The 475,228-nt window shown below is 39.2% G+C and overlaps 19 protein-coding genes, 1 long non-coding RNA gene and 2 other non-coding genes across 37 annotated transcripts; 14 read left to right on the top strand and 8 right to left on the bottom strand.

Moving 5' to 3' along the window:
• The first annotated feature begins 2,144 nt into the window (after positions 1 to 2,144).
• Positions 2,145 to 40,199, top strand: LOC117989602 (echinoderm microtubule-associated protein-like 2). The gene is given in 20 exon segments (XM_069503882.1): positions 2,145 to 2,346; positions 7,953 to 8,144; positions 8,978 to 9,086; positions 9,794 to 9,931; positions 12,324 to 12,464; positions 14,329 to 14,403; positions 21,578 to 21,742; positions 24,596 to 24,806; positions 24,988 to 25,188; positions 25,348 to 25,534; positions 26,058 to 26,266; positions 26,985 to 27,111; positions 28,057 to 28,187; positions 30,598 to 30,863; positions 32,846 to 32,978; positions 33,887 to 33,910; positions 35,572 to 35,659; positions 36,661 to 36,805; positions 37,979 to 38,060; positions 38,781 to 40,199. Coding segments are annotated over 20 exon segments (2,832 nt in total). The 5' UTR covers positions 2,145 to 2,264; the 3' UTR covers positions 38,907 to 40,199.
• A 1,517-nt stretch (positions 40,200 to 41,716) lies between these two features.
• LOC117989604 (mitochondrial import inner membrane translocase subunit TIM44) lies at positions 41,717 to 47,411 on the bottom strand. The gene is made up of 7 exons (XM_034976972.2): positions 47,244 to 47,411; positions 47,060 to 47,155; positions 45,982 to 46,285; positions 44,250 to 44,356; positions 43,622 to 43,711; positions 42,914 to 43,036; positions 41,717 to 42,364 (listed from the first exon to the last, which is right to left on the bottom strand). Exons 1-7 carry the CDS (start codon positions 47,244 to 47,246, stop codon positions 41,777 to 41,779), a joined length of 1,311 nt encoding a protein of 436 aa, XP_034832863.1. The 5' UTR covers positions 47,247 to 47,411; the 3' UTR covers positions 41,717 to 41,776.
• A 270-nt stretch (positions 47,412 to 47,681) lies between these two features.
• Positions 47,682 to 84,627, top strand: eIF5 (eukaryotic translation initiation factor 5). 4 transcript variants are annotated; one of them, XM_069503872.1, is made up of 13 exons: positions 47,682 to 47,705; positions 48,316 to 48,442; positions 76,041 to 76,143; positions 76,623 to 76,785; positions 77,173 to 77,414; positions 77,681 to 77,798; positions 77,977 to 78,163; positions 79,015 to 79,110; positions 79,829 to 79,970; positions 80,525 to 80,684; positions 81,287 to 81,494; positions 82,773 to 82,955; positions 83,414 to 84,627. In XM_069503872.1, the coding sequence occupies exons 5-13, from the start codon at positions 77,258 to 77,260 to the stop codon at positions 83,525 to 83,527; spliced, it is 1,365 nt and encodes a 454-aa protein (XP_069359973.1). In that variant the 5' UTR covers positions 47,682 to 47,705; positions 48,316 to 48,442; positions 76,041 to 76,143; positions 76,623 to 76,785; positions 77,173 to 77,257; the 3' UTR covers positions 83,528 to 84,627. The 4 variants fall into 4 exon arrangements, with proteins under 4 accessions (XP_069359973.1, XP_034832862.1, XP_034832861.1 ...); XM_034976971.2 differs by lacking the exon at positions 47,682 to 47,705 and adding an exon at positions 47,843 to 48,202; XM_034976970.2 differs by lacking the exon at positions 47,682 to 47,705 and adding an exon at positions 47,843 to 48,102 and having other exon boundaries at positions 76,593 to 76,785.
• On the bottom strand, positions 69,786 to 72,800 carry LOC138403389 (uncharacterized). 2 transcript variants are annotated; one of them, XR_011237648.1, is made up of 3 exons: positions 71,970 to 72,800; positions 71,479 to 71,607; positions 69,786 to 71,126 (listed from the first exon to the last, which is right to left on the bottom strand). It is a non-coding gene; the product is annotated as an uncharacterized lncRNA (long non-coding RNA). The 2 variants fall into 2 exon arrangements; XR_011237647.1 differs by having other exon boundaries at positions 69,786 to 71,607; positions 71,970 to 72,270; positions 72,379 to 72,793.
• Positions 84,628 to 89,399: 4,772 nt separating the features above from the next.
• LOC117989606 (ninjurin-A-like) lies at positions 89,400 to 111,417 on the bottom strand. 3 transcript variants are annotated; one of them, XM_034976974.2, is made up of 7 exons: positions 111,067 to 111,417; positions 100,643 to 100,754; positions 99,843 to 99,953; positions 95,427 to 95,504; positions 92,420 to 92,487; positions 91,716 to 91,889; positions 89,400 to 91,473 (listed from the first exon to the last, which is right to left on the bottom strand). In XM_034976974.2, the coding sequence occupies exons 1-7, from the start codon at positions 111,241 to 111,243 to the stop codon at positions 91,267 to 91,269; spliced, it is 927 nt and encodes a 308-aa protein (XP_034832865.1). In that variant the 5' UTR covers positions 111,244 to 111,417; the 3' UTR covers positions 89,400 to 91,266. The 3 variants fall into 3 exon arrangements, with proteins under 3 accessions (XP_034832865.1, XP_034832864.1, XP_034832866.1); XM_034976973.2 differs by having other exon boundaries at positions 95,376 to 95,504; XM_034976975.2 differs by lacking the exon at positions 95,427 to 95,504.
• Positions 111,418 to 116,027: 4,610 nt separating this feature from the next.
• LOC117989490 (23 kDa integral membrane protein-like) lies at positions 116,028 to 123,097 on the top strand. Its single transcript, XM_034976863.2, has 5 exons — positions 116,028 to 116,202; positions 118,726 to 118,920; positions 119,651 to 119,803; positions 120,801 to 120,986; positions 121,860 to 123,097. Exons 1-5 carry the CDS (start codon positions 116,143 to 116,145, stop codon positions 121,929 to 121,931), a joined length of 666 nt encoding a protein of 221 aa, XP_034832754.1. The 5' UTR covers positions 116,028 to 116,142; the 3' UTR covers positions 121,932 to 123,097.
• A 1,407-nt stretch (positions 123,098 to 124,504) lies between these two features.
• On the top strand, positions 124,505 to 129,811 carry LOC117989489 (23 kDa integral membrane protein-like). Its single transcript, XM_034976862.2, has 5 exons — positions 124,505 to 124,727; positions 126,806 to 126,991; positions 127,604 to 127,762; positions 128,305 to 128,589; positions 129,649 to 129,811. The coding sequence occupies exons 1-5, from the start codon at positions 124,659 to 124,661 to the stop codon at positions 129,697 to 129,699; spliced, it is 750 nt and encodes a 249-aa protein (XP_034832753.1). The 5' UTR covers positions 124,505 to 124,658; the 3' UTR covers positions 129,700 to 129,811.
• An 823-nt stretch (positions 129,812 to 130,634) lies between these two features.
• Positions 130,635 to 136,626, top strand: LOC117989801 (tetraspanin-9-like). The gene is made up of 5 exons (XM_069503752.1): positions 130,635 to 130,773; positions 132,436 to 132,624; positions 134,021 to 134,179; positions 134,531 to 134,728; positions 136,168 to 136,626. Exons 1-5 carry the CDS (start codon positions 130,723 to 130,725, stop codon positions 136,234 to 136,236), a joined length of 666 nt encoding a protein of 221 aa, XP_069359853.1. The 5' UTR covers positions 130,635 to 130,722; the 3' UTR covers positions 136,237 to 136,626.
• A 13,792-nt stretch (positions 136,627 to 150,418) lies between these two features.
• Positions 150,419 to 154,422, top strand: LOC117989802 (sporozoite surface protein 2-like). Of its 3 annotated transcripts, XM_069503728.1 has the most exons (3): positions 150,419 to 152,219; positions 152,775 to 152,899; positions 154,162 to 154,331. In XM_069503728.1, the coding sequence occupies exons 1-3, from the start codon at positions 150,437 to 150,439 to the stop codon at positions 154,186 to 154,188; spliced, it is 1,935 nt and encodes a 644-aa protein (XP_069359829.1). In that variant the 5' UTR covers positions 150,419 to 150,436; the 3' UTR covers positions 154,189 to 154,331. The 3 variants fall into 3 exon arrangements, 2 of the variants coding, with proteins under 2 accessions (XP_069359829.1, XP_034833104.2); XM_034977213.2 differs by lacking the exon at positions 152,775 to 152,899 and having other exon boundaries at positions 154,162 to 154,422; XR_011237645.1 differs by lacking the exons at positions 150,419 to 152,219; positions 152,775 to 152,899 and adding an exon at positions 152,942 to 153,244 and having other exon boundaries at positions 154,162 to 154,286.
• Positions 154,423 to 155,569: 1,147 nt separating this feature from the next.
• On the top strand, positions 155,570 to 189,215 carry THADA (Thyroid adenoma-associated protein homolog). Of its 3 annotated transcripts, none has more exons than XM_069503853.1 (28): positions 155,570 to 156,053; positions 156,828 to 157,005; positions 157,220 to 157,453; positions 158,690 to 158,948; positions 159,592 to 159,773; positions 160,630 to 160,847; positions 161,131 to 161,315; positions 169,188 to 169,378; positions 170,443 to 170,650; positions 171,370 to 171,525; positions 172,221 to 172,435; positions 174,294 to 174,408; positions 175,973 to 176,118; positions 176,760 to 176,924; positions 177,615 to 177,773; positions 178,112 to 178,187; positions 178,954 to 179,024; positions 179,305 to 179,415; positions 179,956 to 180,097; positions 180,865 to 181,095; positions 182,446 to 182,598; positions 183,642 to 183,767; positions 184,561 to 184,664; positions 185,045 to 185,129; positions 185,895 to 186,070; positions 186,480 to 187,333; positions 187,929 to 188,191; positions 188,634 to 189,215. In XM_069503853.1, the coding sequence occupies exons 1-28, from the start codon at positions 155,951 to 155,953 to the stop codon at positions 188,907 to 188,909; spliced, it is 5,382 nt and encodes a 1,793-aa protein (XP_069359954.1). In that variant the 5' UTR covers positions 155,570 to 155,950; the 3' UTR covers positions 188,910 to 189,215. The 3 variants fall into 3 exon arrangements, with proteins under 3 accessions (XP_069359954.1, XP_069359956.1, XP_069359957.1); XM_069503856.1 differs by lacking the exon at positions 155,570 to 156,053 and adding an exon at positions 156,295 to 156,376; XM_069503855.1 differs by lacking the exon at positions 179,305 to 179,415.
• A 1,491-nt stretch (positions 189,216 to 190,706) lies between these two features.
• MTPAP (mitochondrial poly(A) polymerase) lies at positions 190,707 to 196,333 on the bottom strand. The gene is made up of 7 exons (XM_034977216.2): positions 196,175 to 196,333; positions 195,930 to 196,105; positions 194,586 to 194,906; positions 193,729 to 193,857; positions 193,091 to 193,302; positions 192,176 to 192,405; positions 190,707 to 191,460 (listed from the first exon to the last, which is right to left on the bottom strand). The coding sequence occupies exons 1-7, from the start codon at positions 196,266 to 196,268 to the stop codon at positions 190,814 to 190,816; spliced, it is 1,809 nt and encodes a 602-aa protein (XP_034833107.1). The 5' UTR covers positions 196,269 to 196,333; the 3' UTR covers positions 190,707 to 190,813.
• Positions 196,334 to 196,563: 230 nt separating this feature from the next.
• On the top strand, positions 196,564 to 197,783 carry mRRF1 (mitochondrial ribosome recycling factor 1). The gene has a single exon (XM_034976861.2). It carries the CDS (start codon positions 196,941 to 196,943, stop codon positions 197,697 to 197,699), a length of 759 nt encoding a protein of 252 aa, XP_034832752.1. The 5' UTR covers positions 196,564 to 196,940; the 3' UTR covers positions 197,700 to 197,783.
• A 615-nt stretch (positions 197,784 to 198,398) lies between these two features.
• Positions 198,399 to 473,430, top strand: Pits (Protein interacting with Ttk69 and Sin3A). 4 transcript variants are annotated; one of them, XR_011237683.1, is made up of 6 exons: positions 198,399 to 198,954; positions 199,698 to 199,830; positions 201,122 to 201,146; positions 317,714 to 317,801; positions 317,887 to 320,980; positions 473,385 to 473,430. XR_011237683.1 is itself a non-coding variant. In XM_034976860.2 (4 exons), the coding sequence occupies exons 1-4, from the start codon at positions 307,839 to 307,841 to the stop codon at positions 312,309 to 312,311; spliced, it is 1,266 nt and encodes a 421-aa protein (XP_034832751.1). In that variant the 5' UTR covers positions 307,631 to 307,838; the 3' UTR covers positions 312,312 to 314,782. The 4 variants fall into 4 exon arrangements, 1 of the variants encoding a protein (XP_034832751.1); XR_011237684.1 differs by lacking the exons at positions 198,399 to 198,954; positions 199,698 to 199,830; positions 201,122 to 201,146 and adding an exon at positions 263,590 to 263,627; XM_034976860.2 differs by lacking the exons at positions 198,399 to 198,954; positions 199,698 to 199,830; positions 201,122 to 201,146; ... (1 more) ...; positions 317,887 to 320,980; positions 473,385 to 473,430 and adding exons at positions 307,631 to 308,505; positions 311,231 to 311,464; positions 311,863 to 312,101; positions 312,186 to 314,782.
• TRNAF-GAA (transfer RNA phenylalanine (anticodon GAA)) lies at positions 200,947 to 201,019 on the top strand. Its single transcript has one exon. It is a non-coding gene; the product is annotated as a tRNA-Phe (tRNA).
• On the top strand, positions 202,526 to 202,597 carry TRNAT-CGU (transfer RNA threonine (anticodon CGU)). The gene has a single exon. It is a non-coding gene; the product is annotated as a tRNA-Thr (tRNA).
• Positions 331,068 to 346,369, top strand: LOC117989491 (acid phosphatase type 7). Of its 2 annotated transcripts, XM_069503873.1 has the most exons (11): positions 331,068 to 331,288; positions 333,465 to 333,606; positions 335,513 to 335,707; positions 336,124 to 336,245; positions 336,701 to 336,885; positions 338,299 to 338,499; positions 339,626 to 339,744; positions 341,154 to 341,286; positions 341,787 to 341,848; positions 342,075 to 342,166; positions 344,976 to 346,369. In XM_069503873.1, the coding sequence occupies exons 2-11, from the start codon at positions 333,489 to 333,491 to the stop codon at positions 345,051 to 345,053; spliced, it is 1,305 nt and encodes a 434-aa protein (XP_069359974.1). In that variant the 5' UTR covers positions 331,068 to 331,288; positions 333,465 to 333,488; the 3' UTR covers positions 345,054 to 346,369. The 2 variants fall into 2 exon arrangements, with proteins under 2 accessions (XP_069359974.1, XP_069359975.1); XM_069503874.1 differs by lacking the exons at positions 339,626 to 339,744; positions 341,154 to 341,286; positions 341,787 to 341,848; positions 342,075 to 342,166; positions 344,976 to 346,369 and adding an exon at positions 339,921 to 340,340.
• Positions 346,064 to 354,105, bottom strand: LOC117989492 (terminal uridylyltransferase Tailor-like). Its single transcript, XM_034976866.2, has 3 exons — positions 353,378 to 354,105; positions 352,354 to 352,509; positions 346,064 to 351,245 (listed from the first exon to the last, which is right to left on the bottom strand). Exons 1-3 carry the CDS (start codon positions 353,388 to 353,390, stop codon positions 350,191 to 350,193), a joined length of 1,224 nt encoding a protein of 407 aa, XP_034832757.1. The 5' UTR covers positions 353,391 to 354,105; the 3' UTR covers positions 346,064 to 350,190.
• Positions 358,031 to 373,540, bottom strand: LOC117989805 (speckle targeted PIP5K1A-regulated poly(A) polymerase-like). 2 transcript variants are annotated; one of them, XM_069503867.1, is made up of 9 exons: positions 373,427 to 373,540; positions 373,208 to 373,288; positions 372,027 to 372,240; positions 369,116 to 369,416; positions 365,818 to 366,081; positions 363,668 to 363,823; positions 362,929 to 363,050; positions 362,253 to 362,453; positions 358,031 to 361,689 (listed from the first exon to the last, which is right to left on the bottom strand). In XM_069503867.1, coding segments are annotated over exons 1-9 (2,718 nt in total). In that variant the 5' UTR covers positions 373,429 to 373,540; the 3' UTR covers positions 358,031 to 360,312. The 2 variants fall into 2 exon arrangements, with proteins under 2 accessions (XP_069359968.1, XP_034833108.1); XM_034977217.2 differs by lacking the exons at positions 372,027 to 372,240; positions 373,208 to 373,288; positions 373,427 to 373,540 and adding an exon at positions 366,531 to 366,625 and having other exon boundaries at positions 369,116 to 369,257.
• Positions 373,704 to 389,731, top strand: LOC117989665 (V-type proton ATPase catalytic subunit A). Its single transcript, XM_034977055.2, has 14 exons — positions 373,704 to 373,860; positions 375,498 to 375,607; positions 375,998 to 376,110; positions 376,608 to 376,835; positions 377,578 to 377,715; positions 378,377 to 378,528; positions 379,347 to 379,471; positions 379,716 to 379,862; positions 380,010 to 380,225; positions 386,145 to 386,304; positions 386,651 to 386,720; positions 387,498 to 387,634; positions 387,832 to 388,021; positions 389,187 to 389,731. The coding sequence occupies exons 2-14, from the start codon at positions 375,523 to 375,525 to the stop codon at positions 389,277 to 389,279; spliced, it is 1,854 nt and encodes a 617-aa protein (XP_034832946.1). The 5' UTR covers positions 373,704 to 373,860; positions 375,498 to 375,522; the 3' UTR covers positions 389,280 to 389,731.
• Positions 392,042 to 407,509, top strand: LOC138403413 (trichohyalin-like). Its single transcript, XM_069503883.1, has 19 exons — positions 392,042 to 392,143; positions 392,496 to 392,904; positions 393,291 to 395,902; positions 396,307 to 396,370; positions 396,759 to 396,791; positions 397,203 to 397,232; positions 398,002 to 398,186; positions 398,314 to 398,460; positions 398,733 to 398,971; positions 399,658 to 399,764; positions 400,454 to 400,566; positions 401,508 to 401,604; positions 403,420 to 403,532; positions 404,198 to 404,275; positions 404,625 to 404,747; positions 405,100 to 405,243; positions 405,601 to 405,785; positions 406,625 to 406,754; positions 407,324 to 407,509. The coding sequence occupies exons 1-19, from the start codon at positions 392,042 to 392,044 to the stop codon at positions 407,465 to 407,467; spliced, it is 5,055 nt and encodes a 1,684-aa protein (XP_069359984.1). The 3' UTR covers positions 407,468 to 407,509.
• LOC117989517 (uncharacterized) lies at positions 409,305 to 447,317 on the bottom strand. The gene is made up of 3 exons (XM_034976893.2): positions 446,985 to 447,317; positions 425,471 to 428,025; positions 409,305 to 410,678 (listed from the first exon to the last, which is right to left on the bottom strand). Exons 2-3 carry the CDS (start codon positions 428,023 to 428,025, stop codon positions 410,564 to 410,566), a joined length of 2,670 nt encoding a protein of 889 aa, XP_034832784.1. The 5' UTR covers positions 446,985 to 447,317; the 3' UTR covers positions 409,305 to 410,563.
• On the bottom strand, positions 453,614 to 469,532 carry LOC117989370 (uncharacterized). Its single transcript, XM_069503751.1, has 6 exons — positions 469,432 to 469,532; positions 462,866 to 463,476; positions 461,959 to 462,351; positions 460,146 to 460,262; positions 454,896 to 455,012; positions 453,614 to 453,791 (listed from the first exon to the last, which is right to left on the bottom strand). Exons 1-6 carry the CDS (start codon positions 469,432 to 469,434, stop codon positions 453,647 to 453,649), a joined length of 1,386 nt encoding a protein of 461 aa, XP_069359852.1. The 5' UTR covers positions 469,435 to 469,532; the 3' UTR covers positions 453,614 to 453,646.
• Positions 473,431 to 475,228: the final 1,798 nt, after the last annotated feature.

Genomic DNA, 475,228 nt, shown 5'->3' on the forward strand with positions numbered 1-475,228 from the left:
GGCATTGACTCCGAGTGGCCTACTCACGCAACGTTCGTTGACCCTAGCGTCAGTCAGATGTTTTATTTGCATTATATCGTGTAAGTAACATATCGACAGATTACAGATAGGACTGATTATTACTTATGGCAGAGATTTATATGGACAGTTTTATGCATGTTTTATGTTAGAGACATTCTAAGATGAATGTTTGTCAGAGACAAAGTTTAATTTTATGATTTGCCTGTATTTTTTTTTTAATTTTCTTTCATTGATTCTTTTTCTATATAGTAAGTAGGTACAGTACCCGTAGTACAAGATTGTACGTCTCACCAAACCAAACCAAATTCGAGGTTCGAAATACTTCCGCGTTACAGTAAACTGGATCTTATGTGCCTTGTTTTAAAGCTCAAGTTTCTCTACACTTCTACAGCCAGCGCTCCAAGCGGAAACATTGCGAAATTAAAATCAGTGGCATTGAATATTTGACTTCAATTCAAGGCTGTTTAGGTCCATTTTACTGTAACGCGGAAATATTTCGACTCTCGAATTTGGTTTCGTTTGGTGAGACGTAAAATCTTGTACTACGGGTACAGTTATTGGTGGGTCGGTGTCGATTGTGTATGTAAATATTCAAGATGCGCTTCTCACATACTGCATTGTACCGTTAGCACCGAATTCCTCGTTATTTGAGAAAGTGTCACGTGGAAACGGAATGTGAAATACCGAATTTGAATAATTAACAGATTTGTCACGTAATATGCGTAAAAGTTATCTTAATTTATTTCTTTGATAAGTTACGATTATGAGAACATCCTCCTTTTCACCATGTGTTGACTTGGACTTCGAGTAGTCCTTAGTTTTTTCTGTCAGCTAGGCTACTAATTAACTAGATATTTAAGGCGCAAAGCACACCTGCCGAGTGGAGTGGCAGAGTCTATAACTCTTACAGTACGCGGCAGAAAATAAGGTACAACGACCTTTAGAAAGTGATAGCGGTTTTGCTAGCATTGTCTTTGTCGTTAAGGCCGACAAAACGTCACATAGGTATGAGTGACAGAGACAACAGTCTACAAAGCCGAAATCTCATTCTAAAGGTCGATGTACATTATTTTCTGCCTGCAGTAATTACACGAAATTATTTTATTTTGGCATAGCGGCGGCGTACAACCGCCTGTCAAAGTACGCAACTAAGTCAAGTTGTTGTTCGCCTTCGCTTCGCCTCATCTCCACTCCGCTCCGTAGATAGGTACGCGTCAGAGCTTTAAGTACAACTTCTACATCTACATAGTCTTCTTCTTCTTCTAAATATATAAAAAGAAAAGGTGACTGACTGACTGACTGACTGATCTATCAACGCACAGCTCAAACTACTGGACGGATCGGGCTGAAATTTGGCATGCAGATAGCTATTATGACGTAGGCATCCGCTAAGAAAGGATTTTTGAAAATTCAACCCCTAAGGGGATGAAATAGGGGTTTTAAATTTGTGTAGTCCACGCGGACGAAGTCGCGAGCATAAGCTAGTATAAAATAAAGTCGCTTCCCGCGTCTGTATGTATGTATGAACGCGTAGATCTTTTAAACTACGCAACGGATTTTAATGCGGTTTTCACCAATAGATAGTGATTCAAGAGGAAGGTTTGTAGGTATAGTTTAAATCTCAAAAAATTTGAGATCCCTAGAGAAATTGAAATAATGTGAATTAGGTCGGAAAAAAATCCTCTCATTTGAGAGTTTCCGAGGCAATGACACCTCAATGACACCACATTAGTATCTACGTTGCACCCATGCGAAGCCGGGGCGGGTTGCTAGTTTTTTTTATTTTTATTTTTTTTATTCAGATACAAGTTAGCCCTTGACTGCAATCTCTTGGTAAGTGATGATGCAGTCTAAGATGATAGCGGGCTAACCTGGGAGGGGTATGGCAGTTTTTATTAAACCCATACCCCTTTGGTTTCTACACGGCATCGTACCGGAACGCTAAATCGCTTGGCGGCACGGCTTTGCCGGTAGTAAACTATATTTAACACCATTTTATCACACTTAACACTTATCAGAGAGTTAATATTTTTTAGGAAATCAGTTGCCCAATACTTTTTAAAATGTTTATAATAAGACAATTCTTATCAGAAAAATCTTTAAATTCTTCTTATTAATACGACTGCAGACATAACTATGTACAAAATAAAAGTTCTTACTTGAGATTTTTATACTATAAGTATCTAAAGAAGTAGATAAATAAAGCATGGTGCATAACAGTGTATGATAAAAGTGAGTGTCACATGGAGGGTCATGCTGAATCCCGACGCTCCAGGGCCAGCGACTCCCCTGGCGACACCATGAACGATGTGTACGCGGCTTGGCGTGAGTTTTCCACCATTTTGATGAGCTATTTATAACTGTATAATATGGAAGAACAGGAACATTACAAAAGCTACGAAGATCCGGCTCGTTCAAACACTTGTTTTCCCCATATTTTTATACGCTGCGGAGACGTGGACTTTGCGACTGGTCGAGAAGAAGAAGATTGATGCTCTGGAGATGTGGTGCTGGAGGCGCATGCTAGGAGTCTCATGGACCGAATTTCGTACCAACATTTCTATACTCCAAGAACTCGGCATTAAAAAACGACTTTCGTCGATAGTACAGAGTCGCATATTAAAATTCTTCGGACACGTCTCCCGGCGTGAGAGTGACTCCATTGAGCGTCTTGTCGTGCAGGGCAGGGTGGAGGGCACCAGAGGGCGAGGAAGGTCACCCATGCGATGGACCGACCAAATTAAGTCTGCTGTGGGCGGTCCTTTGTACGAGTGTACCAGGCTGTCAGCCAGCAGGGAGAAATGGCGAATACTCGTGAGGCATATAACATCTGCCCTCAAAGACGTTGCCTCGTGATGACCACGACCGCTCTGCCAAGAGCGATACGACAAAGAAGAAGATTTATAACTGTACCCGGGCGCGTTTGGAACCCTCGTAGCTTTTTTTTTTTTTTTTTTAATTTATTTATCACCGACAACTTCCATACATAAAAGACCGCACATTTAAATACATACAATAAACAGTATGGTCGTCAATTACAGGTGAAACTTTGCTTATAAACTAACATGCACTAACTTACAGACTAACAGATTAAAGTATAGATTAACTTAATAACAGACATACTTAATAACGTACAGAGTAACTTGACAGATTAACAGTAGGTAAAAATAAAATAGTTAAATATGTAAAGGAATTTAAATTTAAAGAAAAATATAGATATACCTACTTAACAAAATATAACTAACAAAATATCCACTATTAATGGTCTCCAATTTGATCAGAAATAATTTTTTTTTTAAATTTGGTTAGTTTGTCATGGAAAATATCTACATCACTAGCGCCTGACACACAAATGTCATTATAGCATTTAAGCATGCGAGGAACGGGTGAATAGCTACATGATAAGGTTCGCGTATACGGAACGTGAAAGAGACGTTTTTCACGTAATCTTGCAGCAAGGCGAGGGATCCTGATTTTTATTTGTTCCAAAATGTCCGAGCTTTAGGTTTAAGTTTACGTAATTAATTATCACCATTATATCATTATCTTACAAATTGGCAACGCATTGGTGGTTCCTCTGCTACTGCAAATGTTCATGGGCGGCGGTAATCACTTAACATCGGATGACCCGCCTGCTCGCTTGCTCGCCATTTTTATTATTTAAAAAAATCTTAAAAATTCAACAATTGACAATCAAAAATTGTACAATGGTACCCAATTTGAACAAATGATTTGACTAGTTGACGATACTTCTATTAAGAAACTCTATAGAGTAACTACGCAGAAATGTTACTTTAGACCATTAGCGAAACCAATAATTAATCTATGCTTTAGACGTTACTTTTAGCTATTTACTAAAGTATAAAAAAACATAGGAGTGTCCGTTGCAAAAATTAAATAGTCAACAAAACAGAATAAATAAATAAATAAATAAAAATCTTTTTTATTCGAATAAACTTTTACAAGTGCTTACGAATAGTCGGATGCATCTACCACTGGTTCGGAATGCCTTTCCTACCGAGAAGAACCAGCAAGAAACTCGGCGGTTGCTCTTTTCAAATATTTGATATAGGTACAAGATTATGCCATGTATAAAATAGTATTTGCAGTCTTGTGCGTTGCTGGAACGAGCTGCAGCTCAAATCCACGCTCTTTTATCATTTAGATAATCTTCAATTGTGTAATATGCTTTTTTCAGGAGCATATTTTAAGGTGACGCAGGACGCTCGACCGAAATTGGCAGCGCACGTGGGTAACATGTTTGCTTTTCACTTGACATTGTATGAGAAAGTTGAGAGGCACGATGATTTTCACTGAAATCAAGTGCGCGAAAAGGGTTTAGGAAAAGTTTTTTTGAGAAAAAACTGCTGAATTTATGTTTGCAAAGTAAAGTTATTTCAACTAATGAATAAATAAACAACGTCTAATGATAAATTGATTTAGAATTTTCATATCCCTAATCTTATTTATTTACGCCCAAAGTTGTCATTAATTTAGTGTTAAAATAGAAATCTTTTGAGCCTCGTAACTTTTAAATCAATATTTTTTTCAATATTTTATATATCAATAAACCTAGATAATGACGAGATAAATCGATATAATTCTTAGTTTTGGGCGTACAATATCGAATATTGTTGTATTTTCCCTCCTACGTTTGTATGGAGAAAGCACCGAACTGAGCTACCTTAATAGGTTTTTTTAAACTTGTGCAAAGGTAAGTCCAAAATAGTTTGCGGGATTTTATTGTAAAAGGTATATAAGGAATAGAATGTGTGTCCTTCACGAGCGGCTAGTTCACAAGTGTCGCGTGTTGCGACATCGCGTACGTGGAGTGTCGGCAACTACTTGTTACTATTCTGTCGCCACTTGACAGACTCTTGTTAGGACTTAGGTGTTTGTTTTTGTTACCTTATTGTATAGGTTGCATTGCATAACTACCTTGTTTGTCTCTTCTCTGTTGTCTCTTGGCAGAACGGTCGTGGTCGTCAGTGCTGTGCTTTGCCACGATCTGCTACGTGTTCTGGTGCCTGGTGCCCTCTACTCTACCTTGAACTACTAGATGTTCATCATCATCATCATCATGATCAACACATCGCCGGCTCACTGCAGAGCACGGGTCTCCTCTCAGAGTGAGAAGGATTTGGCCATAGTCTAACCACGCTGGCCATGTGCGGATTGGTAGACTTCACATACCTTTGAGAACATTATGAAGAACTCTCAGACATGCAGGTTTCCTAACGATGTTTTCCTTTACCGTTACAGCAAGTCACATATAACTCCGAAAAGGTGAGAGGTGCGTGCCCGGGATCGAACCCCCGTCCTCCCATTAGAAGGCGGACGTCCTAACCACTAGACTATCACAGCTAGATGTTCAGTGGATACATATTATTGTCATTGGTCGCGTCATAGAAAGTGAGAATGCAAGCCCGTACAATGGTTCAGTAGCTACGCTTTTGGCAGAGCGGTCGTGGTCATCACTGCAATGCTATGCGTCTCCATTTCACCCTGATGGCTGCCTTCCTTGGGCACTCATGTAACGAGACGTCCATCGCAGCCCTTACTTAGTCTGTTCATTACATGGGCGCTCTACCACATACTTAGTCTGTTCATTACATGGGCGCTCTACCTTGGGCGCTCTACCACATACTTAGTCTGTTCATTACATGGGCGCTCTACCACATACTTAGTCTGTTCATTACATGGGCGCTCTACCACATACTTAGTCTGTTCATTACATGGGCGCTCTACCACATACTCTGGTGTCATCTACTCTTCCTTGATCAACTAGGCGTTCTGACAATACTCCCTTGCAGTTACGACTGGGTAATACACCAACTACAGCACAGAGTCTTCGCCGGCGAAGACGAGGCTCCCATTTCTAACGTCACCCGGCCTTGGCCCCTTACCACGTTTTGAGGGCGTGCGGATAAATCATCTCAGCCCCACGCACCATTCGTCATAACGTCATCCTAAGACGACGTCCGAGTCTCACAGGAGGCGTCCTTAGGACGACGTTACCCTCCGATGTCGTCGAGCCATAGGCTCAAGCCCATTCTGGCGCCCAACCCACCGGTGACGTTGTAACGCCCAATAGGGCCAGCAGTATTACACAGTCCGTAAGAATAACACTTTCTCGCTGGGTTATCTGGAATGTAGATATTTTATTGTATAGCCCGATTGTAATCACTGTTTGTTTACTGAGCAAGGTCATCTGACGCAAGGATTAGCTGATGCTTGTGTAACCGCCTATAGTGCTGCAGTGCACACAAAACATTTGAGGTCAGTGGTACAGAGTCGCCGATCGTTGCCGCCATTGTTCCAACAATACAACAATTACAACAATTAACTGCCATTCAATGTGACATACTGTATTGCAGAGTTGCAATGACATGATTATGGAGACCCTATAGCTTGGTGGTAAAAAGACTGCCTATTTTTAGGGCTCCATACCTCAAAAGGAAAAACGGAACCCTTATAGGATCACTTCAGGATAGACAGACAGACAAAAAAGTGATCCTATAAGGGATCAGTTTTCCTTTTGAGGTACGGAACCCTAAAAAAAAGATTCCGACGTGACAACCTTTTCTGAAGTCGGTTAAAAATACGAGAAAATTTTAAATAATTCTAATCCATGTTTTTAACTAATAATAAACAATGTTAATCAGTATTGTATACCTAGTAGATAACAACTACCTACAACTACATAACAACTAGTTCGAAAACAAAGATTCAAGCTTGTGCCATCGATGGTTTCTTTGTATTCTAAGTATCGTCATTGCTAATGATAGCAATCTGTTATAACAACACCTTAGTAGTCGCATGGTCACAGTTTCGAGTTGTTTACGCTAGAAAATAAAACGCAATATTTTCTACTATAAAGTATAAATACCTACTTGTAGTTTTATTAAATAAATTGAATTTTCTCGATATGTGTTGGATTGAACTGTTTGTTTGATCGCGCATCCTATAATACATTAAAATGGTTCACAAGTTTTCTGAGGTTACAAGAGTCTTTTCGAAAAAATTAAATTCCCCTGAACTGAACCATATCAAGGGTTGGTTTAGAATTTAGATCAACGCATAAAAGGTTTATTGGTTGATCTAAACTAACCCTTGATATACAGGGCTACAGGTTTTTTTTTTTAATTTTCACGGTAGCTGTTTTGTGATTTTTAGTATTTGTTATTATAGCGGCAAAAGAAATACACATTCTGTAAAAATTTGTGAGCAGCAAACACCCGTTTGCCTAAATAAAAAAATGAATAACTCGAAAACGATACACTTTCGCATAAGCACTTTAGGGGTCGTTTGATAGCTAGTGTCCTGTACTATAAACCCTTAACGGGATCGTGTCCTATTTTGCTGTAACCCTGTAGATGGGCCATGGTGTCACGTGAAAGGAACTGATACTAGAATAGATAGAAGCAGAAACTCAAATTACGTATTCTAATGGCTGTCATTGTCTACCGGAAACTTAGAGCCCCGAGTGGACGTTGAATTTTTTGTTTGCTTCATTGTGCCAGTAAAGGTTTTTAAGCAGAATTAAGTAAATCTAAGCGGGCGATGGAGAGAGCTATGCTTGGAGTTTCTCTACGTGATCAAATCAGAAATAAGGAGATCCGTAGGAGAACTAGAGTAACCGACATAGCTCAACGGGTTGCGAAGCTGCAGTGGCAATGCGCAGGGCATATAGTTCGTACAACCGATAGACTTTGGGGTCCCATGGTGCTGGAATGGCGACCTCGCACCGGAAGACGCAGCGTTGGAAGACCCCCCACTAGTTGGACGGACGACATCAGACGAGTAGCAGGGAGCCGCTGGATCCAGGCGGCACAAGACCGTGTGGAAGTCCCTACAAGAGACCTATGTCCAGCAGATGATGATGATGATGATGATGAAGTAAATGTAAACATCATTATTTGTCTTTCCAGATGAAATGCTAGAGAGCGAAGGCGCGGGCCTGGCAGCGCGAGTGGCAGAACTAGAAGTGCGATGTTCGAGGCAGGCGGAGGAACTGCTGTGTCTCCGCTCCACCCTCGCTGATGCTCTGCGAAGACTGAACGCGCTAGAAGGCAGAGCTCCCGCCACTTCTGGCGCACAGAGGAATGGGACTACTTATTCAGGTAAACCTCATTTCATTCATTCACTCCTCCATTCATTCTCGTCAGTTTCTGGACGGGGTGGAAGTCAGTCAAGAGAGCCTCAATAGCTCAACGGGTAAAGGAGTGGACTGAAAACCGAAAGGTCGACGGTTCAAACCCCGCCCGTTGCACTATTGTCGTACCTACTCCTACCACAAGCTAGACGCTTAGTTGGAGAGGAAAGGGGAATATTAGTCATTTAACATGGCTAATATTCTTTTTAAAAAAAAAGAAAAGAAAAAGAAAAGAAAGTCATATCCATTGTTTGCATAATTTTATGCAAAATTTCATAATTTCTCAATTTCTGGTCTGGTCTGATGGGGGGCTTCAGCCATGGCTAGTTACTACTCTACCGGCAAAGCCGTGCCGCCAAGCGATTTAGCGTTCCAGTACGATGCCGCGTAGAAACCAAAGTGACGTGGGTTTAATAAAAACCGCCATACTTACTCCTTCCAGGTTAACCCGCTCCCATCTTAGCCGCATCATCACTTAACACCAGGTGAGATAGCAGTCAAGGGCTAACTTGTATCTGACTTTAAAAAAAGCTGGATGAAGTTATTGTTCTATGAAAATTAAGATTTTTGTGACCTTTATCTTCGCTCGAAGTCCCTACAAGAGACAAGAGACTTATGTCCAGCAGTGGACGTCGATCGGTTGATGATGATGATGATGATGATGATGATGATGATGATGATGATGATGATGATGATGATGATGATGATGATGATGATGATCTTCGCTCACAAGATTGAATCTTCAAGGACGCCATAGTTACCAAACCAATAAGAAACTAAGTTATTTTTTGTGCCTTCCAGGAAGCACCGGCACTCCCACGCGTGAGCTGAGGATCAGGCAGCCCTCTTACAGAGAAAGCGTCAAACGTACCTCCAGCTATGGCTCCAGCGCCTCCTCACTGTCACAAAGGTACTTACCTACTTAAATTGAAAGACCTATCTACCTGCCAAATTTCATGATTCTAGGTCAACGGGAAGGACCCTATAGGTTTTCTTGACAGGTACGACAGACAGACAAGGCTATAAGGGTTCCTTTTTCCTTTCGAGGAACCGGTACTTTAATGAACAGAGCTTACGGCCGTACTCAGAGTCGCCAATCGTTACTTAAGATTGAGTTAAAACGAGACAGATTTATATGAGAGATATAGCTCTGTCTCGTTTTAACTAAACTTAAGTAACGATTAAGCGACTCTGAGTGCGGCCGTTAGTTAAATACATGCTTCAAAGAATGCTCACATAAAGAAAACTCGAAAGAAAAGAAAGAATCTTCTAAATATATAAAAGGAACAGGTGACTGACTGACTGACTGACTGACTGACTGACTGACTGACTGACTGACTGACTGACTGACTGACTGACTGACTGACTGACTGACTGACTGACTGACTGACTGACTGATCTATCAACGCACAGCTCAAACTACTGGACGGATCGGGCTGAAATTTGGCATACCGATAGCTTTTATGACGTAGGCATCCGCTAAGAAAGGATTTTTGAAAATTCAACCCCTAAGGAGGTGAAATAGGGGTTCGAAATTTATGTAGTCCACGCGGATGAAGTCGCGAGCATAAGCTAGTATTAAATGAAAGTGTTTTATAAAGTCACCTTATTTTCCAGACGCGGTCCACAGCACCAGTCGACCGGCTCCCTACAGTCGGATTCACCCGCGTCCTCCTCCTCTCTGTCGCCGGCCCCTTCCCCCTCGCCCCGCGCCACCCCCGCGCCCCACACGCCACACACCGTACAACCTTACAGGTAACCAAGCTCACACGGGCTCGCAGGCGTACGGACTAACCAGTCCAACCAACCAATTCATCCCAACGCGACGTCATCCTCAGCCGTGGTCCGAGCCTCACAGGAAGCGCCTTTTGGAGGACGTTGCCCTCCGACCTCTCCAATTAAAAAAAAAAAAATTCTTTGAGCCCTAGGGCTCACCCCCAGGCGAAGCCTCGCGCTCGCCACCCCACCCGGTGACGCAGTTGTAGCGGCCAGTAGGGCCTTCACAGCATACTCAGTCGTGATTCGCTGTGTCTAAAGCTCAGTAACACTACGGGATATAAATTATATCATAGTCCGGTCAAAATAGACATTCAAGGTCACAATATTTCTAGGGCTAAAAATTGGTATGTTGGGAACATCGATATCTAGCAAGTAGCTAGCAAGTAAGTATGATAAGTTATTCATGAATCGTGATAATTTGGATACGATCAATTTAAGTAAAACACAAACATGGGGCTTATCTTAAATAGTTCCTATAAATTCAATGAGCGTAACTTTGCATATCTAAATAAATAGTTCCTATAAATTCAATGAGCGTAACTTTGCATATCTAAATAAATAGTTCCTATAAATTCAATGAGCGTAACTTTGCATATCTATATAAATAGTTCCTATAAATTCAATGAGCGTAACTTTGCATATCTATATAAATAGTTCCTATAAATTCAATGAGCGTAACTTTGCATATCTAAATAAATAGTTCCTATAAATTCAATGAGCGTAACTTTGCATATCTAAATAAATAGTTCCTATAAATTCAATGAGCGTAACTTTGCATATCTAAATAAATAATAACTTTTTGTAGTACGCCTGTTTTGAGGTTGATTGTTTTATTTGTTAAGCAGAACACAGACAGATTTCAAATCTAGGCGTTGCAATACAATTCTTGCAATAAACCGGGCTTATGACTTGTTGCGTTAAGCCTTTTGTAAATAGTCATTTTCTAATCAATACAATGATCTTGTAATCGTTTGTTTGTTATTACAAGTACGTATAAGATTAATTGAGATTTAAACATTTCACATTTTTTTATAATAGACCATACATTTTAAGAACTCACGCGCCATTTTAGCTCTATGTGTCAACTGTCACGTTAAAAGTACGATTCACCTTTATAAATCGTACTTTTGACATCATAGTTGACACATAAAGTTAAAATGGCGCGTGAGAACTTAAAATTTATGAATTATACCTGTTATTGTATCTTTCTTTGTCTTTAATTATATCTATCTTCATCAAAAATTGTATTTTTATGGGGTTGTAGCAAGGTAGCTCCATGATATCATCATTTTTTTTTTTTACATTTATATTATATTCTAATCGATTCTAATATTAATTTAATCCGCTTCATACTGTGTATATTGTTATGGGTTGTATTTTCATTGCCTGAAATAAAAATTATTTATTTATTATTATTGCAACAGGTTGCCAGATTAAGTTGAGTGCTAGGAGACCTAGGGTTCACCATGTAGATCTGATTTAGACTTCATTTCGCAGTCATTTTGCCTCAAAATACTCGATCTAGGTACTACCACTTTTACAAGTCACATCGGCAAAAAACGTTCAACCGATTTTGATGAAATTTGGTAAAGAGTCAGCTTACACCCCGGGGAAGGACATAGGCTACTTTTTATCCCAGGAACTCAAAGAGTTCCCACGGGATTTTTAAAAACCTAAATCCACGCGTACGAAGTCGCGGGCATCGGCTAGTCTTCTATATATATAAAAGGAAAAGGTGACTGACTGACTGACTGACTGACTGATCTATCAACGCACAGCTCAAACGACTGGACGGATCGGTCTGAAATTTGACATGCAGATAGCTATTATGACGTAGACATCCGCTAAGAAAGGATTTTTGAAAATTCTACTCCTAAGGGGGTGAAATAGGGGTTTGAAATTTGTGTAGTCCACGCGGACGAAGTCGCGAGCATAAGCTAGTATAAAATAAAACGAAACGGCGACTGACTGACTGACTGATCTATTATATCAAACACAACACAAACCACTGGACGGATTGGGTTGAAATTTGGCATTCAGATAGCTATTCTGACGTAGACATCCACTAAAAGAGGACTTTTGAAAATTCAACCCCTAAGAGAATAAAATATGAAATTTGTGTAGTCCATGCGGATGAAGTCGCGACTTGCGAGCATCAGCTAGTAACTTATAAAAGTGGTTGTACAAATCAAAGAAAGGACGTTTGTGCACTCATCCGTGAAATCACGGATTCCGTAAAAATACGAATCGAATGAGAACGTATTTGTATGACGGCCACTTCGGATACGAACCGAATACGAATGAGTGCACCAACTGCCCAACGGCTACATGATCATGATCATCGCTTATAGTGCTCACTGTAATGTAGATCTCGCAATAACTCGACGTCAGCGGCCAGTCGCCAAGAGTCTCGAGAGGCGCAGTCTCCGTCGCCGGCCGCCACCAGCCTCACCAAGAGATGGAGCTCCACGGGCGACTTCAACGCGCAGGGACTCCTGCCCAGTGCGAGGTCAGTGGAGCCAACTGTAACAGTGCGCGTCACCAGAGTTAAAACTGTAGGAAAATGAGCTTCGCCGCGCACATTCGTAAAGCCCGTAAAAAAGCAGCGTATAATATGCTAGGTCGTCTTACCCTTTTTTTTCTTTACGGGGGGGGGGGGGGGGGGGGGGGGGGAATTATTCTCAAGAAACCTTCTCTTCTTTCTTCGAGGAAAAACGACGAATTCAGAGCCTTCTCCTTTTTGAAGTCAGTTAAATAAGAAACTGCACGGTATCAATAACAACCCAAACATCCGTACGCTTAGTACGAGATTTTATGTTTTACCAACGTTGATAGTATTCGAGCGTCGAAACACTTCCACGTTATAGTAAACTGGATCTTAAATGCCTTGTTTTAAAGCTCAAGTTTGTGTACACATCTACAGCCAGCGCTCCAAGCGGAAACGTCGCGAAATTAAATTCAGTGGCAGTGAATTTTTGACTTTAATTCAAGACTCTTTAGGTCCATTTTACTTTGATGTTATTGTGTTTCAACTCGATTTCTAGCAACGTTTAGTGAGACGTAAAATCTTATACTAAGGGTACTGGAAACAGCAAGTTTTTTGGCTTTCTGTATAGTTGCAAATTTTGACTTACGTGGTGTTAGAAATTCTTCCTGCAAGAACTCCAACGATGCTATGCGACCGTAACTTACCAAGATATAATGCGACATGCCTAAACTTTTGTATGATTCCTCATTCTTAGGGCGTTTGTGCACTCATCCGTGACTTGACGGATCCGTATAAAATACGAATCGGTCACTTCGAAGAATCACGGATACGAACCGAATACGGATGAGTGCACAAACGCCCTTACAGCGTTTACGTATAGCACCTACTTCCACGCAGTTTTAACCGGTGCAGTCAATAGTTTCAACTTTCGTGACGTGTACTACCTATGCTTTATAGGCTTACTTGTAGATCTTCAGATTTCATCTTCATATTATGTAGAGTTCATATAAGTTGAATTTCTAGATGGATTTGAGTGCAGAAAAAGGTAGCCTTAACTGCAAATTGCTATTGCGCTGGAACCATGTCTCATTAACATCGAAATGACGTCATTTCGATGTTTGTCATTTGACGTATATTTAAGTAAAAATATACCATCAGCTCGAAACTTCAGTCTAGTGCTGAAGTCACTAAAATAGCGACCACGCGCATTAGCAATTTGCGGGACTTATACTTATCTGGAACTAGGATTGTTAATTAGTTAAAATCTATATAAGGTTAATTGAAATTTGCAATATAAATTGTCATGGCGTTTAAGTATTTACTTCATAGGGTTCATTAATATTGATGGCACATCCTTGCGCCATAATATAGTGGTCGTTATAAGGTGTTTAATTATCTCAAAATATCTAGATAGAATACAAAAGTAAATATGTTAATACCGCAATAGACTTTTTTTAATTTACATAATATCGCATCCCTAAATCAAAACTGTTTCAACTCAAAAACCTTGCCTTTTGATAAAACGTCAGTTTCTGATCAATCAAAGGTCTTATGTAGGAAAAATGTAGTACCTAGGTAATTTTATTCTTTATGTAACAAAGCAGGATAATTTTTTCTTTTACTGATTATAAAAAAATCGATTTTCTTATTTCTGAAAAAAGTTTTTTTGACTTGAAACAGTTTTGATCTAAGGGTGCGTATGTCTGTGAAGTTACCTATCTGAGGGAGATTAGAATTGTGTGATTTTTATGTACTTACATAGATAATTTTCTAGTATTAATTGCAATCTTAGATGAGATTAAGTGGACAAAGATGAAGCTTATACTCTATATAAGAAATATCATAAGCTTTGCAGTTTGTGACACCTGTTTGGTTATTCCCATAGGTTTACAACCACCAAGTCGTTGCTAAATTTGTATTCTAAGCAATCAACGCAAAACGGATCCATTTTGAAGCACGGGTAAGATCCAATTATTACGGTGGTGGTTAAGGGTGACGCTTTACTGGTGGTGGGGATTGGGTCTCGTATTTGGTTAGAATGTTGGTAATACGCAGTGGCGTGCACTGGGTTTGAAGCCAGGGTATGCATTAGTTAGGTAGGAACCTGTTTACTGGCAGGTCATAATGAAAAATATGCATTGAGCTATTACAACTGCGGTAAGCAGTGCATTTATGCCTCTATGACCTGCACGCCACTGGTAATACGGTACTAACTTCTCGCTACAATTGGTGACATGTAAAAATATCTGAGTAACTACTACTCGTGCGCGATAAGTTGAGACTCGCCTGGAATGCAACCCTCCGCCAGCTTCCCCTGTAACTTCCCCTCAAGCTCCCGTGTTGTACTGTAGACAACGTCATTTTTTTAACATCTTAGTCTCGTACTTGCTAACACGTCACGCTACGATGAGGCGCTCCGATTTTTGTCTACAGTACAACCACGCGTCTGTGGCGTCACCGCCCCCCAGGTCACAACTTATTGCGCACGGGTAGTACCTATAACGCGTAAAATTTAACTCCTCACGCGCCATTTTAACTTTTTGTGTCAAATTTCATGTCAAAAGCACGATTTTAGTGCTTATTTTAAAGGTGAACCGTAACTTTTGAGATGACAGTTGACCCATAGTGCAAAAATGGCGCGTGAGGAGTCATTTTTTACGATCTATAATATATCATTGAAACTGCGCTGTGGGTGATTTAACGATCTTACTACTGCAGTAGGCTCGTGGCAGCGTGACAAAGAATTATACCATAATATTATACATATTATACCTACCCATCGACTAATGACGATTATACACATGCGTAGGCTTCAGAGGTATATTTACGTGACACCAAGTGTACGAGGTATTGTGGATTTTATGATTGTTGTAATACTACCTACTTTTACTAACAATTTATTTATATTCCTTTGTAGTGAAAAATAGTTTGACGTTTTTCATTTACGGAGCTAATTATATTTTAAAAGTATTTTAAATTTAACCGTAGGTACCTATAAGCGTTGAGCATGAGTGTGTGTGTATAAGAAAGCTCAGAGTCACTCAGCGGGCGATGGAGAGAGCTATGTGCGGAGTTTCTCTACGTGATCAAATAAGAAATGAGGAGATCCGTAGGGGGACTAGAGTAACCGACATAGCTCAACGGGTTGCGAAGCTGAAGTGGCAATGGGCAGGGCACATAGTTTGTTCAACCGATAGACGTTGGGGTCCCAAGGTGCTGGAATGGCGACCTCGCACCGGAAGACGCAGCGTTGGAAGACCCCCCACTAGGTGGACGGACGATATCAGACGAGTCGCAGGGAGCCGCTGGATCCAGGCGGCGCAAGACCGTGGCGTGTAGAAGTCCCTACAAGAGACCTATGTTGATGATGATAGTGATGATGATGATGAGTGTGCATCTTCTGAAAGGATTTCCTACGAAGTAGCACTGTTTTGTAGTTTTAGGTAAAAGTTAAGTAATGCTGATTTAGATAATTTTACAGGTAAATTACCAATTCACTATGATAATTTACTTCGGTTTTGTACTGTACTGTCACAAAAATAACTTTTGTATCTAACAATAAAAAAAGCTGTATGAAAACACCTACGCAGCTATTTGTTAGCGTTTATTGTTTCCAATAAAGCTGCCGTCTTAGCTGTCAAGTGGTATTTAATAGCATTCAGAGTTCAGACAAACATAAATCAAAGTTGAGTTTGTTGTGGGCTCTTCTCAGACCTGGGCGCGTTTGGAACCCTCGTAGCTTTAGTTTTAAGTTTGCGAAATAATTATCACCACTATATCTTAGAAATCCAACATCTGACTTTCAAAAAGAGTTATTAATTACCTATTTTGAATAAATCATTTGACTTTGACTTTGACAAACACTTTATTTAGCTGTTTTTTTTTTGTTTTTACTAGCGGATACCCAGCGGGTGCTACTACGCTAAAAACCCTCTACTATCATCTTCGCATTATTGCATTTCTAATATAATTGGTTTGGGGCACATCGGTAGGCTGGTTTCAAAATCCACAACGGACATCGTTAGAAATATTTTTTGTTATATATTAAGATTTTTTTTTATTCATTATAATAGGCAAACGTTTGACCACAATCACACCTGATGGAAAGTGATGAAGTTAGAAACATTTTTTGTTTTATATTAAGATTTTTTTTTTAAATTCATTATAGGCAAACGCTTGACCACAATCACACCTGATGGAAAGTGATGATTCGGCCTAAGATGGGACGCGTTTACCTAGAAGATGCCTATTCACTCTTGTTTCGGGTTGTAGTTAAAGATATTAGGATTTAGGTACATACCTACAATGGTACATAGGTAGGTACTAAATATTATGAAGGTATAATAATTTTTTTTTTTTATAAAGGGGTGTCCTGTCTCTTAGTTACACTTCACAGTGCACACCGTGCACAGAATGAATTTATTCCAGGAGATCAAAAAATTCTATGGGATTTAAAAAAAACTTAAACTACGCGGACAAATTCGCGACAAGTGTATGTAGGTAATGGCAAACTGGAACAAAAAACTTATACGTTGGGTTGGGACTATTAATCACTCTTTCCTGTAGGTACTTTGTTTAGGGTGCGCCGATAGTTAAAATGTAGAGCTTATTGTGTTTCAAACGCGATAAAAGAGCTAGGCGTGGTAACTATTAATCTTGAAAAAGTAAGTCCATAGGTGCCTATTAATAGTTTGACGCGTATTAAAAAATAAGCCATCGAATAGTTTGTTCGCTTTTTTTTTAATGAAAAGAAGTTAGGTATTATCCTTCTCTCAAAGTCACAGACTAAAGAAATAGAGGGAAGCATAGGAACCATCGCAAGCAAACTTCTAAACTTGAACTGAATTTCTAAACAAATCAATAAAATAGATCGAATCATTAATATTGATTTTAGTTTACTTTACGGAGTTAGATGCGCTTTAAGCAATTAAAAGGAAAACATCGTGAGGAGGCCTACTCTAAACTATGTTTTTCTATCAGAAGCTCATAACGAATAAAGCTGTAGATAGATAGTATAGATAGAAAGATAGACGATAGAATAGATAGAAGATAGGAAGATAGATAGAAACGGTTATAAGTAAAACATACTTGTTCTATTCACGGGAAATCATCACAAATTCACCATACCACAGAGTCTATTGAATCTTTAATTCGTAAAATGAAGCGAGCAGTGTTGCGTGACCGTCTGCTGCCATAATGCTGCCATAATGGTTTAGATGCTAAATAATGTAGTAGATTCTCCAATTGACATTGACCTTGCAAACCCACTACTACAAAGAATCCAAGAATAGAAAAAAATATAGAGTGTAAAGTTGCGCCAGAATGTGAAGCCGGCATGGTGAACTAGATTCTGTGGCAGTAAGACTGTAATAGATTTGATTCATCATTAAATTTTGTAAATAAATAATGTTAACCCGGAATTATAATGAATACCCGGCTGAGTTTGTTGTGGGCTCTTCTCAGACCTGGGTGCGTTTGGAACCCTCGTGGCTTTAGTTTTTAAGTTCGCGTAAAAATTATCACCACTATATCATCTTACAAATGCAATAGGTAACGAACTTTCAAAAGTGTAATTTGTTACCTATTTTGATTTGATTTGGTTAGACGTCCACTGCTGGACATAGGTCTCTTGTAAGGATTTCCACACGCCGCGGTCTCGCACCGTCTGGATCTAGCGGCGCTCTGCGACTCGTTTGTCTACCGCTAGAAGGTATGCTAGCCCAACGTCTATCGGTTCTTCGGACTAATACAAATACAGAGTTGTAGAACAAGTAATTGCAAAGTCAGCTGATAAAGATATCTTCTACCTTCAAAGGGCTGTAGCGCCGATGATGATGATCATTGTTTTAAAAAACAACGGAATCATACGTTGAGCTTGCATTGTGTTGAGCTTCTGTTTCTACCCACTAAAAGCCGATTTGAACAAACGAAGCCGATCGCATAAAACTTTTATAATTATTAGAAAAAAATAAAATCTTTATTTTATTATTATTACAAGCACTTATGTCCGATTTGTATACAAACAAACAATCGGCTTTATTTTGTACACGAAGGCTCATGTCTATCTTTTTCCTTGAGTCTATGCATATTAAAATAAAACAATAGTTTCCTTCAGTTACCTGAATAAACGTAGGTATGTGACTCACAATATACAATGATAGTATAGCAAATCCCATTTAGCTAACAATCTTGTGAGATGTTTTCTGTATGACATTCATTCTATCCGACGTACTAGTTATCCATTGCTGGTTTCATTAGAAGCACTTCAAAATACAATAATACATAGCCAGCAATGGTTGCGGCTAAAGTTTAAATAATGGAATGCAACTCATGCGATGATGAGGTCACAGTATGGTCAGTACGTTGTAAATACGTAAATTATTCGATTGCGGCGTTGTGTTTACCATTGCTGTTTTCGGTAAAACATTTTGTAACTATTTTCATACGGAACCAGCAATGGTTGTTCATAAAATTGCAATAAACGCAATGAAACATAGTAGGGTCATATCATTCTGTTCTCGCGCAGTCTGCGAACGTTTTTCCCACAAGGCGGCTGTATGAGTCGCGAGAGCCTTTAACTTTTTAAACCGGTTTCAAAAGCGTTGCTAAAACTTGTGCCCTTATTTGGAAATAAAAAAAGTTTGCGACCAGTTTAGCGCCATGGACGACAGGTATAATTTATGTAATAGATATCAGTCAGTTCTTATCAGTTATCAGTCATCATCCACAACCCATCGCCCGGCTCACTATTTTAACATGGCTCTCGTCTCAGATTGAGAAGGGTTTAGCCATAGTCCACCATGCTGGCCAGGTGCAGCACACTTCACACACATTTATTTTGTGAACATGGAGAACTCTCAGGCATGCGGGTTTCCTCACGATGTTTTTCGTCACTGTTAAAGCAAGTGATATTAACTCCAAAAAGGTGAAAACTGGAACGAACCCTGAACCTCCTGAAGCCGATGTCTTAACCACTAAATATTACTCTTTTCAAAACGACTTCAAAAAAATTCTAAGCACCTGGATTTTTAATGAAGTCGAGCTATCTTCAGGATTATATCCTTGACCTGCTTTAGTTTTCATAACTTGATCGTGTCCGACTTCAAATATATTATGTAGGTACATTCATATGTTAATTAGAAGTATTTTTTCTTTGTTGTTTAAAAAGACTGATTTTCTGTCGGTTTTTTAAATGCGTAAGCAATATTTTGTTACGAAAAAATAAAAAGAATAGAACAGACTTCAAAAATAGCTACTGTCGCTACACAAGTCTTTGAAGTCGTTTTTGTTTCTTTATTTTAGGACAGGAATTTATCACTTAGTCCCATCGAAAAATAAAGATAAAAACTGACTTCAAATTAACTGGCGCGCTTTTTTTAAACTGCCTTTTTTATGAAAGATTATAACTATTCTAAGGATAATCATTAATCTATGATATTTAAAATAAAAATAAAAACTGACTTTAAAAAATTAATACTGGCACGGTTTTAAAAAAATGCCTTTTTCATGAAAGAATAATAACATGAAACGGGTAATAACATAAAAGCTATCATTAATCTATGATGCTTATCACACAGATTACTTACCACTTTTTTTTTTTTTTTTTTTTTTTTTTTATTCAGATACAAGTTAGCCCTTGACTGCAATCTCACCTTACTCACTTAATATTTATAACTTTTTATTTTAGATTATTTTTTGTGGTATAAATTTTTGGGAGCTTGGCATAGGAGCTTTGCTGCGTGGGAGCTTAATTTTTGGGAATTTCGTTCGCTGCTGCGCTTCAAGTAGACAGTAGCGTCACAATGTCGTTCACCCCGATGTAAGTTACCTCTTCTCGCTTCACAAGATGGTATCGCAAAAAACGCTGTTTGTTTTTTTTTATCTCTGGATTGTGGAATGCATTTTATTTGCGGTTAAGTTAAAGGATGAAAGATTAAGATTGTTTCCTGTTCTCAAAGAGGATTCATTTATAATTTAGTTTTTTTATGCGTCTTCCTTGATATCAAATTGTTATTGCGCTGGATCCATGTCTCATTAACATCGAAATGACGTCATTTTGACGTCAGCCGAAATAAAAATATAGTTACCATCAGCTCGAAACTTCAGGTTTTTTAGTGCTGACGACACTAAAATGGCGGCCACGCACATTAGCAATTTGCGGGACTAATACGTTTTCATTATAGACGTAGGGTCAAAATAGCTAGAACGTTCTAGAAGTCCTAGAGTCCAGAGCCGAAAAGCCTATTAGTTCAGAAGTAGGATATTCATAATACTTATGTGCTTAATCTAAGGAAATTTCATTGTTCCCTGTTATTCCCAATTAAGTTGAACCTACATAACACTTCCGTGAGAGATTTTTTTTTCATTCATATCTCAAATCTTTGAAATGCTAAAATTTGTAAAAAACTGGGTGAAGGATTGTGCTTTTATTAACACTATTTTTAAATTTTTAACACTAATTATTATTCTAACACCAAGGTACTTAGCTAATTTTGTACTAAATAATTATTATTTACCTTATTTATTAATATAAACTTAAATCTATTTCTTTGTTACGGTATGATAATAATAAAATCTAACAAAGAAATAAGTAGGTAATCTAAGAAACTAAACAATGTACGTACTTCCTCTATCTCTAGAAGTATTGCGTGATTAAATAGATATGTGGTTACACGCCACAGTTAAACGCTAAGTCAAGTACCTATATGAATTATGAATATTATAAGAAAACCCATAGTTGAGTAGAAAGGTACCTAATTTTAAAAGAATTTGAATGAAACGTTAACTTTTTATTATTTGTCAATAATATTACTAAGCAGTTATTGGGGTGGTAACTAACCCCAGCAAATGCCGACTTGCCTCGTTGCACTGAAGTGCATCACTTAACTCAACTAGGAATCGAACCTGGGATCTCCTGGTAACGACGCTATAGACCGCTGGATGGCAAATATAAAAAAAACCGGCCAAATGCGAGTCAGACTTGCGCACCGAGGGTTCCGTACTAAAGAAGGCATATTTATTTAATGACGTTTAAATAAATATACCTTCGCGGGTACAGTAATTTGTGCCTGTAACCTATAAGGTACTAATTATTTATCCTGTGCTTATAACCTAATACATCAATTTATTTGTAGCACCCACACCTGTCAGTACAATGAAGAAGATGGCTCCATGAGGATGTTCCTGCGGGGTCGACCCGTAGTGCTATACGCGCCGAGTGACCTCGAGAACCTCGACCCCGCGAAGGTCGCCCCTCCACCTCAGAGCAAGCTCAAGTTAGAGTGGGTCTATGGATACAGGTAAGTCAAAAAGTAAAAACATAAGTACCCATATTATAAATACGAAAGTTTGTTTATTTGTGTTTATAATTTTTATAGTGTTTTTACCTACACTTCAAGGAAATTTCTTAATAATTTTAAATACTTATCAATAATTGCAGACCGCCAGGATTTGAATCTATACGTCTTCTGGGTTCGCGCCCGAAGCCTTGACCGCTAGGCCACGGTTCGCTTATTGCAATTTTTGATATCTATGTAAAATTATTTTGTTTGTTTGTTTGTCCTTCAATCAACGCGCAACAGAGCGGATCGTAAAAATTAAACAAAAATCTCCATAAAATCTATGAAATGACATATGAGTAAAATGATAGAGCTAGTTTTTCATTTCTAAACAAAGAAATCACTTTTCATTAATTGAAACCTTGACAAATGATTCATTTCTATTGTTTGTAAAAGGCATATCGTTCAGCGAAAGTCAATATTTATTGTGTTATTGTGTTTTATCAAACCCGTACATTGAAATAACGGTATAGTATCGATTTAGGTAAATACCTAGTACCTAGATAACGCATCAAGGTCAGCTATTAAGGCTATAACGGATAACTAACTCATTATTATTTCAAAGCATGGCGTTTCCCGTAATTAAGTTAAATTTAACGGAAAAAACGTACGCGCAATTATTGGTACTTAACCATGTTTTTTATGTTAACGGGTAGATAAATCATGTTTATCTCTGTTCAAAATTATGAAATAGGATAATTAAGATTTTAATTTCCTTTAAAAATATGATATGAGAATATGATGTGATTTAAATAAAATAAAAACTGTGTATAAAAATTGCATTATATAAAGCATAAAAATGTAGACATCAACTACAAACTAACGTAGTTTTATCCAATTATTTAAAAGCTTATAGGTACCCAAGAGAATTACAGAAAAATATTTCACGGCACGCCTATGACCTACATGACAATTCCCATAACGTAGACGAAATTAACTGTAATTACTAACTAACTAGCAGACATAAGGCGAAAAATCTGAAAACCATGAATTTGTGGTTACATCACACAAAAAAATTAAATTGTGGTCATGAACTAATAATTATTGTTTTCAATTTTCAAAGTAAGATAACTATATCAAGTGGGGTATCATATGAAAGGTCTTCACCTGTGGATTCTAAAACAGATTATTATTTATTTTTATGCATCATAGTTTTTGATTTATCGTGCAAAATGTCGCAAAAATACGACTGTAGTACGCGAGCCTGACTCGCACTTGGCCGGTTTTTTAAAGATTGTTTTTAAACTATGGAGGTGCCAGCGGATAATGTGGAGTAATTTTCCAATTGAGTTAAAGACTTTAGAAGCGACGATTACCTCCCACGTTACTAGTTACCTACTATCCAATTATGGGATTGTCAAAAAATAATTGCATAAACGTTAAGGAAGGAAGGGGCATGAGGGTCTTACAAGTTCTGTTTTACAACTGTGGTAGGCATTACCACTGAGTTCAGAACATAATAACAAACATTAAAAAGAGCAACCGCCGAGTTTCTTACTGGTTCTTCTCGGTAGGAACGACATTCCAAACCAGTGGTCAATTATTTGACGATTCAAAAGCACTTGTAAAAGTTTACTTGAATAAAAATATATTCTATTCTATTATGTCTCAAAATGAAAATGTCACAACAAAACTTAAAGCTAGCCTTATCTAATTAATGTACAAATCATGCCCGCGTGGAATGGTGCTAAGATTACTGGCTGCATTATGGTACTGGACAGCCAAGCTAATCCTTTGCGCAAAAAATGTGCCAGCCCTTCTGTCACCAGACCCTTCTTTCATCATATGAGTATATTAACCGTGGTGAAATGTCTCGTAAAAAAAAATTTTAACTGAATTCAAGATATGGATATATCGCAATCCCAAGCTCATATATATCACAACAAAGAGCAAACGAATATCTCTCGTTTCCTTTCATTGTTGTCCAACAGTGGGGTGACCCGCGGTCATCACCTGCGTTACACAGTTGGTCACTCAAGCGCAACAGCCTTGAGTTACGTGCGCCTGAGCCGGGCAGAAAATACAAATCCACTGCTATAATATAAAACATTGGAATGCGTTGTAAAGCAGCTTTTTGTATGCTAAATAATTTATCGTTCTGAACATTGAAGTAGGTAGGTACCTATTGAAGATATTGAAAAGGTTTTGAACTATTTCTATTTTTCTTGTGTTATCTTGTTTTTTTAAACATGGGGTAACAGTTTTAAAACTGTGTTCTGAGTAAATGATGAAACTCTTTGATTTTCCGGAACCAAAAGTAGACTTTGTCCCTCCCCGTGGTGCAAGGCTACCTCTGTACCGAATTTCGTTAAAATCGGTTGAACAGATGGGCCGTGAAAAGCTAGTAAGCAAATAGACATACAGGCATTTTATAATCTTAAACTGTGGATAAACAGTTAATGTTCTCAAAGGTGTGTGATGTGAAGTCTACGAATCCGCACATGGCCAGCGTGGTAGACAATGGTCAAAACCCTTCTCACTCTGAGAGGAGACCCGTGCACTGTAGTGAGCCGGCGATAGGTTGATCATGATGATGATGGATAAACAGTGGTTAAAAGGTATACGATCTCTGATCCTTTAAAATTATCACCAGCAGCGCGTGCGGCCGAGGTACCGAATTGATAGGTAGCCCCAAGAAGCACATAATTGGTAGTTTAGAGAAATCGGAGGGACCCTTTTCCTCAGTCGCGGGACAGTATTGGGAGTTATGACTTTAGGCTTAAAAATCCCAAACCCAGACAAAATATTTTATCAATATATTATATGTATTGGGGTCCTGAAAAAAAATCATATCTTGATTTCTATTCTTTGCAGAGGCAAAGACTGTCGCAGCAATCTCTACCTCCTACCCACAGGGGAGATAGTCTACTTCGTAGCGGCGGTAGTGGTGCTGTTCAATGTGGAAGAGCAGTGCCAAAGGCACTACACCGGACACACGGATGACGTCAAGTGTATAGCGGTGCACCCCAACAAGCTGGTCATAGCCAGCGGCCAGTGCGCGGGACACGACCGGCTCGACGCCAGGGTAAGTAGTTCCTGCCTACCTCATCCATGCACTCCCCAGGTTTGAAGATCGCTGACGTTGGAGGTCGTCCTACCTACCTCTCTGAGGGACGAGGGTACCTCACCGTCGTCCCTCAGAAAAATAACATTGAAACATTCTGTTTTGCTTTAATTTTATTTTAATTTAAGCTTATCTTTTCTAGCCGCACGTGCGAGTATGGAACTCGGTATCGCTGGCCACACTGGCAGTGATAGGCGCGGGCCACATGGAGCGCGCGGTGGCGTGCGTGACGTTCTCGCGTGCGGACGGCGGCTCGCTGCTGGCCTGCGTGGACGACGGGCCCGACCACACCATCTCCGTGTGGGAGTGGCAGCGGGACAAGCACTGCTTGGCGGAGACCAAGGTATGTAGCTGGAACTATCTCAGTGCCACCTTGGCAGTGACAAGTGCCGGCCAGATGGAGAAATTTCACAAGGATTTTGTGAAATTTGAACTCGCGTCATATTTTACACCACCACCAAATTACCAGGAGCATATAAAAACCAACAACTCTCTTCCCCAGTGTTCGGTAGACACAGTGGTAGCGGCCGAGTTCCACCCGCTAGACCGCAACCAGATCGTCACCTGTGGGAAGAGCCACATCGCCTTCTGGACGCTAGATGCGTCAAATGTATTGTACAAACGGATGGGAGTGTTCGAGACACGGGACAAACCCAAATACGTCACGTGCATTGGCTTTAATCATAATGGTAAGTTAGAAATTCCTACTTTCTTTTGAGTTCTTATTCTCCATTCGCCATTGATGAGGGTTGTAATTCCAATTTCATTTATCACATTGGAAGAGGTCTTCTGGTAGAGGGTTGATAACGATTTAATAATTTGTTATGGTTTAATTTTTGAGGATACATGTATATTTGCCTTGCACGTCTTGTCTGACCAATTTTAACCCAACTTATTGTTATTAATAGTTGAAGTTTTTTCTGTAAGAGCATTTTTGGATTCGAGATTGCAATTAAATGCTATTGATTGATAACAAACATCCCAAACTTAATCTTTGATTGATAAAACGCTACGATGCGATGTCGCAGCCGCTGCACGATCCGACAGATAAATATTTCCTGCTACTAAGTTCTTTGGAGAAAGAACTTTCATCTGAGAAACGAAAGTTTCGACAGACGACAAATGGTTATGAGGGATTCTTAGCCATCTTTTCCATCTAACCTGAAACAATTTCAATATCCAAAATTTAACAAATCACTTTGGTTCCAATAGGAGACGTAATCTCAGGCGACTCAAACGGCAACATCATAGTTTGGGGTCGAGGCACCAACACGATACAGAAGCTAGTGCGAGGGGTACACGAGGGGGCAGTGTTTTCTCTCTGCAGCCTGAAGGATGGTGGAGTGGTGACTGCGGGCGGCAAAGATGGCCGGCTGGTGCTGTTTGACGGTGAAATCAACGCCACCGGCACTGAGAATGTGGTAAGTATAGCTGTCCAAACCAGATTTGATTGGTGCGTTCCACTTACTTTTGGATTGACGATAGGAGAAACTATTTAATTTGGTTGCCTTTTGGCTTATATGCCAAATGCTGCTGAGGATGCGCGCTATAGTTTACGCAGGTGCGGATCTTCAGTGTGAATAAACCATTTTGGTTGTTAGTAACATGGTCAAAATGATCATGGTGGACTAAAATTTTACTGACGACATTTTCAAAAACACCGTATTGAATAGTCAGTCAAGTATTTGGGGGAGATGTTGGATCGATTAAAATGACCAGGTTGTGACTCTGGCGATTAGATCAATGGTTGAAAAGACAAGGCTTCTAGGCAAGTGCGCTCCAACCTAGACCTCATCATTGCTTTTGTTGTCAAGCGCAAGCCTTTCTCGCAGTGAAATAAAGCTCGCGTACTCTCTCAAACCCAATAAAACACACAAACTTAGAGCCTCAATAGCTTAACCGGTAAAGGAGTGGACTGAAAACCGAAAGGTCGACGGTTCAAACCCCGCCCGTTGCACTATTGTCGTACCTACTCCTAGCACAAGCCTGACGCTTAGTTGGAGAGAAAAGGGGAATATTAGTCATTTAACATGTCTAATATTCTTTTTAAAAACAAACCAAAGTAATAAATAAATTGATTGATTGAACTTGGAAACGCTTTGGAAATCGGTTTTTGAAAATATTTTTATCTCTCAATAGATTGAAGGCCACTACGGTGGAGTGCGCGTGGTCGCGGAAGGTAGAGGACGGCAACTCTTTGTTGGCACCACTAGAAATTGTATCCTACACGGAGACTTACAACTTGGCTTCGTTCCCGCTGTGCTGGGTAAGTATATAATCCTTTACGTTGCTCGCGGTATTGTCCAGGGCCGGCCCTTTCATAAAGGCTAACTAGGTAATCCCCTAGGGTGCTCGGGTTTGGAGGGCGGCATAGTGACGAGTTTACTGGACAAACATGTTAAGAGGCCTCTTCAGCATACCAAATGGCAATGCAAAATTATTTAATAAAATATAGTTTTTATATGCGCTACAATATGTCCGCCAGTCAGTAAAGAAAATTTTGTCATTTTGCTCGCGCTTCTAAAATTTATGAGAAATCCAGCTCCCTTAGCTTTCGATATTACTTACTCCTGGACAATAGAAAATTTTGCGGTCGCTTTAATTTTTTTTAATCGTTTCTTATCATGAAAGTAAATTATTATTTGAATGGTCATGTTTTGTGTTTTACTTTTGTCGCCAGGGGTGCGAGTTCATGTAATTCGCCTAGGGCGCAGAATTAGGGCTCGACCTAACCCTGAAACTGTCATAAATGTAACCATATATATAGGCATACCTTATACATGTGCATAGATGTGTCCAATTATATATATAAGTAAGTATAATATGTGTGAATTTGTATATATTATTAACATAAAGAATAGATAGATTAGATAAGTACAATTAAAATAATTCCGTGGCGCCACCCGAATCAGGGTTCCTACTGAAAACCAGCGCTGTATGTTTTTGTACTTGTGCAAGACATATGGCATTTATGCTGAGTAGGGACCTTTTTTTTCGGGTTGTGCCACACATGACATGGTTTATTCCGGCGCTTCTTCTACTTGAGGTCTTTTGACTTTACTACTCAAGTATAAGAGGCGCCGAGATAACCTAACCTAACCAGCTAATGTCTAGCTGGTAATGTGTGGTACAGCCTTAAAAAATAAACGTTTTTCTTTCTTTCTTTTTCTTTCTTTCTTTCATAGTTGTAACAGTGATATCTTCCTCGCAGGTCACGTGGACGAAGTGTGGGGTCTGGCGGCTCATCCCAGTCTGCCACAGTTCGTATCCGCAGGTTGGGACAGACTGCTGCAGCTGTGGGATGGACTCAGTCACTCCACCGTGTGGAGCAAGGATATTGAGGTAATTCTTTCTATTTTCCCTTAGCACATCGAAGAAATTACCAAATGTTGGGTCTTTCTTACTTGTTTTTAATGCCTTATAAATTGTTTAATAGGCTACTTGACATTTTTTTTAAGTTGGTCTTAAATGGTTAATATTTGTCCTATTATATCAAAAAAATTAACACTATATTTTTTTGCGCCCTAAAAACCGTAAAACTTTAATTTAAAAATATTTTTTTCTTAGACAGGTAAAAACACTGTCGGCCATGTTTGGCCGATAGATTATCTGTGCTCTGACGTCATGCATTTGTAAACAACAGCATAACCTCCCAAAGTTTAATAAACATGACTTCTATACTAGTTTACATGAAAAATATAGTAATTATCGTTATTGTATCATCCAAGAATGTAAAAAACGCATCGATAAAGACCACAGGAAAGTTGTGAATTAGAGTGCCCAGTGAAATAAATATACGTAACACGCAAAGACTTGCTTAAAGGGATCCTATATGACTAACGACTTCAACCCAAATTTATTTTTGCAAAGATCACTTTGTTGTAAGTCTTACTTAATAACTTATTCAATTTATAAAGAGAAAACGATATTTTTTTACGTTTACTATGAGTTTTTAGAAATATACACCCACCAAATTTCATGTATCTAGGACCAGCTGTTTAGATGTTTAGGCTGTGCGTTGATATATAAGTTAGTCAGGACTCTAAATTTTATATATATGGATACTACGTTAGTCCCCGCGTGACATAGGGATGACATTTCTTTGTTTACATATTTAATGACGTCACATCATGGCTGACAGCGTTTTCTGCGTTTCAAATAAAAATAAAAATTGTATTTTTTTAAATTGGATTTATATATCCATCCTGCGTTTTTAATAATTGTTATTGATATATTTCGTTGTCTTAAGCAAAATACTATAATAAATAATCATTTATTGGACGAAATTAGATATGAGTCAAGTAGCCTATTGTTTATTGCAGCCAATCATTTTACAAAAGTAACAACGTATTCTATACAGAACACATGGTATTGATCTTTGCAGCCTAATTTAGGTTATTCTGTACTTATAAACATAGAGTAAAGTAATACACTGGAAATAGAGAGCCTTCTCATAAGATTTTAATGTCACCCAAATTCCTAATGCAAACCTAGCACCATCTATTAGTTGGTCAACTACAACTGTAACTGTCTACATACCTATAGGTATCTACATACATATATACCTACTATACCTATATATAAATAGGTGGTACCTACTACGTGCATTATATAGGTAAACCAAAACCACAATAGACCTTTGACTTTACAGTGTTTTATTGAGTTTCAAAACAAGTATTAATTTAACAATAATACTTAATTTATTAGTGAATTGAAAACAATAAAACACTGAAAAGTCAAAGATCCATGTGATTTTGGTTTATCTATTTAATGCACGCAGTGTAACAGGACCACCTTTTTATTGGCACCTTAATTATTATAGGTTCATTGGAATAACAACACTGATTGTGATTTACTTTTTATTTTTATTATGTCTCACAGATCACTAAATGTTAATTTCACGAGAAGACGAAGAAGAAACCACTCGACTCGACGTACTAGTAACGGAATTTACCTTTCGCCAAAACAGAAAAAACAAAACACCATGCCGATTCAAAACACAAATGGCAGCCATTTGCAATCTCTGACCATAGAGTAAAGTAAATCAAGCAATAATTTAGTTCATGTGACCAACTAATAGACGGCGCTAATAAAAACTACAATAGGTGATAATAAGCGACTTTCCGGCCCCTGCTTATAAACCACCAACTATAGACGCCTAATAGCCGGACACCGGCGATCGCCAAGCTTAGGCAGTTGTTTAGCATAAAAGTTTGCTCACGCCCGTTCGGTACCCTCATTGAACGTTTCGCGAAGCACTATATTACTTTCATATTACGATACTGTTATTAAATACACAATTGAGATGTTTCTATTCGTTTTATTTCATTAATTAACAAAGTTCACAAAGTTCCTTAACCCACACATGACATTTTGACATAAGCAAAACTTTTACATTAAGTAGATATTTTTCACTCGCCTTTTCGGCTCTGGGTTCTAGCTATGAGTTTATCAACATAGTCCGACACTCATTCCGCAGATTGTCTTGATTACGTGACTTTTGAGTCCACCAATCACAACAACGCATTCTCCCCTGTCCATCGCCAACCTAAAGAGCCACCGAGCAAGTACCGAACGGGCGCCCTCCCACGTTTCGGCCCATATAACCGCGAAGTTGGTGAGGCCCTGGGAGGTGGTAGGCTGTCCCCCGCCAACATTTTTCGATTTTGTTTTCATGCATACCTTGTATACATACTCTTGACTCTTGAGGTAGAATTCTCTGTGCCTGTGCTATATTGATACATGATTGTAGGAGCGAGCTCAGTCAGTGGCATGGTCGGGCGACGGGTCAGTGATAGCCGTGGGCTGCACGACGGGCAAGTGGCTGGTGTTCGACCCGCACTCCAGAGATCTACTCGCTGCGCATCATGATGGGTATATTGATACATGATTGTAGGAGCGAGCTCAGTCAGTGGCATGGTCGGGCGACGGGTCAGTGATAGCCGTGGGCTGCACGACGGGCAAGTGGCTGGTGTTCGACCCGCACTCCAGAGATCTACTCGCTGCGCATCATGATGGGTATATTGATACATGATTGTAGGAGCGAGCTCAGTCAGTGGCATGGTCGGGCGACGGGTCAGTGATAGCCGTGGGCTGCACGACGGGCAAGTGGCTGGTGTTCGACCCGCACTCCAGAGATCTACTCGCTGCGCATCATGATGGGTATATTGATACATGATTGTAGGAGCGAGCTCAGTCAGTGGCATGGTCGGGCGACGGGTCAGTGATAGCCGTGGGCTGCACGACGGGCAAGTGGCTGGTGTTCGACCCGCACTCCAGAGATCTACTCGCTGCGCATCATGATGGGCAAGTTTTTTGGAACAACCTATATTTTTAGTCCCGCAAATTGCTATTGCGCTGGAACTATGTCTCATTATCATCGAAATGTCATTTTGACGTCAGCCGAAGTAAAAATATACCATCAGCACCATTTTAGTGCTGACGTCACTAATTTGCACGACTTATATCCTTATCCTTGTCCTTCCCCGAGATGTAAGCTAACTCTGTAGGGTGACATGGTAAACAGTGAACCACTAAAATTTCAAACATTTGTAGATCCACCGTACGTGAATGTAGTTAAGAACTACGTGAACGTGAGTAAGCCGGGACAGATAGTATTTATAATGGAAATCACTCACGGTAGTTTAAACGCTAAAATAGTTAAGAACTATTGGCATTAGATGAAAGGTAATTTATTAAACTTGTGTTTTGCATATCAATATCAGCACTAATTGTAATAGTTTATAGGTAATATTGTTTTATTTAAAAGATGGCGAATGGTTCACTGTGTACCAGTATATGTACACAGTGAATCGGGGGGTGAGTCGACAGTGAACCAATGTGTACACAGTGAATCATCATTTTAATTACCTACATTTGTCGCATATTTAAAAATATTTATTGATATAAATGTCGTTAAATAAAACTACAGTAAAGTAATATTTAATCATTTCTTTATATATTTGTATTCTTTAGCAACAATCACATAAAATCAGTACAAAAAACAAACTAGTAGATACCTACTAATTTAACTTACAAATCTAATTAGGAATACTGACTATATAAATTAAAGCTTGGATTTTTATATTTCCACTTATTAGTATTTTCACATAAATCTTCTCATAGCTGAATATTTTAAATTACATTCTTGTGCTGCTGTGTGTATACTCATTCCGTTCTTTACAAGATCTACAGCTTTTTTCATGTCTTTTGCATCATGTCCGCCAATTTTTCGATTTTTTACTGTAGTTCGACACATTCTAAAACAAAAAGATTACTATTATTATATTAAGTATTAGATCTTCTATTAACGCCTTTTTTTGTTCATAACAATCACAGTTGAAAGTTAATGCATAAATAGTATCGGACATAATGAACAAAGTGATTGGTACACAGTGGTTCACTGTGTACCCTACGATTTTGAGCCACTGTGTGCAGACACCACTTTCTAACCTTTAAGGTTACATAACTATTAAACATACCAAATTCAAAGGATATTTATATATCTAAGTTATTAAGGAACAATTACTTTACACATGGAAACAGTTCAATATAATGTTACTAAATATACAACGATTCTAGAAAGAAAATAAATGAAGACACGTGTACTTACTTTTTTTGGCTCCAAGGACAAAACCATACACTGTGCCACTGTGACGGGCGGGAGAGCGCCGTCGACTGGGGAGTGCGGGAGGTGGTAGAAGGCGAACTGTTTCGCGTTTGCAGTACGGTTTAGCGACGTCGCGTTTTTGAGATATGAGTGGTGGTGCACTGTGTACTACTGGGCCACTGTTTACCACCTGACCCTACCTATAAAAATCGGTTTAAACTTTTGGGCCGTAAAAAGCTCGCAGACAGATAGACAGAGAGAGAGAAGACAGACAGAGAGACAGACACACTTTCGCATTTATAATATTAGTATGGATTATTTTCGTTTATTATTAAAAAAAAATCGACTCGTTTTTCACATGTTAAACTTATTCTCCATTTCTTCCCTACAGTACGGAACCCATCCAAACCATTCAATACTCGCCGAACAACCAATTCGTCGCTATCGGGTCTCGGGACAACTTCATCTACATCTACCAAGTGGACGACAACGGGGCGCGGTACTCCCGACTGGGGAAATGTCTCGTGAGTATATTTACCCCATTAATGTAAATATTAGTAGTCATTTTTTTTTTATGACAAAAAAAAATTAATTTTGAAAACTCTAAATTATTAAAGTATTTTGGAATTCATATACAGTCCGATCAATGTTGGCGACAGTGGCGTTCCCAACATTGACTGGACTATAATATAATTTGTATCCCGTAGTGTGAAATAAGCTTTACCATAATTATATTACCTCAATAGACAAAGCCCCCTATAAACTACAGTCGTATTTTTTCGACATTTTGCACGATAATTCAAAAACTATGATGCATAAAAATAAATAAAAATCTGTTTTAGAATGCACAGGTGAAGCCCTTTCATATGATACCTCACTTGATATAGTTATCTTAGTTCGAAAATTGAAAATACTAATTATTAGTTCATGACCACAATTTAATTTTTTTGTGTGATCTAACCCTAAATTCATGGTTTTCAGATTTTTCCCCTAAAGCCAGCTATAAGACCCACCTACCTGCCAAATTTCATGATTCTAGGTCAACGGGAAGTAGGTACCCTGTAGGTTTCTTGACAGACAGACAGACAACAAAGTGATCTTATAAGGGTTCCGTTTTTCCTTTTGAGACGGAACCCTAATTACATCATTTTATTACTACAGTCCAAAATCCTATTGGTAGGAAGTTGGAAACACTGATCTCGGAAGAGTATTCCAACCCCTCGCCATCATGATGACGCATGAGTTGCCAATGCCAACTGTATACGACCATAAACCATAGAGAATCATAACGTTCTACATTACGTCATTTATAGTTTTACATTTTATTAACCTGCGAGAAATCGAAATAAGTCGAAATGAGTTACAGTTATACAGTATTTAATATTCTAGATTATTTTAAAGGACAAATTGAATAATTTCATGCGTCTCATAGTGCACGGAGAGAAAACGTAGAAGGGTAAACTAATCGACCAATGTCAGTCAGTCAGTAGTTAGTTGTAGGCTTTTCGGGCTTACTGCATAGTTAGTGCATGTTTGGCATTTATAAATTGTACAGCCAAGTAAATTATACCTACCTATCTCAGAAAATAATGTAAAAAACCTTTAGAATGAGATTTCGGCTTTGTAGAGCGTTGTCTCTGTCACTCATACCGATGTGACGTTTTGTCGTGTGGCTAAACCGATATCTCTTTCTAAAGGTCGGTGTACATTATTTTCTGCCGCATAACTACTGTATTTCGTTTTACTGCAATATGACAAAGAAAAGAACCTTGGAAAAATAAAAGCTAACTATACGTCATTTTTACGAACACTCAAATATTTAGTTTCGTATTTTATCTTATAAGGATTATTAAAGTTATTATTAATAGGATTACTTGAATTTATAAAAACAATAAATAGTAGTAGAATATTAATTGTGTTTTAGACGATTTTGATAGGTAGAGACAGATGTGAAATGAAATGAAACAAATATTTATTAGGTACTTAAACAAAACTCGTTTCAACAAATTAATACTTAATCGATGTTCGTCGAAATGATTTACCTACGTTATTTTTCCAGGGTTAATAATCCAAAACGTAGCTACAATAGACGCTCTGCTCTCTCCATTATTTTAGAAAAGTAGATAAATGCTTTTTGTATTAGGTAGAATATTATTGCATAGAATAATGTATGTTTTGTTCTGTAAATAAATAAAATTTATGCCTACATATATTGTTAGATGTCTGTTTTAATTTTATTAAATGAAAATGTATTCATATTATCCTAGTTACTTGTAATGAAATTTTGTATTAGATACTTATCTATTATCCACATTTAATATATTGTACTGATTTAAAAATTAAAAATCCTTGTAAATATTGATTTAACCAGATAATAAAGAAAATATAATGTAACTTATATTTAAATTTTTTACAGCATTATAATTTAAATATATAAAAGGAAAAGGTGACTGACTGACTGACTGACTGATCTATCAACGCGTACTGGACGGATCGGGCTGAAATTTGGCATGCAGATAGCTATTATGACGTAGGCATCCGCTAAGAAAGGATTTTTGAAAATTCAACTCTTGAGGGGGTGAAATAGGGTTCGAAATTTTGTGTAGTCCACGCGGACGAAGTCGCGAGCATAAGCTAGTCTAAATATATAAAAGGAAAAGGTGACTGACTGACTGACTGACTGATCTATCAACGCGCAGCTCAAACTACTGGACGGATCGGGCTGAAATTTGGCATGCAGATAGCTATTATGACGTAGGCAACCGCTAAGAAAGGATTTTTAAAAATTCAACCCCTAAGGGGGTGAAATAGGGGTTTGAAATTTGTGTAGTCCACGCGCACGAAGTCGCGAGCATAAGCTAGTATTTTATAAGATAGTTTGTTGTTATAAAAAATACGCGTACCTATTTCAGTACCTACTTACCTAAGTAGTTATTACTAAAGCACTAATATTATTATTATTAGGTATGTATTAAGATGAAGACGGAATGACACACTTTTTAAACCTTCGTGGTTTTTTGTTGTGTCCTAAATTGGATTTGTTAAACATTCTTTATGTTGGTAAAAAAAAAAAAAAAAAAAAAAAAAAAAAAAAAGGTTATTTGTTTTACATTGCAGGGTCATTCAAGCTACATCACTCACTTGGACTGGTCGGAAGACAGTCAATACATAAGAAGCAACTCTGGGGACTATGAATTGCTGTTTTGTAAGTACAAGTACAAAAGAGCAACCGCCGAGTTTCTTGCTGGTTCTTCTCGGTAGGAACGGCATTCCGAACCAGTGGTAAATTAAACCTGACTATTCATAAGCACTTTTAAAAAGTTTACATGAATAAAAAAACATTCTATTCTATTCTATTCTACATCATAATCATCTCGTCGCCGGCTACAGAGCAAGGGTCTCTTCTCAGATTGAGAAGGGCTTTTGGCCATAGTCTATCACGCTGGCCATGTGCAGATCGATAGACTTTACACACCTTTGAGAACGTTATGGAGAACTCTCAGGCATGCAGGTTTCCTCACGATGTTTCCTTCACCGTTAAATCAAGTGATATTTAATTACTTAACACGCACATAACTTCGAAAGGTCGGGATCGAACCCCTCACCTTCGATTAGAAGGCAGACGTCCTAACCACTAGGCTATCACAGCTTATTTTAGTACATTATCAATACCACAAAAATGAACAAAATAAACCGGTCAAGTGCGAGATGGGCTTGTACACAAAGGGTTCCGCACCATAGTACAAAAAGATGTAACCACCATTTCATGGTTTTCGGATTTTTGCATTTACTTGTGCTGAAAAACACAATCTGCCTGTCATGATTCTCGGCCAACGGGAAGTACCCTACAGGTTTTGATTCCCTTGACGGGCCTTGACAGACACGACAGACAACGAAGTGATCCTATATTTGACTTTGCAATATTTAGGGTTCCGTACCCAAAGAAGGCAACGGTAACCTACTAAACCGCTGTCGCTACTAAGGGAGAGATCTATAGAGCGCACTCTGACTTTGCTTAGACTTAAGACAGAGTTAAAACGAGACAGAGCTATATCTCTCACATGAGTCTGTCTCGTTTTAACTCAATCTTAAGTCTGAGAAAAGTCAAAGTGCGCTCTATAGATTTCAGCCTAAGTGTGTGCAATACGCACTCCTGCGAACCTGTTTTTTTTAAGTTGACTTTAATTTTTTGCTGTTTGTTCGCAGGGAACGCGACCACTTGCCGTCAAGTGCCGTCTCCCACCTCGATGCGGGACGTAGTGTGGGCCAGCACCAACTGCCCCATCACGTTCACCACCGTGGGCGTGTGGCCCGAGGGTGCGGATGGCACCGACATCAACTCTTGCACCAGGTAACTCATTTATTACTGTTTAAATAAATAAATAAATAATCATTTATTTGCAAGAATGTTTGTACAAGAAAGATGGAAATTACACTATAATCAGAGGCCATAACATTCTACTAAATTAATAGTGTGAAAATATTTTTGAGTGACAATTTTTAAAATAATTAATAGTCAGTGAACAAAAAAATTAAATTAATAGTCAAACACAATTACAAGCAAAATACATAATAATAATTAGGTACAATTTTATAATGACAAATTTCATTTATCAAAATAAAATAAAAAATTAGTAAATCGAACAAAATCAGAAATTATACCATGGTATTAATATACCCATACCACTTAATATAACATTTATTCATTTAATTATTCAGATACAAGTTAGCCCTTGACTGCAATCTCTTATCTCATCTGGTGGTAAGTGATTATGCAGTCTAAGAGATGGAAACGGGCTAACCTGGAAGGGGTATAGCAGTTTTTTAATAAACCTATACCCCTTTTGTTTCTACACGGCATCGTACCGGAACACTAAATTGCTTAGCGGCACGACTTTGACGGTAGGGTGGTAACTAGCCACGGCCGAAGCCTCCCACCAGTCCAGACCAGATCGCATCATCGCTTACCACCAGGTGAGATTGCAGTCAAGGGCTTACCTGTATTTGAATAAAATAAAATCCTGTATTGTGTTTTTTCAATGTTTACTTTGTGTTGTGTGCAATACAGTGTAAATAAATAAATAAATATAAAAGAATTTCTGGCTAAGAGTGCAGGCGTAAGAATATGTCTCCACTTCTCAAAATGACGAATGTATGAGTTTTGCCTATTATATCTGGAGTGTTGATATAAGGACCTTAGGGACCCCCTTACTGTTTAATTTATTTGTTTTTTATTTTAGTTTATTTTGTTTGTTACCTCAGATTGAGGATTGATCTCTAAAGCGTTCAATTCGCTGCAGCGATCAATCCTTAATCTGAGTATAAGTTTATAAGTTAGAATATAAGTTTACATACATAAGTACAATTTAATACGTAGATTCTAGTTATTTTTAAGGAGCGCCAGCTCGCCAACAAACTGGCTCACCAGTTTGGCGAGAAAAAAATAATGTAAATATTTGGTGTACTTACGCTTGTTATATATAAAAAAAAAAAAGATCATTGTCTAAGAAATAAAACGTTCCAGGTCTCACGACAGCCGGCTGGCGGCGACGGGAGACGACTTCGGCAAAGTGAAACTTTACGCCTACCCTGTCACACAACCTAAGGTACTTGCCTATGACGAATTATTTTATTTTCATTGATTACAATCCAATACCAATAACCATTTGCCCCATTTTGTAGTTTTAGAGATTTAGTATTTTTCAAACCCGCAATGTATAACGTACAAAACTTGGGTCAATGCCCCGCCTACGACGCGGCATTGACTCCGAGTGGCCTACTTACGCAACGTTCGTTGACCTGTAGCGTCAGTCAGATGTTTTATTTGCAACTAGCTTATGCTCGCGACTTCGTGCGCGTGGACTACACAAATTTCAAACCCCTATTTCACCCCCTTAGGGGTTGAATTTTTAAAAATCCTTTCTTAGCGGTTGCCTACGTCATAATAGCTATCTGCATGCCAAATTTCAGCCCGATCCATCCAGTAGTTTGAGCTGCGCGTTGATAGATCAGTCAGTCAGTCAGTCAGTCACCTTTTCCTTTTATATATTTACATAATATATCGTAAACTTTCACAAATTTTTAGGATTTTTTATATGTTTTATATATAATTTATAGGATTATATATAAAACATTATAAGAAACAAAATTAATATTAGATTATTTTATATTTATAGGATTTTTTATTTGTTTTTATAATATGTTTTTTTTTGTAGTATCCTATCAGTATCATCTGTTCTCGTTTTTGCCAGCGTTCTGGTTACACCCTGTATGTTACTAGGTGGTAATACTAATAACATAATATTATTATGTTATGGTTCCCATAGTCGCTGTGTCAAGCGTACGGCGGCCACTCGTCCCACGTGACGTGCGTGCGGTTCCTGCCCGACGACACGCGGCTGCTGTCTGCCGGAGGGAATGACGCCGCGTTGCTGCAGTGGCTCGTCGACTAGACACATAGACTTATGTCTAGCCCTAGACACTATTCACACACATTTTTATTGCCTTTGCATTGCTGTGCAGTGGATTGTGTTACGGCGATTACGCACTGCAATTCCGTCATCCGTGAGAATCACAAAAAAAAAATCAATTAAACTTTTACAAGTATTTTTGAATCGTCAGAGGCATCTAATATTATCTACGACATATTATGTCATAAGCTCCCATACAAAAGGGAACGTATTTTCACGTACTCGGATCAGATGAGTGTGTAACCGCCGTAAGGCGAAAAAACGCGCCTGTTAGCCTTTTAATAGAATAATAAGTATAGTCCGTACAAAATGGCAACTCACTCGCCATTTCAATTCTATGTGTCAACTTTCATGTAATAAGTACAATTCTAGTCCTTTAGGTCGATTTCGTAAAACCTGCATCAATCATTATTACAATCTCAATTGTTGTGATTGGCTGAATTTGTGCGATTCTTGTCGCTATAATGCATTGTAGCCAATAGTGAGCGAGCGTCAACCAATCAGAGGTGATTGCGATCGTGACATTGTAGCTGTCATTCTAACGCAGTCGAGCTTATTTCAAAGGTGAACCATACTTTGGACATGACAGTTGACATATAGAGTTAAAATGGCAAGTGAGTTTTCATTTTGTAAAATTATAATTTAAAAATAACTAAAATTATACACATTAGCACTATAGTGCAACACACATTAGTGTTTAATTAAAAAAAAACAACGTACATATGTCTTAACAAAAAAGCACTGTAGGTATTTTTTTGCATATTTATTGCTAAATAAATATCTAATTAGCGTAAAAAAACAAATATTTTGCTAATAATAAGTAAGATTTTAATTTATCAAACGATCAAGTCTTACTCTTTTGAAAAAACTTAGAAAACTTTTTTTTCCTTACTGAAAAGTGTTTTTTTTGCAAAGTGTAAGCCTTTAATTTTACATTTATTACGTCATAGTGTTTAATATAAACTTGGCTTAACAAAGATTTGTACAATATAATGTACAAAAAATATTTTATTTAAGTATTGGTACAAAGTATTTTTTAAGGTCAGTACTCCAGTACAGTACCTGACAGTAGCTATTACAATAAATACATATCGAGCTTTAGAAAGAGAAAATCGGCTTCGCGGAGCGTCGTCTCTATTGTGAGTGACAGAGACGACGCTCTACGACGGATCTGCCGATTAATTATCTCTTTCTAAATCTAGATGTTACAATGCCGGGTTCGGTACCGTTTTATTCAGTGTAAGTTTTTTAATTATTGTCTGTACCATCTTTTTTGCATTACTTCTAAAAACCATGGTTGGTTAAAACACGTTTTATTCATGTTTAACACAAAAAATGTTTTTTTTTAAATTGATCTTGCTAAAAACTAACTTGCCAGTACTAGACATGCCGTCCTTTATAAGTCCCGCAAATTGCTAATGTGCGTGACCGCCTTTTTAGTGACGTCAGCACTAGACTGAAGTTTCGAGCTGATGGTATATTTTTACTTAAATATAGTCAAATGACGTCATTTCGATGTTAATGAGACATGGTTCCAGCACAATAGCAATTTGCGGGACTTACACTACATAACATGTTGTGAAAATGATAGCACTATTTTTAGTATTGTCAATTAATTTTCAGTTAGAAATGGTGGTTTTTAAAACATTTTATGTTCATTGTTCAAAGCAATGCATAAAGCATATTTTGTTTTGTCGATTTTAACATTCAGTATGTTCGTGTTTCTTACTAAAGGAGATTTTATAGCGCTCCTGGTGGTTTTTGGGACTTATAATAAATCCTAGATAGATCGAATAATATATCGATTTTATTGTTTTTCATTATTTTTTTAAATTTTAGTTGTGCATGTTTATTTTAGCTGGATTGTGAGGTTGTGATAGAAAAAGGGTCTGAAAGTGGTTTAAATAAAATATGCAATCCGTCGAATTATGCTTAAATAATTTAGTATTTACATTATGGCAACACTGAGAAAATATTTTAGTACTTTTTACACTTTTAACATTGTGAATAAAGTTTAGCTTTTTAAGCTCTTTTTAAACGTATTTTTAGTTAGTTTTAAATTACGTGGCACATTTTAATCTGTATTATTTATTTCTTAATCTGAGCTGATCAAATATTTTTTAACAGATTGTTTTAAACTTTAGTTTTAAGTTTTCAATTTAACTTTGTTTATGGAAAAATTACATTTCTGGATTTAAATAAAATTAGTCTTATAGCATTTTTTCATTTTTTTATTTGTTTCTTTTTGTCGCACAAAATGAAAAATATTTTTTTTTTTGGTTTCATTTTTAAATCGTATTTTCATCATGAACAAGTTACTGTTTTTAAGGTATAGAAAATATTTTAAAGTACATAATATTATTTGAAAGGCAACATTCCTTAGTTGTAAGCATGTTTTAAGTTTTTATTAGTAACCTAGTCACGAATTTGTAGTTTCATTTCGATATCCACGTTAATTGTAACTCTCATCTTAGATAAGCACTAATAATGTTTAGGTGTTTGTTGTATATACGATAGTGTAAGGCGGCGTCGACCGTCAATTTGAATGTGCCTCTAATAAAAACGATGTTTATTGAATACCAATATTTTATTTCTATTCCCTTATTATCCTTAAGGTGATTCCTTCCCTAATTCCGTTGTACACCTCTAAACTCAATTGACAGGTCTGAATCTAGTGGTACCTACCCTTTTCACAGGGTGCAAGGGTGTATTTACCCTAGGGGCAATAGGGTCCATAGCCCCGGGGCGAGGGGTATATTTATCAAGGCAAGGAAATCACTAAAAGTCAGTCAAACAAGACAAAACGATTTAATATGGTATTTATATAAATATACATATTTTATACTCTACATCTATATCAACTGTTCTACACTATTGGCGGATAGCTCTAGCAATCTCCACGCGGCCTTCGGGTTCATTTCCTGAGGATCCCTACACAGAACCCACACGTAGTTTACCCGCATCACTTTATTCGGATCACCCTCTATAACGTTATTCTTCGCATCTCTCACACACATGATTTGTTGTGACATAAACGTTATGACCAATACGGGTCCTTGGTCCATCATTTTTCCCATAACTAGTTCGATATTTTCTATATCCAATATCTTGGAATCTAGTCTGTAACCTAACTGTTTACATTGTTTCATAGGTGTAGATAATATGTTATAAACGCCTTCGTAACACCAGTCTTTCAATATATCCATGTCCCCTCGAACCATTGCTTCTAGTATATTCGGAATGATATCATTAGCGCAGTCTTCTAGAAACTTCTGAGATGTAAAGCTCGGGTCGATTTTACATATCTCTGTGACGGTTTTGGATAGTTCTGTCTTTTCGAATAGGTTTCCGAATACGCTGCCAACTTTTTCTGTGAAAAATCTTGACGCTCTGAGCACCGGGTTGTCGGATTCTTCGTATTTTATTTTCCAATCTAGTACCTGAAATAAATAAAAACAATAACTTAATAGAGGAGTCGTGATAGCCCAGTGGTTAGGATGTCCGCCACCTCTTCGGGAGGTCCAGGGTCGATTTTGGGCACGCACCTCTGACTTTTCAGACAGTTTTAAGGAATTAAATGTCACTTACTTTAACGGTGAAGGAAAACAGTGGGGCCGATCCTCTTGTACACAATCTCTAAACTAAACTAAATTAACGGGTCTGAATCTAGTGCTATCCTTTTCCGCAAACACCATTATGAAAGAGATAGCAATAGATTTAGACGTGTCATTTTAGTTTAGTTTAGAGTTTGTGTACAACGGAATTAGCCACATTGTGAGAAAACTTGCATGCCTGAGAGTTCTCCATCCATACTAATATTATAAATGCGAAAGTGTGTCTGTCTGTCTGTTTGTCAGGCAAGGCGTCGGGCGTGAACCAAGAAGACGTAGATTCGAATCCTGCTGGTCCGCAATTTTGGTATGTATTTAAAATTATTTAGAAATTTCCTGGAAGTAAAAACATTATAAAAATTATAAAATATTGGTTACCTTGTTAACATACTGGTTGTTGTTTTTGAAGTCCTCCCACTGCTGGTAGAACTTGGAGTCCTTGTGCAGCTCCACGCCCAGGGTCTCCGTGTCCGGCGCGAACGTGCGCTCGTCCTCCGCCACCTGACACGATAAACTAAATATTAACAATTGGGATGATGACTATTAATATTTTATTTATTTAAACAACTTTATCTTCTTCTTCTCAATATATAAAAGGATAGATCAGTCAATCAGTCAATCACCTTTTCTTTTTATATATTTAGATAATTAAATAAACTTTCAAAGGTTAAAGGTGGACTGTTTCTTAGATTTAACATCTTATGTACCACACTAGCTTATGCTCGCGACTTCGTCCGCGTGGACTACAAAATTTCAAAACCCTATTTCACCCCCTTAGGAGTTGAATTATCAAAAATCCTTTCTTAGCGGATGCCTACGTCATAATAGCTATCTGCATGCCAAATTTCAGCCCGATCCGTCCAGTAGTTTGAGCTGTGCATTGATAGATCAGTCAGTCAGTCAGTCAGTCACCTTTTCCTTTTATATATATAGATTATGCAAATAAAGAATTATTCTATTCTATTCTATTCTAAGAAAATTTAATATTACCGACACTCAAGGGCCCTGAAATATAAATGTCAGCGGGTTTGTCGAAAAAAAAAAAACGCCGCTTCGCAAGGGAGAGACTGCCACTGCTTTGCCTACCTCAACTCTTTTCCTCAAGGTGGCGGGTGAGATGTACACTCGGCCCTCGAGGCCTCGCGGCGACATTTCTTTCTTTACTACTTCGGTCGCCTGCAAAACAAAACAATTATAAAACATTGAATGACTGAAAATTCATAAAATATGATTAGCACGTACTAATACTAGCTGATGCCCGCGACTTTATCCGTATGTATTTAGGTTTTTAAAAACAGTGGGATCCCAAAAAAGAGTTCCGCTGGCATCATCACCATCTTACAAACTATATTTCTTTATAATTATTATAATAACTAGCTTATGCTCACGACTTCGCCCTCGTAAACTTCAAAAATTTCCAACCCCTAGTTCCCCCCTTTAGGGGTTGAACTTTCAAAAATCCTTTCTTAGCGGATGTCTACATCATAATAGCTATCTGCATGCTAAATTTCAGCCAGATCCGTCCAGTAGTTTGAGCTGTACATTGTCACCACATCAGTCAGTCAGACACCTTTTGATTTTATATATTTAGATAAATCTTTATATTTTGATAAAAATGTACAAGCTAAACACTAAGTAAACCATGGTAGTAGTGCAAAGTTCCTGGCCCGTTGTTAAGTAATCTTTATAATTATTGGTAAGTAAGATATTTTACCTGTGAAATTGTTTTAAAAGCTGATGTCTGTCCAAGTTTGGAACTTGTGTCAGCTAAGCTTTCTGCAGCATCTTTGGCTGTTCGCGAGATGTCTTCTGTGAACTTACCTGTAAGTACAAAATATTGTACAGTTACCTACGTACAATAAGCTGTGATAGCGTAGTGGTTAGGACGTCCGCCTTCTAATCGGAGGTCGGTGGTTCGATCCCGGGCACGCACCTCTAACTTTTCGGAGTTATGTGCGTTTCAATTAATTAAATATCACTTGCTTTACCGGTGAAGGAAAACATCGTTAGGAAACCTGCATGCCTGAGAGTTCTCCATAATGTTCTCAAAGGTGTGTGAAATCTATTAAACTGCACATGGCCAGCGTGGATGACTATGGCCAAAACCCTTCTCAGTCTGAGACGAGACCCGTGCTCTGTAGTGAGCCGGCGATGGGTTGATCATGATGATGATGACCTACGCACAGAAAAATAGTACACAGTTACAGTTTTTATTTATTCATTCAGATACAAGTTAACCCTTGACTGCAATCTCACCTGGTGGTAAGTGATGATGCAATCTAAGATGGACGCGGGCTAACCTGGAAGGGGTATGACAGATTTTTTTATTAAACCTACACCCCTTTGGCTCTACACGACATCGTACCGGAACGCTAAATCGCTTGGCGGCACGTCTTTGCCGGTAGGGTGGTAACTAGCCACGGCCGAAGCCTCCCACCAGATAGTATACAGTGTATTTTTTAATTGGAACAGTATGGAGAAATCTGATACCACAGGAGACAGGTAAACTATCTTAGGACATTTTTTTGACCACATAATTGACTATGCAACAATTATGTATAACTAGCTTATTCCCGCGACTTCGTCCGCGTGGATGACACAAATTTCAAACACCTATTCTACCCCTTAGAGGTTGAATTTTCAAAAATCGTTTCTCAGTGGATGTCTATGTCATAATAGCTCTATCTGCATGCTTTAGCTTTAGCCCGGTCCGTCCAGTAGTTTGAGCTGTGATTTGATCAGTCACTCACCTTTTCCTTTCAAGATTTTGTAGGTAAAAATTATGACTAACAAAGAAGGAAAGAATAGTATCATTTGCTTGTACAACATGACACACAATAATGGTGTTTCATAATAATCCTTTCATCATCATAATTCCACACAATGATGAAATGATTATGAAATTCAGTATCATTGTGGTCACCCGTAAGTCTTGATATTGGGAATCAAAAAATTTCCCGTTTACCTACAATCATGAAATTTGGAATGTTTTATCAGTACCCTTATTATAAATGCAAAAGTGTGTTTGTTTGTTGGTTTGTCCTTCAATCACGTTTCAACGGAGCAACGGATTGACCTGACTTTTCGCATGGGTATAGTCAACGATCTGGAGAGTGACATAGGCTACTTTTTAACCCGGAAAACCAAAGAGTTCCCACGGGATTGCTAAAAACCTAAATCCACGCGGACGAAGTCGCGGGCAGCAGCTAGTACTTACGTAAATAAAGGGAACAATCCAAAAGCCACTGTGTTTGGATTTGAATTTATGGTTACATCGCAAAAAATTAAGTGTTATTTTTATATGACAGCACGGATCCTTCGTGTGCAAGTCTGACTTCATGTGTGTGAACTGTGAAGTCTTTTCCTTTCTTTCTTTCCTTTCATCTTTTCCTTTTATATATTAAGATTAGATTAAAATAATTTTGATACATAATTTTCACACTTACCAGCTTTTTTAGCAATGTCAGACTTGCTAGCCTCCTCCAGCACATGCCCCATTTTACCCTTGATGCCTTCAAATGTTTCCTTCAGCACCTCTGACCCTTTAGAAGCCTCCGCCTCTACCGTGTGAAACTTTCTCCTAGCCGCCTGCAGAGCCTCCGAGTTCTCAAGCTTCTGGGCTTCTTCTCTGAACTTCTTGATGTTTTCCTTCATGTCTTTGTTCTTTACCATCTCATCTTTGATATTTTCTATGATGGAAGAGAAAAATCCTTTCCTTGCAGAGTACTGGCGGCATTCTTGTATTGTTGACTTCAACAGAATTACTTGTAAGGCTTATTTGGTTTCGTGAACACAAGATGTTTTATGAATGACTAGCTTATGCTCGCGACTTCGTCCGCGTGGACTACACAAATTTCAAACCCCTATTTCACCCCCTTAGGGGTTGAATTTTCAAAAATCCTTTCTGCTAGGATCCCTACGTCATAATAGCTATCTGCATGCCAAATTTCAGCCCGATCCATCCAGTAGTTTGAGCTGTGCGTTGATAGATCAGTCAGTCAGTCAGTCAGTCACCTTTTTCTTTTATATATTTATATAATAGTTATTTCGATTTTCGATATTATAGAAAATGGTGATAGCATAATCAGCCTCCTGTTTCAAGGTTCAACATCGTGAGGAAACCTGCATGCCTGAGAGTTCTCCTTAATATTCTCAAAGGTGTGTGAAGCCTGCATTTGACCAGTGTGGTGGGCTATGGCGAAAACCCTTCTTATCTGAGAGGAAATCCGTACTCAGTAGTAGGCCGTCGAGTTGATGATGACGATGATAATGAAATTCATTATAGGAACTACTTTGGAGTTTGAACAAACGAAAACAAGCTTTTTGTATAGTCTAGATAATGATCTAAATATTCTAAAAAGAAAAATTGATAAGTACAAAATCAAGTTTTGATAAATGAAATGTAATGTAACTTCTTGAGTAGGAAGTAGTAAATTGGTCACTCATACAGCTTCGGTTTTTGTTTCAATAGAAAATCGAGATTTACACGATAAAACTGACAAATACATGGGTGATTTTAAATACCTGCTCAGGTTGGACTGTAAGTATTGGAGCTTTCACATTTAACGGCACAGCACATTTCCAGCGGCCTGGACTGTAAATTAACTGTCGACATGAATGCTGAAATCAAATATTTTAACTTGTATTTGGCTACAAATTCATTTGTAACATAACCTAAACATAAGTCGTAACACTGAAATATATTCACCATATTTGATGGTATTCGTAATATTACTCTTCACTAATATTTTGTTACACTGATGTAAACTGTAATTGCATTCGTTTTTAACCGAAAAATCGGCGTTACTTTTTATTTTTCTCGACGATAAAAAAATCATTTACCCATTTTTTTCTAGTCGGTGATTTTTTTTTTAAAGAATTGCTTACCACAGACAAATAACTTGCAAGTGCTCAAAAATTAAACACAGATTATAACTGTCAAGGGTAGGCACTTCACTTTACAAAAAATGTTCCCGTGCTTGTTTGCTGTTCGTCGCAAGCATGTGGTGCCGCCATTAAAAACTAAATATTATGTTCTAGTTGTTTCTAGAGACAGTAGGTAGGTAGTGAGTAGAACTCCTCTATGAACTATGAGCGTAGAGCCATAGAGCCAAATTATTAATTGGATTAATTGTCCATGTCAAGATTTTCTATTTCCTGTTAGAAATTGGTAGGTAATCATTTGAGATTTGTAAATAAATTTTAATCATATTTTTGACAATTTTAAAGTAAATTTTGGTTTAGATAGCGTCTTAGCGTTTAGAATATTAGATATGCAATATTTGAACAGTCGAAGTTTTTCTTTTCATAAACTTGTGATGTTCGTTGTTTCGCTTTCGAGTTTAAAAACTCCCTCGCTTCCGGTGTGAAGTTTCGGAAACTTATGAAAGTGCAATATTCATTTATTTTCTGTCGTCATTTTTAGCCAACGAATTATTATTGTGTCCGCGTCTAGTGAAATAGTATTTATTTTATGTTCTGTCTGATCGATTATTGTTGCGTTGCGGGGAAGTAAGCGGTCAGGCTGCGTGAATAGTGTGACTACGCATCGTCATACTAGGGGGAAGGTATAAACTCCAACAAATATCGAATATCTTCTGTCAAGTGTCCATATTTACATATATAGGCGCATAGCCTAGTAGTTAGATACCACGTTTTCGCCAGCTGGTGCGTACGTTTCGGCTTCTGGAATATGTTACAATAGCGAATTGTTTGCTGATATTGGTTGTAAAGTATTAGTGGGAAGTTTATAGGGTGGTGATGATGTTGTGTTGTGGCAGGTTGGTGGCCGGCTAGTCGTGTGCTTCTACGGTGCCAGCTTCGAAGAAGGATCAACAATTCATCCCATCTGCGAGCTCTCGTCCAGTGGGGCGCTACCATTTTATATGACTTTAGCAAGATATACAGGTTAGTGGAGTTCCAAATTCGAATCCTTGCATTCCATTTTCAACTTTTACTTCAGGACTCACGTCGTGATTGCGTATAGGTTATCTTGCATATTTTCCAATATTTTTCTTAAAATAGCTCATTTTCGTCTGGTGACCCAAAATGAAACAAGCTTACAAACCCTAAAACTTTTTTAAACAATTATAATCTTACCCCTTATTCCCATTTAAATTCTGTCATTTTTAATGACATAATTTCACAACATTGATTAAAGATTTGATTTTTAATAACAGATAATTAAGAGCTATCAGAATGTTGCTTATCATTCTTTAATTGGCTGTTACTTGTTGGTCATCCTACGCCAATAACTAAGTATAACCTATTAAAGCTGCAGATAACTATACAATAACTTAAAAAAACAATTTGAAATGCATAATACTAGTGACCGTATAGTAGTGGAGTAACTATGACTGATTAAAATATTATTAAAAATAATTTTATTTAGCCTTCCATGTAAAAATGTCACAGATTTACTTAAAAACCTCTTTTAAATATGTAACGACTTCAAAGGAGTACAGTTTTAGGGTGCCTGTCCACTGAAGCGGAGCGGAGCGGAGATGTGTATAGTTAACCAATCAGAGTTTCATCAGATGACGGAATAAAAATGTCACGTTATTTACCGACAATCTGATTGGTCTGCTCAACACATCTCCGCTCCGCTCCGCACCAGTGGACAGGCAGCCTTATGCTGCTTAAGAAGGAAATAAGGGGACATAAGATTGGTCCTTACAAACTTCATAGCTATTTCAAGACTATTGGTAACTTACACACTGCATTAAAACACAGATTCTCACTGTAAAATTTACTTAAAATGGAAAATAAACATTCTCTTGGTACATCCACCCATATTAATATTACAATTATGCAAGTTTGTCAGTTTGTACTTTGTATGTTACATTTTTCAACAGCTATAACAGCTTGCATTAAGGAGGCAAAAATCCAGAAGTTCCCTGCCAATTAAAAAAAAAACTTAAATCCACACAAAGCAATTAAATATCACTTGCTTAAATGGTGAAGGAAAACTAAGTGAGGAAATCTGCTTGCCTGAGAGTTCTCCATAATGTTCTCAAAGGTGTGAAGTCTGCCAATCCACACTTGGCCAGTGATATACTCGGACCTAGAGCCTTCTTATTGTGAGAGGAGAGCTGTGCTCGGTAGTTGGCAGGGGATGGGTTGATGATGATTCACCATGTAAAGAAACAGGATACAATCGCTTTGGCTATTAGTGAAATTGTAGTACTTGAATGCTGTACATGTCAACCCACATGCTGTCATTCTCTCAATTAGGAAATTGCTGTCTAGCCTTTTACAAAGTCAGCAATTTTTTTATTCATTTCAAGTTAGCCATCAGCAGCCAAAGAGATGATTGCCTTGTGGCAAAGATGTCTGTCTCCTATTTTGGGAGGTGATTCTGGGCTTGCACCCGTTTTAAGGAATAAAATTTTGTGGAGGTTTTGTGGGTTCAAACTTGGCCCTCTAACTTTTCGAAGTTATGTGCATTTTAAACAAGAGAATATCACTTGCTTTAACAGTGAAGGAATACATGTTGAGCAAACCTGTACGCCTGATAGATTTCCATAATGTTCTCAAAGGTGTGTGATGACTGCCAATCCACACTTGGTCAGCGTGATGCTTTGAAATGAGACCTGTACTCAGTAGTGAGCTTGGGGATGGGTTGATGATGATGATGGCCATTGGCAAGATCTCATCTGATGGTAAATGAAGATGTAGGCTTAGTTGGAAGCGGGCAACCTGAAAGGGGTTTTAAATTTAATAATTTATTTTAATTAAACCCCTAATAAGTTCTGCATGCATTATAATGCGACAAAGTCGCAGGCATTAGATGATGCTGATGATGATGATGATGATGCTATTCTTATATAATTATAAAACGTAAAAAATGTTTCTATCTGTGTCCGTTAAATACTTTGAAATCATTCAACTGATGGGCCCCAAACCAGATGGTTTTAGTAGTTTGTTTTTTTTAGTATAGCTACATGCTGGGTATCCTCTAGTAAGAAATAAAAATGGCTCTGCTAAAAACTGTCAGCTTATTATAAATTATAATAAAACTATTTATAAAGTTGACCTAACAATTCACAAAATAATGGATTGCGGAATAAATCAACATAAGACACCAGTCAAAAACCTCATAATTTATTAATTTGAAATAAATTATTATGTAAAGTAGTTGATTAAGGTTATACAATATCGCCTCAAGCCAAGCCTATTACACAATATCCTACACTTACTAATGTAATATTACACCATAGTATAGTTAGGACCAACACACACCTGCAGAGTGGAGTGAAAATAAGGCCTACATCTTTTTGTAAGCTTTTTATTAGTTTTACTTGTGTGTTGTCATCCTGTCGAAATTGGCAACAGATTATTAGGTTACTCCCAGTTGTCCGATTGAGTTGAAATTAATTTAGATACATGCTTTGGATGACAATAGATGATTATGGTACCATTGAGTGTTTTTGTTGATGGAGTTGGTAGATGTATATTGGAACTCTGATGGTATTTAGCAGGACAGTCGAATTTGGACTCATTTGCTTTGTTTTCATTAGTAAGGCTCAATTAAAAATTGAATGGAATGGAAGCGAATTTTTGTAATGATTGCAGCCAAGCGCTAGTCTATAAATTAAAAAAAAATCGTACATCATATAATGAGTTTCAGTACAAACTAGATCGAGTCAAAAAAAAAGATCGCGCGTCTTCTGGGGACAGCTCGTGCGTTCTAGAGCATTCCCGTAGCGAATGTCTCTGTCGGCGTCATCTGTGGAATCCACGAGAAGTCGCGCGAAGGGAGGAGTAGCAATACGGCGTCAAGCGTCTTACGTATATAGCCTCTAAGCACAGACGCGAGAATTCGCGAACATTCTCGGGAATTCCGACGTCTTCCCGCGTGACGAGGCGAAAATGACGCTCGTTCCATTCCATCCCCTTTCAATGTAAATTGAGCCTAAAGTTTCAATACTTTAAATTTCAATGTTAGTCATTGAACAGCTCTCTAAAGGAAAGATTCACAGTCATAAAGATTTGTTATCTTATCTTAGTTTCGTTTGGCATAGCGGCGGTGATACAAAGCGCGTTTGAGTCTTCGAGTTTTGTCTTCATTCAAATCTATTTCAATCATACTACGGGAATAATCCCGCGACTTCGTCCGCGTGGATTACACAAATTTCAAACCTCTACTTTACCCCGTTAGGGGTTGTATTTTCAAAAATCCTTTCATAGATGGCTACGTCATGAGAGCTATCTGTATGCCAAATTTCAGCCCGATCCGTCCAGTAGTTTGAGATGTGCGTTGATAGATCAGTCAGTCAGTCAGCTTTTCCTTTTATTTATAGGTATATAGATTATGTTAATGTAAATAAAGCTGGATTAAAGCTTTGCCGTGGCTCCATTAAATCCTGCAGGTGTGCGCTGCGCGTTATACATACCTACTTGACTTTCCTCAAAGATAACAATGTGCATGCCTGGCCACAAATTGCTGATAATTTACCTAAACGTATTTTTAGTTATCAGAAAAAATGTCCAAAAGGTTATTGCTGACAGATAGAACAAACTTTAGTTATAAGCATAACTCATAAACCAAGAAAAAGGGGGCATTTCGTTAAGTATCTAGTTAATGTTCTAAGCAAACAAGTTATGGAATAGAGTCTTGAACTGTAGTAATAAAATGAAGTGATTTTTTTATAGTGGTAGTTTATGGGGCTATATTAAAGAAAATAATTTTTTTAAATCATGATTTTTATTAATTTTTAACATGAACGTTACGCTGTACGGAAGGTGAATAATGACGTCACAATCCGTAAACGACAATTTTTTTAATTTTTTTAACATAAAAATAGAGTAATTTCTGCGGGATAATATTTTTTATGTTAAAAATTTATAAATATTTGTCGTTTACGCCATGTAACGTCATTAATCGCCTTCCGTACAGCGTGACTTTACTAATTGATTTATGTTAAAAGTAACGAAAAACCTATTTTTTTTTTTTAAATATTCTCTTTGTTAATTAATTCTAGCCTCATAAACTGTCACTTTACGAAACATCACATCCTTATATTACTGCAATCCAAGACCCTATTTAGAAATTACAATTCCCAAACTGACCCAGGGTAATCGAACCCGTAAACTCCAATTAATAAGACCACAAAACTCACCACTGCGCTAGAGAGATTATAAGAAGAACGACCAGAATATCATAGTTATCATAGACCAGTTATCATAGGAAGAATGGTCCGAATAATAATCGTAGTTTTGTACCTAGATGTCTTTTATAACAAACTAGATGATGCCCGCTACTTCGTCCGCGTGGATTTAGGTTTTTAAAAATCCCGTGGGAACTTTGATTTTTCGGGATGAAAAGTAGCCTATGTCCTTCCCCGGGATGCAAGCTATCTCTGTACCAAATTTCGTCAAAATCTGTTGAGTGGATAGACCGTGAAAGGCTGACAGACACACTTTCGCATTTATAATATTAGTATGGATATATTTGTTAGACTTGAGTTTTACTACCTAGCTCACATCCAGCCTCAAGCGGGCGCTCGATCGATATCCATTTTCCCGGGAAGCGCTTATATTATATCATAGAATTACAGTGTCTAGTCAATAAATCCATTAAAGCTTCTACGCAGTACATGTTTAAAGTTCGGTACTTATTAGGGTTCCGTACCTCAAAAGGAAAAAAGGAACATGAAAGTTGTCGTGTGTGTCAAGAAACACGACACACGACAACACACAGGTTACTTCCCGCTGACCTAGGATCATGAAAGGACAATGACAGAATTTCTATAGAACCGTAACCCATTTTATTATATACTAGCTTATGCTCGCGACTTCGTCCGCGTGGACTACATAAATATCAAACCCCTATTTCACCCCCTTAGGGGTTGAATTTTCCAAAATCCTTTCTTAGCGGATGCCTACGCCATAATAGCTATCAGCATGCCAAATTTCAGCCCGATCCATCCAGTAGTTTGAGCTGTGCGTTGATAGATCAGTCAGTTAGTCAGTCAGTCACCTTTTCCTTTTATATATATAGAAAAGTCGTTTACACGTATGCTTTATGCAGATTTTTGTTGCTGTTTCATCACTGATGATGATAACTAAACATAGAATTTAACACCTCTAGAACTTGCGGTTTTTCATTAAATCTAAGATTAAGTCACATAATGATTCTAGGTTATATGCAATTTACCTACAATTGTGAAACTAATAAACGTGTGCGTAATCCCAGCAAAATAATGTTGAATTTCAGGATTTGAGTTGGATAGATTTTTAGTGCGTAACGTCGTGTAATTGTGCGTGAAAGTTTTAAATTTGTGCGTCAAACCAATAAGTAGATATTCGAAAAAAACGTGTTTTGCCAGGAATACGTCATCCCAGCTACACATTTTTTTCCCAATGGACGTACGAGAAAAAAAATAGGTCCATGAATTAGTGCGTTTTAAGAGGTAAATGTGCGTGCTAAAATTAAATTTGTGCGTCATAACACTTATAATTCTCTATAATTTATCTGTGTATTGGGCTATATTTTTGCAGATGGATAAATGAGCTGACGCACTAATTATTGGTAGAAATTTTAATTAGCCAACTCATAAAAAACTCGACCAATTAAATGTCTAAAAATATCGTGTCCTGTCGTAGTAATTTTCTTCATAATTCAATAAATACTTAAAATACTCCAATGAAACTTGATAAGATACTGTGGGCCGTTATAAGGGACAAATCAACGGTATAAGTTTATCTTTAGAGGTCATATTTAAAGTACTAGGACCTAATAACGTGATTTTATTTTTTAATTATAAAAACTGAACTGTAATTTTTTTTTAAATTCTGTTTTTTACAAACATTACGCACAAATTCATAGCAACATGTGTAAAAAAAATCACATCTATACGTTTAACCGTTTAAGAGATATAAGAAATGGTTAAACGTCATCCCAGCAAAAAACTGAATATCTTCGAAGTGTTATGACGCACAAATTTAATTTTAGCACGCACATTTACCTCTTAAAACGCACTAATTCATGGACCTATTTTTTTTCTCGTACGTCCATTGGGAAAAAAATGTGTAGCTGGGATGACGTATTCCTGGCAGAACGCGTTTTTTTCGAATATCTACTTATTGGTTGGACGCACAAATTTAAAACTTTCACGCACAATTACACGACGTTACGCACTAAAAATCTATCCAACTCAAATCCAGAAATTCGACATTATTTTGCTGGGATTACGCACACCTAATAAACACATCCGCAAGTTTAAAATCACAATTTTTTATTTTAATGTGGTTATTTAATACTAGGATAATTATCATTAATTTATATTGTGTGTAAATTGGTGGGTCAAGATCTGTCATTCTCCTTTGGCAGGTAGGTAGGTCTTATAGCAGACATAAGGGAAAAAATCCGAAATCTTTTATCTACGAAAATAGTGAATTACCTACCCACCCCACAAAACTTTTAGCCCACTTAAAATTCTGCACCGGACTATATCGCTCGGTATGCCAGAGGCGGCGGGTGCAGAATTGCAACTATTTCGCTACACGTTGTTATTCGACGCGCGTCCGCTCTCGTGATTGTGTGTTCGAAAGAACGAAATTCCGGAGTCTTGTTGCTTTTTTCGTGGAATTAGCACTTGGAAATTAGCTTGCTTAGCAGTTTGAAGTTAGCTTAGCTTATTCGGTTGAGGACTTTAAAGCAAAGAATGTCACTTGCTTTAACGGTAAGGAAAACATCTGAGACCTAGGCAGGCCTGAGAGTTCTTCTTCTCTCTCTGGGCTGGTTTCCGCACTAAAAGGCCAGAGAGTTGTCCATAAAGTCTGCATATCTGCATTTAGCTCGTGTGGCGGATTATGGCCTAAATTCTTCTCATCCTGAAGAGGAGATCTGTGCTGAGTACTGGGCGATATGTTGAACATGATGATGCAAAAATCAATCTGTGCTGAGTACTAGGCGATGTGTTGGTTGATCACGATGAAGGAAAAATCACGACGATCCGTTGCTCCTTTGTGGCGTGACTGAAGGGCAAACCAACAAACAAATACACTTTCCCATTTATGATGTTAGTAGGATTTTAACTATTTATTTCCCACTTGCTTCATTAGACGTTACGTCATCGGTCGGTGTGCCGAAACATGTTATGTCACTCGGGTCGATGCACTCGCCTTTCTCGCCACGGTCCTCGTCCAGATTAGAGGGAAGCCAGACGATGCGTTGCCGGTGCGTTGCGACGCGTTGACGCTGTGTCGTCCTACATAGAGTGAAGTCACACGATTCGTTGCGTCGAGGACGGTGTGGCGCCTGAGCGTCATCCTACATAGAAATTACTATACATGCTATACATACTACACGATGCGTTAAGATGTCGTGTGGCGCCGGCGCCGCACCACACACTTTGGGATCAGAGAGGCGTAGAGAGGAGGAGGAGTACGTTGCACTGCTATACTTTTTGCCGGAGTGACAACGCAGTGCCCGTGTGGCAACCAAGACTCAAATCCATCCAGTCGGTCGTGTCTCAGTCTTAGAGGGAACCACACGATGATGCGGTGCGACGCCATACTCTTTGTCGGAGCGGCAACGCAGTGCTCGTGTAATAGCCAAAACTCGAAATCATAGCGGTGCGACGACGCAACGCGCTTGAAACGCCGCGCCGGTGTGGCCTCAGTCTTACCTGCCTGCCGCTCGCTTCGATGATTGATGACAACGAAATCGGCACATGGACTCTTTCTCTTGTACACATTCTTTGGCACCTTTAGAATACAGGTTTGCAGAGCTTTTGCGATTGGCACAACCATCATCAACCCATTGCCACCACCATCAATTGCGGATTGGTAGACTTCACACACCTTAGACTTTAGAGAACATGGAGAACTCTCAGGCATGCCGGTTTCCCCACGATGTTTTCCTTCGCCGTTAAAGCAAGTGATTTTTTACAGACTTCCAAAAAGGAGGTGGTTCTCAATTCGCCCCGATTTTATCAAGGTTGCTGAACCGATTTGCAAGATTTTTTAATCAACAGTAGAAGTTTTCGTGGTGGTCCCATAATTTTTATTGATTGCTTAAAAAAACTCACATAACTGAAAAGTTTGAGGCGCGCGTCCGGGATCGAACCGCCTGAGCCCCCGAATAGAAGGCCCACATCTCTTCTTAACCACTGAGCTATCACGGCTAAAATAATGTTTCATCATCATCGTCATCATGATCGCCGGCTCACTACAGAGCACGGGTCTCTTCTCAGAGTGAGAAGGGTTTGGCCATTGTCAACCACGCTGGCCAAATGCGCATTGGCAGACTTCACGCACCTTTGAAAGCATAAAATAATAATATGTGCTATGAATAAAATAACTGTAACATTTAACTTTATCATAGTGACACTTTTCACTGTATGCTCGACATAGCTAGTATCTACTCCTTTGATAAATGAGTCAAGGCTTGTTTACTGCTCGCTAGTCGCTAGCTAGCTGCTAGTGTCACTCGAATTATAATTACTAAGCAAACAAGCAATCTATTTTAACCGATATATATATATATAAGTACATACCTTTTATCTTAAAAACCGGTCAAGTGGTGTAGGGCTCCGTAGTTGCCAGGTCTTTATTTTTTCCCTATTTTTTTTTGGCAAGATATATTTTATTTTACCACTTCGTCTGCGTGATTAATATTATTATGTATCATCATCATCATGATCAACACATCGCCGGCTCACTACAGAGCACGGGTCTCCTCTCAGAGAGAAGGGCTTTGACCATAGTACCTACCACTATAGTAGTCTACCACGCTGCTTTATCGATACTAATATTATAAATGCGAAAGTGTGTCTGTCTGTCTGTCTGTCCGTCTGTCTGTCTGCTAGTCTTTCACGGCCCATCCGTTGAACCGATTTTTACGAAATTTGCTACAGGGATAGCTTGCAACCCCGGGGAAGGACATAGCTCCAGCTGTGACCAGTGTCACAGTTTGCGACAGGGAATTTCTAACAGAACGTGAGGCCACGACCTAACTAGCAGGCGTCAAATGTTAGTACATTTGACGCTAGGTATAGCCCTATTTTTCTTTGATTTCACGTCACCATAGCCTAATATTTGACACATCGTCGATTCAGAATCAACCGCGAGTTCCCTCACTCTAGTTCACTCTGCCAGTGTATAGACTAGAAAATGCTCAGACTGACAGTACCTAATTCACATGTAGGTTAGGTATTCAATAGGCAACTCGTCCATCACAATGACGTCGTGTTAAACGTGCCGTGTCATCCGAATCGACCCCCTGGGCCCCTGGGGTGACCTCTGAAAGAGGGCTTGGCTCCCAGTGTGTACCTAGCCACGTATCGAATGTCTTCCAAACAATGGACGCCGCTTATACGAAACTAGCTTATGCTCGCGACCTCGTCCGCGTGGACTACGCAAATTTCAAACCCCTGTTTTACCCCTTTAGGGATTGAATTTTCAAAATCCTTAACGGATGTCTACGTCATAATAGCTATCTGCACGCAAAACAGGCCGATCCGTCCTGGTAGCTAGCCACCCCACCAGACCAGACTAAAAGGCCACTTAGAAAATATAAATCCCCAAACTGCCCCTGCCAGGAATCGAACGCAAGACCTCCCTCTTATAAGACCACAGCGCTCACCACTCGCCAGGGAGGTCGTCAAAAATCATGTAGGTACTCATGAGGGTATCTACCATCTATAAGGGTCTTGACTCTTGCTATGACTAACTAGCTAACACGCCTCGGCTTCGTTTGGGGTGGAAACCCTTTCTTAGTGAAGGTCTTTTTTTCCTTAGAAAACCTATAGTTATTCAAAATGCTATTGTGTTAAATGTTAATTTGTCTGGTGGGTGGCTAGTTACCACCCTACCGGCAAAGCTGTGCCGTGTCGCCTAGCGATTTAGCGTTCCGGTACGATGCCATGTAGAAACCAAAGGGACATGGGTTTAATAAGAAATCATTTCATCCTTTGACATCGAAGTTTGATATATATATATGAGTAGATAGATAGGATAAATGATAGAAACTTAAGGGGCATGGGTTTAATAAGAAATCATTTCATCCTTTGACATCGAAGTTTGATATATATATATATATATATATGAGTAGATAGATAGGATAAATGATAGATAGTGATAATGTCAGTAGTGAATCGCGAAGTTCAATGGCCGGAAGTAGGGACTAGCGAGATAGTGCGACTAGGCGCTGCTTACGGCGCATCTCGGAAGCTATCGACCCATCTCGTGCGTTGATTGTTGATACCGCAGTCCGCAGCATCCCATGCGGCACCTCTATTAAGGACTAGCCGATGCCCGCGACTTCGTCCACGTCGAATTAGGTTTTTTAAAAATCCCGTGGGAACTCTTTGATTTTCCGGGACAAAAAATTGCCTATGATTGAAGGACAAACCAACAAACCAACAAACAAACACACTTACGCCTTTATAATAAGGGTACTGATAAGAATACTGATATTCATAGTTTTCCTACTTATAGTACGCGACAGGTTGATATGGCAATCGGGGAGGGAGCGCCCCGCACACCCGCACACCCTCCGCACTAACACGGTGCGGGCGAGCGCGGGTGACGTGCGCCCGCCTCATACTCCGATTGCCATCTTAATCTGTCGTGGACCCATGCGATGGATCGCAGGTCATCCATACTAATATTATAAATGCGAAAGTGTGTCTGTCTGTCTGTCTGCTAGCTTTTCACGTCCCAACCGTTCAACCGATTTTGATGGTTACAGAGTTACAGAGCTTACATCCCGGGGACGGACATAGGTTACTTTTTATCCCGGAAAATTAAGGAGTTCCCGTATGCCCAGCCCGATTCTTCCAGTAGTTAGCTGTGCGTTGGTAAATCAGTCAGTCAGCTTTTCCTTTTTATAGATTAGGTCACTCGCGGATCAAGTCGTGGACAATCGCTAGTGTTCTAATATAATTTGACGTCCTACTTCATCTAAACGGCATTGCAAGCGTTTTATCGTTAATTTTTTGAATCGCTTGAAGCCTCGACGGGCGCGATGGGGGATCGATAGCACAGCGCGTGCGCCCCACCAGCCACCCCCCGGCCCTCATCAGCCAAAACCCCCCCCCCCCCCCCCCCCCCCCCCTCTAAACACCCCTGCACCCTCCCTGCAACTTCCTGCAGAGCCTTCTGCGCCGCTGGCAATGCGGTATGCAATGATAAGTTTTTGCGAATGTATGAATATCCTCCCTTCGTTATCTAATGATTTTATCTCGTTGCTTTACAACTCTTTTCGGTAGTAATTTTTATTATTATTCAGATACAAGCTAGCCCTTGAATGCAATCTCACCTGGTGGTAAGTGATGATGCAATCTAAGATGTAGGCGGGCTAACCTGGAAGGAATATGGCAGTTTTATTAAACCTATACCACCTATATACCCCTTTGATTTCTACACGTTTTTTATGTAGTTGCGATCCCGGGCTTACACCTCTAACTTTCCGAGAAGGAATGAGAATCTCCTCTTAGAATGAGAAGGGTTTAGGAAATAGTCCGCCACACTGGTCCAGTGCGGATTAGAAGACTTCACACACCTTTGCGAACATTATATATATAGAACCAGGAGACGCAGGTTCGATTCCTGCCGGTCCGCAATTTTTGATATGTATTCAAAATTATTTAGATTATAGAGAAGTATCAGGCATGCAGGTTTCCTCACGATGTTTTCATTTACTGATGTTGCGGTTTAAGTGTTTTACTCCAAAACATAAAAAATGCGCTCCCTGGATCGAACCTCCCGAATAGAAGGCCGACGAAGAACTGCATGTACTTTAGTGTAGATAACGGGCACATACCCCGATTAATTTGATTTTATTTGTCGATATTTCAACCCAATTGCATGGATAGTGGTCACGACGGGACTAGGTAGACGCGTCGCATCTTAGGCCGCATCATCACTTTCCATCAGATGTGGTTGTGGTCAAGCGTTTGCCTATAATGAATAAAAAAAAAGACTGCGGTGCTGCGAGAAATGAAGTTCGAGCTGAAGAACCTCTAGTCATTTAGTTCCATAATAAGTCCATTAACGTGTGCTACATAGTTAAGAAAGGAGCGTTCAGAACAAACATTAATGATAATGGCACCGGTCGTTAGACCTTATTTGGTCGCTGAAGAGATTTCAAATACCTAATTAGCTGTGTGAAAAGATCTGCATCTTACGCCGGTTTACAGTAAAGTGCACTCAAACGACATTTACTTACTTGGATCTAAATATACAAAAGGAAAAGGTGACTGACTGACTGACTGACTGACTGACTGACTGACTGATCTATCAACGACAAGTTGAAACTACTGGACGGATAATAAAAATTTCACTAGCTTTAACGGTGAAGGAAAACATCGTGAGGAAACCGGCATGCCTGAGAGTTCTCCATAATGTTCTCAAAGGTGTGTGAAGTCTGCCAATACGCACTTGGCCTGCGTGGTAGACTATGGCCAAAATCCTTCTCACTCTGAGAGGAGACCCGTGCTCTGTAGTGAGCCGACGATGGGTTGGTTGGATCATGATGAGACATAAAAATTTTGGTGACCTCCCTGGCGAAGTGGTAAGCACTGTAGTTATTAGTGGGAGGTCCCGGGTCCGATTCCTGGCAGGGGTTTGGAATTTTATAATTTCAAAATTTCTGGTCTGGTTTTTTTTTTTTAAATATTAGCCATTTTAAATGACTAATATTCCCCTTTCCTCTCCAATAAAGCGTCAAGCTTGTGCTAGGAGTAGGTACGACAATAGTGCAACGGGCGGGGTTTGAACCGTCGACCTTTCGGTTTTCAGTCCACTCCTATACCGGTTGAGCTATTGAGGCTCTAAAGCTGTGCCGCCAAGCGATTTAGCGTTCCGGTACGATACCGTGTAGAAACCAAAGTGGCATGGTTTCATAAAATCATTAAAATCTGCCATACCCCTTCCAGGTTAGCCCGCTTCCATCTTAGACTGCATCGTCAGAGAGATTGCAGTCAAGGGCTAAGAAACGGCTGAAAACGGCAAGCGGCGCAAGTATGCCTCTCTTATAGAGAGTTACATTTTTGTGCCGTTTGCCGTGGAGACCCTGGAGCCATGGAGTCTTAGTGCTAAAAATTTCTTACGAGACATTTCACCGCGATTAATAGCCTCATCTGGTGACAGAAGGGTTGGCTCATTTTTTGCGCAACGGATCAGCCTGGCTGTCCAGCGCGGAAATGCAGCCAGTATTCTTGGCACCATTCCGCGCGGTCATGATTTATATAGTAATTAGATAAGGCTAGCTTTAAGTTTTATTGTAATAAAAAAAAAAAAAAGGGCTAACTTGTATCTGAATATTTAAAAAAATAATGGCCATCGCAAATAGATTGTACTATAAAACGTTCTTACTTTATCGGATAGGTTGGCAGTGCCCTCGTTTATCTTGTAATGATTATAAACTTGACTTCTGCGAGGGATCAACTACCTACCTAGTTCCTACGTTAATTGTACCTAATGGCTTTAGTCCTGTTGGTCAATTCGCACTTTTCACCTGTTTGCTCCTTCACCGAAAGGTGAGTGAGAATGCTATCGTATACTTAGGTATTATGTTTTTAGGGTTCCGTACCTCAAAAGGAAAAACGGAACCCTTATAGGATCACTTTGTTGTCTGTCTGTCTGTCAAGAAACCTACAGGGTACTTCCCGTTGACCTAGAATCATGAAATTTGGCACGTATGTAGATCTTATAGCTGACATTTGGGGAAAAATCTAAAAACAGTAAATTTAGGGTTAGATCACACAAAAAAATTAAATTGTGGTCATGAACTAATAATTACTATTTTCAACTTTCGAAGTGAGATAACTATATCAAGTGGGGTATCATATGAAAGGTCTTCACTTGTACATTCTAAAAAATATTTTAATTTATTTTTATGCATCATAGTTTTTCAATTATCGTGCAAAATGTCGAAAAAATACGATTGTAGTACGGAACCCTCATTGCGCGAGCCTGACTCGCACTTGGCCGGTTTGTTTTTGTGTGTTCGCTTTTTGTCCTCTAACGTGATGATCGGAGACCTTTTATAGCTGGCATGGCTTGCTTTTCTTTTCCTTTTTTTTGCCTTGCTCTGTTATTCTAAAAGTGTAGGGAAAACTGATGCGGAAGAGCGTTCCACATCCTAGCATCTAGCGGTTCGAACTTGGAATTAGAATCGAGGAGAAAAATCGCTTCGTACTCGTATGATCGTGGAATTTCGACTACGTCCCGTACGTGCAGATGCTGTAATCATGACGCTTCACAGACCACTCTGTCTATGTTGAAATCAGCAAGCAGAAGTTAACTCGTCCACAATTAGCATGCAACAACGAAATTAACCTTGACTCCGTGATGACTCTGACTCGCCTTTGCACAACCCGACCCGATAATTATTATCTACTAGCTTATGCTCGCGACTTCGTCCGCGTGGATCACACAAATTTCAAACCCCCATTTCACCCCCTTAGGGGTTGAATTTTCAAAAATCCTTTCTTAGCGGATGCCTACGTCATAATAGCTATCTGCATGCCAAATTTCAGCCCGATCCGTCCAGTAGTTTGAGCTGTGCGTTGATAAATCAGTCAGTCAGTCAGTCAGTCAATCACCTTTTCGTTTTATATATTTAGATTACCGCTTATCCGTTAATAATTGCGGACGTTTTTTTACACGATACTACGATGTCACATCAGTACCCTTATTATGAATGCGAAAGTGTGTTTTTTGTTGGTTTGATGGTTTGTCCTTCAATCATGATGTGATTTTTTGCATGGGTATAGTTGACCTGAAGAGTGACATAGGCTACTTTTTATCCTGGGAAAACAAAGAGTTCCAACAGGATTTTTAAAAACTAATTCCACGCGAACGAAGTCGCAGGCATCAGCTAGTTATACACATATCCGTGCCAGAGTGAACTAGAGTGAGGGAACTCTCGGTTTGATCCTAAATCGAAGATATACTATGTCAAATATTAGGCTATGAGAAAGAAAAATAGGGCTACTTTGGGGCTACCTGCGTCAAATGTACTAACATTTTACGCCTGCCAGTGATGTCTACCTACCTGCAAAATTTCATGATTCTAGGTCAACGGGATTTATAATAGCCCCTATAGCTTTCTTAACATACACGACAAACAGACAACGAAGTGAACCTATAAGGCTTCCTTTTTTTCCTTTTGAGTCACGGAACTCTAGAAATGCGAATTTGGAGTTATAGTAGGTATTGTATATGGTTTCAACATCATCATCAGCCTGTGGACGTCCACTGTTGGACATAGGCGTTCCCTAAACACCCGGTCCTCAGCGTTACCACATCCAGCCACTATGTATATGGTTTAGGTTAGCCAAAATAGTTGTAGCTGCAAGATATAAAACCCATTTTTAATCGAATTCTAATCTTATTAGAGACAACTCCGGGTATCCTTCTGGGATGCTTTGAAGCGGACGATCGCAGCAAATCACAATTTAACTCTCCACTGATCACCGGCAGGCGGCAAGGCCGGCTCGAGCGAACGACTAAAGGTTCGTACGCACCTAAGCGGCGCGGCGCGGCGCTTCAGTCCGACTGCAGAACGCGTCACCTCAGGCCGCTCGACGGTGCCTACCGCACTACAACTTCAGTACGCGGCACCTCGCGTCACTTGCGCGTCACTTTTATACCCGTTCGCGTACGAGCGCGAAGCACCGTGCCGCGCCGCTGGGTATGTCGCACTAGCGTCACTGCACTGCGCGTCGCTTCGCTGCGCTTCAAAATATTCTCTCCAGCCGTGCCGCGCGGCAACGCGCGGTGAAGCGCTGTGCAGCGCCGCTCTAGTGCGATATGCGCCATACAAAATGATACAAATGATATTTTGACGCTCTGTGCCACGACGTGCAGCTCGCTGAAGCGCCGCGCCGCGCCGCTCAGGTGCGTACGAACCTTTACTGAGAACTCGTATGTACCTATATACGGTACACTGAGCTTTCTATCCGATACTTTAGAGCTAGCCCGCACAGCGAATAAAAATCGCGCGATTTTTTTTCGCAATTCTGTGACACTTGCAATCATATAGAGATGCCCGCACTTGCGATATAAAATTCGCACAAAAACAAATGTGCGATTTGATACAAATTTCACGCGGTGCGGTGCGAATTAAATTCCAGCGAATATTTTGTGCAGTATGGAGTTGTATGGCGCTCACCGCATTGCGATTTGCGGAAATAAATTCGTAGCTGATATCGCCAAGTCGTAGCTTGATAAGTTATTTCAGGACCAACTATACACGTAACAAATTATCAAATGATTCTTTAGTCAATCTGTAATATCCAAAAAACTTTTTGTTGTATTTTCTAAGGTCTTCATTTATTTTACGGAGAAAAATCCTTTCATAGGTCTCAAGGCCTTTATATTTACGGAATTAACAAAGTATGTACTGTATACATATGTACATGACCCCAGTGATCGTGCCCAGCATCAGATAAATCCCACTATTGACACCGGAAGTGTCACCATTGATGACATGACTGACCGGATGTTGCTCTCGTGCTCGATGATATGGCTTTTCTATGGTACCGATTTTACCATATTATTATTATAGAAACGCATAAAATGAGAACAATTTTCATCATCCATACATTACATAACATATATCAGATCAGCATATTATAGCAGACTAGATGATGCCCGCGACTTCGTCCGCGTGGATTTAGGTTTTTAAAAATTCCGTGGGGAACTCTTGGAATTTCCGGGATAAAAATTAACCTATGTCCTTCCCCGGGATGTAAGCTAACTCTGTACTAAAATCAAAATCGGTTAAACTATTGAGCCGTGAAAAGCAAGCAGACAGACAGTCACTTTCGCATTCATAATATTAGTATGGATAGTATGGATAGTATGGATGATGGATATTATGCCGAAGCACTCCGATCCTTTTGGATCTCTCACTCGTCCGAGATTACTAATCTATACTATCCATTAGCTTTCACGCCCCATCCGTTTAACTACTGAAACGATTTTGAGGAAATTTAGTACAGCCCGACATTTTAGTTTAGACCGACATACGTCACATAGGTATGAGTGACAAAGACAACGCTCTACAAAGCCGAAATCTCATTCTAAAGGTCGATGTACAATATTTTTTGCCGCGTACTGTAATTCTTCTATGAGTATAATTTACTTACAGCCATCATAATCATCATCTTGATCAACCCATCGCTGGCCCAGTACTGAGCACAAGTCTCATCTGAGAATAAGTAAGGTTTAGGCCATAGTCCGTCACGCTGGTCAAGTGTGGTTTGGCGGAATTCACACACTTTGAGAACACACTTTTTTCCTTTTGAGGTACGGAACCCTAAAAACTACGAAAACATCCGGCCGTGTATGCATATTGCAAAACATCGCATTCTTACAAACATGTTACAGCTCAACATAACAACGTGTAACTTTGACACCGGAAATGGTTATCATCCGCAACTACCTACTGAGTGGAAACTACTACGACGCGATACGTTTAATGCCGTTTGGCATTCCTTAATCCTTATAGGTGCATGCGCCATTAATTGTGTTGTCATGGTTTCATCCATAAGCGGTAATGTTTTCTGAGTTCAAACATTTAAAGAAAGAAAATGCATTTATTTGTTGTTGGTGTCACAGATAAAAACAAAGTACAAATTTAACATTTTCACCTGTGACACCACCCCAAATGGCTGTATAAGTCCCGTAAATTGCTATTGCGCTGGAACCATGTCTGTTTGAATTTGAACCAATAGAAGTTTAGCATGCAGATAGATATTATGACGTAGACATCCGCTAAGAAAGGATTTTGAATATCCAATCCCTAAAGGGGTAAAACAGGGGATTGAAATTTGTGTAGGTCACGCGGACGAAGTCGCGGGCATAAGTTAGTCTCTTTGTAAAGGTCAATGTCATTTTACAATATTTCCTGCCGGCTACTGTACGTCTTGCACTTGTGGGATTGCAGTGTTGTATGCAGGTATCACAGGTAGAAAGCTGTGATAGCCTAGTGGTTAGGACGTCCGCCTTCTAATCGGAGGTCGCGGGTTCGATCCTGGGCACGCACCTCTAACTTTTCGGAGTTATGTGCGTTTTAATTAATTAAATATCACTTGCTTTACCGGTGAAGGAAAACATCGGGAGCAAACCTGCATGCCTGAGAGTTCTCCATAATGTTCTCAAAGGTGTGTGAAGTCTACCAATCCGCACGTGGCCAGCGTGGTAGACTATGGCCAAAACCCTTCGCATTCTGAGAGGAGACCCATGCTCTGTAGTGAGCTGGCGATGGGTTGATCATGAGGATGATGATGCAGGTATCATAATGTACCATACATTACATGCATTTACACGACGAACACAACGTCTGCAGACTGCAGTCTGCCATCGCAGTGCAACTGGTGCAAAGCTCGGGTTACTAACGAAGCCCGCAATGCGCTACGCCGCGCGAAAACCGTTGCGTCATGCCGTTTTAGGATTGCCGTTTTATACTATAGGTACTCTAGAATCTAGATGATGCCCGCGACTACGTCCGCGTGAACTTTTCGATTTTCCGGAACAAAAAGTAGCCTATGTCATTCCCCAGGCCTTTAGCTATACCCATGCAAAAAGTCACGTTGATCTGTTGCTCCGTTGAAAATAAGAAAATTTGTACACAAAACCCAACACTGGTGGTATTTTGTAAATTTTGTTCTTAGATTTTGCTAATATCGATGAGTTCACTATCCATATTATAAATGTGAAAGCGTGTTTGTTTGTTGGTTTATTGGTGTTTTTCTTGAATCACGCCGCAAGGGAGCAACGGATTACCAGTGGTAAATTAAAACTACCCGACGATTCGAAAGCGCTTGTAAAAAGTCTACTTGAATAAAATCATATTCTATTCTATTCTATTCTAAAGGGAGAAACAAATTGGAGTGACTTTTATAACGAAAATACAAAGTTGTATGATTTATTTATTTATTTTATTTTATTATAAAGGCACACAAAACAGGTTTCAGCTATAAATGGACCAAATAAAAAATCTAAGCGGTAACCCTTAATATGTGTACACAACAATTCTTAAATAAATATATGCACTAACTAACTGATAAGATACAATTTATAAAAACACAGAAAAAAGAAATACAAGAAAATTAACTATGAAAAATAATACTTAAAGTGATGTGAAGTATGATTTTAGAAACCAAAATCCACGCGGACGAATTCTTATTATATAAATTTTGAGTAATGTACTGCGCTGAAGACTACCTTCGTCAATTGTTGACTGAGTAATGTAAAATTTCCACGAGTGTGTAGTAAAATGTACATAAATGTCTCCCAACTTTCATACGGAAATCAATCAATTTTCACACAAGCATTCGAGCGCAACGAATCACGTTTGATAAGGCATTGACGACCGTAACAGTGGGGCCACGAGCTTAGTGCGACGGGCGACTTGAATAAAATATCGTCCAATGCTATCCTCAGGCTGTACCTATGCATCCACTGCTGGATAAAGGGGTTTTTCAAGAGCGCGCCACAAAACGTCTCCGCTTTCCTCATCCACCCGTTCAGCGGGGTGATACGCTAACTCTGATCATCAATAAATGAAAGTCATCAAACTCATTTGACATTGGTTGGTTCTACATTGTCATTGTAGCCAAGCGCTTGGCTGCAATCAGACAATGCACCTTCATAAATTGTTCATATAAAATAGGGTATTTTTTTTTTGTATGTCCGCTTTTTTGTCCTCCGACATGATGATCGGAGACCTTTTATAGCTGACATGGCTTGCTTTTTTTTTTTGCCTTGCTCTGTTGGACGAGAATGAACAGCTACGTTTTTTTTTCAGCTTGTCATTCATTATTATAATATGTTACATGCAATTTTTTTTTTCTTATGTATAATATTACATTATCTTATATAATATAAATATACATATTTTCTTACTTTATTAATTCTTATAAAATAGGGTATTAAGAGTTATACAATGTAGTCGGCGGAAAACATAATTATTAATTACATTAAAAAATCTACAATCTTACTAATCAATTTTACCAGGTACCATTTATTTTATTTCATGCTTAACAGACTTGAACATTCATTTTAAGCTCAAGAAATATACAGATCAAACGAATTATATATATTCACATTCAATTTTTTTTTTTCTTTCAATTAAGCTCCGGAATCCGGAACACCGGACTTGTAACGCTGCGCATCGAAACCCAACTCCGGAGCTGAAAAATAGTCCGATTTTCAAGCCCTATTGGAGGGTGGTAGTTGTGTTCTATACTGTTTGGCGTGCTTTAGACATTTGTTGCGACAAGGCCATGGCCCGTGGCCCTCCTGTGTAACTAGTTAGCCAGTCGTCAGTCGCCTCAGCTAAACCTCGCAAAGCCGATCACAATGGCTGCGTCGCGCTTTACAACCGGAAACTAATAAATCTATACGAAATTCGAAACTTAACGCAGGGTTGCCATTTTTTGAGTACTGGAAACAAAGATTACAATTTTAGCCTCCAATTTGGAATCCTGAAGCATATCTAAAGTACCTAGGGTCAATGATCTATCAGCTGACGATGTACCAAGACCAAATAATCTCGTAATGCGTCTGTTCCTTATGCGACAAGGCCATGGCCCATGGCGCTCCTGTAGCCATCTAAAGTGCCTAGGGTCCACTAGCTGACCATGTACCAAGAGTTGATCATAACGCAAAAAACCTTGTGACAAGGAAAATACGATTTTCAAATCAAACGATAACGATATTAGGTTGATGATTAGTTAATAGCACATTCGAATTTTTTAATTTTTCATGGGTAAATAAACTAAGAACAGCTTTAGTTACCAGATCGATCGTTAGTTATATAAAAATGTCCAATAAAGAGGATTTATATTTTGGCTAAGCGAAGCCACGGGTGTTCTCTAGTAGTAAATTATAAATCTAATAATGTTAAGAACGCTTTACACCATGCAATTTAGTGCGCTAGCTAGTATACGTACGTTAGTATAGTAGATGAGCTAGCGCGGCAGACTCCATGCGATGGCACTAGATTGGGTCACTAGCTGTCTAACCTGCCGTGCCTTTACACTATACCAGATAACAAAGATATCAAAATATACCAAATAAATAAATTCAATTTGACCAAAGCAATTAAAAGCTGGCTGCACGGCTAGCATGGGCCGAAGATAAAAATTATATCCCCCGATTTTATCCACCGGACAGGAGATAACATTAACTTCTCCACCCCTCAGAGCACGGCAACAGGGGAGAGGAGAAGTTTATCCCCGTTTGTCATTTCACGGGGACTCGGGGGACTATTTATCCACCGTCTATAGCATGGGGCCAAATAAAAGAAGATAAACTGTCCTTTTTTGACATTTGAGAGGGATAATTTTATCCTCGAGATTTGAGGTGGGTATAATGCTCATAGAACTTTAACTCAATTATTAAAAGATCAAAAAACATGTCTCGCGCTTTCTTTATTGTTTTGAAATAGAGAATTTAGAACGAAAATAACATGAGCACGTAATTAGTGATGGAAGTAATCCCTTTGAATTTCCCGACGCTGAGTTCCGACACTTGTTTCGGATGGACAAATATTATGTGCTGTACTTGTGCGAGCAGCTTAATGAAGCACTAAAGCCGATTAATTCGGTGGATGGATTCATAAAAGTAAGTAAGTACTTACCTATTACCTAAAACCATCTTGTGCAAACGAATAGGTACCTAATTTAGGTTACCTACTTAGGTAGGTAGTAGGTACCTACAAATAGGTCCTACATGCGGCTATTCTCTATTTATTCTACGTCCTCACATCTATAAGACTCTTGGCAGATGGTAGTTACCAGTGAGATACAAGTCAAGGTCATGGGATGACTATTGCCCGCGACTTCATCTGTGTGGATTTAGGTTTTGAAAATCCTGTGAGAACTATTTGATTTTCCAGAATAAAAAGTAGCCTGTGTCCATCCTCGGGATGTAAGCTAACTGTGTAGGTACTAAATTTCATCTAAATCGGTTAGACTGTTGGGCTGTGAAAAGCTAGCAGACAGACAGGCAGACACACTTTCGCATTTATAATATTAGTATGGATTATTGGAAATATAAAATAACACAATTGTCTCATTATAATAAAATCATTTATTTGAACAAAATAGGCAGGAGTCTAATTTAACAAAACAATTCTTAAATTAAAATACACACCTATATCATAGTTAAATACATATTGATACACAAACACAATAACACTTTACAAATTATAATGGTTCATCATAAGTGTTTTGTAAGAGTAAATATGTTAGCCTATTATACTTTATAGACCATTTCAGTATATCCTCTTACTCTTAATTTATTATTATTGAAAATCATTAATGTATAAATTGTATATTTCAGAATTCCAATGGAACAACCAAAGGACAGACTAGAAAATGTAACAAATAAAGAAATCTCACATATCTATGGATCAAACCAGACTGCTAACTGTTGCCCGACAATAAAAGGGAAAAAGGGATGGAATAATAAATACATATTTGCATTAAAATATATTTCTTTAAGTACCTATTACCTAAAACCACCGTGTGCAAACCTATCCTTATATCTACTACTACTACTAGGGTTCTGTAGGGTACCAATGGGACCCTATTACAGTCTCAGCTCTCCATCTGTCTGTCTCCTGAAACGTAACAGGTTAAAGTTGAAATTTTGTACTTATTTCTATTGCTGCTATAACAAAAAATAACAGTTTCAAAATGAACCCTACAAATTTTGCTTTAAGTACTCTTTCTGTGTGATTGAGTAACAAACACAAACTTTTAGGCATAATATTAGGAATACCAATTAAAACAATGCTTATTTGGATGTACACAAATCTCTGATGTTAACTTAACAGATCTAAAAGTAGTGCTATTATCCTTAAGAAAAGGAAGTAACAAGTTTAACGTTCAATCAAACCACACTGCCATAGAATAACTTCCTATATTCATAACTATTTACAATTTACAAAAATGTACATATCCTCTACTTACTTTTTATTTATTTATTGGCATTTATAGCAAAACCACTCGGGGCTATTGGTTTTATAAAGTACCCACTGTGTACAAAGTGGGTAAAACGACAGTCTCACCATAGTCCACCACCGACACTTCAAAGATTTCCTGCCATAAGATAAAAAACAATGTGGCTAATTCCTTTGTACACAATCTCTAAACTAAACTAAAATATCACGTCTAAATCTATTGCTATCCCTTTCATAATGTTGCTTGCGGAAAAGGAAAGCACTAGATTTAGACCTGTTAATTTAGTTTAGTTTAGAGATTGTGTACTAGAGAATCGGCCCCATTGGCTTGACATGCTTATAAAGAAATTAGGTTAGTTTAATAGCTCAAACCATACTAGCTTAACCAATTTTAAGTGATATTGAGCTCTTCTCAGTGCAGTGTGCAGAACTGTTAGTTTTATCATCATCTCACACAATAATGAAAATATTTTATGTTGATAAGATGTGTACCTAACTTACCTATTCCAATTTCCAATAGGTAGGTACCTAAAGTTATTTTGATTTTGTTATACAAGACACACATTTAATAGAACTAAATTAATACACGCATCTCTCTGGCTGGCCTATTATGGAGTCTTCAGGTCCAATTCCTGTTGAGCATTCATGCCCAACAGTGATAATTAATATTGAACACTTATGTGCTCATATATGTGACCGACGGCACTATTGAGACATTTCCCGGTGGTCCTACATCCCGAGCTGCCTCATCATACTTAGTATGTGTCAGTCAGTGCCCTTCTTCAAGTACATATTTCAATGTCTGCAAATAAAACAACAATTTATGCATTTCTTTGTCGCTAACAATATCAATATATTATCACTTCAATTTTGTGTACTGACTAACACAAATTGTCTTTGTGATACTTACTGTGATAGCTAGGAATTTCAACTATTCGATTATTTTTTAATTTGGATAATTTAAAAGTGGAGTTAGGTTAGGTAAACACAAACAATAACAATACTTACGTGCATAATCTTCTGTGAATTTTTTTTAAACTATTTTACGGCTCCGGCTTCTAGCTCTTTTAAAATAAAAAGTAGCCACAGACGAGTTACGAGTAACGAAAACGAGCAAAATCAAAAGCACAGATAAAAAATAATAACACTTTGACATTAGCCGAGGACTAGTCTTTCCCCGCCTTATCACCGGGGATAATTATATCCAACCCTGTGCCCATGCTCGGAGAGTGGAAATAACTATCGGAGGGGATAAAATTTTTATCCTTTCCTCGGGGAGAAAATTTCCCGGCCCATGCTAGGCCTGCTGGCATCCAAAGGCTATGAAGAAACAGAAAATATTTTAAAAATTAGAATATAGATTGCGCGCGCGCCCACTCACACACACACACACACACACACACACACACACACACACATATATATATATATATATACACACACATATATACACACACACATACAGAAAACACACGTACACACACTCTTATCTATAATTTAGTATAACATTAGGTATAGTATTAGGTGAGGTATAATATTAGGTTAGTTTTTAGGAAACTTGTAACTGCCTTTCTGCAACACAGGTTTTTTCCTAGTGCAGAGGGTAGGAAACTCGTTCTCTTACCTATAATTTTAGTATAATATTAGATATAATATATTAAGTCCTTAGTTTTTAAAAAACTTGTAACTGCCTTCTGCAATACAGGGTTTTCCTAGTGCAGAGGGTAGGAAACTTGTTTCTTGTGTCTAAATTCTAAATTCAAAATAAATTATTCTATTCTTATTCTTATTCTTATACAAATTTAGCACGCTAACTCATCTAGCGCTCGCCTTACTGTCAATTTTCAAACAAAAGGCAGTCAAAAGCCACAGATTTGTCTGGCAAGTAAGGATTTGGCGGCCCTACGGTAGCCAAAAGCAGCATATAATATTTTACGACATTATCGCTATGTGTGTGTCTGAAACGCAATTTTATTGACCAATAGGAACGTTCAATTTGAAGGACAAACCTTTTAACATACACGAGGAGCGAGTGTGCAAAAAATCAAAACTTGTACATGGCATTTTCGTATTTATCAAAAAGTGTTTAAGGTATATATTTGTGTGATTTATATCGGTTTTATGTTAATGTTTCATATTTATCGATATACTCAATACACGTGCTGTTTGTTTTGAATCTGCAAGTTGTCACACAATAACTTTGCAGCCAAAGATCGGATCACCTTGGCTTTTACAAAATGTCAGCGCGTGCTTAATACCAACAATTATTGTTTTTCGTAAGTCACACGCAACTTAAAGTTAATATTTACCAACTTATTTTTTTATGTTCAAGATAAGAAACTAAAAGCACTTCTCATTTATAAGGTTCCGTACCTCAAAAGGAAAAACAGAACCCTTATAGGATCACTTTGTTGTCTGTCTGTCGGTCTGTCAAAAAACCTGCAGGGTACTTCCCGATGACCTAGAATCATGAAATTTAGCATTAGAGGAAAAATCTGAAAACCATGAATTTGTGGTTACATCACACAAAAAAAATTAAATTGTGGTCATAACTAAAATTAGTATTTTCAATTTTAAAAGTAAGATAACTATATCAACTGGAATATCATATGAAAGGTCTTCACCTGTGCATTCCAAAACAGATTTTTATTTATTTTTATGCATTATAGTTTTTGAATTATCGTGCAAAATGTCGAAAAAATACGACTGTAGTACGGACCCCTCGTTGCGCGAGCCTGACTCGCACTTGGCCGGTTTTTTTATGTTCACGATAAGAATCGTGTGTAAAGAAATTAAAAGCACTTCTCATTTTTGCGTACAGCTCCGTTTCAACGATAGGCTTTGTTTTAATTGAATTAAGTTCCATCAAAGACTTATTTTTATCATCACAATAATTCGTTGACAAGGGAAACCCTGTCGAAGATTTAATACAGGAATGATTGTGGGTTTCTTAAGTAGGTATGAAGTTTTGACTTTGGGGTTTTCCAGAAGCAAACGATCATAAACGATGTCTCAACGCTATCAAAAATATTTGCGATATATAATGCAAATTGATCAGTCTGTCTTTGGCAATTTAATAAGTGCTTAAACGTCGTTTCGTTGCCAAAAAATACAATGGAATAAGTGCCTAACTGCCGTACTCAGAGTCGCTAATCGTTATTTAAGATTGAGTTAAAACGAGACAGATTTATGTGAGAGATATAGCTCTGTCTCGTTTTAACTAAACTTAAGTAACGATTAAGCGACTCTGAGTACGGCAGTAAGCCAGCTTGGCAAATGGCGATACTTGATTCAGCCATAGCATGCAATGCCGCATGGTGATAGCCGTCACAATGCTCGACATTCTATGCAGTACTGTTATCACCGCTGCACGGACGTGGCCTTATCAATCGTCTGGGAATGCTTGTAATATGAAACAGCTCAGTCAGAGCTGACGTTTGCTCCACATCATCATCATCATGATCAACCCATCGCCGGCTCACTACAGAGCACGGGTCTCCTCTCAGAGTGCGAAGGGTTTTGGCCATAGTCTACCACGCTGGCCATGTGCGGATTGGTAGACTTCACACACCTTTGAGAACATTATGGAGAACTCTCAGGCATGCAGGTTTCCTCACGATGTTTTCCGTCACCGTTAAAGCAAGTGATATTTAATTACTTACGCACATAACTCCGAAAAGTTAGAGGTGCGAACCCCCGACCTTCGATTAGAAGGCGGACGTCCTAACCACTAGGCTATCACAGCTTCACTGCTCCACTTAGCTACTGGCATTCAGATGTCGCGCCGACTTAGCTGAAAACCAGCGATTTATTGTATTTACACTTGTGTTACGTTTCGCTGACGTCATACCAACGTGCTGCTGACCTGATAAGGCGATTAAAACTAATCTTAGAGTACCAAGCCGATAAAAATTACCTCAGTTATCAAAAAATTTAATTGAAGTTTTTTCACCCAAACTCCATTTAAAGTTACTTATTTTAACTACTTTATTAAAAAACCGGCCGAGTGCGAGCCAGGTTCGCGCACCGAGGGTTCCGTACTACAGTCGTATTTTTTCGACATTTTGCACGATAATTCAAAAACTATGATGCATAAAAATCAATAAAAATCTGTTTTAGAATGTACAGGTGAAGACCTTTCATATGATACCCCACTTGATATAGTTATCTTACTTTGAAAATTGAAAATACTAATTATTAGTTCATGACCACAATTTTATTTTGTATTGGTGTAGTGTAGTTATTTTCTTTGAAAATTGAAAATATTAATTATATTTGTTATGAACATATTTTAATATTATTTTTTTGGTGATGTAACCACAAATTCACGGTTTTCGGATTTTGCCTTTACTTGTGCTATAAGACCTACCTACCTGCCAAATTTTGTAATTCTTGGTCAACGGGAAGCACCCTATAGTTTTTTCATAACAGAACGACAGACAGACAGATAACAAAGTAATCCTATAAGGGTTTCTTTTTTCCTTTTGGTAACAGAACCCTAATACCAGTTTCCCGATCCTGTGAATATGCTAACAAGAAGACGACAGCTGAATGAGTATTTCGTTGTTGCAGAGACATCAGTACAGTGCGAGGAGAGTGGTCGGTTTGTCGAGAGGGGTGCCGGCTGTCGACGAGCGTGCATGACGCTTCACACACCAAGCAATACTGCTCGCAGGTAACACGTCCACCTTCACATGATCCTGCTTTTTTAAATAATAAAAATAGCGAGCAAACGAGCAGGCACAACATCTGCAGCACCAGAGGAACCGCCTATGCGTTGCCGGCCTTTTAGGAATTAGTTGGTCCACTCCTTGAATAACCCCATGTTGTTGTCTATTCGAAACACCGCCGAAGGCAGTTGATTCCACAGTTTGTATGTGCGTGAAAAAAAGCATCTTGCTTGTACATGCCCAGTAAATTAGGCGTGTATCATGATCGTAATTAGCTCGTATGTTGAACTGAAAAAATAATTTCTCTGGATATCCTTTCAAGGAATTTCGAATCAAAATTCTCGTCCTTTTGTTAGCATAGAAGCAAAATAATTTAACGAAAATTTTGAATTTTGTTAATAGCAAAAGGATCAGATAGATTTTTTTATTAGAAGGAAGTGATCTGCCATTTCAGGTACAGGGGTACACGTGTTGTGTGTTGCAGAAGATCAAAGTTTTGCAGTAACAGGCATCGGAAACTGTTGCCGCTGCGGCAGACGTGACTGGCGCGCTCCGCGGGTGCCCTGGGCCCGCCGCTCTATGCCGCTCCCTTCGAGCTAGACCGCCGCCAGACCGCCAGACCCACCAGTGCACGAGCACGACACCTGGTGAGCAGCACAACATGCTAATACTCGCGTTCTCATACAAACACCAATATGCCAGAAAGTACTGTGACTGAGATGCCACCGGGCCTTACCCCATACCTACAATAAATGACAGATACCATCACATCTGCTACTACACACCAGTTTACTGATTTGCGTTGAAGACAACTTGGTCGTATGGGAGGATGTTGTATCCTTGTCTGACAGCCCAATAATGGAATGTCTGTCCCACGTCTGCCTTCCAGCATTGATGTGACGTCTGCCTCCATGCAGGATTTGCAGATGAAGATTGGGCTATTTGGATTTCTTAACACACTGACCCTAAGGTCATATTGGGAGGCTACGTAATCTCCTGGTTTTATCAATCACTGGAACACTTCTTTGTTTCAGATCCAGTGTCAAAACAAAATCCACCCTCTGGAATAATTAGTTAGGTTTAATAATTAAGTGAAGCTTCGCTCAGCCAGCCGTCGCCATGGGGTCCGTGAACGTGAACCGCAATGTGGCGGACGCGTTCTACCGCTACAAGATGCCGCGCATCTGCGCCAAGGTGGAGGGCAAGGGCAACGGCATCAAGACCGTCATCGTCAACATGCCCGAGGTGGCCAAGGCGCTCGGCCGACCCGCTACCTGTGAGTCACATTGATAGTCTTTTTTATACAGATAAAGAAGTTCTTCCGGCGTGAAACCTGTACTGGATATCCTAATGAGAGTGTCATTCATCACATTCGTTTTGTTCTTAATAAAAGCCAGAACCTCATTTATCACTATGTTTTACCCCAAACATTTTACTACGTTGGAGGTCATTGCCATTTCCACTCTAAAATTGCGAGTCTCAGTGACCCCGAGCTAGCGCGATCAGCTGACTTCTAATATTAACAGTATTTATTTTCTCTAGATCCGACGAAATACTTCGGGTGCGAGTTGGGTGCGCAGACGCAGTTCGACTACAAGAACGAGCGGTTCATTGTTAACGGAAGCCACGACTCGGCCAAGTTGCAGGACCTGCTGGACGGGTAACTATGGACGATTAGACGATAGGTTTTGCCAGTTACAGCTGTGCCTTACGGGACGCCCATTGGGCACATCCTGAAGGGTGTACTCCTAGAGTGACGGATGACCTACTGATTTATCTTATCAAGAAACTGTCTGTATGTATATGCAAAATTGCGATAATAGAGTGGTTGTTCTCAGGTTCATCCGCAAGTTCGTGCTTTGCCCGGAATGCGACAACCCGGAGACGGATCTGATCGTGTCGACGAAGCGCAACACGATATCGCAGGGCTGCAAGGCGTGCGGCTACCACGGCGTGCTGGACTTCAACCACAAGCTCAACACCTTCATACTCAAGAACCCGCCCGCCGCAGACCCGAGCATGCAGGTACTGAGACGAGCTGGTCTAGTCTGATCTGGCCCAGACTAGACTGTTTGACCTTATCCACCCTTGTCAAAGTCAAACTTTAAAAAAATCTCTAAACTGGCCAGTCACGCCGAGCATGTAGCTCTTGAGACAACCAAGTTTATCTAGTCTGGTTGGTCTGGTCTAGACTTCTAGAAATTCCGCTACTTTAAATCCATAATGAAAATTCTATTCTATTTCTCACCTGGAAAAAACATGTTCAAACCAAGAGGGATGAGATCTATCACCGATATAGAGGACTGTACTGGATGCTCTCAAGGAACTCCAGACTTTCCCTAGACAACAAGCTCCTGATATACAAGACAATAATAAAGCCGATATGGTCATACGGCATTGAGCTCTGGGGATCAGCATGTGACTCTAATATTCAAATTGTACAAAGAGCTCAAAATTACATTTTGAAACAACTATCCAACGCGCCATGGTTCTTGCAGATATCGGAACTCCATGAGCACTTAAATATCAACACAGTAAAGGAAGAGATTAGAAGCTATAGTTGCAACTACAAAACAAGACTTACTAACCATCCAAATCGTCTGGCAGTGCAGTTGACAATGCCGCAGGCGATTTGTCGACTAAAGAGAAAGCATATATTGGATAATTAGCTGAGACCCATGGAGTTTTCCCGCTGGGGAAGTTGTCTCCAATCACGCCAACCAGTCCTCCAACCAATCTGCTCATAGTCCATCGACTGATCGCATGATAAGGCACAACAAAAAAAAAAAAATGAAAATTCTAAGAACATTTTTTTTTAATGTTCGATCTTTGGCCAATCAAAGCGCAGTATTTTACATTCATACTTGTATTGGCAGGGTTCGTCGCTGACGGAGGGCAATCGCGGCAAACGCTCGAAGCGCAGCGGGCCTGCAGCTAACGGGAACCACGATGGGGAAAATGATGCCAAGAACGTAAGTATACACAAAACATGAGGTGCCGTGAGATAACCGACAGAAGTAAAGCTGCACTCTATCTCGCTCACTCATAAAGCCAAATGAGAGAGTGAGAAAATGCTTTACTTCTGTCGAGTGTTCCATATGGCTTTGTTATCATATAAAAATATCCTGTGCTACTATGTTTTCCTGGTACTTTAAACTGCAGTTGGTGTCACGTGAAAAAGGTCTCTGACCTTAAACTTCTGCAGTGAGTGATTTATCAGTCTAGATATTGGTGTCTCGTTAAAAGACCGACCATGAACTTGCGCAGCAGGTGATTTATCGATTTATCTGATGGCAAGAAATGAAGTAAAGGTCAAGTAACGTAACGTGCACGGGACGGGACGAGAAGATTCCTTGAACTACTATTGGATAACTCAAAAACGGACGGGATGAGACGTTCTAGTTATCCAATAGTAGTCGAAGAAATCCTACCGTCCCGTCCCGTGCACGTTGTTTAACTTGACCTATAGTTCCAATAGCAGTGGGTAGTTGGGATATCTCTTGTATTACTTTGCTTTCCTGGTACACTGCACCTGAGTACCTGGTGCACTGGTGGTATGCACGTGAACTAGTTGGAGACATGTTAAAAGGTCTCTCTAACCTTGTACCTACAGAGGCTGATTAATAGATGTAAGGCGGGGAATGGTGGGGAAGGAAGCATTGCATTTTGCCTAATGCTTTTGTCGTACAGGAGAGCGATGTTCCGGTAACTCCAACCACTCCGAACCCGAAGAGCAGCAAGAAGGAGAAGAGCAAAGCGGCCGACGACGATGACGACGACGGCAACTGGACGGTGGACGTCAGCGAGGCGGCCGTCAGGGCCAGGATGCAAGGTTTGTTACCTGTTTTGGTACTACTGAGCACGGGTCTCCTCTCAGAATGAGAAGGGTTGGGCTATACTCTACCACGCTGGCCAAATGCGGGTCGGGAGACTTCACACACCTTTAAGACCTTATGGAGAACTCTCAGCCATGCAGGTTTCCTTACGATGTTTTCCTTCACCGTTAAAGCGAGTGCAGATAATTGCTTAAAACACACATAGCTCCGGAAAGTTATTTTTGCGTGCCCCGGGACCTTTCGTATAAGAGGCGGGCGCCTTAACCAGGCTATCACGCCTTCAATATGTATAAAAGTTATTGCAGTTTACATTGCATTGCTGGAGCGAGCTGCTAATGTTTTGCGAGAAAGCGAGAGCCGCTTTTTATTATTGCTTGATAGGCTGGCGCTTGACGACAATAATGCTTTAAAGCAATGATGAGGTCTAGGTTGGAGTTGTCTAGAAGATGCCTATTCACTATTGTTTTGATGGTATTTATGTTATACGTGGCAGTAAACACGGACGCCGGAAAGGCATTCCACACCTAGTAATAATAGAACTCGTTTTCAGATCTAACGGAGGGCGCAAAGAGCATGACTCTATCGGAGGACAGCGAGAAGAACGAGAAGCAACGTATGGATATCTTCTACTCGTTCCTCAAGCAGCGCGCCGACGCGGGCGACGTGGAGGGCGCCAAGGCCATCAACGACATCTTGCACGAGGCCGACCGGTAAGTCGAAGCATTCCAAACTAGCTTTATGCCCGCGACTTCCTCCGCGTTCCTTAGAGGTTGAATTTTTAAAAATCCATTCTTAGCAAATGTTCTACGTCATGAAATAAAATAAAAATAAAAATATTTTTATTTAAATAAACTTTTAAAAGTACTTTTAAATCGTCAAATGCATCTACCACTGGTTCGGAAGAAAGGCTTCTTCCGAGAAGAACCAGCAAGACACTCGGCGGTTGCTCTTTTCAAAGATTTGATATACAATATAGCTATCTGCATGCCAAATTTCAACCCGTTCTGTCCAGTATTTTGAGCTAGATTGCGTTGATAGATCAGTCAGTCAGGCACCTCTTATACGTTTACAAGTCGCATCGGTAAAATTCGTTTGCGCAGAAAAGCGCAACCTAACGCTAACTAAAACCTAATGTACATTGTACACCAATGAAATACAGGCCTTGTTGCTTGACGTTAAGATTTGAAACACAGTAACAACCGACTTGTGCACAAAATATGGCGCTTAGCCGTGGATACCTTGATAAAAGGGACAGAAAAACAAGAAGATGTTTTGTCAAAGTTACTTATTTATTACTTTAAATTGTTTCCAGTCTGGAAGTGAAGGCAAGAGCGCTGTTGGTAGCATTCGAGGTGCTTGTAGGCGCGAGCACACTAGCGGCCGACGTGAAGAAGCATCGCGCCCTGCTGCTGCGCCTCGCACGCGCCGATCCTAAGGCACCCCGAGCGGCGTTGCATGCGCTCACTGCGCTCGCGGCCACCAATGCTACTTTGTTGCCTAAAGTGCCCGCCGCCTTGAAGGTAACCAACCATTACTATCTTTTATTCAATTTCTTTCTTCGATATCACGTAATCGTGCGTTCCAATCTACATTTACTGACCGGACTGTTCGCGTTTACCGGACCGGATTAATTGCGGAAACCAACCCTGAGGGCAGTAGCCAGATATGGTGAAACTACGAAAGGGCTTTCGCAATAATTGAATGCGTGTACAACATTTTGTGTCTGCTGTTAACCGTTGAGGAGTTCCCTCGTTAGGAGCGAGGAGTTCCCTCGTTAGGAGCTAACCCTGAGGGCAGAAGCCAAGTATGTCATGGTGAAACTAAGAAAGGGTTTTCACAATTAAATGCGTGTACAACATTTTGTGTCTGTGCTGTTAACCGTTGAGGAGTTCCCGTGTTAGGAGCTAACCCTGAGGGCAGAAGCCAAGGATGTCATGGTAAAACTAAGAAAGGGCTTTCACAATTATATGCGTGTACAACATTTTGTGTCTGTGCTGTTAACCGTTGAGGAGTTCCCGTGTTAGGAGCTAACCCTGAGGGCAGAAGCCAAGGATGTCATGGTGAAACTAAGAAAGGGCTTTCACAATTAAATGCGTGTACAACATTTTGTGTCTGTGCTGTTAACCGTTGAGGAGTTCCCGTGTTAGGAGCTAACCCTGAGGGCAGAAGTCAAGGATGTCATGGTGAAACTAAGAAAAGGCTTTCACAATTAAATGCGTGTACAACATTTTGTGTCTGTGCTGTTAACCGTTGAGGAGTTCCCGTGTTAGGAGCTAACCCTGAGGGCAGAAGTCAAGGATGTCATGGTGAAACTAAGAAAAGGCTTTCACAATTAAATGCGTGTACAACATTTTGTGTCTGTGCTGTTAACCGTTGAGGAGTTCCCGTGTTAGGAGCTAACCCTGAGGGCAGAAGTCAAGGATGTCATGGTGAAACTAAGAAAAGGCTTTCACAATTAAATGCGTGTACAACATTTTGTGTCTGTGCTGTTAACCGTTGAGGAGTTCCCACGTTAGGAGCTAACCCTGAGGGCAGAAGCCAAGTATGTCATGGTAAAACTAAGAAAGGGCTTTCACAATTAAATGCGTGTAGAACATTTCGTGTCTGTGCTGTTAACCATTGAGGAGTTCCCTCGTTAGGAGAGGATGTCATTATGAACTTTAGAAAATCGCTTTCATAATTAAATGCGTATACAATATTTCGAATCAGTGACGTTAACCGTTGCAGAATTCCCTCGTTAGGAGCCAACTTTGAGCGCAGCAACCATACAATGCTTAACCTTAAAACTAATTTTTCAGTTGCTGTATGACTATGACATCGTGGAAGAGAAGACCATCCTAGAGTGGGCAGCCAAGCCGTCCCGCAAGTTTGCCTCCAAGGAGATAGTCGCGGACGTGGTGCGACGCGCACAGCCCTTCATCGACTGGCTGCAGCAGGCGGACGAAGAGGACTCTGACGAGGAGAGCGAGGAGGATATCGAGGTTTGTGAGCCCTGCCGGTGCCGTGTGGTGACGGCAGATCAGAATACAGTTGGCTCTAGCCCTCCTCTTGCCGTGGGTGTCGTACTAGGCGACTGAAGGAATATAACGGAGAACGGGCAGCAGCGTCCTCTGTGCTACTGCGATCATCAACCCGTCTGCCCAGCGTGGTGATTATGGGCGAGCCCTTCCGTTGGGAGAGGCCTTTAGTCCAGCATTGGACTGTTACAGGTTATTGAGGACTCCTGTAGCTGCCAGCCTTCCCGCATGTTCACGTCCAAGATTTAGACCTGCCAAATTTCATGGTTCTAGGTCAACGAGAAGTGCCGGTTTTCTTGACAGATACGACAGACAGACATACAGACAACAATGTGATCCTATTAGGGTACCTTTTTGCCCGACTAGGAGAGTTATTTTCTTTTGAGGTACGGAACCTAAAAACAAATCCATTCAATTTTCAGATCGAGTACGATGACCGCGCTAAAGCCACGCCCATCAAGGCGGTGTCGACGCCCGCGCCCAAGCCCCAGCCCGACGAGGACGGGGACATCGACGTGGACATCGATGCCATATAGACTCGACCCACCCCCCTCCGCCGTCCCGCACCCCCTCCCCACCACTACACACACACAACCCCCAACGTATCCCGAATTTGGAGAATTCACTTCACTTACAATACTTACTTGAATCAAATACCTAAATATCGCTATCCCACTGTCTGCCGTACTCGCTAGTCGTTACTTAAGATTGAGCTAAAACGAGACAGATTTATGTGAGAGATATAGCTCTGTCTCGTTTTAACTTAACTTAAGTAACGGTTAGGCGACTCTGAGTACGGTAGTTTGAGTGCCGAGTCGCTAATCGTTTCTTAAGATTGAGTTAAAACGAGACAGATTTATATTAGAGATATAGCTCTATCTCGTTTTAACTAAACTTAAGTAACGATTAAGCGACTCTGAGTACGGCAGTTTGACTAACAAATTAGAGCGTGAGATTGGACCCCATTGTGGTGGGGTGCGTCTCTCGCTCGTCAGTCGAAGTGGGATAGCGTTATGGTATATCTAGGTTTTGCTTAAAATAGGTATTACTAGTAAGCAATCCGTATATATTATAGATTCATGGCCCGAATACATACCAGGCAGATCATTTGTTTACATCGTCAACATAGTTTACGTCGTACAGTGTTTTATGAAAAGGGCTAACTCTTCTGATATTCGCAGGCGATAACTTACGGTGGTTTTCATTTACGCAAACTTATTTTATTTCTCCCTTCATCATGACGATTTTTTTAAAATGAAACACTGACGATGTAAACCCCTGTTTTGTTCATAAAATTTATAAAATAAGTCCTCTTTGAAACCCATAAAAATGTTACCAATAAGTTTAGCGTTAAAATCGCCAAGCAAGTATAAGAGCGACCGCACAGGGGCAGTGAAGCAGTCGTGAATAAAATCTGCCTTTCATTGGCATTTTCAAGCAGTTACCATACACATGGTACGGCATTTATGATGAGTTTTATTATTATTATTAGGTTTTATTAATTCACATGACCTTTTTAAACCACTCTTTTTAATCCTCATTATTTTAAATTGTGTGCGCAGTCTTATCGTCTTTATTTGTGTTAATACGATTTGTTTAGATGCAAAGAAAATAGTTTGGTAAAAAAAATCTGTAGGACCTGTGTTAATACGATTTGTTTAGATGCAAAGAAAATAGTTTGGTAAAAAAAATCTGTAGGACCTGCTACATGTATTTATGCAATGTAAGCACCAGTACTTAGAATGCAGAGTTGCATAATTCTCATCTTATCTTTTTCGGGCTATAAGAAGCTAAAGTTTGGCCCACGATCGAAATACTGATGCTTGTCATACTGGCAACAGTTTGCCTACTTTAACACGAGTAGTTTTCACGGCGTAAAATATTCATCATTATTGTACTTTATTGGGAAGTGCGAACTCATTGTTTTTTTTCTATCAGTCACACTGGTACTAGTTTCAACTTTTTTATTAATTGTAATTCCCAACGAGTCACACTGTAGCTTGGGCGTTACTCGGTGGGATTTTTTTTGATAGATTCCCAACGAGTCGCACTGTTACACGATTGGGTGTGACTCGTTGGGAATCTATCATAATCTTCACTGTAAAGACTTCGGCCGTGGTTAGTTAGCACCCTACCGGCAAAGCCGTACCGTACCGCCAAGCGATTAAGCGTTCCGGTACAATGCCGTATAGAAATCTATCAGACTTAAATGCAACTGCCATACCCCTTCCAAGTTAGCCCGCTTCCATCTTTTGGATCAGGATTTTAAAAATCTACTGCACTTGACTTCTCAAACTATGCAGTCCCTTCCAATTTCATATTGCAAACTGCAGTCGACTGCTTAAGCGGTCAGTTCTCGAGCTGCCCGTTGTGCGGCCGCTCTAACAAGTGGACGACGGGCTCCATGCGATGCATTTTTACTATTAACATTATACTATAGTAGTCGCTCTACGGTAAGGTAAAGTTAGACATTTTTAATCTCAAAAACTAACTCAGGGTGTGATGGTTTAAGGTGAAAGGCAAGTCGTGAGAAACAGCTTCTAATAAAACTTGAAATAGCAAAATGTACTATTTTTTTTGGGTTCAAGTCATCTTTTTACACCATTTAACTAATTTCAATTTTTTTTTTCATTTTCATCTAAATATATGTATAAAACGAAAAGGTGACTGACTGACTGATCTATCAAACCACAGCTCAAACTACTGAATGAAAAAATACTAGCTTATGCTAGCGACTTCGTCCGCGTGGACTACACAAATTTTGAACCCCTATTTCACCCCCCTTAAGGGTTGAATTTTCAGAAATCCTTTCTTAGCGGATGCCTACGTCAGAATAGCTATCTGTATGCCAAATTTTAGACTGATCCGTCCAGTAGTTTGAGCTGTGCGTTGATAGATCAGTCAGTCAGTCAGTCACCTTATCCTTTTATATATTCACCGCCGTACTCAGAGTTGCTAATCGTTACTTAAGATTGAGTTAAAACGAGACAGATTTATGTGAGATATATAGCTCTGTCTCGTTTAAACTAAAGTTAAGTAACGATTAAGCGACTCTGAGTGCGGCGGTTAGAGTAAAATTAAGAAATAAAAAATAAAAATCTTTTTTATTCGTATAAACTTTTATACAAGTACTTACGAATAGTCGGATGCATCTACCACTAATGAAGAAGAAAGCCACCACGTAAGAAATGTCTAAGAAGCTGTTTCTCACTATACTCGGACAGAGTAAGCTAGATATTTTAAAACTTTCAATAGTGTGTACGTAATTTTTTTCCTATTAAGGCGATATACCTAAATACTGCTAGGTTTTAGCGGAAGTCTCAAAAATTGCTGTGCAAACTAATTTTTAATATAACTATAATAGATGTATCATAGCCGTGTACCCATAGTCTGTAGCGATATTTCGATAGTATGCTTTGAAAATGTTAAGGCGAATACTCACTTTTATTGCGTACAATTTGAGAAATCGCGAATCCACCACGCACCGTAAGGCAGGTTCCATACTATATGATATTAATAATTCAGCTATACATTTTGAAGGCATTGACGTCTGTAAGAGTACGCAAGTTACTCGAACGAACTCGCTAATTTCTAGTGGGAGGCTACGGCCGTGGCTAGTTACCACCCTACCGGCAAAGCCGTGCCACCAAGCGATGCCGTGTAGAAACCGAAGGGGTGTGGTTTAATAAAAAACTGATTTACCCCTTCCAGGTTAGCCCGCTTCGATCTTAGACTGCATCATCACTTACCACCAGGTGAGATAGCAGTCATGGGCTAACTTGTATCTGAATAAAAAAAAATGTTTGTGGCTGAAATGTTATTTCACCTAGCATCGAATGGCTTGATGAGTTATCGGTGCGATGCACCATTCGTGCCGAAATCCAGCGCGCGAATAGTGTTGAACAGCCTTTACAAAACTACTAATTATATGTATGTAAAATAGTTATTTCAGCCTATCAAATAAACAATGTGACTAATTTTTGCTGTACACAATCCTCTAACAAAGCTCAATGACAGGTCTAAATATATTGCTATCCCTTTCATAATTACTCGCTATAGAATAGGATAGCACTAGAATAAGACCTGTCAAAATAGTTAAGTTTAGAGATTGTATACAACAAAATTAGCCAAATTGACTCTTCCACATTGCCTTAGCTTCTTTTATTTGGAGTTCTGATGATATTCGAGAGAAAAAATTGTACGTCATAAACTTAGTGCTGTCATTCGCCTTAAAAGCTAGGGTGACTAAACAAACCCATTTTTCTACCCCCTTACAAATTTACAATATGTTCCTATAACTTACATAGATATTTCTTTCTATGTTTTAAAACCGATTTCTTTATATATTTTGGTATGTAGTGTGTAATACGGGTATAACATCTTGGTTTCGTCACGTGATCTCTATTCGAATTAGGTCATATACACACTTGCGACATCGACGCGTCCATAGGCGTTCTATGCGCGGATCATACGCGTGCGCAGGTGTGCATCCACCTTTAAATTAGAGCCTCTGAAATACGTCACCCGACTACACTATACATATATACTCTGTCTGCGGAAAGTGATAGTAAAGCGCTCTCTGTTTTAATTCACTTTCGAAATACAATTCAAAATTACTTTCAAAAATTCAATTATAACAAAACATGGTTTCGTTTGTGATTGGTTGGTGACTCGAAATGGTTAACGCCCACAGAGATTTTTGTCTCTATCATTTGTATGAGATTACGTAACAGAGAAAGCACTATTCTACGTTCTTTCCACAGATAGAGTATGGCGCGACGTGGAGCGGCGTATGGTGTTGCAAGTGTGCGCGGGCCATTATCAAATACTTTAGTCACAAAATACGTGTGACTATATCTATCTATGGTATATAAATAACACAAAACATGGTTGGTTATGCATTGCAATTTTGTTTTTCTTTTTTTCGTAATATGTTAATAAATATATTAGTATTTAATTAAATAATAATATTGTAAATTGGCAATATACGTGCGCACGAAGTTGAAAAAATGCTAGAGAAATTTGTCTAAAGAATCTTAGATTTTTTAAATATCTCTTTTTTTTTAAATATTTTATTAACAGGCTTTTACATTTATGTATGTCAGCCTAATAAACAACTCTTGTATTTTGTAAAGCTCACAGCACATCAGCTGATCGCGCCTTGTCGCGTTTGCGCTGAAATGGTTGTGAACTTATGACGTCATCGTATCCCTTTTATATTTTTTATTGTATGTTTTTAATCTTATTTAATTACTGGCTGCCCCGGCGAACTTCGTACCGCCTAACAGTCGATTCAATTTTTTTAATTTTTACTCTCCGTAAGAACCGTCCTCGTACTTCAGGAAATATTATAAAAAAAGAATTAGCGAAATCGGTTCAGCTGTTCTCGAGATCTGCGATCAGCAACACATTCAGCGATTCATTTTTATATATAGAGATTATTATTTTTGAAATAATAATAATTTAGATGAAATATTCATTTTTTCGACTTGGTGCGTCGGTTTGTATGTAATGTAGGTTAATTTGTGAGCTAGAACGGAGACGCGTGCGGTTTTGTATTATACCTACAGTTGGCCAGCCGTCAGCGGGCTCGCTCTTTGAACACTATTGATGAATAGAAGGTTTTGAAATTGCCGTCTGACAATTTTATTAGTTTTGTTTTGTATGCAATACATTTGGATTCTGAAAACAGTTGTTTTATTTGTTTTTAGGGTTCCGTACCTCAAAAGGAAAAACGGAACCCTTATAGGATCACTTTGTTGTCTGTCTGTCTGTCTGCCGGTCTATCAAGAAACCTACAGGGTACTTCCCGTTGACTAAGAAGCATGAAATTTGACAGGTAGGTAGGTCTTATAGCAGACATAAGAGGATAAATCTGAAAACCGTGAATTAAGAGTTACATCACACAAAAAAAATTAAATTTTGGTAATAAACTAATAGTACTTTCAATTTTCGAAGTAAGATTTACTATATCAAGTGGGGTATGCAAAATGTCGAAAAAATACGACTAGTACGGAACCCTCGGTGCGCGAGCCTGACTCGCACTTGACCGGTTTTTTTAAGGTAATGCACGAGCGGTTCAATGACCGACAGTTAAATCAGTTAAATAGCCGCCTATGAGTCAGGTGCAGTGTTTCCTTCCTAGTGGTCAGTTTGATAATTTGTTGACCATTTTGTAGGTACAGTACGTGGCCAAAAGTGATGAACATCGATCTTTAGAAGGCGACAGCAGATTTGTAGAGCATTGTCTCGGTCGTTGAGACCGACAAAGCGTCATATGGGTATGAGTGACAGAGACGACGCTCTACAAATATGAAATGTCATTCTAAAAGCCAATGTTCATCACTTTCGGCAGCGTACCTACTGTACATGTTTGTTCTGTATAAAATATAAATGAAACACTTGAGCTCAGTATATACATATCATAATTTAATTTATTTCTATTGATAAAAAAATTACAAAATTCGATTTAAATATTTCTTGAAAAGGATCACTTTACGTATGTAGATTCTTAATGAGATTCTATAAATACATCTTAGAATAATCTTAGCCTAAATAGTAAATGCGCGCTTAAGACATGTCTTATTAATAATTAGGTTATAACTTATTAGCTTTGAGCAATTACTAATCTAATAAAAATCTCTGTACAAAAAGACACATTGGTAATATCACAAGGAACCAATGACAGTTTATATTTTAATAAACTTTAAAGCTTCATTATTTACAACATCAAGCATGTATAGCTATATAACTCGTGGCAAAAAAGAAACTAATCCTCATTTCAATAAATAGTTTATCAGCACAAGTTGTACAACGATTTACGGTTTCAGACCTATTAATTTTTTGATTTATTAAAATGTTTACCAACATGGTCTATGGTGTGGTATATATATATGAGTGAGATTTATAGAGCGCACTCTGACTTAGCTTAGACTTAAGACAGAGTTAAAATGAGACATAAATCTGTCTCGTTTTAACTTAATCTTGAGTCTGAGCTAAGTCAAAGTGCACTCTATAGATCTCAGCCTGTCTTTTGTGACATTAGTGCCACGGTGACCATGCAACTTGAAGAAGAAGGCCATGCTTGTCGTATAGGACATAGGCCTTTTTTTCGGGAGGTTGGGCGTCTGATTCCGGGTACGCACCTCAAACTTTTCGAAGTTCTGTGCGTTTTAAGCAATTAAATATCACTTATACTATAGCAATTTTATAAGGTGAAGGAAAACATCGTGAGCAAATCCGCATGCCTGAGAGCTGTTCTTCATAATGTTCTCAAAGGTGTGTGTTTACAACAATCTGCCAATCTTCAGTGGGCCAGCGTGGCAGACTACGGCCTATAGCCTTCTCATACTGAGAGGAGACCCGTGCTCAATAGTGGGCCAGCGATGGGTTGATATAACTATGTACCTGCCAACATTTTTAACGCCGTGACGCACGCTTTAATATTCTAGCCCTTTTCTTGTACAATCTATCCCTCAGGTGCTATAGGAACGTTGGGCGTGGCCACGCTGAAGGAGGTGATGAACACGTTGATGATGGTAACGAGGAACACTCCTAGCATGGTCATATTTTCCGCTGTGCTGCTCTAGCCCGCTTGCTGTATAATCTGTCCCCCAGGTGCTATAGGAACGTTGGGCGTGGCCACGCTGAAGGAGGTGATGAACACGTTGATGATGGTGACGAGGAACACTCCTAGCATGGTCATATTTTCCGCTGTGCTGCTCTAGCCCGCTTGCTGTATAATCTGTCCCCCAGGTGCTATAGGAACGTTGGGCGTGGCCACGCTGAAGGAGGTGATGAACACGTTGATGATGGTGACGAGGAACACTCCTAGCATGGTCATATTTTCCGCTGTGCTGCTCTAGCCCGCTTGCTGTATAATCTGTCCCCCAGGTGCTATAGGAACGTTGGGCGTGGCCACGCTGAAGGAGGTGATGAACACGTTGATGATGGTAACGAGGAACACTCCTAGCATGGTCATATTTTCCGCTGTGCTGCTCTAGCCCGCTTGCTGTATAATCTGTCCCCCAGGTGCTATAGGAACGTTGGGCGTGGCCACGCTGAAGGAGGTGATGAACACGTTGATGATGGTGACGAGGAACACTCCTAGCATGGTCATATTTTCCGCTGTGCTGCTCTAGCCCGCATGCTGTATAATCTGTCCCCCAGGTGCTATAGGAACGTTGGGCGTGGCCACGCTGAAGGAGGTGATGAACACGTTGATGATGGTGACGAGGAACACTCCTAGCATGGTCATGTTTTCCGCTGTGCTGCTCTAGCCCGCTTGCTGTATAATCTGTCCCCCAGGTGCTATAGGAACGTTGGGCGTGGCCACGCTGAAGGAGGTGATGAACACGTTGATGATGGTGACGAGGAACACGCCTAGCACGGTCATGTTGTTGATCTTGTCCGCTTTGCAGATGTCCTTGTCGTCTTTGACGTTGTACCGGCTGTTCATTATGAGACCTATGCCCACTGCTATCTGGAACACGAACAATGAATATTTATATAAGTTACAAGTTATGTAGCGAACGCAAAATACATGCATAAATATTCAATTTTTTCAAAATGAACTGTTACAAAGCAACGTACCTAATAGGTATACATATTTTAATAAGTGGATCGCAAAATAAAGACTGACACAAAACGATGCAAGCGTAGCGAGCGCGAAATTTTTCATATCTAGTACAATAATTTACAATAGGCACTCAGCGGGTTTCCGACCTGGAATATGATGCTGAGCGAGATGAAGGTGAGGCTGGGGTAGTAGTAGGGGTGTGCGTTGGACGACTCCAGCACGTAGCGCAGCTGGTTCGCGTTAGCTGAGAGCAGTGCGAGGTCCATCATGCCCTGTGCGAGGTTCTTTTTCTGCTGGTACGTGTTCACGTCTGGGATCGACTGTACAAAACAATGTTGATTAACAATTATTAATCCATTATCCATGCGCATTTTACTAAATACTTATGTTTAAAAGTTTGTATCCATCTAATTCACCCAGCCGAATGAAAACCAGCGTTGTATGTTTTTGTGTAGGTATGTGCAAGGCGTGCAGCATTTATGCTGAGTTGGGAACTTTTTTTGGGTTGTGCCACATATGACACAGTTTATTCCGGCGCTCCTTCTGCTTGAGGTACCTAGTATTAGAGGTGCCGCGATACCCATACAGTGCGACAAGGCCCTTTTGGCCCTTGAATGACATTGACAGGGGGGCGCTGTTGGAGAAAAAAGCTTGAAAAGGCTTAGAATATTCAAACAAGTACAAAGATGAGACTTGATAGCAACGTTAGTTCCGATTTTCGCCACGCGCCAAGATAGCCTTGTCGCACTGTACCCGTTTGTATAGGGAACTTTTTCTTTTGTGTTTTCCTAATTAATATATTTTATACTTATTCGTATGTATAAAAGTGCAAGTATTTTTGTATCTTTACCCCTGGTATCATCGGCGAGCCAGGTCTGTCATCGACTCCGAATCTTGGGCCGAGGCCGCTGAATCCATCTACGAACAAAAGAATATTAAAATATTTACACATTAAATTATAATAACAATTTACCTACGGTTAATAACATAGGTGGGTACTTAACCTAACAGCTATTTTAAGAGGAGATTATTCGTATTGCGCTCCAAACACACGTAGTTTGGCTGCATACTAACTAACCAATCAAACAATGTGGAGATACGTTCTAGGAACCAATATGTACCTATGTCTGTGGTTTTCCAAATTTCCGCTAAAATATTCAGTTCAAAGTTACATCTCAGGAATTCACATACAAATGCTTAAGCCCGTGTAACTTTAAAAGTAGTTATTTCAACGGATATCTGGCAAACCACAGTCATAGAATATACCTATTAGTTTAAATAGAACGTGTCTACAAAAAAAATATACCTATCGAGTTTGATTGGTTCAATAATCGAGTTTGATTCAAATAAGAACCAAACTACTTTTATATGGGCCGCCCCATATAAAAGTAGAGACTCGATAAATACCTTTAGTTAAAGTCCTAACTGAAGGTCAACTCACTTTAAATAAATGTAAATAATAAATAACATAACATATTTTAAATACAAAAGATGACTTAATCATAAAATTATAAATAAGTAATTTTATTCGACTAACGTCTCAGGACCACGGTTAGGTACTAAAATACTAAAACGTCTCTGTAATCTCGCCAATAACTTTCGTTGTTGGTAGTTCTTGAACTTATTTATTGTTTTGTAGGTAAATACCTATTAGCTGATGAAACAGTTAGATCAGTAATTAACTCTACGTATCTACAAAAAGAGCCTGATAAATAGATAAGATTTGAGCCAACACCAGAGTTGATACAATAACTTATAAAATATTCATGCAGTGCACATGCAGATACGAATCAGATACTTAGATATGCATAGGTAACTGTATCGTTTGTTATTCATTAACAATAACATTCCAAAGGGCTTGTTTGTTAAGATAGACTTATATGACCGAAATAATAAATAATAGATTCAATATGTAAAGCTAACGCCGCCCACGGGAAGTTTCTGGCAACTATATATTATTTAACAATACATATATTCTGTAAAACATACATAAAAATCAGCACTATGTGAGTACCTAACGTTTTTTACGTTGACAGGCACCTTTAGCAGCCAATTTCGTCGCACAAGCAAGCAGATAATTTAATGTGTAGGTACGTTATTAGTACACCCTACACACACACTAGTAGGTATTCTATCCTGCACATTTTGTTTCTCGGAAAATAGTAACGTCTGCCGGTCGTGGGATATTGCTCTATTTTTAAAAATCTATTTTCTATTTTGGCGTTTGGAGCTAAGACGAGCTCCATAGTTTTGTACACCGTAATAATATGGACAGGCTCTATTTAGTGAAAATTAGTGTGTTTCCAGCTTTTATATTATCTGATATACCTACCTGCAGGTTGTAACCAGAACGCTAGCAAAAACTTAGCGTTATGTTATACTACCTAAACACAATCCCATACCAATAACCATTTGCCTCATTTTGTTGTTTTAGTGATTTAGTATTTATCAAACCCGCAATGTATAGCGTGCAAAACACGGGTCAAAGCCCCACCTACGACGCTACATTGACTTCGAGTGGCCTACTTACGCAACGTTCGTTGACCTCTAGCGTCAGTCAGATGTTTTATTTTCAATATAGGCATCGTAATTTTTACAAAATTATAGGTTTTTTTTAATATTATTATCACATTTTTTTGTGGTATCATAATATCAGTAATCATCAGTAGGTACTATAAACCTGTCTTTGTTTTTGCCAGCGTTCTGGTTACACTCTGTATAGCTACTAATTGATTGTATGGGCTGCAAGTGTTTGTTTCCTCATTAGGTGCATTGCAATTACAACACCAGACATGCAGCATGCATCCATTCCATATAGAGTTATAATTAATATACTTTAATATTATGTACATAATAAATTACCAAGAAGTAGATAGCAGGTACAATAATGAATTAATGCCGTCTACCGAAGACAAGCATGTTTTAGTTTTATTATACCTACCTACTTAGTAAATAAATAATGATGATAAATAATATAAAGCAGGTACCTATAATATGTATTCCTATAAGATGAGTGCGGTGCGTAGGTGCTGTTAGTATTACTAGCTTATGCTCGCGACTTCCTTCGCGTGGACTAGCTTAATTCGTAAGCTTAACTCTGATATTTAAGAGGGGTTACCAACAAACGTACTAAGTTCGGCTCTCATTTGAATACTAACCAACCAAACTCAATGAAATTTTGTAAATACGTTCTAGGAACTAATATCTAAGTTTGTGGTTTGCCAGATATCCGTTAAAATAATTAGTTTAAAAGTTACACGGTCTCAAGAATTTACTTAAACAGTACGCGGCAGAAAATAATGTACATCGACCTTTAGAAGGAGATAGCGGATTTTTAGAGCATTGTCTCTGTCGTTAAGACCGACAAAACGTCATATAGGTAGGTATGAGTAACAGAGACAACGCTCTATAAAGCCGAAATGTCATTCTAAAGGTACTGTAAGTAGGTATATGGTAGGTACTTACTTAGTTATTTTTTTACATAGGCATATTATATTAGTTTCTAGAACGTGTCTACAGAATTAGATTGAGTTTGATTTTTAATTAATCAAATGAGAACCAAACTACGTTTGTATGATACGAATGACAGAGAGTCCTCTGTTAAAAGTAGCTGTATCAAATCTCTTGCGATAAAGTTTGACAAATCACAACAATAGACGTAGGTTGGGTGGTGTAGGTACCTAGACTAGCCAAAAGTGCTATAGCTAATAGAAGAGTATGGCATTTGCATAGACATCTCTATCGTAGATCTCTGGGGGGTAATTTGGGTAGGTTCGCCAGTGTTATATGTGCAAGAGACCAATCACCGTAGCCTGGGTATCCGTCCGTCTCGTCGGTGGACGACCAGGGCCATTTACCGTCTTCTGTGCCTCCGCCGCCGTCCTCCCGCGCGGGGTCCGTGCCGCGGGAGCCGTCGTCCTCGTGCTTCTCCTCGCCTGAAGACAATACATAGCATTACGCATATGGCATAGAAAGTGGAGATAATATAGTGGCTAAGATGTCGGCCTATTGTACGGAGGTCTAGGATTCGATCCCGGCACTCACCTCTAACTTAGTAACAGTGTAAAGTCTGACTGAAACTTCACATAGTTACCTTTGAGAACATCATGGAGAATTTTCAGGCATACAGATTTCTTTACGATGTTAACTGTTAACCGCGAAAAATAGAGGTGCGTGCCTGGTATTGAACCCGGGACCTCCAAATACAACTCTTAACAACAAGGTTATAACAGCTTCTCTAGCATTATTAATGAACAGCGAAAATTTCGAAGACTTTAGGTAAATATGGAATGACATCCGCTGAGTTTTACTATTCACCTTCGCCTACATTGATGCACCGCAAAACAATAAATAGGTTATCAAAGTATGACAAAGTTAAACTGGACCAACATTATCAGCCCAAGTAGGTAGTTACCTACAGGGTTAACCGCAGTCACAAATCACACGGGATGTGGCATTGTGATTTTATATTTGTTTTGGTAACAAACATTGATAAGTTATCACGCAATTACTTGTCGGTTTATTTTTGTGCATCTTTTATTGTCATGCGTCAGGTCTTATCTTCAATGTCTCTTATCACGAAGACGCGACTGCGGGCGAAAAACATAATGCGGAATTAGTGCCACTTGGAAGATTGAGACAAATCTGCTGGTATACCTACCTGCCCCCCTAGCATGGGCAGGAGAAAAAAAATTTATCCCCCAATTATATCCACTGACGAGGGATAAAATTTACTTGTCCACCTCCAAAGCACGGCAACAGGGGAGAGGAGAAGTTTATCCCTAATTCGGGGACAATTTTATCCTCGACATTAGACGTGGGTTTAAGTTTATTCTCATAGAACTTAAAAAATCAAAACATGTCTCGCGGTACCTGTTGGGTTTAGGTTATGTTTGGGTTGTGTTTGGGTTATGTTTGGGTTGTGTTTGTGTTATGTTTGGGTTGTGTTTGGGTTATGTTTGGAATATGGTTGGGAACCCCAACATAAACCCAACATAGGTCCCAAATACCAATTACCATTAACCCAATAAAGGTAAAGGAAAAGATCCAAAAACCGAAAAGTCCCCCGTTTTATTCACTGTGGATAATTATATCCACCCGTGAGCCCATGCTCGGAGAGTGGATAAAGCTGTCGGAGGGGATAAAGATTTTATCCTTTCCCCGGGGAGAAAATTATATCCCCGCCCATGCTAACCCTGCAGAGGATATACAATGAACGAAAAGCTTAATTGGCTATAATAATCCACTGAAACAGGTCGAATCTGTTTAGTGCAACGTGCAACATGCGACATGCACCACCCGCCCTCCCACTGCTAAACATGCAGGGAAAGCAGCCACCAGGCAAGCAATAGATGGAAATGTAGACCTCCTGAGGATGCTCCGGTGTCGGCGCGAAACGAGTGTCGAGTGCGTTTTGGGATTTGTGTGGTGGTGGTGCATATTGCTTGCGTGGTGGCTACATTTCCCTGCATGTTTAGCAGTGGGAGGGCGGGCGGTGCATGTCGCATGCTACATGTTGCACCGTACAGATTCGACCTGTTTCAATTAAGCTTTTGGTTCATTGTATATCATGGATTTCCGCAAAGTAACGCCTGCTTCTATACCTAAGGATCATTTAAATCGGTCCACGCGCTTAGTCTCTAGAGCGCCACTATGGAACAAACAATCATAATATAAAGACTGATGAACACATCTATTACCTATATAAAAGGAAAAGCTGACTGACGGACTGATCTATCAACGCACAGCTCAAACTATACTGGATGGATCGGGCTGGCATGCAGATATAGCTATTATAGCTATAATTCAAGAGGTTAAAATAGGGGATTGAAGTTTTCGTAGTTCACGTAGACGAACTCTCCAGCATAAGCTAGTATATTATATAGGCAACACTATGTTACGCAGTCGTCTATCGGTGCATCCACACCGCAGTTATCTTTTGTGGAGCAACATTGTACAACACGGTAACATTAGGTAACAATATGTAACTTTTGTGGCAACATATAAGTTTTTGTTGCCTGATGTTGCTGAGTAACATTTGGAAACGTTGCTCCACAACTGTTAACTGCGGCGTGGATGCACCGTATGAATAAATACAAGACCACAATTCTTACGGAAATCTGACTATAGGTACCACGGACCGGGACATTTGAATCTAGAACTTGTGAACAAAATTTAATCTATATATAAAAGGAAAAGGTGACTGACTGACTGACTGATCTATCAACGCACAGCTCAAACTACTGGACGGATCGCGTTGAAATTTGGCATGCAGATAGCTATTATGACGTAGGCATCCGCTAAGAAAGGATTTTTCAAAATGCAACCCCTTAAGGGATAAAATAGGTGTTTAAAATTTGTGTAGTCCACGCGGACGAAGTCGCGGGCATAAGCTAGTTTAAGTATATTTGGTTATAATATTCATTAAAACCAAACTTCGTTTGTATGGAGAGCGCTAGGATCGCGCTAGATAAACTTCTCTTGTCTTGAAAAGTTTTATAAAAGTCCTAGAATAGTCTTACCAGACTTACAACAAATAGTTACCAACAATGACTTCTATGTATACTCCACATAGATAGTCCTTGGTTACCAACATGGATGGAAGGAGCGTAGATAAGTAGGTATTTCCCCCTTAGACAACATCCAAACCCAATTCCAAATACCTGCCTAACGCATGCCTCGCCATATACGTCACCGATATAAGAAACCAGTTAACCGTGTTTAATATTGATATTGATCTGGTTAAGTTCAAAACCTGTTTTACTGATAAAAACCCATTGATCTAATAAATGTCGCGTCAATTGTAGGGCGTAGGAGTTCATATTTTGATGTTATAACTCGTGGTGTAACTTCTCATTCAAATGCGGTTTTTCCCAAACAGGTTTTAAAAGCTTGTCATAACCGACTTCAAAAAAAGGAGGAGGTTCTCAATTCGTCGGAATCTTTTTTTTTTTTTTTTTTTTTTTATGTATGTTCCCCGATTACTCGAAGACGCCTGGACCGATTTTGAAAATTCTTTTTTTGTTTGAAAGGGTATACTTCAAAGTTGGTCCCATTTAAATTTGGTGAAGATCTGATGAACATCTTCGAAGATAGATACTGGAACTCCTCAACGGATAAGAGTAAATTGCTCGCGATCAGTGTAATAGCTTAGTAAACAGTAGATTTTTAACCAGTCATAGCATAATTCCATGGGGCCACTAAAAATTGTGAAATAAAAAAATTTTACAAAAAAAATAAAAACCGACTTCGATACACAAACACTAAAAATTGAAAAATAATTTAATTTATTACCGAATATATTATGTATACAAGAGTTAATATAGTTCCATAATAATATTTTTTGGGGTCGGTGCCGGTTGCGGTCGGTCGGTTTTTTAAAAAAAATATATTGTCGTACTTTTTGAAATATTAAGAAGTTGTGGAATGCGGAAATGTTGCAGAGTAAAGGTATGATCCCGAACCACGCTGCACGCAGCAGCGCTGCCGCAACAGTGCTGTCACCTATGGCTAGGCAGCAATGTCGCAGCTGCAATGTAGCGGAACATTGCTGTCTAGCTCGGAATGTAATGTCATATAAGCTTATAGAGATTGTATGGGAACCAGTAGTGCCGCGACAGGACTGTGACAGCTGGTGACAGCACTGTTGCGGCAGCGCTGCTGCGTGCAGCGTGGTTCGGAATCATACCTTAAGGAAAAGAATATCCACTGGACGAATTGGAGAGACAAAAGAGTAAGTAGACGACCATTTTTCAGATGAAATCTGAAACCGGTATATAAGTAGGTAGGTACTAGGTAGTTGAGTGGAGAAAGGAAGGTTATAGTCCGAATGCCGCTGGGCTACATTTCCAATGAAGTCGGACAAGCTGACATACAGTATTATTACTTATGTGAGGATGTTTCTCCTCTCAAGTCTCAAGAAAAATTAGTGCTTGTAATGTTTACGCGCGAATGAAGTAAAATTTTGACGACTTCCCTGGCGCAGTGATGAGTACTGTGGAATAAGTGGGAGGTCCAGAGTTCAATTACCAGCAGGGGCAATTTGGGAATTTATGATTTCTAAATTTTATTTGGTTTTGTCGGGTGGGAGGCTACGGCCGTGGTTAGTTATATCAATCATCCTACCGATAAAGCTTTGCCGCCAAGCGATTTAGCGTTTCGGTAAGATACCGTGTAGCAACCGGTAAGGGTTTATCAAAACTGCTATACCCTTGCAAGCTCACTTCTATCTTAGACTCCATCATCAGTTACCACCAGGCGAGATAATGACTTACCTCCATCGAGCCCGGGGGTCTTGCCGTTGGGCTCCAGCAGGCCGTCGTCGATGCCGGGGTAGGGAGTGAGCTCGGGGTGGTGCTCATCGTCCAGGTCATCTATTTCGGGACCTGGAAATAATAAAATTGTATAGAATTTATTATTCTACTAATTATGCTATGTAAAAAAACGGTGATAGCGTAGTGGTTAAGACGTTGCCTATTGTTCAGGGGTTTGATCCCGGGCACGCACCTCTATTAATTTTCGGAAATATCCCCTGCTTTATCGGTGAAAGATAACATTGCGAGAAAACCCACATGCCTGAGAGTTCTCTATAATGTTCTCAAAGATACGAAATCTGCACTCTGCCAAAAGCTTTCAAATTTACATGAGAGTATTATGATCGTCTATATTTCAGTCTTCAAGTAGGTAGGAGAATTTTCAAAACAAGGCTATGGTATAAAGGTATTCTTGGCAAATGCGTTGTTCAAGACTGCTCTATTAATCAATAAAAAAATGATTAGTTTTCAATATAATAAATAGCTAGAAAAGCAGGAGGCGGGTCACAATTATAATGCCAAGCGTTTACTGCCGCCATTTTCATAAGAGGAACCGCCAATGCGTTGCTGACCTTTCAGGAATTCGTTGATCCACCTCTTGAATAATCCGTTAAAATCCAGTGGGAACTCCGCCGAAGGAGTTTTACAATTTACCTGTGCGTGGAAAAAAGATCTGGCACAACAAAAGTAAGTAAGTACCTACTTATACAGCTACATATGCAACGAGATAAAAGAAAGTTTAGGTTGGATAAGGCATTTACCAGCGAGAGGTGGTCTGTTCCGTCCTTTGTCAGGCTCCAGGAGAGGCTGGGAGGAGGGCGTCGCCTCCGTGTCGCTGTCGACATGCTTGGTGTTGTTGTTGTTGAGTGAATGCTGCAACAAATGAAAAGTAATTTAAAAAGTTTTCAAAAAAACTCAACAGCGGTTTACACCTGCATCTTTTTCAGCCCGCACAAAGCGTATAAATACGATTTTTGAATATTATAGATATATGATAGTCCGTGACAGGTTGAGATGGCAATAGGGGTATGAGGCGGGGGGACACTCCGCGTACACCCGCACGTCACCCACGCTCGTCCGCATGGGCTGTGCGGGCGTTGCCTCTCCGATGAAAGCCCCGCGTACTATATTAGCCCGCTTCCATCTTAGTCTACATCATCACTTACCAGGTGAGATTGCAGTCAAAGGCTAACATATTGTATTGTAATGATTTCAAAAAGTGTGAGAAGTGCGCCAACCCACAATTGTCAGCGCGGCGTGGCCAAGCCCTTCTCATTTTGGGAAGAAACCCGTTCTTTGTAGTGGACCGGCGACGGGTTGAGAAGATGTTGGATGTTATTTTTAAATTATCCTTTTTTTTAAATTCCATTACAAATTAGCCCTTGACCGCAATCTCATCAGGTGATGCAGTTTAACCAGGTTTGACGGACTAACTTGGCAGGGTAGGTACGGCAGAACTATTATTTACTAAGTTAGGTACTTAAAATCTGTGTCATAAAGAAGTCCAGTTTCGTAGGGACTTTTTTATGATACAATTTTTTTCTTCCCACATCTGCCGAATCTATAGCTACCTAGTACCTACCTATACCTAATCTCTTTGTGGCATAAAACTCCCCACGGGACTGTTCTTCCCACGTATGTCGAATCTACATATACCTAAAGACCAACGTCCCGTCCGTTCGTCATCACTCCACAGCTGACAGATATCATACCACTGACTCACTGCTCTGGTTAGGGAAAACCCTGGCAGCTTGCACTAAATATTTTAATTGTGAGAAATTTTATTTACTTTTTTGCGAACAAAAGTTTAGTCATTCATATTGTTTGTCAATAAACTAAATGCACTTTGAACCTTACCTGACGAACAAGTGATCACCCTATCTAAATAATTTAGATTTTCTTTTAATATCAAAACAAAGTAAAGTTGATTATCACAAATCACGTAAATATATATTAGTTATATACTTTGTAATTATTATGTGATAGAAGAGGTATTAGGCACCTTCTAGGCAGACGTTATCTTCCACGTTAGGCTGAGTTATCTTCGTCACAACAAACGACAGACGTCCAAGCTGCACATAGGCCTCAGGTTCAGCTAGTCGAGGGTCTTCCAACGCTGAACTTTCCAGTGCAGCGTTGGAAGATCCAGTTTCTATCGATTTTTCGAACTATGTGCCCTGCCCATCGCAACATCAGCTTCACAACCCGTTGAGCTACTCGTACCTATGTCGGTTACTCTAGTTCTCCTACGGATCTCCTCATTTCAGATTTGGTCACGTAGAGAAACTCCAATCATAGCTGATAGCTTTCTCCACAGATACATTATTACCAATGATAATTTGAAAAGCTTTACAATACTAAATGGTTTAAGAATGCGAAGTGAAAACTTGGTTGCAGCAAATTCAAGTACAAAAATACCCGATCGCGCCTTAGGAGTGCTTTGCTCAGTCTACCTTTAGTTACGTTAGTACTATTATATATTCTGTGCTTTAGTCATATTAAGTACCTAGTCAGGAAACCCCCATTTCAGGTCAGGTACCTACCTATGCAAAGTAATTTAATGCAAAATACCAACCACTTCATTGTAATTACATGGCTTTATAAATAGTGGGAAGTTGTAATAGCTTATCTAGATGTCAGGTTTTAACGACATAATTTTTAATACGCTCGTTAAACACCATAAATTATACCGAGTTTAATTTTCCAGTGAAATTACCCAGGTGGAAACCGGTATTTTATTATTCTTTTTTATTCAAATACAAGCTAGCCCTAGACTGCTATCTCACCTGGTGGTAAGTGATAATGCAGTCTAAGGTGGAAGCAGGCTAACCTGAAAGGAGTATGGCAGTATTTATGTTAGATATCCTTATTCTAGATGTGCAGTTTTTTTAATTCCATTACATCGTACCGGAACGCTAAATCGCTTGGTGTACAGACAGACAAACAGACAACGGAATGGTCCTAAGGATTTCTTTTTTTCTCTGGAGATACGGAACCTAGAAAATCTCTATATTATGCTCTTAATTCATTACTATCCTACTATAATGAAACGCATGCAAGATGCAGGCACATTTAAAAATTTCGCTGACGCAGCAAGCGCTCTAATTTACTATTGTATTTGTAGGTATTTGTAAAAAGAAATATACACTTATACACAAAAAAAGAAATCAAATCCCGTCGATTTCCCGAAAGACATGCAAATAAATTAAACCTTCCGCAATCAAAATTAGTACTGCATACCTCGAGTCCCTACGTAATGTCTATACAGATATATAATAATTTACCAGACAAAATTCGTAACATAAACAATGAATATAAATTCAACAAAATATTAAAAAACTTTTTATTAGAAAAGGGCTACTATGCCGTAAATGATTTCCTAAACGACGAACATAAAAATAAATAATAATATCGGTCTCCCTACCAAGGTCTAAGGACCAAATTGCGACACCCAAACTGGGTATCCATAATACTTTAAGGTACATGCTTAATATGATGTAATGAGTTATGGAAATGCAATAAATGAAAATTGAAATTGAAATTGAAATTGTTTTATTTTCAAGAAAAATTGATGAAAATCGAGAAAGTATCTTGAAAAACTTTCGTAACATCAAAAATTATTATGAGATGGAGATAATTAAGTAAATAAAAATAATACAAACTTACAATTTTGATGGAGAACATTTTTAAATTACTACTGCACAGTCGGTGTGGTCAACGAAATAAATTCCAACGCAATTGACTTTCCCATCGTACACTCGCTAATAGTTTAAGCGAACTAATAGGTATTTACACTAAAACTAAACTAAAAACTAATTAAGGTTTGACAGACGAGGACAGATGATCACAACGGTAGAGTAGGTAGATAAATAAGTAGGTATTTAAGATAACGGAGACGAGGTCAAGGCGAGTCGAAATTAGGGTCAAACTAATTAGCCATTTACCTAAACAACATAGATAGGTAGTCAGAGCTAAAATAGCCGCGTTGATATATGATTTGAACCTTGGACGATCGTTTACCAAATCAATTATTTGTGCTCAAAACTAGAAAAACAAATCTCAATTAGATACCATATTTACTTACTTAACGGACCTGAGTTTAGGTATGTGTAGTGTAGGTACTAATCTAAATATATAAAAGGAAAAGGTGACTGACTGACTGACTGATCTATCAACGCACAGCTCAAACTACTGGACGGATCGGACTAAAATTTGGCATGCAGATAGCTATTATGACGTAGGCAACCGCTAAGAAAGGATTTTTGAAAATTCAACCCCTAAGGGGGTGAATCAGGGGTTTGAAATTTCTGTAGTCGACGCGGACGAAGCCGCTAGCACAAGCTAGTCTAATTATAGTTTTCAAATGGTTCATGGACACTAAAATGAGCTCATTTATCATTATAAATAAAATGGCCCAAGTAAATTATTATTAATTACTAGATGATGCCCGCGACTTCGTCCGCGTGGGTTTATAGGTTTTAAAAATCCCGTGGGAACTCTTTAATTTTCCGGGATAAAAATATGCCTATGTCCTTCCCGGGATGCAAGCTAACTCTGTACAATATGTTATAAATATATCATCTCAGCTGAAGTTTCGGGAAAAATACATCGGGTGTAGCCTGTGACATACAGGTGCACGGATGGAACCGACGAAACTATAACATTTAAGGTGATATCGTGAGACAATAATCTTGTTGATCAATGATCAATATAGAAACCGCGACTATTTTAATATTTAGTTAGTAACGTCATGAGACTACGTCTACTGCCAAAAACTGAAAGTAATTTCTGTCTCAAACACTGTAGGGGAAAGCAGGTAGGATTCGTACAGAGGGAGCATTCGTACAACAGTCATATCTACACTATGCTACATGGTGACGCGTTTGTGTTTTTGTATATGTGAGGCCCGCTCATATTCATAGGCTCACAGCTAAGTGCAGTGGCTGTACAACAGTCAGTTTTTTTGGAATAAGTCAAAACGTGTTTTCACACCGCGAAAATAGTTTTTCGACTCATCTTTGACGACATTAATTCGTAATATGCTTGGCTCAAATTGTTAAAGTAACATATAATAGTCTTTGGATAAGTGCCTTAGATTCATGTGTAAACATTAATTTTGGGATAACCTTCACCGTTATTTTTATTTTAAATTTATTGTTTGATTTTTTTGGTTGGGGTACCTTCGTACAGTTAGGAGTGGGGTGGATTCGTACTTTACGAATGCACCCCGCGTGAGTTCAGATCGTTTTTGCACTAACTGGGTTATGGGATTCCAATTCTAAACCACTCCCATATGATAACATGCAACAAATAGTGGTGGTGCCTATACTAGCAGAGTAGAACTAGAGTGAAGAAACTCTCGGTTTGATCCTGAAATCGACATCTGCTAAATATTGGGCTAGGGGTGTCGTTAAATCAAAAATACCTAGTAGTTTCATAGCCTACCGAGCGTCAAATATAGGCGACATTTGACGCCTGCCAGTGTGGGTGAAACCTCGATGTTTTCTTTCTTCGAAGTTTCATGTCTGTCGTGAGCTGCGCTATAAGTCAAATTAGCAACTTCTTATCAAACGTCAAAACGCTGGCTTAGTACCTATGGCAGCTTTTATAAAAGATATACATAGATATGACGTCATAAACATTTGACGTACTCTTTATATTTAAATCGACAACTTTAGAATCAGTTTAAAATGGTTAAAACTAACAATGGACGTAGATTTCACGAAATTTGGAAGACCCTCTGTATAATAATAATTAGGTACTAAGAAATCGTTTATTTTTGACATAGGCGCTATCCCAATTCAACTCCCAAAGAAATAACTCTTACTCAACAAGATCTATCATCAAGATTGCCACCTCCATCACCATCTACATCAACTGTGGGATGATGACGCCAGAAATTATGCAACCTTTTACCTTAGCCTAAAGTGAATGAGAATGCACCTAAAAAGACACAAAGAAAGGAAAAGTATTAGAAAAATTAAGGATATAACATATAATCCCGAAAAAAATAGACTCATAGAAAAGGAAAGAGCAAAAAAGAAGAACAAGAGAGAAAACAGAAGGCTAAAGAGATGAAACGCGAGTTACTATAACGGTAAATTAGAATGTTGATTAATGAATGACTTAAATTGTAACAAATTGTTTGTAAACACCATATTGTTAATTATTACTATGTTTAAGGTTGATTCTGTGTTAATTTTGATATCAATAAATGTTTAATTTCATATAAAATAGCCTTTTTAATTCCTGTGTACGAAGGCTCCCCACTATGTACGAATGTACCCTAGTCGATGTACGAAGCTACCTCGCGTGTGGGGTACTTTCGTACGATTTCCATTTTTTGGGAAATTCATCATAGCTTTGTCATCTCGCTTTGCATCAACACTGAACTACACTATAATTAAAGCCAGATAACTAGGTAATCCAGCAGCGTTGAAATTATTTTGAAATATTTATTAGTTTTGTTTTTACATGACCTAGAGTAAAAAGTGTACGAATCCTACCTGCTTTCCCCTACATTATTTCGCGGAAAATCTTTCTTTTTCTCAAGATTTTCCTTATATTATTTTTAGTCTGAAATGTTTTTCTGGTATGTTTAATAACTCGCTTACAAACAAGATGTTCTTGGATTCGATTCCTGGTTGAATTAGTTTCATAATATCATTAACTTCAGTTTTATTTTTTGGGGTTCCGTACCCAAAGGGTAAATACAGAGCCGTGTTAATATCACTACGATGTCTGTCTGTCCCTGTTTCAGGTGTCTAGCTCATTTTAAATGAAATTAACCGTTACAAACCTGAAATTTTGGTATTTGGTGTAGAACGTTGAACCAAAACCGAATATTGAATTATAGATACAATAAAAATATTTTTAAGGGGGGCTCGCATACATGAAAATGGAGCCCTAGGAGCCTAACTTGTCCTAGGAGTAGGTACGCCAACCTTTCGCAATTCAGTCCGCTCTTTTAAACGTTGCGCTATTGAGGCTCTATGATACGCATTACCTAGTCAATACTGCTAAGATGAGGCTTGATATACTTATTTTGTTTATGAAATCATTACGTATGAGGTAATGTATGAAGTATGAAGGCTGTTGTTCAATGTCACGTCAAGTGTGAGTCGAGTGGGCGGGGGCAACGACCGCACGGGTCGGAACTTTGAGTTTGAACAATTCGTTTTGCCTTTATTGTGAAATTTTCGAACGCTCATTACTAGCGAATACCCCGGTAGTTTTTAGCGTTATTTCTAGGAATATCGAATTTTATGTTCCCTATCATGTTCACTGTTATATTGTCTGTCGTGTCTGTCAAGACAAGGGAATCAAAACCTATAGGGTAAGTACTTCCCATTGACCTAGAATCATGTTAGGTAGGTATCTATGTATAGCACATGTAGGTAAAGGAAAAAATCTGCAACACGTTAAATTTGGTTCATCATGATCAACCCATCACCGGCTCACTACAGAGCACAGGTCTCCTCTCAGATTGAGAAGGGTTTTGGCCTTAGTCTACCACGCTGGCCAACTGCGGATTGTCAGACTTCACTCACCTTTGAGAACATAATGGAGAACTCTCAGGCATGCAGGTTTCCTCACGATGTTTTCCTTCACCGTTAAAGCAAGTGATATTTTAATTACTTAAAAACGCACATAACTCCGAACAGTTAGAGGTGCGTACCCGGGATCGAACCCCCGACCTCCGATTGGAAGGCGGACTTCCTAACCACTAGGCTACCACAGCTTTCACAATTGTGAAATTTTCTTCATTTCAAATTTTTAAATTACTCTTAATTTAAATGATATCCTAACAGTCTCGTCATTAAGAAGTCATTGAATCATTGTAGTTGACTCATATCCCCGCCTCTCTCTTTGCTTAGCGCCATATCTGGATGGGTTTTTGTTCTCAATTGAACGACTTTATCCCATTATTTCATCCTCCTACACGGTTATCGTTGCTAAAAAAAAATTATTCAGTCACTTATGAGTGAGTAGGTAGTTACATCGAACCTTGACATCATCTAGTTTGATTGATTTACGAGTGAAATCTATAAATAAAATTGATCAGACTCCAGACTATCTGTCGTTAATACTAAGCAATGTTTTTATAGATGTTATATAGAATATATTCGTAGGTCAAAAAACAATCATTTTTTTACAAATCACAATGTTTCTAATGCCCAAAATAAAATAGCTGGAAAAAGAGGGATGGGAAGAAGGAAGAAGTCATGGCTACGTAGCATCAGGGATGGACTGGCATAAAAAACAGTCGGAGAACTATTCCGCCTAGTCATGGACAAGGAGAAGTTTTTTTTTTTTTTTAAAGAATATTAGCCATGTTAAATGACTAATATTCCTATCCTCTCCAACTAAGCGTCAGGCTTGTGCTAGGAATAGGTACGACAATAGTGCAACGGGCGGGGTTTGAACCGTCGACCTTTCGGTTTTCAGTCCACTCCTTTACCGGTTGAGCTATTGAGGCTTCACCAACTTACACAACTGAGTTTAAACAACTGACTGTTGACCTTCAGTAATGGAGAGGCACTAGAAGAAGCAGAATGCCCGAAATGAAATCCATTGAAAAGTTACTTAGCAGCATTATATTTTGTCGAAAATCGTCCCTTAATTTCGGCCGTAAGTTACTAATTACTGACAGATAAGTACCAATGACCTAGAGCCTCAATAGCTCAACGGGTAAAGGAGTGGACTGAAAACCGAAAGGTCGACGGTTCAAACCCCGCCCGTTGCACTATTGTCGTACCTACTCCTAGCACAAGCCTGACGCTTAGTTGGAGAGGAAAGGGGAATATTAGTCATTTAACATGGCTAATATTCTTTTTTTTTTTTTAATTGATCTATGTATATCTTCTAGTGGTACCTACCACAAGCAGTTTACTTTATCAATTTTCTTTTAAGTCCGTTCCTTTATTTCGTTTTCAGATTTTATCCCTGAAGTTTCAGTATGAGTTGCGTGAGAAGGACACGCAATTTATATTCTAAATCATTCATAGAAATCTGCAAAGAAAACTTCTTTGAAATTGTATGACCGCGTGAAATCATTTAAGCAGAAAGTTTTCAAGCGATTCAATGAGCTAATCGATTCAATAAGTCCGTGTTTGTTACAATATTGACTTTCTAAGTTTTCCACATTACTGCGCAGCAAGTGTGTACGTCTGTGCATTAATGAGACCGAATTGTTGCACGACATTAGTCTCGCGAATTTTCTTTTAATTAGGTACTAGCTACTAGGTGCAATTTCTAAAATCTTTTGAACCTACATGGCACATGTAAAAAGCTTTTATTTTTCCTAAAAGGCATAGCGCCTTGCTGAAATACTTACATAAATGTAAGGGCATATACGCGGCCCACGCCTAAGACCTTATTACCCCAAACTGACAATGAAAGCATGTTAGAAGTAAAACCCCTAACGCAAAGCGCCGCGCAAATTGTGTTGCTCAAGCTCACGCGTTTCTCCGAGAAGGTTTCTGCGACTTGTTTATCTTTTAAGTAAGTCAGCTAAGGAAAACAAAACTAGGTAGGTATAGCACTTCTTTTTTTTTTGGAGGAGGAGGAAATCCCTCATGGATTGCATCTGGCATGCCCGATTCCACTCCTCCACTCTTCGTCATCTCCGCTCACGGCTTCCCGGAATTACACGAAGCATTAAGTCTGGAAGGCAGCTGTTTTTTCAGAGAGCGTGGGTCTTTGTCTCTTCCATTCGTCATCTTCTCACGTTTTTATCATCTGTTTGACTAGCTTAGCGTACTTTCCCCATTCTTCTTCATTCTTCAACATTCTGGGTATCAGGTTTTGTGGATTTAGCTTATCTTCCTTTCCACCATTTGCTAAGTTTCTCTCCTGTTGAAAAACACGGCACTCAAATATAGCATGCTGCGGGGTATCCTCTTCCCTGCAGTATGAACCCTACTCGCTTATAGCTTTTCCAATAGCATGTAAGTACGTATTGAACACCCTGTGACCAGTCAGGGCCTGCGTAATCCACCTATCGACTTCCCCATGTTTACGATCTATCCATTCTTTAAGGTTGGGTATGAGTTTTCAGGTCCAAGCTCCTTTCCCTTTGCTTCTCTATTCTGCCTCCCATTCATTAAGCGTTCTCTGTCTTTCTTCTTTGGGAGTTTTTAGATCTTCTTTACTGTATTGCCGCGTACGTTCCAAAGCCAGCCGCTCTATTGTTCTATTTTATAGGGTCTATTGCTATCTACATAGCCTGCTATTACTTGTACGGCCTCCAACGAGGTTGTTCTATAGGCGCCACATATTCTTAGACCAAGCAGCCTTTGTAATAGCACTTCTAGCCTCAGTTACATGTACCTATATTATCATATTATCACGCACCGGCCCACTACACTACCGCAGGTCTCCTCTCAGAAAAAGAAGTGTTTATAGCCCATGAAATTTACCAAACTGTTAAAGTGAGGATTGGACTTCGTACGTCTTTGAGAAGATTATGGAGAACTCTCAGGGGTGCAGGTTTCTTCACGATATTTTCCTTCATCGTTAAAGCAAGTGAAATATAAGTATATATTTTATGTAAATGATATAAATAAATATAATCTTTTCCGCATATATGTATAATAATCTCGGCTCTACCTATACTTATTTATCTAAAAATCACATAAATTGTGGCAAATATGTAGTGTTAGTTAGTTAACACTCTATATTCACTCTATATATATGCTTCTTTATTATACGTTAAACAAGTTGAATGTTTTATCGCAATGCAATAAATAATATACTCGTAACTATGTCTAGGCAGTGTACCTATTTACTATATTTACTATATTTACTATATTGAGCTGTACCTAAAGGAATTTAAACTGACTCATTGGAAGTTCAGATTGTATCCGTTAAAGGCTTCATTATAACGTTAAAAGTATTTATTTACCTCACAGCAAGACAATATGACTTGTCACTTTTTTTTCACAAAGAGAGTTTTAGTAAATAGACTGTTCCTCTTATTGTTCTTCTTGGAGGAGTTTGAATAATTTCTACTACCATTCAAAACTCAAATTGATTGTCAATTTGTGAAATTTTTAAGATAATGGTGTGATGGTGATATAAACTTAAAACTACAAGGGTTTGGAACGCGCCCTGGTCTGAAAAGCCCACCTAACAAACTAACTTAAAACATAGTCCAAAGTTATGACAACCAAAACATACTTACTGCGTCTTTGCCATGTTTCTTCTCATTTGTGATGAGATGCACATCTGGCTGAGGACTTCTCTTGGGAGAGGTGGGAGTGCCAAAGACCAGCTCGATATCATTCAGATCCACAGCTTTCGGCACCTTGTGCGACTCCTTCGGCGATCCCACATTGTTATTGACTAGATTTTCAGACATTTTTATCACACAACAATGCAAAAACAACAAAAATACACACGGGAGTTATCAGAACTAAGTTTATTTGTGTTTTCAAAGTTTTTGAGAAAATTATGAGATGTTATTGTTATAAGTTTTGAAATAAACGTTCGATAATAAGTATTCGTTAATTAGAGCGCACGCTCGCCCCGCAGCGCGATTTTAGCAATACTAACATTAAAAACATAGTATCAGTGGAGGCGACAACTCGTTTCTCATTCGCCAAGTAGGTAAGTACATCGAACTGCAGACGTTAATGAGTTGATCTCTAAAAATACCGGTTTAACGAATTTGTACAGCATGTTGGGAAAATCCTACGTTTCCCTTTTGATTCACGAATATCGTTGGTTTTACTATAGACACTTTTTAATTTAATCCAGTATGTAAGGGACTCTTTAAAACTGGTGAAACAGAAACGATCCCCTAACTGGCCCCTAAATATGCTTAGGGGTCCCTTAAATCTTATGGGTCGTTGGTGAAATTGGGCATGACTGACTTATAAGTTATATTATATGAATGCACAGCTCAAACTACTGGACGGATCGGGCTGAAATTTGGCATGCTAGTAAGTAATTATTTCAAAAAATTGCATGCTTGGATTGCTTGGGTCATACCTCATAGTCATGATAAACCTACTTAATAAAATTACTTGATGTAAATATGAATACAATGTGAATACATAAATTATGTCTGAAGTTTACCTACCTTACAGTTAAGTAGGTAGGTAATTTTAAATACATATCAAAAATTGCGGACCGGCAGAAATCGAACCTGCACCTTCTGGGATCGCGAACGACACTCTGACCACTAAGCTACGGCTCGCTTGCTGCCAGTGATAGTTTCGATAACTGCAAAGTGTCGCTACTAGATGGCATAAACAGTCGCTTCAGTACTGAGTGAACATATCTACCTACAATCTACATATCACAAATATCGTCACTGGCAGTGGCAGACCAGTGATTACGTAAAGGTTGCCTGGCAGAGATTAAAGTGATTCATAAGACTGTCTGGGAGGTATCAGTGCCGATATTCTGCTATCTGCATCATGATATTTAACTAGATGATGCCCGCGACAGGCGCGACTACGTCCGCGTGAATTTTGGATTTTGGAAAAATCCCGTGGGAACTCTTTGATGTTCCGGTATAATAAGTAGCCTATATGTCCGTCCCAAATCTGTACCAAATTTCATTAATATGAGTTGAACTGTTGGGCCGTGAAAAGCTAGCAAACAGACAGACAGACAGACTCACTTTCGCATTTATAATATTAGTATGGATTTTTTTTCAAATCAAATCATTGAGAAAATCAAAGTCATTTACGTATTAGGTACCGTTGCATAGCTGCACTTTTTGATTGTCTTTTCTTGAATTTTCGCGTAAACTTAAAATTAAAGCTACGAGGGTTCCAAAATCCAAACGCACCCGTCTTCTTGGTTTTAGGAATGTATGAAAAATACACCAAAAATGTTTAAGTTGATAATGAATACATGATAGAAGTAAAAATCTTAGTTACAAATAGTTTAGTAGGTAGGTAAGTATTTTGTAAGTGACAAGCATTGATTTATTAACAAATCAATGGTGAAAAGTGTTAGTTTTGCAATTCCAAAACAATTCGATTGTAACCATAAGAAAATTATTATCGGACATTTGTTGTCCTCAGATTTGCAAATATTTTACATAAGTAAAGTACAAAAAATGATATTCTTGCACCAAACAATAGTAATTTTTACTATTAATATAGGTATACGTTAAAACAACAACAACAACAACAAAAAAAACTATATATAGTATGTAGTTACATACAGAAAAACTTATCACTAAAAAAAATTTATTTACAAAAAATATACCCCGTCCAAATGGTCAATTATGGGCATTGTGCCCAAAACACTGGCGCTATTACCTCGCTGAACGGCAAGGCTCAACCGTTGAGCGAAATAAGCACCAGCTCTTGGGTACAGTAAAGTACATATTTAACTAGATTTTGAAGATTTCGCCGAGTGAAGTTTAGTAAACATACGCAGTATACGCATAATTAATGAATCAGTTTTCCCGGTAACTGATCCAGTGAGTGTCCAGTCGCAGTCGCACGAACCGGAAACCCTCGACCTTGTTGACGTATGAGCCGGTGACGTATCGTTCACGTCTTCAGGAATTGCTACCGCAAGTTTCTTCACAACGAATGAGAAGTATGGAACAGCCGTATTTCGAACATAAAAATGGTTTTCTATGAAGCTCTCAAAATTACTCTTCAGCAACCTGGGCTTACTACTACGTGCACGGATCTCTCAGAATGAAAAGGGTTCGGCCATAGTCTATCACGCTGGTCAACAGTGGCGTGCACAGGGTTTGAACCTAGGGTAAGCATTAGTTAGCTAACTACCTATTTAATGACAGGTCATCATGAAAAATGATCACATAGCCATTTCAACTAGGTAAGCAGTGCTTTTATGCCTCTATGACCTGCACGCCACTGCTGGTCAAGTAAGGAATGACAGACTTCACCTTTGTGAACATTATATATGGAGAACTCTAAGGTATGGAGATTTTCTCACGACGTTTCCTTAATCGTTAAAGCAAGTGATACTTTAATTGCTTAAAACACACATAAATCTGAACAAAGATATGTGCTCGGGATCAAACCCTTGACCTCCCGAAGGGGAGGCGGACGTATTAACCACTAAGCTATCACGGCTCTTACAAGGGTAGGTAGCTAGGTACATATACATACGTATTACCTACATACCGAGAACAGGCTTTGTAAGAGAATTGGACTTTAGAACTCAAAAGCAATGAAGTAAAGAAAAACTGGCCAAGTGCGAGTCAGGCTCGCCCAACGAGGGCTCCGTACTACAGTCGTATTTTTTCGACATTTTGCACGATAATTCAAAAACTATGATGGATAAAAATAAAATAAAAATCTGTTTTAGAATGCACAGGTGAAGCCCTTTCATATGATACCCCACTTAAGTTACCTGTACCCGTAGTATAAGATTTTACGTCTCACCAAACGTTGCTATTGCTAGAATTCGAGAATCTAAACACAATAACATCAAAGTAAAATGGACCTAAAGAGCCTTGGATTGAAGTCAAAAATTCAATGCCACTGATTTTAATTTCGCAAGGTTTCCTCTTGGAGCACTGGCTGTAGATGTGTGGACAAACTTGAGCTTTAAAACAAGGCATTTAAGATCCAGATTACTATAACGCAGAAGTGTTTCGACTCTCGAATTCTAGCAACGTTTGGTGTCACGTAAAATCTTATACTACGGGTACTGACTTGAAAATTGAAAATACTAATTATTAGTTCATGACCACAATTTAATTTTTTTTGTGTGACGTAAACACAACTTCACGGTTTTCAGATTTTTCCCCGAATGTCTGCTATAAAACCACCCTACCTGCCAAATTTCAAGATTCTAGGTCAACGGGAAGTACCCTGTAGGTTTCTTGACAGACCGACAGACCGACAGACGGACAACAAAGTGATCCTATAAGGGTTCCGTTTTTCCATTTGAGGTACGGAACCCTAAAAATATTAAAGCAAGTCGTAAAACTTACCTAAAATGCAGTAAAATGCATACATGTGCATAACGAGGTGATTGTTAACTAATTTCACGTTGCCCGCCCGTTGATAGTAATCTCTGTTTCTCTGAAATCTTTTTTTAACGGTTCTTATTTCTTTATTTTCTGCAATTTTCGTATCAACGTACCTACCTATTACTGAGTCGTTAGGTGTAAAGATAAAGGTAAAATTAAATAAAACAGTACTTATAGTTTTTTTTATTTTTTTTTATTTTTTACTAATTGCCCAGGCGAACTTCGTTCCGCCTATAGCAGTCGATTCTTAAATTTTTAATTTTTATAATACTGACTTACAATTTTTTTAATTTTTCTCTCCGTAAGAACCATCCTCGTACTTCAAGGAATATTATAAAAAATAATTAGCGAAATCGGTGCAGGTACGCCTGACAAAAACAATAAAGCAATTTTTTTTCGCATACAATTTGCTCCATTAATTCTTGAGATCGCAGTTTGTCAAATTTTCACTTGCTGAAACCTCCATGCCTCAAAGTTCTTCATGATGTTCCCAAAGGTGTGTGAAGTCTGCCAATCCGTGCTTGACCAGCGTGGTGGACTCTCATTCTGAGAGGAGACCCGTGCTCAGTAGTGATCCGCCGACGATGATACGATACCTATCTATATATATTTTTTTTAATTTATTTATTCATATTAATTTTACAGAGTTTCCTACATCTATCTCGCCAAACTGGTGGGCCAGTTTGTTGGCGAGGTGGCGCTCTTTACTTATCTGCCTATCTATGCATCTAGATCAGATGTGTCTGGTATGAGGCTTCGGCCGTGTCTAGTTACCACCCTACCGGCAAAGCTGTGCCGCCAAGCGATTTAGCGTTCCGGTACGATGCCGTGTAGAAACCAAAGGGGCATGGGTTTCATTAAAACTGCCATACGCCTTCCAGGTTAGCCCGCTTCCATCTTATACTGCATCATCACTTACCACCAGATGTGATTGCAGTCAAGGGCTAACTTGTATCTGACGTAAAAAAAACTAAGTGAGTATTATTATAAGTATTTTGAATTAATATAAGTACTTACTAAACAACCCAGTTGATTCAACATCGATAAAGAACGATGACCTTATGAAAACAACAAATTGTTCTAGTTAAATTACTCATCGTACATTTCAGTGGTGAGTGGTGACCGGATAGAAAATAGCGGTTCCATGTAAAATATCAATCCTTATCTTTAGATAAGTTAGCACGATTGCCGGCCATGTTTTTATTCAGTCGCTGTTTTTCCGACGCGTGAGCACATTCGGTGCGGTTTTATTTACTTTTTTTGAAAAAACTACATCAAATCAAAATGGGTTGTGGTGAATTTCTTGTGAAATACATACTGTTCTTCGCGAACCTATTTTTTGCGGTGAGTAGATTCGTGTACTATTTTGTTATCAGTGTTTTTCTGTGTAAGTACATGCAGCGTACTGACATGTACCTACCTACACAGTTACTATGATTGTTTATCTTTTTTCGATTGAATTTCATTGTGATATTCGAATATTTTATAAGGATTAGACTTTACTGATTAAAATATTTGAAAAATAGAAAATAATGCCTTTGTTGAATACTAAATTAATCATGCATTTAAAAAGTACCCTCAAAAATTAGGGTTAAATGTTATGATTAAAACTTTCAATAAGCTGAATATACAATAACCCAAGTGAAGCCTGAATGAATACTTGCTGAGGCCCGCGACTTCGTCCGTGTAGATTTATGTTTTTTAACATCCCATCAACATGTGTTGATTTTTCGTGATAAAAAGTAGACATACGTCATCCTACAGGTCTTTAATTATACCTATTCAAAAAACCACGATGAACCGTTGCTCTGTTGCGACGTGATTGAAGGACAAACAACAAAAAACAGACCGCGACTTCATCCGCGTGAGTTTTAAATTGTTTTTCCGACGCGAGAATTCCCGAGGGAACTCTTTGATTTTCCGGGATAAAAATTGTCGCCTGGGATGCAAGCTATCTCTGTATCCGTCAAAAACGGTTTAGCAGATGGGCCGTGTTAAGCTAGCTGACCTACATACAGATGGGCAGACATGCATACCGACACTTTTGCATTTCAATTGTGATTAGTTAATTATTTTACTTTTTTAGAAGAAACAACAAGCGGTCAAGCGAGTTATACCTACATATACCTACTATACATATACATTAATAGTACCTAACTAGAAGTAGTATGTGTTGATATAGTATACTATGTACCTACCTATGACTTTGTTCTATAAGCATTTCCAATGGAAACTCATGTGTAAGGAAACTTGTGTAAGGCTGGTCCCTCGCAAGTCGCAGTTCGCACCTATGCCGTTATCGGATAAGATAAACTATCGATACGAAGATGTCCCTCATACACACATGCACACATAGTTAAGCAGGTATTAGGTTAAACGCACACACACTAAATATACATATTTGATGACCTCCCTGGCGTAGTGGGAAGCACTGTGGTCTTATTAGTGGGAGGCCCCGGGTTCGATTCCTGGCAGGGGTTTGGAATTTTATAATTTCTCATTTTCTAGTCTGGTCTGGTGGGAGGCTTCGGCCGTGGCTGGTTACCACCCTACCGGCAAAGCCGTGCCGCTATAAGCAATTTAGCGTTCCGGTGCGATACCGTGCAGAAACCAAAGGGGCATGGGTTTCATAAAAAATTTAAAACTGCCATACCTACCCCTCCCAGGTTAGCCCGCTTCCATCTTAGACTGCATCATCACTTACCACCAGGTGAGATTGCAGTCAAGGGCTAACTTGCATCTGAATTTTTTAAAAACATACATTTATAGCACTACTAGCTGATGCCCGCGACTTCGTCCGCGTGGAATTAGGTTTTTTAAAAATCCTGTGGGAACTCTTTTATTTTCCGGGATAAAAAGTAGCCTATGTCACTCTGCAGGTCCCCATGCCAAAAATCACGTCAATCCGTTGCACCGTTGCGACGTGATTGAAGGACAAACCAACAAACCAATTAACCAATAAACCAATAAACCAACAAACAAACACACTTTCGCATTTATAATAAGGGTACTGACATGATAGTGGTGTAGACGAACAGCGAAATACTGTGATGTGATCTTGTGGTAGGCATGTCGTGATGGGACAAAATTCCAATTTTTAGGGTTTCCAAAGGGTAAAACGGACCCCTACAAATCTGTCTGTCCATCTATGTCTCCGCGTGTCACGGGTAGCTTCACGTCTAGCTCGTAGACGAAATTAATTACAAACCTGAAATTTTGGTACCTATTTAGTGTAGAACGTTGACCCCAAAACCGAATATTGGTTTTAAGGGAGGCTTCCATACTTGAAAAAACGGGCCAAGTCCGAATCAGACTCGCGCACTGAGGTTTCCGTACTACAATCGTATTTTATCGACATTTTGCACGATAAATCAAAAACTACTTACTTACTAGATCTTGTTATTTTTTATTTTTTATTGAATGGTTTACTAGCGATTTTAACATAAAACTTACTAACTATAATAAATACATAGGTTTTTCTATCATGCACAACTATGTTAAATCGTTTAAAAGTAAACACTGCATGCAAATTCCGTACAGATATTATATCAGAGTTTCAAAGGTGATAACAATTTAAGTAAAGATTCCATACGGTTTGTCTGTAGGTATGGTTAAAAAGTAAACAGTAGGTAAACGTTCTATTGTAAAATGGATAAACATGTTAAAAAAACTAAATTAACTACTATAATATAATGTTCCAATTTTTTTTTAACGTTTACTTAATTACTATTTTCTTATATTCTACACATTCTATAAATTCTAACACACTTTTATTTATGGCTAAATACAGTATACGTTATATCGTCTCGTAGCGAGGCCCGACTCGCACTTGCTGGTTTTCGTAACTTTAATTTTTGTGTCTTCCAGCTGGCCGGGCTGGCGCTGCTAGGTCTGGGCGTGGCGGTGGAGCTGCAGGTGTCACAGGTGGCGGGCGTGCTGGAGGGCTCGCCGGTGTTCAAGCTGACGCCCATCGGCGCCATCGTACTGGGATGCATCGTCTTCGTGGTGGCCTTCTTCGGCTGCTGTGGAGCTATCAGAGAGAGCAACTGCATGCTAATTACTGTGAGTTTTGTAGTACTACCACTTTTAGAAGTTACGCCGATGTACCTGCGCAGAAATCTTATTTATGAATGGCGCGAAAATATTTCAGCCAATCATAGCGCGCGCCCGCACGCTATTGGTCTACGCGCCATATTTTGTACACGCGAATCATGAGCGAGATAACACGAGTCTCTGTTGTTCTTGTGTTAAAATCAAGCAATAAGGTCTGTATTTCAATTTTCATTCGATTTTAGTTTGCACTCCTCTGCGAAAAATAATTACAAAATTTCCCACTGGTAAGTACTCACTGGGAAAACCCAACACGAAACTCAGCGGTAGCTCTTTTCAAAAGTTTAATATATAGGTACCTACTTACAATAATATTATGCCTTGTAGTAGGGAAACTTCTAGAACTTTCCTATTACTCTATTTCTCCTCGTAGGAGAATCAGTAGCTAGTAGGTAGCTATAAATAAATAAATTAAATAAATAAACGTTTATTCGCTGGAATATGGGTACATGTAGGTCTTACATCAGTTTAGTCACACACCTTACCCATTCTACTATTATTATGTCTAATAGCTATCTGCAGATAGCTATTAATATGATGTATATAAAGACATCCGTTAAGAAAGGATTTTTGCAAATTCAACCCCTAAGGGGGTAAAATATGGGTTTGAAATTTGTGTACTTTACGCGGGTGAAGCCACGGGCATAAGCTAGTTTAAACAAAATATGCGTTATGATTCCAGTACGCAATCTTCATGATAGTGCTGATGGTGCTGAAGATAGCCCTGGCGACGCTGATCTTCGTGAAGCAGGACCAGCTGCTGGACGACATCCCCACGTGGCTCGCGGAGGCCTTCGCCAGGGACCGCCAAGGGTTCATGGAGATACAAAAATCTGTAAGCATGCCTGACTTAAACGGAAACGGATACCTAGATCCATTTGATGTGTTTATTTATTTTTACTTTTATTCCACTTATCTGTCGTCTATTCCTCTCTTATTTACTGTTGTATTTTCATTTATATATATATATATATATACATAGGTATATTATGTGTATTTACTTTATTTAATTAGTACACCCCTTCCGCTTTCTTTAATTTTTATAATATCCTCTACCCTAAGGTTGCCTGGAAGAGATCGCTATTTTAGCGATAAGGCCCCCTATTGTACATGCTGTATTTGTTATATGTCTATTGTTTTTGTTTTGGTGTACAATAAAGCATATTTTACTTACTTACTTACTTTAGATTAGGTATATATTGCAAAAAAAATGGACTTAGTAGGCCTTTGTAGGACAACCACAAAATTTCACTGACAGTACGTGGCCAAAAGTGATGAACATCGATCTTTAGCTGGAGATAGCAAATTTGTAGAGCAACGTCTCGGTCGTTGAGGCCGACAAAACGTCATATGAGTATGAGTGACAAAGACAACGCTCTACAAAGAAGAATTAATGTCATTCTACGATAAAATAATGCTTATACCAAGCTCCAACCTAAGGATAGACAGTACCGGTACAACTCGATGTGTGTGTGCCGTGTAGAAACCAAAGGGGTATGGGTTTAATATAAAACTACCATACCCCTTCCAGGTTAGCCAGGGCCGTCTTTAACCTATTGGAGGCCCTGGGCACATTAGAATAATTGCGCCTCTAAGACCATGACAGAGTAGTGGGTCGGGGTCAGTCTTCACTATAGTTCGGTATATCGGTCGGACGGTTATAGTTTGGCGATCTGGCAGGGCCTACTGGGCACTCTGGGCACGTGCCCAGAGTGCCCAGTGGGAAAGATGGACCTTTAGCCCGTTTCCATTTTAGACTGCATCATCACTTTCCACCGTGAGATTGCAGTCAAGGGCTAACTTTTACTCTTACTGTTCACCTCTGGTTACAGTTCACGTGCTGCGGCGTGACGGGCCCGGAGTCGTACCTGAACGTGATGCTGCCGGAGTCATGCTGCGCCGGCACGCCGTGCACCATCGTCAACGCGCACCCCGGCTGCAACAAGGTGCTCACCGAGTTCTTCAAGACCTTCGGCTTGGCCATCGGCATCGTCGCCATTATTGTTGTCTCGGTTGAGGTAACGTACTTTTTCCCTTTATAGGTTTCTACCCGGCATCGTACCGGAACGCTAAATCGCTTGGCAGCACGGCTATGCCAGTAGGGTGGTAACTAACCGTACTTCTAATCCCTTTTCTTTATATCAGAAAGCAGGTAAAGAATTAATGAATTCTTTGATTTATAATTAGTTTGTCATCATCACCCAATCGCGTGTCACACTGTGACTCGTTGGGAAGTGCATACTCATTGTTTTTTCCCATCGAGTCACACTGTTACCAGTTGCAACTTTTTTATTCATTGTAATTCCCAATGAGTCACACTGTAACTTGGGTGTGACTCGTTGGGAACCCACCCTACTAACGGCCGTAGCTTCCCACCAGACCAAACCAGCGGATGCTTCGTTGACTCAGTGTTCAACAGAGAACGATAGCCACCGAGCTCATTGTCATTTATTTTTAGCCCATATGAGTAGGTCATGCTGGTTATGCAACGTTGATCCAGGTCTCTAACTGGATGGGTTACGGACTTTACAATTCTGAATTTGGCTTTTTCCTTTCCTCATGACGTCTTGGAGATATCGATAAGCCGTCGGGTTTGGGTATTATCACTAACTAGTGATTGATATGATTCGTGTGCGTGGACTACACTTTCATCACCCTATTTTACCCCCTTAGGAGTTGAATTTTCAAAAATCCTTTCTGAGCGGATGCCTACGCCATAATAGCTATCTGCATGCCAAACTTCAGCCCGACCCGTAAAGTATTTACTATAAAATATAAAATACTATACCTAAATTTAAAGAGATCACAACTCACACCCCTCTACAATGAGGTATACCGTATACATGACACAGAGAGAAGAAACTCAGTAATACATTTGTTTTGTTTTTCAGTTGGTGGCGGTCGTGTTCGGGCTGTGCCTCGCCAACCACGTGCGCAACAGGAGCAGGAGGACGCGTTACTAGATGTTGTAGTTAGCTGTAGACTGTAGCTATAGGCCGGGCCGAATATCTAGTGATCCTACAACTCAGATGTATCTTGAAAATCTTAACTATAAGTCCCACAAATTGCTATTGCGCTGGAACTATGTCTCATTACATCGAAGCATAGCTCAACCGGTATAGGAGTGGACTGAAAACCGAAAGGTTGACGGTTCAAACCCCGCCCGTTGCACTATTGTCGTACCTACTCCTAGCACAAGCCTGACGCTGAATTGGAGAGGAAAGGGGGAAAAAAAAAGTGCTGACATCACTAAAATGGCGGCCACGCGTATTAACTATTTGCGGGACATAAGCCCCACAATTTTTTTTAATTATTCTCTTTAATAATGAATTCTAGTCCCATAAACTACCGCTATACAAAAAATCACTTCATTTTATTACTACAGTACACTCTAAGACCCTATTTCTTTGGAGACTCTTGCAATGGAATTTTTGCAATGGTCCGCTAGAGACACTGTTTTGTCTCCTTACATATTCAGTAATGTATGTTGTTATCCAATGACTGAACACTGAAAAATATAACACCTACTTAAGAGCGCCCAAAACGATAAATGGGTGTTTTTTGCCTTTAGGTAGTTGTATAAACAAACTGACAAAATCAACGACGCTTCTGTATTCGGCCATAACTCAAAAAAAATCGGACATATTTTCATGTACTAAGTAGGCAGGTATACCTTCTCCTGGATATATATAGCTAGATAGGTACAGGGCTCTATTAGAATAATCATAACTAATTAATATCAGGACTAAAATATTTAACTTGCCTTTCTTTAAAGAGGAATGTGATGAAAAAGATATGACTCACTATTTAGTCATTTCTATTCATTAATTAGTACTTAGGCTTTTTTCCTTTTTCGTTTAAGTAAAACCATTGGATTTAATGTATAGAAGGCTATCCCAAACAAAAATTGTGTTCTTTGAAGCTTAAGTAGCTTATACTTTCAAATTCCACTGGTCATCAAGCATAAAAAAAGCTAATTTTTTTTTATATTTGGAATGGCAAATTCAATGCGTATACTAAGTACATAGAAAGGGTTGTATTAAAATTTAAAACACATTTCTTACCCAATCTAAATAAGCATAAGTAGTTAGGTATTTTTTGTAATAAAATATAACTTTATAAATAGGTACCGTTGTTTCTTTTCTTTCTTCCAAAAAGGAGGGGTTTTCCAATTTATCCCAAGAATTACCATCTTAGATTACGTTGTTTGTTATTGTAATGTTACTTACAGCCGTACTCAGAGTCGCTTAATCATTACTTAAGTTTAGTTAAAACGAGACAGAGTTCTCACATAAATCTGTCTCGTTTTAACTCAATCTTAAGTAACGATTAGCGACTCTGAGTACGGCGATAAAATTCTTTCTTGAATAGCTAGCTTAAACAGCTGACTTACCTTAGCTAGCTAACTTTCGGATACCTGACTTATTTTTTTTAATGCAAGATAGGTATCTTGCAAAAAAAGTCCAAAAAGAGAGAGTGACATAGGATACTTTTAATCCCGGAAAATCAAACAGTTCCCAAGGGGTTTTAAAAAACCTAGATCCACGCGAACGAAGTCACGGTTCATGATATCCGCTAGTTATCATAAGTTTTCAGTTGCAACACCATGAGTTGCAACACCATCAGTTGCAACACCATGAGTAATGTGGAAAGTAGAAACAAGTGTTTATTGATTACACTCGTCTGATAAGATTGTGTTGGGAAAAGTACTCCACTTGGAAAGTAGGTACCTACTTGTTCTATCGATACGTCATACCAGAGGGGGGTGTGGGGTCGTTTCCTCCTCGATTGCCATCTCGACCTGTCACGTACTATAATCGTAACTAAATGAACGAGTGAAGACTTCAAACTTGGCTATATTAAAGAAGCCTCGGTCACTCCAAGATTTTGCATAAAAACCCAACTCTACATGATCGCACGCGCCTCTTCGTAATCTCGCGCCCCTAGGCACGTACCTAGTTTGCCTTAGGGATAATCCGCCACAGCGTCAAACCATGAACCACAGAATAGGTAATACCCAATAGTAGGTACCATAGAAATCATTGCCTCGATTGTGTTTAGGAAGTATAACAATAACGCTACGTTCTAGTTACACCCTGTATGTACTAACTTCTTTCCGTGGATGTAAAGAGCCGGTGCACAAAGGCCAGTGGGTACGAGAGGCCGAGAGCTGAAAAAGTCGTAAGTAGTTTCACCACCAGTGTGTTATGTATGAAGTTGTGGGATTGTATTATATCATAGTGGTGATAGGAAAATCTAAACATATAAAAGGAAAAGGTGACTGACTGACCGACTGACTGACTAACTGACTGACTGACTGACTGATCTATCAACGCTCAAACTACTGCACGGATCGGGTTGAAATTGGGCATTCAGATAGCTATTATGACGTAGGCATCCGCCAAGATAGGATTTTTGAAAATTCAACCCCTAAGAGGGTGAATTTTTGTAGGCCACGCGGACGAAGTCGCGAGCATAAGCTAGTAATAATTATGGGTAATTCAACCACTTTAAGTGCTAAGCCTGATAGGTATTAAAAGTACCTATTATTCATAGCAAAGCACTCATCTTGCGTGCAGTCCACTGCACTAATTAGAATCACTGCAAAATTAAAACAAGTTGGTTAAAAAGTTTTCTTTTTCAGTCTTAGTAATTTATCTGTGCTGGTAAAAAAATAAAAAATAGAAAAAATGTGTTTACTAAGTTGTGGCGCTTGCTTAGCGCAATCCATTTTATTTGTTTTGAATTTTCTACTGTCTGTAAGTACCTACATATTCAGTTTTCCTGTAAAGTGGTAGAAACCCAACGATCTATAAGAGCCTCAATAGCTCAACGGGTGAAGGAGTGGACTGAAAACCGAAAGGTCGACGGTTCAAACCCCGCCCGTTGTACTATTGTCGTACCTACTCCTAACACAAGCTTGACGCTTATTTGGAGAGGATAGGGGAATATTATAGTCATTCAACATGCCTAGTATTCTTTAAAAAAAAAAGTAGTATACTACATTCAACATTCATCAGGGTTTTTCTGAACAAAAACTTTTGTGGTTTGCTACTCAGTTATGCTTACGACTTGATGCAATGATATTAGAAGAAAATCTTCTAATATCATTGACTTGATGCCCCAGTGTCATATTAATTTTGTCCGCATAGTCTAGTGGTTCAGACGTCAGCCTTATATTCGGGAGGTCAAGGGTTAAATCCCGGTTATGCACCTCTAGGCTCTAACCTTTCGGACCTATATGTGTCTTTTGGGCATTAAAATATCACTTGCTGTACTAAAGGACAAAGGTGTAGGAAACCATTGCAAGGAAATTTACATGCCTGAAAGTTCTTCATAATGTCATCAAAGGTGAGAGGAGACCCGTGCCTAGTAGTAAGCTGGCGATGGGTAGATCTTGATGATGATGATGATGATGATGATGATGTAAAAAAATAAGAATACCTACCTAGGCACTGTTTTTACTGTTAGACTGCTAAATTATTATTGAACTAATTAACCCGCCCCAGCTTCACTTAGATGAGTTTTTTGCAAATTCCCTCCACTTAGTAAGAGCTGTGCGTTGATAATCCATACTAATATTATAAATGCGAAAGTCTGACTGTCTGTCTGTCCGTCTGTCTGTCTGTATGTCTGTCTGTCTGTGTGTCTGCTAGCCTTTCCCGGCCCATCCATTCAACCGATTTTGTCGAAATTTGGTACAGCGATAGCTTGCATCCCGGGGAAGGACATAGGCGTTTTATCCCGGAACATCAAAAAGTTCCCACGGGATTTTTAAATACTAAATCCAAGCGGACGAAGTCGCGGGCATCATCTAGTATTTAAATAATGCTATTTTGTTAGTTAGTTTAAATAATAGATAATATTATTATTATAGACTGATTACGATTACGAACGGCCAGATGAAAGTGTAGATAGAAAATATTGCTTGTATATTGCTACAGGCGGTGTACGATTAATAAAATGAGCAGGTCAGGTCAGCACATGAGCACCGATGTTTCCATAAGAGATCTCGGAGCCTCCCAGTATGCGCTGAGGGTTGCGATTTGCGTATGACGCTATGAAACATTTAGAGCCTCAATAGTTCAACTGGTAAAGGAATGGACTGAAACCCAAAGGTCGACGCGACGGTTCAAATCCCGCCCGTTGCACTATTGTCGTACCTACTCCTAGCACAAGCTTCATGCTTAGTTGGAGAGGAAAGGGGAATATTAGTCATTTAACATGGCTAATATTCTTTTAATAAAAAAAAAAAACATGACATCTGAATCCTCCTCTACAGAAGCCCCTATCTTGACTATGATTTCCGGTGTCGGCACAGTGTCGGTAACGCTTCATCAGAAAACTTGCGACGTTGAGTGACGACGACAATGGTTTTTAGGGTTCCGTACCTCAAAAGGAAAAACGGAACCCTTATAGGATCACTTTGTTGTCTGACTGTCTGTCGGTCTGTCAAGAAACCTACAGGGTACTTCCCGTTGACCTAGAATCATGAAATTTGGCAGGTAGGTTGGTCTTATAGCAGACATTAGGGGAAATATCTGAAAACCGTGAATTTAGGCTTACATCACACAAAAATAAATAAATTGTGTTCATAAACGAGTAAATACTAGTATTTTCAATTTTCGAAGTAAGTTAACTATATCAAGTGGGGTACCATATGAAACGGCTTCACCTGTACATTCTAAAACAGATTTTTATTTATTTTTATGCATCATAGTTTTTGAATAATCATGCAAAATGTCGAAAAAATACGACTGTAATAGGCAACTCTCGTTGCGCGATCCTGACTTGCACTTGGCCGGTTTTTTTTAATGACGAATTGATTTGCTCATAGATCGTGAGCTTAGCCGTGACGGGGATAGGCATCTTCGCCTTGATCGAAGTGCACAAAGTGAGCAACGAGGACCTGGACTTCAACAGTCCCGCCATCATTGTGATCGTGGTGGGCGCCGTCTTCAGCGCGATCTTCTTCTGCGGATGCTGCGGCGCGTTCTGCAAGAACAGGTGTTTGCTCATCACGGTAATGTGTTAACTCTTATCCTATCACTATCCTATCACTTAACCTACCTACTTCATCATTTAATTTATTTCAACCATTGCCGTAATAAGCTTGCAACTCCTACGCTCCGCCTCAGGAAAGTCCAAAAGTCATTTGTGGGAATGGGTAGGTATAACCTTTTATAACAAAAATTCCACGATACATTGTGGACTTGCCTTTACACAAGTTTTAAAAATCTATTCAATGTATGGTCCTGAAAAAAGCATATAACACAATCTAAGATCATGTAAATATTTAATATATTATCTAATATATTATATTATTTAATATATTTAAAATATTTATTTTAAAAAATATAGGAAGAGGACGGACAAGACGCGGAGTGATGGGTTCCCAACGAGTCACACCCAATCGTGTAACAGTGTGACTCGTTGGGAATCCATCGAAAAAAAATCCCATCGAGTCACGCCCAAGCTACAGTGTGAACTGTGACTCGTTGGGAATTGCAATGTCGAGATGATTAGGTTTCGTTCTGAGGTACTTAGACTAAGTACTTATTACGATTGATATATGGCACGGGCCACTATCCTTGGAATCCGTACTTCTATAGTTGAAAGACGTCGTCTTTTCCAGTATTCGGTGATCACCATCCTCCTGGCGACGGCCACGGTGGTCTTCACGGTGGTCATCTTCAAGGACGGGGACCAGATCAAGGAGACAGCGGAGGACGTTCTCACTGACACCTTCAGCAACCCCCAGAACAAGGAGACCCTGGGCTTGATGGAGGCTACTGTGAGTATTATCCTTCTAGCTCCGGATTTGATATGTTACATATCCATACTAATATTATAAATGCGAAAGTGTGTCTGTCTGTCTGTCTGTACGCTAGCTTTTCACGGCCCAACAGTTCAACCGATTTTGATGAAATTTGGTACAAAGTTAGCTTACATCCCGAGGAAGGATAAGGGACTTTTTATCCCAGGAAGTTAAAGAGTTCCCAAGGGATTTGAAAAAACTTAAATCCACGAGGACAAAGTCGCGGGCACCATCTAGTAAGTATACGAAAAGAACGTTGTCCTGACTGACTGACTGGTCTATCAACATTTATACAGCTTGAATCGCAGGTCACTGGGGTCAGAACGTTAAATTTTTACAGTACTTATTCCTTTTATCGCAGTGCACCACGGTAAATTCCGTACGTTTTTTTCCCAATAATCTAAATCAAAAAGTTCCCTGGGGTAAATAATCTAAATCCACGTCGACGAAGTCACGGGCATCACCTATTTGGTACAGAGGTAATTTTTTAACTAATTCAGAGTTTTTTCTATCAAAAGCTCGGCTGCTGCGGCACAACAGGTCCTGACTATTACAACTCCTCCATCCCCGTGACCTGCTGCCCCTCGGCCCTCCAGAACTTCCAGAACCTCCAGGACCTGCAGAACATCCAGCAGGACAACATCAACATCACTGCCATCACCGACACTTCGAGCGGCTCCATCAACTTGAGCTGCCCCGCCAGTGAGGCCTTCCAGCAGGGATGCGTCGATGCCCTCATGGCCCTGTTGTCTGAAATATTCAAAATCACCCGCCAGGTCCTTATCTGGGTTATTATCATTGAGGTAAGCAATCTTTTCTTTTTCTCTCTCAAAGACCCATTAATCACATAGGAGGAGGAAAATCAAAGAGTACCCATGGGATTTTATACAACTAAATCCACGCGAACGAAGTCGTGGGATGCGCGTGTAGACTGTAGACTTCGGCCTAGACAAGACACGTCTATTCGGGTGTCCGGGCAAAAAGTTCATAATTTTCTCTAAAGTTTGAGAAGTCTGCCAATCCGCGCTTGGCCAGCGTGGTGGATTATGGTCTAAACTCTGGTCATTCTGAGAGGAGACCCGTGCTTACCTACCAGTGAGCCGACGATGGGTGGTGATAATGATGATGATGACTCATAAAGGCTTATTTTTAGTTCTAAGTAGCCTTTAACTCTGCGAGTTATCCTGGCGGTAAATGTTTCATATCAATCCATACTAATATTATAAATGCGGAAGTGTGTCTGTCTGTCTGTCTGCTAGCTTTTCAAGGCCCAATAGTTCAGCCGATATTTTGATGAAATTTGGTACAGAGTTAACTTACACCCCGGGGAAGGACATAGGCTTTTTTCCCCGGAAAATTAAAGAGTTCCCACGGGATTTTTAGAAAACCTAAATCCACGCAGATGAAGTCGCGGGCGTCATCTAGTTAAGGCGAGTCGCCGAGGCGGGCAGCGCGGCTTTGAAGTAAACCGCTTGGCAACGTTCAAATACTGTGTTTCAAACGTTAAATTTGAATTTAATAAATTTTAGAAGTCCTGTTGAAAACCAAAATTTAGCAGGTTCTCTGTAGTACTTAAAGACAAATATTTCCATATAAAAATTATTTGCCAAGTCAGAAATTTAAGGATTAAATAATTCGTTTTAGACTTTTATTTCGGCTTATTTCAAGATTTTATTTGATCAAGTGAAGTACTTCCTATTGTGTATCAAAGTAGCACATTCTTTAGACAATGTCTTTAGGTATATTGTATATTTTTAGCAAGGCCATTATTTAATAGTAAATACCTATAACATTTGATCTAGCAAACCAGTTTTTTCCGCTTAGCCTCGGTGACTCGCCTTAAGTATATTTAATTGTTTCAGTACGCGGCAGCGGTTTTGGCGATCCTCTTGTCGTGCTACATTGGAAAATAGTACAAGAAAAGTATCAAAATAACAAGAAGACTGCTTGGTCGAATTGTAAATCATCAATCATACAGAATGTATTCGAATCTTCGAACATTATACGGTCAAGAATATCTTTGAAGCGTGATTTTATTTTCTACATACCTACAGTAGTCAGTACCTACCTACCTACCTACTTACCTTAATTTACCTACCTTACCTACTTATTTACTTAGTACTAGGACTAGGTACTAAGGTACCTACAGTACTATGTAAGTTCCTCATTTTAATGATAATATTTTGAAAAAAAAGAATTTTTACATGACTGCCCAAAAAAAGGAGTGCAAAGTTTTCAGGGTTCATGCATGTGTAGGTATATTCCACCATAATTTCTAAATGCCTGAACAGATTCGGATTTCGAATGGATCATTAGAATCGAGTGTGAATCTTTTTTTATAGAAAAAAAACACAATTAATATATTTTTTTTTCGTTATTTGACAAAGTAGTACTTATTTTTTTAATTTTTTTAATCATCATACAGTCATAGGACAGCGGAGACTTACTGATAAGGTCCCGTTGCAGGCATTAATTTAACCTATTCTGAATAAATAATTTAAGTAGGTAATGATGAAATTTGTATGAAATGTAATGTAATGAGAGTTTCTATAAACAATTTATATTGTTTATAGAAACACTATTATTATTATTATGTATTAAGAAGTAGACGGAATGACACACTTTTTAAACCTTCGTGGTTTTTTGCTGTGTCTAAATTGGATTTGATAAACATTTTCTATGTTGGTAATTAAAAAAAAAAAAAAAAAGTTTGTGTTTGTATATTTGTACCTTACTGCTCGTATGATGACGTAAGTATGAATCATCTCTATAATATATCGCTTATCTACATCATAATGTTATCTTGTATCTCGTCGGCGAGCGATACCGGGTCGATTATGACTAGGTATAACACTGTATGTTGCGCTGGCAAGCATAGCTTTCATTGTCAACAAGCCCGCTTTTCCGTATCTACTTAGTGCCAAAAAACAAACGTCATGTGTTTTATAGTGAAATATGGGTTATTCGTCGCCAATGTAATATTTGCTGTAAGTATTGTTGGATCATATAGGTCAATTTAAACATCCTTACGTACTTATAATAATTTAATTTATAATGTATACGTAATAGTTTTTTTTTTTTTGATGAATTATTTTTTTTGGTTTCAATAATACTTAAAGCTAGCCTTATCTAATTACTATACAAATCATGCCCGCGTGGAATGGTGCCAAGAATACTGGCTGCATTTCCGCGCTGGACAGCCAGGCTGATCCGTTGCGCAAAAAAATGAGCCAGCCCTTGTGGCCCCAGAATATTTAATAATTTACTTAATTTAAGAGAGTGTCTTAGAGAATTGAACCCTAGGGCCACCCAGAGCGATGTCCATACAAACATAGTTTGGTTGAACGTAGAAGCTGTGATAGCCTAGTGGCTAGGAAGCTCGCCTCTCAATCGGAGGTCAGGGGCTCGATCCCAGGCACGCACCTCTAACTTTTCGGAGTTATGTGCGATTTTTAAGTATCAAAGTCAAAGTCAAAGTCAAATGATTTATTCAAAGTAGGTAATAAATTACTCATATTGATGGTCTGGTATGGTGTTAGATTTGTAAGATATAGTGGTGATAATTATTACGCAAACTTAAAACTAAAGCTACTATCACTTGCTTTAACGGTGACGGAAAACATCGTGAGGAAATATGCATGCCTGAGAGTTTTCCATAATGTTCTCAAAGGTGTGAGGAGTCTGCCAATTCGTACTTGGTCAGCGTAGTAGACTATGGCTAGAACCCTTTTCACTCTGAGAGGAGACCCGTACTCTGTAGTGAGCCGGCGATGAGTTGATCATGATGATGATTGATGTAGTTTGGTTTGGTTCTCATTTAAACAACCAATCAAACACGATCAAATATAGACACGTTTTATATATATATTGAAACAAATAAGTAGTCTTATCTTATCTGTGTCTGTAATTTTCCAAATTTCTCTGAAAATGAGTAATTACATAATTATTAATAAAAAATATACAGGCTGTTATTAGTACGAAGACAGAGGTGATAGTACTGACTGATAAGATATCACAAAAAAACCCGTTTTTTTATAAACCTGTATTTTTAAAAGTTCGCAATGTAAGCAAATAAACACCTCACTGACGCTACAGGTCAACGAACGTTGCGTAGTTAGGTGCCGCGGGGTCAATGCCGCGTGGCATTGCCCACGAGTTTTGCTCGCCTTACATTGCGGGTCTCAAAAATACTAAATCACTAAAACTAAAAGTGTAATGCAAATCGCGATCATAGTGCTTCCTTTTTACTTTTATACAGTGCAAGAGAGAGAGCACTATTTTAGCGTTTAAACTATCTTCAGTGATTTCCATATTATATATATCTCACACCCCTCCTCTCCTTCTCTATCCTCCCTCCTCTCCTCTCCCTCTCGCTCTTCTCCTCCTCCCCTCTCCTTCCCCTCTCCTCTCTCTCTCTCTCTCCTCCGGGGTCCTTTTTCAAGGAGGTCTCTGACTCCTTGAAAAAGGACCCCGGATGGGTTCGAAACTAGTCGGGCTAACATCCGACTAAACACGTAAGTATAGCCGTCTGTGAGATATATACATATAAAAGAGAGCACTATGCTAGCTCGACTCCCTGAAAGAACGAAGTATAAAGTCATTTATCGGCATTTTTAGGGTTCCGTATTTTTAATCTTGGTATTTTACAGTTAGCTGGGCTGACCCTGATCGGGGTCGGCTCGGCGGTGTTGGCGATGTGGTCTGCCGCGTTGGAGGTGACCCCTGCCGGCGTCAACGCGATCCTGATCAGCGTCATCGTGCTGGGCGTCGTCGTGTTCGTCGTCTCCTTCTTCGGGTGCTGCGGCGCCATCCGAGAGAATAGATGCTTCCTTTCAACCGTAAGTCTGCATTAAACGATACGCAAATCTAAATTTTTAAAAGGAAAAGGTGACTGACTGACTGACTGATCTATCAACGCACAGCTCAAACTACTGGACGGATCGGGCTGAAATTTGGCATGCAGATAGCTATGATGACGTAGGCTAAGAAAGAATTTTTGAAAAGTCAACCCCTAAGGGGGTGAAATAGGGGTTTGAAATTTGTGTAGTCCACGCGGACGAAGTCACGAGCATAAGCTAGTTAGTAGCTAAAATATAGTGCAAATCAAATCAAATCACTACCCATTTTATAAATGCGAAAGTGTGTTTGTTAGTTTGTGATTTGTTGGTTTGTCCTCCAATCACGTAGCAACGGAGCAATGGATTGACGTAATTTTTTGCATGGATAGGTATATTATTTTAAGACCTAGAGAGTGACATACTATGTTACTTTTATCCTGGAAATCAAAGAGTTCCCACGGGATTTTAGAAACCTACTTAAATCCCCGCGTACAAAGTGAAGTTAAATTTAGTGCTTACACTTACACGTATACATATTACATAGTACACTTTTTGAGTTTTTTAAATAAATATTTTAATAATTAACTGTATATCTATGTTATAGTAAACTATAAAAGTTAAAATACTTACTGAAAATAAATTATTTACATTTCTGAGTATTAATTATTAAACTCTGACTTTTTGATTGTCAATTGTGGAAATTGTAAATTAAACGAGGGTTCTAAACGCGCCATGATCTAAGAAGAAGCCCACAACAAACTCAGCCGGGTATCATCTATCTTACTAACATCATTTGACAATATAACTTACTAGAACCACCTAAAACTATCAAATCTTTTAAGGCAACTCATTCCCAAGCTTTCTTATCATTTAAATAACCTTGGTAATAAGATATAACAATAAGTTTACGTTTTATAAAAACTTAGAACTTTGTGAGAGAGTTCTACAGTCAGTACAAAACGCGCAACGAACGTTCCGTACTGCAGTCGTATTTTTTCGACTTTTTGCACGATAAATCAAAAACTATTATGCATAAAAATAAATATAAATCTGTTTTGGAATGCACAAGTGAAGCGCCCTTTCATATGATACCCCACTTGATAGTCTTACTTCGAAAGTTGAAAATAGCAATATTTGTTCATGACCACGATTTAATTTTTTTTGTGTGATGTAATTCACAGTTTTCAGATTTTTCCCCGAATGTCTGCTATGAGACTTACCTACCTACCTACCTACCTACCTGCCAAATTTCATGATTCTAGGTCAACGGGAAGTACCCTGTAGGTTTCTTGACAGACCGACCGACCGACAGACAGACAGACAGACAGACAACAAAGTATAAGGGTTCCGTTTTTCCTTTTGATGTACGGAACCCTAAAAATTATCTTTTTTCCAGTACTCAGTCATCATGCTGATCCTGGCAGCAGGGAAGATGTACCTGGCTGTTGTGATCTTCATGGCCATGGATGACATCTACAAGAACGTGGTGGAGTGGCTGAACAAAGCGTTCCTCAACGAAGACATGAGAGAGCCATTCCATGCCGTGGAAATTGCTGTAAGTAAAAATATTGTGATTCGTCTTCCTCCTGCTTCTGTATTTTTTTTTTAAATATTAGCCAAGTTAATTGGTGACTAATATTTCCCTTTCGCGTAAAGCTTGTGCCAGGAGTAGGTACGACAATAGTGCAACGGTTGGGATTTGAACCGGCGACTTTTCGGTTTTCAGTCCGCCCCTTTAACCTATCGAGGCTCTGAATTTATGTATGTAGTCGCACTTTAGTCGTTGCCTTTTTCAACGGAAGTCACGTGATCTGTGTGGAAGCCATCTTGAGTCAATTTGTATAAATGCGGCAGTTTGTATTTGGTGGTTTTAGGCAAAACCTATAGTGTTTGTTTTCAAATTTAGTTCCAGTGTTGTGGTACCACTGGCTGGCAGTCCTACGCGGGCATCCTGCCAGCGCTGCCGGCCTCCTGCTGCAACCCCGACGGTGAAGTCTGTGTACCGGACAATGCTTTCGGCGGCTGCAACGACATAGTTGGTGACTTCTTTGCTACTTACGGCGTCGCTACCGCCAGCATCCTCGTGGTCATCATCGCGGTAGAGGTGAGCCTTATAACATCATGACGTTCACAGCTGGCTTTCTTTTTCCCGTGAGGAAATTCCAGCATGGATTCCACCAGCCACGGGGGAGCACAGTGGTATTATCGGACTCCTACCGACTAATAACCTCACATCCCACAACTGACGACGGAGCACAGATCCTCATGGAGGCCAGGGCTCTCGGGGAGGGTGATTTCTCCACGTTCCCCATCCTCCACATCTCTGGGGAGCAATGCTCGTCCTCCACCCTCGCCCGTCATACAACTGGACAGGTGAGAACAAACTAAACATTGAACTACTATATTTTACCACTTAAAGTAGTTTCCCTTTTTACAATTACACAACAAGTACATGCTTAATTCACGCACGAAGTTGCCTACTTAATTTCGCTTAAAATAGATAAATTTTTCAAGGTTGATTTGCAAAATAAATAATTTTACTACAGGTACTTATTGTTGCCGACCATAGATAATGGAGAGATAAATCGATGTCTGGCTTAGTTTTAGGTCTAGAACAATAAAATATAATAGGCGTAGGTATAATACGTTATGGAGAAACGCGTACGAAAGGTAACCCATTTATGGGTTTTCAATTTTGAAATGTAAAGTGTGTAAAAATATTGAAAAAAATGTTAAAAGGCAACTTTCCATTACATCTCAAGCGAAAGGTCATGAACATGTGCATTCTGCTAACTCTCACATATGGTGCTCAGACTTGGCCCTGACGAACTCTCAAAAGTCCAAGCTCAAGGTTTGCCAAAGAGCCCTCCCTCCACCTCCCATGGCCTCACAAACGTCTCGCGGTTATATGGGTCGCTGGAGGGCGCCCGTTCGGTACTTGCTCTTGGCATTTCGGCGCCTTCTTGACTCCCTACAAATTATTTTGTCTCTTCCTTGTCCCTTATGCTCACTCTCTCCCCTTGGGGGCTAGACGTTACTAGCAAAGCTAAGATACCCACTGCCCCGCTTGCCAAAGAGCCATGGAACGCAGCATACCTACTTGAAATCAAACTAGCAGATCGCTCACGGAATTCTGTCACACGTTCCAAAACGCGAGTAGCCGACGTTGGCCTTGCAGCCGCTTTACCTAAATGGGACTGGGCAGGTCATGTGTGCCGTATGCCATATGACTTTTGGGCAAAATCTGCTTTCTGGACTCCCCAAAATCATCAACGCCATCGTGGTAGGCTGAGGCGACGTTGGCGTGATGAATTCGATAAGTTTACGGTTACGTGGCCTAAAGAGGCACGGAATGGGGAATGGTGGAAGGATCGAAGGGAGGCCTTTGCCAAGACGTGGGACAGTTCAGGCTGATTTAGCATTAGAATTAGAATAGAAGTGTTACCAAAATTAGATTAGATTTTTTTACCATCTACCTAGTATTTTTAATTTTTTTACATTATGTAAATATTTAACTGTAATGTACCTATGTATTTTTTTCAGTTGATCGCATCGATCTTCGGTTTTGCCCTGTGCAACAACGTCACCAACCGGAGAGGAGCAACTGTATAACCTACATAGTAATATATTATAGTATGTATATTACATATTGTTATGTACCAAACACTATTTATTTAAACTAGGTTTTTTTATGTTTTAATGTGCACATGACAATGACTTGGTTCTCTGTTCTAAGTCCGAATATACAGCTAAGTAAATATTAGACTAATAATAGAAATACAATGGTGGCTACAAACAAATAATATGCCTAGCTAAAATATAATTTATGATCTCGTTCTATGATAAAAAAATTATTGAGTGATACCTATAGTACCTATAGGTCCTCTACCACTACGGAATCGTTTTGGCTACGTAAATAAAACCGTTCCAGTTCGAGTCGGACTCGCACATGACAAGCTCCGTACCATCGTACAAGATATAGCCCATGTAAGTACCTACCACAGATATAAATAAATAAATAAATAATCTTTATTTTTCACATAAATAATCTTTATTTTTCACACATAATTTCACAAACAATAACAGATGGAAACGATGATCCTGCAGAAGTATACACTGTGTTGCAGTGATCATCGCCCTCCTCATACAATATGACAATATGAGTGCGCGTGTGTGTGTGTGTGTGTGTGTGTGTGTATATACACATATGCAACTAGCGTGACCCCCTCAGTCCCTCTCGCTCAAGCAGAGGTAGGTTCTTGTGAAATGTTATTCCTTCTAGTTTACGTTCGCTTCGGCTATTGTAGCCTAGTTACTAGTATACTGCAACCCAGCATTGCACAATAACTTTAAAAACAAACACAACAAAACAAATCAATTATTTCTTTAAAATACTTGAGTCAATATAATCTCACTTCACGTTGTTTGTCAAGATCTCATGTACAAATACATCTTGATAAACAAAAAAAAGTGGTCATGGTGATAAGGACAAAAAATAATCATTTTGTCATGTTCTAATTATACAGTAAGAGTCACATTAGGGCTAGGGTTCTACAGGTATTTATTCTGAGCCATGTACCTACTTTTAGTATTGCATGGCAGCCATTTTGAAATTTTTATTATAATAATGTTGTTATTAGCGACAATAGTGAAATCTCACTTTTCTACCACGGTTTATGAGATGCGGCCCGCTGACAGACGGACAGACCAACCTGACAGCGGAGGCTTTATAATTAGGGTCCCGTTACCCGATAGTAACTTTCGGGTAAGGAACCCTAATACATGATAAAAATTAGTTTACTGAACGCATAATAATATATTATACAAGTGATTATTATCAATTTATTATAAGTAAAATTACTTAATAAATCATTATTTTAAAGACATTTCAAAAATAAGTATGATGCGATGAATGATAACAACAAAATGCTTACGAGTACAAAGTTACATAACCACCTGATTTTAAAGATTACTATTTTCGACGTATTGACAAGAACTATGATAAATGCAAAAAAAATATTTAGTTACTGATAATAATAATAATACAATAACAAAACCCTAAATGTATGGCTATCACAAGATTATTTTGTACCTTGAAATGATAAAATTGAATGGACATAAGATAATTTAAATGTGAATTGCAGCATAGGCCGCGAAAACAAAATATTTGTGTGTCATATAGATAAATAGAAATTGTAGTTACATTTTAGGGTTCCGTAGGTGCCAACGGAATCCGTCTGTCCGTCCGTCGCGTCCGTCCGTCTGTCTGCCAGCGGGCTGTATCTCGTGAATCGTAATAGGTAAAGAGTTGAAAAATTCACAGAATGTGTATTTCTATTGCCGCTACAACAACAAAATATAATTAAAATAAAAAAAAGTGTTAGGTATTTCTTGTACGATGGTACGGAACCATTCGTGTGCGAGTCCGAATCGCACTTGATCAGTTTTCATATCTGTACAGTATATTTATATATACATCTCCGATAGTATTTTAATTGGAATTATATAAGAAAATCAAGATAAAATGCGTTTTATTTTAAAAATCCTAATTAGAATAAAGGAAAAATAGTACATCAATTCAGCCCATTGTTATAAAAATTATTATTACCTATACTTATAATATAGTTATTTTGTAATGTATCTTACTTAGTAGAGTGTACTGAAAGAAGTTTCTCTAGTGCGCTCTCAAGCGCTCACCATACAAATGTAGTTTGATTTTAGGTTAAAAATATTTACATATAGGTACGTATGTTGAGTCCGTATGACCAAAGAGTAAGTACATATTATATTATGTAATCAAATCACTCAATGTACCTATGTTAACTTTGACACTGCACAGTTTAACGGAAATCTGGTAAACCATAGGCAAGGATTTGGAGGATATTGGATCACGAATTGGGGGCTAACGTCTCATAACCCTTCGCTAAATCCTATTTTAATTATGACTTGGCTAACGTGGTGGACTGTGGCCAAACCCACTCTCTTTTTGAGAGGAGACCTGTGCTCAGTAGTAGATACCTAAGCCAGCCTGGCGGTGGGTTGATGATAATGATGATATATTTTTCGACTGCAAAAGGTAAGTATAGTACGCGACAGATTGAGATGGCAATGGGGGTATGAGGCGGGGGGACGCCCCGCACACCCCGCACAGCGCCCGTGCTCGCCCGCACCGGGTATGCGAGGCGTTCGCTCCCCGTTTGCCATTTCAACCTATCGCGTACTATAGGTAAACTAGCTTATGTCCGCGACTTCGTCCGCGTGGACTACACAAATTTTAAACCCCTATTTTACACCCTTAGGTTTGATCTTTAACTATGAGATTTTAACATGAGCTTAATAAAATATGTCATACTGCTAATTGCAAAAATATTAACTACAAAACTTCTTTATAGACACTTCAAAACTGACAGACTTTCATACAAACTTCAAACCTATATTTTCCCCCTTTGGGGGTTGCATTTTGATTTTTGAAGAATCCTTTCTTAGCGGACGCCTACGTTATAATAGCTATCTGCATGCTTAATTTCAGCGTGATCCGTCTAGTAGTTTGAGCTGTGCGTTGATAGATCAGTCAGTCAGTCAGTCAGTCACCTTTTCCTTTTATATATATAGATAGATAATCACAGATTTTACTTCTTTTATCTATGCTATCTAAGCTTAGAACGATAGCTACTCGTACTTAGTATTGTATTTCTATGTAACACTGAACAGTGAAAGTATAAACAGTTTCGTTCATAGAACATGCACATTAACGAATGTTAATGTAATTATCAGCATTTTACACTTGCGATTTCTTTCTTATATATTTTATCTTTTTTTTGCACATAGGTAAAAGCTGTAGAAATAAATTTATTTAAGCTAAGGGAACGCAAGCTTAATTCGCTATAATCCACTAAAACAGACCAATATGTAGGGTACAATGTGCAGCCTGCGATATGCACCGCCCGCCCTCCCACTTCTAAAGAAGCAGGAAAAGCATGAAGTATGCATCATCAACACATAACACCACACAAATCATTTAAAACACACTCAACGTACGTTTTACCCCGACACTGGACCATCCTCAGGAGATATAGACTCCACAATGCACAATTGGAAAGTCACTTTGCAAGAAGTGGCAGTGGGCAGCTCATGTCTACCACAGAGCCGACAGCCGATGGGGCAGACGTACCAGCAAGCGCAGTGTAGGACGACTTCCACCCGTTGACTCAATGATCTAAAGCAGAGGTTCCCAGACTTTTTTCTCACAGATCACTTTAAAAATTTTGCTGGTTACGGTAAAACTCGACAAAAATGTGAAGATTAGATCTAAGCGTTACGGCTGAGTTCCAACCACGAATGGGGAGTTTTCTAAATGAAATATGTGAGGACTGATTGGTTAGTTAACTAGTTGATTGTGTTGTGAGTAGATGTCAAAAAAGTAAAGTTGGCCAATCAAAAAAGTGTACTTAAGTAACAGTCGCTGAGCTTCTTAAATTATTATCTGCCTACATTGACAGGTAAAGTCAAGCAACATTTAGTTCTTCACTATCGAAAGGAGATACATTTTCGTGGACCCCCGCTCACGAATTGTAAAACCCCATTTTTTTGTAACGCCAACGTAGACTCCCGTCGAGTCTCCCGTTGACCCCTGAGGGTCCACCTGGACCACTTTGGGAACCAATGATCTAAAGAGTCTGGCGCTTCATTGACTAACTACATAGTAGGTAATTAGCTCCACACAGGAAAAACGTTTAGTCCACAAATATAACAGGCAAATAACATAATGTGTATAAATTATATCTTGTTGATAACCTGACTTTGTACTGCTTTGTAAAGCATAGGGCACATGAATGTTTTGTAAAACATACCCGTGGTAAAAAACTGGTCAAGTGCGAGTCAGAATTGCATACCAAGGAATCTAAAGCATGGTACAAGACGTAACACTTTTTTGTGAGGTAACCAAAAATTCACGGTTTTCGGATTTTTTCTCTTTTACCTACCTACTTGTGCTATAACTGCACTTCAGCTTGCTAATTATTTGAGCTATGTCGTATGTATGTCTTTCTCCTACAGATTTCACCTTTACGGCTTTTGTCCCTCGGAAAGACATGTGATAAAAGTCTTCATTAATGTGTTCCGTGGTTAATCGAAGTGACCTGCGTGTTATTCTCGAGCACATAACGGCACCGGACCGTGTACCCGCTGACCGGTCCCACTGGACGTTGGAACGAGCAACACATTGCAGACATGCTAAAATACAACCTATAATAAACCCCACGAGACATTCTAAAGATGTCTCTCAACAAGTTCACAGGTTTTTTTATCCCTAAAATTAATGATAACCCCTATATTGTAACGAATTTTAATTTAGGTATAAGAATCGGTAAGTGGTGATGCCTAATGGTTAAAATGCCTGCTGATAATGCTAATGCGAGCATTCAAGAATTTTGCCAGCCCTACACTTATCTAAAGATTTTGTAAATTTTTATATTGGTAACATAGTCTAGCAAACTGTTTTGTGTTAAAACTTCAACTTATATGTCACAATGTAAATCAGGTTTAAAGGTGTAAGAACTAAAAATAAATAAATAAATAATAAATAAATAAATAAAGACATCGCGTTGGCCTTCTAATACGAGCCGTGAAAACGTAACAGACAGACAGACAGACCCCATCGCATTTTAGTCGACTAGTATGGGAATATGCATTATTAAAATTTATGTAACTCGGACAATGTAATATGCATTGCATATGCAACGTGCAACTTCCTATAATAATGTACGCAGAATTAATCCGTTACTCAGCCGGTATCAACTTGTTTTGCACGTCTTGAATCGTAATTACTTACCCTGTACAAGCTATTTCACATTCCAACATCAGACTTTAGAGCGTCCCGACCAGGTAATTTAATAAATACTTACTATACTTAGTATATTAGTATACCTACAAAAAATATAAAGACTTGAGAGTGTTACTGTTTGGCCCAAATTTTGTCCATCTCATAAAAACTTTCCCTCCAATAGCCAATAAAATAAATAGACTGTTATCTCGCCACCATATTGGATTGGAGGCGATAAAACGGACCCAAATTAAAAACTTGTCCAAAATAAAAGCTACTGATAACGGTAAAATCAGGCTCTACGTCCAACCCGCAGCGGGTCGACGACCGATAATAACATCCCATTGTAAAGGTACTTGTATACTAGGGGTTGGGCAGGATACTTTATTTAATTTTCCTATCCTTATACAGAATGCAGGAAAAACTTGGAGAAGGCTCGCCCAACACCGGGAAGAATGGTACGTGAAGAGGCCTATGTCCAACAATGGATAAATTAGGGCTAACAAAGAAGACGGAAGTACAGAGTAAAACTATTACAATAGTTCATCATCATCATCATCCGGGCATGCTAGGCATAATTTATTTTTAAATAAAAAAAAATTAAAAAAATTAAAAACGGACTGAATTGAGAACCAACTCCTTTTTGGAAGTCGGTTAAAAATAGCGAGTTGTTATGTGATTACCGCCGGCCATGAACATTTGCAGTACCTACCAGAGGAACCATCAATGCGTTGCCGGCCTTTCAGGAATTTGCTGGTACGTCCCTTGAACAACCCCATGTTGTAATCCAATGGGAACACCGCCGATGGGAGTTGATTCCACAGTTTGCATGTCCGTGAAATTACTACTTCCACACGCCACGGTCTTGCGTCGCCGCTATGCGACGGCTTCCTGCGACTTTGATGGCATCTGTGCTAGTGAGAAGGTCGCCATTCTAGTACTCTGGAATTCCAATATCGAACTACGTATGTGCCTTGCCTGCGTTCCTATGTGCATTGCCACTTCAGCTTCGCAAGCTCTTGAGCTGTGTCGGTTCTCCTACAGATCTCCTCATTTCTGGTTTGATCACGTAGAGAAACTCCAACATCACCCACCGAATTACTCTAAGCTTTCTTATGCTCGTAGTTAGTTCCTTTTCTCGGTCCATTGTAATATATGTCACACTCCAAGTAAAGTTAACTATAAGTACTTATTACCCATGCAAGAAATCACGCCGAACTCTGTTGCGGCGTAATTGAAAGAATAAATAAAACAAATAAACCAACAAACAAACACACTTTCTAATTTTTAATCTGTAGTGGGTAGTGATACCTAATCTCAGACCTGGGCGCGTTTGGAACCCCCGTAGCTTTAGTTTTAAGATCGCGTAAAAATTATTACCACTATATCATCATCATCTTATAAATGCAACAACCGACTATCAAAAAGTGTAATTTATTACCTACTAGCTGATGCCCGCGACTTCGTCCGCGTGAAATTAGATTTTTAAAAATCCCGTGGGCACTCTTTGATTTTCTGGGATAAAAAGTAGACTGTGTCACTCTCCAGGTCTTTATCTATAGTCTATACCCATGCAAAATCAAGTTAATCCGTTGCACCGTTGCGACGTGATTGAACAAACCAACAAACAAACACACTTTCGCATTTATAATAATGGTACTCATAAGGGTACTGATTTTGAATAAACTTTTTTGACTTTGAGTTTGACTTTATCTGTACCTCGGTAGAGTGTACATGCATCCCAAGACCACGTCCGGTGTTTATTAGCTCAGCAGCTTTTCCATCTCACGTCTTACCGGAATGACATAAATGGTGAGGTAAGACCGGTAACGACCCAGCGAGTAACAGCCCCGCAGCCACCGTATACCGTGAAATCGGTAAACGGCTTACTTATGCTATGCTATGCTATGCTATAATAGGCGACGGTAATGAACACGACAGGATAGTAGCTACCTACTTGTCCACAGTTCTAGGAAAAACCACTACTTAGTATTTCTTTCCTACTTATAAAGGAAATAAGCATTATTTATAATCATTATAAATATAAATAGAATTTAGATTTTTTTGCGCAGCGGATCAGCCTGGCTGTCCAGCGCGGAAATGCAGACAGTATTCTTGGCACCATTCCACACTGGCATGATTTGTATAGTAGGTAATTAGGCTAACTTAAAGTTTTATTGTAATATATTTTCATTTCAAAAAAGTTACTAAAAAAAAAAATAGAATTTAATTGTGAAAATGTTTCTGTAAATAATTTTGAATTTTTGAAATCTTTTAGATAACTTTAAGAATAACTGAATGATTTTATTAATTAATTAACACGCTTGTTATTAACTAAGTTACTTATGTTTTTTTTTTAAATATTACAATAAAACTTAAAGCTAGCCTTATCTAATTACTATATAAATCATGACCGCGTGGAATGGTGCCAAGAATACTGGCTGCATTTCCGCGCTGGACAGCCAGGCTGATCCGTTGCGCAAAAAATGAGCCAGCCCTTCTGTCACCAGGAGGCTATTAATCGCGGTGAAATGTCTCGTAAAAAAATTTTAGCACTAAGACTCCATGGCCCCAGGGTCTCCACGGCAAACGGCACAAAAATGTAACTCTCTATAAGAGAGGCATACTTGCGCCGCTTGCCGTTTTCAGCTGTTTCTGCTGCGGCTCCCGGTCTTGATGCTACCTTGAAGTTACTTATGTTAACAAAAAGATATTTAAATAAGTTTAAAGGTATCTACCTATTTGGAACATGAGATTATGAAGTACTTATTGTAACTTAGAAAAACTTCAATTATATTTTTAAACCGACCGATAAAAAACTACTTATCTCGACTCAATGGCTTTGATATATTTACCTAATTTTTATTATTTTGGTATGCCAGTTCTTGTACATTACTTTTGCAAAAATCGGTAACTAATCGGTAAACTACCGAGTAGTATATACTTAGGTACTCGGTAGTAACACGGTAGGTAACTTTTAGGTATGTACTTTAAAAGGTACTTTTATACTTAGCTATTCAATTGTGTTCGTCAAATTAAATTCCATTTTAAAATATAAAATATTAATTTAATTTAAATGGTAATACTTACTTACTTATTTCAAAAATAAATCTGTTAATTTTGCCAGAATTAACCTAAAACTTTTCAAAAACTAAGATTTTTGTCAAAATAAAAATTCCAATTGTACCTAAGTATAGGATGAATATACCTATAGTATAGAATATACCTACCTATAGGATGAAAGCCACTAGAATGACCATAGAGATGTTAGTGATGAAAGCACTAGGCAGGTATAGTCTATAAACCTAGATAAACTACTTTGTTGATTCGAAATTGGAGTTGATTTAGCCAAACGTCCACTCGATAGGTATAACCGGTCTATTTTCGGTCAAAAGGTATTTCGGTCAATCTATCTAGCCTATCCATCCATACTTCCACATAATAAATATAATATTATAAATGTGAAAGTGTGTCTGTCTCTCTGATTGTAGCCAAGCGCCAGTCTCTAAATTTAAAAAAAACCGGCCAAGTGCAAGTCAGGCTCGCACAACGAGGGTTCCGTACAACAGTCGTATTTTTTCGACATTTTGCACGATAATTCAAAAACTATGATGCATAAAAATATATAAAAATCTGTTTTAGAATGTACAAGTGGAGACCTTTCATATGATACCCCACTTGATATAGTTATCTTACTTCGAAAATTGAAAATACTAATTATTAGTTTATGACCACAATTATTATTTTTATGTAATGCAACCACAAATTCACGGTTTTCAGATTTTTCCCTAATGCCAGCTATAAGACCTACCTACCTGCCAAATTTCGTGATTCTAGGTCAACGGGAAGTACCCTGTAGGTTTCTTGACAGACAGACAGACAGACAGACAAACAAACAGACAACAAAGTGATCCTATAAGGGTTACGTTTTTCCTTTTGAGGTACGGAACCCTAAAAAGACTGATGTATATTAAATCGGCTACTACAAGAGCAAATAATATGTACTATAAAAGCGAATAAGGCATCTAGGTAAGCGCACTCCAACTTAGACCTCATAATTTGTACTTATTCCCCAAGGCATGAGTCGTCAAGCGCAAGCCTACCCTGCAATAAAAAATCTAATAACATTTAAATACTCTTAAAATCATATCTAACACTAGCTGATGCTGATTGTATGACCCAGACATGTCACCGCATGTATCACACTAGGCGACAGGTGGTCACGAAGACGTATCTCATTTAAATGCGATTGAATTAATTGGAGTAGGTAAGTGCGTGCTTGTTATTCACGGCACCTTCACCTTGCATCCTTTCTTGTTAAATAAGCACGATTTAAAAGTGCAGCGATTGTACAAAAGCTTGAAAAACACAAGACAAAGCAAACGTTTTTATGAAAACTCTTTCATGGGACACAGAAAAATTTCAAGTTAAAATCAATATTAGCTGTCGTAGTCTTCTTGCGTCCAGCTTATATCCCTTCTAGCTTATGCTCGCGACTTCGTTCGCGTGGACTACACAAATTTCAAACCCCTATTTCACCCCCTCAGGGGTTGAATTTTCAAAAGTCCTTTCTTAGCGGATGCCTACGTCAGAATCGCTATCTGCATGCTAAATTTCAGCCCGATCCGTCCAGTAGTTTGAGCTAGGCGTTGATAGATCAGTCAGTGAGTCAATCAGTCAGTCGGTCAGTCAGTCACCTTTTCCTTTTATATATTTAGATTACATTTTATTCAATTAGGTATAATATTCTTTGGTAATAAGTCTTTTTACTTAGATTAATTAAACATTTTTAACTTGTTTGGTAGCTATATCTCACAGGTACTTAGGTAAGTATGTATTTGAGAAAACAAAATACTAAAAGTACAATAGATATTGTAATAGTTATACTTAATAATTATTATATTTTGTATATCAAGATAAGGATAACTTTAAAAGGCTCGGTACAAAAGATTTCAACGCGCTTGAAGCTGTGAACAAGCCACTTAGGTACCTACAGAATATAGTACGCGGCAGAAAGTAATGTACATCGACATTTACAAGGAGATAGCAGATTTGTAGAGCATTGTCTCTGTCATTGAGACCGACAAAACGTCATATAGGTATGAGTGACAGAGACAACGCTCTACAAAGCCGAAATGTCATTCTAAAGGCCGATGTACTGTACCAAACTTAAACGATTGCTTTCCTACCCTACCTTCGCTGCTGACTATAATTTTAATCATCTTTAAAATTACCTGACATGATTTTTTCATAGCGCTAATAGCCTAGTGGTTAAGATGACGTCCTATTCGGGGCCGGGGCTTCAATCCCGGGAACGCAGCTCTAACTTTTCGGAGCTATGTGCGTTTTAAGCATTAAATATCACTAAGAAAATGTTTGCTAAGCATCGTGAGGAAACCTGCATGCCTGAGTGTTTTCTATAATGTTCTTAAAGGTGTCAGATAGTCTGCCAATTCTATTTAGATTGATGAAATCTAAGCCTAAACTCTTCAGAAGACCCAAGTACACTTCGACCGTCCGTTGTGGCAAATCCTTCTTTCCACGCACATGCAAACTATGGAACCAACTCCCATCGGCGATGTTCCCACTAGATTAGAACATGGTTATTCAAGGGGCGGACCAACAAACTCCTGAAAGGCCGGCATGCATCGGCAGTTCCTCTGGTGCTGCTAATGTTCATGGGCGGCGGTAATCACTTAACATCAGGTGACCCACCACTCGTTTGCTCGCTATCTCTATTTAAAAAAAAAGTAATAGTAAGCCGGCGATGATATGACTTTTTATTCAACTAACTTCCATGCAAATAAAATCAAAGCAGCACTGTTCAAGCTCAAGCAATAGGAAACCAAGTTACTAATCTAAGTAAACAGTCTTTAGCTACTTAGCTCGTAATAAGTAACGGTACATCAAACATGTCTCCAGTAAACCGACAGAAATTCCAATATTTACATAAACATACCACTGGCTGTCGTATTTACATAAATCTTTACAAATTGCGCTTATTAATTTGGAGACTTGGAGAGCCGGAATAATTAAATTTTATGGTACTTAACTCTGTTACTTGATTACCAGCCAAAGTTTGGGCAGTGCATTGAACTATGGAAGATTGTTTTACCTAATTTTAATCTTGCTTATACTTATCTGCGAATTCGTGAGCACTCTGCGTGTAGTTAAATTCAAATTCAAATTTCTTTATTGCGAATATGGGTAAAAACAGTGCAGATATTACAAAACAAAAAGGTACAGCCAAATTCTGTCTATTAGCATGCAATATGTGATGACTTATGATATACCTAACAACGTGTACATAGTTTTGATAAAATTAGTCAAATTAAATACTTAGTCACAAAAAAATACAAATTTAAATGATAATGTTACAAATGTCAAAAATTAAAATAAAACTAAAGTTAAAAAGGGAATATATTGTATTTGACCAGAACCGTTTATAAGTAACTTTGCTTCCCCTACTCTACTACTATCTACTTAGGTACTATTATAATCCCCATACAATTAAAAGAAAATTCCTGCCTCATCAATGCCCTTGGACATAGGTCTCTTGTAGGGACTTCCACACGCCACGGTCTTGCGCCGCCTGAATCCAGCGGCTCCCTGCGACTCGTCTGATGTCCACTCAGCGAGCGATGGAGAGAGCTATGCTTGGAGTTTCTCTACGTGATCAATGAGGAAATGAGGAAATCCGTATGAGAACTAGAGTAACCGACATAGTTCAACGGGTTGCGAAGCTGAAGTGGCAATAGTTCGTAAAACCGATAGCCGTTGGGTTCCCAAGGTGCTGGAATGGCGATCTTGCACCGGAAGACGCAGCGTTGGAAGACCCCCCACTAGGTGGACGGACATACAGATTATCGTATCCTATTATCGTAGTTTAGCGGATTAAGGACAGTGAAATACCAGTAGTAAGTTGTTGTTCCTAGTATATCACAATAACGTGTTTAGTATTCAATCCGCGTGCGCCCAGATGAATGGTTCCTACAGTTGTGGAGACTTTCTTGAGATGAATACCTGAATAGACTTTCATCCGACACCTGACCTCGAATTCGGGACAAGTAACTGCTTTGTGTACGCAAAATCTATTTACTTTATTGCATAAGGCAAACAACACACTTTTAAAACTAGTCAAGTACTCCTAAGTACTACACTCCTCATCCACCCACATTAGGAAGAGGGAGGCCACACGGGGAGGCCTACGTCCAGCAGTGGACGCAAACAGGCTGATCAGACTCATTGTACGTGTACATTATACTTAAAACATTGATTTATAGGTAAGAGCCTCAATAGCTCAACCGGTAAAGGAGTGGACTGAAAACCGAAAGGTCGACGGTTCAAACCCCGCCCGTTGCACTATTGTCGTACCTACTCCTAGCACAAGCTTTGACGCTTAGTTGGAGAGGAAAGGGGAATATTAGTCATTAAACATGGCTAATATTCTTTAAAAAAAAAAAACAAGAAAAAAAAAAAGTATAGTACTTTTACAAAGCCTAAAGCTGAACTCGTAACTTATGACCTTTTTAAGCATGTGCCCTACCAAGGTAGATTAGCTATATATACTTACTTACGCAAACCACAATCTCATATCTGCGGATAGTGGTGCCTATTGTACAAAATCTCTATTGGGAGTTCTAAAAGGTACTAGCGTACCTACTTACCCCTCTTTTTCCATAGGGAACAATCTGAAAAGGATAACAATATTTTTAGTTTAGATATCGAGATTTTGTACAAGAGAATGGGCCTAATGTTATGTAAGTATACTTATAAGTTGAATATTTAAGTCTTTTTTCAAAAAAAAACTTTTGCCTGCTGTACATTAGTGATTAGTAGGTACTTTGCTTCGTATATTTTTTTATGAGGAAATAGCCAATGGGGCGTTTCCTCAGCTTCACTCGGATAAAAATTCTGGTCTACCTACTATATAAAGATATAACCACCTATTTAGTACCTTTGCGGTGTAATCAGCTCTACTTTGATATTAAGTCAGTCAGTCACTTTTTATAATAAAAACAAATGAGACGAATTTCTAAATATGTATAACATATAAAGATCTACGTTTCCTTGTTATTTATGAACTCGTTCAGTACTGTTTCAATTTTATAGTCTTCCAGGAAACCAGTTACTTAATTTGTACCGTCATACTCATCTGATCAAGCAAACAAGCTAAAAAAACAATTAGGTATATCTTACAAAGTTCTTAGTATAGGCAGGTTTGCTTGTTTGTTTGTGTTTCAACGAAGTGAACCTTGTGTTTTTTCCTATGATGAAATTTAAAAATAAAATATTGTAATTTTAAAAAAAAATTATTATACTTACTTTAGGTAGGTACTTACCTACTCGAAACCGAAGCCTTGTAGATTTTGCAAGGATTATCCTCGAAATCTTTGACATCGTTTTTTTAAACTTTAAATGCTTGTAAATACAACAAAAATCAGATACAGAATCAACAAAATTGGAACCCACGCCTGACGCCCTGTCTATCGCAGCCTCCGACCAAAATGCGGTTATGTATCAAAAGTGTTTTCAAAATTCCTGAAATTCCTGAAAGGCCGGTAACGCATCGGCAGTTCCTCTGGTGCTGCAAATGTTCATGGGCGGCGGTAATCACTTAATATCAGGCGACCCGCCTGCTCGTTTGCTCGCTAGTGGCTCGCTATCTCTATTAAAAAAAAAAAATTAAAAATATATAAGAATGGGTAGGCACCTAATCTTTGCACCCTAGGTACTGCGCATTCTCTTTATCTCATGTATTGTACATAATATATTGTTTTTTTGTTGTGCAATACGTATAAAAAATATTATCTGTCGATCTTTCTATCTTTCTTCTTTACACTAGAACATTGTTATAATGCCAAACTTTTACTACTTAGCCATTCAGAGAAAAAGAAAAGGACACGGTCGCGGCAAAGCGCTAGTTAAAAGCACAAATAATGTCTGAAACATTTAGCGGCGGGTGTCCGCCTCGAAGCGAGCCGCACCGTTATGCCTGCCTGTTATAAATGTAGGCCCTCCACCGGCCGGCGCAGTCCCGCGCTCTCCGCCATGAGGTTACACGCGTTCATACTCGCCGTGTGCGTGTGCGTGCACCACACACGCGCGGCCTCCATCACACTGCCCGACAACAAGTTCGATCTCGATAACGTCGATCTTGAAGACGAACTGAAGGAGGACAACCTGAGAAACACCAACGAAGTTATCCCGGTCAAAGTTATCGAGGAGCCAGTGCTAGATGAAAACTCAAACGATTACGTCCCGCCCTACGATACCAACGTCAACGTCAAGAGAGTCGAAGTGGACCTCGCGAACCCCGGCCCGCCACAGAGGCAGGAACACGAGACCCAGAACCCGGAAAATTTCAGCGACAATGATAAAATTATCGTTGCAATCAAACGCACGATCGAGCAAGCGGAGAACGTTTTCAACGAGGGCCTGAAAGGCGTGTCGAACAGTTTCAAAACATTCTTACAAGCCAACGAAGATCTGCCAGCTATTCAAGAAAATATTAAAAATTTAAAAGAAACTTTCACCGGACAAATCGAAAAGCTAAATGAAACGATTAGGACCTACCTAAAGCCGGAGCCTGCGACTTCCGGCGAGAGTGTGGCTAACCCCAAACTAGAGGTAGTTCAGGCGCGCCTTACATATCTAGATAACAATTTTAAACTTGGCCTAGATACTCTAACGGAAGGAGTCGAAGTATATTCCATCATCAAAGAGGAAGACGAAGCTGAAGCTGCGAAAGCTATTGAACTTAAAGCTGATGTTAAAGCTGAGCCTGAAGTTGTTCCAGCGGACCCTGCAGAGGTATCTGTCCCCACGAAGCCAGTTGACAAGCCGGCACCTGCAAACCCTGCACCAGGAAACGTACCCTCAGCCACTGGACCCCAGTCTCCATTGACTATATTCATCACAAACTGGCAAAATAGCATGGCTAATGCATTTAATTCATTTTCAAATATGTTTACCGGAAACAATGCCAATGGACAAATTCCTGGTCAAGCACAGCAGAGCAATCCGATTGTTAATTTATTCCAAGGGATACCGAACATTTTCCAAGGTCAGAATACAGGTGGGCAAGCACAAGTACCCAACAAGCCAGTGACTGGCACCCAAGAGCAACCTTCAAAACCCCCTTACACACAAGCGGATCCCGTCCCAGCACCTGCCGCTCCCCCTATATGGACTCCACAGGGACTCTACAACACCGTAACATCCACATGGAACAACCTCGTTAACTCTGGCCAGAACAACCAACCACAACAGCCGCAATACGATGCACCACAGGCAGTCAATCCAAACCCGTTCCAGCAAGCGATTCAGAGCATAGTATCATTTGTAACTCCACAGCCACCTCAAGCACAGCAACCGGTAAACCCTGCAAACCCTATACCACCCGTAGTAGCTGCAACACCAGAAAAAGCTCCACAGAAAGGGCCAGAAAGTGCCCCCACTAAACCAGAAGTTACAGTAGCCGTACAAGGTAGCAATGTTGTGCCAGCACCTGTGAATGAGCGACCTCAAGAACCGGCACAGCCTAGCCAAGTCAACCCTGCTCCCGCTGCAGCTGGTCCCATACAGCAACTGGTTCAAAACAACCCCATAATTAAAGGAATACAGAACGCAGTTCAGAGGATACAGGGCCCCCCAAACCCTGAGACACCCAGGGAAGAAGTGATTCAAGAAACTTCAAATAAAGAGGAAATGGAGGATCCTAAGGGCCATCATCACGGCGGGCATTGGTCGGAGAGCAATGCGACAAATCAAGGTCAGTATTAGACTTTATTTTATTCATCATCATCATCATCAACCCATCGCCGACTCAATACAGCTCTTCTGGAAAGGGCTTAAGCCATAGTCCGCCACGCTGCTGGCCAAGTGCGGACTGGCAGACTTTCACACACCTTTGAGAACATTATGGAGAACTCTCAGGAATGCAGGTTGTCTTACGATGTTTTCTTTCATCGTTAAAGCAAGTGATAGAGTAATAATTGCTTATGACGCACATAGCTCCAAAAAGTTAGAGGTACCCGGAACCGAACTCCCGACTTGGAGGCGGACGTCTTAACCCCTAGGCTATCACAGACACCTTCAACATTATTTTATTACAAGGTGATGCCCGTGACTTCGTCCGCGTGGATAAATATTTAAAAAATCTCGCGGGAACTATGGATTTTTACGGGATAGAAAGTAGCAGGCCTATGTGTTAATCCAAGGTGTAATATATCTACATTCCTGCTCACTCTCATAGTCCGATGAAACGGCAATCCAACACGACCGAAGAGATCTGGCGCAGCATTTAATTTAATTTTTTTCAATATAGTGTCTGCATGGGGCACGTTCGTAAACGGGCTCGTAACTAGCATAGGTGGTTTGCTAAATGGTACCACCACCTCAGTGTCGACTGCAGTCAATAGTGCTATCAATACCATAGGTGCAAATCTACAGGTAGAAAATCGTCTATGTGTTGTCTGTGGTCCGGTTAAAAATTATTTTGTTCGCTTTCGTAGTATCTTGTGTCTAACTCTAAATACAGAGTAAATTACTTATACTTACCTATTTAGTTACTAGAATAAATAAAGTTAATTACAGTACGCGGCAGAAAGTAACCTTTAGAAGGGATAGCAGATTTGCAGAGCACTGTCTCTGTCATTGAGACCGACAAAACCTTTTATAGGTATGAGTGACAGAGAAAACGCTCCACAAAGCCGAAATGTCATTCTAATTGGCGATGTACATTATTTTCTACCGCGTACTGTAATTATGTGCTTTTAAATGTTTATAAGATACTAGGTATTTCCCGCGACTTCGCGTAACTTACAGCCTGCAGCACTCGGGAATGTACCTACCTATCTATCTATCAGTGAAAGAATATTAAGAATGCTTAGGATAATAATTTATTAATTCTGGAGATTATTCCCTACATCCAACCTTACAAACTTTTACCTTTTTTTTAATTCATTATAGCTGATCCCCGCGGCTTCGCCCGCGTAGATTTAGGTTTTTAAAGATCCCGTATCGCCTATGTCACTCAGGAATAATGTAGCTTTCTACTGGTGAAAGAATTTTTAAAATCGGTTCAGTAGTTCCAAAGATTACCCCCCTACAAACAAACTTAACGACATTACCTCTTTATATAATAGTGTAGATATAGATATAGATAGGCAAACGCTTGACCACAATCACGCCTGATGGAAAGTGATGATGCGGCCTAAGATGGGACGCGTTTACCTAGAAGATGCCTATTCACTCTTGTTTTAAAGATACCCGGGTTGTAATTGGTAGGAAACACATATCGTGGAAGAGAATTCCAAACCCTAGCCATGCGTCATGAGGAATGATGACGCAAAACCCCTTTATAAGATTACTAGCTAATGCCCGCGACTTCGTCCGCGTGGAATTAGGGGTTGAATTTTCAAAAATCCTTTCTTAGCGGATGCCTACGTCATAATAGCTATCTGCATGCCAAATTTCAGCCCGATCCGTCCAGTAGTTTGAGCTCTACGTTGATAGATCAGTCAGTCTCCTTTTCCTTTTATATTTTTTAGAAGAAGAAGAAGCTAACAATTTCATAATCTCTGCTAATGATTCGTAATTGTCTAATAGACGTTCAATGGTATGTAGCTAACAAAAACTGTGCGTAAATAACACTTAAATTCACAAAAAAAGTAAATTATTTATTTAATTTATATATTATTTCCTATTTACAGGCGATTCTAGCGACAGCAGCGGGGTAAAAGACAAGGTAGAAGACAAGAAAGAGGAAGAAAAGGTTCCCAACGCCCCTTCTGAGGAAAAGGATGTAGAAGAAGCATTGAAACCGGAAGAACTGAAAACCCCGGTGTCTGACAAGACTGAATAAGTCCTAGTGTGATACTGTAGCTAAACTAATTTATTTATTTTAAGGAATTACAGAATTAAGAAAATATGTAAATAAAAGAAAATCGATTCGAAAAGTTCAATAAACGAAACTTTTGAAATTGTTGTTTAATTTTATTGAATTGTTAAACTTCCTAAGTATAATAGCTGTACTACAAAATCTATCCTCATCATAACCAACACTCGCCGGCCCACTACTGAGCACGGGTCTCTTCTCAGAATGAGACGGGTTTAGGCCACAGTCTTCCACGCTGACCCAGTGTGGTTCAACAGACTGGACACGCCTTTGAGAACAGTATGATGAACTCTCAGGCATGCAGGTTTACTCACGATGTTTTCCTTCACCGTTAAAGCAAGGGATTAACGCACATAACTTCGCAAAGTTATAGATGCGTGCCCAGGATTGAAACCCCGACCTCCCGGGTGACTGTTCTTTCTTTCAACAACATCTATGGGTCCATTTCAACAAAGCCGCCAAGGTGATCATGATGCATGATAAAAATGACATAAATGAATTATGTTTAAATGAATTAGGCTTGCCGTTTGATCAACCACGGTAAGTTATCATCATCACCATCATCATAATCCCGTCGCCAGCCCACTACCGAGCACGGGTCTCCTCTCAGAGTAAGAAGGGTTTAAGGCATAATCCGCCACACGTTACTGGCTCATGCGGTGCGGATTGGTAGATAGGTAAGTTATTATTTATTTATTACTAAGCGGAATCCTTCAAGCCTCGATTTTCATTGCGCATCGTGAGCCTCCTTAGGGGAGGGACCGCATACTTAATGAAGTGATTTGAAATCACTGAATCCAAAAACTTGTAGGTGTTCTATTCTATCGACTCCCAGTTCTCCGAACTCTCTCCGCGCAAGTTTTTTTTCAATGAAATATCTAATACAGGTAAAAGGAAAAGCTGACTCACTGACTGACTGATCCATCAACGCACAGCGCAAACTAACTACTGGATGGATCGGGCTGAGCCAATTTATTTTGAAACTTCAATCCATAAAGGGGTAAAATTGGGGTTTGAAATTTGTGTAATCCACGCAATTGAAGTCGCGGGCATAAGCTAGTAAAGTTATACCATTAGACTATAGACATTAACTATGTCTATGCCATAGATTAGTCTATGCCTTAGACACAGCCAGACTATTCGAACAAGTTACATACTCTTTGACCTACAGTGTCAACTTGACAGTTAGTGGCAACGGCCAATGTCAAATAAATTTTTTTATGTTTTGGACCCTTGATGATATTGATGTTTGGCTTATCTATATGCTGTAATACGTCTGTAATATTGTTATCACAGAGGCCTTAAAGGACTGTTATCCAGGGCCGTAAAATAAATTAAAAAAAAAAAAAAAAATTGTTATCACAGATTGTTATTGTGATGTTATTGTTGAAATTTTAGGTTAGAAACCTTTTAAATTAATTTAATAAATAAAAACGAGCAAAAATTAACTTAATTTCGATAAAATATACTATTAGTTTTATTAATACGTTATGATTTATAGTAACATACAGTCAAACAGTTCAATTGCAAGTGTTAAAACGAAAAATAGTTTGTACTAAACATACGTACATTTTTACCAGTTATTACCATTAAAGTTTTCAAAGATGAATTCAAATATGCTGAGGATTCGGGGCAGTGAAAATGGAAATATGAAACCCAAAATATCCATTACTTTTGAGCCAGTAAAGCTCCCAGACGATTATAAATGTAAGTACCTAGGTATTATATCACAAACTCAATTTTTTTTTTTCAACAAAAAAAACGTAATGCTAGCCACTGACGATACGTCTGTTTGGAATGCTTCCAAATGGATTGGCTCCTCGTGCTAGTAAAGTCAGCGCTTGACAGCTTGTCTGAGCACTGCACACTCCACAATCATTAGCATAACAAAGTAGGGTTAGTTGTAGTATGTAGTTACTAATAGTCTAATATTGTAGGTAGGTAATAGGTATATGTATTATCCAGAAAAGGTAGGTAGTTTTAAAATATGGACCCGTAAACAAGTTTTCCCTAAGCATCCCATAACAAAAGTAAGTTGCATTTAGTTACGAAGTTTGAAAGTCCTCTCTATTCTCTTATGAAGTATGTTATACTGCTTGATGGTATACCTACTTGATGTATTACACTTACAATATGGTAAACATGTATAAATGTTTGCATAGGTATATAAACTTAGATAGAGATCCCTTATACACTTGCGACTTCATTCGTGTCTCTGACGTCACCTACTGACTGAAAGTATGACTCCTGCGCTTACATAAAAAACTCAAACTCGCACGCCCCACCCCGACACCGGAGCATCCTCAGGAGATGTAGACCTTACAAATACAATGTACAATTGCAAAGTCAATTTGCAATTGTTGCACCATACAGATTCGACCTGTTTCAGCGGATTATAGCAAATTGAGCTTTTGGTTCATTGTATATCATGGACTTCCGCAAAGTAACACCTGCTTCTATACAACTTTGCTATGTTTCCAGATGAAAACAATGAAACATTCAACAAGTTTATATCGTCAAATACTGAAGATCAACTGGTAATCCTGAAACAGATTTTGTGCACTATCAAAGATAACTGTGACCATGATACGGTTACTTTTCTTGCTGTTATCTACTTACATGCTGATAGCAGTCATCCAGCCAAGTGTATGATTACAAGGTACCTTCATTAGTTCAGTCATATTGTTTCAGAAATGTACTTGTAAATAAATAAATAAATAAAAATATTTTTAGAGGCATCTACCACTGGTTCGGAATGCCTTACCTACCGAGAAAAACCAGCAAGAAACTCGGCGGTTGCTCTTTTCAATCATATAATCATAAGCTAGTACATGTATAATATTCTAGTCTGCATGTCATTCTTTGCATTTCAGATATGTAACTAAAAACAGTCACATTCAAGGCCAATTCTGCACAATCCTCACTCAACAACTGGAGTCCCTTGTGTGCAAACCACATACGAATCACAAGGGCTACAAGGATGTGGTGCACAAAGTGGGCAGCTGCACAGTGAACTGCCGCCCAGGAGCTGACGCTGTGAGGAACTTGGAGATATTGCTGGTTGGATACTTCCGAGATGTCTTATCATATTGTATTACAACTCTGAGGTAATTTTATTAGAAACTAGATGATGCCCGGGACTTCGTCCGCGTGGATTTACCTTTTCTATAAAATCCTGTGGGAACTCTTAGATTTTCCGGGATAAAAAGCAGCCTATGTCTTTCCCCGGGATGTAAGCTAACTCTGTACCAAATTTCATCAAAATCGGTTGAACTGTTGGGCCGTAAAAAGCTAGCAGACAGACAGACAGACACACTTTCGCATTTATAATATTAGTATGGATTTATCTTTCTTAATTAAAAATCTATTAAAATCCGAAATGACTTATTTCATGTAAAACAGTAGTGTCTCTTATGCTATATCTGACTTTACCACCAATTCGAATTTGCAGTTATACTGAAAAGAGCTGACCAGAAACTCGGCAGTTGCTCTTTTCAAATCATAAACCATCACCATCTTGTGGGCAACTGATAGCTCAGCCGGTTGTTTAGTGGTCATCATAAATCATCAACCCTCCGCCTCCTCAAAATGAGCAGGCTTTGGCCATAATCCACCACACTGACCAAGTGTGGATTGGCAGATTTCACACACTTTTGACAACATTATGGAAAACTCTAAAAAAACTCAGGTATGCAGGTTTCCGCACATTGTTTTCCTTCACCGTTAAAGCAAGTGATATTTAATTTGCTTAAAACGCACATGTTGATTGCCCGCTCCAGTCCACCACTGTTTACTCAGATTCACAATAAAAAAAATTGTATTTGATGATGATGATGATTAAACATTTACTAAGAAAGGCAGAAAGTAATGTACATCGACCTTTAGCAGGAGATAGCAGATTTGTAGAGCGTTGTCCCTGTTGTTGAGACCGACATAACGTCACATAGGTATGAGCACAGAACAAATACCTTTAGAAGTGGTCCTAATGTGACTCTTACTGTTAAAGCGAGATAGCTAAATGCTTTAAAGCTCTTACTAAAACGTGACAAAATGATTATTTTCTGTCCTTATCACCGTGGCCACTTTTTTTGTTTGTCAAGATGTATTTGTACTTGAGATCTTGACAACCAACGTGAAGGTACTTACCTGTGAAATGTCATTCCTTAAATGACATTTCACAGGTAATAAGTACATCTGCTTGAGCGAAAGGGACTGTGGGGCCACGCTAGTTACATATCTGTATATATCTGTGGGTATGAGTGACAGAGACAACGCTCTACAAAGCCTAAATGGCATTCTAAAGGCCGATGTACATACATAACTTTAAATTAACTTGTTTGCAGTGATAACACGCCTCTATCACCTACAGAAAGAAACGAAATATTCAAGTTAGCAGAATCAACGTTGAGACTCCTTCTATACTTGATACATAGGGCAAATGACGACAACAAAGCAAAACTGATCTGTATGTTCAAGGAAATAAGAGCTAGTTTGAAACGCCTCATGTTCGATGGCGACGCGCCTATGGATACTAAGTCAGTATGCGGAATTCTGTACGTTGTTATGTACGTTACGGAAAATGGCGCTGACTCATGGGTTGACGTGAGTATTTTGTATGTTTCAATTTATACCGCCTCTTTCTCGTCTGCTTTAGAGGGTGCTGATGTGTTATCTATGGGTGCTGAGATGATATAGATTTTTCAGTTCCCCTGGGCAACTTAGTGGCTCACAGTGGCGTGCACAGGGTTTGAACCTAGGGTAAGCATTAGGCATAACTACCTATTTAATGACAGGTCATCATGAGAAATGAGCACTAAGCCATTTCAACTAGGGTAAGCAGTGCTTTTATGCCTCTATGATCTGCACGCCACACTGGCTCACCTCTGTGGTGAGAAGTCGGGCGCGATTCCAGGAGACGCTGGTTCGATTCCTGCCGGTCCTCAATTTTTGATATGTATTTAAAATTATTTAGAAACTAGCTTATGCTCGCGACTTCGTCCGCGTGGACTACGCAAATTTCAAACCCCTATTTCATTCCCTTAGGGGTTGAATTTTCAAAAATCCTTTCTTAGCGGATGCCTACCTCATAATAGCTATCTGCATGCTAAATTTCAGCCTGATCCGTCCAGTAGTTTGAGCTGTGTGTTGACAGATCAGTCAGTCAGTCACCTTTTCCTTTTATATATTTAGATTTCCTTGAAGACCCCTCACTATAAAATATAAAATAAATAGCTTAATGTTTCAGATATTAGATTCAAAGCACAGTAACCAAGATCTCCGAGACTTGTTGGAGAACGAGTCGTCCAAGCTGAGTCTGTACTCTGCTATAGCGCCCCTGGTATCCACGTCCAAGCTACACTCGGTCACCGTGAACGACGCGCCAGCCTTCCTACTTCTTACTAATAATATACTGCAAATTGGTGAAAGGTAGGTCCAACATCCCTTATAGAGAGAGAGCCAGCGCGTGCCAGACCTTCGTTATTTTTTTGCGACCACGCGCAGTGTAGGGTTCCGTAGTCACAATCCTCGAAAAACAGATATAACTCCTTAACCTGTGAACCCTACTTAGCCATGATAGTTTTCCTTTAAAATTGATTATATATACTATTGCTGTGAATTTTTTCACGTTCCTATGTACTACCATTTGGCTGATAAAGGGGGACGACGACAACGACACTTGACTCTAATAAAAATAAGCATTTTAAAACATCATATTAACAGCGTACGTCATTATTTTAATCCTAGTCTAAATATATAAAAGGAAAAGGTGACTGACTGACTGACTGAATGACTGACTGACTGACTGATCTATCAACGCACAGCTCCAACTACTGGACGGATCGGGCTGTAATTTGGCATGCAGATAGCTATTATGACGTAGGCATCCGCTAAGAAAGGATTTTTGAAAATTCAACTCCTAAGGGGGTGAAATATGGTTTTGAAATTTTGTAGTCCACGCGGACGAAGTCGCGAGCATAAGCTAGTAAAATATAAATTTAATTAATAATATTTGGTTAGTACCTAATACTTACTTACTTATTAATTTCAAAAATAAATCTGTTAATTTTGTCAGAATTAAACTAAAACTTTTCAAACTAAGATTTTTGTCAAAATAAAAATTCCAATTGTACCTAAGTACCTACGTATAGGATGAAAGCCACTAGAATGACCATAGAGAGGTTAGTGATGAAGTCGCGAGCATAAGCTAGTTTATAATAAAGTAATAATATTTATCAAATTCAAAAGTAGGAAAATACCCAATTGCGATAAAAATATTGTTTAGGAGCTCAGCTGAATCGACAGTGATCCTTGGGGTGACGCGAGCACTGGTGCATATATGCAAACTCTTGGCCCAGTCATATGCCGCAGGTGTACAAGTGCTGGACGCGCTGCTCGTGTTCGTGTGGGCGCACCTGGAGCACCACACGGACAGCGTGCAGCATTTGACTGCTGAAGCGCTGGCCTCCATCATAAACTACTGCGCTAAACTGCACAGAGATGGTAAGTTATTGGTACTGATTCTGAGCACAATCTAATTTTAGAGTATTCGCATACTCTTCTTACTAATGTAATATGAAAAGGACAGACGCAGTTTGACAGTTTTAAATTTTATTTTTAGATGGTAAAACCCGTGATTTTAGCGCACAGTTGCGAGCCTACTGTTTAAATTTGTAGCGTGCACTAGTCTTTAAATGTAAAGTTCATGTTCTGTCCCTTTTCAGCATTGTTAAAAAGAAAAAGATGCAGATAGCCTGACTCGCACTTGGCCGGTTTTTTTGTTCAGGTAATGAAGAAGCAATGGGTAAACTATTCGCAACCGTCAGTTCGTTGGATCGCAGTCGCAAGAGTTTCTACGTGAGCCTCACCTACCTGACCAAGGAGTTGGGGGCCGACTGCATACTGCACAGATGGCCCAACATTGTCGGGGAGTTGCTGTCCGTGTTGAGTGAACAGGCGCTGCAGGCCAGTGTAGGTATTACTTTTTTTAGGGTTCCGTTCCTCAAAAGCCTTATACGATCACTTCGTTGTCTGTCTGTCTGTCGTATCTGTCAAGAAACTTATAGAGTACTTTTCGTTGACCTAGAATCATGAAATTTGACGTGATTGGAGGACAAACTAACTAACACACACTTTCGCATCTATATTTTAACTTTCTATACTAATAAATAAAATTGAAGTGTTTGTCTGTAATTTCGAAATAACTACCTCATATTAAGCTCATATGGTTATTTGAACTGTGCCATAACTGAATCACACGTTTTTAAAATTTTTGTCTGTCTGTTTGTTTGAACGGGCTAATCTTCGGAACGGCTGAACCTATTTTGGCGGAGTAGGAGTAGAGGATTAACCAAGGAGTAACATAGGGTACGTTTTAAACCGACTTTCAAAAAAGGAGGAATTGTGTTTTTCTACCTATATACACCGAAATCTTCGAGATTTCTGAACCGATTTGCGATATTTTTTTTAAATCTGGCTGAAGCCGCGGGCAGCAGCTAGTTTATAATATGGGTGATATTAATAGTTACCATTGTATATGTTTTGATTGTCAATAGTTAAATTTGTAAGATAATATTATGACGGTTTTACATTACAATAAAACCGTTATTATGTGCCGAGAGGGAAAACATACAGCATTTATGTATGAAGAAGCAATTATGTACTCACCGCATATATGCGCGCTTCATCCATAAACATGTATATTCCTATGCAATAATGTAGTTTACCTTACCGGATATAGGGGCGCTAGTGTCTCACCCAGCAAGGCAGTGAGCCGCTGCCATCTTGGATGTCATAGTCTTCACCAGGAAGAAGTTCCTGCAATGCTGTATGTTTTCCCTCTCGGCACATAATATCGGTTTTATTGTAATGTAAAACCGTCATATTGATGTGCCTCCGGAAAACATACAGCATTTATGTATGAAGACGTGTTTGTTATCTGCTGGTGAAATGTATTACCCACAACGCTATGATGAATCAAAGGGAGTTAATCTGTCAATTGAATAACAAAAATATTAATCGTTAAGTTAGATCAAATAACCACGTCCCCTTCATTGTCACCTATTAAAGTTATTGTTATTTCTAACCAGGGTTAATAAGTTAAAATATAATGTCTAAAAGACAACCAATTTAAATGATTTATGTCTGTAATTTTGATAAGGATTACTAAAACTCAAACCGGACCATATAATGATTATATTGAAAAATAAGCTTCAGTTACTTTGAGATCTCCTCCGGGCAATAATGATTTCAACAAGAGTGTCTGGTAATCTCCAGTTACCACGAGATACGAGTATATCGTCCATTGATTGGTTATCTGTCCCCAAAGAAACTACTGTTGATCCACTGATGAATCCCTGGGGATACAGGAATGCTGCCACATTGCTTAAGAACTGAACTGTTCCAGTGATCTATTACAGTACGTGATGCGGCTTCAGTTTCATTACAGTTGGTGATAAAAAGATTACAATATATTTAAATTCTTAACTTCATTCTGCTTGACCTATTTTCCTGTGTCAAAGACATACATGTAGTACTACTGTAGTATACTAGTACATTAATAGAGAATTATGTTTTCTGTTATACTATTATGTTTTGAAAGTGTCCATCCGTATTTATGTTAAGAGTGAGTGTCAGTCTTTGGGCCAAATAAAGTATATAATATATTTTTCCCGGTGACACAGACTTTCAGTTGTCAACCCTTCGTTCCAGGGCAACAATTGTCCATATAGGTTCGTCTAGATATCTCGGGAAGTGTGTGCTTAAATGAGAGCTTCTGTAGTTAGTGCTTGAGCTCTACCTTAAGGTCCTGTATGATAAATGGTTTAGTAATTTTGAGTTTAGCCACGTCAATAATTGCCTAGTGTCCACATGTGGATCATAGAAAGTTAACCGCCACCAGGTTTCGCACCAGTTTAACCATTTTTGATGTCTGGTAGGTAGGTAGGACAAAAATTGCTTCCAACAAGCACCTGTTCTTTACTTCTCGTATAGACTACTCCTTTATTTGGGCACCCATCCTCAATTTTTTCAGCTTCCGTGTAAATGTCTGGTGGACACTGTAATGTCGTGACATCTATCAGAGTCCCTGATAGGTTCTATAGTTCATTTGAGCTCTGCTTTTAAATCTTGAAGCCCAAAGGTCTTTCACGTGCCACATTTAAGTACACCCCAGCTGCACTGGTTCAAGTAAGTCAGTACTTTTGGCAATTAGTTTGGAGAAGAAAACACCCATGCTAAATTGATGTCTCAATGACCTGTTGAAAGCATCTATAACTTGCTGATCAATCTTTGCAGTCGATAAAGACATCACACCATCTTTATTCCCTACTACAGTAATCTGTTGTGCTGCAACCAAATCGATTTCGGACGGCGCTTGAGGGAAAAGATGACACTCTGTGGGAGGTTTTCCTCGTGACAGCCTTGAGCCAATAATGTAATCTGTTATGTGCGGGAGTTCGATTGTTAGAATCAGTAAAACCCACGACTTTGTTCATTAAAATGAACGTTAGAACGAACGAGTGAGTGAACGAATGAGTGTTCGATTGAACTAAGACTTGCGATTTTTACAGAGTTCTTGTGCTGTCTTCAATTGCCACTATAACTGCATAAAGTTCCTTCTATTGCTGTGCTATCATTTTTGATGCACTCACCAAGTTTCTGGCATTAATTTCCCGTTTAATTGGGCACTAAAAGCCAATCAGAGGCATTATTAGCCAAGCAGTGGATGGCAGGTTTTAGGTGTACATATTGGCAGCCTGAGACATGTGGTTCCGCGCCGCCATGTCATTCCCTGTTCCACGATTGTGGATTCAGCAGTCTAAAACATATTATCGAAACGTTTGAGGCGTATTTGGATCTGATCAGAATGTAGTCTGCTTCTGGGAGTTACTAAACTGGCGAAGTCTGACTGTCCTAGCAACCGTTGCATTTCGTGAAGAGTGATTTCAGATATTTTCAGTAATAATTCTCTCAAAGGTCTCGTTGATAGTTTTTTACTCTTTATTATGGGCAAGAACATTGAATTTTCTTATAGTCTGCCAACGAATACCCAGGTATTGTAGGTCTTGTGTGAGTGTTAGAATTGACTTTTAGTAATTGATCCCGATGTTGCTTAACTTCGGTGATCGGACGAGAACCGGTGTCTTCAACATGGTATGGACGTTGGCTTTTGGTAATTGATCCCCCTGCCCCGAAGTTCCAAGGACCTCACGCTTCCGCAGCGTGAAGGCATAACCTGGATTGGTCTTAGTTGACCAGAATTGCCAGCCCAGAAGTTCCAAGTGCCTCACGGCTTCCGCAGCCTGAAGACATAACTTGGATTGGTCTTGATTGACCAGAAGGAAGTCGTCTAGGTAGACTAGCACTCGACATTCCTTCGCATGCAAGGTTTCCGCAACCGAGCATGTTACAGGTGGGGCGCTGCCGCCAGACCCAAAAATTAGACAGGTTGTCCAACTTTTGTTGTAGAAAGCTACGAACCGGTATGACAAATCAGACGGGATAGTTTTGTTTCACAAATTTGTTTCGTTCTCGAGGGTCGAAAATCAGACGCATCGATCCGACGTTTTCCTTCCGCAGAAAAAGCTCGGAGATAAAACTGGGCATTTCCTTGTGAACCACTTCTACTAGTTTTGGTCCAGTAATTCTTGTGTCATTTAAGTCGTGACAGGTGACCAGGTTGCATGTTGCATTATTTGTTTTGTGGGCATTACCGGGGGTAGTTTCTTGTATTAGGGTATTCGAAATACCGTAATTGACATTTACAAAAACTGTTTGCACCAAAAGCTTGCCAACGATATTAGAATGTCATTACATAACCTGTAACATATTGTGTTGGATAGGTTTTTCGATTGTAGGCATTTATAGCTGTAATATTTATAAATATGGGCCACCAGGGGATTGCATAAACGCAGTGAGTGTTGCTTTATCCAAAAAGAACCTCGTCACTATTGTTAAAAGCCAATCCGGTATTTGACAACTAGTCAAATCAGTATCCTATAAAGCGTTAAAACACACGCTCAGCACGCGAGGCCCCATGAAACACTGGCATGTGACGTCACAATGATTTGACGTACTTTTCCAGCTTAATCAATAATTTAAAATGGTTATCACACCCATAACTAACAAAGGGTGCGGACCTCACATATCAGATATGTGAGGTCCGAGAGGCTTCCAGTGGAAGACCCTCCATTCAGCCATCACTGAGAAACCATTCACTTTTGACATATGCAAATACCGTATCCAAAATTTCCTTAGAGTATTTAAAATAAACATCACCATGAAAATTCTGTCTGATATTCATCTCCTGCGCCTTACATATTATATTATGCTATACATTCGCCTGTTACCCAAACAATTTGTAAAGTTTGTTCTGATAATTTTTAAGACAAAGATGATTTGCTGAATGTTATTTATTTATTTAACCATCTTTATTGCTAATCATTATATTCAAAAGAATAAAAATGCAGGAGATACTTAGACCAAAGGGCGACTTTATCATCTGAATGTTTCAGTCATTTATTAAAGGGGGTATCTGGATTCTTAACTGAGTTCTGTTTGATATAATAAAGCATTGGTGGTAACGGCCATGATGTCCTCAGTGGGGCCAAATAAGTGTTAGCTATTGTTTAGTGAGTACAGTTCTCCGTTATTTTCAGTTTACGAAACCCCTCTAAATGAGCAATTTAACCAATGTCTTGTTATAACCAACATCTCGCCACGTGGGCGAGATAAAATGTTATCATTCGATTCACTGGCGTAAAATTTAAATTGCACTCAATTAACTTTGTACATAAAATAAATAGATTCAATAACCGATTATAGGTAACCATTGGGACTTTTCCTCGCCAAAATTTGTATTAAAGAAACCTAGATCCAGATTTAGATTTCGGTGTCGGTGTCGACACGTTCGTCAACCAAATCGCCATTTGTTTAATTTGGTTTCTCAATTAGCATCTCATTTGCATTAGATACACAATATGGTAAATGCATTATAAGATATGTAAGGAAACTCACCTGGTTGTATAACGCATCGATCCGAGGATCGATCGTTACCTGGTAATTTCTCGCCGTTTCTCTCGGGAGTCACTCTCAATCCTGCTCGTTGCTTGAATCGCTGCTGGATGTCGAGGTATCCCCTTTTTCAAGAGCCCTCTCAGGCACCAATAAGCGCGAAACACCAGATCGATTAGCTTACGTAGCCTATCGACATTGTTCGCGCACGTGGGGTCCAACCAAAATGTCCCCACGGTAATATTACGAAATAATAAGAAAATTTATATCATGATCACCGTATTATCACATTTATTGCACTTATTGAAAATAATTTTTTTGCAAAGGAAGACGGATTAACGATATAATTTTAGATTCGACGCGCACGCGGCGAAAGTACACAACGCTATGACATCCAAGATGGCAGCGGCTCACTGCCTTGCTGGGTGAGACACTAGCGCCCCTATATCCGGTAAGGTAAACTACATTATTGCATAGGAATATACATGTTTATGGATGAAGCGCGCATATATGCGGTGAGTACATAATTGCTTCTTCATACATAAATGCTGTATGTTTTCCGGAGGCACATCAATGATGTATTCTTGCTTTAACGATGGAGGAAAACATCGTGAGGAAACTTAGTTGCAAGAGAATATCCATAATGTTCTCAGAGGTGTGTGAAGTCTGCCAATCCGTACTTGATCAGCGTGGTAGGCTATGGTCAAAACCACGGAACAGAAAGAACAGTGGAAGTGCAATTCACCAAAATGACTATAGGAACCGCTGTCGCCAAACTCAAACAAATATACCGATAGTCATATATTGCACTACAAAGAAACAAATCATTTGATTTGTCGTTTAAGTTTAGTCAAAACTAGCCTACGTCACAGATTTGGAAATAAACCCTGACGTTCTAGAAATAAGATTTATTTTGCTTTAGCGGAAGAACGTATTTACGAGCTATAGTCACACTCACGTCACACTAGATTCAATTGTCCAATTAATTCCGCTACTTGACCATAGATGGCGGCATTCTAAGTGGTAGCAATTATAAACTTAATTACGTTAAACATATGGTTGACATTTGCGTGATCGGTCGATTTTTTTTCCTCCTCAGCTAAGGCCGCACCACGTAGCTCAATGAATTACCTATCGATATCGATAGATACTCGTTATTTTGTTCATTCGCAAAAATAAAATTAAAAAGGTAATTATAAAATTGAATGAAAGTGCTGGTATGTATGCATGCCTTTTACAAGTATGCACAATAAATACTGCAACGTATGAAAATAGTTAAATTTTATTTATTGCCCTTGAAATAAAACATATTTGTTAAGAAACTGGCGTTTCGAAAGTCTTATTTTTAATTTTAATAAACGGTGTATGCGAACATTTATGTATATATTTTTCGACTATTGCCTTCATCAAATCGGTAACGTGATTAGACGCAGGAATCTCCGAATCACTTTGTCTTTTTGAAGAACCTGGAGTGACCACATTTATCATTTTGTGGCTGAAACCAAAATTAAATTTTGAGAATAAATCCGTACTAATATTATAAATGCGAAAGTGTGTCTGTCTGTCTGTCTGCTAGCTTTTCACGGCTCAACCGCTCAACCGTTTTTGATGAAATTTGGTACAGCGATAGCTTGCATCCCGGGAAAGGACATAGGCTACTTTTTATCCCGGAAAGTTGAAAAGTTCCCACAGGATTTTTAAAAACCTAAATCCACGCGGACGAAGTCGCGGGCATCATCTAGTACCTATATAAAAATGAATAGGAGAAAAATTAATTAGTGTGTTTATGAATTAAATTTGATATTTAGTCAGTCAATCTTCATACAAAAATATAACTAAGAGGTGGTGTTGTTTTGTATTATAATATCAAGTATTTTCAATACTTACTGAAAGTAATAAAATAAAACAAGGTTACTTACTTGATTAAAAAACTTAACGATTTTCATTGATGGAAGCGCAATAGGTTTCGTATATCTATATCCTTTATTTGATATTATAAAATCGACTTCTAAAAAAATGTTCAGAGCATAATATCATGCTTGATTTGGTTGGCATCCAATTAACTCTACCCGTTGCATCTATCCATTTCTCTTTAATGCTTGCATCTTTGGGAAACCTAAAAATATTTTAAATGAAGGTTAGAGGAACTACTGATGTCTATTTAGTGATCAATGCAACGTCTCACTCATTAATAAATTATAATTATTGCGTTACTATTTATTTATATCCTTGTATCGATATCAATCGATAAATTCAATATTCGACTTGGCCACATCACTACTTGAGTAGCGAACACGGAGCGAAGTACTTTCGGAATAGAATCAATCCAAAATAAACTTTATCTTAATTGGTTAAGGTTGATTTTGACTAACCGTTCTATTAAATATTAGTAAATTGAAATAAATTAAGATTTTATAGAAAACAATGAAATTCGTACTTACCGATGATACGAAACACCTCCATTTTTAAGATTTTTTCTCCTACTATCATTTTTACACTCCAAAACGGAACAGTGACATTGCTAGGGCAATATGAATTTGTCGCGAGACTACCAACTCCACGCGATGTTAGAACGCGACTGGGATCAGTTTTACGTAACTACGCTTAATTGTGGCACGCGTGCCACGCCTACTTAGCACTTCCACTGTTTTTTCTGTTCCGTGGTCAAAACCCTTCTTACTCTGAGAGGAGACCCGTACTCTGTCTACGAGATGATGAATGATGTAATTGTGATAATCAATTAGGTAAACTTAAAGCTACGAGGGTTCCAAACGCGCCCTGGTGTGAGAAGCCCACAATAAACTCAATGTGACAACTTGTAACTTTCAGGCCATTACTGCCCTACGGGCTTTATTAGATAAGCACGTGCGTCGCGCTCGCAGTGACGTCACAGTCACGCACTGGATCCAACCAATAGTAGAGCACGTTGCGAAGCGGCAACTTCACTCCTCTGAACTCAACATCCTAGAGAAACTGCTCTCTTATGCTGTCAGGCTGGACCACGGCGTCATGGATTATATGTGGGTAATCTGAGATAGATAGATCTGCTGCGCGATTGCGGGAGAGTGACAGCTACAATGTCACGATAGCAATTACCTTTGTAGGGCGATTGTCTAAAACATAACCTTTACTTAGGTTGTACTGTCAGGTTGGTACCATATAAGTTTAGTGAAGATTTGATGAATAGTTTCGGAAATAGAGGACGGAATTCCTCAATGGGCAACAGCAAACCGATTGCGATCACTATAATAGCTTAGTGAAAACTAGACTCTTAACCATCAGTACCTCAGTACCCTTATTATAAATGCGAAAGTGTGTTTGTTTGTTGGTTTGTCCTTCAATCACGTCGCAACGGTGCAACGGATTGACGTGATTTTTTGCATGGGTATAGATAAAGACCAGTAGTAGGGCGATTGTCTAAAACCTGCATCAATCATTATTACAATCTCAATTATTCTGATTGGCTGAATTTGTGCGATTCTTGTTGCACCAATGCATTGTAGCCAATAGTGAGCGAGCGTTAACCAATCAGAGATGATTGCGATCGTGACATTGTAGCTGTCATTCTCCCGCAATCGCGCAGCTGATTAGTTGATGCTCGCTCACTATTAGCTACAATGCATTGTTGCAACAAGAATCGCACAAATTCAGCCAATCAGAATAATTGAGATTGTAATAATGATTGATGCAGGTTTTAGACAATCGCCCTACAGGTCTTTATCTATACCCATGCAAAAAATCACGTCAATCCGTTGCACCGTTGCGACGTGATTGAAGGACAAACCAACAAACAACCACACTTTCGCATTTATGATAAGGGTACTGAGGTACTGATGGTTAAGAGTCTAGTTTTCACTAAGCTATTATAGTGATCGCAATCGGTTTGCTGTTGCCCATTGAGGAATTCCGTCCTCTATTTCCGAAACTATTCATCAAATCTTCACTAAACTTATATGGTACCAACCTGACAGAACAACCTTTGTAAAGAAAAAAAATTGTGAAAATCGCTTCAAATTTTATTTCGTTACATTTGTCCCTGGACCGAACCAAAGACTTGAAATTGGAGTAAACGATTTGTTTCTAGCTTATCGTATGTCAAAGATGTGTGCTCAAAACCCCCATACGACATATACCCTGACATGAAATGCGTGTTGATGCTGTTGAGCGTCGCGCGCCAGGCGGGGGAACTGAGGCAACTGGCCGCCGACTCCGGGCACAGCTGTGTAGACATGTGGAAGGATACCATTAGCTATGACGTCTTGAAAATGGCCGCCGTCGACTCGCGGCAAGAGGTATTTGGATTATTTCCATTCTTAGGTTTCCGTATCTCTAGAGAAAAAAAGCAAATTTGTGGTAACATCACAAAAAAATGTGTTCATGAACAAATAATTACCATATTTTCAATTTTCAAAGTAGATAACTATACCAAGTGGGGTAAACATATGAAAGGGCTTCACCTGTACATTCTAAAACAGATTTTTATTTATTTTTGTGTATAATAGTTTTTGATTTATCGTGCAAAATGTCGAAAAAATTACCCGTACTCGCAACGTGACTGCCCAAACGCACACGACTTCGAAAAGTAAGAGGAACCCGCCTCAGTCGAACCCGAAACTAAAAGTGTAGACTTTGTTCTACTCTGTTTTACTCACGTTGGTATGTTACCTACATATATGGGACGTCATGGCAAATTTAAATGGCGGATATCTAAAAATATAAAAGGAAAAGGTGACTGACTGACTGACTCATCTATCAACGTAAAGCTCAAACTACTGGACGGATCGGGCTGAAATTTGGCATGCAGATAGCTATTATGACGTAGGCATCCGCTAAAAAAGGAATTCTTAAAATTCAACCCCTAAGGGGGTAAAATAGGGGTTTGAAATTTGTGTAGTCCACGCGTACGAAGTCGCGAGCATAAGCTAATTAATTACAAATAAAATTATCCCCCAAAAATAAGACAAGAAATTAAACGCTTTTGTGTTAAAAATGTTGGCACTATAATTTTCAGAACCGAATCTTATCCATATCTCTGATAGTAGAGTCGCCGAAGTCGACAGAGATATTCGCTCGAGGAGAACTGGACTTTATGCTGTGGTTCATAAAGTACAATATCAACGCGCAAACTCCGCACTTCCGACAACTTGTGCTCTCCTCTATGAAAAAGGTAAAGAAATTTCGACACTGAATAGTATATAATAGACTTTTATTCAAGTAAACTTTTACTAACTTTTCGGAGTTATGTGCGTTTTAATTAATTAAATATCACTTGCTTTAACGGTGAAGGAAAACATCGTGAGGAAACCTGCATACCTGAGAGTTCTCCATAATGTTCTCAAAGGTGTGTGAAGTCTACCAATCCGCACATGGCCAGCGGGGTAGACAATGGCCAAACCCCTCTCACGCTGAGAGGAGACCCGTCCTCTGTAGTGAGCCGCTAATGACTTGATCGTGATGAAACTTTTACAAGTGCTTTTGAACCGTCAGCTTGTTTAATTTACCACTGATTCGGAATGACGTTCCTACCGAGAATAACCAGAAAGAAACTCGGCGGTTGCTCTTTTCAAGAGATCAATTTACAATATTATTATACCACATACTGTACAAGAGATGAACTGTGACCTAGTGGTTAAAGCCCTAACAATAAATACCTGTCAAAGTAGCCCTAATGTGACTCTTACTGTTAAAGCGAGATAGCTAAATGCATTAAGCTCTTATTAGAACGTGACAAAATGATTATTTTTGTCCTTATCACCGTGGCAACTTTTTGTTTGTTAAGATGTATTTGTACGTGAGATTTTTTTTTTTTTTTTTTTTTTTTTTCTTCTTGACAATGGGAACTCTAACTATTTTTAATTGCAGTTTATAAGACGTTTAGAGAACAGTTACAAAGTTCTTCTTCGGGAAAATGGTGCCAATACTCAACCTGATAAGGATCAATATTACTTGAGATTCGTCGAGGATTTTACGGCCTTATGTTTTGAGAGTTTAGTTAAAGGAGCCAATTATAGCAGACGCTATGTTGCACTGCAAACTCTGGTTTGGCTGGAAAACGTACAATTGGATGGATATAACAGGTAAACTTTATTTGAAAAACACGAAATACATACTTTCTCCCACAGGCAGTGGTCCGACCGCCGACGATGAACGAGAAAGGAGTAGAACTAGAAACTTAACGAGTTAGCGATCAGCGGGAAGCGAGTGTGTAGTTTCGATAGTTTTGTCGCCGGGCTATTGCATTCGCCCGCCGTCGCTCAGTCCTTTGCAAATCTGCGCGCGCATTACACGTGTTCAAGCGAGCGAATATCGTTGAGCGAGTTGATTTTTGAAAGCTCGTCGCTCAGCGACATAACTAGTAAAGCGAGTCGTCGCCGGCAGTGTGAACAGTCAGAGAGCAACTTTTGATATATGCATCTCTTTCGTTTACACGGAATGTAAACATATTGTGCGTTTCGTGAGAGAGAAAATCCCCGACAGTTAGTCGTTTTCTCGCCGGCGGTCGGACCACTGACACATGTTCGGAAATTGTTTTATTATTAAAAAATCGTCAATCGGCTCTTTGCGGTAAGCAACAAATTAACACGCCAGTAATTTCCAACACGACTAAAATAGATATTGCTGGACAGTTTCGTACTGGTAACGAAGTTCTAAATACATCATCATCATGATCAACCCATCGCCGGCTCACTAAAGAGCACGGGTCTCCCCTCAGAGGGAGAAGGGCGTTGCCATAGTCTACCACGCTGGCTATGTGCGGATTGGTAGACTTCACACACCTTTGAGAACATTATGGAGAACGGGGTTTTTCAACGAGCGGACCAACAAATTCCTGAAAGGCCGGCAACGCATTGGCGGTTTCTCTGCTGCTGCTCATGGGCGGCGGTAATCACTTAACATCAGGTGACCCGCCTGCTCGGTTGCGTATGAAACCAAAAAAAAAGGCGTGGACCCCCCTTTGTTTCTGTGAGATAATCAATACTTATAATAAAACTGTAACAGGTCAAATTCTGTACATTGAAGATATTTTGAAATTTTTTTTGAGGGCACTCTATAATCGATACTGAACACAAAACTGTAATTTTTTTCATTTTTGTCTGTCTGTCTGTCTATCTGTCTGTCTGTCTGTCTGTCTGTCTGTATCACGGCCGCGCATCACGCTGAAACTACTGAATGGATTCCAATGAAACTTGGTACGATTTGAGGTCATACTATGAGGAAGAATATAGGAATATCCCGAAATTTAGCATGGTTCCCGTAGGAGAGGGGATGAAAGTTAAAATGTATACTGAGTTGTCATTCATTAACGCGTAGTCCGATTTCATTCATTCTTTTTTTGTTAGAAAGGGGATATTTTAAAAATTGTTCCGTAAATATTTCAAGGTAATCGGTTTTTAACCGACTGTCAAAAAGTAGGTGGTTCTTTTTTCTACATCGATTTTTTCGAGGTTTCTGGACCGATTTGCAATTTTTTTTTTAAATCAACAAAAAAAGTTTTCGTGGTGGTCACATAAAAAATTCTGGATTCAACTCCTTAATCCTGATGCTGCAGGGTTACTGCCCGCCTGAGTTATCAAGATTCAGGAAGTGTTCATAGTGAATTCATATTGTAGGTATCAAGCAACGACTTTATTCTCAGACTTCAAGTCTCAACTCCTCAACCCTGATGATGTAGGGTACAGCACTCCTAAACTATAATGTTTCAGGAACTGCGGATGATGCAAAATTATTTTAGGTACCAAGCATAGGCTACATCATTGAACTTCGGATCCTAACTCCTCAATCCTGATGCTGCAAAGTACTGAAGTCCTAAATCGTGGGGATTTAAAAAAAAATTAAAAAATTTAAATCGACTGTTAGGCGGAACGAAGTTCGCAGGGTCAGCTAGTAAATAAATAAATTTGTTCTTCCAAAGTATCAACAAAAACATAATTTTAGGGTATGGACGGAAGAGCAGGTGGAAACACTCCTGTACCATCTGGGAGATAGCTATGAGATCAACAAGGGGCTAGCGTTGGAGCTGCTCACTCGATGTCCGCACCAATTATTGAAGGTAATCAAAAATACATACTTACATTCTAATTTGACGACCTCCCTGGCGCAGTGGTGAGCGCTGTGGTCTTAATAGTGGGAGGTCCTGGGTTCGATTCCTGGCAGGGGTTTGGAATTTTATAATTTCTAAATTTCTGGTCTGGTCTGGTGGGAGGCTTCGGCCGTGGCTAGTTACCACCCTACCAGCAAAGCCGTGCCGCCAAGCGATTTAGCGTTCCGGTACGATGCTGTGTAGAAACCAAAGGGGTATGGGTTTAATAAAAACCGCCATACCCCTTCCAGGTCAGCCCGCTATCATCTTAGACTGCATCATCACTTACCACCAGGTGAGATTGCAGTCAAGGGCTAACTTGTATCTGAATAAAAAAAATAAAAAATAAAAAAAATATGATAAATGCGAAATCTGTCTGTCTGTTAGCTTTTCACGGCCCGACGGTTTAACCGATTTTGAAGAAATTTGGTACAGTGTTAGCTTACATGCCGGGAAAGGACAAATCAAATAGTTATTTTATTGATTACCTACACTAAACTAAATCAAGATTTGCAAAAAAATGTATGATCCATCAGTACCCTATTATAAATGCGAAAGTGTTTGTTTGTTGGTTTATTGGTTTGTCCTTCAATCACGTCGCAACGGTGCAACGGATTGACGTGATTTTTGCATGGGTATAGACAAAGACCTGGAGAGTGACGTAGGCTACTTTTATTCCGGAAAATCAAAGAGTTCCCACGGGATTTTTGTCTATATATATATATAAAAGGAAAAGGTGACTGACTGACTGACTGAATGACTGACTGACTGACTGACTGATCTATCAACGCACAGCTCAAACTACTGGACGGATCGGGCTGAAATTTGGCATGCAGATAGCTATTATGATGTAGGCATCCGCTAAGAAAGGATTTTTGAAAATTCAACTCCTAAGGGGGTGAAATAGGGTTTTGAAATTTTGTAGTCCATGCGGACGAAGTCTCGGGCATAAGCTAGTTTACAATAAAAATGTATTTAAATTTTGCATTTCAAATTTCACCGCGAAAACGCTACCCGCCATCTTTTTAGGTTCATGAGCTGTCATGACGTCACACGGATTGGTAGGCGACAGTGGACATACATTACAACTTCAATCCATGTGACGTCACAGTGGGAATTAACATGGCGGCTACGGTTGGATGCGTTTTGGATATTTGTAGAACAGATAAAAGAATTGAAATCTTTAAAATAAATTATAAAATTCATTATATAATTTACTAGCTTATGCTCGCGACTTCGTCCGCGTGGACTAAACAAATTTCAAACCCCTATTTCACCCCTTTAGGGGTTGAATTTTCCAAAAACCTTTCTTAGCGGATGCCTACGTCGTAATAGCTATCTGCATGCCACATTTCAGCCCGATCCGTCCAGTAGTTTGAGCTGAGCGTTGATAGATCAGTCACTCAGTCAGTCAGTCACCTTTTCCTTTTATATATCATTTTTCGATTTCTTGTTGCTAATACTATCGTGTTAATAATATTTTAGATTTTTTCTCGCTTGGTGTGAAATACCATATTCTGTTTTTTTTTTTCAGGATGTAAAGTACACAACAAGCTTGGATCTGGAGGATATTGTGACAGAAGTGTCGTCCGTCAAACCGACGGACTGTGTGACCGCGGTGTACAAACTTAAACTGCTTAGGAGCAGACTACCCGAGAACATAGTACAGGGAACTGACAGGTGAGACATATCATACCACCACTCACCTCTACTAATACAAGCACGCTGGACTTGCCATTCATTATCATCATTATGAACAACCCATCGCCGGCTCACTACTGAACACGGGTCTCCACTCAGAATGAGAAGGCTTTGGCCATCGTCTACTACGCTGGCCAAGTGCGGATTGGCAGACTTTACACCCCTTTGAGAACATTATGGAGAATTCTTAGGCATGGAGGTTTCTTCACGATGTTAAAGCAAACTATATTATTTTTATTAGTTATCCTTAGCCTTATCTCATTACTTCGTGCCAAGAATACTGGCTGCGACTGCATTTCCGCGCTGGACAGTCAGGCCGATCCTTGACGCAAAAAATGAGTCGGTCCTTCTGTCACCAAATGGGGCTAATAACCGTGGTGAAATATGTCGATTTTTTGCACTATGACTCCGTGGCCCCAGGGTCCCCACGGCAAACGAAACAAAAATGTCACTCTCCATAAGAGAGGCATACTTGCGCTGCTTACCAGTTTTAGCCATTTTTGCTGCGGCTCCCGCTCTTGATGCTTTGTCCCTGATATGACACGGAGCTAAAATAATTAAGATTTAAGGCCGCCAGGGGGCGCTGCAGTTCTAGATAAATTAAATTGTCTTTTTTTTAGCACAATACCCAACAGAGTGAAGTTCGTCCTATTGAGCACATTACTGAAGGAAGCTCAGAAGCAACTGGTCGTATGTGAACAGAGTATAGTGTTTGGAGCTAGAAATGCGCCCATGTACGGTGTACTGCATTGTATTGGGCATTCCTTAGAACCGATTGGACCTTTGTAAGTATCATTTTAATATACTTTTACACAAATATATTATAAAACTCCACATAAGAAAAGCTCCTACATTCGTATTTAAAAAAAAACCGGCCAAGTGCGAGTCAGACTCGCGCACCGAGAATTCCGTACTAGTCGTATTTTTTCGATATTTGTACGATAAATCAAAAACTATTATGCACAAAAATAAATAAAAATTTGTTTCAGAATGTCCAAGTAAAGCCCTTTCATATAATACCCCACTTGGTATCGTTATCTAATTTTGAAATTTAACTAATTATTATTTGTTAATAAAAAAAACTTTTTTGTGACGTAACCACAAATTCACAATTTTCGTATTTTTTCATTTAATTGTGCTATGTCTGTCTGTCAACAAAGGGATCTTATAAGGGTTCCTTGTTTCCTTTTGAGGTACGGACCCCTAATAAATAATTTATTTATTAGGGGTCCGTACCTCTACCTACCGATTTAGTTTTTTAGAGAGCTGTAGTTTGGCATCACGCAGGTAAAGTAGTACAATAAAATCTTGAAAAAAAATTACTTGACCGTTTTTTTATTAAGATTTTAGCAAATAGAAAACCTTTCAAGCGCATTCTGAACCAGTGGTAGATTCACAATTAATTCACGCGATTAAAAACATATTTGTAAAAGTTCATTTGAGTGAAAATCTTTCAATTTCTTTTTCTATTGCAGCGAAATCCCCCCGGCTAGTTTATCAAGTTTCATACAGAGTTTGGTGACCACTTGCATGCAAGTGTGCTCATGTGCGGGCGCAGTATTGTGTAGCGCGGCGCCGGAGGGACTCCTGCCCGACGTCACCCCTCAGTCCGCCACGAGTGATTCCGCTGGAGGGTAAGTGTATGAAAGCATAGAATAAAACCGGCCAAGTGCGATTCGCACTCGCGCACGATGGGTTCCGTACCATCCATAATAATATTATAAATGCGAAAGTGTGTCTGTCTGTCTGTCTGCTAGGCTTTCACGGCCCATCCGTTCAACCGATTTCCGCACATTGTCTTGATTATGTGACTTTTGAGTCCACCAATCACAACAAAGCATTCTCCCCTGTCCCCCGCCGACATTTTACGATTTTGTTTTCATGCAAAACCTTGTATTTGTGTACTCTTGAGGTTGAATTCGCATGTGGTCTAAGGATAATGTTTAAAATTTAGGTCATTTTATTTTTGCAGTTACATACGTCTGGAGGACGGAGGAGAGGTCACCGCGCAAATGGTTCTACTCTGTGCCTGGAGATCTGTAAAAGAGGTACACAATTGCATTTTTAGGGTTCTGTACAGCAAAAAAAAAACACCCGACAATCGCTCATCGACACTGTGAAAAAATGTACTACTTATTGTAAAATTGCGCTAAATGGCTGATTGTAATTGGACTTTTATAATTCTAAGACCTTTACCTTCACCTTAACCTGTGAACCCTACTTAGCCATGATAGTTTTCCTTTAAATTTGATTATATACTACTGCTATGAATTTTTGACGTTCCTATATACTACCATTTGGCTGATAAAGGGAGGGGACACTTTAACAAAAATTAGCACTTTAAAACATCATATTTTACAATCGGATCTAGAAATTGAAAAATGATGTTCCCACATCCACAGTATTTTTAAAAGACCTATTCAACGAAACCTCACACTATGGGGTAGACGAGAAAAAAAAATCATCCCCACTTTACATGTAGGGAAGCTACCCTAAAAAAATATTTATCACAATTTTATTTCACCACTTTGTCGGTGTGATTAATATTTATATGCCAAATTACAGTTTTCTAGCGTGATTATTATTAATTAATACCCATGCCAAATTACGGATTTCTAGCACTAATAGTCTCAGAGATTAAACGAGGACGGACGGACATGGCGAAACTATAAGGAAACAAGGAACTTGTTTACTACGGAATCCTAAAAAGAACATTACTTTATAGAAGTATTTTTAACGTAAAAATACTTCAAGTAAGTTACGTGCATTTTTAGTCGTGTAAATTATTCATGGTGTCTATTTGAAACTTGTCAGGTATCGTTGATCCTCAGCACGACAGTGAACCAAATCGTGCAGCACGATGAACTGGAGCCCGCCACCCTCAGGTACAGCCTTTTTTTTTTTTTTTTTTTTTTAAATACAGAAGGGGAAAATCCTCATGGACACCCGAAGGTAGAGCCGGACTCTTACCGGCTAAAAACCCCTTCTGTCGCCCTGTTCGCCGTGTGCCCGCCTTTCAGCCTAAACACAGTAACATTATTGTCTATAATATAATTCCTATTTAACTTGTTTTTCTCTTCGCCTTTCTTCTTCCTCTTTAGAGCTTATTATTTTTTCCATAAAGCTTGCAACAAGCATCCATGTGTGTTCATGTTGTAACATCAGGTACAGCCTGGTGAAGGTTATCGGGGAGCAGTTCACGTCGCTGCTTACCGAGACCAAACACAGAGGTGCTTTCGAGCAAGTCTATGTCGGATTTACTAGGCTTTTGACCAGGTATGTTGAATATATATTGCTAGCCGATGTCCACGACTTGGTCCGCGTGGAATTAGGTTTTTTAAAAATCCCGTGGGAACTCTTTGATTTTCCGGGATGAAAAAGATCCGGGATAAAGACCTGGAGAATGACATAGGCTAATTTTTCTGCCAGAAAGTCAATGACTTCCCATGTGTTTTTAAAAACCTAAATCCACGCGGACGAAGTCGTGGGTATCATCTTTTTTAAAAATCCCGTGGGTACTCTTTGATCTTCCGGGATGAAAAAGATCCGGGATAAAGACCTGGAGAATGACATAGGCTAATTTTTCTGCCAGAAAGTTAAAGACTTCCCATGTGTTTTTAAAAACCTAAATCCACACGGACGAAGTCGTGGGTATCATCTTTTTTATAATAGGTAGTTATTAAAAGGATTAAAAAATCTCTAATATACTTCGCGACAGGTCGAGATGGCAATCGGGCGTCCCCACCCCGATTGCCATCTCGACATGACGTGTACTACAGGAAGCTTAATCAAATACTAAATCAAGGTCATTTTTAGTTTATGGCGAAGTCCAGATCCGGAATTCAACGAGTTGCCAAAAATCTGGCTCTCTGAGCTGATGCTGGCGATCGAAAGTGGCGACTCCAACGCCAGGCTGTGTGCCACCCGGCGCAGTGCGGGCCTGCCCTTCATGACACAGGTTCGATGCTGTTTTGGTCTTTCTCTAACGTAACATTTACATTGGTATATACCTACTATAGACATTGGTTTGTCCTTCAATCACCTCGCAACGGAGCAACGGATCGACGTGATTTTTTGCACGGGTATAGTTTAAGACGTGGAGAGTGACATAGGCTACTTTTATCCCGGAAAATTAAAAAGTTCCCACGGTATTTTTATAAATGTAAATCCACTCGGACGAAGCCGGGGGCATCAGTGTAATATGTTGGCTAACTAAGTTGGAACGCGGGATTTGACTCTACGCAAGTCTTTCTCACTGATCGCTTCCATATCGTTTATTTTCGAGTCAACTCCGACAAATATACTCAAATTCCAACTTAACTATACTCTGTATATACAATGAACCAAAAGCTTAATTTGCTGTAATCCGCTGAAACAGGTTGAATCTGTATGGTGCAACATGCAGCATGCGAAATGCACCGCCTGCCCTCCCACTGCTACCCATGCAGGAAAAGCAGCCACAAATTACAGCAAATTAAGCTTTTGGTTCATTGTATGTCATGGACTTCGGCAAAGTTACGCCTGCTTCTATACCAGTGGCGTGCAGCTCATAGAGGCATAAACGCACTGCTTACCCGCGTTGTAAAAAATCAATGCTTATTTTTCATTAAAACCTGCCGGAAAATAAGTTTATACCTAAATGCATACCCTGGCTTGAAATCCTGTGCACGCCACTGTTCTATACAATATACTCTGTATTTTTTCAAATATAACTTTCTCTTCCAGGCCCTAGTAACGACAGAGTTGCAAGTGACAGTCAATACAAAAAGTTTTGATTTGTGTATTACCACTTTACTACGCCTCGCGCGAAATTCCCCGCGCAAAGAGACGCGCTGCCATTGTCTCAACATCCTGCGAGCCTTGTATCGCAACTCCCAACTAGACGACATTGTCGGCACTTATGTCGGTGAAGGACTTATGGTGGCACTACTGGGCTTCGAGAGCGGAACGTGGATTGTAAGTATACTAAAACATAGAATCTCAGGTTTATCGGTACTGAAAATGTGTCCCAAATTATAGCAGAGGACCTTAACTATTTACCAAAATTACTCTTTTATTTATTTACTAGCTTATGCTCGCGACTTCGTCTGCGTGGACTACAAAATTTCAAACCCCTATTTAACCCCCTTAGGAGTTGAATTTTCAAAAATCCTTTCTTAGCGGATGCCTACGTCATAATAGCTATCTGCATGCCAAATTTCAGCCCGATCCGTCCAGTAGTTTGAGCTGTGCGTTGATAGATCAGTCAGTCAGTCAGTCAGTCAGTCAGTCAGTCAGTCACCTTCTCCTTTTATATATATAGATTGTAACTGGAAAGATGTGAAGCAATTTGTCCCAAACGGACACAAAATGTTCGCTAAAAATTTGCGGTTTAATACCTTCTCACTTGCAGCAAAAATGCTTGTAGTATCATATTAATTGTATGGAGAAATGCCTCAACCAACTATTTTGCAATAATTTCCGCCGGAACTTAGTAGTGTCTGTAAGTGAGAGATGTAAGGTCTCGCATCAAGTTCCTAATTTAAAGAGACGCGCTGTCACTGCCTTCATCGTGAGAGCTTTATATCGCAACTCCCAACTCGACGAAATTACTAGTTAGATTACTTAGTACTTATGGAGAGCGGCACGTGGATTGTAAGTATACTAAAACATTTATAGGTAGGTACTGAAAATGGATTTCTCCCAAACAGTAGCAAAAGTAGCAGACAATATACCGGCTTTTTTTCGTCTATTCTATTCTGTAATAGCACTACGATCGAATCGAATCGAATCTGAAAAGTCTGGTCGGTTCGATGGCTCGGTCTAAACTCTAACCCTCTAACAAATAAACCTGGAATAGCGGTGGAATAGTTATACTCTGTTTTGTCTTTTTCCTTCAAATGTCAAATTACTGATGACAGAGAAAGACAAAACAGAGTATAACTATTCCACCGCTTTTTCAGGTTTATTTGTTAGAGGGTATCAGATCGGATGTTAACCTGTTAGTAAACCCAATCTCTTAAAATCAACCCAATCTCTTATAATGTTCTTGATCGATTACGTTTTATAACTTCTAAGCCAATTCCAATATAGCCCGAGAAATCTAACGGATCGCTACGAAAACTACGAAGGTTTGAAACACGCCCTAATCTAAAAAAAAAATCAACCTCTCGGACTGCCAAGGGTCACTCGTAGAGATCTCTCATAGAGATAAGTGCTTCCATTTCCACTTTTACTCTCCTTTTCTCTTTATTGTAAATGTTTTTTGGTACAAATTAAAAAAAAGCCTAAAAAAGGAAGTTTTCAATTCGGTGCACATTTCCCCAGGAGCGCAATTCAGCAACGCTGTTGTTCAGCGCGCTGATGGTGCGGATATTCGGCGTGCAGCGCTCCAAGGACTCGGAGAAGCTGTGCGTCCGCAACCGCATGACGGGCCGGATATTCTTCCTCAGATACCCGCTACTATACGACTTTATGCTTGTGAGTAACAGTTCTGAACTGCTGTACACATAGTCAAAATAATCAAATATTCAAAATCCATACTAATATTATAAATGCGAAAGTGTGTCTGTCTGTGTGATAGCTTTTCACGGCCCATCCGTTTAACCGATTTCGATGCAATTTGGTACAGATATAGCTTGCATCCCAGGGAAGGGCATAGGCTACGTTTGATCCCGGAAAATTAAAGAGTTCCCACAGGATTTTTAAAAACCTAAATCCACGCGAACGAAGTCGCGGGCATCATCTAGTAGGTAATAAATTGCACTTTTTGAAAGAAAGAAAGAAGAAGGTCGATTATCGGTTCGGTCGATATGTAAGCGCGGCAAATTTTAAAAATATCAGTATATCAGCTCTGAAATTAGAATGACAGACCTGGAATAACCTAATTTGATAGAACGGAAATAAAAATAAGTAATTCTAAAGTACCAATTGAGGTTATTCCATCTGTCATACTAATTATGGGGCTATTATAATTATTATGATATTTTTTTAAATTTGCCGCGCTATTCCAGTCTCATCTTTCGTTAGCCGCACTTATCTAATTTATTGTATTATATTGTAAGTTGACATGATTACGGCACATGTTGCACATGCCCAACAACCGACCATCAAAACGTGTAATTTATTATCTATTTTGAATAAATTATTGACTTTGACTTTGGTCACCAAATCCCGAAATAAATAGAATTTGTATGAAACATGGGCCAACAGAAATGTAACTAGTGTCAGTTGTTAGGGCTCGATGCTAAAATTGTATTTATCTAAATATATAAAAGGAAAAGGTGAACTGACTGACTGACTGCCTGATCTATCAACGCACAGCTCAAACTACTGGACGGATCGGGCTGAAATTTAGCATGCAGATAGCTATTATAACGTAGGCATCCGCTAAGAAAGGATTTTTGAAAATTCATCCCCTAAAAGGGTGAAATAGAGGTTTGAAATTTGTATAGACCACGCGGACGAAGTCGCAGGTATAAGCTAGTATATTATAACGCTGTATCTCTAGTCGTCTTTTCCAGGACAAACTAAAGGAAGTAAGCGCGAACGGCAAGGAGCAGCTCCTGCATCCGTCGTTGTACCCAATCTTACTGTTACTGGCCAGACTGTACCCTTCTTCCTTGGAAGGGACTGTATCCAATTTGAAGGTGATTTATATTTCAAAACGGTTTTGAGCCACCAACCAATAGTATGTCCAACCAACAATAGTATACAAAATCCCTCAACTTAAAACAATCTTTGCTCAGAAATTCATAAATTATCTCGGTCCTAAACTATACAATGCAATATGCAAAAAGATAATGCTAAAAGATTTTACAATTAATAAAATATCTCAATGCTCTAAATTATAACGAAACTGAGGATCTTCTGATTAAAATAATATGATTGAAACAAACTAGCTAATATAAACAACAAATAATACACATACACACATACACACACACGCACCCACACAAACACACCTTAACACACGCACTCACATACATGCACACCACTATTACTTGTAATAGACACCGGTATAACATGTCCGACCTTAGCGCACCAAATTGTAATAACATTTATTCAAGTTTTTAGAAATGGAGAAGGCAACCCACTGTAATACAGTGTTTACTAGTGCAGGGGTTGCCCATTCATACGTCTACTAGACCTAGATCTACTTAATTATTACTTGTTTTTATCTGTATTTTATATGTAATTTAATATGTAATAATATCCAATAAATTTAATTTAATTTAATTTAATCACAAACACGTTTTCAAAAACCATTTGAAATTCAATTAGAATACATAGTTTCGTTTAGTTGGTGGTTCAAAACGGCTAGCGCCCACTGAGATTTTCGTTTCTCATTTGTATGGGATTAAGTAGCAAAGAGAGCGGTATACTAACTTCTTTTCCGCAGATAGGGTACAGTTTATGCTAAAGCACGTGTTCTGCACACAGTTGGCGACGTTCGTGCCTCTCGTGGTGTCGTGCGCGCACGCGGCCACGCTGCACACGCGACGCCTGGCCGCCAACGCCATTACGCCACTCGTGCCACCCGACTTGTGAGTTTATCTTATATATATAAAAGGAAAAGGTGACTGACTGACTGATCTATCAACGCAAAGCTCAAACTACTGGACGGATCGGGCTGAAATTTGGCATGCAGATAGCTATTATGACATAGGCATCCGCTAAGAAAGGATATTTGAAAATTCAACTCCTAAGGGGGTGAAATAGGGTTTTGAAATTTTGTAGTCCACGCGGACGAAGTCGCGAGCAAAAGCTAGTGATATAATATAATCACTAGTGACTAGCTAGATGATGCCCGAAAAAACAAATAACCTTTTATCCATTCGACCAGTCATCATGTCATATAATATGTGACGTCATCATGAATTCAAAATGGCCGATATACTTTAAGATTTAAACACGATTGTTTCAGATACATATCCCACGTAGAGAGCATGCTCCAATTGTTAAGTGATGAGAACATCAAGAGAAACTTTTGCCACGGCATATTATTACAGGTAAGCCTAGCATTATAGTTTTTAGGGTTCCGTACCTTAAAAGGAAAAACGGAACCTTTATAGGATCACTTTGTTGTCTTGTCGGTCTATCTGTCTGTCTGTCAAGAAATCCATAGGGTACTTCCCGTTGACCTAGAATCATGAAATTTGGTAGGTTGGTAGGTATTTAAAAAAAAACCGAAAACCGTGAATTTGTGGTTACACAACAAAAAAAAATTAAAATAACGTGTTCAATGTTCATGAACAAGTAACTGGTATTTTTATTTTTCAGAGTAAGATAACTATAATAAGTCGGGTATCATATGAAAGGGCTTTACCTGTGCATTCTAAAACAGATTTTTTTTAATGCATTATAGTTTTTTATTTATCGTGCGAAATGTCGAAAAAATGCGACTGCAGTACGGTACACTCGGTGCGCGAGTCTGACTCGAACTTGGCCGGTTTTTTAATCCGATACAAGTTAGCCCTTGACTGCGATCTCACCTTGTGGTAAGTGATGATGCAGTCTAAGATAGAAGCGGGCTAACTTGGAAGGGATATGACGGTTTCTAGGGGTATCGTACCGGAACGCTAATCGCTTGGCGGCACGTTTTTGCCGATAGGGTGGGGGAACTAGCCACGGGAGAGGCCTCTCACCAGATCAGACCAGAGACAATTTAAAAATTATAATTTCCCAAAATTGACCCTGTCGGAAATCGAACCCGGGAACTCCCGTTTATAAGGGAGATAGTCGAAATTACAAAAATGGCATCATTTCTTTTTCAGGTTTTAAAACTATTAAGTTCTCGTCCCGAAAGTCTCATAATCGATGATAAAACACAAAATCACTTGGCTGATCTGTTCAGACAATGTGTTTGGATAATGAAACAGTGTTCAGGCGATGTACCCTGCTATGTGATAACTGATGAGTATATCAAAATTATCAATGTACTTATAAGGAGGTAAGATTTTTAAGTCAAAGAAGGTTTTTTTAAGGAAAACTTCAAGTGCATTTCAGCGATACATCTACAGTACTTAAAAATAAAAGCAAAAATAAAAGTTAGAACTTATGTCAAATAGTCTAATTTAGACTTATTGCTTAGGTGTTAAGTTTTATTTTAGAATAAATTATACTCATTTTTAAGAACCTGGCCACTTGAGCTATGTTTTGTCCGTGATTTGTCATCTATACCAATGTTGCGACTTGAGAGTAACCTGGATATTTTAATAGGGTTCCATACCAGGGTTTTTAGGGAACCCTTATACGATTACTTTGTTGTATGTCTGTCAGTCAAGACAAATGAATGTAAAGAATTAATAACACAGCTTATTAATTTTGAACTACATCATGTAACTCAGTTTTCTTTGTAGGTTCGACTCGCTTCTCGACGAGACATTTATAGCTGAAACCCAAAATGATTTAAATGCCTTGCTGTTTAGCAGTAGTAAATTCAAAATAAATCCAGGAAAGGAATTATGTTTAGCAAACGCTACATACTTGTGCTTAATAATGCTCAATATACACAACAAAATAGATGAAACATGTCGATTTGTGTATAAATGTCTGTCACATGATATCTGCGAAGTTGTTTTAGCAGTTCTTAACTATTTGCTAATACTTAAGGGAAAACTCGAAATTGAAAATGATTTTCAGCAACATCTATGCGAAATTTCAGAGAAAAATTACAAAAAATCACTTAAATATGAAATAGAGAAAAATGACATTAAAGATGAGTCAAACTATGAAATATTAGAGAAAAATGTCTTAAAAGCTCTTAAAAAAGACTCCAAATATATAGATATATTATGTGATATACTGAAAAGTAGCAAATATTTGGAATGTACTCAAAAATGTTTGAGATTGATGACATTAGAACCGGCCACGCAAATTGTTATTATAAAGGCAAAGGAAAGTGAAAACAAAGAAATTGTGAATTCTGAAAATACTAATGACACTATAATAGATAAATTAATTTATTTTATCAAAAATGAACATGAAAATTTGACGCACGTTTTCTTAGCGAGTCTGTGCGAGTTTTTGACACGGAAGTTAAAGGAAAATGGAGTTAAATGTGTAGGGATATTGGATGTGTTAAAAGTCATTTTCGCTTGCAGTCTATCTGATAATAGCTGTGACACGAGAACTGGTGTGGTGGAGTTTTTGGAAAATAACTTTAAGCTGCTTTGGAATTTGGATTTAGAAGAATTGAGTGAAGAGGATCAATGTAAGTTTAAGTTATGTGACAAATGTTATTATTATTGAACCTTTTGCTGATAGTTTTTTAAATATGTCGTCAGAGCTCTAGGACCGTCTTATTTCCTTCTATTGGGCGTTTATCTACAGGGTTATTATGTTGGCTTAATAGGAACGCGGGATACGATTCTACACAAGTACACAAGTCTTTTCTCTTACCATCTTCAAACCATATTGTTTTTCTCTCGTTCTTACGTCTCCTTGGTAACCCAGATTGTGTCATAATGCGCAGACTCGATCAACGTCACTAGACAACGTTTGCGTCCCGATTACTGCCGAGTATCTCCGACAAATATTTATCTAGAATTTTAGTCTTTATATAGAATTTGGTTAGTCCTTTTAGCTATGAGCGTGTCCTCTCGACACATAGGCCTCTTCCAGCAACTTCCACCTTTGTCTGTCACACGCTGTCCTTTTCCATGTTGCTCCTTCAACTTTATGTCGTCTTCCCATCGCCAGTATTGTTTCCCTCTTACCTTTGTCTATCTTGATATGGACATATTATGTTTTTTTTTTAATTTATTGATCACGGAAATTAGCGACATCTTATTCTTTTCATTTTTCAGTCGAATTCAAAGCAACACTATGTGCCACTGTGGTCACAACCCTCGAGGACGATGAGGAGTCGATCCGCACGCGCTCATCACGTGTCATCACGCAGCTATCATCGTCGCAAGCTCATCACTATCACGTGATAGCGAGCAAGGCGGCGGAAGTTTTTCTGGAAATCGTGCAAAATGATCGGAAGCATGCAATGGCGTTGCTAACTTTGATCGCACTGTTGGACTTTAAGGCTGAAGTCTGCATGAACGACGAAATTAATGATGAGGTACAGTACGCGGCAGAAACTAATGTACATCGACTTTTAGGAGGAGATAGCGGATTTGTAGAGCATTGTCTCTATCGTTGAGACCGACAAAACGTCACATAGGTATGAGTGACAGAGACAACGCTCTACAAAGCCGAATTGTCGTACCTACTCCTAGCACAAGCTTAACGCTTAGTTGGACAGAAAAGAGGGATTTTAGTCATCATGCTTGGCTGATATTCTTATTTTACAAAAATCAATCAATCACTTGCAACGGTGAAGAAAAAACGTGCATGCCCGAGTTTTTCATAATATGTTCTCAAAGGTGTTTAAATTTACTTGGCAAGAGTGGTGGACTGTGGCCTAAACCCTTCTCATTCTGAGAGGAAATCTGTGCTCAGTAATCTGCCGTCGATGAGATGACGGATTCAACATGTGTTGTAATATTTATTTATTTCCCCAGTGTCGAGTCTTCGATCAAAACGAGAGGTACAACACCAACCTAGAGGAAACAATATGGACGCGCGCCTGCGTCGACCGCATCAAGGAAATGTGTGATATACATACAAAAACAAACGTTTACAGCGTCATTACCGATGCTACATACAGACAGACGTATGACAAGTTGTGCGCTGATCATATTAAGGCATATAGAATGTTTGACAATGGTGAACAGAATAGAACTGATATCAATCCTAAAGTTGAATTTTTTTATAAAAGGTTGAATTTTGAAAATTGAATTCGTTTAGACACACAACACAATGCCAAAAATGCATAATGCCAAGTCAAATTTTTTATTTTTTTTACTATCATAGCAATTTGGCATTTTGCGTATATTATGTATGTACGACCGTTTTATGTCTATTCCATTGAAGAATTTATGTAAGTAATGTAAATATTAAATGAATAATAATAATAATAAATAAATATATTGCATTTTTAATTGTAAAACAATTATTAGATTAATTTTATGTAGCCACATAAGTTGTAAATAAAAAATTATGTTCTTCAAAATGTTTTTATTGACAAATAAATGATTTTTAAATCAAATAGTTATTTTATTAATTGCCTACACTAAACTTAATCAAAATTCACAAAAAAAATGTACAAATACATACGTAAATGGATTTCTTTAGTCTTTATGTTATCTGTGATTTTCATTTTCTTCAACAAAAATTATCCCTTTCATTTCTTAGCGATTGAAAAATCGATCCTCTCATTAATTAACAAAAGTATACGTTACTAGCTGATGCCCGCGACTTCGTCTGCGTGGAATTAGGTTTTTTAAAAATCCCGACGGAACTCTTTGATTTTCCGGGATAAAAAGTAGCCTATGTCACTCTCCAGGGTCTTTATCTATACCTACCCATGCAAAAAATCACGTCAATCCGTTGCGACGTGATTGAAGGACAAACAAACACACTTTCGCATTTATAATAAGGGTACTGATTGTATTCGCAAGTTATTCTCTTTATCAAAAGGAACGAATGAATTCCATACAAAGGAAACGTAATTTTTTTGTGAAATACCATACCTACCCAATCATATATTCATTGGACGGTCCCGTACTTTTCCGTAGAGAACTTTGTGAAAGTGAAAGGATTACTGTTCGCGCCGCAAGGAACGCGTCGTGGTGTGTGTGTGCATGTGTGTGTGCGGACGTCTCGGCAGGGCGCAGGCGGGCCCCGATCACTTCTTGTTCGAGAACTTGTGCGCGCACGCCGGACGTGCGCTGATAAAATGTAATTTAACCAATTACAACCATATTCACAAGGTGAAAGTTTGTTTTACTAAAACACAACAACGAGGAGCCATCGAAGTCCCCAACATCTGCTGGCGACCGTGACAGGACCTGCAATCGGCAAGGAGACTCGAACAAGAAGTGATATGGCCCGCATGGCGAACGCCAGTCTCCTTGCACACACACATGCACACACACACCACGACGCGTTCCTTGCGGCGCGAACAATTACTTTACTACACCCTATCCGCAGAAAGAAGTTAGTATACATTTTGAGTCGCCAACCAATCAAGATGAAATGCTTACCTCTACCTCTCCATCATTTATATGGGATCACGTAACAGAGAGGCGCTATACTAACTTCTTGACGCGGATAGTGTATTGAGATTTGTTTACATCCAGATAGGCAAAGCTGTTCTCTCAATAGTTTACAACTTACCAACGTCGTTGGTAGAATTCGAACATAATAGTCCTCTATTTCATGCATTCAGTACCTTGACTGACTGACTGACTTTTACTGCGCAAGATTGCCATTTGGAGCGCTAGCTGCAGATGTTTAGACGAAATTGAGCTTTAAAACTAAGCAGTTTCGGTTCATTTTAGTTTGATGTTAAAGTGTCACGCTTGAATTCTATCAACGTTAGCGAGATGTAAACTTTTGTACTAACCGTACAAATTATTTTAGTACAACTTTTATATTTACCCTTATAACTTTTATATACCCTTATAACTTTTATAACTTTTATATACCCTTATAACTTTTATATTTTAGGGTATTGGATTAAAAAACCAAACTACAAACTTTAGAACTATATATTCATCCATATTGCAATCGACTCACTCGCTTTCTATAAACACACAATTTAGCACTATACATTATTTACACACAAGTCTGTCAATCCTCATATAAGTTTATTCCTTCGTATCCTATACACCTCTTTGGCTGTCTGGCTGTTCTTGAACCGCATCTCGCTCTTTTTCTCTTTAAATTTCATCTCGCTCACACTCACCCCCGTTAACTTATCAGTCTTTTTGTATTTCTCCATTTTCGACCTTATTCCCTGCTCCGAGGGTTCGACATCGTCATTTTCGTTGAACAAATCTTTGACGGATACTAATCTATGTGAATTGCCTACTCTTAGTAACCTCTTTAGCCCTCTGGAAGATTTTTGTTCTACAAGGCCCAAGATACCCCAGTCGTCAGATTTTTGTCCATCCATGCAAGATTCTAAATGCCAAGCGGCATTTCTTACTTCTAAACGCAACCTTTCGCATTCCTCGTAACTAACATTTCTGCTAACATTCAGGGCTTGTTCTAAAGGGTTAACTACGTATAAGGGATGGGAATTCGGTTTCCGAATAGGTTTTCCTTCGTTAAGGGATATGGCTTTGTCTTGGAAATCGAACTGTGAGTAGAACTCGAAGAATTTGAAGAGTAAAGTCTGTAAGTCGTCGTTGTTTTGTGCGTATGACTCGAAAGGTAGTCTGTCGAGGTCTCGTAGAAAAGTGCAGTTGAGATTCTCTTCGGCTATTCTTACGTCATCTTTGCCTGGAAGAGAAATTAGTATAGTTTCAGATTCAATCATTATAAAAATTACAAATTTTTACATTGATAACAAAGCAAAGTTGCAAATGACGAGGTACTTTTCTCCAGTCTAAAGTCACACTGATGATGGTAATATTTTACCAACAGTGTTCTGCTTCACCAGTAAGTAACGTAACTTAATATTCTCATCAGAATAGGCTTGAGTTAATTTAGAATCATTCTTAATTACTTGTTACTAGATGATGCCCGCGACTTCGTCCGCGTGGATTTATGTTTTTTGAAAATCCCGTGGGAACTCTTTAATTTTCCGGGATAAAAAGTAGCCTTATGTCCTTCCCTGGGATGTAGTCTGTACCAAATTTCATCAAAATCGGTTGAACTGTTGGGCCGTGAAAAGCTAGTAGACAGATAGACAGACACACATTCGCATTTATAACATTAGTATGGATAATAAATGTAGTGGAATGATTCTAAGTATAAATTGATATGAGGATGTTGGTCCAGTCTGTTCCGATGTTCTTTAGGTGACGGGAAGACCCATTACGTACAGTCGACTAGTCGCCCGGCGACTCTGTCGACGGCGACCGTTATAATCTGCAATTTATATGGAAGTCGTCGTGTGTATGCGCACGCAGTCGCCGCGACGACTTACATCGCCGGGCGATTAGTCGTCTAACTGTAAACACAAATAAGCTTATCATGATTAGGAGTATCTTACCAGCTAAATCGACCAGGTGTTTCAACGTCGGCAGCACGGGTCCATTGCCCTTCTGCTGCAGGAAGAACAGCACCAGCAGCGTCAGCGGGAAGTTGGTGAGCCAACGCCCCGGGTGTACGTTGGTCAGCCCGACGGCGCGCGCCCAACACCGCACGACGCACGTCAACGGACGCACTCGCGCGTCCAACGAGCCCAGCTGCCAGAGAAGCTCCGACATGTACACCCCCGACCTACAAAAGTGCCGCCGGTCAGAGCGGGCAGACTGTGAGTAAGCGCGGGAACTGTGCGGGTGTGCGGGGCGTTCCCCCCCGACTGCCATCTCGACCTGTCGCGTACTATACGTAACAACTTGAGCGATTCGCCTTTGATTTTTAGACCCTTAGGCTGAGACCATAACACTGCGATACGACGTCGGATCGTAAAAATCTACGACGTCGCACAATACACTGCAAATTTCCGATGCGGTGCCGCACCGTACAAACTTGCGACGATGCGACGACGTATTCCTGTTCAGTCGGTGTCTACACCTCTCTGTGTGCCGTTCTATGCTGCTTGTGTTTTTATGAGTCTTAACGCAAGTAGAAGTAGGATACGTGTAGTGCGGTCAGAGTTTTCGAGTAGGATGCCGTGAGCGCTGAAATTTTTACGTTGCGTCAACATATCGCATTGCGATGCGGCATCGTTTTTACGATGCGATGTCGCACCGCAGTGTTGTAGCCTCGCCCTTACGCACGGTCGCCGGGCGGTTTCATTGGCGGGCCGAATGGGGCGCAAGGGAATTTCTCCCGCGCGAGAGCATGCGATTGGTTGATCAGTCGTCCTTTGTTTCCCTCAATGTGCCCCCACTGCTTTTTGTCTACTGCACAATACTGGCTATTATATTTGATAAGTATTAATCAAATCGTAGATAGTTACGTATTATTACAGCATAGGTCGCAATCAACATCAGCCAAGTCATGCGAGTACTTCACGATAGGAACCCTGGCGTTGAGTATCTTCTGCACTCGAGAGGCGCCGGGCACTCGCATCTCCAGCAAAGCGCCGACTAGCTCCATGTGTCTCTGCCAGGGACTTCGCCCTCCTTCGGATTTCTTCTCTTGATATACCAACCGATGATTTGGTGATGTCTGGAACAAATAAAATTATCATTGGCTACCTGGTTTTCACTCATATCACTACTCATTTTATGCGAAAGTGTGTTTGATTGTTGGTTTGTCCTTCAATCATGTCGAAAGGGAGCAACAGATCGACGTGATTTTTTGCACAGTATATTCAAAGACCTGGATAGTGACATAACCTACTTTGTATCCCAAAAAATTAAAGAGTTCCCATAGGATTTTCAAAGCTATCAGCTAATATTAAATGCATAAGAGCTGATATTCACACATTCAATCTCCAAACTAAAATGGCAGGTCAAAATGTATTGCTCTCCCTTACATAATGTTTCTGGCGGAAAAGGATAGCACTAGATTTAGACCTGACAATTTAGTATAGAGATTGTGTACAACAGAATTTGCCACATTATGATATGGATAAATACCAAAGTCACTTACCATATGATCATTCAAAGTGTTAGTAAGAACTAGATCAAGATCACAGCCCATCTTTCCAAATCCATTGACAGATGAACCAAATGGCTGGATTTTGATGTTTGCATACAGACTGCTAAATATCATTTCTAACTGAAACATGAGAACGAAAATGTCTTCATTATAGTATAGATGTGTAACGTTCATATGATAGCACTACCTATCATAACCCATATTATAAATGTGAACGTGTGTTTGTTTGTTGGGTTGTCATTCAATCACGCCACAACGGAGCAACCGATCGACGTGATTTCTTGCATGAGTATAGTTTAAGACCTGGAGAATGGCATAATCAAAGAGTTACCATGTATTAAAAAACCTAAATCCATTCAGATGAGGTCTCTGGCTAGTGTCATAAAATCCATTCTTGCTCATGAATAAGACAGAAAGTACGGTACAAAATACACAAGAATAAAAGGCTATTTATGGATATAACCCAAAGAAGTTAGTTTAAAACTTTTTAATTTATTTATTTTTTAAATGATCTCTTACAATATACATATTCTACATTTACTACATAACTTACTCACTAAAACACACACTGATATGTATATTGATAACAAGTGCACACAACGTTTGCAATTATTGTGCCAAGTGAACATGTTTAACGTATTAAAGTGTATAGTTAGTAAAAACAATAAAACTATATCAATACAAGTACATATTAATAAATTAATCAACACATAATTAAGTTATTTTAAACTCAGTCAGTTCGAACTGACTCCCTTGACAAAGGACCCCAGATGGGTTAAAAGCTGGTCAGGCTAACGACGACTAAATACATGAGTATAGCTGTTGAGATATTTTATATAAATAATTACCTGTCTAGCAACCATATATCTCAGCCTCACTCCTATATCATTCAGCACAGTTCTATCGTACATCATCTGTATTTGGTCTGACACTGTCTCGCAACTCAACAGCTCCTCAAATAGCACTTCTTCATTGACTCTCACACTACCATCTTTGATTGCCAGTTCTTTTACACTCTGTGGATATTTCTGCTTGACGCCTGTGACTGCCCGGAACCATAGGAAAGGCGACTGTACTCCCATAACATCAAGGTCTTTTTGGTGTGAACTACATGACTGTAATATGTCTTTTAGGTTTTCTTCAGTGCTTAATTCTATGAGCATGAAATGCTGTAAATAAAACATAAACTTCACATATCAGCCCGTATATTATAACTTACAATATTTATGATAGGTTTTAGTCAGTCAGTTTACAGTGTGACAAGGCTTTTTTTGCACTTGAATGACATGGACAGGGGGGCGTTAGTTGTAGAACAAAGGCTTAGATTATTCAAACAAGAACAAAAGAGACACTTGACGGCAACGTTAGTTCCGATTTTCGCCACGCGCCAAAAGAGCCTTGTCGCACTGTAGATAGTTTTAGAGAATATACTGTACAGTATAAAAATTTAAAAATATAGAGCATGGTGTTTTAATTTGGAAGTATATATAGGTTGAGTTATAATCAAGCAGTTAAATTTAAAACCAAACCCTGATTAAGGACCTCTGAGTTTAATACAAAAATTAAGTAAGTAAGTTTATTTATTGTGCACATAAATTTGTTTAAAAAAACCACACAAATATTTTTAAAATAGTTTTATAAAATAGAAAAACCTACTTAAACTAAACCAGTTATAAAAGTAATGACATGATTTATATAGTAATTAGATAAGGCTAGCTTTATTAAGTTTTATTGTAATATTTTGATTAAATACATTTAAAAAAAAAGTAATGAATTTTGATAAATGTACCTACTTTATGGTGCAAAAAATATTTTGAGCTCTGTATGAATGTAGGAAGAAATACTGGGGAGTGTAAAACCCACCAACCTACATTGGAGCAGTACAGTAGATCTAACTATTCTACTAGTATTAAAAAGGCAGGAGTGTGTTTGTTTGTCCTTCAACCACACCACAACGGGGCCCCAGATCGATGTGTTTTGCATGGATATAGCTTAAGGCTTGGCGAATGATATCTAGGCTACTTTTAATCCCTTTTTTAAACACAAGATTTTAAAAAACCTGTCTGCATGGACGAAGTCGCGGGAATCATCTAGTAGGTACTTTAAAACTTACTCGTAGTAGAGATTTTTGTTACATACAAAAATCTCTACATCTCTTTTGTTACGTACATAAAACTTATTTTAGAGCTCACCTCTCCTCCAGAATTCTTATAATGATGAATGTCATCAATAGACGCATATTTAGAACAATATCCATACAATTCGTTAAACGAAGACTCTGAATTCACTTGAACGACGAGACTTCGACGCGCCTCCGCTCTCCTTTGAGCCACAATCTCATCAAAACTAATAAATTTTCGCGATACATCTGAAAATTAAACATAACCTATAAAATGTTATTTAACAATTGTATTACTTGATGAAAACGTGTATTTACCCGAACTTTTTCTGTGAAATATATATTTATTGAAAATATTGTTGAATGCCTTTCTTAGTAAATACACTTTGCCTGTCTGAAATAAAACAGACATTTTAAATTTTTAGCGAAAAAGTTGAGTGTATTTTTAAAAACATAACATGTCAAAGAGTCAAATGACATATGACAATTATGACAACTACTATGTAAAAATTGACAGCTGTCTCTTAAAATCTTGAAAAGCTTGGATCTTATACCTAGGTACTTGGATGAAATAATTTAGAGTTTAATACTCTAGAGCATAGAGTAAAGTAATACACTGGCTCTAGAGTCTAGAGAAAAACCAACCCAACGTGGTATGTGGGCATGTAGAAAGAAGTAGGTACCGCGTTGATTTGGAACTATGATGTCGGCGGCCTATGTTGGCGGTGATTGTCGGCCATGTTGTCGTTCGTCGATGTTAATCAAGTTCGTTTGTTGTGGTAGATTTTTTGTGAGTTTTTAACTAGCTTAGTGCATTTTAAAGATTGTTTACTATCCCTATTAATGTTGTTTACAACGCCATTATGTCACGCGATTACAGCGCTGCGTCTGGGGGACTTCTTTCATGAAAAGGACTTTGCCAAGTACCACAGACCAGTAATCCAAGTACTCTGTGGAAATGTCAACCAACTTAACTTTTTTAGATTTCTAAGGCATGATTTAGGTTATTGTTGTACCAAAATATTGTGATGAGTGAAAATATGAATTGAATATTATTAGAGCAGCTGTGTTAAAAGTAACAAAAATGACGACCAGGCTTTTGGGGCGAATGCTTGTTCCAATAATTATAAATACACGAACAAAACCAGTAAACCTCGTACAGGGCAGTGAAAGAGTGATTTCTACTTCTGTAAACTTTATATCAGTTAGAAACTATGCTAAAAGTAAAGACCGAGGGAAGGACAAGAAAAGTAAAGGGGGAGGGAAAGTGGAGATCAATCCTACAATCATGTCAGAGTTAGTGCCCGTGGAAAAGCTCAAAGAAAGATGTCAGAGTGCCATTGAAAATATGAAAGAAGACTTTGCTAAAAACCTTTCTCTAAGGTCAACTACCGGCGCTATAGACTCATTACCAATTAAATATGATGGCAAAGACTATGAGCTGCAAGAACTAGCACAAATAGTTAGAAAGAACCCTAAAACAATTGTTATAAACTTTGCCTCTTTCCCACAAGTAATACCGGACGTTTTAAAGGCAATTTACAACTCGGGCCTGAATTTAAATCCACAACAAGATGGTACAACTTTGTATGTCCCTGTACCTAAAGTTACAAAGGAGCACAGAGAGGCGTTAGCAAAAAATGCTAAATCATTATACGTCAAATGCAGGGACACAGTCAAAGATATTCAGAATGAGTATATCAAGAAGAATAAAAAGCAAACTGGTGTCTCTGAAGATTTAGTTTTTAATGTAAATAAACAAATAACAGCGTTATGTGAGCAGTACTTACAGGAAGCGAAACATATATATGATGCTAAGCATGATGAACTGTTGGGCAAATAATTGTTCATATAACTTTTGCATTTATTATGACTAATTGATTTTTGTGTTCAGCAATTTAGATCTGTAATAAATTAGAGCTTTATATTGAGTTAGTTTTTATTTTAATTTGATAAGAAATTTCATACAAATGGTCTGGTTACTAGAGCTTAATTTTTACAAAGCCCATTTAGCCTAGTCTGCTGTCCATTGTAGAAAAAGCAATTAACTGCAAAAAATTAAGAATTAAGAGCAATTTCTAAAATATATGGGTAGTTATTTTAGAAAAACTGATGTTTCTAAAATAAAATTAGTCAAGTCCAACTTGACTCGCACAAGCAGGGTTCTGTAGCGTAGTACTGTACAAGAAATAACACTTCAATATTTTGGTTTTTTTTGGTTGTTATAATACACATATACACAATAGAAATACACATTCTGTGTTAATTTCATCAAGATACATCTTATAACCTTCTGACAGACAGGAGGGATAGCGGAGGTTTAATAATAGGATCCCGCTGGCACTCTTCGGGTACGGAACCCTAAAAAGTTTGCTATACGTAGGACCAAACTATAATTGTTTGTTCTTGTAATTTGGCTGTATACAGCGTCGCCTTTGCCTACACTTCATGCATTAAAAATAAAATGTAAGTCGAGTCTGACAGTGACATCATTGACATTGACTTGACTTAGTTGTTTTTGTAATGTACTCTGTGGTTTTTGTCATTTTTATTGTCCATTTATTGTCATAACAAGGCGCTACGATTACAAGATTTGTATTCGAACAGATTTGTTTGTTATTTTTCTAATAATCGTCAAAGAAATGGATGAGCGCAATCTGAAACGCACGACTTCTTATGACAGAGTGATGCCCCGCGTGTACAATAGATCTCATCCAAGTGCTACGGCTAATTCAAAAGTAACGCGCCACGATACTTCTTCCTCGCGGATTGGCGCGAAAGCGAGTCCTTCGAACTTGAGTTCCAGTGTTTTTAGGGAGTTGCCTTTAGTTTTAAGTGGTTATGAGCCTGAGACGCCCTTAGATAGGCCTAAAGCTCCCAAATATGTTACTAAACCCAGGAGAACTGTTAAGTCGCAGGACCCGGGAAAGTCTCCGCTAATGCCTGGTAGAAATCGTCAGGGAAGTGAAAATAATCGTAATATTCGTGTTTGTGGCTCTGCTCCTTGTGTAACAGACTTTGAGTCTGTGGGCTGGTCGGACTCTCACCTTAGGCAGTGTTATTCTAGTAGGTCTCATACAAGACTAAAAGAATTGAAGGTATAGTAAAAGTAACTTTTCTAAATAATATTTTAAGACAATGCTCACACTGTCACACGGTAGATATTACAAGAAAGTAAATTGAATCTGCATTGTAATGCATTTATTAGTTACAGTAAACCTCTAAGGCTTATACAATTAATTTAACACCTATAAAACTTCACTTCATAGGTATTATGTTAAATAATACGATAATTAATCATAAGAACACGTTTCTTGAGCTAAGTAGCAAAACATGACAGTTCACCAATTATCGTTTTTTATCTACCCACTTCTTCACTCTAGGCTGGTTTCCGCACTTAACGTTTCCGTCTGTTGTGCGTTACGTTTGCCCACTTGTATTATCTTTTATTACAAAAAGGTAAGCAAATGATGTAGGTTTTTAAACATGACAATAGGCTTATCACTCTGCTCTGTTTCAGCCAGTATGAAATTATATTATGGGGCATGTTACTGAGAATTTATTACACCACTAGCTTATGCTTGCGACTATTTTACCCTCCTTAAGGTGTGACTTTTCAAAAATCTTTTCTTAGCGGATGCCTACGTCATCTGCATGCCAAATTTCATGATAGATCAGTCAGTCAGTCAGTCACCTTTCCATCTATATATTTAGATAAAATACTTTCTCATTCAAAGAGTGTAATAAACTACATATTCATAGTATACAATTTTTCTTCATATCAAGTCAGTACCTAGCTATATATCTATTATTATGAATGGAATGGAATTTATTGTTTCAGGATGAGATAAAAGCTTTTCAAAAGACGGAGAAGCTGATGCAGCTTCGGAGTCACCTGTACAAGAAGTGTGGTGTAGTGCTGGACGACGTGGGGCAGGTGGCTGAGCACAAGGCTGTGCAGGTGCAGGAGTCAGGTGAGACAGTTTTTTATCATTCAGGTACACGTTAGCCCTTGACTGCAATGGTGGTAAGTGATGATGCAGTTTGGAAAGCAGGCTAACCTGGAAGAGGTATGGCAGTTTTTATTAAACCCATGCCCCTTTGGTTTCTGTATGGCATCGTACCGGAACGCTAAATCGCTTGGTGGCACAGCTTTGCAGGTAGGGTGGTAACCAGCCACGGCCGAAGCCTTTCACCAGACCAGTCCAGACATTTAGAAATTATGAAATTCCAAACCCCTGCCAGGAATCAAACCCTGGACCTCCCACTAATAAGACCACAGCACTTAACACTGCCCCAGAGAGATTGTCAAAACAGTCATTTTCATAAGTTCCTTCTGGCTTCCATTTTCCCCACCATCAACAATATTGGGACCTTTAAAAGTGAATAGGCATCTTCTAGGCAAGCACTAAATAGTAAGTGATGATGCAGCCGAAGTTGGAGACTTTAGGCTGCATCATCACTTACTATTTAGTGTGATTGCAGTGAAGTGCATGCGTATACATATACTTACACATATAAAAAGAAAATAAAAAGTAGTTGTACAATTAATCTAATGTAATTGAACTGGATTTCCCCTCTTGAATCAATTACAAATTTCTATTAAAAAGAGGTAGCTTGTATGTAGGGAGTAATTGCTAGCCTGAAATATCCTACCACTGGGCAACAATAATTTTATTGTCTCTTCGAAAAAACCACAAGAAAATATCAAATTGTTTCAATGAAGGTCATAAAGCAATATTACTTCTTATTCTAGTTTTAATTTCTTCAATTTAGAGTAAGCCTGTAAAACTTGAAATGCAGGAAACAACATAAGTATTAAAATAAAACGCCATCTATACCAAATAATAAACATTTTCTTATCACAGCTTATGACTTTGCAGTCCTTGAATAACTGCATAGGTGGAGCCACTAACATTCACGAAATTATTTAGCAAAGCACTGATCTAAAGAAAATATAAAGCTAATTATCAATAGCATTTATCAATTTTTGTATCAGTATAATTTTAGTTTCAGTATTTTCATTATTGTTAGTACTTAGTACAAAATAATTAAGAACCTGTAGTGTTATTTCGTTGACTTATGTACTAGCCGAAATAGCTCAGTTGGGAGAGCGTTAGACTGAAGATCTAAAGGTCCCTGGTTCGATCCCGGGTTTCGGCAATTCTTTTATATAATTTTTAACGGTAATTTTCGCCTTTTTGGATACCGTTCTACTCTGCAAGTATTCTATGAAATTAAAGTATAAATATTGTATTTTTACAGATAACGCTTCAACAGATAACATAAGGTGAGTGATGAGTCTCCTTATTATCAGTACGAATTTTACTGTTATTGCCAATGGATGCTAGAATTCTGTTACGTAATAGGCAATGTTAGTAGTTAGGTAAAGGGCCCGCTATCACTTGAACTATGAAATTCTAAGATTCCAAGCTCCTTTACCATCATAGAACGAACTTGAATACATGTTTAAAATAAATCAATCTTTCGTATTGACTTTTAATGTATAATATATTTACAAAAATTTTATTTATTTTGTAGTGTCCAATCTCGCACCTAGTTTCAATTAAATAAATAACAGAGTCAACTTTGAAGCCCTAAATCTGTCCTTGAAAATCATCAAATTTTCTGGAAAAAATACCTGAATATCAGAAATATAGTCTTATTGACTTATAATGTACTAGAATATGGATTTTTAATCACATTACTGGGTAAAAAAAAGAACTGTTGCCAATTTTCACGAATTATATGGCTAGTTTAAGAAAACTTTTTGTATTGAATAAAACATAAATTCAACCAAAAATTTATACCAAAATAAACTATGTTCTTTAACAAATCTATTTGTATAGTTTTGGTAACAATCCATTTATTTGATCAAGCATAAAAAAATTATAAAAATCACTCTAAATTACTATAAATAGCCACGCAATGGCTTCGTTCGTATGGCCGAGCGTAAATTTGTAAATCTCCTCTTAAATCTACCTATATAGTGATTATAACTTTATGTAAATATACACTTGTCTTTCTTCCTACAACCTTATGAGGACAAATGGATTGAGAGTTGATACATGAATTAATATCATCTTTATAGTAATTATGGTTCCATTAGTCAACAACCCTGGTTTCGCCATGTCCATCTGTCCGTCCGTAAGTCAGCGGCTTAGCTCAGAAACTCTTAGTACCAGTAGAAAGCTGTAATTTGCCATGAGTAACGGGTAAACGTATATTAATCACATCGACAAAGTGGTAACATAAAATCTTTAAAAAAAATATTGTCAGGATACCTCTCCTACTCGGAAAGTGGGGTCGATTTTCCGACGGCCGACCGCCGCGCAGGCCGCGCTCGGCGAGAAAACGACTAACTATCGGCGATTTTCTCTCTCAAGAAACGCACAATAAATATAGATTCCGTGTAAACGAAAGAGATGCATATATCAGAAATTGCTCTCTGACTGTTCACATTGCCGGCGACGCCTCGCTTTACCAGTTTTGTCTCTGAGCGACGAACTTTCAAAAATAAACTCGCTCAGCGATATTCGTTCCACTGCCTAAATACCTAGGTTTTTCAAAAACGTTGCGGGTGTTTCTTAGTGGTCGTCACTCGGTCATCGATTTTTCGTGCTGAAAAGGCTGTGCGAACCGCAGGACTATTTGGCGACGTCCGATATCGCCTCTTTAGCTCAGTGGTAGAGCACTGGTCTCGTAAACCAGGGGTCGTGAGTTCAATCCTCACAGGAGGCATCGAACATTCCACATTTGTTTTTCCTCTGGCCACTTTTTTAGTATTTTACCCAAATGTTATCATAAAAAAATAAACTGAAAGGAAAAGAAATTAATTTTCTATGAATGAGTGTCTGTCTGTCTATCTATCTGTTACCTTTTCACGACGATGCAATGGCGACGTACAGTTTAGTACAGAGATAACTTGCATCCCACAGATGGGCATACGTATACTTTTTATCTCCGAGAATCAATGAGTTCCCACGGGATTTTACCAAAACTTAAATCCACGCCATTTTAAGCAATTAAATAATAAATATCAATTGCTTTAACGGTGAAGGAAAACATCGTGAGGAAACCTGCATGCCTGAGAGTTCTCCATAATGTTCTCAAAGGTGTGTGAAGTCTGCTAATCCGCACTTGGTTAGCGTGGCGGCTATGGCCAAAACTCATCTCATTCTGAGAGGAGACCCGTGCTTATTTATTTCTTTTAGAGTAGAGCGATGGGTCTATGACTCTATGAGCAATGAGCATGATTATAAAATCCACTTGGACGAAGTCGCGAACAGTAAAAGTGCTGGGGCGTAAGATATGTTCACTTTGTGACTAAACCCCTATAAATAAATTTGATTGAAAAAATCTAGTACGTGAATAAACGCCGAATCATAATTCGAGGGACTTCCTCGGCCTGAGCAAGTCACAAGTGAGGTAAACATCCGGAACGCCGAGTCCGACACGTAAACAGGATCCCGAGCGTGGGACGTAACACGTAACGGTACTTGGTAAGTGGTAACAGGCCTAACTGTACTGCTACACGACAGCATGAACGCGTACAGTCGGTCGACGGAAACGTCTCGACCAGGGGTGGCACTTTTTAAGCTGGATTTTCTGAAGTGCCATATTTTACACACCCTACATTTTGTAAATGGCAGATTCAAAATACACTAGGTAACTAACATCTATATTCCCTATCTAAATACATATTCATATTAATATTTAAATTAATACTAAAGTGTATGTCTCTCTGTCTGCAAGCTTTTCAAGTTTTCACGGCTTATCTGTTTAACCGATTTTGACTAAATTTTGTACAGAGATAGCAGGAAGGACATATGATTTTTATCCCGATTATCTTTTATTTTTGATTTTATTTTTTATAAAATCATAAAGAAAAGTGCTGACTCTCTGAGCAGCACAGCACACACACACACAACACTCACTATTATAGTCCGTGGACCGTGGTTTGACAAGACTGATCTCTAGACCAATCCTGCGAGATCACAGCAGTTAGGCGGGGTAGGAAATAGACACCGACATAATTCGGCAGAACGAACCTATAATATATTTTGCTTAGTAATGGATCAGTCCGATTCCGGTATTAAATTTTTATTGTATTTGTTATTGTATTATAGGTGTTACCAAAGATAAAAGAAGGTGTTACGATCGTAAAGCTGGCTAGCTCGTCCGTAAACATTCAAGTTCGTCATCTCACTGTATGTATTTACGCTGTGGCTGCACCTACCTACCGGACCTTTCCTATCTGCCTCATACTGGAGTACAGTACGCGGCAGAAAGTAATGTACCTCAACCTTTAGAAGGAAATAGCAGATTTGTAGAGCATGGTCTCTGTCGTTGAGACCGACAAGACGTCGTATACGTATGAGTGACAGAGACAACGCTCTACAAAGCCGAAATGTCATTCTAAAGGCCGATGTACATTACCTTCTGCTCAATTTTCGCCAGCATGTTGGTAGTAGAGTAATTTTAATCAGACCTGTCGTCGACGTCGGATGTCGGTCAGGAATAGCTTGGACGCGAGCCAGGCGCGCGGAAGCGGACGTGACGTCACCAACTGCGCGCATCGACGCGCGATCTACCGCCATTAATTAATGCTTTTTTATTCACTACTAGATTCCTTCGAATTTGTCCGCGTGGATTCCGGTACCTATTTAAATTCCTGTTGGCGTTTTAGTTTTCCGGAGTGAATAAAATTAAGTATATATATGTCCGTTTCCGAAATGTAAGCTATCTCTGTACAGTTCTTGCAATTCACGAAGGCGAGTGATCTTTACTTGTGGTTACGTCGTATGCATGGACATTGCGTGTGCGCAATTAAATATGTAAAATTAAATTAAATACTATTATAAAGGTGTGTGAAGTCTGTCATACGAATAGGTAAACATGAATGCATCTGAATTATTCAGACTCCAAATTAATCAACCATTCAATTCCTCATGACCTTTGTAACGACTTTGTAACCCATAATCAACCGCAATTCACCCATACCGCGCCGAGTAAGCCGTTCCTAGAATAGATTAGTAAACAAAAGGAAAATAACAGGCAGTTAGTTGGCCACGGTCCACCGATCTCCCGCTGCCGTATTCGGGCAACGGCCCAGCTCCTGCAGCGCTTGACGCTGACTTGTGAATGAAACCAACGTCATGCGACAGCCCTTCGAGATGTGGTATTTTAATTGCCCACCCACTTTGTGATACGTCTTTCGAGACATATTTTTGAGCTGATTTGTATTTGTCGGTGTCGTTCAAAATTTCTAACTAATACATTCAAATGGTTGATTCAAAAATGGTTTATTCAAAATAGGTAATAAATACAAAATTCAAAGTCCTGATTGACTGACTGACTGACTAATCCGCTGGTCCTAAAGACATGAAATTTGGAGGGTCTATTCTTTGTAAAGAGTAGGTATCCACTAAGTAAGGATTTTTCGAAATTCCATACCTAAGTGGGTTAAATGGGGGATGGAATTTTGTATGAAAGTCAGTCATTTTTAAAGTTATTTGCATGAAAATTTGGTATTTGGGTTTTCGGTCACAAATGAAGAAATACGTGTTTCAGGATTTTTGGAAAATTTACCCAAAAGGGTGGTAAAATAGGGGATGAAAGATTGTATGGGAAAGTTTTAATTATTGATATTATTAACTTGTAATTTGCAAAATACGTTTTTGGGTTAGGTTAGGTTAGGTGTCAGCTAACCTCAAGAAAAAACCTAACTTATGTGTACCTTAACTATAATATTCGGTGCTGTACAGAGTGCGCGTCCTGATGTTATAATGTTTGTTTCTGAAAAAAAAAATGCCATTTGTTTCCTGTAGGCCACGCGGGCGAAGCCGTGGGCAGAAGCTAGTAGGTAATAAATTACACTTTTTGATAGTCGGTTGTTGCATTTGTAAGATGATATTTATAGTGATGATAATTTTTACGCGAACTTAAAACTAAAGCTACGAGGGTTCCAAAAGCGCTCAGGTCTGAAAAGAGCCCACAACAAACTCATTAATATTTCAGTTAGGTTATTATAAAGATTAAATCTCTCGATAAGCCTCTACGCGTTGTGATCTATATCCACGCGCAAGCTTAGTAGAAGCAGTAGCGTGCAGGTCATAGAGGCATAAATGCACTGCTTACCCCCGTTGTAAGCTATTTATCATTATGACCATATTTTTCATTATGACCTGCCAGTAAACAGGTTCCTACCTAACTAATGCCTACCCTGGCTTCAAACCCTGTGCACGCCACTGAGTAGAAGAATACCTACATTTTAATAACTTATCCAAAGATTAGTTAAATTAAACCCGCTTTTCTGACTTACGCTTAGAATTGCATGACTAGATAGTTCCATCTTCGACTGCTGATGTGACTGACGAGAATACTTGTTACTCTGATGACTTCGTGTCCCAAATTCTATGACTTGCAAACGAACACTCTTCGAACACTGAACTACTTAATAGTGAATATTCAGGTATATTTAGTCGAAATGACTCAGCTATGCATTTGGTATTCAGCCAAGGTGTTTAGGTTTTTATGTTATTAGTGCAGCAGTTATTGATTTATAGTTTGGCAGTCGTAATGGATTGCCTAAATAAATGTTTGAGTGTTTTTTTGCGAACTCTCTTTATTACTTATGCATGTTTTTAAATCTCGTTACCATCGATATAAATAACAAGATAATATGCCCAAGCGAAAAAAGTTTTTCACGGTTTTGGAACCAAATAAATCAGCGCCACCTCTTAGATACTAACGAACGACCCGTTTGAAATCCAGACGTCACTGAGGTTGCATTGTTGCTAAAGCACCACTGAGTCGGTGCCATTTTGTTTGTTCAATAACCCTGTCCATACGAAGTAATATATACTCGTAAGTCAATGCTCGTTACAAATTAATTTTGTTTTATGAATATAGAATCAGCGGAAACGTCCGGAGCTATTTGCCTCCTCGTTTCTAATTCGATTAATAATATCGACCGATATTTTTTTATTTTTTATTTCTAATTCGAACTGCTAGGATATGGAACGCCCTTTCGGCATCAGTTGTCCCCTGCACTTTTAATATGTACCCATATTAAGTCAAGGGTGAATCGAACAAATCGACGTCATTTTTGCATGGCTATAGTTTAAAACCTGGAGAGTGACATAGGCTACTTTTTATCCCGGAAAATCAAAGAATTTCCACGGGATTTTGAAAACATAAATCCACGCGTACGAGGTCGCGGGCATCAGCTAGTTCTCGAATAAAAGCAATAGAAGGCTTTACAGAGAATAGCCAATGTACTAAGCAGCACGTGCGGAGGTGAGAGGGGGGGGGGGCAGAGGGCCGGGAGTGCGTGGGCGAAGTCCCTCTCCCCCCATTTAGAGCTATTTGCGTTATGCCCTCTCACGTACTGCGGCTTTCAACCCTTGGAAGTTTTATTTGTGGAGATCCTCGGGGAAATATTCGACTCGCCGTCAACTGATAGGTGTCCATTGCTGAACATCAGCTCTTGTAGGGACTTCCAAACGCCACGGTCTATCCATACTAATATTATAAATGCGAAGGTGTGTCTGTCTGCCTGTCTGTCTGTCTGTCTGCTAGCTTTTGACGACCCATCCGTTCAACTGATTTTAATGAATTTTGGTACAGACATAGCTTACATCCTGGGGAAGGATGTAAGCTATCTCTTAGCTGGGGGACTAGCTGATGCCCACGACTTCGTCCGCGTGGATTTTGGTTTTTAAAAATCCCGTGGGAACTCTTTGATTTTCTGGGATAAAAAGTAGCCTATGTCACTCTCCAGGTCTTTAATTATACCCATGAAAAAATCACGTCAATCGGTTGCTCCGTTGCGACGTGATTGAAGGACAAACCAATAAACCAACAACCCAACAAACAAACACACTTTCGCATATGGGTACTAATTTTGAATAAATTATTTGATTTTGATTTTGAAACACTTCCCAGCTCCCAGTTATTATTGTACCTACAGAACTTTCCGGTTCAGATCGGTTCGCGCATCTCCAATTTCCTACGGGACGGCAGTCACGTCCGCTCACGTGCCTGCAAACTTCGCTGAACATAGCACGTGATCGCTCCCCAAACGTTCACATTCCCTCCCCCACCCCCTCCAAGTTCCAACTTTTTGTGACTTCTTGTTTGTTTCAGCTTTACCAAACTTTGGAGAGTTTTTACAGCTCCTTTTTCTTATTTGAGTTAATTTTTTTTTACATAGATATTTATTACAAAAACATATTGTCGTCAGATAGGATAATGTGACCAAGTCTAAGAAAAGAGGTCATTTGGCTACTTTTCCATCATTATCAACCGATATACGTCCACTGCTGGATATGTCTCTTGTAACGACTTTCACACGCCACGGTCTTGCGCCACCTGAATCCAGCGGCTCCCTGCGACTGGTTTGACGTCGTCTGTCCACCAAGTGGAGGTTATTGCAACGCTGCGCTTTCCGGTGCGAGGTCGTAATTCGAGTTCTTTAGGACCCTGTGAACAGTTCTAGGTAATTTTGGTTAAAGAACTTGTGTACTAAATATTCAATTGTATGGATATCTTGTACGAAGATGAGTGTAAGACCTAATGTTTCTTAGAGAAATTTTATGTTTACATTAACTGTATCGACTAGTGGAGTAAAAAAGCAGTGCTAAGCGATTTTTAGACAATCTTTGAATGCAGTTTTGTTTCCTATAAGTAAAATGATCTAACTTAAGGATTTAAGGTAGTTCCCCTGGAGGGCAAGATTTTATTTGCTTCTTCTGTATCTCGTTCCCTCGACACACAACGGTTTCTCCATAACCTCTCTACAATTAAATAAAATATCTTCGGTTTTTAACCAAGTTAAAGTTTTTGCGACTTCTTATTGTTGCGAAACATTTTTTCGCATTGTTATTTAAAATCAAAGCCCAGTTTCTTTTAATGGTTAAACCCACACTGTTTAACAATGTTTTACTTATTTATTTTATTAATTAGGAACACATACAATACATAATATATTTTACATTTACTACATCATTTATACACAAACACAAACTGATAAATCATATTATGTATCGATAGTGAGTGTACAACATTTGCAATTATCGTGTCAAGTAGAAAAAGAACTAATATTATTAACTGATGTTGTTTGTAGGGGAAAGTATATCTATGCCAAGTCATAAAAACAAGATCTACTAGGTAGGTAGGTACTAAGGCCTAGTCTAGTCGGGTGTAATTGGAGCGAGGGATATAGAGCTTAAACCAATTAAGTCGCTTAGCGGGAAACATAAATCCCGGAGTTGATTCACATAAATGTAGGTTTCCTCGAGTCTCGCGAGTCGCGACGCATGGTTGCGGATTGAAATCATTAATGCGGTTAGAAAATGGTAGGTGGCTTGCCATGCTTGAGATAAACCTGTTTTAGGGTCTGATTCTGGAAGCCTAGCACAGATCACAGAATTCACAGATATATCTGCAGGTTTAAATTGAAAACCAGCACTGTATGGTTTGGTGTATATGCAAGGCATACAACATAAGGTCTATATATATCACCTGAGGATGCTCCGGTGTTGGGGCGAAACGTGCGTCGAGTGTGTTTTTAGATTTGTGTGGTGCTGCGTGGTGGTGGTGCGTATTGCTTGCCTGGTGGCTGATTTTTCCTGCATATTTACCAGTGGGAGGGCGGGCGGTGCTTATCGCATGCTGCATGTTGCACCATACAGATTCGACTTGTTTCAGCTGATTATTATTATAGCAAATTAAGTTTTTGGTTCATTGAACCAACCAATGTCAAATGAGTTTTATGACTTTTATTTATAGTGATGGTGATGATCATTTTTAATATTAGTATATACGAATTCAATAAACTATGTTCTTATATTAACTTCTGACTCGGCATGCGATTTGGCATTGCTGTAAGCACACCGAGCATATTTCCTAATAAATCAATCAATCATTGAATTACCAAATCACGCCGCTGGCCTTGAAAGTCAACTACGACAAACTCAGCCTACTCAAATGACAGAAAATACTCAAACAAACAAATACTCAAACTACAGAAAAATGGCAGGCGCGCGCGCTTCACCTTAGGCTGCATCATCTCCTGTTGGGTGAGGTTGTAGTCGAGCACAAGCTTTATACTTTAAAAAACTGATATGCATTTTCAAGTGTTGTGTTATTTTGTATCTTCACGAAAAAGTTATCCGTCTATACTATAGTATAGCGGGTAACTGATCTGCTATTCACGACGTCAAGCAATGGTAATCGCTGCGGGATGCACCGATGCATACAAACCGCTGATCAGCGAAGCGGTGCTTCGTAAGGCGTCCGCGTCGCAGATCGCATGGTAATGCGACGCCGCACTCGATTACGAGTGATACTTGATGGTTATCATGGCTGTAGGAAAGAGCGCACAGACCACCACCTATAGACGCCTAATAGCCGGACACCCCCGATCGCCAAGCTTAGGCAGTTGCTTAGCATGCCCGTTCAGTACCCTCGTTCCGCACATTGTCTTGATTACGTGACTTTTGAGTCCACCAATCACAACAAAGCATTCTCCCCTGTCCCCCGCCGACATTTTACGATTTTGTAAAACCTTGTATATGGGTTCGTGACGTTTTAGGGGCAGATTTGATTTTCCACATCTTCCTGCTGGCTGACAGCCTGGTACTTACACTCGTGCTAGAGACCGCGCACAGCAGAATTGATTATTAGGGGTTGAATTTTCAAAAATCCTTTCTTAGCAGATAGGACTACGTTATAATAGCGATCTGCAAGCCAAATTTCAATCCGATCCGTCCAGTAGTTAGAGCTGTGCGTTGATAGATCAGTCAGTCAGCCAGCTTTTCCTTTTATATATGTATATATGGATTTTGGCTAAAATAATCCGTCCACATAATATTATCGTGACAATGCTTTTGATTTCATCTAATTAAAGATTCATGTGACGAATCATCGACGGATGGTCTGATACGTAAGAACTAAGAATAGCTGTTCTGTCCACGTCGGGCCACTTCCGGTTCTGTATAATTAGCTGTTTCAAGTCTAGCCACGTTTCCCATCTAGCCTGGCTCGCTTTTATTCCTGCTGTGATATCCTTATTTCTTCTCATTGAAAGCTAATAGTACTGAACTCTGAAGTAAAAAGTCAATTTGCAATTACTCACGTCACGTGGAAGGCTCATAGAGTAACTGTTGAATTTATTGTTGATTTCTTCTCCCAGGAATTTACAGCTCGTGTTCTATGCTCGTGCCAGTATCTGCTGATGGTTTGTTTTTAATAGTTTAGCACTCAATTAACTACTAGCCAACGAACTTAACTCAATGGTTAGAGAATGACTATTCTTTAAGTCTGTCTCCCGTCGTGCCGCCTTACCAGCTCTATGGTGCCACATTATAGTACATTTCTGTCACCCTCTTCCGATTCAGATTTCTTCTTCTAATGAGGTATCAATTTGAAAATTTTCAAAATTATGCAACTGATGACAAGTATTATATTTATTTTATATGTTAGATTAGTTATAAGATTTTTTCAAGGCGTATATACTTACTCTTGCGAATTAGGAATTTCGCTAGGCCAAGGCTACGTGTAAGTGTTGAAAATAAATAAATATTGTAGGTAAAAGTAAGTTATTTTAATCGATTCCCTTACATCGTTACCATTTACTGGCGAAGCTAATACAAATCGTGTAATCTTGAGGCGCGGGCAGCCACGCGATTCAGGCGGCGCAGAACCGTGGCGTGTGGAAGTCCCTACAAGAGACCTATGTCCAGCAGTGGACGTGTATCGGTTGTTAACGATGATGATACATTACACAGACTAGTAAAATCATAACTGTTCCTTTTGGTGTTTCCTCAGTCAAATCAAAGTCATTAGAGCCTCAATAGCTCAACCGGTATAGGAGTGGACTGAAAACCGAAAGGTCGACCGACGGTTCAAACCCCGCCCATTGCACTATTGTCGTACCTGCTCCTAGCACAAGCCTGACGCTTAATTGGAGAGGAAAGGGGAATATTTGTCATTTCACATGGCTAATATTCTTTAAAAAAAAAAAAAAAAAAATGTTGGGTAAAGAAAGAGACTGTCTGGTGGGAAGCTACGGTAAGCTGGTTACCACCTACCGGCAAAGCCGTGTTGCCAAGCGGTTTAGCGTTCCGGTGCCATGCCGTGTAGAAACCGACATAGGCTTTAATGAAACTGCCATACTCCTTGTAGGATAACCCGTTAGCATCTTAGACTACACTTACCACCAGGAGAGATCGCAATCAAGGGCTAACTTGTATCAGTACCCTTATTATCAGTATTCAGTACCCTTATTATAAATGCGGAAGTGGTGTTTGTTTGTTGGTTTGTCCTTCAATCACGTCGCAACGGTGCAATGGATTGACGTGACGACGATAGTAAATAGGGCCTCGATACCTCAACGGTGAAAGGAGCGGACTGAAAACCGAAAGGTTGCCGGTTTAAATCCCACCCGTTGCACTATTGTCGTACCTACCCTTAGCACAAGCTTTACGCTTAATTGTAGGGGAAAGGGGAATATTAGTCAGCAATTTAACTTGGCTAATCTTTAAAAATAATAGTTTAGTTTAGAGATCGTGTACAAGAGAATCGGCCTCAGTGTAGATGTTGGCAGTAGAAACGCGATAAATGAGACGCAGTTGCCGATATCACGTTGCGATGATTTTGACGACCTCCCTGGCGCAGTGGTGAGCGCTGTGGTCTTATTAGTGGGAGGTCCCGGGTTCGATTCCTGGCAGGGGTTTGGAACTTTATAATTTCTAAATTTCTGGTCTGGTCTGGTGGGAGGCTTCGGCCGTGGCTAGTTACCACCCTACCGGCAAAGCCGTGCCGCCAAGCGATTTAGCGTTCCGGTACGATGCCGTGTAGAAACCAAAGGGGTATGGGTTTAATAAAAACTGCCATACGCCTTCCAGGTTAGCCCGCTATCATCTTAGACTGCATCATCACTTACCATCAGGTGAGATTGCAGTCAAGGGCTAACTTGTATCTGAATAAAAAAAAAAAAAAAAAGCAGCTGCAGTGGCTGCAGCGCGATAACGACGGAATGCAATTACCGTGCGCCGTGACGAACGGCTTATCGCGACCTTGGCATTGACATTGCTTGCACTCGGAGAAACTTCGACGTGGCGGATCGAGCGTTACAGCGCCTTATCAGCACCAGAGGCGGATTCAATGTCGAGAGCGCCCTAGGCAAGCGCCTCATACGCGCCCCTCTATAATCATTATTATTATTATTATTATTATTATTTATTTATTTATTATTTAATTAGAACGGCCATAAAGCCAATTACACTAATTAAACTACGAGTACAAACTAACATAAACATACATACAAAAATTGTTAAAATTATAAATTTTAAAAAGCAAAATTATAAATTTTCACAAAAGTTCAAAATCTGACCCATGAGGTCAGCCCATTTGTCAGCAAATATGTCACAGCGAGAGGACTCCTTCAGCAGCGCGTTGAGCGCAGCCAAAGTGCGCGGTATGGGTGACCTGGAGCGCGCTACCGTGCGACTAAACGGACTTACGAAAAATTTGGAGCGGTGGCGGAGATAGCTGTAATTAGAGGGTGCATAAACGCAGCAGAGCTTGTTGTGTAGTTCAGGTGTTCAGAGCAGTCGATCACACCCCTAAGAATCTTGCAAATTGTACCAATTTGGTCGCAGTCTCTTCTGGTTTTGAGCGAGTGGAAACCCAAGTGCCCTTGGAGAAATTTCATCATCATCAACCAATAGACGTCCATTGCTGGACGTAGGTCTCTTGTAGGGACTTCACATGCCACGGTCCTGCGCCGCCGCCATCCAGCGGCTCCCTGCGACTCGTCTGATGTTGTCCGTCCACCTAGTGGGGGGCCTTCCAAAGTTGCATGTTCCGGTGCGAGGTCGCCATTCCAGCACCTTGGGCCCCTCTAACAGCCATATTAAATTTTGTAAGAACTTCAAAAGAACGATGAATCGTATATAGTTCGCGATAAGTTGAGATGGCAATACCCACACACCCACCCGTGACCCACGCTCACCCGCACCGGGTTAGCGCGGGGGCTGTGCGGGCGCGGGAGGCGTTTCCTCCTCGATTGCCATCTTGACATGTAGCGCATTGAAATTGCAAAGCTGGTAGTTGGTGAATTGAACGAGTGAAGACTTGACAATTTACTATATTAAAGAAGAGGCGGTCACTCCAAGATTTTGCATAGAAACGAAGATATCTGAAACAAAGACTCACTAATCAAACTCTAGATGATTGCGCGCGCCTCTTCGTAATCTCGCGCCCCTAGGCACGTGCCTAGTTTGCCTTAGAGATAATCCGCCTCTGATCAGCACCATTCCAAATGTATAGAAGTAGAAGCAGCTGTTGCTTTGCGGAAGTCCATGATATCATGATATACCTAGAACCATAAGCCCAATTCGCTAAACTCCTGAAACAGACAAATCTGTCTTGGCACTTTGCACACGGAGAAATTGCGATGTGATGTGAACAAAAAAAATGTGTTAATGAACAAATAATTAGTATTTTCAAAGTAAAATAACTATACCAAGTGGAGTATCATATGAAAGGGCTTTACCTTTACATTCTACAACATATTTTAACCGACTTCAAAAAAAGGAGGAGGTTCTCAATTCGACTGTATGTTTTTTTTATTTATTTTTTGTTTTTTTGTATGTTTGTTACGCGATTACTCCGTCAATTATGAACCGATTTTGATAATTCTTTTTTTGTTCTGTAGGACATACTTCAGAGGTGGTCCCATTTTATTATTTACTAGCTTATGCTCGCGACTTCGTCCGCGTGGACTACAAAATTTCAAACCCCTATTTCACCCCCTTAGGAGTTGAATTTTTAAAAAATCCTTTCCTAGCGGATGCCTACGTCATAATAGCTATCTGCATGCCGAATTTCAGCCCGATCCGTCCAGTAGTTTGAGCTGTGCGTTGATAGATCAGTCAGTCAGTCAGTCAGTCACCTTTTCCTTTTATATATATAGATTTTTATGCATAACAGTTTTTGATTTGTCGTGTAAAATGTCAAAAAAATACCCGAGTACCCACGGAACCCTCGGTGAGCCAGTCTGACTCGTACTTGGCCGGTTTTTTTTCCCTTTTGAGGTGCGGATCCGTAAAAAAACTTAATTTCCATTTTAAGGATTTAATCACCAATGATTACCATCAAAATTTACAGCTCATAGCTAATTGACCATAAAACCTTTTGGTATTTGTATAGCGCGTTAAACCCACCGTGATCCTCCTGCTGCGGTCAGATTATGTTTGTTCAAGATTGCAGAGGCTGACTACAGTCAATATGGTCAACGTGTCACTCTACATGTATTTAGTTAATTCAAACATTTGCAGAAGAACAAGTTAGAAGCCTTCGTTTTATATCACAACACATATTTTGGAGTGTAAATATTTAGCTCAAACATTCTTTATACTGTCAAACTCCATTTAGAATATTCATAACATTTTAAAGTTCGTAACTAAGACCTAATACTTTATTACTTTAATTTTTAGGGTTCCGTATCTCAAAAGGAAAAAACGACCCTTATAGGACATTGAATTATTATGTACTAAAGTACCTCTATGTTGTAGGATCACTTTGTTGTCTGTCTGCCTGTCCGTCTGTCGTGTTTGTTAAGATAATATATACCCAGTGTAATGATTGTCATCCTAAAATACGTTAGGAGAAGTCACTAGATAATTTCGTATCGCTTCAAGGACTGCGAGGGGCCCTTCAGGCACAACAACAAACTGATCTGCGAATCCAACATCCCACATAAATATTGAAGTAATTGATCACGTCGGCACCGGCGTGAATACAAAGTGCACAGTTCCTCTATTACTTCGCTAATGTTTTCATTGTGTTTGCATGCTCATTTAAATTCCAGTCACACAGCTGGCTGCCTGTTTAGGTATACTTTTATCGCCATTTGCTATACTATTTTATTTTTTTCGTAACACCGTGGTTTTGAATTTCTTAGGACGGTCCTGCTGCTTGATTGCGGTAGAATGACAGCTACAATGTCACAAAATCACCTCTGATTGGTTTACGCTCGCACACTATTGGCTACAATGCATTGTTGCAACACAAATCGCACAAATTCAGTGCAATTCGCTAATAGCTGTAACACAGTTTTTTTAACTAACACAGCTATTACAGTTTCCCTAGTGTTTATGTTCATATGTAAATTTGAAGAATAAATAAATTATTATTATTATTATTAATTCAATCACAACAATTGAGATTGTAATAATGATTGATGCAGGTTTTAGACAATCGCCCTACTGGGTCTTCTTAGACTGACAGGCTGCCATGGAGCGTTTCCCTCCTCTCTTCGCAAAATAATATATAGTGTAACGAGCCATATCCTAATTTCCGTATAACAATAGTTGGTGTTCGGAGTTATTCAGCATAACGCCGTGGTCTTTGTCTTTGCCAAGGTCGCGCGAACTTGACTCACGATTACACCATAGCTACTTCTGCATCGCATCGGCCCTAGCTCATTACTCATTAGGTACTCATTGCTCACGTACACACAACATAAGGCGCCGGCTATGTACCATTATGTATGATCCGTTCTCTTGTACTTCTGTGTTTATGTATACCTACCTTGTACCTACCTATAGTCTCCGACAGGTTGAGACGGCAATCGAGATATGAGGCTAGGGGACGCCCCCCACACCCGCGCTATCCCGCACTGGGTTTGTGCGGGATAGCGCGGGTGTGCGGGGCGTCCTGACCCCGATTGCCATTTTGACCTGTCCGTAAGACTTGGGAAAATTAGTGATTGGATATTCATGGTCTGTCTGAAAAATTAATAGATACATAATTGTTTGGTCGATTGAAGTTAAAGACAGATTTTAATAATAATTAATTAATAACAATGAATATTTAATGAATAATAGTGATAATAATTATTACAATTTTATTTATTGAAGTGATAATAAGAAAAATTTCTTAGTATCATTATAAGCATTTTTGCGTCTACTGCTAGACATACACGACTATATCTTCATCCAGTTGTCTTCACTTTCTTAAATCCGTCGGTCCATCGAGTCGGAGGTTATTCTAAGTTCTTGAAATTGATTGAAGTGATATCTAAATATATAGAACGAAAAGGTGATTGGCTGACTGACTGACTGACTGATCTATCAACGCACAGCTCAAACTACTGGACGTACTAACATCATACACTTAGACATCCGCTAAGAAAGGATTTTTGAAAATTCAACCCCTAAGGGGGTAAAATAGGGGTTCGAAATTTGTGTAGTCCACGCGGATGAAGTCGCGGGCATAAGCTAGTAGTTTATTACGAGGCTATGCCTGTTTGTACAGGCTCTACGCTGCCTCTAGGTGTTCCTCGTATGATTTTGAAATAGCGTTAACCAACAAACAAAAGAAATCGAGGAAGAAACAAAAAGGAAGGTAGTCACCCTGAATATTATTGTTATTGTCTCAGAATGCAGAACATTGTACTGGTGATTTAGGACGGAGGAAACAAAATCTACGATCTGCTTTGAATAGAAAATTTTGTTTTTAAAGTTGAACAAAGGAGGAAAACGCGTAGGTTTACAAGGCTATATGAGTTTGCCGATACACTGCACACAAGCGGCTTAATGGCGAGCCAAACATGTTGGGAATGATAATAGTTTTTATATATTTTTGTTATTTAAGGAACGCTCAGTAATTTCATTGCTACTTATATTTATAAATAAATACCTGTGGTTTACCGAATTAGTAACGCGGTTCAATGCAGTATCAGGAGGTAAGTATCATAGGTACGACTTGGTGGTAAAGGTGTAAATTTTTGTCGAAACCTTGGAGGCTTATTGTTATTTTAAACATTCACCTATATTTGTATTGTGTACACACATTGCTATTTAATGCGGCATAGCGACACGCTCTACAAAAATATGTGTTTGACCTTATTTCTGCCTTTATTTATACGAAAACGTAAAGAAAACATTATTTTATAAACATATACATACATACATCTTACTAGTGCTGAGGTGCTTGCTGGATTTTTATCAATGGTACCTACTACCTATAGTACGCGACAGGTTGAGATGGCAATCGGGATATGAGGTGAGGGTTTCCTTCCCGATTGCGTACTATGCCTATCAACGTTTTAAGGTAGAACCTATAGATAAAAACCGGCTAAGTGCGAGTCAGGCTCGCGCAATGAGGGTTCCGTACTACAGTCGTAATTTTTCGACATTTTGCACGATAATTCAAAAACTATGATGCTTAAAAATAAATAAAAATCTGTTTTAGAATGTACAGGTGAAGACCTTTCATATGATATAGTCTTGATATAGTCACTCACTTCGAAAGTGAAAATACTAATTATTAGTTCATGACCACAATTTAATTTTTTTTTTGTGTGTTTGAACCTTAAATTCCCGGTTTTCAGATTTTTCCCCAAATGTAAGCTATAAGATCTACCTACCTGCCAAATTTCATGATTCTAGGTCAACGGGAACTACCCTGTAGGTTTCTTGACAGACCGACAGACAGACAGACAGACGACAAAGTGATCCTATAAGGGTTCCGTTTTTCCTTTTGAGGTACGGAACCTTAAAAGTGATTAAAAAATCGAATAGTGTTTCTTCTAGAATAAATGATTTGATATCTGTTAAAAGTTAATACAGAACCCAGAAGTTATGGTGAAATAAATATTAAATTTACAGTCTTTATAAACAAAGTTGTATATTCAAATGAGATCATTAGTAATAGAAGTTATGCTAAAGACTATACATAGTCATTTTAATGAATAGTTAATTACTATTGACAAATTAAATTTGACAGTTGACTAATTCTCTAAGAGATATGAGATAACATCTGACATCTCAGTTGATAATGTTAACCGGTTTGAAAAGTAACATACAAGCCAATAAATTGACAGTTGGAATGCTATATATGCAAAAGGCGTTATCAACATACATCCTGTAAATTATTATCTGTTAGTCTGTAAGTTAACTATTTTAATGCACAAGTAGATAAAATAAGGGGAGCAAAAAGAAATTTTGCAAATCGGTTCAGAAACCTCGAAATGGAAAATGTGGATTAAAAAGAAATGTCCAGTTTCGTCGCGGTAACCGTGCGAAGGAGCCGCGTCCGACCGAGTGCTACCGCTTACAATTTTATTTACGCGCGCCGGCCGCGAAGCAACGTAGGTATCTATCTACCTGCCTACGGCCGGCCGGACGGGTTTATACGCAATGAGTAAAGACAGTGACGGGTACGCAAATGCAAATAATACAATTGTGTTACGCGGCGAGAATGATATACAACAGGAAGTAATGTTAGTAGAAGAGCACCAATACAACCAAGAGGAAGAGGTAGATATGACTTTAGAAGTGTGCAGGGAAGAGGATTTAAGAGCTCAGAAGAGAACAAGATCAGATGATGAGGAGAGTGAATGGACTACGGTGGGAAGCAGAGGGAAAAAGACGAAACCCGGAAACGATTCAATTGAAATATATATCTCTAGTTCGGAAATTTTACCCAAACAGTTTGCAATGGCAAAACTTTTTAAAAAGAATAATTTGAGTGACATCGAAAGAGTAAAATATATCAGCCCTTTTAAAATTCGGCTCCATGTGCCTAATGAAATCAGCGCTAAGAAACTAGAAAATTGTAGGGAGTTTATTGATAAAGGCTGGAGAATCTATAGGGCGTTGGAGAAAGATATATCATATGGTATCATAAGAGGAGTGGACTTGGACTTGTCAAGCGAAGAAATCGCCAAAAGTATTGAATGCCCCAATGAAATCGAATTACTATCCATTATGCGCCTCGACCGCCGTAGCGATACAGCGGTAAACGGCTGGACTCCTAGTGAATGCGTTCGGCTATGTTTTAGAGGCAAACAGCTACCCCAATACATATCAGTAGACGGTCTCAAAATTAATATAGAACCATATATTTTCCGGGTCTCTCAGTGCTCAAAATGTTGGCGGCTAGGTCACATTCTTAGAAGGTGTCCCTCATTCAAGGTCATTTGCCCAAAATGCGGTGGAAACCACGACAATTGCACAACTACAACTTATAAGTGTGTTAACTGTAATGGAAACCATATGGCGATGTCAAAGACGTGTCCCAGTTATCTTAAAGAACGAAAACTTAGAGAGATAATGGCCGAACTTAATTGTACCTATAAAAAAGCGTTATCTGTTTACGTGCCATTGAGACCAGAGAGGCCACCCAATATGCCGGACTGCCCTTCCTCACCTATTCTTCCTACGACGTCCTACACATCAGCAAATATAAATAAACCGCCCGCATCATCAGATACATCCACATATGCACATGTTGTAAAGACTACCGCTATTATTCACAAACCAACTAGTTCTCACAGTACAGCTAAAACAACAAAGACTCCACGAAGGCGATTTGAAGATATGGAAGAAATTACTAAGGAAAGTGAAGATTTGTACAATACTAAAGAAAAGGAGAATAATTCTAATCAACAAAATAACAGGATACCATTTTTAGAGCTTTTGAGCAGGCTTAAAAATATTTTATTTTTGAAAGGAATTCCTATACAATTAAAAATTAAGAATATTGCAAAGTGCGTATTTGAGTGGGTGTATTCGGCATTGATGGATTATATATCTGACTGGTCCTTTATTAAGACAATTATTGACTCATTTATTAATAATGGCTAGTAATAATAATAACATAAAACTGAACATTATACAATGGAATGCGCAAAGTGTTAAGCCTAAGTTGTTGTCGTTTCAAAATATTCTCTTGCAGGAAAAAGTTCACATTGCTGCTCTGAGTGAAACCTGGTTAGACTCGAGCACGACATTACAGGTAAAAGATTACAATATCTTCCGTAAAGATAGGGCGGACTCGTATGGAGGTGTCGCACTATTTGTGCATAGATCTATCAAAGCTGACCTGCTGCAAATATCAGATATAAGTTCAGGCATAGAAATGATAGGAATTAAAGTTCATAACTGCGACGATATTAATCATATTATCTCTTTATACTGTCCTCCATCGGCTCGTACACATCAAAAAGAGTGGGATATTTTATTTTCAAGATTTAGAAAGAAAACATTAATATTAGGCGACTTCAATGGTCACCATACAAATTGGTCTAATAAAATCGACTCAAGAGGGGTTCAAATATTTGATGCCCTCGAAGACCATTTATTTTGCACTTTAAATGACGGTACTCCGACGCGTGTACATCTGGTGAGTGGTCAATGTAGGCAGTCAGCTCCAGATATTTCATTAATATCTTCAGATATTGTTTTGAACTTCAATTGGACGGTTTTAAACGAATCTCTGGGCAGTGATCACCTAATGATTAAAATTTCAACTGAATTTAATGCCCGTCCTAATAATTTTCCCCAACGTAATTACAAAAAGGCTAATTGGCAAAACTATAAAAGCTGCCTAAAATCAATGTTTGAAAAATTTGAATTTAAGGAAGACTTACAGACTTCGTACGATAATTTTATTAATTACTTAAATATAGCTGCAGATCTTCATATTCCACATATAAAAATAAGTCTGAACCCTTCTAAAAAATTTCGCCCTAAGCCCTACTGGAACCCGGACCTTTCTAAATGTGTTGCAGAACGTCGACTGGCCCTGTCAACTTTTCGACGTAATCCCACCCCCCAAAATTTTGATATTTTACAAGAGAAAATTCAAAAATCACAGAGAAGGATACGCACCGACCGTAATAAATCGTGGCAAACGTTTTGCAATTCTTTAGATGGAGCTTCCAATCAAAACGAGCTTTGGTATAAAATGAGATGGTTCAAGGGCCGTCACAATCCTAGCAGTAATATTCCAAAGGATGAATGTGTCAAACTTCTAGAAAAGCTCACACCTGATTATGTTTCTCCGGATAAACCAGTTTTCTCAACAAGCAACGTATCTCTAGATACAAAAATATCACTGCAAGAATTGCTTAGTTGTATTAAAAATAAAGATACTTCCCCTGGTGCCGACAACATATCATATTCCATGATTAAGAACTTACCTAAAAATGCCAAAAATATCTTATTACAACTATACAATATTTTTTTTATGAATGGATTTGTTCCTAAACAATGGAGGGATATAATTATTATTCCTATCCCAAAACACAGCAGAGGTCCTAACTTCCCTTTATCTCTCAGACCCATTTCAATGATATCGTGCATCTGTAAAATTTTTCATGGCATACTAATCAATAGATTAGAGTGGCACATAGAAAAGAATAAGATTCTATTACCAGTTACCACCGGTTTTCGTAAAAGTCGATCTTCGTTGGAAAATTTATCCACATTAGTCTCAAGAATACAAATAGCTTTATCTAAACAACAAGCCACAATAGCTTGTTTCGTAGACCTAGAAGATGCCTACAACAATATAGATATTTCAGTGCTACTTAAGTCTATGGACTTATTAGGAATCAGTGGCAGATTATGCAGCTACTTGTGGAATTTTTTAAATGAGAGGAATCTTAAAATTAATGTTGAGAATTCATATATTTGCCGGAAAACTGGGAAGGGGTTGGCTCAAGGAGATCCGCTCTCACCTCTGCTTTTCAATATTGCGACATTAGATCTGTGTAAATGTATAAATACTGATAAGGTTTCAATTTCTCAATACGCTGACGATTTTGTAATCTATTTGATGTGCAAAAATACCCAAAGAGGGTCACAGGTCTTACAATTAGAATTAAATAAATTTGTTCATACTGCGATGCAATTAGGATTACAGGTATCAGCAGTCAAAAGTAAAATATGTATTTTTAGAAGGGGCTATAAAGATGCAACGGTAAATTTAACTGTCAATGATTCTACTCTGCAGATGGCCAATTGCGTAAAACACTTAGGTCTATGGTTAGATTATTCTCTAAGGTGGAAAAAACACATTAATGAATTAAAAGAAAGATGCTCAAAGTTTTTTAATGTTTTTAAAGTATTGGTAGGGCCGGGGTGGGGCATTCACCCAACCCATTTAAGAAAATTGTACATTGCTATAGTACGAAGCCGATTAGATTATGCTAGCTTCCTATTTGCAAACAGCTGTAATACACACTTAAGTAAGTTGGATAAAATTCAGAACCAATACATGCGGATTGTTGGTAGTTTTATCAGAAGCACGCCGATTCATGTAATGGAATCGGAGCTATATCTCCAACCCTTATGTACAAGAAGATACTACCTGGCCGGGAAGTTTTGGTTTAAGTCGGTATCAATCTCGGAAAGTGAGCTAGCGAATACACTTAGTGTTCTCAGTGCCCTTTGTCAAGATAGATATTGGAGATGCAAAAATAAACCTTTATTAGCTTTAGTTCACGACGAGTTCAAACACACCGCATTTCATAAGAGTAATAATTTGGACTGTTTTTCCCTAGATACTTGGATCAGCAATGTGGATTTAACAAATGTAGTTAACACGGAGATTGAGACGATCAAGAACGCTAAAAGGCAATACAATCAGAATGTGTTAAAAAATCTTTGTATGCATTACATTGCCGATAAATATGAAAATTTCTACAGGATTTACACGGATGGTTGCAAAGGAGAGGATGGTTCTGGTATGGCTTTCTTAGACACTCAATCGGGAACATCGGTCGGATTACGAGTTAATTCGAATATGTCTATCATGCACATTGAGTTGGTGGCTATAGCGGAAGCTGTGGCATATATTGACTCCCTTGCTCCTGGCAATTATGTGATTCTTACGGACTCAAAGAGTGCCCTTCAGCATATGTTGAAATGTACTACAACTGTTTTTCGCGGTGTACCACTAGCATATGATATCATAAAATCAATCCTTAAGATCTTATCTAATAAAAAGTATCTATGTCTACAATGGATCCCATCTCACATAGGCTTGCCAGGTAACGAGGAAGTCGACCACCTAGCCAAAGAAGCATCGTATTCTGACTGGTCATTTGATGGGCTACCCTATTTCAGTGATCTAATTTTTTTAGTAAAAGAAAGATGTTTTGATATGTGGAAGGAACATTTTGACCAGAGATCTCTCATCAAAGGCATATGGTATAAGACTATACAGCCATCCCTCCCTCGGCAACCGTGGTTTATTGGTGCTAAGTTAAGTAGATTCGAAATTGTAGTAGCTTTAAGACTACGTTCCGGTCACATTCCACTGAACGGATTTGCATACCTTATTGGAAAATCAAACTCGCCAAAATGCACAGAATGCGATATAATCGAGGATGTGTATCACGTCTTAGTGGAGTGTGTCCGGAACGAAATAGAAAGGCATAATTTTATAAATAGGTTTAATATTGACTTGAGAGATGTGGGTACTTGTAACAGTGTTTTGGCCCTCCCTTTGTCTAAGGAGGCCAGAGCACTGTGCAAGCTGTATAAAACGTACTCAAATTTTAGAAGTTAGAACATAATGAAATGTTTGCTCCTATGAGGGTGACATGTTTAGGTTGTAAACAAACCCTCTACAAAAATCTAGAAAAAAAAAAAAAAAAAAAAAGAAATGTCAAACGAGCTCGGTGACTATCATTCATCGTTGAACACAGAATTATCCCCCCGTTGGGCCCTACTTCATGAAACCCGACAAGTCGACAAGTTTGTGAGATTTTCATTATCACCTGTAAATTTTAAAATCACAGGTGACAATGAAAATGAAAATAAACGGAGAATTGTCGCGACAACCTTGTCGAATTTTCCATGCAAATAATAATGTCAATATTCATTAACCATTTGCACACCAGGACCTGGGAGAATGTGTAAGGTGTGACTAAACTGATGTAGACCTACATGTACCCACATTCCAGCGAATAAACGTTTTTTATTTTTTATTTATTCAGATACAAGTTAGCCCTTGATTGCAATCTCACCTGATGGTAAGTGACGATGCAGTCTAAGGTGGGAGCGGGCTAACCTGGAAGGAGCATGGCAATTTAATTAAACCCATACACCTTTTGGTTTCTACACGGCATCGTACTGGAACGCTAAATCGCTTGGCGGCACGGCTTTGCCGGTAGGGTGGTAACTAGCCACGGCCGAGGCCTCCCACCAGACCAGAACAGAAATTTAGAAATTATAAAATTTTTAGAAATTATAAAATAGCGCTTACCACTGCGCCAGGGGAGGTCGTCAAAGAGAATTTATTATTTATTATTATTATTTTATTATAATAAAATTGTCGAATTATCAAATTGTCACCTGTCACTTGTCACCGATAGTTGTAAATTTTATCAAATAGGGTTCTGCAGCCTGCTCTTCCATAACTAACGTGAATGAAGCCGATGATTCAATACACAATTTGTGGGTTACGTTATATTAGACTCGCTGTCACTCGTGCAAAGGCGGGACGGATGACACGTGACGGTGACGTCACAGTGACAGCTGCTGAAATACTGCCCACCTAATCTCTCATCGGCACGTTACGCAACTACGTACGTGTCGTATTACGGAACGTGTGTGCTCGCGACCCGAGGCGAGTTATGCAAGCCCACAGCCTAAACGACGCTCAAATTATTAGCTAAGATTCTCTTTCTATTTATGTCCCTCATTGACATGGTTGTACATACTTCGTAGTTGTTGTGGTGGTGTAAGAGTTGCTTTACATGGTGTTACAGCAGATCTCTTCGATGCTGTCTCAATTTTTTTATTCTCATTTTTTTTAACTTTCTGATTCATTCATTCTTTTCGACGACCTCCCTGGCTGTACTTCCACACGCCAGGGTCTTGCGCTCCAGCGGCTCCTTACGACTTGTTTGATGTCGCCTGTCCATCTGGTGTATATGTAGTCTTTGAATTCTACGCTTTCCTGTATGAAGTCGCCATTTTAGCACCTTGGGACCCCAACGTCTATCGACTGTTCAAACTATATGCCCTGTCCATTTGCCACTTCAAGGCCAGCACCTTGGGACCCCAACAACGTCTATCGGCTTTTCGAACTATGTATCCTGCCAATTGCCACTTCAGCATCGCAACCCGCTAAGCTATTTGGTAACTCAGCTCTGGTAACATAGCTCTCTTCATCGGCCGCTGAGCTTTCATAACAGTTAGATATTATAACTTGTTTTATACAAGTCATATTACATGAATATATTACTACCTGTTATAGAAGTTGTTGTTGCCAGTTGCGACCAATATTAAGTTAGTCATAGCGTAATATTAATTGCCTTACAAAAACGTAGGCATTCGCCGTTCACATGTGGCGGTAAGTGTGTTGCGTGACCTTATTGCAGCAGTGCTGGGCGGTGGTGGCGGTGGGGCGCAGGCGCGCAGGCTGGGCCCCTTCACGTCACTCAACTAGGCTAAGGCCGGCCGTCGAACCGAGACCTGTCACGAGTATGCTCTCCAATCTGATCGCATTCGTTGGATACTTCCAAACTCAAACTCAAATTATTTATTCAGAATTGGTAAAATTTTACGCTTCCTGATTGTCATAAATTTTTATTTGTAAGATGATATGATATAGTCGTGATAATTAATACGTACTTAAAACTAAAGCTACGAGGGTTCCAAACGCGCCCAGGTCTAAGAAGAGCCTTCCTTTTTAAATAGTATAAAATATTTATTATATTTTGTTACCGGCTTCGTGCGACTCGTTTGAAGTCATCTGTGCACCTAGTGGGACGTCTTCCAACGCTGCGCTTTCCGGTGCGAGGTCGCTATTCTAGTGCCTTGGGACTTCGTCTATCGGTTCCGTACCTCAAAAGGAAAAACGGAACCCTTCTAGGATCACTTTGTTGTCTGTGTGTCTGTCTGTCTGTTTGTCAAGTGTTATCGCACTTGTATTTGGCGGCTTTTGAAATGAAGTCGCGTGGCGCGTGGCGAGGCAGCCATCTTTAGTGGATGGTATGAATACGGGTGGTTGATGGTTTTTGAGCTAGTCTCGTTCCGACGCACGACTCGACGACTAGTAAATGCTTTTTGTGTTTAGGTCGCCATATTTCGATTGAGTGGTCGCAATAGCAATTGGGCCCTAATCAAGTTAATATTGCAGTTGGGTTATTATAAGAGGTAAAACTCTCGATAAGCCTGTGCGCGTCGTGATTAATATTTAAAATTCACTTCTGGTATGTTTATATTATGTGTAACCGAAATTCCTTAATTTATCCATCACTACCTGCCCCGGCGAACTTCGTACCGCCTAACAGTCGATTCAAATTTTTAAATTTTTTCTCTCTTTACGAACCATCCTCGTACTTCAAGGAATATTATAAAAAAAGAATTAGCAAAATCGGTTCAGCTGTTCTCGAGATTTGCGATCAGCAAATCATTTAGCGATTCATTTTTATATATAGAGATATTAGGACCACATGGTCACCCTATTAATGTGGCCATTTAAACCAGACCTCGGTAGCGTGACCGTTAGCTCCGAATCTCCGCCCGGGGTTAGGTTTCTGCGTGCCACCACATAATGGTTACAAGGATAAAAATAATCCACTCCACTTGAAGTAGGTACATTTTAATGATTTAAAAGAGAAAGGATTTATTGTAGTTTTAAAGTTAGTTTTGGGTTTCTGGCAATGTTAATTTAGTAAAAGTTAACTGTAAGATAAACCTGTCTCTTTGGTACAGTTTCGAAGGTTTCGAAAGAAATAAGTTCACGGTTCACGCGTTACATTCGGGTTTGGATAAATTAACATAATCATGATCATGATGATCATCATCATCATGATCATGATGATGATGTTAATTGGTCATGATGATCAACCCATCACCGGCCCACTACTAAGCTTATGTCTGCTCTCAGAATGAGAAGGCCATAGTCCACGACCATAGACAAAAGAAGTTCTTTTATCTATGTCCATGACGCTGGCCAAGTGCGGATTGGCAGACTTCACACAACTTTGAGAACATTATGGAGAACTCGCAGGCATATAGAATTCCTCACGATGTTCTTCTTCACGGCTAAAGCAATTGATATTTAATTAAATAATTTTTAAATACCGTACCTGGCAGGATTCGAACCTGCATCTTCTGGGTTCGCGCCCGATGCGATGCGAATCATGAATCAATCCACTCGATTGTCCGATTTGAACATGTAGTCTTCGATACATTACATTGATTCTTACTTACCTTAAAAGTTAACTACCATTGTGACATGTATTCTAGCAAAATAAAGGATTTATGATTTATGATATCAATCGGTGCTCTTATCTCTATTGGTCAATAACCGATAACCGAAAATAGGCACCATAATTAACTGAAGTCTACATTTATATCCCACTAGCTTATGTCCGCGGTTTCGTTTGCCTGGACTACACAACCTGCACAGCCGCACGTCACCCGCGCTCGCCTGCACCGGGTTAGTGCGGGGCGTTCCCTCCCCGATTGTCATCTCGACCTGTCGCGTGCTATAGATACTATGTCACCGTTTTAAACTCCTATTTTACCCCTTTTAGGCGTTGAACTTTCAAGAAATCCTTTCTTAGCGAATTTCTTAACAGCTATCTGTGTGTGTGAATTATAGACTTAGTTAAACCATATTAGAAAGGCCATTGTAGAAACATAATTCAGAAATGGCTAAAAAAACTGATGTTTAAGTCCTATCTCAAGAAAACATTTAGATAAGCATTCTCAGTATTAATTACAATTTGTAAGAAAACTAAACTTCAGAAGATGAAAATACCTAGCATTTCATTCTGAGTAATTCAATTCAGATACGGTTTTGTATGGTTAGTAACTCTCATAGCTAGCTGATAGTACGTTCATATAGCGAGCAGTTACAGTTATAGAAAGGCCCTGTGTACCTGCCACGGAGTGAAGTGAGCAAAAGTTAAATTAGAAGCCCGGGAGCAGTGCCCTTGCGCCGTGGCGTGATATTTAAACCCAAGTGAAGGTAGAACGACCGGCCTTAACCAGAATGCTCGTGCGCTGACGTCGCGCGTCGGGCGGTTAGAAAGTTGCCGTGCTTGCGTCACGCGGGGGCGACGACCCCACGCGCCCTGCTTGTGCTTGCACGCATCATTCTCAACCGATAGGTGTCTGGTGGACACGCCACGGTCTTGTGCCGCCTGAATACAGCGGCTTCGTACGACTCTGATGTCGTCTGTCCACCTAGTGTCTTCCAACGCTGCGCTTGCCGGTGCGAGGTCGCCATTCTACCACTTTGGGACCCCAAAGTATCGGTTTCCTTATCTTTAATCCGGTCGTTTTTGGCCACCGAAGAGAGTACAAAATATAGTCTCTGTTTTGGACCAATAAATAGTTGTACCTACTAAAATTTAGTCCAAGGGCTTTTATTCAGCAGTTTGCTCCTCCTGTATCACTACCCATATTATAAATGCGAAAGTGTGTTTATTTGTTGGTTTATTGATTTGTTGGTTTGTCCTTCAATCACGTTGCTACGAAGCAACAGATCAACGTGATTTTTTGCATAGGTATAGTTTAAGACCTGGAGAACGACATAGGCTACCCGGGAAATCAAAGAACTCCCACGGGATTTTAAAAAATCTAAATCCACGCGTACGAAGTCGCGGGCATTAGCTAGTAATTTTATAATTTGTAAATTAACATTAGTTTAGTTTTTAAATCTATCGGCACCTGAACACTATTAACATAAATTGCCCAATGCTCCTAAAGAGGTTTTCCCCTAAAAAGTCTCAACTTGCTAGTATTATGATGTAGGCTAATGATAAACAACACGTAAAGAGGGAGAGGCCAGTACGGGAGTGCCTTGTACATTTAGAAATTCGATACCAGGCAACACGTAAATGGGAGTGCCACTTAGGTACATAGAGAAAAACAACGACTTCGAATTTTTCGAGAAATCTCAGCTTTTAGAGATCCCATAATCTTTTTGAAAAGACGACGAAAAAAGCTGTTTCAGTACATGTAGGCGAAATCGGCTTTACTCACGTGTTTAGTCGACGTTAGCCCGATTAGTTTCGAACCCATCCGGGGTCCTTTTTCACATAGGGACGTTCACGAACCCGTCGCGGTTCCGTAGAACCAGAGTATCCGACACAGCTCAGCAGGTTGCAAAGCTATCTCTAGCTGTAGACATCTATCGGATAATGATGATGATGATGTATTTCCCACTATATCACCGCAGCTTTGGCCAACAGGATAATACTAAGGTCTGTTCAGTGAATCAGAGTGCCTTGGCGCATACATCACGGCGTTGGCAGCGTGCCAGTTGCCACGGACTACGCTCCGTGCTATTTGATTTAGCGTCTTGTTGGTACGCTGTGATTGTACCAGCCTTCTCGACCATTCACCGGCCCTGCAGAGAATGGAAATTTTAATGTACATCGAAATATATAACATGAAATAGGTGACTGACTGACTGATCTATCAACGCACAGCTCAAACTGCTGGACGGATCGGGCTGTAATTTGGCATGCAGATAGCTATTATGACGTTCGCATCCGCTAAGAAAGGATTTTTGAAAATTCAACGCCTAAGGGGGTAAAATAGGGGTTTGAAATTTGTGTAGTCCACGCGGACGAAGTCCCGAGCATATAAGCTAGTACAAGATAAAATGGTTTTTGTTCTGCGTTCGATATAATTACATTCAAAATACAAACTGAACACTTCTGAATTGGTTTCGATCCGTCTGTCTGACTTTCAGCGGGCTGTATCTCATGAACCGTACTGTAATATTTTAGAGAGTTGAAATTTTCACAGACCTATTTCTATTGCCGCTATTAAACAAATGAAAAAAAAATTCAAAATGACCACCATGGTTTTTTTTAATAGTGTTGTATCTTGTACGTTTGTACTGAACTTTTCGTCTGCGAATCCGATTCGCACTTGACTATTTATTTTTTTACTTTTTTCACAGCGTATCCTTGGTACAATCTTCCGCTGAAACGCTTTAATACTTGAGAGGCGTAGGAACTGTAGGAAATAAAAAAGAAAGTCCGCGTACCGTTCGCCGACCCACATGCAGTCATGCTCGCCGCACGGGCGCGCTGAGAGCACCGCGACGTGACTCGGAATAAAAACGAAATTATACTCCAGTACGCGACAGGTCGAGATGGCAGTCGGGGAGAGAACGCCCCGCACACCCGCACAGCTCCCGCGCTAACCCGGTGCAGGCGAGCGCGGGCGATGCGCCATACCCCCATTGGCATCTCAAACTGTTACGGGCTACAACATGTCATCCCAGCACGCCGCGACAAAAACCTTGATGCATTTTGATTTGTGATGGACCATTTCAGAAGCCTTCCTGAGTGCTTGAAGATCATAGTCTTCGAACAGTACGTGTTGCCAGTGATGACATATGGATCCGAAACATTGTCTCTAACTATGGCCTCATAAGAAAGCTAAAAGTCACTCAGCGGGCGATGGAGAGAGCTTTGCTTGGAATCAAATCAGAATTGAGGAGACCCATAGCAGAACCAGAGTAACCTACACAGCTCAGCAGGTTGCAAAGCTAAAGTGACAATGGCATAGTTCAAAAACCCGATAGACTTTGGTGTCCCTACTTCCAAGGTGCTGGAATGGCGACCTCGCACCGGAAGGCGCAAAACAACATCGAACGAGTCGCAAAGAGCCGCTGGATTCAGGAGGCGCAAGACCGCGGCATGTGGTAGTTTCTACAAGAGACCTATGTCCAGTTGTGGACGTCTATCGACTATAAGATCAAGTTATAACCCACATTACATTATGCACCAATATCTTTATTCCTCGCGCACACCCGGCGATGCAAATCTGTACTCAGTGATTCAGAGCGGCTCACACCCATACATCACTCGCTGGCACCGAGCCAGCAGGCAACGCTGCATGCACTTTGATTGTCGATTTCGTTTGCTCTTCAAACCATTATACCCCAACGATCTCTTGTGTAGCACTACCTCAGTGAACTGAGTGAAGAAACTCTCGGTTTGATCTCGGATGATTTGTTTGGATACCTAGTCATTTTGTCTTACATAGCCTATCTAGCCTACCTAAAAATGACGCCTGCTTGTGTAGGTAAAGCCGTTTTGTTACAAGTTTCACAACTGTCGTGAACTTGTAGTACTCCACACTGGACGGATCATTCCAAGTTCCTCACGACGTTGTCCTTCGCCGTTGAGGCAAGTCATATATAATTGTATACAATGCACATAGCTCCGAAAAGTTAGCGGCGCATGCCTGGGATCGAACCTAGCGTTTTATGTAGGTATAACGAAACTTTCTTGCGTGCCTGTTACAATTATAAATTAAAATTACAATAAAAATTGGTCGCATGGCGTAATAGGAGTGGCATGCGCGGCGTGCAGGCGGCCGCGCTATCAGCGATAGGTGCCTTATCGTTCACGTGGCGAATGTGGCAATGTTTGCCCTCCGCCTCCGCCTGCACGTGCCGCGGCATTCTCTGACGGTGACGTGGCCTGCTAAGGAGTTTATGGTATACCACGGTTACTAAGCATAAAACTGGTGATAGCCCAGTGGATAAGTAAGACAGAGGTCGAAGGTTCGGGCTCGCACCTCTAATTTTTCGAAGCTATGTTGCTTTAATCGTGAGAAGCTGTGATAGCCTAGTGGTTAGGACGTCCGCCTTCTAATCGGAGGTCGGGGGTTCAATCCCGGGCATGCATCTCTAACTTTTCGGAGTTATGTGCCTTTCTTTTTGACGGGGAAGGAAAACATCGTAACGAAACCTGCATGCCTGAGAGTTCTTCATAATGTTCTCAAAGGTGTGTGAAGTCTACCAATCCGCACACGGCCAGCGTGGTAGACTACGGCCAAAACCCTTCTCACTCTGAGAGGATACCCGTACTCTCTAGTGAGTTGATTATGATGGTGAATCGTGAGGACATCTACATACTTGATACGAGAGTACTCCATATTATGTTCAATTTCAATTTTCATTTATTGCATTTCCATAAACTACATCATATTAAGTATGTACAAAGTATTATGGATACCCAGTTTGGGTGTCGCAATTTGGTCCTTCTCGGTTCACTTTCTTCAATGTTCTCAGAGGCGTGTGAAGTCTGTCAATCTGTACTAATTGGCCAGCATGGTAGACCTCTCCAAACACAAGCCCAAACACTTCTCAGCTGAAAGGAGACCCGTGCTCAGCAGCGACGCGGCGCGGGCGATGGGTTGATCATGATGACATTAAGTTTACTGTAACATACCTATTCAAGTTTACAATATAGTCAGCATCTTTACATCACAATTTATTTTGTCGTAAACGTTTATATTATACTTACCTTTCTGACAAAACACCAAGAGCTTGTAAAGCCTTCTGCGTCTGGAAGTGTACGTATGCTATATGCAAATGAAAGGCGCGTTCACACTGGGCGGCGCGCGGCGACGCGTGACGGGTGTCACGGCCCGCGAGCGACGCCGCGCGCCGCGCGTGACCGTTCCGTCGGGGAGCCGTGACGAGCATTCAGATTGTCTCGTACACGAAGAGGTGGTGGCGAGATGTCACTGGTACAGCTACTGGGCTTCTGTCACTGTATCACCAAAGTAGAACTGCTGAGGAAGCGTGTCAACATTATTTATTCACTAGATGGTGCCCGCGACTTCGTCGTCGTGGGCTTAAGGTTTTAAATCTTCTTCTCGAGTCGACGGTCATCTCAAACATGGGCAGCCCAAAAAGCCGCAACCGCGATTGCTCCGTCTTAAAGGTAGCCGTCGTGGTGACAAGATTAGTCAGCCAACTGATTTAATCGAAAAGAGTAATTTATTACCTATTTTGAATAAATCATTTGACTTTGATTTTGTCCATGTAGTAGCAGCTTCCAGCCGGGTGCTTGTGTTCGGTATAAAACTAAGCAACACGCGGGGAGGCTCAAGTTTTTAATATTTCTGCGGGAAGGACAAGCCGTGACGAGGCTCATACACGGACAGGTGGTGACGAGATGTCGCTGGTACAGCTATTGGGATTGTGTCAAAGTATCGCCAAAATCTTGGGCAGTAGAACCTGTAAGGGACCTCACGGTTTCTTGCAAGGGGTGAAGGAGGAAAAAGATTATAAAGTTTCTGAGCTTGGTCTCCAAAATGAATTCGATAGAAGACCGATAGACGGATGACATTGTGAATGACGGTATTGTAGACTGAGAAATTTCGCCTGAGTTGATCACCAATAATTTTTAGGTCGTGGCGATCTATTGAGTTGGTACTTGTCCATCCCAGAGGTGATAACAGCAGTTCGTGCCACACCGAACTTGTTGCCTACGCATTGTTTTGGCGTGAAGTGTCGCTTCACCTTGAAAAAAAACAAAATTTTCCACGGGATTTTTAAAAACCCAAATCCAAGCGATCAGTTAGTCCTATAATAAGTACCGGGTATCTTTAAAACAAGAGTGAATAGGCATCTTCTAGGTAAACGCGTCCCATCTTAGGCCTCATCATCACTTTCCATCAGGTGTGATTGCGGTCAAGCGTTTGCCTATAATGAATAATAAAAAATAGAAAAAAGTATACAGTCACCAGCTCTTAAGTTTTTATTAGCCTTTGTTTTTTACGCTCCGAAACTCGCTTTTATACCGGTAGGTACCTATACGTATTATTTAACACACAAAGAACTACGTTGATTGTCCGTTTCAATTATATTATATTTTTGTATTATTATTCCACTGGTTTTAAAAATTGCCCCACTTTTGATGTTTAATTTCCAAAGCCTTACAAATACTGAAGTTATTTACCTACTACATACATATTACATATTATATGTAACTTGGTCGTTACTAGGTGAAAAATATCAAGATGAATGACGAGTGTGTATAACATCATCATCATTAGCCTTAACATGTTGAAAAACTCTGGTCTCATGTTGCATGAATGTTTTGTATACTATCTATATGTTACTATCTTTATGTTCTATGTATAGAATCTATGTTTTGTATAACTCTCAGGCATGCAGGCAGGTTTCCTACCAATATTTAAAGTAAGTAATACATAACATAATCAGTCGGTAACAAAGATAATGAGTATCTGGCATGTATTCGTCAGCTCATCACAGACGGAGCATGTCTGTAGAAAGCGCATATATGTACAAGTTCTCGCTTGGCTCGTGGAGCGTGGCGCCCCGCGTGAGATCCCACTGGTATAAGTTAAGAACTTAGATTACTTATTCTAAAGATACCGCGTCACGTAATGAGCACAATTTAAAGAACACAAGAACAAAGTGTCTTCCAATAAGGTATCTTAACTATAAACTAAGCTAAGTCAATGGACAGATTCTTAGGTATAAGTACGTTTATAAGTTTAGGTTAATATAATATTGCTTATTAGCCTCTTTCATAGGCTAGATTGTAATGGTAGTAAAGTACTGGTGACAGTGCTTTACAAAAAAAAAAAAAAAAAAAAAAAAAAACGTAATGAGCGATACATCAAAAACAGGCCAATAATTACAAGCGTGTGTGCGTGAGACACGCACACAACGTTAGCAGTAGCTATGTCTTACGCCAGCGTCATTTGTGTCTGGGAGTTACCAGCTAATGAATCTATCCCTATAAAATGGGGAAAAAATGTGAAATTGTGCCAATGGACCGAATTATTTCAAAATCGATATATGGGGTTCCCTATGATCATAAAAAAGAAAACTGATGTCAAAATAACAAAAATGGTTTTATTAGTTGTTTGTAAACGTCCTTTGTAATTTCTGCAGATTTTTATCGCGCAACTTGCCATTTTCACCAAAATAATCTAATGCAAAAAATAAGCCGTGCGTGCTGGTCTCTTGAAGTCACAATCGACACTGCGGAGCGGGGAGCGCATTTAAGGTGAACAGTTCACCGATATTTTTATCGACGCTTTTGATCTGTCATTACTACATCTATAGAATTATTATTAATCTGAGGTTAAGAACCTTATAAGTATAAAATAACTTGAACTGTGTCTGTGTGAAGTTCTCGAACAGCTATATTTCCAAAGATAAGGTCCATATAGCACTAAATAGTGGATTGAGTGGACTTCATCGAGTTGGGGAACGTTTTCAGATCACGATCCGAACGCATCTGCACCCTTCACTCCGGCCTTCCTTTGCACGCGACTCGAATTCTGTGCTGATTTTGAACAGGGATGGACTCATAAGTATTGCAAAAAAAGTAAGACAGCGAGAAAAAATAAAAAAAACCGCTATTTAATTCGGAGTTTTACTTTTCCTTACCTTCATACGCTTGACTACCAAATAATAGGCAATGATAATGCAGCCTAAGGTGGAGCGCTCCTGACTAGAAGGTGGCCTATATTTTACTCTCCTTTTGAAGGTACTAATATCATAAATAGCGGGGGAAACGGAAGCCGGGAGGGCATTCCATATTCAAGCAGTGCGTAATAAAAACGAGGAAGCAAATCGCTTCATACAAGTCCGTGGAATGTAGGGGGATGTATGGGTGCAGACCTTGGCGATGAAGTGATCAGAACTGATACAAACGCGCTGTTGACCGAATCCGATGAAGAAATTTGACTCTGCCAAGGTCCACACAGGACTGTATAGCTAAGATTAAGGATAAATACGTAGCTAAAAAGTAAGTCCCAACGTACAACAGACGGAAACGTTTAAGTGCGGAAACCAGCCGAGAGTGAAGAAAGAAGAAAGGTAAGTCCCAGTTACAAAAATAAACAATGATCACGTCCGAACTCCTCTTCTTGCGTCAGCGTTATCCAGACTAAACCACCCACATTGAACATCCAAACAATGCCAGTTAGTATAATTAATTATGAATAGATGAACCGTATAATGATAACAAGTTAACAACCGTGAAAAAACGTTATAAACATTTACGCACGCCATAATGTTTAGGGTGTTTACGCAAGCCTCTATGCCGCGAGTTTAGGACCAAAGTGCACACGAAACGTTGTATAGAAGCAGGCGTTAAATTTGCGGAAATCCATGATATACAATGAACCAAAAGCTTAATTTGCTATAATCTGCTGAAACAGGTCGAACCTGCATGGTGCAGCATGCGACATGCACCACCCACAGCTAAACAAGCAGGGGAAATCAGCCACCAGGCAAACAATACGCACCACCACCACGCAGCACTACACAAATCCCAAAACACACTCGACGCACGAAACGAAACGAAACGATGGGCGAAACGTTTCAGCGGATTAAGCTTTTGGTTCATTGCACACTAAAAGCTTAACGTTTAGTATCTGTGATCCTCTGTATGATTGATTTTCGAATTCATCTATCCAGCCATCAATCTATATATGTGCCCATTGTAAGATCCTTTGGGAGAGTCAAAGTCAAATCATTTATTCAGATGAGGTATTATTGTATACACCTCCTAGTGTTCCTCATCCACTCACTTCCCGTCCAGCGCATTGTCATTTCATCTTGCTGATCCTCTGGGCTATGTTGGCTAGTTTGGTTCTCCAACCTATTTCTAAACGTAATGTTGGGATTTAAGACATGACACCATAATTTTGATGGTTAGTCTCGGTAGCTACTCGTGTATCAGCGATTCATGTCCACGCATATTCGAATTTCTAATATGATGGGAATTGATTTTGTGTAGCTCTGGTATTTGTACAGTATCTGCTGAACATGCCTAAGTGTTGCTCTTCCAGATGATGATGATGAATCAAATAGTTGTCTTGGGATTAAACCAATCTATAACGCAAGATATTGATATCACAATGAAATGCAACAGATAGTATCCTAGTAAGTCTCCTACGCGTGTCCCTTTTACGCGGAAATTGCGATCATCAACTACAATCTCAAATGTTGTGATTGACAGAATTTATGGTATATATATTCTTCGTGCATTTTAGCCAATTGAGTGAGAGAGTGTCAGTAAATCTGAAGTAATCACGATCTTCACACTGTAGCTGTTCAGCGGTAGGTCTCATTGCAGCGTCAACTCAAATCGCTGATCATGTGTGCTTTGGCCTTTGCTACGTAAACGATGTTATTCGGGGAGCAAAAATTGGCAACAGTAACCGCTAATAACTGAATTAGTACCCCGCTATTTCAGATCTCGTAACTCTAGGAACACCATCGGGTTTTTCATTTCGTGAACGATAATAAGCTCAGCTGTTGACGGAGAGGTGCCGCTTTTGTTTATGCCTTATTCCAGCATACGGCGTTATTTTAAATATAACACATTTTGATCTCTTGGAACAAGTCCAAATTCCAGATATTTCATAACTTATTTCACAATGATACGGATATAAGAAAGTTAACAAATACTGTCGGAGATTTCAGTTCACTCAATTTATTATTGATGAACTTTTTGCATGATTGTAACTATGACATTGAAATTAGTGAGGAATGCTAATATTTGACAAAATTCCGGATCCGTGCGTCCGTTGGCATTAAATTTATTTAGTGTTGAACTTCATGACTAAGGCTGCGGACAACCTGAGGAGAAATTCTCTTCAACGTTGTTCCCGCGCAGATTTGGTGCTCTCCTAAAATTTATATCATATATCATATGACCGGACTTACGCGTGTTTTTTCGGCTAAATTTGTTCTTCTCGTTGACAGTCAATACTCTAAACTCAAAACTTATACCATGTTTTGTTAACGACTAAACATATAAGGTCAAGAGGTTCAACATGCGACGTGATCCTTGAATCTTGACTCGTTTCAAGTCAATAATCAGTGCCCTGAATCTTCTTCCAGGTAAATCATGTTTCAACCTAAAGTTGAAACGTAACGTAAATTGAATGCAGACTTTTATAACACCATTCTTCAGAAGATTCAATTCAATCTTATCTTTATGAATGAACTGTAAACAAGAGGCTGCCGTCTTTCATCTTTCAGTTGTTGAAATTATACGGACGTATTGTTTCAGTTAGAACTCATTCGGCTCTTTTGGGAACTTTATGGGTCTATTTGTCTAGTTTATACTTTTGTAAATATGTACGATTGAAAATATTCGTTTCGAATTAGCAATCTCAGATGAAATTCTGGAGTTTATGAATACATCAAACATCTTGGTGGAATTAAGCTTTGCACCTCCCTCTCTTACCTTTCTTTTGAAAAATGAAGCTTCTTTTAACCGACTTCAAAAAAAGACTTCAAAGTCGACTGTATATGTTTTTTAATCAATGTTGTATGGCATAAAGTATCATAAAGTCGTCGTATTGAAAAATGGTCATATCGGGAAATGGTCATCACGAAGGCTTATTTTACGTGAACGTTTAGGTAAGCTGGATAATTCTTCACCGGCTTCAGACGTCAAATGCTCACAAGCAGTTTCTTTGCGTGACAAATATCAGAATTTACACATACCCTCGAATATTTCTCAAGATTTTAAAGCAATTGAGTTTGAGTAATGACGAAATAAATGTTAATTCTGGAATAAAGAAGAAATAAACTCATGAAAAGATAATGAGTGCCTGCCCAGCCGAGCGTGTTAAACATATTAATTGTTTGACGCAGGCGCTGATTTGTGCTAAGTTAGGGCATTTCACGTTACAGCGTTAAACAGTAAACACACAACGATTGACGCAAGTGGTGCGGTGAGTTGTGTATTTTTCGTGCTTTTTGTACATTTCCCTAATTAACGTGAATACATTAATAGATTCTTTAGAATTAAGATTTCTAATCATATATGAAACAAATGAAATTTTATAATCCGAAATGATTCATCAGGATTTTATCCCACAAATCCATGAAAATGATCTATGTGATCTAACTATCATTTGTTTCTCTATCTTATAAACATCAAATGTGAAAAATAGGTATCACTGCCCATATTATAAACGTGAAAGTATTGTTCATTTGTTTGTTTGTTTGTTTGCCCTTCAATTACTCCGTAACGGAGAAACGTATCGACATGATTTATTGCAAGGATATAGCTAAAGACCTGGAGAGTGGCATGGCTACTCTTTGTCACGGAAAGTCAAAGATTTCCCTCAGGATTTTTATAAACCTTAATCCACACAGACGATGTCGGGGGCATCAGCTTGTCATAAATATTTATATATTACGAGGGTAGTTACTAGTTACACATTATTCCTTTGTAATTCGGTGGGTATTTGGATTTATATTATAGCATCTCGTCTTATTATACTCAAGTGACTTGTTAATATTTTTCTATATTTTGTCAAGTCGTCGTATGAAATGATTGGCAAACGTCAACTTTATCGTCACATTAGTACATCGGTGGACGTTTAACTGTTGAACAAAGACCTTCCCTAATGATCGCTGTCACACCCGCTTGTTCGTTTTCTTCATCCTCGGCCTTTCATTTCATTCTTCTAATTAGGATCCGTCCCTGACTATTGCAATAGATAGATATACACTTTGGTTCAGCGATGACGTAGCGCAGGCACGCGCGTTGCATGCTAATGCGATGTGCGGACCTGCCTTGAGCCGCACGCCGCCTGTGTTGAATCCCTAATGGCGACGGGGGATTTATTGCTGACCACTTGCCTGCCACTCTTCCTTTATTGCGGGTTCACATTATTTCAATAGACGTTCTAGAATCAAAATAATAGTACTTACTTCGATAGAGGTCATGAATTAGAGTGACTCCTAATAACTGAGCACGGGTCTCCTTCGAACTGAGAAGGGCTTAGCCAATAATCCACAAGGCTGGTGAAATGCGGTTTGGTAGGCTTCGCACACCATTGAGACACACACAATTATAGAGAACTCTGAGGCATGAGTGGTTAAGACGGGAGAAAGGAGTTCGATCCCGGGCAAGCATCTCTTTTCGGAATGGGCTACTTGACTCATATCTAATTTCGTCCAATAAATCATTATTTATTATAGTATTTTGCTTAAGACAACGAAATATATCAATAACAATTATTAAAAACGCAGGATGGATATATAAATCCAATTTTAAAAAATACAGTTTTTATTTTTATTTGAAACGCAGAAAACGCTGTCAGCCATGATGTGACGTCATTAAATATGTAAACAAAGAAATGTCATCCCTATGTCACGCGGGGACTAACGTAGTATCCATATATATAAAATTTAGAGTCCTGACTAACTTATATATCAACGCACAGCCTAAACATCTAAACAGCTGGTCCTAGATACATGAAATTTGGTGGGTGTGTTCTTTGTAGGTAAAGAGAAGGTATCCACTAGGAAATAATTTTTTGAAATTCCACCCCTGAGTGGGTTAAATGGAGGTTTGAAATTTATGAAGTCCACGCGGGCGAAGTCACGAGCATAAGCTAGTTTTTATATATTTCTAAAAACTCATAGTAAACGTAAAAAAATATCGTTTTCTCTTTATAAATTGAATAAGTTATTACAACAAAGTGATCTTTGCAAAAATAAATTTGGGTTGAAGTCGTTAGTCATATAGGATCCCTTTAAGCAAGTCTTCGCGTGTTACGTATATTTATTTCACTGGGCACTCTAATCCACAACTTTCCTGTGGTCTTTACCGATGCGTTTTTTACATTCTCGGATGATACAATAACGAAAATTACTATATTTTTCATGTACACTAGTATAGAAGTCATGTTTATTAAACTTTGGGAGGTTATGCTGTTGTTTACAAATGCATGACGTCAGAGCACAGATAATCTATCGGCCAAACATGGCCGACAGTGTTTTCACCTGTCTAAGAAAAATATATTTTTAAATGAAAGTTTTACGGTTTTTAGGGCGCAAAAAATATAGTGTTAATTTTTTTGATATAATAGCACAAATATTAACCATTTAAGACCAACTTTAAAAAAGTGTCAAGTAGCCTATTATGTGCGTTTCAAGCAATTAACTTGCTTTAGCGGTGAAGGAAAATATCGTTAGGAAAACTGCATGCCTGAGAGTTCCCCATAATTTTTTCAAAGGTTTGTGAAGTCTTCCAATCCCAAACCTAAACCTTCTCATTCTGAGACGAGACCCGTGCTTATTAGCGAGCTGACGATAGGTTGATCATGATGATGCTGGAGCAATGCTTCTTACCATCTAATTGGTAAGCGACCTTTTGTTCTACGTTCTCAGTGCTCCTGGAGCATTGCTTTATTTTAGCGTTTAAACTATCGTGAGTGATTTCCATTATATGAAATATCTCTCAACGGCTATACTCACGTGTTTAGTCGACGTTAGCCCAACTAGTTTCCTAGTAGTCCTTTTTCAAGGGACCCCGATGGGTTCGAAACTTGTTGGGCTAACGTTGACTAAACACGTGAGTATAGCCGTTGAGAGCATTGCTTTACTTTACATGATGCTTGCTTATAGAGAATGAATGTGGACCGAGCTTAAGATTTAATATTTAATGTAAACAACTCAGTTCCATATCGCAGTTCAAGTAATTGCCCTGATAACTCTGCCTATAGTGAGCATAAACAAGCGCTGACGCGGGCGCGGCGTCACGATCACGAGCGCGCCGCGTGGAACCCCGCTGTCTGATCGCCGTGTTGCTGGATGCAGCTAGTCTGAGAGCTGGCGAGGTCGCCATTCTACCACCTTGGGATCCCAACGTCTACCAGTTTGTGTGCCCCAATCCATTGCCACTTCAGCGTCGCAACCTGGTAAACTACATTGATTACTCTGGTTCTCCTACGGATCTCCTCATTTCTGATTTGATCACGTAGAGAATCTCTATAGCTCTCTTTATAACCCGCTGGGTGACTCTGAGCTTTCTTAAGAGGCCCATAGTTAACGACCATGTCTCGGATCCATATGACATCACTGGCAATACACACTGGTCGAAGACTACACATAAATATTTTGCAGCATTCTCTTAGCCTGTGATTTGGTTTTATCTATCATACGCGTATAATATTTGTATCCACGCACGGCGCAACTGTCGGCAGTCAATTGGCAATTTGTGCAATTGTAGAGTGGAGTAGTCAGCCTTGCTTGGATAACGATATATACGATGTAAATCACTTTACAACAGGTATACACAATTTGTCAGTGTTGCGCAATTGCATTGCGCTGACCTCCGCAACTTATTAAAGGCATTAATTTGAGTGGAACAGCCATGGTACCGCCACCTACTTACTTGGCATGACTTGTCATAAAGTTAGGGCAGAATTCGCCCGTGCTTGTGTTGGTAGGCAAAGTCAATGGTGGCGTTTCAGTCGTACTCGTCGTGTTCGCGACTTCGTTCGCGTGGACTACATAAATTTCAAACCCCCATTTAACCCACCTAGGGGTAGAATTTCGAAAAATCCTTTCTTATTGGATACCTATTCTTTACAAAGAACACACCCTCCAAATTTCATGTCTCTAAGACCAGCGGTTTAGGCTGTGCGTTAATATATTATTATAAGTCAGTCAGTCAGTCAGGACTTTAAGTTTTATACACAGGTACAGATGAAAGGATAAACTAAGTCCGTACCCACAGCTTAAACCGCCGTGCCCCGGTCATTCTACTAACTCTTACACAATAATATGGTGCTCAGACTTGGTCTCTGACGAACTGTTAAAAATCCAAGGTCAAGGTTTGCCAAAGAACTATGGACCGCAGCATACTTGGATACGTTCCAAAATGCGAGGAGCCGACGTTAGCGATACAGCCGCTTTACTTAACCAGTTACCTAACTGGACTGGGCTGGTTTTCTTCCAAATCTGCTACTTTCTGGACTCTCCAGAGTCACCTATGCCAGCGTGGCAGGCTGAAGCGATCATGGTGTGTTGAATTAGATTTTACAGTTAGGTACTGAAGTGGCAATGGGCAGGGGCACATAGTTCTAAAAACCGATAGACGTTGGGGTCCCAAGGTGCTGGAATGGCGACCTCGCACCGGAAAGTGCAGCGTTTGTAAACCCCGAACTAGGTGGACGGACGACATCATTCAGGCGAGTTGCAGGGAGGTGCTGGATTCAGGCGGCGCAAGAACGTGGCTACAAGAGATCTGTGTCCAGCTGTGGACGTCTATCAGTTTATGACAGTTAAATGGATAGAAAAGGCACAGAATAGAGAGTACTGAAAAAAAGGGAGGCCTTTGCCCAAGCGTAGTTAATTTAAATTACTTATTAATACAGGCTAATTTAAATTAGAAAATGGCAAGAGATTTCAGATGGTCGTAAACCTCTTAAACAGAATCATCATGATGATCAACCCATCTCCGGCTTACTACAGATCACGGGTCTCCTCTCAGAGTGAGAAGGGTTTTGGCCATTGTCTACCACGCTGGCCATGTGCGGATTGGAAGACTTCACACACGTTTGAGAACATTATGGAGAACTCTCAGGTATGCAGGTTTTCTCACGATGTTTTCCTTCACGGTTAAAGCAAGTGATATTTAATTAATTAAAACGCACATAACTCGAAAAAGTTAGAGGTACATGCCCGGGATCGAACCCCCGACCTCCGATTAGAAGGCGGACGTCCTAGCACTAGGCTATCACAGCCTAAACAGAATGGTCACTCTAATTCCGGAAACTTTCTACTTTACGCATAACAAAATCCTTATCTTACTCTGCGTAAAAGGATAACGGTGTTTACGGAGCCGGCCGTTGTAAATGTCTTACAAACGTCAAATGTTTACGAATACGATATTTATAACTTTTACTCTCCCTGTTAGCTCTTTGTTTTTCCCTCTTTGTGAATAGGCAAAAGTCGAGGAGTTATAAAAAAGGGCGCTTTTGTTTAAAATCGGTTTCTTTAGATATTGAATTGCACTATGTACTATGTTTAGTGGGCGATGGAGAAAGCTATGCTTGGAATTTCTCTACGTGATCAAGTCAGAAATAAGAAGATCCAGAACCAGAAGGATGAGAACGAGAGACCAGAGTAACCGACACGACAGAGTAACGGGTTGCGAAGCTGAAGTGGCAATGGGCAGGGCACCAAGGCACATACCCAGAACGAATTTGATTGCTGGATTTTTGCAGTTACCTATAGAGTTTATATTTATAGAGTAGTTAAGAAAACTTCAGAAGCAATAACATTGTAATTAATAATTGACATTGTTTTGAGAAGGTGTTCTAATTGATTTATTATTAAATTTATTATTGTGACAAAGTTTTATATTTACTTTTTTGTAAAGTAAGCAAATAAAAAAAATTGGGTATAATAATTTCATAATTTTAATTATATTCTGACTGTATTTTAAATTTTAACGTTTTATTGTATTTTTAATGTTTATCATTTTATTGTACCTAAAATTGTATTTGCAATACCCTGACAGGGTCCCATGTATGTTTAGCTTTAAGCACCCGTCATCAATTAATGTACATGAAAACAAATAAATAAATCTAAATCTGAAAGAAAAAAATAGAAATATTCATATCCATATAGATATGTACAAATGTACATGCACAGAAGCCAAGTCAACAAAGTATCGCGTCAAACACTCGCCCACTCACTGCAAAGACAAACCGGACAACAATGGAGACAATGTGACAATGTCGACAAGTGAGTCAGCCGGAATGCCAACACGAGGAGTTGGCGCTTACGTAAACTTCACCTGTGACAACTGACAACACGCTTGCGTAACTTGGTGAACCAAGTGGTGAACAGACTCGTGTGAAAAAGGTAGACAAGAAGCACAAAGTTAAACTGTGTACCAGATTTCCTGAAAACGTAACAAACAGACACTTTTTCGCATTTAAAATACAAACTTCTGAATATGGATGAGGACACAACATAAAAAGAGAAGCAGCACCCATGAATAAGACATTGAATATGTAAATTCACAAAAACGGTTCAGAGTATAAATTACAAGTATCGTATTTATAGTCAGACGAATGAAAAAAGTCCCGCAACCTATGCCAAAGTCATAGATGATTTATAGCAAATGACGTGCAAGATAGATACAAGATAGGCTACGGCAATCTATTTTTAATGCGTGGACTTTGAATAATATTAACGAAACAATCACATTTTAAATAGAACTAATGATGGAGTGCTTTGCGTTTGGAAATAGAATTGATGTCTGTATTTATTGAGTATGGAATCCACGGAATCTGATTCAGAGGTATTTTATTCAACTATATTGACAGACTTTATTTAGTTACTGTCTCATAAGTCATCTATTCTTTTGGTTTTCAAGAGATTGTTTTACCGTTATGTAGGCCCACTGCCGTAATTTAACAGCTAATGTTTCGATTGAAAGTTGAAACCACCGTTGATTGGCTGAGTGCTAATACTCTCTTGGTTAAGATTTACAGTTGCAGCAAAAATAATAAAAGCGATTTTAGCAACGTATAATAAAACATGTGTGCTATGGGGGCCGGGATCGGGATACTTCATATATCATCACTATTAACCGGTCACTGGCTCACTACTGAGAACGGGTATCTTCTCAGAATGAAAAGAGTTTGACCATATTATATCACAGTGACCAAGTAAGGAATGGAAACTTCACACACCTTTCAGAACATTATAAAGACCACTCAAGCATGCAGGTTTCTTTACGATGTTTTAAATTAATCATCATTAAGGCAAGGGATACTTAATTGCCTGACCGATTTACATGAATATACAGAGGTAGCTTGCGTCCCGGAAATTGACAAAGGCAACTTTTTATCCCGGAAAATTAAAGACTTCCCACGGGATTTCTGAAAACCTAAATCTGCGCGGTTGAAGAATTTTATGTTACAAACTCTAGCACCAAGTTTTTTGCCTTTCAGTTTTCGGCCGTTAGTAACAAAAATAGTCGTATCTAATTGCACTACATTTTAACCTTCGTTATGATACGGGCTGGATCGATCGTATTTTGGTACATGTATTTGTGTTGTGCGAGGGGCCTTGGCAGTGAGCGAGGCTGTGACGTCAATCCCGCTGGCCTCTCTAGGTAGGTACCTATAGCGTGCTGGCGCTTGCACATTCATTGCTAATTCGCGCTTAATATTATTATGAATTTATGAAGCAAAACGTGACGAAACCAGCAAATGAAACAAGTTCTAGTAGGTACATGGGTAACGCACCGATCAGTACTAAAACAGTGTAATAACTTAATAAGTAATGAGAGAGAACGTGTTGCCCAGCTGTGGGACGTAACATGATGTAACATCTTGTAGATAAATGTTGAAGTATGAGGTACAGACTTCGTAGATCCTGCTTTCCGATTGAGCAATTGAGTCATTGGCGAGAGAAAAAGACTTTTGATGATTTAAAAGCGATTGTATTACGCATAAGTGAATATAGCTATAGAATTTGGTGTTGAAGCTCACATAGCTAGAGCTTTTATAAAAGTGCGTAGGATCTTGTTTATAGTGTGTTTATATAATATCTTTTTCAGAAAACACAATTCTTGAAGGGCACTTAGCATTTCTACAATTCGAAGAAAGTTCTTTACACAAAGTAATACAGAGTATCTGCTATAATCTGCTAGTATATCGAATATCAGCTAGTAAATAGCACGTTTGTTATTAGTTTCACAATGTTATGATTGATTATAGTAAAAGTTGTAGGAATCGTACTAAACACCTATGATATAATATTAGATTCTTGGGAAAGAACGTCAACTTTTGACCTACTTTATGTTTCAAAGGTCTCACCATTATCTGAATGACTTCCTTCTTTTTCTTTTTCTTGGCGAAACCGTTTCTAAGTTCAAGTTTAACTTCAAGCTACATCAATTTCTTAGATATTAGTTGCGTAGATGTCAATGTTTTTTGTCTATATCTTACTCAATGTTGCAGGTGGACCTTCAGTTTTAAGTTTCTTAGTATCTATTTAATCAAGCACGAGCATAACCTTCCAAAGTATTTTATTGTTAAAAAGAAAAGAATAAGCGATTCAGTTATCTTTCAAAACGAATTCCTTCATCTTTTTCTACTTATTGGTTTCTTTGTTAGTGTGGGTTCGTGATTCCGTTAAGGTGTTTTTTTAACTTTTTTATCGTTTTTCAGTTTGGAAGTGATCGGTAAATTCTTAACAGTGTTTTTTACAATGACGTTCCGTTACGAAATCTTTGTAATGATTTTAAAAACAAAATTATGAAAAGGTACGATGCCATATATAAACCAAAGGTTAAGGTTATTAAAAACTGCTATACCCCTTCCAGGTTAGCCCGCTTCCATTTTAGACTGCATCGTCACTTATCACCAGGTGAGATTGCAGTCAAGAACTAATTTGTATCTGAATAAAAAAAAATTAAAAAATTTTTTCATGAAAGTGGGAAACGGTTCAGCTTCTATTGTTATGCGGTTGTTCAAGTCCTCAGTAACTCTGTGTCACGTCGTCCATCTGTTACCAAATCTATTGCGATATCTTTCGAACGCAACCGTAGATACATCACGTTCACGGTTCCTACCTGTTCACCAACGTAGGACAGATAGCATATTACGGGACACGTCCGTACGAGACGTCGCTATGACGTCAGCGACAGCTATTTCAGTTACACAACAGACAACAAACCCCGATCTGTGTTTCCTTATTGTAATATTTATGAGCCCGTAAACTTACATCCGAAGTCCGAACGTACCTGCGCAGGATGTGCGCGATAAATAATGCTTTTAGGTATTCCTGCGATTGGCTGATGACCAGGATCATAAAATTGTTATTGGCTGAATTTACGCTTGCATAAATATCATCATGATCAACCCATTACCGGCCCACTACTGAGCACGGATCTCCTCTCAGAGTGAGAAGGGTTTAGGCTATATGCCATGCTGGCCCAATGCAGATTGAGCCACGCTTCTTCCTCTTCCTTACCTTATCCCACATTCTGTCATTCGTCAACGTATTATCCACCCCTTTTTCACGCATATCCTCTTCTACGCAATCCATCTACCTTTTCTTTGGTCGTCCTCTCCTCTTTTTTCCATCCACATGCATATTTAACATTCTTCTACTGACATGGCTTTCTTCCCTCCGCATTATATGTCCATGCCATGCCAGCCTATTACCCCTCATCTTTTCTACCACTGGCGCTACTTTCAAACTTCCCCTTACATTTGTGTGCGGATTGGCACACGCAGATGCATAAAATATTATACGCTTGTGAATAGTACAAAGATGAAGCGGCAGGCTTGCCGACTGCCGAGATGTGACGTCGACACGCGCTCTATCATCGGATGTTTAGCTGTTATGAAATTAAAATCCACCCAACGATTATGTTTAGGTCTCCTCCCCGTACGAACTTTTCTATTATTTCCATGTCTTGAAAGTTGCGCCATGTCTCGACAATCAGCTTCGAGGGTTTGAACTTGGAGGTAATCAATCGTCGTCACAACCCATATTATAGACGTCTAATGCTGTGAGTGGTCTCTTGCAAGAATCTCCACAGAGCACGGTCTTGCGCAGCCTTCATTCAGCAGCTCCCAGATAAAGCTTGCAGGAATTTTTTTTAAAATTCAGATAAAAGTTGGCCCTTGACTGTAATCTCACCTGGTATTAAGTGATGATGCAGTCTACTCCTAATCGAGAGCGGGTGGCGACTGTCGAGTGGCATGGAGTATATGGCATCGAGCCCGCTGCCCGCCCTGCAGGAGTCAGGACGCACCCGCTCCCACCTAGGTGGCATGCTTAGTCGCAGATATTTTTTTTTATTGAACCATCAACAAAATCATACAAAAAATACATTAATGAAATTCCCTAGCTTTATACCCGACCTATACCCATTTCACTCCAAAGTTGAGTATAGACAAACCCGTTTGTCGGTAGCTGGCAGTCGGCCACGCGTGGGCGCCGAAGTGATACAAATTATCGAGAATGCCGGATTCGACACTGACCGTAACGGACCGACGATTTATATACGATCTTGTGCAGCGTAAGGCTTGGTTCGTACGAAGTCGATATTGAACTAGCTCTTGGAATCTAAGGCTCGTGCGTTGTGGTAACTTTTACAACCTAACCTCATGTATAAAAGATGGTTATGTACCACAATACACGAGCCAAGCGAGCGCAGCGTGGCGAGGTGAGGCGTTCCAAGATTTATAGTCACTAGCAGCGATTCCATCAGTTCTGACTTCTACCTAAGGCAAGGTCAAACTAGGTAGTCCTGGGTTAGCTGTATATCCTGACAAAATGTATGGTATGGTTTGGCCTAGGATAAACTAGTTTGACCTAAAATCGGGTTTGGCCGGTAAAATATAAGTTAGAGGTACCTGGTTAGGGAGAATTACAAAACTGATAGCTGACTTCAGTCATAATATGAAGAAGATAAGTTTGGATTGAAATTTACGTACAACTTAGCGGATGTGACAATTTTTGTATAGCTTGCATTTCACATGAACACAACGAGAAACATGAAATAATACATAGAATCATGACTCTCTGTAGTCTAGACCTAAAGGAATTGACGATTTATATAATATGACTAGCTTATGCTCGCAACTTCGTCCGCGTGGACTACAAAATTTCAAAACCCTATTTCACCCCCTTAGGAGTTGAATTTTCAAAAATCCTTTCTTAGCGGATGCCTACGTCATAATAGCTATCTGCATGCCAAATTTCAGCCCGATCCGTCCAGTAGTTTGAGCTGTGCGTTGATAGATCATTCAGTCAGTCACCTTTTCCTTTATATATATAGATAGAAGATGTAAATCGGATGATTAGCCGTTATTTAGGATAGCACGACCGGCCAACACAGATGTAACTATGATTGAGGATACATCATTTTTAGAAATGTACAAGAGTAGGTATTAACAGACCACTTAATAGTACGGGATATAGCAACTAATGAGAGCACAGAGATGATTTGTGACCCGTGACGAAATAAAATGATAAGTTTATGAAACATGCAGGAGGTTTGAATAAAGATGAAAGTAGAGTTTCAGACATTGTAATGGCAGATGAAGCTATTCCGTGAAGATAAGCTTGACCGTTACAAAAGCAGATTTTATCAGATTATAATTGGCTATTCAAAAAGTTAAAGGAGATCGCCCGTGAACGGGCCCTCTTTTGTGGCATCGTGTCAAAACTTAAATTAAATTTTTAAGAAATGTGTTATTTTTTTACGATTATGTTTTATTACGACTTTTTTTCACTCTATTATTAAAAATATCCACAATTACAGTTAGAATCGTAGACATGCATTTATTTTGAAGAAGTATTACTTAAATATAACCTCAAAATCAGCAATATAAAAAATAAGATTTCTTTATAACCTGGGTGAATAAATAGAAATCGTTTGCAGAATATAAAGAGTTAATTATTTGTCTACAAAATAAAATTAAAAATATGGTGACATAACAATTATATTAGGGGGGGCCCAAAGCTCCTAAGAAAATGGGCAATCTCCTTTGGATAGCATCTTCTAGGCAAGCGCGCTCCATCTTAGGCTGCGTCATCACATGCCACCAGGTCTGATTGCAGCCAAGCGCTAGTCTATAAATAAATAAAAATAAGTTTAAATAATATATAAATAAATAAATAAATAAAAACTCAGTTAAAATTAGTGACCATAAAAAATATTTGCAAATTGGTCCAGAAACCTCGAAAAAATCGGTGGACATAGGTACTTTTTCCGTCCAGGAAACTCTGATATTTATATTTCGGCCCGGGGTCCTTGAAAATTTTAGATAGGTACTGAAGGAAAGGGACGGTCTCATATACATATTTGTATTTTTGACTCTAGTTTCCATGAAACACTGCTGCTGCGTACACGTGCCGAGAAATTATGTATTGAGACTAACCCCTACCATTCACGTTTTCAAACTCACATACGGCCAAACGATATGAATCAGCCACACATTCAGGTGGCAACGAACAGTTGGCTATAATAATACGTTCGAACGATGCGCTATCTGCAATTCAAAGCGAAACCGTCAATATGAATACGCCCAATACATAATACAGTCTCGCCCATTGATTCCGTTTATATTTGGTTTTAGCCAAAGATAACCTACCGTCAAGTCATTTTATCGAGATCGATGCTGTGTGGCATGGTACATTTTGGCGTGGCGAGGTCCAACTCGTATGCAGAAATTGAAGCTGGTATACGCGGACATAATTATTTTATTTTCAAACTACCCACCTACATTTGTTCATAATAGTATGTATAGTATGTATGTAAGTATAAGACTACAGAGGAATGTGCAGTGCTCAGACAAGCCGCCAAGCGCTTACGAGCACGAACAAACCAATATTGTATGTGTTTTTTCTGTTTGTGTGGAAAATAAATAAATAAATAAGTTGTATAGATTAGATATATCGCCAATGAAATGAACGAGAATTGCACGTGTTAGGCATCGCACTAAACTTCTGATTATGGCATTGTGATCATCATTATTCTTCTTCCTTGACGTTATCCGTGGGTCCGTTTTCCTCGAACAAAATTTTCACATTTACTGAACGCAGTATTTTCTGAATTTTTCTCGTGCACTTTGCCAGATCTGGCGCGAGCGGCAAAATGTAGAAAAGTGGACCCCACGTAGCTGGGAAAACGTTAAGTGGAAGAAGAAGAATTGTAAGCGAAATTTGCTTAAATTGCTGGTGTATGTTCAATTAAACGGATTATGTTCTTGAAATGTTATTTTTTCCAGCATAAAATGCCAGAATTTTTCTCAAACCACAGAATACGTCGAATCGACATCCAATCCATGTCGGTAACTGCAATCCTTTTAATTGGGTGAAAGAAGTTTTTGGGTTGGGATTTTGGCTGGAATGTGTTAGAAAAAGCAGGTTCAGCTAGAGCATCGAAAGATTCCGCCATTTCGCCCAAACAATTTAGATTAAACACTGTCACAGTTCATGACAGTTATGAGACTTGTAACACAACGTCGAGACATCATCTACACGCGACTAGGTATCTGATTTCACGTCACCCCTAGCCTAATATTTGACAGATTGTAGATTCAGGATCAAACTCAATCTGCTGCGCGATTGCGGTAGAATGACAGCTACAATTTCACGCTCGCAATCACCTCTGATTGGTTGACGCTCGCTGATTGTCTACAATGCATTGGTGCAACAAGAAATAGCACAAATTCAGCCAATCACAACATTTGAGACTGTAATAATGATTGATGCAAGTTTTACGAAATCGACCTACAGGATCAAACCGAGAGTTTCCGCACTCTAGTTTACTCTGACACTATCATAATAAATTTTGGACCAAATGGTCCGGTGTTATGGCAGAGGGGATAGTTGCGTTAAGCTTCTTAACTTCAAGGGGGAGAAGGCGGAGGTTGTTGTTTTAGCTGATACGGCTCCACGTGTACGGCGAATGTTATTATTTTTCACGAAACAAGGTCGCGCTCGCTTGCAACCTAATTACGGCGATAGACACAGCAGCGTCACTGATAACACATAAAAATGGCCGCCGCGTACAGAACAACCATAGATTAATTATTATTGGTCTCGCTCCGAGAACAACAAACATGTTGATCAAAAATAACTTTATTTATCTATAGGTATAATATTCGACCTTAAAAGTTAAAATTATTGCTTTACAATTTTTGACAAAGCTTGCATTGAATGAAAATAAAATTTACATGCTATAGTGCGCGACAGGTTGAGATGGCAATCGGGATATGAGGCGGGGAGACGCCCCGCACACCCGCACGCATGTCACCCGCGCTCGCCCGCATCGGGTTAGCGTGGGAGCTATGGGGGTGTGCGGGGCGTCCTCACCCCGATTGCCATCTCGAACTGTCGCGTCGCTTACAACTGTTTTATTAGCTTTTAAAAGTTCAATGGAAGTGTCAACTGTCAAGTATGGTGTCATGTCACAGTTTAGTTTTCACTTCTGTCGCCAGCCCCCAGTCCCTAGTCCCCAGTCCCCAGTCCAAACTGACTGGCAATATTTTTCATCATATTGATAATAGTAGGTAGGTACATGTACAAACAACTTTTATTAAATCTAAATATTATGTAACACTAACGATTCATTATAAACATCGGAATGGCTGCAACGTTGGGATCACGTCCACAGTAGGTACACTGCCTATATAGTATGTTACAGGTCGAGATGAAGCTACCTATACTACGCGACAGGTCGTGATGGCAATGGGGGGGGTCCACCCGCGCCTTCCCGCACTGGGTTAGCGCGTGGGCTTTGTGGGAGTGCGGAGCTTCCTCACCCCGATTGCCATCTGGACCTGTCGCGTAGTATAGGTAGGTTTATACCGTAGCCCGTAGGCAAAGTCAAAGTCAAATGATTTATTCAAAATAGGTAATAAATTACTCCTTTTGGTAGTCAGATGTCGGATTTGTAAGATATAGTGGTGATAATAATTACTACGCAAACTTAAACTAAAGCTACGAGGGTTCCAAACGCGCCCAGGTCTGAGAAGAGCCCACAACAAACTCAAAGGCGTCACAACAATAAAACTCCACGATGTAAATGTTAAGGTAAACATAACTGGAAATCGGAAACAATAATATCGCCTGCTGCGCCCGATCGAGGTCAAGCGGAGCGGAAACAAACCGACCGACGTCATTTTGGTAAGTCCTTCATACACAAGTTACCTATGAAAAAAATCTGCTAGGTAGTCATAAGTTTTCTTAATAAAAATACATATTATAATATACTAGCGGATACCCGGCGTGTGCTACTACGCTAAAAAACATTAAAAAAAACCTCTCAATCCATCTTCTCATTATTGCCATTCTAATGAAACCGGTTTGAGACACATTGGTCGGATGCAAATCGGATTGCAAGCCTATAACGGACACAGGTATTATAGGAACATTTGTTGAATTGGGTATTTTCCTACTTTTGAATTTGATAAATATTATTACTTTATTATAAACTAAGATAAAAATAATGACGTAGGTACGCTGAAAAAAAATATTAAAATCCAACAAAGATTTACAAAGTTACAGGCATTTTAATTTTGGAGTGGGAAGGTCTTCTATCCCTTTCTCGCAACACGAAAATATGTACGATTGATACTTTGCGGAAAAGTCCATGATACACAAGGAACAGCGTTCATTGTTGTAACTTGTAAGACTCTTGAAAGAAACCTTGTCTGTAATTTCGTACCTTGTGAAACTTTAATATAATATTATTAAAGCCAGATTTTACTGAACTAATAAATAATTATACTGTAACACAGATAATTTGCGCAGCGGAAATTTAATATTACCAACATTGAATTGTACCTATATTTAAGTACAAAAATATTGATAACAAGTTCGAGGTCACCTCTGAACCTGGCTGTTCATTCAATTTATTTCAAGAATCCACGTAAACGAACCGAGCAATCCAAAGCGATAAAGGCCAATACAAATAAACGAAGTAACGACGTAACAGCTAAGATACACCACGTACACACTGGCTTCGTACGTGATTGTGTTTATGACCAGTTCACATTTGTCCAGTAGCATTCCAATCCAGTGCTGTACTGCTACCGGCAAAGATTTGCCGCCAAGCGATTTAATGTTCAGACTCCTGATACGATGCCGCGTATTAACTGTCCAAGATAATGGACCTGGTGGAGTTCAAGAGAAACTGCCATACCATACATCCCGCAGATTAGTCACCTAGTAAGATTGGAGATAAGGGATGCCATGTCACTTCACCTGCCATGTGCCAATCCGCACCTGACCAGCGGTCTAGACTATGGCCAAATCCTTCTCATTATGAGAGGAGACCCGTGCTCAATAGTGCGCTGGCCTCAGACGATGGTCAGTTGTATCATAAAAACACGGTTAGTTTTTTTCTTGTTCTCTCATCTTAGTAGAACTGCCACTTTATTTATAAGTGCCTTTGAATCAAGCCTAGAAAAAGTTTTTTTTTTGTATCCCTGGAGGGTGACAAAAATAGTCAAGATACCAAATCCAGAGTCATAGAGCCAAATCAGTGCGCAGTGCACAACCCATTTAAGCCTCTTCGAATTCAGTGATCTATAAAAAACTTGACTGAAATAATGACGATACTTTCAGTCCAGCGCTGAAATTACTTACTGAATCTAACAACTGGAGTAATATAAACCGGCCATAAGATACACCACGCATCTGGCTTCGGACGTGATTGTGTTGTTGTATCCCGCGGTCATGCTAGAGTTGTGTGAGCGCTCGTTAATTATGTAAATGAGAAAAGAGCTAATTGCGTCATATACCTATCTAGGTACTAGTTGTAGGTACGTAATTATACTCGACGTCCAAACTCAACGAAAACTAGCCAACTCATCATAAACCCATTGCCACGAAGTCTCAATTCTGAACACGGGTCTCTAAGGGTGAGATCTATAAAGCGCACTCTGACTTTGCTTAGACTTAAGACGAAGAGTTAAAACGCGACAGAGCTATATCTCGCACATAAATCTGTCTCCTTTTAACTCAATCTTAAGTCTGAGCAGAGTCAAAGTGCGCTCTATAGATCCCAATTACGAAGCGGCAGATTTCACTTACCTTTGAAGGTTTCTTTCACCGTTAAAGCAAGTAATATTTGATTGTTTAAAACACACATAACTCCGAAAGTTAGAGGTGCGAGCCCGGGATCGAACCCTGACGTCGATTTGGAGGCAGATGTCTTAGCCGCTAAACTAAGCTATGCAGTGGTAGATGCATTTGACGATTCAAAAGTAATTGTAAAAGTTTAATTGAATAAAAAATATTTTTTATTTATATATTTATTTAAAAACAATCACGGCTTAACAGGATATGTACCACATATACCAATGTTGAAATTATTATACTCATAAAGTTTTCTAAGAAAAATATTCGGTAATAGTGGTCACGCTGGTCGTAAAATTTAATGCCAATTTTATTCAGGATAATTATACACTTTAAAAAGTCACCGGTTTTTACAAAACACATTTTGCAGCTGTTTATATGATGATGTGGTTGTTTTGTAAAGGAAAATATAGTGTTTCTGGGAAATCTGTGAATTAAATTATTTCAAACATCATTCAAATTTTTTGAATGACAACAAAATATTACAGTACAATTACTACTAAAAGCTTAAACTTTGATTACAGTCATGCATGAAACAGTCTGAAGTCAGGACCAAATCTAGTAGAAATTCTCTTTGCGTTTGATCTGGCACAGAATATACTCGTAAGAAAAGAAAAAATATGGATTTATTTGTTGTATGGTGTCACAGAAAAAACCAAAAATGTAACATTTTCATCTGTGACACCACCCCTAGGGTGTACAACTCAGGATAATGTCTTACATCATACGCGTCAACACGCATAAAATGCGGACGCTGATTTTCAGCTATCGTCCCTTATATTTCAAAACGAGACTTTGAACAGCAATTATTATTCTTTCCACTTGCAGAATTCCGCTACGCTTTTTACCAGAGATGTGCGATATAGAAGCTAGCAGTAACATTTATTGCATCTTCCTGTTTTGTTCACTAGATTAAAGGAGTTTTTGCAGTGTGTACTGTGCATCTAGCGGTGAGGTTAAAACTACGAAACTATGTGTCTATTTCCACCAAAGCTAAGCAGTGCTAATGCTATGAAGATGCGCTTTGCGCGAAGTAGCTATGCCGGGGCCAGGAAGATGCACGACGCAAGCTAAAGTACGCTTAGTCATTGGTTGAGCTCCATACGTCCTATAGCTCCAAAACTCACGCATCTCATATCCCTAGCTCGCATCCTTAGCTTTTCCTTCGCTTTAATCTACACTAATATTATAAAGAGGAAAACTTTGTTTGTTTGTTTGTTTGTTTGTTTGTACTGAATAGGCTCAAAAACTACTGGACCGATTTTAAAAATTCTTTCACCATTCGAAAGCTACATTATCCACGAGTAACATAGGCTATATTTTATTTTGGAAAAAAATAGGGTTCCGTAAGATATTTGGGTTTTTCGGACACAAGGTGTAAAAAATCAACCAGAAAAGTTACTTATTTGCGTACGCTGCCTAAACTATAAAAGATAGAACCATAAAATGTTCTAATTAATTGTAGATCTTATAAATATCTACAAAAAAGTCCGCGACACACTATACCCATCTATGTCGAGTGAGGCACAGCAACCATTTTTTTATTTAAAAATTTTGATATTTTTTTTGGACTACATTTAAACGCGTTTATTTTACTCATGCTATTAATCCTTATCAAAATAAATGATTTCATCACTAAGAACAGTTTATGGAGATAATATTTGGTCTTTGAATGATTAAAATTGGACGTTTGGTTTTGAAGTTATGGCGAAATTAAAATATTACGATTTCTGCTGCACGGCCCGTTGTATTATATATAAAGAGGTAATGTCGTTAAGTTTGTTTGTAGGGGGTAATCTTTAGAACTACTGAACCGATTTTAAAAATTCGTTCACCAGTAGAAAGCTACATTATTCCTGAGTGACATAGGCTATACGGGATCTTTAAAAACCTAAATCTACGCGGGCGAAGCCGCGGGGATCAGCTAGTATATATTAAACTTAGTTTCGTTGAACCTACAGACCACCACCTATAGACGCCTAATAGCCGGACACTCCCGATCGCCAGGCGTAGGCAGTTGCTTAGCATAAAAGTAGGCCCACGCCCGTTTGGTACCCTCATTCCGCACATTGACTTCATTACGTGACTTTTGAGTCCGCGAATCACAACATAGCATTCTCCCCTGTCCCTCGCCAACATTTTACGATTTTGTTTTCATGCAAGACCTTGTATATGGGTACTCTTGAGGTTGAATTCTCTGTGGTTGAACCCCTTTCCATTAACTCTAAGATAATGCTATGAAAATCAAGCGATCCTATTGGTGAGTTTGACGCACATTCGTAGCTTAGCTACGCTACGTGGCACATCTATGGTGGAAAGGCAAATTTAGATCCGATTCTTCAAGCTCCACATACGTATCACAAGTGTTCCGTTTGATTAATTAATCAAACTCGTTAGCAGCGCTGAGTCAGTTGACCTTGCTCACACAAGTGCTCACTGTACCGAGTTAATTAACGTTCTATTTCAACCATATTTCTTGCTTCGTGCGTCACATCCTATGTTTATTCATCATCTTATCGACCTTAACTTGACTATTGCTTATAATTTATACGATAAAAATTGACATGAATGACTTTGACTCAGGTCACGTTTATAAATAAAGAAATCCTAAAATCGTCACTCAAGTTACATAACACTCTTAGACTGATGATGCTCTCTGCAAAATCTGAAATTATCTACTCTCATATTTATTAGATAGACAAGGCCTGTTACCTTCTATGCTGTCAAGCAAACTTCATTGGATATACATGGTTTGAAAAATTGATAGACGTTGGGGTCCCAAGATGACCTCGCACCGGAAAGCGCAGCCTTGGAATCCCTCCCTCACTAGATGTACAGACGGTATCAAACAAGTCGCTAGATTCAGACGGCGCAAGGCAGGGGCCGCAACTTCTGGGGGCTTTGTTGTTAGGGCACTTGTCGTGCCGTAACACAAAGCCCCAAGTACTGATTTTGTAATAATGTTGTCTCTGCTCTACATAGCCCATTAAACTGTTTTCTAAACTACGTGATCGTAGTCAGTGCGCCAAAAATTGCTTCTTGGAACACCATCGAATATTGGGTAAGACCTCTATGCCCGACAGATCCTCAATGTCAAAAACTGTTGGAAACGAATTTGTTTATAATGCATCCAAACTAAGATTAGGAACGGATTCCTGCCATAGTGACGTCTTGGCTGAAAAAATTTGATTCAATAAATTTATTTAATAGGTTTTATAGTACTAAGACTTAGATAAATAATTCAATTCAAATTTCTTTATTGCGAATATGAGTAAACAGTGCAGATATTACAAAACAAAAAGGTACAGCCAAGTTCTGGCTATTAGCATGCAATATGTTATGATATACCTAACAACGTGTACATAGTTTTGATAAAATTAGTCACATAAAAAAAATACAAATTTAAATAATAATATTACAAATGTCAAAAATTAAAATAAAACTAAAATTTATCTGCAAGGTAATGATTAATCGAAATAATGCAAAAAGAAAAAGTAAAAGAAAAGAATTTTCCTTGCAAGCCGTAAGTTTCCCGTGACAATCGACAAATTTATTCTTACTTTATACTTTCATCGTTATGTAGTCTCCTCAACCTAGACTTGTACATACTCTATGCTTCTCAATTTATAATTCCTTTATCAAACAATTAGGTTGAAGTAAAGATACATGCAAGAGATTTATAAGGTTGCCTGATTAAATTTTTGAACAGCAGATATCACGCCATCGCCACATAAATGCTACTGGTTCGTGAGCATGAAATGTCATGGCTTAACCCGGCCCTATAGACTACAGTGTACGCTGTATAGGCCAGGTATTAGGTCACCTCAAATGTCAAGTCTCAAGACTATTACGCCTGAGAATAATTTATCATTCAAGTATCGTTTTCGTTTCGGAAAGTCTACCTATTATTTATTAGCTAAATTATTTGACTTTTATAAATAGTTTTGCAATTGAAGATATGAATAATGTGTTATTAATAATACTTACAGCAATACAGCAACCGCCGAGTTTCTTCCTGGTTCTTCTCGGTAGGAAAGGCATTCCGAACCATAGACTATTCGAAAGTACTTGTAAAAGTTTATTTGAATAAAAAAGATTTTTATTTTATTTTATTTTATTTTACTTATTCTCTGCTTTTAGGTGTATTTTAGTACGTAATAATTCTATGGCTTTTGGTGAAATTGTGTCAATTTATTTCGAAACATTTTCAAGCCAACCTTTAATTTCGATCACTTGTATGATTGCAAGCAATTAAGTGACATTATGTTTTCCTTGTCCATTCTGTATATTTTACGAGCTGTTCCCCGTGACTCTGCTCTGTGTGTTTTTTCGTGACAGTAACTTTTCCTCGGTAAAAAAATACTCTGTGTCCGTCTTCAGAATTGCTAGCTCTATTTGTGCTGTTAAAGCCTGTTAAGATCGGTTGTTACCTTACCTTACCTTAAAAAGGTAACAAACAGACGTACAGACACAATTCTTAAATAGGCGTGGTTTGGAATAAAAATATTTATTTCAAGACATAGCAGGGATCAGGAATGTGAGCTAAGTAGTGGGGACAACCAAGCCAATGTTTTCCAAATTTCATTTAATATTTCAAGGCATACTCTACAAAAAATATATTGTTGAAGCTAGGAAATGAGTTTTGGCAATTTATCGTAGCATGAACTGGCACGAACACATTCAAAGGCCTAAGTTCATCGCGTTCGTACGTGACTAGTGAGTACTGACTACCCGGTGCTTAGGAGCTGTGGTCATGCTAGATTCCACACGAAATGTCACGGCTGGAAATAATACTCTGCCGTCTTACGGAGCCGTCTTCTTGGATTTCCTTCACGTTCATAATATAACGGTGGTTTCTCACCGCTCTGGATATCACAAGCCTTCAATTCGCTTTTGTAAACTTTTTACTAGTTTCATTTATTTGATGTTATTCTGTCGAAAATGGTTACTGATTTTTCAGCTACTTTCAGTTCCAACTCTCCGATTTAGTTAATTTGGCAGACTCGTGTAGTTAATAAAGATGACATGACAATTATTAAACGTCTCTATTTGAATTTGGAACTATTTTTCCCATTAGGAAATGGCATAGATAGGAATAAGGATAGGTGCAGTTTCCTACTTTACGGCGATTACGTACTGCACTTCCGTCGTCCGAGTTCTAGCCGTCATCCGTGAGAATACCAGCGATTATCTACGACATAATATGTCATAAGCTCCCATACAAAACAAAAAGGAACGTATTTTCGCGGACTCAGATCGGATGAGTGCGTAACCGCTGTTAGTCTGTTTGCAACAAAGGACCTGTTGGTAAAAACAAGAGTCCGTCTCAAGATTGGGAAGCGAAGCGAAACGGCTCGTGCTATTTAATGCCGTGAGAAGACACCATAAGCTGTCTGGATTTTTATTGGCGAAGTGTTTAGCCATTCCACGAATTTCCCTACAAAACATGTCAAGATCGATTGTCGTTTAGTAAACGAGTTGTTCAACCGACTTAATATTTTAAGGTTAATCGAGGTTATTGAAGGTATTCATCTGAAAGCAACTTGGAAAATTAACTTACCTGACTTACCTTTATTTCTAAGAAGCATTACCTGCTGGTGTAGGCCACTATAAGTCGTCTCAGAATATTTGTGACTGATATTTACTCTTCCTCATTGGACCACTGTGGCTTTAACCCTTCTCACTCTGAGAGGAGACCTGTGCGCGGTAGTGGGCAGGTAATAGGTTGATCATGATGATGATGATGATGATGATTTCCTCTTCTCCTTGGAGCCGTTTTGCATTGTTGGCACGTCATATTGCCTGCACAGTCGTTTTACTGCAAAAGCAAGCTGATTGTGTGGGCAACTACAGTTCATATCTTGATTCTGTTTTTTTTTCTCTTCCCCTCAAAGCCATTTTTGCATTATCGACAAGTCATACGGCTGCATAGTGCAATATTTTACTGCAGAAGCACGCTTGTAGGAAGGATATTATCCAAATAGGAAGCAATTTTTTTGAGTAAAGTATAACTACTATGTTTTGAGTTGGCATTTAATCAGTAAGCAAATCATCAATCAATTTGCGAGATCTGGACGCTTTCCACAATATCGCGTGCCACCGTCGCCTGATCGCTCAACTTATCTCCTCCATTCGCGTGCAACTCCTTGCTCTTCACACCATCTACCGCCCCGCGTGTAATGAAAGATAATGACTACCCTGTATCCGCCACAATCTTAACAACTGGGGATAGCTTACAGCTTACAGGCGCGCAACACGACATCTGACTGTTATTCCTGACGTTTATTCGACTCAAACACGTTATATTTATTACCCCTCTATATTTTGATGGCTTGGATCTAGTTGCTTAATTTCATGTCTGTTTCGGTATTGGTGCAAGTATGGATTAAATGACGACGACATAATGACAAGGTCCATGCCATAAGAAAGATGAGACATGGTCTGCCCGCTGGCACTTCAGCTTGCTAATTTTGCTTGCTTTGTCACCTATAACATGAAGTCTGAAGTCGGACGCAAAACACTAGTAACTTGGTCGCTCCTGATCAAAAGATACGAAATATACGTGTCAACTACCCGTGATGGCGTGTATGCATGCACTGTTTCACGGTAGCTCTCGGGATGCTAATGGCGGGGTGTCGTGTGTCACGCGACTCACGTCACCCGCCACCGCTATTAGTGGGAGAGTTTAGTGATTGTGATCATGTGCATTAGTTCACTGCTGGACATAGACCTTTTCAGGAGCGCGCCACTTAATACGGTCCTCCGCCTTTCTTATCCACCCGCTTATGGTTCTGCAATTGGCATGGTCTGCCCACTGGCACTTCAGCTTGCTAATTTTGCTTGCTTTATCATTATCACCTGTAACATAAAGTCTGAAGTCGGACGCAAATCGCTCGTAACTTGGTCAGCTCCCGATCAAACGATACGAAATATAGGTGTCAACTACCCGTGATGGCGTGTATGCATGCACTGTTTCACGGTAGCTCTCGGGATGCTAATGGCGGGGTGTCGTGTGTCACGCGACTCACGCCACACGCCACCGCTATTAGTGGGAGAGTCTAGTGATTGTACTCACGTGATCGTGTAGTCGAGTGCGCAGGTACGGTTGGAAACTTCACATACATTTGATTGATACGTTCAGATTATGTTCAGTGAATTGCATGTTCGGATTTCGGAAGCATTCCGTAATCATGAATGTTGCAGCTACTCCGGGCATTCGTCCGTGCTCGTGGGTGCTGAGCTAAAATAAAACCAGTCAAGTGTGAGTCGGCCTCGCACACGAAGGGTTCCGACCATAAGATTATACTATTTCCTTTTTTTCTGCATGGCGGCCAATTTAAAAATTTTATTATTTTTTGTTATAGCGGCAATAGAAATCACACTGAAAATTTCAACTCTCTGTCTCTATCATATACCGTAATCAGTTACGGTTCATGAAAGACAGCCCGCTGACACACGAAAGGACAGTGGAGGCTTAGTAATAGGGTCTCGTTGGGAGGGTTCCTTCGGGTACGGAATCCTAACAATATCTGCGTAAATTTTAAGATTACGTAAATAAATGGGAAAAATCCGTTAGCATATTCAACAGAGTTCATTGTTGTACCTGTGTATATTGTTGTACTTACCAACACCTAGGTATATGTATATTGTTAGTGAGACGCTGTGAGTAATGAACACGCCCTCCTTTGTTCCAGGTAACCCGGGGGAAGTGCTTTGTTTGAATTTCGATGCTTTGCCGGTGCGACGTCCTGTATGTACCACGACGTACCACATATGTACCACGAAGTAGTACGTATGTACCAAGTACCAACGATTTGTCTCATGAGCTTTTTAAGATGCTATAGATAAAAAGTTTTCTTGATGTTCGATTAAATATCACTTCCGAAAAATATTGTGAGGAAAGGAGGAAGGAATTGTGTGTGAAAGGAGGAAAAATCATAGTAGCTATTGCATCGAAAATATATGTTTTATTTTTACTAGGTGCTAGCGACTTCGTCCGCGTGGTTTGAGGTTTTTAAAAATCCCGTGGGAACTCTTTGATTCTCCGGGATAAAAAGTATCCTATGGTCACTCTGCAGGTCTTTAACTATACCCATGCAAAAAATCACTTCGATCCGTTGCTCCGTTGCGACGCGATTGAAGGACAAACCAACAAAGACAAACCAATAAACCAACAAACAAACCACTTTCGCATTTATAATAAGAGTAGTGAATACTTATTGCTATTTTGAAGCTATTTTGCTTTTCGGGACTTTTTGTATATCTAATTCTTGTGTTATCTTGACAATCACCACGGTGACTAGATAATATGGCTGACTAAATTATTGTTTGATACCGACTCGATTAGATAAACGTATATATTTAGTTCAGTTGATAATATTATTTAAAAATAAATATTTTATCTGTCTCATAATTTACGTACCTACCTGCAGTGAAATCGAATTTTGTTCTTTCATTTTATGCATAACTCACTGTAGGTAGTAAGGATTTCATACAATAACATAATAAAAAGAATACCCGGCTGAGTTTGTTGTGGGCTCTTCTCAGACCTGGGCGCGTTTGGAACCCTAGTAGCTTTAGTTTTAAGTTTGCGTAATAATTATCACCATCACCACCATATATCTTAGAAATCCAACATCTGACCATCAAAATGAGTTATTAATTACCTATTTTGAATAAATCATTTGACTTTTACTTTGACTTTACATTTATGAATAGGCATTGTGTAAGCTTTATTACTTTATTAGATGATGCCCGCGACTTCGTCCGCGTGGATTTAGGTTTTTCATAAATCCCGTGGAAACTGATTTTCCGGGATAAAAAGTCGCCTACGTCAATTTCCGGCATGCAAACTACCTCTGTACCATATTAAATGTAAATCTGTTAAACGGATCGGTTAATCGGTTTAAGAATTCCGTGGGATTTTTTTGATAAAAAATATCCTATGTCCCGGGATTATACCCGGGATGTAAGCTAAATCTGTACCAAATTTCGTCAAAATCGGTTAAACTGTTGGACCGTGAAAAGCTAGCAGACAGACAGACAAGACAGCAAAGTCTTGTCGACTCCAATGTCGTGTAACGTAACGTCTTCGTGATATCGTGACGTCAGCATAACGTCACGTCCTAGGACCCGTCACTTTTAGTTAGAATAACTCTTCTATTCAGTAATTTATTGAAAAGGTGGAACTACTTCATAAACTAGAAACACAATCAACATAAATAGAACACAAGAATATCACAAGAGTGAATAGGCATCTTCTAGGTAAACGCGTCCCATCTTAGGCCACATCGTCACTTTCCATCAGCATCAGGTGTGATTATTGTCCAAGCGTTTGCCTATAATTAATTTAAATAAACTGTTAGTGCGAGTTGCGACTCCAATGTCGTGTAGCGTAACATCTTCGTGATTCCGCAGCATAACGTCACGTCCTAGGACGGAGGACCCGTCACGTTTCGTTTCGCGTCGCCAAAAGCAGATGCCGTATTGCCGAAACTGGTCTGCAGAAGGTCATCTTAACTGCTATTATTATCAGCTCCGTGTTTTGTATTCACGTTTCCCGTTTAAGCATCGCAAAAAAGATCAGTATTTATTATATGAGTGGGTATCTTTATAGCTGATATGTTCACCTTTGCCTATTTCATTATTTTGTTTTGCCTTCTTGAATATCAATTCAAGGATACTAATTTTGTAGAAGCTTTTTGTAACTGGATCTATCTTTATAATATATAAAAGAGAAAATAATTGACTTACATATACGACATACGTACTAACTACTAAGGTCTAGAAACAGGTTTTCTCTTTAACAAAACCTTCACTAATTAGTTGTGGATTCTTAAAAAATCGAAATCCTCACGGATGGAATCGCGACAAATACCTACCTAGAGTTTATGAATATGAATTGATTTGAGTACCTACTGACTTTTGTTCTTTGTGAGTTCGGTGTTTAATTTTAAATTACACTTTATGCTGTAGGTAGTCTTTTTTAAGATTATTTTTAAGTCTATATAGTAAAATATTCTTCTTCTTTTCCTTTATTTTTTGGCTTGTTTTTAGGTGTATAACGAATACGTCATAGTGAAGATATAAAACGAGTATAATTAATATGTCTTGAGTACACTTAAAATTAGTGTTGTCATGTTATAAATCTTCCACATAATTGAATTTAAAATAAGTACAATTAAAATGAAGTGATATAATTTTATCATAAAGCTGCGTAAATACAACCAAAAATTTTCAAAATTATTTTAATGAGCTTAATTTAAATGCAGCTCATATAAAATTAAATAAAACCTGTTTTAGAATGTACAAGTAAAGCCCTTTTGTATCATTACCCAATTGATATAGTAAACTAACTTATTAAAAAAAACGAAAAAAAATCACGTTTGTTGTATGGGAGCCCCCTTAGATATTTATTTTATTCTGTTTTAGTACCTATTTGTTGTTAAGCGGCAACAGAAATACAACATCTGTGAAAATTTCAACTGTCTAACTGTCACGGTCCATGAGCAGACGGACAGACAGACGGACAGCGGAGTCGTAATAGAGTGTTTTAACCTTTGGGTACGGAACCCTAAAAATATCTCGCTATATTACATAAATTATTATTGGCAATGCGAATAACGTAAAACTCGTATTTATTATACACACAGCCCTGCGATAAACAAGTTTCCGATATAGGCACGATATAGGCATACAACATACAACGATACCGGTCTTCGGAATTCGCACTCCACGTTCAACTAATCTATATCGAGACATGTTTTTGTATGGAAACATTTAAGATATATCGAGATATATATTATTATTATTATTATATATTACATAAGTGGATCGAAAAGGCCATAGGAAAAAACCTATACCTAAATCATGGCAAGTTTTGCGGAGAAGTTATGAATGCCATGGTATTATGTAGTATTTATTAAAGTAAGAAAACACAGATAAGGGAAGTAAGTGACTTATATTATGTGGAATAAAATGAAAATGAAATAGTATATTTGTATAACTGTCGTGAACATGTGGCCGTACGTTGATATGACAGTCAGTCAGTTTCTTTTTGTAATGTACCTATACACGAGTATATGTATATATCCATACTAATTATAAATGTTAAATTGTGTCTGTCTGTCTGTTAGCTTTTCACGGCTCAAACAGTTTAACCAATTTTGACGAAATTTGGTACACAGTTAGCTTACATCCCGGAGAAGGCATAGGCTACTCTATCAGGGAAAATCAAAGAGTCCCTACGGGATTCCTAAATACTTACCCATCCATGTAACTGATGTACATGAAATTTAGTACAGAGGTAGCTTGCGTCCCGGAAATTGACTAAAACAACCTTTTTTTCTTCTGGAAAATCAAAGAGTTCCCACGGGATTTTTAAAAATCTAAGTCCACGCGAAGTCGCGGGCATCCTCTAGTGTTTAATATGTTCATAGCTAAAGCGTCTAGCAGGATTTAGTTCATTACGCTTGTGGTCGATACGCCATACAGTATTAATTATTAATTTATGAAAATCAAATTCAATTAGGCGTTGAAGCCCCGTGCAAGAGACCGGTCGTTGGCTCACAAGAACACTGGTGAGAAAGTGGCGAGTGGTGATGGATCCGTGCCCCGTGGTGGGAATGTTCCCACGGGCGGCGAACTGGCACGACCTGTACTCGGAGCTGGGTTTTTGCTTCGCGCCGCCAACGATGATGAAATTATTTGTATCTACGAGTATACCTACTTTGTTGTACACAAAACATGAGATAAACAAGACAAAAAACAAAGAAGCTAAAAACAAAAACATTTTTTTAAAGAATATTAGCCAAGTTTATCATGCTGATTAACACCCCCGACTGCCATATCTATCTGTCGCGGACTATAGGTGGACAGACAACATCAAATGAATCGCAGGGAGCCGCTGGATTCAGATTTTAAAAAGGTGGATGGATGGATTTCGTGAAAGAAGATATGCGTGTAAAAGGGGTGGATAATAATTATGTGGAAGAAGAAGGCATGTTGTGCCGACCCCACGTAGCGTGGAATAATGTAAGGCAGAAGAAGAAGATACCTCTGTACAATGGTACTTATCTGGTGTATGAATATTAACAGTTTCCCAAAATAGTTTCATGACACGCATAGATCCTATAAATACTATGACTCGTCGTACAGATCGTTGTAGTTTCTACTTATTTATCTTTTCCGAATAGCATGCCCTGTCGATATGATAGTACCTACGCCTACGAGTTGATAACAGAGGCCTGTCTAGTATTTTTTATAAATATTCAAAGGAGTACCTACACATTTACTGACTCTATCATGTTTACCCATTTTATTATCACTTGTGATTTGACCTTCTAAATATCAAATGTTGTCACATGACAGAAATTTAGAAATTTAAATATCAATAAATATATTTAACAATTATGTAGATTGATTTACATAAATTATCCAACAGGATTATTTTGTTTTTGCACTTGACAATTTCGTTTGTTTTGTTAAGGATCTTTGCAAATCTATCTTTTAGATAAGTTACTAGACAACACGTTATTATTGTTTGTCAAAGGTATGATCTTTTTGTTAAATAACATAAACGTTGCATTGCTAAGTACCTTAGGTATATTTCCCGCTAATTGATAAGGCGCGTGGCCGCTATTTTAGTGACGTCAGCACTGGACTAAAGTTTCGAGCTGATGGTATATTTTTATTTCGGCCGACGTCAAAATGGCGTCATTTCGATGTTAATGAGACATGGTTACAGCGCAATAGCAATTTGCGGGACTTATATCTTTAGATGATAGATTGATTTACAGATCTTCAGTTAAGTGCGTTTCTTCGAATAGTAAGAATTTATTCGCATAGTATTTTCTTAGAGCCTTTTAAATCGCAACTCAGCACATAAAATTCTCCCAGCAAAAGATGTTGGGAAAGATCGTTCCACTGAATAACTTTTGTGCTGACTGGTGTAGTAATCGCCGGGTCCGTTTCGGCATTTAATTGGAGTAAGATTTCCACGCGGCTCGCTGCGCACAATGGCTCGGGAAATGTTTAGCATTTGAGACAATTGAACGCACGCAACCGACGACGTGCACGTGAGAATTCCTCTATTATTATAATCTCTATGTTTCATTGAAGTGAAATTGAGTAGTTGGTGGTAGGAGTGGAATTCTGTCTTGTGTTTTTTTTATTTTTTCTACCTTTTTTGCGCCCATAATATGGCATAATTAACAAGTAATGTGCCTTTTTTTCTTAATATGCACAGTCTAATAAACTATCCTTTAAGTAAAATATGAGACACTAAAGTATCAAGACTCTATCAAACTTTTGTCTTCTCAATCTATGGAACTGAGATCGAGGGCGTGGACGATCTGAGCGGCAAAGAGGAAGAAAACCGACTCTTTTGAGATGTGGTGTTGTGGTTTTTTTTTTAATAAAGATAGCGAGCAAACAGGCAGGCGGGTCACCTGATGTTAAGTGATTGTCGCCGCCCATGAACATTTGCAGCACCAGAGGAACTGCCGATGCGTTGCCGGCCTTCCAGAAATTTGTTGGTCCGCCCCTTGAATAACCCCATGTTGTAATTTAGTGAGAACACCGCCAATGGGAGTTGATTCCACAGTTTGCATCTGCGTAGAAAGAAGGATCTGGCACAACGGACGATCAAAGTGCACCAGACACGCAGGTCAGGTTGTATGCTGCGGAAACTAAGAGAACAAACAAAATCATGGAGCAACTTCGTATTAGCACTATTGATAGTTTATTGGTCTCCGCTACGCCCAATAACTTGGACTTGGACATAGTTGTGGGCAGGGCTTGGGCAAGGTATAGTCAAAGTCAAAGTCAAATTATTTATTCAGAATAGGTAACATGTTACGCTTAGGCACTGGTGGTCAAAATTGTTAATTTGTAAGATGATATAGTGGTAATAATTAATTACGTACTTAAAACTAAAGCTACGAGGGTATAGTAGGTGAATATACTACACTGTCTATCACTTAACTGCTGGTTTGAATAAATAAAATCACGTACTGGTATCACTCTTACAACTGCAATACAACCGAAGATAGGGGATGAAGACGATTACAAACAACGCCACAAAAGCACTGCTGTGCAGACACGACTTTCAGACATGTAAAAGAATGCGACCAAGAAGAAGAAACTTCCACTATCTTAAAGAGTGCATGCGTATTTATGGTCCTTCGAACCGTATCTTAATGACAAATGACAATCATTTATGACGACAGACGATAGGTTTTATTGCAGTTTTGCCACAGTCCCTGTTGTGACTGAAGGATGGCCTATTGTCTGACTGATATTTGCAGGACAAAATATAAATATGTTCTCTGATGTATCACTCATTCGACACAAGGATGAGACCTATAGGCCGTAGGTAGGTAGGTACTTTGATTTTGCTCAGACTTAAGACACAGTTAAAACAAGACAGCGTTATACCGCTGATATAAATCTCGTTTTAATACATAGGTACATCATAGAAGTCTTTGGTTTTAATTTTTTTTAAGAATATTAGCCATGCTAATCTAAGTTTAAGCACTCTATAGATCTCAGCCTGATAGACGAAATTTATTGATGCAGAACCTAGCGTGTTATGGACGGCTAGCGTCAAGTCGCCATTCAAAGCCCGTCACTTACCTATAGAATAGGTACGTATGCAGTTGTATGTTATGTTTATGATAAACGAAACGCAAGGGAAGCTAGTATTCGTATTTCGTACAGTTGTAATTATGCAACGCGCGTCGCGGACGAGCGCCGCGTCGACACGTTCGAGAATCAAATTTAAATGTCAAGGTGAAGGCGGCGCGAAAGGAAACGCACGGTGACGTCAGCGGCGGCCATCTTGGACAACGACAGTTCTGTACAGCCGCGTGTGCCGATCTCTAGTTTTATTTAGGACAGTAGACAATCAATGCGAATCTCCATTCATTGTTCGCGTGCTAAATATAAATGTCACGACGTTGTTTTACCACAGGAATGCTAGATTATTTGAACGAGGTAATCCATTTGACATAAAACACATTGTTGTTGGGTAAAAGAATTTCCTCGGTTCGGGAACTCATTTTTTTAACCGAAACTCGAAAAAAAATTCAGTTCGACCTGTATAAATGTATACCTAGGTACTACCTATACCGCGATTTTCTCGCTTCTGGCTTGATCGATTTGATCGGTTGGTTTTTTGCTATCAGAATATAGAGAAATTAAATATCACTGAGTTTTTTCAATCCTTCAATCAATTTTATACCTACCTGAGTCCGTACTTAGATAATTTTTAGTCAAAGTCAAAGTCTTAAGTCCATTGACTTAAAAATGATTTGTTCAGAGTAGGTACTGTTGCACTCTTTTTGATACCTAATCAATTGCTGGATTTGTAGGATGATATAGTGGTGATAATTAATTACGTTACCTTAAAACTAAAGCTAAGAGGGTTCCGAACGCGCCAAGTCATTAAAAGTGGGTACCTACTTAATATGTAAATTTTAAGTTAAAAATGTGGGTAGGTATGAACTGTTTACATAATAAAATATTTATTTCTGCCTTTCCCCTGACCATCGGCATTCTTAAATAAAATAGTCGTAAATCCACATCACATGATTAAATATTATAGATCGGCATTCCACGTAGACTGTAAGTTGAAAACCTTTCACTTCGATAACAACGGCGCTCGGCCTTGGACTTGAATAACCCACTATTGTATTGTTGAGAAGAAATAAGAATAAGCAGCCGTCACGGGTAGGTCGGCCCATAAAATTTTACGATAAGAGAGAAAATATTTAACAATGATACAATTACTCATAAAGATACGATTTGAATAGAAATACCTATACATTTTTTTAAAGATATTGTTAAAATAATACTAGGACGTGGAAATAGCAGATCAGGTATTGAAGTAATTTTAAAATAAGACATTGAATGAAATGAATTAAATATATCATAATAAATAGGTATATTAATATGCTAGTAGAATTCAGAATAGAATAGAATAGAATGTTTTTTTATTCATGTAAACTCTTTACAAGTGCTTATGAATAGTCAGGTCATTTTAATTTACCACTGGTTCGGAACGCCGTTCCCACCGAGAAGAACCAGCAAGAAACTCGGCGGTTGCTCTTTTTAATTTTTTAATTTACAATGTTATTATACCGTACCATACAAGCCATTGCAGCCCCGTGCATTGCTGGAGCGAGTCAAATCCAAGCTTTTTTATCGTTTACATAGTCTGCGACTGTATAATATGCTTTTTTTAGGAGCATACTTTTAACACATTTTTTAAACTTGTGTAAAGGCAAGTCTAAAATTGCTTGTGGAATTTTATTATGAAACATTCCCACAAATGACTTTCCCACCTTCCAGAGGCGGAGCGCAGGAGTAGCTAGCTTATTTTTGTTTCTAGTTTGCCTATCATGGAGATCACTGATTTTTTTGTAACTGTGAATATTTTGTCGTACAAAAATTATATTATTGTAAATATATTGGGAAGCTACTGTAAGAATACCCATTTCCTTAAATATCTCTCGTAGGGAATCGCGCGGAAAGCAGAAAGTTACGTTATTCACAACACAACAGTCAACACACAGCTATGCACAGCACACATACAACTAAATTCCCATTTATAGTAGCTAGTTAGCCATGTCTTTAAAATATTCATGCTATTACTATATATGTAATTTGTGTTTGTCTCGTCTATAGGTGCAAAAGTTGACAAAAAAGTATATATACAGTACGCGGCAAAAAATAATGTACATCGACCTTTAGAAGGAGATAGTGGATTTGTAGAGCCAATGCTCTACAAATCCACTATCTCCTTCTAAAGGTCGATTGGCTCTAGAAATCCACTATCTCCTCTTTCTAAAGGTCGATGTACATTATTTTTTGCCGCGTATTCATTCGAACTTACCGAGTTCAAGTGTCCCCTTTGAAAAATCATCATCACTGATTGCATGCATCCTTGCATCTTATATTTTGTCTATTATAAATAGACAACACACCAGCGGCGAAGAGTCAATATAACACGATTCCTATCGGCTTCCCTTTAAGAATTGGCATAATATAGCGTAAGTAGGTACTATTCACATAAATTCGGTAATACGTTCGTAAATACAAAGGTTCGATCGTCACAAATGCTTTTTTTTTGTTATTACTAATTTAAGTTAAAAGCATAACAGCTAATGTAGGTAAGTAACATACACCATACAAGCCGTAAAATATCGGATTTCCTAGTTAGATTTTTGCTTAGTATTTATCTCTTTCATTTCCCTAGCGAAAGCGAAAGGAGCGAACTAGGTCTGTCTCGCTCTACGGTTGGAGCCCACCAATTTAATCTGGCCCAGTAGCGAATACGAATTTGGAACTCTGACAGGTCAGACAAATTTGACGTAAGTAAGCCGCTAGAATCCGAGTTACCGTATTATACCACCAAATTAAAAATTATATTAATAGTATTATTTTAACAGGTACATGCTATTATTTTGAGTATTTTGTATTTTGAAGGGTATTTGTTTTTGTGAAGCGTCCATGCACGTTTGTTTTTAAAGTTGTTAATGGTGTTTTATTTTGATATAATAAATTGGGGATAGTGATTAATAACTAATAAGTGTAAGTTCGCGGTAATTTAGATTCAGTTTGGTAAGTCAACATCAGAAATTACCTTAATTTACATTGATTGTTGTTTAACAGATTTCCTGTTTGTTACGTAACGATAGTAATTTTTCTAAATCGAGTTTTGAAAACAAAAAGCGTCTTTAATCGATGGGGAACAGCTGATATTCTTTTAGGTAAGTAGGTAGGTAGGTACCTTTCCGGCTTCCCTTTTTCAGATTTTCACCCTTCGCCACTGCAACACACATTTAATATATAAATGAAACAAAAAACAATTCGGAAGGCCACTTGAGCAATTAAGTTGCATTAAAGAAGCTTAAACGTAATAAACGACTTGAAACCAGTCTTTAAATTGAATTTAACCCAACATCTTTGTGTTTTGAGTTTTTGACTGAATCATAATGAAAATTAATCTATATCTTCTAAATATATTAAAGGAAAAGGTGACTGACTGACTGATCTATCAACGCACAGCTCAAACTACTGGACAGATCGGGCTGAAATTCGCCATTCAGATAGCTATTATAACGTAGGCATCCGCTAAGAAAGGATTTTTGAAAATACAACCCCTAAGGGGGTAAAACAGGGGGTTGAAATTTGTGTAGTCCACGCGGACGAAGTCGTGGGCATAAGCTAGTCTAAATATATAAAACGAAAGGTGACTGACTGACTGGTCTATCAGCGCACAGCTCAAAATACTGGACGGTTCGGGCTGGACATGCAGATAGTTATGAGGACTTAGACATCCTCTAAGAAAGGATTTTTGAAAATTCAATCCCTAAAGGGGTAAAACAGGGGTTTGCAATTTGTGTAGTCCAAGAGGACGAAGTCGTAGGCATAAGCTAGTGTATAATAATACTAGCTGATCCCCGCGGCTTCGCCCGCGTAGATTTAGGTTTTTAAAGATCCCGTATAGCCTATGTCACTCAGGAATAATGTAGCTTTCTACTGGTGAAAGAATTTTTAAAATCGGTTCAGTAGTTCTAAAGATTACCCCCTACAAACAAACTTAACGACATTACCTCTTTATATAATACAACGGGCCGTGCAGCAGAAATCGTAATATTTTAATTTCGCCATAACTTCAAAACCAAACGTCCAATTTTAATCATTCAAAGACCAAATATTATCTCCATAAACTGTTCTTAGTGATGAAATCATTTATTTTGATAAGGATTAATAGCATGAGTAAAATAAACGCGTTTAAATGTAGTCCAAAAAAAATTCAAGATTTTTAAATAAAAAAATGGTTGCTGTGCCTCACTCGACATAGATGGGTATAGTGTGTCGCGGACTTTTTTGTAGATATTTATAAGATCTACAATTAATTAGAACATTTTATGGTTCTATCTTTTATAGTTTAGGCAGCGTACGCAAAATAAGTAACTTTTCTGGTTGATTTTTTACACCTTGTGTCCGAAAAACCCAAATATCTTACGGAACCCTATTTTTTTCCAAAATAAAATATAGCCTATGTTACTCGTGGATAATGTAGCTTTCGAATGGTGAAAGAATTTTTAAAATCGGTCCAGTAGTTTTTGAGCCTATTCAGTACAAACAAACAAACAAACAAAGTTTTCCTCTTTATAATATTAGTGTAGATAATAAATAAAAACGTTAATTAACCTTATTACAGCATTAAAAAATTCATAGCGAAAAATTGCTATTATTATTACGAAATTTATTACATAGTCATTTTTATGTAATCCCCCAGTAAATCTAGGCCAATGTTCACACTAACCTCTGATATTTAAACGATACATCATACAACTAACTACATAATAAGTATTGAATCAGAACCAACATTGGCGCTGATTCTGTTGTATTTCGCTATATTAAATTTAGAGTATCTGCATCCTCTTCTTTTTAAAATTTGCTAAAAAAAGGACGGAACATGAATGTTACATTTAAAGGCTCTAAATTTTTGTGCACGCTACAAATTTAGAGTCCCCGCAGACCACAAACTTTTTATCGGCCGTTAGTTTGGTCGGTTTCTTAATCAGTATGAAGATGAAGTATGTAAGTGCGCAAATTATGCACCTATGAATGCAAGCAACTCATGTGCGGCAAACGGATTTTGTATACAAGGTCTGGCTTACAAACTGGAAAGTGTTGGTTTGTTGGTTTGTCCTTCAATCACGTCGCAACGGTGCAACGGATGGACGTGATTTTTGTATGGGTATAGATAAAAACCTGTGGCGCTACCGCGGTTGTTTGACAGCTACAATGTCACGATCGCAATCATCTCTGATTGGTTAATGCTCGTTCACTATTGGCCACAATGCATTGTTGCAACAAGAATCGCACAAATTCAGCCAATCAGAACAATTGAGATTGTAATAATGATTGATGCAGGTTTTAGACAATCGCCCTACTGGAGAATGACATAGGCTAGTTTTTATCCCGGAAAATCAAAGAGTTCCCACGGGATTTTAAAAACCTAATTCCACGCGGACGAAGTCGCGGGCACCAGCTAATAATCACTATTAAGATTTCTTTCCTAAGATTGAATGCGTGTCGTAATTCGTAATGCATCTTTAATAACCTATGATTAATTATGGTACAACTACTCAGTAGGTTCGTAAGTGTTCGTACTTCATGCCTGTACCCGTAGTACAAGATTTTACGTCTCACCAAACCAAACCAAATTCGAGAGTCGAAATACTTCCGCGTTACAGTAAACTGGATCTTAAATGCCTTGTTTTAAAGCTCAAGTTTGTCTACACTTCTACAGCCAGCGCTCCAAGCGGAAACATTGCGAAATTAAAATCAGTGGCATAGAATATTTGACTTCAATTCAAGGCTGTTTAGGTCCATTTTAATGTTACGCGGAAGTATTTCGACTCTCGAATTTGGTTTCGTTTCTTGAGACGTAAAATCTTGTACTACGGGTACAGAGCCATAGTTCGGAGCGCCTCGCTGACATTGCGCGGTCACGTTTTGAGGTCACGTTTTCAGATTGTGAAGTCACTACGGTTGTGTAAACATTTTCATCATCGTTATCTTTTATTACTGCTTTAAAAGACTGGGTATATATATACTAATTTATTATCACAACTACCCAAAAAAAGGAGTGTAGGTAATATTTGTAAGGTGTATGTATGTGAGTTTCTTTATACCACTAGCGACCCGCCGCGCGCCGGGTAACTTATTACGATTTTCGAAGGGGTCTCTAATTTTTTTGAAAAAAAAAATATAGCCCACTCAGGAATAATGTAGCTTTCTACTGGTGAAAGAATTTTCAAAATCGATTCAGTAGTTCCAGAGATTACCCCCTACAAACAAACTTACAAACTTTACCTCTTTATAATAATTATAGTATAGATAACTTTTAAATTTTTGAACACATTTTGATTTATGGGGTATCGTTAATAATCATAATCATAATCATTTATTTAGAATCCTTACATTGTGACACTGGCGATAATTTTTTTGAAATAATTAATATGGCGGCTGTATTTTCAAATGCAAAAAATATACAGGGTTACAGGAAAATAGGACACGATCCCGTTAAGGGGTTATAGTACATGCCATTTGCTATCAAACAACCCTATGTAACCTCTCACAGAATGTGTATTTCTTTTGCCTCTATAATAAAAAATACTAAAAATTACAAAATGGCTGCCATAAATTAAAAAGTGTTATTTCTTGTACGATGCTACCGAACCCTTCGTGTGCGAGACTCGCACTTGTCTGATTTTATTTTACCTTTTGACCCCATTGAAAAATAATCTTTAACCATTTCGCATTAAAGTCGTTTTAACATTGATCCTGTTTTAACTCTTTGACGATAGCATTTTGTAAGAATTTTCTACGGATTATTGTTTTGTAATTTTTTCTTGATTTAATCATTTTTCCCGTAATTTTTATGTATCAATAGATAGCTAACGAATAACGATACGTAGATATTTTTTAAATAACCCGCAGGATAAGTGCCATAGTAATTTTTACAGAAAATTTGCAAGTTATTCAAAGAATTAAATGAAAAAATTTAGGAGATCGTGTCCTATTTTCCTGTAACCCTGTATTTTATTATTTGTTCATTTATAAATGACATGACAGACATGAGACAGCAGCAGAGTGAACTAGAGTGAGGGAACTCTCAGTTTGATCCTGAATCGACGATATGCAAACCGCAGTCAGGTTTTAAAAAAATATAAATGTTTTCAAATCTAATAATAACTGAAGATACGATATTATAAAATGTTTGACGTTGTTTTTTTGAGATAACAGTTTTTATCAAATGATTTCACAATCAGTGGCATATGGTATTAAGTATTTACGTGTGTTGATATGCGGTGCGCGATAACAACAAAAATTGTTCCAAATAAAGGTCTCTGACATCAGCGGGACCCGATAGCGAGTAGCGACTGATAAATCGCAACGGATTGACGCAAATGAGGATTATCTTATCTGGATCAATATAGTTTTTCAAGGCAATGACTTGGATGTCGATCACGAGCTAGTACAGCACGCGGTAGAAAGTAATGTACATCGGCCATTAGAATGACATTTCGGCTGTGTAGAGCGTAGTCCCTGTTACTCATACCTATATGACGTTTTGTCGGTCTCAAAGATAGGGACAACGCTCTACAAATCTGCTTTCTCCTTCTAAATGTCGATGTACATTACTTTCTGTCGCGTGCTGTACTTAATACATGTATCAAGTACCTACATTCCTAGTACGTTCTTATTGACTCGCTTTTTTGTCGGTCTGTTAGTTTGTTTTGAAATGTGAATAATTTTGTACCTACTTTGACATGATAAAGTTAAAAATAGATTGTTTTTTAAAATAATTTATTTAATTTAGTTAACTACCTACCTATATAGAAATTCCTGAAATATTGTATTATAGAAAACGGGTACGTATACCACGATTAATTAGGTGCGGTTATCTGCCGATATTGTGATGTGATGTGACTACAAATTCACGGTTTTCAGATTTTTCCCCTAAAGCCAGCTACCTACCAAATTTCATGATTCTAGGTCAACGGGAAGTACCCTGTAGGTTTCTTGACAAACCGACAGACAGACAGACAGACAACAAAGTGATCCTATAAGGGTTCCGTTTTTCCTTTTGAGGTACGGAACTCTAAAAATCACGTCATTTTATTACTACAGTCCAAGACCCTATTTCGATTACACACGGATGCAGACTGCAGACCTTACTCCTTAGCCACGTCAGTGTTGGCGACGCGCTACGCCTTGCGAGTTGCGGTACGATACTAGATGTCGAGACTCGAGACTCTCGCTAATACTGGAATCCATTAAAGTATTTGCATTTTTGTGTTTTCGCCACTTCGATTTAGTTACCTACCTACCTATATAGAAATTCCTGAAATATTGTATTATAGAAAACGGGTACGTATACCACGATTAATTAGGTGCGGTTATCTGCCGATATTTCGACTCAGTTGCATGAGTGGTGGTCACGACGGAAAGGCAATTATAGGTATCTTCCTGAAAGTGTGTAGATTACCGAAAATCATCAAAATTGGTTTGGTTTTGAGAAAACCATGAACATTCACAGCGGGTCGAGAACGAAGCCTCTTTTTTGTAATCGGCTAAAAATATTGTTTTCTTTACCTACTCCGGGTCCAATTACGGCACATACGATAGGAGATAAAAATGTTTTTCGCTGTTATCTGAAGCATTACTTCGGTACAAGTATAAATATAGCTACTATGCTATAGCTACAGAAATGAAATCACTATAATGTAGTCACGTAAGAGTAAAGAGATAGCGTAATCGTTGTTAACCTTATAGCATGATACTGTGGCGTCAGACACTGAGCTGCGAACTTTCAAGAACCGCTTTACATGAACTATATATCCTGTAGGTAGCTATAGTACGCGACAGGTTGAAATGGCATTCGGGGAGGAAACGCCCCGCACAGCCCCCGCGCAAACCTGGTGCGGGAGAGTAGATCATTCTCTTTAACAATGAATTCTAGCCCCATAAACTACCGCTATACAAAAAAACCAGCCAAGTGCGAGTCAGGCTCGCGCGATGAGGGCTCCGTACTAGTCGTATTTTTCGACATTTTGCACGGTAATTCAAAAACTATGATGCATAAAAATAAATAAAAATCTGTTTTAGAATGTACAGGTGAAGACCTTTCATATTTAAGCCTCAATAGCTCAACGGGTAGAGGAGTGGATTGAAAACCGAAAGGTCGGCGGTTCAAACCCCGCCCGTTGCACTATTGTCGTACCTACTCCTAGCACAAGCTTGACGCTTAGTTGGAGAGGAAAGGGGAATATTAGTCAATTAACATGGCTAATATTCTTTAAAAAAATAAAATAAAAATAAAAAAATTATGATACTCCACTTGATATAGTCACTCACTTCAACTCAAAGTTGAAAATACTAATTATTAGTTCATGACCACAATTTAATTTTTTTTGTGTGATCTAACCCTAAATTCGCGGTTTTCAGATTTTTTCCCAAAAGTCAGCTATAAGTTCTACCTACCTGCCAAATTTCATAATTCTAGGTCAACGGGAAGTACCCTGTAGGTTTCTTGACGGACAGACAGACAACAAAGTGATCCTATAAGGGTTCGGTTTTTCCTTTTGAGGTACGGAACCCTAAAAATCACGTCATTTTATTACTACAGTCCAAGACCCTATTTCGATTACACACGAGTGCAGACCTACTCCTTAGCCTCGTGAGAGTTGGCGACGCGCGACGCCTTGCGAGTTGCGGTACGATACTAGACGTCGAGACTGTCTCGCTAATACTGGAATCCATTAAAGTATTTGCATTTTTGTGTTTTCGCCCCTATGGTTAAAAGTTTCTCTCATCTGTGGTTAAAAGCCTATCTCATGGTCTACGTTTCATTTAAAAATCAATGAATGGCAAGTATAAAACATCACACCGACAAAGCTAAATTCAGCAGCAGTTAAGTAAGTAAAGCACTTCAAGGTAACAGTTCATTGGGATGTATCCTCATAAAGGCCCCTAGTCTTGGAACAAGGAAAAACATTTTCCTTCTCACGTCTCTTCACGATCACGATCATTAACGTGACAAACGTTCTGCTACAATTTATAAACCGTGAGATAGTTATATTAAGTACTATAGTCCAGTTATTATCTCGGTGCAGACTCGGTCATAAATCATAATCGGACTAGGGATTGGACTTGCGCACGCGCAAGGCCGTTATCGATGTCTCTGTTGAAAATTGGCAAAAATGTGTGGAGCATACAGAATTGCTCCAAGTGTGTTTGTTTGTTGGTTTGTCCTTCAATCACGTCGCAACGGTGCAACGGATTGACGTGATTTTTTGTATAGGTATAGATAAAGACCTGGAGAGTGACAAAGGCTTCTTTTTATCCCGGAAAATCAAAGAGTTCCCACGGGATTTAAAAAAAAACATATTAACACTAATAACTTGAAAAATGAATAGGTTAAGGAGTGGAATTGGTCGAGTTCCCGTGCCTAAGTTTGTTTATGACATATGCCGCTTATCTCTGTCTGTAGATAATGCCGTGTCCCGTTATCAGTTGTTTGTTAACGGAACACCACTGTAGGTAAGTATACACTCTCATAGGTATGTACGAGTAGACATAGATATCCCTTGTTTACTACAATATTGTACATAACTACGAATCTACGATGTTTCGACGAAGTTGATGCTTATTCAAGATCCTAAAGATACGGCTCTTTACTCATTGAATTAATACTAACGTGCAGTAGCCGGCAGAAAATAATGTACATCGACTTTTAGAATGACATTTCGGCTTTGTAGGGCGTTGTCTCTATCACTCATAACTTTATGACGTTTTGTCGCTCTCAGCAACAGAGACAATGCTATACAAATCCGCTATCTCTTTCTAAAAATCGATGTGCATTATTTTCTGCTGCGTACTGTATCTTTACTAGTACATCCTTAAGAGTGCTCTCCATGGTCGCTTCAAGACGAGTAATCATGGAGATTTATATCCCGTAGTGTAAAATGAGCTTAAGTGTGGTGAACTGTGGCCGCACTGCAAGTAACGACACGGGCGGGCGGCGTGCGTGATAACACTATCAGGCGGGAACTTTCCACTCGTTGGTATCGCTCCACTCCGACGTAGTAACTTAATTGTTGTGTGTATTTGCATACTCGCCATTTCGTCTAACCGGATGCTCGTATCGCGACACGTTCGATAACTTATACCACAGAATATACAGGGTGTAACCAGCACCCGTAGTATAAGATTTTACGTCTCACGTCTGTCAAGAAGCCTACAGGGTACTTCCCGTTGACCTAGAATCATGAAATTTGGCAGGTAGGTAGGTCTTATAGTCGACATTCGGGGAAAAATCTGAAAACCGTGAATTGGTGGTTACATCACACAAAAAATAATTAAATTGTGGTCATGAAATTATTTTCAATTATCAAAGTAACACAACTATATCAAGTGGGGTATCATATGAAAGGGCTTCACCTGTGGATTCTAAAACATATTTTTATTTATTTTTATGAATCATAGTTTTTGATTTATTGTGCAAAATGTCGAAAAAATACGACTGTAGTACGGAACCCTCATTGCGCGAGCCTGACTCGCACTTGGCCGGTTTTTCTTTGGAAATATGGAACCCTAAGAAACAATGCCACGTATTCCTTCGAGGGTACAAAATGGCTATTATGATGGTAACATATTCATGGAACCATTTTACGCGTAGAACGTGACAAACTAATTTCGTATGAGGACCATTTACATGCAAATGACAAAATACTGTCCATTTCAACTGATTTGCATATGCATGAGATGTTAGTTATAGCCGGTTATAGTCGCAATCATCGTTGACAGTTAGTATAGTACGCGACAGGTCGAGATGGCAGTCAGGGTATGAGGCGAGGGGACGTCCCGCACACCCGCAAGTCATCCGCGCCATCTCGTACGGGGTTAACGCGGGGGCTGTGCCGGTGTGCGGGACGTCCCCACCCCGATTGCCATCTCGACCTGTCGCGTGCTATATGTAGGTATGTAGTTATGTAATGTTTCTCTGTTTACAATCTTCAAGGGCGTCTATTATGACTCTACATAATATAAAGGACACTGCAGAGGTTATGTTGATATACTATGTTAGTAATATAGTGAAAACCCCTTTGTACCCTTGTAATTTTTACCCTCACGTCAATTTATAACGAATCCAGCATAGACTTGTTTTATGGCAATGTGAGTAGGGTACGCCAAAGTTTCACAAATATAATATTTGCTAGCATAACGTAATTATATCTAAGTAGTTATAGTTTGCTTGTCACTGTGTTGATCTTACTTTTAGTTTTGAACTGTGAAATACTATTATTAGATTCTAGTTTTTTTTTTTTTTTTAATTCAGATACAAGTTAGCCCTTGACTGCAATCTCACCTGATGGTAAGTGATGATGCAGTCTGTAGTTATTTAATTTTAAGATTATTAAGATCAATTTAAACTGTTGGTTTTCCAAATAAAATAAAATAAAATAAAAAAACAACATAGTCTACATAGGTATAGGTATCTGGGCTCGTGGCCTGGGTGTGCACGATCATTTGATTTCTTCCGTCGATATTTGGCACAGAAACCTACATCTTCTAGGTATTGTTTTACTATCCAAAGCCCATCAACCTATTTTATTGACCCGTAAATAAACTGGTGCCCGCGACTTCGTCTGCGTGGATTTATAAAAGATTTTCCGGGATAAAAAGTAGCCTATCTCACTCTCCGGCGTGTTTAGCTCGTTCGACATTTATTTTTAATCCATTGAAGATTTGCTACTAAATATTATTTTTATATTGCTCGGTAAAAGGGACGGATGAAAGGAGAGTACATGCGACTGAAATGCGAATGTTGAGATGGATGTGTGGTGTGACAAGGATGGATAAGATAAGGAATGAATATATAAGGGGTAGTTTGAAAGTAGCGCCAGTGGTAGAAAAGATGAGGGGTAATAGGCTGGCATGGCATGGGCATATAATGCGGAGAGAAGAAAGCCATGTCACTAGAAGAATGTTAAGTATGCATGTGGAAGGAAAAAAGAGGAGAGGACGACCAAAGAAAAGGTGGATGGATTGCGTGAAAGAGGATATGCGTGAAAAAGAGGTGGATAATACGTTGACGAATGACAGGAATGAGTGGAAGAAGAAGACATGTTGTGCCGACCCTACGTAGCGTGGGATAAGGTAAGGAAAAAAAAAAAAATATTGCTCAGTGAATCAGCAATCTAGAACTAACCAATGTCAAATGAGTTTGATGACTTTCATTTAGCGATGATCACTAAGTTGGCGAATAATCCCGCAGGTCTTTAACTATACCTATCAAATAACTATGAAACTAACAAACGAACACACTGTCTTTCGCGTTTATAATATTATGTTGGCAGTGATTAGTGATATCACAATTAGTTACAAAAAAACATGATCTAAGATATAAGTCGGAATTGTAATAGATGTGTAACAATTCGAAACAATAATATTAGAATTTCGTTATGTTAATCGTGTTTTGTAAACAGTACAATGACTGGATGTATTCGTAATAGCCGCAAATACTAGAGGTAAATCCACTCGGGCGCTGAAGTCATCGTTTATTTTCCTTGAGGAAAGCCATTATGTCGTCACTTGGCGATCGCCAAGTTTACTAATAGCGCTCGATGAAAACTGTTTAATAGTTTCGTGACAGGATGAAGCGACAAGTCTTACCTAAATCATCAGACGAACCTTGCTTCGGCTAATTTTGATTCAATTATAGAAGTAAGCGCTGCTTTGCTAAAGTCCATGATATAAGGGGACCAACTGCAGGATCCGCTGAAACAGACTAATCTGTATGGTGCAAAATGCAGCATAGTAAGCTAATCTAAATATATAAAAGGAAAAGGTGACTGACTGACTGACTGACTGATCTATCAACGCACAGCTCAAACTACTGGACGGATCGGGCTAAAATTTGGCATGCAGATAGCTATGATAACGTAGGCATCCGCTAAGAAAGAATTTTTGGAAATTCAACCCCTAAAGGGTTTGAAATTTGTGTACTTATTCCACGCGGACAAAGTCGCGCGGATAAGCTAGTATACAAATAAAGTGTTCAAAATTATGGTTTCAAAGTTTCCCTACTAGCAGACCAAAGTGTGTTAATCTGTATAGGGGTTTTCTGTACGTACATTCCTTCATCCGCTTAGCAGCTGAACCATAGATTAATTTTGGTCTCGCTCAGCTGAACTAATAAATAACTCGTAAACAACTGTTCAGTTGGTAGACACCTATACCTACGGTAATGTCTAGTGTTTACTCAAGTTTCATAGAATGTGAGTGTTTGCAGACGGGCGGCTTATCACTGGCGCTATCACCCTTGTTTATACACTTTGTATGGAGCTGGTAGTGTGTATGTATGATTTTGACCTTGGTTCAAAGTAACCGGGCTTATCTACCCCGGTTTATTTGCGTAGTTGACTTAACTTAGGTATGGGTATCAAACTTAAAACGGCTAATTCGCAAGGACACGCTGATATTTACCTGTGTAATGAATATGCGTCGAATCAAACTGCAAAAATTAGGAATAAACTTTTTTTTATCTGACACTAGCTGATGCCCACGACTTCGTGGACCGCGTGGAATTGTTTTTTAAAAATTCCGTGGGAACTATTTGATTTTCCGGGATAAAAAGTAGCCTATGCCACTCTCCAGGTCTCTAACTATACGCATGCAAATAATCACTTCGATTCGTTACTCCGTTGCGACCTTATTGAAGGACAAACCAACAAAGCAACAAACAAGTCAGTCAGTGATAGCCTAGTGGTTAGGACGTCCGCAACTTTTCGGAGTTATGTACGTTTTAAGTAATTAAATATCACTTGCTTTAGCGGTGAAGGAAACCATCGTGAGGAAACCTGCATGCCTGAGAGTTCTCCATAATGTTCTCAAAGGTGTGTAAAGTCTACCAATCCGCACATGGCCAGCGTAGTAGACTATAGACCTGTACTTTGTAGTGAGCCGGCTATGGGTTGATCATGATGATGATGATGATGATGTCAAATTTCAGCCCGATCCGTCCAATAGTTTGAGCTGTGCGTTGGTAGATCAGTAAGTTGGTTATATTTATCTTTTACATATTTTGAAGATATCAATTTGATTGGAAGATGTAAGCGTTGTTGCAATTATTGTACTAATTGCACGTCAAAATTTGGCAATCATTTAATGGTCTACCAAGTAGAAGAGAACGAGGCTCCATTATGTCTGCTTTGCTCCATTGTCAGCGTGTTTGCAGTTCCCTTAACGGCTAACTGATTTCCGAGAACTTCGGCTATTATCATTTTTTGCAACTCATGTTGTCATGTGATGTCATGGTCCGCTTACGTTTGTTTTTGTCATTTTTTACCTCATTTCTGTTGTTGTGTAATTTGGCTTTTGTTGTGAGCACATGGTTACAAAAACGGGTTTGAAGTACCCTTAACCTCTGCCCTCTCCACTATTTAGGTATCTCCAAAACAATAGTGAATGTGTATCTTAAGACTCAGGGTGAGATCTATAGAGCGCACTTTGACTTTATTCAGACTTAAGACACTGTTAAAACGAGACAGCGTTATATCGCTGGCATAAATCTGTCTCGTTTTAACCGAAACTCAAGTCTTACGCTCTATAGATCTCAGAATTTGTGTCCACCACGTGTCCACATACCAAGTCAATCAGTTTATACAGAATAGAGACGTGAAATTCAATAAGCCTTTTTAAAACAATTTATTAAAATTCATCATAATAAAATGGTAAATTAAGTAATTGTTACAATGAAAATTAACCATAAGATGAACATAAACTTATTATGTCCTCAACATGTCCTCCAACCCAACGAAGCCAAAATCTCGTACATATTATGCTTTTTGAGACAACATCCAAGATGTCATACCTACATACCTACTCACGTCGATCGTACTAAGGTGAAATGAAAAGTTTACAATTGTATCGGGAATCCTGAAGTAAGATTGAGAAACCCGTATCTCATGGTCCCCGCTCTTCCTCCTCAGTCTCAAACATTGAAGAACTGAAGAGCTTTTTGTAAAAACTATGTTATACTTACACCGGAATTCTTAGTAGAACACTGCATAAAGGTTGAATACGACACCATGTCGTTGAATCGTCTTCTAAAGAAGCCCCTATCTGGACTATGAATTTCAGCGTTAAACATGGGTTAAGAATATAATCGGCAAACTCTGGATAAGTATTATAATGAAAAGGTCCTCGGATGGGTTCGAAACTAGTCGGGCTAACGTCGACTTAACACGTGAGTAAAGCCGGTGTGTGATATAAATATAATGAATTCTAGAACAAAGAAGAACAACCAAGGAAGTGCCTAGCTGACACGTTTTGCATTTTCCATATTAGCTTATACCCAAACAGATACCGTGAGGTGATACCTCCAAACAAGGTCCCACAGTGTCTACCGTGCGCCGCACATGTCCGCTTCGCATTGCCAATTCTGAATAATCACCCCATTCAACGCCTATCTGATTACCCACAATACCCAGAACTGGGTATCGCTGTTTTCCACGACTGGACGGGGAAACGATAGTGTCCAGTTACACAGTTACATTGGCGATAACATATTGGACACACCCAGTTTGGAGTGCACCCAGTGTGTTTGCTGCAAACATTTGATAGGAAATTGATAGCTCTATGTTGTTCTACTATGTTGCCTTGCCAGACATAGGGGAAGCAACCAAATCTCGACGGACAGCATTATTTTAACACGTTTTTGTTAACTCACTTTACTTGTCAGTCTATCTGTTCGTTTGTCTGTTCGGCATAAATTCTTCAATCGATTTTAAACTAACGAGCGAGTTAGGGAGTATGGACGAGTTTCCATCCTTATGTCGTCGACATCCCATCTACACGCACGAAACGTTTTGCGTCATAATTCCTCATACGCATGGCTAAGGTTTGGAATACTCTTCCACGATCAGTGTTTCCTGCCAATTACAACCCGGGTATCTTTAAAACAAAAGTGAATAGTCGTCTTCTAGGTAAACGCGCTCCATCTTAGGCTGCATCATCATCTGTGGGAACTGCCGCCTATATATATACTCGTATCATCTGCTGTACGTACCAGAGAATTAGCTAAAACATACTGAATCTTACTGATTTTTATTTTTCATATTTGTATTTTTAGCTTTAAGTTAACTGGTAATCCCGCACTTGCAAACTTTTAAAATGCATCCCGGTTTGCCAGTAATTGGGTGTACACTCTAAATTTTTTCTCTGTGAATTGTAATTGTTATTTTATAATATGTGTACTATCTGTTGGCAAACCAATAAAAAAAAATAAAAAATAAAAAAAAATTATCATGGTTACTAGCTGATGACCGCAAATTCGTTCGCGTAGAATAAGTTTTTAAAAATCCCGTGGGAACTCTTTGATTTTCCGAGATAAAAAGTAGCCTATGTCACTCTCCAGGTCTTCAACTATATCCACGCAAAAAATCACGTCAATCCGCTACTCCGTTGCGCCGTGATTGAAGGACAAACCAACAAACAAACACACTTTCGCATTTATAATATGGGTAGTGATTCATTGCGGATGTTAATAATAATTATGAAGTAGCTAAGTATATTTTAGCAGTTAATAGAACTCATTAGGTAGTTTACTGAAAACAGGCAAACCGCAAAATGCACCAAGTGCTGCCTTATTTGTTACAACCGATAATAATTTAAAAACAAGTGCGTCATTATTGCGTTTTATATGAACTTATTATGTACTTGAAATTCATAGTTTTCCTCTTTCCATTTTAGTCAGAAAAGATCCCCCTTGTTTATTAGGAGCAATACAAACAAAAGGATTGTGATGATTAAGCGAAAATAAAATTGTTGCTGAACAACTTCCTTAGTTGTGACGGTGAAGGAAAACATCGTGAGGAAACTTGTAGGTATGCCTGAGAGTTCTCCATAATGTCTCGGAGGTGTGTGAAGTATGATAATCCGCACTTAGTCAACGTGATGAATTACAATGACATGAAACTGATGAACTCTACACTCTACAGACTACAGTCTACACCAGTCTCATTCAGAGAGAATTTAGATAAGTACGAACCCATTTGATTCCTCATTTTTAATTTGAATCGCTAAGATTTGGAACACCTTTCCAGCATTAGTTCTCCCTTCGAATTATAATATGGGTACCTTCGATTTAAGAGTGAATAGGCATCTTCTAGGCAAGCGCACTTCATCTTAGGCTGCATCATCACTTGCCACCAGGTCTGATTGCAGCTTAACGCTAGTCTATAAAAACACTAAAAATTGAAAAATAATTTAATTTATTACCGAATATATTATGTATACAAGAGTTAATATAGTTCCATAATAATACTTTTTGGTGCCGGTGCCAATTAGCTTTAGTAGCTGCGCGAATCGTCTAGACTTCATATTTTTATGAGACTCCACAATGGCACCTCATTGGCACCGACCCCAAAAAATATTATTATGGAACTATATTAACTCTTGTACATAATATATTCGGTAATAAATTAAATTATTTTTCAATTTTTAGTGTTTGTGTATCGAAGTCGGTTTTTATTTTTTTTGTAAAAAATTTTTATTTCACAATTTTTAGTGGCCCCATGGAATTATGCTATGACTGGTTAAAAATCTACTGTTTACTAAGCTATTACACTGATCGCGAGCAATTTACTCTTATCCGTTGAGGAGTTCCAGTATGTATCTTCGAAGATGTTCATCAGATCTTCACCAAATTTAAATGGGACCAACTTTGAAGTATACCCTTTCAAACAAAAAAAGAATTTTCGAAATCGGTCTAGGCGTCTTCGAGTAATCGGGGAACATACATAAAAAAAAAAAAAAGATTCCGACGAATTGAGAACCTCCTCCTTTTTTTGAAGTCGGTTAAAAAAAATATGAAAAAGGAGACCCGTGATTAGTAAGAGACTGGCGATGGGTTGATGATGTTGGTTAATGAAGTTAATTAAGGTCAATTTTGTTTTACCAGGATTTGGAGAAATCCAAATCGAACCCTAAATTCAGATTGGCTACAAAAATAGTATGAATGAAACTTCACAAATTTTAAAATGACGTAATTCAAAACAATAACAAATATCACATAACACTGGATGCGGTAGTACGCTGTGCGTAACCCGGACGATACAACCGGGACGCTAACCGGGCCAAGGATCCCGTGACCGGGGCGCGGCGACCGGCTATTGATCTCTGTCCGCCCGCCCGGGGACAGATGCTGACAGCTGGGTTTGTTTTAGGGAACTATGGCAAGCTCGAAACAAGCACCTGTGTCTGGCATCCGTACGAGGCAAAGTACGGGCTTATATTAGAAAAAGTACAAAAGGCCTTCCTAAGATACCTGTATAAACGTTGCTATGGATATTACCCTTTCCTATACCCAACCAAATTTCTGTTAGGTTGCTTAGGTTTCAACTCCCTGGAGGTCAGACGCATTTGCGACCAACTCAAAATTATGTGTCAAATTTTGCGAGGAGATGTTAATGCTCCAGAACTTCATGACCAACTGTGTCGCATACGTGTCCCTGAATCCAACAGTAATCTTCGTCCAAGAAAAAATAAACTTTTCGTGGTCCGACATCATCCCACTGTTGCTAGATCTATGTCACCTATACCCCGTTCATTAGCATCATTCAACGCGCTTTTGGACAATAATGCTCAATGGGACCCATTTAATGATGGGTCTATAATACTGGTTCGGGAGTTACTGAAGTACGCTGAGAGCATTGCATGAATATGTCATTCAATGTTCTCAGCGTACATATTCAAAATTCTTTGATCTTTTATCGTTTTGTATTTTATGTCTTTTTTCTTGTACCTTTATTTGTATTTGAATTTATTATTAATCATCTAGTTAGTGTAAGTGGCACTGCCGTTCTAATTAGATATAAAATAAATAAATAAATAAATAAATGGCAAGATGGTCGCTAAGCAGAACAAACTCCGCTAACTGGTTGGGATCTAGCTCGCCTACCCTATCACATATTAACACAACTGACACTGGATGTGGTAGTACGGTGTGCTACTTACTAGGTAATGGGTATGGTAGGTAAAGGTACCTATATGAATCATCACCATCATCAGCCTGCGGACGTCCACTGTTGGACATAGGCCTTCCCTAAAGAGCGCCACCACGCCCAGTCCTCAGCCTTCCTCATTCAGCCACTATATGAATACTAAGTACTAATGTCAGAATGAGAAAGAAGGAAGGGTTTGGTGGGCCTGGCCATAGTCCACCATGCTAGCCAAGTGCGGATTGGCAGACTTCACACGCCTTTGAGAACATTACGGATGCAGCTCAGGCATTTTGGACATTCTTAGAGGAGAACCGCACTCAGTAGTGAACCGGCGATGGGTTGATCATGATGATGATGAATATGCCTAATCTCAAAGCCCATCCACGTGCCAGCGACTCAAAACTCTATTTGCTCTCGTGAATATTACCTGGAATTTTCGCAACGTACAAAATAAAAGGTCAACTGAAGTGAGAAAGTGATTCTAGAAGCCAAGAATACTTCATGAGCTAATTAGTCAGAAGTGGACAAGTCGTTGGCAGATCTGCCACAAATGTAGAGTGAGATCAATGAACCAAGAGATATAATTAATTATATTGCAACTCCTAACTATACAATGAACCGAAAGCTTAATTTGATGTAATCCGTTGAAATTGAAAAATCTGTGTGGTGCAACAAGCAGCAGCAAGCAGAAAAGCAAGCCACCAAGCCAGCTACACCATACATTCGACGCGCGTTACACTTCGACACTGAAGCATCCTCAGGAGATGTAGACCTACCAATGCACAATTGCATTGTAAGGTCAACATTATCCTAAGTAACGAAAAATTTAAGGCCCTAGCTGACTCTACCCTGCTTTGCTCGGATATATTTTCTGAAAATCCATGAGACTCCTATCATTCTCCTCTAACACCACATCTCCAAAGCATCAATCTTCATCTCGTCTAGTCTCAAAGTCCACATCTCACCAGCGCTGAGCGCAAAGTATATGGGGAAAAACAAGTGTTCGAACGAGCCGGATCTTCGTACCCTTTGTGATGTTTCTGTCACAGCTCACAGAGAATTCAACCTCAAGAGTAGGAACGCATATACAAGGTTTTGCATGAAAACAAAATCGTAAAATGTTGGTGGGGAACAGGGGAGAATGCTTTGTTGTGATTGGTAGACTCAAAGGTCACGTTATCAAGACAATGTGCGGAATGAGGGTACCGAACTCGCGTGGGCCGACTTTTATGCTAAGCAACTGCCTAAGCTTGGCGATCGGCGGTATTCGGCTATTAGGCGTCTATAGGTGGTGGTCTGTCTGTTTCTGTTCATCCATATTACCCTGAGCCTGTCCATCGCAGTTCTCGCTATCGCCATATGTCGCTTTACACAACCTCCATTGGACTATAAATAGCAGATGTCTAAACATACAAAGTTATAATAAGATTAGTAAAATGATGTTAACCCAAATAAACCCACATAAGATGTATGATTTATTCATGAGGGTTTTGAACGAAGCCTTTCAAGAATAGGCCAAGGTGACCCCAGCTGAGCCCCAGCTCAACTAAGTGTACCTAACATTACCATACCTATGCAGCACGTGGAACTCTACAGAATTAAAAATAGAGGTCCCTTCATATTAATGAGAGACTTTAAATGTGACCTCTGTTCAAACTTTTTCTTAAGCCTTAAGCATGTACTGGCCTACATCTATTAAAAAGAAAACCTGACTGACTGACTAACTGACTGATCTATCAACGCACAGCTTAAACTACTGGACGCATCGGGCTGAAAGGCATGCAGATAGCTATTATGACGTAGACATCTGTTAAAAAAGGATTTTTGCAAATTCCACCCCTAAGAGGGTAAAATAGGGGTTTGTTTGTGTAGTCCACGCGGACGAAGTCGTGGGAATTAGCTAGTATACCTATAATACGTTAAAATTATTTATTAATAATATGTATCAAATATTTATAAAATACTAGCTGCCCCGGCGAACTTCGTACCGCCTAAGTACCTACTTCTTTTTTTAATAATAATAATAATAATAATAATAAATATCGGTTATTGTTTCATTATTGCTAGTAGTAAGTATGTACAATGTTTTTATCTAATATTATATCTAAACTTAAAACTAACAATATACAATAAGGTCGCAAACTCAGCATAGCCGAGCACCGCTCACACTGCTCAGCGCTGGTTTTCAGTTTGCGCCATAATTTACATTGATTAATAAATAAAGACGCACCACGCCCGTTGCGTTATCAAGCAATAAAAAAAATTGCATAAAAATTTTTTTAAATTTTTCTCTCCGTAAGAACCATCGCCGTACTTCAATATTATAAAAAAGAATAAGCGAAATCGGTTCAGCTGCTCTCGAGATTTGCCATCAGCAACACATTCAGCGATTCACTTTTATATATAGAAAAATAATGGAGAGTTAATTATTTAAATTAACGATACTTATTTAGCTCACACTCTGGCTATAAACTTTTTAATAACGTTCCTTTTAACATTAAGGAATTTCACGGAGTGTTAATTATTCAAATTAACTAGGTATAAATTAATTAAGTAGCTCGTAACCAGGGGAGCATAAAAGTTAAAGCGTTGTACAACATAAATTCATTCCTTATGTAACGTCGGCCTCTCCGTGAACCGGGAGGCGGGTGTAAAGGCCGGGTCACATTGGGAATCGGGCCAAGGATTCTGCAGCAGATAATATCGATCCACAAAAAGGAGCGAGCGACCGACACCCTGTTACCCTGGTACGCGGTTTCATTCCCTATAGCTATACCCATAAGATCTTCAATAGCATCTTCAACAAACCTACACGTGAAGCTAAAAACCGGCCAAGTGCGAATCAGACTCGCGCACTGAGGGTTCCGTACTGCATTCGTATTTTATCGACATTTTGTACGATAAATCAAAAACTACTTACTAGATCTCGTTCAAACCAATTTTCGGTAGAAGTTTGCATGGTAATGTACCTACATTATCTATATATATAAAAGGAAAAGGTGACTGACTGACTGACTGAATGACTGACTGATCTATCAACGCACAGCTCAAACTACTGGACGGATCGGGCTGAAATTTGCCATGCAGATAGCTATTATGACGTAGGCATCCGCTAAGAAAGGATTTTTGAAAATTCAACTCCTAAGGGGGTGAAATAGGGTTTTGAAATTTTGTAGTCCACGCGGATGAAGTCGCGAGCATAAGCTAGTAATATATATTTTTTTAGTTTTATCATTCTCTTATTTTAGAAGTTACAAGGGGGGAGGACACATTTTTCTATAGCCTCCGTAGCCATTTGGCTACGGAACCCTAAAAAATATAGCTCTATATTTTTTTGTGAGCCTTTCATTGTGTCACATTGCCTTTAGAACATCTTTTAATGTTGATCGTTAATTTTAATTATTCTTATCGTGTTACGTTTAAAAGCTATATTCGCTTGCGGTGACTTTAGAAAGTTTGGTTTACGGTTTTGAAAGCTCAGGTGCTTTTTTTTTGTTTCCAGAGGAGCCTGGGAACCTATTTGTGAGCAACTGGCGTGTTTGAACTTTTCACTTCCTTTATAGAAGCAGATATGGGCCATAATTTGTGTTATTTCGAAAAATATAATCCCATAATTACAATATATTATATTATCTATTACTTATGTATGCGAACGTACCTATTATAAAATTTAATGAATGTCAAAATCAATACCCGCAGGGCGATTGTCTAAAACCTGCATCAATCATTATTACAATCTCAATTGTTCTGATTGGCTGAATTTGTGCGATTCGTGTTGCAACAATGCATTGTAGCCAATAGTGAGCGAGCATTAACCAATCAGAGATGATTGCGATCGTGACATTGTGGCTGTCAAACAACCGCGGTAGGGCCACCGGTGCTCAATTGCGGTAGAATGACAGTTACAATGTCACGATCACAATTACCCAAAGAATTTTTATGTACCTACTTCGTAGTAACAACGGATTATTACCTCCTATGTCGATGCAATTACCTCTGATTCTCTGATTAGTTGACGCTCGCTCGCTATTGGCTACAATGTATTGTTGCAACAAGAGCACCACAAATTCAGCCATCACATTGCGATTGCGATTGTAACGATGATTGATGCAGGTTTCCCGCAATCGACTAGCAGATTTCACTCAGATAGCTGTCGTAATCATCATCATCATCATCATCAACCAATAGACGTCCACTGCTGGACATAGGTCTCTTGTAGGGACTTCCACACGCCACGGTCTTGCGCCGCCGCCATCCAGCGGCTCCCTGCGACTCATCTGATGTCGTCCGTCCACCTAGTAGGGGGTCTTCCAACGCTGCGTCTTCCGGTGCGAGGTCGCCATTCCAGCACCTTCCTTCCAAGCTGTTGTAATACGTAATACATATTATTATCAGAAACTTTTTCGAGACTTAATCTTGAATGATATGAGTTTAGTTAGTTTTGACTTGAGTAAATAATCTTGAGTTTTGAAGCCTGGAATGAGGAACTTTACAGATTATCATTGGTACCTATTGGTGCAGTAGTGTAACGGTTTTCCCAGCGATTGTTTTTTCCTTCTACCTACTACATAAATGAATGAATCGAATGATTAATTTTATAATTTAATCCCTTTTATACCGGGAAAATAATCATTTTATTATTACAAGTAGTTATAGATCCACGCTGCTAGTCAGTCAAGTATCTTATAATAATTGTCCTAAGCACCGTTTTATTTATAATTTTCCTGTAAAATATCCGCAATTATAATAAGATCGCCATCTAAAACTGTTACTTATAATTTTCCATGATTTAGAAAAGTCACTCTCATACATACGTAAATCAAAAGTCAGAATTCAGAGTTTTTCTTGAGATTGAAATTTTGCATGTAGGTTCTCTCTTAAACGTACACCACTACGAGGTTTGATTCCAACTGAATCATTGAAAATCCTAAATCCACACGAAATCGCAGTAAACAGCTAGTTTGACAATATCCCTTTAAAAGCATCCAAAATTCCAAACCTTATCTGTCACGTATCAAGGGGAACTCGAATGCTATATCAGCATCGACCGTCTCTCAAACCCCAAATCGATATGTTCCACGCATGCGCGGTTGTCTCCCATCTGGTTCAATACCAGTAGAAAATTCCACGTCACCCCCTCCACTGTAGGTACGTCCAAGGCAAACGACTCGCTAACGTTATGATAGGTCTAGAATCTGATATACTCGTAGTATCTATCTAAATCCGCAATAATACGTAATTTTATTGCTATGAATTGAAGTCACATGCAATCTGAATTGGACTTGAGTCTATAGAGTCTTGAGAGAAATAAATATAAACGACACCTTGAAAAGATTTGCGTGGTTGCGAATGGCCTTATATACAATTTTATCGTGACGCTTAGCGATTTGCGTGTGCAGGTAAATCTTTGTCTACAGATTCTCATAATGTTTGCTATTTAAATTCAAAAAAATATGCTAAGATTTGGAACACCCTTCCAGCGTCAGGTTTTCCCTCCAATTATAATATGGATACCATCTTATATGGGTACTTCAAGTCAAGAGTGAATAAGCATCTTCTAGGCAAGCGCGCTCCATCTTAGGCTGCACCATCACTTGCCCAGGTCTGATTGCAGCCAAGCGCTAGGCTATAAATTAAAAAATAAATTCAAAAATTCTTTTTATTTTTTTTCTTCTGGTGCTGCTGATGGAACTCTTTATTTGTACAAAGCATTCATACATACATGTAAACGAACTCGATTCAATAATACTAAATGTTCCCTAATGAAATTGTCTTTTAACGAACTGTTTGGATGGTCAAAGGTCTGTCTGTTAATGACTCTGACATCCATTAGCTTCATCTATCCCCGATAGCTGGGATGTACCTAATTGGCGGAATTCGTCGAATTCGTCGCAGTCTTTGTTATCATGTACCTACCTGGTATTATGTGTCTTATGCTGATGCAACGTGACCGCTTCAGGCGGAAATTTTGGTTCGGATCTTTTTGTTGTCTATGACATCGATACCTATACAGAAAGGTTTTTAGAATTTTGTTCAGTTTTGATTTCAACTCTTCATTAAATTGTGCATTATTTATTTGAATTACAATTAATCTGAAGGGATCTTATCATTTTGTCTAGAAAACCTGTCACCATGATTAATGGGAAGAGGACCTCAATAATGAGAAATCTAATCTAAATATTATATAAGAGGAAAAGGTTAGTGACCGACTGACTGATCTATCAACGCACAGCTCAAACTACTGGAAGGATCGGGCTGAAATTTGGCATGCAGATAGCTGTTATTATGATGTAGGAATCCGCTAAGAAAAAAAATTTGGAATTCAAATTTCAAACCCCTAAGGGGCTGAAATAGGGGTTTGAAATTTGTGTAGTTCATGCAGACGAAGTCGCGAGCATAAGCTAGTATGTTATATGACTCAGAGAGAAAAAGGATTATTCAAATTTTTTCTACAGATATTCTTGATTCAAGGATAATTCTGTCGTTGCATTACTGCTCGGTATATTGATATTTGATTTAGCTAACTGCTTCCAGTGGGCTTTCTGAAAACCCTTTCTTAGTCTGGGTTTATGTTATAGAGAAAAGCTACATGCAAAATCTAAAGTTTCTAGACAAAGCTGTTTAAGCTGCACCTTATCTTCGTCATTTCCATCAACCGATAGAAGTCCTCTGTCAGGGACTTCCACACGCGGCAGTCTTGCACCACAGCCATTCAGCGGCTCTCTGCGGCTCTGTTGATGTTGTTTGTCCAGCTAGCAGGGATCTCCCAACGATGCGCCTTCCGGTACGATTCCAGCACCTTGGAACCCCAATGTCTGGTTCTGGTTGAAGACATTTATTGTTCCATTAAGGAATTTTCACTTAAATAGAACTTACAGGCTATGTTATAAACAGTGGGTTAACTTATACAAAATGTCTATCAGTTTATCAAACTACTTTAGATGTGTCCCGTCCTTCATAAACCGTTGACCTATGTTAGTTACTCTGGTTCTTCTGCGGATATCTTCATTTCAGATTTCACGTAGAAACATTACAAGTATAGCTCTCTCTTGAGTGACTCAGAGCTTTCTTATGATGCTCATGAGGACTATGTTAGTCAAACAGTTTATCAAACTATATAAAAGGAAAAGCTATCCACATTTGCTGGCTTTTCCTGTATGTTTAGCAGTGGGAGGGCGGTTGGTGCATATCACATGCTGCATGTTACACCATGCAGATATGATCTGTTTCAGCGGGTTATAGGAAATGAAGCTTCTGCTTAATTGCATATCATGGATTTCCGCAAAATAACGTATATTTTGTTAGCGTCTTTGTGTCTACACTTGAGCGGATGTCGTCTAGTCATTTTGTTTATCTTTATGCCCTTTATCATTATTCTTATCATCGTGTTGGCTCTGTAATGAAAAGGCATTCCGAGAATGATCGATAGCTCACAAAGATCTTCGTTTTGCTAGACTCCACTTTGAAGTCAATATTGTTATCTAATAACTAATGTAATAGTAGATTATTCAACATGGGGGTAATGTCTTAACTCTTACGTCACGGGCGCCGGGATAAGTCCCAAGCGTAACGAGGGATTGCATCTAGAATCCTGAGTGAAGCGCGGGGTTTAGGGGTGCCCAAGACTAAGACAGTACTACCCCCAAGTTCAATACTCTACTTTTCACATGTCGCCAGACAATAAAATCAAAATCTTCGTATGCTTAAATAGATACCTACCTACCTGTCTTTAGAAGTTTCTGGGAGCAAATCGTTTATTACACTTTGAGCATTAATAGTTTCCGGAGTTAAATCACTGCTGCTATCTTCACCACTCGCCATTTTTATTTCAAACTAGCTGCCCTGGCGAACTTCGTTCCGCCTAACACTCGATTCAAATTTTTTAAATTTTTGCTCTCCGTAAGAACCATCCTCGTACTTCAAGGAATATTATAAAAAGAATTAGCGAAATCGGTTCAGCTGTTCTCGAGATTAAATAAATAATTAATTTCAATAAGTAACACCACGATACAACGTTTCGGAGAAACTTTTGGCCACCATAGCCTCATAGATTTCAATAATCTATGAAGCTATGGTAAGTAAGAGGGACGCCATTATACGTCGAAGCGAGACAGCAGTAACAGCTTGAACTAACAACTCCTTGTAAGGTACAAAATTCGGGTGCGGGATGTTCTAAATCCAAATTACATTACATCCCTTGAGGCGTAATGGATTTCAGTACAACATTACAACCCAGCTAAGTCACAGGAACGTTATGATGAACGTTATGCTAACAGGTCTGTATTCTGTAATAAGGCATTCTAGAGCGAGTGGTGTGAAATGACTTAACTTTGATTTGATGAATCATCAAAAAGTCTGTACTTTCGTAATTATTAATGATTCTAGTACTGCTATTTCGACATCTGTCATTATATTTCTAAATCAGTGTTATATTTCTCTTCAATTCCAAGAAATAATCAAGAATATATTATACTCGTAGGTATATCATTTTTCATTACCATTAAAATGCATACCTTGGTGTCTTCCACAGGCTGGCTGCGCGCATGTGACGTCACGAATCAATACCAACCCTCCCCTCGCCGCTTCTGTGCATGATGTAACATGTTTTGGGGTCTTTACTCCAGTCCTATTATGAGTCCATTTCAAGGGTGCTCGGGTGTAGATAACATCGGCCATTATATTCGTAGCTAGTGTAAATGTCACAGCGGAATTGGGTTCACCACTAAATATTTTGCCCTTTGCATCTTCTTAATTTGACATTATATATTATGCCGATTTTTTCACCTATCCCTATTCCCTAGACGGCATATAATACTTTAAGTGTTAAGTTGGATATAGCCTTTAGGATTCATTTCAAAAACTAAGTGATGAAGGTTTTGAAAGCATTATTCATCATTTCTGAACTTTTTTGATGACAATCAATATTTAATGTTAATTTAACTCTATGGGTCAACTGCTGTGTCAAAATTATACGGTTCACCTTTAAAATAATGACTAAAATTGTACTTTTCACATGAAGTTTGACACATAAAGTTAAAATGGCGCGTGAGGAGTTACGCGCTATATTAAAATGTAAAGTATTAAATTAATTCATATTTGTTTAAAAAAAACAAAATTTTAATTTGAAATGTTTATGACAAAATACGAGTTGGAATATAAAGACAAAGCAATAGCTGTTAGTGCAGTAACTATAGAATTTCTCTTTAAAGTATCTGCTGCAGTTGATGTGTCAATGGGATTTTCACTGTTGATATATTGGATTCATCACAATGGATAATAGAATCCATTTGGTATATTCATTAGCTTAATCCAGCCACCTACGTAACGTAAATAAACATTGACACGTGTTGGGAGTTGGCCCGGGCATGCGCCCCGTTGGGCTCCAGATCGATCTCTCTTCGCCAGCTATAGCTGGTAGCTGTTGAGATGTGAGGGCGGGATAGTGGTGGGAACAAAAGACTCCTTGATTGAGTGCTACACGGAACAAAGGAACGCTGGATAGCCGTTGATAGAAACATAATTCAAAATCTTAAACGTTTAATGAAAAGCCATTAAAGTTTTTGTCATAAGAAATATGAGGAAAGGGCTAGAAGGACCGTGGAATCCACAGCATGGAACAAAGAGACGTTGATAGAAAGTAGAAACATAATTACAAAATCGTAATGACTAAAGATTTAATAAAAGACATTAATTTTTTTGAGGAAAAGACTGGAAGAGTCGTGATACGCGTTGAAATGACTAAAGTGAAAATATTATATTAAATTTTTTGAAATTTGTTATACTTATAATCTTTTATAGCAAATCAGCAAAGTATTGGTAGGTGCTTTGCTAATTTGCTTATCGAGCGTGCAACGTGAATTGATGATTTAGATATTCAGAGGAAGTGATCAGCTGCGCGATTGCGGGAGAATGACAGCTACAGTGTCACGATCGCAATCATCTGTGATTGGTTAATGCTCGCTCACTATTGGCTACAATGCATTGTTGCAACAAGAATCGCACAAATTCAGCCAATCAGAACAATTGAGATTGTAATAATGATTGATGCAGGTTTTAGACAATCGCCCTGCAGAAGACTGTGATTATGTCCGTCTTTCATCGTACTTAAAAAGAGCTACTAAGTAATTATTTAATGAATCAAATGTTCTGCATGCCAAATATCAACGGAACACAAACATTTATTTGCCAATCTGTGGTTTTGGATATGAATATGAATTTTATTGTAAAGGAAGAAAAATATACTGATAAAAACTTGCCTCTAATATCCAAAAATATTTCTTTAAAAAAATTGTATCAAGCACACGTAACACCGAAATTCCAGTCGCTCAAATAATTGTACGTAACGCTTATAACAGACGATGTTACGTAAAGATCCATTACAAAATTGTACAGACTGTCCGCTGCAGAAAATCAATAGCGTACCCCCAGTACCCAATGTTCGAGCGTACCTATCGCGCCGTTACTTTGTCGCCTCCTGCTCGGCGGTGTCATGTAAAATCCGTGCTCCATATAATATAATTGGCAACCAGAAGTACAATTTGCTTAAAAAAACAAGTTTGACCAAGAAGAAGTCCGTTTCATTACATACGAATCGACTTGAAATAATCATAAAAAGAACTCGCATATTACAACCAAATTAGTAATTTCACTTAACAAAATCAACACTGGCTTACGTAACCTTTATAACGACTGACACAGATTCTATTAGACGTCCGTTCGCTACAAGCGCCAAGAGGCAAGTGTCTGTCTTCGTGTGTTGTTTCGGATTCATCGCCCAAGCGCTTTGATTTTATATACGACTGAGGGTAGTTGTTGGAATCGGCAGGACGTTGCTAACAACATTGTACTAGCTTTTCCAGCGACGTTGTCGGTGTGGATTTCATTATCATTATCAACCAATAGACGTTCACTGCTGGACATAGGTCTCTTGTACGGACTTCCACAAACACGGTATCGCGCCGTTTAAATCTAGCAGCTCCCTACCACTCGTTTGATGCGACGATTTAGGTTTTTTAAATCCCGTTTAAATTTTTCAAAATCTTTTCTAGATCTTTCAGAAATTCAAATACATAATATTCAGCTTTGAGAAGAGCCAATCGAAAATCAATGCATTTATCGACTACTTACCTACTTATTTTTCACATACTGAAGAGAAAAAATGTTAGGTAGGTACTGAGGAATTTTAATTTGATATACCTTTATTATACTTCTAACTTATTATTCGAATTCAATTTGTGACCGATTTGACCTCATTTACTGGTAATTTTTTATGTCAATATTTTTGAACATTGAAGATTGTTGATTTGTGCGTTACGTTACGTTTCAATGATTTTTAATTTCATGTACTTGTATGCAAATCTATGATTCTGAATATGCATGTAGCCTCGAATAGAAACACTTGGATGCTGTAATCAATATACAAATCGGTTTCTATGTATGTCTGTGCCCTCCAAATATATGTAAATAAACATGGCCGACACGTGTCGATTGCACGGCGGAGGCGAGGGAATATGGCCACCACGCACGCGTATTACAGGCATGCTACAGCTAGTTCAATGCACGATTAATAGCTGGCCTTTTTCAGGAATTCCAACCGTTGTAATTATAACCCTTGAAATTATTTATTGGAGTCTGCACATAGTACCTGCCACCATCATCTCGCCCATACCGCGCTGGTCAATTAAATCCTTTCACCAAAGGTTGCCGTTATGAGATTGCTTTAGCAATAAGGCCGCCCTTGCACCCTTTTAATAGTTTATTCTGTATCTTGTGTTGTTTTCCTGTATATAGTAATATGTGTGAGCAATAAAGATTTCTAAATAAATAAGTAACTTTGTAAGATCCGAAGGAGCTGGTTTATCTACACATACAACTCGTAACATTATACCTAAACAAGTTATAACTTATCTGTTATGACTTGGTATCATATCATAGCTACCCATCATAGATAATAATAAAACTGTAATTAGTGTGGAGTGACGCACGTCTTCGTAAAGTACCTAGTACCTACCTATACTTACGAAAAACAAAGAAATGATTAGATTATATACTTACCTACCTTGTGTCACTTGTCTGATAAAAATATAACATACTTAAAATTCCAACTAAAGTAATGAAGTTGTGAAAATACCTTAGCGAAATTGGCGTGGGTGACGAAATTGTCTTTCATACGTACTATAGGTACTGTTACATATTTAATTTTGTTAAAATATTTTAGCGTTTAAACTACCGTGAGTGATTTACTATATTTACTATTGATTATAAATACTATCTGTCGACTACACACGTGAGTAAGCCGGGACAGATAGTATTTGTTAAAATAGTCAATTATAATACCTAAATAAAAATCAAATTTTTAGGGTTCCGTACCTCAAAAGGGTAAAATGGAACCCTTATAGGATCACTTTGTTGTCTGTTTGTCTGTCTGTCAAGAAACCTACAGGGTACTTCCCGTTGACCTAGAATTATGAAATCCGGCAGGTACCTAGGTAGATCTTATAGCTGACATTTGGGGAAAAATCTGAAAACCGCGAATTTAGGGTTAGATCACACAAAAAAAATTTAAATTGTGGTCATGAACTAATAATTAGTATTTTCAACTTTCGAAGTGAGTGACTATATCAAGTGGGGTATCATATGAAAGGTCTTCACCTGTACATTCTAAAACAGATTATTATATATTTTTATGCATCATTGATTTTGAATTATCGTGCGAAAGGTCGAAAAAATACGAGTGTAGTACGGAACCCTCATTGCGCAAGCCTGACTCGCACTTGGCCGGTTTTTTTTAAATAATCCATATTACATCTCTGGATTCTGGCATTTTGATCTGCCACTTATAGATTCTTTCTTTCTTCCTTTACGCCACATAATTTGACTATTTTAAAGAAATCATCTTTAAAAACAATTAAATATTGAGCAAAGGCAAACAATTTATCGGAATTTATTGCGTTTGACCTAAATAAAATTCAAGCCACGTGGATATGCAGTATATTTGACTGACACGATAAAAATATTGTGATGATAATAGGTATAATATAGCAATGATAGCAATGTATAATGAAATGTAGAAGTATCAAATTGATTTTGATTTTTGGTGTAATATAAAACGAATAATACCTAAGTATATGATATACTCGTAGCATGCTTACAAAATAGGCATTATATTTGATACTGTATAATCTAAATATATAAAAGGAAAAGGTGACTGACTGACTGATCTATCAACGCACAGCTGAAACTTCAGGAAGGATTGAGCTGAAATTCGGCATGCAGATAGGCTATTATGGCGTAGACATTCGCTAAGAAAGGATTTTTGAAAATTCAGTCCCTAAGGGGGTGAAATTGGGGTTTGAAATTTGTGTAGTCCACGTGGACGGAGTCGCGAGCATAAGCTAGTAACTATAATATCTCAAAGCTAAAGTCTAACGAAAGCTGCGTTTCTCCTGTAAAAAGACCTGCTAGCTTTGCAATCAGGTAATCGGATTGTCTTCAGAGCTTTAGCTTTATCAAATTTAGCTTGAGATAATTTGTCACTGTCGGATTTTAAATTCATTTAACATTTTGACAATGAAGATGAACGGTTTGTAGCTCGTACTTTTGTTATCAGTTTATCTCGATTGGATCTCTTATTCTTTGTGAAATTCTTTAGCTTTTGCACGTAGCTACATTTTAAGGAAAGATTTCTCGTTGAAATCCGTTGTTCTCTTTACTACAACTTAATCAAGAAGGTTCTATCATCATCATCATCATCATCATCATCATCATCATCAACCAATAGACGTCCACTGCTGGATATAGGTCTCTTGTAGGGACTTCCACACGCCACGGTCTTGCGCCGCCTGGATCCAGCGGCTCCCTGCGACTCGTCTGATGTCATCCGTCCACCTAGTGGGGGCTCTTCCAACACTGCGTCTTCCGGTGCGAGTTCTATGGTTATTAATATTCGAATGATTAAAAAAATATATGCAAATCTAATTTAAGTGAAAATTCCTACATAAAATTATAGGGAACCACAAAGGTTTTCAAGACCTTAGTCCATAGATTAATTATTGGTCTCGCTCCGATGCCTTAGTCCTTATTTTGCTAAACGTCAAACTGGTCTTAAAAAACCCGCTGTAAAATGGATAGGTACCTACGTAGACATTTAGGTAAAGATAGATAGATAATGAAAGGAAGGAATAGATAAGTAGATAAGTACTTTATAGAGATGGATAATGGAAGGAAGGAATATAAAGCTACATGTAGGTAGATAATGCTGGATAATGAAAGGTAGGAATAGATAGCTATTTAAGTAAGTAAAGAGGAATGATGAAAGAAATGAATAGATAAGTAGATAAGTAAGATGGATAATGGAAGACAGGAATAGATAGCTACAAATAGGTAAATATGGATAATGAAAGGACAGTGGCAGTTGCTGGTCAATATTCTGAGAAGCGCTCTGCTGGCTCCGTGTCAAACCTTGCTTTATCACCATGTTCTGCTGAAACTGTGCCTTCTGCTAATTATTTGCACTCTGACTCAATTGACTGGTACCCCTGCATTCTGAGCTGGTACCTATTCTCGATTTGTTAGGAATAGATAGCTGCATGTAGCTAAAGTTGGATAATGAAAGGAAGAAACTCAAATCCGTGTCGTTTGTGAACGCTGTACTCTGTAGTATTCGATACCATTGTAGTCGTCATTACCTGACCGCATAACTGTTTCCCCCCGATCCTACGCATACAAAAACCGATGGGCCTTATTATTATTAAAACACAACAGACATGAGCGGCAACATTGCGACGATGCGATGTTGCCGCGCCGCTCGCTCGGCTGACTCGTCACGTGACGTCACGTCTCAAGATGGCCGCCATTCCGGCCGCGTACCCCGCTCCCGTCTTCCAGCCGGATCCGATCATGCCACAATGCAACACTCGACTTTGATAATAATAATTTTAAAACGCAACTAGAAAGGAAACAACTACAGAGTGAGAATAGATTGAAATTTAATGCATTGAGCACGTTCGGTTGGACGCGTTACAACTAATTGTTATTCCATAGCGGCAGCTGTTTACTTTCGTTGAATAATATCGGTTCCTCTAGCGGAATCTATGATTTTTGTTTCATCTTAGTAGTTTTTCCAAATTCATAGATGGTCATATTATTTCAAACCTTTCTTTACATTTTTGATGATTCAATAACACATTGTGTGTAAGAATATCAGGTGGAAAGTAAGGTTAGGTAGTACTTACTTACCGTTAGATTTTTTGACCACCGTAAAAAAGCTAAGGAGATTGCACGTGCAAAAAAAGAGTTAACGAACCCTTAAAGTGCGCAACCCACTTTTCTTTTTCAATGGTAGGTAGGTATTTAACGATAATTAATTTAATGGTAACTTAGTTTAATCGACTGACACGCATTGACTCTTTATGTTTATTGGTAAAAAGTACCAATACCAAATATCAAATGACGGTGGCACGGTACTGAGAGGAGACCCGCGCTCCGGCGGTGGGTTGATCATGATGATGATGAAATGACGGTGATCTGACATTTGAGTAAATCAAAACGTTTCCGAACTTGTGTGTGTAAGCGTGTCTTCTCTATTTTGCGTGGCCTTAGTGGAGAGAATTTGTGCTGTGCTGAATCTTCTGAAAGCTATTTAAGAAGAACTAAGTAACTAATCTTTATTCAAACTTCAATTATCCACAATCGTGCATCTACTTAGATATTGTGTGAGCGGTTCTGTGAAATTCAGACATTTACATGCAAAAAATATCCATTACGAAATTTAGATAATGACTATCTCATACTTCAATCATTTTAACAATTGCAGACTTGCAGTGGTCTGTGCAAAAGGGACTTCTTGTATTTGCCTATGCTTACTGCCGTGAAAAGTTTACAAAGTTGGATGTGTAAGTGATAAAATTCAAGAACGGTAATTCAAATTAGGTAGGTAGGTAACCTACCTAATTTGCCTTTTTCTTGAAAACTCTAGAGTCATTGCAAGCTTCAAAACATTGGAATTACTTACCTACTTCAAAAATGACAGTTTCTTCAAAGTATTCTTCATTATTTGCTTTAGTGGATAGTCACCTTGCCAAGTCCAGCATAAAGGAAAGTAATACATACCAACTCTTGGCTCTAAAAAGAGCTCGATTCAGACAATCCTTGATTAACAAGTAGCCAATATGCTTAGAACTAAAGAGAAACGAGAGAAGGAAAAAAAGGATAAATTAGTAGAAGAAATCAAACGTCTTAATTTAGAAGAAGAAAAGAATTCTGATACTGATTTAATGAAAACCGTTAATAAGGAGAAAACTTCTTATAATCTTAAATTGTTTTCAAATCGACCAGAAACTGGTACCAGTGGTTCCATGGAGTGTTTATTTGAATTGTTTACAGCAATGACTTCTATATTATAAGTCATTGGTTTACAGATTTTAATGGTGAAGTACAGGAAAGAATATAATTCAGGGCCAGTACTTCCTTGTACTACAGACAAGACATGTCTTATACTATTTTAAAAGAGAAAGTGAAAATGGGGGAAATGTTCCGTATTCAGTAAAGTATTGACGTCACGATTGAGACCAGTGGCAGCTCCTTACTTGAGGAAAGAAATTCCTACAGCCTACTAACATTGTGAGATTTGATTTCCCCACACCGTCATCTTGTGATTTTGTCAAAACAAATTTAAAAAACCAACAACAAAATCCTGCAATTATTCATTGGATATGACAAAGTTTATTCAAACAGAACTCTGTATTCAATTTTAAAGAATTAGGTTATCATATTTTTTTCCTACCTATCTATCATCTATCATAATATACTATCATCATAGATATAAAATAATTAAACTGTGAATGTATTTACTTAGATCTCCAAACACATTACCTACATAGGTATGCGTTGCTGGCGCTGTTATTTGCATTGGTATATAGTATTCGGTACCTACCTACAATAATTTGTAAGTAGATGTTGGTGCATCTGCCGGCTGGCTGAGCATGTAAGTATCGCGTTCATTATCGCACGATTAAGTATGGGGTGTTGCGGGGGTGCGGGCGCGGCGTGCGGGGCGCATCCGCGTCGAGCTAACGGCTCGTCCTCGGCGCGTCGCGGTGCGCGCGCTGACGTCACCGCTCGATAATGGCCGCCGCCGCCCGACCCCCCGCCGCGCCGCACCCGTTGCCGCGAGCTCAGTCTCTCTCCGACCCGCTAGCGACGCGAGTGCATCCAAGCCTGCCGGTCCCCGCGTTACATGTGATATCAGTGTTCCCGTGTAATATGGTGACAGTGTCTTTTTCTACGAGTCAAATAAATCTGTGACAATTTTCAAGGGGATCGACGACGGCCGATTTCTCGCGCACCGTATTATTTCCGGCGGCGAGATGTCGGTGATGCAAAAGCGCCAGCACTGCTACCTGTGCGACTTGCCCCGCATGCCGTGGGCTATGTTGCACGAGTTCTCGGAGGCGGTGTGCCGCGGGTGCGTCAACTACGAGGGCGCCGACAGGATCGAAGTCGTCCTGGACACCGCGAGGCAACTGAAGCGTGCACACGGGTTCCAGGAAGGACGTGGTCCGACGCACGCCAAAGCAGCGCACAGGACACCGTTAGAAGCCCATCAGAACGGAGCTGAAACGACAAACAGGGGGCAGCCTGCACCACCGGCGCACCATGCTCCCTCTACTGGATTCACTCTACACCATTCGCGACCAGCGACGAATGCAGGGCTCCTTGCAGAGTACGGAGGTCGCAGAGAAGAACATGAAGGCAGACGCATGGCCCATTTGCCTCTGGCTCACATCCCGACACACAGAACAGCACAGCTCGCTCAAGGGCTTACGCTTAAACGGCCGTTAGACGATGACGATCACCAGACTCATCATGAGCCTGCAAAAAGGCTTCTGGAAGAACACCCCCGACCACCCCTAACTCGAGGCGATTCACTTCCCGCTGTGTCACTTGCGGCCGCTTTTGCACCAGAAAGAGCATTCAAACAAGAGAAACATCCGCTCAGGACACCTTCCTTCGATGCTTCTTTTAAATCCAATGGTAAGTTTGGTTTTCAATTATTTGTCATTAGATACCTAGTTGTTAAAATGTTTTAAAAGCCGTTCACAAAATTAAGCAGACATATCTTCTTATAATGGCACAATCTTTTAGACTGGTCGCGTCCTCATTTGGGTTGTAGCTTGCTTGACAGTCTGCCTCGGACTCCCTGATGGTTACAATTCTCGCTGACGGTTGCCTTTCGCGTACGCTCGTGTAAGGGCATTTCAATGGTGGCCTTAATTTGATCCACCCGAGCCCCGACAATATGTCTTAACATCCATTTTAATTTCAAACCAAAGGCGTAGGGAAAATTTCGTAGCGCAAAATTGTTATTTTCTGTAGATCTGTCTATATCGTGAGATCTGACTTGTAGTCAGTCCCTACTTTATCATATTACGTTCTTGTTACGGAGAACCGTTAGGCATTAGTTTAGCTCCGTTTACTGCATTCCTTTCTCGACCAAGACCGTTACCGTTAAAATCGAATACCTACGAGATATAACCATAACTTGATTTCAATACAGAGAGAATGTGAATATATTTGTTCATGTTTGTAGTAATCCTAAGAACTAGTTTTACAGCTTGTCAATTTATCATCGAACAACGACGACCAATAATGACATAGACAATTTAAACAGCATTAATCATGTTTTCCGAGTACTCAAATGTACAGTTACTTGACACAAACAATGGCAACATTCTTTAAACGAGATGATGTAACTCTGTTAGAATTTTTCTGTTTACTAATAACAGTGCAGATAAACAATTTAAAAATAGCCATAAGTGGAAGTGTAATAGTCACGCTCAGCGCGATAACGCTGGCTATAGTGAAGCGGGTACGTGCTGCTGGGGATTGTTGAATGTTTTGCGCAAGCGTTCGCCGAGGGATTTGTATGTAGGTAGGTGCATTAACTCGGTCCATAAATACAGAACCGGTCGGACTGGTCGAGCGACTGAGCGTTCTCGAAAGCGAGCCCGCGCCGGCGGCCTCTCGCACACCAGCGCGTCCGCAGCGTACGAGCACAACACCCACGTAATGCGGCCGCGGCTCCGTGAAATGCATACACGACAACGGCGGCGCGGCAACGTCGCGTGACGACATTTTCGCTCGCGTACGTATGTTAGGCCGAAGGCGAAAAAATATTATAGCGCTTGCCTACGCTTGGCAGAGTCGCCCGACCACATTCCGTTGGCGTGTGTAGGGAGCGCGCCACGACTCGCCGGCCAAAAAGGTCGCGTGACGTCACCGCCGCCATATGGGCCGCGCCTGTCAGCCCGTCCGCAGCCCGGCCATCACTCACGCCCTTCCGCACGTTACTCTAATAAATTATCTGTTTACGTTCCATTTCATTGTGACATTTGATGCGACGCGTTTTACTCGCAACGTGCTCGGCAATCAATGCCGATACAGCAGCTGCCTTGTGCTCCTTTGTTTTAGTTGGTACCTATGATATTTTAAAACCCTTTATTCTGGTCTCAGTTCTTGTTGAATAGGCAAACTAAGACATTTCATATACTACGTATTGTTCGGTTATTTGTTCAGTTTTACTTTTGCAATACCCTTTGTGGGGTTTGGCTTCCTCCTCAATTTCTTCACATTGCTTCTTTTGTCTTTTACTTCGTCCAGTTCATTTTCTCAATTCAATATGAAATTTATACTTTTCAAAAGGTTTACAAAATTCTCAAAGCTAATTTGAAAACATTTCCACGTACAGTGCGCGAACATATGCACACATGGAAACTGGGTAGGTACATTGGAAACGCGATGTTTGGCAACGCCGCGCTGAAGCGTTCAAGTGTGCCACTCGTACATGCACACTTACCTACCCGTCTGCTGCCTCAGTTAGCCCAAGGCGCAGGGTGACACATCGAGGCGCTACGTAAGCGCGTATTAACACACAATGCTATTTATAAGACGTGTGCGTGTGCGAGTGTTTACTATCCGTCCACCACAAACGATGTGTCATCCTGCACCCAACATTGAATGTGAGGTTATTCGGCCGAATTGAATTAACGATGTCGTCGACGCTTCGAAAGCGGCACTTTGTTAGGCTACCGAGTACCGAGTACTGAATTACTGACACAGTCCTCGTGCCAACGTCTACTCGAAATCTTGCCAAATTATATGTGATGACGTTGTTGTACGAAAAGGTTAAAGCGGCCGTTTGCTGGTTACAACATCTTCTTTGTCGACGTTACGCTCTTGACAAAAGTCGTGATCGTCACGGCAGTGCTGTGGCACATTTGACAACAGGTCTCCATTCCTCTGATGTCTGCTTTGTTGTTCATTCAAGCAAGGGGACGTCTATCCCGATGATCCCGCAGCCGTCACTTGATCTGTCCATCATGCTTTGTTTAAAATGCATAGGTTACACCGAATACGTGACTGCATAATCAGGCATGATGCAATTACTTTCCGTTCAGTCTAATTGACGTTGAGCTAGATAATACGTTATATTTTCCTTATGTGGACGGCGTTTAAAACATTTTTCCATAATGACCGCGCAACTATGTCTGTAGCTTATATAAATTTGCTTTAAATATCCTTGGCTATCTAAGAATTCAGATTGCTCTTCGTTGAAAATTTAATTTTTTCGAGAATTCCACTTTCGGTATCTACAGCCACCTTAAAGGGCATATTGTTGTCAACCATAAGAAAAAGCTTCGAGTCAGTAGATTCAATATAGTATGTGGCAATGTTTTACCGAAGTGTGCAATTTGTTCAGGATACGCAAGCAGCGCCCCACTCACAAACGGCTCAGCTGGCTCACCCCTGGGCCGCACGGCCGGCTCTCCTCCAGTGACCGGTGCCAACTCTGGACCGTCCCCCATGGCCGCTCTCATGTCTGTGACCGACACCCTGCCGCCTGGATCACCACGCTCGGCCGGAGGCTCACCGCCACAACCTCCGCCGCAGCGGTCGGCTAGCCGGTCCAGCCAACACTCGCCCAATTCATCAGGTAACAATTAATTCTGTAACTGATTTAGTCTTAACCCGACATTGTTGCAAAATTCTAACGCACGCAAGTAACGACCAGCAAGGGTGGACAAGCCATTGCTCCGTAAATAGCTATTTTTCAGGAATCGGTATTTTCTGGTGTCCAATGGTTTCAACATGCCCAATTTAACTGTCTCATTATTTTTATTATGTGCTTATCTTTTGTGAGTTGTACCGAATGATTCGTTCTTAACGGTTCTCGTGATTCGTAGTACTGTGGGTCGGACTCGGGCGGGCGTCCGACGCCGGCGCGGCGCCCGACGACCGCTCGCTCCCGTGCTTCCCGCGCTACAGTCTGCACTAGACAGCTCGTAGATTAGATGGCTCAGCAGACGTAGCTAACGTTGTGTGGTCCGGCAGGGTCGGGCGGCGGGCGGCGGTCGTCGGGCTCGCGGCACGTGTCGTCCACCACGTCGGTGTCGTCAACGGAGGCGGGCGAGGGCGCCGAGGGAGCGCCGGCGCCCGCGCCGCTGCTCAAGTGCACGCTGTGCCAGGAGCGGCTCGAGGACACGCACTTCGTGCAGTGCCCCAGCCAGCCGCACCACAAGTTCTGCTTCCCCTGCTCGCGCGACTCCATCAAGCGCCAGCAAGGATCCGAGGTAAGCCCCTTCCCTTCCTCGTCCGTGAGATACGTCCGCGTCGCAATACCGACACCGTCACTAACCCGAACCTCGTTGTCGCAGGTGTACTGTCCGAGCGGGGAGAAGTGCCCACTGGCCAACTCGACCGTGCCGTGGGCGTTCATGCAGGGCGAGATCGCCACGATCCTCGGCGAGGAGTTCAAGCCGAAGAAGGAGCGGGAGACCTAGGGCAACGCGGCGCCGCCCCGACTTTACCTCTTGTCCCTCTCGCTGTGAAGCGCAGAGGCGTGGCGCCGGAGAGCGCTCGCGGCCGCAGCGCCGCGCGCAGGCTCTGTTGGGAACGTGTCCGTGACGTGACGAACCGATCACTTGTACATACCTTGTAAATAAGTAGGCTCCGTCGACAGTCGAAACGGACTCGGCTTTCCGCCGATATGAACCGTATTCAGCGTACTGGATCTGTCCCGCACTCGTTATCGGGAGACGCGTCCGAGTCGAACGTTAAGTGTTATAATACGATGTTAGTAATGCAATATTCTGAATATAGTACATATCTGTTTTGGAAGATTTTACGATTTTTGTCTTGATGCGTTGAGGAGCGTCGTTCCCGGAAGCGGTGTATTTTTGTCTGGAGCGAGTGTCACTCTCGAGGCGAGTCCGCGGCCGCCGTTGGTCGCGTCGACGCATCGAGAGACGGGATTTCTTCGGATGCCATTTTCTTAGTTACCTTTAGGTCCCGAACCATAGTTAACTTGGCATTTATTTATATTGTGATTCTATACACTATACGAGTATTATGCGATATATTATGATCATGACATATTCTGTGTAGCCGAGTTCGGCCTGTAAAGACGTAGTTTCGGATGTGTACTGTACAGTTGTAGCTCGATGTATATTTGTATTTATGACAATCGGCGCATGAGTAGTGTTACTTTATATTACGAAGCGATTTATTCAGAGTGGCTCGAGTTCCGTTACTGTATCCATTCGGCGACAAGATTCGGCCAGAAGATGACTTTCGTTTAGTTGAGCGCGGCGGCGTACCGCGTTACGCGTTGTGTTGCGATTGGAAATCATTCTAAATTGTAGTTTTTCTCGTTTGGCTCTGGGGAGCTTCGGGGGCTGGGGTCGGGGCTGGAGGCTGGCCGAAGGCCGCGGGGTGGGCGGGATCGCTTGTGCGCTGAGGCGTAGCTAGTCATTTGTGAAATGTCAAATCGTCAGATCCGCGGGCACGCGGCCGTTATAGGAACTCTTAAAACTCGCTGCTATATTTGTATAAAGTGAAGTAATTATCATTATATTATTATTATATATGTCATAATGTTATACAGTTCGTAGTGCGTCAATTTCGAAGGCTATCGGATGAGTGTCGTTTGGCTTTGGCACGTTTACTTGGCATACCGTACCGTTTGCCTAGTTTTGTGAAGCCTGTACTGTCGGTTCCGTGGCACGGACCGCTAGCTGGCTGCGAGCTGGTCGAGCGGGCCGTGCCACTGGCTGACACTTGAACTGTCGCGTTGGTGGAATCGTCTGTATGGAGTCGTTATCGTTTGTCGTCGTATGTATAGCTACAGCATGTTATCTATCGCCGTAGTCGTTCACGAGACGCGGCGTCTTTAAATACTACGTATTTACTGAACATTCAATCAAATTGATATGTCCACTATTTATTTTAGATATTCGTGTACATATACGTACGTTGTATATACTTCTTCTACTTGTAAATAATTTAGATATCGGCGGCATAATTGCCCAGTCAGTATTACTAAGTACTGTGAACATTGTAGTTATTTATATAGATCACATTGTTTAGTTACATGGAACTTGTATTGACGTTTCTTCATCATCACACGTAGCTGTTTATTTAGCGATTTATTCTCGTTTATATATATATCTCGTATCGCATGCATTTTATCATTGTCGGGTCTCGTCGTGCCCTTTGCGTAATAAGAATACTTAACAATATTTATGATTTGTTTACAGAACAATATAATATGTATTTATCGTTTTTGATGATGTCACCGAAGCCGTTAATTATTGCACAGGATTTACTCTATCGATGTTTTTAATAATGCTTTTTATATTGTATTCATTTTTATTAACAAGCATGCATATATATAATTTTTTTGGAGCTATAAGTTCTTCTGATAGATTTCGAAATTGATTGTTAGTATCAGTGGAATTTCGCCCGAGTTCTGGGTTATAAACTTGTAACGGAAAAAACTTCGCCAAAGTATGGCAAATAGTGATCATTGTAAGCACAAACTGTGCGTCTTTTGTACGCCTCTGAGATGTTAAATGTTTTCTTTATAGTAACGGAGGATTCGATCATGACTTTTCGGTTACTTTTGTGCTTTATTAATATTGTTAATTTTGTAATTAAATAATATAGATGTAACACAGTAATAAATAAAGTTGTTTTTAGTATGCCGCGAGGGTGGCTTTAGGGCCCTTGTTTCATAATGTTGTTATTAGGAATTAAGAAGAAACTTTGTGATTTTACCGACACTTTAAGACGACATTTAACATCTCCGAGTGTTTATAGTCCGCCTTTATCGATAGGCTTGTTTGTAGAACGACGGACATTCGTCGGAAATATTATGAGACTTGTATCTTTCTTACTGTAAGCAGCAAATGAAATGCTTCGATTAAGACGTTAATGTAAATGTTGGTGAAATACAATTGATGTGATTTTGTAACATTGCCCTTTCATTTCGTGCTGTCCCTACTATCCTAAATACATAAACTCGTATGGAAATATGAAGAAGCCAAACTTCTAATCTATTTCAGTTTCGCAAGAAACCTGCAAGAAGTTACATTGGAATTTAAAATAGTTTCATAAAAACCAGCGATGTAAGTGTTTCAAATACCTAGTCATTTTTTCCACGGACATACTGAAATTAATTATATATTTAATCAATTCAACGTCATCATCATTATCAACTGATAGACAGCCACTGACCACTGCTGGCAATGGGTCTCTTGTAGGGACTTCCACACGCCACTGTCTTGCACCGCCTGGATCCCTCCGACTCGTTTGATGTCGTGCATATCCACCTAGTGACTAGTGAGGGGCTTGTAACGCTGCACTATCCGGTGTGGGGTCGCCATTCCCAAGGGTCCTAACGTGCTACTTGAGACCTTCAACGTTTATCGGTATACTCAATTAGATACAAAATATTAAGAAACTTCGTAGGTACATTATTGGCCTAATGTTGCGATATCATGAAAATGCTTCACGCAGTAGAATACGTGGCTGTCTAAAAAACAAAAACCGGCGTGGTGAAAACAGTCGCAGCACTAAACGCGCACATACGCGTGTACGATTTCTAATACAAGGGATGAAGTAGGTACGTCAAAAAGCAATGCACGAAATCGCACTGCTGCATGCTGTGAATCGCAGGTGTATGCAAATGTTGGTATAAGTCCCGCAAATTGCTATTGCGCTGGAATCATGTCTCACTAACATCGACATGACGTCAGCCGAAATAAAAATACACAATCAGCTCGAAACTTCAATCTAGTGCTGACGTCACTAAAATGGCGGCCACGAGCGTTAGCAATTTGCGGGACTTATTCTTATTCAGTTATCATTACACAATCTCTACTAATATCGCAGGTCTAAATGTATTGCTATCCCTTTTACGATGCTCCTTGCGTAAAAGGATAGCATTAGAGAGATTTTGTACCAACAGAACTAGTACCAGCTCCTTGTAGTTGTGTTAGAACTTAGAAATTTCATAGCCCACGACGCGTTAGGCACGGGCGTCGGGCACGTGTCACCCATAGCTGTAGGTTGGGGGCATGGGGCAATGCCCTACCTCAAAATACCAATGCCATACCATAAAAAATATATCAATTAACTAGCTTATGCTCGCGACTTCGTCCGCGTGGACTACACAAATTTCAAACCCCTTTTCCACCCCCTTAGGGGTTGAATTTTCAAAAATCCTTTCTTAGCGGATGCCTACGTCACAAAAGCTATCCGCATGCTAAATTTCAGCCCGATCCGTCCAGTAGTTTGAGCTGTGCGTTGATAGATCAGTCAGTCACCTTTTCCTTTTATATATTTAGATATAATAATATGCTCGGTATGTAAAACCAGACCAATAAAAATAGAATACTTACCTATTGCAGAAAACCCATGGAACTAATTAATACAAGACCGTATAGTATAGAGTATAGACTATAGACCATATACTTACTAGTGGCGCCCCCAGACCAAGTTTTTTTAATACTTCTGGTCAGGCTATAAAGCGTTTGTATGTTGGGAGAAAATATAATATTATAGACAATAATGTCTATAGTACGCGATAGGTTGAGATGGCAATCGCATCGGGGAGGAAACGTCCCACAGGCCCGCATATCCCCTGCGTTAACCCGGTGCGGGTGAGTGCGGGTGACGAGTAGGTGTGCGGGGCGTCTTCCCGCCTCATACTCCGATTGCCATCTCCACGTGTCGCGAACTTTACTACCTCACTCACATTCACTAGTCAAGTACGATGGAAATCGGTTGACCAGCTGTATCCTAGTACAACTCACAACGTCGATAGAATTCGAGCGTCGAAACGCTTCAGCGTTAGAGTCAAAGGAACCTTAACTGCTTTGCTTTAAACTCAAGTTCGTCCATACATCTACAACCAGCACGGCGCGGGCGGTCCAAGCGGAAACGTTTTTGACGTTATTGTGTTTCGACTCTCGTATTCTATCAACGTTCGCATCATGATCAACCCATCGCCCGTTCACTACAGAGTACGGGTCTCCTCTCAGAGTGGGAACGGTGTTGGCCATAGTCTACCACGCTGACCAAGTGCGGATTGGCAGACTTCACACTTCTTCTTCTTATTTTGCTTTATGGAGACTTCACACTTTTGAGAACATTATGGAGAACTCTCAGGTGTGTAGGTTTCCTCCGTTGTTTTTCTTCACCGTCAAAGCAAGTGATATTTCATTGCTTAAAACGCACATAATTCCGGAAATTTAGAGGTGCGTGCCCGGAATCGAACCCCGACGTCCGATTAGTAGGCAGACGTCCTAACCACTAGGCTATCACAGCTATCAACGTTGGTGAACAGTTAAATATCATACTAAGCACGCAAGTTACTTGCGTCTTATCTGTAACCACTGCTACGAGCTGCCCATCTTCAATTCAACTCTAGCTACAGCCGCTACAGCCCAGCCCTACTGGTCTCACCAAAGCAGAAATAATGCAAAATGAAGAGATGTGGATTCTGTATGATAGTAATGAGACTGGCTTAGAAACGGATTGAATCTAGGTATACGACGCATACAATATATTTACGCGTCCTTTCTATTACTTTAATATCACCGTCAGTTTATTTCAGTCAAAATCGATAAATCCTATAAGTATATAAACCGGTACGATAATGACTTGAGATACACCTAGCCAGTTAGCCAACTGAAAATGATGAGGTGAACCAACTATGAACAACAAACTGACGGTACATACGTGAAATTCTGATGGTACATACGATAAATTATTTCAAAGGCCTTCATTACACGCTCTTTTTGAAAGGTACTTGGCTTGATGTTGCTGATGGATTGAAACACAACCAAGTATTCAATAGATATTTAACAAAATCAACAAGCGATTATTTTATTGTCTACAGAACGGAGCGGAGAGAGGATGCCGGAACCGCTGTGTCTGACCAACAGATGAGACCCGCTGTCGCACCCTACCCAGTCGATCGATATTTGGTAGGCATATCATTATACAATCGATTGATATTGATACTTCGATGATATTTTTACAAAAATCAATTTATATCGGTGTTCTTTTCAGGTTGAGAGCAGAAAACAATTTGATATGGTTAACATTATAGACGACGACATTTGGAATCCCGAGCCGGCGCTAAGGCCCGAAGATGAAATACTCTTGAGGAAACTACATGACATGCTGCAAACTACTTCGGAAGACTTGAAGCTGCTCTCCGGAGAACTGTCCAAATATCATGAGCCAGGAGTGCAAGTGAAAACGTTGCCGATGCCTTTGGACGAAGAGTTCAATGAGAAGGTTCATATAGAAGAAGTTGTTAATGCCAAGTTTTGTGGGAACAAAATAGTTGACAGAGCTGTACCACAAAAAGATTCAATTGAAAGCACTTTACGGTCTATAAATGATATGATTAACAAAAAGAATGCAATAGATACAAGTGGCCGAGCAAGTAATTTGTCGAACTCGATACTCAAAAAACAACCAATAAAGAAAAAGTTACAAATGTCACGCACAAACATATTGCAAATAAAAGATAAGTCTTGCGATGAGAAACAGACAGAAAAGCATGCCCAACTAAATATTGTTCAAGAAAGTAAATGTGATGCTAGTCCTGCTGTAGCTTACAATGAGTTTTCTCACAAATACATCCAGCCCGATATTAAGAAAACACCACAAAAATCATTAAACATTCAAGAAATGCCTAGTATTAATATTAGAAGTGAATTGAGATTGCAAAATGTATTGCAGCTAGAAATTTTGCCCGACAGTACAGAAACGCATACACAACAGCCAGTACAACAAAACGCTTTAGTTATTGAAATGCAACATGAACCTCCGTTAAAACGATATGATGCTAAGCCAATAAAATTTGACAATAGTCAGTATATACCAAAAGCTGCAATCAATAGACCTACCACAAGAAAAGTCTCGACTATGACGGCATATGAAAGTAGTGAGTCTAATAATATTAGTTCTGATTCTCAACACAGAGTACAAAGACAGGTACGTAATATTTCTAACACCTTCAAATCAAACACTCAAAAGAATAATACTGTTAGAAAAGTCACAAGTCGTCCTCAAGCTTATCTAGAAGAATGGAAGCGAAAGTTAAACACAGTGTATGGTAGGTCATCTAATTCTAAAACTAGTGATGTAAAGAAAAAGAAAGTCTCTTACAAAAATGCTAGTAACAAATCTGCTGTGACAGCTAAAATGAAAGAAAACGATGAACAAAGAGTTGAAAATCAACCAAAACCTGGCTTAAATAATACAGAATACATACCTTATTCAAAGTTAACATTAGGCGGAGTAAATGTAAGTGACATCGAAAGAGAAATATCAAATATACCAAACAAAAACAACATTGTATTAAGTCCAATCTTGGATAAAATTTTAAGCAGTCGCGAAAATTCTTTTCATAACGACAGTCCAAAGAACAAGTCGCAAAGTAAAAATTCCAAAATTCTAACAACGTCTGATGAGAATTTATTGCAAGAAGTTTTAGATATTGAAATGAAAGTTGCAAAAACATTAAATATCAATAAAAACACGAACAAAACCGCAGAAAAAAATGAAAACAATATAAACGACAGTACAAAGGATGATAGCTATGCTGATGATTTCGAATATGAAAAATCAGATGCATCAGAACATTCGAAACCGAGCAAGTCCGAAACATCTAAATCATCACATAACTTACCTTCAGATAATTCGTGTCAAGAGGAATCTGAGAGGCCTGTCGCTGTGCCTGAGAAGAAAAATAAAATTAATAAAGACAGCAAAAGTGATAGCAATTTGACTTTCACCAAAGTACCAAGTTTATCATTTAAGAACAAAGTGGACGTATTTGAATATCTTCATTCAGTAGACACACAAGAAACAGGTACACAGAGTAATACCTCAAAGAAAATAACTCCCAAAGAGACACAAACAACCCCCAGGGGTGACAAGCCCAATGTACAACCAATCCACAACGACCTTTGGCCGTCGATCGATCCCAGAGGAGAGGTAGAAAAGATGCTTAAACTAGAAAAAGATTTTATTAAGAAGCTAATCATGGATGAGTACGGCGATTTATTGGAGAAGAGTTTAAACAAACCGTCTACATCGGGGACAGCAGAAAATGCTATTAGTGAAAAAAACGTGGCTGCTTCTCAGAAAATCACACAGACTTCACCCGCTCACGTAAAAAGTGTTATGACGTCACCGACCAGAACTAAAACACGAACCACTTCACCTTTCGCCTTATCGGTGACTGTCTGTCAACAAACTAGTCCTGTTGCCCTGGTTTTAAACGAAGATTTGAAAATCGAATTAGAAAATGACGATGATCTTGGAATCTCCGCAAACTTATCGTCACCGCGATTCAGTTTGCGACTTCCGCAAACGTCACGCGAGGTGCTTTCTAAATTGGAGACTAAAGTACAAAACAATAAACAACCTGCGAAATTCGACAACTTACGAAAAAATGTTTTCAGCAGCTCAAGTTCCGTCGACGGCGATTATTCGTCGTCTGATATAAGTAGTTTAGGGGAAATAAATAAGAAATTCAAGAGGCTTAGAAAGAGTAGAATCCCGTCTATTTCCGAAATCAGTTCCTCGTCATCGTTGTCCAAGTGTAGCTCGGATCCTTCAGGTGCTATACTCCCGTTGAGGAGTGAGGGAGAAGCCAGCATGGGACAGATGAATAGGAAAAAGACAAACAAACATAGTAAAAGTGAAGGAGAAGTAAGCTTAGGCCAACTGCGTTAAATGTTTTCATGTTGAATATTTAGTAGTTAATATAACTGTGCAGTGCCCCTAGTACGAGATTTTATAGTTTTCGAAATATAAATCTGTAAATATCCTCAATACATTTTACAGCAAGCTCACAGAACTTGTACTAGGGGCATTGCACTTGCTTTGTGCCTTAAAAGAGCCATTTGCATTGCTACTGTAACAAAGAGGGGCTATGGTAGGTAACTACATAATATATTTTATTACGGTTTTATATCTTCTCTGGCTTCTAACAAGATTGTACACAGAGTTATAGTATGCGACAGGTCGAAATGGCATTCGGGGTATGAGGCGGGGAGACGCCCCGCACACCCGCACCGGGTTAGCGCATACTTGTACACTAAGGCAAAAACCCATTAGTCTTTAGACACGCTATTTTATGACAGTAATGTCTTTGCAAAATTATTATTGTAATCGATTTAACCATTTGGTGTTCTAATAACTTTTCTACTACGCAACATATCCTAAAGCCTAAAGAAAATAAGCTTGAAAAAGTGGCTCCTTAGTACTTCTTCTTTGTTATAATGGTAGCAACGCAAATGTGCTCAGTACCCTCAGTAGGTACATTAGTATAAGTTTGCACATTTTGACAAGGTCGCGTCAATAGATAGTACCTATTGAAACACATTATCGTTGGTACAGAAAAATTGATCTCTTGTTTTATTTTTTAAACTCGTGGGTATATATGCAAATACGGCGGCGGCGGTAATCACTTAACATCAGGTGACCCACGTACTTGTTTGCTCGCCATTTTTATTTTACAAATAATATTCAGTAGGTACTATTAGGGCGCTGTAGATGTATGGATGAACTCGATCCTTGAAACTAGGAAAAGGCCGATTTTATTTTTGTGGCTAATATTGACCATCTTTAAACTAAATTGACAGATCTAGACCTAGTAGTTACCTGTAATAATTTTTTTTGATAGTAAGAATTATGAAAGGGATAGCAATATATTTAGACCTGTCAGTTTAATTTAAGAATTGTGACCATATTCGGTACCCCCTGGCAGAACAGATTGAACATCAAACTTTAGAAAGTGATAACGGTTTCGTAGAGCGTTGTCTTTGTCGTCAAGACCGATAAAACGTCACACAGGTGTAAGTGATAGAGACGACGCTCTACGAAGGCGAAATCTTTTTCTAAAAGTTCGATATGCAATCTTTCTTGCTGGCTACTGTACCTATATCATTGATTGTGACTAACAGAATTAATACTCAAAATCTCTCAACGTTGTCGAGATGTGCAAACCAGAACTAAACCCACAGCTAATGAGTTTAACTTGATAGAAATAGTTTATTTATTGCTAAGCAAATTAAGTGTCGCCAGTCAGTTGTTTATTTTACCTCAAGTACAAATCGATAATCGCAATTTTATTTGTGATAATATATTTTTAACTTAAACTTAAGCATAATTTAGCAAAGTACATAATAAGTAAATAGATAGTTTTATTAGTTAGTGCGCCATTTAATTAATTTTGTTATAAGTAAGGTTTTGCATTATGACTTATAACTGAGTAAATCATATTTTGATTAATTGTTTTTGATGATTTTTTTCTTGAATTTTATTTATTTGCACCTTCTATCTGCTAATTCAGGCCTAAAAAAATACAGCTACCTGTCGCTTTTACAATGTTACCTGTGGGGAAAGGTGGTCATATTTTAGGCCTCTTAATTTAGTTTAGGATTTTTGTACTTAGGTACGTACTACCGATAGGTGTCTACAAAATAAAAGAAAATATTTTTAATTTCCCGAGTTCAATTCCTAACTAATCCCTAGAAACCAGCTAAGACAACTCGAATACACAAAACCTTAGGGTGTACTAGAAAGATACTGTGTCTTAGGACTCCATACTATTTATATTATCTCGACTACTTGACGCTAAATGGGATAATAATTATTATCTAACTTAGCATGAAGTAGAGTAGTGTACCTACAACCCCACTAAATTACATTACCTCTGAAACTATTGATTTATATTGTCGAGTACTTACATCAACTCTGTAAGTCACCATCGTCACTATTAGCAATGCTGCAAGGAAAATAGGACTTAATTCTATAAAAACTTGCAGTTTTAGTACCTACAGCTACAGCTAACATCGTCTTCTCAATAACAAACTTTCAATTCAATATCCCCATTCCCCGCCATTTTAGCCGTCAAAATTAGGTGCAGACTACACTGCTACGGTGGCAATCCGGCTCAGTGCCGTACACAAGCTAACATCCTCTGCATAACGAATACAAGCCCTAAATTTTAATGGGCATCTTACGCTAAATATAGCTTGATTTTAAAAATGAGTGGGGCAATTAAAATTTTAATTGGGTTATTCCCGTTGAGTCACACCCCCGTGTGTAACACTGTGACACAAGGTGCCTAAAATTTCAAAACATTCCCGTTGAGTAACACTGTTACACAACGGGAATTAATTTGAACTTGTTGGCATCTTGTGTCACACCTACATAAATACATATTATTGCGCGTGTATCAAGTACTAACTGATTGTGCACTTTTCCGGGATGTTATTTATTTATAAATACAAGATGGCGGACATGAATTTTTTTTACAAAAAATTGACATGGGTGTCGTTTTTAGGGTTTTCGAGGGTGCTGAATTTGATCATGACATTTATTCTGAAATCCAAGATGGCGGACATGATTTTTTTTACAAAAAATTGACATGGGTGTCGTTTTCAGGGTTTTAGAGGGTGCTGAATTTGATGATGACATTTATACTGAAATCCAAGATGGCGGACATGATTTTTTTTACAAAAATTGACATGGGTGTCGTTTTCAGGGTTTTCGAGGGTGCTGAATTTGATGATGACATTTATTCTGAAATCCAAGATGGCCGACATGGATTTTTTTACAAAAAATAGACATGGGTGTCGTTTTCAGGGTTTTCGAGGGTGCTGAATTGGATGATGACATTTATTTTGAAATCCAAGATGGCCGACATGGATTTTTTACAAAAAATAGACATGGGTGTCGTTTTCAGGGTTTTCGAGGGTGCTGAATTTGATGATGACATTTATTCTAAAATCCAAGATGGCGGACATGATTTTTTTTACAAAAAATTGACATGGGTGTCGTTTTCAGGGTTTTCGAGGGTGCTGAATTTGATGATGACATTTATTCTGAAATCCAAGATGGCCGACATGGATTTTTTTACAAAAAATAGACATGGGTGTCGTTTTCAGGGTTTTCGAGGGTGCTGAATTTGATGATGACATTTATTTTCAAATCCAAGATGGCCGACATGGATTTTTTACAAAAAATAGACATGGGTGTCGTTTTCAGGGTTTTCGAGGGTGCTGAATTTGATGGTGACATTTATTTTGAAATCCAAGATGGCCGACATGGATTTTTTACAAAAAAATTGACATGGGTGTCGTTTTAGGGTTTTTGAGGGTGCTGAATGTGATGATGACATTTATTTTTAAATCCAAGATAGCCGACATGGATTTTTTACAAAAATAGACATGGGTGTCGTTTTCAGGGTTTTCGAGGGTGCTGAATTTGATGATGACATTTATTCTGAAATCTAAGATGCCGACATGGATTTTTTACAAAAAATTGACATGGGTGTCGTTTTCAGAGTTTTCGAGGGTGCTGAATTGGATCATGACATTTATTTTGAAATCCAAGATGGCCGACATGGATTTTTTTACAAAAAATAGACATGGGTGTCGTTTTCAGGGTTTTCGAGGGTGCTGAATTTGATGATGACATTTATTCTGAAATCCAAGATGGCGGACATGATTTTTTTTACAAAAAATAGACATGGGTGTCGTTTTCAGGGTTTTCGAGGGTGCTGAATTTGATGATGACATTTATTTTCAAATCCAAGATGGCCGACATGGATTTTTTACAAAAAATAGACATGGGTGTCGTTTTCAGGGTTTTCGAGGGTGCTGAATTTGATGGTGACATTTATTTTGAAATCCAAGATGGCCGACATGGATTTTTTACAAAAAAATTGACATGGGTGTCGTTTTAGGGTTTTTGAGGGTGCTGAATGTGATGATGACATTTATTTTTAAATCCAAGATAGCCGACATGGATTTTTTACAAAAATAGATATGGGTGTCGTTTTCAGGGTTTTCGAGGGTGCTGAATTTGATGATGACGTTTATTTTGAAATCCAAGATGGCCAACATGGATTTTTTACAAAAAATAGACATGGGTGTCGTTTTTAGGGTTTTCGAGGGTGTTGAATTTGATGGTGACATTTATTTTGAAATCCAAGATGGCCGACATGGATTTTTTTACAAAAAATAGACATGGGTGTCGTTTTCAGGGTTTTCGAGGGTGCTGAATTTGATGATGACATTTATTCTGAAATCCAAGATGGCGGACATGATTTTTTTTACAAAAAATAGACATGGGTGTCGTTTTCAGGGTTTTCGAGGGTGCTGAATTTGATGATGACATTTATTTTCAAATCCAAGATGGCCGACATGGATTTTTTACAAAAAATAGACATGGGTGTCGTTTTCAGGGTTTTCGAGGGTGCTGAATTTGATGGTGACATTTATTTTGAAATCCAAGATGGCCGACATGGATTTTTTACAAAAAAATTGACATGGGTGACGTTTTAGGGTTTTTGAGGGTGCTGAATGTGATGATGACATTTATTTTTAAATCCAAGATAGCCGACATGGATTTTTTACAAAAATAGATATGGGTGTCGTTTTCAGGGTTTTCGAGGGTGCTGAATTTGATGATGACGTTTATTTTGAAATCCAAGATGGCCAACATGGATTTTTTACAAAAAATAGACATGGGTGTCGTTTTTAGGGTTTTTGAGCGTGCTGAATTTGATGAACCATTTATTTTAAATTCCAAGATGGCCACAATGGATTTCTTACAAAAAATAGACATGGGTGTTGTTTTCAGGGTTTTCGAGGGTGTTGAATTTGATGGTGACATTTATTTTGAAATCCAAGATGCCCAACATAGATTTTTTACAAAAAATAGACATGGGTGTCGTTTTCAGGGTTTTCGAGGGTGCTGAATTGGATGATGACATTTATTTTGAAATCCAAGATGGCCGACATGGATTTTTTACAAAAATAGATATGGGTGTCGTTTTCAGGGTTTTCGAGGGTGCTGAATTTGATGGTGACATTTATTTTTAAATCCAAGATAGCCGACATGGATTTTTTACAAAAATAGATATGGGTGTCGTTTTTAGGGTTTTCGAGGGTGTTGAATTTGATGTTGACATTTATTTTGAAATCCAAGATGGCCGACATGGATTTTTTTACAAAAAATAGACATGGGTGTCGTTTTCAGGGTTTTCGAGGGTGCTGAATTTGATGATGACATTTATTCTGAAATCCAAGATGGCGGACATGATTTTTTTTACAAAAAATAGACATGGGTATCGTTTTCAGGGTTTTCGAGGGTGCTGAATTTGATGATGACATTTATTTTCAAATCCAAGATGGCCGACATGGATTTTTTACAAAAAATAGACATGGGTGTCGTTTTCAGGGTTTTCGAGGGTGCTGAATTTGATGGTGACATTTATTTTGAAATCCAAGATGGCCGACATGGATTTTTTACAAAAAAATTGACATGGGTGTCGTTTTAGGGTTTTTGAGGGTGCTGAATGTGATGATGACATTTATTTTTAAATCCAAGATAGCCGACATGGATTTTTTACAAAAATAGATATGGGTGTCGTTTTCAGGGTTTTCGAGGGTGCTGAATTTGATGATGACGTTTATTTTGAAATCCAAGATGGCCAACATGGATTTTTTACAAAAAATAGACATGGGTGTCGTTTTTAGGGTTTTTGAGCGTGCTGAATTTGATGAACCATTTATTTTAAATTCCAAGATGGCCACAATGGATTTCTTACAAAAAATAGACATGGGTGTTGTTTTCAGGGTTTTCGAGGGTGTTGAATTTGATGGTGACATTTATTTTGAAATCCAAGATGCCCAACATAGATTTTTTACAAAAAATAGACATGGGTGTCGTTTTCAGGGTTTTCGAGGGTGCTGAATTGGATGATGACATTTATTTTGAAATCCAAGATGGCCGACATGGATTTTTAAAAAAAAATAGACATGGGTGTCGTTTTCAGGGTTTTCCAGGGTGCTGAGTTTGATGATGACATTTAATTTTAAATCCAAGATGGCCAAAATGGATTTTTTACAAAAATCTCCCATGTCTATTTTTTGTAAAAATCTGTCGGCTATCTTGGATTTCAAAACAAATGTCATCATTAAATTCAGATTGCTCGAAAACCCTGAAAACGACACCCATGTCAATTTTTTGTAAAAAATTCATGTCGGCCATCTTGAATTTAAAAATAAATGTCATCATCAAATTCTGCACCCACGAAAACCCTGTAAACGACACCCATGTCTATTTTTTGTAAAAAAATCCATGTCAGCCATCTTGGATTTCAAAATAAATGTCATCATCAAATTCAGCACCCTCAAAAACCCTAAAACGACCCCCATGTCAATTTTTTTGTAAAAAATCCATGTCGGCCATCTTGGATTTCAAAATAAATGTCACCATCAAATCCAGCACCCTCGAAAACCCTGAAAACGACACCCATGTCTATTTTTTGTAAAAAAAATCATGTCCGCCATCTTGGATTTCAGAATAAATGTCATCATCAAATTCAGCACCCTCGAAAACCCTGAAAACGACACCCATGTCTATTTTTTGTAAAAAAATCCATGTCGGCCATCTTGGATTTCAAAATAAATGTCATGATCCAATTCAGCACCCTCGAAAACTCTGAAAACGACACCCATGTCAATTTTTTGTAAAAAATCCATGTCGGCCATCTTGGATTTCAGAATAAATGTCATCATCAAATTCAGCACCCTCGAAAACCCTGAAAACGACACCCATGTCTATTTTTTGTAAAAAATCCATGTCGGCCATCTTGGATTTCAAAATTAATGTCATCATCCAATTCAGCACCCTCGAAAACCCTGAAAACGACACCCATGTCAATTTTTTGTAAAAAATCCATGTCGGCCATCTTGGATTTCAGAATAAATGTCATCATCAAATTCAGCACCCTCGAAAACCCTGAAAACGACACCCATGTCTATTTTTTGTAAAAAATCCATGTCGGCCATCTTGGATTTCAAAATAAATGTCATCATCCAATTCAGCACCCTCGAAAACCCTGAAAACGACACCCATGTCAATTTTTTGTAAAAAAATCCATGTCGGCCATCTTGGATTTCAGAATAAATGTCAACATCAAATTCAGCACCCTCGAAAACCCTGAAAACGACACCCCTGTCAATTTTTTGTAAAAAATCCATGTCGGCCATCTTGGATTTCAAAATAAATGTCATCATCCAATTCAGCACCCTCGAAAACCCTGAAAACGACACCCATGTAAATTTTTTGTAAAAAGTCCATGTCGGCCATCTTGGATTTTAGAATAAATGTCATCATCAAATTCAGCACCCTCTAAAACCCTGAAAACGACACCCATGACAATTTTTTGTAAAAAAAATCATGTCCGCCATCTTGGATTTCAGAATAAATGTCATCATCAAATTCAGCACCCTCGAAAACCCTAAAAACGACACCCATGTCAATTTTTTGTAAAAAAAATCATGTCCGCCATCTTGTATTTATAAATAAATAACATCCCGGAAAAGTGCACAATCAGTTAGTACTTGATACACGCGCAATAATATGTATTTATGTAGGTGTGACACAAGGTGCCAACAAGTTCAAATTAATTCCCGTTGTGTAACAGTGTTACTCAACGGGAATGTTTTGAAATTTTAGGCACCTTGTGTCACAGTGTTACACACGGGGGTGTGACTCAACGGGAATAACCCTTTTAATTTAAGGCGGTAACCCAATTTTTTACAACATTTTTTTAAGATTTATTAAATGGAGATAGGCTCAATAGGGCAGAATGAAAAACTTTCACTCTGCATCATGAAGAAATAGCGTATTTTTATAAATATAATTACCTACGTGACAAATTATGCGCCCTAAATCGCTATTAAAAAAAAGGATTATTAGAGTGAATTCCTATAGAAACTAGGCTAAAACCAAAATCTTAACTAGAAACACTGGTCATTTGTCAAAATGATTGTAATTGTCGTTGTCAGCTGTTGTCCAGCGGGCCGATTGCGAATCGACTGCATCTATCATTTAATGACAGCATCAATGTCAAAATATGGTTTTCCTATCACGGTTCGGTGAGACAGTCCACAAAGGATAGATGTGGACAAAAAAATGTTTTGACAGTTCATTTACACTATCGATAAAATTTATTGTATGAAAAATGCTATTGCGGACGCGTTTTGAAGTTTGATGTCATATAAGAACCAAGACAAATGTTACGTCAAATGAGGTTTTCATTGAAACAACTCGAGAGGTGTTTTTATCAGTGACATAAGCTATCCGCAAATCGTTTTACTACTCATATTAATTAAAATAAAGTTATGAAAGGGATTAAAAAAGGCTATAGTAATTCTTCTGCTAGATAAGAAATCAATTATTAATTTTAGAAGCTAGTATAATAGTATAAAAGCATTTTTAGATTAATATAAGTCTCATAAGTACTTTTAAAAGAATATGTGATGACTCTTTCATTAGTAGGTTTGATGCACAGAGTACATTAAATATAGAGGTATACTAACACTGAGAAATGAGAATCACAGAGTACTTTTTACACGCACCTATAACTTCTTGGAGAACAGTTATGTGCATTTTAACTAAATAATTAAATATCATTGCTTTAACGGTGATGGAAAACATCGTGTGGAAACCTGCATGCCTGAGAGTTCTCCAAAATGTTATCAAAGGTGTGTGAAGTGAAGTCTACCAATCCGCATTTGGCCAGCATGGTAGACTATGGCCAAAACTCTTCTCACACTCAAGAGAACCGTACTCTATAGTGAGCCAGCGACAAGCTGAACATAATAGTATACCTTTGACTCCTTTGAGAACAATATGGAGAACTCTCAGGCATGCAGATTTCCTCATGATGTTTCCTTCACCGCTAAATCAAGTTAAGTATAATTAATTGTTTAAAACGCACATAACTCTTAGAGATGCGTACCTAGAATTGAACCCCCAACCTTCAATTATTCAGAGGTGGACATCCTAACCACTAGGCTCTTCGGGGAACTTCTAAAATTATTCCCCAAAGTAATGTCCAAAAGTCAAATCATTTTCTGATTTAATTGATTTAGCTTTGGAAATTACTTTGGAATTTAAATTATTTAGGCAAATAAAACAACAGTTTGATGATTTTTTATGTATTCTTTTATTAAAGTAGATTAGATTCTGACATTTTAATTATATCACCATCTGCTTCTTATAAATCTAATCTGGCACCGTTCATTATTTTATTTGTCTCTGCACGGGGTCCAAGAGCTCGAGTTCACAACATATCCCAATCCATATCTTTGTCAGGATGAAGAAATGAATGCAGCACTGTATCACCTTTGCCTGAAAAAAAATTATGATAACTGAGTAAGTGACCACTGACTGTGTTGCTTAATCTATACCACTAGGCACTACCAGCTTCTGTTTAGGTATGACGTTGTCTGCGAAGACTTTAGAATCAGTGTATATGGTATCTTTGTTACTAATTTAGCTAATCCAAATTGTTTCTTTAAATATTTGTGGTGCGAAGGAGTAAGAAACATCCAAACTTTCATATGAAGAGCAACGTTTTAGGCAGCTCTAGATACATAAGGAAACATACTCGAGAAAGCACTTGTAGTGTGGAGGTACTTACTATGAAGTCATAACCACCAGTAGCAATGGACTCAATTTGTATAATAGGTACTTTATGAAACGCTGTTAAAACTCCTCTAACTTTTCGGAGTTTAATACCATTGTAACAACTAAATATCACTTGCTTAGCTGTGAAGGAAAAGGAAGATCGTGAGGAAACCCGCATGAGAGCCTTTACTTGTATTGAATGATAACATTTGTTAACTTACGAGTTCTAACTTCCAAGCAGCCACAGTCCGTGAATAAAGATCCCAATACTTAGGCAAATCAGTGCCCAGGCATTTGCGTATAAGTTCAGTGAGAAAAACTAAGTCTCCGGAGTCCGAGGAGCAAGCAAAGTTGCAGAATTAATCACAAAAAACAAACGCGTAAACTAAGGAAAAACAACAAAAAATTGTACTTTGTGGTCTGGGGTTCTAAATAGTTACCACAGACTAACTACTTATTTGTAATAAGTAACGTAGCCAAATTTAGGAGACTGTTATGTCCATGTAAATTGCTAGATTACCAAGTGATTACCATAGATATTCGATTTAGTCGGGTTATAAATAGGTCCGTGCTACCAATACGTCATCAAAATGTCGATAATGACCAAATGCGATATAGTGCATTAGTCGTCCGCGATAGCAAATTTATCAACTGTAACGATCACGATTCTTAAGGATATTTCTATTGCGATGTCACATGTCAGTTTACGGCAATCGGCCTGCAGTTGTCACTATCCAAAAACTAGAAACTTGAAAATCTTTGAAATTTGAATTATGTCGATTTCACCGACAATAAAAGGTCGATTTCATATTTCTTTATGAGTGCTTTATGATATGATTTCTTGTTCATAAAATTCACAAGCACAACAAAGTTGTTATTAATTTTCCGACCAGACCAGTGAACAAGTTTACTAGCTAGACAGTACAATTATTTCATTGAGTCATTTTTCTTTGTTTACACTAGCGGCACGCTATGATGGCCGGTTTGACACATTACAATAGTGATGTGGAATGTCAATTTATTCTCGAACAAAAAACAATTAAGTTTTGTTTTTGTACCTGATTAAATAGGTTTAATAAAACAAAAATGTATATGTTTATTTAATTTATTTGAACGAACTGAATATTTGAACGAAAATGAATATACATACTTTATATGCACACAAGAAACATATGAATACAAAAGATACCGAAAAAGGTGCCACAAAAGGCCATAATTAATCAGATTCGTCCATACTACTATTTTCACTGTCGTCACTGCTATCATCACATACATTAATAATTATATGTTCGTTTTCTATAATATTATCTATTTTCACATCTCTTTCATAATCTTCCCTTATTAATTTAACAGTTCTATTCACAACCTTTTCCCAGTCTCCTTTAGTCACATGTTCACAAGCTTCTTCTAATAATTTTAGCATTTTTTTTGTGGTAAATGGGGGTTCTGTATTGTGTCTTGCAGCATATCCCTTAATTTGAGCCCACACCAACTCAATCGCATTATACTCACAATGGTAAGGCGGTAACCGTATAACTCTGTGCCCATGTTCTAATGCTATTTCGTCAATGACGTATCGGATCTTGGTTGGTTTGTTTTCTTTTAAAAGACGTACTAATTCCGCTTTTAACATATTCATGTTTGCATCTACGCCATTTTTACGAAGCCATGCGACGATATCAGCTTTCTTTTGGGATTGGGCAGGTGGCTTGTCAATTTGCATCGAGTGGTATGGGGCGTTGTCCATAATTATAATAGATGGTTCAGGGAGGCTACACAACATTGAGGTAAACCATTCAGTAAACTTTTCTCCATTCATGTCTTCATGATAGTCTCCAGTGGTTTTTGACGCAAAAGCCATGAGAGAACCTTCGACAAACCCGTTGATGGTTCCGGCGTGACAAATTATAAGTCGCGATCCTTTTCCTACAGGAACTTTGGAAGTAGATGCTGCTGTGTCATCGTTCCAAGAACGGCCTACAGTATGGTTAGCATTAAGCCATGTTTCATCCAAGAACACAACATTTTGCCAATTTTTGATTTCTTTCACTTGCCGTAAAAAAGTATACCTTGCCATCGCTATATCAAATCTTTCCATCAATATTTTGCGTTTGTTACATTTTTTGTATCGAAATCCAATGGTCTTCAAAATCTTCGTTAAAGAACTTTCCCCACCGAAGAATAATCCAGCTTCCTTCAGTGAATGCACCAACTTTTTTCTTGTTGGATACTCCTTCTGTAAATAGTAGCCGTAAACATGTCTTCGGATAGCATCGGCATCAAAGCTATCGATGCCTACGACTGGTTTTGCTCGTTTTCTCTTTTTTGGTGTGTGAAGTTTATTTTCTTCTGTGCCAGTCTCGCCATATTTTTTTTTAGTTATCCGTCTAACAGTTCGTTGTCCAATATTAAGCGCATCAGCTACGCGTTCAACCACTGACGTTATAGGTAAAATTGGCCCTCCATTTTGAGCTTCACGATCGAAATAGTTACGAAGGCGTATTAGGAACTCACGTGTCTGACTATTTAGAACAGTTCTCTGCGTACGTTCGGTCATATCGACGAAATCCACAACAAAGGGCTTGAACAGAGTCCAAATTAACGAGCAAGGGTCAACAGTAATGCAGTATCAATATTTGAAATCCAAAGCCAGGTCAAAACTATATCACAATCGCATTGCACTGACAGTTTATACTTTTCGAAGCAACGTCAATTCGAAACTGCTTTGTTTTGCATTGAGCATTGACGCGAGTTTGCCGGAGGTAGTAGTTGTGCTAGCCAGCGATCCTATGTGACGATCGTATTAGATTCCATTTTTAAAAATTTATTGATATTTTTTTGCGATTTCAGAGGTTTGTCCACATAGTGAAAATTGTTCATATTCACAAGTACATTCACCCCTTAAATGGTGCAAACTGATTTTTCTACACTTGTATACATTTAAGAAATCAATTTAATAAATAAATTTTGAGTCCTAAACCTAAAACTACATTCGATAAAATTTATGAATCTCTGCACATCACTATCGTCAATAAAGTAATACAATTATTTCCTTCAAAGTCGTTATCAATTAATACGGAACTTCATGAGCGGACAAACGTCAAACCGGCCATCATAGCGTGCCGCTAGTTTAGTGCCTGCGTTTGGTCAGGATGAAGTTATTGATATTTGTTTTGATTATAAAAACAATAGCCGCAAGTGAACCTCGCGTCGGCCCTGGGTATGATTGCGACTACTGCCAGCCGGAACAAGTGCACATATCCTTCGGATGTAAGTTGTACAGTTGCTTTTAATTTAATTATTCTTCTTCATGTGCAAGGCCGGCAACGCATCGGCGGCTCCTCTGGTGCTGCAAATGTTCATGGGCGGCGGTAATCACTTAACATCAGGTGACCCGCCTGCTCGCTTGCTCGCTATATCTATTTAAAAAAAAAAAAAAAAAAAATGTGCCTCTCCATTACTGAAGAGTGAAGGTCAGCAGTTAGTTGTCTAAACTTCTCCTTGGCCATGGCTAGGCGGAATAGTTCTCCGACTGTTTTTATGCCAGTCCACTCCCTTATTTTACGTAGCCATGACTTCTTCCTTCTTCCCACCCCTCTTTTTCCAACTATTTTACCCATCATAACTATCTGCAGTTGGAGGTACCTATCATGTCTCTAAATATGGCCCAGGTATGAGAATTTAATTTTAGTGTAACTTTGTGGGTCTTTTCTTTAAGGAACCTGAAATATAAACACATACACACACAATCTTTGTAAGTAACTAGGTAATGGGGACACAAAAAAGGCCTCCCTGCATGGTGCTTAGTTATATACCGATCACAAGCACCCGGCGTCCCTGGTTGTAGTACTGGTAGTCCCAGTACTACAAAAACAGATAAGTAGGCTGACTAATCTTTTCACCATGATGACCACCTTTAAGACCAAGCTACCCATGCTTTTTGGGCTGCCCGTGTTTGAGGTGACCATCGACTCAAAAAGAAGAACATTAGGTAACGTTAAGTTATATGTAGATACTAGCTAATGCTCACGACTGAGTCCACATGGACTACATAAATTTCAAACCCCTTTTTCACCCCCTTAGGGGTTGAATTTTCAAAAATCCTTTCTTAGCGGATGCCTACATCATAATAGCTATCTGCATGCCAAATTTCAGGCCGATCCGTCCAGTAGTTTTAGCTGTGTGTCAGTCAGTCACCTTTTCCTTTTATATATTATAGATAACTTAACATTACCTAGATGCCTATGTTACCATCACAAAGTTCAAATTCTGATTTGTTCTGATACAATTCCTTGTTTTATTTAGTCAGTTTTCTAGATTTCCATTTGTCTTCGAGATTTCAAACAAAGAAAACTTGTTTAGGTACATTTGTAATCTATGTTGTTGACTTAATATAGTTTGTTTACATATTTAACCAGGTCTAATTGTGATACCCTCAATGACACTACAAGTACATATATGTAGATAGGTAATTAAATGAAGTTTTGCTCTAAGATAATAGTTATCTGGGCTACATAAACTGTTACTTTTAAAATGGCAAAAGATAAGTCAAATAATTTTCAAATCTTTAGCATAGCATGTTCTCTTTTAAACCGGGTTCTATTTTTGCCACAAGTTATTTTATTTATACTTCCTCTGATTAAAAGAAAGCTTTTCTAAATATATTAAAGAAAAAAGTGACTGACTGACTGACTGATCTTTACTAGTTTATTAATATAAAGAATGGCGCTGATTCTGTTGTTTTTGGCTAAAATAAATTTAGATTATCTGCATCCTTTTTTTTTTAATTTTGGTACAAAAGAACGGAACATGATTTTTACATTTAAAGACTCTTAATTTTAGTGCATGCTACAAATTTAAAGGATATGTTCGCGAGTGGCAGCTTAAGTCACTAGGTTTGACGGCTCTAAATTTAACTTTCCTTTGTACACAATCTCTAAACTAAACTAAAATATCACGTCTAAATCTATTGCTATCCCTTTCATAATGTTGCTTGCGGAAAAGGAAAGCACTAGATTTAGACCTGTTAATTTAGTTTAGTTTAGAGATTGTGTACTAGAGAATCGGCCCCACTGTCAAGCTATGTCTGTCCTTTTCATATTATATTAGTAAGAAGAGGATGTGAATGCTCTAAAAGTTATTTGTGCTCAGAATCAGAACCAATATCCTTTTACAGCGAACACCAACGACATAGTGGTGACATGGACCACATACAACGACACACAAGAGTCACGCGTGCAGTACGGAGAGAAGGGCATGGATAAGGAAGCTGTGGGGTTCAGCACCGTGTTCACAGACGGTGGGAAACTGAGGAGGAAGATGTGGATCCATCGCACGCTGCTGCCTGATCTGAAGTTTGACACTAGATATGGTAGGTAACAAAGAAACTTGAATGTAACTGAATTAATCCATAGTAACTAATGATATAAATGCGAAAGTATGTCTGTCTGCTAGCAGCTGTTCACAACCCATCTGTTTAACTGATTTTGACTAAATTTGGTACAGAACTAGCTTACATCACCCACCATTTTAACTTTTTGTGTCAAATTTCATGTCAAAAGTACAATTTTAGTCCTTATTACAAAGGTGAACCATACTTTTGACATGACAGTTCACCCATAGAGTTAAAATGGTGCATGAACCAAAGCTTATATAGTGAAACTAACAAACTAGGCACCTTATTGGCTGAGCAGCGCGTATATATCCCATTGTTGATATGAGTGAGTGAGACAGAATATAGTTTCGCTTTTCTAGGGTGCACTAAACACAGTTTTTGTTGATTTCCAGTGTACCATGTGGGTTCAGTGTACGGATGGTCGGAGGAGTTTACCTTCAAGACTCCCCCAAGCGGCGAGGATTGGACGGTCCGAGCTGCCATCTACGGCGATATGGGCAACAAGAACGCGCACGTAAGTTAACATTGTAACTTCTATGAAACAATGCCACTTTACCACTATGTGGCACAGAACAGTGAGAAAGGTGTGGAATGCCCTTCTGGTGTCCGTGTTTCCTGGAATGTATAACTTTTAAGGCAAGAGCGAATAGGGATCTTCTAGGCAAGCGCGCTCCAACATAGACCTGATCATTCCTTTTTATTAAGCACTAGCTGATGCGACTTCGTACGCATGGATTTAGGTTTTTGAAAATCCCGTGGGAACTCTTTGATTTTCCGGGATAAAAAGTAGCCTATGTCACTCTCCAGGTCTTCATCTGTACCTATGCAAAAATCACGTCAATCGGTTGCTCCGTTGCGACAACTGAAGTCTAACAAACAAACCAACAAAAAAACACACTTTCGCATTTATAATATGGGTACTGATGATTGATGAAGCCTATCTTGTAAAAACATAATATGTTTCTCCAGTCTCTATCGTACCTGCAAGACGAGGTCCAGCGCGAGCACTTCGACGTGATCCTGCATGTGGGCGACTTCGCCTACGACATGGACACCGACGACGCGCTAGTGGGCGACGAGTTCATGCGCCAGATACAGCCGCTCGCCGCCTACCTGCCCTACATGACCTGCCCCGGCAACCACGAGTCCAAGTAGTAAGTTGAAGTGAAACTTCTTTAGTACCTACCGAAAAAAGACAAACACATTATGGTTTACATTTCATACTTTAGTTACCATAAGCGTCTCGTGTCGTGCCACTGCAAATCACCCACTGTGCTAGTTCAAGGTCGGAGACCTTTTGACGTGACACCAACTGTAGCTTACATGAATACAGTACCAGGAGTGCATATTGACACAAGAGACTCATAGTTGAAGCTAGCTTCAGGCACTATAGAAATTTCCATACATTTTTATGCACGAGAGTATATAAAGTGTTTTATGGAAACTTCTAGTACCCTGAGCCTAGCCTCCTACGCTCCTTTGCTCTCCTGGTACTTTATTCATGTAAGTTACAATTTGTGTCACATCAAAATATCTCCAATCTTGTATTTGCGCAGTGAGTGAAATAATAAATCGGTCTGCATATTTGACGTCTTGCTAAAAGGTCTCTGACCTTGTACCTGCGCAGTGGTTGACTTGTCGATATATGGCTAGAGCATACATAACGACCAGAAGAGGTGAAGTATGAGAGCGAGCTCACCCAGGTCGCGGCCGCGTATATTTGTTTCATTTCCATTCAATCGAGATGAAAAGTAGAGTGTTTAAATTAGGACTAAAAACCCATTCACTTATACTACGCCTTGGGTCAGATCTGACCCAGCACGTGACCAAGGCTGTCGATGCCTTGGGACAGATCTGTCCACGTCTTTCCACGCAGATGCGGTCGTGTTTCAGGCGATTTTAAGCTTTATGTTTATAGAAATAGAGTGTAATATTCTTTGCGTATGAATTTGAATGAACCAATTAACCACAGGAAACATTCACTCAAACCTAATAATAAAAATAATAATATTAAAAAGCTAAGTTCATACCAATGCAAATGTGTTTAAAAAAAATCATTCAAAGTCATAACGCGCGGTTCTGTGACAAGACAGGTGGCACGTACGAGGCATCCGACCGTAAATTTATTGGGCATACAACTTGAAATATTGGGTATTTGACTCCAATTTTTTTATTACTTTATTATAAACTAGGATAAAAATAATGACGTAAACTGAAAAAACTAATTAAATCGATCGAATGATAAAAAAGTTATAAGCATTTAAATATTTCTGATTAGACAGAGATAGCAATATAGAATTATAACGTCATTTTGACAAATGCCATAGTAGCTCCGTGCGGTTTCATATAAATTTTCGTTTTGCGAGAAAGGGATAGAAGACCCTCCCACTCCAAAATTAAAATACATGTAACTTTGTAAATATTTGTTGAATTTTAATATTTTTTCAACGTACGTCATTATTTTCATCCTAGTTTATAATAAAGTAATAATATTTATCAAATTCAAAAGTAGTAAAATACCCAATTGGGATGACAAGTCATTGCAAAAGTTCATTTAACATGTCCAGCAACTTCAGCAACTACCGCAACCGGTTCTCGATGCCCGGCCCCCACGAGAGCCTGTTCTACTCGTTCGACCTGGGCCCCGTGCACTTCGTCTCCGTCTCCACGGAGCTGTACTACTTCCTGCAGTACGGGCTCAAGATGCTCGTCAACCAGTACGACTGGCTCCGGCGGGACCTGGACATAGCCACCAAGCCTGAGAACAGGTAACCCATCACCGGCTCATTACCCGCTCTCCTATCAGAATGAGTAGGGTTTGGTCATAGTCCACCACACTGGCAAAGTGCAGATTGGCAGACTTCACACACCTATACAACGTTATGGAGAACTCTCAAGTATGGAGGTTTCCTCACTATGATTTCCTTCCTAGTCTCAGCAAGTGATATTACCTCACATAACTCCGAAAAGTTAGAGCCCCCCAACCCCTGTAACTACAGTACCCAGCAGGAAATATTGCACATCGAACTTTAGAAAGAGATAACGGTCTTGTCGAGCGTCGTCTTTGTCGTTGAGACCGAGCGTTACATATAGCTAGCTATGTGTGACAGAAACGACGATCTAAGCCGAATCCGTCTAAAGTTAACAAACTTACATTAACTATTGAAGCGATTTGCTTCCTCATTTCTAATTCGAACCACTAAGATTTGCAACACCCTTCCAGCATCTGTTTTCCCCTCCAATTATAACATGGGTACCTTCAGGTCAAGAGTGAATAGGCATCTTCTAGGCAAGCGCACTCCATCTTAGGCTGCATCATCACTTGCCGCCAGGTCTGATTGCAGCCAAGCGCTGGTCTATAAATTTATAAAAAAAAGTTTGATGTTCAGTATTTTTCGCCAGGTACTATAATTAAATTTTATATTTCAACTAGCTGATGCTCACGACTTTGTCTGCGTGGATTTAATTCCCTTTTTAAAATCCCGTGGGTACTGTACGATTTCCGAGATAGAAAGTGTGTGTGTGTGAGAGTAAGTGATGTTGGTGGTTTAAGATGGAAGCAGGCTAACTTGGAAGGGGCATGGAAGTTTCAATAAACCCGTATCCCTGATCGGTTTACACACGGCATCGTGTCGGTCGGTTAAACGTGAACGTCTCAGTGATGCCATCTCGAGTTCGCTATTTCAGAAAACTCTCATTAAAAACTTGTGGTGTATAAAGATTGTTGGGATGGGCAGGGACAACCTTCCACCTCCCATGGCATCTCGGCTGTATGGGCCGAATCGCGGGAGGGCGCCCGTTCGGTACTTGCTCTTGGCGTTTTCCCCCGGGGTGCCTTCTTGTCTCCCTACAAATTTGGGGATGGACAATCTAAATTGGGGTGTTTGACTCCAGGGCCGCGCGCCCCTGGCTGGTAGTGATGGGGCACAGGCCCATGTACTGCAGCGACGCGCGCCCCGACTGCGCCGTGCGCGCGCTGCCCAACCGGGTTGGCCTGCCGCTGCTCGGCTTCGGTGAGTGGAGAGGGCTCTAGCTCACTGGGGGCCTTATTCACTGCGCAGTACGAACCACGCGAAAGTACTCGTGTCTGTAGAAAGTACTCTGGCTAGTTGACGCGGAATTTAGGCAACTTTTTCTTAGCGCGAATGTGAGGCAAACACGTTTTGAACGAGGCCCTCGGTTGTTGCAGACAGAAGCGTCCCTGGATAGTGTTGTACGGGCATCGTCCGATGTACTGCAGCAATTCCGACGACATCGACTGCAGCGTGGAGTACACGAGGAGGGGCTTGCCTTTCCTGGGGGTGTATAGTAAGTTGTTACACACAGAAGCGTCCCTGGATAGTGTTGTACGGGCATCGTCCGATGTACTGCAGCAATTCCGACGACATCGACTGCAGCGTGGAGTACACGAGGAGGGGCTTGCCTTTCCTGGGGGTGTATAGTAAGTTGTTACACACAGAAGCGTCCCTGGATAGTGTTGTACGGGCATCGTCCGATGTACTGCAGCAATTCCGACGACATCGACTGCAGCGTGGAGTACACGAGGAGGGGCTTGCCTTTCCTGGGGGTGTATAGTAAGTTGTTACACACAGAAGCGTCCCTGGATAGTGTTGTACGGGCATCGTCCGATGTACTGCAGCAATTCCGACGACATCGACTGCAGCGTGGAGTACACGAGGAGGGGCTTGCCTTTCCTGGGGGTGTATAGTAAGTTGTATTTGAGGAGCTGCCGAACAAAACGGTATTTTGCGGGAGTAGAAAAAACCCGAATGAAAGTTGCCTCAACTTAACTGTATCTAATTGTACCGTTTTGATTGAATTCACGAACATCGGATTCCATTTTTAGCCCAGTTTCAGGGACCGAAATCATGAACTTTGGACTATTATCACTATCTTACAAATCCAACAAGTGACAATCAAAAAGTGTACAATGTAACCTATTCATCCATATTAATATTATAAATGTGAAAGTGTGTCTATCTGTCTGTCTGTCTGCAACAGTTTAGATTTTTGGTACAGAGTTACATCTCAGTGATGGACATGGGCAACTTTGTAACCCAAAAATTCAAAGAGTTCCCACAGGATTAAAAAAATCTAAATCCACGCAGATGAAGTCGTGGGCATCATCTAGTTTTGAATAAATGATTCAAGTGAACATCTTTGAAATTCTCCTTTATAATTAGACCCGGAATATGAAAAGGTCATATTGATGCAGTTGCCATTTTGGATTTCAAGAATAATACCATATTCGTTTTCAGCCACCCTGATAACCTTGAAAATGGCACCTATAATGCGAAAATGACCAATTGTTGCGGCATCATCTAGTTTTGAATAAATGATTTAACTTTAATTACAGGTTTTAGGTCATTTTGCCTGTATGTGTTCTGACACGCTCTTGACCAGTTTTTATCTTCATCACCAGGTCTGGAGCCGCTGCTGAAGGAGTACGGCGTGGACCTGGTGATCTGGGCGCACGAGCACAGCTACGAGCGCACGTGGCCGCTCTACGACGGCAAAGTGTACAAAGGTCTCAAGGAACCGTACCTTAACCCCAGGTAATACGACAACTTTTGCTAAACCTACTAAAATAAATTCCTAGAAAGCGTCTAGACTGCCACAAACAGTTTGATTTTAAAAATTGCAATTTGCTACACCGTTAACCCGAATTATAAGTCCCGCAAATTGCTAATGCGCGTGGCCGCCATTATAGTGACGTCAGCACTAGACTGAAGTTTCGAGCTGATGGTATGTATTTTTTACTTAAATATACGTCAAAATGACATCATTTCGATGTTAATGAGACATGGTTCCAGCGCAATGGCAATTTGCGGGACAGATATAATATGGGATAGATCATGATTTTCTTATTTTACTAATATTAGTCATGCCATCCGAAACTACAGCACTAAGCATAAGCAAAATTATTTTGAAAAAGTACACCCATCCATAAATTCCAAATTCACTCAAATACTAACGTCTACTAAATACGTGGGTAAAGCCGGTTTTCTCCTACATGTATAATTGTTATATATATTATATTATTTTGTATTTACAGAGCGCCGGTGCACATCGTGACCGGCTCGGCCGGGTGCCAAGAAGACACTGACAAATTCCAGCGTAAGTCCTTTATAGCTTCATCATCATGATCAACCCATCTCCGGGTCTCCGGCTCACTACAGAGCACAAATAATTAGTAAATAAGTAATATTTAGGTCTAGTTTTGAGTGTTTGAATAATACTATGTAGACTTACGAAAGCCACATAGTCACACTAGTGACTCAGCTCTTCAAATGAGAATTAAAAAAAACAACACTGAAGTCACCAATGTGTATTTGTTGTCTAGCAAATCCCCCGGCGTGGTCTGCGTTCCGCTCCGCCGACTACGGCTACACGCGCTTCGCGGCGTACAACCGCACGCATCTCTACATCGAACAGGTCAGTCGAATAGAATAGAATAATGTTTATTCGAGGTATATAGGTGGTACATGGTGTAGGCAATATCGTCCTGTACAGCAGTGCAACACCTCGAACAGGTAGGCCACTCAGCTTGTGTTGCGACGTCGGGCCCCTCAGACACAAACCTCTAGAGCAAACATCTGAGGTACCAGACGCCCCAACGCTGATTTTCAGTGACCGCCTTTTAATTATTACCTATAAACGTCAGTGGCATCTACACTAATATTATAAAGAGGAAAACTTTGTTTGTTTGTTTGTTTGTTTGTTTGTTTGTTTGTTTGTTTGTTTGTACTGAATAGGCTCAAAAACTACTGGACCGATTTTAAAAATTCTTTCACCATTCGAAAGCTACATTATCCACGAGTAACATAGGCTATATTTTATTTTGGAAAAAAATAGGGTTCCGTAAGATATTTGGGTTTTTCGGACACAAGGTGTAAAAAATCAACCAGAAAAGTTACTTATTTTGCGTACGCTGCCTAAACTATAAAAGATAGAACCATAAAATGTTCTAATTAATTGTAGATCTTATAAATATCTACAAAAAAGTCCGCGACACACTATACCCATCTATGTCGAGTGAGGCACAGCAACCATTTTTTTATTTAAAAATCTTGAATTTTTTTTGGACTACATTTAAACGCGTTTATTTTACTCATGCTATTAATCCTTATCAAAATAAATGATTTCATCAATAAGAACAGTTTATGGAGATAATATTTGGTCTTTGAATGATTAAAATTGGACGTTTGGTTTTGAAGTTATGGCGAAATTAAAATATTACGATTTCTGCTGCACGGCCCGTTGTATTATATAAAGAGGTAATGTCGTTAAGTTTGTTTGTAGGGGGTAATCTTTAGAACTACTGAACCGATTTTAAAAATTCTTTCACCAGTAGAAAGCTACATTATTCCTGAGTGACATAGGCTATACGGGATCTTTAATATTATATAAAGAGGTAATGTCGTTAAGTTTGTTTGTAGGGGGTAATCTTTAGAACTACTGAACCGATTTTAAAAATTCTTTCACCAGTAGAAAGCTACATTATTCCTGAGTGACATAGGCTATACGGGATCTTTAAAAACCTAAATCTACGCGGGCGAAGCCGCGGGGATCAGCTAGTAGAATATATAAAGTTGGCGAGTAAATGGAAAAATAAAATGAAATAAAGTGTTTTAAGTTTTTAAATTTAAGGTGCTTTAGGACATAAAAGAAGAAATAAGCAATAATACATTGAAATAGATGTTGTAAATTGTAAGAATAGGAAAATTGTACGATAGTTTTTTTTTTTTTTTTGTATAATAAAGAAAAATAAATAAAAAATAAATACAGTACACACCCACACACACACACACACCAGCAGAAACTACTTTGAGCCGCCAATCCAGATTGGCGTGAGTGACTCCCGGTTCCCGACAGCAGCTGCACAGGAGGGAATCTCCAAAGCCCCCTCCTTTCATTACTTATACAGGTACAGTACGCGGCCAAAAGTGATGAACATCGATCGATCGATCTTTAGAGATTTGTCTACAAAACTCCTCCATCTCCTGACATGACGTTTCGGCTTTGTAGAGCGTTGTCTCTGTCACTCATACCTATATGATGTTTCGTCGGTCTCAACGTTACAGAAAGTTTTCTACAAATTTGCTATCTCCCTCTAAAGGTCGATGTACATTACTTTCGGCTGCGTACTGTACCTACTTAGGACTATTAGCTTGCCCCCGTGCCATACATTTTCTAATATTTATGACCTTTTTAGGGTTCCGTACCTCCAAATGAAAAACGGAACCCTTATAGGATCTCTTTGTTGTCTGTCTGTCAAGAAACCTACAGGGTAGTTCCCGTTGACCTAGAATCATGAAATTTGGCAGGTAGGTAGATCTTATAGCTGACATTTGGGGAAAAATCTGAAAACCGTGAATTTAGGGTTAGATCACACAAAAAAAATTAAGTTGTGGTCATGAACTAATAATTAGTATTTTCAACTTTCGAAGTGAGTGACTATATTAAGTGGGGTATCATATGAAAGGTCTTCACCTGTACATTCTAAAACAGATTTTTATTTATTTTTATGCATCATAGTTTTTGAATTATCGTGCAAAATGTCGAAAAAATACGACTGTAGTACGGAACCCTCATTGCGCGAGCCTGACTCGCACTTGGCCAGTTTTTTTTTATAGAATGCAAAGCTTGTTTATTGCTTTTCAGTTACCAGTTACTATTTATTTATTGACGGTCGGGTTTTTTAGTTTTTTAATTACGTAATAGGCTACTTGACAATTTTTTTAAGTTGGTCTTAAATGGTTAATATTTGTCCTATTATATCAAAAAAATTAACACTATATTTTTTTGCGCCCTAAAAACCGTAAAACTTTAATTTAAAAAAATATTTTTCTTAGACAGGTGAAAACACTGTCGGCCATGTTTGGCCGATAGATTATCTGTGCTCTGACGTCATGCATTTAAACAACAGTATAACCACAGGGTTATACTGTTGTTTACAAATGCATGACGTCAGAGCACAGATAATCTATAAAAAATATTTTTTTATAGATTATCTTTATTAAAAAAGATCTTTAGAAAAATATTTTTTTAAATTAAAGTTTTACGGTTTTTAGGGCGCAAAAAAATATAGTGTTAATTTTTTTGATATAATAGGACAAATATTAACCATTTAAGACCAACTTAAAAAAATTGTCAAGTAGCCTATTGAGTCATCAGATCCTAGGTCTTCTGCTCCATACATTTTTGCCAGTTCTTCTCTAACACAGTAATTTCTCCGTTGCAGGTGGACGTGGACCTGAAAGGACAAGTGATAGATTCTGTGTGGATTGTGAAGGACAAACACGTGCCCTACCAACTTTAACTCTAATGGGATAAAATACTCCAAAAATATATTATAGATATCATTTTGTATATACTTAATACGTATAGTTATTGATAAGTGTAGTTTTTAGTTGCAAAATAATTTTTTAAATTAAATTTTTGTTAATCTGTGTTATTATGTTACCAAAGATCATTTACGCAAATTGATTTTTTTTAATAAAATTAGGTTTTATTTCAAAACTGTGTTTTTTTAAAAGTAGAACGTGTTTATCTTGTAGGTCTAGCACCGATTATGTTTAGCTTTGATACCTAAGGGCGATACGCACTCATCCGATCCGAGTCCGTGAAAATACGTTCCGAAGTAGTCATAGAGCTATTTGTATAGTAGCTTATGAGATAATGACGTAGATATTTCTATACCCGTATTTTCACAGATTCGGATCGGATGAGTGCGTGATCGCTCTAATGCACATAGTATAGTACGCGACAGGTCGAGATGGCAATCGGGATATAAGGTGGGGGGACGCCCGCCACACCCGCGCTATATGAATCCCGCACCGGTTTTGCGCGGGGGCTGTGCGGGTATGCGGGGCGGCCCCACCCCGATTGCTACCTAGTACTACAGTGCGACAAGGCTCTCTTGGCACTTGAATGACATTGACAGGGGGGCGCTGTTGGAGAACAAAGGCTTAGAATATTCAAACAAGAACATAGGAGACACTTGACGGCAACGTTAGTTCCGATGTTCGCCACGCGAAACCTAGGTGTAACTGTGGCCTAACAGCGGCGTCCTCAGACTATTTTTCGTGTTATCGTGATTCGTGACACCAATTTCAACTGCATGTCAAAGTTCATAAAGCTGATTTTAAAATGTAGTTAAAAAACATATATTATGGTACAAGTGTGTATCTCTAGTATCTCAATCATAGATAATATACTAATACGGGTAATCTCAATGGTGCCTCAGCATTAGTTGGTGATTACCGCTGAGGCACCATTGAGATATCTTAAGATAGCCGAGGACGGACGGAGGATCAATACACACGTGTATCATATGACGTTTTTCAACACACTCGTGAAGAAAATAATTTTCTTCACAATTAGTACTTGTAGATATTTTAATTAATAAATAACTGTAATTTTAACAGTGAAAACGAGTTGTGAAAATTTTCGCAATGGCGGGAAAAATTTATCAATTTTCTTATGCGCGCGCAACTTACTATGGCGATCGGCCATAGACGAAAAGAATGAGGTTTCCTTTTTTCTGGCTTTTCGTGGATAGCGTTTTAGCCACGTACATACCAAAGGGGGAATTTCAAGGTTTCTTTATTACAGAAAAATAAAAGTTATATTTGAGTGAAAGTTTTATTTATTAAACACATACCTACAAGTTTAAATTATCTATTTAAATACGAAGTTGCATGAAATGAGCAAGCAATAGGTAGTTACATTAATTTATTTTCAACACACTCGCTCATAAAGTGACTCTAATTTCACCGCAATTAGGCACATATGACACTTATAATCAAACTGTTACTTTTTCATTGATATTATTCACATGTCAGTTATAGAGTTTTTATTTTATTAGTGGAGTTGCTTTGTTTTTAAAAAAGTTTCGATACAAAAAATATCCATAAAAGAATAATAGTACAAATAAATTGTACTAACGTACCTATTGCTTGCTCATTTCATGCATATTTAAAATTGATAATTTCGATTCACATTATTACCTATATCACAAGTCTAGTCAAGATCTAAAGGTACACAGTCGTTTCTTATAAATAATATTGATCAAGATAGGTACTATAAAGAAACCGGCCAAGTGCTAGTTATAGAGAATCAGACTCGCGCACCGAGAGGGTTCCTTACCTTGTGGAAGGAATATTATGAAATTAATGATTAGACCCATTGTCAGACGGCAATATAGACAACTAACAGATACCCCCGACTCCGTACGCGTGGATTTAGGTTTTTAAAAATCCCATGGAGACTCTTTGAACCTGCGGGATAAAAAGTAGCCAATCATTTTTCAGGTCATAACATATATCCATGCGAAAAATGACGACGATCCGCGGGGTGATTACGTATCTCGCGACAGGCGTAAATCTCGCGATCATTGCTGTCAAACGTCCGGCTAGAGTGAAACAGCAATAGCCACAAAGCAAAATAAGAAGAAGAGGAAAGAGACAGCAAATGAACTGTCGCATTGCTACTGCTGTCGTACGTAATCAACCCCCCGGTGCCACGTTGCGGCGTGTTTGAAGGACAAACCAACAAACAAACACTTTCACATTTATAGTATGGGTAGCGATTGGGTAGGTGACGGACAAGATTTCACAATCATAAACTTTGGAAAATGAAAAAACTTAATGATGAAATCAAAATAGCTTATGACAAGATACAAAATATAAAAATCACCATACCTATATTATATATTTATCAAAACTTAATAATGAATCAAAATAGCTTATGACAAGATATAAAAATCGCCCATAATACTTATGGGCGCCCATACTTATCAAAAACGGATTAGAGACAAGAGTTTGGTATTACGATTTTTTTGTAAATTAATCATTGTAGGTATGTTCTACAACTAAAAAATAAAGAGATAAATCGATATCTGGTATTTGTTATACTTAGATCTAGAACAACAAATAATAGAATAAATAGAAAGCGTAATTCGCTTGTATAGAGAAGCGCATGTGATGTGTAATGTGACCTTATATTGTGAAACGCAAAAATCACTAGGTATTATAAATGCGAAAGTGTGTTTGTTTGTTGGTTTGTGGGTTTATTGGTTTGTCCTTCAATCACGTCGCAACGGATCGACGTGATTTTTGGCATGGGTATAGTTTACGACCTGAAGAGTGACATAGGCTACTTTTTATCCCGGAAAATCAAAGAGCTCCCACGGGATATTTAAAAACATAAATTTACGCGGGCATCAGCTAGTAAAGAATAAAGAACAGAAGAAAAAATCAGACCTCCTGAGCATGAAAAGCGCGAACAAAAAATTTGTTTCATCGCATCTAGTGATAGGACAACCTCCTTATAGGTATAGGAATATTAAAATCTTTATTAGGTTTCATAAGACCGTTATTGATAAAAAAACTACCATTTAAGATAAACTAGATGATGCCCGCGACTCGAGGACGACCTCGTGGATTTAGGTTTTTAAAAATCCCGTGGGAACTCTTTAATTTCCCGGAATAAAAAGTAGCCTTTGTTCTTCCCCGGGGCGCAAGCTATCTCTGTACCAAATTTTATCAAAATCGGTTGAACGGATGACCCGTGAAAAGCTAGCAGACAGACACACTTTCGCATTTGTAATAAGTATTAGTTTGAAGTATGGATAATGCCCACCAACGTTTTTAGCGGGTATAATACACTTGGCCAGTTTAATTTGTCATCATAATTTGAACAATGTTAGTATCCACAAAAAAAAAATCAAATAAAGTCATTTTCTTATAATAAAGTAACAAGATACTAAAAACAATCTTATGAGCGAATAAAGAGATCAACGGTACTATGCGTTTCAAATGAGAAGAGAGGTGCCATGACGCTAGCCATACATGATCAAGTTTACGGCTGCGCGATTGCGGTAGGATGACAGCTACAATGTCACGATCGCAATCACCTCTGATTGGTTGACGCTCGTACACTACTGGCTACAATGCATTGTTGCACCAAGAATCGCACAAATTCAGTCAATCACAACAATTGAGATTGTAATAATGATTGATGCTTTACGTAATCGCCCTACAGGTCAAGTTTGTATGACATCATGCATATTTGAAGCCTTCCACTGGACTACCACATCACTTGCTTTGACGGTGAAGGAAAACATCGTGAGGAAACCTGCACACCTCAGAGTTCTTCATGTTCTCTTGAAGTCTGCCAATCCGCTGGTAGACTATGGCCCAACCCCTTCTCATTCAGAGGGGAGACCCTTGCTCTGTAGTGAGCCGGCGATGGGTTGATCATAATGACTAAACTGGATCGTGTATCGTAGTTCAAATGAAGAAAAATGTGTTGAGTTGATGTGCGTGTTGTAGAATTGAACTGAATTGAGTTTCATTGTCGATATATATTTTGGAAAATAACATAAATTTTTATATTAAAAATAATTATAATATGTATAACATCATTTTAAGAAAAAACTATGTTAATGGTTTACTGTTTAATAAACCATAAACATAGTATAACAAAATTGTTTTAGTAATAGATGTTTTATTTTCTTTAAAATCGACGACATGGTTCCTTAGACCAAATTCATGTACATATCTAATAGTGAACGTTTTCGCCTCACTGCCCACCATAGAGCAGAAACAAAGAGGAGTTGGCCTAAGCAACTGTGCACTGTGATTTTCAACTAGGTCCTGACGTCATCACTGTGGGCGGGGCCTTAGTTAGTATGCTGTCTGCGTTCGTCAGGTTCACATATATTGAGACTCGTAGTATCGGTGTGTTTTCGCGTTTTTAAGAACAAAAGGATGAAGTGTTGTGTTTTATCGTGTCAAAGTTATTCAGACAGACGTTCTGATGCTATGAATGGTATCACATTTCATTTGTAAGTAATTTTATACGTAATTTCTACACTTATTGACATCTAGTGTGAGATAGCTGAACTATGTAGTGACATCAATATATCGATGTTAGGTCGCTAAGCGAGTAGTTTTGCTACTAACCCGCAGATGGAAAATTGAGAAGTGGGCGGCGTTTCACAACCCCTCACCCCGCAAAATGTCACTCGATATTTCATAGGGAAATCTTAATACAACATCTCCTCTTTGTTTCTGCTCTATGCTGCCCACTCTCGAAGTATTACCGTATAAGTTCGATAGGCGCAAGAGTTACAAAGTAAGTAGCCGATGGCTTTCACATCACATTTGAAACGCATAGTATATGGGCTGAGCTGCAATCCGAAGGTTGCAGTGCCTCAACCATTCTACTGCCCTTTTTCTAAAAAGCAGTCAAATGCAAAAAGTGCAAAAAATGTAGGTTTTTTTAAAAACTGATGCTTTTAACAAATAAAGCCCAAGGTTTTTAGTTTGTTTTTAGTTAGACCTTAGGAACTTTTTTAGAAACATTAGTTTTTAAAAATTCCCATGTTTTTTGGTGAGAGCTCAAAAACTACTTTTTGCAGTTAACCGCTTATTAACGTGTTTCTACTGCAATTAGACATTTCTCCTGTTGCCCCTCCAGTTGCCCTGATTCCTGCCCCTATAATGATAATTCTGCCTAAAGTTCTGTTGGACATTCCTCAAATTTTGGTTACGCCTGTAATTCTTCCTCACGCCATTCAGCGGAGGACGATTCTTCTTCTTCCCAACGGGACTGTGGTCAGGTGTTTCAGTCAAAAGTTTCTTCAAAAAAATTCTTTCGTTATCGTTTTCGTAAATAGATGCAGCTCTTCGTATCTGTGCCGAGATCGTCAGCCCTAACTTAGCGTGCACAGCCATCGCACAGTTGCGATTGTGCTGGAAAGGGTCTTGTATGCACATAGCCGTGTCCAGCCTCAACGGTTTCAGTTTTTTGTCGCCTACGTTTGTTTTGTACTGTGCGAAAGTCGATGGGACATTTTCCACTTTCGCGAACAGTTCTCGGGCTACCGGCCTACCTAAATACGGAGAAACTATATATTTGTCAAACTCAAAAGTCTTATAGTACTTGAAGAATTCACCTAAAAGTTCATACATTGATTTATCATCTTTAATTGACCGATCCAGTGTGCTGAAGGCAGAATTCCACTCATCGATGTTCTCTTCTACATTTTCCTGGAGGTCCACTACCGGACTCATCACATTGATTTGCTGGAGGAAGAATATGACTAGCAAGGTCAAAGAGTAGCTGGACATGAGGTTGGTGCCGGTCAAATGATGGATTTTGGACCAGTATTTGATGAGTATTGCTAGATGTAAGGCCTTTTTGTTGGAGTTCAATAGATATGTGATAAGGTTGCTGTTGGCTACGCCGGCGGGGCTGTTGAAGCTGAGGTCGCAGTAGACCTGCGTGGGCACGTGGAACACCTGCACGATGGGCACCTTGGCGTGCACTATCGCGAAGGCGTGCTGGAACAGATGCTTGTGTCGCATCAGTATGTTCTTGGCCTTGACGACGAAGGACTTCTCGGGCGGGTGCAGCCAGGGCGGCAGTTGTATGTAGCAGTCCACGTCGCTGGTCCGGAGCCCCAGTCCCGTCACTATGGAGCCAAATGCCAGGACTTGGATATCTGTAAGGGAAGTTGAAGTTTAGGGGGTATCTGAAAACCGCGAATTTGTGGTATGTAACCACAAATTCGCGGTTTTCAGATTTTCAGATTGATTTCAAGAAAAAAATTTAAATGTGTTCATGAACAAATATTGCAATTTTCGACTTTCAAAGTACAAAGATTGCTGTAACAAGTGGGGTATCATAATATAAAAGAGCTTTACCTGTACATTCTAAAACAGATTTTTATTTATTTTTAGGCATAATTTAGGTTTTTGATTTATCATGGAAAATGTCGTAAAATACGACTGTAGTACGGAACCCTCAGTGCGCGAGTCTGACTCGCACTTGGCCGGTTTTTCAAAGTACCCACTTTGAAAAACCGGCCAAGTGTGGTCTTGAAACATTACTTTTTCAAGACCACATCAAACAAAGAAACGGTCAATGAAATTATACAATAGTTAAGTTACATTCATATTTGTTAATCTGGTGGGAGGCATCGGCCGTGGCTAGTTACCACCCTACCGGCAAAGCTGTGCCGCCAAGCGATTTAGCGTTCCGGTAGGATGCCGTGTAGAAACCTAAGAGACATGGGTTTAATAAAAACTGTCATACCACTTCCAGGTTAGCCTGCTTCCATCTTAGACTGCATCATCACTTACCACCAGGTGAGATTGCAGTCAAGGGCTAACTTGTATCTGAATAAAAAAACATATAATGTATGCTCATGTGTAGAAGATATAGCGCTCTATAAATGTGACCAGGAGGGTCATAGTGTGCACTTGAGATATAATATTGTACCTATGTAACATTTATCTTCTTCTTTTTACCCAACTGCGGCAAAGTCCAAAGAAGAGTTATGTGTTTGACCTGTATGTATGTGTGTCTGTTCCTATATCCACTTGTAAGTACGGCTTAACCGATTTTGATAAATGATACGTCATTATATTTGTCTTGATGGCGCGAGTGTTACTACGAATTTAGGTCAACGGAAAGTACTCTGTTAAGACCTGTCAAGGGAATCTAAACCTACAGACATGACAGACAGACAGCCCACAAAGGGATCCTTTAAGGGTTCCTTATTCTTTGAACCCTAAAAACACAAAGAAAGAAGAATATAAATAAAATACCTTTCCATACGGGGCTGAGCACATGGTATAGATCTGTAATAAGACCGTTGAATCTTTCCACTTCCTCCCGCTGCAGGCGAATATGCTCCATCACCTCTTGGACTTGCTCATCAAAGTCTCCAGAAAACTTTAATCTAGATATATCCAGCACATCATCTGTAAATCATAATATTGGATTGTAAAACCTAGGCTAGATATTAATCCATACCATAAATGCGAAAGTGTCTGTCTGTCTGCTAGCTTTTCATGGCCCAGCATTTAACCAATTTTGATAAAATTTAGTACAGAGTTAGCTTACATCCACGGGAAGGAGATAGGCTACTTTTTATTCCGGAAAATTAAAGAGTTCCCGATGGGTTTTTAAAAACCTAAATCCACGCGTCGCGGGCATCATCTAGTACATAATAATTGTATTTATTTACAGGAACCTCTTAACTTTTCAGAGTTATGTGCCTTTTTGTAAAACCAAAACTAATCAATGTTGGGTGACTTTGTTATATTGCAAGAGTGAAAAGGCATCTTCTAGGCAAGCGCGCTCTATCTTGGGCTGCATCATAACTTGCCACCCAAGTCTGATTGCAGCCAAGCGCTAGTCTACAATATTAAAAAAAAAATTGTTGAAACATGCATAGATTGTGTGGTGGTACATATTGCTGTTTAGCTTTGCCTGCTTGAAAAGTGGTACCTACATATATGTTGCACCATAATTGCAAACTAAGCTTGACTTGAAGGTATATCTGTTGATAAAATTTGATGATTTTATGAAAAGTAATACCTACTTAAAGTTTAGGCAAAAAATAGCTTTGCATCTAATTCATTTAGGGCATCAGAGAACCTTGTGGAAGATTGTGATGGTTTTAATTAATAGCCATTACCGGAATTAAATGGTTGATGGCATAGTCGATAGTTCGTTAGTATTGTTGATGTCGGTATAGAACTATAAAATAAAGAATCACTAGAGACTGGTGACGACTAGAGAATGGTGTTTAAAATTTTAAGTTTTAATCATGTTTTAATACTTTACCTTCTGGTTCCATGATTCTGGTACCTACTAGGTACCTAGCACAGAGTACTTTTTACATGTACCTAGTTTTACGTTTCACCACCGAAGCGTTTCACTATAAAAAATCACTGTAATAAACTGAGGTAATAAATAAATATTTACAGCCCGTGAGCAGAAACAACAAAACAAAAAACCATAAAGAGAAAAAATGAGAAAGAGAAACATGGAAACCACCATTCCAAGCGTAGATAGAGTAATAAAGATAGGTACAGGAACGTTTGCTTTCTCATTTGCACTAAAAAGAGAGCAGAGATAAAGTTACTAATGTGATCAACAGAGACACAGCTAACCTATTTTTTGTCCCTTATCGTGTAACTGGTTTTTTTTCAAGAATACATACAAGAAGTTGCAAAACAAACTTTGAGAATTCGTGGCGTAATTGTATTTCTCATTAGTTATTTACTTGTTTTCACATTAAAAACGTTTAATACGAATATTGTTGATCGGTTAATACAAATATTGACTACTAAACAATAGTAATAATTGTCGTGTTATTCATCGTTACGTCGTGCTATCGCTATCTCATACGCGGTTACACAGTACTTAAATCTACCTATTATTCTATCCACCGACCAGAAATAAAAGATTCTATCTACGATTTAAAGCAAGAAACCACTGACAAATGACATTTGACAGTAAATTAACCTTATATACTATCTCTATGAAATTAACCTACTCTTACTCATCCTTTACTCTATGAAATTAACCAAAGAGAAATAACTACGGTAGGGTAGGGTAGTGTTACCAAATGTACCAAATTAATACCAAAACAAAAGATGAACGACAACAGAACACTATTACCTTTACCCTTTAGATTAATCAAAGTATTACCCTAGGCGGGGTAAGTGTTACGCTATCCCCTTGTACGCGGTGTTGCTAAGTAAAATATCTGAAAGTCTCTTTTTTTGTTAAATATTAGAGCCATTCCATACCATAGTGCATCATCTCATAACTCCATACCACCAGTTGTCCCGTATTGTCAGTTAGGGCGTTTGTCCACTGCACCGCCGCGGTCAACGAAAAACGAGATATTTTGGAAGGAGTTGGGAATGACGTGTGTCCACCGCGACCGAACTCAACCGTTCAGTTTGATCTTTCTGTTGTTCTTGGTAGGCAATTTTTGTAGGCTGTAGGGTAGCACACAAAATCAACTCGGAAAGGGATCGTCACTGTTTCAACTCGAGCCGTCCAGTATTCTCTGTATGAAACTCCTTACTGCAACGCCCACTAATTGGAATTGCTACGTAATCGCCTCGCCTCGGGACAAGCTTACGAACCACGGTCGGTACGTGGTCAACTTGCAGTTCCCGCGCCTATAGTACGCTTCCGGTTGAGATGGCGTCGGCGAGCTGTGAGCGCGGCGTCACCTAGCCGTAGCCGAGTCGACGTAGGTACCGGAGCTGCAGATTCGCGTTTACATTAGGTTCAAAAATTTAGGTTATGCATATGGATGGATCATCCTTTCAGCGATTATGGCAACCCTACATTAGGGCTACTTCTAAAGGTATTTATTCTGAGGCTTAGAATATTCAAACAAGAACAATCTTGAACACTTGACGGCAACGTTAGTTCCAATTTTCGCCACGCGCCTTATAGCCTTGTCGCACTGTACATCGACATTTAGAAGGAAACCGCAGATTTGCAGAGCATTGTCTCTGTCGAGTGCCGTTGACACCGATAACACGCTATACAGGTATGAGTGACAGAGACAACGCTCTACAAAGCCGAAATGTCATTCAAAAGGCCGATGGACTGTCTGCCACATACTGTACTATACTGTATACATAATATTTCAGACAGATTTGAGGTTTGTCTAAAGGGTTTTTAGGATTTTGCGGTCCAAGCCGGGCATACAGCCAGCCTGCTGTCCCGGTCTATGTCCCCCTATTGCCTCTAGGATAAATATACCCCTGCCTCATTCGCTAGTTTGAAATAAAAAATGTTAAGTTTTAATGTTTTATGTAAGTACATTTAAGTCCTTAACAAACACTTTGTATGTACGTATATGTGTGTGTGCTTTGGCAAGTGTACATGTGTTTTTTAAATCTTTGATTAAATTTTCAAGGTAAGCAATTTTTTGCAGTGCTCTTCGTCTACTTTCTCTTAAGACTTTAATCTGTTTTAATCTACGATCTGATGTGGCCTGCACTCTCTCTAACGTTGCTAAAAGTGTGGTTTCTGCCTGCGTCCTCTTGTATTCATTAAAGGATATTTTTCTGTCTCTACTCGGTTCTACCAGTTCTTTCGGCCCATATAACCGTGAGGTTGGTGGGGCCATGGGAGGTGGTGGCTCTACCTCTTCTTTCGGCCCATATAATGGCGAGGTTGGTGAGGCCATGAGAGATGGTGGCTCTACCTCTTCAAGGGTTTGACTCATTTCAGGTTTGTCATTACATGGTGCCCGCTGTCGATTTAGTTTTCTTTTTTTTTACAACCTGTTAAAAAAACAGCAGTAATAAGTAACTAAATCCAACTTTGAAATATATTTGTATGTACAAATTGCAAGGGCTTACTGGTTGATAATATTTTGGGTACCCTTCAAATATAGTTGGTACCGCGTCCCATTTAAGTTTTTTAATTTTTAAACCAGAAATATAACACGACGGTTCAAAATGCTTGGAGCATATCCGGGAATATTTTTTTGGCTCCCAGTCTTTTCTTCTTACTGCCTTGATCCAAGCACTTCTGACTTCAGGACATTTTGGATACCTACAAAAGTAAACAAACTTCATTATCGGATCTTTTCTGTATGCACGCTAGCAATTTCCAACAAAACAACAATAGAAATTGATGGACAGTTTCATCAGTCATGTACGTGTGTATGGGAGTAGGACTATAAAACAATGCCTTTTACAACAAACACTAAGATAATTTAATTACAATCATAATTTGATCATGTATCACCTACCCATAACCTACCCAATTAAATCTTTACAGTGAATATTACCCCTATATCATAAAAGTGGGTACCTACGCACTCTACAGAGGAGCCCTTTGTTTATCGCTTTTCAGCAGCGAATTTTCGGAAAAATAGTGACGCCCTATCCCCCTACTCTACCCCTATTATAAATGCGAAAGTGTGTTTGTTTGTTGGTTTATTGGTTTGTCCTTCAATCACGTCGCAACGGATCGACGTGATTTTTGCATGAGTATAGGTTTACTTTTTATCTCGGAAAATCAAAGAGTTCCCCCGGGGATTTAAAACCTAAATCCAAGCGTACGAAGTCGCGGACATCAGCTAGTATCAAAATAAATTAGTCAATAATAACAAAAACTTTACCTATGAAAAGACAAATCTGGAACTACTACTCCTCCTTTCAAACTTCTAGAGGTGCAATATACAGCATCACACATTATATCACTTTTACTAAACCTTTACCTAGCCCAGACCATATTAAATTTTCGGAGTCCAGTTGTGATTTTTAATATTCTATTTGCAAACATGCAAAATGCAAATGATGCAAATAATGCAAATGCTTCACCAAACCACAGCACAGAATACATTTACATTTACTCCAAGGACCACAGTCAACATCAACATCACAGATCAACATTCAACACATTTGCAACACCGTTTTTTTAAAACTGGTTTTACGGCTCTGGGTTTTAGAGAACATCGATTTAAAGAAAGAGAACAACATGAGAACAAAACCACAGACCAAAGGAAACAAAACTTAGTTAGTCCAATAGGATTAGTCCATGATTAGTCCGATAAGCCGACAAGGCTCATTTGGCACTTGAGTGACATTGACAGGAGGGCGTAGTTCTAGAACAAAAGCTGCCAGCAAATAAAATCTCCTCAATTTTAACGAATATATGGAAAATGTCGAAACTCGAGTAAGTTTTATCTAATTTAACTGAATGATAAATTGGGAAAGCCGTCCCTGTTTCCAAATCGAGAAAGCTCAAACTCAAATTACTTATTCAGAATTGGTAAATTATACGCTTAAAGAATAATAAAAACCATTTATAGGACATGCAATTTCAACTTATCATGCAGTTTACCTATATTACTATATTATTACTATATTATACCTATATGAATTTCAGATTTTTTTACTTAGCAACACTGCATATAGGGACAGTGTGACCCGTAGATAGAACAATAGGTAGATTTAAGTACTGTGTAACCGCGTATGAGATAGCGATAGCGCGACGTAACGATGAATAACACGACAATTATTACCATTGTTAAGTAGTCAATATTTGTATTAAACGTTTTTTATATGAAAACAAGTAAATAACTAATGAGAAATACAATTACGCCACGAATTCTCAGTTTGTTTCGCAACTAAAGTTGCATGCCTTGTATGTATTCTTGAAAAAAACCAGTTACACGATAAGGGACAAATAATAGGTTAGCTGCGTCTCTGTTTATCACATTAGTAACTTTATCTGTGCTCTCTTTTTAGTATGAATGAGAAAGGAAACGTTCCTGTATCTACCTTTATTACTCTATGTACGGCGTGACCTCACCGTGACACTTCACAAGATGACGGTTAGTTCCGATCGTTCAGATTTTCCCCACGCGCCACAAGAGCCTTGTCATGAAATCTGTTAGGTACTCGTGTAAAACCGGGATGGGTCGCTAGTTATAAATAAATAAAACAACCATTATAGTTCACTTTCAAGATCTACATTTTAAGTAAAAAAATAATTAAAAAGAACAGTTGACAACTCAACATTAGCTTATTTATCAAAAAAAATAATAATTAATTGTACGTAAAATCTTAATACAACAAATGTCGAAACTAATAATAATTATTATAAAACTCCTTCAGGTCTACCGTCTAACTTAACAATAGTTAATTATGTAATTATTACTTTCAATTTTCTTAGGTCTGCTCAATAACCACGTGAGCTTACAATTTCAGCGATAAAAGTACAACAGAATTTATTTATGTACCTCAGCGACATGTAAAGTCTGTTCGCATAGATACGGTCGCCTCTGTCGCGCCTCCTTCACATGAGTAGATATTATAGACCAGAGGGGAAGCTTCACACTAGCTCACGCACACCACGACGTGCCACGGACGCTCCGTGCGCCCAGTTTGGCGGCAAACAGAGCGTCCGTGACACGTCGTGGTTGCGTGAGCTGAGTGAGTGAACCTACAGCCAGCCGCTAGTATGAAGCTTCCCCTCTGGTCTATATTATCTACTCATGTGCCTCCTTGGCACATGCCGCATCTTGTCAAAGGTACATCCACCATTTATTAAAAATCTCTTTGCTACCTAGTCTTGTGTTTACTATTTATATTTTCCTACAATAAACATAGAAACACATCTATTTAACAAACAGTAAAATAAAATAAAATGGAATCAAATATAATAAGTGCACCTGCGGGTGTACCGACACAATTTTAGTGAACAGATTGTATTATTGTACCTACTACACGACGTCCGCGACATCTAGTTCGTCCGCGTGGATTTAGATTTTTAAAAATACCAAGGGAACTCTTTGGATTCAGACTGACTGCAAAATTGCAGTTGACTTGACATAACCCAAGCCCCGATTATGTAAAAAAATTTATTCATCTAAATCAGTAGCGAATTCTGCCACTTTATTGGTTGCATTCGCTGTTTACATATTTTTTACAGCCAATCAAAGGCAGAATTTGCTACCCAATACGATTACGATGAATACGTTTTTTTTAAAAAACAGTCTTGAATCTTGTCTCATGACATTTTCATTTTCAGCGATAAAGAAAATGAGAGATCCCATGAGATTTTCAAAAACGTTAATTCAAGCGGACAAAGTTACAGGCATCGTTTGGTACAAAAAAAACTTTGTTCTGGATTTTTCACAATCGTCAATTACATTTCAATAAAAAAAAATCTACAAAAAACATAATTAGATCACCAGTGCGAACTGGAAGCAACGCATGATCAAAACTAGAACTGCAAATAGATAAGAGTATTATCAGCGAAGTGGACAACAGATGAGGTACCCCCTCCATAGAGCTGTATACATTTTGTTGGTAGCGCGAGTGGTTGCGCCGCCATGGTGTCCAAGTGAAATATTGGCCTAAGAGCACGGACAGCTTGAAGCACTCATCACTGACCGGTTCAACCTACTACTGCATTGCGAATTATTTCAGTGTCATACATAAAACCGCTTGAGCAGTCGCAATGCAACTGCTCTGAGCGGTCGACTGCAGTTGAAAAGGAACGTTGTCAACTAATCAAATCAGTAACTCTTTATCTAACGTCAAGAGGAGCGCTTAGTATCGGAGCCTGTAATAGGAATAGATGACGTCATAAACATTTGATGTACCTAATTTTTGTACTTTATAATCGATAATTTAAAATGTGAATCTTAAAACTAACACAGATCATACGTTTTTTTATATACGATGCTCCTGCACGGCTCCAGTCTTCTTCACAATGAAGCAAAACTGGCGATTCTTTTGTCTTTCTTTAAACTAAATTTAGAGTATCTACATCTTTTTCTTTTTACTATTGCTAAAAAAGGACAGAACATGATTTTTACATTAAATGACTCTAAATTTTAATGCACGCTACAAAGAACAATAGGCTCGCAACTGGCAGCTAAAGTCACGAGGTATGACAGCTATAAATTAAATTTCAAACTGTCAAACTGTATCTGTCCTTTTCATATTACATTAGTAAGAAGAGGATGTGGATACTCTAAAATTTAGTTGTGCTCAGAATCAGTACCAATGTATAACCAACCAGTGTCAAATGAGCTCGGTGGCTCTCATTCAGTGTTAGACACTGAGTTAGCGAATCAGCTCGCACGTCATTTGAATATCAGCATTAAAAGTTACATGCGTCGTCGTCGCTTGCAAATTGCAGCCCATTTTCAAACTAAACTATTAAATTTTTAACTGTTTTAATTTGTGTGCGATCATTTTCAACTTTGACGGCAATTGCGTTCAATGTGTACTTGTTTTTGTGTCATTTGATTCTTTAGTGTCATCTGGGTCTATAGTGTCGATAAAGTCTTTAGTGTTGGCTGGGTTTATAGTGTCATTTAAGTCTTTAGTGTCAATTGTGGTGTTGCTTATGTCTATGGTGAGTTCAGACTCGTCGGTCTCCCCCGGTAGGAACATCTCAGCTTTTATACCAACGCAATCTTCCCTGTTATGTTCTGTACATGGACATTCGTCTTCGGATTTGCTGCCGTTAGCCACGGGTGAATTTTCTTCTTGGGGCTTTTTCGAAGCGCGGAAGTAGGGCTTCAAAAGAATTATATACCAGTTCTGCAAACTGGACATGAAGAATTTGCCGAATTCTATAAAGAAAGACGGTTCACCTTCCACCAATTTGATAATGACGGACGCGGTTCTCGTTTCAGCAGAAAACGTCATCGTCAACTGAAAGTCGACTTTGAAAGACTCTTTGTCCGCACTCAAGATTTCCTCGGTAATCCGGACCTGTTTTTTTAAGAAATCGAGTTTGGAGACAGTGTAAAGTTTGTTGAACTGCTTCCTCTTCCATATGGCTTTGACGATCGTGCCGGTGTACCGTTCCTTCTGTCGTTTCGCGTCCGCCTTCGGCGGTTCCTCCACCTTCGTCAAAGGAATCTTGCACAAGCCTTCGAACATTTGCATAATGACGTCTCGCACTACAGATTTCCAATCGGCGTTCGCGATACACTGTAAGATGTGAGGGTGCATCACCAGTCTGAATTCTGGACAACCTCTTCTGGGTAGTTTCGGCTTTTGCAACAGAATGGTTTTGAAGAAATTCGCGAACTGTTTATTCTTTTCTTTCTCGTAGGCGGTGGACGCGAACTTGAAGTACGCATTTATTTCTGCAGCGAGTCGACTGGTGATGGCGGATGCGACGTTGTGACTCTGCTCTATCGGGTCTTGGACGCATATCGACGTCGTGATTCTTAACGGCACGGTGAAATTCTCCACGATATTTATTTTATACCTTTCGAATTCCGGCGGGAGATTTTTCAGGTCTCTAAATAGCTCCTTTTTCATTGGGTAACCTGTGTACGGACAGACGACCATTTCGTCAAAGTTAAAGGTGGTGTAGTATTGGTAAAATCCGCCTAAAAGTTCGGAGATCGATTGGGTATTATTGGACGCGGGGAGCAGTTCGTGGCTGTGCATGAACCCTGTGTTCCAGTCGTCTACGATGATGTCGTTGGCGCGATCTCGCTGTAACCACTCGACCGACGGTAGGATGGACACGGGGGGCTGCTGGAGGTAGAATATGAGGAGCATGGTTAACGCATAGTTGGTCAGCTTGCCCGTTCCCGTGAAGCCGTTCACTTTCGCCCAGTATTTGATGAACACCTGGATTTAAAAAAAAGAGAAATTTATTACAATTTTTTTTCCGAACGAAAAATTTGCACTAATTGTGTTATAGCCAAGATAGACGATAGAGGGGTTACATCCTAAACTTCACGGCAACATCGATATAATACGACAAAAAATCCAAATCCATCAACATACACCAATTATTTCGGTAAGATAAGAGGTGGCGCCACTGGTCCTTTAATTACGTTTGGATTGTTAGGAGTGTTGAAGACGAAGTTGAGGTCGGCCCAAGTCAGTCGTGGTTCGAGCTTTCTATTTGTTTCAGCTCCTGAACAGACTTGATTCTTACTAGAATTTCAACCTTAGTTTCGGAAAGTAATAAGAGATGGCGCCAACGTAGTTTACCTCGCGTTAGTACATACCGCGATAGGAGTCTGGGGTCCACATGGAGCAGGAACGCGATCAGTTTGGTTCTGTGCTCCAACATACATCAGTATGTGGACGTACCTCAAGTACATTAGGACTTTAGCTTCGGATAGTGGTAAGAGATGGCGCCACTAGTTGTTTACCTCCCGTGAACGTTATACAAAGCTACTTACCGCCATAGGTATGAGTCTGGGATCCGCATGGAGCAGGAACGCGATCAGCTTGCTGTTCTGGGCCCCGAGGGGCGTCTTAAACGTGACGTCACAGTTGAATTGAGTGGGGACGTGGAAGAACTTCACTATAGGCGTGTTGGCGCGCGGGATGGCCAGGATCTCGGCGAATATATGCGGGTACTGCTGGAGCAACTTCTTTGCCTTGAAACAAGACGAACAAGTCAAGTAAAGTAATTACATAATACAGATGATACCAACGACTTCATCCACCTGGATTTAGGTTTTTAAAAATCCCGTTGGAACTATTTGATTTTCTGGGATACAAAGTAGTCTATGTCCTTCCCTGGGATGCAAGCTATTTCTGTACCAAATTTCTTCAAAATCGGTCGAATGGATGGGCCGTAAAAAGCTAACAGACAGACACACTTTCGCATTTATAATATTACTAGCTTATGCTCGCGACTTCGTACGCGTGGACTGCACAAAGTTCTAACCCCTATTTTACCTTAGGGCTTGAATTTTTAAAAATCCTTTCTTAGCGGATGCCTACATTATAATAGCTATCTGCATGGCAAATTTCAGCCGATTCCGTCCAGTAGTTTGAGCTGTGCGTTGATAGATCAGTCAGTCAGTCATAGGTTAATGGAATGGGGTGATAACCCTCAGCAATGAGTACCTTATTGACGAAGTTAGCGCCGAGATGTCGGAATATGGCCGGCACTTGTATGAAGCAGTCCGCATCACTGCTCTTTATGCCCAGCCCTGTTGTGATGGAGCCAAAGGGCACAGCCATGCAACCTGAAGAGAAACATTAGTAGTTTAGGTTTTTAAGGGTTCCGTACCTCAAAAGGAAAAAAAGGAACCCTTATAGGATCACTATGTTGTCTGTCTGTCAAGAAACCTAGGGTACCTAGTACCTAGGGTAGGGTAGGGTAGGAAAGAAAAATAGGGTACTTCCCGTTGATCTAGATTTTTTTTGTTTGTTAATTAAAGGCAGGTAGCACACGTAAGGTTTTAGGTTTTATAGCACACATAAGGGGGAAAATCCGAAAACGGTTACTTTGTAATACATAGTATAACAATAACGTTAAGTTTTTGCTAGCGTTCAGGGGCCCTACCGCGGTTGTTTGACAGCTACAATGTCACGATCGCAATCATCTCTGATTGGTTAATGCTCGCTCACTATTGGCCACAATGCATTGTTGCAACAAGAATCGCACAAATTCAGCCAATCAGAACAATTGACATTGTAATAATGATTTATGCAGGTTTTAGACAATCACCCTACTGGTTACTGTATATGACGTTTTGTCAGTCTCAACGACAGGGACAACGCTCTACAAATCTGCTATCTCTTTCTAAGGTCAATGTACATTAGTTTCTGCCGCGTACTGTACAGTTGTTTGTGCACTTACCCGGCCACTGCTGCTGCAGAACAAACTCCAGGTCCTGGTACAGTTCGCTGAGAGACGTCACCTCCTCCTGCGTGAGGCGAACGGCGTTGAGGATGTTGTCCAGCTGAGTGTGGAAGTCGCCCGTCAGGGCTATCAGCTTCGGCTGTATTATTTCACCTGGAACAAACAATCATGTTGTGAACACAACATTATAATAAAATAGATCATAGACAACACACTGGGTCTGTGGTCTACTCTAGAGACATTGACAGTGACAGTGATATGACAGTAATGTGACAGCCTGACATTAGGCAGCAAACGGACTAAAGAGCTTCAAATTATTATTCAACACGTAACGTTAACGGACTTTTACATACATCAATTTTCAACACACAAATTAATAAAGGAAGAACTCAAGATTCCACAAAAACCAACCGCAACTGCCAAGAAGAAAGAAATTTCGAAACTTACCAGCGCCTGACCATCAGCCTAAGGTACAAACAATCATCATCATCATGATCAACCCATCATCGGCTCACTACAGAGCACGGGTCTCCTCTCAGAGTGACAAGGGTTTTGGCCATAGTCTACCATGCTGGCCATGTGCGGGTTGACAGACTTCACACACCTTTGAGAACATTATGGAGAACTCTCAGGCATGCAGGTTTCCTCACGATGTTTTCCTTCACTGTTAAAGCAAGTGATATTTAATTAACGTACATGATTCCGAAAAACTAGAGATGCATGCCTGGCATCGATACCCGACCTCCGATTAGAAGGCGGACGTCCTAACCACTAGGCTATTACAGCTTACCAACCATGAATCTATTGAATTTTCATTGAGGATGGGGAATGTAGAGAGGGAATCGCCCTTCTCATGAGCCTCTTATTTTATTTATTTATTTATTTTATTTTTCATGTACCGAAATTGTAGTTACATAGTAGTAACTAGCTTATGCTCGCGACTTCGTCCGCGTGTCATAATAGCTATCCGCATGCCAAATTTTAGCCCAATCCGTCCAGTAGTTTGAGCTGTGCGTTGATAGATCAGTCAGTCAGTCAGTCAGTCACCTTTTCCTTTTATATATTTAGAAGAAGAAGAAGAACATAAATTAAGTTACAGACAGGACCTGTGGAGTGTGGATGATGGACACGGGGCGGTCCGTCGCTCACAGTCTGGTCCTCCAGTTGGTTGGCGTGTTGTGGTTCCGGCATGCTTCTAAGAGCGATCCGAATCCGTGAAAATACGGATATAAAAACTCGGACCGAATTCGGATATTGGGCGCTAATCCGATCTCTGATCCAAATCCAAGCTATTCAATAGACATATTTGACATATCTACGTCTTATGTCCGATTTGAATCTGAAGCACATCTGAGATTCATCATTCTCACGGATGACGGAAGTCGGATGTAGTGCATAAGCTACCATACGAATAGTTCTATGACTGCTTCGGAACGTTTTTTCACGGACTCTGATCGGATGAGTGTGTTATATTACGATAAAATTGGATACGTAATTATTATGCTAAAATTCATCTAATCATAAACTTGGGAGTCCGAAATAAATATTTGTTGTGATATTTAAAACTCAATCAATGCTGAACAATACAATTCAATTATTATTCGACTTGGTTGGTTTTACTTCTGTATTTATCACCTACCCTCTTGTGCTATTTATTTTATATATTGAGATAAAAGTAAACACTAGGTTGTTAGCTTCTAATTATTATAGAAGCCTGTTTAGATGATTAGGATTCTTACTTTGAAATAATACAGCAGATGCTTTGCTTGATTTTTAATTACTTAGTATTTGGACTTACCTGACAAATAATTGATAAATGATAACTTTCATTAGTAATCATTGGATTTAATTTATCATCACTATTAAAGCCCACGGTTTAACTTTTTATAAATCTCACAAGTGCGTGATCGCTCTAACGGTGTTTGGGGACACGTAGTGTTCCACTGGTGGGTCTTCTTCGGCGGACATCTGCTAGCGGAGAAAAGAGGAGTTGCCGATCCCTTGTAATCCATCGTTAGCGGTGGGATGGAACGTCGTGAGGTAGGAATCCAACATAACCATCGTGCTCCACGGTGGCCGTGGTGACCAGTGGAATTTCTCCACGAAAGAAAAGTAAAAGGGGATTTGAACTGTTGAAGATGACATACCTTTCCGTTTGCTCCTCACGAACTCTCGTTTCGGCGTGGCGGGCTGCTTTTGCGTGGCGGGCTCCGCTCTGCCAGTGTAGGGGCTGACAGTGAGGAACTCCCCGTAGATGTTGACCTTGTTGGTGTCGTCCAAGGCCTCCTGCGCCTCGTCCTCGCTGGTGAAGGTCAACACAGCGAACCGGTTGTTTAGCTTGTCCACTTTGACTGTGCCATAGCTTGCGAAGACGCGCGATAGGTCTTGCGGCTGGGTGTATGCAGGGTAACCTACAAACAAATTATACATGGTATATAGGTATTAGATAATGTTTAAGGATATAAGGTAAGGACCAATGTGTAGATATACCAAAATGTACAAGTCAAGTGCGAGTCGAACTCACACCTTATGGGCACCGTACCATCAATCGTCATCATCATACATCAGTCAAATCACTTCAGTCATTCTGGCGTGAAAGTATAACAAACCTGCAATTTTCAAATTTATAATGCTCGCGACTTCGTCCGCGTGGACTACACAAATTTCAAACCCCTATTTCACCCCCTTAGGAGTTGAATTTTCAAATTTTTGCCTACGTCATAATAGCTATCTGCATGCCAAATTTCAGCTTGATCCGTCCAGTAGTTTGAGCTGTGCGTTTAATAGATCAGTCAGTCAGTCAGTCCACCTTTCCTTTTTATATACATATTTAGATTTAGACAAAAAATGTGGATATTACCAGAGACGTGGATCCTCCGCGCGTTGAGCTGCGCGGGCTGCACGGGCTGCACGGGCGGCGCCGCGGCTTCCATCCTCACGGCCACAGAGCTGCGCCTGAAACAGCGCACCCGTCAACACCAGTCTACGTCTAGCGTGCTTGCTTTGCGTGCTTTTTCATCATCATCATGATCAACCCATCGCCGGCGCGGGAGGGGTGATCACGTATGTCGCGACAGGCTTGCATTGCTGTCAAACGTTCGGCTAGAGAGAGACAGCAATAGCCACAAAGCAAAATAAGAAGAAGAAGAGAGACAGCAAATGAACTATCGCATTGCTACTGCTGTCGCGTTGCTGTCGCTACTGCAACGTTTTACGTAATCACCCCGCGGGTCTCCTCTTAGAATGAGAAGGGTTTTGGCCATAGTCTATCACGCTGGCCAAGTGCGGATTGGCAGACTTCACACACCTTTGAGAACATTATGGAGAACTCTCAGGCATGCAGGTTTCCTGACGATGTTTTCCTTCACCGATAAGCAAGTGATATTTTAATTACTTAAAAACGCACATATCTCCGAAAAGTTAGAGGTGCGTGCCCGGGATCGAACCCCCGACCTCCGATTGGACGTCTTAACTCCTAACTACTAGGCTACCACAGCTTAGTGTGTTTTTTAGAGTGCACTAAAAGGGATTCGAATATTTTTGTATGGAACCTGGCAAGTCCGCCATTTTGAAAAACCTCATTTCGGCGGCCAGGGATAAAACATGTGTCAATCGATGGAGTCAATGATTACAATCACTTACTTACACCCATTCACACCCACACACACACACACACACACACACACACACACACACACACACACACACACACACACACATACAAACACCTTTTCTTATTGTGACTGATATGGTGTAAACATGTTAAATTTTATATCTATCTTACCTGCAGATTTTATATCTTTTGTATAATATGAGTCAATAATTTAAGGAGAGTGCCGTCGCCTAAAACACAGGTGTATACCTACCTACAGAAACACAGAAACACGACAGTCGTGTTTCTGTATGCCTACTTAAATAAAAATATTATAAGGACGTATTGTACATTTAAATATGCAGATGTACTTGTATCTATGTTTTTCGATCAATAAAAAATTTAAAAAATACAATAAGTAATCAGTCAGTGAGTCACCTTTTCGCTTTATATATTTAGAGTACCTATAGCCATCTTAAAGAATTGACTAGACTAGACATTGCGGCTGCATTATTCAAAATTGTTTAAATGTAAGCTACAAACGTACAGGGAATTATTTGTAGTATAAAAAAATAATTACCTCACAAGATAATAATAACTAGAAAATATAGAAAACAATGATACATAGCACAGCAGCACATATGTAACAAACACTAAATATTTGTACATAACTACATGTGAGACACATGTGTACAAACTGTTACACTTGTAATAAAACTGATATTACATGTAATAATGCTATATTTATAGATTTTCTTTTTGTTAATCACCTATTCCAGTATTAATTAATTTGTCATCAATAAATAATTAAAGAGTAAACGAGGCAAAAGATTTGTATTAATTATTATAGTACTAACTCAGGCCCGCGACTTCGTACGCGTGGATTTAGGTTTTTAAAAATCCCGTGGGGACTCTTTGAATTCGGGATAAAAAGTAGCCTATGTCACTCTCCAGGTCTTTAACTATACCCATGCAAAAATCACGTCATTCGGTTGCTCCGATGCGGCGTGATTGAAGGAAAAACCAACAAACAAACACACTTTCGCTTTTATAATGTGGGTACTGATTACTTCGTAATTTGCAATGTGTGTTTAGTGATTAGACAAACCATTACTTACGACTATTTCGTTAAAATCTATGTTATAGGTACCTAATTTCTAATTTAAATCATTATTTTCTACCATTTTAGTTATTACAACATACTTAGTAAAATCAGTACCCTTATTATAAATGCGAAAGTGTGTTTGTTTGTTGGTTTGTCCTTCAATCACGTCGCAACGGTGTAACGGATCAACGTGATTTTTGCATGGGTATAGATAAAGACCTGGAGAGTGACAAAGGCTACTTTTTATCCCGGAATATCAAAAAGTTACCACGGGATTAAAAAAAAACCTAAATTCACGCGAACCAAATCACCATCTAGTCTATACTAAAATTGAAGTATCTGTCTGTAATATCGAAATAACTAACTCATATTAGGCACATATGGTTATTTGAGTTGTACCATAACTGAATCACACGTTTTTAAAATTTTCGTCTGTCTGTCTGTTTGAACGGGCTAATCTTCGAAACCGTTAGACCTATTTTGACGGGACTTTCACAGACAAGTAGAGGATTGACCAAAGAGTAATGCATATGTCCTTCCCCGGGATGTAAGCTAACTCGGCACCAATTTTCATCAAAATCGGTTAAACTGTTGGCCTGTGAAGCTAACAGAAAGACAGACAGGTAGACAGACACATTTTCGTAATTATAATATTAGAAAATTAATTAATAGAAAATTTTAGTGTGGGTAAAAGCACTAATAAAAAATTTATAACTACAATTACAAAATCTCGAAAGAATTCACTGACCTGTATCAACTTGGATCACTTTTGAAAAATATTTGGTATCTAAATATCCTCTCTCATTGCCCTCTGTCAATACAACTCCATTATCAGACTCATAGAACTTGATTCCATCCGTCAAAGCTTTGGCCAAGTCTATGAACACATAGACTTGTACGTCCTTCCGTATGCCACTTATAATGTCAGGCTCCTGGAGGGTACCTTTGGCCAAATGTATGTGTTTTCTTTGCATACAACTTAAACCGTTTGCTTTAATGTGTGGCCAACATTTGTTGTATGTGCCGTGGACAACTGTTTTGTACTTTGGCTGAAACAAAACAAATAAATGATATGATATAGGGTTTTCTTACAAATCTAAATATATAAAAGGAAAAGGTTACTGACTGACTGATCTATCAACGCCTAGCTCAAAATACTGGACGGATCGGGCTGAAATTTGGCATGCAGAATGCAGATAGCTATTATTACGTCGCGCGTCGTAGGCATCCACTAAGAAAGGATTTCTGAAAATTCAACCCCTAAGGGGGTAAAATAGGAGTTTGAAATTTACGTAGTCCACGCGAACGCGCATAAGTTAGTTCAACAAAATCTATTAAATATAGATATTGGAGGCTAGTAAATAAGTTGTACTTACTCAACACAAAGTGAATGGAGAAGGTTATTATATTTACAATTCATTTACTTATAAACATTACTAATAATAGATAAATTAGTTGTTATCTATTGCTAAGGAGAAGCGCTATAGTTTACATCAAGTATAGATACTTTTGATTATGGGAGCTTTTAGGGTTTTCCCTGAAATTTTCATCAGGGAATAGTGTTAATAATTAAAATGAAACACGTATAGCCGATATTGAGGCTAGTTTAATGATACCATATTAATCGGGCGACGCGCAAGTCGCCACAGCGTCTAGACGCTGATCTCGCACATTCCACATATTCGTGGAACACTATAGGTAGGTACGTCTTAATCTAATACAGATGGGCGAACCATAACTAGGTAGACCTAAATCTCATGAAAAATACTGAAATGAAATTCCAAAGTTAGCAACACTACTCTGTGAATATCCTATGCACATAGTAGGTACTTGGTGGTGAATAATTTAAAAAAAAACCAATATTCACCACAGAGTATAATTCCCGCCAATTGCTAATGCGCGTGGCCGCCATTTTAGTGACTTCAGCACTAGACTGAAGTTTCGAGCTGATGGTATATTTTTATGTCGGCTGACGTCAAATCGATGTTAATGAGACATGGTTCCAGCCCAACAGCAATTTGCGGGACTTATACTATGTATACAGGGTTACAGGAAAATAGGACACGATCCCGTTAAGGGGTTATAGTACAGGACATTAGCTATCAAACGACCCCTAAAGTGCTTATGCGAAAGTGTATCGTTTTCGAGTTATTCATTTTTAAAATTTTTTCTTGATAAAGGGGTGTTATAAAACTAAAAAAAACTTCAAGCATTTTAAAATTACAGCCCAAAAACTGAACAAGTTTTCGATTTTTAAATTTAATTCTTTGAATAACTTGCAAATTTTCTGTAAAAATTACTATGGCACTTATCCTGCGGATTATTTTAAAAACATCTACGTTTCGTTAGGTATCCATTGGTACAAAAAAATTACCAAAAAAATCATAAAATCAAGAAAAAATTACACAACAAAGAGAGGTAGAAAATTCTAACAAATGCTATTGCCAAAGAATTAAATCAGAATCAATGTAAAAACGAGTTTAATGCAAAATAGTTAAAGATTATTTTTAATAAGGTCAAAAGGTAACATAAAATAAGTCAAGTGCGAGTCGAGCTCGCACACGAAAGGTTCCGTACCATCGTACAAAAAATAACACGCTTTAATATTTTTTTAATTTTTATGGCAGCCATTTTGTAATTTTTAGTATTTATTGTTATAGCGGCAATAAAAATACGCATTCTGTAAAAATTTCAAGTCTCTACGTATTAGGGTTCACGAGATACAGTCCACTGACAGACAAACGGACAGCCGGACAGACGGACGGACGGACGAACGAACATGAAATTTTCACAAAATGTGTATTTTTTTATAGCTAATGCCTTATACTATAACCCCTTAACGGGATCGTGTCCTCTTTTCCTGTAACCCTGTATATATATATTCACAGAGTTGCTCAATTTGGAATTTCATTTCACGAGATTTTAGTCTACCTATAGTCCTTGAAATTATACTCTTGTTAGTGATTCTGTGATTCTGAAAATGTGAGTATGTGGGGGAATGTTTTTTAAATTTAAACAAACTATTGCATCATAGTAGTAGATAAGTAGGTAGCGAGGCGATCCGGTTACGAGCGCACAATGTGCTGACCCCTTGTGTACGTGTGACCTGAACGCACTAGGAGGCATACAATAATATATATATACAGTAATGATGTACCGTTTTTGATAAAACTTTTCAGTTCATTTTTTTTAATGGGGCAATATTGTGGGAACACTTCGTTACATTGTTAGTATAATAAAACAGTTGGGCCAGAGTTTCAGTCTCTGCCGCGCCGACACCTCAAGTGTACACGTGTCTGGTTTCCACTGGACGAAGTCACGGGCATCAGCTAGTTTCTACATAGTATAAAATAAAGTCGCTTCCCGCTGTCTGTATGTATGTATGTATGTATGAACGTGTAATCTTTTAAATAACGCAACGTATTTTAATGCGGTTTTCACTAACAGATAGAATGATTTAAGAGTAAGGTTTATAGCTATAGTTTAATTTTTCAAAAATCCCTAGAGAAATTGAAATAATATGAATTAGGTCGGAAAAAATTCCTCTCATTTGAGAGTTTCCGAGGCAATGACATCTCAATGCCACCACATTAATATCTACATTGCACCCATGCGAAGCCGAGGCGGGTTGCTAGTTAGTAATAAATTAAAAAGTATACCTCTAATATAGGTGTTAGTCCGCTTTCATCTATCTGTTTAATTGTATGTCCCTGATGTGCTTTAACCTCAAGGACATCAGTGCTGGGGTTGTGTCTCAGCTTGAACCTCTGCTTGTCATTGGTGGTGACTACTCTTTGTACGTCACTCAGATTATATTTCCCCTTGCATAATCTGTGCTGCAGAATGTCCTGGACTGATATGTAACCTTCTGGGCTGCAAACATTTAGCTCTTTATTGAAATGATGAGAAAAATGATGATTTCTTTGATACACATAATCCTACTAATATTATAAATGTGAAAGTATGGATGTTTGTTACTTAATCACACAAAAACGGCTGAACGGATTTGGATGAAATTTGGAATGGAGATAGATAACACCCTGGATTAACACATATGCTAATTTTTATCCCGGAAAATCAAAGAGTGCCCACGGGATTTTTAAAAATGTAAATCCACGCGGATATCAGTTCGTTTTTAATAAATTGGAGACTAAAAGTAAATATCAAGCTGTTAATAGAGAACATTGTGAGTGTAAGAGTCATCTAATGTTTATAACAAACCATCATCATCATTATCAACTATGGAACTAGAAATATCAACAGCCCATTCAATTATACCCATGTAAATATGACAATATTATAAATATGAAAGTGTGTCTGTCTGTCTGCTAGCTTTTAATGGCTCAACAGTTCAACCGATTTTGATGGAATTTGGTACAGAGTTAGCTTACATCCCGGGAAAGAACATAGGCTACTTTTTATCCTGGAAAAGTTAAGTGTTCCCACGAGATTTTACAAAAACATCATTCCACGCGGACGAAGTTGCAAGCAACTATCTAGTGAATGATAAGTATCACAAAACTATTTTATTCTTTGTGATAACTATGAGTAGGTAACAATGTACCTACATATACATACTATAAAACGAACTTCGCCGATATAGATTGATAGGTAGGTAGAAGTTTACATACTTTGTTTAAGGTTTGTTTTGTTACTTCATAACACAAAGAAACACACTATGATTATAATAATACCACGATTAAATTTTTATTCAATTGCCAACAATTGATTCGCGAACCAGACGCTTAGCTGTTATTTGCAAGCCAACAGAATCCGTATTGTTTGCAAATCAGCAAAAAAAGATAAGTACACTTTCGTGTGTATTATTAATTGGAAGTACCTTATTGTAAGCTTTTCTTTAATTGCGCCGTGTCGAAGAAGCCACGATAGAGTTTTGCTGAGCTGTATATCTTTGTTATTCCTGTAAAATATTGATAATATTGCAACACAAGAAACTATATAGAGACTGGCGTGAAAATTCAACACATGTTTATGGATTGAAATGAAAGGATGATATGCATGTAAATGATAAAGTAGGTACAAGGACTATCATAAGTACATTTAAATAGTACGGTACTACTACGGTAACAGGATTCCTTGATTATTCTATTGAGTTGCAATGAAAATTATTAAGAATTTTGATAAAATTTCAACCTGAAGTTATAGTAGAATAGGAAACAGCGTCACAAATTGCCATAGACAATTTTTTAGATTTCTAGATTTTTGTCAATATGTCCACATGTCCACAGATCATCCATGTCCATTGTCCACAGATGCTTAAAGTTGCCTCACTTATCCTACAGGTGGACTGTCGAGCTTGTACCAAATTGGGCCGTCTATCAGAGCTTTAAAATGATAAAATCAATGAATATAGCCAGAGACTACAGACGAAAGTCATAGATACAGGTCAGCTGACACAATTTTTATCACTGGTCTTGTGATAAGTTGTGGTCTCCGCCATTCTCGGATCGCCTTTTCCATCTTTCTTGTCCCGTGAGTTTATTTCATTGAAATTTCTCTACAATATATGTTCGCTTGAGCAATAATTTGTTTCTGTATGGGGTATTAGTGGCCTTTTGTGTTGTATTTAAGTAAGTATATCGGTAAGTTGTATTAAAACCTGGCATTTTCTTAATTTTCCTAGCGTATTGTAAATGTCACGTAATTATTGAAATAAATTGTGCACGGGCAGTTTTCCGAATAATATATTTTCTTTTCTTTAACGCCCGTACACAGCAGTGCCCATTTTTTCCTCTAATTAGTCTTGAAAAAAGTGTTACTCTCCATTATCTCCACCCATCGATCATGTGACATCAACTCTCTAAATTGGAACCCAAATTTCTTTACAAGTAGGTACGCATTTTTTCTTGAAAACTACAGTGTACCAGTGAATTTAGTAAGAATTAACACACAAAAAAAAACGTTTTTATCTAGTTAAAGCCATCAGCTCTAATTTGAATCTTACTACAATCATAATAGAGTGCTTTAATAGTTGTGTGTATTTTTTTCCCTAATTAATTATTGTAACTAGTGTTCCTGTTTTTAATTACATTTTCACTAACTTGGTAAGTACCTTGGTTTGTCTTTCAAAGCATTGATTTTAGCTACCTAACCTGTACTGGTGCCAATTTTGCTATAGGTACCCAAATACTAATTTTTAAAAGCACTAAAAGATCTTTCTACTGAGAAAAGGTTAGCTCTGTAGATTTAGTTTTTAGTAAGTAATTACTTAAATAAAATTCAAAAATTATAGTTTACATAAAATATTAATTGTTTAGGGTGCATACATTTTATTTATTTTTATGGCCTAGAAATGGTATCAATGATTTACTTACCACATTAAAAAAAAGCTTGTGCTGGGCTCTTTCAAAGATGTATCTAATATCAGCTGTCTATCTTCATAAGAGTTTAAAAAATATAGAAACCACTAGTATTGTATAGAGTTGAGTTGTATACGTGTAGAGTTCGTAGTATTATGTAATAAATATTATCACTTACTAATAAGTAACTTAATATACTTTTTTTTTAAATAAATAAGTAGGTATGTAATTAAGAACATCAAATAAACTACAAAACACAAATAATACCCTTTACTAGCTATTGCCTGCAGCTTCATCCACAGTACATTATATTTTAATTTATAGCCTACTAGATGACCCCGCGAACTTCGTACCGCCACAGTCTTTTCGATTCTTTTTCAGGATCTAAAAAAAAAAATTCTCTCCGTAAGAACCATCCTCGTACTTCAAGGAATATTATAAAAAGAATAAGTGAAATTGGTTCAGCTGTTCTTGAGATTTACGATCAGCAACACATTTAGCGATTCATTTTTATATATAGAGATGTTACTTCTGGATAAAGTAGCTTTCTAATGATGAAAGAATAATTATTAAAATTGGTTCATATTTTTGGTAAATATGTTAATGATATTATTTTTTTGAACAAAAAAAATTCAGTGATTGATGAATATTATCAGTGCTAATGATAAAGTTACTGATAAGGGTTGCTGATCAGCTGATCTGTCAGTTGGTCTCTACAATCTTAGTTTAAAGTGTAGAAATAATACCCATTCAAATATAATAAGGGTACTGATATTGAACACTGATAGTAGAGTTTTTATTTTGTTACAGGTCTTAGAAGAACAAAACATTCAAAATGGCGGTGAGGGGCGGTTTGATGACAATCGGCAACGAGGAGAATGAAGAGCGGTTTGGATATGTGTTTGCTGTGTCTGGTCCCGGTAAGTGCTCTCACTTATATTATATAGATACTAGCTGATGCCCGCGACTTATTATGTGCATCAGAGTGTCATCAGTCATCAGACACTTGGCATGGCCTGCAGAGGTCTGTGCCCTGGAGCTTAAGGTTGTACAGTGTCCGGCAAACAACTTGAGTATTGACGCGATTGGCTGGCGAATGGTGGCTCCACGCGATTGGTTGATCTGTCGGCGCGCGTGGACGCGATTGGTTTATATGTCGACTTTCGCTTCCCGGATTCGCCAACTTCCTCCCACTACGCTGCTGCATGCCCAAGTTGTTTGCCGGGCACTATACATGTGTTTGATGTACAGTGAGAACGTTAGAGCTCGCACTAGAATGCAAAGTTACGAGTTTCCGTGTGTTTGCGCAGTGGTGACGGCGGAGAAGATGTCCGGCTCGGCCATGTACGAGCTGGTGCGCGTCGGCTACCACGAGCTGGTGGGGGAGATTATCCGACTTGAGGGAGACATGGCCACCATCCAGGTACGTGCAACTACCTGTTAGTTGTCTAAGGGCTGATTTTTCAGTCGTCTAATAACTTTTATCTGAGGAATAATCATAATCGATAAAATTTTTGGCGTATTTTTTCCATCATATTCACTAACTATAATATTTGCAGGAATTGTTCCTACCCTCGTCATTTGATAAAGAGGTTCTTACTAAAAAATAAAATAAATAAAAGTTTATTCAGCTTACAAAAACAACACAGGAAAAAAAATATAACCAAATGTAAAAGATTACAAAAACTAGAAATTACTAAAACAAAAATACTAGGTAGGTAGGTACCTTTTTATCAAATGACGAGTTGGATTTTTTTGGCGGCTCAAAAGTGCGCTGGAAGAGCAGATCCGCGTATCTTACGGTTCGCTCTTCCGGTGATGGAAACTATATCAGTTACCCGAAATATCATTGCAACAAAATTCTCATCAGCTAAAAAGTTACAACAGATTGCATCCTACAACAGATTGCATTAACTCCAGGTGTACGAGGAGACCTCGGGAGTCACAGTGGGCGACCCCGTACTCCGCACAGGCAAGCCACTGTCCGTGGAACTGGGTCCCGGTATCCTGGGCAGCATCTTCGACGGCATCCAGCGGCCGCTGAAGGACATCAACGAGTTGACGCAGTCCATCTACATCCCCAAGGGCGTCAACGTGCCATGTCTGGCGCGGGAGATCGACTGGGAGTTCAACCCTCTGAACGTGAAGGTGAGGAGTCACAGGAACTGCACAGGCGAGCTGAACCCGCTCTCCTGGGCAGCATCTGCATCCAGCGACCGCTATATACTTTCCTCCAGCGCGAGACACGAAAGTATGACTGATGAATCAACCGCGCAGCGGTACAGACATACCCCGTCATCGCGTTTCATGTCGTACCACTTAATAAATAAATTACCCACTGCGCAAGTTCAGGGTCAAAGCTCTTTAAGTCAACTTTCTGATACAATCAACTTCATAAAACTACTAGGTTAGCATAAAACGCAACATGACATCAATTATTGTACAAAACAGACCAATTCACATTGCTATCTCTGCAGCAGATGTTACAACAATAAAACTTTTCTCGAGACACAAGAGACAGAAACTTTTTATTTTACTTGACTACTTTTTATAACTGACTATACTGGATCAGATCGGACTGAGTTGTCCAGTGCAGTCCGGTCGAAACTTATTGTGGAGAAGCTTCACTTCTGGTTGGGTGTCCCCTGATTGAATTTTTGTAGCTTTGTAGGTATACAATAGTGTATTGATCCAATACCCTGGAAATTTGAGTGGTACTTTGAAATACCTCATGTATTTCCAAATAGAGTTTTCAGAAGGCAAAACAGAAAATCAAAAATGAAACAAAAGACTCAGTAAATATTAAAATTCTAACTATTTTCCCTCTAAACTCTGCAAATATTTGGCATTTAAATGAGAAATGATATTTAAACGTGTGGTGTTCCCACAGGCGGGATCCCACATCACCGGCGGAGACCTGTACGGCATCGTGCACGAGAACACGCTGGTGAAGCACAAGATGCTGATGCCGCCCCGCGCCAAGGGCACCGTCACCTACATCGCGCCCAGCGGCAACTACAAAGTCACTGTGAGTATAATACTGTTTTAGACATCTCTTATTGTTTTATTAGGGTTCTGTACCTGAAAAGGAAAAAAGGATAAAATCACTTCGTTGTCTGTTAAGAAATCTGTACGGGAAGTACCCCGTTGACCTAGAATTATGAAATTTGGCAGGTAGCAATGTCTTTAGCACAAGTAAAGGAATAAAATCCGAAAATCGTGGATTTGTGAACATCACAAAAAAATTAAAGATTTGTGTTTAAAAATAAAAATAAAAATAGCCTTTATTTCAGAGTGTACAATGTTATATTACAGTTGTTTGCATCACAAAAAGTCTCTTAACTCTGAGTGCCTCGCGGCGTCCGTCATTAACTTTTACCATACTGGTTTCTTGTACGATGGTGCGGAACCCTTAGTTCGATCGGTTCGATCAAGTGCGACTCAGACTCGCACGAGTCTGAGTCGCACTTGATCGAACCGATTTATTTTATGTAAAAACATTTTGATATACTATTGTTGAGTGGCGTGTGGAAGTTCCTACAAGAGACCTATGTCCAGCAGTGGACGTCTATCGGTTGATGATGATGATGATGATGATGATGATGATGATGATGATGATGATGATGATGGTGGTGATGTTGATGATTGTTAAGTGAGTGGTGTGTTAAATGTATGAATTCGTTGTGCAGGATATCGTGCTAGAAACGGAATTCGACGGCGAGAAGAACTCCTACAGTATGTTGCAAGTGTGGCCGGTGCGCCAACCGCGGCCTTGCACTGAGAAGCTGCCCGCCAACCATCCCCTGCTCACCGGGCAGAGGGTGCTGGACTCGCTCTTCCCGTGAGCATCAGACCCATTATATATGATATATTTGTACGGCTATACTCATGTATCCAGTCGACGTTAGCCCGACTAGTTTCGAACCCATCCGGGGTCCTGTATCAAGGGGGTAAGTTCGCGCACGCGTTGCGTATAAGACTGCGCGCCGCGCGTGCCGCTGCCCGTACAGCCCGTTGTGAGGGTGGCTGAGGTAGGGGGGGGGGGAGACAGCTGCAGATCGTCTCCCGACAGTTACTGCTGGAGCCGTCACCGTAATCCAGGAATAGTGTCCTGTCCCTAAAAGAGGTTTCCACGCTGAGGGTAGCATCCATCCATGATAAAGGACACCGGATGGGTTCGAAACTAGTCTGGCTAACGTCGACTGGATACGTGAGTATAGCCGTAGAATAATGGAAATCACTCACGATAGTTTAAACGCTAAAAAAAGTATCAGAGCCATTATTAGTCGCCCGGCGACTCAGTAGACGGCAACCAAAATGAAGGCAACTAGGCGCTGGTAATCGGAGGTCGGTGGTTCGATCCCGGGCACGCACCTCTAACTTTTCGGAGTTATGTGCATTTTAATTTAATGAAATATCACTTGCTTGAACGGTGAAGGAAAACATCGTGAGGAAACCCACATGAATGGGAGTTCTCATAATGTTCTCAAAGGTGTGTGTGAATTCTACCAATCCGCACATGGCCAGTGTGGTGCACTATGGCCAAAAAACCTTTCTCGCTCTGAGAGGAAACCCGTGCTCTGTAGTGAGCCGGCGATACTATGACTAAAACTAACGAACTAAACGGACTAAAATATGTTGATTATTTGTATGCTGCAGTTGCGTCCAGGGCGGTACCACGGCCATTCCCGGGGCCTTCGGTTGCGGCAAGACTGTCATCTCACAGGCGCTGTCCAAGTACTCCAACTCTGACGTCATCGTCTACGTCGGCTGCGGGGAGCGTGGTGAGTGCCAACTGCAACACACACATACGTCACACACACATGCTTCCACATCACACGCGCGCACACCCACACCCAGCAACGCATTCACACACTCCTGAACAGTCACTACCCACTCCCACATACACTTACGAATTCTCTCTCTTTCTCACACACACATACATACACACAAACCACAAACCACATGCACGCACGTCACACAGACACCATGAATTATTGTAACTATATATCTTTGTTTTGTGACCAGGTAACGAGATGTCTGAGGTACTGCGGGACTTCCCCGAGCTGACGGTGGAGATCGAGGGAGTGACGGAATCCATCATGAAGCGTACCGCGCTCGTCGCCAACACGTCCAACATGCCCGTGGCCGCCAGAGAGGCCTCCATTTACACTGGTAGGGTCACACTCATTCATCGTTTTCATACTTATGTCGTCGACATTCCATCTACACGCACGAAACGTTTTGCGTCATCTTCCCTCATACATAGTTGAGTGTGAGTTTTATTCTTGGTTTGTTAATGTATCTCCTATTTGTCTCCAGGAATCACCCTGTCGGAATACTTCCGTGACATGGGCTACAACGTGTCCATGATGGCCGACTCCACCTCGCGTTGGGCCGAGGCGTTGCGTGAGATCTCGGGTCGTCTGGCTGAGATGCCGGCCGACTCGGGCTACCCCGCCTACCTGGGCGCTAGATTAGCCTCCTTCTACGAGCGGGCTGGCCGTGTCAAGTGTCTCGGCAACCCCGACAGAGAAGGTAAATATGATGGCCGACTCGACCTCGCGTTGGGCCGAGGCGTTGCGTGAGATCTCGGGTCGTCTGGCTGAGATGCCGGCCGACTCGGGCTACCCCGCCTACCTGGGCGCTAGATTAGCCTCCTTCTACGAGCGGGCTGGCCGTGTCAAGTGTCTCGGCAACCCCGACAGAGAAGGTAAATATGATGGCCGACTCGACCTCGCGTTGGGCCGAGGCGTTGCGTGAGATCTCGGGTCGTCTGGCTGAGATGCCGGCCGACTCGGGCTACCCCGCCTACCTGGGCGCTAGATTAGCCTCCTTCTACGAGCGGGCTGGCCGTGTCAAGTGTCTCGGCAACCCCGACAGAGAAGGTAAATATGATGGCCGACTCGACCTCGCGTTGGGCCGAGGCGTTGCGTGAGATCTCGGGTCGTCTGGCTGAGATGCCGGCCGACTCGGGCTACCCCGCCTACCTGGGCGCTAGATTAGCCTCCTTCTACGAGCGGGCTGGCCGTGTCAAGTGTCTCGGCAACCCCGACAGAGAAGGTAAATATGATGGCCGACTCGACCTCGCGTTGGGCCGAGGCGTTGCGTGAGATCTCGGGTCGTCTGGCTGAGATGCCGGCCGACTCGGGCTACCCCGCCTACCTGGGCGCTAGATTAGCCTCCTTCTACGAGCGGGCTGGCCGTGTCAAGTGTCTCGGCAACCCCGACAGAGAAGGTAAATATGATGGCCGACTCGACCTCGCGTTGGGCCGAGGCGTTGCGTGAGATCTCGGGTCGTCTGGCTGAGATGCCGGCCGACTCGGGCTACCCCGCCTACCTGGGCGCTAGATTAGCCTCCTTCTACGAGCGGGCTGGCCGTGTCAAGTGTCTCGGCAACCCCGACAGAGAAGGTAAATATGATGGCCGACTCGACCTCGCGTTGGGCCGAGGCGTTGCGTGAGATCTCGGGTCGTCTGGCTGAGATGCCGGCCGACTCGGGCTACCCCGCCTACCTGGGCGCTAGATTAGCCTCCTTCTACGAGCGGGCTGGCCGTGTCAAGTGTCTCAGCAACCCCGACAGAGAAGGTAAATATGATGGCCGACTCGACCTCGCGTTGGGCCGAGGCGTTGCGTGAGATCTCGGGTCGTCTGGCTGAGATGCCGGCCGACTCGGGCTACCCCGCCTACCTGGGCGCTAGATTAGCCTCCTTCTACGAGCGGGCTGGCCGTGTCAAGTGTCTCGGCAACCCCGACAGAGAAGGTAAATATGATGGCCGACTCGACCTCGCGTTGGGCCGAGGCGTTGCGTGAGATCTCGGGTCGTCTGGCTGAGATGCCGGCCGACTCGGGCTACCCCGCCTACCTGGGCGCTAGATTAGCCTCCTTCTACGAGCGGGCTGGCCGTGTCAAGTGTCTCGGCAACCCCGACAGAGAAGGTAAATATGATGGCCGACTCGACCTCGCGTTGGGCCGAGGCGTTGCGTGAGATCTCGGGTCGTCTGGCTGAGATGCCGGCCGACTCGGGCTACCCCGCCTACCTGGGCGCTAGATTAGCCTCCTTCTACGAGCGGGCTGGCCGTGTCAAGTGTCTCGGCAACCCCGACAGAGAAGGTAAATATGATGGCCGACTCGACCTCGCGTTGGGCCGAGGCGTTGCGTGAGATCTCGGGTCGTCTGGCTGAGATGCCGGCCGACTCGGGCTACCCCGCCTACCTGGGCGCTAGATTAGCCTCCTTCTACGAGCGGGCTGGCCGTGTCAAGTGTCTCGGCAACCCCGACAGAGAAGGTAAATATGATGGCCGACTCGACCTCGCGTTGGGCCGAGGCGTTGCGTGAGATCTCGGGTCGTCTGGCTGAGATGCCGGCCGACTCGGGCTACCCCGCCTACCTGGGCGCTAGATTAGCCTCCTTCTACGAGCGGGCTGGCCGTGTCAAGTGTCTCGGCAACCCCGACAGAGAAGGTAAATATGATGGCCGACTCGACCTCGCGTTGGGCCGAGGCGTTGCGTGAGATCTCGGGTCGTCTGGCTGAGATGCCGGCCGACTCGGGCTACCCCGCCTACCTGGGCGCTAGATTAGCCTCCTTCTACGAGCGGGCTGGCCGTGTCAAGTGTCTCGGCAACCCCGACAGAGAAGGTAAATATGATGGCCGACTCGACCTCGCGTTGGGCCGAGGCGTTGCGTGAGATCTCGGGTCGTCTGGCTGAGATGCCGGCCGACTCGGGCTACCCCGCCTACCTGGGCGCTAGATTAGCCTCCTTCTACGAGCGGGCTGGCCGTGTCAAGTGTCTCGGCAACCCCGACAGAGAAGGTAAATATGATGGCCGACTCGACCTCGCGTTGGGCCGAGGCGTTGCGTGAGATCTCGGGTCGTCTGGCTGAGATGCCGGCCGACTCGGGCTACCCCGCCTACCTGGGCGCTAGATTAGCCTCCTTCTACGAGCGGGCTGGCCGTGTCAAGTGTCTCGGCAACCCCGACAGAGAAGGTAAATATGATGGCCGACTCGACCTCGCGTTGGGCCGAGGCGTTGCGTGAGATCTCGGGTCGTCTGGCTGAGATGCCGGCCGACTCGGGCTACCCCGCCTACCTGGGCGCTAGATTAGCCTCCTTCTACGAGCGGGCTGGCCGTGTCAAGTGTCTCGGCAACCCCGACAGAGAAGGTAAATATGATGGCCGACTCGACCTCGCGTTGGGCCGAGGCGTTGCGTGAGATCTCGGGTCGTCTGGCTGAGATGCCGGCCGACTCGGGCTACCCCGCCTACCTGGGCGCTAGATTAGCCTCCTTCTACGAGCGGGCTGGCCGTGTCAAGTGTCTCGGCAACCCCGACAGAGAAGGTAAATATGATGGCCGACTCGACCTCGCGTTGGGCCGAGGCGTTGCGTGAGATCTCGGGTCGTCTGGCTGAGATGCCGGCCGACTCGGGCTACCCCGCCTACCTGGGCGCTAGATTAGCCTCCTTCTACGAGCGGGCTGGCCGTGTCAAGTGTCTCGGCAACCCCGACAGAGAAGGTAAATATGATGGCCGACTCGACCTCGCGTTGGGCCGAGGCGTTGCGTGAGATCTCGGGTCGTCTGGCTGAGATGCCGGCCGACTCGGGCTACCCCGCCTACCTGGGCGCTAGATTAGCCTCCTTCTACGAGCGGGCTGGCCGTGTCAAGTGTCTCGGCAACCCCGACAGAGAAGGTAAATATGATGGCCGACTCGACCTCGCGTTGGGCCGAGGCGTTGCGTGAGATCTCGGGTCGTCTGGCTGAGATGCCGGCCGACTCGGGCTACCCCGCCTACCTGGGCGCTAGATTAGCCTCCTTCTACGAGCGGGCTGGCCGTGTCAAGTGTCTCGGCAACCCCGACAGAGAAGGTAAATATGATGGCCGACTCGACCTCGCGTTGGGCCGAGGCGTTGCGTGAGATCTCGGGTCGTCTGGCTGAGATGCCGGCCGACTCGGGCTACCCCGCCTACCTGGGCGCTAGATTAGCCTCCTTCTACGAGCGGGCTGGCCGTGTCAAGTGTCTCGGCAACCCCGACAGAGAAGGTAAATATGATGGCCGACTCGACCTCGCGTTGGGCCGAGGCGTTGCGTGAGATCTCGGGTCGTCTGGCTGAGATGCCGGCCGACTCGGGCTACCCCGCCTACCTGGGCGCTAGATTAGCCTCCTTCTACGAGCGGGCTGGCCGTGTCAAGTGTCTCGGCAACCCCGACAGAGAAGGTAAATATGATGGCCGACTCGACCTCGCGTTGGGCCGAGGCGTTGCGTGAGATCTCGGGTCGTCTGGCTGAGATGCCGGCCGACTCGGGCTACCCCGCCTACCTGGGCGCTAGATTAGCCTCCTTCTACGAGCGGGCTGGCCGTGTCAAGTGTCTCGGCAACCCCGACAGAGAAGGTAAATATGATGGCCGACTCGACCTCGCGTTGGGCCGAGGCGTTGCGTGAGATCTCGGGTCGTCTGGCTGAGATGCCGGCCGACTCGGGCTACCCCGCCTACCTGGGCGCTAGATTAGCCTCCTTCTACGAGCGGGCTGGCCGTGTCAAGTGTCTCGGCAACCCCGACAGAGAAGGTAAATATGATGGCCGACTCGACCTCGCGTTGGGCCGAGGCGTTGCGTGAGATCTCGGGTCGTCTGGCTGAGATGCCGGCCGACTCGGGCTACCCCGCCTACCTGGGCGCTAGATTAGCCTCCTTCTACGAGCGGGCTGGCCGTGTCAAGTGTCTCGGCAACCCCGACAGAGAAGGTAAATATGATGGCCGACTCGACCTCGCGTTGGGCCGAGGCGTTGCGTGAGATCTCGGGTCGTCTGGCTGAGATGCCGGCCGACTCGGGCTACCCCGCCTACCTGGGCGCTAGATTAGCCTCCTTCTACGAGCGGGCTGGCCGTGTCAAGTGTCTCGGCAACCCCGACAGAGAAGGTAAATATGATGGCCGACTCGACCTCGCGTTGGGCCGAGGCGTTGCGTGAGATCTCGGGTCGTCTGGCTGAGATGCCGGCCGACTCGGGCTACCCCGCCTACCTGGGCGCTAGATTAGCCTCCTTCTACGAGCGGGCTGGCCGTGTCAAGTGTCTCGGCAACCCCGACAGAGAAGGTAAATATGATGGCCGACTCGACCTCGCGTTGGGCCGAGGCGTTGCGTGAGATCTCGGGTCGTCTGGCTGAGATGCCGGCCGACTCGGGCTACCCCGCCTACCTGGGCGCTAGATTAGCCTCCTTCTACGAGCGGGCTGGCCGTGTCAAGTGTCTCGGCAACCCCGACAGAGAAGGTAAATATGATGGCCGACTCGACCTCGCGTTGGGCCGAGGCGTTGCGTGAGATCTCGGGTCGTCTGGCTGAGATGCCGGCCGACTCGGGCTACCCCGCCTACCTGGGCGCTAGATTAGCCTCCTTCTACGAGCGGGCTGGCCGTGTCAAGTGTCTCGGCAACCCCGACAGAGAAGGTAAATATGATGGCCGACTCGACCTCGCGTTGGGCCGAGGCGTTGCGTGAGATCTCGGGTCGTCTGGCTGAGATGCCGGCCGACTCGGGCTACCCCGCCTACCTGGGCGCTAGATTAGCCTCCTTCTACGAGCGGGCTGGCCGTGTCAAGTGTCTCGGCAACCCCGACAGAGAAGGTAAATATGATGGCCGACTCGACCTCGCGTTGGGCCGAGGCGTTGCGTGAGATCTCGGGTCGTCTGGCTGAGATGCCGGCCGACTCGGGCTACCCCGCCTACCTGGGCGCTAGATTAGCCTCCTTCTACGAGCGGGCTGGCCGTGTCAAGTGTCTCGGCAACCCCGACAGAGAAGGTAAATATGATGGCCGACTCGACCTCGCGTTGGGCCGAGGCGTTGCGTGAGATCTCGGGTCGTCTGGCTGAGATGCCGGCCGACTCGGGCTACCCCGCCTACCTGGGCGCTAGATTAGCCTCCTTCTACGAGCGGGCTGGCCGTGTCAAGTGTCTCGGCAACCCCGACAGAGAAGGTAAATATGATGGCCGACTCGACCTCGCGTTGGGCCGAGGCGTTGCGTGAGATCTCGGGTCGTCTGGCTGAGATGCCGGCCGACTCGGGCTACCCCGCCTACCTGGGCGCTAGATTAGCCTCCTTCTACGAGCGGGCTGGCCGTGTCAAGTGTCTCGGCAACCCCGACAGAGAAGGTAAATATGATGGCCGACTCGACCTCGCGTTGGGCCGAGGCGTTGCGTGAGATCTCGCGTCTTCTAGCCGAGATGCCGGCTGATTCGGGCTACCCCGCCTACCTGGGCGCAAGATTAGCCTACGAGCGGGCTGGCCGTGTCAAGTGTCTTGGCTTTATTGGCGTTCAAAATGAGTTCTCACACGCCATTTTAACTTTGTGTCAACAGTCATGTTAAAAGTACGATTTTAGTCCTTATTTTTGACATGACAGTTGACACATAGTTAAAAGGGCGCGTGTGAACTTACCTGGTTTTTATATCAAATTTTGTCATTCACCAGGTTCCGTATCCATCGTGGGTGCCGTATCGCCCCCCGGTGGTGACTTCTCGGACCCCGTGACCGCCGCCACGCTGGGTATCGTGCAAGTGTTCTGGGGTCTCGACAAGAAGCTGGCCCAGAGGAAACACTTCCCCTCCATCAACTGGCTCATCTCCTACAGGTAACATCTGACGACATGACATGGTAACCTTTGACGAACTTTGACAGGTAACTTTTGACGAACTTTGACAGGTAACTTGCCGACCTCTGACAAGTAACATTTGATGATCTTTGTAATTTGCAGGCGGCACAAGACCGTGGCGCGTGGAAGTCCATACAAGAGACCCATGTCCAACAGTGGACGTCGATCAGTTGATAATCATGATAATGATGATTTTGACGAAGTGTATATTGTCAAACATGTGCCTTTTACTTACAAAGCAAGTCTATACAAATCAATTTTTTACTTAATTTTAAAAAGAATTTGTATTTAAGGAATATTTTTTGACTTTTTATTCGTTCGACAGTAAATACATGCGTGCTCTGGATGACTTCTATGAGAAGAACTATGCTGAGTTCGTACCTCTTAGAACTAAGGTGAGTAAAGAATATTGCCATCAAATGTTGGAACAACATAGCTCCACCCTTACACTTGGAAACTAATCAATACTGTAAAGTAATGTACATCGGCCTTTAGAATGACATTTCGGCTTTGTAGAGCGTTGTCTCTGTCACTCATACCTATATGACGTTTTGTCGGTTTCGACGACAGAGATAATGCTCTACAAATCTGCTGTTTCCTTCTAAATGTCAATGTACAATGCGACAAGGCTATCTTGGCGCGTGCCGAAAATCGGAACTAACGTTGCCGTCAAGTGTCCCCTTTGTTTGTTCTCCAACAGCGCCCCCTGTCAATGTCATTCAAGTGCCAAGAGGGCATTGTCATTGGGCATCTCCTTCAAAATGTCGATGTACATTACTTTCTGCTGCGTACTGTACATATTTTTACATTTCTATTTTTCAACTAAAAAAATGAAGATCTTGAGACTTTCGATTTAAGCCTTGATTTGAATGGTCCAATTAATTATAATTATTTTAGCTTGTGGGACCTCCTCTGCAAGAGAAAGACCTTTTTGCAGCGCTAAGAATCCAAATTATTCAATTAAACGATATTTTTTCCGGGAGATGGAAAGGACTCAAATTACTAGACCTATCGGGCTGGCCATGCAGATAGCTATTATGACGTAGACATCCGCTAAGAAAGGGTTTTTGAAAAATCAACCCCTGAGAGGGTAAAATAGAGGTTAGAAATTTGTGTGGTCCACGCGGGTGAGGTAGTTGAAGATATACTATAAATTGGAATAACATCAACAGGTCAAGGAGATCCTGCAAGAAGAAGAAGACTTGTCAGAAATCGTGCAGCTGGTCGGCAAAGCGTCGCTGGCCGAGACCGACAAGATCACCCTCGAGGTCGCCAAACTTCTGAAAGACGACTTCTTACAGCAAAACAGGTTACTACTTTGAGAACATCACTTTTGTCTCACTAACTGATATTCTATTAAACCTCTAAAAAACCACTATGTTCTAACATCATCCTTGATTCTTCTTAATACATACATATTTTTATGCAGTTAAATCATGCTAGTCTAAAAAATCTTAAAAGTTTAGTTTCCACGCGTTGATGTTAATGTTATTTCTAATTCCACAGCTACTCGGCGTACGATCGCTTCTGTCCGTTCTACAAGACAGTGGGCATGCTTAAGAACATCATCTCATTCTACGACATGTCGCGTCACGCCGTCGAGTCCACCGCGCAGTCCGACAACAAGGTGACGTGGAACGTGATCCGCGACGCCATGAACAATGTGCTCTACCAACTCTCCTCCATGAAGTTCAAGGTACATCACACACACAACATTCAACATAAATTACACACAATATTCATCATAAATTCCACACATTCATTCTAAATTACACTCGACAGTCATTATGAATTACACCCAGCATTCATTATTAATATGAATTACACTCGATATTCATCATTAATTATCCACAACATTTATCATAAGTTACACACAATATTCAGTATGAATCGCACTCTACATTCATCATTAATTACACACAACATTCATTATGAATTACACTAACTACATTCATCATTATTTATCCACAACATTCATTATAAATTACACACAATATTCATTATGAATTACACTACATTCATCATTAATTATCCACAACATTCATCATAAATTACACACAATATTCATTATGAATTACACACAACATTCATTATGAACTAGCTTATGCTCGCGACTTCGTCCGCGTGGACTACACAAATTTCAAACCTCTATTTCACCCCCTTAGGGTTGAATTTTCAAAAATCCTTTCTTAGGGGCTGTCTCCACGAGCGAGAGTATCGCGACGAGTCCGCGCTTCTATCGTCGGGTAATCTCCACGAACGAGCGATTATTCCGCTACCATATCGTCACGACTCGTGACGGAATCACAGCGTGTCCGCGACGACTCGTAACGGAATCGCCGCATTTTCGATGCGTTGTGTTTTTGTTGAAAGAGTTCAGTTAGGTGCCAGACGAGAGCGAAATAAGTAGTGTCTCAGTTAATAAAATAATTCTTAATTATGGATGTAGTGTTCTGGGGTGCTTGTGCAAGTACGCTAGTGAATATGCAGTTATTGTTATTAAAAAAAGAAATAAAGCGTCGATACGTGTCCTTGCTTGGCGAGAGGCAACGCTGAAATGACGCTGCGTTTGAGAGCGCGCCCGCCGCGCGCTCGCTGCGAGAGCGCCACGTTCTGCGGCGAGCGCGCCGCCAGTAGCGACGATACCGCGGCGTGAATCACACCCAATATTCATAACAAATTATACCTATCATTAACTATAATATACACCCTATATTCATCATTAACCACACCCACCATTCATCATGAATTTTATCCAATATTCAACACACCCAACATTCGTCACAAATTACACCCAACAAGGTTGATAAGTTAAAGTTTATGCTTGATGTGGTTACATTAATGTTAATGATACTCCCCAGGACCCAGTGAAAGATGGAGAGGCCAAGATCAAAGCGGACTTCGACCAACTCCTTGAGGACATGTCCGCGGCCTTCCGCAACCTAGAGGATTAGATCCCCTCCTTACATAGCAGCCATGTCTATATTAAATAGGATTACGTCGCGCAAACTATCGATATGTCGAGAATCGATATTTTGTACATTTATTATTCTCGTATACACTGTTTGCTCTTTTAATCCCCAGCTGATAGGTGCGGAATTCTGGTCGGAATACTGACCGGTAGTTAATAGTATTACCACGCGGAAACTTCTCATGCATTTTCGCGCGATCATTTCGATGAATACCGAATGTACAATACTTTATTTATTGGTGCCACGAAAGGTTATTTTAAAAGAAACTTCGGGCGGAATATCGCTCGATAATTTCGGTAAATACCAAAATGTCCTATACTTTATTTATGGATGCAACGAAAGGCCACTATTTATAATAAAATTTCGGTTGAAAATTCATAATCTCGGACGGAATATCGCGGTAAATACCGAATGTGCCTATTCTACTTTATTTATGGGCACAAAGAAAGTCCATTCTTTATTTTTTAAAAACGATTAGAATTTCGCACTCATATGGAGGATCCAAAATAAATTATGTGATTGAAAAAAATAAAATAATGATTATTCGAACGCCTGTATTTTACAATAATCTTAAGAGTTTTAGTGTAGTGATGATATTAAAATGTAATTCCATACTGTTCAAAGTTGTCTGGGACTTTGTACAAGTCCCGGGTTTGATCCCGCTTTATGTAAATAGAAATGTTCACGCGGAGCCTCGACGTCCCGCGCAGTGCTCGTTAGTTGTTATTTATATTGAATTATTAATTATTATTCCTATATTGAAATTATACTATAATTATTATTTATATATTTACTAACAAATCTATTCTGTTGCCCATAATACTTTTATTGTGTGCGTGATTTTCAAATATCTGGTGCATTCCAAGTTACTTTTAGATGTTACAAAAATATTTTATTTTATCTTGGCAATGGCATTTTCCGATATACTAAAACGATCAAAATAAGAATAGAAATAAATTTCCACCATGTTATTGTGGTGATGAAAAATCCGGCCAAGTGCGAGTTGGACTCGCACACGAGATCCGTACCCATGTTAATGATGTTACCGTACTGTTAATGGCGGCCATTTTGAATTTTTTTATTTGTTGCTGTAGCGGCAATAGAAAAAGACACTGAAGACTTTCTTAGATGTTGATAAAAAAATGCAAACCATATTTTGAAGTGACAGTTAACAGATTCTATTCTTATTTTGATCGCATTGTAATTGTGTTGGTGTTTTCAATGTGCAGTATTATTTTGTTTGAACTCCGCTGATAGCTTCGCAACTAGCAACTAGTTGTCGAGTGTACAAAATATATTATTCTAAATACAATAGAGTATATTATTCTTGCTGTTTGAACTTGATTGATAGGACGAAGTTATAAATAAAATATTAATTTTAAATCTTTGTAGTATTATTTTCTACTACCTCGCATTTTCACATTTACGTACGGCCTGCGCAGACGAGGACTGGTGTCCGTGGAAGACAAAAATGAGTCACTAAGAACTGCACCAGGCATTTTCTATAGCTGAATAGGGCAGATACTGGCCAGGCATTTTCTATAGCTGAATAGGGCAGACATTGGCCAGGCATTTTCTATAGCTGAATAGGGCACTGATACTGGCCAGGCATTTTCTATAGCTGAATAGGGCACTGATACTGGCCAGGCATTTTCTATAGCTGAATAGGGCAGACATTGGCCAGGCATTTTCTATAGCTGAATAGGGCACTGATACTGGCCAGGCATTTTCTATAGCTGAATAGGGCACTCTGATACTGGCCAGGCATTTTCTATAGCTGAATAGGGCACTCTGATACTGGCCAGGCATTTTCTATAGCTGAATAGGGCACTCTAATACTGGCCAGCAGTGATATAAGTCAATCCTGGCCAGGCAAGCATTTTCTATTGCTGAATAGGGCACTCTAATACTGGCCAGCAGTGATATAAGTCAATGCTGGCCAGGCAGGCATTTTCTATAGCTGAATAGGGCACTCTAATACTGGCCAGCAGTGATATAAGTCAATGCTGGCCAGGCAGGCATTTTCTATAGCTGAATAGGGCACTCTAATACTGGCCAGCAGTGATATAAGTCAATGCTAGCCAGGCAGGCATTTTCTATTGCTGAATAGGGCACTCTAATACTGGCCAGCAGTGATATAAGTCAATGCTGGCCAGGCAGGCATTTTCTATAGCTGAATAGGGCACTCTAATACTGGCCAGCAGTGATATAAGTCAATGCTGGCCAGGCAGGCATTTTCTATAGCTGAATAGGGCACTCTAATACTGGCCAGCAGTGATATAAGTCAATGCTAGCCAGGCAGGCATTTTCTATTGCTGAATAGGGCACTCTAATACTGGCCAGCAGTGATATAAGTCAATGCTGGCCAGGCAGGCATTTTCTATAGCTGAATAGGGCACTCTAATACTGGCCAGCAGTGATATAAGTCAATGCTGGCCAGGCAGGCATTTTCTATTGCTGAATAGGGCATAGTACCTTGCCATGCAATATTTATAGCTGAAAAGGCTAAATCACTGAATAGTCAATGAATACTCTCATTTCTTTAAGAAAAATTTGAACATTCTTGATTGATTTGTTCTTGACATTTTGATAGTTCTGACAGGTTGAGGACACTGCAATCAGAGCAGAAAATATTGAAGTTTTGTGACTTACTTTTACTTGTTATTCGTTAACGATTTACAAAACTTTCATAGAAGAAGCTAAACAAATCAAGAGGAGTAGGTTCTAAAGACTAGGTATCCAAGATGCCGAAGCCGAAGGGAGCTATCGACGAGCCGACGATGAGTGACGCAACCATCTTGGTCACGGTGGAGGATTTGATCGACAGAGCCATGGGAGCGCCCGATGTAAGGAAACTAGCTGAGTACTAGCTAGCTAGGTAGAGATGGTAATCGGGGTGGGGACGCTCGCACACGATATCGCGGATGACGTACGGTGTGTGGGGCGTTCCCCCGCCGCATACCCCGATTGTTCTTAAAAAGATCTTTTTTTTCAAAATTGATGATTTTTCGGGATAAAAAGTGGCCAATGTCCGTCCATGGGCTGTAGTAATCTGTACTTACCAAATATCATCAAAATCGGTTTAACGAATGGACCGTGAAAAGTAAGCGTACATATTTCTCATTTTTGATATTATTAGTAGTGGATAAAGACGATCAAAGAAGACGAGCTATTGACCATTCTCGAACTTGTCTTCAGGCCAACATAGTCAATTTCAAGCTGATTCAGGCGATTCTACACATTCTGGCGAGGCAGCAGCGGCTGTTGACGCAACGAGTCGAAATACGAATAGACCTAAAACGTGAGGGTAGAAAGAGGACTGCCGGCGATGAATCCTCAGAGAGCTCATCTGAGGGTCCAGCCCCGGGCAAAGGCAAAGCAAAGAGTCCGAGAACACCTGCCAAAAAAGAAAGATCAGTCACAGCAGATACAAAACAAAAAGATAAAGCTAAAGACAAAGGGGATAGAAAAGAACGTGAAGAGGCGTCGAAAGTGACTCTGAGAGAAAAAGAAATTATAGAAAGGCAGGGGCAGCGGAAGACAGCAAAACTTCCAGAAGAAGAATCTCGTTTTGCAACAAAGCAAACGCATATGATGGTGAATAAAGGTAAATTGATAATATTATATCTGTATTGTACAATACCTATCAGATACTTTACACAGATTAGTAACAATTTTTTTCCCAACGATTTATTAAAGACTAGCGACCCGGGCCGGCTTCGCACGGGAAGCTTATTTAAATTTTCGTAGGGATCTCTAATCAGTGATAGAATTTTTAAAATTATTTTAGTAGTTCCAGAGATTACCCCCTATAAACAAATTTACAAACTTTACTTCTTTATAATATTATATAATAATGTATATGTAATGTATAATATAAATAGAAGAAGGTATAGAATATGTCAAATGTTAACTCTTCATTGATATCCCAAAGATTATAATCAATGCATAAATGTATTTAGTTATTCTATTTTCTTTCATTACTACATCAAGCAGGAGAAACAGAAACAGAAGAAGAAACAGAAGAATATATAATAAAAGAAAAAAGTAAGCGGGAGAGGGCAGAAAAAATGCCTGAAAAGGACAAAGACGAAAAAAGGAAGCAGGAAAAGTTAGAAATTATTTCGCAAGAGGAACATAAAAAACTGTCTGAAAAAGAAAAAAAGAAACAGGACAGAGCTAAAACCACGCCCCAAATAGAAAGGGAAGAATCAGAAAAGTACGAAAAAAAATCTGAAAAAGAAAAAAGGAGGCAGGAAAGAGTTAAAACAAAACCTCAAATAGAAAAAGAAGAATCAGAAGAATATCCAATTGAACAGCGAAAGGAGTATGAAAAACTGCCTGAAAAAGAAAGAGAGAGGCATAAAAAAGCTAAAGCGATGCCCCAAATGGAAATAGAAGTATCAAAAGAGTCTGAAAACCAAAGAGAGTACAAACTAATGATTGAAAAAGAAAAAAAGAGGGAAGAGAGAGATAAAACGATGCCACAAATAGAAAGGGAAGAATTAGAAGAGTACGAAAAAACTACTGAAACAGAAAAAAGAAAGCAGGAAAGAGTTAAAACAAAACCTCAAATAGAAAAAGAAGAATCAGAAGAATATGAAATTGAACAGCGAAAGGAGTATGAAATACTGCCTGAAAAAGAAAGAGAAAGGCATGAAAAAGCTAAAGCGATGCCCCAAATGAAAATAGAAGTATCAGAAGAGTCTGAAAATCAAAAAGAGTACAAACTAATGATCGAAAAAGAAAAAAAGATGGAAGAGAGAGATAAAACGATGCCACAAATAGAAAGGGAAGAATTAGAAGAGTACGAAAAAACTACTGAAAAAGAAAAAAGGAGGCAGGAAAGAGTTAAAACAAAATCTCAAATAGAAAAAGAAGAATCAGAAAAATATGAAATTGAACAGCGAAAGGAGTATCAAAAACTACCTGAAAAAGAAAGAAAGAGGCATGAAAAAGCTAAAGCGATGCCCCAAATGGAAATAAAAGTATCAGAAGAGTCTGAAAACCAAATAGAATACAAACTAATAATTGAAAAAGACAAAAAGAGTGAAGAAAGAGATAAAACGATGCCACAAATAGAAAGGGAAGAAGTAGAAGAGTACGAAAAAATTACTGAAAAAGAAAAAAGGAGGCTGGAAAGAGTTAAAACAAAACCTCAAATAGAAAAAGAAGAATCAGAAGAATATGAAATTGAACAGCGAAAGGAGTATGAAATACTGCCTGAAATAGAAAGAGAAAGGCATGAAAAAGCTAAAGCGATGCCCCAAATGGAAATAGAAGTATCACAAGAGTCTGAATACCAAATAGAATACAAACTAATGATTGAAAAAGAAAAAAAGAGGGAAGAGAGAGATAAAACGATGCCACAAATAGAAAGGGAAGAATTAGAAGAGTACGAAAAAACTACTGAAAAAGAAAAAAGGAGGCAGGAAAGAGTTAAAACAAAACCTAAAATAGAAAGAGAAGAATCAGAAAAATATGAAATTGAACAGCGAAAGGAGTATGAAATACTGCCTGAAAAAGAAAGAGAAAGGCATGAAAAAGCTAAAGCGATGCCCCAAATGAAAATAGAAGTATCCGAAGAGTCTGAAAATCAAAAAGAGTACAAACTAATGATTGAAAAAGACAAAAAGAGGGAAGAGAGAGATAAAACGATGCCACAAATAGAGAGGGAAGAATTAGAAGAGTACGAAAAAATTACTGAAAAAGAAAAAAGGAGACAGGCAAGAGTTAAAACAAAACCTCAAATAGAAAGAGAAGAATCAGAAAAATATGAAATTGAACAGCGAAAGGAGTATGAAATACTGCCTGAAAAAGAAAGAGAGAGGCATGAAAAAGCTAAAGCGATGCCCCAAATGGAAATAGAAGTATCAGAAGAGTCTGAAAACCAAAAAGAGTGCAAACTTATGATTGAAAAAGAAAAAAAGAGGGAAGAGAGAGATAAAACGATGCCACAAATGGAAACAGAACAATCAAATAAAGATGAAATAGAAGAGTATGAAATAATATCTCCAGAAGAAGAAAAAAGTAAGCAATCAGAAAAAATACCTCAAAAAGAAGCACAAAAATTGGAAAAGGATATAATAAAAGGACGAAAGGAGTATGATAAAATGCCTCACCAAGAAAAAGAAAAAAGGGAGCTGGAGAGAGTTGAAAAATTATTAGAAACAGAAAGATTAGAAGATAAAAATGATCGAGAAAGGAAGTATGAGGAAACTGAAAAAATTACCCGAACAGAAAAGGGAAAATTTGACGAGGAAGAAAAAAAGGGGCTGGATAAAGCTGTAAAGATTAATCCAAAAGAAAAAGAAAGGATTAATAGGAAAGAAAACAAGGTCCACGAAAAAGAAGAAACAATCACGCCAAAAGAAATAAGTATAGAGAAAGGAGAAAAAAAGGAGCAAGACAAGTTAGTAAAAATAACACCAATAGAAAAAGAAAGGTTTGAAAAAAAAGGAAAAAAAGACCAAGAGAAAGCTGAAAAAATAAGCAAAGAGGAAAAAGAAAGAGCAGAAAGAAACGAAATGAAAGATGTGCGACCTGAAAAAGCGAAACAAGTCGAAAAATATAAACCAAAGACCGAAACGGAACGGTTGCCTGTGGTGAGTTAATGCCAATATTTACGATGCAATGGACTATCGGACCGGCTAGGCTTTTTATTAATACTTTCTTAATAGTGATAATTGTATAGTGCAGATTAGGGCTTCAGCTTATTTTAGACTAGATGATGCCCGCGACTTCGTCCTTCGTGGATTTAGGTTTAATTTTCCGTTATAAAAAGTAGCCTAGATCTTTCCCCGGGATGTAAGTTAACTTTGAACCAAATTTCATCAAAATCGGTTTAACTGTTAGGCCGTGAAAAGCTAGCAGACAGACAGACACACTGTCTGTACATTACTTTCTGCCGCGTACTGGCAGAATAAATGGCTGATATTCTCGTTTGACATTTGACTCCTTTAAGATCTCATTCTTGTAACTCTTAACTGAATATTTTTATTTTTTATAGAAAGAACCGACATTAGACAGAAAGAAACCTGGGCAACGAAGCGGTTATGACATTGAGATAACGGGTTACTTTCTTAAAATATGATCATACTTTTGGTAACTTACATTTCTTGAAATAGAGTCTGGCTAAGGAAAAAAGAGACTGGAAAAGCGCAGCAAGTTTTAAAAATATCAGTCTATACTAATATTTTTTTAAATTTGCCGCGCTTTTCCAGCTCTGAAATTAGTATGACAGATCTGGAATAACCTAATTGATAGAACAGAAAATAGAAATAATAATAAGTAAGTAATACTAAAGTATCAAATTAGGATATTCCAGGTCTGTCATACTAATTTTGTTGGGGCTGCCATGCTGATATTTTTTAACTTGCTGCGCTTTTCCAGTCTCTTCTTTCGTTAGCCAGACTCTAGTAAATTTTGCTAAATAAAAGTCCTTTTATATGCTTATTTCAGAAAAAATAGTCGATAATGAAAAAATTCTGATAGGTGAGTGTAATTATTTTGCTTTTTTGTTTAAGTACCTAGGTACCTATTATCTATTTAGACAGGGGGATTGGGTAAATTAGTCTATCTATACTATCTGTAGGTAGGTAGGTACTAATCCATACTCTATACTAATATTATAAAGAGGTACTCGTAATGATTGTATAGAATAGAATAGAATAGAATGTTTTTTTATTCATGTAAACTTTTTACAAGTGTTTATGAATAGTCAGGTAGTTTTAATTTACCACTGGTTCGGAACGCCGTAAAAGTTTGTTTGTAGGGGGTAAGGAATTTTTCGAAACCGTCGTCTTATAATTATTGCTCAGTTTCTTTATTTCTGTTCTTTTTATGGTGAGGTGCGATAAAAGGTTCTCGTGCCTATGTCAAAACGTTTTCTTGTTTTTTTTTCAGTTGAGAAAGCACCAATTGCGAGCAGCACTGGTTAGTATCGAATTTTTCTAATTTATTGTTGACAAAGCATAATTTATGTTAATATTGTTAATCAAATGGCAGCACAAACATTGAAAATTTGAAAACATCCAGCGAGAACCGTGACCTTCTCTGAAGGAAAATAATGCAAGGCAGAGTCTAAAGTTCATGTTTCTTATTCGTATTTAACATGGTTACTAACATGGCTAAACTCCCCTGTTAGGGAGCGGGGAAAAGAGGGGTTTTCTTAAGGGAGATGCCCTGCAACAGGAGTGAGAAAAACCTCTACTTTCCCAGCATTATCTTTACTAAAGTCGGAGAATGGAAGTGGACTTTCTCTTAGATTCGTCGCGTAGTAGTTGGAATTTGCAAAGCTTACCCTAGACTCTCCACTTCGCGTTTTAAAACCGTAAGTTACTATGATAGACGTTGGGGTCCCAAGGCGCTGGAATGGCGACTTCGCACCGGAAGATGCAGCGTTGGAAGATCCCCCCACTAGGTGGACGGATGACATCAGAGCCGCTGGATTCAGGCGGCGAGAGACCGTGGCGTGTGGAAACAACAAGAGACCTATGTCCAGCAGTGGACGTCTATGATGATGATGACCCTATAATCTATGGTAAAGTGGCTTAAGCCCTGCAACTGCTGACTTTCTTGCCAACTCGTGTCAGTAAAGTCTTCATTTTGAACTGGAGGTACAGACGTAGGATAAGAGACACTAGTCCTACATGAAATAAATAAATTTTGAGCTCCAAAAACATTTCCGTGAGCAAAATTCCAGGTGCACGGTCGAGCAGTAGCATCGACGTGGTGACGCAGTCGCAGTTCGCTCTGCTGCAGTCATCTGTGAAGCAACTTGCGAGGATGGCGGCCCCGCTGCAGCTGCAGCTGCCGGGCAACAAGCAGCTCATGAGCGATGTGATGAGCGGCGCCGCCAGCTTGCCTGACGCTATGCAAACCTTGCAGGTTACTGTTCTATCCATACTTCCATACTATACTAATATTATAAATGCAAAAGTGTGTCAGTCAGTCAGCCAGTCAGTCAGTCACCTTTTCCTTTTATACATTTCGATAACAAAGGAAGACGTTACAGATAAACTCTAGACTGCAGGCGGCGGAGTCGGCCTTGGTCCGCATGGCGGGCCTGATGACCCAGCTGGCCGCAGCCGGCGAGCTGCCAGATGAAATCGTTGAGCAGATGGAAACGTTAGAACCGTCCCTTGCTGGGCGGCAAACAAATGTGTGTTTTTTAATTTTTTAATTTATTTTATTAATTAGGAAAACATACAATACACATATTTTACATTTACTACATCACTTATACACAAACTTGCAATTATCGTAAAAAAAGAACTAATATTATGACTATAATAGTTAGACATATAGATATATAGATATAGGTAGACAGATAGATATAGGTATTATTTGTCGTCTTTAATGGTGGTAGTAATCAGCGACATCTATGAAAATTTTATAGAACGGTGCCTGGAAACTTCCTCATTAAATTTCCAGGCTGATCAGTTGTACCAACGAGGCCAAGCCGACAGATCTCAACCTTCAAGAAAGAAATCTGTCGCCATCGATCCTAAGATTGCTCGATCTAAAACCCATAAAGGCATGGAGATGGTACCTGCAGAGACGCTCACGCCCGAAGTCTTTGACGCGTCTCCTTCCACCGTGTCCAGGGTTTCGAGGGTGTCTTCGATGACTGCAGGGCGAGGAGTTCCTTGTGTTACCTATGAGGATATGACGTCAGTATTATTTTGTTTCTTTAATTAACCCTATTCCATTCCATCAGCCTGTATGCGTCCACTGCTGAATATATAGGCCTTTCCAAGAACACGCCACCAAACCCGGTCCTCCGCCTTCCTCATCCACCCGCTCCTCGCCACCTTCTTCAGGCCATCGATCCAGCGGGCTGGACGCTGGAGCTCCAGAACACGCCTGTCCCATCGGCCGTCGGTTCTGCGACAGACATAACCTGTCCATTGCCACTTCAGCTTGCTAATCCTTTGAGCCGTTGAGCTATGTCGGTCGCTTTTGTCCTTCTATGAATTTACACGCTTTACCTAGCCAATACGGCCATATACAGCATATATTTACTCTATACAGCCAGTTAAACCTTGCATGGCATTTTACTGACAACTAGCTTATGCTCGCGACTTCGTCCGCGTGGACTACACAAACTTCAAACCCCTATTTCACCCCCTTACGGATTGAATTTTCAAAAATCTTTTCTTAGCGGATGCCTACGTCATAATAGCTATCTGCATGCCAAATTTCAGCCCGATCCATCCAGTAGTTTGAGCTGTGCGTTGATAGGTCAGTCAGTCAGTCAGTCACCTTTTCCTTCTATATATATAGATTTTGGAAGTACGCACACGCGCACAAACATACGCACAAGTTATACTGTAAAAAGGAAACAATCTTGTTCCAGAGCTGCTTTGAAGGCACTAAGGGATGAAATTCTAAAATGTCTGAACAACATGACAGGGAGAGCCACTGTGTCCGCAGAAACTGCTCTGCATACCGCCAAACTTGTAGGTGAGGAATTTTATACTTGACTCGTAAAGTATTTAATTCATTACTAAAATAAATTTCTAAGTATTTATTAAAATTGCGTATTTGAATGGACACATCCAAAACAGCAATGTGCCATGTAAAAAAAAAAGATTCCGACGAATTGAGAACCTCCTCCTTTTTTTGAAGTCGATTAATCAATATGCCTAACTCCGTTCGCGTTGTTTAGGTTTGTAAATATTGTTAGAACTTCTCAAAACCCCTTTTAGGGGGTTTGCAACTTTGCACTATAGAGAGAACGTGCAAATTTTTGATTTTACATTTTCGTAACTGATTTCACTTTTAATTTTAATTGTTCGAGCTAATTTACTTATTTGATTCTGGACCATTTATTATATTGAAATTGTAATTTGTGAAAAATGTCATCTATTTCTGTATTGTATTGTCGAATACATTATTCGTCCGTGTGGACTACACAAATTTCAAACATCTATTTCACCCCTTTAGAGGTTGCATTTTCAAAAATCCTTTCTTAGCGGATGCGTACGTGATGCCAAATTGTAGCCCGATCTGTCCAGTAGTTTGAGCTGTGCGTTGATAAATCAGTCAGTCAGTCAGTAAGCTTTTCCTTTTATGTACCTAGTTATTTAGATTTAGAAGTTTGATATCTTCAATTTGATACCTTTGATTGAATCCACTGTTGTGATATAAAGCTGAGAAGCTCGACATTGCGCTGAAGCTGGACGAGCGGATATCATTTGTGCACTCTATGGTTGAAGACTACGCGGAGCAGTTGAGCGGGTTCGACTCCGGACTCACTACGCAGGTAACGGACTGACGTATACACTAGCACTCGGCTGCAATCAGACTGCTGGCAAGTGATGATGCAGCCTAAGATGGAGCGCGCTTGCTAGAAGATGCCTATTCACTTTTGACATAAGGTAACCATATTTAGATTGGAGGAAAAAACAGATGCAGACGGGTGTTGGAGTTAGGAAGCGTCGAACTGATCAAATCAGAAATGAGGACACCATAGGGCATAGGAGAACCAGCGAGTAACCGACATAGCGAACACATCGTGGAAAACATCGTGAGCCTGAGTTCCATAATGTTCTCAAAGGTGTGTGCTGCCAATCTGCACTTGGCCAGCGTGGTAGACTAGCCAAATCCTTCTCATTCTGAGAAGAGACCAGTGCTCAGCAGTGAGCCGGCGACGCGACGGGTTGATCATGATAATGAATGATGAACCAGATTATTGAATAAAAGATGACGTGTTAAAATTATCTTATTGGTCAACTCAGCACATCTCCACTCCATTCTGCTTTGCTAGTATTGTGGCGACGCCCTGCCAGACACCCTTAAAGTTTAACAAGCAACCGCCGAGTTTCTTGCTGGTTCTCCTCGGTAGGAACGGCATTCCGAACTAAATTAAACTAGTTGACGATTCAAAAGCACTTGTAAAAGTTTACTTATTTGAATAAAAATCGATTCTATTCTAACAATTTAATAAAGTTTAAGGGTGTCTGGCATGGCGTTGCCACGACACCAAGTGTCTGGCAATGCATGTCGTGATTCTGAAGAAAATATAAACAAATTTACTTGAATTTATACTTTGACGTAAGATTTTTAACACTTTTATTACCTGTTATCTTCCAAAGCCACCATTTGCGGAGAAACTTTCAGCTTTTATAAAATAACGAAGGTCTGGCACGCGATGGCCATCTCTATTACATTATGTTAGAAAATAGTTGGAACGATTGTCATCAGATACAAAGTTTCCAAGAGCAGATAGCACAGATGCGCACAGACCTGCAAGCTGGACTTGTGCAGCTGGCAAACGTGAACAACAATGCGGAAACTGCAGGTAACGAAACTCTTCAAGAATTGTATTTGGTCTCACTATGTAAAAATATATTATTTAGAATTTACTAGCAGCTGTTCTGTAACGTGCGGGTGTGCGGGGCGTCCCCCCACCTCATACCCCGATTGCCGTCTCGACCTGTCGCGGACTATAGATGTGCGACTCGAGCTAAGTGATGCATCGATGGTAGACAGACTGACAGAGCATAGAGTTACATGGAGCTACACCATTCGCGAATCTGTAGCTTCCATCCGTACCTCTCATACCTCCATATAAAAACATAGTTACGTTGAACCCTTTTCACCAATGCTGACTTGTGTGGAGCAATGAAAATGATTCCTGGATATCACACACACCCATAGCAATATCATAGCACATCTCTAGTGAAAAATCTAGATCTATTGATCATACTTTGACTTTGTTCATACTTAAGACAGTTAAAACGAGGCGGAAACTTGTCTCTACATATTATATCCGTCTCATTTTTACTCTGTCTAGTTTGGGTAAAGTAAAAAAAACTGTGGAATCAACTCCCTTTAAAAAAAAATGAATATTAGCCATGCTAATCATGACTAGTATCCCCTTTCCCCTCCAACTAAGCGTCAAGCTTGTGCTAGGAGTAGGTAACCGCCAACCTTTCGGAATAGGCTAGTTGACACTTTTTTTAAGTAGGTCTTAAATGGTTAATATTTGTCCTATTAGATCAAAAAAATTAACACTATATTTTTTTGCGCCCTAAAAACCGTAAAACTTTAATTTAAAAATATATTTTTCCTAGACAGGTGAAAACACTGTCGGCCATGTTTGACCGATAGATTATCTGTGCTCTGACGTCATGCATTTGTAAACAACAGCATAACTTCCCAAAGTTTAATAAACATGACTTCTATACTAGTTTACATGAAAAATATAGTAATTATCGTTATTGTATTATCCGAGAATGTAAAAAACGCATCGATAAAGACCACAGGAAAGTTGTGGATTAGAGTGCCCAGTGAAATAAATATACGTAACACGCGAAGACTTGCTTAAAGGGATCCTATATGACTAACGACTGCAACCCAAATTTATTTTTGCAAAGATCACTTTGTTGTAAATTCAATTTATAAAGAGAAAACGATATTTTTTTACGTTTACTATGAGTTTTTAAAATATATAAAAACTAGCTTATGCTCGTGACTTTGCCCGCGTGGACTTCATAAATTTCAAACCCCCATTTAACCCACTCAGGGGTGGAATTTCAAAAAATCCTTTCCTAGTGGATACCTTCTCTTTACCTACAAAGAACACACCCACCAAATTTCATGTATCTAGGACCAGCTGTTTAGATGTTTAGGCTGTGCGTTGATATATAAGTTAGTCAGGACTTTAAATTTTATATATATGGATACTACGTTAGTCCCCGCGTGACATAGGGATGACATTTGTTTGTTTACATATTGAATGACGTCACATCATGGCTGACAGCGTTTTCTGCGTTTCAAATAAAAATAAAAACTGTATTTTTTTTAATTGGATTTATATATCCATCCTGCGTTTTTAATAATTGTTATTGATATATTTCGTTGTCTTAAGCAAAATACTATAATAAATAATCATTTATTGGACGAAATTAGATATGAGTCAAGTAGCCTATTCAGTCCGCTCCTCAACCGTTCAGCTATTGAGGCTCAAATCCCCATTAGATTACAACATCGGCTTATTCAACGGGGCGAATCAACAAAAAGGCCGGCAACGCATTGGTGGTTCCTCTGGTACTGCAAATGTTCATGGGCGCCATTTTTATTAAAAGAAACCTCTAGATGTTTTCTAATCTAGTCGTGTTGGAGCTGACAGAAAGGTACGACGAGCTGGCGAGCGAGCTGGACAACGCTGTGCTCGCGCATAAGGGACTAACAGATTTGCAAGCGCAGCTGAGTGCGGAAATGCATGTGAGAAATTATTGTATGTATTGTCTTTTTTGTATGTATTGTCTTTTTACACGACTGACCAAAAAAGAAGGGTAATGTTTTCAGGGTTCATATATGTATAGTCCGTACAAAATGACTCCTCACGCGCCATTTTAACTATCATGTCAAAAGTACGGTTCACCTTTAAAATAAGGACTAAAATCGTACTTTTGACATGAAATCTGACACAAATATTAAAATGACGCGTGGAAGTTAAACTTTACGCGTTATAATAATAATATGTGAGTTTCTTTATTCCACCATAACTTCTAAATGGCTGAACAGATCTGGATGTATGGGGTATCCCGGGTGTATAGCAGATAGATAGAGTAAAGTTCCTGAGAGGGAAATAATATTGATTCTGGAGAAGTCTACCGGTCACTGGGGTAGCAGGAGTCTGTCCTTCAACTGGACATTCAAGGGGAGACAATAAGAAAAGATGAATTAGAAGTAATTTCCTTTGATTGGGTGAGAAATCATCCGAGTTGAACACGCCCTGTCAACAGGCAGAAGTCCTTTTGCAGATTTTTTTCTCACTCAAAAAAATGTTTAGTCTAGACTCTAGAGGATTCAAAAGGGTTAAGATGTTTTTCCTAAAATCTTACCTACTTCTAGTAATTTTTTTTTCATGAATGTTTTTGGAATAGAGTCTATTGGAATGTATGGAGATGCTGCGGGAACAGAAGGCGGACCGAGATGAAGTTCTGGACGGACTTAGAGACAAGGTACCTATACCATTTCATATGTACATATAGTGGATTTTTTAAAATCGTGAGAGAGGCTTGCGCTTGACGACAATCATGTCAATGTCAAATTTCATGTCAAAAGTACGATTTTAGTCCTTATTATAGAAGCGAACCGTACTTTTGACATGATAGTTGACCCAAACTATAGAAGTATATGGAAGCGCACGCACTGCGTTAATTAGTTGCCTAGTTATAAAGTTAATTCCGCACCGGATTTTTTTACATTTAAATTCACGGATTTTAAAACGCACCACACCGTGGTGCGCGCTATCTCTTGTTGCCGCGTTCGTTCACTTTTCCAGCATCAAAAAAAAATGCTTGTTCACAGGCAGACTCGTCGAGACTAGCAGGGCTGCTGAGTGAGGTGGAGTTCGCGGCCGCGAGGGCCGACTTCGAGCGAAGAATCAACTTGTGTTACGACAAGTTCGACCGTCAGGACGCCGTGTGGCAGGTAAACTGTCTAGGCTCCAAATCAAGTTAACGGAGAATGACAGATTCACCAAGACCTGACCCACCAATTTACACACAATATAAATTAATGATAACTGTCCTAGTACTAATTAAAAATTGTGATTTTAAACTTGCGGATGTTTTTATTACTTTCGCAATAATTATTATAGGTAAATTGCATATTAGGGTTTGAATTTTCAAAAATCCTTTCTTAGCGGATGCCCACGTCATAATAGCTATCCGCATGCAAAATTTCAGCTCGATCCGTCCAGTAGTTTCAGCTGTGCATTGATAGATCAGTCAGTCAGTCAGTCACCTTTTCCTTTTATATCTCACAATTTTTTTTTTACCAGGCAGTCATAAAAGACTTGAAGCATACAACGGCAAAGAAAGCGGAGCTAGTAGAGCTGCTCTCGGTGCGCGACGCCGCACAGCGCCAGCTGCAGGACTTGAACTACAAGATCAGAGTGTTGGCTCGCGTGCTCGGGGAGCCCAAGGCAAGAATATCCTTCATCGCACCAGCTCGAAAAGCGCAATTTTGCTGCTTAAAACATCCACTTCTTGTAACACCGTTGCCATTAGAAGTCGACAACCATAAGAGTGATTACGCACTGTATTTCCGTTATCCGAGTTCTATCCGTCATGAGAATTTTTCGGATGTGCCTCGGATTCAAATCGGACATAATTATGAAAAAAAAAATGCTGCGGTAGTGGAGCGGTGCGGGAGGGGTGTGATGACGTGACGCGAGAGCTCCGTGACACGTCAACTCGTGACAACTGTCACCCTCCTGCACCGCTCCACTACCGCAGGAACCTACCCAGTTGTGCGCTATACGCATAATGTTTATCTGCAGGCTGCAATGCTGACTCGCAAGTTGGCGGAAGGAGCGCTGTGCGGTGCGTGCCGCGAGCAGGCACTGATGGAGCCTCGCGAGGCAGGCGCGCCTCACCTGCTGCCCGCCTTGCGGCCGCCTCCCGTCGGCGCCTCGGAGGAGCCCTGCCTCGCCGACTGGGCTGGCGCTGCAGCCGTTGAGGAAAGGTCAGTGTTCACGTAGGACAACTAAACCTACTGTTCTTGTGCTACTTCTATGACTTCCACTGAGAAGAGCCGTTAAGAAACTCGGTGGTTGCTCTTTTCAAATCATAAAGAGTTATGATATGTAAAAATACCCTACACCATCTTGTGGACAACTGAAACGCAAAATTTCGTGAACACATTTTAGTTTTTTGATGTGATGCAACGACAAATTCACGGTTTTCGGATTTATTCCTTTACTTGTGCTATAAGACCTACGTACCTACCAAATTTCATGATTCTAGTTCAACGGGAAGTATATTTAGGTTTTCTTGACAGGCACGACGGACAGACGACAGACAGACAGACAACAAAGTGATCCTATAAGGGTTTCTTATTCCTTTTGAGGTACAGAACCCTAAAAAGAATGTTGAAGGAGCAACTAGGTCGTGGAGTTTCACACTTCTTCGGTGGTGTAGTGAATGTAGGAACAATTGGGTATTTGACTACATCAAAAATAAATTATTTCTCAGTGATTATTAAATAGAGGGTCTTCCAAAATACGTAAAATCCACGTCCTTTGTTGGTTTTAATTATCGATTAAACTAAAAAAAGCACGTCAAATGATTGTGACGTCACACACCGGTTTCCATAGAATCTCGCATACTAAGCGCGCGTTTTGACGTTTGATAAAAAGTTACTGATTTGACTAGTTGTCAAATACCGTATTGTTGTTGCTGAATGTCTTTTCTCCATAAACGTGACACTGGCGAAACACTCTGTGCCCAGCTGGCACACCTAAAAGCCAATAATTGGGAATTGAATTGAATTGAACTGAATGTCCTGACTGTGGTTGTTCCCAGACACATGTGTCACCGCTGGTGCGGCGGCTCGCACACGCTGCTGGCGGAGGGCACGCGGCACGTGCGCGCGACGCCTGTGCAGTTCCACGTGCCCGCCAGGAAGATTGCGGGCTACGGCGACGACGGACGGGTAACGATACGATACTAATACTTATCCATACTAATATTGTAAATGCGAAAGTGTGTCTGTCTGTCTATCTGCTAGCCTTTCACGGCCCAACCGTTCAACCGATTTTGACGAAATTTAGTACAGAGATAGCTTGCATCCTGGGGAAGGATACCTATCCTGGAAAATCAAAGAGTTCCCACGGGATTTGCTAGCATAGGCTACTTTTATCCCGAAAAACCAAAGAGTTCCCATGGGATTTTTAAAAACCTAAATCCACGCGGACGAAGTCGCGGGAATCATCTAGTCAACAATAATTTATCACCATCATCATCATGATCAACCCATCGCTGGCTCACTACAGAGCACGGTTTTGCGATGACTTGCTTTAACGGTGCGGAAATCTGGATGGCTGTGGGTTCTCCATAATGTTCTCAAAGGTGTGTGAAGTTTGCCAATCTGCACTGGGCCAGCGTGGTACACTATGGCCTAAACCCTTCTCACTCTGAGAGGAGCCCTGTGCTAAGTAGTGGGCTGGCGATGGGTTGATCATGATGGTGGTATATAATGTGACGTATTTGTTTGTATACCAGCTGTACATGATGGAAGAGGAGTGCCAGCCCTGCCTAGAGTGCAACATGAGCGATGAGCCTCTACCCGCAACCGGCCGCGGCGCCGGAGACGAGGGAGTTGAGCCGGAAGCCCTCGTGGAGTGCACTTGTCCCCCGACTGACTAGAACTGGTCACACTTGCCCCCCGACTGACTAGAACTGGTCACACTTGCCCCCCGACTGACTAGAACTGGTCACACTTGCCCCCCGACTGACTAGAACTGGTCACACTTGCCCCCCGACTGACTAGAACTGGTCACACTTGCCCCCCTACTGACTAGAACTGGTCACACTTGCCCCCCGACTGACTAGAACTGGTCACACTTGCCCCCCGACTGACTAGAACTGGTCACACTTTCCCCTTTACAGTACGTGCCAGAAAGTAATGTACATCGACCTTTAGAAGGAGATAGTTTTGTAGAGCATTATCTCTGTCGTTGAGACCGACAAAACGTCATATAGGTATGAATGACGGAGACAACGCTCTACGAAGCCGAAATGTCACATACATCGGCCTCTTTAGAATGACATGTCTCAACGACAGGGACAGCGCTCTACAATTAATCTGCTATCTCCTTCTAAAGGTCGATGTACAATACTTTCGGCCGCGTACTGTACCTACTAAGCTTCGTTGAGTTTGACTAAGATATGAGAGTAGGTACTTTTTCTAGGACTTCCTTAAATATTGTTTGATTAGTACTTTCTGTTACTTCTATGATTTTATTTTATAATACTTATTTTAAAGTAAAGAAGGGAATAAAAATACATAAAATTATATTTCAAGTTTTATTTGCAAAAATAAATAAATAATTTAGATTGTCTACGAAAGCGTATTTACAACTTAATCAGCGCGATCTATAGAATAATTTAAATAAATAGTCGAATTACTTAAAGATAGTTATAATATTAATCAGTTAAAAGGTATAAACAGTCACTCTTTAGATATAATTATTATTGATAATACAAATTGATAAACACAGACCACCACCTATAGACGCCTACACACCCGCCACACCGGGCACCCGCTATCGACAAGCTTAGGCACTTGCTTAGCATAAAAGTCGGTACCCTCATTCCGCACATTGTCTTGATTACGTGACTTTTGAGTCCACCAATCACAACAAAGCATTCTCCCCTGTCCCCCGCCAACCAAGCCACGAAGCAAGTACTGAACGGGTGCCTTTCTGTGCTTCAGCCCATATAACTGCAAGGTTAGTGGGGGCCATGGAGGTGGTGGGTTGTCCCCCGCCAACATTTTACGATTTTGTTTTCATGCAAAATCTTGTATATGCGTTGAGGTTGAATTCTCTGTGTTGACAGATTAGGACCAAATCTAATAATGAGTTAGGTAAAACTTAGGCTGGGCGCACATTGACTTGTATCTCCTAAGCGTATAGTCTCTAGAAGCTATCGCGACTAAATAAGGTCAATCTTTTCTATGGCAGCATTGGAATTCTTAAATCATTCATTCTGGACCCGGCAAAAAACTAGCGCTCAGGTTTCTCAAGGTAGACCAATACAATTATTAGGTACCTAATTAATTTATTTATTTCTAAATACTTACGTTTGGACGCCAGAGTAGCCTCGATCGTTAATCGTTTGGATGGAAGCCTCAGCTACTTTAGGGCTTAAAGAGCAAGTTGTAGTTTTTGATTTCTATCATACCTAAATTATCTTGTTGAATGCTATGATCACTACCAATATTATAAATGCAAAAGTGTGTTTTTTTGTTGGTTTATCCTTCAATCACGTCGCAACGGATCGACGCGACTCTTTGCATGGGTATAGTTTAAGACCTGGAGACGTATACGTAAGCTACTTTTTATCCCGGAAAAGTAGAGTTCCCACGGGATTTTTAAAAACCTAAGTCCACACGTACGAAGTCGCGGGCATCAGCTAGTAAGTATCAAAAGCTCACTGTCGGGAACACGTCTAGAACACTTTAAGGGTTCTTTCTAAAAAAAATTGCATACTTGAAAGTAAAAATTAACTTCCGTCTCTATAGGCGTAAACTGTAATTATTATTGTTTCATGGATAAATATTTTTTCTCTATACATCTATTTTAAAATAGTCGCTTCAGCTGCCCAAAAGAAGAAATATCTATGTAGCCAATGAACGCCCAGCCTTATCGGTACTCAAGATTCGAAAAAAAATTACAAAATAATACTTATAATGAAACAGTATTTTAGAAAGTCGTTTTACAAAATGGTAACAAAATCCTAGCCACTGTATTTAACCCTAGGAACGACCTTTAATATGGCTAACTCTGTTTTGTATCAACCTGTAGGTATCTATTAATCCTCTTAGTTCTATTCTTACATAAATAGGTACAACCTACTTATAAATAATAATATTTACTAAGTATAATATAGTATTGAAATAAATTATTAAGCACTAGTTTTTAAAAATTAAATAAGTAAGTATAAAAGTCATTTAAAGTAAACTTAAACAGACATAAATTGACATTTTTAAATAGAATTCATACAGCTAAAGTTTTATAACACATTCCTATTCAAAAACTATCAAACTTATTTCTCAAATAGGTACTTAAATCATATTTTTGCGGTTGAAACTCGGAAATTTCAATGATGCTATAGATTTATTCTCTGTCCACCGATTTTCGATTTTGCCTTATGAAACAGTTCATAGTCTGCAGAAATTTCAGAACTAGGTAGCTCCGATAAATGTAAATTAATCGAAGCAACCCGTGTATGAAGTATAAAGCTATTATTTGTATTGTAATATTGTAATATTAGCTCCAGTCCACATTTGTTCAATGCATTCGGCGACTGTCAGCCAACGAGTAAAAATGGTGGTGTTTGTATGGAAATCTGCTGTCTCCTTCTAAAGATCGATGTTCATCACTTTTGGCCGCGTACTGTACATGGACCTTTAGAATGAGATATCGGCTTTGTAGAGCGTTGTCTCTGTCACTCATACGTATGTGATGTTTTGTGGGTCTCAAAGACAGAGACAACGAAACGGCTAATTATTTCTTGCCGGCTACTGTACGTTCTCCTGCATGGTGATGTGACGTTCGCTGCGCGCCCCGAAGCACGTGGCTCATTAAGGCTGAGATCTATAGAACAGATTTATGTCAGCGATATAACGCTGTCTCGGTTTAACAGTGTCTTAAGTCGAAGTGCGATTTATAGATCTCAGCCTAAGGCCTTACTCTAAGCGTAAGATCACAGTTGTACGCTGAAGTCGTAGAGCCTGGCCTACCGAGGGTTGTCGCACTGGAAGCGGCGACAGTCGTGGTCCCTGCTGGCCGCCATGACGTCACCGAGCTGGTGCGCCACGGCCGCCGCGCTCGCGCTGTTGCCTCGCGATATCCTGGAAACGGACAAATTGCTGATACATTGAGATAAGTATTTAACCTATTAGATTTGTCTTATTCCATTACAAGTTAAATCTTGACTGCAATCTCACACATGGTAAGTGATGATGCAGAACCTATATTACGGTGTGCAAATAATACCATGAGTCAAACATAATTTTATACAAAGTGAGGTTTTGTTAGGTTAAATAGGTATATTTTATATTTTATTTTAAAATCAATAAATTCTAAATTTTAGTCCCTCATTCCGTCTGCTAATCTTTCCCTTATTAAAAAAATTATATAAATTATTCAGCGAAAAGAACGCGCAGCGAATTGTGGAACCAACTGCCTTCGGCACATTGATTATTCAATAGGCGAATTAACTAATTCTTGAAAGGCTGGCAACGCATTCGCGGTTCCGATGCTGTGAATGTTCTTGGGTGGCCCCGCCTGCTCGTTCACTCTTTTAAAAAAAAATAGAGATAGCGAGCAAACGAGCAGGCTGATGTTAAGTGATTACCGCCGCCCATGAACATTTGCAACACCAGAGGAACTGCCGATGCGTTGCCGGCCTTTCAAGAATTTGTTGGTCCGCCACTTGAATAACCCCATGTTGTAATCTAGTGGGAACACCGCCGATGGGAGTTGATTCCACAGTTCGCATGTGCGTGGAAAGAAGGATCTGGCACAACGGACGGTCGAAGTGCACCAGACACCCAGGTGGTGAGGGTGAAATTGCTCACGGTGGCGCGCGGTGCGGTTGTAGCAAAATGAGGGTGGAATGAGATCAAAAAGCTCGTTACTTACTATATTTAAAAAAAATGGTAAGATTTATGTCATATGTTTATTTAGCAAACGATCTTACAAACGAGCTATGAATAGTTTCTCGCCATGGTGTAATATTACCATACTATTAAATTATAAGTGTTTCCGCCATAAATAAGAAAATATAAACGTTTTCCGTTCTCGGGAATGTGGTCGGATCACTTTCACTGTGTAGTGTAGTAGGTAGGTAGGTAGGTAGGTAGGTAGGTAGGTACCTACTTAGGTACTTCGTGCGTGTCCGAATATTATATAAGTGGGTTATTGCGTTGGCCAGTGGTGAGTGGACGCCCCGTGTGGTTGCTAGGGCTGCTGCCCTTTCCAAGTTTTTAATAGTGCATATTTTATAAAGGGTAAATATCTACTAGCTGTGATAGCCTAGTGGTTAGGACGTCCACCTTCTAATGGGAGGCCGGGGGTTCCATCCCGGGCACGCACCTCTAACTTTTCGGAGTTGTGCGTTTTAATTAATTAAATATCACTTGCTTTAACGGTGAAGGAAAACATCGTGAAGAAGCCTGCATGCCTGAGAGTTCTCCATAATGGTCTCAAAGGTGTGAAGTCTGCCAATCCGTACTTCACACAAAACCTTTCTCACTCTGAGAGGAGACCCGCGTGCTCTGGAGTGAACAGAATAGAATAGAATAGATTTTTTTATTGAAATAAACTTTTACAAGTGCTTTTGAATCGTCAACTAGTTTAATTTACCACCGGCACTGGCGCGCGGTGATGGGTTGATCATGATGATGATGATGGAAATATTTTTTTTATTGTGAGATAGGCTTGCGCTTGACGACTGTCATGCCTAGTCACTCTTGCCATGAAGGTGTTCAAGTTCAAGTTATACTTGATAGGAAACACGGACTTAGAACAGAAAATAAAATTCCAGATATAAGCCCCGCAAATTGCTATTGCGCTGGAACCATGTCTCATTAACATCAAAATGACGTCATTTTGACGTCAGCTGAAATAAAAGTACCTATACCATCAGCTCGAATCTTCACTTTAGTGCTGACGTCAATAAAATAGCGGCCACGCGCATTAGCAATTTGCGGGACTTATAATGAATGTCGTTATTTAAATCATAAGTTGAAAAAACAAGTGCATTTGTGTGGCAACCCTAGCTAAGTTTTGGGTCATTTGTATGGCGGCACGCTGTCTGAAGGTTATTTTTTTTTCTCACGGACTTCTTAGTTGTTATTGGTCGGCGCGACTCGCGAGAGTCAACATAAGGTGCGGTTAGGTAATAGCAGTTATAGTTATTTCGAAGCGATGATGCAATAACATAAGCTATTCGTTTTATAAAAAGAAAGTTCAAGAGCTTTTAGGGTTCCGTACCTAAAGAGTGCCAAATTGAAATTTTCATTGTACATTTCTATTGCCGCTACAGCAACAAATAATAAAAATTTCAAAATGGCCGCAAAGAAAATAATATAATAAAACTAGCTGACTAGTTGATGCCCGCAACTTTGTCCGCGTGAATTAGGGTTTTTTAAAATCCCGTGGGAACTCTTTAATTTCCAGGGATGAAAAGTATGCACTTGTCCGGGAAAAATGCTCTCTCTGTACCAAATTTTGTCAAAATCGGATAAGCGGATCTGCCATGAAAAGCTTGCAGACAGACAGACACACTTTCGCATTTATAATATTAGTATGGATTAAGTATGGAGTATGAAAACCGTTATTTCTTGTACGATGGTACGGAACCGACTTCGTGTACGAGTCCGACTCGCTCTTGACGGATTTTTATTATTAGTCATGTCAAAGTAGTATACTTTTCCACAACGACGACTGTGCTGCTTCCGCGCTAATGCAGTCGTAGACTTGCTAATGAGATGAATCTTCATTATCGTGTTCACTGATCTACTGACACAGTTTCAGTTATTGAAATAGGTACTTAGATATTATCTAAATAACAAAGATTTCAAAAAGGAGAAGGACATGTCAACTGATGTTTTTTTGGTGATTTTTTAGTAAACAAGGAACCCTTATAGTTTCGCCATATCCGTCCGTCTGTCTGTCCATCCGTCCTCGGTTAATCTCAGAGACTATTAGTGCTAGAAATCTGTAATTTGGCATGGGTATAAATATTAATCACGCCGACAAAGAGGTGAAATAAAATTTTAATTAATTTTTTTAGGGTAGCTCCCCTACATGTAAAGTGGGGATGAACTTTTTTTTCTCGTCTACCCTATAGTATGGGGTATCGATGAATAGGTCTTTTAAAAATACTGTGGGTCTGGGAACATCATTTCTTGATTACTAGATCCGTTTGTAAAATATGATGTTTTAAAGTGTTAATTTTTATTAGAGTCAAGTCCCCCCCCCTCTATCAGCCAAATGGTAGTATATAATGTAGGCAACACAGAAAACCTGCCATCTGTCACCCGTGAGTGGAGGTGTGACAGTGGTAGCGGCGTCGGACGGACGCAGTGAGAGAAAAAGATGGACGAGATAAAAGTAATTAAGCGAGATATAAGTACTAGGTGATTAATTAAGCTCGATATAAACTAAGTGGATGTTACAAGTGTACCTGAATATAAGACTGTGGACATCGGAACTGCGTTTGATTCATATTAGGGTCATCCCAAGACTAATAAACCCGGATTGGAGGTTAAGTTGTTTATATCAGAAGATTGGATGTGATTCATGCCCAAAAATGCGGGTCTATCCTGGAAGATGTTAAAAGTGCCTGTACAAGACGCATAGCAACATATTTATTAGGTACTTATATCGGAAATTATATGAAGAAACCTACCTGAACGAATAACAAAGTGAAAATGAAATATATACAAACTGCAATGGTGCTACACTATTACTTTGGGAGTACTTGAGTAGACCTGTATCGAGTTGGAGGGCTTGTCTCCAACGCAACTACTCAAGAGATTGGTTTGAGGAAAGCACCTTGCACTGTCTGGAACAAGCAGAAGTACGTAGGTCGATGGGTCCAATGCATCTATAGGTTGTATTGAAACGGTGAATCTGTGTACTTACCTTCTTACAGTGGATGTTCATTAAAGCATGGGTGAATATTAAGAGTGCCTAATGTTAGATTACTGCATCAAAATACCTAAGTAGGTATTTGATAAGTTACAATATTACCAATTGATACTTTTAGAACAGAGTAAGTGAAGGCTATAATTATTAATAGTAAGTAGATATCAGCATTATGACTTATTTGAGAGTTCAAAGTAAGGGATTATAGTTTTGTTCTGACTGCTTTAATGGATTATTATGTAGGGACATACCTAGCCCAAGATTTGATCTATGAAGTTATAGTAGAGTAGTACTAACACCTTGTATTTTAAAATCGAAATAAGGTAATAAGTGATATGAAATACTTTAAACCAAATAGGCACCTACCTATATTAAAGTAGAATCAAGAAAACAATTAGATTATTATGTAGGTAAGTACTTGATACATGAGCTAGTGTAGAAATATAAAAAATAGAGTTTATTTGCTAGAATGTGGTACAATTTGGTCTTAAATCTGTTTTGATCTAACACATTCAACCAATAACTGAGTGTGTAAATTATTACCTATAGTACATTATCATAGCATAATAAAATGTGAAAATTTAGAATGAATATCTACTTAACTTTATCTATCTAGGAAGTAATGTTAACAATATAATTTTATTCAAGTCTTAATTTAAATCATTCAACAATCATTTTAAAAAAAGAAATATGTACATGTGCTTTAGTTAAAAATAGAAATAATAATCTTACAATAACAACGGTCATATCTACATCAATGGGTCAATCAATGGTTTTAGTGCAAAATTTGGGTTATATACAGGGGTCTGATATAATCAAGTAGGTATGTACTTGATACTGGTGTCACTTAAATGAAATATTTCCGAGATTATTCAACTGTTACCATTTTTTTCATGTTTTGACAACTTTTCTGATGATGTCCACGACCCTGTGACCCCGACTTGACGATGAGGTCGACGAATGTGAGATGAACAAGTGGTTTTGGCCTGCATCTGTGGTGGAGAAGTGCACATAACCTTCAAGTTGTGATTGGAAGCAGTCATGTACCTGCATGGATCGGATAAGAACACAGTAACTCTTGGTGTGAGGCCTGTTGTAATGATACAAAAGAAAAAAAAGCCATCCCGGCCTGCCTCATTATGATGGAGGCTGTAACCTCAAGGTATTGTTATGTAATACAGTAATAAGAAGGTAAGAAACATCTGAATACTACTATGGTTAATTGAGGCAAATCTAGTTTACCTAGTAACTAAAATAAAGTCTTAAAACTTTGAATTGAATAGTCTCAATATGAGTAGTTATTCTTCTTTAATTAAATAATTACATACTTAACTATACACATAGGTAGTAATATTTTAGTACAATTTAAGGATAGAATGCCTGAAATATGTGTCAGGTGCATGTGTTTTCATTACCTACCATTTAATGTAAGATTTTTGGATTTGGGTCTATGGTAGGCATGGTATGGTTGTGAGAATGATAGACAGTGATAGGGAGACTAATAGAGTCGATTGCCAGATGCACCCATTGAATACCTATCTACCGACTGAATAGTCTGTATTATGTACTGACAGACATAGATCAACCCGCAGGCCCTGCATAATCAAATATGATTTGAGTTCTCTACTAAGCTACTACTGGACATAAAGAAAAGATTTTGGAAAATTAGACCTGGGGTGGATCAGCTAATAAATAATTAATTGGTCCACTAGATAAAGTAGGTAACATTGAACCTATTTTGAATCTGTAGGTTTACTTATTCGACCAAATTAGAGTTATTAGATTACTTTGAATACCTAGTAAGTATAGGGTATGAAATATCAGGTTTGAATTAATCTAACTATGTACATACCAGAAACAGAAAGACATACAACACTCATGCTCACGAAAGTAGCCATGTGGATGTTGGAATTTTATTTGATTCTTATACCAATAAAATTTATATTAAGTGCTAGTATGTACTTTTGTTCCGTTTGCTCACCCTTGTGGAAATTATAAATTACATTTGCTGCAACCACCATTTAAGGAGAGGTGAGGTTATGAAAGGAAAATGAATTGAATCATTATTATATTAACCTAAAGTGAATTTAACTGATCAGATCAGATGAAAATAAATAAATGGACTTGAATTAAAATATTTATTTATCAGCATAACAGTGGTTCTTTCAAATGTTCTTAGAGTTTTATAATTAAAAAAGGTAAAATTATGTGAGCTATCACATTCATATAAAGTCACTAGTAGCTGACATCCTCTTATACTAATAGATGACATGCATTCGTGATTTTTAGAATTTGGAAAATAAAAATAATAATAAAATAAAAACACGTTTCCACTTCTCATGCTCGTAAGGTTCTATTTTACGCAGGCTATAAGAGGACTAAAGTGCGTTTCATGCTGTTATACACAAGGTATTTAGAGGTAAACAACAGTCTCTCTGAATGACATATGGATGAGAAAGAATTTATGTAATTTCTATGGTGCCAGTGAACTTTTGCACTTGTATTGAGGTTGCGACCTATACCTACCTACAAACTCATTACAGCACCCTCATTTAATCCCTACTCTTTTCGGTCAATCTATAGATATGTACTTATAGTAATATTATATTGTTACATTTCCTCGCAATCGAAGTGAAAATCAGTGTTTATAACTCGGCTCAAGTGGCTTGTTTGGTGCCCTTGTTGTACAATCTGCTTTCATAAATCAAAGCCTTTAGGTACTTACTACCTCGGAAAAACACACACTGAACAACAGGTTAACTACCAAGTACATCATATTTACTGTTGTTATTATTGGATTGGCTTACCAACTTAATAGATGATACTATCTGCTGTAATAATAGAAATTAGAAAGAAATACTAAGTTACGAAGTTCAATTTTTATGTACGAGTAAAGGAAACTTTAAAACATGTGTCTCTAATAACAAAAGAGAGTTACGAAGGTGTTATTAAATGAAGCGGCAATGACTGTGGCAATGTTATGTATAACAGGGTCTGGATTGTTGTATTTCTTTATATAGCCTACTAACACATAATTTTATCATATCGTTGTTTCTCGGGTATAAATAATGCACGAATAATTCGATCTCTGACTTAGGTTTAGATCTGAAATAAGAAATGAAATTGTCAGTATACAGAGAAGTGTAAATCTTAACCTTGCAAGCCCCATCGGATAAATAGTGGAGAAACGGATTCCCTACCTTTACTGCCCAAATTTTGACTAGCCATTTGACTTTGGAAAAAGGAGCTTATGAGATGCATATTTTTACTAAATAAATAAATTATTAATATAATTATTATAAACAAAAGACGGATTTGTCTCTTGTGTGTGTGCCCTTAAATTATATTAAAATTTCAAACGAGTTGCACAATTATTATCACCTGCAGACATTACACGTAGGGCGATTGTCTAAAACCTGCATCAATCATTATTGTTCTGATTGGCTGAATTTGTGCGATTCTTGTTGCAGCAATGCATTGTGGCCAGTAGTGGGCGGGCATTAACCAATCAGAGATGATTGCGATCGTGACATTGTAGCTGTCAAACAACCGCGGTAGAGCCCACGGTGAACTAAAGATGTTTACTACTGTAGATACTCCACAAATAGTTGAGAATATCGATTTGAGTGTTGAGTTCAATAGTCTCGATAACTAGTCTTTCAAATCATTAATCAAATTACTGAAAGCCATAAAGCAAATTAAGAAGAAGATTAATCAAATGAGATATTAAGGGAGCAAACACTTAGCGGGTTTGCCATAAACGTTGACACTATAATATTCATTCTATTGACTGTACACAAATAATCGCTTCTGGTGGCTGTCTTGGGGAAGCTAATAAAAAAAAAAAATGGTGTTTAATATTGTTATGATATAACGTGTCATTGTTATGAATGTGATTATTATTTTTAGACTCTAAACGAACTGACAACCAGTGAATAAGAGAAAAGGATACCGACTTATGTATGGACTTAGTCCTGGTGCGATAAGCGGTGATCCCTGAGAATATTAGAAACGAATACCGACTTATGTATGGACTTACTCCTGGTGCGATAAGCGGTGATTCCTGAGAATATCTGAAAAGAATACCGACTTATGTATGGACTTATTCCTAGTGTGATAAGCGGTGATTCTTGAGAGTATTTTATGATAACCTAACGAGCAAATAAGAGAGAAGAATACCGACTTATGTATGGACTTATTCCTGGTGTGATAAGCGGTGATTCTTGAGAGTATTTTATGATAACCTAACAAGCAAATAAGGGAAACGAATACCGACTTATGTATGGACTTATTCCTGGTGCGATAAGCGGTGATTCCTGAGAATAGTTGAAAAGAATACCGACTTATGTATGGATTTATTCCTGGTGTGATAAGCGGTGATTCTTGAGAGTATTTTATGATAACCTAACGAGCAAATAAGAGAGAAGAATACCGACTTATGTATGGACTTATTCCTGGTGTGATAAGCGGCGATTCTTGAGAGTATTTTATGGTAACCTAACAAGCAAATAAGGGAAACGAATACCGACTTATGTATGGACTTATTCCTGGTGCGATAAGCGGTGATTCCTGAGAATAGTTGAAAAGAATACCGACTTATGTATGGATTTATTCCTGGTGTGATAAGCGGTGATTCCTGAGAATATTTTATGATGAACCAACCGGCAAATGAGAGAAAAGAATACCGACTTATGTATGGACTTATTCCTGGTGAGATAAGCGGTGATTCTTGAGAATAGTTTATGATAAGCCAACAAGCAAATAGGAAAAACGAATACCGACTTATGTATGGACTTATTCCTCGTGTGATAAGCGGTGATTCCTGAGAATATTTTATGATGAACCAAGTGGCAAATGGGAGAAAAGAATACCGACTTATGTATGGACTTATTCCTGGTGTGATAAGCGGTAATTACTGAGAATAGTTTATGTAATATAACTTGTCCCAATTGTGTCAAAGGTTGTCTATTTTATATGTTCCAAATGAGACATATTGTTATTGGAAAATTTAATTCATGTCCCAATTGTGACATACAGCAAGTGGAAATTTTTGATTTTGTAGCAATCGTGCCAAAGGAGGGCAGCATTGACTATAATATAGACCTAAGAATAAGGAATCAAGAATGACAAATGGAAGGTGGCAATACTGACGTAAACAATGGATCGTATTCCGGTGACAAAAGCTGGTCCTAGTAAGAACCAACAAACGAATTGGAAAACGGCTGACGAAGCGTCTGAAAAATGACGAACAATAATAGTCTGGTAAAACCTGATTCGATAATCCCGATGCGAGTGGACGGTGATCTTCAGTATGAACTTCAGCAACTGATCGGGTCGCGATGGTGACAAGAGCGAGTCTAGTTAATTTGATGGAAAACAAGCAGACTAATTCGGGGTCGGCAAGTGGAAAGGGTGTATCCTTTTTATTAATAATAATAGATTTATCTACAGAATAGAGGTACAGAAGTAGATATCATGGTTGGAAATCACTTTACCTGTTCTAGCAGATACTCACTAATGTTCAAGGGTTACTTAAATTCAAATTAAAGTTCTTATAATTGACGTATTCCGTTATGATATATTAATTATGTCTTGCTGAATTCGGTACGTAGTAGCTAGAAGTTGTATAGACCCTTTAAAGTAGATCTAAAATGACATGCTGATTGTAAATGCTAAATATCGGTTCATGTTAATGTACATCTTCGCAGTCACTCATTGTATTACGTTGATGTTTGGTGGAAACAGCACAGTAAAGAGCAAATTCTTAAATACTATTTCAAGTAACATCTATTCCAATAGACTATATAAGCAGTTCGCGCACGAAGGCTTGCTTACTTCACTCGCTAGGTATTAATGTATGGATCGCTGATATGTTATTAAAGCGTATAAGTACACCAATGTATCACGAAATAATTTCCTACATCTTTGTCATTCATTTGTTACACACTGACACGAGACAAGCAACGGTGACCGATGCGGCAATTCACGGCTCAGCATGACGCTGGGTTGGTGCAGCGTTTGGTGCTGTTTGTCCTCAATCACCGTGTTCAAGTTAACCATATTATCATAAGAGGACGAGGGTCTCTGGCATCGTTCGTCCTTACGCGCTCAAGAATGTACAAGAATGGAAGTTTCCAGAAATCAGATTTTATTGTATGTTACATCAATTAAGTCTATAGTGCCATGAAGGACTCGTTGCTTGCGAGACAATAAAATGGGGCAACAAAACGCCGTCTGTTGCGCTCTCTATCGCACTTACGGGGCTTATGGTAGACACAGTTATGCATGCATCTGCCCCTAGTGCAAGGATGATATGGGGCATCACAGGTAACGAGTTTATAATAATACAATAATACCTTGGCTAACATCATTGTGACTTATTTTGTTATATTAATAATAGTATTTGTTGTGCTACAATCGAGATACAGTCAGAGGCAGTCGTCTCAGTTATTTGAAAATATAGGATTACATTTTACACATTGTAGATCTCATAGTGATCTGTACTGTGTGTATCATTATCAATTAGTGGATTCATGTTTCTTTAAATTTCTGGAATAATATGATTATTGGGGTCTCCTTAGAATACATTGTGGTTTGTTTCGATCTTAGTACTTATTAATAATAACAACTACATTTAACCATATTATTTATCTTGACTTCGTAGACATAGGTTCAATATTCAATAACTCAATTTGATAGGTAATTATCTTTTATTGTTATTCAAGTAGAGTACAAAATATGGTCACATAATATCTGTGCCGACATCTCTGCCTTTCTGGTCTGCAAAATTATTTTACAATCATTATTCATATACTTACCGATATTGCTTAGTATAATACTACATATATGCAATTAAAGATTGGCATATTGTTTTCTTATTATTTGTTTTACGTTACATACTTATATTGTAATATATATATATATATATTTTTTATTTTTTTTTCAACGGTGTCAATCAGTAGGTACCACTTGAGAATAATTAAATGTCAATTCACGATAGTCAAATTGGTAATGCATGAAACACTACAAAGACATTATAATCAAGGTCAACTCATATCAAATATTCATCAATTGTATGAGAACATTGGATTATAAGATATTCTTTTAATTTATTTTTAAGTTTAAAGAAATTATGAAGTCTACAGAAGTAGTTAGGTTCATTAGTATATTGTAAAACTTTGTGATTAATTTTGTATAAAGTGTTAGTAATGGTCAATGGGATCCAACAACTCTTACCATATCTCTTAAAATGTATATACTAGTGAAAATATTGTAATTTGTGTTGCATTAGAGCATTATGTAGGATTAGAATTCATGTCATTACAGTGGTAAGAAGGAAAGGGCAAACAAACTTACTTTAATTGAAAACTGATAGTGACATTGTTTAAAATCATAGAGTACTTAGCACTCAGAATTCAAGTTGGTGATAATTCACTATCCTTCTTTTCTTTCCTCGTTGTTGTTTTGTTTAAGGTTGATTATATTTTATTCGCTTTAAATGCAAATTACCAAAGATGTTTTATAATTCTCATAATTAGTATTGCCACATTTGCCATGCAAATATTTATTCACGTATTACTAAATACAAATACAAACTTGAAGAATATGTAGTTCATAATAATATTTAAAAATAAAATTATTGATTTCACTATAATTTCCTTGTATTAAGTATTAACATAAATTGTGTTGATTTCAATATTTGATTATACTATTGTGAATGGGTTGTATACGTATATCACTAACAATAACTAGATCATACAATTTTCTTAATATCAAGCTTAAATCAGAATGACTTATAGTATTTACTATTTACTTATCTCAGTGTGATTTGTTGTGTATTTATAAGAATTAGACTTAAAGATGTTGATTGCAATGTACATAATGATTATTGATACCAGTATTTTGTAGGTCTCATTGGCACTTGTTTTGTGCACTTGTTAAATCTAACAATGTTAGCTTTGATCTGTTAGAGGAGTTATTATACTAATCATATTAATTATAATATAGGACTGTTAAGGTATTCTATGTTGCTCCTATTGAGTTATGGGTATGAGGGCATTACCCTCGGTTGGAAGGCCGAGTGGTCAGATATGAGGACATATCTGGAGCAGGATGGACGACTGTAGGCAACACAGAAAACCTGCCATCTGTCACCCGTGAGTGGAGGTGTGACAGTGGTAGCGGCGTCGGACGGACGCAGTGAGAGAAAAAGATGGACGAGATAAAAGTAATTAAGCGAGATATAAGTACTAGGTGATTAATTAAGCTAGATATAAACTAAGTGGATGTTACAAGTGTACCTGAATATAAGACTGTGGACATCGGAACTGCGTTTGATTCATATTAGGGTCATCCCAAGACTAATAAACCCGGATTGGAGGTTAAGTTGTTTATAATAAGAACGTGAAAAAATTCACAGCATAGTATATATTATAATCAATTTTAAAGGAAAACTATCATGGCTAAGTAGGGTTCACAGGTTAAGGAGTTATATCTGTTTTTCGAGGATTGTGACTACGGAACCCTACACTGGGCACTTGGCCGGTTTTTCATTCTGTAAATTTAAAATTGATTACATTGTATTCATTTAATTTCAAACAGTAACTAGGAAGCTACCATTTATATTATTTACTAATGATTTTAAGCTTCTTTCGTGGTCTAACGACATATTGTATTGTACAAAACGGGCACATATGAACTCCACAACCCCGAGTTCAACGGGAAGTACCCTGTAGGTTTCTTGACAGACAGACAACAAAGTGATCCTGTAAGGGTTCCGCTTTTCCTTTTGAGGTACAGAACCCTTAAAATCGCCTAATTAATCGTGGTATGTACCCGTTTTACAATACAATATACCATTTATTTGGTTTAATTTATTGGTTTTGGAGGATAAAACTGGTAACGACCTAACAAGTAAGTTACAAAATTCCTGTGGTTCACGAAACATTTAAGATATTTAGGCCATTTGGCTTTTGACCTCGGTTCAGTAGTTAATGTGCTAGGTACGAAGCAAACCGCATAGGAAGGTAGGTGTATGAAAAGTAGAGCGTGACGAAATTATTAAAGTTCTATTAAATAATTCGTTTCGAAACATTTTATCATAATCGTATCATCGCTTGGCATTCGCCTTGTTGCTATCAGATTAAAAAAAATCATTTCCGAGTTTTGTGGTGCGTAGGTACCTACCTACCTATAAAAAAAACAAATCAACTTCTGCAAGTCTTAGCTTAGCAAGGTACCTAAATACCTACTTACTAATGAAGATAAAGTTGAATACTTAAATACTCCTTATACCTATTGAACGCTAAAATCACAACATCCCGTTTGATACGGATACCGAAAAAAAAAAAAAATTTAAGACCCCTACTTTTTTGGATGTAACATCCATTACATTGATTTTGTTTTTGATTGACTTCTCATTCATCAAAATCGGCTCAGTAGCTTGGATGCTCCGGTGGAAAATAGGGACAGAAATCCTATTATAACAATTACAACGTGTAAGTATCCATGTGTATCCAATTAAATACTAACGGTAAAAATACTATACAATATTATAATTTAACCAATGATTAAATTGCTGAGCCGGCGAACAGAATACACTTCTGATCAAAGTTTTTTTTTCTTTAATCCATTAATTTCCAAGCAGTTTTGCTTGGAAAACGGCCTAACACTGTGCTAACATTGAGTCCAAAGTTCGTAATTTCAATCAAAACGGTATTTACGAACGGTATACTTAGTACCTAACAAATAGGTTTAAGTTTCGTGTAATTACTAACACCAATATTAATAATTACTAACAATTAGGTTTAAGTTTCGTGTAATTACTAACACCAATATGATCCTTGTTGGTCGAAATAAAAACATTTTATTTATTTATTTAGTGAAATTTCAACAGCATTGATGCAGTTTTTTTGCTCTTGTAAAATTTTATTTCGTGAGCTTACACTATTTTGTTCGTCCGCTCCTATACGTTTTTACAGCTCCTGAATGGTACTTAAATCTGTCAAGATTAAAATACGCGTTTATACCGCTTTTAAATTTTTTACAGTAACATCGTAAAGGTTTTTTGGATTCTATCGGTATTAATAAATTTTTATGTATATTGCTTACGTAAATATAATAATATGTAATGTGCATTCATATTCATATTGAAAGAAAGCGTAAGTGATTCCATAAATTAAGTATGTTACACAAGATATGTAAAAAATAGACACATAAATATCAAAATTTGTTATCATACCACATAACGTTATTCCTTGACTCTTTAGGTTGGGTGTATTGTTTACTTGGGACTTTTAGAAAGTATTAGCTAGGGAGATGGTGGGATATTCTCAAGGGGTGCTTGGTACGTATACGCATCCCTGGTACTGTGGGTACGGGTCAGTGGAGTCGTGATCATGACAGCCAGCAGGCTTCAGTTAAGTTTCAGCTCGTGTAGAAATCATGGAGTACAACGTTTCTAATACGAACTGCTAGAACACGGAATGCCCTTCCGGCTTCCGTTTGTCCTGCCAGCCACAATACCTATTTGCATCTTCTAGGAAGTGCGCTCCGCCTTAGGCTGCATCATCACTTACTATATTTTGGTTTGATTGCGTGCCGCTTCACTGCCGAAGACGTGAAATAGTACTTAACTAATAGTCTTTAAAGGTAGATCTGCAACTATAACGTGTCGTTTCAGTACGCAAAATTTAAAGAAAATGATTACAATTTTTTTCAAGCGCCTTCTTTAAATATGTCACAAGCTCTTGGATGAACGCACCCGGAATTATTTTGGTCGTGGATTTACGATTTTTCAACTCTTTAACAGCAAAGATAAAGATTACAGGGATGATGTTTATTTAGATAATAAGGTGTCGAGCATCTTTTTGAGGTAAAAAGAGTTGGCAAAGTGCTCTAAAATATTCTGGAAAGCGGATCCTACCTACTGGGACAATTTTAACCGTAAAAGAAAGAATACATGTAAAAAGTTCAAGGTCCTACTTACATTTTAAGAAGTGACGCCATTTTCTTCTCCATAGCGAACAGGGAGTCCGATGTTTGAGAGGTTAACACTTTACAGAACGTAAACTTGGCACACTGAGAGTCTCTCCAGTCCGTCTGCTTCACCAGATCCATAGCTGTAGCCGTCAGGCTCGGAGCCCCTGGACTGCCATCCAGATGCTGTAAATCATCAGCCATCTCATCTATAGACCGCTTGACATTTCTCCGTTGTCTCACGAAAATGTTTTGATAGGGTTCATAGAAGCTTACAGCATGTCTCTTAGAACGTCCAGTTTCGGTATCAGGTGACATAACAACATACACGTTCTCGCTGGGCATTTTGTAGTTATCATCGTAGTACTTTTGTCTACTTAGAATTTTCCTATCAATATCGTACGGTGCATTTTCGAACGCTCTTTTGTGTTCTTTCTCTAATTCGTCAGCCGAGTCTTCTGCTCTACCACTTCGCATTAGGTTAACGTCTAAAAATTTTCCAACAGCGACGGCGCCTAATCCTAAAGCTGCTCCTCCAGCCATAAGACCAATGGCAGGAAGCATTGCGGGTGCTCCGGATGCAGCCGCAGCCACACCGATCTTATCTTGAGCATATCTCTGAGTTATAGCATTAGGTGAATAAAGCCCCAAATTATGTGATATCTTCTGAGTTGCTTCCACTAGTGGATCGATTACGGGTTGTGTTACTCTTGCAATAGGATCAATCAAAGGTCTGGTTAGTTGATGAACAGTTTGACTTGCTGTGTTAATCGTGTCTTTCATTGAATTAGTGAATTTTTGCCATAATGATGGTTCAGGAGCACGTTTTATATAACCATAACCATAGCCGTACGGGTATTTGCTATGGGAGTTGTCGTAGTAGGAGAATTTATTATATTCGTCCTCATAATATCTATTTGCGTTTTGTCCACTGTTTTGACTACGTTGTTGATTGTAACCATTGATAGGTTCCATTGGGTACGGATGAGCGCTTTTCGGGCCGCTCGTGTAATACTTCACTCTACGTTCCTTTTCATAATTGTCAATATAATCTCTAGTAGCTTTTGCCGGTTGCACTCCAAGTTCTGGATGCGCATACTGAAGGACAGGGTTTCTTACACTTTCGTCAAAACTTGGCTGGGCATTTTTTGGCGTGTACATTACGGAGTTAGGAAAACTTACTTCCCCAGGATGTTGCAGCATACGTCTTTGGATATGACTTTCAGAATAATCCAGATCACCAGTATGTGCCCGAGAACTACGTCCACTGAAGTAATCGCGTTTTGACTCTTGCTCATTAATTTGCTTGATGTATTCTATAAGTTTGGAATTAGCCACTTTAGAGTTGTCAGCTTTAGTAAACGGACCGTACCCGGTTTTAACAAAGTTATTGTCTTTTTTAGGTTTATAAGTGTAAGTGGTGGGAATGAAGTCATCAGTTTCGAATTTAATATTGTCGAACTTTGTGAATGGACCATCTTTTGGTTCAAAGTTATCTTCTTTGGTGAAAGGTCCTAAATTCTGAGATGGATCTACGGCAGTTATATCTGGATAAACATCTGCTTCTGGTAGAGCCTTAGGTGGAGTATATCCTTCCGGGTAAGGCTGTAACTCACCATTCACAACTCTTGCGTTCCTCCATGTTTTCCTATCAGTTTCATCATCAGGCACTCTTACACCTTGTATTTCGGGTATGCCATCATCACCTAGGGTTAATATAGATCTTCCACGTTTATTATTGTATTTATCAATAGCTTTCTTTATATACATGGCGTCAGAACTCACCATGACCGGTTCAGGTACATCCTCAGATCGACTCTCACCATCAGATACTTTAGTGCTTACAACTTCTATATACACTGGGTTGCGATCATTCTTTATGACGGGGTTATTAGGATCGAACCTAAAACTTTTAGCGGGTCGGTTGTAATCCACAAAACTTGTCGAAGTTATGTACACTTTCTTATTTTCTGTCTTCTTATCATTATCGTATGTGGGATAATAATTGGAGGTTTCGGGGTCTGCCTCTGGTTTCCCACCATCCTCTTGGATATGAGATTCGGGGTAGACGGATACGGGGGACCAGTTTCCGTATTCCGGTTTTATGTCAGCGAAGTCGTCGTGTTTGTTTCTGTTTAGGTAATAGTCGAAGCCGGCTAGATCACTACTGACTGGACCGAAATTAAGTTTTCTTTGGTCTCTATTTTCTGTCTTATTGTTATTATTTTCTGTGTTGTTGTCTCTAGCCGTCGTCGTCGACGTCGTTCTGACGGCTATCGTTGTCGGTGCTGGGGTAGTGCTGCTGCTCAGCGTTGTCGACTTGGAGTCTTTCTTCTTAACTATTAGTTGTGTTAAGTGCCCAGACTTGGTCCTCACATTCAAGGTCTGAGTCTCGTGTGGGTTCAGACTTCTGGAGACCTTCAGCTCGGTCCGCGTGGTCCGCGATGGGAGGAGGGTGGTGCGGATCGTTTTTGTGGTTGTGGTGTTTTCACTGGAGTCTGCGTTGATGGCTGCGCAGAACAGCCAAAGCATGGCACATATCCGTATTTGGCTTACGGAAGCCATCTGAAACAAGGAAAAGAAAACATTTAGTTACTGTTTATTGTCAATGTGTGGTGGCATAGCGCTAAGGGGACGTTGATTGAAAAGGTGTGAGTTTGATTCTGGGCAAGCATCTATAAATTTTTACAAAACTTAAAAGCTACTTAATTGATATCGCGTCACTATTATTATAGTCACGTTATTATAGTCCACGGGCATATGTGGAGGAATGGAGGAGGCTTAAACCGCCACAGGCGGTCCTTACATATAAATAAAATATATACCTCACAAATAAGTAAAAAGCATGTTTATTATGATTTTATTATAAGGAAAATATTATAAATACCTACTACATATGATGACGGAAATAGGATTAAAAAATTAACTAGATTATAAGCAAAATGTTGTTAGAGTAGTGTATGAGAATTAAGAATTAATGTAAGGAATCTAAATAAAGCTTTTATAAAAAAAATATTATAGTCCACGACAGGTCCAGATGACAATCGTGGAGGGAACGCCCCGCACACCCGCACAACCCCCGTGTTAACCCGGTGCGGGATAGCGCGGATGACGTGCGGGTGTGCGGGGCGTCCCCCCGCCTCATACCCCGATTACCATCTTAACTTGTCGCTTACTATAGGTATGAAGCATCATGAGGGAAATTTAATCATAATAATATGTAGAAATAAGAGAAAATCACACGTGATGGTTTTGCCTTCGATTTTCTCTCTCTTCCGAGAAAGAAAAATATGATACTCATTTTAATTTTACATTTATCCCACCCATAAATTATTAATTACTATGTGTGACGCCTTTTAAGGGTGGCTCAAAGCAATCATGATTATATTGTGGGTTATGGTTATGGTTACGAAGGTTATACGTAGACAAGGTTAAGATCTCGGTGGCCATAGTTTAGACACGTCATTAGTTTATGGGTCAACCGGTTGTTATGTAAGTACTATGTAACATTGACTATGCAAAGTGGGTTTATCTTTATTCATCAACTTTCTCGTAATATTTTAACACAACACTTGTGCATATTTATGTGTTATTTATATGCACAGCGTGAATAATAAGTAGGCATAGGACAATTTTTTTCATTTTTTGCGAGTAATTTTCGTAGGATTATACTGAGGTCTGGTAGGTACCTATATAAATTATAAGTTGCGTCTGCCAATTCGCACTTGCACTTGGTCAGGTGGCGGACGTGGTTGATGATGATGATGATGATAGGAATAGGTAGACCCCCCGTGCGAAATCGGGGCAGGTCAACTAGTTTTAAATCGGAAAATCAAAGTTTTTCACGGGGTTTTTAAAAAAAATCTAATTCCACGTGAACGAAGTCGCGGGCATCAGCTAGTATAATATAAAAGGAAAAGCTGACTGACTGACTGATTGATCTATCAACGCACAGTTCAAACTACTAGGATACGGTACGGATAGGGCTGATGCAGATATTTTGAAAATTCAATCCCTAAAGCTAGTCTAAACAAACAGTTTCGCGAAATGACAATGAAATCTAGATATCAGTGAAAACCTAACTGCAGAAGGTAGCGCCAGACAAATAGCGTCGCTTCGGCTTAGGGAAGCGTCTTTCTGAGAAAGTTTCTGCGTTTTGTTTATCATTTTAACAAACTAAGGTAAACTAAAGTAATACCTAATAGTTTACACGCTTCACGCATGCGCGTCATATTTTAGGTTCCTATATAAAGCACGCGTGTTTACATAAAAACGCATTATAAATTGAGTAAAATGGAGCGTATCATAGTGAAACCATTCCAAATGAAAATATATTAGAATGATTTACGAGAGAAAGTCTGGAGAGATTAGAGATGTGCGATGGTTTCCATGATGACATGGCGTTCAATGTTATGGTGGAGCAATTTGGGCTGGTTTAATTACTGATAATGAAGACGGTCACAGTGAAAGGTAGAGTTGAAAACCGGTCAAGTGCGAGTCGAGTTCGCGCACGAAGGGTTTCGTACCATCGTACAAGAAAAACACTTTCTAATTTTTGTAAATGTCCATGGTGACCATTTTGAATTTTTTATTATTAATTTTGTTGTAGGCAATAGAAATAATATATACTATGACAATTTCATATTTCTACCTATTACGGTTCATAAGATACAGCCCGCTGACAGACGGACGGACAGGGGAAGCTTAGTAATAACGCCCCGTTGTAATAACGTACCTTTCAGGTATGGAAATCTAAAAACGGAGTCACTTGGATTGGGTTTTAGGCACTAGTAAAGCGTAAAACTGTCGCATCGCTTACTAGATATACTGTTAGTTTTCAATCAATCAGCCTGTTTGCGTCCACTGCTGGACATAGGCCATCCCAATAGCACGCCACCACACACGATCCTCCGCCTTCCTCATCCACCCACTTCCCGCTACCTTCTTAAAGTTGTCAGTCCAGCGGGTTGGAGGTCGTCCCAAACTGCGCTTGCTGATACGAGGTCTCCACTCCAGAACACGCCTGCCCCATCGCCCATCGGTGCTGCGGCAGACGTGGCCTCCTCGTTACGGATTTTGTCCTCAGAGAGATACCCAACATAGCCCGCTCCATATAGCACGCTGAGCGACTTTGAACTTGTGGACAAGGCCAACTGTCAGTGTCCACGTTTCAGCGCCATACGTCTGATCCGTCCAGTAGTTTGGGCTGTGCGTTGATAGATCAGTCAGTCAGTCACCTTTTCCTTTTATATATTTAGATTAGCCGTTAGTTTTGTCACTATATCTGTAATAATATCTGTCGTCACGCTGAACGCCTAATGTTTGTACAAGTACATGCTAATTACAGCCTCGTGGCGCCGAGAAACGCGTCAATTTGCTCAAGTGTGGAGTTACTAGAGCGGACGTAATTTATAGTTTCACAACGATCTTTTAGTTAGATTAACTTGGACGCACGGATACCGGCCGTATCAGCGGAACATCTATGTGGAATAAAGAAAATAAGTACAATATTTAGTAAATTACCTTTCTATACCAAATATAGGTATTATGAAAGGTCATACAATACGATACTTGATAACTAGTCAAATAACTTTTTATCAAACGTCAAAACGCGCACTTAGTATGCGATATTCTATAAAATACTGGAATGTGACGTCACATCATAATGACGTAGGTACTTTTTTTAGTTTAATCAATAATTTAAAATGGTTATTAGGACACTTAAAACTAACAAAGGACGTGGATTTTACGTATTTTAGAAGACCTTCTATTTAATAATCACTAAGAAATAATTTATTTTTGATGTAGTCAAATACCCAATTGTATTGTAAAGTGTACAGGCAAGTTTGTAGGTAGGCTTGTGCCTACACATTTCTGTTTTCTGCTGTAGTCCAACAACCTAACGAAAATTACGTAAGATATTGGTCAAAACTTTGTGCTTTAGACAACTGATTGACATAACCGTTGAATCTATAAGTAGGTACTTATTATGAAAATATGAATGAATATGAAATAAATAACTATTATTAACCTACAACCACATGAGTATGCGGTCTCCGGTAATGGGTCGCTAATTTATAAAGCATTCAAAAATACTTATCTTTCTAGAATACTTATGAGTTTTGTCTATCTGGAGTTTTATAATATCTTTGTGAGCCTGCTTATTTACTTATATTTTTGTGTCATTCGAACAGTAACACAGCGAGGTACGAGTATAATATTCGCGAAGTAGGCCACGTGTTTCGCTTTTCTTTTCTCTCGTGGCGTTTCCTCGTGCGCTGCGCGATTGTGCACGCGGGGAAAATATTCGCATGTCGCGGAGGAAATCGCGGTATCTTCAACTGAACTTCTTTCTATTTCATATTTGTTTTTTATTGAGATGAAAACTATAACTTATTAAGTAAGTAGACAATGCTCGCGATTTCGACCGCGTATAAGTTTCGGTTTTTTGGAAATCTCGTGGGAACTCTTTGATATCTCTCTCTTCTAATTTGTTTCCGGGATGCAAGCTAGATGATGCCCGCGACTTCTTCGGCTTCAGGTTTATTGAAAATCCCTTGGAAACTGTTTGATTTTCGAATTTGTTAAGCGAGGTATGTAGGTACTTAGTCAGAAATAGTAGTTCAGCTACAATAGATATACCAAAATCTACATTCTGTGTTAATAAAAATTACCCATTTTAATTTAACAGTATAGCAGGTAGGTAGATACTTATTAAGTAATTAGGTAAGTAAGCATACGTTGCTTTAATGCTAAATGCATACCTAATATGTATTTTACAATTTAGAAATTCCACAGTAACTTTCTACAATTAAAATAGTTACAATTTAGAGTGCAATGAAAATATCGTCCTAATGAAAAGACTATGAAGACGGCGAAGGAAAACATCGTGAGGAAACCTGCATGCCTGAGAGTTCTACATAATGTTCTTAAAGGTGTGTGAAGTCTGCCAATCCGCACTTGGCCAGCGTGGTAGACTATGGCCAAAACCCTTCTCACTCTGAGAGGAGACCTGTGCTCTGTAGTGAGCCGGTGATGGGTTGATCATGATAAAAAGACTATAAAAATGTAGTGTGCATGTGCACCAGGCGTGTATGTAACTAATTATATTACGACTGGTAATGGAACACGAAATATCTGCTACACCCGCATTAAATGTGCAATTAGACATTATATATATTGGTATTTACCCGTAACTAGGTAGTTTGTTACATAGTTGGAGGCCATGTTACATAAGTTATCATTTTGGGACCGATTTATACGTTAGTTAGTCGAATATCAAAATTGAGGTTACGAGACCTACCTAATGAATGTACATAATTTTGACTCTACCTGTTACACTGACTCTACACTGTGAATACATAAGTTTTAAATGTAAAAATGTTATTTTTTAGTTTATTTCTCTAGTTATATTCATTATTGAAATGATTTTATAAAGGTTAAAATGCCACATCACATTTTAAGCTGATCTTGCATGTCTTTAAAAATACATGAATTTTATTAAAAAAACGTCGTCGGCCTACTATGCGGAGGTTCGGATTTCGATTCCGCGCGTACCAAGTTTTTAAACGTATCTCTTAGAAGTCAGATCAACCTTGGACTCACCAATGCCGCGCATTCACAATACCAGATTCGTACATCAATAAATTTAGTATTGGTGTACCAACTTACGGACACATAACTTATGTTTAAGTGCATCAATAAATCTAGTAGATGCATCCGCCCGAATGTTGACAGATCTCGGATCATGGACACAACCGGCTGGCGGGGTGGCAGTGGCGGGGTGGCGGGGTGGCAGGCTGGCGGGGTCAACGGCCCGCGCGCGGTCATCATGAAAGTGAAACCGGCGCGTGCGCACACTCGCGTCGCGGCGGAACTGGATGTTGCCTGCTGCGGCGGGGAAATCATCGTGCGTGGAAACAGAGAAAATCGTCTCGTATTTCTGTGGATTTTTAGGGTTCCGTATCTTCACAGAAAAAAACCCAAGGATGAAAATCTTTGAAAATTTAGTAGGTAGGAATGTCTTACAGCGCAAGTAAAGAGAAAAACCGAAAACTAAAAAATTAAAAAGTAGGTATTATTTCTTGTACGATGGTACAGAACCCTTCGTGAGCGAGTCCAACTCGCACTCGACTGGTTTTTTCTTTTTATGTTGAAAAGAGAATCAGCAGTACATTATTATTCCCTGCCTTATTGAAATGCTAGCAGGCACGACTTGACACTTTCCTCCGAGTCACGAAACCCATACTAAACCATACCTATATCAATCCTTGCTAAGTAATAATAGTAATAATATAGACAGACAGATACACACAGAGTGTATCTGTCTGTCTGCTAGCTTTTCACGGCCCATCTTATCAACTGTTTTGATGGGTACAGTGGTAACTTGCATCCCGGAATAGAAGGAAATAGGCTACTTTTTGCCCTGAAAAATCAAGATATTCCCACGCGGTTAAAACAACTAAACCCGCGTAGATGAAGTCGCGGGCATCATTAATTATGAAATATTCATTATCAACATAGTAGGTACATAGTTCATAAAATAACGTAAAGTAGTTGCAGCGTCATGTGTGCCGTATGCCAGATGAGTTTTGGGCCAAATCTGCTTCTTTTTGGACGCCCCAGAATCATCAACGCTAGCGTGGTCGGCCGAGGCGACGTTGGCGTGATGAATTAGATAACTTTACAGTTACGTGGCCTGAAGAGGCACGAAATAGAAAATTGTGGAAGGATCGGAGGGAGGCCTTTGCCCAGACGTGGGACAGCACAGGCTGATTTAGATGAGATTAGATTAGTTGCAGCGACTGAAGTTAGCACGAACTCAAAACCCGAGTACTACCGACTAAATAAGTATCACACTCCAAGTACTGCTATGCTGTAACGGATGGAGCGGGAAAACCTAGCAGACAGGCAGACACACTTTTGCATTTATAATCTTAGTAGATATAGATTAGTATAAATTACCACGGGAGCGGTTAACGGGTGCCAAAACTGATCCAGGAAAAGTAAGAATAAGAAAGTTTTGAAGTACCTATTGCGATACAGTGCGTGAAATTATTCCGAAGTTCGTAGATACTTGCCTGTTTTATTGCCTTACTTCGTGTACAAACTAAATTGGCCTTTGTACAGTTAACCAGCTATACTATATTATAATAATGCAACAATGCATCGCACAGTGCGTTGTACGTTTGCTGCATCCCAAATACCTTTCGATGTCGCAACTGAAACCATTGCTAAGTTGCAACATCCACTTGAGAATGCTCTACGAGTATAGTCCGCGACAGGTCGAGATGGCAATTGGGGTATGAGGCGGAGGGACGCCCCGCACAGCCGCACGTCACCCACGCTCGCCTGCACCGGGTTAACGCAGGGGCTGTACGGGTAGTCTAGATGGGGACCCCATTAAGTCCCAGAGCTAGGCCTGCTTTGGCGGGAGCCGTTAGCTAGGTTGCAGTCGAATACATTCGTGTCCCTGTGCCTAGCAACAACGGATGAGACAGAACACCGTGGGGTTTTAGTCGGTAAGAGTCCGACATAACCACCGCACCTCCCCGAGCGCGGTGGTATCCATGAGGATTTCCCCACGTTAAAAAAAAAAAAAAGGGGCTGTACGGGTGTGCGTGGTGTCAGCACCCCGATTGCTATCTCGATCTGTCGTGTACTAGAGAATACTAACAAATAACCTCTACACGTATTTATTTTATTCTGATACATGTTAGCCCTTGACTGTGATTACACTTGATGGTAAATGTAAGTAATGATGCAGTCTATGATGGAAGCGGACGAATTTGGAAGAAGTATGGCAGTTTTATTAAACACGGCACCTGAACGCTAAATCGATGCTAAATCGCTTGGTGGTACGCCGTACGGTGGTAACTAGCTACAAGCTACAGCTCAAATTGCCCTGCCGGGAATTGAACACGGGTCCTCTCGCACAGTAGGTACGTTTTCTGTATTCCGAATACCTTTCAATGTCGCAATTGAAACCATTACAAACTTGCAACAGCCACTTGGAAATGCTCCGCGAGCAGTTGTAACTTGTAACTCGTGACATTTGAGAATACTAACAAATAACCTCTACTATATAGGGGGCGACCAAAGTACTTACCTACTCTGCATTATGAAATTACTAGCTAATGCCCGCGACTTCACACGCGTGGATTTAGGTTTTTCAAAATCCAGTGAGAACTCTTTGATATTCCGGGTTAAAAAGTAGCATATGTCACTCTCCAGTGGCTCTACCGCGGTTGTTTGACAGCTACAATGTCACGATCGCAATCATCTCTGATTGGTTAATGCTCGCTCACTATTGGCTACAATGCATTGTTGCAACAAGAATCGCACAAATTCAGCCAATCAGAACAATTGAGATTGTAATAATGATTGATGCAGGTTTTAGACAATCGCCCTATTGGTCTTAAACCTGCAAAAAATCAAGTCGATCCGCTGCTCCGTTGCAACGTGATTGAAGGACAAACCAACAAACTAAAAAAACCAACAAACAAACACACTTTCACATTTATAATAGGGGTAGTGATTTTGCCAAGTGAGTGTGAATGATTTATTTTGTACTTTCAGCCGACTTAAAAGACTTGCCGCGTGCCCTTTACAGATTCGCGAGTAAATACCGGTCGGAATTCGTGAGATTAATCTGTAATCTGGCACATATTGAACAAGCCACATTCTTGACATTTGGCCAACGAAAACAAAACAAGGACCGGTTTAAGTTTCACTGGTTGTTTTCTGTAGAGTGACTCTATTTGAAGATACACACACCGGTGTTTCTCATCATCATCATCATCATGATCAATCCACCACTGAGTACGGGTCTTCTCTCAGAATGAGAAGGGTTCATAGCCCGCCACCCGGCCCAGTGTAGACTTGTATACTTCACATACCTTTAAGAAAATTATGGAAAACTGTTGTCACGAAGTTTTTCTTTACCGTTAAAGCTAATATTAAGATATTTGATTGCTTAAAATGCACATAACTCCGCAAAGTTAGAGGTGAGCTTGGGATCGAACCCTTCTCAACCACGGCTACCACCACTACGTTACCGCGGCTTGTGTCTACCCAAGTTCTAATAAGACAAGTTCTAATGTTATCCTAATAAGTTCGCATTGGTTTTTTAAAAACCTAAATTCACGCGGATGAAGTCGGGGCATAATCGAGATGTTGGTTTATTGGTTCGTCCTTCAATCACGTCGCATCGGAGCAACGGATAGACGTGATTTTTTGCATTACAGACCTGGAGAGTGACATAGGCTACTTTTTATCCCGGAAAATAAAGTTCACACGGGATTTTTAAAAACCTTAATTCACACGGACGAAATCGCCGGCATACACAGGGCAGGAAGGTATATGATAACAAACATGACAATATTACTCTACTTACTACAAGTATCTATAGTAGCAACACATTGACTCATGCTATTGTTATGAGGCCAAGGCCTCCGCATGTGGAAACTCCCATACGAATGCTCGCTTTGTACACACATGGTACATGGCATGGCTGGTATATGGCGGGCTCCTAAATCGAAAGTTATGCAACAGCGTCGGAACCGCGGCCTATAGTATGACTTTGTTACTATAAAAAAATAAAAACCGACTTCGATACACAAACACTAAAAATTGAAAAATAATTTAATTTATTACCGAATATATTATGTATACAAGAGTTAATATAGTTCCATAATAATACTTTTTGGTGCCGGTGCCAATTAGCTTTAGCTGCGCGAATCGTCTAGACTTCATATTTTTATGAGACTCCACAGTGGCACCTCATTGGCACCGACCCCAAAAAATATTATTATGGAACTATATTAACTCTTGTATACATAATATATTCGGTAATAAATTAAATTATTTTTCAATTTTTAGTGTTTGTGTATCGAAGTCGGTTTTTATTTTTTTTGTAAAAAAAATTTATTTCACAATTTTTAGTGGTCCCATGGAATTATGTTATGACTGGTTAAAAATCTACTGTTTACTAAGCTATTCACTGATCGCGAGCAATTTACTCTTATCCGTTGAGGAGTTCCAGTATCTATCTTCGAAGATGTTCATCAGATCTTCACCAAATTTAAATGGGACCAACTTTGAAGTATACCCTTTCAAACAAAATCGGTCCAGGCGTCTTCGAGTAATCCTCCTCCTCCTAATAAACCTCCTCCTTTTTTTGAAGTCGGTAAAAAAGAAAGGCATAGCTTGCATTTTGCTCTAATTTTTCAAGAACTATTGTATGCTAGCTGATACCCGCGACTTCGTACGCGTGGATTTAGGTTTTATAAATCCCGGGTATAAAAAGTAACCTATGTCACTCTCCAGGTCTTAAACTATACCCATGCAAAAAATCACGTTGATCCGTTGCTCCGTTGCGACCTCATTGACGGACAAACCAACAAACAAACACACTTTCGCATTTATAATATGGGTATTATGGGTACTGATATAATTTAATTTGAATACTACTTCAATTTTGATAAATTTACCTACGAGTAAGTACATGTACCTACAGAGATTTAACAGAGTTATGGAGTGATATCGCCAAAACGAACATTCCCTATCGCAAACTATCCCTATCGTATTTCGGGATAAATCTATCCTATATTTTGACCCAGAGCATTAATATAAAGTATGTCAAATTGTGTTCAAATCCATTTAGTGGTTTCAGTGTGAATCGCATAAGACAGACAGACAAAATATTAAAATAAAAACTATTTTGAACTCTATATCGATCTCAATGCTTCCTCAGGTTACAGTTTGGTTATAAGTATAGATAAAATCTACTGATATACATAAATCTACATATGACATTATAAATCTTAGATAGTTGTACTACTAAAACAAAAATATAAATAAAAAATGGCTTTCCTATGCTTAGCGGATTAAGTAATTTCCGATTTGTATCAAATGTTCTAATTAATGTTATCATTGTGGTTTCCGCCCCTTAATTGATAATTAATAACAAATCAACGAGATTGGAAATGTTCTATCCGCGGTTTGTTCGTCCGTGCTTCTCCGTGTGTAAAGGTGGCTTCACACTGAGATAGAAGTCAGTACCTACGATGCCACAGACAAATACACAAACACACAGATGCACACGTCAAACTTATAACACCCATCTTGTCGGGTCGGGGATTAAAAATAGCGCTTGCGCTCGCACTCTTTTTACCCGACTACGGCAAAGCCAAAAGGGAGGGTTATGATTTTAGCAGTCTATGTATATTATGTATGTATCTATGTTTGTATCTATGTGGGTTCCACCGTAGCGCCTAAACTACTGGGCTGATTTTGATGAATGAGGTGTCAATTGATTCGTTGTTATAATCCGGTCGTGCATTGTCAACTACAAAAATAAAACATACTACTAATTTGATAGACAAATAAAACCAATGGGGGCCGTCGATCAAGAATAAAAAAATACGCACGACATACGGCATTTGGATTGAATTGAATACGTTATTAATGTGGAACTGCCAGGAGACTTCAATAAACCTAAGTAAACAGCATATCTAACACATCAGAGGACTTATTTTTACATCAAAAGACTTATTTTTACATCAAAGGACTTATTTTTACTTATATCTTGCTTCTTACTATTTAGTTTATTTTATTTATTTTACAAGTTTACAAGTTACAATTTTTATATTTTTCCGTAGTCGATTACAGTTTTTATTAACTTCTTTTGCCTTCCCCCGCTTCACTGCAGCCATTCAAGCTTGCTCCAGACGGCGAGTGGACCACCAAGGTTGCCGAGGGCGTTACTGGCTCAGTGTGAACGAGGCTTTAGCTACGTGTTGTGACGCAACGCTTTCACCCGCGCCTGGGCACTGGGCAGTAGGTATAATTACTGACAATCGGCGCGCGTCGCTGCGCCTTTCTTATTGCATTCGACGCGCCATTGCGTAACTCCCGATTCTAATACTGAGGTTACTTGATGCGTCTTTTGATGATACGAGAATAAATACCAGGCCACGTTGATTCCGTCACCCGGCATCACCCGGTTCAATTCTTGAATTTCACGTCGTATCGGTATACGTCATCATCATGATCGACCCATCGCCGGCTCACTACAGAGCACGGGTCTCCTCTCAGACTGAGAAGGGTTTTGGCCATAGTCTACCACGCTGGTCATGTGCGGATTAGTAGACTTCACACACCTTTTGAGAACATTATGGAGAACTCTCAGGCATGTAGGTTTCCTCATGATGTTTTCCTTCATTTGTTTTGTTCGGTATACGTAAGGTACACTAAATGTGTGCATTTGACAGGAAAACATAATGAGGAAACCTGCATGCCTTAGAGTTCTCCATAATGTTCTCGAAGGTGTGTGAAATCTGCCAATCCGCAGATGACCAGCGTGGTAGACTATGCTCAAACTCTCCTCATTCTGAGAGGAGACTCGTGTGCAGTATGAGCCGGTGATGGTTTGATCATGGTGATGAAGCATTGTCATACCTAATCGCAACATTATTTTTACACACAGTATTTTTCCTGATTTTCCTTCAGGATTCTTCAGTTCCTGATGTACCAAGGAAATATTAAGGCCAAATTCGAATTCTGCAGTTGGTGACCCATCCATTTATCGACTATGGTCAAAGTCACCTACCTAGCCCAATCCGATCTATCTTAACTAGGTCACATAACCCTAATTATAATATTTCCAGTCTGAAGTAAGTAAAAAACATCAAAATTTGTATTGAGATATTATCACATTTAATGCCTTCCTGAACTGTGTACATAAATCTTGTTAATTACCTAATTATGATAAAGTTCTTACTTAAGATTCTATATTATACCGCTAAATTATATAATAGAAAATAAATATTAGATAAGTAAACCTATTATAATAGTAATTAATTCCAATTGAAACGTAACATGAGCTTTAGCCATTTTTTTATTTATTTTTATTGCATAGTCAAGACGTGTATTTTTGGCAATTAATATAATTAACTAGCTTATGCTCGCGACTTCGTCCGCGTGGGCTACACAAATTTCAAACCCCTATTTCACCCCCTTAGGAGTTGAATTTTCAAAAATCCTTTCTTAACGGATGCCTACGTCATAATAGCTATCTGCATGCCAAATTTCAGCCCGATCCGTCCAGTAGTTTAAGCTGTGCGTTGATAGATCAGTCAGTCAGTCATTCAGTCAGTCAGTCCTTCAGTCAGTCAGTCATTCAGTCAGTCAGTCACCTTTTCCTTTTATATATTTAGAAGAAGAAGATTTACCACTGTGCACTGTTAACAGAACGCTTTTCCTGTAGAAAGATTGGTTGCTAATTTCAAAAATTCATTTATAAATTGACAAGCTGACCCGCCCCAGCTTCGCTCGAGTGGAATTTTTGAATATCTGTTACGTTAGGGAGTGGAATTTCAAAATTCCTGAATTTTCACATGGTTTTTTTACGTTTAGCTGCAAGCCTAAATGACAATTTCTAGCGTATAACTTGTCGAATAATGGACTTGCAGAGTTTTATCCCCTATTAAGTATTATTTTAACCCTCTTAGGTGTGGAATTTCCAAAACTCCTTTCTTAAGGAGTGTCAAATTACCATGGTTTAGGCTGTGCGTCGATAGATCACAGTCAGTCAGAACTTAAGTAGGTATGTATATATAGTTAAGTTATGTAGGTAAGTTTACTCAGATTTTTCAATCGTTACTAAAATATATTATATTAGATATATCAGCCTTAATTGAAAGGCCATTATTTTTCTTATGTATATTTTATAAACGAAAACCTTAAAGAAAAATACCAAAAATATAAAAAAGTACAATAAGTCCAAAATCTATAAATTGTAACAGGAAAAGCGTGAATTGTACTTTTCTGATATTATTGTCTTGCTTTGGAAAAATGCGATTCGCGATGTTTTACAATCGCGTGCTATAGTTTAATAAAATATCACGTGCGGTTATAACTTAACTATTAGTTAGTAATCTCGATCCATATAACAGCCGTTTGTAATAAACTAGCTATTTGGTGTGCTTCCGATATATTGGCACGTGAGGTAAGTTTCGTAAGTGGGATATTGCGTGCTATGGCGTGACAGTATCATAGTAATCAGCCATTAGTCAGTATTTTCTACGTAGTGGTTTGTGGTTTACGCCTTTGATTCCAAGGAATTTGTAAGTATACACGTTTATTTGTAGAGAACTACAGTAACCGGCATAGCTATAGTAACGGATTGCGAAACTGAAGTGGCAACGGGCAGGGCACGTCGTTCGTAAAACCGATAGATGTTGGGGTCTCAAGGCTAGAATGGCGACCTCGCACCGGAAGACGCAAGAATACTTTTTATCCCGGAAAATCAAAGAGTTCCCCCGGGTTTTTAAAAAACCTAATTCCACGCGGACGAAGTCGCGGGTATCAGCTAGTGGTGATAATAAATGAAAATAGAAGAGAAAATAGTCTGTTCAAATTAAACAGACTAAGACAAAACAAACTCAATTATTATCGAACTAAGTACAAAACGTTAATTCACTTTTGCTCTTCAAAATGACTTTCTCACAAGAACAAAAGTAAAATAATAATTAGACAAAAGAAAGCAAAACGATAGTTTTAGGCGAATGGCGTTTTGTTCTCACGAGTCGTCGTCAAGTGTGCTAATTAGATATTTTGATGAAGACAATTTGACGTGCATAATTAGCACTGCCAATCTTAATGCTCACTAAAGGTGAAGACACACTAAGCGCGGTTCGCCCGGTCCTGGATTCGGGGGGCGCAAGACCGTGGCGTGTGGAAATCCCTACAAGAGACCTATGTCCAGCAGTGGACGTCTATCGGTTGATGATGATGAAGAAGTATCGATTATTATCTCTTGTTAGGTAATATTTCTCCCGCTATAATTGCAAATCGTGTTTAGTGTGACGAGACTTTACGAATAAGGCGATAACGAACCAGTATGAATACAGATTGTATGCAAGTTTACATTCATTTAATCAATTATTAATTAAGGATACTCTTGTCAAACGTGTCATTTTTTGTAATTTCCTTTGTTCGCTTTTTATGTAATATTTTTGAAAGTCGGAAGGCGTCCAAATGTCTCCTGCGCATATTTAACTAGTGTATAAGATCCTTGGAAAGCTCCTGTATTTGACAACTAGTCAAATCAGTAACTTTTTATTAAACGTCAAAACGCGCAATTATAGTATGCGATATTCTATAAAGTACTGGAATGTGACGTCTCATCATAATGACGTACTTTTTTTACCCTTATGGATTTGTCATGTCTGTCTGTCTGTCCGTCCGTATGTCACAGCCACTTTTTTCCGAAACTATAAGAGCTATACTTTTGAAACTTTCGGTTCGGTTAAAACTCGGCAGTTGCCCTTTTCAACCGACTTCAAAAAAGGAGGAGGTTCTCAATTTGTCGGAATCTTTTTTTAATTAAAGAGTCGATTTATAATTAGTACCTTAATTATAAATTCCGGAATGCATCCCGGAATTTTATCCTGCAAAAAGTTCTCGTGGTATTTTTAAGAAACTAAATGTTAATTTTTATTTTTTCAAGTGTACTTTCTGTGGCACCAAGTAAAGACATTTTCTTTCTTAAATCCGTATGGATGAAAAATCTCTCCTTATTCCTTATCGACAAGGGACTTTATCGATAAAATTTCAGCTTTTTAGGTGCAAGGATTTGTGCTGGCTGTTCTTAATAATATTCTCAAAGGTCTGTGAGTCTGTCAAACCGCACTGGGCCAGCGTGCCAAAGCGCTCTAATTATGAGAGGAGACCCGTACCCTAGTAGTTGGCCGGCGATGCTTGAGCATTATAATGATGCATGACAAGTAAAACGACGCGGATGAGATGTTAAATGTTAATTGGAGATTAAGTAAGTCGATCAATGAAGAAATAATTTATTTTAGAAAAGATGTGATTTCACTGGAAATGTTCACGATGACACCGTAGAATTGCTCAAAGAATTATAAAATCGATGTTTCAATAAAGTGAAAATAGTGAAATTGCAATTTATTTATACGTGATGTAATACTTGGTGTTAAATTGACTGTTCACTTATATTAATGCAGTATTCCCATACATTAGACATCAACGCGCTTTCGTTTAAAATTATATGGTACCAATAAAGTTACAAATCCTAATAGACCGTAACGATATTTGTTAGGTAGGTGAAAATGTATAAGATTCATAAAATCACTAAATGATGCCCGCGACTTCGTCCGCGTGGATTTAGGTTTAAAAAATCCCATGGGAATTCTTTGATTTTCCGGGATAAAAAGTTACCTATGTTAATTTATCGGATGCAAGCTTCATGTAAATCCCGTGGGGAATCCTCATTTTGAATCCTATCCCTCAGGGATACTCCTAACACAGCCCTCTCCTCTCCATAGCTCCGCCACCACCAGGTAAGATTTTATTTATTTATTTATTTATTTACACTTTATTGCACACAACACAAAAACACAATACAGGATCTCAATCTAATAGCTGTAGCATGCAAATGTAAGATCGTAGTCATAGACTAACTTTTTCATTAATTTTCATTTCACACATTTCATTAATGAAAATGACTAGTTGCTATTAAAATGACTAGTATATATAAATATTGAACACAGATTAATACGATAATTTTTTTCCTAACTTCTTTAGTAGGCATCCATTATAAAAAAGGGAACACTCTTGCAAATTAGTATTACGCAAATCTGTACAGAATCTAGTTCTCCTCTCGTAACACCTGAAATACTAGCACAATGGGAAAGTCATATAGTTCCCATGTGTGGTAGCGAATCGATGAACCAGTTCACAGGCCGCCTAATAGCTCTTACACAACGCCACAATACCTATCGCACTACAATGGCTTAGGATCTCTATAGAGAAGCATTACGACACTACGTAAGCTCTCGCGCACACTATTGACTTCTGATCAACCAATCATATATCGAGTACAGAATCGCTTATATCTATTGATATCATCAACATCAACCCGTCGCCGACTCACTACTGAGAACTCAGACTATAAAACAAGTGAGTAATGTTTTTACGTAGGTACCTTTAACAGCTGATGATCCCTATAAATTGGTCATCCGCACAAATTAGCAGATTTCATCATGATCAACCTATCGCTGGCCTACTACTGAGAAAGGGTATCCTCTAAGGGTAAGGGTAAAGTGCGGATTGGCAGACTTTACACACCTTTAAAGAGAATTTTCGGGAATGCAGGTTTCCTGACAATAAAATTGATTACTTAAAACGCACATATAGCTGCGAAAAGTTAAGAGGTGCGTTTGCGGGATTAAAACACCCCCCCCCCTCACATCAATAATTTCAATTTTAAAATCAATAGGTGTCGGGCGCCTTAACTTGTTACGGATCTAAGTTACTTTGTGATTACGGTTAAACTTTGACTCAATAAAAGCCAAAACGGTTGCACGAATCAGTTATTCACTTTGAACCAATACATTTAAACTTTATCATAGACGTATAATACTAATTGTTTAACCCATTTTGCTTTTTATTAGCGGTCAAAGTTTAACGCTAATCGGAACGTAATTTTAACCACCTGTTATGCTGGAAATGGTTGATCAAATCAGAAATGAGGAAACCAGAGTAACTAACATATTATCTCAACGAGTTGCGTAGCTTTTGATCTTGAATTTTCGTTTAAATTGACTTTATTATCGGTCGATTAAAAGTTCATAGTCTGCGGGGGCTCTCAGTTGCTGTATAGTGAATACAATACAAATTATGCTTTATCGTTCAAATATAACGTTCATTATCAATTGAAGACACTCTAGAGTGGTTAGTTCGAAAATACGTGACTACAGATAGTTTTTTTGTATCAATTTCATAGATGTAGGTTTGTGGTTACTATTTCGTAATAGATATTGTATAATCTGTACTTTTTAGAATTTCTTTTACTACCTACTTATTATAGTTGTAAAAAGTTTTCTGTTTGGGTTTGTTTGTAAAGTTCTTTGAAGATAAAAATATGACAATGAGGTCCATTTTTGGTGTGGTCACTTTTTCTTTTATGGTATCGAAATTATATGCTTAATCATTCAATTAATGGTGACTTTAATGAATAGTTGAATAGGTAGGTAGCTAAGCTGTGAAAACTGCAAGTCACATCATCATCATTATCAACCCATCGCCGAGCCATTACTGAGCACGGGTCTCCTCTCAGAATGAGATGGGCTTAGTATTAGTCCGCCAGGCTTGTCAAGTGTTGATTGGCAGACTTCACACACCTTTGAGAACATTATAGAGAGTTCTCAAGCGTTTAGGTTTCCTCACGATGTTTTCCTTCACCGTTAAAGCGTGATATTCAACTTAGTTTCTTTGTTGATTTTCCTCGTACAAATAACATTAGCTTAATAAGCGTTTACGCACTATAACTCCACGCATTTGTTGCCAATTAGCTTGTTGCTGTTGCTTCTACTTATTAATTTTATTACCACATCCTGAAATTCATTTTCAGAAACAACCAATACTTTATATTAATGTCAGTAGCATTTTTCAGTTGACGGAAATTTAATTAGGTAAAGGAATTTTAATCAAGTAGGAAACTACGATCGAGTGATGCGTACCAGTACCTACCTACTGTGAGGTGGCCGTTGACCCAAAAACACCTATTTTATTTATGGTTGACTAGCTTATTCCCGCGACTTCATCCGCATGGACTATACAAATTTCAAACCCCTATTTTACCTCTTTAGGAGTTGAATTTTCAAAATTCTATCTGTATGCCTTTCAGCCCGATCCATCCAGTAGTTTGAGCTGTGCGTTGATAGATCAGTCAGTCAGCTTTTCCTTTTATATACATATACTGTCTCTATCTACGTCTAATTTTTTTTCTGTTTTTATTTAGGGGCTTTTATATTATATTTATATACATGTCAGCCCCATTATAATAATCTATCACCATGATAATTAGTTGATTGACTTGCTATGACTGAAAGCTGATGTGCGAAACCGGATTCGAACTCCAGAACTCCCGAATAGGCGGCGGACGTCTTAACCACTAGGCTAGCACCACTTTCAGCTTTCATCATCATCATGATCAACCTATCGCCGGCTCACTGCAGAGCACGGGTCTCCTCTCAGAGTGAGAAGGGTTTTGGCCATAGTCTACCACGCTGGCCATGTGCGGATTGGTAGACTTCACACACATTTGAGAACATTATGGAGAACTCTCAGGCGAGCAGGTTTCCTCACGATGTTTTCCTTAACCGTTAAAGCAAGTGATATTTAATTACATAAAACGCACATAACTCCTAAAAGTTAGAGGTGCGTTCCCGGAAGCGAACCCCCGACCTCCGATTACAAGGCGGACGTCCTAGCCACTAGGCTAACACAGCTTTCAGCTTTAGTCACACATAATCATACTTTTAAAGTTTAATTGCTATTAGACGCTTACGCATAACCAGTCACCACAACGCAAAACGAACAAAAGGCCATAAACATTAAATGAAAAGCCAAACGAAAGTAACTTAACACTTTACCCATACAAATAAGTTAGACCAACGTTTAAAATTCACACATCCAAGTTATTACACAACACTTACCGCTGGGTATCCTCTACGTCACGTAGAAAGTGAAAATGTTCAGTGCACGCGCATGCTCCGTGCACTTTCCTTCGCACTCACTGTCCAAATATATAAAAAAAACCTTTTTTTAATCAGTCAATTATAAACAACCTTTTATTTAAAAAAAAGGTTTCGCAAAAAAAATAACACACGAATAATTTATTTTTGAATTTAGAACGCAGTTTTCACCGAAAAGTTTTTACTCTATGTTTTTAAGGGTTGTCGATTTCTTCTCTCTTTTTTTGCTTGGTGGTTTTTTTGATCACTGTTTTTTGGTAGTTGTTTTTGTAGTGGTTTCGTGTAGTGTAGTGGTGTTAGTGGCGCGTCAGGTGCAACTGGCGGCGGGTGAGAGCCGCCAGTACGTGGTTGTGTAACCGCTCATTCACTTGGTGGAAAGAGGGAGGGCAGTGGAAGTTGTCGTATGCCTTTAATTCTTATAGTCATTGTAAATATTGGGTATTGTGAAATTAAAAATATAAAACATCCATACTTACTAATATTATAAATGCGAGGTGTGTCTGACTGTCTGTTAGCTTTTCACGGCCCAACAGTTTAACCGATTTTGATGAAAAGTACATCCCAGGGAAGGACATACATAGGCTACTTTTATATTTTGGAAAATTAAAGAGTTCCCACGGGATTTAAAAACCTAAATCCACGCGGACGAAGTCGCGGGCATCAGCTAGTAATCCATAAAGAGCCTTTGAAATCATCTGCCATTTTTACCTTCAACTTAAAACAGTATTATTGCAAAAAGCTAGCTACTGCTAGACTTTTAGTCTATCATGTTTATTTATTAGAATAGGTACAGAAATAGTCCGAGCCTCCGCGAGTGGTTAATAAATTAATAATAAATTTATGTTAAGCAAATTAATGGAGGCTGCTGCATTTTTAATGAGTGAGGAATTTCGCAACACTAACTTTCGACTTCCGGCCGATTTATTGTTCCTTCGATGTGGTAACGATACGACTTTTCTAATTAAGACAGTTATTTTTATAATTCAAGATTTTATTCAGAACATGAGCTTTTTCTACCTACCCATATAAGTACTTAATTCGTAAATTGTCTAGGATAATTCATAGGTACTTACTCATAATATTTAACATTATAGATAATTCATATTATAAATGCGGAAGTATCTGTCTATCTGTTACATTTTCACAGCCAGATAAATTTTGACAAAACAAATAGCTTAAACCCCGGAGATGAACATTAAGCTAGATTTATTCTTGGGAAATCAAAGAGTTTCCGCGGGATTTTTAAAAACCTGAACCCATATAAAGGAAGTCCCGTGAATGAACAAATACAAAAGCAGAAACTACAATAGGTACTGCTGTGTCTAAAAACTAAAAATTTTGATCTATGGTCTATGTTATAAATCAGACCCCATAATGAAAGGATTTTTAAAAATTCCGCCCGAGCGAAGGTGGTCAGTTAGTCTATCGGAAGCGGAGTGGGAGCGGGGCGATCGTCGATGTCGCGACCCAGAGACGGCAAGAATCGTTATCGTATCGCATCGTAAAAGGCAACGCACCTATATTTTATTGCCTTGTCTCTGTCAATATGTTTGTAATCGTGGCTCAGCGCACACTCGACAGCCGATTATACCTTTAGCACGATCAAAAATCAAGTTCTTGTAAGCTTGCGACATAAAATATGTAGATATGAGCTTATTTCGTAACACGTTGTTTACCGTTTTTCTTTCTATTGCTTTTGCTATAAGTAATGCGACATATTATATTGTCCCGCTCCCGCCGCTGCTAGCGCCCGCCCACCGCTGCTGTCGAGTCGGGGCCACGACCTAGAATCGTTATCGTATCGCATCCTAAAAGGCAATGTACATTTTATCGCCTCGTGTCAATATGTTTGCATAATATTCGCTTGTCATCGGCTCAGCGCACACTCGACAGCTGATTATACATTTAGCACGATCGAATCAAGTTCTTGTGAGCTTGTAACGTGTTATAATAATATGTGGATATGAGCTTATTTCGTAACGTTGTTTACCGTTTTAAAGAGGTGCTGAATCAACGTCCTAGCAGAAACAATAATATATTTACGTCCAGATTATGCAGCATGTTAGAAAACCATAATTAAGATTCGACAAAATTAAATATGGAGTTAAATAATAATCGTAGCTGACGCCCGCGACTTCGTCCGCGTGGATTAAGGTTTTTTGTCACTTTCGCTGGTCTTTGACTATATCCATGCAAAAATCACGTCAATCCGTTGTTCCGTTGCGACGTGATTGAAGACAAACCAACAAACCAATAAACCAACAAAACAAAAAATACAATAAATAAATACTGATTATTCTAATCTAATACTTCAAAGACAATAATATTATTGAAATGCACTAAACCTTACTAGAACATGCTTAGATATTTGGCACAGAATACAGATAAGTACTAAGATAAAGTCGGGATAGGATAGCTTAGTAATTAAGACGTCCGCTTCCAATTTAGGAGGTTAGGGATACGATCCCGGACACGTAACTCTGACTTATCGAAGTTATGTGATTATGTGCGTTTTAAGCAACTAAATATCACTTGCTTTAAAGGTGAAGAAAAACATCGTGAGGAACGTTGTTGCCTGAGAGTGCTCCTTGAATCCAATCAAAGCTTGGCCAGCTTGGTATACCATGGCCAGACCCGCTAATTCTGAGAGAAGACCCGTGCTGTAGCCGGCAATGGAATGATCATGATTTTTCTATTTATTCAGATGAGATTGCAGTCAAGAACTAACTTGTGCTAGCCCTTGACTGCAATGTCACCTGGTGGTAAGTGATGATGTAGTCTAAGATGGTAGCGGGCTAACCTGGAAGGGTTATGGCAGTTTTTTATTAAACCTCTTTGATTTCTACGCGGTTCATGATGTTGATGAAGATAAAGTAAGAGGTAGGTACTTTTGAGATGATAGGTGAAAGGATTTTTCTCAAATCGATTCCTACATAAATGGAATAGGATGTCGGATTGAAGCGAGTGTATGCCGACAAAGTACCTATGTAAGTGGTAAAAACTATAAATCATAGTTAATCACTACTCTGCAATTATTACACTCTTTTGTAATTATGTTGAACAGTGCAAGCACGATTAGTGCGACAATTCTCTCTCAGTTCTCTCAGTTGTATAAATAAACGTCTTTTCTTTCTTTCTTTCTCTCCCCGTTTTTGGAAAACTTTGTCAACGAAAATGGTTTGGTGGGATGCTTCGGGTGTATTTAAACCAACTATCGAGAAAGACATTTCGCCAAGCGATTTAGCGTCCCAATGTAGAAGTCGGTAAGGGGTATGGGCACTGGGTTTAATAAAAACCGGCCAAGTGCGAGTCAGACTAGCGAGAGTTTCCTACTACAATCGTATTTCATCGACATTTTGCACGATAAATCAAAAACTATTATGCCTAAAATAAATAAAATCTGTTTTAGAATGTAAAAGTATCATAATATGATACCCCACTAGTTATCTTACTTTGAAAATTGAAAATACTGAATAATATTTGTTCATGAACACATTTTTTTTTAATTCACTGTTTTCGGATTTTTCCTTTCCTTGTGCTATAAGATCTACGTGCCTGTCAAATTTCATGATTCTAGGTCAACGGGAAGTAGGTACCTTATAGGTTTTCTTCACAGACACGACAGACGGACAGACAGACACAACAAAATGACTCTATAAGGGTTCCTTTTTCCTTTTGAGGTACGGAACCCTAAAAAGAGAAAACCACATGTTACACTGGTTGTCGCACTGGTTGCGCTGGGGCTGCAGCTCGTAAAGGGATGAATCACGGGCAATTACGTGATTACAGCGACAGCCGGCCGGACGCCGGACACGCGTTTCTATGTCCGTCAGTGCGACCTCGTTACGTCGCTTGATACAATATATTATACGTTGTAGCTTCACACGGCCACAACTTTGTCACACAAGCGACAGCGCGTCGTTAGATAGCAACACAGCCAAAAACATAAAAAGCTGTCAGCAATACGTGTGTCGTGCGGTGCGGTGTCGTTCAATGAGTAAACGGTCCATATATAAAATATAAAACAGGCCAAGTGCGAGTCAGACTCGCGCACCGAGGGTACCGAAGGATACTACAGTCGTATTCTTTCGACATATTGCATGCTAAATCAAAAACTGTTATGCTTTATGCATAACAGTTTTTAATAAATAAAAATCTGTTGTGTAAAAATCTACAGATAAAGCCCTTTTATATGATATCCCACTTGGTATTGTTATCTTTGTAAAATTGAAAATCATAGAGTCCTGTATGAAATAATTTGAGTTTGATTTTTTAAATAATTTGCTGCTTATCCAGTAAAGTCGTGGCCCGCCCCTAGTTGGACACATCGAAATGATTTATCGATAACTTTTCGATTTTTTGATGCTAATTGTGATTGTCTTTTACGGCTCTAAGCCCTAGGGAAAAAGACGTTATAGGTAGGTATCTAATTTCCAGTAAGAATGTTAAGTTTCTAACTAGTTGGTTTTTCGCTAGCAAAGACCAAACTTTTGATTAATTCTTTTCTCTACTAAGACTAAGAGTGAGAGAGTGCATGACGTGATTTCTAATACCTACCTACTACTCTGAAGAAAATATAAAAAAAACATTTAATACTTAGATGTAAGATTGTATACGTTTTATTTACATGTTATCTGCCACCTCATACAAACAATGACTATATCATAGAAGTCATTGGATCCAAACTTCATAGTTGCCGATCTTTCTTCAATGTGTTGGGGACAATATGCACAGAAACTTCCAGCTTTTATAAAATAACGAAGGTCTGGCCCTCGCGGACTCTCTTTACCTACTAATTTATTTTGTTTGGCACTCAATTACCCTTCTGACATTTTGCTCTGGCAACTCACGATCTTCCATTCCATATATCGAAGTTCCAAAAGATATATCTTAACAACAACGATATATAAATGACAAGATATGCCCAAGCGAACAAAATCTTTCACGGTTTTGGAACCAAATAAATCAGCGCCACCTCTTCGATACTTAATGAACGACCCGTTTGAAATCTAGACGTCACTGAGGTTGCATTGGTACTAAAGCACCACTGAATCGGTGCCATTTTGTTTGTTCAATAGCCCTGTCCATACGAAGTAATTATTAAGTCAATGCTAAACAACAATATTGTTCAATAGATAAAACATTTTCACCGTCACATAACATGGTGCCATATTGGACCTTGTCTATCACGATGACGCTAATCCCTTCTCGTCGTAGATGGATGGTAGATACTCTACGTCAGTCAGCTCAGAGCAATGAGCTGACCAAATCAGGAAACTGGATCTTTGTAACGAGTAACTCGCCCAGGAGACGACTTGAGTCACAAGCCAGCATGATGTGACTTACTCTGTATTGTAAACACCTTGTCATCCCATATTCAAACAAATAAACAATTTCGTTTCAGTTTAATGTACACCTACTTTAGAAGTTAAGCTGTTCAGGTAAACCTTGTTTCCATAGGAGTTGGACAGTGGTCTATCAAAAAATATAAAAATAAATAATAAATATATGCTTTATTTAAAATGACACACGCGCAAGCACATACTCTTTTATAATGATGCCAGCCTGGGCACGCTTTCACACTGTAAAGTTTTGGGTAGGTAATAATTATAAAACCTACAGTTTTCATCGAACTAAAACAAAAAACTCTGGAATTGAAAAAATGCAGTTCAAGTATGTATGGTTCGGCTCCACTATCAGGATTCGGAAAATGGTTCGTGATGACAAACTATCGTAAATTTGCCTGAACTTGGATCATTAAGAGAATCCTGATAGCGGAGCCCATACTATTAGGGGGGTGATGCCATGGTTACGCACACTTCAAACATATTAGCAAAACCTGCACCTATATTTATTGACCAAGTGGTCCAGTCATTTGGCAGAGGGGAAAGAAAAAGCAGGTTACCTTACACAGTCTTCTAGAACATTTTTTAAAGCGTGTCTCCATCGAAGGGAGAGGCCAAGTTGGTTTTTTAATCGCAGTCTTCCTTAGCTATCCACAGTTCAATCGACTTTCTCTCACTCAATGTTACCTATCGATTAAAGTAGGTACTTATCAGAAATGAGAGTTTTTGCTACGTTTTTCTCTGACGATAATTAAAAGTCATTATGATTATGGAGTTTATTAAAAGAAGAGCTAATAACGACATATTTGTAATTAAGTACAAATAGTTGTAACTCTCTCTTAATAATAAATTGTCCTAGTATATTGCCGGTATTTTGATTATTCAGCGTATTTATTCTACACTAGATGATGCCCGCGACTTCGTCCACGTGGATTTAGGTTTTTAAAAATCCCGCGGGAACTCTTTGATTTTGCCGGGATAAAAAGTAGCCTATATTCTTCCCCGGCATGCAAGCTATCGCTGTACCAATTTTCGTCAAAATGGCCTGAACGTTTGGGCCGTGAAAGGCTAGCAGACAGACAGACGCACAGACAGACAGACACACTTGAACATTTATTATATTTTATCCCGGAAAATCAAAGAGTTCCCACGGGATTTTTAAAAACCTAAATCCACGCAGATGAAGTCGCGAGCATCATCTAGTAAAGCTCATAGTAGGAACCTGTAATGAATGAAACTACAACAAACAAGTCATTGAAGTTTATTACTTAAGTAGTTTTAGGTGATATAACCTCTTCTATGATGCTCATCAGGGTGAGAGGCCCTGGATCGGTTGTACAGCAGCAACCAATGTAGAACCTTGCTCAGCGCTTGAGGGTCGTGACACTGGATCTTGTAGCAGTGCTTTGGTCTTCGACGTGATCTGTAGGAAACAAAGATAATATGTATTAAACTGTATTAAAGTTCTTTAGTAAGAAAGAAGAACTCAAAAAACAATCAAAATTTATTTATTTTATTGAGGAATAGCTTATGCTCGCACTTCGTCCACATGGATTACAAAAAAAAAATTAAAAGGTGTTCAGGAACAAAATATTAGTATTTTCAATTTTCAAAGTAATATAGGTAACTAAGTAAGAATACTAAGTGGCGTTTCATATGAAAGGGCTTTACCTGTATTATTCTAAAACATATTTTTATTTATTTTATGCACAATAGTTTTTGATTTATCGTGCAAAATGTCGAAAAAATACCAGAGTACGGAATACTCGGTGCGCGAGTCATACTCGCACTTGGCCGGTTTTTTATTTTTTTAATGCTTACCTACCTATGTCTCGTCTTTTTAGGGTTCCGTACCTCAAAAGGAAAAACGGAACCCTTATAGGATCACTTTGTTGTCTGTGTGTCTGTCTGTCTGTCTGTCAAGAAACCTACAGGGTACTTCCCGTGGACCTAGAATCATGAAATTTGGCAGGTAGGTACATCTTATAGCTGACATTTGGGGAAAAATCTGAAAACCGTCAATTTAGGGTTAGATCACACTAAAAAAAAAAAATTGTGGTCATGAACTAATAATTAGTATTTTCAACTTTCGAAGTGAGTGACTATGTCAAGTGGGGTATCATATGAAAGGTCTTCACCTGTACATTCTAAAACAGATTTTTATTTATTTTTAAGCATCATAGATTTTGAATTATCGTGCAAAATGTCTAAAAAATACGACTGTATTACGGAACCCTCGTCGCGCGAGCCTGACTCGCACTTGGCCGGTTTTTTTTTGCGGACGATGTCCAATGCCTATAGGTAGGTAGGTACTTACTGTATACATTGAGCCAAAAGCTATAATAATTATATAGGCTGCTTTTTCCTGCATGTTTAGCAGTGGGAGGGCGGGCGATGCACTTCGCATGCTGCATGTTGCACCATACAGATTAGACCGGTTTTCAGCGGATTATAGCAAATTAAGCGTTTGGTTCATTGTATATCATGGACTTCCGCAAAGTAACGCCTGCTTCTAAACAATACTTACTGTATGTTATAGTTGGAATCTGCATGTAGTTCACACAGCAGTTTTCGCTTGCAGGTCTCGCTTATCGCAGGTAGAGCTGCCGCGTCGCCCGACCGCCGGGAAAATCGGTTTGGATAACTGGAAATTATTCATAGTAACCTATCATTTGTACTCGTAGTTTAATTAGTGTAATTGGCTTTATGGCCGTTCTAATTAAATAATAAATAAATAAATAAATAATAATAATAATAAATAATCATTATCATCATCTCATCACATTTCGACGAGCTCCCTGGGCGCAGTGGTAAGCGCTGTTGTCTTATTAGTAGGAGGTCCCGGGTTCGAAATTTGGAAGTATCGAGATCGGGATCGAGGTTTGGAATTTTATAATTTCTAAATTTCTGGTCTGGTCTGGTGGGAGGCTTCAGTCGTAGCTAGTTACCACCCTACCGGCAAAGCCGTGCTACCAAGCGATTTAGCGTTCCAGTACGATGCTGTGTAGAAACCAAAGGAATTAGGCCGCTTCCATCTTAGGCTGCATCATCACTTACCACCAAGTGAGATTACAGTCAAGAGCTAACTTGTATGTGAATTTAAATTTAAAAAAATCATCAACTCATCGCTGGCGCACTAAGCACGGGTCTTCCCTCAGAATGAGAAGGCCACGGCCATAACCACGCTAGCCAAGTGTGGTTTGGCAGACTTCACATATTGAATACGGTATTTGACAACTACTTAGTCAAATCAGTAACTTTTTATCAAACTTCGTATGCGTAATGCGATATTCTATGAAATACCTACTGGAATTTGACGTCACGTCATTATAAAGTAAGTACTTTTTTTGTTTAATCGATAATTTAAAATGGTTATTACACTTAAAACTAACAAAGGACGTGGATTTTACCTATTTTGGAAGACCTTCTATTTCATAATCACGGAGAAATAATTTATTTTTGATATTCATAGTCAAATACTCAATTATGTCACATCACATATCTTTGAGCACATAATTCTCAGGCATTCAGTTTTCCTCACGATGGCTTTCTTCACCGTTAATTTGCTTAAAAGTCTTAAAACACACATAACTCCAAAAAGTTAAAGGTGCGTTTCCGGGATTGAACCCCCGACCCCCGACTAGGAGGTCGACGCCTTAATCACTGGCTTTCACCACCTTTCTGTTAATTGATAACAATATATGAATATGCGTTCATCAAGTTGATCGTAAACAAAGAAGACGAATCACCAACAACCGGTACCTCTGTGAGTGTGACCGACACAAGAACAACAAAACGGAGAAAACATTTTATTTGTCGCGTGCTCAAACCATAAGAGAGCTTTCACAATTGCTATCTACAATGTTTTACCTACAATGTAAACGCATGTTTCACGATGCTAGTATAATAGTATAGAATAGAAAGATACAATATTTTGTTTAACTAAACTGTTACAAGTGGCTTTGAATTGTTAAGTTAATCTACCACTGTTTTGGAATACCCTTCCTATCAGATAGAATCAGAAAGAAGCACGGTGGTTGCTCTTTTCGAAAATTTAACAATATTAATAATGTGAATGTAACTGCAATAATTCCGGGCATTGCTAGAGCGAGTCAAATCCACGCTTTTTCATCATTTACGTAATCTTCACTTTTGAACATAATAATATTAGGGCTCTTCAGGAACACACTTTTAATACTTTTCTAAACTTGTGTAACTCAAGATAAGTCTAAAATTAACTGTGGAGTTTTATTACAAAATATAATTCAAAATATTATTACACACTCACAAAAAAGAATAACCTGACGTTGTATCACCAATGGTTTTTTTTATAAAATCAACTATTTTTCAGGAAGAAAGTACCTATTTTTTGAAATTCCAAGCAATCGAAGCCGGAGAAGTCTGTCTAGTGCTAATGTAACACCAACCTAAGTATTTAGTACCTTTTTATACAGATCTAGCTTGTGCTCGCAACTTCGTCCGCGTGGACTACACAAATTTCAAACCCCTATTTCACCCTTTTAGGGGTTGAATTTTCGAAATAATAGCTATCTGCGTGCCAAATTTCAGCCCGATCCGTCCAGTAGTTTGAGTTGTGCGTTGATAGATCAGTTAGTAAGTCAGTCACCTTTTTCATTTATATAATATTTAGATGAACTTCCAATTCTGATATGGAAGATTTTTCTTTAAATCTCTTACTATTTTTTTGTCACAATTTGATTCTGAAAACTAAATTGCATCCGACTTGTTTTAAAGGTATGCGGGTTTAACCGCGCGGTTGCATCATCAGTGTGAAGGTGCTCTAAAGTGTAAAGCATTTAATATGGCTTTCACACTTGTGTAACTCACGGATGCGTGTCCTTCCGCCTCGTGCTCTCTACTCGCTCGTACATAACCCGCTCGTACATAACCCGCTCGTACATAACCCGCTTGTAAGTAAGCACATTAAATTTTATACATCAAGTTCTGAATATTCAGAGCCAGTTAAGTAATATAACAAAAATTATACGAATAAGTATCACTACCCCTATTATAAAACAATGTGAAAGTGTGTTTGTTTGTTGATTTGTCCTTCAATCACATCGCAACGGAACACCGGATTGACGTGGCTTTTTGCATGGGTACAGTTTCAGACCTGGAGAGGGACATATAGGCTACTTTTTATCCCGGAAAATCCTATTTTAAAACCTAAATCCACGACGAAGTTGCGGGCATCAGCTAGTAAGTAATATTATATTAACCTAAACTTATAAAGTCAAAGTCAAAGTCAAATGATTTATTCAAAATAGGTAATTAATAACTCTTTTTGAAGGTTTTTTTTGTTGGATTTCTAAGATAATATAGTGGTGATAATTATTTCGCAAACTTAAAACTAAAGCTACGAGGGTTCCAAACGCGCCCAGGTCTGAGAAGAGCCCACAACAAACTCAGCCGGGTATTCTTTTTATTATCACCATTTTACAAAATTATTGAAACTTATTAGAACTATCACAAAGTCGTTAAGCAACTCATTCCCAAGCTTGCTTATCATTTAAATAATCCTTTACATTGTAATAGGATTTTTCAATTAGTTTACGTTTTATGAAAACTTTGAGTAAATAAACGTGCTTATACCTAAGAATGGGTCGGGGAATATGCTAGTGGGAAAATTAATAGTCTAGTCTAGCACCCACCGCCCACGCATTGTGCGTTACAGCCAGGCGATGCACCTTTTCCCTAAACCACCCCTATTATAAATGTGAAAGTTTGTTTGTTTGTTGGTTTGTCCTTTAATCACGTCGCAAGGGATCGACGTGATTTATTGCATGGGTATAGTTAAAGACCTGGAGAGTGACATTAGCTACTTTTTTCCCGGGAAATCAATGAGTTCCCACGGGCTTTTTAGAAACCTAAATCATCAGCTAGTTCGTCTATAACGAAAAGGATTAACACGGACATATCCAGACATGACTAGCTCGAGCACGCAACCTGCGTCACGGTGTTACGCAATGCGCACAGCCGGTCGAAATTATAACTAATTGCTATTTATTAATGGCCTATAGCCCAGTGAAACGTATCCATCAAACTGGTATAATGGGAGAGTGGAGGATTAGGACGGAGTGGAGGTACGTCGCACTACATACGATTCGACAAGGTTTCGTATTGTCCCGGGACAAAGTTTCTAGTACGCGGAAGATACGGGAAACGATCGAAAGCTAGTCGCCACCCGAATTTCAATCGTGACAATGGATGGATGCTACCCTCAGCGTGGAAACCGCTTTTTGACGCTAAGACAAGGGCATCAGTCGTGGGACGGGACACCATTAGCTCCGCGTGCCTGGATGTCGGTAACGGTTCCAGTGATGAAGAACAGCAGGAACTGTCGGGAGACAATCGGCAGCTGTCTCCCCCCCCACCCCAGCCACCCTCACAACGGGCGCTACGGGCAGCGGCACGTGCGTCCCGCAGTCAAAACTGCGGCGCGTACGCGAACGGACTCCCTTGAAAAAGGACCCCGTATGGGTTCGAAACTAGTCGGGCTAACGTCGACTACACACGTGAGTACAGCCGGGACAGATATTATTTAGAATGGAAATCACTCACGGTAGTTTAAATGCTAAAAGAGTGGAGGATTTGTAATATATATGTATAGTCATCAACGACGGTCTCCGTTTTTAGGGTTCCGTACCTGCAGTCTGTCTGACCTAACACCGAATAATACACGGTAAACCCAAATCCCAAAAGTGCCTAGCCTGCTATACCTAGCGATTTCAGAAAGTTTACGTCATGTAATCTTTTCACATATTCAGTTTCAGTATTATTATGAAATCGCGTGGTTTGTATTTTGAAAGGCTCTTATTATAATCTAATTCTTAATCACAAAAAGAAGTTTTTAAATGACTCAGTGTATAATAATCTGTCCCAATTACCCACGAGTGAAACCAAAACTAGTGGTTATTCAATTTGGTAAGTAATTAATCTGAGAAGAGAGTGTGGCGGTCTCGAGTCTCAAAACTAAACAGCGAACTCATTCCCTTCTTCAAAAAACTCACTGTTTTAATTTATTTTAATACTTACTCATCATTAGAATAATTTTACTTTGACTCGGTACATGTTAGAAAATGGTCAGAAACTCATTTTTAACATTGTAGGTAGGTATACAAAGCTAGTTCTTATCCATACTAATCTATGCTAATATTAAAACCTTTACATGTACGGGAGCTACCCTTTAAAAAAATATTAATCATAATTTTATTTCACCACTTTGTCGGCGTGATTAATATTTATATACAAATTACAGATTTCTAGCACTAATAGTCTCTGAGATTAACCGAGGACGGACGGACATGGCGAAACTATAAGGGTTCCTTGTTTACTACGGAACCCTAATAAAGAGGTAAAGTTTGTTTGGAAGTAATCTCTGGAACTACAGAAATGATTTTGAAAATTCTTTCACCAATAGAAAGCTACATTATTCTTGAGTGATATAGGCTATATTTTATTTTCAAAAAAAAATAGAGATGCGAAGCCGGGGCTTCGCTAGTAAAGTAACTCATAAGTGAACTAGGTACAGTACGCGGCAGAAAATAATCTCCATCGACCTTAAAGACAGAGATAGCGGATTTGTAGAGCATTATCGCTGTCGTTGAGATCGAGAAAACGTCATATAGGCATGACTGACAGAGACAACGCTCTATAAAGTCAAAATGTAATTCTAAAGGCCGATGTACGTTATTTTCTTCCGCGTAGTGTAATTGATCTTACAGTAAATTATCACTAGATGGTGACGAAGGCTTACTGGTGATTGTTGTCCACAGTGTCCAGGGTGATGAGGTTGGGAGTCAGCGCCGACAGGATGATGCCCACGGGGATCAGCGCCGTGACCAGGTGCAGGAGGCTTTTCCACGGGTTTCCCCTGAAAAAGATAACACGTGTTGCACGAACTGGGGTGGTTCAGCTAGTGAGGGTTTATGCAGTGACGTGGAACGTGCTTGCCTGAAAGAAGAGTTATCGTTCCGGATTTCCTGAGGTGCCTATAGAAAAAAAATCAAACAAGAAAAATTTCACTCGTAAACGTTGCGAGAAACCACTAATTAGTAAAGGGGAATACCGAGATTAGGCCCAAAAGTGCCCAGCATATTTTGATTGTGAAAAAACCGGCCAAGTGCGTGTCAGACTCGCGCACCGAGGGTTCCGTACTACGGTCGTATTTTTCGACATTTCGCACGATAAATCAAAAACCATTATGCATAAAAAACTGTTTTAGAATATGCAGGTACAAAGCCCTTACATAATATGACACCCTACTTGGTACCTATAGTAATTTTACTTTGAATTTTTTTCAAAAAATTTATAGTCAATATCACTCGGGATGATGTAAGAATTCTAATATACTTCATTCATTCAAATGTATTCAGGAATTTAGAAGTTTTTTTTTAAAAATTTATAGACCAGCGCTTGGCTGCAATCAAACGTGGCAAGTGATGATGCAGCCTAAGATGGAGCGCGCTTGCCTACAAGATGTCTAGTCACTCTTGACTTGGAGGGGAAAACTGATGCTGGAAGGGTGTTCCAAATCTTAGCGGTTCGAGTTAGAAATGAGAAGGCAAATCGCTTCGTACTTATCCGTGGAATTTGGATAACGTTTAGGTGCAGACCTTGGCGAAGTTATGGTAGAATAAAGAAACTAAATACATACATGGACCCTGAAAATATTATACGCATTTTTGGGCAGACTTTCACAAAAATTCAGTTTTAGGAATTCACGTCGCAATTCATGATAGAACAATTTATCAAGTACGCGTCGGTGTAATTGCAATACAAGCTTACATAAAGCAAGAAAGCGTTGAAGCACTTAAAACCTCGTCATCACTTAAAACATATGATTAATTCCGCTCGATTGGTGAAAGGACATCGTTTGCGTGCGTTGCCAGAATAATTATGGATCTCGATGGATGAGAGCTTTCCTCGACTTCGGATGAGGAGTTAATTTATTTGATTCCGTCATTGGCCATTGGCCATAATCACTAAGATGGTTCTTGCAACACTTTTGTTAATGGCCTAAATTGATCGGTATGTATAGTTCGCATACCCGCACAGCCCCCGCACTAACCCGGTGCGGGATAGCGCAGGCGACGTGCGGGTGTGCGGGGCGTCCCCCCGCCTCATACCCCGATTACCATCTCGCCCTGTCGCGTTCTATAGATTGCTTTAGATTTAATAATTTTGTTTTCTACACTTTCTTTATTGTGTTATATTAAATTCAAGTCATAGTATGTACTTGGAGGTAGATTCCAATCTACAAGAACTTATAAGGAAGGAAGTCTTAATAAAATTATTTACATTCTTATTCGTGCATGAATATTTATTGAAACACTTTTAGTGAAAGTAATTAAGGATAGAGAATTATAAATTCAAAATTTTGTGAGGCAATTTTTTTTAAGTAAATCCATGTTAGTTTACTACAGAGATTATGTTTCCGTAAACGCAACGGGAGAAGATTTCCAACCAGAGTGGCCTCTGGTTGAAAATACAGTGATAGATTCATTTTGACGATTCAAAATAATTTGTAAATAAATGGAATAAAAAATATTTTTGTTTCTATTCTTTACCGTTTTTTAACTGAATTCTCCTTGCCACCCTTCTCGTCATCTTTAAAGTCCAATCCAAAATTATCATCATCGCCATCTGAACTAGGTTTTTCCTTAAATGGATCACCAGATGAACTAGGTTTTTCCTTAAATGGATCACCATCTGAACTAGGTTTTTCCTTAAATGGATCACCAGATGAACTAGGTTTTTCTTTAAATGGATCAGGAAGCTTGTAGAGGCCTCCTGCTGGGATCTTCACAGGACCTTTGGCTGTGGGCTTAGCTTCTACTCCAGTGCTGTATTTCCATTCTTCATCTTTTGATGATACTGATTTTTCGAATTTATAAGGCGTATCGATAGGGGCTGAGTAACTGAGAGGTTTGTAGTTTAATTTGTAGAAGTCACCTGGAGAGCTGAAAATAATTTCGGATTTCGATTATTAATGTTTTAAAGACGTCTTTAATGATATTTTCCAACTTAGGAGCTGAAATTCATGTTTTACATCATCAAGCGCTTGTTGGTTAAAAAACCCACAGATATAATTCCTGGAATTTCAGGAACATCTCAGGAAAAATTTGACGTTTGAAACTGCGTGAAGGCGTCTAAACCTCCAACGTGTATTGCGCTGAACTACCTTGACTGCCTTCTTATTCACTCCTCTCTTAATTACAAAGCTTGCTTGGTGGAGATTGTTTTGTAAGAATAAGGCCGCTTTTGCATACGTAGATTTAAATTACTTATATTTCATTTATTCTCTATCCTGTGTGCAATGAAGTATTTATATTACCTATATCCTAACTACTTTCTTTTTCGTGTAAGAAACCTTTTCTTCAGGAGCAAACCATTACCAGCTGTTACTTTTGCGTGAGTATAAAGTTTTTAGAAATTGTTATACTTACTTATTAAATTGTCTAACCTAAAACTTACCTGAAAAATGTTGGTGGATTTTTATTAACTGGTGAAAATGAACCTGTTGTAGGTTGTGTCGGCACCACAAAAGCGTCTTCGCTATAAAAATGTCCCAATTGAGGACTTGGCTTAAACTCTTTTCCTGCAGCTTGTATAATTTTATTTTCTGAGTCATTTTTGTTATTCTCTGGTTTACTGATATTCGATGGAGTAAAAAACGTATCAATTTTCCAATTGTTCGTGTCTAATTTGGGTATTTTAAGTTTTTCTTGTTCATGTTGGTTTTTATTTAGATCTGTTTCATTGTCCAAATTATCTAGTTTATTGTTTGTATTGTTGGCATCATTTTTATCATTTCGTAATGATTTATCAAACTCTTTTGAACTTTCTTTGGCTAAATCATTTTGTCCTAATTGATCGTTAGGTTCTTCACCGCTCGTAGATACAATCTTATCTTCTTTATTACTTTTGGCTTTTGAATTATCGCTGTTATTATGTTTATTTGCCTGGACGAAATCTAGAACAGGATATAAAGTAGTGACGTTCAGAGTGGTTCCGTATTCGTCATTTTGGTGTACTTCGTAACACATTGCGCCAGTAATCAAACAGACTGTGTATAAAATAAGTATCTGAAAAGATTAAATGAATGTCTGAAAAGATTAAATTATTTTTAATGGACGCATTTACTTTGTGTATGCTGTGTCACACACACACACACTGCACACTGCACCAGTTGCATCACAGAAAGTTATCGTAATAGTTAAAAATCGGCCAAGTGCGAGTTAGACTCGCGCATCGAGGGTTCCGTACTACAGTCGTATTTTTTGGACATTTTGCAAGATAAATCAAAAACTATTATGCATAAAAATAAATAAAAATCTGTTTTAGAATATACAGGTAAGACCCGTTCATATGATACCCCACTTGGTACTTCTTACTTTGAAAAAACCTTACCTACTAATTAATTTAATTTAATTTAATTTAATTTAAAATAACTTTATTGTTAATAGATTTACAGAGAGTAAGAAAACAGGATACACTTAAAAAACAAAGGGCGACCTTATCACTAAAGTGATCTCTTCCAGGCAACCCACACTTAAGAACTTATAGAACTGTAAGACGGGGAGTCGCAATGTAGCTATAAATATAATATATATATATAAATATATATAGGTATATATAAACACATACACTCTAATAGGTACATACTATAAAATATAATATAATATATACAATATACATGTATATAAATACTATATAAAATCAATATAGTATAATTAAATAAATAATACATACTACATAGCTAACTGTACATATAGTTATGGCAGAAAATCTACAGTTAATCTAATCTAATTATTTGTTCATTAACATACATTTTAATTTTTGTGTGATGTAACCACAAATCCAGGGTTTCGGATTTATTCCATTACTTGTGCTGCATGTGTCGTGTGTGCATCAGACCTACCTACCTGCCAAATTTCATGATTCTATGTTAACGGGAAGCATCCTATAAGTTTTCGTGATAGACACAACAGACAGACGGACAAACAGATAGACAGACAACGAAGTGATCCTACAAGGGATCCCTTTTTCTTTTTGAGGTACGGAACCCTAAAAAACGACTCTGGCAAACGGATAACAAAGTTTTGATTTTCTTATTTTCAAGTAGGTAAGTAGGTACGGCATACTAATACAAATTGTAAGTTTTCACATTTAAAATGAACTGATTCAATGTAAAATACGTTCATTGATGAAAACGATAGTGAAACCATACAAGGTTCGCTAACAGACTGTATCGTGTAGCTATCAGACATTGCAGAATTGTGAGAAAGTAGTGAAAAGGGTCACGGGTCACGGGTCGAGGGTGACTGAGGTTGCCTGTACAGTGTACATTGTACAATACCTGCAGTACGAATGGGTAGGTTACCGTAAGACAAGCCGACACGAATCGTGACCATGGCTTCACAATAATATTATGTGGCATCACATCTGCTTATTGTGAACATGTATTTAATTCAAAATGTATTAATAATCCTACTCTATGGTATTAGGTAATAGGGTATTGGACTTTAGTAATAAATTGACGTGATTTTTTTGTCTAACGGTAGTTTATGAAGCTAGAATTATTAATTATTAAAGAGAATAAGTTTAAAAAATCATGATTTCCAAGAGCACAAGGTCCAGTAGGTACTTTCTATTTGAAATCTTGATAAGAAAATGTGTTTCTTATAAGAAACATATTTCCCTATCAAGATTTCAGATCAAGATGTGATTATTGTTCACGTCTAACTGTAGAGGATAAAAAAGGGAAGGCACGGATCAGTTTTAGAAATAGTTTTACCAAAATTGTCTCATAATCTGAACAAGAACGTTGCAAAAGTGACACATGGCTGACTCAAGTGCAAAAGTTATAACTAATAAACGATTCAAAGTAGGCATCTACTCGAAATAACAAAACAAACTTCGTAATTAATAAAGGTAGATAGATAGGATCGGATCGTATCGATCCAAAAGCAGAAACAGAACATAATAAGACTCAGTAAGCACATTATTATACATACTTAATATATGGCTGGACTGGACACAGCCCTTTTGCAAAAGTGACTTAACTCAAATAATGAAGTCGGCTAGGATCCTGTTGACCCAAAAGCAAAAGTAATAAGACACAGCCCGACAAAGAGGTATAGGAAAGTGACTTAGGGTCCTATTGACCTAAAGCAAAAGGCATAATAAAACTCAGTGAGCACACATTATATTATTATATGGCTGGATTGGACACAGCCCTTTTGTAAAAGTGACATAACGCTTGTACAAAAGGTGGCTAGGATCCTATTGACCTAAAAGCGCAGTAGTAATAAACACGAGTCGCCGCCGCCGCGTTGCGTCACCTTTCACTTTCACCCAAATCAGTAAGTCACTGACCGCTGCTGCTGTCCGCTGGGCCACCAGTACTGCAGGCTGGGTACGATCAGTTCATAGCTATTCACGTGTATTCTGGATAATTTTTGATTCCTACATGGGATTGAAGTTGTACACGGGTGCTCTCTAGAATGCGTTGCGGGCGACCGGGAGCAGTAGTCTGGAGTCTTCTCAAAAACTAAGTAATGTCTGGCGGTCTTGAGTTCTTGGACTATAACATAAGCAAAACAAAGTGCCTATCTACCATTTTTTTTTTGCTTAAAAAAAAAGAAAACAAAAGTTTCTCAAAAACTTGCTCTACAAACACGCTCGTACTGTGGCATTTCTGTGACATTCATGTGCAGACTCCGGAGGCTCCAAGAGCACTAGTAGGTATTTACCTATTAGATAACCTCTCACAACACCGTCTCAGCTCTGGAATGCGGAATGGGTGTCTAGAAGTCATCTTCAAAATCCATTGACGCCTAACCACTCGTATCTATTTTCACTTGTCGATGAATACAAGCAATTTTATAGTGTAAATATTGAATAAGACATTCCGGTCGGAAGTCGGTAAAGTATAGACTATAAACGACATAATAATAGTCCACTTCATCCATGCTAACTAATATTATAAAGAGGTAATGTCGTTAAGTTTGTTTGTAGGGGGTAATCTCTGGAACTACTGAACCGATTTTGAAAATTCTTTCACCAATAGAAAGCTACATTATTCCTGAGTGACATAGGCTATTATTGACACGCGGGCGAAGCCGCGGGGATCAGCTAGTTGTTATATAATTTTAACCGGCTGCGCAATTGCGGTAGAATGACAGCTACAATGTCACGATCGCAATCACATCTGGTTGGTTGACGCTCGCTCACTATTGGATACAGACAAGAATCGCCCAAAAGCCAAATCGCAACAATGATTGAGATAGTAATGATGATTGATGCAGGTTTTACGAAATTGAACTACAGGCAATAGGTATTGGGAAAAGAAAATTGAAATTCCTGAAAGGCCGGCGACGCATTTGTGGTTCCTCTGTTACTGCCAATGTTCATGGGCGGCGGTAATCACTCAACATCAGGTGACCCGCCTGTTTATTTGTTCGCCAATTTTATTTAAAAAAAATTGTAACTTAATACGTGACAGTTCACCATACATTTGGAAGGTAGAGAATAGAGATTGTAAGTAAGTAATATAACTAAGCTGATCCTAACCGAGCAACCTAATCGGAATAAAACATAACTAACTATTCTAACTATAACTAACAATTTGGCCTTGTTTGAGAAAATAATCAGTAGGTAGTAATAATATAATGACGAAGAAAGGATTTTCAAAAGACCTAAATCCAAGCGGATGAAGTCGCAGGCACATCGGTTTCAGATATTCGGTAACCTAACCTTTCGGTTAAATAACCATTTCTTTTATTGAAAGGCTACATACTCAATAGTCAGTAATGTAATGAACCTGAGCGGTTTAATCGTCACGATTTTTCGAGTCGATTATCTTCCCATTAAAACCAATAGGATCCTATTAACATTAACGTATGATATGATATTAATAACACATATTTAGCAACATAAGTTAAATCGTGATCATACAGTATGATACATGAATTATGATAGGTTGATAAAAGTAGGTAATGTTAATTACTTATGTTTACTTTTACGTTTAGTGTTAGTAACATACGTATACCCAGTATTTGATTAGGAGTGGTTAAAGAGGTGGTATCTAAATAAACGAGGTGCTAAAACATAATATTTGCCAGCTGGTGTGAGCTAGTCTTTGGACATGTTACAACTTACAAGTTTCTACAGTTATACTGACTTGCGAAATAAAATCTTGTAATTAACCACTACCTAATTTTTATGGTTCCGTAGCCGAATGGCAAAAAAACCCTTATAAATTCGTCATGTCTGCCAGCTGCCTGTCCGTCCGTATGTCACAGCCACTTTTTTTCCGAAACTATAAGAGCTATACTGTTGAAACTTGGTAAGTAGATGTATTCTGTGAACTGCATTAAGATTTTTACACAAAAATATAAAAAAACAATAAATTTTGGGGTTAGTTATTTTCCATACTTAGAACTGAAACTCAAAAATATTTTTTTCATCAAACCCGTACGTACCTACGTGTGGGGTATCTATGGATAGGTCTTCAAAAATGATATTGAGGTTTCTTCACATTACAATATCACTAAAACCAGGCCGTTAAATTGTAAGAAATGAAGTCGATTGACAATCTACCGTTTAATTATTGTAATATCACGGCATTGACAATATACCTGCGACATATACAATTATACATACCTATAAGATAATTATCAGAAAACAAGGTAGTCATGCGTATGGACTAAATAATGTTTGTCTTGGAGTTTCTACCAGACGAAAGGTCTACCCGAGCCTCCATAATCATCATTCGAAATTATACACCGACATAACTCAAACGGACCGTCGATCGAATATCGGCATAATATTAATGATTATGATGATGATCTCCCAGTGGTTGCATAACGCGCCGACAGGTGGAGAAAGCTTGAGGAATGCGATGATAGTTATAGCTTACTCACTCCTTTATGTCGTAACTAGAGAGGACTTCGGATGATTGTATTGTACATGTAGGTACAAATAGTGGATTATTATCGTTATCGGCTTGTTGACGGCCAGACAAGTTAGGCCTTGCTGTCAAATAGCTGGGCGGTCAAAGAATTGATGATCATTGTAATAGGGCAAGTCCCCCAGACGTTACTTGTTTTCTCAATATAGTATGGGATAGAGTAATGTTGGTATGTACTTATAACGTACCTACGCTACACAAAATTAGCGTATTTGATTTTTTATTTGAATTTGATTTTTTTTAGTATCTGCTAGCGGTGTGTGCTGTGCGTGTGAGTTTCAACTCGGAGTGCTGTTTTATGTGAAAAATACATATTAAAATCAGCACTCAGACTTTAGGAAAACTGAGGACACGTATAGTAGGTACACGATAGGTCGAGATGGCAATCGGGGTATAGAGGCAAGAGGACGCCCTGCACACCCGCACGTCACCCACGCTCGCCCACACCGGGAAAGCGCGGGGGCTGTGCGGGTGTGCGAGGCGTTCCCTCCCCGATTGCCATCTCGACTTGTCGCGGACTATACCTTAAGCAGCTGACACCTACAAATTGGCTATCAGTCAAGCTAGGAGATATGTGAATGTTAAAAGAATACATTAACAGTACTCTATCCCACACATTCTGTTACTTAGAAAATAAGTAACGTCTGGCAGCCCTGGGATCTTGGACCTTAAGAAAAGAAGATTTTATAGCAATCGACCGTGTGAAGAGTCGTGAATCCTGAGAAATATTATGATCAAATAGATACTAAAAGCACGTGTATGGAATATGGATATCTACTCATGTGCTAAAAGTGAAGGCCTCGACCTAAAAGCTAATGGTAGAGTAAAATTTTATATCTTGTATAACTATCTGTGTATCGAGGTTCTGAGGCTCTAGTCATGGACCTATAATACTCGCTTTAGTATTGAGAATTTCTTAACAGAAACATCCAAAACCTGTCTATTTTTCGCCCGACCCTGAAATCGAACCCAGGATTTATCTTTCCGCATTTACTTATTTTAAATACTTAATGCAGGTTATAGGTACATACCCAGGCACTAATAAAAATGTTTTATTTCCACTCACCATGATCTCCACGTGAAGACGTCACATAATGACTAGAGGCGGTAATGTCATGGCGGTGCATTTATAATGTCTCCGACTTTAGTCCGCGAAACGTTTGCACCGAATTCCCCGGTCTCTATTGTCTTTAAGGAGGAAAATTTAGGGCAGTTATTATGTTAAAATATCGATATTTCTTCAACTTCCAAACACGATATGCTGTAAGAATTCGAGGAGTTGGGTAGTTTGGAGACTGTTCTGGATGCAGCATCAGATCAGGTCTTTACCTTAACCCGATAATATTTCAATTATAATAACAGTAGGTATCGTTGTTTTTACTCATGTATCAAAATTCGAGGCTATTAGACAAATGAAACAAATATTATATATGCCAATATTATTACAATACTAGCTGACGCCCGCGACTTCGTCCGCGTGGATTTAGGTTTTTGAAATTCCCGTGGGAGCCCTTTGTTTTTCCGGGATAAAAAGTAACCTATGTCACATTCCAGGTCTTTAACTATACCTGTGCAAAAAACCCGCCAAATGCGAGTCGCAGACTCACGCACCGAGGATGGTTCCGGACTATCGTATTTTTTCGACATTTTCAAATAATCAATAAAAATCAATAAAAATCTTTTTTAGAATGTAATTTTAAATTTTTTATTTGCAAGGACAATCAACAGGTTACACAAAGAACACTTACAACTGCACAAACAAGAAATAAAATACATACCTATAACTGCAAACTTGCGATTAGAAAACTAGATAGAGGGAGAAAACGAAGAAAGGCAATAGTTACAAGAGAAGAGATGTTAAAAAGTTAGATCCAGCAAGCTGAGGCAATCAACTATCTGGATCGGTGCCACGAACATAACAAAATTAACAATAAAACCAAAAATTATAAAATTACGTATAAAAATATGAAATAAATAAATGTACCTACGAGTAAAACACTTTCATATTATGGTATAGTAACTTTACTTTAAAAGTTGAAAATACTAATTATTTGTTCATGAACACATTTTGATTTATTTTTTGTGCTGTAACGTCAAACTAACGGTTTTCAGATATTCCTCTTATGTCTGCTATCGTGAAATATCGCTTTAAAATTTCGTTTCAGAGTCATCGTGGAATTAGCTGTGTTACTTAACGCACACCACTATTAGAGAGCAATTTTCCAGCCATAACGCATTGTTGCCGCGAACACCCTAATTATTTCCCCCTATATGTAACGTAGCTCATTATACCTTCATATACATACAAACATATTATTATATGTTTTGTTTATTGTTACCCAACGCTAGGAAGTGTAGATGCACTAGTTGCAATTTACTTAAACAATTTTTGCTCTTTTTATTTAAGTCATTGATATACCTACCTACATAACGAAATCTGTCGGATAAAAACGTCCGACAAAACGAATTTAGAGCCTTCTCATTTTTAAAAGTGACCTGATTTTGAAGTAAAAACATGTAAAATGTGGAACATGCAATATATGTATATAACATTGTTTTAGTAGACACTAGCGACCCGCCCCGGCTTCGCATGGGTGCAATGTAGATACTAATGTGGTGTCAGTGGGGAGTGATTAATAATCCATACTTCCATACTAATATTATAAATGCGACCACCGCCGCCTCCGTCACGTTTTGTTGCGCGTTAGTTCGTCATATTTCAACAAATTAACACAAACCAATATCAAACTATACCTATAAACCTTCCTCTTGAATCACTCTATCTATTGGTGAAAACCGCATTAAAATCCGTTGCGTAGTTTAAAAGATCTACGCGTTCATACATACAGACAGCGGGAAACGACTTTATTTTTACTACTTTGGATTGACGCTGGTTCCCTGGGAACGGGGACGGGCGCTAATGTGGGACGCAACTTGCGTTGACACATTGGCCCCGTGTCATATCAGAAGACAGCATCAAGACCGGGAGCCGCAGCAGAAACAGCTGAAAACGGCAAGCGGCGCAAGTATGCCTCTCTTATAGAGAGTTACATTTTTGTGCCGTTTGCCGTGGAGACCCTGGGGCCATGGAGTCTTAGTGCTAAAAATTTTTTACGAGACATTTCACCGCGATTAATAGCCTCATCTGGTGACAGAAGGGCTGGCTCATTTTTTGCGCAACGGATCAGCCTGGCTGTCCAGCGCGGAAATGCAGCCAGTATTCTAGGCACCATTCCACGCGGTCATCTACACTAATATTATAAAGAGGAAAACTTTGTTTGTTTGTTTGTTTGTTTGTTTGTTTGTTTGTTTGTACTGAATAGGCTCAAAAACTACTGGACCGATTTTAAAAATTCTTTCACCATTCGAAAGCTACATTATCCACGAGTAACATAGGCTATATTTTATTTTGGAAAAAAATAGGGTTCCGTAAGATATTTGGGTTTTTCGGACACAAGGTGTAAAAAATCAACCAGAAAAGTTACTTATTTTGCGTACGCTGCCTAAACTATAAAAGATAGAACCATAAAATGTTCTAATTAATTGTAGATCTTATAAATATCTACAAAAAAGTCCGCGACACACTATACCCATCTATGTCGAGTGAGGCACAGCAACCATTTTTTTATTTAAAAATCTTGAATTTTTTTTGGACTACATTTAAACGCGTTTATTTTACTCATGCTATTAATCCTTATCAAAATAAATGATTTCATCACTAAGAACAGTTTATGGAGATAATATTTGGTCTTTGAATGATTAAAATTGGACGTTTGGTTTTGAAGTTATGGCGAAATTAAAATATTACGATTTCTGCTGCACGGCCCGTTGTCTACACTAATATTATAAAGAGGAAAACTTTGTTTGTTTGTTTGTTTGTTTGTTTGTTTGTTTGTTTGTTTGTACTGAATAGGCTCAAAAACTACTGGACCGATTTTAAAAATTCTTTCACCATTCGAAAGCTACATTATCCACGAGTAACATAGGCTATATTTATTTTGGAAAAAAATAGGGTTCCGTAAGATATTTGGGTTTTTCGGACACAAGGTGTAAAAAATCAACCAGAAAAGTTACTTATTTTGCGTACGCTGCCTAAACTATAAAAGATAGAACCATAAAATGTTCTAATTAATTGTAGATCTTATAAATATCTACAAAAAAGTCCGCGACACACTATACCCATCTATGTCGAGTGAGGCACAGCAACCATTTTTTTATTTAAAAATCTTGAATTTTTTTTGGACTACATTTAAACGCGTTTATTTTACTCATGCTATTAATCCTTATCAAAATAAATGATTTCATCACTAAGAACAGTTTATGGAGATAATATTTGGTCTTTGAATGATTAAAATTGGACGTTTGGTTTTGAAGTTATGGCGAAATTAAAATATTACGATTTCTGCTGCACGGCCCGTTGTCTACACTAATATTATAAAGAGGAAAACTTTGTTTGTTTGTTTGTTTGTTTGTTTGTTTGTTTGTTTGTACTGAATAGGCTCAAAAACTACTGGACCGATTTTAAAAATTCTTTCACCATTCGAAAGCTACATTATCCACCAGTAACATAGGCTATATTTTATTTTGGAAAAAAATAGGGTTCCGTAAGATATTTGGGTTTTTCGGACACAAGGTGTAAAAAATCAACCAGAAAAGTTACTTATTTTGCGTACGCTGCCTAAACTATAAAAGATAGAACCATAAAATGTTCTAATTAATTGTAGATCTTATAAATATCTACAAAAAAGTCCGCGACACACTATACCCATCTATGTCGAGTGAGGCACAGCAACCATTTTTTTATTTAAAAATCTTGAATTTTTTTGGACTACATTTAAACGCGTTTATTTTACTCATGCTATTAATCCTTATCAAAATAAATGATTTCATCACTAAGAACAGTTTATGGAGATAATATTTGGTCTTTGAATGATTAAAATTGGACGTTTGGTTTTGAAGTTATGGCGAAATTAAAATATTACGATTTCTGCTGCACGGCCCGTTGTATTATATAAAGAGGTAATGGGGCCGATTCTCTTGTACACAATCTCTAAACTAAACTAAATTACCCAGTCTAAATCTAGTGCTATCCTTTTCCGCAAGCATCGTTATGAAAGGTATAGCAATAGCTTTAGACGTGCCATTTTAGTTTAGTTTAGAAATTGTGTACAACGGAATTAGCCACAATGTCGTTAAGTTTGTTTGTAGGGGGTAATCTTTAGAACTACTGAACCGATTTTAAAAATTCTTTCACCAGTAGAAAGCTACATTATTCCTGAGTGACATAGGCTATACGGGATCTTTAAAAACCTAAATCTACGCGGGCGAAGCCGCGGGGATCAGCTAGTATTATATAAAGAGGTAATGTCGTTAAGTTTGTTTGTAGGGGGTAATCTTTAGAACTACTGAACCGATTTTAAAAATTCTTTCACCAGTAGAAAGCTACATTATTCCTGAGTGACATAGGCTATACGGGATCTTTAAAAACCTAAATCTACGCGGGCGAAGCCGCGGGGATCAGCTAGTAAAGAAAGAAAGAGAAAAACGTTTATTTTTTAAAGCTGTACCACACATTACCAGTTAGGTTATCCCGGCGCCTCTAATACTTGAGTAGTAAAGTCAAAAGACCTCAAGTAGAAGAAGCGCCGGAATAAAGTATGTCATGTGTGGCACAACCCGAAAAAAAAAGGTCCCGACTCAGCATAAATGCCATATTGTCTTGCACAAGTACAAAAACATACAGCGCTGGTTTTCAGTAGGAACCCTGATTCGGGTGGCGCCACGAAATTATTTTAATCGTACATATCTAATCTATCTATTCTATCTATTAATAATATCTATATATATAAAAGGAAAAGGTGACTGACTGACTGACTGACTGACTGACTGACTGATCTATCAACGCACAGCCCAAACTACTGGACGGATCGGGCTGAAATTTGGCATGCAGATAGCTATTATGACGTAGGCGTCCGCTAAGAAAGGATTTTGGAAAATTCAACCCCTAAGGGGGTGAAATAGGGGTTTGAAATTTGTGTAGTACACGCGGACGAAGTCGCGAGCATAAGCTAGTGATTTATATAGTAATTAGATAAGGCTAGCTTTAAGTTTTATTGTAATAATAAAAACAAAAAAAATTAAAATGTGTTCATGAACAACTTTAATACTATGTAGAGATTTATCAATATGTTTCTAGGGAATGTTCACATTGTTTTTTTTTTTTTTTTTTTTTATTTATTTACACTTTATTGCACACAACACAAAGTAAACATTGAAAAAACACAATACAGGATCTTAATCTAATAGCTGTAGCATGCAAAGGCGGCCTTATCGCTAAAGCGATCTCTTCCAGGCAACCTTTGACGAAAGGAATCACGAAAGCACGGGTTGGTGCGGCAGCCGAAAATGGCCCTAGGTATATTATATTATTATAAATTAGACTACATACACAGTACATTCTAATAATACACAAATATATATATTGATTATTTTTTCAATGGATCTCGAAATTCGCAGCTTGCAGCTTTCACACTTAGTACTTATCTACACTAATATTATAAAGAGGAAAACTTTGTTTGTTTGTTTGTTTGTTTGTTTGTTTGTTTGTTTGTTTGTTTGTTTGTACTGAATAGGCTCAAAAACTACTGGACCGATTTTAAAAATTCTTTCACCATTCGAAAGCTACATTATCCACGAGTAACATAGGCTATATTTTATTTTGGAAAAAAATAGGGTTCCGTAAGATATTTGGGTTTTTCGGACACAAGGTGTAAAAAATCAACCAGAAAAGTTACTTATTTTGCGTACGCTGCCCAAACTATAAAAGATAGAACCATAAAATGTTCTAATTAATTGTAGATCTT

Source organism: Maniola hyperantus, chromosome 16, assembly GCF_902806685.2.
Source record: "Maniola hyperantus chromosome 16, iAphHyp1.2, whole genome shotgun sequence".
NCBI classification, from domain to species: domain Eukaryota; kingdom Metazoa; phylum Arthropoda; class Insecta; order Lepidoptera; family Nymphalidae; genus Maniola; species Maniola hyperantus.

What these genes read in the sequence shown, in the direction of transcription:
- LOC117989604 (XM_034976972.2), bottom strand. An exon ending in TGACATTGCTAAAAAAGCTG is followed by an intron (nt 44,357 to 45,981) that starts GTAAGTGTGAAA and finishes TTGTACTTACAG; the next exon opens with GTAAGTTCACAGAAGACATC. An exon ending in ACAACCAGTATGTTAACAAG is followed by an intron (nt 42,365 to 42,913) that starts GTAACCAATATT and finishes TATTTATTTCAG; the next exon opens with GTACTAGATTGGAAAATAAA.
- eIF5 (XM_069503872.1), top strand. Translation starts at nt 77,258, where the DNA reads ATGGGGTCCGTGAACGTGAACCGCAATGTGGCGGACGCGTTCTACCGC. An exon ending in TTGCAGGACCTGCTGGACGG is followed by an intron (nt 77,799 to 77,976) that starts GTAACTATGGAC and finishes GGTTGTTCTCAG; the next exon opens with GTTCATCCGCAAGTTCGTGC. An exon ending in AGAGCGAGGAGGATATCGAG is followed by an intron (nt 82,956 to 83,413) that starts GTTTGTGAGCCC and finishes TTCAATTTTCAG; the next exon opens with ATCGAGTACGATGACCGCGC.
- LOC117989606 (XM_034976973.2), bottom strand. Translation starts at nt 111,243, where the DNA reads ATGTCTGAAAATCTAGTCAATAACAATGTGGGATCGCCGAAGGAGTCG. An exon ending in GAACAGACCACCTCTCGCTG is followed by an intron (nt 99,954 to 100,642) that starts GTAAATGCCTTA and finishes TATTATTTCCAG; the next exon opens with GTCCCGAAATAGATGACCTG. An exon ending in GACCCCCGGGCTCGATGGAG is followed by an intron (nt 95,505 to 99,842) that starts GTAAGTCATTAT and finishes TATTGTCTTCAG; the next exon opens with GCGAGGAGAAGCACGAGGAC.
- LOC117989490 (XM_034976863.2), top strand. Translation starts at nt 116,143, where the DNA reads ATGGGTTGTGGTGAATTTCTTGTGAAATACATACTGTTCTTCGCGAAC. An exon ending in TCATGGAGATACAAAAATCT is followed by an intron (nt 119,804 to 120,800) that starts GTAAGCATGCCT and finishes CTCTGGTTACAG; the next exon opens with TTCACGTGCTGCGGCGTGAC. An exon ending in TTATTGTTGTCTCGGTTGAG is followed by an intron (nt 120,987 to 121,859) that starts GTAACGTACTTT and finishes TTTGTTTTTCAG; the next exon opens with TTGGTGGCGGTCGTGTTCGG.
- LOC117989489 (XM_034976862.2), top strand. Translation starts at nt 124,659, where the DNA reads ATGTGTTTACTAAGTTGTGGCGCTTGCTTAGCGCAATCCATTTTATTT. An exon ending in TTTTGAATTTTCTACTGTCT is followed by an intron (nt 124,728 to 126,805) that starts GTAAGTACCTAC and finishes ATTTGCTCATAG; the next exon opens with ATCGTGAGCTTAGCCGTGAC. An exon ending in TCTGGGTTATTATCATTGAG is followed by an intron (nt 128,590 to 129,648) that starts GTAAGCAATCTT and finishes TAATTGTTTCAG; the next exon opens with TACGCGGCAGCGGTTTTGGC.
- LOC117989801 (XM_069503752.1), top strand. Translation starts at nt 130,723, where the DNA reads ATGTGTTTTATAGTGAAATATGGGTTATTCGTCGCCAATGTAATATTT. An exon ending in TCCATGCCGTGGAAATTGCT is followed by an intron (nt 134,180 to 134,530) that starts GTAAGTAAAAAT and finishes TTTCAAATTTAG; the next exon opens with TTCCAGTGTTGTGGTACCAC. An exon ending in TGGTCATCATCGCGGTAGAG is followed by an intron (nt 134,729 to 136,167) that starts GTGAGCCTTATA and finishes TATTTTTTTCAG; the next exon opens with TTGATCGCATCGATCTTCGG.
- LOC117989802 (XM_034977213.2), top strand. Translation starts at nt 150,437, where the DNA reads ATGCCTGCCTGTTATAAATGTAGGCCCTCCACCGGCCGGCGCAGTCCC. An exon ending in GAGCAATGCGACAAATCAAG is followed by an intron (nt 152,220 to 154,161) that starts GTCAGTATTAGA and finishes TCCTATTTACAG; the next exon opens with GCGATTCTAGCGACAGCAGC.
- THADA (XM_069503853.1), top strand. Translation starts at nt 155,951, where the DNA reads ATGAATTCAAATATGCTGAGGATTCGGGGCAGTGAAAATGGAAATATG. An exon ending in ATACTGCAAATTGGTGAAAG is followed by an intron (nt 159,774 to 160,629) that starts GTAGGTCCAACA and finishes AATATTGTTTAG; the next exon opens with GAGCTCAGCTGAATCGACAG. An exon ending in CGCTAAACTGCACAGAGATG is followed by an intron (nt 160,848 to 161,130) that starts GTAAGTTATTGG and finishes TTTTTTGTTCAG; the next exon opens with GTAATGAAGAAGCAATGGGT.
- MTPAP (XM_034977216.2), bottom strand. Translation starts at nt 196,268, where the DNA reads ATGTCTGTTTTATTTCAGACAGGCAAAGTGTATTTACTAAGAAAGGCA. An exon ending in GATATATGGTTGCTAGACAG is followed by an intron (nt 193,858 to 194,585) that starts GTAATTATTTAT and finishes CTCATGTTTCAG; the next exon opens with TTAGAAATGATATTTAGCAG. An exon ending in ACACCTGGTCGATTTAGCTG is followed by an intron (nt 191,461 to 192,175) that starts GTAAGATACTCC and finishes TTTCTCTTCCAG; the next exon opens with GCAAAGATGACGTAAGAATA.
- mRRF1 (XM_034976861.2), top strand. Translation starts at nt 196,941, where the DNA reads ATGACGACCAGGCTTTTGGGGCGAATGCTTGTTCCAATAATTATAAAT.
- Pits (XM_034976860.2), top strand. Translation starts at nt 307,839, where the DNA reads ATGTCGGTGATGCAAAAGCGCCAGCACTGCTACCTGTGCGACTTGCCC. An exon ending in TGCTTCTTTTAAATCCAATG is followed by an intron (nt 308,506 to 311,230) that starts GTAAGTTTGGTT and finishes CAATTTGTTCAG; the next exon opens with GATACGCAAGCAGCGCCCCA. An exon ending in ACACTCGCCCAATTCATCAG is followed by an intron (nt 311,465 to 311,862) that starts GTAACAATTAAT and finishes GTGGTCCGGCAG; the next exon opens with GGTCGGGCGGCGGGCGGCGG.
- LOC117989491 (XM_069503873.1), top strand. Translation starts at nt 333,489, where the DNA reads ATGAAGTTATTGATATTTGTTTTGATTATAAAAACAATAGCCGCAAGT. An exon ending in GAACCGTACCTTAACCCCAG is followed by an intron (nt 341,287 to 341,786) that starts GTAATACGACAA and finishes TTGTATTTACAG; the next exon opens with AGCGCCGGTGCACATCGTGA. An exon ending in AGACACTGACAAATTCCAGC is followed by an intron (nt 341,849 to 342,074) that starts GTAAGTCCTTTA and finishes TTTGTTGTCTAG; the next exon opens with CAAATCCCCCGGCGTGGTCT.
- LOC117989492 (XM_034976866.2), bottom strand. An exon ending in GCTCAGCCCCGTATGGAAAG is followed by an intron (nt 351,246 to 352,353) that starts GTATTTTATTTA and finishes CTTCCCTTACAG; the next exon opens with ATATCCAAGTCCTGGCATTT.
- LOC117989805 (XM_069503867.1), bottom strand. An exon ending in AGTGATCCAAGTTGATACAG is followed by an intron (nt 366,082 to 369,115) that starts GTCAGTGAATTC and finishes ATTTGTTTGTAG; the next exon opens with GTTACCCTGCATACACCCAG. An exon ending in CGTGAGGAGCAAACGGAAAG is followed by an intron (nt 363,824 to 365,817) that starts GTATGTCATCTT and finishes TGTTTGTTCCAG; the next exon opens with GTGAAATAATACAGCCGAAG.
- LOC117989665 (XM_034977055.2), top strand. Translation starts at nt 375,523, where the DNA reads ATGGCGGTGAGGGGCGGTTTGATGACAATCGGCAACGAGGAGAATGAA. An exon ending in TCGTACCTCTTAGAACTAAG is followed by an intron (nt 386,721 to 387,497) that starts GTGAGTAAAGAA and finishes TAACATCAACAG; the next exon opens with GTCAAGGAGATCCTGCAAGA. An exon ending in TCTCCTCCATGAAGTTCAAG is followed by an intron (nt 388,022 to 389,186) that starts GTACATCACACA and finishes GATACTCCCCAG; the next exon opens with GACCCAGTGAAAGATGGAGA.
- LOC138403413 (XM_069503883.1), top strand. Translation starts at nt 392,042, where the DNA reads ATGCCGAAGCCGAAGGGAGCTATCGACGAGCCGACGATGAGTGACGCA. An exon ending in TAATGAAAAAATTCTGATAG is followed by an intron (nt 396,792 to 397,202) that starts GTGAGTGTAATT and finishes TTTTTTTTTCAG; the next exon opens with TTGAGAAAGCACCAATTGCG. An exon ending in GCGTGCTCGGGGAGCCCAAG is followed by an intron (nt 405,244 to 405,600) that starts GCAAGAATATCC and finishes GTTTATCTGCAG; the next exon opens with GCTGCAATGCTGACTCGCAA.
- LOC117989517 (XM_034976893.2), bottom strand. Translation starts at nt 428,025, where the DNA reads ATGGCTTCCGTAAGCCAAATACGGATATGTGCCATGCTTTGGCTGTTC. An exon ending in ATGGCGTCACTTCTTAAAAT is followed by an intron (nt 410,679 to 425,470) that starts GTAAGTAGGACC and finishes GTCCGTTTCCAG; the next exon opens with GATATCGCGAGGCAACAGCG.
- LOC117989370 (XM_069503751.1), bottom strand. An exon ending in AATCCACCAACATTTTTCAG is followed by an intron (nt 462,352 to 462,865) that starts GTAAGTTTTAGG and finishes AATTATTTTCAG; the next exon opens with CTCTCCAGGTGACTTCTACA. An exon ending in ACTGTGGACAACAATCACCA is followed by an intron (nt 455,013 to 460,145) that starts GTAAGCCTTCGT and finishes AATAATTTCCAG; the next exon opens with TTATCCAAACCGATTTTCCC.